We start from the raw sequence: 546,267 nt of genomic DNA on the forward strand, positions 1-546,267 counted from the left end.
TCTGATTCCGAGGGGGAGGTCAAACAGATGACAGGGAGTGGGAGTGTGGTTCCAGTGGCTAGGGAGGAAACGGGAAGGGCACAGACTGGATGGGCATTCATAGGAAGACCCAGGCCCACCCTCTCTTCATCCTAGGGGATGCAAGGAGGAACGCATAAGGGAGCAACATGCATTACGGGGGAGAAAAAGGCCCTGATTCCTTTCATTAGCTGCAGCTGGGAAACCAGGATAAAGAGGATGTTTGTGCACAGCACCTTGCTGGAAGCAAAGTGTGCATTATCTTTGTTTGACAAGTCCTATCTGGGTTCTGGCGTCCTCCCAACTGTGTGTGTTTTGTTATCTTTTGAGTTCTGCATTTCCTTATCCTGCCCTGTCTCGTTAATTGCTGCAGTGTGGTTTGTGTTGGTTTTTATTTATAATTTAGATGTATTTTGGGTTTGGACTGAATTTCTTCCCTTTAAAAACTGTTCTTGGGAGAATTTTTTCTCCAGCTGATGATAACTGGACATTGGAGACCAGGTTGAAGGAATTAAAGGGACTTTACCTACTTTTGTGACTTTGTTACTTTTGTGCCATGCCCTGGGTCATCACCTCTCCATTTGTGACCTTCCCAGCTGTCTTCCGATAAACAAGATCAGTGGGGGAAGATTCACTTAACAACTGCAGCAATATAGTTAACAACCGCAGCAAAAATGATAAAATTGAGCACAGCTTACTTAACAACAACATTGTTTAGCAAGGAAAATTGGGGTCATAAGTTGAGGACTACCTGTATAGCTTAGCTGAAACTAGCATAGAGTGGAGACAGAGAGATTCAAACTGTGGACCTGTTGTCTGTCACTATTTTCAGAGGGAGAGAAAGAGAAACCCAGATTGCTCACCCATCCAAGGAGGAAAAAATTTAAATTAGACACATTCCAAGTTGTATTAGAGTCAGGTTATCATTTTTTAAATAACCCTATTAAGATTACCAGTTTGCCAACGGGGAAAATATTTCAGTGATTTAAGCTGCTTAATGCTTGCACCAACTGCTTTCATCCAGCAAATCCATTCTTGTCTTAAAGAGCGAGAGAAGGAGAATAGTAATAGCATTACAATTATTAGGGTATTCTAAGTATCAATAATCTCCAAATCCCAAAGTATGATTTAGGCTTTGGCAGGGATAAGAGCCGGTACAATTAATTCTCGACTTATGAACACAATCGAGCCCGAAATCTCCAGTGCCAAGTAAGATGGTTGTTAAGTTAATTTTGCCCCCCTTTTTAACCTCTTTCTTGCCACAGTTGTTAAGTGAATCATCGCAATCTTGGTTGTTAAATGAATCTGGCTTCCCCGTTCACTTTGCAGGTCAAAGACCACAAAAGATGAGAATGTGACCCCAGGATAGAGCACCCGTCATAAATATGAGTCAGTTGCAGGGGTGGAATTCTGTTCTGTGGGCATGGCTAGGTGGGCATGGCCATGTGACTGGGTGAGCGTAGCTTCTTCTTCATTTTTTGCAGCAAACACCACCTCACCACCTCGTTGCTGTTGTTTTTTGCCTTCTGGGCCTCAGAGAAGCCTCCGGGGGTGTGTGTGTTTTTGCTCCCAGGAAGGCAAAAATGGAGCCGGGGGGGGGGGCGCAGTGCCACCTCATGGTCAATTTTTGGGCCTCCCGGGTCTCAGGGAAGCCTCCTGGGCAAAACAGTAAGATAACACAGGGGGGATCCCAGCACAGCTGATCATTGGAACAGCTGATTGTCGGGAGTGGGGGAAAGAAATACCTTAAGGAGTGACTGGGCGGGGGAGAGTGCAGTCAGCAATGTAGGGCATGCATGTGATGTCGCGCATGCGCGATAAGGACTGACGGGGAGGGGAGGGGAGGGGAGGGGCAGGCAGAGACGGGCATGGCCAGCCAGGGAGACAATTTGCCAGTTCTCCAAACTGCGCAGAATCATAAGAACCGGTTCTATAGAACCGGTCCGAACTGGAAGAATTCCATCCCTGGCCAGTTGCCAGCAGCTGAATTTTGATCACCTGACTGTGGGGATGATGCAACGGTTGTAAGTGTGAAAATGGCTGTAAGTCACTTTTTTCAGTGCTATTGTAACTTTGAACAACAATGAACCGTCGTAATGTCAGATCTGGTAGATGTTGTACAAGTTTGCCGAGAGGCAAATTGATTCAAAACCAAGGAGCTGGTCCATAAGGAAAGAGAGATATGGGGTAGGTTGGAGGCAGAGTAAAGAAAAGTAGAGGGCAGGGGAGGGAAAGGAAGGAAAGACACGAGAAGAGAAAGACAAGCCTTAATATTAATAATATGCTTTATTAACCAGCCGAGATATTCAACTATGATTTATTCAGTGAGCTTACAGGTCTGGTTTGCAAGATAGCATTGGAAGAAAAATCCAGGTCCACTTCCAAGCTGGGAGAAAAGCGCTGGAAATAAAATGGAGGCTGATTAGAAAGAAGGATTCTGTTTATGGGTGAGCAGAACCAACACAAACACACAGCATGCAGTTCTGGGGCAGCTGACAAACTAGCTTGATGAGCGCAAGGGTTTTTATACAGTTTCTGAAATGCTACTGGGAGTTGTGCAATGTCTGAAATGCCCTTAGGAGATTGTGCAATGTAGGGAGCTCTGTGTCTTTTGCTAAATGTTATTGGGTTAATCCTGTTATTATTAACTTTAGAGCCATGGTGGCGCAGTAGTCAGAGTGCAGTACTGCAGGCTACTTCTGCTGACTGCCTATTGCTGGCAGTTCAGCAGTTCAAATCTCACTGGCTCAAGGTTGACTCAGCCTTCCATCCTTCTGAGGTCAGTAAAATGAGGACCCAGATTGTTGGAGGACAGTAGGCTGACTCTGTAAATCTTAGACAGAGCTGTAAAAGCATTCTGAAGCAGTATATAAGTCTAGGTTCTGTTGCTATTATGTCCTAAAGGGTCATGTCCTCTTCTTAGAATTTGGGTGGAGGAGAAAGTAAATTTTAATCCTATCTCAGGAGGTGAAGGTCTTTTGTTTTGTGAATAAATTGGCCTGGATTTCTTAATGGGCATGAAATATCTGCTGGAGGCTATTAAGAAAAACTGAGTCTGTTTTCTTTCTTTAAGAGCATGTTTCTCCATTTCTCCTTTGGGAAAATATAATATTCTGCCTCTTTTAATATTCTCCAAAATATTTCATTCTTCGGGGAGGGGCTTATCACAATAGATTGTTGTCAAAGTTGTCTGATTTACAAAATGCATATTTGGCTTTTTAACAAAAATTGATCTGAATTTGGTAAGACCTATCCTGATTGAGGTATTTCTCTGTGGGAAGAAATATCCATCTGGTTCAGTTCCAAGCCAGTAGAAAAGCACTGGAGACAAAATGGAGGCTGGAGGCTGATTGGAAAGAGGGTCCATTTATTGATGAAGCAGAACCACCAAGCACGTGCGATCCTGGGCAGCTGACCATGTGGAGTTGAGAGTGAGGGGTTTTTATACCTTTTCTTAGGCTTTGCACTTGAGCTTCCTGTTCCTGTGCAAGAACATATCTTTTATTGGCTGTTGTAGGGGTTGTGTAGGGGTCATAGCTGGCTCTATAGGTAAAAGAGGAAATGCAAATCCTAGGGGTTTGTCTGAGCTAAGATTGGTTAAAGTTTGCTGGGGGTGCAACTGAAAGGATGTTGGGCAATTCCTATGGTGGCTGAGGGCTAATTCTACCTTTGTTCAGACCTTGGTGAAGGGAATTTCAAAATATTCTCTCTTGATATGGATTTCTGCCTGCAGTATTTGCTTTGCCTATGAATAGAGCTACCTAGATACTTGTCTTCTTTCAATAAGGTTTTTATCTTTTAAGTGCTGGCATCTGCTGTGGGCTATTAAGAAAGACTGGAAGCTGCTTTCTGCTTCTAAAAACATGTTTCTCCATTCCTCCTTTAGGGAAATATAATATTCTGCCTTTTTAATATTTCCTAAAATATTTCATTCTTCTAGGAGAGTGCTAACTTTCTACATTTCCATGTTTCACCTGTCCCGCTTTTTTATTATTTTTGATACCATAACTATGCAGTTAATCATTCAGGTTTTTTCCCGCTTTGCTGTCCCAGAAGCACAAAGGCTGAAAGAAAGGCAGGGCACAAATGTCTCAGTGGCTTTGAATAAACCCTATTAACCAGCCACCTTTTTGCTGTCATGAAGCAGTTACTTATTTCATGATGAATATCAAGGGACCGATAAAACAGGCACTTGGTGCCGAAAAGCCATTGCGCGGGCAGACAGGAAAACACTCATTCAAATTAGACCCCTGCTAAGCTCATTACATCATGTCTGTGAGTAATTTCAGAGAGGCGTATTAATCACGAACATTAAAATATTGGAATAGGATTTCTGTCGCCTAAGCAAGACAATCATCATAGATGAGGATTTTATAAACAGAACCCGGGCAGAGAGGAATATTTGGGCAAGTGTGTGAAAGAAAACATATTCTTAAAATCGACTCCGTACAAGAAATGGTCAGGCGCTCGATTTTAAAACAAAACTAGAAAAAAGCTTTTCTCGCCCCCCCCTCCCCCTAGTTTTGTACACATCTAAAAAGAACAGATACAAGACAACCTATAATTTAAGCACTGAATTAAAAATCTTCTACAGGTAATCCTCGACTTATGACCAATTGAATCGTAAAGTGATGATTCAGCCTAAAATTTGTGATGCTAAACAGGGCAGTTGCTAAGTAAGTTTTGTCCCATTTTACGACCACTGCGGGTAAGTGAATCACTGCAGATGTTTAAGTTAGTAATACGGTTGTTAAGTGAATCTGGCTTCCCCATTGACTTGGCTTGTCAGAAGGTCGCAAAAGGGGATCACATGGTCCCGGGACAAAGCCACCAGTTGAACCAGTTGCTAAGTATCTGAATTTTGATCCCATGATCATAAGGAGGCCTTAAGAATTGTAAGTGGTTTGTAAGCAGTGACGGGTTTCCACACTTTTTCCTACTAGTTCTATGAGTGGTTCTTTGTGTGCACGCGCATAACTCAAAGACCAACCTCTGTCCAAACGCTGGTGAGCTGAGCTGTTTTTTAGCTCAGCTGAGGTGCGGCAATCCGCTCTGCCACACAAATCAGCTGAGCTAAACAACAAGGAAATATAGGAGAGGTAAGAGCAGGGGCGGGTAGGCAGGGACAGTCAAATGTGGATTTGCTGGTTCTCCGAACTAGTCAAAATTTCCGCTATTGGAATGCCAGAACTGGTCTAAACCGGCTGAATACCACCTCTGGTTGCAAGTCACTTTTTTCAGGCCCACTGTAACTTGGAATGGCCACTAAACAAATACCTGTAAGTCAAAGACTATTTGTGAAGAAACCCTCCCATACTACCACCTCTTACAATACTAGACAACACAGTATCAACAGTAGAGATCTTCACATTTCTAGGTTCTACTATATCACATGACCTAAAATGGACACCTAACATCAAAAATGTCATAAAAAAAGCATAACAAAGAATGTTCTTCCTGAACCAACTTAGAAAGCTCAAACTGCCCAAGGAGCTGCTGATCCAGTTCTACACAGGAATGATTGAGTCTGTCATCTGCACCTCTATAACTGTCTGGTTTGGTTCTGCAACCCAATAAAACAGACAAGACTTCAGAGGATAATTAGGGAGGCAGAAAAAACAATTACTACCAACCTGCCTTCAATCAAGGACCTGTATATTGCATGAGTCAAAAAGAGGGCTGTGAAAATACTTACAGATCCCTCACATCCAGGACATAAACTGTTTCAACTCCTTCCTTCAAAATGACGCTATAGAGCACTGCACACCAGAACAACTAGACACAAGAATGCCCGAACGCCATTACTCTACCTGACTCTGTGGTTTTTTCCCCAAACCCCCAAAACTTTAACCTTAGACTGTCTACTATTGACCTCACCCCTTTCCTAAGAGGTCTGTAGGGGGTGTGCATAAGCGCACCAATGTGCCTGCCGTCTCTGTCCTATTATTTCTTTTTATTTTTCATATATATATCCATTTCATGTATTCATCACTATGTTTTTACTTATACCTATTATCTTGTAAGCAATTGACAAACCAAATAAAATAAATAAAATAAAATAACACTGTCCAACTATTTACAAAGTCTGCATTACTATTAATCTTCTCTTCACTCCTTACCCATCCCCTCCCACTTGTGACTGTATCACTGTAACTTTGTCGCTTGCATCATGATTTATATTGACTGTTTCCTAGTCTGATTTGTTTGTTGTACCCTATGACTATTATTAAGTGTTGCACCTTATGATTCTTGACGAATGTATCTTTTCTTTTATGTACACTGAGAGCATTTGCACCAAGACAAATTCCTTGTGTGTCCAATCACACTTGGCCAATAAAGAATTTTATTCTATTCTATTCTATTCTATTCTATTCTATTCTATTCTATTCTATTCTACTAACAAGGGATGGAGCAAGAAATACTTCCTCAGATCAGATCTGATCATCTGATATGGAGTGACCTTTTAAGGCATCTGCAAGGAAAAAAAAACTGGGACTCTGGAAAAGCAAGAACCTTTTTTAGCAACTGGTGAAAATGTAACTAAATTAAGAGTTACTGTGAGCATGCTTTGCACTGTACAGGGTATATAAAAATAGCACCGCATAAAATTAAATTTCACCTTGCTAATCATTCTTTGGGGCAGAAAGAAAATGAATACCAAAATATGGTTGACATATAGAAATAAATAACAAACCATCAAGAATAACATAATAGATGAGGATGAATAACATAAGAAGTGTTAAGAATAAATGTATATAAGTATATTAATGAATGGAAAAAAAATTAACTTTGGTGCTTTAAAAATAATGTTTATATACTTTTGGAACCAATGGAAATAGAGGGTGGGGGAATGTAGCTCAAGATATATCAATTAGGAAGCAATGGAGTGAGGTAACTATGACATTTCGTAATGAATTTTTTTCTTTCTTATTAACTTGTCTTGGTTTTTAGCAAAAGGCTCTCAGGATACTCTATGCCAAATTAATAAAATAGTCCCTGTCCAGCATATATACTGGAAATGCATTTATTTACTTATTGAATATATTTTAATCCTGTCTTTATTATTTTTATATAAATAATATATTTTATATAAATATCTAATACACCTTCCTTCTCCTATTTTTCCCACAACAACTCTGTGAGGTGGGTTGGATTGGGATGGGCTGGCCCAAAGTCATTCAGCTGGCTTTCATGCCTAAGGCAGGACTTGAACTCACCATCTCCTGATTTCTGGCCTGCTGCCTCAACTACTACACCCAGCTGGTTATATGATATAAAGTGGAGAAGAAGAAAAAGATGAGAAAAAAAGAGGATACTTACCTCTCCTCAAGTTACTAGTCCTGTGCAATTTTGTCTGTGTGTGTTTTCAGAGAGGGAGAGAGAGAGACAGAAAGTCCCCAGCAGCTGTTCTTTTCAAGCTGGTGTCTATAGAGCCCTGCGTCTCAACTCTGGCATGTGTGGACTTCAACTCCCATAATTCCCCAGCCAGCAAGGAATTCTGGGAATTGAAGTCCACACATCTTCAAGCTGCCAAGGCTCTAGATTTCCTTCATAAAACGAACTGTATTTCAGTGGCAGTCCCAAGGGTGCTTTTTTTTTTTCAAGAGGCAATTGGACATTCTGGTTTTTCTTTGAAGATGTTTCGCTTCTCATCCAAGAAGCCACGTCAGGTGAGAAGTGAAACATCTTTAGAGAAAAACCAGAAAGTCTAGTTGCCTCTTGAAAAAGCACCTTTGGGACAACTATGATCTGGATGTCTGAGAATCTCTAGACATTTCAGTGGCAGCTCTATGCCTATTTTTATGTCCTTTAATCTTTAAATTGGATGGGATTTTTTTTTTCTTCCCATCTCTCTGGCAAATCAAGTGCAAAAGCTACTTGGCAATTAACAGTTCTTTGATGCTATTTCGGGTCTTCCCAAGCTCAAAGCTTTAACTCCAAGAAAAGGGTGTGAATTTCAAGAACGGTTAATTTGATCTTCTGGGGTTGAATTAAGCTTAAACCATGAACAATTTTAGCACCGTGTACCTGCTTGGTACTCAGCAAGAAATCCTTTTAAATTGCAATGATCTGTCTTTATGAAGCAGTGACCGGTTTGATATTTGCTTGCCCTGCCCAAGATGTGGGGTGAGGAATTTAATTCATTTAAATACCCTGATTGCAAAGATACCAGACTAAATTCATCCATGAATTGCAATGTTCCAAATGTGGATCAGGAGATTAACCTTGCTGTAAATAGACACAGCGAGGCACATGTCTACTTTGTTTAATTAGCAAAATGAAAATCTTGTTGACTTGTATAAAGTCAATTGATGCATCTAGCTTAGTACGTTTCAAATATTTTAGAAATGAGTAACTGGAGATCTCAAAGAATAACCCCAAACATCAAAACTCTTCGTATCCCAAGTGTGTTCTATTTCTCCCATGAGCTGTTCTGAGCATCCGGAAGTGGGAGGTGCTTCAGTCTCTTCTGGAAAGGCTGGGCTTAAAACTCCGGGACGCTCCTCCTCCTCCACAGGACACCTCCCCAGCGTCCCCCAGTTTTAGCTCAGCCTTCGTGGTAAGAGGTTGTGCACTCCCTGACTGGAACGGTTTTCTGATTCAGGTTTGCTCTTGGGTTATTTCGGCTTGTAAAAATCTTCCCCGTTTAATTTGGCTTTTTTCAGGCTTGTGCCTCTATTAGGTTGCCTCAATCAGTTTAAAAAGTTTCTTTGTAACTAGCGGAGCCTGCCACTCCACGGGCAGCCTGAGGGCCCCTCTCCCCCCCCCCCCCCCCCCCCCCCCCCCCCCCCCCCCCCCCCCCCCCCCCCCCCCCCCCCCCCCCCCCCCCCCCCCCCCCCCCCCCCCCCCCCCCCCCCCCCCCCCCCCCCCCCCCCCCCCCCCCCCCCCCCCCCCCCCCCCCCCTCTTTTTTTAAATAACAAATTCAATATTTACATACTGTATTTATAATATTTACATACAAACCATGCCCAACCAGTCACATGACCGCCAAGCCACACCCACAAATTGGGCCTTGCCCACAGAACCGGTTAAGAAATTTGAATCCCACCCCTGCCTCTGTGTGTGTGTGTGTGTGTGTGAGAGAGAGAGGGAGGGAGAGGTTAGATCAGATCTCTCTGTCTCTCTTCCCACCAATGCCAGCAAGCCACCATCAGTCAAAATTCATATTAGTGGTCCCCAGGAATTAAAATTATGAGTTTGGTGGTCCCTGAGGTACAAAAGGTTGGCGACCCCTGTTCTAAACCACTGTTTGTTTTAACCATTGTACTGTAGAAAGTTAACTTAGCACCCACCCCTCTCCTAAAAGAATGAAATATTTTAGGAAATATTAAAAAGACAGAATAATATATTTCGCTAAAGGGAGAAATGGAGAAACATGCTCTTGGAAAGCATCCCCCACCTTTCTTTTTTCTTTTCTTTTTTAACTTTTTTTTTAATAGGAACATTCCATCTTCCATTAAACAGTGTGTCATTTTGATAGAAATATCTCTGTGCAACAACAATCAAAATTTACCACAGTGTACACTGTATTGGTATTAATTTTTTAATCTTACGATAATATTGTATATAGTAAATCTATTCATTCCTCCCTCTTAACATGTCTTCTAATAAGAATATAATAATAATAATATTAAGCATAGTAAACCTAATAATGATGGAACAACCACAACTTCTGGAGGCAAATTTTTTTCATTGATCAATTGTTTTCACTGTCAGGAAATTTCTTCTTAATTCCAGGTTGGGTCTTGCTCTAATGGGCTGTCATCCTTTACTTCTTGTCTTCAGCTGCTTTGGAGAATAGGTTGAGCCCCTCAGTGGAAGAACGATGTTCGTTTAGATACAAGAAGCAGACTTTCGTGTATCTATGATGGCCCTTATTTCTGGAGAGAACCTCTGCAGAAGCATAAACCGTCAAATTTTGGAATTGTTGTCCTGGAGAAGGTAAGAATTTTCCAGAAAGGCTACATGTACATGCAACTTGGGGTCAAAGCTTTATCAGGAATGCAGAAACAAATCAGAATAAAGCCTAGAAACCACAAACATGTTGATTTTTCAGATTTTTATCCCACTGTGATGACCCGAGGTGTGGCACACAGGCAACACAGTCAAATAAGCAATGAGTCCCTTTATTATCTCCAACTTGCCTCGTGGTGTAATCTGGAACTGAACACACTCAAAACAGTAGAAATTGGTAGTAGACTTTAGAAGAAACCCTCCTATACTACCACCTCTTACAATACTAGACAACACTGTATCAACATGACCTAAAATGGACACCTAACATCAAAAACATCATCAAAAAAGCACAACAAAGAATGTTCTTTCTGCGCCAACTCGGAAAGCTCCAACTGCTCAAGGAGCTGCTGATCCAGTTCTACAGAGGAATGATTGAGTCTGTCATCTGCACCTCTATAACTGTCTGGTTTGATTCTGCAACCCAATAAGACAGACACAGACTTCAGAGGATAATTAGGACTGCAGAAAAAACAATTACTACCCACCTGCCTTCAATTGAGGACCTGTATATTGCAGGAGTCAAAAAGAGGGCTGTGAAAATATCTACAGACCCCTCACATCCCGGACATAAACTGTTTCAACTCCTTCCCTCAAAACAACGCTATAGAGCACTGCATACCAGAACAACTAGACACAAGGACAGTTTTTCCCCAAAAGCCATCACTCTTCTAAACAAATAATTCCCTCAACACTGTTCAACTATTTACAAAGTGTACTTACTGTTAATCTTCTCACCACTTCTTATCACCCATCCCTTCCCAGTTGACTGTTTCCTAGTATGATTTGATTGTTGATTGTACCCTATGACTATCATTAAGTGTTGTATATTATGATCCTTGATTCTTAACGAATGTACCTTTTCCTTATATATACTGAGAGTATTTACACCAAGACAAATTCCTTGTGTGTCCAATCACACTTGGCCAATAAAGTATTCTATCTATCTATCTAACTTTGCCCCCAATGTCCAGGAACAGCCTTTAACTGTAGAAAAGTCAGTCCAAAACAAGTTACACACAAACTGTAACTTAAAATCCAAACAAACCACACTGAAGTAATTAGCTTGACAGGGCAGGAGAAGGCATTTCAGACTTGAAAGCACTTCAAAACTCACAGTTGGGAAGATGCCAGGAACACAGATAAGCCACGACAATACACGATAAATACACATTTACTCCCAACAGCTTGCTGCGCTGTTGTTCCCAGCTGCAGTTAATGAAGGGAATCAGGCCCCTTTCCTCCCCTGTAAGCCATGCAACCCACGTTGTTCTCTTCTCTGTTCCTCACTGCGTGCCCTAGGATGAAGAGGAGGGTAGACCTGGGTCTTCTTTCAAATTCCCTCTCCCTTGCTCTACCTCTCCTGTGCTCTGCCCAGCTGGACTGTGGCCTTCCCCAGTTTCTTCCACAGTCAATGGAGCCACACTCCCGCTCTCTGTCAGCTGGTTCGGCTTCCTCCTCCAAGTCAGATTCTGCTAGGGGCATGACACCCACCTTTATTACTGTATAAGTACCTCAAGGTGGTGAACATCCCTAGTCTTCCTTCCTTCTCCTATTTTCCCCACAATAACAACTCTGCAAGGTGAATTAGAGTGACAGACCCAAAGTTCTGCATTTGTGCTAAGCCAGGATAGAACCATGTAGGTTTGTTGGTTGTAGCAAACTTGGTAGCACATTGAGAATAGCACTCATGAAGGGGGGCTAATTCATCTTTAAACCTCCCCCCCAATGCAAAAAGTGGGGCAAGGGAAAGAGGAAGAACTATTAAGTCACTTAGTATCCCCGTTTTTTCTGTTTAAATAAATATATTTATATAAAAATACTGCTAAAAACAGATAACCAGTGAGATTGATAACTCCCATTAAACTGTCTGCATTTTTTAAAGCTTTTAAGTAAGAATTAGAGCAAAAAATGAACAGTCCGAACCAGCTAAATCCTGATCAAAGAAGGCAGTCTGTCCCAAACAGAAAAACAAAAAGCTAAAAAGCTATATTCTTGCCCTGCCAAAGGTTTGCAGAACAAACTTTAAGTAGAGTTATACTAAGAAGGATAAGCTGGAATTTAAATAGCTAGCAGTAACCTATAATCTTAAATATGTCTTTGAAAAGCAAAACTAAATGAACTTGGCCTTTTAATAACTTGACAGAGGGCACAATTCAGGGGCCATTAAGCATGTTTAAATTCCACTGAAATTAATAGCAAAAGCTGAGTGCTAAGCTCTCCATTTAAATGAGATTTAGAATATCGCCTTATGATTGCCATGTAAGAAAAAGGCAGAGCAAGAGAGATTTGGGCTCTAGTACTGCCACTACTGACTCTACTATTTGAAATGTGTTTTTTTTTTAAAGAAACTGACCACACTATACAAATCTGCTATCACCCAATGAAGATCATAGACTGATTTACAATTTACATCCTCTTCTTGTTACAATTCCTACCAACTGCAGAAACAATACTGAGGGATGCTGGAAATTGTAGTTCAGCAAGATCTAGGTTGCCGAGAGTACCTGACAATTGATTACGTGTCATCAAGTTATTTTCAGCTCCTAGTGACTACATGAGTAGCTTTTCTCTATGATGATTGTCAGAATTTGGGGTTCCAACTCAAGCCAAGGTCGCATTACAATAAATAAAAATGAAATCCAGACAGCTGTGAGGAAAGAATTATTTATTCCCCAAAGCAGAAAGATTTCTTGCAGAGAAATGGGGTACAGATATATTGTCTTATAGGGGAGTGTGGGAACCTCCCCCACCCCAGAAGAATGAAATATTTGGGGAAATATTGAAAAAGGCAGAATATTATATTTTTCTAAAGGAGAAATGAAGAACATGTTTTTAGAGGCAGAAAGCAGACCCGTCTTTCTTAATAGCCCACAGCAGATGCCAGCACTTAAGGAAATAAAGAGCTTGTTGAAAGGGCAGGGAGTTGGACTAGATGACCTACAAGGTCCTTCCAACTCTGATTATCTGTTATCTGCCTATTTCTTGAATGCTTGTTCCTTTACTTACTGGCCCTAAAAGGCAGAAATTGTTTACTATTTTGACATTCTGTCAATTCTAACACTCTACTTGTAGTCATTAATTTGGACGTCTTTATATTTAATTTTAGTCCTATTTTTCATGGTGCTCTTTGACTTTCAGATCTTTTGCATTTTCAGCTATCAGCTTAGTGCAAGTTATTGTTTCCTCCTCCACTTTTAAAATCATGCTCATCTTCCATGCCTACTTAGTACTGCAAGACTTAAATACACCCTGCATGGATTGCCCCTGTGACTATATTGGACAGAAGGGAAGAAGCTAACTATCAGGTTGCAAGAACACAAGCGAGGTCAGATGAGAAGACTTGAACTCATTGGTAGCCTCGCTTTGTAATGAACAAGGACATACATTCAATTCCACAGCTACTAAAATTGTTGGCTGAGCAGGTACAAAAATAGCCAAGGAAATAATTGAAGCCCGGGAAACAGGAGTCAGTCAACAAGAGTGCGGATTTAACACCAGCTTATCAGGCACTTAGGAGCAGAAGAATTGGCAGCACAAGGAAACAAAGCCAATGACTTAATAACCGGCCATCAACACCCCAATCAACAACTAAACCAAACAATTAGTGACCACAAAAATACTATGCATAGAATAGCCTAAAGCATTCATTCGGATGAAAGAAAAGTTTCTTTTGGATGGGCTTCAGCATGAATCTGAAAGCAGACTAAACCTCTGGTCTTGGTGATCAACCTAGATTGGATCGTGCAGGACCTATCCATAACTGCTGTATAGTACCAGATACTGTATAGACCTCAGAGCCTTGGTGGCACACTGGCTAGAGTGCAGTACTGCAAATTGGAGCCAGCTGCCTCCAATTTGGCAGATCGAATCCTACCAGGCTCAAGGTTGACTCAGCCTTCCATCCTTCCGAGGTGGGTAAAATGAGGACTCAGTGTCAGGGTTCCAGCAGTTACTCCAATTAATGAGCCTCGAGCCACACTCCCAAAACTAGAGGATTTGAAGGTAACATTCTACGTCCGGCACTAACCTGGGCGTAGCCAACTCTGAGATAAGTAATTCACTATCACCCTTGATCTTCCTTTTCCCCCCCACCCCTCTGGGTGTATCATCCAACAAAAAACGTCCATAGCCAAGAGTCATCAATCATGCTCTCCAATTAGATTTTTTTTTGCGGCAGAAGCTTCAGCCATTTCATCAGTCTTTGAAGAAAATATGAATGGAATGTACTTTTGATTTCACCCTGTTGCGTGCTCTTTGAAATTCCCCCTCGTCTTTCCGTTGTCAACTATAAAACGTGTATACAAAATGTTTTGAGTTGACACCCAGATTGTTGGGGGCAATATGCTGACTCCGTAAAGCACTCAGAGAGGGCTGTAAAGCACTATAAAGCGGTATATAAGTTTAAGTATTATTACTAAGTGCTATCCCATGTCTGTCCAGCGCCTAGTTAGCTGCCCAGTGTTTGGTAGTCAGGTGGCATACAGGAAGGAGGGAAGGGTTGCTGCAGTCAATCTATCATCACGGTATCCATAGTTTCTTGAAAAAAAAAAAGACAAACGAGAGTCACACATGAGATTCATAAGGACTACATATTTTATTCTTTATAACTTTGCTTTACAAAGGAAGATTAAGCTTAGACCGTAAACAGGGTGTCATTGTATCCCGTTCCCTCAGAGTAATTTCACCATGTCCATTCTGCTGCCAATATAATTGAATCCATGAAGTCAACCAGGAGTCAAGCTTGTCTCGAAGATTTTACTTAATCCATGCAGGTAGAAACTGTTGCCTGCGATGGATATTTGGGCGGATGATGAGCCAAAAAAATCCTGCTCTTGGTTTTATGGCAGGACAAAGGGCATAAGCTAATCTTGTGTGTTGTGCTGGTAATACAGATAGCTGGAAAAAAAGGTAGACTTACCTGGGGCATTTTTAAAGAACTGATTCTTACCATATATTGGGATCTGGTGTGTGGGGGGGTATGATTTCCATTGATCCTACAGCGTGTAGCAGTCAACATGTATTTCAATTATTCCGGGTTTTCAGCATTACAATAGAAACAGAAATAGAATGGGATAGGAATAGAATATCAAAAGAATGGAATGGAATAAGAATAGAATAGAATAGAATTCAGTTCTGGGTTTTCAGCATAATTAGAATAGAAATATCAACAGAAACATAAATAGAATGGAATAGGAATAGAATATCGAAGGAATGGAATAAGCATAGAATTCAATTCCGTGTTTTCAGCATAATTAGAATAGAAACAGAATGGGATGGAATAGGAATAGAATAGAATATCGAAAGAATAGGAATAAGAATGGAACAGAACATGCTTTATTTGGCCCAGTGTGATTAGACACACAAGGAATTTGTCTCTGGTGTAGAAGCTCTCAGTGTACATGCAAAGCAACAAAGTAATGATGATTATGATACGATAAAAGAAGGTAGTAGAATAAGATGGAAAGGATAATAGCAATTCAGCCCTACTACATGGGTAAATATCCACAGACATAAGAAAGTAGTGTGGAAATTAGATATTGTAGCAGAGTGATGGCATGAGGGAACAACCTGTCTATGTGTCTAGTTGTTTTGGCATGCAATGCCCTTTAGTTGCATCCTGAGAGTTTTGAAAACCTTACAAGCTCTTACATCCCTCCAAAGGAAACCTTTACACTGAAAAACTATTTTGGGAACAAATCTTCACCAATGCTTTTTTCATGAACAGACACCGTGATTCCCAAAAATCTCATATTCACACTCAAATACGAGCCAGCAGAGTTCTTTTGCACATTTATTCCTTCTTTGATTTATTAGCAACACACAACTTCTTCCATAGTTCTAGTTCCAAAGATGTCGAGCAAATCACATTTCAAGCACTTCATCCATTACGCTTCTCCTGTTGCCAAATGAAAATGTCTTAAACTCGTCAAGTAGAAAATTAAAGGGGAATGAGGAGATGGCAGGAAAAGCTGGGATATTGGTTCCGCTGCCTTCATCACGGCAAAAAGCTAAAAATCTTTGTCCCACAACAAACCATCTTTTCTAATAATAATGGCAGGAAGGAAAGAAAACAAAGCAGCAGCATTGTCGGGGGGGAGGAGGGGGGGAATCCAATTTAAAAAAATTAGCAGATCGCATAGCGGACAAGTCGCGATCCTCGGATTTCCCGCACTCGGTGGCAATGTCGCAAGATCGTCAGGATATTGTGAAAACGTTTGTCGGCCTTCAGCTGGGTGAACTCTTCGATATCAGCTTCCACAATAAAATATTCACCTGAGGAGACACAAGGTTTCATTTGGGAGGGTCAAACGCAGTCTGAAAGCATCTGGAGCTCCTGTACTGGCCACAAGTATCTACCACAGGGGTGTCAAACTGGATTTCTTTGAGGGCCGGACCAGCATTGCAGTTTTCCTCAGCTGGCTGGCAGGGGTGATGGGGAGACAGGATGGACGCTTCCTGCAGCACCCTGCTGGTCAAAACAGCCCTTCTTCCAACCCCCCTCTGCCCTGTTTTCTCCTACCAGCCTCCTCTGCCCCGTTTTAGGCCTGAATGGCCTCCTGCAGCACTTTACCTGCCAAAACGGGGCACGGAGGAGGGCGCACCTCGTTTTTGGCCTTCCCGGCCTCCAGCAGCACTCTGCCGCTTTTGGGCAGCAGACTGTTGCAGGAGGCTGTGCAGGCCAAAAATGGGGGGCTTGGGGACCACCGCGGCCCATTTTGGCTGGCAGAGGCACCGCTGGCCAGTCCTTTGATATTTCCAGACCGGCCCCATGAGCCAGATTTAAGTATCCCGCCAGCTGGATCCAGCCTGAGGGCCTTGAGTTTGACATCTTTGATCTACCACAATTGCATTAGGAGCCATGGTGGCCCAGTGGTTAGAATGCAGTATTGCAGGCTAACTCTGCCCATAGCCAGGAGTTCAATCCTGATCGGCTCAAGGTTGACTCAGCCTTCCATCCTTCTGAGGCCAGTAAAATGAGGGCCCAAATTGTAGAGGGCAAGATGATGACATTTGTAAACTTCTCAGAGAGTGCTATAAACCATTACAAAATGGTAAAAATGCTAGTGCTACGCTCTCTTTGGCCATTTAAAGAATCTTGGATCTTAGCTTGTTAAGGGGGTAAAAATTGTTGGCGATTTCAGGCTCTTCTGCACCACGTTGTGATATGAAGAAAGCACTTAGTTAGCTGTAGAAAATAGTACCACATATAGCTTTTCCTTCAGTTGTAACATAGAAACACAATAATTTTCATCTTCTTGTAGGAATGGTGGCACAGCCACTAAGCAATTGTTCTTTGGTCACACGGTGAAGTTTCCCAAGTTTAAAAGAATTCTTTCCCAGCAGATGCAGGATTGACAAAAATAATAATAATAATTGGTGCCTTCTTCCTAGGGCTGTGATGGTGAACCATAGGTTCCTATGCTTCCTATAGAACCTATGGCATGCTTGCCAGAAGTGGCACGCAGAGCGGGCACGCAAGCCATCACCCTAGCTCAGTTCCACCGTGCATGCATGCACACCTCCCGCCAGCCAGCTGATTATCGGGTCTCTGCCACGCATGCGTGGGGGGTGGGGCACATGCGGGAGATGTGTGCTCATGCGCAGAGAAGCGGGAGGATGTCCCGTGTGCCTGAGCATGGGGTGGGGGAGCATAGGGGGGTTGTCAGTCGTGCATTGCATTACGTGGGCAGGTACGCGTGCGCTCTCTCACGCGCACACGTGGACTTTCGGCACGCAATGACAAAAAGGTTAGCCATCACTGTCCAAGCTAAGGAGTGAATTATTGTCCTTAGCTACCTCTTTCTCCTTTCCAGCCAGCTAATTTCCCATTAGCAAAAACACAGTGGAGTATCAAATCAAGCTAAGTGTGCATCTTGACCTTCTAAGACAGTGGTAGTCAACCTGGTCCCTACCGCCCACTAGTGGGCGTTCCAGCTTTCATGGTGGGCGGTAGGGGTTTTGTCCCCTACTTTATAAATCACCATTAATTACTGTGGAACCGGTGGGCGGTTAGAGAAAACTTTATTACTAACAGAGATACAAAAGTGGGTGGTAGGTATAAAAAGGTTGACTTCCCCTGTTCTAAGACAAGAGGAGAGTGAAGGAAAGGCCTCGACTGAAGGTGAAAAAGCATGCTAGAATATACCACGCTGCCAGATATCAAGCTAGACCAGGGGTCCCCAACCACTGGGCCGCGGACCGGTACCAGTCCGTGGAACATTTCCTACCAGGCTGCCAGTTTGCTGGGCACCGCCATCTTGTTTGATGAAAAAGTGCTTCCAGGCGAGCTTTTCCAGTTGGAAAGCGGCGTTTGGGTGCTGAAAGAATCCTCACGCCTTAGTTTCATCGAAGGGGGGGGGCTTTGAACGAAACTAAGGTGCGAGGATTCTTTCAGCACCCAAGGCAAGGCGAGCTGAGCGACCATCCCGAAGCTGTCCCGAAGTGAAGCCCATCGACAAAGGTACAAAGGAGGAGTTGAAGGTGGTGGGGAGAAGCGGGGGACAGCTGGCTGACTGGTCGCTCAGCTCGCCTTGCCTTGTCTTGCGTGCTGATGCCAGTACCGGGCCGCGGATCATTTTGTGATGCCGGTACCGGGCTGTGGCACAAAAAAGGTTGGGGGCCACTGAGGCTAGACCATTGGTCAAATTAGCCACTGTGATCTACCTGGAAGATCTCCTGGCTTTTAGAGAATATGGTACCTTCCTCCTCATTTTCTTTTGATAACGACTTTTTCACAATGGGAGATGTTAGAAATGTGGCCCTCCCAAGCTGTTTTCGCTAGCAGAGGCACCGTGGAGAGGTCCTTCGCCATTTCCAAGGTGACCCCGCAGGCCAGGTCTAAGCATGGCACGGGCCTTGAGTGTGACACCCCTGACATACAGCTTTCCAGGTCGTAAGGGATGGGTACAGGAAGTCCTCAAGTTACAACCGTTCATTTAGCATTTGTTCAAAGTTACGAAGGTGGCATTGAAAAAAAAGTTACTTATGACTGGTGCTTGTACTTTCAACAGCTGCAGCTCTCCCACAGTCACACAATCAAAATTCCAGTGATTGGCAACTGGCAAGTAGTTAGTCCTCGACTTACAACAGTTCATTTAATGACCGTTCAAAGTTACAACGGGCACTGGTAAAAGTGACTTATGACCATTTTTCATAGTTACGACCTTTGCAACATCCCTATCATCATGTGATCAAAATTCAGACACTCGGCAAATTCGTTCATACTTATGACTGTTGCTGTGTCCTGAGTTCACGGGATCCCCTTTTGCAACAAGCAGGGTCACTGGGGAAGCCAGATTCACTTAACAACCCGAGTTGAGTAATTTTTATCAACTGCAGGGATTCACTTAACGATCATGGCAAGAAAGGTCCTAAAATGAGGGGGGGAAACCCTCCCTTAACACATATCTCACTTAACAATAGAAATGTTGAACTTAGTTATGGTCGCAAGTCAAGGACTACCTGTATTTACAACGATTACAGAATCTCAGGGTGACGTGATCTCCATTTGCGACCTTCCCAGCTGGCTTCTAATATAGGCAAAGTCAGTATGACGGCCCTATTCACTGCGTGAATCATTTTAGTGATTCATTTAATAATTCTGGCAAAAAAGGTCATAAAATCAGGTGCAGCTCCCTTACCGTGTTTCTCATATAATAAGGCCGGGTCTTATTTTTTTTTGAGCCCTGAAAAAATGGCTAGGCCATCTTTTCGGGGGCAACTTAATTCCCCTCCCCTTGCATCTTCGGGCGGGCGGGCAGCAACGGCTTGGATGTTGACCTCGGCGTTGGTGGGGCACTTCGTATCGGGGTCAGCATAGGCAGCACCATATCCAGGTGTGCAACAAAAGTACTTCCTAACGGCAAGCCCCCCCCCCCCACACCATTCCCCCCCATTTCGCATGTTTTAATATAGGCCTTAATTTGGGGGGAGGGGCTTAATTTCATTTCATGCCTATAAAACATGCTGGGGCTTCCTCTTGGGGGAGGCCGTGTTGTTGGAGAAACAGGGTACTAACCACTTTGCTTCGCGATGGAAATTCTGGTACCAACCGTGGTCATAACTCAAGGAGTCCCTGTAAGTAGCTTACGGAAGGCTGTTAGGTACCCTCTTCCCATGGCATTCAGAGCAGCAGTCCCCAATCTTTGGGGTACCAGGGACCAGCTCCACCGAGAGAGGTTTTTCTGTGGGCCGGAGGGCACATGGTTTCTCGTGCTGCCTGCATCCCATTACAGGAGAAGATGTTCAACAGTTGTGAAGGCGGGAGAGGCCTTTATGCCCCAACGGCAGATAAAACGGTCGAAGCATCTTCTAGGAGAAGGGAAACTCTGATTTCAAACCTCCATTGCCTTGTGCCTCCAATCTATTATTGGAAAAGGCTTCAGGAGTCAACCTAGAGACAAAATCCAGAGCTGGAGTCCCGGAACTGTGTATAATCATGTTCTGGTAACTCCTGCGACGCAGCTGCAACTAATCATATTGGCTCAGACTGTTCCAGTAATGTGGAGAGGTGGGAATCTACTGCTTGGGTAACAGTTTATCCTCCATATTAAATTATACCCAGGCCTCGTGCTTTGCACACAGCATTGGAACAACACGGGAAGTGGCAGTAACCAGTTTCATGGTCTCATAGCACGATACCATCGTCTCTTGAGACTGAAGGATGGCATCCCACGGATGGAGCTTCATTTGTTGGTGTGGCGACCGGTTGCTGTGGCATGCCACGGACCGAAGGTTGAGGACCCCTGATTTAGAGAGGTGCACTTGACTTAACAACTTACCTTTTGTGTCTTTGGTTTCTTCTTCCTGGAACCGGAAGTAGAGGTTCCGGGTTGTGTTCACCATGCTTTTAAGAGGCTGGCGCATGATGCTGTATTTGCTAGCCACAGCTTTGTTGATCTCTGCGACGACCGCGTTCACTTGGCTGCAGGTCAGGCGGCCTTTCATGTACCTTCAGGGGAGAAGAAAGAAACTTAACACAAGTAAGACTGAAAGCTTGTTTTTCAAAGCACGGATGTCATATGAGAATGACGCACACTGTCTCTGGAGATTCTCAGCTATCCAGGTCATGGTTGTCCCAAAGGGGCTTTTTCAAGGGGCAACTGGACTTTCTGGTTTTCCTTTGAAGACGTTTCGCTTTTCATCCAAGAAAATTCTTCAGCTCTGGCTGGATGGCGGGGAATGGAAGGATTTATACTCCTCGAATGCTCTTAGTCATTTGCATTCTTCTAGAGAGTTGAGGCCACTTGGAGGGTTATCTGTGTCCTTAGGGACAAAGTGGGGGAGTATGAACGAATGGGGGCGGGAGTATGCATGCATTTCCAGAAAAATTGCAGACTACAGGAACCATTTGTATCTCAACCAGTTTGAGGTACAGACACTACTCAGGTGACTCTGAGGACACAATAAACCTGCAAGTGGCCTTAACGACTCTGTAAAAGAATGCAAATGACCAGCTGTCTGCAAGGAATAGTCCATCCAGTCAGAGCTGAAGAATCTTCTTGGGTATGAGGCGAAATGTCTTCAAAGAAAAACCAGAAAGTCCAATTGCCTCTTGGAAAAGCACCTTAGGGACATACATAGTATTTGTAAAGAATAAGAGTAGAAAGCCTGAGATGTTACCGCAATTCATGTCCAGAATTGACTGCTGCACCATCCCCATAGTCATGCAATTTGGACGCTTGGCAACTGGCCTGTATTTATGACAGTTGCAGTGTCCTGGGGTCACGTGATCACCTTTTGCGACCTTCTGGCAAGCAAACTCAACAGGAAAGCCAGATTCATTTAACAACTGTGTTACTGACTTAACATCGGCACTGATTCACTTAACAACCGTGGCAAGAAAGGTCATAAAATTACTATGCGTAAATGTTAACATTCTGGCTAGAGGGTGCTCAAAATGTCCACCTCCCAACAGGAAGTTGGATCAACCAATCAGCATGCAGGACACATTTGGGAGGCTGTGCATCAGCCAATCTGCAACCATTTGCAACCTACATTTACCCCTCAACTCTTTTGCAGCATAGGTATGCGTCAGTATCTACGTCAGGGTTTCAAACTCAATTTCATTGAGGGACGCATCAGGGTTGTGCTTGACCTCGGGATGGGCGTGGCCAGCACAATGTCAACTCATAAAATATTTCTCTGGTCTTTTAGAGTTGCCCATAGAAAGGGAGGGGCAAGCAATGTAGCAGCTTGCAAAACTGAAATTGCATTCCATAAATGTTTTTAGAGATAGTTTCTAGGCGACCAAAGTTTCTGCTGTGCAAAATTCTAACTGGCGAGCATGATTGATGACTCTTGGCTATGGATGTGTCCTATTGGAGAATATGAATTATGATACACTCAGGGGATGGGGGAAAACCAGGGTCAAGGGTGACAATGAATGATGTGTCTCAGAGTCGGCTACATCCAGGTAGCACTGGCATGTTTACTCCTAATAAATCTTCTTTAAGCTCTGGAAATCCGGCTAAAGGCTCATGATTTAAATGGCGGTAATGATCGGAGCCCTGACTCACCACATCACTCATGTCAGGGGCGCCTGTGGTGGCCCAAGCACTCTGTTTTTGGCTCTGATGGCCTCTTGCAACCCTCTGCCAGCGAAAATGGAGCTTATGTCCCTCCCTAGCTCCATTTTCACTGGCAGAGGCACCATGGGATGGTCTGCTGTTTCCAGGTCGGCCCCATGGGCCAGATCTAAGCACCCCACTGGCTGGATCTGGCCTGCGGGGCCTTGCAGTTGACACTCCTGGTCTACGTGAAGTGGTGGACAAACCTAAATCAAGCTTAAAACTCTCTCTGGCCATCTCAGTGAGCCCAGAAGAGGGCCTTGTGAGATGCCAATCAAGCCATTAAGGATCACTCATTGAATCTGGCTTTTGAGTCATGGCTGAGTCACTATATTATCTTTTGGCTCACATGACATTTTGAGGCACATTTGAGAAGAGTGTTAATGATCTGGCTGCCTTTCTGAGCTTATTGTCATTCCCCCACCAAAATTGATTAAGGATCCGGTTACTTGACCGAATCATTGAGCAACAATACACAACCTAATCACACGCAGCTAAATATATCAGCTACTCTGTGGGTGTTTATAATTTAAAAGAAGCAATAATTACTTGGGTTCGAGATCATCAGTTGGACTAGGAAAAGGAAATAAGAATGGTACCGTTGTTTTCATCATGTTCAACTGCATGTTAACTATACACTTTTTTCCTCATTTTTATGTTTATGGATATACAGGAATAGAAAATCAGAAAGAAAAGTGCATTATCCAATCCCAAAGCCACCTCATTTCATTGGGAAGCCCACAGGTTGGACCTCAACACCCATAACCCCCTAACCACTATTCATGTATCAGTTTCCCCGCACCTTTATTACAGGTAGTCACCAACTTACAAGTGCATTTGTTTAGTGACTGTTCATAATTATAACGGCGTTGAAGAAAGTAACTTATAACCGCTACAGCATCCCCATGGTCACGTGATCCAACTTCAGACCCTTGGCAACTGGCCTGTACTTATGACAGTTGCAGTGTCCCAGGGTCACGTGATCACCTTTTGCGACCTTCTGGCAAGCAAACTCAACAGGAAAGCCAGATTCTCTTAACAACTATGTTACTAACTTAACTGTAGTGATTCCCTCTTAGCCACTGTGGCAAGAAAGATTGTAAGATGGTCAAAACTCGCTTAACGACTCTCCTGCCTAGCAGTGGAAGTGTTGGACTCAATTGTGATCGTAAGTCAAGGGCTATCTGGAGTTTAAATAACTTAAGGCGGTGAACATATCTAATACTCCTTCCTCTTCCTCTTTTTTCCACAACAACATTGTGAGGTGGCTTGGGCTGGAGCGAGATTGACTGGCCCAAAATTACCCTGATGGCTTTCATGCCGATGGCGGGACTAGAACTCATAATCTCCTGGTGACTGGCCTAAAGTCACCCAGATGACTTCCATGCCTAAGGCAAGACTAGAACTCACAATCTCCTGGTGATTGGCCCTAAATTTCCTAGCCAGCTTTCATGTCTAAGGCGGGACTAGAACTCACAGTCTCTTACTGATTGGCCCGAAATTACCTAGCCAGCTTTCATGTCTAAGGCAGGACTAGAACTCAGTCTCTTACTGATTGGCCCGAAATTACCTAGCCAGCTTTCATGTCTAAGGCGGGACTAGAACTCATAGTCTCTTACTGATTGGCCCAAAGTCGACCAGGTGACTTCCATGCCTAAGGCAGGATTAGAACTCACAGCCTCCTGATGATTGGCCCAAAGTCATCGAGATGGCTTTCAGGCCTATCATCCTGGCTGGGCATTAGGAGGGAAAGAGTTATAAAAATGCAGGTTTGCAGGTTACTCACGAGGGAATGCTCTCAAACTCCTCATCCGTTATGAAGGGTGCTTCTCTGATGCACTTGGAGATTTTGGCTGACTTTTTTGCAGGCTTATTCTCCTCAGCTTTGCATGGTTCCTTCTCCTTTAGAGTTCCACCGATCGAACTGCGATGCATAACAAAGAGAGTCCACCAAAAGCTGACCACGCCAGCGGTATATAAGCCTAAGTGCTATTGCTAACACTCCATATAATTGTTCAGCCTCATTGTAAAACATGCAAAACACTGGCTATTTCTTCATAGTACATCTACCTCTTTTGCACTTTGAGAACCAAAGTGATGGATAGGAAACAGACCTGACTTGCGCAGCTTGGGGAAGGTAGATTGGCACGTTTTCTTCAAGATGCTGGGCTTCCAGATAGTCCCTCTCCACCGACTCTTGCAGATCCTATAATTAGAAATATCAATGCACAAGACTTGGATTAGTAGCTACTGACGGCCGTTTGGAACATGGAGAAAATCAAGAAGGCTAGCCAGTTTCTCATTTGGGAGATGCCATCTCAGAAATGGTTAAGCTAAATCTACTTAGATTTAGTAAGTACATATAGAAAGAAATATAGAACACTCTAGGAATAATGAAAGTAAAATGATAGCTTAGGGAAAAAAATCCAGGGGCCTCCTGAAATTTTTGTTTTCAAAATATGATAAAAAACGACTATTTTCACATCAAAATGCCATGAGAGAATTCTTTTGTTGCCTAATGAAAATACAGTATTTCAAATATATTAGTGATACAAATTCCAACCTATCCTGCATTAATCGACGTATTTAGATTCTTCTGTTGATTTCTAGTAATGCAAATCTTATTTTAGTCTGAGTTAAAATAAATAGAAAATAAAGAGGAGGCTTAGAATAAAGTTGCACTCTTTTTACAATCAGAATTGAGCCCAAAATTTATGTTGTTAAGCGAAACATTTGTTAGGTAAATTTGTCCCATTTTACGACTTTTCTTGCCACACTTGTGAATCACTGCAGTTGTTAAATTAGTCACATGGTTGTTAAGTGAATCTAGGCTCTACATCGACTTTCCTTGTCAGAAGGTTGCAAAATGACTCTGAACACTGCAACCATCACAAATAGGAATCAGTTGCCAAGAATTTTGATCATGTGACCATGGGGATGCTGCAATGGTCATAAGTGTGAAAAATGGTCATAAGCCACTATGTTCAGTGCCTTGTAACGTTGAACGGTCAATAAATGAACTGTTGTAAGTCGAGGACTACCTGTAGTGAGAACTAATTTGTAACTCTTGGTCTGCTGAAGAAGACACCATGATAACCGTGATAGCAAACCTATGGCACACGTGCCACAGGTGGCACACAGAGCCATTTGTGCCAGCACATGAGCTGCAGGCAAATTTACCTCACTGCACATGCGTGTGCCTCATAGCTGATTTTCAGCCGGTTTGAGGCCTTTTTCAGCCTCCTAGAGGCTGGAGAAAGGCTTCTACAGGCTTCTACTAGGCCTGTTTCACCATTTCCTGTTTTTCTGAAAATAACAAAAGTGATGAAGCAGGCCTAGTTTTTGGCCTGCAAAGCCTGCAGAAGCCTTCCTCAAGCCTCTGGGGGGCGAAAAAGGCCTCAAACCAGTTGAAAATCAGCTGTGAGGTGCAGTGAAGGGGGCGTCAGTGGGGATGGGTGAGGATTGCACGTGCATGCGTAGGGAGGCGTGCATTGCCTTCTGGGTGCTGGAACGTGACTGCGAGTGGGTGCGTGCAAGCGCATGCACAATTTTTGGCACAGAAGCCCAAAAAGGTTTGCCACCACTGCACTATAACAACTTTCCGCAATAATGTAATACAGTGGTTCTCAACTTGTAGTTCACGGACCTTTCGGGGGCTTGCGATGTTGACACAGGGAGTCCCCAAAACTTTGAAGAATTTAAACTGATTTAAAAATTCTTGGGAGTCTGTGGCCATGGTTCGTGGCCACAAAAGGTGTTTAAAGAGGTCTGTGTGTATGAAGAAAAGGTTGAAAACCACTGATGCAAGTAGGCAAGAGGAACATTTGCTTCAGATGCTTAACATCTGTAGAGACCACATTCTTCTCAGAAAACACCTTTTGAGATTCTGAGGCACCAAACGTCATTAGTACCTTGAGTTTTTTCTGCAGTCTCTTCTGATGACAATATTCCTCTTCCAATTTATTGAGGAGGCTGTTTAAGAGAAACATTTCGTGGACTACCTTACTTAGCACTGTCTTCAAAGATGGATCTTTGTCTATAAATAAAGAAGACAAATCAAAACATGGAAAAAGTGGAAAAGAAATTAGATTAGATGAATAGAATAGCTGGAAGGGACTTTGGAGGTCATGTAGTGCAGGGATCGCCAACCTTTTGGACCTCAGGGACCACCAAACTCATATTTTCAAATCCCGAAGACCACTAGTACGATTTTTTTTAAAAAAGATAATATATTTAATATATCAAAAATTAATTTTATATTAAATATAAATTTAATATTTTAAAAATCAACTATATATATAGTTCAGAAAATACCCGAAAAAACCAAAATACCATATATACATATAGATATGTAATGGGCCACAACAATAGAACTCAGAAGGTCATCACACAGCCCATGACCGAGGTCGTTACAACACAGGAGGCTGATAGACAGACAGCCAATACCTCAGCCACACATATTTGTACAAAAAAGCCAGCCAATCTGCAAACATCAACTCTATCAACCAATCAAGAAATGACAACACAGCCAACCTCCCCACCAGTATATATAGGGAGACGGCAGCTCCGATCATGCTTTGCTCAAGCACAAAGCCGAAAGCACCAACCTGAAGATGGCGAGTGGGACCTCGTCGAAACGTTGCCAAGATGCTCTCAGTCTTACATGGGAAAAGACCTGAACACACCAAGACTTGCATATATATATATATACCGTGTTTCTCACAAAATAAGACCGGACCTTTTTTTTTTTTTTTTGACCCCTGAAAAAATGGCTAGGCCGTCTTTTTGGGGGTGACTTAATTTCTTCCACCTAGAGCAGCCCATACGCAGGTACCTCGCCGGGAGGCCGCTTCTATCACCCGACGAAAGCTCCCTTGAAGGCAAAGTCCCTAGCCGCTTCAGGGCGAGGCGTGGCTACCCGTGTCCCCTCGCCTTTAGGCAGTCTCTTTTGGGTGATGGAAGCTCCCCAAGTGCAGTCACCAGCCACTTTGATCGGCCGGTAGAAGCGGCCTCAGGGCAAGTGCACACACACACTCCCCTCGCCGCGAGGCCGCTTCTATCGGCAGACGAAAGCTCCCTTGAAGGCAGAGTCCCCAGCTGCTTCAGGGCGAGGCGTGGCTGCCTGTGTCCCCTCGCTTTTAGGCAGTCTCTTTCGGGCGATGGAAGTTCCCCAAATGCAGTCACCAGCCACTTCGGCCGGTAGAAAATACCTGAACAAAGCTGAATACTGTACATGTAAGTACCCACGAAAACTTAACACACACACACACACACATATTATTTAATTATAACAAATTTGTAAATGCTTAATCATAGGATTTCTCTCATCCTTACTGCTGGGATTCAAAAGAAGCCTGGAGGCTGGGAAGGTCTGGACCGGTTCCCCCTCAAATGGAAGAAAAGCAGAGCCTGTACCAATCTGGTTCCCTGTCATTTCGTATCTCCCCCTCTCGCATTACCAGGGTTTCAGCCACTCTATGGCCAGCCATGCAGATGAGGCAATAATCACAGAATCCAAAGCAATTACAGTGGTTTATTCCATCACAGCTGTAGCAGTAGCAAGAAGCAGCGAGCATATGTAAATAAAGTTAGCGCTGAATGATCATCGATCACAGCGTTCTATTTATCCCACTCGGTAATCGCCACCCCACATCTGGCAGCCCCAACCCACAAGTAGCCAGCATCCCGCTCCTAATTGATGACAGCTAACTCCGCTGTCCCATACCACAATGTGCTCATCACTAGGCTGAGCTACAATAAGTGGACCTCTGACACCCTCCACCAAGTTAACATGCTGCCTGCCATCTGTATCAGCTCAGCGATCTTCAGCCAGCTCGGATCTGTCGCTTCAATCAGCTGAGCGTTGCATCATGGCTAGCTGACGCCCTGCTGATGTATATTGTTAGCGCCCACTGCTGCTGTGGGGCAAGAAGTGGATCTGAAAGTTCGTAATGAGCTGAAATCATAGCTGGCCTGGAGAGTTTGTAGCAGGCTTCACTCGTGGCTAGCCTTCACCAGCCGCTGTCCCCATTAATTCTCCCGCCTCTCTCTTCTCTCTCTTTCCTTCCACCCACCGCCGTGCCCACCTGGAGGCAGGTGGGTGGATATGTTGGATATGTTTGCTGCCCCAAGTTATTTGTAAAAATAATAAAGGTGGGATACAAAAAAATAAATAAAATGTGGCATCAAACAGTGACTAAACAGATGCATTGAGGAAAGCAGTAATGCTTTTGTTGTTTAAGATATTCTTCCTATGATTCAGGAATTATTGTAGCATTAATTCTCCATATAATTGTTCAGTCTGATTGTAAAACTATCTCAATTGGCAGATACCACAACTATGCAACTAAATTGCATAGTTTATGCCTTGTACAAAGGGAATGAAATAATCTGCAGGTACAATATTTATATAAGACTGGCATTTTCCATTCATACATTCCCAACAGATTCCCAGATCAATTTGCAAACACCAAATCTGTCCTAAAGAAAATGAAATGCTCTTACCTATTTTTCTCAACTGAAGTGTCCTTTTGATATTTGAGATCTTGGAGTTGAGATGAATGCATAAGTCATTTAAGTTTGAAGAGATTGTATCCCATTTTCTTGCTTTAAGGGGGAAGGAAAAATAGACTAAGGCTTAGTTTTAAAGGTTACAATAACTAATGTTTTACACGTTTTCACTTTGTAAGAAAAACAAGTATTTTTACCCATCTGCAATAGATACAAAAATATTTAATAACATAGATAGAGGGAACACAAAGGCAGAAATAGTTTAAGAAGTATTATAAAAATATATAAAATTAGAATTAAAAATATTATACACTGCACTTTTTACACATTTTCATGCTTTTCTAAGGATACAAATATTTTTACAAATTTGCCTAAAGATAGCAGAAATATTTAATATAATACCAATTCAAAAATAAAAATGAAAGCATTCTTTCGTTGAAAATGAAGAACAGTTGATATCTTTACTAACAACACATAGAGTAGTTGTATTTTATTACATCTATGATTAAATAGTTTCCCCAAAAAATTGTGGCCAGTTCCAAAAATGCTAAAAGGGAAGTAGGGTTTGTGTGTGTGTGTGTGTGTGTGTGCATGCACACACATATGAATAGTAGTTAATTCCATATTATAAAAATAGTATGCTATAATAGCAATATAACATGTTATAATAATGCAAAATATAACAATTTTACATAATATTAAATATTTATTTATTTATTTAAGTTAATGAAATATTAAAATATTATAATTTTGGAATTTTAAGTGTCTCAGAGTCACTGATTGAGATGGGCAGTTAGAGTAATAGAATAAATAAATATTAATATTAGTTTAGACTGTATATTTCAAATACCAAACAACTGAATTATTTCTAAAATATATTTTCTTATTTTAGTTGTGAATATAAATAAAATATTTTATGTTTATATATAAAAAAAACAGAAAGAAAGTCATAAAGGGCATCCTGAACTCACCGTCAGCATCATCGGGAGACTCAAATGCCACTTTCTCTTCTTCCATATCCACCAAGATCACACAAAACCAAAAAGTTCCTTCCAGCGGCGACTCGCTCGCATTCAAACGACCCGCCCAAGCGGTTGAGCATCTCAAATCGCGCGAGAACTCGGTCATGTCGCCGCGGAGGCTTGCCTATTCATTCCCAATCTCGGAGGGAGTGATGAGTTTAGCCATAGACGAGAAATATAGAGCGGCACAACAAGTTTAGCCACCCATTTTACGAATGGTGAGTAGTTTAGCCACAGAGGAGAAATATAGAGCGGCACATAAGTGTTGGGAGATACAAATGTTAAAGTCGCGCAGCGTCGTCAAACTTGGGGGGTGGGGGGAGAGATGAATTGTACCGTTGGAGGAAAAAGGATTAAGAATGAAGTCCTTAGTTTGAACTAAAGGGGTTTGCGTCTGATTTGGCAGGCTGTTCTGTATTCTGTACACAGGCATAGAGGGATTTTATCAATAGGATAGACTTTAAAATTTGGCTCGGATTGAGTTTTTCCTCCTGCATTTTCAGACAATAAGAGACTGCCGAGCTGCAAAGATTTAAGATGAATCGACTTCAACTCCCAGAATTCCTCAGTCAGCAGAATTCTGGAATTCGAAGTCCATGCATCTTAAATAATAGTTGGAAGTCCATATATCTTTAAACGGGTATTCAAACGTGGCAGCTTTAAGACTTGTGGACTTCAAATGCCAGAATTCCTCCTCCAGTCATGTTAGCTGAGGAATTCTGGGAGTTTTGAAGTCCACAAGTCTTAAACTTGCCAAGTTTGAAGACCCTTGTCTTAAAGAATAGCAGTTGGAAGTCCATACATCTTAAAGCAGAGGTCTCCAAATTTGGCAATTTTAAGACTTGTGTACTTCAAGTCCCAGAATTCTCCAGTCAGCATAGCTGGCTGGAGAATTCCGGGAATTGAAGTACACAAGTCTTAAAGTTGCCAAGTTGGGGACCCCTGTCTTAAAGAATAACAGAGTAAGAGTTGGAAGGGACCCTGGAGGTCTTCTGTCTAGTCTAACCCCCAAATGCTGATTTTGAGAAATACTGATTTGCACAATAGCAAAGAAACAGGCAATTCCTGTCCTCACATGTAGCTCACCCCAAAGCCAAAAGTCCATTAAAAAGTATGCCTAAATAAAATGTTTATCAACCTTGGCAGCTTTAAGATGGGTGGACTTCAACTCCCAGAATTCCTCAGAGCCATACTGGCTAGGGGATTCTGGGAATTAAAGTCCAGCCATCTTAAAAGCTGCCAAGGTTGAGACACACTGCTATAGTGAACTTACGAATTCTCTACACAAGGTGCTGGCCCTTGATGCTAATTGCTGTATGGTCAAGATCTTGAGTTCCTTAAAGTAGAATCCGAGTACAGGTAGTCATTGACTTACAATCTTTTAGTGACTCTTTGAAGTTACAACACTTTTTAGTGACTTATGATCAGTTTTTGCATTTATGACCATTGCAGCATCCCCATGGTCTTGTGATCAAAATTTGGGTACTTATCAACTGGCATGTATATTATGACAGTTGCACTGACCCAGAGTCAGTTTTAATCTTCTCAGATGGCTTCCCACGAGCGAAGTCAGTGGGGGAAGTCGGATTTGTTTAAGGACTGCATGATTCACTTAATTGATTCACTTGACAAAGATGGCATAAAAGACATAAAATGAGGCACAACTCAACAACTGCCTCCCTTGGCAATAATTATTGTAAGTCAAGGACCACCTGTACTTCATGGCAGGAATTCTGACCATAGATAAACAGAATGACAGAGTAACAGAGTTCGAAGGGACTTTGGGTGTCATTTAGTCCAACCCCATGCTCAAGTAGGAGACCCTATACCATTTCAGACAAAGGGATATCCAATCTCTTCTTAAAAGCTTCCAACTTCTAAAAGCAAGTCATTCCACTAGTTAATTGTCCTCACGGTTAGGAAGTTTCTCCAGATTGCTTCTTTCCTTGATTAGTTTCCATTCATTGCTTCTTGTCTTGCCTTCTGGTGCTTTGGAAAATAGGCTGACCCCTCTTCTTTGAGGCAGCCCCTCAAATATTGGAATGCTGCTATCATGTCACCCCCTCCCCTTCTTTACACTAGACTTAGCCATACCTAATTCCTGCAAGTGTTGCTTATAATGGCAGCAACAGCCAACAAGAAGTCTGAGCAGTAAGATCTGTGTCCCTAGGCAGCATTACAAGGCAGTTGTAGCTGAATGGAAGCCTGAAGTGTGGGATGAAACTGGGAATGCAATGGTTCTAGTATTCAAGCAAAGAGAGGGCTGAAGTCCAATGATCATTTGCTCATAACCAGTTTCCACGTTATTTGGAAAGCTTAGCAAAACCATTCAGAGCAGTTCTTAGATGTAAACTGGACTCCAACACACATAAGGTTAAACAAAAAAATCTAGTCTTGCATTCACTCAATATACTTAGTTCATTTTAACGGGTCTTTTGTGTCATTTATGCTTTTGCAATTCATTGGATAGCTTGTGGTTTGACGTTTTACGCGTAGGTCCTTATACATAAGGACTGTTTCAATCATGGGTTGTATGAATGCAACCTTAGCAAAGCAAGTGGAAAGATCCAGGAATTTGCTGTAATAGGATAGTCAGGCTTCTCTTTCCTGATCCTCATAGTTCTGTTCCTGGCAGATCTTGGCTGGATTCTGAAACTCATGATGGCCCTGATTGGCACTTGGATGGGAGACCACCAAGTGATTCCAGAACTCAAGATTAGGCTGGGATATTTTTTAAAAAAATTCAAGAAGGGAGTAATTACTGGTACACAGCACCAATACTGCCAGCTCCATGGAAGTGTAAGTGGAATCAGAAGGGCCTAAATTCATCTTAAGAGACTTTATTGTATGTGGTAGTTGAATTCCACAACAAGTTGTAGAAAAGTCATTTAATATTTCTGCCATTCTATGTACAATAGAAACCCAGAAAATGCATTAAAAATGGAGGGGAGAGGAAATAATTCCAAAACAGGACACTAGCAAAGTCCTTCCATATTTTCAACATTGCCTGTGAAGTAATCAGAAATCAAGTTCAAACAAAACATCTTAAGTGTCCTTGTGTTACTATTTTACACTCTGGCTATTTCAGTTCTCCTGTTATTTTCAAATGAAATAAAATGCTGTACTTTTTTTTTGAAGTATTTTATTTAGGTTTCAGGAGGCTCTTTATGTAAAGTATCCATACAATACTCAACAATTAAAGAGAAATGGTTTGAAAAACCAAAAATGTTGCTTTCCCCCCCAGCAACACATATGCTATGTAAGTTGTTTCTCTGCTTACAAAAACAAGAGGACAAAAAATGAAGAATATATCTGTTTGTGCCCCAGCAAGTCAACATCCTTCATCTGGAGAAATTGTTTTAATGCCATCCAAGAATGCAGAATAATATTGGAATGAAAGTAGCATCACAGTTTTAATATATTTCCAGGCACATCCTGAAATTTTACTCAACTGCAGTGCATCCTGGATTATTGGGCCAAAAATAGATTGGATTCAAACTGGAGCATCCAGTGAATACAGACTAAAAAAAAAAAAATCAAATCACATACACCTAGATCAGCCTTCTCTAACCTGGTGTTTCTGGAATACATAACTACTCCATGCAGATATGGCTGGGAATACGTAATTAAACCATGACTTCTGAAGGATTCCAGCAACTCTAATTTTGTTCTGTAGCTCAACAAATTTATAGATGGGAATTGTACTTCGTTTTGACAGACCAGAACTAAGGATGCAGTGGTAACAAGGAATAAATATATTTTTTCAGAGATAAGGCAATGATTGATATTTAGAGCAGAGTAAAACGGGCATGTCCAACCTTCACAAGACTTGTGGACTTCAACTCTCAGAATTCTCCAGCAATCGTAGGTGGTTGGGGAATTCTGGAAGTTGAAGTCCACAAATTTTTAAAGCTACCAAGGTTGGACACTCCCCGCTTAAAGTCTGAAGCCTATTTTAGGGATTATGTTACAAATTCATTGTGCTTCCCTTGTATGAATTGTCAGTTTGGGGGATCTTTACCACCAGAATTCAACATTGAACATCATGAGCTAAAAAAAAAAAGGAGATTAGGAACCTTTATGCATTTCTGACCTAACTCAACTTCTGAGCAAAAGAATTTACATGATCAGATATGTAATGGATATTCTGTTAGGAAAGCTGATCACTCCAAGATGAAATCTGCCTAAAGTGTAAATCTCCCAAATTACTCCAGAAAATGTCAGTCTAGAGAAAATGCAATTCTCAGCATTCATACCTGCACTTTTTCTTGGGAGAAGAGTCCAGCTTCAATCCAAGGCATGCTACGTTCTCAACATTTACCTCAGAGTGGATTTCAACATGTCTAACATTTAGCCATTTCCACTGGATTTTAGAAAGTTGCTATAAACACCTAGCTCTTTACCATATGCCAATGGCCCAGCCAATCTGGGAAAAAGTGTTTCTTGGGCAGAAAAATTTTTTTAAAGTCTATTCAAAGATAGATTCACGAATTATATCAGACACTGAAATCACAGGCGTTGGTCTGCCTTTTCTGGTGAATGTCTCCATCTGCTGTTTAAAAAAGGGCACCTTAATTTCAACTACATCAGACAAATCTCAGGCTTAATCAGGATGTTAATGCCAACTATTTCACCTTTAATATGACTTCCGAAAACCAGTGTAATCTCATTTGGGATTTCATAAAAAGTAGGTTAATTCTTTCTACTCAAGACATCATTCCATTTTTGTTCATGGAGATCCCAAAAGGAAAGGTCCTCTATTTCTTGGTCAGGCAAACACTCCGGTGCTCAAGGACTGATACCCTTGGTTTTCCTTCTTGCAGGCCAACATGCAGATTCCCAGCATTCCAAAAAACTGAAATGAAAAAAAACCCCACAGTAATTAATCTTTCAGTCTGCGTACATAGCTCGAAGAGAATATTTGTTAGGTCAGGGGTTAAACTGTAGGGTACTTGATGCTTTCTGAGCTTGGCAGCTTTTCTTGCAGACATTTCACTACCAAACTAGATAACATCATCAGGGCTACTGGTTTTAAATGTTCCTTCTAGAATTCTAGTGGATTAGCATTAGTGTACTGAAGTGGAGGCCTCTTTGTAAAATATTGTGTTTTGCAATAGATAGTGGATGGCTGGACATGTTGACCGCCCATTCAGACTCTGGGGCCTCTTTGATTCTGAGATTTAGTTTTAGACAGCACTGGTGATGTTACCTAGTTTGGTAATGAAACGCTTATAAGAAAGCCATCAAGCTCAGAGACCACGAAGGACCCCATACGTGGCAACTTTTACAAAATCTACAGTTTGAAAATAGATTGGTCTTCTCTGAAATCTGCCCCTTAACATTCTCTCCACATCTATTAATTCTCATTTCTCTATCAAATTCAGTGTTGTCCTTCTGAGTGTCCTCTAGATATTCTGGATTATAGGTGGTCCTCAACTTATGACCAGTTGCTTAGCAACCGTTGGAAGTTCCGATGCACCTCCTTTAGGGGAGGTACCCACAACCTAGATTTGAAGTTCCAAAGCTCCCCTGCGGTCATGTGACCACATGCTGGTTACTCGGCAACCATTTACTTCCAGTTTGGTGCTAAACTGGCCTAAAGCAAACCAATGGCTTACTAAACAACCATGGTGTTCATAAAAGATTGTAAAATCAGTCTGGTCACGTGACTGACCTGTTATATGATCATCACAACTTACGAACACGATGAGCAAGCTCCACTACGGTCATAAGGCAAGGACTATCTGTATGTGCTCTATCCATTCCAGTTAGCACAATCCTTGGTGTGCAACACATCGAGTGGGGAACTGAGTGGAGAATACCCAGGTAGTTTTAATTCAGGGCTAAACAACCTGATGTTCTCCAGATGTTTCTGGTTTCATAATAAAACAACAGAAGTGCCATGGAGGTGCTCAATGGGATCCATAGACCAAAATGTCTGGAGGGATACAGGTTGTCTTCCCACTTCTTCAGAAACAATCAAAAGGCACTAAGTTGGAGTCCAAAATATTATGCAGTCGGGTTTTTTTTTTAACTTGCCTGCAGGTCCAGGTTAACACCAGAGCAATGATGCAAACAATTTAATAGTGGGGTTGATTCCATAACTTGCTTAGTTTTGGCTTACTGCATAATATAGTTTCTAACCAAGGTTTGTAGCCTGATGTACTGTTTGGATTCAGTCCATTACAGTTTATTCAACAACCAGGACTTAGCAAGGAATGTAGTATGGTGCTAGATGGCATGGTTTGTAAATCATGGCTAATAAAATAAATACTGCATGAACTCTACGTTAAGAAACCACTGGCTATTTGTGGATTAGGGCTAGGTGTGATTATTCATAATGGAAGAACCAAGCAAATAATTAATCACTTTCGTAACTCTCCCTGGAAAGACACCTATTAGGTTAGAAAAGGCAGAGATAGAAATATAATTGAATGAGTGTTTATTGCTTAAACACTTGAAGGGAAGGGAAGAGCCCTTGGAATGTTCCACTTAATCTGGAAGGTGGAGTTTTCAATTGAGCAAATAAAAAGACAAAAACCTTTAGAATCAAAACAACATTAGAAGGGACTGGTAGGATCAGGCCATGTTTCTTTAGCAACCATCTATGAAACCCTTGAGATTGCAGGAAGCCTCCAAGATCACTATCATCTGGACAGAAACAGCCAATTTGGGGTGTTATTGTTTTTCTTTTGTTTGTTTTTTTGTTTTTTGTTTTGTTTATTCCAAATCAGGATGGGAACGAGAAGAGGAGGCCATTCAGATTGAAAGTGGATTGGGACCATTTCATGTCCGTCATGCAGTTATTTCTTTCCAGTCCCCGGATGTCCTTTGAACAATAAACCCAACTCAGAAGCATGCTCAAACTTGGCAATCACACATACCTTCACAATGGCAAAAGCCAAGACAATGAGCATCGCGTAGTTGAGCAGGTCACCAAGATTTACTATCTTTTCACAGCCCTGTAGTGAGGGGAGATAATGGGGAAGAACTGATCACATAAGTACAAAGAGCTTTGTTGAGAAGTTCAAAGAGTTTTGTTCAAGAACTTGGTAAAAAGATAGCAATAGCCCTTAAGACTTATACACTGTACCACTTCATAGGGCTCTACAGCCCTCTCTAAGCAGTTTACAGAATCAGCATGTTGCCCCCAACAATCTGGGTCCTCATTATACTGACCTCGGAAGGATGGATGAGTCAACCTTGAGCCGCTCAGAATTGAACTGCTGGAGTGAGCAGTGAGTTAGCCTGAAGTACTGCATTCTAACCACCTGCGTCACCACGGCTCTATAAGGATAAGGGCACAAGGCCTCTGGACCTGCCCAGAAGTTCATCTAGTATACAATGTTTTCATCTTTGGCAACTTTAAGATGGATGGACTTTAATTCCCAGAATTTTGCAGCCAGCCATGAGTTGAAGCCTACTCATCTTAAGAGCTGCCAAGGCTGAGAAACACAGATCTAGTCCATTCCTATATTTTTCACAGTAGCCAATCAGAGACTTGATGACAGACTGCAATGAGGAAGTGGATCCTAAGGAGGGAGAGGGTGCATTCCAGAGGAATAAGAGGCAACTCAGCCCAGATATTATGTGTGATAGAAAGAGGATGAACACTAATAATTCCCCCTTTTATAATTCCCAGAGTATATTGTAGATGCAGATAATAGAGTCTACATCTTTCAAGATTTTGTCTATAGGTGTGAGAACAATAAAGGACTCAGCTTGGAAAATCACCATTTGTCGTTCTTGAGTTTAGAATAGGGGTGTCAAACTCAAGGCCCAGGGGCCGGATCTGATCTGCGTGGTGCTTAAATCTGGCCTGTGGGCCATCCTGGAAACAGCAAAGGACCAGCTCGCAGTGCCTCTACCAGCAAAAATGAAGCTTGTGAAGGCGACAGGCGGCCCTCCCAAGCTCAGTTTTCGCTGGCAGAGGGTTGCAGGAAGCCGTCGCAGCCAAAAATGGAGCTCGGGATCCTGTTTCCACTGGAAGAGTGCTCAGGCCACCACAGGTGCCCCCGACAAGAGTGACATCAAGCTGGCCACGCCCTCCCTGGCCCCTGAGGTCAAACACAACTGTAATGCGGCCCTCAATGAAACTGAATTTGACACCCATGGTTTAGATTATTCTATTCCTCTCAAAGTAGATGAAACTCTATCTTGGGGCAGTAAATTCCACCAGTTAATGATAGCATACCATTGGTTTTCATCAGCTCAATCCATAAATATGAAATCACTGCTAGACAAAGAGTTTTCTTCAAAGTAAATGTAGGGAGAGGACTCTCATAGGTGCTTTTTCAAAAGGCAACTGGATTGTGTTTTTGACCCTTGAGTAAGAAGCAGACGTTTTGCTTCTCATCCAGGAAGCTTCATCAATTCTGGCTGGATGGTGGTGGGGGGAATGGAAGAATTAGTTCTGATAGGAGGTATTATATTCCTTACAATTATATATACATATATATGACTGCAAAGAAATACAATCCTTCCACAAACACCCCAAATCCTGTCAGAACTAATCCTTCCATTTCCCCACCACCACTGTCTAGCCAGAACTGCTGAAGCTTCTTGGATTAGAAGCCTCTCCTTCCTCAAGGGAAAAAAACAGCAATAACACTTAGACTTATATACTGCTTCACAGTGTTTTAAATGGTTTACAGAGTCAGCATATTGCTCCCAACAATCTGGGTCCTCATTTTATCAACCTCAAAAGAATGGAAGGCTGAATCAACCCGGTCAGGATCGAATGCCTGGCAGTGGGCAGAGTCAGCCTGCAATAGCGCATGCTAACCATTGCACCACCACGGCTCTTAAAAACATAGTCCCGTTGTCTTTTGAAAAAAAAAAAAAAACACCTTTGAGACAACCATGGCCTGGATGACTGAGAATCTCCACATACACATAGGCAGAGAAATTTTGCACATGAAGCAGGAAATATATATTCCAGAATAAGATAAGTAAACACAGACAGCCAAGCAAAAAATAAATAAATAACCACTGCAGGAAGCTGGTTCATACAATTTAAATTCTTGTTTCCAACAAGCTTCGGTCAAACTCAAGCAAAGTCTGAATGCTCTTACTTGGGTGTTGAGAAGATCCTTCTCACTTAGTTGTCCTGTGCAATTCTTGGAAGTTGGACCTTGCTTGCAGCAACTCAGAGGAAAAGTGTGGTTTCCTTTAGTGTTGAACCACTCGGTCCCAGTCCAGTCAGTGTAGTTCTGGACACCGCAACACTGAAGCTGAAAGAGCAACAACTGGGGTTGGAAGAGGCACATCCAAAGTTCAGTTCATTTGCCTCCGAGACTTGGAGGGCTTATCCCTCAAGGTCACCTTCTCCAGAATGTGATACCTGCCCGATGTGCTAGGATAACAAGTCGCAAAATCCCCCAGAATTCCATGCGTCTGGTAAAGAATTGCTCAGTAAGAGCCATAATAGCAATAAGACTTATATACTGCTTTACAGCTCTCTCTAAGTATTTGCAGAATCAGCATATCACCCCCAACAATCTGGGTCCTCATTTTACCCACCTCAGAAGGATGGAAGGCTGGGTCAACCTTGAGCCTGGTGAGCTGTGAACTGCCAAATTGCAGGCAGCCAGCAGTCAGCAGAAGTAGCCTGCAGTTCTGCACTCTAACCACTGCGCCACCGTAGCTCATAATATAATATATCGATTATCTTCCTCCTTAGAAAAACACTGCAATCAAGTTCTGAAATTGGTAATTCTGTGTTGTGTAGAGTCCTGCCCAGAAACAGTATACTGGAGAACTTTCCAGAAACTTCGAACTATTGTTGCTGATGCTTCACAATGAAAAGAAAAAAAATTGCTTCAACTTTATTTCCCTTGTGATGTTTATGTGGGCACGACCAATTTTTATTTGGCAATAAAGTAGTTTTTCATTGCCTTGTCTAGCTTTAAAAAATAACTTATTTTTCAGAGCCTCCTATCTAAGGGCCAAACAGACCTTCAACTTTTCTGTTTTATTAAAAGATTCTCACCAGATTCTTCGTTATGTTCTGCGAAAGATTAATCCCTCTGGTGAAAACCCAATTCATATACAGTGACCGTACGTTCTTTATTGTAAGGACAGAGCTTTATTTCAGAAAGTTGTCTTTTAGATGGACTTGTTTTCTACAAAATCACTTTTGTCCTTTCTTTTTAGTCACTTATTGTTTCCTGTACAAATGGTTCTATAGTATACAGTTTTTCACATTCCTGTGAAAAATATGGACACTGAATTGCCTTTTTCATAATTTATATATAGGGCTCAATTTTATATACCTTTATTACAATATGCATTTTTACAAGTTTTTTTTCCCTTGGTTTTGCTCTTGAATTTTCTTTTGTAAAGCAAAGTTATAAACACAAAGAATTAAAATGTTTTACCTTTATGAATCTCTTTCATATTTGCCTCTTTTTCTGGTTTGTCCTTTTTTCAAGAAAATATGGTCACCGCAACGATAAATTGACTGTATAACCCTTCCTTCCTTCCTCCCTCCCTCCTTTTTTAGGCTAATTGAAAAAGTGAGATTAAGAAGAGAACTGGTCTCTAAAATAATCTCTCTAAATATAGTATCAGCACTGTACAACTAATTTACGGAACAAGAATGTATTGAGAATATTGTGTTTTTTCACATGATCAGGAAATACTTGTTTAAATGCAACCATTGCTTTGGAAGCAAAACTATCTGCTTTGCAACACTAGCATAAGTTCTTTCATACTGAGCCATTCATCACAACACTAATATTGTCCACATTTCTGCTGAAAAAGAAAATATCCTAACATGGAATATATAGATTTAAAAAATTACAATCAAAGCTAAAACTTATTGAATATTTTATAACATTAACTTCAGGTAAATGTTGCAAAAATAAAGTGAAAGAATTAGATGAATTTATGCACAAGAATGGCCTGATCTTTGTGAACTGGGCAAAATGGTTTTGGTTCAGCATACAATGTGAGTCAATCCTTCTAAGTTATAAACCAAGTCTAAGGTTTGGTGAGTTTGGAAATCTATGGTCACTATTTAGTCAATAAACGTTGGCTTAACCATGTCTTAGCAAACCAGTGTCCTTCCAATGTGATGCCCTCCAACTTGGCTAGGAATTACAGATCCAAACCTTGGAAAGCAAACAGGTTAATAAACCTAGTGTAGCCATTGTTTTAAATTAATCTCTAGCTCAGGGGTGTCAAACTCTACCATATCCATCCATCCATCATCTACCTACCTGATTTGGAAACCTCATGGCAGCTGTTAATAGCAATAGCTATAGCACTTAGACTTATATACCGCTTTATAGTGTTTTACAGCCCTCTCTAAGCGGTTCAGAGAGTCATCCTACTGCCCCCAACAATCTGGGTCCTCATTTTACCCACCTCGGAAGGATGGAAGGCTGAGTCAACCTTGAGCCTGGTGAGATTCGATCTGCCAAATTGCAGAGGCAGCTGGCTGCAGCAGAAGTAGCTTGCAGTACTGCACTCTAACCGCTGCGCCACCGAGGTTCAGTTAAGTTAGTAATATGGTTAAGTGAATCTGGCTTCCTCATTGACTTTGCTTGTCAGAAGGTCTCAAAGGCTGATCACATGACCCTGGGACTCTGCAACCATCATAAAAATGAGTCAGTTGCCAAGCATCTGAATTTTGATTGCAGCATCCACATAGTCATGTAATGTCCATATGTATGAAAAATGGATGTCATTTTTTGCAGTGCCACTGTAACTTGGTCACTAAACGAACTGCTGTTAAGGACTGCCTGTAAAGACTTCCTGTCTCTATTCACTTTACAGAGGATTTGTTATTTTTCTTTTATCTCGGGATCACAAACTGTTCTGACCCACACCCTTTTCCAATAAATCAAACACAATCCAAAGGGAACAGAAACCTTGTAATGCTTCTGCAAAATAATTAGCTGTGGTAAGTATAAGCCTTGCCAAACTGTGAGACTTGCCCAAAGATAACAGACAAGAAATAATTTGCAATACAAGAATCTTCAAACACAAACTCAGGATACTGGAATGTCCACGAGGCTGGAGTTTCAAAACGTCTTTGCCTTCTGCAAAGAAGGTTCGTTTCACAGCTGGCTTTTATCTTCTTGAAGGAGGGGCCATTACCTTGCAGCCTTACTCTCGAGTCGCCCATGCTGCTGCTCTTTCCTAGGAGCAATCCTGCGCACATGTGCACTTGGCACAAGCTCCTCGGGAACCTCTTCACTGCTGCCAGCCCCCACAATCTCTGAAGGCAGCAGTCTACTCCCTAATGGTCTTGACTCCTCATCTGAGTCCTCGCTCTCCTCAGCCGTCCGCACCTGCTACTGGCTAACCACAACACAGACCTATGTTTGTCTGCTATTTATGTTGATAGGCCACAGTTCCATAATTTTTTTAAAATGTATATTTCTAATCCAACTCAAATTTCTGTGCTTAAAAACAAAACCGCCACCGACTAGAGAAACTGCAACCAGAATGACCATACAGCAGAATAAAAATACATTCATGTTTCCAAAACCAATAGCGTCGTATCAGGAATTGAGACAAAATGCTAGCCCCAAAACCAGTTTTCCTACCTCCTGCTGCAGGTAATCTACACTATGAGAGTTTTCTGATTTTCCGTCGTAGGCTGCAAATGCTTTCGACATAGAGTCATGGAACTCAGCTATTATCTGTGACAAGAAAAGAAAGGCAGAGATTGTCATTACATCGCATCTTTTCATCCATCTGAAATGCAATGGAAAGCTTTAAGCCTTAAAAAGGCAAGATTTGTATCTCAAATAAGAGCACCTCTAAACAATGAGGTTTTGCTGTCCTTGTCTGCAGGTGCTAATAAAAAGGGTTTAAGCACTGGTGATTCAATTTAAAAAGGCAACACTTGATCATTTGAAAAGTTGTGCTGTTGTACTTAGCGACTGTTTGAACAATCATTAAACGAATGGTTGTTAAGTTGAGGACGGCTGGTGTTGTTTTATTACCTGGATGGTATTTAGATATTTTCACTCACCTTTCCTTTGTAAACAAATCCAAGCACAAAGGTTGCCATTTCTGCAGTGAAGATCAGCAGGATAATGACCAAGAACTGAAGAAAGAAAAGAAGAAGACTTAAGAAGCAGTGAAACACGTGATCTTCTCCAGATGTTGCCAACAAATCAACTTCTGGAATGTTTTGTTCTGTGGAAAGATCCACCCTCTTTCAAGATGTGTGGAATTCTAGGAGTTAAAGTCTACATGTTTGCAAGTTGCCAAGGTTGGTAAATGCTACTGTAGGCAAAAGGGTTTTTTAGAAATCTATTGGCATGATGGAATCAACCCTCAAGCTAGTTGAAAAGCTTCAGAGATTTCTGGATTATTTGAATCTCATCATTTACTAAAAAATATCCCTTCCTACTAGGCAACCGTTAAGAGTCCAGAAATGGAGGGACTGGGAATGGGATAATCTCATTGTCCACTTCCAGCACCACCTCCATTTTTTTTTATTTTTAGTCTTTTAGTGACCCTGTAATCCAGGGGTCTTCAAACTTGACAGCTTTAAGACTTGTGGACTTCAACTCCCAGAATTCCCCCCTCCAGTCATGTTACCTCAGGAATTCTGGGAGTTGAAGTCCACAAGTCTTAAACTTGCCAAGTTTGAAGACCCTTGCCATAATCTCTTGCACTGGAGTGGAGTCAGGAGTCAACTGAATGGAGCTGAGTGTTTACTGGCCGGGTGCCCCTCCTGTCGCCAGTGCAGAGTTCACAGCAGATATTTACTCATTGTGCCCAGAGAGAAGAATATCTGCCGCTATCTAGGATTGAACTCACAGTCTCCTGATTGTGAGGTGAGAGCTCCACCTCTAGGCCACTGCACCGCTCTCAAGCATCATCTCTGTGCGACAGTATTGTTATAAATGGGACCACCAGCTGCCAGGTCCTATTCTTACCACTCCAAGGCCAATCTTGGATTCACGAAGGGTGGCACAGCAGCCAACTATGCCAATGACCAGCATGACCACAGCAACGGCAATGATGATGATAGGGGGCAAGAGAGCATCTCGGTTCTGAAGAAAAGGGTCATATTCCTTGTAAGCGTTGAGGACGTGCGCGCCAACATAGAGGAGTCCAGCTGCTGCACCCTTTAAAAGATAAGGAGATGGTTTCAAAGTGTAATCCAAACAATCAGCTTAAGTTAGGAGATCTTCTATCACCCCACCTCCTCTATAAACCCAGTGGACTCCTTCCAACAGTGTCTAATAGAAGATTCACCCCAGATTCCATGTCACTGTCAGCCACCCATTTTCAAGCAAAATCTAATTTATACTTATACTTTTATACTTTCATATTGTATTACTGTGTGGTTTGGAGGTATTGCTGTTTCGGATAGGAAGGTTGTGCAGAGAGTGGTAAGGACAGCAGAAAAAGATTATTGGTTGTTCACTTCCTTCTATCCAGGACACAGCATATAAACAATGCTTGAACAGGCTCCTCAATATTGTCTGGGACAGTACGCATCCTCTCCATGACTGGTTTTCTTTGTTACCTTCTAGGAGGAGATGAAGAAGAACTACTACATTCTGTAACAGCTTTACACCACTCAATACGGTATTGAGTCAACCTTGTTAACTCTCAAGATTCTTTTCTCTGCTAAGTATTCTAAACGGTATGTGATGTGAGTGTGTGTGTGTGTGTGTTTGTGTGTTTGTAGGAATGATTGAGTCTGTCATCAGCACCTCTATATCTGTCTGGTTTGGTTCTGCAACCCAACAAGACAGACACAGACTTCGGAGAGTAATTAGGACTGCAGAAAAAACAATTACTACCAATCTCCCTTCAATTGAGGACCTGTGTACTGCATGAGTCAAAAAGTGGGCTGTGAAAATACTTACAGATCCCTCACATCCAGGACATAAACTGTTTCAATTCCTTCCCTCAAAACGACGCTATAGAGCACTGCACACCAGAACAACTAGACACAAGGACTGTTTTTTCCCAAACACCATCACTCTGCGAAACAAATAATTCCCTCAACACTGTCCAACTATTTACAAAATCTGCACTACTATTACTATTAATCTTCTCCTCACTCCTTATCACCCATCCCCTCCCACTTGTGACTGTATGACTGTAACGTTGTTGCTTGCATCCTTACGATTTATATTGACTGTTTCCTAGTATAATTTGATTGCTTATTGTACCCTATGACTATCATTAAGTGTCATACCTTATGATTCTTGACTCTTGACAAATGTATCTTTTCTTTTATGTACACTGAGAGCATTTGCACCAAGAAAATTCCTTGTGTGTCCAATCACACTTGGCCAATAAAGAATTCTATTCTATTCTATTCTATTCTATTCTATTCTATTCTATTCTATTCTATTCTATTATTCTATTCTACTCTACTCTACTCTACTCTACTCTACTCTACTCTACTCTGTGTTTGTGTGTGTGCATCATAATTCATTTTTGTTTACCTTCTTATAAAGAAGATTCTCAGTCATCTGGGTAGAGTTATCTGGAAGCTGAGTCATGGCAAGTGACTTCTTGAAGTCCAGTTGCCACAATTCAACTTCCACACCTTGATACGAACTGAGCATGAGGTGTGGGGTTCTGAAACATTAGCCACAGATGTCCCCACTTCTCTTGCCAAGAAAGCCAATACTGCCAATGAGCCACACAGAGCCACACCTGTATGGCAAAGTGGTCAGATGCCTGAAGAATGATGAGACAGGAGAAAAAGGCTTATTCAATAGGCATTTGAGCCAGGAGGTTGAGCGACTGAGCGATCTGCCCTTACCTGCTTCTTCCTAGGCTAAGGTAAAGTTACTGGAGCATGGTTACCCAGCTGGTTTTGTGCTCGAAATGGGACTAGACTTCCCAGTCACCCAGTTTCTCTAACCCTAACAAACTGGCACTCATAACTTGAAATTCTGCACTTACACTGAATTTAAATCTATAATCCCTTTGTACCAGAGGTGGTATTCAGCAGGTTCTGACCAGTTCTGGGGAACCGGTAGCAGAAATTGTGAGTAGTTTGGAGAACCGGCAAATACCTCCTCTGACTGGCCCCACCAACCCCATCTCTTCTCTGCCTCCCGAGTCCCAGCTGATCGGCTGGGTCTTCTTTGGTTGCCTTGCACAGGAGAATGGAACTAGAAAGCAGGTTAGTGGGAATGGGATTTTGCAGTAACCTTTCCCTGCAGTGTGGAGGGAACGGGAATTTTGCAGTATCCTTCTCCTGCCATGCCCACCAAGCCACGGCCACAGAACCAGTAGTAAAAAATTTTGAATACCACCACTGCTTTGTAGTCACTCACGAGCAGTTCTAGGTACCAAGGGATGGGCAACTTATCGCCTCTTTACGACTTAAGGAATTCAACACCCAGAATTCCTGAGCCAGCATAGAATTCTGGGAATTGATGTCCACAGATCCTAAAGAGGTCAAAGATGCCCAGCCCTGATCTACCACATACATTCTGGTAACCAGTTCTGAAAACTGGCAAAGCACAGTGGAATATAAATAAAAATATAAAAAGAAAGCCGGTAAGATGTCCAAATTGAAGTACTGGAAAAAGGATGGGGGAAGAGCTTGTTTTTCAAGTCTACTCACAGCTATGGAAACTTACTAGTTGACTACAAGTTGGTTGTTGAGGAGAAAAACTGGTGACGAGAACTGGTTATGCTTGTGCCGGAATGTTTTTAAGGAAAGGCATGTTTTCATCTAATGAGTGAAGGAATGCATGGATGAACAACAGATAAAACACTTGACTCTTAATCACATACAAAATCAAAACTGAAAAGACCATTATGCCACATGAGACAAACTCATGTGATGTAAATCATAATTTGTCATCCCCTTAAAAACTGAACATTTTCCTCCTCTGCCTAGTTATCTTCAAAACTCTACGGGCGGGGGCGGGGGGGTGTTGGACTAGAAGACCTGTAAGTTCCCCTCCAACTCTGTTATCCTGTTATGTACATTAGCTTTATTGAACTCAAGGAGAACTCAATTGAACTCAATGTCTATTTGGCATAGGTAAAGGTAAAGGTTCCCCTCGCACAGATGTGCTAGTAGTTTCCGGCTCTAGGAGGCGGTGCAAATCTCTGTTACAAAGCTGAAGAGCCAGTGCTGTCCAAAGACGTCTCCGTGGTCATGTGGCCGGCATGACTAAATGCCAAAGGCGCACGGAAGGCTGTTACCTCCCCACCGAAGTGGTCCCTATTTTTCTACTTGCATTTTTACGTGCTTTCGAACTGCTAGGTTGGCAGAAGCTGGGACAAGTAACGGGAGCTCACTCAGTTAAGCGGTGCTAGGGATTCGAACCGCCAAACTCCCGACCTATCTGATCGATAAGCTCAGCCACTTCGCCACTGCATCCCTTCTATTTGGCATACTAAAGGTCAAATTATACCATTGGTTCTTCTATTTTAGCTACTTATGGCCATAATTGGGATCAGAATTTATGTTGCGAAGGAAGGCGATTGTTCGGTGACTGGTGCCCAATTTTACAACCTGGTTTATCATTATTAGGAGAGTCCCTACAGTTGTTAAGTGAGTCATGCGATGGTCATTAAGTGAATCCAGCTCCCCCTCTAATTGACTGATTGTTGGAAGCTGGCTGGGAAAGTCACAGCGGCAATCACATGACCCCAAATGATCATAAACACATGATAAGCACATGCCTGTTGCCAAGTCCCACTGGGTAGTGCCTCCCAACCTACACAAGGATGGGAGTAGGGGTGTGTGTGTGTGTGTGTGTAAAAGAGAGAGAAAGAGAGAAAGAAAGAGAGAGAGAGAGAGAACTACGACCAGTAAAGTTTGTTACTTTAAATTCTCTGAGTCTCCATGAACTCCAAAGGAACCCTGTTTGTGCCTGTGTGTTCGGTTGAAAGTGATTTGAGTGTGGCTGTTAACCAGAGCTATGAGTGACCACAAGCCAAATCAGGGAAGAGTGTACTGTAAATAGCTCAAAGATGTCACCTAATGACTGAGCTGACTTACAGGTAGTCCTCGACTTACAACAATTCATTCAGTCACCATTTAAGGTTACAACGGGTACTTAGACAAAAGTGACACAGCCATTTTTCACACTTATAACGGTTGCAAGGATCCCGGTGGTCACGTGATCGAAATTCAGACGCTTGGCAACTGGCTCTTATTTATGACCACTGAAGTGCCCACTGAAGTGCCCTGCGGTCATGCAATCCCCTTTTGCGACCATCTGACAAGCAAAGTTAGTGGGGAAGCCAGATTCACTTTACAACTGTGTGATTAACTTAACAATCGTGGCAAGATCGATCATAAAATGGGGCAAAATTCAATTAACAGCTGTCTCGCTTAGCATTGAAAAATCTGCGGCGGAATGGCGTTGGTAAGTGGAGGCGTACCTGTATTTCGTCCCCATAGCTTATCTATCTATCTATCTATCTATCTATCTATCTATCTATCTATCTATCAAAGCCAAATACCAATCACTCATCACAAAATCTTCAGAATCGTAAAGCCTACAAATTTGAAATTTGGCACGTATGTTCCTCTTGGCTTCTAGGTGCTCACTAAGAAAGGAATTTTCGAAATGACCAACAGAGCACTAATATTTCGTTATATTATTATTAACACGCTCTGATGCTAAGGAGTTCTACTCCCGCTTCCCATCTGAAAAAAATTCTGTTCCAACTTCCAGTTGCCTCACATTCCGTTACCTCAGTTAAAAATTGGCAGGCATTCCACTCCTTCACTCAGGAGCAGTTTGGGGCTTCTTACAGTACTAAATGTTGGTACCTCACCAAAATGTGTACGCCTTCTACCTACGGAACTGCTTCTGGACTCAAGGCGGCGGGAGCGATATTCCCTTATGTGTATCAATCGCCAACCACTACTGAGCCAACAGATTGTGAACTGAATTTCTCCTGCATAGCCCGATCACAAAGTTTCATCGCAAAGCAGGGTATCCAGCTAGTTTTTCATAAAATCTTGCCTGATGAAGAATCTTACAGAATTTGAAAGCTTGCACATTCTCTCTCACTTTATAGTTCATTCAAATTAAGATGTAGATTCTGAATCATCTTTCTCTTATAATTATTACTGATTATTGGTGAATTTTGCTGATGGGTATGTTTCCAAAGAAAATTAAGTGTTAATGCAACTGGAGCACTACCATTCTTGACTGAAACGGAAAATTACTCATCACGTTTTCGGTTGCAAGATAGAAAACAAAACTAACATCTCTATACAGGTAGTCCTCAACTTATGACCACAACTGAGCCCAAAATTTATGTTGTTCAGTGAGAAATCTGTTGAGTTTGCTCCATTTTACGATTTTTCTCGCCACATTTGTTAAGTGAATCACTGCCGTTCTTAAATTAGTAAAATGGTTTGTTAAGTGTATCTGGCTTCCCCATGGACTTTGTTTGTCAGGTCACAAAAGGGGATCACATGAACCCCGGGATGCTTCCACTGTCATAAATGTGAGTCTGTTGTCAAGCATCTGAATGTAAATCACAGGACCATGGGGATGTTGAACGGTCATATGTGTGAAAAATGGCCGTAAATCACTTTTTTCGGTGCCGTTGTAACTTTGAATGGTCACTAAATGAACTTTGGTAAGTAGAGGATTTCTGGTATATGTTGTAGAAACTCAAGAACACGTTTGAGTTCCATCTACCTACATTTTCCTAGTGAAGCTTTTCCCAGCGTGTTGCAATCCTGGAGACCTTCCCAGCGTCCTCGTGGCTGGTGTAACTTGATGTCCAAACATCTGGACATCAAACAAACAAGAATTTGTTTATTCATTTCTCAGTCTCCCCGGTACTCAAGGAGTTTCCTTGTGGTTCTTCATACAAGTACACTCAAAATGGGATCTTCATATCAAGAGGTTCAATGAGCACAAAGGGTTAGCAGGGCAGGCAAATTGGATCACCCGAAGTTTAGAAAACCTCAGTCCTGTTTGACCTCAGAGATGAAGCAAGAAAAATAAGTACTCTTAGCCTACCCTTTAGCAGCCAATCCTAACAAAACTTTTATCCATTGTTCTGGCTAAAATCCAGAAGATAGCCTTACGCAAGAGAGCTACACTAATAGTTGTACGGAGATTGAGTATATGTTGGCGTAAGAATGACTTCAACCAATGGTTGAAATACCATATATATTTAATATTTATATCTTGCCTTTATTATATTTACAAACGCAGGCAAGTCTTCAGCTTACAATAGTTCGTTTAGTGACTGTTCAAAGTTACGCCACTGAAAAAAGTGATTTATGACCATTTTTCAAACTTATGAATGTTATCGTATCCCCGGGGTCATGTGATTTACATTCGGAGGCTTGGCAACTCCATTTCCCTAGAGTCTTGCAAAAGAATAAAGTGGAGCAACGACTGATGACCTCCTTTTACCGGTCCACAATAGAAAGTGTCCTCACATATTGCATGACAGTGTGCTATGCTGCTTGACAGCCCCGGATAGAAAGACATTAGCACAGCACAAAACATTGTGGGCTGTTCCTTGGTACCACTTGATGACCTCACATGGGCTCACTGCCTTAGAAGAGTGAGGAAATCCTCAGGGATGACTCTGTTCTGACCCAAACCCTTTTCTAATAAAACAAATAACCAAAGGGAACAGAAACCTTTTAATGAGTCTTACGAATCCCCGGTTAAAAGGCTGCTGCAAACTACCCTGTTTCTCCAACAACACGGCCTCCCTCAATAGGAAGTCCCAGCATGTTTTATAGGCATGAAATGAAATTAAGCCCCTCCCCCCAAATTAAGGCCTATATTAAAACATGCGAAATGGGGTGGAATGGTGGGGGGGGGGGGGCTTGCCGTTAGGAAGTACTTTTGTTGCATACCTGGATATGGTGCTGCCTGCGTTGACCCCGATACGAAGTGCCCCACCAATGCTGAGGTCAACATCCAAACCGTCGCTGCCTGCCCGCCCGAAGATGCAAGGGGGGGGAGAAATTAAGTCACCCCCCAAAAGACGGCCTAGCCATTTTTTCGAGGCTCAAAAAAAAAGACCCAGCCTTATTATATGAGAAATACGGTAATTAACTTTGATAAGCACAAACCTTGCCAAAATTATGCTAGACTGCCAAGAATCACAGATAAGAAATATTTCACAATACAAGAGTCTTCAAATACCAACTTAAGATCCAAGAGGCTGAGTTTCAAAATGTCTTTGCTTCCTTCAAAGAACGTTAGCTTCACACCTGGCTTTTATCTTCTTGAAGGAGGGGCCATTACTTTGCAGCCTTACTCCCGAGTCACCCATGCTGTTGCAGCTGCTCTTTCCTGCAAGCAATCCTGCACGCATACAGACTTGGCACAGGCCCCTTGGGAACCTTCTCATTGCTGCTGCCAGCCCCCACAATCTCTGAAGGCAACAGTCCACTCCCTAATGGTCCTGGCCCCTCATCTGAGTCCTTGCTCTCCTCAGCCATCCACACCTGCTGCCGGCTAATCACAACAGACTTACATCCCGGTCAGCACTTCTTCACTCTCCTACCATCGGGTAGGAGATAGAGAAGCATAGCCAGCCGCACCAACAGGCTGAAGAACAGATTCTACCTGTGGGCTGTCAGACTCCTGAATGGAAAATAACTTCCTGTCAACATAGTATGATAGACTTGCAGGTATGGCACGTTGTGCAACAAGGTCACCTAGTGTAATAAGATTGGGTCTGGGTTAGGGACTGTCCTCACTTGTGTTGGGGGGTGTGCACGAAGGGAGGCTCAGCCAATCTCATTGTACACATGTTGTAATCTGACAATAAAGGTAATAATAAAACTGACTCACATTTATGACGGTTGCAGTGTGCTGGGATCATTTTGCAACTTTCTGACAAGCAAAGCAATTAAGCGAACCCAGATTCACTTAATAACCATGTTATGATCTTAACAACGGCAGCGGTTCACTTAGCAAATTAGGCAAGAAATGCCGTAAAATGGAGCAAAACTCATTTAAACAAATGTCTCACTTAGCAACATCAATTTTAGGCTCAAATGGTGGTCGTAAGGCAAGGACCGTCTGTTGTTAATGCTTTAGCAGCCCTATAAAAGAATCTAGAAATGAGGTTCTCCTATCTTTGCCTCTTGCAATGACGTAAGTGGCTGGGGAAAAAAACATTTGAAGATGCTTACTCACAGTTTCCAATTTCTATCACAAGACAATGTGCTTACTTTACTTGTACAGTTCTCTTTAGGCCACCCGCCAGGTTAAAAACAAGACACTTTTTATAAATCAAGAATTTTTCAGCAGGGGTAGTTTCCCGCAGTTTACGTTTAATGTAGATTCCTCAAATAGTCTTCTATCTGTTCTTATAATTACGGAAACTTTATGAGGAAATCGTGCTGTGTAGTAATCATTTGGCTGCAAAAGCTCATTATGTAAATGTATTCCGTATTCCTTGCTGTGAAATGGGAACATTCCTATTAATAGGATTAGAAGATGTAATTTAACTAAACTCTGCTACAACTTAATAAGCTGGTTATACAAATTAGAAGAACGAAGTAGAATTCCAACGCTTTAACCAAGGTATTTTTTTTACCAGATGTTGTGGCAAGTTGCTTTATCTCCCCAATTGAGATATTTAAAATATATATATATATGGAAAGGCACTCCCACACACTGCTTTCCAAATACAGAATAACTAATACCAATTCACATTACAGGTAATTCTCAACTTATGACCATAACTGAGCCCAAGTTTGGTCGCAAGTCATAACAGTCGTAAAAATAAGTCACCATGTGACTGTGCCTAATTTTAGGACCTTTATTTGCAATGATTGTTAAGTGAACACAGCAGTTATAAAGCCAGCAAAACAGGCCTTAAGTGAATGTTATGGGTGTTAAACAAACCCATCCTTCAGCAAATACCATGATTGTTAAGAGAAGTTATTTTTCACTATAAGGTGGCTTTTGCAGGAAATTGGAAATAATGCCCGGTTTGGGGCAAAAATATTGTAAATTGTAGTCACACTGCAAATGGTTGTAAATGCAGGTCAATTGCCAAGTGCGCAAAATGTGATCATGCGATATTGGGACTCTGAATAGTGTTTTAGGGGTCCGTCATAACTTTGAATAGTTGTTAAACAATCCGTCGTAAGTTGAGGATTACTTTTGGTGTTTTATATCCGGTCCTGGGCAACAGGCTTCCCAAATGCACAGTAGAAGCAATATTCCTACTATTAATTTTGATCTCAAGATTGCATTTTCCTACAGTTTTCTTATCTGATATTTTTCCTGTGGTTGCCATTTGGAATGTGACAATTGCCTGCAACCGACTGCCCCCCCTCCTCACCCTGCCCCCGCATCCTAGCCAACCTACTGCGTATGTTCCTCCCCATCTGCCCTTCCCCCATCACTGCTCCCCCATCTCCCCCTCCCGTGTGGCCCCAGGCGATTGGCCAAAAAAGACAAATCATCAGAAACACTCGCGGTAGTTGGCTGGGGCAGGGTGACCAGGGTGATGTGGGCGGGGCCAAGGGGCCACCATCAATTGTCATAGACCCCGGGCCATTCTCATGATACTGCAGTTCCAAGCTAAATGTCAGGATTCCGGTACTTAACCACATTTAAATCATGAGTCTCGAGCCAAACTTCCAAAACTTAAAAAGGATTTATTGGGAGTTAAAAGGTCCAGCGTTGCCTGGGTGTAGCAACTCTGAGACACATCATTCATTGTCATCCTTGACCCTGGTTTCCCCCAACCCCGAGTATATTGTAATTCATATTCTCCAATGGGACACATCCATAGCCAAGAGTCATCAATCATGCTCTCGAGTTAGAATTTTGCAGGGCAGAAACTTTGGCCACCTAGTTACTATCTTTGAAAACATTTATGGAATGCAGTTCCGGTTTTGCAAGCTGCCGCACTGCTCCCCCCTCCCTTTCTGTTGGCAACTCTAAAAAGACCATAGAATTATTTTAAGAGTTGACATTAAACTTTTTTGATTTCAGACAGAAGGAAGATGCAGGTTGGAAGGAAATAGGGGGTTCTTTCATTTGAGTGCTGTGTATGATGGCACATCTAACAACAATGTTTAGTCTCAATTCTGCATCCCTGCATTGCTATGTATATAGCTCAGCATAAACCCATTTTTTAATCTGCAATGAGTATGGAATTAATTCAATTTAAGCACAACCAACAGAGCTTTCAAACCTAATTTTAACACTATCCACCGGTAGCATCAGGGCTTCAGGAAAGGAGGAGAAATTCCTAAATGAAAACAATATTTTGTCCTCTGTAGTAAGAAAAAAAAATAAGAGAGATATCTTGGCCTCCAAGGGGAAGTGAGCAGAGGCATTCCTCGAGTCACGACCATAATTGAACCAGGCCATCATAAAGTGGGTCACCACAATAAGTGACCACTAATAAGTAAAGGACTACCTGTATTGGAAATTCATGGCATGGTCCAGGACCGTGATGGTGAACCTATGGCAGCGTGCCACAGGTGGCACTCAGATACATTTGTGCCAACATGCGAGCCACAGGAAAACTTACCTCACTACGCATGTGTGCGCCTCACAGCTGATTTTCCACCTGTTTGAGGCCTTTTCCGCCTGTTTGAGGTATTTTTGGAAAAATAGGAAGTGACGAAACAGGGCTAGTTTTCGGCCTGCAAAGCCTGCAGAAGCCTTCCTTCAAGCCTTTGGAAGGCTAAAAAAGGCCTTAAAGCGGGCCAAAATCAGCTGTGAGCTGTGTGCATGCCCAGTGAGGTATCCAATCCAAGCTAAGATGGATTTTTCCTTGTTAAATTTGCATAAATGCCAAGTAAAAAACTAACATAATGGATGTGATTCTTTCTTCTGGAAATTTCCATCTTATAGCTGTGATTTAAATTTAACTTGAAAAAGAGAAATAGACATGGAAATTGCAGAACTGCTTTGTTTAGTTCCTTTAATTGAGGCATCTTTGCACCCTGTTGAATTGGCACAGGAGAGGGCAAGCTGTGCCATTACACACCCAGATCGAGTTTGAAGATAAAACAGGGCTGCAATTGTGAAGATCTTCCTTGCACCAGAATGTCAAATGCAGAAGCTTCAAAGGCCTTGTTCCTTCCACAAGCTTTGCTTCAGAAGGTCATAAATCACAGTGTAGATCAGAAGAGGGAATTTTTGACAGCTGCAGCCCTGCTCAACCTTCCTCTTAAGCCTGAACAATTCAAACAGGGTGGGGAAATATTCCATGTTCAGATCTGGCACACTGTTCCTTCAGAACTGATCTGGACCTTCCTCCTTTTAAGCAACCCTTTTCCAATCCTGCCCTGCAGTGGCATCTAGAGAACAAGATCTTCTTTGTTATGGTTGGGGAACTTTCAGCAATGAAAGAAGAATGAGAAGATGACGAAGAGGCAGTTGAATAGAAGCAAAGTGTCCCTAATTATGGAAATACGGCAGTGGTTCTACTCCATTCTGCATTTATCAGCCTGACCTTGATCCATGTCTTGTTTGGAGCTACATAATTTAAGATCTTAGATAAACTGGAACAGAAGAGAGGAATGAGAGAAACAAGGGCAGGCTGGAAATTGAAAGCTGAGAATATTTAGCTTTGAAAAAAGAGGGAACGTGATAGTGCTTTTAAATACCCTGAAGGGGTGTCCAGTTACAGAAAAAGGTAATTCCCATCAATGACAGAGAAAAATTCAATTCCTTAAGGAGGTAGCAGCCTCCCTGAATTTGGATCCCTACACTGAACAAGAAACAAACTAGTGAGAGTAGAACTCCATCCTAATTTTGGGGTGGTAGAACATTTATATACCCCCCCAACCACATGTTGTAAGAGAGATCCTCCATAGCTAATGAACACAAACTTTCACTGACACCATAGACTTGTGTTTCTCAGCCTTAACTATTTTAAAATGAGTGGACTTCAACTCCCAGAATTCCCCAGTCAGTATGAATTCTGGGAGCTGATCCATGTATCCAGTCAGAGCTGAAGAAGCTTCTTGGATGAGAAACAAAACATCCTCAAACAAGAAAAAACAAACAAGTCCAGTTGCCTCTTGAAAAACATCTTGGGACTACCATGACCTACAGACTTTTAAGATCCATGTATCTTAAAGCTGCCAAGGTTGAGAAACATTGATATAGACAAACAACAATGACAAGGTTCCTTTCAGTGTCATATTAAAAAATACTCCATGTGTGCGTGTCTTAGTAACCTAGTGCAGGGTAAAATCAAGATGCCCTTGAGTTGAATTCGCAAAGCATGTCTGGGGAATTCTGGGAGTTGAAGTCCAGATATCTTATAGTCACGAAGGCTGGGAATCACTGTGTCAAGGCTCCGACTAATGAACCCAAGCAGATCAGAACTCCAAAGACTGGGCTCCTTCTCCAAGGTCTTCTTTACTGCGTATATCATATCGCACAGCTTCAATGGAAAACCAATTATTTTCAGTATAATTAAACTAGGAAATAGCCCCATCCCCAAGTGCCACAAGGTCATGTTGGCCAATTGAGTTAATTGTCAGGCTTTCCAGGCACTCCTTCCCCAGCCTTATCAGTTACCAGTAGAAGTGACCTTGGTTCTCAGGAGAAAGTTCTCTGTCATGTCTAGAAGGCACTCCCACCTCCTTCCCCGCCTGTGTGGAAACTGAGGAACAGAAAAATAGTTGCTGCCAGGTTCAAAGTTGACACACAGCTGTAAGGAATACATAAACATCCCGTATGTGAATGTTTGTACAAAAGTTCAGTTTTGAAGCACCTAGCACACTTTTAATGGTTATAAGGTCCAGCAAATATTCCCCTTCCCCCACTGTGGAGAACTCTACATTTTGTTTTCTCTGCCAAAACCAAAAACAAACCCCAACCCTTGGCTGGGCGTTTGGGGTTACTTCAGGAATCCAGATTTTGAGAAACAGCCCCAACACCTCCAATCCTAATACAGAAGATGTGGCTTTCACCACTGTTGTCCGAGATGATGCAGGTGGTTTGGGAAGCCAGTGTGAAGATCGGCGGTTAGTAAGATCAACAACATATGTATCCTGTTTCTCCTTTAAATGTCAAGTCATCTTCGAGTCATGCTTGATTTCTGCTGACCACACTGACACAATTTTCTTGGTAAGGTGAGGAAGTGCTTTGCCATTGCCTTCTGAGATTTCTTTTTTTCAACTTTCCAATCTATAGCTCTGGGATTTCCAACTCCAATCTCAAGAGTTACTGGGTCCAATCTAGTTTTGCTTTTTTGGACCCAGCCAAGGTCAACAGCTTGGCAGAATCAGCAATCCAACAAGCATACCCAAACTGCGATTTCCTCTTCGAATGGTATTTTGAGTTCTTCACTCCCATAACTTTCTTTCATTGTACAGTTTTCCTGCCTCAATTGTGGAAGTCAGGAATATCAACAGAGGCATAAGTTCCTTCTGCAAGCCTCCAATAAGACGGCTTGCAGAAGGAACCTATCCTAGGTTGATTGATTGATTACGTTTCCCTTAGCCTTCTTGTCTTTAAGCCAGTGTTTCTCAACCTTAGCAACTTTAAGAAGGAAGGACTTCAACTCCCAGAATTTCCCAGCCAGCATGGTGGCTAGAAAATTCTGGAAGTTGAAGTCCACCCATCTTGTTGCCAAGGTTGAGAAACACCACTTTAAATCCAACATATCCATCCTTCCCCCTTTAATTCATGGTATTCAGCATCCACACCCCTAATTGAATTGCAATACACTTAATTCAAGAGTTGAACTTGAAACAGAATGTACGAATTCAGCAACTTATAAGATGTGAGGACTTCAACTCCCAGAATTCCCCAGCTACTACCATACTAGCTGCCCAGACTGAGAACCAGTACTAATAGATTGATGATTTTCAATAAATCTGCAACCATTACTAATTTCACTTGTTTCACTATAGCATCCACTTAAGATGCATTCCTAAGACACATAATAGAAAGCTTTGGGGGAGAAAACAGGGTAGATGGATGTGGGAAAGGACTCAATTCTCCAGATTATTTTTGAAACCCAGTTTCTGAGTAACCATTGACTCAAAGTCATTTTTCTTCCTTATTCCTAAAGTCATTTCTTCCACAATTGTGCTGTACAACCTTATATGGTTTACTCCTTATGACAGGCACTGATTGATTTATCATCACAACTTCTCCCAGAATTCCAGAAAATATACAACACAGGAAGTATTCACTGTATTTTATCCCTACAACATCCCTGTGAAGTATATTTTTGGTCCAGAGATCCTTGCATCAAAAATCAAAAATCACCCAATGTGATGTACAGTATGGACAAGAATTAGGATTTAATTTGAGATTATTATGTTCAATTCCTGAACAATAACATTGCAGTACAGTGTTTTTCAATATTCTCAAGTCCACAGCAAAGCTGGCTGGGGAATTCTGGGAATTGAAGTTCACCTATCTTAACATTGGCTAGGAACTGGAAATTAAAAGCTATCTATCTTAAATTTGGCCAGGAAATTTAGGAGGTGAACTCCACCAATCTTCAAATTGGCTGGGGAATTCTGGAAGTTAAAATTCCAGCTATCTTAGAGTTGACTGGGAACTTGGGGAATTCAAATTTTCCTTTCTTAAAATTGCCACTAAACACTGCTTTAGTGGCTCTTACTCTGGAACAAGAACTTGGGTTTCTAACAACAAAGTATTTCTCTTCTTCACTCCAAAAACTTTACGTGCTTCTTTTGGAAGAACCTTAAACAAAACGGGTCTTAACTTCTTAAGAGATCTCTAAAGAAAGGCATCACAACATCTCACCCCTAAATGATGGAAAAATCCAGTTGCAACAGAAAAAAAAGCCAAAAATTACTTTATACCCCAGAGATGTCGGACTGCATCTAAAGACTACGTTTAAACAATTGCACAAGGATTATAATTTAACCGCGGAACTGAGTTTACACGAAACTATGGTTTACAAGCTCTAATGGCCGCGTTCGAACAATATACTTAGCCAGAATCACATTAGAAATTACGAACCGTATGAACTAGAACCAGGCCAGTGCATAGGCCATCTTTTTGGGCTAACCCTCCGAGTTAAAACTCGGCAGAAAAACTGTCTACTTCTGAGCAAAACTTGGGAGTAAATCTTCATTTCTTTCAAGCCGCCATCCTATTTCAGTTTTCTAGCAAAATACAAGCTTGGTGGTTGCGTTAGAAGCCTCAAACTATCCTCCGCGCGGTTGTATAAGCTGCGCGTTCATTTCAGAGGAAGGTTTGAGTAGAAGGATGGAAGCTTTCTCAGAGACTTACCCAAAAGATGAAACTGATAAATAGCAGCACGCTCTTGGAAACAATCACCCCAAAATCCATCTCGCCCTTCGAACTCTTTTCCCAAAAAGGAAGAGAAAAGGGAGGAAATTAGGCAGGCAGCAGCTCGTTCCGGACTGAGAAAGTAAACGACAGGCAGTTCTGGCTCGTGTGAAGAACTTTTTCTGAGACGCTGAACTTATTAAGCGCTGCCACTTTATCACATGATGTGCTCGTAACTTGCTATTTCCTGGACAATGAAAACCAACACCTTACTGTAATTTCACCTCCCTCCCACCGCCATTCTTTTGATTAACAAGGCTACCGCAAACTTGCTAAAATAGCTGCAGAACAAAAAAAAAGAAAGAAAGAAAAAAGCGAGGTACCGGAGAGTTCCTAGTAGCAGGCTCTCCAGGAAAATTATTATTATTATTATTTTCCTAAACAAGATCTTCTTGTCTAACTAAGCCTGGTGCAAACGGCTCTATGTAGTATTGAGAGACTCGCAGGGCGGCGTAACGTGCAACATTGTTCACGTTGGTGCAATATAATAGAATGTATTGTTATGCACATATATATGTAGGGTATGAGATTTTCTTTCTTTCACTGTGAGCTATTGAGATGTGTTGGAGTAGGGTGCACTAAAGGAGGCTCAGCCAATCTCACTGTACACATGTTGTGCATTGACAATAAAGGTTTGGGGTTGGTTTGGGTTTTTTTGGACAGGGCTGGTTGGGTTCACAAGACACGGTAGCCTAAAATCCAAGTTCATTGCTGTTTATTAACTAACTCAGGTTCCAGCAATGACAATGCAAATTGATTTATAAGGGGGTCCTTAGAGCTCCCTGAACTTGGTTGGTTTCTTTTCTTTTTTTTGGCAAGAAGTTTCATTACCCAAACTAGATAACACCAACAATGCTGGGCCTAGCACTGATAATGTTACCTACTTTGGGTAATGAAACGTTTGTAAGAAAACAACCAAGCTCAAGAGAGCACCAAGAACTCCCTCAGTTCAACCCTCAACAATAAATATTCTCCTTTATTGAAACTGAATTATAAGCTAGTGTGTTAGCTGGGGCTGTATATTTTTCTTTTTGTCTTCAAGTCAGGTTGGCAAATAGAGGGATAAGTCCCTGCAGTTTTCTTGGCAACATTTTCAGAAATGGTTTAGCCTCATTTTCTTCTTCCTGAGGCTGGCCATATAATTTCCTAAATAAAGAAAAGCCTGGCTAAAAATGAAGATGCTGCAGGTAGTCCTTGACATACGACCACAGCTGAGCCCAAAATTTCTGTTGCTAAGCAAGACATTTCTTTAAGTAAGTTTTGGCCCATTTTACGACCTTGCTTGCCACAGTTGTTAAGTGAATCATTGCAGTTGTTAAGTTAGTAACATGGTTGTTAAGAGAATCTGGCTTCCCCGTTGATTTTGCTTGGCAAAAGTGTGCAAAAGGTGATCACGTGACCTTGGGACACAGCAACAGTCGTAAGTGTGAACCAGTTGCCAATTGTCTGAATTTTGATCACATGATCGTGGGAATGCTTCAAAGGTCGTAAATGTGAAAAGGGGTCATAAGTCACTTTTTTTCAGTGCTGTTGTAACTTTGAATGGTCACTAAATGAACTGTAAGTCAAGGACTACCTGTATATAATATAGGTGGTTCTTGACTTATAATAGCTTGTTTAGTGACTATTCACTTAGGCAACTGGTTCATACTTATGATGGTTGTGGTGTCCTGGGGTCACCTTGGGCGAACTTCTAACAAGCAAAGTCAATGGGGAAAGCTAGATTCTCTTAACAACTATGTTACTAACTTAACAACTGTGGGGATTCACTTAACAACTCTGGGAAGTAAGGTCATAAAAAGGGGCAAAGTCATTTAATAACTGTCTTGCTTAGCAACCGAAATTTTGGGCACAGCTGTCACTTCCGGTTTGCAGGGCTTCGGCGGCAGGCAGAAATCTGCAATCGTGCATGATTTCTGCCTCGGCTCGCCGCTGGAGCGCCCCGAGCCAGTTTGGCTTCGGGGCTAAGCCATGCTGTAGAGGTGGCGAAGATGGGGAGACTCCAGAAGGGTCAAGGAAAGCCGCATCTTTCCTCCTCATCTGGCTAAACTCCCTTTCCCGAAGGCGGTAAGAGCGGTGGTCAAAAATGGCCGCCTCAAAGAAGCACTCATCCGGAAAAGAAAGTGCAGGAGGAAGTTAAGATGTGAAAGTTTTGGCTGAGCGGGATAAGAAGCAACACCTGAGGTATCCTGGAATTTAAATTTTATAAAAGATACATCGCTCCCAAAGAAGATTCGGAAGCAGCAAATGAAAGTGAAAAGGGAAAGTTTTTTTTTTCTCACTCTCCTTCCTTACGTTGACAGCAGATGAATGAGAAATCGGAAAAATCCGCTTTGGGATTTTAACAGGTAATTAAACTGGAAAATTAAATGCCAAGGGGACAATAAAGATTTCTGAACACTTAAAAACCTTTTTTTTTTTTTGCTGTAAGTGGGAAGGGAGAGGAAAAGAATAAGAGCAAGATTTGGCTGGAGGAGGCTGCTTGGAATTTAAAAGAATCTAAAGTTAAATCGTAATAAGACTTCTAAAAGATACATTTTAACTGGAACTTTGTAACTAAATAGTAACCCCAGGAAGAGAAAGTGAAAGAAGAAGAAAGTGTTAAATGAAACAGCTTGTGTGTATTTGGATTGTTTGGTAACTTTGGGACTTCTGGAAATTATATTTGAATGATTAAAAACAATTGGGTGGTTGTTTAACAAATTTCTTACAATGGCATCACTTGTGGATGAACTGAAAATGGAATTTAAAAAATATAAAGAAGAGGAACAAGAAGGGAAGGGCTCTTTTGGCTCCGTTTTTCATTTCTTAGAAATGGCAATCTGTACCTATGAGAAACTACAAGAAAAGACTGCTCAACAAGAAGACTGGGACAAAGAAGAAGCCATCTTTAATGAACAAGTAACTTTATCTGGGGAAGAAAGGGGAAAGAAGGGAAAGAGAATGGAGAATTGAAGACCTAAAAAAACAACCAAAAAAGGGAAAAATAAGGTGAAAAGTGGATATAATGTCAGAAAGCAACAGAAAAGAGGAACACAGAAGAGGGAAATGGAGGTGGAGAAACAAGGGGGTAAAAAAGGTAGAGTGAAGAAGCAAGGGAGGAAGGAAGGGAAGAGAAGCTACAAAGGTTTGGAGCAAGATGTAAAGAAGCAGGACTTATTCAGAGATAATGGGTAAAAATATAACTGAAAATGAGATTCTGCAAAGGTACATAAGATTGTATTGTTATATTTGTATTAGAAATAATGTTAGAAAATTGGAACAATATATGATTAAAATATGGGATAAAATAGTGTAATTCAGTGAAACTTTTTTGAACAAAATAAATGAAATTAAATGAATGAGAGAATTGAATTAGGAAGGAATGGGAACATTTTAATTACACAACGTTTTAAAATATAAGTGAAATGGGGGGAAGTAACTACGTAAAATTTATAAGTGTTCCCATAGAAGCATGATACCTATTTGAAAAGTAATGTGTAAAATGTTTAAGATTTAAATGAATATTAATTTTAATGATAGAGTTGAATTGGTATGGATTGTTGTTTTAATTATATTATATACTTATAATTTCTTCTTTTCTTAAAATATAGTGTGTAGCTTTAGAATGTACTAAGCAGAATCCGAATGAAAGTTACCTATTATTATACTAAGTGTTATAAATTTAGGGGAAAGATATAAAGGCGTCATACTCCAATCAGTGATTACAGGAGAAATTTTGTTTTAGTGAGAAAAGATAATAGACAGCTGAAACAGGACAGACAAAGGATATAAATATAATGTTTTAAATTGAGATGAAATAAATAAAATAGAATTAAGAGAGCTAAAAGAGGGGAGAAGCTATATAGAAAATGTAGAATGGTAATAAGATATGGAATGGTATATAAAAATGAGCATGAACTTGAATTTGTGTCTGTACAAAGAGATGCAACCCGGGATCAAGCTGCTTTCAAAAAAGATGTTTTATGTTTTCATGTTTTGTGTTTTGTTTGTTTGTTTGTTTTTTAAAAATCAATAAAATTTTTGGAAAAAAAAAGAAATTTTGGGCTCAGCTGTGGTCGTATGTCAAGGACTACCTGTAACATCACTTTTACCCAGGCTTTTCTTTATTTAGGAAATTATATGGCCACCCTATATACTATTTAATTATTTGATTTTTATCCTGCCTTTATTACTTTATCAGTAACAAACATACATTATACTCCTTCCTCCTCCTATTTTCTCCACAACAACCCTGTGAGGAGGATTGGACTGAGAGAGAGGGATGGGCCTAAAGTCACCCAGCCAGCTTTTATGCCTAACATGGGACTACAGAAGTGATTCACTATAATTGCGGGAGACTAGTGATATATATGAAGTCATTTAAAAAATCCATATCCAACAAACAGCACTTGGAGACCTGAAGTAACATCCACAGTAACAACAGCAGTCCCTGTACTAAGTTGGAGAGAACATCTGGAGGGCTTATTCACCTCCTAGTAGTAAAACAAGATTTTGTGAATGGCTACTTTTGGCCCTTTTATAAGCACATCTCCCTAGTCCAGCATTCCAAAATGGGCCCACAGCTTTCCTTCAATTTTCAGCTTAGAAATTTATAGAATATAACAACTCTTGTGAATTTACAGGATCCTGTGGGCTCCCACCTTGCATTAAGCTATGGTTTATTTTAATCATGGTTTGTTAAATAAGCCATCTTGTCTGTATTTATAAACAATGGAAAATTATAAAACACGACTGGATTCACACAAACATTCCCATTCACATTCAGGTTTAAAGACAGGACTGTCCCTAATTTGAGTCTCAGTGCAAATTTATTTTCTGTAAGCACTACTAATTTTAAAATTACCAAAGCTGAACACAATTCTATTGCTTTATTTTCCTTGAACCACTCTTATTTTACTTGCCAGCTTCTCTTAGAAGTAAAATAAAGAAACTTGATTGCTTTTCATTTAAGTTCACTTTTGAGCTACTTCAGCAACAATTATTGCATTTAATGAAACTAAACAGGCACTAGAGGGCAGAATTGTCCTTTTTAAAAAGAAAGATAGAATGGATGAAGTAAAATCATCTTTTCTTTAATAATTAGAAATGTCATGTTTTATTTTATTGCTGCCCATCCTACCACTATATCGTTGAAAGGCTACAAGGGGAAACACCATTAAAAAATATCCTTAAAATGCTTTCTTCTTTCTCTTTTATAACATTACCAAAAGATCCTGGAAACAAATAACTGAAGTCTGAAAGGTGCTTTTTCAAAAGGCAACTGGACTTTGTTTTCCCCTGAAGATGTTTTGCTTCTCATCCAAGAAGCTTCTCCGGTTCAGAACTGAAGAAGCTGTTAGGAGGGGAAGCAAAATGTCTTCAAGGTTAAACCAAGTTCAGTTGCCTTTTGAAAAAGCACTTTAGGGACAACCATGACCTGGAAGACTGAGAATCTCCATACAGACAAACAACTTATGTCCATCTGTTTCTTCTCACCTTGTGAGGCAAACTAACTTCAGTGTCAAACTTCCTTAAAGAGAATTTGGTGAGCTGAATAACTTCTTCTGAAGGCAGTACAACCCAGGGAAGCGCAAAGAGGGGAAGGCAGACTGGGTCTGTCAAATGACCATGTCCTAAGTCATACAGGGCTTCATAGGTCATAACAACCTCTTTGCATTTTACCTGGAAACAGAGCAGTAGCCAGGGCAGTTGTCTGAACGGTCAAACTCCCCTGTTCCGTATAACCAGTGTGTGTCCTGATGTAGGTTTATGTGGCATTTGTAGAGCAGCTGAAACTCCGCACATGATGTGTGTTCCAATACTACAAAGGGGGTTTATGAAACCATAAAGATGATTAGGGGACTGGGGGCTAAAACATACAATGAATGGTTACAGCAAGGGTCTTCAAACTTGGCAAGTTTAAGACTTGTGGACTTCAACTCCCAGAATTCCTGAACTAACATGACTAGAGGAGGAATTCTGGGAGTTGAAGTCCACGAGTCTTAAAGCTGTCAAGTTTGAAGGCCCCTGGGTTATAGGAACTGGGCATGGCTAGTCTAGTGAAGAGAAGGACCAGGAGAGACATGATAGCAGTCTTCCAATATTTGGAGTAAGACCACACCTCGAGTACTGCATCCAGTTTTGGTCACCACACTGTAAAAGAGATGTTGAGACTCTAGAAAGAGTGTAGAGAAGAGCAACCAAGATGATTAGGGAACTGGAGGCAAAAACATAGGATGAACGGTTGCAGGAATCCTGGGCAGGGCTAGTCTAGTGAAGAGAAAGACCAGGGGAGACAGGATAGCAGTCTTCCAATATTTGAGGGGCTATCACAGAGAGGAGATTGGGTCAAGCTATTTTCCAAAGCACCAGAAGGCCAGACAAGGAATAATGGATGGAAACTGAGGAGGAGGAGAGATTCAACATGGAAATAAGGAGAAACTTTCTGACAAGGGAGAGCAATCAACCCATGGAACAGAAGTTGCCTTTAGAAGTTGTGGGAGCTTCATCCCTGGAAGTTTTCAAGAAGAGACTGAACTGCCACCTGTCAGAAATGGTGTAGGGTCTCCTTCTTGGGCCGTGGGGGGGTTGGACTAGATGACCTACAAGGTCCCTTCCAACTCTGTTCATCCGCTACGTGTCACCATGGCTGCGTTTGATGTTGGATATCAATATATTCAGAGGCATGCCCAATGCATACACTGTAGTTCACTGTGCCCTGCCAATCCAGATATTGTCTCTGCAGATTGTGAAAACCAGCCTCCAAAGTAGCTTGTAGGGTCGTTGGTGTTCTCTGAATTTGGTTGCTTATAGATAATCCTCAACTTATGACTAGTTGCTTTGTGACCAACCTTACCATGGACCCAGAAAAAGGGACTTATGATCTGGCTTCAAAGTTCTGACATCTTCCCCCCATCCCCCATGGTCACATGATCACATTTCAGATGCCACATTTATAGCCATATTTAGCCAGTCCATATTTATAGCTATTTGCAGCAAACCTGCAGTCCTATGACTGCAACTAACAATGGAGTTTACTTCTGGTTTTGGGCAAAAACTGTCCCATGGCGAACAATGAGTTCGCTTAACAAATGTCCTGTTCACTTTAAAACCGCCGTTTTGCTTACCTGCCACCAATGTTGTAAAAATCACATCTGGTCATATGGTGATCTGCTTTGTGACTATCACAATTTACATTTTACAACTGAGGGCCTCATTTATGGTTGTTACTCGAGGATTAACTGTGTTTGCAAATGTTTCCTTACCTGACTAGATAACCTGGTAACAAGTGTGAAATTTGTTCTCTGGTTGCTTGTCCTTCTAGTGTGGGTGGGGATGTTGTTTTCTCCTTGATAGTTCCTTGATAAGGGTATTATTTTCTGTTTGCTTGTCTGTCTGGTGTTAATCCCTGATTATCTGGGTGTTGTTGACTGCTACAGAGGATGTGTTCTAATCTTTTCATTTCCTTCTTAGCTTTTTTATAATCTTTTGAAAGGTGTGTAAAAATAGTGTTGGAAGAAATATCCTTCTGGGTTCAGTTCCAAGTGGGAAGAAAGACACTGGAAACATGATGACTGCTTGGATGGTGGACAGGATCACATGCCTTGGGTGAAGAAAAAGGGCAGAGATGCTGAGAGCCCCTTGATTTTATGCCCTCTGTTGGGATTTGAATTTGAGCTTGTGTTCTGATTGGTTGTCAGACTCCCATGGGGCCATGCAGGGGCAACTCTATAGGCTGTCCTGAGTACCAGGCTTGGTTGAGCCTTGCTGGATGATGATGTAATGAAAAGGCTTTGGGCAATTCCTACTATAACTCTACCTGGAGTAGATCTTTGTTATGTAAAATAGACTGGCCCAGGCCAGAGTAATGGTCCATTAGCAAAGGTTTCTGCCTCTGAGTTTCTACTTTTCTTTTTAGGAGAAATATTCTGTCTTTTTAGTATATCGTAAAATATTTCATTTTCCTAGGAGAGGGGTGAGTTTTAACTTAACCAACAATAGTTTAAGTCTGTGTATTTAATATTCTCTATGCATGTCCATTCTCTAATCTGCATGTCTCTAATAATATTCTACTATGATTTCTTTGGGCATAATAGGCTGTGTAAACTCTGGATGTTTCACTAATCTGTGCTGTGTGAACCTGCATAATACTTTGCACAATTCTGCATAATCCTCATCCTTTTCCTTTTCAACCGGCCCATGACTGACACCCGAGATAGTTCTAAAACTTAAACAGATGATGATGGCGATGATATTTTTCCTTACGTACAAAACTTCCCTTGAGGATCTTCCACAAGAGGAAAATGAGATGGTCACCTACCTGTTGTTCTGGCCCAGTAATGTCATAAAAAACAGATGCACCCTCTCGCCAATTCTCTCCCTCTCTGATCTATTTCAATATTCTCTCTATATAAAAGCGAAATACCACTCATGCATCATCACAAAATCTCCAGAACCATAAAGCCTACAAACTTGAAATTTGGCCCGTATGTTCCTCTTGGCTTCTAGATGCTCACTAAGAAAGGATTTTTCGAAATGACCATCAGAGCATTAGTATTTCCTATATTATTATTATTAACATGCTCTGATGATTAAGGAGTTCTGCTCCCCCTCCCCACCTGAAAAGAAATCTGTTCCAAATACAAAACACGAGCAGAGGACTTTCAGTTTCACAGCACCAAGCACCTTTAGTACAGAACAGTTGGGCTAAGCCACGCCCAGGCTCCTTGCTGTCTCCTTCTTGCTCGCACAGCAAATACTGTTTCAGTTTCCAAACAGCCCTCAACTCTCTCAGACACTGAGAGGACACTAGCCAGATGAATGCCGATGGATGCTGGTAGGCAGAGGCAGAATTCCCCCCCCCGTTATTTTCCTCCCCAAAAACTAAGCCCGACCACATGGTTTCCTAGCGAAGCACGGGTATCGATCTAGTTCAGAATAGAGCTGGAAGGGACCTCTGGCTCAAGCAGGAGATCCTACCACTCCAGACGTGGCTATCCCATTTGTATTTAAAAGCCTCCACCGACGGGGCCCCTACAACTTCTGGAGGCGAGCCGTTCCACTGGTTCACTATCCTCCCTGCCACGAAGTTTCTCCTTAGTTCCAGCCTGCTTCTCTCCCATGATTAGTTTCCATCCATTCTTTCTTGTTTTGACTTCTGGGGCTTTTTAAAATTAGTTGACTCCCTCTCCTTTGTGAAAGCCCCTCAAATACTTCAAAAATCGTGGGCGCTTCATCACTGGAGGTTTTTAAGAAGAGACTGGACAGCCACTTGTCCAAAATGGTATCTAGGGTCTCCTGCCAGAGAAGAAAGCTGGACTAGAAGACCTGCAAGGTCCCTCCCACCTCTATTCTATTCTGTTCTGTTCTGTTCTGTTATTCTATTCTATTCTATTCTATTCTATTCTTATTCCATTCCACTCCATTCCATAAATTCTATTCTATTCTATTCTATTCTATTCTATTCTATTCTATTCTATTCTATTCTATTCCATTCCATTCCATTCCATTCTATTCCATTCCACTCCATTCCATAATTTCTATTCTATTCTATTCTATTCTATTCTATTCTATTCTATTCTATTCTATTCTATTCTATTCTATTCTATTCTATTCTATTCCACTCCATTCCATAATTTCTCTTCTATTCTCTTCTGTTCTGTTCTGTTCTATTCTATTCTATTCATTCCACTCCATTCCACTCCATTCCATAATTTTTATTCTATTCTATTCTATTCTATTCTATTCTATTCTATTCTATTCCACTCCATTCCATAATTTCTATTCTATTCTGTTCTGTTCTATTCTATTCATTCCACTCCATTCCGTAATTTCTATTCTATTCTATTCTATTCTATTCCACTCCATTCCATAATTTCTATTCTATTCTATTCCACCCCATTCCATAATTTCTATTCTATTCTATTCCATAATTTCTATTCTGTTCTGTTCTGTTCTAAATTCAATTCTCTTCATTCTGTTCTGTTCTATTCTATTCTATATTCTATTCTAATTCTATTTTATTCTATTCTACTCTAATTCCATTCTCTTCATTCTATTCTATATTCTTTTCTTTCTATATTCTATTCTATTCTATTCTATTCTATTCTATTCTATTCTATTCTATTCTATTCTATTCTATTCCACTCTAATCTACTCTACTCTAATTCCATTGTCTTCATTCTATTCTACATTCTATTCTTTTCTTTTTATATTCTATTCTAATTTTATTTTCTTCATTCTATTCTATTTTCTATATTCTACATTCTACATTCTATCCTGTTCTGTTCTACTGTTCTAATGATTAGATAGTTGTAGCATGTTAATGAAAGAAGGAGGGAGGTTAGATTCTAGATTAGATTAGATCCTCCTTCGTTTATGAATTTGCCACAACTATTTTTTTGGGGGGGGCATTGCAGTTTTTAACAAGAAAACTCACTTCCGGTAAGTGAAAAAAGAAAGTTCAGCTTCAATCATAACAACACAAGAGCACACAATAGATATAAACTCAAGGTTAACCGCACCAAACTTGACTGCAGGAAATACGACTTCAGCAACAGAGTGGTCAATGTCTGGAATACTCTACCTGACTCTGTGGTTTCTTCCCCAAATCCCAAAAACTTTAACCTTAGACTGTCTACTGTTGACCTCACCCCTTTCCTAAGAGGTCTGTAGGGGGCCTGCTACCGTCCGTCCTATTGTTTATTTTTATTTTTTCTTATATGTACCCATTTCATGTATTCATAACTATGAATACTTATACATGCATCTTGTAAGCGATTGACAAATCAAATAAAAACTAAATACTAAAAAAAGAAAAGAGGTGGCTGCAAACGCCTTTCGCCCTCCCCCCTCTCAGGCAGGGGGGATCCCCACGCAAGGCGCCGGCGGGAATCGCCCAGGCGTGATGACGTCACCGTCCCTCGCCCCCCCCACCCCCTCAGCGTTGGTTGCCGCGGCAACCGCAGCGCGTCGGAGTCAGCGGCGAGGCCGAGAGGCAGCCGGCAAGATGATGGACGATCGGGGCCGCGTGCATCGGGAGGTGAAAGGCCACAAGCCGTACGTCGTGGCCTTTGTGAGTCGCCGTTGGGGAAGGGGATTGCTTTGGTGAAGGGCGGGGGACGCTCACGGGACGTTCCCCTCTCCTTTTTTTTTTTTTAACCCAGCCAAGCAGCTAGTCCTCAAGGATGTTCCAAGACTTAGTCCCCCTTTGCTCCTCGCGTCTACTAAAGCTAGCCCTGTTCCTCCCCGCCAGAGGTTGGAGCTGCAGCCCTGGACACGCATTTTCCACTAAGAAGCCCCAACAGCAGCGGGTCCCTCCCTGCCGGATGTGTGGCTGGCACAGATAGACAATCATTGTGTTGTTGTTGTTGTTTTCCCGGGTTTTGTAACTCACCAGAGGTACAACTAGGCTACAACTACTTTAATAAATTGAGCATCTGAGACATATAGTTCACCGCTCCCCCATTCACTCTTGTAATTCCCACAACACTGTCTTACGCCCAAAGATATTTACCTGTGTAATAGTCTGTATTGCTACCATCCTTCTCATCTTTGCTACTATCTTCTCCTATTTTATGATTTATCACTTGTTTGTATCTTATGATTAATTGTATGATTTATAATCTATGACCTTCCACTTTGTTGTTTGTATATACACTGAGAGTTTATGCACCCCAGGCAAATTCCTTGTATGTCCAGTCACACTTGGCCAATAAAAAATTCTATTCTGTTCTGTTACCCTAACCCTTACTTTACTCTACTTCATATTCTACTCTACTCTATATTCTACTCTATATTCTAAAGGTAAAAGTAAAGATTCCCCTTACACATACGTGCTAGTTGTTTGTGGCTCTAGATAATCTAACACTACTTTGTTCTACTCTAGTCTACTCTACATTCTACTGTACTCTATATTCTTAAGATAGTAAAAAAGTTCCCCTCGCAAATACATGCAAGTCGTTTCTATCTCTAGATACCCTAACCCAGTGGTCTCCAACCTTGGCAACTTTAAGACTTTTGGACTTCAACTCCCAGAATTCCTCAGCCAGCAAAGCTGACTGAGGAATTCTGGGAGTTGAAGTCCAAAAGTCTTAAAGTTGCTAAGGTTGGAGACCCCTGCCCTAACCCTCTACTCTGCTGTGCTCCACTGTGCTCTGCTCTACTCTATATTCTACTCTACGAAGTTGCTTGCTGCTATTAATACTGTATAGTCAGTCTGGGATTAAGGGATAGAGTGCTTCTGAACATGGAGGATCAGCATAAGCAGTCCAGGGTTTGGTGTGGAGCTACCTCCTTAAAAAAATAAAAGATGAAGGGACTATTGAGCATTTAGATCAGTGTTTCTCAAACTTGGACTGTTTTAAGATGGGTGGACTTCAACTCCCAGAATTCTAGGAGTTGAAGTCCACCCATCTTAAAGCAGCCAAGGTTGGGAAACATGGATTTTTCAAACTCATCTGTCTGGAGAAGTCCATGCTTCTTAGAGGTGTCAAATTTGCAAAACATTGTTGTAGAAAAACTGGATGTATTTGGATCCTAAAGCATTTCTGGATCCTAGGCATTTCTGCCACCCCTTGGTGATTACAGAATAACAGAGTTAGAAGGGACCTTGGAGGTCTTCTAGTCCAACCCCCTGCTCAGGCAGGAAACCCCATAACATTTCAGACAAATGGTTGTCCAATTTCTTCTTAAAAACATCCAGTGTTGGAGAGCATTCACAACTTCTGGAAACAAGTCATCCACTGATTAATTTTTCTAACGATCAGGAAACTATCAGGCTTCTCTCCTTGATTAGTTTCCATCCATTGCTTCTTGTCTTGCCTTCAAGTGCTAGTTTGGAGAATAGATTGAACAAAAGTCTCTTCTTTGTGGCATTCCCTTAGATCAAACTTGGCAGTTTTAAGACTTGTGGACTTCAACTCCCAGAATTCCTCCTCCAGACATGTTAGCTCAGGAATTCTGGGAGTTGAACTCCACAAGTCTTAAACTTGCCAAGTTTGAAGACCCTTGCCTTAGATATTGGAACACTGCTATCATGTCACCCCTAGTCCTTCTTTTCATTAAACTAGACATACTCAAATCCTGTAACCGTTCTTCATATGTTTTAGCCTCCAATCCCCTAATCATCTTTGTTGCTCTTTTCTTCCCTTTTTTTTTAGAGTCTCAGCATCTTTTTTACATTGTGGTGACCAAAGTTGGATACAGTATTCCAGGGCTGTCAAACCCATGGCCCAAGAGACGGATACATCACACGCTGGCCACACCCACGCCCGGTTTAGCAAAGGGGAAAAAGTTGTGACAGACACGTCACGTGACGATGCAAGTTTGACACCCCTGAAGTATTCCAAGTGTGGTCTTACAAAGGCATTATAAACAGGGCCGTCTTTACAGCATTATGGGCCCTGGGTGTCATGCCCCTGGTGGAGACTGACTCTGAGTGAGACGAGGAACAGCCAACAGGGAGTGGAGATGTGGCTCAGGAGGTTGTGGAGGAGGCTGGGGAAGGGCAGAGGCTGGCTGGGCAGTCAGAGGAGGACCCAGGCCCATCCCCTATCCATCCTAGGGCACGCAGGGAGCAGAGGATAAGGGAGAGAGGTGGTCTATTCGGGAGGAGAGGGCCTTGATCCTCTTCATAGGCTGCAGCTGTGACAACCGAATAAGAGTACGGACATGCGTACAGGCGAGCGCTGGAAACAAAGCATGGAAATATCTCTAGTTTATGGTTAGTCTCTGCGTTTGGCATCCTTCCCAGTGTGTGTTCTGTTATCTGTGGACGTCCTCCAGCCCTTCTCTTGCCTGGTTTGTGTTGCTTTTTTCCTTCTTCTTGTAACTGTTGTGGGAGTTTTTTGACTTCTGTCAAGGATATTCGGAGCTTGGAAACAAAGTGAAGAAATAAAAGGGGCTTCACCTGTTTTCTGTGACTGTGTTTGTTTTGTATCCTACCCTGGGTCATCACACCGGGCAAAGCAGTTAACTGGGGCCAGTGGTGATATTCAGCAGGTTCTGACCAGTTCTGGAGAACCGGTAGCGGAAATTTTGAGTAGTTCAGAGAACTGGCAAATCCCACCTCTGACTAGCCCCGCCCCCATCTCTTCTCTGCCTCCTGAGTTCCAGCTGATCAGCTGGGTTTTCTTTGTTTGCCCTGCCCAGGAGAACGGAGCTGGAAAGCAGGTTAGTTGGGTGGGGAGGGAATGGGGATTTTGCAGTATATCCTTTCCCTAATACGCCCACCAAGCCACACCATGTCCAAGCCATGCCCACAGAACCGGTAGTAAAATATGTTTGAATCCCACCACTGACTGGGGCTCCTTTTATAACTACTCACATAAACATTTGAACAATACACGAGGCTTGAAAAACACAATAATACTCAGTAAGCCATACAGTTGCTGTGTTTATATGACGCAAGGTGCATTGAAGGATTAACATACACAGATTAGTATGGGACCCCTATTTTCATGGGGTCCACGGGCAAGTGCCCATCAGGACCATGCGTTAAGACAGCCCTGATTATAAATTGATATTAATGTGGTGAATTAATATGGCGAACTGGGCAACTGTTCAAAAAAGCTTGTTCGGTGCCAAGGGGGTAGCCCCTTTCCTTCTCTTCTGCAGAGGTGGCCCGATGCTACAATTAAATCCCATTTCTTCCCGCAGAGAGCCAAGGCGCCCAGTACAGCGGAGGATAGCCAGAAACAGCTCTTTTATTGGAGGGCTCAGGAAGCAAAGCGCCATGAATTTGCCCGCTATGCCAAATCCCACCACATTGGGATCATTAAGGGTAAAATGGAGGAGATCAGCGAACGGAAACGACATCACCTGGAGGTTCAGAAGAGAATCGGTGTGGAAATGCAGGCTTATCTGGCTGGTGAGGAAGAAAGGAAAGAGAGGTAAAGAAAAAAGAATTACTCCCTTTTTAAAGAAGATTTTAACGAGGGGTTTTTGCGGGTTTTGATTTTGGTCGTCTGAGCCTGAGGAGAGAAAAACTGACAGGAAACCTCCTATTGTCTGAGCAATACAGGTAGTCCTCGACTTACAACAGTTTGTTTAATGACCGTTCGAAGTTACCCCAGCATTGAAAAAAGTGACTTGACACCATTTTTCACACTTAACGACCATTGTAGCGTCCTCAGGGTCGCGTGATTTGCATTCGGGTGCTTGACAACTGACTCACATTTATGACGGTTTTGCAGTGTCCCATGGTCGTGGGATTCCCCTTTTGTGACCTTCCCACAAGCAAAGCCAATGGGGAAACTTAACAAACACATCGCTAACTTAACAACTGCGGTGATTCATTTAACAGCCACGGCGAGAAAAGTCGTAAAATGGGGTAAAACTTACTTAACAACTGTCTCGCTTAGCGGCAGAAAGTTTGGGCTTCGTTGTGGTCGTAAGTAGAGGACTATATGGGAAAGAATTTTGAACGCCTCTGACAGTTTAATTTCTCTACCATCTCCACACTACATAAAATCAAGCCAGGTTTATTTCAGTTTCCTTTCTCATTCTTTATTCTTGCTCAGCATTGAGTTATCTTTTCTGAGAGTTCCTCCTTAATGGTTTGCGCGTCCTTCCTCCAGTTCCAAAGCCTACATTCTTTCACCTCGAGAAAGGAGAAAGTATACTTTAGAGCAGGGGGCCGCCAACCTTTTAGACCTCAGGGACCATCAAACTCCTAATTTTAAATCCCGTGGACCACTAATATGAATTTTGATTGATGGTGGCTTGCTGACATTGGTGGGAAAGTCAGTCCCATATTCTAGAGCTGCAGCAGTCACAGAACTGGCCCTTTGGTCATCCCAGAGCAGCTGTTTCTCCAAGTGGGTGCACCGGCCTGACATGGACTGGAGGAGCTGCTCCGGGATGACCAAAGAGCCAGTCCTGTGACTACTGCAGCTCTGGAATATGGGACCGATTTTCCCACCAATGTCAGCAAGCCACCCTGGGTGGATTTCCCTCCCCTACCGTTGGTCTTACCTTCTAGTTCCAGCTCGCGTGGCTCTACTCAAGGTAAGGTTTGTGCTTGGCCGAAGGGTGGGGGCCAGTGGGTGGGTGGGCCATGTGGGCCGCTCAGTCTTGTGTTCCCATGTGGCCTGGATTAATTGTTTTTTGGGGGGGACATTTCTCTGTGGACCACCAACATTTTCTCGCAAACCATCAGTGGTTTTTCCGGCCCACGGTTGGCGAGCACTGCTTTAGAGTACATGGAGTCCTTCACTTACAACCATTCATTTAGTGACTATTCAAAGTTACAACAGCACTGAAAGAAGTTACCAATATGAACATTTTTCACACGACCATTGCAACATCCCTATGGCCACATGATCAAAATTCGGACCTTCTGCAACTGGTTCACATTTGTGGCAGTTGCAGTGTCCCAGAATTGTGTGATCGCCTTTCACAAGCTGACAAGCAAAGTCAATTGGAGGGGGGCTAGGGGTGGGATTCTGTCGGTTCGCACCTGTTCGCTAGAACTGGTTGTTAACATTCTAAGCAGTTTGGAAGAACCGGTTGTTAGAAGAAATTACTGGCCTAATCCTGTAAGGAAGGCAGGAAGGAAACATTCTGGTGTTGCTTACAGAAACTGCCTCTCAGTTAACCCTTATTACATTCTTGGCAAGACTAAACTTCCTGTCTCAGGAACTTCTCTGGAGTTTTTTCCCCCTCATTTGCTGGTACTTTGCTTGGGTGGAGTGACCATTCAAAGTTACAATGGCACTGAAAAAAGTGACTTAGGGCCATTTTTCACACTTACGACTGTTGCAGCATCCCCACAGTCAAGAGAGGCCAGGCAAGGAGATGCGTGCCTCGATGTGAGTGATGTTGAGTTGGCCACGCCCAGCCACTTACATTACCACCAAGCCATGCCCACTAACTAAGCCACGCCCATAGAACCCATTGTTAAAAAAATGAAGCCCATCCCTGGGCAGGGGGCAGATTCACTTAACAACCGTGTTACTAACTGAACGATTGTAGTGATTCACCTAAAAACTGTCAAGATAGGTCATAAAATAGGACAAATCTCACTTAACAACTATCTTGCTTAGCAACAGAAATTTTGGGCTCAATTGTGATTGTAAGTCAGGAACCACCTCTAACTTAACAAGAGGTAGATGTACCCTAAGGCCGGGGCTCCAATGTTGGCAACTTTAAGCCTGGGGGACTTCAACTCCCAGAATTCCCCAGCCAGCAAGCTGGAGAGCAAGCTAGCTGGGGAATTCTGGGAGTTGAAGTCCTCCAGGCTTAAAGTTGCCAACGTTGGAGACCCCTGCCCTAAGGCACTTATAGTCATATAATGAGGACCATTCTTGTACCTTAGCAGACTGCACACATTTAATCTCCAGTTCAAATGATCCTGAAAAGCCTTAAGCCACGTTCACCTAAAATGTAGAGGCACAAATTATAATTCATAAACCACAGGGGAAGAAACAAGCATTGAAGCATTATGTGGTTTCCTTTGGCTTAATAACAGCAGGGTGTTGAGATGTATCAGCAGGTCCTTTATCTGAAAATTGGGAAAACTGGGGACTTCTGGAAGTTGAAGTCCAGCCATCTTACAGCTAAACATTTGTAAAATCTTGGTAGCTTGATTTCAAGATAAAACCCAATTGCATCAGTTTTCTTTTCAGACTTCGGGATCTCCTGGAAACTGAAGAGAAGGGCTTCATTGCCGAAATGGAATCGCAGGAAGAAACCACCGAGAGTCGTCGGAATAGCATGAGGATGAGAGCGAAGGAGCTGAGAGAAAAGAGGGAAGAAGCTCGGCGGAAATTAGTTGCGGAAAAACGGGAACTGCAGTTCCGGTAAGTGAGCCAAGTCTAGGAATGTCCTTCTAGGAATGTCTGTGGAAATTTTCAGTCTTCCAGGTAATCATTGTTGCCTCAAATATGACTAGGTATTTGACATGTCTTGGATAGTTCTCTAGCCAAGAAGATTCCACAGCCAATTGCACCCTGATTCAGGTAACCCCGAGGGCACAGATAAAGGACAAGTGACCTCAAGAGCTCTCAGGGAGTGTGTGGATTCCCATAATGGATGAATGGCTACAAATGTTTATGGAGTTAGCAGAGATAACATATAACAGATAATCAGAGTTGAAAGGCACCTTGTAGGTCATCTAGTCCAACCCCCTGCCCAAGCGGGAGACCCTACACAATTTCTGACAAATGGCAGTCCAATCTCTTCTTGAAAGTCTCCAGTGATGAAGCTCCCACAACTTCCGAAGGCAACTTCTCTTCCATGGGTTGATTGTTCTCTCTGTCAGAAAGTTTCTCCTTATTTCCAGGTTGAATCTCTCCTTGTTCAGTTTCCATTCATTATTCCTTGTTTGGCCTTCAGGTGCTTTAGAAAATAGCTTGAGCCCTTCCTCTCTGTGGCAGCCCCTCAAATATTGTATTATATTGTAATTTTATAATTATATTTGATATAATTATATTATTATATTTAATATAATTATATTATAATTATATTTAATACATTATACCGTAAAGCCTACAAACTTGAAAATTGGCACATATGTTCATCTTGGCTTCTGGGTGCTCACTAAGAACTGCTTTTTCAAACAACCATCAGAGCATTAGTATTTCCTATATTCTTATTAACACGCTCTGATGCTAAGGAGTTCTACTCCCCCTCCCCAACTGAAAAGAAATCTGTTCCAAATGCAAAACATGAGCAGAGGAGAATTTCAGTTTTAGTTTCACAGCACCAAGCACCTATAGTACAGAATAGTTGAGCTAAGCCAGGCCCAGGCTCCTTGCTGTCTCCTTTTTGCTCACACAGCAAATGCTGTTTCAGTTTCCAAACAGCCCTGAACTCTCTCACACACTGACAGGACGCTAGCCAGATGAATACCGATGGATGCTGTCTAGGCAGAGGCAGAATTTTTTTTCCCTTATTTTCCTCCCCCAAAACTAAGCCTGATCACATGCTTTTGTAGCGAAGCACGGGTATTCAGCTAGTACTTTATAACTCAATAAAAATGTTAAAGGGAAAAAAAATCCAGGTGAGCAGCAGAAGTCGTAGTGACTGGCAAGGAACCTTTCTGAACTTTGTGGCTAGAAGGGCAGGTATGTTATGCCATTCTATCCTCCCTTCTCACCCTCCTTCATCTCCTATGCACATTGTCTCTCCTGATGGGCAAAAGGGCCCTTTTGCCAGCTGAGTTAATCTCTTACAGAGATACCAGCCCGCATCCCAAGAGCCAAGCAATTTCTGACAGTATTATTTCCCATGGTGGTTTGTTCTTAGACTGTCAGTAATTTATGTTGTTGTGGTGGTTGTTCGGGTTTCTCATTTGAAGAGCGGCAGAGCCAACATGCTGAAATATATATTCACAGATGTCCTTTGACGGTACCACAAATCAGTCACAAAGACAGTCATAGTATGGTTAAGAATCTTGTTGGACGGATAAAATCAGACCGGGAGCACCATGTCAAGGCGGAGGAACCGAACCACAAATGCCAATAACAGAGGGGGAGTGGTGGGATTCAAATTTTTTTACTACTGGTTCTGTGGGCGCTGCTTGGTGGGCGTGGCAGGGAAAGGTTACTGCAAAATCTCCATTCACATCCCACTCCTTCAGGAAGGTTCCTGCAAAACCCCCATTCTCTCCCCGCCCCACTAACCTGCTTTCCAGCTCTGTTCTCCTCTGCAGGGTAACAAAAGAAGACCCAGCCAATCAGCTGGGACTCAATGGGAGGCGGATAATAGATGGGGGCGGGGCCAGTCAGAGGCGGTATTTGCTGGTTCTCCTAACTACTCAAAATTTCCACCACTGGTTCTCCAGAACTGGGCAGATCCTGCTGAATACCACCTCTGCAGAGGGGGCTATATTTATTTATTTTCTTTAAATTTTGTACTCTTTCAGGGCCACTTCAGAAGCTTTCCAGATATGACAAGAGAGAAATGAAAACATTGATTTTCCTCTCTCCATACTTTGAGTCCCATTTGAAGAAAAACTGGGATGTGTTCCTAGAGATCACCTGGAAGGGTTTCACCCTCATTCTTGTAGGGCTTCTTCTGTTGACCTTCTGGCACCTAGCATTGCCCAGATGGGTGCCAACAAGAAACAGTTGCTATTCAGATACGTGTAGTCCTTGACTTAAAACCATTCATTTAGACTTGTAACCTGTTCAAAAGTTACAACGGCACTAAAAAAAAGGTGACTTGTGGTGCTTTTTCACACTTACGACCATTGCAGCATCCCCATGGCCACGTGATCAAAATTAGGACACTTAGCAACTGGTTCCTATTTATGACAGTTGTAGCGTTCCCCTTTTGCGACCTACTGACAAGCAAAATCAATGGGGAAGGCAGGTTCACTTAACAATCATGTTACTAACTGAACAACTTCACTGATTCATTTAATGAACGGCAAGAAAGATCGTAAAATGGGGCCAAACTCACTTAGCAACTTTCTCTCTTATAATGGAAATTTTGGGCTCAATCGTGGTTATAAGTGGTTATAAGTCGAGGAATATATATATATGCTTAAAATTTAAATGTTTTTTTCCACTGAATCAATTATACCCTGCCTTCTCCTGCACAGACCTACCAGAAAACTCCTGTTATTGTCAAATGTCTATGGGGATTCTCAGTCATCCAGATCAGGGTTTTCCAACCTTGGCCACTTTAAGACTTGTGGACTTCAACCTTTGGAACCTATTATTGGCAGTTTACAGCCCAATGAATCAATACATTTGGGCCTAATGTGTATCCATACTTATATATCCTACTGTAACATCTTTATTTGCCCATTTGCATATAAAACCTTCTCTCTTCATATGCACTAAAAATTAATCGCTGGCCATCAACACATCAACCAACCAACAGGAAAGCATCATGTAAATACGAAGTATAGTGTCCTGACCTAGGCTTCCCAAGATCATGAAGCAGACTCCCCATCCTGATAAAAATCCCTTTTATTTCGGTTAAAGTGAATTCCTCTCCAGCAACGTCCCGGCAAACAGTCTCTGATGAGATTACACAACTGCAGACCTTGATCAGGCTCAGAGAGTTGCCAGGCTGATAATCTTCCAAATGCCACGCTGTAGCAGAAACCACTTAGCAAGAAGTCAGGAACAGATCTTGACCCTAATGTATTGAACTAATTGTCTCTGGCAAACACCACTCCCCTTTCGCTTCTCTTTATTCCCTGTGGGAGGGGCAATTCACTGTCCACCTGTGCCTTTACTCCTGAGTCGACCCTTGTTCCTTACCTGTTCCCTCTTCTGGCAGCTCTGCGCATGCGCAAATCGGGAACAGGCTCCAGCTGTTCTTCTGCCCCACTGATCTACAACTCCGAAGGCAGCTAATAAGTGTCAGACAGCCCTGGCACCGTCTGCCTCCGATGCACAGCACTCGTCAGAGGCTTTCCCAGACTCCAAGACAGGCCCGTGTCCTTCCCCAACCTCCACACTGTCTGAGTCTTCTGCCAGCTCCGTTGGCTGCTGGCAGGCCACAACACATAGAATAGCCCAAAGCGCATATTCCGGTAGAGAGAGGTTCCCTGAGGATGGGCCCCAGGACTAATCTGAAAGCTCGGAAGACCAAACTCCTGGTTCCGGTGACCGATCCAGAGGGGCTCTTGCAACCCCAAATTAAAATGTCTCCTCTTCTTAATTGCGTTTTAGAGAAACTTGTGAGGAGGTGCGGTTATTATTAAACCAGCAGCACATGAAGGAGGTGTGTGAAGACCGAATGAGCCAGCTGGCCCTCAAACAGGAGCTAAACAAGCAGAAGGAGATGGAGGAGGCCATGTACAACGCTCTCTGGGAAGAGGACCGCTTAGCCAAGGAGAAACGAGCTTCCGAGGAGGCCAACAAACGATCCGGTTGGAGGGAGGAAATGATTAGCATGCTCAACGGTCAGAGAGCCATCGCGGAAGCTCAAAGGCAAGAGACGAGGCGACTGAAGGAAGAAGAGGCAAAACTGATGGTAAGGCAGCTTCTCACTTCCTGGTTGCAGGGAGTCCCCGAGTTGTGACTGCAGTTGAGTTCTGGAATTATGGTCACGCATCATGCTGATTATTAAGTGGGTCACCATGTGACCGCGCCCCATTTTATAACATTTTTGCAGTGGTCATTGTGAATCCAGGGTGCGCAATGGGCCTTTTTTTTTTTTTTTTGCCCAAAACTGGAAGTAAATGTCATTTTTAAGCAAAGATCTTCCTAAATCATGGTCACCTGATTGCAGGACGCTACAAACGTCTTGTAGGTGCCTCGAGTTATGACTGTAACAACTTACGGCCGTAATTTCAGGGACAGTTATGGTCACAAGTCAGAGACTATTGGTATCATACAAACATCAGCAAGAAGATTTAATGCCCAAATTGGAGGAAGGGTTAGGAACATGTTAGGAACATGCAATCCTTCTTTATTGTGTGACCATGAGCCACAGGAGCACAGTGGTTAGAGTGTGATACTTCAGGCTACTTCTGCTGACTGCCGGCTGACTGCAATTTGGCAGTTTGAATCTCCCCAAGCTCAAGGTTGACTCAGCCTTCCATCCTTCTGAGATAGGTAAAATGAGGACCCAGATTGTTGGGGGCAATAGGCTGACTCTATAAACTGCTTAGAGAGGGCTGTAAAAAAGCACTGTGAAGCGGTATATAAGTCTCAGTGCTATTGCTATTGCTGTTAATGAGCTCATTAATGTCCACAAGCTGGTTTCCAAAAGGCTTGAGGGTGTTGGTTATCAACTTTAAACCCTCCATGGTACGTATGGTGACCCGGGGGGTGCACAAAGGCAACACAGTCAGATAAGTAATAAAGAGTCCCTTTATTATCTCCAACTTTGCCCACAATGTCCAGATTACCTTTTGGCTGGAGAAAAACTCTCCCAGGAACAGCCTTTGGCTGCAGAGAATTAAGTCCAAAACATGGTCAACGCAAACTGTCACTTTAAGTCCAATCAAGCCAAACTGAAGTTTGGCAGGGAAAGAGCAAGAATTTCAGACTTGAAGGCACGGCAAAACTTATGCTTGGGAAGATGCCAGGAACACAGATAAGCAACAAGAACACAAGATAAAGTCAAGTTTGCTCCCAGCAGCCTGACAACGCAGCCGGCCTTTCTTATAAACTCTGTTCCCAGCTGTGGCTAATGAAGGGAATCAGGGCCTTTTCCTTCTCCATAAGCCACACAACTCATGTTGCTCCCTTCTCCGTTCCTCCCTGCATGTCCAAGGATGAAGAGGGGGTGGGCCTGGAATTCCCTCTCCCTTGCTCTACCTCTCTTCTGCTCTGCCCAGCCAGACTTGCCCTTCCCCAGTTTCCTCCATAGCCAACAGAGCCACACTCCCATTCCCTGTCAGCTGTTTGGCCTCCCCCTCCAAATCAGTCTCCGACAGGAGCATGACAGTGCAGGTAAACTGTGACTTAAGTCCACAGCAGAGGCCAAAGTTTCATTAAGTGAGATCCTGCAACGGTTGTGTGAAAAATGGCCATAAGTCGCTTTTTCCAGTGCTGTTATAACTTCGAATGGTCATTAAACAAATTGTTTTCAGTCAAGGACTAGGTGAGCAGGTCCTCAAGAATGTCTTGTCTTGCTTCGGTCAAGACTTGACCGAATGTCAAGTCTAGCTCCCCGAAGACTTGGTATCATGTCCAGTAAGCCTGGTTTTGATGGGCAGAGATTCTCCAGAGTTCGCGTTAAGAGAGCATGACCAATCCTTGATGACCTTGATGCTTTTCCTCCTGGTGGAAATGCCACGCTTAGCTACGGATCTCCCTTAGGATCATCACCGAAGGCTTGTTTCCCATAGCAATCTTACTCCGCGTTGCTTGGCAGAGATGAGTAGCTTATTCCCAGGTCTATTCTGTAGTGCCAGCGTTTTCCCAGAGGTTTCTGACATGTGTTTTCTCCTTTTCCAATCAAGCATGGCTCTGTTGGATTTTTTTAGCATCCTCTTCGCATCTTCTTTTTTTTTTTTATAAATTTTATTTCAGCTTTTACAAAGAGAAAAAAAAATACAAATAAAACATCTTTTTTGAACGTAGCGTAATCCCGGGTTACATTTCTTCGTACAGACACAAATTCAGGTTCATGCTCATTTTTATATTCTATTCCATATCTTATTACTATTTTACATTTTCTGCATAGCTTCTCCCCTCTTTTAATTTTCTCAATTTTATTTTAATTATCTCGTCTCAATTCAGATCATTGTATTTATATTTTTTGTCTCTCCTGTTTCAATTATCTATTATCTTTTCTCATTAAACAAAATTTCTCCTGTAGTTACTGATTGGAGTATGACGCCTTTATATCTTTTCCCTAAAGTTGTAACATTCAATATAATACATAACTTCTATTCGGATTCTGCTTGGTACATTCTCAAAATACACACTGTATTCTTAAAAAAAGAAAAAAATATAAATGTATATAATTAAAACAACATTCCATTCCAATTCAATTCTATCAATATTCAAGTCTTAACATCTTTAACATTACTTTTCAATTAAATATCATACTTCTATGGGAACAATTATAAGCTTTCCATAGTTAATTCCCCCCACCTTCACTTATATTTTATAAAACATTAACTAATTAAAATGTTCCCATTCCTTCCTAATTCCATTTTCTCATTTATTTTATTTCACTTATTTTATTCACAAACATTTTACTAAATTACACTAACTATTTTATCCCTCATTTTAATCATACGTTGTTTCCAATTTTCTAAAGTTATTTCTATTACTAGTATAACAATACAATCTTATGTACCTTTACAGAATCCCTTTTTCAGTTAGATTTTCACCCATTATCTCTAAATAGGTCCTGTTTCTCTATATCTTGCTCTGGTCCTTTGTAACTTGTTTTCCTTTCCTTCTTCTCTCTCCCCTTTTTACCCCCTTGTCTCTCTACCTCTATTTCTCTCTTCTGTATTCCCCTTTTCTGTTGCTTTCCAGTATTATACTTATTTTTTGAATTATTTTTCTCTTCTTTGGTTGTTTTATTAAGTCTTAAATTCTCCATTCTCTTCCCCCCCTTTCCTTTTTCTTCCCCACATAAAATTGCTTGTTCATTAAAGATGGCTTCTTCTTTGTCCCAGTCTTCTTGTTTTGCAGTCGTTTTTGTTGTTTCTCATAGTCCCAAATCTCCATTTCTAAGAATTGAAAAACGAAGCCAAAAGAACCTTTCCCTTCTTGTGCATCTTCTTTGTACTTTTAAAGTTACATTTTCAATTCATCCAGAAGTGGTGCCATCGTATAAATTTTTAAACAACCACCTGATTGATTTTAATCATTCAAATATAATAATCAAGAATCCAAAGATCACCAAATAATCCAAATACACGCAAACTGTTTCTTTTTTGCTCTTTTTTTCACTTTCTCTTCCTGGGGTTAACTATTTAGTTGCAAAGTTTAAAATGTATCTTTTAGAAGTCTTGTTGAAGTTTTACTGTAGATTCTTTTTAATTCCAGGCAGTCTCCTCCCTCTTCCAGATCCTGCCCTTATTCTTTTTCTCTCCCTTCCTGCTTATGAAAAAGAAAAATTTTAATGTCCAGAAATCTTTATTATCCCTTTGGCATTTTGTTTTATTTTCAGCTTAATTGCCTATTGATGTCAAAGCGGATTTTTCTAATTTCTTATTTAAGTCTCTTAGTTGTCAGTATAAGGAAGGAGAGAGAAGAAAAAAAAAGGCAAACCTTTCCCTTTTCACTTTCCTTCGCTGCTTCCGACTCTTCTTTGGGAGCGATATTATTTTTTGTAAGTTTAAATTCCAGGGTACCTTAGTTGTTGCTTTTACAATTTAACCCGGTCAGCCAAAACTTTCACTTCTTATCTTCCTCCTGCACATTCTTTTCTGGTTGAGTTCTCCTTTGTGGTGGCCATTTCTGACCACCGCTGCAACCGCCTTCGGGAAAGGCAGTAATGGCCAGCTGAGGAGGAGAGATGTGGCTCTCCTCAACCCTGCTGGCGGTCTCCCCCCTCTTCAACACCTCTACGGGGCGGCTTAGCATCGAAACCAGCCTGTGCATTTAATTTTTCTTGCTGAAATCTAGAACCTTACTTTTTTCATCACTGAATTTCATTTTGTTAGATAGCGCCCAATGTTCAAGTCTGTCAAGATCTTTCTGTATCTTAAGCCTATCTTCTGGAGTGTTGGATATTCCTGCCAGCTTGGCGTCGTCTGCAAATTTGATGAATTCCCCATCTATCCAGGGGTGGGATCCAACCAGTGTAATAACTGGTTCGGTGTGAGTATGTGCTTTGTGTGTGCAGCAAGAGGTGGTTGAGGTTGAAAAAGCAGGAAATAAAGGACAGCCTAGAGCCCGGGCTGGTGGGTGGGCCAAACAGAAGAGCACAAGAATGTTGGAACAAACCGGTTCGGTCTCAGCTGAAGTTCGGAGCTACCGGTTTGGTTGAACCAGGCCACACCGGTAGGATCCCACCTCTGCATCTATCCCCTTGTCCAAATCCAACATCTTGTCCAAGATGAAGATGTTGAAGAGTACTGGGCCTAAAACAGAGCTTTGGGGTACCCCACTGCATACTGCATATAGATGCAGTTCCATTGAAGACTACCCATTGAGTGCAGTTGGTGAGCCAGTCACGAATCCATCTGGTTGTTCTAACCCTCGCCCTTTTCTGACAAATCAAACACAATCCAAAAGGGACAAAAACCTTGTAATGCTTTTACAAAATAATTAGCTGTGATAAGCACAAGCCTTGCCAAACTGTGTGAGGCTTGCCAAAAGATAACAGACAAGAAATAATTTGCAATACAAAAATGTTCAGATACAAACTCAGGATACTGGAATGTCCACGAGGCTGGAGTTTCAAAACGTCTTTGCCTTCTGCAAAGTACGTTCGTTTCACAGCTGGCTTTTATCTTCTTGAAGGAGGGGCCATTACTTTGCAGCCTTACTCCTGAGTGTCCGTGCTGTTGTAACTGTTCTTTCCTCCGAGCAATCCTACGTGCACGTGCACTTGGCACAGGCTCCTCGGGAACCTCCTCATTGCTGCTGCCAGCCCCCACAATCTCTGAAGGAAGCAGTCCACTTCCTAATGGTCTTAACTCCACATCTGAGTCCTCGCTCTCCTCAGCTGTCCGCACCTGCTGCCAGCTAACCACAACACTGGTGGTGATGCTGTCTAACCCACATTTTTCTACTTCTTATTGATGTCTGTATGATACAAGTAGTTCTTGACTTACAACTATGATGGAGCCCTGAATTATGGCTGTAAGTCGTTAGAGTTGTAACTAGAGGCACCTACAAGACAGGAAGTATTTTTTTTTTTTGCAGGAGTTGCTAAGGGAGCCCTTTTTGAAGGGTGTTTTTTTTGCTGGAAACTGGCCAAAAAAAATATAAAAAATTGTGGTCATGGGACCACAGACCACCATGGCCAGTCCTAAAGTTGACCCAACAACATGGGATCACATGACCATGGTGGGCGGCATGTACATTTACGACAGTTGCTTTATGGGCTGTATAAAACACTTGTCTTGGGGACATAAAACAACCAACTGCTGAATGATCATAATACAGTCAGTTGTTAAATGAAGATGATCTGTACTTGCTTTCTTGATTGTGCCCTGCAATATGATGCTTCACATCATCCTTATCCTTATCCTTATCCTTATCCATCCATCCATCTATCTATCTATCTATCTATCTATCTATCTATCTATCTATCTATCTATCTAATTATATCTATCTACCTAAAAGTGAAATACCACTCATGCATCATCAGAAAATCTCCAGAACCGTAAAGCCTACAAACTTGAAATTTGGCATGTATGTTCCTCTTGGCTTCTAGGTGCTCACTAAGAAAGGATTTTTTGAAATGACCATCAGAGCATTGATATTTTGTATATTATTATTAACATGGTCTGATGCCTCTTCCCCACCTAAAAAGAAATCTGTTCCAACTGCAGTTCAGCTAATCCACGCCCAGGCTCCTTGCTGTCTCCTTCTTGCTCACACAGCAAATACTGTTTCAGTTTCCAAACAGCCCTCAACTCTCTCACTCCCCACCTGAAAAGAAATCTGTTCCAACTGCAGTTCAGCTAATCCACGCCCAGGCTCCTTGCTGTCTCCTTCTTGCTCACACCACAAATACTGCTCCAGTTTCCAAACAGCCCTCAACTCTCTCACATGCTGACAAGACGCTAGCCAGATGAATACCAAAAGGAGTTCGTAGGTAGAGGCAGCATTTTTCCCCCTTATTTTCCTCCCCAAAAACTTGCCCGATCGCATATTTTCGTAGCAAAGCACAGGTACCCTGCTAGTATGGAAGAGAAAGGAGAAATTAGCCAATTCTCGCTTCTCTGGCTTATTGATTATGCTTCTGTCCCGTACCCTGAAAATCTTCTTATCAAGCACTGCTTAGCACAAAGTCTGTGGTTTATGTCCAAGGTCCATCCCACCGTTCTTTCTTCAAAAGAAAAACTGGTAGCCCATCAATTTGACAGCGGTCTATAATTAAACCTGAGTTATTGTGGCTTGCTATAATTTGCTGTACATAATTATCTCCCTTTGCAGTCCTCGCACTCAGGTTTAGATTGGATGATAATTTATGGTGGTTGGGTATATCCCTGGTTGTATGTCTTTCACCTATAGAAGTGGGCAGCCTCTTATGCACAGGGGTAGCCCAATAATTTGGGAAATACATGGGCTGTAGACACAGAGGTAATAACACAAAGGGAAGGGAAGGACATGGGAAGAGAAGGGAAGGGAAGGGAAGGGAAGGAACGGAAAGGGGAGGGAAGGGAAAGGAAGGGAAGGGAAAAAGGAAGGAATGGAAATGACATGGGAAGAGAAGGAAAAGGGAAGGGAAGGAAAGGAAGGGAAAAGAAAGGGAAGGGAAGGAACGGAAAGGGAAGGGAAGGGAAGGATTAAAATAGAAAGAAAAGAACATGGGAAGAGAAGAGGAAAGAAAGGAAGGGAAGGGAAAAAGGAAGGAATGGAAAGGACATGGGAAGAGAAGGAAAAGGGAAGGGAAAAGAAAGGGAAGGGAAGGAATGGAATGGAAAGAAAAGGACATGGGAAGAGAAGGGAAGGGAAGAGAAAGGAAAGGAAAGGAAAATGTCATGTGTGGTTGGAGCCAAGATTTTTCATTCTTCCTTAGATTTTAGAGGGGAGTTTGGGGGTGCCCAGAAGACTTTAAACTATATTAAACCTCTGTAGAATTAACATTACAGTTTCTTTGTTGTCCATCTCAGAACAATGAAAATTGTGTGCTCATTCTCAGGTGCCTCGGATGAAGTCAGCCTTCCACGTTCCCACCTACTTCATATATTACACTTACTTAACTCTTTTTAGCATGGGGTGGGCCATTCCGTCCAACTTCTGCTCCCTTCAGAACTTGTCAGGCGGAAGGCGATGAGTAACCCACCCACTGCTGCTACTCTTGTGCAGGAAGAAGAACGGCAGCTGATCAAACTGGAGAAGGAACAGGCCGAGATAGAAAGGCAGCGGAAGCTGAGAGAATGCAGAGACATGTTGCTGGATTCCATGAAGAAGAAAGCAAAGCGTCTCAGTGAAGAGAGGCAAGATGAGCTTGCTTTAGAAATGAAGATCTTGGATCACGTCCTGCAAGAATCCCTGGAGGACACCGAGAGCCAAAAACAAAGGAAGGTAAAGGCAGCAGTGAACCTGGTTGTAAGCTTAATGATATACCAGATAACTATCATTCATCTCTCTCTCTCTCTCTCTCTCTCTCTCATCTCTATTTCTATCGTCTATCTCACTGTCTACTGCAAGGCTCTTCAAACTTGGCAAGTTTAAGACTTGTGGGTGTCAACTCCCAGAATTCCTGAGCTAACATGTCTCGAGGAGGAATTCTGGGAGTTGAAGTCCACAAGTCTTAAAGCTGTCAAGTTTGAAGACTCGTGATCTACCGTCCACTGGGATTCAACCGGTGTAACAACTGTGCAGCGTTTGAAAACTCAGCAGTTCAGCTCTTATACTTGATTATTTTATTTATTTGATTTGTCAACCCCTTACAAGATAATAGGTATAAGTATAAAATGAGTAAGAATACAGGAAATAGGTACAATAAATGGGGATAATAGGACAGGGATGGTAGGCACGATGGTGCACTTATGCATGCCCCTTACAGACCCCTTAGGAATGGGGTGAGGTCAATAGTGGATAGTTTGAGGTTAAAGGAGTGGAGGTTAGAGGATGTAACAACAGAGTCAGGTAGTGCATTCCAAACATTGACCACTCTGTTGCTGAAGTCGTGCTTTCTGCAATCAAGTTTGGAGCAGTTTACATTGAGTTTGTATCTGTTGTGAGCTCTTGTGTTGTTACGGTTGAAACTGAAGTAGTCATTGACTGGTAGGACATTGTATTTACCTTCTACCACAGCCGCGGTGAGTAAAACAGCTGAGGCACAGCAAACTGCTCTGCCATGCGAATCAGCTGAGCTGCAAAACATGGAAATAAAGGACAGACTAGGGCACAGGCAGGTGGGCGGGACCAAATGATCACCAGAACTACCGGTTTGCCAGAATCGGCCCGAACCGGTAGAATCCCACCCCTGTCTATATCTATTTATCTATATTTACTTATCTATCTCCGATTATCTACCACCTAGCCATCTCTATCTACTTATTATCCATCATTTATCATCTACCGGCCTGCCTGCCTCCCTCTTTCTATCATCTGTTTGTCTATCTATCTATATCTATCTGTCATCTTCCTACTTACTATCCATCCATCCTATTCCCACATGACTATGTAGCCACAATTGGAAGAATGATTTGTGCTATTGGAGCCACTAAGTTGGAGATAGGTTCGTACTTGAAGCTTTGAATGTTGTCGTATTACAGAAACCTATCTGGAAAAAAAATGGTGGGACATAAGTTATATCCATACAAATGTTCCTTTTTAACTATGTAATTATTTCATCTTTCCTTTCCCTGGGCCTTGTTTTGAATAAGGATGGCCATGCTGTTGGGAAAGCATGGTTTGAGTATGATGAAAACAGGCAGTTGCATAAAAATAGGCCTCATGTGGAAATGTGTGCTCAGCCATCATGGGATAGGTCATTTCAGGGGCATTCAGATGCCTTTGACCTAAAGCAGCCTTTCATGTCAATCATCAAATTTCCTCTGCAGGTTGGTTGAATTTCCTCTGCAGGTTGGTTGAATTTCCTCTGCAGGTTGGTTGAATGTGTGGCCGGAATGATACTCCTTAGTGCCTGAAGTTATGTAGCTATAGAAAAACATATTTCAGTTTGCCAGTTGTGAGATATGGAAGACTAAGAGGATAAAGGTCAAGAAGGGGATGGAAAAATAGTCAGAATTCCAGAACTTGCAGGTTTTAAGCAGGGATGCTATCAAGGAATTCATAGAAATGGGGGTTCTGTCCTCCTCCTCTTCGTCTGCTTCTTTTCTGCTTTTCTCCTCCTCTTCTTCTTCTTCTTCTTCCTTGTTTTCTTCCTCTTTCTCCTCCTCTTCTTTTTCTTCTTCCTCTTTCTTCTTTTTTCCTCTTCCTCCTCCTCCCTCCCCCCCCTTCTCTTCTTCTCCCTTTCAAAATCTCTCCCATTTTGGCATTTTTCAGAGGGAACTCTTTCAAGAGCAGCAGGCGTATCGAGCCTACTTGGCTCAACAGAGGGAAGAGGAGAAACGACAGGAAGAAGAATTGGACAGGATGCGGGCTGAGGATGCTGCAAAGATGTGGGCCAAGAGAGCGGAGAAGGAAAGGGCCCTGAAACTAGCCAGGGATCGGTTACTCAAAGAGGTCATGGACACAAGGAAGCTTCAGATTGAGGAAAAATGTAAGCATTGCTGAGGACAGCTGATTATGTGCAAGTCCAATTTCTCTCCAGCTTGCCGTCATGTGGAGTAGCTGGGCAATAATACTGGAGCTGGATCTCTCTCTCTCTCTCTGTTTTTTGGAAACAAGCTGGATATTCTGTTCGAAAGAAAGATGTTTCTGTGAGAAGCCATGTAACTGGGGGCGGTCTTCAAAAAGTTTAGCAACCAGTTCCTTGCCTGGTTGCTGGTTGGGCGTGGCCTAGTCGGCCTCCTGCACCATGGCGGGGGAGGCATTTTCACCCTCCCCGGGCTCTGGAGGCTTACCTCAAGCCTTCTGGAGAGCGAAAACGGCCTCCCCGGGCTCTGGGGTCCTCTTGAGGGCTGGAGATGGGCCCGTTTTCAACCTTCCAGAACTTCCGGGAGGCCCATTTTTCATCCTCCCCGGGCTCCTGAGGCTTCCCTCCAGCCTCCTGGAGAACGAAAATGGCCTCCTGGGCTCTGGAGGCCCACTGGAGGCTGGAAACAGGCCCGTTTCTGGCCCTCTAGAAATTCCAGGAGGCCGTTTTCATCCTCCCGGGCTCTGGAGGCTTTCCTCAAGTCCCCAGCAGGCCTGTTTCCCTCCCTCCCAGGCTCCAGAGGCTTTCCTCAGGCCTTTGGGAGGCCCACTTTTGCCCCCTGAACTCTGGAGGTTTTACTTGAGCCTCCGAGAGACCCGTTTTTCACCCTCCCTGAGCGTCTGCGTGGGCTCTGCATGGCTGCATAAAGACTCCTGGGAGGGGAGGGGAGGGGAGGAATGGGCAGGGCCAGCCAGTCATTGCAACTATCAGTTTGGCGAACCAGATGTAAAATTAAGCAGCCCACCCCTGCATATAACTTGCTTGCAGATCTGCAAATTAGCTGTGTATATATATATATATATATATATTGTACATGATGGATTCTGTTTTAGTCAACCATTGGGCAGGGTCAAGGGATGATGTAAACCCCCTGCAAACTCACCCAAGGTTAGGAAAGAGTTTCCTTCTATATCAATGAAAATTCTCCATCATCCTGAGTTGTCTGGAAGTTACTGAAGAACCAACTTGGATAAGCCGAAAAAACTTTTCAAACCTTTCAAAAACATTTTCTGAACTTTTCATTGCTCATCTAAGGAGCTTCTTCAGTAACTCTGGAGGTTTTACTTGAGCCTCCGAGAGACCCGTTTTTCACCCTCCCTGAGCGTCTGCGTGGGCTCTGCACTTACCTGGGATCCAAAATGGCTGCATAGAGACTCCTGGGAGGAGGGGTGGGAGGGCAGCCAGTTGTTGCAACTACCGGTTTGGGGAACCAGATATAAAATTAACCTCCGGTTCGCCCAAACTGGTAGCAGCCCATCCCTGTAGCTGTGCAACGATCCCCGTGCTCCGTTTCGACATTAGCCAATGACTTGTGCCGTTTCTCACTTCTCAGTGCAGAGAAACGCCAAGGAGCAGGAAGACCTTCTGCGGGACAAGGAATTATTAAAGGCAGCCATTCAGGAATACCAACAGCTAGAACAAGAGACCTGCACAAGGTAATTGATGATGGCCCTGTACCTCTTCTCAATCAAGGGGCACTTCCTACAACAGGTAGTCCTCGGCTTACAACAGTTCATTTAGTGACCATTCGAAGTTACAACAGCACTGAAAAAAAAAAGATTTATGCCTCTTTCTCACACTTACGACCCTGGCGGCATCCCCATGGCTCACGTGATCAACATTCACATGTTTGCAACTTGGCAGTGTCCCTGGATCATGGGATCATCTTTGTTAGCTTTCTGAGAAGCAAAGTCACTGGGGAAGCCAGATTCACTGAACAGCCATATTAGTGCAGCGATTCACTTTTGCACTATGGTAAGAAAGGTAATAAAATAGGCGATGGTGTGATCCAACGATGTAACAACCAGTTCGGTGATTGTGTGGTTCAAATGTGCACGCGGGCCCAACTCCACTTTGCATGCGTGCACACCATTTTAAAAAGCCCATTTTCAGCTATAATACTTAACCTTCTACTGAAGCCCCGGTGAGTAAACCAGCTGAGACGCGGCAAAAATGCCCTGCCGCGTGAATCAGCTGCGCTCCAAAACAAGGAAATAACTCACAGGAAACAGCAGAGGTGGGAGGGTGGGGCCAAATGATCACCGGAAATACCAGTTCGCCTGAACCAGTCCGAACCAGTTGAATTCCACCCCTGAAAATAGGGCAGAACTCACTTAACAAATGTCTCACTTAACAGAAATTTTGACCTCCGCTGTGGTTGTAAGTCGAGGACTACCTGTACTTTCCCAGGGGCCCCCTTCCAGGAGGGGGAAGTGATGTCATGGGCATTGTCACGCACATGATGTCATGAGAGGATGTGATGTCACTGTGGTGTCTGCTGCATGCCCATGTACACAGGTAGTCCTCGACTTAACAACTATTTGCTTAGCGGCTGGCTTGAAGTTACAACAGCATTGAAAAAAGTACCTTAAAACCAGTCCTTGCACTAACAACCGTTGTGGCAGCCCTATGGTCCCATGATCAAAGTTTGGGTAATTGGCAACCAGCATGTATTAAGCCCAGCTGCAATGCCCCGGGGGTCATATAATTATCTTTTTGTGACCTTCCCAACCGGCTTCCAACAAGCAAAGTCAATGGGGAAGCTGGATTTATAGAACAACCAGGCAATTCCCCTTTTATCACTGCGCTGAATTGCTTAACAGCCATGGCAAAACTCTTCATTAAAATCAGCGCAGTGATTTGACTTAGCAATGGGAATTCTGCTCTCCTTGTGGTCAGAAATGGAGGACAACTTGTACTGGAAACCAGTATAGTATTTGGCTATGCTCCTGGAGGTCCAAACTCTTTGGAGGGTACCAGATTGGGGAAATAGCAATACCGCTTAGATTTATATAGCGCTTCACAGTGCTTTACAGCCCTCTCTAAGCGGTTTGCAGAGTCAGCCCTCAACAATCTGGGTCCTCATTTTACCAACTTTGGAAGGATGGAAGGCTGTGAGTCTACCCTGAGCCATTCAGGATTGAACTCATGACAGTGAGCAGTGGGTTAGCCTGCAATACTATATTCTAACCACTCCACCTCCAAAGAGGAAAGGAGGGAGCGGGGAATAGCAATAGCACTTAGACTTATATACCGCTTCACGGTGCTTTACAGCCCCCTCTAAGTGGTTTTACAGAGTCATCCTACCGCCCCCAACAATCTGGGTCCTCATTTTATCCACCTTTGAAGGATGGAAGGCTGAGTCAACCTTGAGCCTGGTGAGATTCGAACTGCCGAACTACAGTCAGCTGGCAGTCAGCAGAAGTACCTGCAGTGCTGCACTCTTAACCACTGCACTACCACGGCTTCTGAAGATGAAAGGCAATTGTGAAACCATCCCATGGCCTTCTGGATCTCCATGCCAAGGGCTAAACTCCTTTCTCCTGTACATGTTCCCTGTAGGCGTTTGCAGCAATCGAAACAATACCGGGAAGAACTCCGTGGTCAGATAGATCACCGCAAGGAAGTTCGTGAAATGGAAAAGGAGGAGGAGCGCCGTGAATATGCTCTGGCAGAGGAAGCCGAAAAGCTTTACCATCAAAAGTTGGCAGATATCCTTTCCAGACCATACATGAAGTTGAAATTTGTTCATCCTTTAAGAAGGCAACTAGTCGTTAGCTCTAAGAGTTAATCTGGGTTCCTTACCTGGATGTGTAGATGCTACCTGAGCCCAGGGATGGAAAGGAAAGGGGGGAGTTTGAAAGAATATCTTCATTATTCTTTTCAGTATTATTTATTATTATTTTGCCCAGGCAAAAGCTTCTCTCTCCACTATTTTTTCTCTTTAAATGTTGAAATAATTATATCTTAAATAAAGTCTTCCAGCACTTAGATCTTTTACAAATAAAAACTAACCTAAAAGAAGAGCTGCTGTAAATCATTTTTAAATCTTTGTTCAGTTTGGCTTTTTAAAGTCTAAATTTGGCGTTTTTAAGTTATCCCTCCTGATCTATTGCTAATAAGTGGTTAGTTCAGGAGTAGTTTTTTTACACAACTCACTCAGTCATACTGTGCGTTTTGGAAAATCTGGCTTTGCGTGCTGTGAGAATCCAACCATTTGCAAAATAAGATTTAAAGCAAATTGTGTCACATGAACAACTCCATTGTGATTCGGAAACTGTTGTGAACTGTTGCTCAGTAACAGAGATCTACAGAAATCATGCTAATTACATCTGAAGGAATATAAAACTTTGCCCTACAGATTTCTATCTATGAAGTAACAAGGAAGTCACAGCAAATAATAAAAATAATCTGGAAAAGACATGAACTATGGTATCATCTCAATATTCCATCAGATTCTAGAATAAGTAGGTAGAACTAAAGCAGTAAGACAAAGTGAGTCTGCTAAAGGCAAATGTTCATTTATTCTGAATTTATGTAATATCTATAAATTGATTTTGTCAAACGGGCAATTTAGAAAATCTGACTGAATACATATTTGTCTGAATGCTGGGAAGGGAAATCCATAAAGTATGGGTGCAGTCAATGCAGAGAGAAATTTTTTACCCAAAATGCGAAAGCAGAATTCAAAGCCCTGTCGTCCCGATAAAATGCAGAAAAAAGAAAAGAAAATCAGCCTAAAACTAGAAAACATTAAAACAGAAGAATTAAAGTAGGAGGTTTTATACTTTGTGCCACAGTTTTCATGATTCTTTACCGCAAGGCTCCGAATGAACATCCCAAAGATCTAATGGACACTAGCAAACTGTTTCCTCTTCTATTAAGATTAAATTAATTTCATTTTGCGAGGATTTTTCTAAAAACAAAGAAATGTTTTTAAAAGTCTTAAGATGTTGCTAAGAGAAAAATGTCTGCCAGCTAACTTCCCTGGGAAGGGCTGGCAGGTACCACCAAATGTGTCTTGCATTTAGCGGCTCATGTTTAGACTTCAGATTGTAAGGATCCTAAACCTAAAGAATATGTCTCCAAAATTATTTTAGGCACTGATAGGCATCAAAGTTTATTTCTTTTATTGCATTTTAACACCTGATAAATGGGTGTAGCATTGCAGCATGAAACGTCCTACAAGAAAATGTGTCTGTTAGTGCATCTATTCTACTCTGTTGCTGTATTAAGTGATTGGTTTGCCTTAGAATTTAATTTACAGCTAAACTTCTCAAATGTTTTACTGTGAAGTTTTATCAGCATTCTTCCCTATCTGGTTTTTCTCAGTTCCCATACTGCAACTGAATTACTCCTTGCTTCCTCCATTTTATATAACTTTCCCCAATCTAGATCTCTCTAAATAGATTAGACGGTAATACCAACATTTTGGTGTTCGTAACCATCGCTTTTGGTGGCTAAGGAAGGTGGGAACAGTAATCAAACACATCTTTAGGGCACCAGACTTCTAGGGAAGATATCCTGTGCCTCTAGATCAGAGTCTGGAAAAACAGGTTCAGCCTACTTAAAAATCCACTTTACAACAAAATCACAGTATTAATGAAAAATGCTGAAAACTTTGGCCTTTCGTCCTTTAAACGATTCTAAAATATGTCTTACATTTTTTACCTTCTAGACATTTTGTGCTTCATTCTCATAGTGCCAACACTAAAAAGTTCAGTTGCATCCCTTTTATACTGTCCTTTCTTTCCTCTCCAAGTGCTCATTTACTGCTTCTGCAAAATAGGGGAATTAAATTGATTCAAAATTATAAATCTAGGCTGGAGCATTCCATAGTAATTGAAGTAACAAACTTTACACATGTAATATTTGGAAAATTCTATGTGTGTGTGTGTGTGTGTGTTTGTGTGTGTGTGTAAAACATTAGAAAGACAGTTGATAGTTTTTAGTCTAAAATGGTATTTATGTGAAAACCAGCAATTATTTTTGTATCCCACGTGAACAGGCCATCATATTAAACTTTTATTTGTTTCGATATGGCATATTACATGGAGATAGCAACTGTATTTTCTAAATCTGCATTAACATATTGTGTGGATCCAAGTAGTAAAGATCCAAAATTATTTGGGGGGAATAACCAAAGATTTAAAATAGCTGAATGAATGAATGAATGAATGAATGAATGAATGAATGAATGAAAGAATGGACATCCTTTTTTCTCATCTTTGTTTCCCTGCTGCGGTTACACACCACAAACAAAACTAGCCTCAAACAACAAAGCAGTATGCTCTGAATTAGCATTTCCAATAATTGCAATTATTTCTCACTTTTTGTGGATAAAAATTGTAATTACTGCTGCAGGAGATCTGGCTGGAAAGATGGCGCTTGTTCTTCAGCATCTAGGACAAAAGTCTTCCATAACTACGTGTCAGACATGAACAATCAGAGGCACACATGAAGTCTTCAATTAGCTATTTTATTGCTCAAACCTATAACACAGAAATCTTCTCAGACTACTATGCATGGGACTAGATAAGGTTCAATGATATTCTTTTATTAGTATTATTTTTTTTATTAGCTTATGATATAAAATACAAAAATATAAAAGCAAATAGGAAAAAATAGGGGAGGTAAAGGGGAAGGGAGAAGTGTAGAAAAGAAGGGAAAAAAAGGCATTGATTTCCAACTTCCTCTGGTGCGTAGTAGAATAAGACAGTAACATCAAACCTCAACTTTTTATGTTGACATAATAGTATAAACTAGATATTTCTATAACAACAAATCTATCTTATCAGTAAAGCCCAAAATCAATTTTTAATTTTTTTTTCCACCTCAAGCACAAAGTCCAGAAGCAGTTTTCCAAGTAGAAACAAACGTACTTGCGTTTTTTTCTTTGAGCAAAGCAGTCGATTTGGCCATCTCAGCTAACTCTTGAGGATAACAACGAGGAAGTAACTTGAGGCTTACTAATTATGAATATTTATGCTTACATCATCTAATATCTAGGCATATATATACACACACATATATATATATGATTATCATTTTCTCCTCCTTTCCTGAAATGCAAAACTATGAGTGTGTCTCTAGGAAACCCTCCTATTATTTTCTGGAGAGAATTGTTCCTGTATAAATAATTACCATAATGAGCCTTGATTATTTCTTTTTGCATTTGATTCCACACAACAACTCACAGTATCCAAAGCTGCCGAGAGTTTTGGAAGAACCACGCAGCTCCAGAAGTTGTGGGTGTGCTCCAACACTGGACGCTTTGAAGAAGAGATAGGACATGGTGTAGACCAGGGTGTCAAACTCGATTTCATTGAGGGCCACATCAAGGTTGTGTTTGACCTTGGGGGTGGGGGAGGGGGGTGTAGCCAGCATGATGTCATTCATGTGGGGGGGGGCACCTGTGGTGGCCCAAGCACTCTGCAGCAAAAACGGGCTCCCGAGCTCCATTTTCGGCTGAGATGGCCTCCTGCAACCCTCTGGCAGTAGAAACGGAGCTTGGGAGGGCCATGTGGAGCCCTTCTGAGCTCCGTTTTCACTGGCAGAAGCACTGTGGGCCAGTCCTTCACTATTTCCAGGGCGGTCCTGTGGGCCAGATAGAAGCACCCCGCGGGCTTAGATCCGGCCCCTGGGCCGTGAGTTTGACAGCCCTGGCAAAGAGAGGCTTTCCTGCTTGAGCGCATGGTTGGATTAGACCAGTGGTCCCCAACCACTGGGCCCCGGACCGGTATCGGTCCATGGATCATTTTCTACTGGGCCGCTGGTTTGCTGGGTGCCGCCATCTTGTTTCGACGAGAAACTGCTTCTGGGGGAGCTTTTCTGGTTGGAAAGAAGCGTTTGGGTCCTGAAGGAATCCTCGCGCCTTAGTTTCATCGAAGGGGCGGGCGGTTTCGAACGAAGAGCCGTCCTGATGGCGGAGATTAAGAAAGCACAAAAAAGGTACAAAGGAGGAGTTGAAGGTGGCGGGGAGAAGCGGGGGACGGCTGACTGGCCGGTCGCTCGGTTCGCCCTGCCTTGGTCATGTGTGCTGATGCCGGTACCAGGCTGTGGATCATTTTGTGATGCTGGTACCGGGCCATTGCTCAAAAATGGTTGGGGGGCCACGACTAGATGACCGCCAAGGCCCCCTTCCAACTCTGTTATTCTGTCATTCAGAATGATAGGAGCACCTCCTTACCAGAGGTGGTATTCAGCAGGTTGTGACCAATTTTGGAGAACCAGTAGCAGAAATTTTGAGGAGTTCAGAGAAATGGCAACTACTACCCTTGACTGGCCCTGCCCCCATCTCTTCCCTGCCTCTCGAGTCCCAGCTGATCAGCTGGGTCTTCTTTGGTTGCCCTGCACAGGAGAACGGAGCTGGAAAGCAGGTTAGTGGGGTGGGGAAGGAATGGGGATTTTGTAGTAACCTTCTCCCAGGAGTGGGGAGGGAATGGAGATTTTACATGCCCACCAAGCCACACCCACAGAACTGGTAGTAAAAGTTTTTGAATCCCACCACTGCTCCTCACCAGACGAGGAGGTTATTAGGAAAATTTTAGAATGTGCTGAGGTGGACAGGTTAAAAATAAAAGAAAAAGACGACTCAGAATACTACTTGATACGGAGTAAATTCTATGGCTGGTTAAAGACAAAGGGGTAGAAATTAGAGAAAGAAAACAATGGATGTTTTTTTATTAAAAACAGAGATGGTGTATAGCTACAATATTATGATATTATAAGTATTCTCATTAGAAAATGGGACAATATTTTTTATAATACTAGCTATGGTTCTTATTCTTTGTAAGTAACAGACTTGGACAAAATGGTGTATCTAAAAATGTTTATGTATAAAAATTTAAAATTAAAAACAGAATGTCAGGAACAGACAGGAGCACATCCTCTTTGCTTGCACAACTACACACTAGGTGACATAATGTCACTGATGCTCCATCTACTCCTAGCAATTCCATCATCTCCACCATCTATTCTGTGAACTTTCTTGCTGTGTTCATCATAAACCACGGTCCCTCCATGCCTCTGCTGACAGTCCTTGGTATCAGCAAATGGGTCGCAAGCTTGCTGCCACATCCAATATTCCTGTATGGCTCTGGGCAGATGGGCAGACCTTTTAACCCCCAAATCAAAGCAATTTCTAAATGGTTCCCTTTGTTCCCAGAAGTCAACCTCAGAGGGTTTCATCTCACTCCAGTGCTTTAGAATAGAGAACTAATTTAAAAAGCATCTGTAAGGAACACTGATGTAGAATGAAAAGAATATCTGACTCGGCATATCGTTAAAACTACTGAGCAGCGTTTTTAGTCGTTAAATGCCCGGTCATTTTTAACCACTGAACTACAAAATCCAGCCTGACGTCTCATGAAATGCAGACTTTGGGCTGTAATGATTTTTGAGGATCTCTACAGAAATCACTGTGGAGTAATATAAGAGGTGCATTGCTTTCAAAAGGCAGGACAAGAAACAATGGATGGAAACTAACTACGGAGAGAAACAACCTAGAACTAAGGAGAAATTTCCTTAACGGTGAGAAAAATTAACCAGTGAAATAACTTACCTTCAAAAAAAAAGATTTGGAAGGGACCTTGGACGTCTTCTAGTCGACCCCCCTGCTCAGGCAGGAAACCCTACACCATTTCAAATAAATGGTTGTCCAATCTCTTCTTAAGAGCCTTCAGTGATGGAGCATACACAACTTCTGGAGGCAACTTGTTCCACTGATTGTTCTAATTGTCAGAAAATTTCTCCTCAGTTCTAGGTTGCACCTCTCTTTGATTACTTTCCTTTCATTGCTTCTTCTCCTGCCTTCAGATGCTTTGGAGAATAGCTTGACCCCTTCCTCTCTGTGGCAGCCCCTCAAATATTGGAAGACTGCTATCCTGTCTCCCCCGGTCCTTCTCTTCCCTAGACTAGCCAGGCCCAGTTCCTGCAACCATTCTTTGTATGTTTTAGCCTCTAGTCCCAACGTGCCTACCGTCCCTGTCCTATTGTTCCTTTTTTTTTTCTTATATGTATCCATGTATTCATAACTATGTTTTTACTTATACCTATTATCTTGTAAGCAATTGAAAAATAAATGAATAAATAATCTTGGTTGCTCTTCTCTGCACTTTTCCTAGAGTCTCAACATCTTTTTTTACCTTTTGGTGACCAAAGCTGGATGCAGTATTCCAAGTGTGGCCTTACCAAGGCATTATAAAGTGGTATATTAACACTTCAGTCGTGGGTGCTCCATCCCTGGAGGTTTTCAAAAAGAGACTGGACAACCATTTGTCTGATATGGTATAGGGCAGGGGTCGCCAACCTTTTGGACCTCAGGGACCACCAAGCTCATAATTTTAAATCCTGCGGACCAGAGACCCTGGGAAAATCCCCCCAAAAGTCTGCAGGAAAATTCCCCACCCCATTTTCCTACCAATCGATCATTCTTTATTTGGGATTGCAGGATACTGTCTTCAGCTCCGTTCTCTGGGAAAGAGAGAGAGAGAAACTGTTGGCTTCATGCAAGGAAAGCAGCAGAAGCAGCAGAAGTCTTTCTTTCTCTTCGTGTTCTTGTGCAGCCTGGATTAATTGCTTTGGGAAGTGCTTTGGGGGTGACATTTCTCTGCGGACTACCAACATTTTCTCACAGACCACCAGTGGTCCCCGGCACACTGGTTGGCGACCACTGGTATAGGGTCTCCTGTTTGAGCAGGAGGGTGGACTGGAAGACCTCTGAGGTCCCTTCCAACTCTATTCTATATTCTAAAGCAATGAATGAGATTTCCAGGCAAACAAAAGAACAAAAATCCCGACAAACTTTGCCACAGTTTTGAAAAGTGTGTGTACAGGTGTTTCACGAATACCAGGAACCGTGGATTTTGCCTTATTAAACCAATTACTTCTCTCAAAATCAATGGGCCATATTTTAGCCCAGCGTGCTGCGTGATTCCAATGCAATCCAGAAGCAGCAATTTGAAGTAAAGGGAATATCACATCAAGGATTCCAGCCTTCAAGACGGATATGAACCCCCGTTTGTGCAGGTCCTTGTGATTTATAACCTCACTACACAGATTGGAATCACACAGCACACTGGGCTAAAATATGGCTCATTGATTTGTGATTCACTGTGTCACGTGAATGCAGCCAAAAGAGAGATTAGCCCTCAGTAACAGGTAAAGTGGACTGAGAATCTCTGACTTCTAAACTCTTTGAGCCATTTGTCATATGACTGAGCCAGTCCATATTTATTGCCAGTGCCAGTGTGTGGTTATGTGCATATTCACACTCCAAAAATGCTAAAAAGTGCAGCAAATAGGGGTTTCGATACGAACATATGCTGTAGCATCTAAGCACGTCAGGCAAAATGTGGGATCCTCTTGTTCATTGATTTTCCCACGCTTAATTCAATTACTCACAGCATGTGATGCAACGAAGAAGCAACTGATTTAATAAAGGCACAGTTTCTGACATTCATGAAACACCTCCTGTACATACAACTGAGGCCAAACTATGTTTTTTCTTCTTTCGTTTGCCTAGAAATCTTTCAAAACTTGTGGGAATGTCTCATTTATGTACAGAAGTACTATCTGTCCTATTGTCATCCAAAGAAGAGGGAGAGGCTCCTTCCTTCCTTCCTTCCTTCCTTCCTTCCTTCCTTCCACCTTTCTCTCTTTCCTTTCTCTCTCCTTCTTTCCCCACCTTTCTTCCTTTCCTTTCCCTTCCCACTCTTCTTCCTTTCTTCCTTTCTCTCCCGTTTCTCCCTCCCCTCTTCTTCCCTTCTTTTTTTTCATCCATTTATTTCTTTTCCTCCCCTTCCCCACCCATTTACTTTCCTTTTCTCCCCCCCCCTCTCTTTCCATTAGATCAGATGGTAAAATTGTCTGACAGACCCTTCCAGGGGAGTTTTTAAAAGAATCATGAAAAGAGAAAGCAGCTTTCTCAACCTGGCACCCTCCAACGGGTGGGCTTGGCATCTCCCTTGCCAAGAAGAATTGTGGGAATTGGGACCACCTGGAGACCCCTCTGACCTTGCCAGAGCTCCTAATGTTCCCCCAGAAGGACAAAGGGGGGGTTTCTCCAGGGACTTCAGGATGCCTTCTTAGGGTAATAGGTAGAAACTCAGGGCTTGCCATCTTTGGGATCCTGGCTAGGAAAAGAGGAATGAGGGGAAAAAAAAGATGGGACCAGGGGTCAGGATGCGTCTCTCCACTCCGGAGCGCCCCGCTTTCCCCAGCATTTCGCATGCTTTATTGATAAAAAAGATTGCCAACTCTGTTATTCTGTTCTGTTTTGTTCTGTTTTATATAAGAAATTTGCCGCGCTTCCTCCGGACCTTCTGGAGAAGCGAAGATGGCTGGTGATGAAGCCGCCGTTTTGCCCGGGAAGTTAAAGGAAAAGGGAGCATCGCAGCGCTCGAGGCGTGAAGAGCCGAAGGGTTCCCCCCGCCGCTCCTCCCCGAGGGCATAAAGCCGGCCCCCCTCAGCTCGGCCAGGCGCCACCGTCGTGAGGGGGCGGCCGGCCGGACGGCGCGGCGCGCACTTGCTTCCCGGGCTCGGCCGGCAGAGGGCGAGCCGTGCCCGCGGGCTTGCCCGGCTCTCCCACCTGCGCCAACCAGGCGAGCGCGCAGGGAAGCGGAACCGGGCGGCCGCCTCCCCTCCCCGCCGAGCCCCAGCGCCGCCTCCCCTACCTGGCGACGAGGGAGCGGCGCCCGACTCCGCCCGCCCGCCCGCCCGCCTCGCCGGGCAGCGGCTGCTCCTCTCTCTCTCTCTCTCCTCACCTTCCGCCTGCCGCTCGCTCTTCGCCGGCCGTTGGGTAAATAAGTCGGGGCCGAGGCCGGGCAAAGGTCGCGCGCGGGGGCCCTTTTCCGAGGAGCGCGCCGGCCGTCGGACCTGCATCGCCCGCCGGGGCCCGTCTGGATTCCCACTACTATCCCCGCCGCCGCCGCCGCCAACACGCAACGCCTGGACGGCCGCTTTTCAGGCTCGCCTTGCATGCTTCGGAGTTGCCTCCGGACTTTTCCTCGGGGCGCCACAGCGCCGCGCTCGGCTTTGCGCCCTTTCGGCTTTGCGCCTCGCCGGCCAGGACATGTCGGTGACGGAGCTCTACAGCAAGGTAAAAGGGAAGGGAAGGGAAGGGAAGGGCGGGAGGCTCGGGCCGGGGCTCCCTGGATCTCCTCGTCCTCCGTCTCCTTTCCCTTTCCCCGGAGCCGCCCGCGGTTTCCCTTTCGCGGCCGGTTGAGTTTGTTCCTGAAGAGGGCAAGTCCGCCTCGCCCGCCCGCTCAGCCGCTTCAGGGCAGCCCCGGCTGGAAAGGCTCAGGGGAAAAAAATATCGCTCTTGTTCCCATTTTCCTGAGGGGGAAAACTGAGGCGTGGGTGAGGGGAGGGGGTCGTGAGGGGAGGGGGAGAGATCCAGCAGGCAGGGGGGTCCTGCTGAACTTGGACCCTCCTTTGTGGCGCTTCCAAAAGCTGCTCTGCGTCCTTTCGGGCTCCAGGGTGGTTGTGAGAATGGAGCCGCCTGAGCCGCGAGTTTCCGAAATCCGGGGTTGGGGGGGGGGGGGGGGGTGCAGGTGCGGCTCCTACCAAGGCTGATCTCCAGCCTCGGAGGGCTATCCCGGCTCTTCCCACCCCAAAGCGCCTCCTTCTTTCCAGGGCTTCCCCCCCCCCCCCTTGCTTGCTTCGCCTTCCAACTTCTTGGCTAGGAAGTGGCGGATTCCGGCGGTGGAGCCCGAGTGGAGGGATGAGAGTCCCGAGTCGCCCTCCTGCCGCCGGGAATCCCGCCTCCCCTCGCCCCTTCTGGCTCTCGGGGACACTTTCCGGCTGCCAGCACTTGGCGGTTTTGCAGGGCATCCACTTCGTGCGGATGAGCCTGTGACCTCCCAGCCTAAGTTCCCACGTTACACCTGGATCCTTCCAGGTTCAGCCCCAGGACGCAACCCCCCCCAATCCCCCAACCGTCAGGAAATGGAATTCTGGGAATTGCAGTCCCAACTCATCCTGAGGGTGGCAGGTGAGACTCTCCTAAAGTGATTTTAGCATTTAGAATAGAATGAGCTTGGAACTTGGAAGGGGACCTTGGAGGTCTTCTAGACCAGCCCAGGGCCACCTGAACAGCATTATGGGCCCTGGGCAAAACAGTGTACTGGGGCCCCTACGACAACTACTCACAGGAATTAAAAATGTAAATGGTCAATAAAATTAAACACATATTTGCATGTTAGTATCAATTTAAAAATGCAGTAAAATGTAGTAAATATGTTGCTGTATTTATATGACACAAGGTGCATTGAAGGGTTAACATACACAGATTAGTAAGGGGCCCCTATGCTCGTGGGGCCCACAGGCAAATGCCCATCAGGCCCATGTGTTAAAACAGCCCTGATCCAGCTCCATGCTCAAGCAGGAAAATGTGCACTATTTTTAGATAAGTGACTGTCTAGATTCTTCTTCAAAACCTCCAGTGATGGAGCACCCACGATTTCTGAAGGCGAGATGTTTCACTAGTTAATTGTCCTCGCGGTTAGAAAGTTTCCTCTTAATTCCAGGTTGCTTCTCTCCTTGATTAGTTTCCACCCCTTGTTTCTTGTCTTGCCTTCTGGTGCTTTGGAGAATAACTCGACCCCCTTTTCTTTGTGGCAGCCCCACAAATACTGGAATACTGCTATCGTGTCGCCCCCAATTCTTCTTTTCTTTAGACCATCCAAACCCAAATCCTGCAGCCGTTCTTCCAATGTTTTAGCCTCCAGGCCTTAGTTGCCCTTCTCTGAACTTTTTCCAAAGTTTAGAGAAGATTGATGATGATCAAAGGTTCCTTTTGAAAGAGAGATTGCTCCTTTGAAATCGGAGGTTTGCTGTGGGCCCGGGACCTCCAGAAGCGAGCTTTCAGTTTTCTCCATAGCGGCTGGGCCAGAAGAACTTTGGAGGTGCAATGTACGTTTATAACTTTCTCCTCCCATCCTCTCCGAATTAGTGGTTCACCTATATTTGAGTTCCTTTCCTCTGCTTTTGCTTAGAATTGCTGAAAAACAGCAGCTCAAGTGATCGTTGTTATTATTTAGATGTAAAGATAGCCACCCACTCCAGTTGACTGCGGGTGGCTTACAAAATAAAACAGCAATTAAAACAATTACACTCATAAACAAAATTGTTCCTTTGAAAAGCATCCCTAAAACTGGAAGTTAAGCAGTTCCTAAAGATAAATGCAATGATAAAGTGTCTTTTTTTCCCCTCTCGCTCTATCAGTTCTGCTTGTAACAAGTAATTACCTAGCCAGTTAAACTGTGGCTTGTCCGTGCTACTTTCCATAGAATTGGGTGCAGAGAAGGAAGTGGATTTTGATTGCTTTATTGCCTTTTAAGTTCTTGTTGCTTAAGTTGGGAGGGTTTTCCTTTGACAGTTGAAATATGTGGTCCTAATTAACTCCCTTTGTCTAGCCAAGGTGCAAAGTACTTTTTTTTTTTTTTTTGCAGGTAGAAACCAAACAAAAGAGCCAATTTTGTCACTTGGTTAAGTTAACCAGGCTAGAAAGCAAGAGATCATGAGTTCAAGTCCCACCTCCGTCTTGAAAGCCGGCTGGGTGACTTTGAGCCAGTCATTCTCTCTCAGACCAACTCACCACACAGGGTTGTTGTGGGGAAAATAGGAAGAGAAAAAAATAGTCCCCGCTGCCTTAAGAAAGTTCAAAACATTCTCAAAGATCCATCTCATCCTGGGAACCCTTTTTTTTTGAACTATTACAATCTAGCAGATGGTACAGGATAATAAAAACAAGGACAAATAGGCTGAAAAACAGCTTCTATCCCAGGGCAGTAGCTCTTTTGAATTCTGCTGTATAGTGCAGTATTGGTGCGGTGACAGAGGTTTTCAGTTCAATGTGTGGAGTGTGAAGGATGTGTGTTTTTGTTTATTTTCATGGTCATGAGGTGCACTGAAGATGGTGTTTGATTTAGGTGCAATGACAATAAAGTAAACTCACTTGACAATAAAGTAAACTAACTAACTAAGAGGAGGGGATGTTCACTTCCCTGAGTTATTTGTAAAAAATAATAAATAAAAGTTCAAGCTGGCAAATGCAATTTCTGAATAAGGTGTTCCTTCTTATTAAAGCCAGTAGAAAAATCCAGCTCTCCTTCTGCCTTTGATGGCTGATTGTTCTGCAGTGTTGCTGCTACTGCTTCTCCAGGACTTTTAAAAGAACAGGACACCACCCAGTTCCCTGTTCTTGTTCAGGAACCTGGGAAATTGTAGGATACAGGGTAGTCCTCGACTTACAACAGTTCCCTTAGTGACCATTCGAAGTTACAACTGAAAACAGTGACCTTTACGACCATTTTTCACACTTATGACCGTTGCAGCATCCCCATGGTCTCGTGATTTACATGTGGATGCTTGACAACTCACTCACATTTATGACGGTTGCAGGGTCACTTTTTTGTGACCTTCTGACAACAAAAGTCAACGGGGAAGCCAGATTCACCTAACAACGCTGTTACTAATTTAACAACTGCAGTGATTCACTTAACAGATGTGACAAGAAAAGGTCATAAAATGGGGCAAAACTCACTTCACAAATTTCTCACTTAGCAACATAAATTTGGGGCTCAGTTGTGGTGGTAAGTTGAGGACTACCTGTACTCATCCAAGCACCAGTAACAGCGTAGTATACTTTATTTATTTATTTGTTTAATTTATTTTATTTGTCAAGCATGCATGAGAAAACAAGTATACGTATGAACGTAACATATAAACATATAAGTATAAACAGGTATCAGTATATGCATCATAAATGAGTATGACTGAATGGCAACAGTAGGACAGGGACGGTGGGCACGCTGGTGCGCTTATGCACGCCCCCTTACAGACCTCTCAGGAATGGAGTGAGGCCCACGGTAAACAGTTTGAGATTGAAGTTTTGGGGGTTTGAGGATGTAACAACAGAGTCAGGTAGTGAGTTCCAGGCATTGACCTCTCTGTTGCTGAGGTCGTATTTCGAGTTTGGAGCGGTTTACTTTGAGTTTATATCTGTTGTTTGCCCGTGTGTTACTGCAGTTGAAGCTGAAGTAGTCGTTGACAGGTAGGATGTTGTAGCAGACAATTTTGTGTATTAAGCTTAGATCAGACCATAGGCGGCGTAGTTCTAGGTTGTCCAGGTCCAAAATTTCAAGCCCGGTAGCATAAGGTGTTCTATTGCTAGCAGAGGAGTGGAGTACTCTTCTCGTGAAAGACCTCTGGACTCGCTCAATTGTATTAATGTCCGTTATACAGTGTGGATTCCAGGCAGGTGAACCTTGTTGGTGGCTGTGGCAGCGGGGCTGCCTGTTTGCAGATATAAAATTCTACCACCAGGATTAATGTGAACTGGGGTCGTTACACCATCTGCTTTGTCTTTATGAAGGGAAGATCTAGGTTCAAATGCAGTTTGTTCATAGAGAGAAAATTCTTTATGGACACATAGAATAATATACATAGAAATCGTAAAGAGATTCTTGCTCATAAAGAATCCAGCTTGTTCATAAAGCTTTCAAAAAGAAACTGGGCCATCCTTTATTGGAAATGGTATGAGGTCTCCTGCTCGAGCAGGGGGTTGGACTAGAAGACCTCCGAGGTCCCTTCCAATTCTACTGTTCATACTGTTCATAAAATGCATGGAGCGTTTAGTGCAATTTTACTTTTGCTTTGGCTACCAAAGAGGGACTACAGAGAGTTCTTGACTGGTGACCAAGATTTGAGACCTGAATTTCTTTTGATAAGCAAGGTGGCTATTAAGCGAGTTGCACCTGGATCTTTTTTTGCCACTGTTATTAAGTGAATCACTGCAGCTGTTAAGTGAATCATGCAGTCAGTAAGCAAATCCTGCTTCCCCCATTGGCTTCGTTTGTTGGAAACCAGCTGAGAACATCTCAGTGCCAGGACGCTACAACCATTGTAAATAGATGCCAGTTACCAATCACCCGAATTCTGATCCTGTCACTGTGGGGATGCTATGACAGTCATAAGTGCGAGGATCAGTTGCAAGTGACTTAATTTTCAGTGCCATTGTAACTTCAAAATGGTCACTAAATGAATGTATGTTGAGGAGTATTGTAGTCTTCATATAATGTTCCCAATGTCCTTGGAGGACAAAAAGACTATAAATTGAAAATAGGAGAGAAAACTCCAGCAGCATTTCTTGCCCTTTCATGAAAAATGACATTCATATTAAAAAGATATCGCAATAATATGAAAAAAGCATATTACACATAATGTATATTAAAATTGTAATAAATATGATTTAATATATTACAGACGTACTGTATTCATACTAGAGAGAGAATATTTCCTAATACATTTTAAACTTGGCTGGAGCTCATTCTGAAAAATTGGGCTGCCCAGATCTGGAATTCCTCATGTCATGAGTGGTTGTACATTATGATTAACCACGGTTAATGCACCCCTGCTTTCTGAATTAAACTGATTGCCTGGATTTGTCTAACATACCGAACCACAAATTAAAAGGCAAAACTTCATTTGGGATAAGTTTTAACCCTTGGTGACTTGATGAGGATTGACGTTAATTATTATGGTTAAATTTACATCCCAGTTTTATTTTGGCATAATTTTCTTTGCTTTATTTTGGCATAATTTTCTCCTATTTTCTGCCCAATTACAACCCTGTGAGGTTGTTGTTGGGTCTGTGAGGTCCACCTAGCCAAAGAGGACTAGAACTCACAATCTCTCAATTTCTATTCCGCCAAAGTTACCATTACACAAAATAACGTTTCATGCATTTACAGTACTTTATGGAAATTTCCCGTAATTTATTAAAACAGTTCTTTCCAATCTGGCTCTCTCCAGGGATATTTGGACTACAACTTCCATTTATGGCTTACCTCAACAATTTAAAAAAATGACTATTAATACCTGAAAAGAAAGAATAAGGAAAACTTAGGACTGTGGGCTAAAGTACAAAGTAATTAAAAAAAAAACTTGGCGGGCAGGACAAAGCATTTTTAACCATTAAAACAGCACAAAGTTCTCACCTGACATATTTTCACATCCATGTAAAATGACACAGACATTTTGAAAATCTATAGTAGTATTCTGTCTTGCAGTGTCTATAATAAAGTATAATTAAAGCAGCATTAGTATTTTCGGTGCCTGTTCACAAAAATGATTGTTGTGTTTACTTTGTAAGTTTCAAGATCTGTACAGAAACATCAGAAAGTCCTCTATGCATTTTATTGCTTTTAGGTTTTTAGCTAGGATAATTTTTAAACCCTGTTGTGCCAATATATTCTGTAGTCATCTACAAAAATAATATTTCATGCATTTCAAAATGTGGTCTCTGTCTGATAAACACCTTTACTTTAAAAAAACACACACCTTAATTTCTTACAAATGTCAGCAAGCTCTTTCAGTATAATTCCAGGCATGGTTACTATGATGTAAACATTTACAGATTTATTCTCACGTCAGTCTCTTGAAGACTGCAGACTCAGTTAATTCTGTTGTGCCATGCTAACGTTGCATTTCCTTGGAATTCCCTGAAGAAGTAGCCTACATACACCAACTTGGAGGAATTTAAAGATTAATATACAATTGAAACTGGATGTTTTTCTGCTGAGATCGTTAGACAAACAGCTGGAAAAAAGACACGGAACTTTGGTTTTACCTATGATAATTTCAGCAAGATTGTTATTTGTGCAAAGGTTGATTTGGCATCAACCACAATAGAGAAATAGTCGGTAAAGATGATGAAACCTACAGAGGTGGCTAAATTGACTTCCTTGATTAGAGAAAACACAATATCCATGTTTATTGCTGACTAGAAACCTTTATAGACTTTTTTCATAAAATGGAAAAAAATGAACTTAGGGTGTATATGGTTTGGATGATTAAAACAAAGACGTGACAGAAAAAGAGAGGTTTTTTTTTTTAATAACCATAGAGCAAGAGGTAATTTATACATTTCTATTTATACCATAATAGCTATAAATTGCTCTCTGTCTGTCTGTCTGCTATCTGTCTGTTTGTCTGTAGACACATAGAATAGAAAGCAGAGTTATACATATGTATAAATTTATGTATGAACGTAAGTAAATGGAATTCCTTGAAGTCTCCAGTACTTCAAAATAATGTGGCTGTGGTCCAAAATGAATGGACTTTTTCCCTCTAGAATTCTGGTACCACATGATCATTGCTAAGAATTCTGGGAATTGAAGTCCAGCCATATGAAGGGTGCCCAGGTTGGAGGATGTGTTCTTTGTTCATGTTTCCTAGGGTGTGAGTGAGACTCGTGAAACTGAGGACAAATTTTCCCTTTTGGAAAATGTGAATGAAAGAATTTTAGCTAAACTCTAGCTCACTGTTTCTCAAGGTGTATGGGCTAGGGGATTTTGGGAATTGAAGTCCACTCATATTAAAGTTGCTTTGATGGCAGGCATTTGTTTTCCCAAATAGTACAGAATTGTACCAACACACTTGTCAACTTTTAATTACTCAGAGAGTAATTAGGACTGCAGAAAAAACAATTACTACCAACCTGCCTTCAATTGAGAACCTGTATACTGCACGAGTCAAAAAGAGGGCTGTGAAAATATTTACCTCTCATATCCTGGACATAAATTGTTTCAACTCCTTCCCTCAAAACGACACTACAGAGCACTGCACACCAGAACAACTAGACACGAGGACAGTTTTTCCCTGAACGTCATCAGTCTGCTAAACAAATAATTCCCTCAACGCTGTCCAACTATTTACAAAGTCTGCATTACTGTTACTATTAATCCTCCCATTCTTGCTTTCACCCATCTCCTCCCACTTATGACTGTAACCTTGTCACTTGTATCCTAACGATTTTTATTGACCATTTCCTTGTATGACTTGATTGCTGATTGTACCCTATGACTACTATGAAGTGTTACACCTTATGATTCTTGACGAATGTATCTTTTCTTTTATGTACACTGAGAGCAGGAGTGTAGCAGCAGAAAAGAGTCTCTGTGGCGCAGTGGTTAGAGTGCAGTACTGCAAGCTACTTCTGCAGCCAGCTGCCTACAGTTTGGCAGTTCAGATCCCATGAGGCTCAAGGTTGACTCAGCTTTCCAACCTTCTGAGGTGGGTAAAATGAGGACCCAAATTGTTGGGGGCAATATGCTGACTCTGTAAACCGCTTAGAGAGGGCTGTAAAGCACTCTAAAGCGGTAGATAAGTCTAAGTGCTGTTGCTATACGCACCAAGACAAATTCCTTCTGTGTCCAATCCCACTTGGCCAATAAAGAATTTTGTTCTATTCTTTTAATCTCCTCCTCCGCCTTGTCAGAATTCCTGTGCATTTAAATGCTTTTCCTTTCTCATGTCACCGGAATGGCACAGGGCAACGCTAAGAGTTCCTTTTGCGGTAGGAAAGGCAGAGAAGAGATCCTGCACACCTGTACAGAAGTTAGTGCACTGCTGTTCAGGAGGGAAGGGCTGAACATGGGTGGATCAGGCCCTCATAAAATTATGCTTTATGAATAACAGAGGTGACCCAGCAACTGGAACATTTGCAAACCTAAAATAAAGAGACCTTGTCTTTTACAATGGAAAAAAAATGGGCTTTTGGTGTGAATAGAGAAAACATTTCTGCTGCATGTAGCAGCAAGAATAAACAGGGCCACGTGGAAGAGTTGAGAGGCCCCTCTCAAATTTGTGCTCATAATTGTTCTCAAGAAAATCAGAAGCTGCTTCTTTCTGTTTATTTTCATTTTTTTTATTTATTTTTTTGCATTTTTGGCTTTGTCTCGTTCTGTTTCAATGTCTAAAATGAGTGCGATCGAAGTAGATACAGTCAAGAGATCCCCAAAATTATTGGCCATTCGCAGTGAAGATGATCGTGTTGGACCCCTATTTGGTTCAGTTTCAAGTGGGGAGAAAGACAGTGGAAATATGGGGGTTGATTTGGAAAGATGGTTTAATGATGAAGCAGAACCACATGGATGGTTCTGGGTAGCTGACCACATGGAGTTGAGGGTGGGAGGTATTTATACCTTCTCTTGGGCTTTGCCCTTGAGCTTCCTGTTCCTGTGCAAGAACATGTATTCTATTGGCTGTTGTAGGGGTTATGTAGGGGTCATAGCTGACTCTGTAGGTTGTCTGAGCTAAGTTTGGTTGAAGCCCGGAGGGTGATGTAATGTCCCCAGGAGATTGTGCAATGTGGTGAGCTCTGCTGCTAGATGGTTAATCCCATGATGTCCTGAGGGGTCATGTCTTAATCCCATCATCCTGGAGCTGGAGGTCTTTTGTTTTGTTAGATAGGATGGCCCAATCTTTCTCAATGGGCACAAAAATTTGCTGGGGGCTACTAAGAAAGACTTGGGGACTGCTTTCTGTCTCCAAGAGCATGTTTCTGTATTTCTCCTTTAGGGAAATATAATAGTCTGCCTGTCAACTCAAAATATTTCTATGGTCTTTTTAGAATTGCCAACAGAAAGGGAGAAGGGAAAGGGGTTTTGAAAGACCACTGCGGTAGCTTGGAAATCAAAAGTGCATTCCATAAATAGTTTTTCAAAGATAGTAACTAGGTGACTGAAGTTTCTGCCGTGCAAAATTCTAACTGGAGAGCAAGATTGATGACTCTTAGCTATGGATGTGTCCCATTGGAGAATAGGAATTACAATACACCCAGGGGGTGGGGGGAAAACCAGGGTCAAGGGTGACAATGAATGATGTGTCTCAGAGTCGGCTACACCCAGGCAGTACCAGACATGTTAACTCCCAATAAATCCTTTTGAAGTTTTGGAAGTTTGGCTCGAAACTCATGATTTAATTGGGGTAACTGCCGGAATCCTGACGCTGCCTTTTTCATATTCTTCCAGGAGAGGGCGGGTGTCAGAGTATATTCATGAACTGGAATAGAGCTTGGTAACAAGGTCAGACAAGAATAGGCATAGCAACTAAATCAGCCAATGAGGACTGATTGGAAACTGAAACTAGAAGTAGCCTAGATGTGACTCTTTATTGAGCTCTGCAGCTTGGTAGCTATGTTAAGCTCAGAGTCTGTCAATTGAAAATGAAACTGCTTCTTTGCTGTGAATAATGCTTGCCTGCTGAACTAAAGTGAAACTGATGTCTGTTTCTGAGCTCCTGAGTTGCTACTGAAGTTACTTGCAACATGTTTCTGTCTGAGTTTGCTCCATGTTGGAGAAATCTACAACTGGTTTGTAAAATCTACTTATTATGTTTATAAAGATGTTAAATAAAGCGTCCGCCATCTGTATTTATTTTTCTGGCACTGAATTAACGCTGCAAAACTCTGAATAGGGGGTCTTCCCACAATTGGAAATCTGGCTTCCAACTGTGGGCCATTGTCTTCCTGAATGTTGGGCCTTTGAATGATTTGAATTCTCCTTTTTGTGTTTACCACTTCCCCTGGGAAGGCTTTGCTTTCTGATCACAACCAGTTCTGAATGTGAGACATCACAGCTTGTATTTATTTTCAGATGAGGGATTTTCCATGTCCTCGACGTACGACCTATAATTGAGCCCAGCATTTCTGTTGCTAAGCAAGGCAGCTCTTAACTGAATTTTGCCCCATTTTATGACCTTTCCTGCCACAGTTGTTAACTGAACCGCTGCAGTTGCTAAGTTAGTAACACAGCTGTTAAGTGAATCTGGCTTCCCTGTTGACTTCGCTTGTCAGAAGGTCACAAAAGGGGATCCCATGGCCCCAGGATCCTACAACCGTCATAAATATGAGTCAGTGGCCAAATGTCTGCATTTTGATCACGTGACCACTAGGGAGCCGCAATTGTGTGAAAAATGGTCGCGGGTCACTTTTTTCAGTGAGTTGTTAACTCTGAATGTTCACTAAGCGAATAGTTGCAAGTCGAGGATTACCTGTATCAGTGTTATGCCTGAAGAAAATTCTGTGTATCTTGAAAACGTGTTTCTTCCTGCATTAACCTCTTGTGTAACTTTTGATGATTTGATCTAGAATGAACAGAATTATGAATATACTTATCAATATAGGGAGCCTCTGTGGGGCAGTGGTAAGAGTGCAGTACTGCAAGCTACTTCAATTTGGCAGTTCAAATCCCACCAGGCTCAAGCAAGGTTGACTCAGCCTTCCATCCTTCCGAGGTGGGTAAAATGAGGACCCAGATTGTTTGGGACAAGAGGCTGATTCTGTAAATCGCTTAGAGAGGGCTGTAAAGAAGTACAAAGTAGTATATAAGTCTAAGTGCTATTGCTATACTGATCTAGCTTGATACCTGTGCTTCGCTACGAAACGATGTGGTTTGGCTTGGTATTTGGAGAGGAAAATAAGGGGGAATTCTGCTTCTGCCTATCAGCATCCATCGGTATTTATTTATCCATCGGTATTTATCCTGTCAGTGTGTGAGAGAGTTGAGGGCAGTTTGGAAACTGAAACAGTATTTGCTGTGTGAGCAAGAAGGAGACACCAAGGAGCCTGGGCGTGGCTTAGCTCACCTGTTTTGTTCTAAAGCTGCTTGCTGCTGTGAAACTGAAACTCCTCTCCTCTGCTTGTGTTTTGAATTTGGAAGAGATTTCTTTTCAGGTGGGGTGGGGGAGTAGAACTTAGCACCAGAGCGTGTTAATAATAATAATATAGGAAATACTAATGCTCTGATGGTCATTTCGAAAAATCCTTTCTTAGTGAGCATCTAGAAGCCAAGAGGAACATACATGGCAAATTGCAAGTCTGTAGGCTTGATGGTTCTGGAGATTTTGTGATGATGCGTGAGTGGTATTGTTGTCCCCAATTAGGGTCTGAGCCTGGTGCCAAAGCCAATGAGAGACTCCAGACACGAGGTGGAGGTTTTCTGACTGCTTTTTATTGGAGTACTCCAAGGAAAAGGGCTCCTGGTCAAAATGCCAAGAACAAAGGATTGAGTGAGTTTTATACATTTTCACTAAAGGAGAAGGTGGGACAAAGTGAAATAATAAGAAATTATCATCTAATAAACATTTTAGTAATAATTCTACAATTTGTTCTATTGGTTTCTAGCTGTCCCTATTTCCAAATCTTGGCTAATGAATGCCCTAGGAATTATCTAATACACATTTGATTTGCTGCAGGCCTAACTTTTAGCTGAGGTCTGCAAGTTGGCTAAGTCATGTTGCTTTTATCAGCTTTCCAATTAGCCAGGATTGTTACAAGATTTACACATGTTTATCTCCTGTGGATAAACATTCTTTGTTCTTGCCAGACAGACTCCACAATTACAGGCTTCCTGATTTATATGCCATGATCTGGCTTTATTTTAGCAGATGGCCCATCAGCATTTCACTTATATATATATATAGATTGCTAAAAATGTGCATCTGTTGAGCTGCAGAAATACAGGACTGCTAAACTTTGACTTATGACCACGATTGGGACCAGAATTTCTATTGTTAAGCAAGGTGGTGGTTAAGTGAGTTGTTCCTAATTTTATTACCTGTTTTGCCAGGATTGATAAGTGAATCACAGCAGTTGTTTAACGAATCCCACAGTTATTAAGCAAATCCGGTTTCCCCCATTGATTTATCAGAAGCCAGCTGGAAAGTTTCCAAATGGCGATCACATGACCTTGGGATCATGTGACCCTGGGACACTGCAGCCATTATAAATATGTGCCGGTTCCTGAATTTTGATCACACGACAGTAAGGCTGCTGCGATGGTTGTAAGTGCGAGGATCTGTTCTAAGTTCCTTTTTTCAATGTCATTGTAATTTCAACTGGTTGCTGAATGAATGGTTATATACAATGAATGCTTTTAATGTGTGTGTTGGTTGGTGTCTGCAGCTTTATGATTTCTCCTGCAGCTCTTGGCATTTTTGGAAAGGATTTTGGAAGTAGAGAGAGATTTGTCAATCCTGAATTTTCTAGTTCTCAGTGAATGAATCTTTTTTTAAAAAAATATTCTCTTTTACTGATAGTTCAAATACTGTATATTGATAACACTAGTCTCTATAGGTAACTTGTTCATGCTAAAAAATCTGGTCTTTCAAGGCACTTATGGAATATCAGTGACTAGATGAAAACCAGGACAAATTAGGACTGACGGTTGAAACAGTATATACAGTGATATAAAAATAACCTTTGGCTGACAATTTACAAAATGTATTACAATCTTCATCTCTGCTATTCTGTAATTCTGAATGTGCACCAACATTTTCTTTTAAAAAAAAAACTATTTTTTAAAACATTAGGGCAAATAATTTACAAAGTATACAACTTTAGTTCATGCAGAGATTTCTTACACCTTCTATTAAGACTTTATGATTGCAGCTTTATCAAATTATATACCTGGCTTGCCCTATACATACATAAAATAAAATATACATGGTAAGCAAACATTTGCAAAAAAAAGTTCATGAACTCAATTTGTCAAAAATTTGACCATATTAACATGTCTATAAACAGTGTTTTAATAGGTTTAAAAGACATTAAGGCAATAGTATTTGAAGTAACAAACCATAAGTAGTACTTTTTTTAAATGTAATAAGACAGATTGATGGCCCCAGCAAAAAGTTAAGTTTTAAGTATAAAATTCACCATTTTGAATCTTTAATCTTTAATTTGTGTAGATGTATACAAAAGTGTACCACTGTATAGCTACATCTACACAGATCGTTCCAAAAAAAATCTAGGTTCTAAGTAGCCATAAGGTAGGTCCGTCGTAACTTTGAACAGTGGCTAAGTCTCTGTGATCATAAGTCAAGGATTACCTGTACCATCGGATCAAAGGCAAAATAAATTGTTTCCAGATTTGGGTGTGTGTCTGTACTGCTATATTTACATAAAGAAAAAAAAAAGGATTAGTGTGCCTAAAACTAGTGATATGTAATTCAAGTATTTTAAAATAACAGCTCTAATTTTCACATTGGCGGAAGAGTGGTTTTAAAAGTGTTTTTAAGTGTCTTCAACTAAAGTCTGCACCTTTTCTTCACCCACAAATATTCCAGCTAATGATATATTAAGGTACTTGCAAAGAAATTGTAAGCACCTGGAATGTTTTTTCCACCAACCTTAAATGCATTATGCTGTAGAGCATAAATTCAATTCAACTTTTTATCCTGACCTGGACTGTAAGTGTTTCCACTTGGTTTCTCTCCACTAACTTTTAAGGCAAGTAAGATACCAAAATTATTATTTTAATAACTTCTATCAAGGATAATGTGTTTGATAGGAAAGAGTTCCTTCTGGGTGACTGTAATTTTGAATACAGGGTAGTTATTAGTACTGCCTTCAATGATCATGTGATGTATTCAAATCTTGAGTCTATCCAATATTACCGTAATAGGTGTCCTTTTTCCTGCCTGCTGTTTAGTTACAAATCAGGGTTTTATTGCTTGGTTATGGGTGCAAGAATGCAAAGTGTGAAAAAAAAATGACAGGTGTGTTAAGTATATCATCTAAGTGTACCATATATTTACTTAGAAATTTTGTAATCAAGAGGATTTTGCATTTTGTGAATAGTAATGTCTACAAACTGTAATTAAATTATGAACACTAGTTGTTATTTCAATTAAATATTAATATCAGTGGGGTTTAATGTGACTGCAAAAAAAGAGGCAAGGGACAATTAAATGCAGTTTTAGATTGCATCAATCTCAGCATAATTTCTGAGTCATGGGAAATAATAGGTAAAGGTAAAGGTTCTAATCGTTTCTAGGGGGCGCTGCTCATCTCCGTTACAAACCCGAAGAGCCAGCGCTGTCTGAAGACGTCTCCGTGGTCATGTGGCTGGCATGACTAAACACCGAAGGCGCACGGATCGCTGTTACCTTCCCTCCAAAGGGGTCCCTATTTTTCTACTTGCATTTTTACATGCTTTCGAACTGCTAGGTTGGCAGAAGCTAGGACAAGTAATGGGAGCTCACTCCATTACGCGGCGCTAGGGGTTTGAACCGCCAAATTGCCGACCTTTCTGATCGACAAGCTCAGCATCTTAGCCACTGAGCCACCACATCTGGGAAATAATAGTTCCCCTTTATTCTGTACTAATCAGAATTCTAATCCCCCTTTATTCTGTACTAATTCTCATCTTAATTTTAGTTCTGGACACCATACTTTAAGAAGGATTCTGTAGGAGAAGGAGTGGCAGAACCTGGGGGCGGAGCTAAAAGAGAGATCAGCCTAGAATCCCTACATAGCCACAAATGGACTAAGTCCAATCTTCCTTGTATTCCTTGACCCTTATTTAACTCCAAGCAACTCACAACAGTAAAAACAAATAAATGAAAAGTGCAAAGATAACAGTGGCAAGATAGGGAAAAAAAATAAACAATGAAGTAGACAGTTAAAACACAGTAATATGAGATAAAAAAAGATGGGGAAGGAAGAGGGAATGCAGGGGAATGAAAATCAGTTTAAATCAGTTTAATTGGACTGTCAGGTGTAGACTTGGTCTACTGTGCCTGAAAGATTAAAAAAGAAAATCTGAAACAGATTCAGGAAAGGATAAACAAGGATGTTGAAGCTATAGGAAATTTATCAGTGGTCTTCAGTGAACAACCACTTTTTAAAATGGCTGTTCAGATTTAATGATGGCACTGAATGAGTCATGTTGTGACCATTGCAATATTCTTGCAGTCACAGATTGCAATCCAGATACTCAGTAACCAGCTTGTAATTATGGTTATCCTGTTGTATTGTCTCATAGTCTTGTAATATCATTTGGGATCTTTGCTAGCTTCCTACAGGCAAAGTCATTGGGGAAGCCAGCAGAAAGTCACAAATGCGACGATTTGATGTCACCCGTAAAGATGGCATGGGATTCGCTTAAAAAAACAGTACTGGAATTTTCATCATTGAGCAGTATGGTCATGTGATGTCATGCTTTACGACTGCATCACTTAGTGATGGAAATCCTGTTCACAATTACATTGTTAAATGAGAGCTACCTGTACATCAAAAGATGGAAGAAGTAGAAATGTATAACTATGAGGAAAAAAAGAGTGAGAATAAGAGCATTGTTCAGATAGCTGAAAGCATGGATCATAGAAGAAAGACAATATTTTTTTCTATAGTTCATGGCATCCTTAAAAGTAGCCCTTCCTTCTTTGGATGTGTTGAAAAGACGTCAAGGTAGCGATTTGTTGAGAAAGGTTTAATCTGGATTCTTGCACCAAGCAAGCATTTAGACTTGATTGTGAATCTTTGAACCTGGTTGCCTATGTGGATCAAAAAAGGAATATATTAAATGAAGAAAATGCTAGGTGTTCAGGAGTTGATTTTGTTATGTCCTCTGCTTAAAATAATACTGCTAAGCTTGGATTTATTTATATGAAAATAAAATAGTCCTCAACTTTAAGATGTCTTCTGCTTCCCACAAAACATTAGCACGAAGCACAACTGTCTGATCAAATAAAGTATCTGTGTTTTTATAGCTATCAGAGAAAAATGTAGGTTTTTTTTCTCATTGAGCTTTAACTCCTTCTGACTTTATAACCACAGCCATTGAGTTCTTTTGTCAAAGATCCAGAAGTTTGACATTTCCTTCTTTAGGATTTTCCCCAATTTTCAAATGTACAGTCTGTTCCTAGTGGTCTCCTATCCGGGCATCTACGAGGTCTGACCCAGTTTAAGTTTTTTGAAACCAAAGTCAGCTAAGTGTTGCCACCTGCTGGGTATGTCTTGAAACCAAAAACAACCAGAACAACCAGAAGTAGAATTAATTGCTTCTAATTCAAATTCATCGCCTATGTAGCAAGATAACTTATCTGCATATGCCAACCACTCTCACATACAGGGAGGCTTCCAAGAAAGAAAATCAGGATGGAGATGGGATGAGAGGAAGGTGTAAATATCTTGGGAAGATAAGGAAAGGAAGAGAAAGGAGGAGCTAATCTGGAGTAGTTGAGAAGGAGGGAGGAGACAACTGGATAAGGAAGGGAAGGAGTCACAGGGCGAGAGATTAAGACTGCGTAGGCATTACTAAAGGGTTAAAAATCACCAGGCAAACTGCTCCTCCCAGGAGCAGCCACTTCAAAGTAATCTTCAAAAGTATCCACCCTTTGTAGCAAAGAGGCTTGTTAAGTCATTGGTACCTCTTCCTTGCTCCTTTGTTTTCAACAGCTTCTCCTTATTCTCATCTGGGAATGCAAGATGACTGCCCCTCCCAAGCCACAGGTAATAATTTTGGGGGAGAAAAACTCACTTTCCTCCATCGTAATTATTTTTCTGGCATCTTTTTGAACCTTTCCCCTCGGTTCTAATTGTTAGCTTGAGTTTTGAGAGGTTCTTGAGAACATCGCTCAGATGTTTTGATAGCGAAGAATGACAGCAGCTTTCAGGGACATCCCACGTGTTGTTGTTTGTTTGTTTTATTGCCTGTCTTGTTACACTCTGTGTCTGGATTGTGATGCATTTGCTAAAGTTACAGATCTACCTGCTGTTGTGTGTTTAGGGAAAAGCTAGGAGAGGCTTCTGGAAGAAACTTCAGTGGGACGCACGAGACAGCATTCCAACTAATAAGATGCTGGAGAACTACTTACTGAGGCTTCATAATCACACTGATAAATAAAAAAAGTCTTTCTAAGAAGAATGGGTTGGAGCAATTCTCATGGTTGTGGCAGGGAACAGATATTTTCCCGGGCTGTGAAGTAATCAAGAGATAGCTCTTTTCTTTCAAACGTCACATTGCACATCCATCTGTCTGCAATTCCTTCATTTATCTCACCCTCTTATTCTGTTTGATGTGGCTCTTGATGTATTGTTTGAAAAACCAATCTATGCAGGATAACTCGATCGATTTCATGGGATTCGGTCCGTGAAGCGTGTAGTACAGCTAGTCATTGACTTATGACCAAGCATTGGGACTGGAATTTCCATTGGTAAGCGAGACAGTTATTAAAGGAGTTCTGTCTGATTTTATGACCCTTTTTTTTGCTCTGAACATTTTTTTGCTATGAATGAATCGAATCATTGCAGTTTTGTTAAGTAAATCAAGCTTCCATCCTGGACTGTGCTTGTTGGATGCTATCAAAGAAAATGCCTCAATTGGTGTCTGTTGTACAACATCAAATGGGGGCTGATCAGTCACCCCACTCTGAAACCCACACCTTGCATATTTACAGAATCATCGTGGATGACCAGAGAATTAGCTGAAGAGAAACAATAAAGTCTTCTTCCAATTTGATATCTAAAAACAATATATAAGTACTCTTTGACTTACAACCATTCTTTTAGTGATTGTTTGAAGTTATGACAGCATGGGAAAGAGTGATTTATGATCAGTCCTTGTACTTACAACCATGGGCACCACCCCCATGGTGACGTGATCAAAATTTGGGTGCTTAACCACCTGCATGTATTTACGAGTTGCCGGTATCGCAGAGATATGTGATCATGATTTGCAATTCTCCTCTGGAAAATGAAGAATATTCTTATGTCTTTGTAGTAGATGAACAGGCTGAGCAAGAAGGAAGGATTAAATGTGTCACCAGTTTTGAATCTGCGCAGCCACAACAGACCCATTATACAAACCTATCAACTGCAGTGATTCACTTAACAGCTATGGCAAGAAAGGCCATAAAATGAGCAAAACACACTTAACAAATATTTCACTTAACAACACAAATTTTGGGCTCAATTGTGGTTGTAAGTCTAGGATTACCTGTACACATCATACAGAAAGATTTTTTTTTTAAAGATCTATGGAGAATGTATTGATATTCACAGAGAGTATATGGGTTGTTTGGAGTTTATGGTGTCATTTTTAAGCCATTAAAAAAAATTAAGATTTCTTAAAGTTGATTCCTGATGGTTTCCTGAGATCATTTTTGATAACAATTTCCAAGTGTTTTGTCTGTGCCTTTCCCTGGGATTTCCCTCCCCCGCCCCATCAATTTCCTAATCTATTCGACCCCTGGAGGATTTTCTGGTGGTCTTCCATCCACGAACTAACTTGATCTGATGTACTTAGTGTCTGATGTACTTTGTGAACAGGCAACTTCACAACCTGCTGTGATATTTTCAGTGATTAAATATTGTAACCCTTACGTTGACTGACAAAAGTTGCATTACAAGTAGACGTCTAGTTGAACTTAATTTTTCTAAGAATTGGTGGATTGTTAGATACTGATACAATTTGAATGCTTTTAAGCGCTGTACTTTGATTTCACTTTGCTGTACACGTATTTATTTACATTAAATTAATATTTTTTCAAGCGAAATTGGACAGATGTTGCATTTGGTGTCTGTGAACACTACTTTGCTGGATAGTATCCATGGCACAAATATGTATTTGTCATTTCCAGTGGTTGGGACATTTTATGGATTGCATTTTTACTCCAGTGTCATAAGCCTGTGATGAAGATTGCTACAAATTGCAGGGAAGCACATACCTCTATAACTACAACTGACAGTATTGTGGCACTTTCAAGTCGAGCTTCTTTATAAATGATTGCAGTACGTTTGCCAGTCTTTAATATGGCGAAGCACCAGACTAACTAACACGCCTGTCCCTCTGTATATTTAGAAAGTGTGCCGGCTTTTTTAATGTCATGTGCAAAATCCCCACTTCTTTTGTTTGAAGTTACAAGGGCCCTGAAAAATGTGACTTAGGACCGTTTTTCACAGTTACGACCTTTGCGGATGCTTGGCCTCTGGTTCATATTTATGGCCGTTGCTGTGTCTCGGGGTTCATGGAATCCCCTTTTGGGGACCTTCTGACAAGCAAAGCCAATGGGGAAGCCAGATTCATTTAACAACCGGGTTTCTAACTTAACCATTGTGGGTGATTCGCTTAACCCCTATGGAAGAAAAGTCGTAACATAGGGCAAAAACTCACTTAACGAACGTCTCACCTAACAACAGAAATTTTGGGCTCGATTGCGGTCGTAAGTCGAGGACAACCTTCAGGAATGATTTCGGAAGTTGAGTTTTTAAAAACGTCAAATATTCGAGGTTTTGAGTGTCATTCATGGAAAATCCCTTGTTGCTGCAGCTTGGCTTTGCTGTTCAGCAGCTGGGGATTGATTCAAGAGAAGTGAAACGAAGGCCAGCTTAACAGGACACGTAAGGCAATTTCCAAGTAATGAATCAATGAGAAAAATGCTTCTCATAACTCACTGTGAAGTTACTTTAAAAATGTTCTGGCGAGCAGAGCCCTTAGTTTATTCACAACTGCTTCCATCCTGAAAGATGCTCGCAATCACAAAAACATTTCTGCTTTTAACAGTTCAGCTTTAGTCATCCTGGGGACTGTTCAGGTTTGTTTGAACACCTGGAACAGGTGAGGATAGAGACGCAATTAAGCCGGGGCCGAAAAATCTGCCTGCAAGTTTCTCCCAATTTGTCCTCCCCTGTGAGAGGGCGCTTGAACATGGCTTCCTCTTGGGGTGACCCAACCCCCAAGAAGTTTCTTTCAAGATGGTTCAAGACTGACCTTCTTGTTGAAGATGGTAGCAGCTGGTAGTGCTGGGGTTTGTTCTATACCCGAGATGGCAAACCTACGGCACGTGTGCCACAGGTGGCATGCAGAGCCATTTGTGCAGGCACGCTAGCCCCAACCAAGCTTACCTGCACTGCGCACGCGCGCATGTCCCAGCTGATTTTCGGCCCGTTTGAGGCTGTTTTCACCCTCCCGGAAGCTCGAGGGAAGCCTCTGTGGCCTGAGGAGGCTGAAAAACAGGCCTTCCGGAAATACCGGAAGTGCCAAAATGGGCCCGTTTTGAGGCTTGGTGGGCGTGGCAGGGGAAAGATACTGTCAAATCTCCATTCCTACCCCACTCCAGGGGGAAGGTTATTGCAAAATCCTATTCCTTTCCCATCTACTAACCTGCTTTCCAGCTCCATTCTCCTTTGCAGTGCAGGTAAGGGGGTAGGGCAGAAGTGTGGCGTGTGCATGCGCAGGGGGAGCAGGGCGCATTGCATCGTGGGTGCCGGCACGTGTGCACTTTCGGCACACCACAACCAAACGGTTCACCCATCTCTGTTCTATACTTTGTGTTACATTTTGCAAGAGCCCTGACGGTGCAGTGGTTAGAATGGGGGTACTTAATGGCTGCATGGTTCACTTAACAACCTCAGCAATTCACGTAATGGCCTTGACACAAAAGGAAAAAAATTGAGCATGATTCACTTCACAATTGCCTTGCTTAGCAATAGAAATTCTGGGTTTCTACTTTGGTCGTAACTCGAAAACTACCTCTATAGAGATTTTCCATCACTTGGGATCCCTTCCAGGTTGCACACATTACCTGGTCTGGAAACTAAATCCATGAAATTAAGATTTAATTGCAAAGCGTGACTGACTGCAGCCCATTCAAGAGAGAGTGACACATTCCTGTACACTGAATGGCAGTCTCAGCCTTTTTTTCCTGAAATATTTTTTCCCCCTAAGCTCAATTTTGGAAGTTGAATGAGTACTTGAAGGGTGGGACTATACAGGTAGTCTTCGACTTACGACTACAACTGAGCCCAAAATTGATGTTGCTAAGTGAAACATTGGTTAAGTGAGTTTTGCCCCATTTTATGACTTTTCTCGCCACAATTGTTAAGTGAACCACTGCTGTTGTTAATTTGGTAACCTGGTTCTTAAGTGAATCTGGCTTCCCCGTTGGCTTTGCTTATCGGAAGGTTGCAAAAAGTGCAAACTTCTGACCCGGGAAACTGCAACCACCATAAATGTGAGTCAGTTGCCAGGCATCTGAATTTTGATCACGTGACTACAGGAACGCTGCAATGGTAGTAAGTGTGGAAATCGGTCATAAGTCCCTTTTTCCAGCACCGTTGTAACTTTCAACGGTCACTAAACAAATTGTTGTAAGTTGAGGACTACCTGTATCTTTGCACCTCTCTAAGCAGGTGTATGATAGAGACACGAGTCGAGCAGGCAAACATTTGATTCAGATGCTTTAAAAATTGGTAGCCTTGGGAAGAATCAGTCGGCTGTCACTGTAAAAAAAAAGAGGAAATTGCCTGGGTTTTCTTTATAAATGCTACCTGTATTGTTTTTTATAAACTGATATATTCTGATCTAAATAATGGAGCATTTACAGACTGCCAGTCTAATTTTGTGACAATTTCCCAAGAACTGGTGATTTTTAGCATTTCTTATTCCATGTACATGAAGCCTGAACTGTACTATTGCATGGTGATGCCATTAGTTAAATGCAATTAATGTACTTTACATGTTTTCTCTATGTTTTCTCCCTGGGGGAATACTGCAGAATCAAAGCAACAAATGACAGGTCATTGAAATTAATGAAACAATCACCGTAATAACATAGGTGGTGCTAGGAAAAGCGAATCTTGTTTGTTTTGGTTTTTTGCGTCGTTTCTCATTTTTCCTGGTGGATGTTCATTTTGAGGTACTCCCATATCAACCTGCAAAAGATGCCAGTTAAAAAAAGTCAGCACGAAAATCCGCCCACCATTTTCTGTGCATTTCTCCAGTTTTTTTGCACTTTTTCCTAGCCTTAGGAATAGGCAAGTCGCAGGTAAACTCTTCACCATAAAAGCAAGGGTGGGCTTCAAAAATTTTAGCAACCGGTTCTCTGCCCAATTGCTAGATGGATGTGGCCATGGTGGGCGTGGTCTAGTCAGCTCCCTGCACCACGGTGGGGGGCCAATTTTCGCCCTCCCTGGGCTCTGGGGGCTTTCTTGGAGTCTATGGGAGGGCGAAAACGGCCTCCCCGGCCTCCGGAGGCCCTTTCTGGCCTCCGGGAGGCGCATTTTTCACCCTCCCTGAGCCTCTATGCAGGCCCTATGCTTACCTGAGATCCAAAATGGGCCGTGTGGGGACTCCTGGAGTGGCGAGATGGGGTGAGCGGGGTCAGATGGGGTGGGATTTGCTGGTTCACTGAACTGGCCATAAAATTAGCTACCAGTTCGGTACTGGTTCGCTTAAACCAGGGTGAACCAGAAGCAGCCCCCCCTGCATAAAAGTAGAAATGCTTAAAACAGGTAGGCAAACTAAAGGCAGGCTGGTCCTGCAGTGATTATTTATTTGGTTTATATTCCACCTTTATTTTGCACAATCCGAAGCGGCTTATATTGCCACCTAGTTTTTCCACCACAACAGCCCTGCAAGGAGAGTTGGATGGAAAGAGCTTGAAAAACACCAGTCTTAACTGGTCATAAAACACCCATTTAAGCAGGAGGCTGGTTCTCCATCACTAACTCTTGGGATGCTCCCTATTTAGTTAAATTCCCTGCCACTTGAATGGACATTTGTTTCAACAAAGCTCTGTGATGCAACTACCCACAGTTTTTAATTTCTCACAAGGCTACCGGGGTCCAGAAGCCTATTTGGAAATGTGACAATGTTCGGCTTGAAAATTCACTTCATTTGTTGTAATTAAAAGGGCTTTTTATTAATCCCTTAAAAAAATGGATGGGCAGTGTCCACTGGCACCAGATAATTTTGATATAAGAATTTAAGTCTCCTTTTCACTCCGTTCAGTTGTGGATGCTCTGATGAGTGACCTGTCAGGGTAGATCAGTGTTCCCAACCTGGTGCAGATAGGACCAGGAGAGACTCTCTCTAGTTTCTCAGGCAGTAAAGAGATGGGGAAAGGGGTGGAGAGAATTGTACTTTTTGACTTGTCTATGGAAATTGTCTCTGGATAAGGGACGCGGTGGCTTGGTGGCTTGTTGATCACAAAGGTCGGCAGTTCGACAGTTTGAATCCCTGGCGCCGCATAATGGAGTGAGCTCCCATTACTTGTCCTAGCTTCTGGCAACCTAGCAGTTCGAAAGCATGTAAAAAATGCAAGTAGAAAAATAGGGACCACTTTGGTGGGAAGGTAACAGCATTCCGTGCGCCTTCAGCATTTAGTCATGCCGGCCACATGACCATGGAGACGTCTTCAGACAGCGCTGGCTCTTCGACTTTGTAACGGAGATGAGCAGCGCCCCCTAGATGCATAAATGACTAGTACGTATGTGCGAGGGGAACCTTTGCCTTTACCTATGGAGATTCACAGTCATCCAGGTCATGGTTGTTCCACAGATGCCTTTTAAAAAGATAACTGGACTTGCTTGGATTTTTCCCCCTTGAAAATGTTTCACTTCTGTTGGGAGAAATATCCACCCGGTTCAGTTCCAAGTGGGCAGAAACATGGAGGCTGATTGGACAGATGGTTTAATGGTGAAGCAGAACCACCAAGCACGTGTGATTCTGGGTAGCTGACCACATGTAGTGGAGATTAAGGTTTATTTATACCTTCTCGGGGCTTCGAACTTGAGCTTCCTGTTCCTGGGGCAAGAGCATGTATTCTATTGGTTGCTGTAGGGGTCAGAGCTAACTTTTTAGGTGGCTGTACTCTCTGAGATGATGAAATAAAGATGATGTCCTGAAAGAGTGTTGGGCCATTCCTATTGTATCTTAATGGCTTTCCTGGTCTGGATCTTGAGTGGGGTCTGATCCTACCGTTCTACCTAATTCTGCCTTTGTTCAAAACATTCTGTCTTGAATGGATTACCAAATCTGCATTTCTAAAAGATGGCCTCAGCTTAGTATCTGCTTGAGGGCAGGAAACTGACTCTTTCTTTTCTCCCTTAAGAATTCGATTTCTCTTTTAGGGCAAATTTAATATTCTGCCTTTTTAATCTTTCCTAAAATACTTCATTCTTCTAGGAGGGGTAGGGGATAACTTTCTACACTCCTCATCCAAAAACTGAAGAAGCTTCTTGGATGAGAAGCGGAATATTTTCAAGGAAAAAAACAACAAGAAAGTCCAATTGTCTTTTGAACAGCACCTTTAGGATGATTTCTTGACTCGCAAGATTCAATCAATGTAGTATTGCAACAAAATAGAATTAGTTTATCTGGTCATGATTCCTATTCTGTTCCTCCCTCCTTACCCATGAGGCCAACTTCAAACTTGCAAGTCTGAAAGTACAGCTCACCCCCTCCATCTCTTTTACTAGGGAAGGTCTTTTCTGGGCTTCTTGTTTTGCCCACTATCCATCTATGGATAGTGGCTATGCTGTCTCTTATCTGATTGCTCCCTTGGCAGCATCTCTTTGCTTTGTCTCCCAAGGCCTTCCCCACATTCCATAACACCTTTCCACAGACTTATGTCTCTAATTGCTCTCTTGTTGACGTCCTGAGGCAAGGAAGCATCCATTTGGAGACACCTTCTAAAAACCCCTAAGGAGAAACTTAATTCTAAGCGAACTGTGTTCCAGGAAACCTGGTCAAAATATTATGCTCCCTCCCTATCTGTAACATGGAGAAATACTAAGTGGAGGATAATAAGCTTAGAAGAATATCAACATTTAGGAAGAGGTGGTCACTGGATTAGATTTTTTTTAAAAATTCCACTGCCTCCATTGCTGATCATTGTCTCTCTTTATGCCCAATAAATGCTTTGATAGTAAATCAGGAATAGTTTATGGGAGGCAGTGGCTGGAATGCCCAGTTGAACTGGAATGTGCCTTAGAACAGTGTCTGTCAACTTTGGCGACTTTGAGATGTGTGGACTTCAATCCCGAGAATTCCTCAGCCACCCACTGGTTAAGGACCTGAGGTTGAGTTCTGGTGATAAAGTCTTCCTTGAGAGGAGGGTTTGTTCCTCTACTCTCAGAGGTGTCAATTTGCCCTTCCTCAAAGAGTTATTGCTAGATTTCATTGAACCGGACAATGTTTGTCCAGTATCCAACGTTTCCATTCTAGGGAGGGTGTTGAGAAGGTGATCATGCCACAACTTCAGAGGATCCTTGATGAAATGGATTATCTGGACGCCTTTTATTAGGTTTCATCCCTCCATGTGGGATGGAGATGGCATTGGTTGCATTTTTGGATAACCTCTGGTAGGAAAGGGATGGGGTAATGTATCCATCTTTGCTCTTCATGACCTCTCAGTGGTCTTTGATACCACCAACCATGCAATCCTTCTGGGACTCTTGATATGGGCTGAGAGTCCTGCCCCTGGACCCCTCTAAAGTGAGATGTTGGCTTTGATCCTCTCTCCACTCCTGTTTAACATCTACATGAAGCCGCTGAGTGAGGTCATTTATCACCGGGGATGAAGTACCATCCCTAAACTTGATGATAGCCAACTGTACATCTCCATCTCTGGCGAAATAAACAATATTGTTGATGTTCTCTCTCAATACCTGGGAGCTATAGCGGTTTGGAAGAGGAACAATAGATTACCCAACTCAACTCTGGCAAGATTGAGTGCCTTTGGAACTTGGGACCTTTTGGGTCTAGGAATTTACCATCTTTGATATTGGGTGTCCTTCTGGACTCATGACTCCTGCCAAAAGGAAGTGGCAGCCAAGTTTAGGAGAGCCTTTGTGTAACATTGTGTTATGCACCAGTTGTATCCATCCTTGGCTTGGGAGACTGAGTCACTCATTCCCTCATCACCTCCCCAATGGATTACTGTAATGCAAGGACAGCAGCTATATGGGGCTGCCTTGGAAGGATTTCTTCTTCTTCTTCTTCTTCTTCTTCTTCTTCTTCTTCTTCTTCTTCTTCTTCTTCTTCTTCTTCTTCTTCTTCTTCTTCTTCTTCTTCTTCTTCTTCTTCTTCTTCTTCTTCTTCTTCTTCTTCTTCTTCTTCTTCTTCTTCTTCTTCTTCTTCTTCTTCTTCTTCTTCTTCTTCTTCCCCTTTCCTTCTCCTTCTCCTTCTCCTTCTCCTTCTCCTTCTCCTTCTCCTTCTCTCCTTCTTCTTCCATATCCGCCATTGGACATTGGTGATCATCTTGGTGAGCTTCAGCTGACACAAAATGCAGTAGTTATATATGCTTCCAACACGCCACACTTGTGTTCTGTGCACTGCATTGATTGCCAGTTGACTTCTGGATCTAGTTCAAGGATTATGAACTTTAAGGTGCTACATGACATCGGCCGGGTTATTTGAGGCACCACCTCTCCTTGGTGGCATCTACCTGTTGGATTAGGTCTGGCAAGAGGGGCATGTTGCAGGTGCTGTTGGACCAGGAACTTTGTTTGGTGGGACCTAGGAGGAGAACCTCTATGCTGTGACACATCATTTTCCCCCAGGGGTGATTGTCCCAACCTTATTGGCTTTCCAGAAGACTCTTAAAACAATGGTTCTTTCATCAGGCCTGAAGATGTCATGGAAGTATAAAACAGCTAAAGTGGATGTATGTATTGCAGGCAAAGCACTCCATTTGTGTGTTTTTGTGTATGTGTTGTTATACCCTTGACTTTTTAATTGTAGGTTTAACTATCCTTGTTTTTAATTATTTTTGTCTGGTTTATTTCTTCTTTTCAATTGTGTGCGACACCCAGAATTGCAAGTGTGAGATTGTGAGGGTATCTATGTCAATTAAATAAATACACCCAGAAGGTAGATTTCATAGAATTATAGGGTTGCAAGGGCTCTTGAAGGGCCCAGGCCAAGAGGACAATCCCAGATACAGGTAGTCCTCAACTTAGGACCACAATTGAGCCTAAAATTTATGTTGCTAAGCAAGACATTTGTTGAGCGAGTTTTCCCCCATTTTACAACCTTTCTTGCCACAGTTGTTAAGTGAATCATTGCAGTTGTTAAGCTGGCAATATGGTTGTTAAGTGAATCTGGTTTCCCCGTTGATTTTGCTTGTCAGAAGATATGAACCAGTTGTCAAACATTTGAATCTTGATCACATGACCACGGGGATGCTACAATGGTTGTAATGGTGAAAAACGGTTATAAGTCACTTTTTTGAATGGTCTTTAAAGGAACTGCTGTAAATCAAGGACTTCCTCTAAAAGATGCAGCCCCCAGACTCCATAAAACAAGCTCTTCCGCTGCTGAACAGCTCCCCTGGGTTTGAGTCTGAAACTCTCTTTCAAATAACTAAATACTTTGACCTGAGATTGTTTAATTTATTTGGCGTTTTTTTTATTTTGCTATGGATAGATTTAATAGTGCTCTTAAAATGCTTTTAGAACTGTTGTATTTATCCTGTAGTGTAATCTTGAACGTTTCCCTTTTTTGGGGAGTGTTTTTAAAAGTCCTGAGAGTGCCAAGCATAACAAATAGCACCATATCATTTCTTTAAAAAGCAAACAAAACATCCATTTGCATTTCCTATGTGGTGAGGCTTGTTGGACTTGCCCCACAAGTGAAGCTTGCAGCTGATGTCAGAATTTGAATAACAAATATGCAGTATTACCAGCTGTATGTCTGATTTCTTAATTATTCATTTTTATCTCGCCTTTGTTATTTTTACAAGTAAGCCGAGGTGACAGACATACCCAGTCCTCCTTCCTCCTCCTGCTTTCCCTACAACAACCCTGTGAGGTGGGTTGGGGAGGGAGAGAGAAAGAGAGAGAGCTTATTCCATGATTGCTTAGTTCCCTGGCCAGTTGTGTCTGACTATAGGGCACAGCGCTCATCTCCCTTTCTTAACCAAGGGAGCCAGCGTCATTCAGAGACCCTTTCCGTGGTCATGTGGCCGTCACGATTATATGCCAAGGTGCAAGAAATGCTGTTACCTTCCCAGCAAAATGGTACCTATTTATCTGCTTGCATTTGCATGCTATTGAACTGCTAGGTGGGCAGGAGCTGGAGCAAGGAACAAGAGCTCACTCTGTCATATGGCGCTTGGGTCTTGAACCCGGGCTGTCAACTTTCCAGCTGATAAGCTCAGTGTGTGTAACCTGCCATCAAATCCCCTTGATTATTCCATTCGTGATTAGGAAATCACTATTAAAGGAGCAACTGGGTTCATTTTATGATTTCTGAGTTTTGGGTTCTCCTGATGTCCAATTCCCTGGCTTCCCCTTGGTGACAATTAACCGAGAGTAAATCTTCCTCCAAATTTACGTATTGCATAAACATATACAAAAATGCAAGCAAAGCCATTTGTCCAAGTACAGTATGCAGCTTGCTTTACATGCTCAGTCCTCGATTTGCAACCATTTGTTTAGGGACCCTGAGAAGTTACAATGGCATTGAAAGAACAACAACACACAGTTTGTCCTCACACTTAACAAATGTTTCAAGCACCACAATTCTGGTGCCTGGGCAATGGTTGCAGTGTCCTGTGGTCGCGTGATCGCTATTTGTGATCTTCCCAGCTGTCTTCTGACAATCAGTGGGGGAAGCCAGGCTCACTTAAAAACCTCATGACTCAACTTCAGTGATTCACTTAGTGACCGTAGCAAAAGAGCTCATAAAATTGGGCACGACTCATTTCACAACCTGCTTTCCTTTTAGTGACAGAAATTCTGGTCCCGAGCGTGGTTGTAGGTTGAGGACTACCTGTACGGTACCATGCTACGTGTCTTCTTCAGTGGATGGAATTGCATCCAAAAATCATTGTTGCAGATTTATTTATTTATTTTTATTTATTTGTTTAGATTAGTTTGTCAAGCGTGTATGAGAAAACAACATATAAGTATAAACAGGTATAGATGTATGAACATAACATATAAGTATAAACAGGTATAAGTATATGAGTATGAATAAATGGGAACAGTAGGACAGGGACGGTAGGCACACTGGTGTGCTTATGCATGAGCTCTTACAGACCTCTTAGGAATGGAGAGAGGTCCACGGTAGACAGTTTAAGCTTAAAGTTTTAGGGATTTGAGGATGTAACAACAGATTCTGGTAAGACGTTCCAGGCATTGATCACTCTGTTGCTGAGGTCGTATTTTCTGCAATCAAATTTGGATGGGGACACCGGAATTCACAAATTAAAATGAATGCAATTAATGATTTATTAATTGCATGTAAAAATGCAAGTAGAAAATTAGGGGCCACTTTGGTGGGAAGGTAACAGCATTCTGTGCGCCTTCGGTGTTTAGTCATGCTGGCCACATGACCACGGAGACGTCTTCAGACAGTGCTGGCTGTTCGGCTTTGTGACGGAGATGAGCACCGCCCCTAGAGCCAGAAACGACTAGTACGCATGTGCAAGGGGAACCTTTACCTTTACCTTAATTGCGCTTGTACAAGAGAACCATGGCAGTCAGGTGAAGCTGGGAAGATGTCAGCCCTTTGAGGTAGGCCTAGTCAGGAGACAGAAACATGGACTACTGGAAGTGTAATTTATTGTTTTAGGGCAGGGGTGTCAAACTCAAGGCTCACGGGCTGGATGCGTCACGTGCTGGCCATGCCCTGTTTAGCGAAGGGGGAAAAGTCACAATACGTCACGTGAGGATGCCATGTCGACACGACTTTGACACCCCTGTTTAGGGTATAATAACAGAAACTCAAAAGCCAGAGTTTCTCTTTCCACCACTTATACCCAAACGAATCGAGGCAGTGAAATCTAGAGTTACTTTCTCACCTCACCTCTTCTTCAGGGCTAAAGTCATATTCACAAAGATGCTCTTGTGTTCCTTTTTCAGTTGTTGGGTATATATGCCTGAGGCTCTTTGGACATATCCCGATTAAAAGGAAACATTTGGACACCCTGCCCCTAATTATTTTTGTCACCCGAGGGTTAGTCGTCATTTTGGTTGTGGGATAATGTTCAACCTGGCTGTGATGTAATGTTGCCAGCTGTGTTTACATATATTAGGAAGTAATAAGCCAGGACAAGTGAGTAATTTGCTCTCTGACATCAGAGAGCACAACACATAATATTCACAATGCATTCCAAATGAATACTAGGAAATTCAAGACTCTTTTTAAAAAATTTAATCCAGTTTTAGTGCAACATATGATGTATACATTAGAAGATGTCGGCCAGTGATGGTGAACCTTTTTGTTGTGGTGTGCCAAAAGCGCATGCATGCCAGCACCCACAATGCTCATGCCCTCGCAACACCCCCTGCCCCCTTGCCTGTACTGCACATGCACATGCCTCCCAGCTGATTTTCAGTCCATTTGAGGCCTTTTTCGGCTTCCCAGAGGCTTGGGGGAAGCCTCTGCAGCCTCATGAGGCCAAAAAATGGGCCTTCCAGAAATACCCCTTTTGGGCCCGTTTCGGCACTTTTGGCCTCCAAAGGCTGCAGAGGCTTCCCTTGAGCCCCCAGGAGGGCAAAAACAGCCTCCCCCGGGCTCCAGAGGCCCCCCAGAAGCTGAAAACGAGCACTTCCAGTATTTCCGGAAGGCCCGTTTTTTGGCCTCCCAAGGCTGCAGAGGCTTCCCTCGAGCCTCTGGGAGGCTGAAAAAGGCCTCAGACGGGCTGAAAATCAGTTGGGAGGCGTGTGCATGCACAGTGCAGGTAAGTTTGGCTGGGCCTCGTGTGCCCACACAAATGGCTGTGCATGCCACCCGTGGCACGCGTGCCATAGGTTCGCCATCATGGCTGTTGGCTGTGTTCACATTAAATGCTCCACTGAGAAGCTTAGTTAATATAGGTTGACATCCAACCACATTAGTACACAAAATTGTGTACTAAGCAAGGCAGTTGTTAAGTGAGTTTTGCCTCATTTTGTGCTCTTTTTTTGCTGGAGTTGTAAAGTCAGGGGTGTCAAACTCACATCGTCACATCGTTCACGTGACGTATTACGATTTCCCCCCCTTTGCTAATCCGGCAGTGGGCGTGGCTAGCACGTGACACATCTGGCCCACGGGCTGTGAATTTGACACCCCTGTGTTAAGTGGATCACTGCATTTGTTAAGTGAATCATGTGGTCATTAAGAAAATCTGGCTTCCTCCATTAACTTCGCTTGTTGGAAGCTTCGCTTGTTGGAAGTTGCCAATGGGGATCACATGATCCTTGGGACACTGCGACCATGATAAATACATGCCAGTTGCCAAGCTCTAAATTTTGATCACTTGACCATAGGGATGATGCGATGGTCATGAGTATCCTTCATCGCTTGTATCCTTATGTTTTATATTGACCGTTTCCTAGTATGATTTGATTGCTTATTGTATCCTGTGACTATTATTCAGTGTTGTCCCTTATGATTCTTGACTCTTGACAAATGTATCTTTTCTTTTATGTACACTGAGAGCATTTGCACCAAGACAAACTCCTTGGGTGTCCAATCACACTTGGCCAATAAAGAATTCTATTCTATTCTATGAGAGCGAAGAACGATTGTAAGACCTTTTTTTTCAGTGCCATTGTATGTTCAAATGATCGCTAAACAATTGGTTGTAAGTCAAGGACCACCTGGATATATTGCTGAGCAGGATACATGATTTAGAGTGGTTGTCACCTGGCCATTATAAAGATCTCTTTATAATTGCACATTGGATCTAAAACAGTTCTACCAGGAACTCATCCAACCAACCAACCAACCAACCAACCAACCAACCAACCACCCACCAACCAGAATAGAGCTGGAAGGGATTTTGGGGGTCTTCTAATTCCACCCCTTGCTCCAACAGGAGGCCCTCTACCATTCCAGACAAGCGACTGTCCAGTCGCTTCTTAAAAACCTCCAGTGATGAAGCCCCTACCTACAACTTCTGAAGGCAACTTCTGTTCCACTGGTTAATTGTCCTCACTGTTAGGAAGTTTCTCCTCAATTCTAGGTTGCTTCTCTCCTTGATGAGTTTCCATCCATTTTTTCTTGTCCTGCCTTCTGGTGCTTTGATGAATAAGTTGACCCCACCACCCTCTGTGGCAACCTCTTGCCAGAGAATAATAGCTTGCATAATTAATTGATGCAAGTCCTCACTGCCCTGGCATGTCGCATGTGTTCTGTTTTTCTTCTTCCCAGTGGAACAATGTCTTTTGAGTAGGCCTTAGAGCGCTGGTTCATCATTATTTGACTGGAAATTTTCCAGAATTATCCCCAGATTTGCAAGAATTGACCTGGAAAGCAAACGTCTTAAAAGAGGATTGGAACTTTCAACTTAGGAAAATCATAATTTCTCCCAAATCTACCTGTTTTTTTTCCCTTTTTCTTTTTAAAGAAGGTGGAAGCAGAATAACCTGAGAAACTTGGCTTGTTTGTAGCATTTAATGAGTAGCTCTCAGCACAGCTTCAAGGGTCAGAAGCAGCTCCAGCCGCTGTGTGGGAAGTGGTGGAACTACTCTTAATTTGTTTGCATCATGCATTGTTGAGCACATAATTTGATTGGACATGGCTGATGCCAGGGTATTGGAGACAGCCAATCCTGTTTTTCTAGTTGGGATCTCCTGCTGACTAAGATGTTCAGAAATATGATTCAGCACATGATTAGATTTACATTTTAGTGGTCTTGTGGAAAAGATGATAATGTCATCCCAAGGTAAGTGCGAACATCATGAGGGATAGAACATTTATGTGGGTTTCCCAGCGCTGTGTGCCTCTGCAATTCATAATTATTTATTTCCATAATTTTATTTCCATTATCCCCTTCGTGGATTGCTGCCTTGTCATGGCAAAGGGGCTCGCATGGCGAGTCCCTTGGGCTGCAAGGTGATCAAACTGGTCAGTCCTAGAGGAGATCAACCCTGACTGCTCTTTAGAAGGCCAGATCCTGAAGTTGAAACTCAGATTAACAGATAATCAGAATTGGAAGGGACCGTATAGGTCATCTAGTCCAACCCCCTGCCCAAGCGGGAGACGCTACACCATTCCTGACAAATGGCAGTCCAATCTCTTCTTGAAAGTCTCAGATTAAGGTATCAAAACTCAAATACTTTGGCCACCTAATGAGAAGGAAGGACTCACTGGAGAAGAGCCTAATGCTGGGAACGGTTGAGGACAAAGGAAGAAGGGGACGACAGGGAATGAGGTGGCTGGATGGAGTCCCTGAAGCAGTCAGTGTGAGCTTAAATGGACTCCAGAAGATGGTAGAGGATAGGAAGGCCTGGAGGAACGTTGTCCATGGGGTCACGATGGGTCGGACACGACTTGGCAACTAACAACAACATTTCCATTAAATTCATTATTATTTATTTCCATGTTAGCTACTTCCATGTTAGCTAGCCAGCAAGAGCAACTCCCACCATTTTGATACCTTAATTATTATGGGATTCTACATCTGTCGTGCTACGTTTGGATCGGTTTACCTTGCAACCCAAATTCCACCTTTCCTTCAAAAAAAGGACATTAGACAATTAACAATACTGTAGAGCAGGGGTCTCCAAAGTGGGCAACTTTAAGATTTGTGGCTCTCAAAAGGGCAGAAATGGGGAGAGATAGGAGAGGGGGAATTTAGGTGCCTGCTGTGGTTGCAGATTGCCATGTGCCTGAATTTTGATCAATTTTGACTGAGGGGCACTGCAATAGCTATAACTCTGAGGTATAGTCCTAACTACCTTTCCGTTCAACACTGGTTGACTTGGAATGCTCCCTTTGAATGTAACTTCAAATGGTCACTGAATGAATGAGTGGTTGTTAAGTGAGCTCCATCTCTATAAGCAAGTATGTATGAATAATAATAAATTTTGTCATCCTTGTCTAACCCCAGGAGAAGCTTAATTGAAGTTGGTATCCGATACTTCAGCTTCCCAAAAATGGTTCCTCCAGTTCCAGGCAGGCTCTGAAAAACATAGTGAAATTGGAGAAAAATGATATTCAGAAATTACAGAGTGATAATTATAGGATTAATAGTGAATGTTCACAAAACAACGCGTGCCATAGGTTCGCCATCATGGACATAGGAAAAGCAGAACATTTCTTAGAAGTGAGGAACTCAAAACTACGAGAAAGATCCAGGATTGTAAATAGCAATAGCATTTAGACTTATATACCGCTTCACAGTGCTTTATAGCCCTCTCTAAGTGGTTTATGAAGTCAGTCTATTGCTCCCAACAATCTGGGTCCTCATTTTACTGACTTCGAAAGGCTGAGATAACCTTGAACCGGTTGGAATTGAACTCCTGACAGTGAGCAGAGTCAGCCTGTAATACTGCATTCTAACCACTGCACCACCACTATATACTGTATCCTTGCATATAAGCTAAGAACTTTGACTCCAAAATACATGCAAAAAATTGGGTTTGGCTTATCCACATACTAGGTTTTATGGTTTTCTTTTTGAAAAAAAAATATCACAGGCTTTAAGTGTTGACGTAAAAGTTGGTAGCTTCCTGCACACTTTTCTGGTATGTTGATAATCACTATGTCTGAAAACTGTTAACAATTATCATACATTGCAGTTTTCAAGCTAAACATTATTAGCAGAGTGGGAGACAAACAATTTTAATTCTTCCAGAGAATTTGATGTACATGAAAAACAAGTTTGTAAATGCTGTTTTCCAGAGCAGATTCTGTTTTTCCTGGTATTTTGGTTGTAATTTTGTGGACTGGTTTATGCACCAATGTATAATCACACACATTTTTGCAGCTAATCACACATTTGACCGGGAGAATACAGGTAGTCCTTGTTTAACAACCACAACTTTGGCCTGGCAATTCTACTGCTAAATATGGAGTCATTAAATGAGAAATCTTGTGACCACAATGGACTTATATCCTCACTTCTGCCCAATTGTTAAATAAGATATTGTGTGATTGTGACCTCTGATTGTTCTGTTGTCTCCTCCGTTGACTTTGCTGATTGGAAACCGGCTGCGAAGTGTGCAAATGGTGGGGATGCTGTTGTAAAATCCACTGGTTGTGAAGCACTTGAACCTTGAGCACCTGACCATGGAGATTCTGTGAAAGTCATAAACCTGAGGACTGGTTGTAAAGCTACTTTTTCAGTGCCATCATAACTTTGAAAAGTTGCTAAACCAGCCAGTCATTAAGCAAGGACTATGTCAGCATTCCAACTAACTCCAAACCAATAAACTCCGAGGCAAACAATTCCTAAAAGTTCCATTTTATTAGAGTTGTCATATTGGCACATCTGGGAAAACCCGAATCTGAGAGTTCCGGGTTTTCCCTTCCCAAAAGAGAAATCTAAGTTCCATCCCCTGCACCCATCAGTTCATCACATGGCCCAACCAAATCTTCGTCCCAACTGGAGACATCCCCCCCCAAAGTCACTCCCCTCCAGGCGCAGGGCAACATGTCCTTGACTCTCTGGGAAAGAATGTTGTTATGTCTAATCTAACTCACTATGAAATCCCGCCTCCCAAATTCCCAGGCACTGAATGAGGCTGTTGTGGTCCGCCGGCGGCCGACGGAGCTGGTAGCAGAGTCGGACAGTGGGGAGGGACATGGGCCAGTCCTGGAATCTGGGGAAGGCTCAGAAGAGGGATCTGTGTTTGACATAGAGATAGGGCCAGGGCCATCTGGGTGTTATGTACTGACTGGAGCCTCCAGAATCTGACATCAGTAAGGCGGAGGAACAGGGGGAGCCTATTCCCAATGTGCACTTGTGTAGAGCTAAGTCACTAGGCAAGAACAGTTAAGACAGAAGGAGTGACTCAGGAGTAAGGCTTGGAGATGATTGGCCCCTCCCATAAGACATAAAGGAGGAGCAAAGGGACATGAGCCTTTGCAGGAAGCAACTTTGTTCATTCCGGTCGGTTTAAACTCTGAAGTTCTGTGTTGACTTTGTGCTCCGTTTGGCCTTGTACGGCTAATTGGCAATTTAGTCATTGGCAGTACTTCAAGGGAGATAAAGGTGGGTGCTTATCATACCCACCCACCCCCCCAAACCAAAAAGAAACAATTCTCTATCCCCCCCGCCATCTAGGCTACCTTGAACAATGACACTCGGTGGCAACGTCATGTATGGGCCTGAAGCAAAGGCCCTGGCATTCACTTCTGCTCTAGTGCCAGGCTGCCAATCAAAACCTCATGTTGTCTCCCACTGGGTATGAGTCTTGGAGAATAATGCAGTAGCCCAGCACTCCCCTGTAGCTTATGTTGTGCAGCTTATGTTCAGGCAATGCTCTTTTTCTGTCAACAAACCTTGTGTAGGAGACAAGCAGGCAGAGCAGAGATGGAGTCAAACAAGTTATTAGTCTAGAGGCGTTACAGTCCCACAAATGGTCCAAGTCCAATCCCTCTCAAATTCCATTGATGCTTATCTAGCACCAATTTAGTGCTGACCATTAGTTGATTAGATTCTTGTTAATAGGTATAATCAATAAATCATCTTATCTGGAACCTGCGGTCCTGATTCATTGTGCCTGATACACCCTATTCTCACGTGGCCTCCATTGTCTTTGAAGATACCACGAAAAGCAGGTGTGCTTTGAAAAAATAGTTGTTGAATGTCGGTGAATGCTGGCATGTCACCTTCGGCACATGTGTCATAGGTTTGCCGTCACTTCAAGGTGAACATTCAGATGAATGAAGTGCAGGCATTCCTCGACTTATGACCACAATTTAGTACAAGTGATAGGTACAATAGGGACGTGGTGGCTCAGTGGCTAACGAAACTGAGTTTGTCAATCAGAAAGGTCGGCAATTGGTGGTTTGAACCCCTAGCCCCGCATAACGGAATGAACTCCCATTACTTGTCCCGGCTTCTGCCAACCAAGCAGTTCAAAAGCACGTAAAAATGCAAGAAGAAAAATAGTGACCACTTTGGTAACAGGGTTCTGTGTGCCTTCGGCGTTTAGTGATGCCGGCCACATGACCACGGAGATGTCTTCGGACAGCACCGGCTCTTCGGCTTTGTAACGGAGGTGAGCACCGCCCCCTGGAGCCAGAAATGACTAACACCTATCTGCAAGGGGAACCTTTACCTTTGATGGGTACAATAAATTTAGCAATGCACCTTACCTTAAAAGAGACACACAGGGAGGGAAGCTACCGTTTGACTAACAGGATTGGCAAGTAGATAATTCAAAAGGGTGTTGTAACCAGAGAGTAGACAAAGGAAGAGGGGGGGAAAAACTTGTATCTATAGCTTTTCCCTCCATGCAGAGCCAGGTTTCAATAAACCCCCAGCGAGCAAAAAGTGGAAGTTCAGTCTCCACTGTTTCTTCCTGCAAACCAAGGCTTGCTTGCAAAACTAGTTTAGCAGCCTCCGGGCCTGTGAGCTGCCACCTGTCACTCTGCTGAGTCATCTTTTGAAATGCATAATTAGATCAATGGAGGCAGCCTGCTTTGTGCCCAGTATGGGAGCCGAGCCAAGCCCTCGTTGCTCCTGGTTTCCTCATTTTCCACCTTTATGATTTGGATACTGATAGTAGTCCTCGACTTAGCGACCATTAAAAGTTACAACAGCTCCCCCAAAACGTACTTATGATCCAGACTGACAGCTGCCCCAACTGCAGTCATGTGATTGGGCTTTTGGGAGCTCAGTAACCAGCCCACCCTTTATGTGGCGTATAGAATAGAATAAACAGAGTTGGAAGGAACCTTGGAGGTCTTCTAGTCCAACCCCTTGCTTAGGCAGGAAATCCAATACCATTTCAGACAAATGATTATATAGAATAGAATTCTTTATTGGCCAAGAGTGATTGGACACATAAGGAATTTGTCTTGGTGCAAATGCTCTCAGTGTACATAAAAGAAAAGATACATTTGTCAAGAAGCATAAGGTACAACACTTAATGATAGTCATCGGGCACAATAAGCAATCAAATCATACTAGGAAACAGTCAATATAAATCATAAGGATACAAGCGACAAAGTTACGGTCATACAGTCACAAGTGGGGGGGATGCGTGATAAGGAGTGATGGGAAGATTAATAGTAATAGTGCAGACTTTGTAAATAGTTGGACAGTGTTGGGGGAATTATTTGTTTAGCAGAGTGATGGCGTTCGGAAAAAAACTGTTCTTGTGTCTAGTTGTTCTGCTGTGCAGTGCTCTATAGTGTCGTTTTTGAGGGTAGGAGTTGAAACAGTTTATGTCCGGGATGTGAGGGGTCTGTAGATATTTTCACAACCCTCTTTTTGACTCGTGCAACATACTGGTCCTCGATGGAAGGGAGGTTGGTAGTAATGGTTTTTTCTTCAGTCCTAATTATCCTCTGAAGTCTGTGTCTGTCCTGTTGGGTTGCAGAACCAAACCAGACAGTTATAGAGGTGCAGATGACAGACTCAATCATTCCTCTGCCTCCTATGTGATAATAGCAGCAGTTATTTAATGGTACCAGTTCATGTCCTGTTAGGAATTGGGCCACACAGCTGGAGGTGAGTGACAAGCATGCGAACCCTACTGTAAACTCTGCATACGTGGGATCTATGTTGCATGCTGTTCTACACCCCCCCGCCCCCCAGGTATGTGGAAAAATTACCTTCCACCAAACCAGCCCCTTCTCCTCAAAAGGCTGGGGACCCCTGTTCCCCATGTAAAATGCTTTCTGTTGTTGACAGTTTCTTACAAACAAGAAATGATTGGAAAGAAGTTAGGGTCTCATTGCTGGTTGGAAGGACTCCCAATACACCAGAGGTGGAATTTAGCAGGTTCTGACCAGTTCTGGAGAACCGGTAGTGGAAATTTTGAGTAGTTCAGAGAACCAGCAAATCCCACCTCTGACTGGCCCCGCCCCCATTCTATTCTCTGTCTCCCGAGTCCCACCTGATCAGCTGGGTCTTCTTTGGTTGCCCTGCACAGGAGAACAGAGCTGGAAAGCAGGTTAGTGAGGTGGGGAGGGAATGGGATTTTGCAGTATCCTCCCCCTGCTGCGCCCATCAACACATGTCCACAGAATCAGTACTAAAAATTTTTGAATCCCACCACTGCGACACACGCAAATGGTCATACTTAGTTATTGGTGACGATGGTTTTTATGGCACAATAGCAGTGACTTGACTAGAAATTAAAGAGAAAGATAATAAAGGCCAAGATGATTGTATTATGGGACATCACATCTGCATCGTTTTCAGAGAAGCAGCTTTGCATTGCATAATTAGGAAGATGTGAACTAAGCCTGGCACTTGGAGTAAAAAGTGTGCAAATAAATTCCAAGTGCCTTCTGCGTTCCCTTACAGCGATGAGCAGCTGCAATCGCACACAGTGTCCTGTGAAGGGCCTCCAGGGTATATTTTGTTCTTTTGGTTGAGGAAATGATCCAGATCCTGCAAAACTTAACTTGCATTACACAATTTCAAGCCATTTCTCCTTGATTGAGAGCCGTACTGAGCTTCATGTTTTATTTATATCAAGATTTTGAGGCTTAGAAACTTTTTGGCAAGTTTTATCGCTGTTTCTTGGAAACTCCATCCAAACCAGAAAGCAGTTTTGCAGCCCTTTGTTTTAAACATACTCTCCCTCCGACATTACGCATAAGGCATATGCCAGAAAATATCCATCTCTGTTCCACTTGCCATCTTACTGCTTTGAAAATGGTGCAAAGGGGGAAAATACATTAAAAGCGGTTTCATGTCAGGAGGAGAAAAGCAACAGCGAGGGAAAAAACAAAGGAGAAACCAAATAGTAAAAGCGGTTTCGTATCTGGAAGCCAAAAATCCCCAGGAAAGATTAAATGCAAGTTTTCCTTAATTACAAAATTCTCTTTTAGATAGAAATTAAAGCTCGCTTGAATCTTTCACAGAAATGCTAAAGCAATCTTTTCATGAATAATTTTACTTGTTTAAATTTTTAGAAAATCAACAGCGTTTACTTGATGTTTGATGTGAGCTGGTTGAATCTTCGCCTGAAGTCAAATAGTTTATGTATGAAGCGTATGAACTGTTGCTGCTGTTTTAATTCCAGGAGACATGATGCATTGTGGCTTTCCATTGTTCAGGATCAAACGTGTCATTATTATTTTTTAAATACAGGAAAGCGCCAATTTGTTTATTTGTTTAAAGATATTTCTGTTGCTATGTAACTTGCAAAAATGCGTCTGTGAGCACCGGTACAATTAAAAACAAGAGTTGCAGCACAACAAAAATTCAACACAAAATTCTACTACCGAACAAGTGCAGGTCACCCTCGACTTACAGATGCAACTGAGCCCAGAATTATAGTAATAATTTATAGCGGTCGTTAAGTGAGGCATCTACATGATTACCTTGCTTAATGATCACAATCCCTGCTCTTCTTGTTGTAGTCGTTAAGCAGGGTGCCTCAGAGGGGAGGGGAAGGCTGGGAGGGCTGGTATAGACCCAGGCCCGCACTGCAACATATCCGTAGCTCACAAGTGACCTGCTGTGGCTCAGGACTTGTAGGGACAAATCTAATGGTGGGATTCAAAATTTTTCCTACTGATTCTGTGGGTGTGGCATGGCATTGCAGGCGTAGCTTGGCGGGCGTGGCAGGGGAAGGATACTGCAAAATCCCCATTCCCTCCCCACCCCACTAACCTGCTTTCCAGCTCCGTTCTCCTGTGCAGGGCAACCAAAGAAGATCCAGCCAATCAGCTGGGACTCCGGAGGCAGAGAACAGATGGGGGCGGGGCCAGTCAGAGGTGGGATTTGCCGGTTCTCCCAGTGGTGGGATTAAAAAATTTTTACTACCAGTTCTGTGGGCGTGGCTTGGTGGGTGTGGCAGGGGAAGGATACTGTAAAACTTTCAGTCCAAGGTAGTATTTGCTGGTTCTATGAACTACTCAAAATTTCTGCTCCTGGTTCTCCAGAACTGGTCAGAACCTGCTGAATACCACCTCTGGACACATCTGGGTGGTAAGGGAGGAAAAATCCAGTTCTGTTCCAATCCAGGAGAGAAACGCTGAAATAAAATGGAGGCTGGCTACAAGAGAAGCAGGTCTCTGTTTGGTTTCCAGAAGCTTCTGCGACAGCAGCATGTTTCTGGGGTAGCTGACAAAATGGCTGAGTGAGTGGATGGGTTTTTATAGGGTTCAGGGGTTTGAGAGGCTCCGGGACGTTCTGCAATGTAGTGAGCCCTTGTTGTCTTTTGCTATCCTAATGCTGGTGGGTAAATCCTATTGTGTTCAAAGGGCAAGTCCTGTCCTTAGAATTTGGGTGGGTGGAATGTAAATTCTTAATCCATCAGCTGCAGCCTTTGGTGGGAACTGTGGCTGAAGGCATTTTGTTTAGGAATAGATTGGCCCAGCTACAAAATATTCACCTCTAAAGACTTGAGGCTTCTGCTTGAGGCTATTTTCCTGTGGCAGGAACTCCATTTCTCCTTTGGGGAAATATAATATTCCGCCTCTTTTTGAATATCCCTCAAAATAATTCATTGTCTGAGGGGAGTGGGCTTCCCACAGTTGGATAGAAAGGGAAGATAGGCTGGTGGAGGGTGCCGTGGCATCCCTCAGTTTCCCCTACATCTTCTCTGGATGCCCTTATAGACCTTAATTCTCTGTTTGTAAATTTAAGTTCGTCCTCCTATGAAAATTGCTCTGATCTAGTTTATTTTTTTATTCCCCTTTTGCACTTTTTCCAATCGTTCGGTATCCTTGTTGAATAGTAGTCAATGAACCTGGACAAGTATTATAGGTGAAACATTTACGCACAGACACACAGGCAGGGTGGAATTTTGGAATTAGGATGGAATTCAGCTGCTGTCGCAGAAACTGGCCTTACTGCCCCAAAGGTGTTTTTTCGAGAGGCAGCTGGACTTTCTTGTTTTTCTTTGAAGACCTTTCGCTTCTTACTCAGGAAGCTTCTTCAGCTCTGGCTGGATGGCGGGGAACGGAAGGATTTATATTCCTTGCAGACAGCTGGTCATTTGCATTCTTTTAAAAGAGTCACTGAGGCCACTTGGAGATTTGTTTGTGTCCTCAGGGGCACCCGAGTAGTGCAAATGGTATGGAGCCTTCTTGGAACTGCTGAAAGGGACTGGGTTGTGGAGCTGTGCTTTCTGCAGGATGTTTTCTGCCCTGTGTGTCTGTCCCTTCACTGTTGAACCCAGGCGCAGGCTGTTGGGGAAGAGTCTGTGCTGCCTGCATCTCAAAACTGAAATGCAAGTGGTTCTTGTCGTCTGCAATTTTTTTCCTGGAAGTTGCACCATACAAAGGGTGTCCATCCCAAAGTGCATAGCTAAAGGTCTATGGAGTTTCTCCGTCATCCAGGCCATGGTTGTCCAAAGATGCTTTTCTCAAGAGGCAACTGAGCTTTCTGGTTTTCTTTGAAGACGTTTCGCTTCTCATCCGAGGAGTTTCTTCAGTTCTGACCAGATGGTGGGGAATGGTAAGAATTATATTCCATGAAGATGGTTGGTCATTTGCATTCTTTTTGAAAAAGCACTTTTGGGACAACCATGACCTGAGAATCTCCATAGACAGGGTCTACACCATTATTATTTTTTTTAAAAAAACCCTTGGTTATTGTTGCGAAATTTCAGTTCAGTCACTTTTAGCAGCTTGTAAGCCAATAGATATTGTTTACCAGGACTATTAGTAATGCTTTATTTAAGTCCTTATAATCATTGGTGTCCTCAGCAATGATATCTAACCACTTTATCTTCTGTCACACTCTTTTTCCATTGCCTTCTATTTTTCCAAACATCATTCTTTTCCAATGTCTCTCAGATACATTCAAATTATGTCAGATTTAACTTAATGATCAGGGCTTCCCATTGTTGGAAGAAAAATCCGGTCCGGGTCCAAGCCGGGAGAAAAGCACTGGAAATAAAATGGAGGCTGATTGGAAAGAAGGATTGTGTTGATTGGGATCAGAACTACAGCACGCAGCTCTGGGACAGCTGACAAATTGGTTGAATGAGGGGATGGATCTTTATAGGTTTCTGTGACTTTGAAGTTTGGTCAGTTCTTGGGGTTGTGCAATAAACGGGCTTTTGTGTCTCTTGCTTATTTCAGTGGTGGTGGCTTAATCCTATTATGTCCTAAAGGTCATATACCCTGTCTTTTTTAATCCCAACACCTGGAGTTGAAGGTGTTTTGTTTATGAATAGATCGGCCCGGATTTCTTAATGGGCGCAAAATCTCCATCTCTAAAGATTACAGGCATCTGCTGGAGGCTGTTTTATTATGCAGGAAATGGGGGCTGCTTTCTGCCTTTAAGAACATGCTTCTCCAATTCTCCTTTGGTGAAACATAATATTCTGCTTCTTAATATTCCCCAAAATATTCCATTCTCTAGGATGGGGAGGGGCTTCCTACACCAGGAAGTCAGACATTACGTTATCTACAAGAGTGGGCTTCAAAAATTTCAGCAACTGGTTCTCTGCCCAGTTGCTGGCTGGGTGTGGCCATGGAGTGCATCAGTGGCCCCCAACCTTTTTTGTGCCACGGCCCGCTACCGGCATCACAAAATGATCCACGGCCCAGTACCGGCATCAGCATGCATGACAAGGCAAGGCGAGCCGAGTGACCGGCCAGCCAGCCGTCCCCCGCTTCTCCCCACCACCTTCAACTCCTCATTTGTACCTTTGTGGATGGGCTTCGGGGAGGCTTTGGGACGGTCGCTCGGCTCGCCTTGCCTTGGGTGCTGAAACAATCCTCGTGCCTTAGTTTCATTCGAAGCCACCCCCCCCCCTTCGATGAAACTAAGGCGCGAGGATTCCTTCAGGACCCAAACGCAGAAAAGCTCACCTGGAAGCACTTTCTCATCAAAACAAGATGGCGGCGCCCAGCAAACTGGCGGCCCGGTAGAAAATGTTCCACGGACTGGTACCGGTCTGGGGCCTGGTGGTTGGGGACCCCTGGCCTAGTTGGAGGGGGCATTTTCGCCCTCCCTGGGCTCCAGAGGCTTTCCTTGAGCTTTTGGGGAGGCGAAAATGGCCACCCTGGGCTCCGTTTCAGGCCTTCTGGAGCCTCCAGGAGGCCCATTTTTCACCCTCCTTGAGCCTTCATGTGGGCCCTGTACTTACCTGGCATACAAAATGGGCCAAGTGGGGACTCCTGGGAGGGATTTACTGAACCGGTGGGAACCGGTAGCAGGCCACTCCTGGCTATCTTGTATTAAATAATTACAGTAGATCTTCTTGAGGTCACCTGAATTCTCAATACAAAAAATAAAAAATAAAAGTTTGATGTTTTTGGTTTGCTTCGGTAGGAATTCTTGAGAGTGTCTTACATTGTTTCAGCTCAAGTTTCACAGTGTTTGTTATGCAAATTGCCAAATAAAGAGGTGTTTGGCAAAAATAGTAAAGGAAGTTTAGCAGGCTGAGTATGTAACATGCGAGTGCAGCCAGACTTTGACAGGTAGCAATTTTAAAGCAGAGAAGCTTGGGAGTGCAACTATGCAGGTAGTCCTTGACTTACAATCATTTATTTAGCAACCATTCAAAGTTACAGCAGCACCGAAAAAAGTGACTTACAACCTGTCCTTACATTTTAACAACCGTTGTAGCATCCCCAAGTTCACATGATCAAAATCCAAGGACTTGGCAACTGGAATATATTTATGATGGTTGTAGCACTCCAGGGTCAGGTGATCATCATTTGTGATCTTCCTAGCGAGCCTTTGGATGAGCAGAGTTAATAGGCGAAGCTGGATTTGCTTAATGACAGAGTGAGTCACTTACGGCTGCCCTGATTTTGCTTAACAAGTGTGGCAGAAAAGGTTGCAAAGTGAGGTTGCAAAATTCACTTAACAATCAATTTGCTTACTTAGCAATGAAACTGTGGTCTCAATTGTGGTTGAACCCTGAAAATAAGACCCAACTGGAAAATAAGCCCTAATATGATTTTTCAGGATGCTCGTAATATAAGCCCTACCCTGAAAATAAGCCCCAGTTAAGATTGTCAGCCAGACGGATGCATTTGGAACAGTATTTTCCTGAAAATGAGATCTAATTGGAAAATAAGCCCTAATATGTCTTTTGGAGCAAAAATTAATATAAGACGTGGTCTTATTTTGGGGGGAAACATGGTAAGTCGAAGATTACCTGTAGCATATATTAAAAATCTGGCTTAATAATCATCCACTTCCTTTTAGAAATGTAACCGGAATCAGAATATGGAACTCTCAGCCTATTAAAGTGCAGCTTCTCTAATTCCAGTGCAAGAGTTTTTAAAAAATGCCAAGCTTGAAGCAGAGATATAAAGTAGCATGAAGTAAGGTTAGGAAGTGATAACAACAGAAGAGTGTGGCTTAAAGGCAGATGAATCATTATCCTGTGACAGATGTGACTGGTGCATTAATCCTATCCCAGGAGCCTTAATTATCCAGAGTCATGGTATCAAACATTACCCCCAAATGAAGTAAGCAGCACTTTACCGCTTGGTCACACTAAAAGATTTAGATGAGTGAGCCATACACTACTTAAGTAGGTCTTAATACTTTCCTTAAATGGATAAATTGGCTTTGTGGCTGGAATCGTCTGTTATCTTCATACTTCTTCACATCCTGAAAGCTAATCTGTCTTCATTTTAGGATATGTTCCCTCAATATTTGCTCTCAAATAGTCGGGTTTTTTGTGTTTTTTGTTTTGAAAGCAAGTGACCTTCCCATATTCTAAAAGAGAGCTCATTTTCTGGGCATCCATTTATTTTGGACAAACAGTCCAGCCAATAAGAGGTTTAGAAAAACTCCAAAGCCATAGGACAGGGGTCCCTAACCTCTGGTCCGTAGATCAGCACCGCTCCGTGACATGCCAGGAACTGGGCCACGGAAACAAGAGAAGCCCCATCCGTGGGATTCAGGCAGCCCACAAAACCATGCTCCCTACAGTCCATGGAAAAATCTCTCCCCATAGAACATGGAAGTTGTCCCATGTGCCCACAAGATTGGGGGCTGCTGCAATCTTGTTTATTTATTTTATTTGCCAATTGCTTACAAGATAATAGGAATAAGTATAAACATGAGTAAAAATGCAGGAAATAGGTACGAATAAATGGGGGACAATAGGACAGGGACGGTAGGCACGACGGTGTGCTTATGCGCGCCCGTTACAGACCTCTTAGGAATGGGATGAGGTCAATCGTGGATAGTTTAAGGGTAAAGGAGTGGGGTTTAGAGGATGTAACAACAGAGTCAGATAGTACATTTGGAGATATTTTGGGGAATTGAGTTTTCCAATGTAGGAATGCTAGTTATGTCAACAAACAGCTACCTTCTAGAACCAGATCAGAGGATTTAGAAAGAGCCAGCATGGTCATACTGCACTCAGTATCAAGGATGCAACCATAGAGGCATTCAACAGTATTAAGTATCTGGGGGTGCAGATAACTAACAGTCCAAACTAGTCTCTCCACATGTCATCCTTAGTTCAAGTGTGCAAAGCAGCGTCTGCATTTCCTGCCTTGAATAAGGAGAGCATATCTTTTTCCTTCTACCCTGGCCACTTTTTACAGAGGCACGGTTGAGATCGTTGTAACAAACTATATCACTGTTTGGTTTGGTGGCAGTAGCGCCTCAGAAAGTCCCTACAGAGAGTGGTAAGAACAGCCGAGAAGATTATAGGGAGCTCGCTTCCCATTATTCAGGATACTGCTTATAAGCACTATGTGCTTGGAGCTGAAAGCATTGTTAGAGACTCCACACACCTATTCCACGGTCTGTTTCTGTTGCTCTCCTCTGGAAAGAGGTCTTAAAGTATTTCTAGCAGGACTACCAGATTCTGTAAGGGCTTTGTTCCCTATGCCATCCATCTGGTAAACTCACAAGATTCGTTCTTCTCGTCATGTACATGTAAACATCCGGACTAGACTGTGTTGTTTCTCTGCATCATATATGTGGGTATATGCTTGCTTGCTTGCTTATTTGTTTATTTATTATTTATTTATATTTTTGTCATGTTTATGTAGTGTATATTGGAGGTGCTGACCCTCTGAGAGCTGTGTGCAACAAAATTTCATTTTAATGTCCTCAACCTACAACAGTTCATTTAGCGATTGTTCAAAGTTACAATGGCGCCTGAAAAAAGGGACTAAAGACTGTTTTTCACACTTACGACCATCGCAGCATCCCCAGGTTCACGTGATCAAAATTCAGCTGCTGGGCAGTTGACTCATATTGATGACGGTTGCAGTGTTCCGGGGTCATGTGATCCCCTTTTGCGACCTTCCGACAAGCGAAGTCAATGGGGGAAGCCAGATTCACTTAACAACTTCATTATTAATTTAATAACTGTGGTGATTCCCTTAACCACTGTTGCAAAAACAGTCGTAAAATGGGGCAAAACTCCCTTAGCAAATGTCTCGCATAACCACACAAATGTTGGGCTCAATTGTGGTCATAAGTCGAGGACCATTGTATTGTGCTTTCTGTTCAAAGGGAAAATGGTGCTTTTGGAGTATATTCCAAATATAATGTAATCATAATTGCATCATAATATAACATAATGTCATGTGAAGGAGAATAGAACATTGTACCAGTCTGTAATTCTTTAAAATAAACATACTTGCAGTTGCTTAATTGGTCTTTGTAGCTCCTCATCCCAGAAGAAGGGTTTGATTTACCTTAATAGTATTTCCCAAATGTTCATTACCACCTTATCAGGAGGTCTTCTTACCCAATACAGGTAGAACACTTGAAGTCAATTTAAATGTTCCTGCCATGATTGGGTAATGAGTTTGTGCACTGTTACCCAAAGAAGAAAAAAACCCCATTTTTATCCAATTTTGTGTGATTTACTCAGGCTTGGGAATCATTAGTTTTTAAGGAGTTACAAACAGATGCTCTGCCTGTGCCACAAAACACCTTTTGGGTGTTGAATTTGACATCTTGCACCATCTAGAAACCACATTTAGAATTTTAAACATCTGTCGTATTTGTACCTGATTTCTATCTATTACTAAAGAGGGGTCAAGTGATGAGCATTTATCCATGAGTGTTCTGACCAAGGCTTCCTGATTCTGTAATTAAGTACACGCTTAGTCCAAACAAGTCGTGTTTTATTTCAGCGCTGGGAATTATGTTCATTCCCAGCCCGTAATGAGTCCCAAACAGTCCCTTGAGATAAGCACCCACCTTTCTCTCCTTTGAATTGCTGCCAACAACTAAAGTGCCAAATGAACTGTAAAAAATCAACCCAAGTACCAAGTCCACACAGAGCTTCAAGGTTTAAATCCAAACAGAACAAACAACTTTGCTTTCTGCAAAGGTTTCTCTACCTTTGTACCTCCTTTATACATTAGGGAAAGGGCAATCACCTCCAAGCCTTACTCCCGAATAGCCCCTTTTGTCTTAGCTGCTGTTGCCTTGTAGCAGCTCTGCACATATGCAAACTGGGAACAGACTCCCTTTGTTCCTCTGCCTCGCTGCTGCCAGACTCCAAAGGCTCCAGAGTTAGCACCCCACTCCCAAATGGTCCTGGCCCCATCTCTGCATCAGAAGCAGGACCCTCGTTCGAGTCTTCCCCAGACTCCCAGACTGGTTCCCATTCTTCCCCACTGTCCGATTCCACTGTCGTCTGCACAGGCTGCTGGCGAACCACAACAATGAGGTCATCAGGAATCAAACCTGACTCAGTGGCACTTAATTATTGTATCAGCGTAGTAAGATGATGGCTCTCCTTTGCACTCGATGTTCAAATGAAGCACATGGTTGGCTGGATGTGGTATACAAGCTCAATTATTAACTAAATAGCTCTGATGAGGCCTTCCAAAATTTCTGTTCCATGGCTCTGCATTTATTTCCTCAGTGCAAGGAAATCACAGATGTAATCCACTGCGGAGAATTGTTCTCCATCTGTCATCCATGTGCCTTTAATTTAAAAGATTCTTGTATAATTGATGGTCCCAAGGCTCACTCCAGCTGGCCATGAACATGGAGTTGTGATAAGAAAAGAAAAACATGGTCTTCTTTTAGATCGGGGCGTCTAACCTTGGCAACTTTTCAGAACTGTGGACTTCAACTCCCATAATTCCCCAATCGGCCATGCCAGCTGAGGAATTCTGGGAGTTGAAATTAACAAGTCTTAAAATTGCCAAGGTTGGATGCCCTGCTTCAAATGTTTCTCTTCCAGTTTGAAGTTCAAACCTGGAAGATTTGCATCCTTATACTTGTTGTCTTTTTTTTAACTACAATCTGGGCCACTTACATCTTTTTAAAATGGAGGAAGAAAAGTAAATTCCTCCACTTCACTACAACTCCTTCCTTCCTTCCTTCCCCCTCCCTCCCTCCCTCCCTTCCTGCCAAGGTAGTGAGCCTGTGTCCATGAAGTTATCAGGAATTAAACCTGACTCAGTGGCCCTTCCTTCCTTCCTTCCTTCCTTCCTTCCTTCCTTCCTTCCTTCCTTCCTTCCTTCCTTCTTGTCAAGGTAGTGAGCCTGTGTCCATGAAGTCATCAGGAATTAAACCTGACTCAGTGGCCCTTCCTTCCTTCCTTCCTTCCTTCCTTCCTTCCTTCCTCCCTCCCTCCCTCCCTCCCTCTAATTGTTTTCTTAAGGCAGCCCCGATGCCACTCTGAAGGTAGAAACAGTGATTCCCCTTTCCTAAGTAAATGCCTATAGCAGCAAAAAGGAATGGGGTGGACAACACAAAACATTCCTGAACCAAAAAGTATTTTCCAAGAGGTTCAACTTAGCTACATTTAAAAACATTAACAACACATTTGGTGCATGCACCTTTTTTTCCAAAGATGTGAAGACCTTGTAAGGTGAATGGCTGCTTTGGGTTGGTTTCATTTGGAATCAAAGAAGAGCACAAGTACTGCTTCCCGCGATGCTTGAGCTAATTTACAATATGTCAGGTTGAATTCATGGCAGCTTAACTATTGTGACAACAAAGCCCTCTGGCCTATCTTAGATTTACACAAAAGGGCAGCCCTTCAAAGCTTGTTCTTGCACTTGATTTCATGCACCCATTCCAAAGAGATCTGTTTCTCCACTCAGATACCCTATTTGTAGAAGCTTTGAAACAGAATAGCAGTTGGAAGGGACCTTGGAGGTCTTCTAGTCTAAACCCTAACCCTAGAAGTTTAACTGCAGTTCATCAGATTTGCAGATGACACCAACTGTCAAGCCCCTGTTGGAATCTGACTCAGAGGGGGAAGCCGAACAGCTGACAGGGAGTGGAAGTGTGGCTCCATTGGCTGTGGAAGAAACTGGGGATGGGCAAAGTCCAGCTAAGTAGAGCAGGAGAGAGGTAGAGCAAGGGAGAGGGGGTTCAGAGGAAGACCCAGGCCCACCCATCCCCCCCCCCCCCCCCCCCCCTCCGGGGGGGGGGGGGGGGGGGGGGGGGGAGGGGGCCCCCCCCCGGGGGGGGGGGGGGGGGGGGGGGGGGGGGGGCGGGGGGCCCCCCCCCCCCCCCCCCGGGCGCCGGGGGCCCCCCCCCCCCCCCCCCCCCCCCCCCCCCCCCCCCCCCGGGCCCCCCGGCCCCCTCAATTTAAATTCAGTTAGGTGAGAAAAAGTAAGAAAAACCAAAGGCACGGGTATAGAATAAGGGGGTACCTGGCTCAACAGTCGTAATTGTGAGAGGGATCTTGGACTCCTTTTACTGGAGACCTAAAACAAGATGGATGGACAACATCAACAAGTATGGCAGGCCCAACTGGCAAAAGAAAGTTCAGGACCATATTGGTTGGAAACATGCGGAAGAGGCCTTCATCCTGCAGTGAATAGCTAAAATGATGATGATGATAATATCTAACGAAGGATGCCCTTTTCTGAAAGTTACTAAGAAATAGAATCCATGGTACTTGGGATAACTAACAATCAGTTTTGCATTGTATAGCCTACTGAATAATCTATAATAGGGGTGTCAAACTCAATTTCATTGACGTCCACATCAGGGATGTTGTTGACCCGGGAGACGGACAGACGGGTGTGGCCGACTGGGTGGGTGTGGCCACCTTGACACCACTCCCCAAACTGCTGGCATGTTTCCTCTTCGCACTGGGTAGACCAGGACGAAGCAACACAGTGCGGCCGTTTACATTTTCCAGGATGGTCCTGCAGGCTGGATCCAGCCCATGGGCTTTGTGTCTGACACCCCGATCTATAAAATGTCCTTTCTGGGCCATACTTAACAAAATGAAGTTCAATGTAGAGAAAAGTAAAGTCCGACACTTAGGCAAGAAAAACCAAAAGGACACATGCAGACTGGGTGAAACCAGGCTCAATAGCAGTAACTGTGAGAGGGATCTTGGGGTCTTAGTGGACAACCAGCTAAATATGAGCCAGCAGTGCGCAGCCGCCGCCAAAAAAGCTAATGCAATCCTAAGTTGTATTAACACAGGGATACAATTGAGATCAAATGAGGTACTAATACCATTCTATAAACCCTTAGTAAGACCACACCTAGAGTATTGCATCCAGTTTTGTTCACCACACTACAAAAAAGATGTCGAGACTCTAGAAAAAGTGCAGAGAAGAGCAACCAGGATGATTAGGGGACTGGAGGCTAAAACATATGTAAAACGGTTACAGGAACTAGGCTTGCCTAGTCTAGTAAAGAGAAGGACCAGGGGAGACATGATAGCAGTCTTCCAATATTTGAGGGGCTGCCACAGAGAGGAAGGGGTGTAGCTATTTCCTAAAGCGTCTGTAGGCCAGACAAGGAATAATGGATGGAAACTGAACAAGGAGAGATTCAACCTGGAAATAAGGAGAAACTTTCTGACAAGGGAGAGGAATCAACCCATGGAACAGAAGTTGCCTTCAGAAGTTGTGGGAGCTTCATCACTTGAGACTTTCAAGAAGAGATTGGACTGCCATTTGTCAGAAATGGTGTAGGGTCTCCTGCTTGGACGGGGGGTTGGACTAGATGACCTACGAGGTCCCTTCCAACCCTGATTATCTGTTATCTTTCTTGAGTAGTTTCAGCGATGTTGGTTGGATGAATGATCATTTGTTAGATCATTGACAATTATCCAACAAATACATTTCCCTATTGGAATTGTTGTGGTCACTGGTTGCAAATTAAGATTCTGTGCAGCATGGCAATCAGCTTTGTATACCTAATGCACACACTTTTTTTCTCACCAGAAAACAATGTGCTAAGCCCAAGAGAGCATTTTTAGTTAAAAGCAAAGTTCTGTATACAGTATTGTATACTTATTACTAAAATCCACTTTCTCTTGGGTATGTGTAGGATTGCTTTCATAAACACTCAGTACACTTTGATAAAATTTTTGAATTTCTTAATAAATTCTTTTGAGAACACCAAATTCAGCTAAGGGACTGGAAAACCTTTAAAATTTGAACTATCTTGAACTTTGTTTGCATGTGAGACCATTGTGCCACATTCAAAAGAGGCTGGAGGCAGAGCGCAACACTAAATTGAATCTAATGTTTCTGTATTAGATGTACTACAGCAGGGTGTCCAACCTTGGCAACTTTAAGACTTGTGGGCTTCAACTCATAGCTGGCTGAGGAATTCTGGGAGTTGAAGTCCACAAGTCTTAAAGTTGCCAAGGTTGGACACCCCTGTACTACAGTATATAAGGCCAAAAGTAGCAAAGGGACGACTGGTGTCTGGCCAGGTAGAACCATTGTGTAAACCAGGCTTGTCCAACCTTTCACCTTCCCTGGGCCACATTAGAAGATGAAAATTTGGTTTGGGCCGCACATAAAATAAAATAACAGTAACGATACCTGATCATCCAAAAAAAACATAGAAAACATAGTTAACATATTAAATTTATTTGGAAATGAAGTTAGTGAGATGTTTGACATTGTTTCTCAGCCACCAATGCATCCATATTTGCTTCGATGGAACTTGTTGCAATTCTCAGTGATTGCTCAAGGTGCTCATCAGATATTTTGGCTCTGACGGCGCCTGCCTTTTCTGTTGCTGCTTGGCGTGGCGCTCGCCTCGCCCCTGCCTCTCCTCCTCCTCCTCACTGGCTCGTCCTCTTGCACGAAGGTTGGGGTGGGCACTGGGCCGCATTACCAGCTGACCTGGGCCGCATGCGGCCCATGGGCCGCGGGTTGGACAAGCCTGGTGTAAACCAAGGGTCTTTAAACTTGGCAAGTTTAAGACGTGTGGACTTCAACTCCCAGAATTCCTGAGCTAACATGACTGGGGGAGGAATTCTGGGAGTTGAAGTCCATAAGTCTTAAAGCTGTCAAGTTTGAAGATCCCTGATGTAAACTTTGAGCAAATGTCCTCTAATCTCAGCGAATGGCCAAATCTCCAAATTTGGGGATTGATTCAAAAGATGAGTGAGTAGAGGAGATTTAGGATTTATATTCTGCAACAGAAGAAAGAGGTGGCTTTGTTTTTGCGTTTAATATTAGACAGATCTGCTGAAGTTGTGTGACTTCTGTGTTGGCAGCAATAAAGCAATTGTGTAAGCTGGGCAGCCTCCATGAGCTTTGGACATAAGCAACACCATGAGAATGGGGTTGAGCTTGGTGTACTGAGATTGATTTCTAAGGCTAGTGTGAAGCCTTGACAACTGTGATAATAAATGTGGTCTAACATTACATATGGCACTTCTAACACTCTGAGATCATCTCCAGTGAGATGGATTGAAAAACACATCAGCTTTGTTAGATATAATACTCAAAGGAAGAAGAAATAGGAGGTGGTGGCAATGGCAGCATTTGGAATCACCTCATTCTTTTATTTTATTGATTTATTTATTTGATTTGTCAGTCGCTTACAAGATGATAGGCATAAGTATAAACTTGAGTAAGAATAAAAGAAATACGTACAAACAAATGGGGACAATAGGACAGGGACGGTAGGCATGACAGTGCACTTATGCACACTCCTTAGTTTTTTTTATGGTTGCTCTCTTTGATTTTTTGACTATATAAACATTGGAACTTTTAATAAAATGAAAGTCATGCCAAGCTCTGTGGCCTTTGACTTCTGCATTTGTAAGATTGCTATAGCATGCAGTACTTGATCCTTAGGTGGGATCATCTTCAGCTTGTTTGATTTAATGGCAAATAGCAAGCTGGGCGATTCCATTTTAATGTACTCTGTGTGTATCATCCATGATCTGTATCTGGAACATAGAATCATAGGGCTGGAAGAGATGCCAGAGGTCTTCTAGTCCAGCCCCCTGCTCAACACAGGAGATCTTATGCCATCCCAGTCAAATGGCTGTCCAGCCTATTTTGCGATTCCATTGATTCATTGTTCTCACTGTCAGAAAATTTCTCCTTCTTTTTTGGATCACTCTTTAACAAGCTTCCACCAGAGGTGGGATTCTACCAGTTTGCACCTATTCGCTAGAACCGGTTGTTAACATTCTAACCAGTTTGGAGAATCGGTTGTTAGAAGAAATTACTGGCCTAATCCTGTAAGGAAGGCAGGAAGGAAACATTCTGGTGTTGCTTACAGAAACTGCCTCTCCGTTAACCCTTTTTACATTCTTGGCAGGACTAGACTTCCTGTCTCTGGAACATCTCTGGAGTTTTTTTCCCCTCCTTTGCTGGTACTTTGCTTGTGTGGAGTGACCATTGAAAGTTACAATGGCACTGAAGAAAGTGACTTATGACCATTTTTCACACTTACGACTGTTGCAGCATCCCCACAGTCATGAGAGGCCAGGCAAGGAGATGCATGCCTTGATATGAGTGATATCTAGTTGGCCACACCCAGCCAATAACATGACCACCAAGCCATGTCCACCCAGTCACATGACGACCAAGCCATGCCCACCACTTAAGTCACGCCCACAGAACCTGTTGTTAAAAAATTTGAATCCCACCACTGGCTTCCACCTACTACTACTTACTTCAAATCTCATCGAATCCTAGGGCAGAAGGGACCTTGGAGGTCTTCTAGTCCAACCCCCTGCTCAAGCAGGAGACCCAATACCATTTCAGAGAAGTGGCTGCCCAGTCTCCTCTTAAAAATATCAAGATATGGAGCAGCCAACTATGATTGCGTGGGGGAGGAATTTTGGATATGGGATTGATTTAGAGAAATGGCAGAAATTATGGTCGCAAAATTATAAAATGACAATGTCTACAGCCTATAAAGAAAACTTGTATAAGATGTTTTACAGGTGGCATTTTCCCCCGACAAGGATAGCAAGAATGTTCAAGAACAAATCCGAAAAATGCTGGAAATGTCATCAGAAACCTGGTTCATACTATCACATGTGGTGGACTTGTGAGGATGCTAGAAAATATTGGACTAAAATCCACATGTGGCTGGAAAAAATGACAAAGAAGCATATAGACTTGAAACCGGAGTTTTTTCTATTGGGAATATTACCAGATACTTATAGTAAAGAGTTGAAATATTTGATTGTAAATGTATTGACTGCTGCTAGGATTGTATTTGCAAAAATTGGAAAAATGAGAAAATTCCATTGCAAGAAGAAGTTGTAAAGAAAATTTTGGAATGTGCTGAGATGAGTAGATTGACTTTTGAAATTAGAGAGCAAGAATATAAACAATTTTATTTAGTTTGGGATCTTTTCTATCAATGGTTGAATGATGAAATATTAAAATATAAAAGTTAGATAATAAGGAATAATAATGACTTTATTTTCTCTTTCCTTTTATTGGTTTTTGATACTATATCTATATAATAGTTTTCTTTGTTTCTTTCTTTTTCATATTTGGGATAGAATTGGTATGATTATAAGATTTGTTTTAGAATAAAATATTTAAAATATAGTTATCTCATAAAGGCATGACCGAATAAAAGTTTAGTCAAATTTTTTTTTCTTTAATAGCGATACTAGGATTTATAAATTTGTATTGATAAGAGTATTATATAAAGTAACTGTAATTGTGACTATGAGGTGAATGCACAAAACCGATGGACCAACCGACTTACGGTGTGTACAAAAATATGGGGGAGCTGATACTTTTATGTTTTGTTGTTGTGTTTTTTATGTTAAAAAAATAATAAAAATTTATAAAAAAAAAAAAAAAGATATGGAGCAGCCACAACTTCTTTTTTAATTTTATTTTATTGAACAAACACAAAAAAGAAAGAAAAGGACATTAAAAACAATGGACTTGGTCCAATCATCCTACCACATAGTTGTCTTATGTTGCTAAGTCATATAAAAAATTTAGTACATATTTACATTCTATATACATAGTACGTAATATATACATAAAACCATTTCTTATTTTCTTGATCCTTCCTCTTTTCTAACCGGCAATAAAACTTATCCCATACTTCGTAATAATCCGGTTCATCCTTATTTTTTAGTTCTTTTGCCAATTTGTCCATTTCTGTGCACATCCAAATTTTCCTAATTCTTTTTATTTCACTTGGAGTTTCTTTACATTTCCACTGTTGTGCATAGGCCAATCTTGCAGCTGTGATTACATGAATTATTAGGTATATAATAAGAGCACCCACAACTTCTGAAGGGAAAGCATCCCACTGATATCAGGTTCCTTTCTGTCCACATTTTGTACCCTGTTGAACCTGTACTCAGGTTTATTTTATTTTTATTTATTTTGTTTGTCAAACATGTATAAGAAGTAGTACAACAAGTAGAAGTATGAACATAAACAAGAACAAAGGGAGTAAATACAGATAAACGGGGACAGTAAGACAGGGACGGTGTGCTTATGCACGCCCCCTTTAAGGACCTCTTAAGAATCGGGTGAGGTCCATGGTAGTTCTCCAGATCTTTCCAGGACCATCCCCATGGCACCTCATCCACCTGCCCCAAACTCAGCCGGCTGGCCAGCTCATTATACATTTCTTGTATACAATCAAAGTATACAAATCTATACTTTTCTTTCATGTGCATTTAAAAATCTGCAAAATAGAAAAGAATATCCTTAGCAGGATTGAACTGTAGAACTGAGCCAGGCTCCAAGAACAGCAGGCAGCTCCCAGTCTGTAATATGTTGCATGGAAAACTGTTAACATTGGCAGTCATGCCAGGTGGCAGAATTCCAGGTCCTGCAAAAAATAAAGAGAATTGGCAGCTGAAATATGTCGGGTTTGTAAATATTTTGGAAATGACTGCAAATCACTCTCCCTTTCATCCCTGCAGATGTGTTGTCATGACCTATTGATACGGCTTACATCTTTTATGTAAGTTTCTTTGATTTCTCCTGCAACCTGAAGTGACTTTTTTTATTTGCATCAATAGTGATGGATGAAGGTTGAACTTGTCTTGATCTGACCCTCCTTAACTGGCAATTTAACTCAAAGAGTCTGAATCTTAATTTATGGCTTCCCAGATGTTTGCTAAATGGTAACTCGCAGCAATTCTGATTTCTGAATTGAACGTGGCTTTCTTGGTTTCTTCCAAGCTTTGCTCTTTTGTTTTGTACAGGTTTGCATTTTTATTGTCTGTTAACCTCAAACCTCACCCAGGGCAGGAATCATGGAAGTGTCTTCGGACATTGGCAGTCATGCCAGGTGGCAGAATTCCAGGTCCTGCAGAATTCCAGAATTCCAGGTCCTTGGCTAAGAAACAGAGATGAACATCGCCCCCAGATCCAGACACAACTGGACAGGGGAAAACGTTTACGTTTTTATAGATTCAGAACAACTTTGCTTATTAGTGCCTGTCTTTGCTTTTGATATGTTACCCTCATACAGGGAGAGACAAATTTCAAATTCCATTCCAAAAGTCTGTCTCTTTCCATATGACTAATTATTGGATTATGTTTCCTTCGTGCATAATTTGTGAAGTGGCTAACTAGGCTTCCAAAGAGCCAATGAATTATCTTGTTTTAACTCCACTGCCAATATGTCTCTGTAAGGAAATGTGGTTGAGCATTTCTGTAGAGATGGAAAACGGAACCAATAAAATTATGGAAGGCTTGAATACTTGAATTTTGTCCCTTTATTTACACAGGGTACTGTGGCCTTTGATGGCTGGTATCAGACGGAGCTGAGATGCAAGGCATTAAATATTGAGAATTTTAAATCATGTTACATCTTAATTATTTTATTTTATTATTTTGTTGCACTTAAGTGACTCCCTCAAATAGCGTTTTCATGACAACAGAATAGAAGTAGGCTTGTCATGGGAACTTTACCTGGTGGTCTCCCATCCAGCCAGGGGTGGGTTTCTACCGGTTCTATCCATCTCTGTAGCTCTGAAGAGCAGCAGACATAGAACCGGTTCTATGTCTGCTGATGTTTTTGCTTGCCTGTCCACCCGGGCTCTTATCTGATCTTTATTTCCTGATTTTTCAACTTCAGCTGCCGAACGAGGCACAGCTGCAGTTAAAAAAACAAGAAAAGAGGGCTGTTTCAAAGGCTGCTTCTCAGCATGGTCAGGGTCAGGGAAGCTCATAAATCCTGAACCTGTAGTTAACCCTGTTGTATCCCATCCCTGCATCTAACTATTAACTAAGTCTGATTTAGCTGTGGGTTTTTGTGCCTTTTCTTTAGTCTTCAACTTATGACCACAACTGGGACTATTGTTAAGCAAGTCACTTGTTAAATGTGTCACACCCAATTTTACATTTTTTTTTTTTTTTTGCCAGGAACAGGAATTTTGGTTGTTAAGCGAATCGGTGCAGTTGTTAAGTGACTCTCTTGGTGTTAAGTAAATCCTGCTTCCCCCACTGACTTTGCTTGTTGGAAATCAGCCCTGGAAGGTTGCAAATAGCCACTGCATTGATCCTGGGATATTGCTACCGTTTTAACTACATGCCAGTTGCAAAGGGCCCAAAGTTTGATTATCTGATCATGGGGGTGCTGCTGCGGTTGTAAGCGCAAGGGCCAGTTCTAAGACTTTTTTCTCACTGTGTTTGTAACTTCAAACAGTCACTCAATTGTTGTAAGTCAAGAACTACCTATAACAGTGGTGGCTAATCTTTTTGGGCTCCTGTGCCAGAAATTGCTCTGGTGCTCGCATGCCAGCACCCAGAAGGCATGTGCGTGCAATCCGCACCCCCCCCCATGCCACCCCCTTATCTGCACTGTGCCTCACAGCTGATTTTCAGCCTCCCAGAGGCTTGAAGAAAGTCTCTGCAGGCTTTGCAGGCTGAAAAATAGACTCGTTTTGTCACTTCCGGTATTTACGGAAGTGACGAAATGGGCCTATTTTTCGGCCTGCAGAGGCCTTCCTCAAGCCTCTGGGAGGCCGAAAAAAGCCTCAAATGGTCCGAAAATCAGCTGTGAGGCATGCGCATACGCAGTGAGGTAAGTTTGCTTGCGGCTTGCATGCCAGCACAAATGGCTCTGTGTCATAGGTTCGCGTGCCATAGGTTCGCCATCACGGACCTATATCCTTAATTGTAGCAACACTATCTTAATTGGGCAGACATCTATCAAATGACACATCAACAACCATCCTTCTAAATACTCACAGCCATAACTGAGCCTGAATGTTCTGTTCCTGAGACATTTATTGAGTTTTGCCCCATTTTATGACTTTTCTTGCCACGGTTGTTAAGTGAATCATTGCAGCTGTTAAGTTAGTAACACAGTTGTTAAATAAATCTGGCTTTTTCCATTGACTTTACTTGTCAGCAGGTCACCAAAGGCGATCCTATTATCCTGGGACACTGCAATAGGTCATAAATATGAGTCAGTTGCCAAGTGTCCACATTTTGAACACATGACGGTGAGGATGCTGCAACAGTTCTAAGTGTGAAAAACAGTCATAAGTCACTTTTTCGATACCGTTGTAACTTCAAACGGTCACTAAACAAACTGTTTTAAGCCGAGGACTGCCTGTATTGCTGGGAGTATATTTCAGAAATATATAAAGCAAAAATGATTTGTGTCCATTGTGATCTGATCAAAAATGGTTAGAAAATAGTCCTAAAATGGAAGAGACAGAGGCGAAAAAGGCTTTGATCTAATTACACCTTCACATTACACTCATTCTGGTATTACCTGTTCAGGCTGTTTCTGGATCCTATGAGTCCTTGACAAGCAGGCTTAGTAGAATGCACAACTTCTTCAGAGTTGTTCTGACCCAGTCTTAGCAGAAGCAAGAAGCTGACTGCTTGTCACGAAAAACCCCTCTTTATTTACCTCTTGTGAATTAATTGCATTCACCCACCGAAAAGTCCGGGCAGTAGATAGGCAAAAGGCAAAGAGTAAACTGCAGTAACAGACTTTATCAGTTCTTTGCGATAATTGCAAGGTTGTGAGCTCCCAGCCGAAAGGCTGCAAAGTTCTGGCAAGTAGACTCTGTGGCATGAAATACAATGCGCAAAACGTCCAGAAAGACAAACTGTTGTCTCCTACGACAACCACTCCACTTTCCTTCTATTTATTCCCCAGCCAGGGAAGGGCCATTCAGCATCCACGTGTGCTTTGCTTCTCGAGTCCTTGTCCTCTGTTGTTCCCCTCTTCTAACAGCTCTGTGCATACGCGTGTCTGGAATAGGCTCCAGCTGTTCTTCCTCCCCACTCATACCAGCCTCCAAAGGCAGCTGCCTCTCCAGTGGCTAGGAAATGTCGGATGGCCCTGGCTCTATCTCTGCATTCAACACTGAGCATCCATCAGACCCTTCCCCAGACTCCAGCATTGGTCCAAGTTCCTCCCCAACCTCCTCATAGTCCAACTCTGCTGCCAGCTGTGTTGGCAGCTGTTAGGCCACAACAAGTGCTTCTTCTCAAGTTCTTATCCTAATACTGGTTTTAGTCCTTCCCCATTTTTTCATTGTCATCTTCTAGAACTGCAAACTTCTGGCGGAATGTGGAACAAACTTAAAGCTAGTTCATTTCTTGCACTGCTTATCAGCTTTCCTCTCTACTCTCAAGAGAAATGGTTTTGCTGATCTTGATGCCTTCTAAAATGGACCGTGGGCTCGATCATCTTAGCAAAACTCCTCTATTATATATTATAGCAGGAGTCGTTAACGTATGACCACAAGTAAGCCCAAAATTTATGTTGCTAAGTGAGAAATTTGTTAAGTGATTTTTGTCCCAGTTTATGGCTTTTCTTAACATCTGTTAAGTGATTCACTGTAGCTGTTTGTTAAGTGAATCCAGTTCCCCTTTGACTTTGCTGGACGGAAGGTCGCAAAAGGCAATCACAGGATTCCAGGACACTGCAATGGTCGCAAATGTGAGTCAGGTGACAAGCATCCAAATATAAATCACGTGACTACGTGGATGCTGCAATGGTCATACGTGTGAAAAATGGTCATGTCTTTTTTTTCAATGCTGTTGTAATTTTGAACGGTTACTAAGCCGATTGTTGTACGTTTAAGGACTATACCTGTATTTCTCTTGCAGTAGCAATAGCACTTAGACGTATATACCGCTTTCCAGTGCTTTTACAGGCCTCTCTAAGCGGTTTACAGAGTCAGCCTCTTGCCCCCAACAATCTGACTCCTCATTTTACACACCTTGGAAGGATGGAAGGCTGAGTCAGCCTTGAGTTGGTCACGATTGAACTCCTGACAGTGAGCAGTGAGTTAGCCTGCAATGCTGTATTCTAACCACTCAGCCACCCCAGAACCATCCTTCCTTCCTTCCTTCCTTCCTTTCCTTCCTTCCTTCCTTCCTTCCCAATAGCACTTAGATTTATATACCGCTTCATAGTGTTTACAGCCCTCTCTAAGTGGTTTACAGAGTCAGCTTATTGCCCCCAACGATCTGGGTCCTCATTTTACCCACCTCTGAAGGACGGAAGGCTGAGTCAACCTTGAGCCATTCAGGATCGAACTCCTGGCAGTGAGCAGTGAGTTAGCCTGCATTTCTACATTCTGACCACTGCGCCACCATGGCGATCAAGCCGGAAGCAATCACAATTGGGACAGGAATTTTGGTTGCGGTTATTAAGCGATTCATGATCGGATCTCATTTTACAACCATTTTTACCATGAATTCCCATGGTCGTTAAGTGAATCTCATGGTTGTTAAGCAAACCTGTCTTCCCTAACTGATTTTGCTTCTCGGAAGTCCGCTAAGAAGGTCACAGTTCATAATCGCATGACCACAAATGTTGCAAACATTGTAAATATAAGCTACTTGCCAAGTACCTGAATTGTGATTGTGGGACCATGGGGATGGTCCAATGGTCATAACTTTTTTTTTTTATAAGTCATTTTTTTTCTAGGCCATTGAATAGTCGTAAATTGAGGATTATGTCTAGTTACATTCGTCCTCCTGATGCCCTATCTTTCCTGATGGAAGTGCTTTGGAAACTCAGGGACATACAATTTTTCATAACCCTTCAGTATACAAATATATTGACTGGATTCTTACATCATGTTGATACAGCTCGTTCAACTTTACAAACCCTAGTACTGTACCTGGTTCTGTGTTTTGGATTTTCAACCACCAACAAACCAGCTTAGCGCAATGTGTGAGCTCAGTTATTTCTTAATTTACCTGGTAATTATCTTTAGACAGTGGACCTCAACATCCATCTCGTATCTTATTTCAAATCTTGTTCAAAACGTATTTGTGGAAGGGCAGGTGAAAATCTTCCCAGATTCTGTGAGGTAAAGGAGACAATTAATCAAGTCTTCTCCAGACCTTTCTCTAAGCTTCAAGCCATTTAATTAAGTTATTTGGAGAAATTGGATGCTTTTCTGCACTCCTTGGAAAGAAAGAAGCAGCTCTACTCATGCAAGAAATGGTTATCCAGTTTCTAGATATTGTGTTCTTTTCTCCATCACAATTTGTGCACGCGCTCTCCCTTCCTTTCAAAGGACTTGCTTTGATTTGACGAAGGGTTCTTTCTTCTACTACATTGTAAAATATTTTAAAGCAGGGATCCCCAGGCCCCTTGGCCTACTCCTAGGCTGTGGCCTGTTTGGAACTGGGTCCCATGAGGGGCAGGCTGGCATGCATGCGCATGCAGCTTGATTTGCACAAGCGGCATTTGCGCATGCATACGCAGCTCGCATGGCCCGGTTTCTCTCCCCCCCCCTCACCAGGCCGCCAAGTCACAAGAATTGGGCATTAGATTTTGCAGCAGAAATTCAAACCCAGAAAGCACACACAGATGACTGATTCAGCCGGATTCATTAACTTCTTTATATACATATAACATATAAGTAAATGTACAATACCAATATAGGTTCTTCCAACATGGTAGAGAGTTACAGGCAAAAACACAAGCAGAGGAAAGAACGGTTTCAGTTTTGATTCAGAGTTGCAGACAAGAGTCGAGATTAACACAGCTTCAGAGCTGCAGAGCTTAATATAGAGCCACGCCTAGGCTTTTTTCAGTTTCAGTTTCCAAACAGCCTTCATTGGCTGACTTAGTTGCTATGCCTATTCATTGGCTGACTTTGTTACCAAGCTTTGTTCCAGTTCATGAATATACTCTGACATTGCAGACCACTGTTTTAAAGCAGTCCCCTTACAAATAAATGTTATTGGCCAATCCTAGCTATAAATTGTGATTTCCTAGCCAAACTTGAGCGTTCTTGAAAAAAAACAAAACTAATCAGGGTCAGCCCTGTTAGAACTTGGATGGAAAACTCTACAAGTATTTTTAAGTAGTCACCAAGGGTCAAATTCAAGCTAAGGTTTCAAGAACCAATACTCAAAAATATGCTAGAAAAGAAACTATACCAAGTTGTCTAAAAATGATCTCCGCTAAAAATAAAACCAGCAAAAAGCTCTATTCTTTGACTTCAATCTCTCGTCTTGCCTTATACTGTAGAAGAGAGACTGTTGTCATCACTAAACAAGTTGGTAAGTTGACTCCTGAGCAATAAATTGCAACTTTTTAAAATCTGTAGTGGTAAGCTATGATAGGATCACACAATCTTCCTCTTCTCTTTGGTTCTTTGCTGCCCTGTAAGCAATTCGGTGAACCGAGTAATACACTGCTCCAAAAAATAAAGGGAGCACAAAAATGAGACATCCTAGATCTGAATGAATGAAATATTCTTATTAAATACTTTGTTCGTTACATAGTTGAATGTGCTGATAACAAAATTGCACAAAAATTATCAATGGAAATCAAATGTAGCAACCCATGGAGGTCTGGATTTGGAGTTACACCCAAAATTAAAGTGGAAAAAAACACTACAGGCTGATCCAACTTTGATGCAATGTCCTTAAAACAAGTCAAAGTGAGGCTCAGTAGTGTGTGTGGCCTCCACATGCCTGTATGACCTCCCTACAATGCCTGGGCATGCTCCTGATGAGGTGGCAGATGGTCTTCTGAGGGATCTCCTCCCACACCTGGACTAAAGCATCCCCCAACTCCTGGACAGTCTGTGGTGCAACATGGTGTTGGTAGATGGAGCGAGACATGATGTCCCAGATGTGCTCAATTGGATTCAGGTCTGGGGAACAGGCGGGCCAGTCCATAGCATCAATGCCTTCATCCTGCAGGAACTGCTGACACACTCCAGCCAATGAGGTCTAGCATTGTCGTGCATTAGGAGGAACCCAGGGCCAACCGCACCAGCATATGGTCTCACAAGGGGTCTGAGGATCTCCTCTCGGTACTAATGGCAGTCAGGCTACCTCTGGCAAGCACATGGAGGGCTGTGCGGCCCCCTAAAGAAATGCCACCCCACACCATTACTGACCCACTGCCAAACCGGTCATGCTGGAGGATGTTGCAGGCAGCAGAACGTTCTCCACAGCGTCTCCAGACCCTGACACGTCTGTCACATGTGCTCAGTGTGAACCTGCTTTCATCTGTGAAGAGCACAGGGCGCCAGTGCCGAATTTGCCAAACTTGGTGTTCTTTGGCAAATACCAAGCATCCTGCACAGTGTTGGGCTGTAAGCACAACCCCCATTTGTGGACGTTGGGCCCTGATATCACCCTCATGGAGTCTATTTCTGACAGTTTGAGCAGCCACATGCACATTTGTGGAGGTCATTTTGCAGGGCTCTGGCAGTGCTCTTCCTGCCCCTCCTTGCACAAAGGCGGAGGTAGCGGTCCTGATGCTGGGTTGTTGCCCTCCTATGGCCTCCTCCACCTCTCCTGATGCACTGGCCTGTCTCCTGGTAGCGCCTCCATGCTCTGGACACTACGCTGACAGACACAGCAAACCTTGCCCCAGCTTGCATTGATGCCCATCCTGGATGAGCTGCACTACCTGAGCCACTTGTGTGGGTTGTAGACTCTGTCTCATGCTATCACTAGAGTGAAAGCACCACCAGCATTCAAAAGTGACCAAACCATCAGCCAAAAGGCATAGGAACTGAAAAGTGGACTGTGGTCACCACCTGCAGAACCACTCCTTTATTGGGGATGTCTTGCTAACTGCCTCTGCTTTCCACCTGTTGTCTATTCCATTTGCACAACATTTGCATGTGAAATTGATTGTCAATCAGTGTTGCTACCAAAGTGGACAGTTTGATTTCACAGAAGTGTGATTGACTTGGAGTTACATTGTGTTGTTTAAGTGTTCCCTTTACGTTTTTTAGCAGTGTAGTTTTCATTTACATTTGGACCAGAGGTGGTATTCAGCAGGTTCTGACCAGTTCTGGAGAACTGGTAGCAGAAATTTTGAGTAGTTCGGAGAACCGACTAATACCACCCCTGACTGGCCCAGCCCCCATCTCTTCTCTGCCTCTTGAGTCCCAGCTGATTGGCTGGGTCTTCTTTTGTTGCCCTGCAGAGGAGAATGGAGCTGGAAAGCAGGTTAGTGAGGTGGGGAGGGAATGGGATTTTGCAGTATCCTTCCCCTGGAGTGGGGTGGGAATGGAGGTTTTACAGTATCCTTCCTCTGTCATGCCCACTAAGCCACACCCACCAAGCCAGGCCACACCCACCAGGCCACGCCCACAGAACCGGTAGTAAAAATATTTGAATCCCACCACCAATCCTAATGTGAATGACACAGCACTGTAGTTTTAAATTTCAGGAAGAGTGAGTGTTAGAAAAACCATAGGACTGCGATGGGCAATAGTTGGACAGTAGAACCAATTCCTAAATGCGATAGGAAGGCTTTCTTTGGTTAGATGTCATCAAACAGAAGCTGAATATTTTGTCAAGGATTTGGATGCTTGGACTGTGAGATAGATCTGATGGCTTCTTCCAATTTACAATTCCATGATTACACTAAGAGAATAATGTATAATTATAGAATAGCGTTCCACTGCATTACCAATTCTGTAGGTTAAAGAATTACCGTTAAATTATATTGAAGCAATGTTGCGATAAAGCTGTACAGTTATCATCTGAAGAACAATTATACTTAACAGATCCTCTGGGTCTGTTGCTTTAAGTCTTAATTGATATTTGTGAAAATGGTTGGAAACGGATTAAGGGTAGATGAAGACTGCCAAGTACTTAAAATTTGCATTTATAAGTCTTTATCTTCAAACAGATACCTCTAATCTTGTACGCGCTACAAATATGTTCCAATGGTTTTCAGTCTGCTCTGAGTATAATAAGCCTGAACAAATACAATATTTATTTTTAAATAAAACAACTTTTAAGTACATTGGGTAAGGCAGAAAGCTTAATAGGGCACCCAAGGAAGCATCTGGAATGACATTATTAGCTTTAAACATCACATTGAAGATTCAAAGAAAATTATTAAAATGCAATTTGTTAATCCTTGAAAGGGTAACAGAAAGTTATAAGAACAGACAGAGGGAGCCCAAATCTTGAAACTAGTAAGACCTCAAAGCAAAAATTCAGGAAAGATAACGTGTGTAAGACAATCATGCTTAGGGTACAGATCTGCCCCTTGGATTTGGATGAAGTCTTTTCCTCCCTCCATAAAGATCTTATTTCCAGAGGAATCTATACATTATCTATCAGAGATAATAATATACTATTGTAGAATGTAAAACTTAGTTAATACAAAGAACCGTCAACTAGCCTTCTACAACCAGGTAGTCTACAATTCCCATTGTCACCTTATGATACAGGGTAGAAATAGGACTCGAAAATGGCAGCAACAGATTTGCTGCCTGGTTGCTAGGTGGGCGTGGCCATGGTGGGCGTGGCCTAGTCGGCCTCCTGCACCATGTTGAGGGGGCATTTTTGCCCTCCCCGGCTCCGGAGGCTTTTCTTGAGTGAAAACAATCTTCCCGGACTCCGAAGACACTCTGGAGGCCAGAAATGGGTCTGTTTTCGGACTCCCAGGTGGCCCGTTTTTTGCCCTTCCCTGGCTCTGGTGGCTCTCCTCAAGCCTCTGGGAGGGTGAAAACAGCCTCCCCAGGCCCCGGAGGCCTTCTGGAGGCCGGAAACTGGCCTGTTTCCAGACTTCCAGAACTTCTGGGAGGCCCGTTTTGCCCTTCCCTAAGCCTCCGGGCACGCCCTGCAGTTACCTCGCATCCAAAACAGGCTGCTTGGAGACTTCTTGGGCGGGACGGGGCCAGCCAGGGGTGGGATTTGGCGGTTCGCTGAACCAGCCATAATGTTAGGGGATTCGGGTGACCCCGCAGCAACCCACCCCTGATAAAGGGGCATATCTAGAGGGTTATTCGGTTTTGGAGAATTCACACGGACCCTCTAAAACTAGAAGTTCAAAATGCATCCATCGGTGCTATCCCCATGGGGACTGTTTTCTGCCTGTATGCTTTGAAGGATTTCTAACATATCGAAAATTAGTAGAATACGGGAGATTTTAGAAGGTTTGGATGTCGACAGCTTTGCTTGTAGGCCTTGCCCAACTAAGGAGTTCACTGGTTGATTTTAGGCCAGTCTGTTCCAACCTGATATATTGGACTGTATAATTCCCTAAAGGGGATGCTGGTTATAGGCTGATGTGATTTGTGGTCCAACTCTCCTGGCTAAGGGCAGTTTGGAGAAAACTGACATGCCACAAAGGTTTAGCTTCTTACAGCTTCTTTCTTTGCATAGATACTTCTGGATCTCATAAGCTAATAAATTATAGGCCAAAAGGACATAAACTGGGATAGCAAAAAATGATCCCGTGTTTCTTCATTTGGTCTTCCTATACATGGATACCTTTTGTTATCAACCATGATCACCACCAGAAAGTTCATCTACCATATCCTTTCAAGTGGATCTGTCGGCCAAAATGATGTCTCTCCCGGTTTTTTTTTCTTATTTGCAAAAGGTCAGCCTTTAAACTTCAGAAGTAGATAGATCCGCTTTCTCTTCTCTCTGTTCCCCTGAACAATTGTAATGCATTCATTGGTGGAATATATCCAGGAAAGATGGGAAGCGAAACTACCAGGTGAAAAAGAAGATAGTTTGCTGTAAATAGTGTTCATCCCAATTTATTTTTAGATATCCATACTGTGGAAATGCCGGGCTATCTTTAATTTATACTGTATTTTCCTGGTTTTTCAGGAGAAATTGCCAGTTCTCTCTGAACCAGTGGTGGGGTTCAAATTTTTTTTACTACCAGTTCTGTGGACGTGGCTTGGTGGACGTGGCAGGGGAAGGAGACTAAAATCTACAGTCAGAGGTAGTATTTGCCGGTTCTCCAAGCTACTCAAAATTTTTCCGCTACCGGTTCTCCAGAACTGGTCAGAACCCGCTGAATACCATCTCTGGCACCATGGGAGTCTGACAACAGCCAATAGAATACATGTTCTTGCACAGGAACAGGAAGTTCAAATGCAAAGCTCAAGAGAAGGTATAAATACCCGCCATTCTCAATTCCATGTGATCAGTTGCACCAGGACCATGTGCTTGATGGTTCTGCTTCATCGTGAAACCATCGTTCCAATCGGCCTCCTCAACCAGATGGATATTTCTCCCAACAGTGCCCTGTGTGCCTTGATGGCAGGAAGCGGAGAAGTAACCTTACAGGTTGAAAAAAAAAAGCGTAGTGCCACTGTTAAGGACTCTTGTTGATCTTGTTAAGTGAAGCAAGCTAAGTGAAGAAACCTTATTTGGCTCAGCAAGGAGTATTTCCCTGCCAAAGGTCAGAGTTGGTTTCATTGACCAGATTTATAGAACATCTTACTGTGCCTCAGATAATTAGCACATTTTGATTTAAAGCGCTTCTGACCTGCCCCTGAAATATTACTATTGGTAATTACTTGGCCAGCCTCGGTTGTGGAAATATACCGGGAGACAAACTTAATGAAATCATTTTGGAACCTCTCATTGAAGCAGATCTGTCAATTCTTGCATTTTGCTGAGGAATTAATTTTGCTGGAGACTTGAAGGCTCCACAGAAGCTCCCACAAGACCTCTGAGATTTGCTGGTCATATGTGACAGTCTATATTTTAAACATGCAACTTTTAAATCTACTAGAGCCCCTTACGATATTTGTTTTGTTACTATTAGAGCAACACAATTGGTCTTCTTTTTCTGCCCACTGGGGCATCTGTATACCTCTCAAATGATAGTAATAGTTAGAATTTAATTTTTTAAGGGTCAAGACTTTCCATTTCCCAAAAACAAAGTGAAGATTGAAGTCATTCCATAGTTGGAAAAATGCTGCTGCAAAACCGCATGTTGATAAATCATATTTGTTTTATTTGTTTATTTGTTACGTAGTATGATTTGATTGCTTATTTAGTAACCTATGACTATTACTAAGTCTTATATCCTATGATTTTTGATGAATGTAATTTTTTTCTTTTGACGTACACTGAGAGCATATGCACCAAAGACAAATTCCTTGTATCTCCAATCACACTTGGCCAATAAAGAATTCTATTCTATTCTGTTTGGTGTAAAGCTTGGTTGTGAATCTTCACTCTGACATTACTTTAATTCTTGTTCTTTTACTGTCACTCAGAATCTGTTTTATAATCTTATTTATTTCCTTATTTCCTTCCTTCCTTCCTTCCTTCCCTCCCTCCCTCCTTCCCTCCTTCCTTCCTTCCTTCCTTCCTTCCTTCCTTCCTTCCTTCCTTCCTTCCTTCAACCATCATGAATATGAGCCACTTGCCAAGTGTCCAAATTTTAATCCCATGACCATCAGTTTGCTGCAATGGTCGTAAGTGTGAAAAATTAGTCATTAGTCACTTTTTTCGGTGCTGTTGTAACGTCAGATGATAAATGAGTGAACGAGTTGAGAACTACTTGTAATGATTTAGGTAGTTTCTTATGGTTTATAACCTGAGCCCAACTCTGTTAAACCCATTGGAAAATATCTAGAGGAAATGCTCCATTTATCTAAATTAGGAAGGGGGTCACGGCCCAAACATGTGGAAAATGGTGGAAAGATGTGAAAAATAAAATGATAAAAGCAGTAGCACCGCGTTTCTACCCTTTCCAATAATTAAATAAACTCAAAACTTTACTAGGATAAATTTGGAATAAATTCTCAGGTCTTCTGAGGATGAGGTTGGAACACAAAAGCAACTTTTTTTTTTTTTACTGCAGGAGAAGAAGCTGTCTAAAAATTGCAAGGCAGGTGATATTTCTGATTTATCCAACTTCTACATTTTTGTGAGGTCTGTGATATGTGCCAGGGCTGGGATTTATGCACCTGCTAATGCGGTGGTACAATGACTGATCATAATTGATAATTATTAAGCAGCTGGTCATGTATTTTGGACCTTTCCCAAAGTCCAGAAAGTGTCTTCCATAACTACATTAAACAACTCTATAAGAGCATAAAATATTGAAACATTATCCTCCCCCACCAAAGAAATGCAAAATCAGAATAGTACTACAGTGGTAATTTAAGATGATCTTTTTTTAAAGGAAGACTAAGTGGTTACGGGAATAACATTCTCTGCCATTCAGCAAATGGTTATCCAGAAGAAAGTAATAAAACGGTGGTTATTACTGAAACTTATAAGCATCCTGAGATTTATAGAATCATAAGATGTGTGGATGTAAACTGAAAAGATTGGCCTGATTTAACTGCTTTAAATTATAGATCTTGTAAACTACTTGTTATAAAGGCCTAATGGGGATGTTGCTTTGATAAATACAGAAACCTAAAAGCTGCTAAAATGTACACAGAATCGTTAAAGGAAGAATAGGATTGGATTGGATAGGATAGGATTGGATAGGATAGGATAGAATTCTTTATTGGCCAAATGTGATTGGACACACTAGGAATTTGTCTTTGGTGCATAAGTTTTCAGTGTACATAAAAATACATTCATCAAGAATCATAAGATACAACACTTAGTGATAGTCACAGGATACTCAATAAGCAATCAAATCATACTATGAAACTAAATAAAACAATATAAATCATAAAGATGCAAGCAACAAGATTATAGTTATAAGTAGGAGGGGATAGGTAATAGGAAGGATAAGAAGAATAATAGTAATACAGTATTAGTAAACAGTTTGACAGTGTTGTGGGAATTAGTTGTTTAGCAGAGTGACGGCATGTGGGGACAAAAATTGTCCTTGTGTTTAGTTGTTCTGATGTGCAATGCTCTATAACGTCCTTTTGAAGGAAGAAATTGAAACAATTTATGTCCAGGATGTGAGGGGTCTGTAGATATTTTTACCGCCCTAATGTAGGCAGCGCTCCTTTTTAAAATATGCATCTTTTCCCTTATGGCTCTGCATTCCAAACAAGATACTCAACAATATAATTCAGGAGTGTCAAACTAAATTTCATTGAGGGCCGAATCAGGTTTGTGTTTTACCTTGGGGGTTGGGGGGGGCGTGGGCAGTTCAACGTCACTTGTGCCCCGAGTACTCTGCTAGCAAGAACGGGCTCCCGAGCTCCGTTTTCAGCTGCAACAGCCTCCTGAAGCCCTGTTGCCAGTGAAAATGAAGCTTGAGAGGGCCGCTCGCTCCCCATTTTTGCTGGCAGAGGCACAGCAGGCTGGTTCTTTGCTGTTTCCAGGGTGGATCTAAGCACCCTGAGGGCCAGATCCAGCCCCTGGGCCTTGAGTTTGACACTCCTGATATAATTGAAAGAGCTATTTAAAATCACAACAGTAGGAGAAATGAAATACTATATTACATTCTCCCTGTTGACTTAAAGCTTTTTATGAACTGGAATCCAACCTGAGCTTAAAATACATCAGGGCAGGGAGTGTGTAAGGCACACAGTGTCTAAAGCCACATACTATTGTAAGTCAGGTTTTCTCAATCTGGGAACTTGCATAGGCGTTGAGGCTCAGGCTTAAAATTTCCCAGCTGTCATAGCAACTGTGCTGAACTAAGGCTTCTGGGAAATGTAGGCCCAACTCATTTGGAGGAGTCCATCGGAGATAAACTTCATTGGGCTAGAACAGGGGTCTTCAAACTTGTCAGCTTTATGACTTGTGGGCTTCAACTCCCAGAATTCCTCCTCCAGTCATGTTAGCTCAGGAATCCTGGGAGCTGAAGTCAACAAGTCTTAAACTTGCCAAGTGTGAGGAACCTTGAGCTAGAATATCATTTGGTTTGGCTTAGGTGCTCTACAGACTTGCTTCTGTGGGATTGGAAACTGTGGTTTGTGACTTGTTTTGACCTGGGCAAATTTTGGTAACTCATAACTTACTTAATGCAGGGGTGGGATTCAAATTTAACAACCGGTTGTGTGGGCATGGCTTAGTTGGTGTGCGTGGCTTGGTGGTCATGTTATTTGCTTGGCATGGCCAACTCAATATCACTTACATTGAGGCCCGCATCTCCTCGCCTGACCTCTCATGACTGTGGGGATGCTGCAACAGTTGTAAGTGTGAAAAATGGTCATAAATCACTTTTTTCAGTGCCATTGTAACTTTGAATGGTCACTCCACGCAAGCAAAGTACCAGCAAAGGAGGGGGAAAAAACTCCAGAGAAGTTCCTGAGACAGGAAGTCTAGTCCCGTCAACAATATAATAAAGGTTAACAGAGAGGCAGTTTCTGTAAGCAACACCAGAACATTTCCTTCCTGTCTTCCTTACAGGATTAGGCCAGTAATTTATTCTAACAACCAGTTCTCCGAACTGCTTAGAATGTTAACAACCAGTTCTAGCGAATAGATGCGAACTGGTAGAATCCCACCCCTGATTTAATGTATGAACAGAATGAATAAGAATATCCAGATCCAGGATATGTAGAGATAGTCCTCAACTTACAGCCCCAATTGATACTGGAACTTCTGTTACTAAGCAATATGGTTATGAAATGATTTGCATCTGATTTTATGACCTTTTTGCTATGGTTGTTAAGGTGAATTAAAGTCATTAAATGAAGCATGTTGTCACTAAGCAAATCCAGCTTGCCCGATTGACTTTGCTTGTTGGAAGCTGGCTGGGAAGGTTGCAGATGGTGAGCAGGTAACCCTGGGATGCTGCAACCATCATAAATCCATGCTGATGGATAAATCCAAGGGCCTGAATTTTGATCATGTGACTGCAGAACCATGACTGTCATAAGTGTGAGGACCAGTCATAAGTCACTTTTTCCAACACTGTCATAACTTTGAATAGTTGATTATAAGTTAAGGACTACCTGCCTGGTGTATCTAGTGTATGTATGACTATAAGCCATCTATCTGGTGTCAACTCTTAGCAATCACATCGATAGATGTCATAATTATATAACTGATATGTATAGATACATCTAGGTATGTATCTACACATATATAAAATGTATAGATGCATGCCTACTAGATATATGTACGGTATACCTATTTAAATCACCCATGGATTTAAATATTTCCTCAAGTGCCTGGTTTGGAGAACAAGAACGGAGATAGATAAATAATATAAATACCATAAATAATAATCCCAAAGGGAATGTCTAATGTCTATACCAGGTGGGTCCAACCTTAGCAACATTAAGACTTGTAGACTACAACTGCTAAAATTCCCCAGCCAGCCATGGTTGGCTAGGGAATTCTGGGAGTTGAAGTCCACAAGTCTTAATGTTGCCAAGGTTGGACACCCCTGGTCTAAACTATGAAGCAGTCATACTATTTACCTTCACTAGTTAGGGCACAAAGCAGAGGGGTGTCTTCAAGGTAGATGGGCCTTGTGATCATCACAGTTGTACATCCAGGTAAATCCTGGTAGATATGAAACCATTCCCATCCAAACATTTACAGGTATCATTAGATTACAGTAGCAAAAGTGATCCTCCCCTCCCTTCATTTAATTTAAAGAAACAAATGTAAAAAGAATGCAGGTCAATTCTCGCAATAGCTGCAGGGCTCCTTAAACTCCCACAACTGGATGACTCTGACTGGATGACTCTGACAGTCTCTGACTGGATGACTCTTGACAGTCTCGTTTCTGCATGATCACCTCCATTAGCTTCCCAAGTGTTGCCTTATCCAGTTGGCTGGCTGGCTGGCATCCTTGCTACTCAAAAGTTTTATTTCTGTTAGTATGTTAGCAGGTATCCATGGCTGGGTAGTTAAGGCAGAGCCCAGCCATTTCCTCAAGTCATCTTGAGGATGATAAAATTGTGGTTGACTTAACCGTGAAGATGATAAAATTGACCTCTTGTAAGGTCAGGTTTGATTGGCAGATTGTTTCTTTGATGCAAGAAGCTCACTGGCCATTTTACAAACTGTTGAGTTTCATTTTCCAAATTATATTAATTTGTGAGGGTGAGTATTATTGCTCAACACATAAAATGCTTTAGTTTTTGTATGATCTGTTTGCTCCTTCCTCTGATGGCCCATAATAAAATGTTCTGGCACAAAAAGAGGTATTTGTAAAAGGGTGTTAAGAATGTTGAATAAAAATATTACTGATGGGATAACTTTCGTTTACATTCTACCTTTCAAGTTTTGATCTTCCGAGGGACCAATAGTATTGCCACTGAAATGAGAGTGATCATGATAAATATGAGGATTATGACAAACTCATTGGAAAAAATAATCAAATATTTTTTTTAAAAATGGTTTTCAGTGAGAATCTAAAAATGGTAAGAAAATGTTCCTATTCCCTGAGTGGATCACATGTGCAAGGAGGTACAATACATTGCATTAAAAAATGTTGGAAGGAGAAAGGAAATTAATAATATGAAAGAAAATACAATGAATTCAGGCTGCACTCCTGATATTTAAATCTACTTCAGGTTCTGAAATATCCAAGGCAGGTCGTGGAGTTTCAGTTGGAACCGAGTTATGCTTGAGGTCCATATAAATGGTATTATAGTATTTGTTTGTTTGCTCCTCCTGAGTGAGTCCGCAAGATGAGGAATAATGAAAAGGCACAAACAACGCAAAACACGAAGCCTTGTTAAGCTGGCTGTGATTGCCTTCATATATTGAATTACAACTCCTCACAGCCCCAGCTAGCCTGTTCAGTGGTGAGGGATGTTGGAAGTTTAAGCGTATTAGAACTTGTTTTTCTATTTCAAATTACAAAATTGTCACTCTGCGTGATATCTTACTGTAGTTTGACAAGAAATTGTTACTGAGTTTTCTTTGATCATGGTTTTTAAGCCAGGTACAGATCTAATAGGCCACCCATTTCATGCTGAGCAGAATGTCATGGAATTGTTTAGCAAATACTTCATTCAAATCAAGATATTCACAACATTCCCATAATCTATTAAGCAAGCTAACCAATCCCAAATGAAAGGAATTATTATTGACAAATCCATGCTGACTTCTAATAGCCATTGCATCGTTTCAAGGTGTTTTCAGACAAACTGTTAAATGCTCTAGAGAGCAGAGGTCTTCAAACTTGGCAAGTTTAAGACTTGTGGACTTCAACTCCCATAATTCCTTCACCAGTCATGTTAGCTCAGGAATTCTGGGAGTTGAAGTCCACAAGTCTTAAACTTCCCAAGTATGATGACCCTTGCTCTAGAGTTATGCCATTAATTTGGAAAACAAACATTATCCTATCTCAGGTGTGTGAATTGCTACTCTAATACACCTGGAGGAATTAAAAGGGCTGGAGAGCAGTAACTATGGCCTTTTAGAGTAAGAGAGACTGGGACATGCTGATATACTACAACGTAGTATGTTTGCAATATTTAGTACAGAGAAAGATCTGACAAACTCTTCTAAAAAGGGGGAATTCTATGGCATCTTTTAAATCTGAAATTCAGACCCAATCACAAAACAGCCCATCTTTGAAGAGGCTAATGGAAAGAACTAGAGTCAGGAGACTGAATCAAACAGAGGCACAGTGGAATGCCTCCTTGGAGGTGAGTACTTTTGACTCCACAGATTCCTATAATGAATTGCTTAATTTATTTCTGCTAGCAGTTGCTCTACTACAGAATTGTTTGAGAATTAACACTCATCAGTGTGAGAACTGAAATACCAAGCTATGTAGGAAGAAGCCGAAATATTTTCAGTCCACCAGAACGCTCCCTGATCTTTAATGTTAGCTCTTGAAGAGGAATTTAAATCTACTTTAAAGATGGATTTGGTGTTGGAAACATGTGGCTAGACATCACCGTCTCTTCCTCATTGCTCTTGAGAGTCGCGCTAAGAAAGTGGGAAACATCAACTGCCTTTTTTTAAAACAGTTATTACAGAAGTACAGCTTAAAGGCTCAAACTGTTGTTTTTTGGTGTCTGTCAGACTTCACAAAGTATTACCTAGGAGTTAGTGCAAGCTTTTATTAATGTGGGTGTACTTCAACAAATCTACTAATTCATCTTTGAGAAAGGCTGATTGTTAAAGTACTCCAATATACTTTGCAGGCACTTATACTCATTTTGTAAGTAGAGTACAAATAATTGGATCCACGGAGAGTAGAAGTCTCTTCTTTTTTTTTTTTTTAAGGAGATGAACAGCAGAGGATTTTAACACTTCTGGCACTTGAACAAAACCCTTTTAATGGGATTAGCTTGTCAGGAATGAATCTGCTCAACTGGTCACCAAGAGAAAACCTTTTCAGAGACATGCAATGTAAGAAAGTGTATAGAAAAACAGATTTTCTCTGTAATAGGCCTAGTTTTATGGAATTCTACCCCTGCAGGAATGGACTGGCCTGAATCTTCCTTCCTTTTTTTTTGTAAGCTAATTAAAACATGGTTAATTCCATTATGTCTTCAGCCCAGCCTAAAGCGGGATTCATTTAGAAGATAGAACTCAAAGGTAGGGAACTCTGGTCCTTTTATAACCTGTGGACTTCAATTCCCAGAATTCCTGAGCTTGTTGAAATCCACAGATCAGAAAAGGGCTAGAGTTCCCCATCCCTGATAGAAGTGAACAATGATAAGATTAATTTATTTTTGTATGCTTCTTGTGTGCCTTATGTTACATGCTATTCAACATCAGTATTGGGGAAGGCTGTATATTTTGTTAAGTAAATTAGTGTTGTATTTATAACTCTGAATTTCAGACATCCCTCTCTGCCAAAAAGAAAAAAAAGTATAAATAATACTGCAATCCTGTGCAATGCTTCTTCCTCACTGTATCATTTGGGATTGCTAACTCGAGTTAAAATTCGTTCTGAGGCTTTCTTCCCTCCTAATATTTAGATATATATGATAAACTTGTACCTGTACAGTAGATTGTCTGTCTGTCTGTCTGTCTGTCTGTCTATCTATCTATCTATCTATCTATCTATCTATCCATCTATCTATCTATCTATCTATCTATCTATCTGTCAATCATCTACCTACTTACCTAACTACCTAACTACCAAACTACCTACCTACCTCTGTGTGAAAAAGTCCTGCATGCTTTACTGTTTTGACATGGTGATAAGCAATAAGGGCTGGCCAATTTCATATTAGTAACCATGTTTGGTTACCTAAATTGTCCTTTTCAGAGCCACAAACAATAATGTTACCAAAATACTAGCATTGACCTTAATAATTGCAGCATGTATGCCACTAATCTGTTTTCATAGTCATTGTAAGCATGCATTGTAAGTATGCAAGAAAATTCACAATCCCCATCCAAACAGCACCAAATTGCAAAAATCTTATGCTTTTCACTTAAAAACCACCAGTATTTATTTAAATATAACAATATTTGCATAGCAGTTAGCATAAACTATCATAAAATCAACGGCCTATGCAAAAAAATATAAAGCTTAAACTGTACAGGCCTTTTTCACACAGCTGTACCTACCTACCTATTCATTCTCAGAAGAGCAAAGTCAAGACAAGAAAGTTCAATATCAAATCATACATTTGTGAAATTGACTCCTTCCACATGTAAGAGATTTCTCTTCCCAAGATACACAAATCATGTTCATACAAAGCAACTTGAAATACGTGCAGGTAGTCCTTGACTTACAATAGTTTGTTTAGTGACCGTTCAAAGCTATAATATCAATGAAAAGTGACATGGGACTGTTTTTCACACTTATGACCATTGCAGCATCCCCATGGTCACATGATCAAAATTTGGGTGCTTGCAACTGACTCATTTTTAGGGTGGTTGCGGTGTCCAGGGATCATGTCATCACATTTTGCAAACTTCTGATAAGCAAAGTCATTGGGGAAGCCAGATTCACTTAACTGTGTTAGTAACGTAACTTCTACATAACCAGTTCCTCTGTTGATTGAGGGTGAGCAACATTTTGAGATTAAATAAATTCTAGATTCTAGGAAACAGAGAGGACGACTCCGATATTTAGTGATTTGGAAGCATTTCCTTCCATCTCAGTCGGAATTGGTGAATGAAAGGGATGCCAGAGCCTCTCGGTTTATACAGGAGGCTGACAGTCGGCTTTAGCTCTAGAAAAGAAAAAAAGAATAAAACAATGGGAAAATAAACACTCCAAAGACTATATACAACATTTAAAAGAAGTTAAGGTTCGTTAGGATATTTTAAACGATTCACTTAATAATTGGGGTAAAACTCATTAACATCAATTTTTGGCTCAAATGTGATCGTAAGTTGAGGATGTCCTTATGGGTAAACACACGCAGCCTTTCCTTTGTCAAATAGCAAAAAAAAAAACAACCAAACAAACCAGAAAGGAAATAAAGGAAAGGGGTAGATACATTATAAATGGAAAGAAGAAGAAAGTGAATCCTATTTTATTTCATTTATTTCTTATTTCATTCATCAACATAGTAACTAAATTAGTAGACCAGCAAAATACTGTGGACATAATATATTTAGATTTCAGCAAGGCATTCGACAAAGTAGACCATAGCCTACCTCTTAGTAAGCTAGAAAAAAGTGGAATAGATAGCACCATCGCTAGATGGACTTGCAACTGGCTGACAGACCATACTCAACGAGTAGTCCTTAATGGGTTTAAGTCTACATGGAGGGAAGTAAGCAGTGGGGTGCCACAAGGTTCCGTCTTAGGCCCAGTACTCTTCAATATCTTCATTAATGACTTAGATGAGGGAAGAGAAGGGGAACTTACCAAATTTGCAGATGATACTAAGCTGGCAAGAATAGATAACACCCAAGAAGATAGGCTCAAGATCCAGACTAGAACACTGGGCCTTATCTAACAAAATGAAATTCAATGTAGACAAAAGTAAAGTCCTACACTTAGGCAAGAAAAACCAAAAGTACACATACAGACTGGGTGAAACCAGGCTCAATAGCAGTAACTGTGAGAGGGATCTTGGGGTCTTAGTGGACAACCAGCTAAATATGAGCCAGTAGTGTGCAGCAGCAGCCAAAACATTAACAGAGGGATACAATCAAAATCAAGGGAGTTACTAATACCACTCTATAAAACCTTAGTAAGACCACACCTACAGTACTGCATCCAGTTTTGTTCACCACATTACAAAAAAGATGTTGAGACTTTAGAAAAAGTACAGAGAAGAACAACCTGGATGATTAGGGGACTGGAGACTAAAACATACATTTTGTGAAGCAATATTCCCTATCGATGTGATTTTTGCTAATCTCATTTTTGTGCACATTTTTTGAATGGTGGAACTGGGAAGCAAAGTTCAGGGGTATGTAAAACCCAAAGGATATCTTTCTCCCTGCTCACATAATAATTTGGGAAGTAAGAATTAGGCAGTTCAGTAGTAAAACAGCGTGAATTAAGTACAGCTCATCTCTCTCAGACAGAGAGTAGAGAGTAGACAGAGTAGAGTTGTGCAGTAATATTTCCCTTTGGTAGAATTAGAAATACTTAAAATATTTAATGGGAATGTTTGGCAGATTTGTGTACCGGGGAAGTTTTGTACACATAAATTAAAATGCGAACTACTGTACTATACTTCTCAGTTAGCTTTAGTGATGCTGTTGTTAATGGCTGTTTCCACATAGGTAGTCCTTGATTTATAGCCATAATTGAACCTGTCCATTATGGTTATAAATTGTAAAGTAGGTCATCACATGACTGGAGCAGTTTTTACAAATGTTTTGTGGCAGGTGTTAAATAAACAGGACAATAGATCGAATGAGACCATGTAAGTGTACCCATTGTTTTGTGACAATGGGCCATTTTTGCTAAAACCAGAAGTAAATAAAGGATGTGTGTGTGTGTGTGTGTGTGTGTGTGTGTGTGTGTGTGTAAAACGCTGGAATGCCTTGAGCAATTTTAACCAAACTTGATACACAGATTACTTATTCTTTGGAAACAAATACAGTGGGGGTAAGACATCCCTAACACCCCTCGGGGTGTGTGTTCTTAAGATATAGCCTGTTGTGCTTTCAAATGGCTTCTCCTGTACTGCCTTAAAATGGATTCTACTGTACAGCGCTATGGAGTTGCCATGGTAACGGCTTCACAGTACTCCACAATGGGGATCTCTCTGGTAATGGGGAAAATCCAACATTAGAAATTATGTTTATTCCTGGTCACCGAAATCAGGGCTTTTCCTATCTAATACATGATTAGGATAACTATATACCCAGGCAATGCTGGGTTATCCCGCTAGTATGTCATAAAAATGTAGCCAGGTGAGCTTGGCAGTAAATGTGGGCAGCCATATTTCTGTGAGGGGGATGTGACTGTCGGAACTTTGGAACTAACTACCTTTAGGGGAGATGCCAGATACAGGTACAGGTTGTCCTTGACTTACGACCACAATCGTGCCCAAAATTTCCGTTTTAAACTAGATAGTTGTTAAGTGAGTTTTGCCCTAGGTCAGGGGTTGGCAACTAGTGGCTCTGGAGCTGCATGTGGCTCTTTCATCCCTCTGCTACGGCCCCCTGTCGCCGGTCAGCTCCACAATTGATAGGGTTTTTGGTTAGGACAGGTAGAGTCAAAAGGATGCCATGCTAGGAGGAGACTCTATGGTGGGGGAACTGGACTTCTGACCAGCAGAGGAAAAAGGACGCTGTGCTAGGAGGAGACTCTATAGTGGGAGGGGAAATGGATTTCCAGTTGGCTCCAGAATTGAATGGGGGCTTCCAGTTAAGACCTTTGTGGCTCTTTGAGTATTTAAGGTTGTCAACTCCTGCCCTAGGTTATGACTCTATTGCCCCAGTCAAGTGAATCTCTGCAGTTCTTAAGTAAAGCATGAGGCTGTTAAATGAATCTGGCTTCCCCCATTGACTTTGCTCCTCAGAAGCTGACTGGGATGGTTAGAAATGGCGATCACATGACCCCAGGACAGTGCAACTGTCATAAATACATGCCAGTTGCCAAGCCCCTGAATTTTGATCCTGTGACCATGGGGGGTGCTTGCAACGGTTGTGTGAAAATCAGTTATAAGTCACATTTTTCAGTGCCGCAGTAACTTCCAGCATCCACTAAATGAATTGGTTCTAAGTTGAGGACTCTTTTCACAATCGCTAAGGGACCGGTTGAAAATCAGTGATTACCTGTAGATTAAGGTCTATGAGCAGTCTGAAAATCAGCTGTCAAGAAAGTACTGTATGTACACTCTCTATTTTTCCATTTAATGATGGGAAAAGCGGATGGCAAAATTTGCTTTTGTAGGAAAGTTGGCAGATTTGCCTAATGAGACTTTAAAAATAAAAATGTCCTACTGTTTGAAAGCAATTTCCAGACTGTCCCTCCATGATGAAGCACATGGGGGAACTTGGAGCTTGCTAATTCTTCAATTCTGCTTCCCAGAGGAGAAGGTTGTAAGCTATAAATTATAAAGCGGTTTGAGGCTGAGGCTGTCGTGATTTTAAACCGTTGTTAAACAAAGTCAACCACTAGCTGCATTTTCAAGATCTCACTACCTACAGGTAGTCCTCGAGTTGCAACAGTTCATTTAGTGACTGTTCAAAGTTTCAGCGCCATCACAACTTTGAGCAGTCATTAAACGAATGGTCATAAGCTGAAGTCTAACCTGTACTGAGTTGGCATGAGCTCTTCACTAACATAGGAGATAAATACTGTAAATATAGATGAACCTGGAAATTCTGGGTGTTCAGAGTTCTAAGTCCTTTAAAGGTACAAGCCAATAGGGGCAGTCCTCAACTTACAACAGTTCATTTAGTGACGGTTCAAAGTTATCACAGCATTGAAAAAAGTAACTTATGACCCTTTTTCACACTTTTGACTAATGCAGCATCCCCACAGTCCTGTGATTTACATCCAGATGCTTGATAACCGACTCCTATTTATAACGGCTGCAGTGTCCCAAGGTCATGCAATCCCCTTATCTTAATTGGGAATGTTAATTGGGAAGCCAAATTCACCCAACAACCTGTTACTAGTTTAATAACTGTGGTGATTCACTTAACAACTGTGGCAAGAAAAGTCATAAAGTCGGGGCAAAACTCACTTAACAAATTTCTCACTTAGCAACATAAATTTTGGGCTCAATTGTGGTTGTAATTTGGGGACTACCTGTACAGTCTGTTAGACTTTCCCTGGGTTCACCCAAAGCCACAGTAATCATGATTTGGTGAATCAATCTGATTTGCACATATAGATAGTCCTTGATTTATGACCAGTTGCTTAGAGACTTTGAAGTTATGACCGATCTGAAAAGTGGGACGTATGACTCGGATTCAAAGTTCCAACAGTTGGCCCCCCTGCACAGTCATGTAACTTGCACTTCTGATTTTTGCTTAATGACCATGGCGTTCACCTAATGACTGCCATAGAAAAACAAAAAATTCACTTGATCCAGTGGTAGGATTCAATTTTTTTTTACTACCAGTTCTGTGGGCATGGCTTGGTGGGTGAAATCCCCATTCTCTCCTCACCCCACTAACCTGCTTTCCAGCTCCGTTCTCCTGTACAAGGCAACCAAAGAAGACCCAGCCAATCAGATGGGACTCGGGAGGCAGGGAATAAATGGGGGCGGGGCCACTCAGAGGGGGCATTTACTGGTTCTCCGAACTACTCAGAATTTCCACTACTGGTTCTCCAGAACTGGTCAGAACCTACTGAATTCCACCTCTGAGTTGCTCACATAACCAACCAGTTTTATGACTGTAATGACATATGACTATAATAGGCAGGCTCCATTATGGTCGTATGTCAAGGACTAATCCACAGTGATCAATTTCCAAGTTACATTAAGCCAATTGTTCACATTCCAGAAAAAAAAATGAACTGCCTACTTATTGTCAAATTTACATTTTCGGTCTCTCATGGTAAAAATTACCAACTTTATTGCTGATTTATTTTAAAAGTTCCCTGTTCCTAGTCTTTCGGAATGTAATGGCCATCCGGATTGCATTCTGGGTCAGGAGCCGCAGAAGGTAAACGGCTATGTGTGGGAATTAAATGAGCCCAGTGTGAGCTATAAATGCCAAGATCCTTTCATGGCATTTTTTTCTTGCATAATTAGAAGTAAGAGCATTAACAGCATCCCAAGAGCTTGGGAGTATTGATTCAGGTTGTCATAGCAGCTTAGTTTCTCTTCCCCAATTCCTTCCTTCTTTTCTCTCACTTTTTCAGAAACATTTAATTATTTTCCTTATTCCTCAAATTTACCTGGCTTCCCCTCTCACACTAGGCAGTGTGCAGCAATCAGTAACAGCAATAAATAATAAGCACACAAAATACTAAAAAATATAAAAACCATCCGAAGAGAAGAAACGATTAACCACAATGAAGCCATTACTGCTTTATAATGCTTTGGCAAGACCCCACTTGGAATACTGCATCCAGTTTTGATCACCACAATATAAAAAAAAGATGTAGAGACTCTGGAAAGAGTGCAGAGAAGAGCAAGAAAGATGATTAGGGGACTGGAGGCTAAAACATATGAAGAACGGTTGTAGGAACTGAGCGTGGCTAGTCTACTAAAGAGAAGGACGTGCTAGCAGTATTCCAATATCTCAGGGGCTGCCCCAAAGAAGAGGGAGTCAAGCTATTCTCCAAAGCACCTGAAGGCACCACAAGAAGCAATGGATCCACACTAACCAAGGAGAGAAAGAGAGAAGAAAAACTTTCTTGACACCAAGAACAATCAACCAGTGGATCAGCTTGCCTTTAGAAATTGTGGTTGCTCCACCATTGGAGGCTTTTAAGAAGAGACTGGAGAGCCACTTGTCTGAAATGGTATGGGGTCTCCTGCTTGAGCAGGGGGCTGGACTAGAAGACCTCCAAGGTCCCTCCCAATTCTGTTTTTCTGTTATTCATCGAAGAACATCTTCGGTTCTCTGAGACCTTCAGGCCTCATGGCACAATCAGATTTTGAAGGACTTCCAGAATGGTTAGAAGGATAGATTCAGTCTGACTTCGTGGAAGGGAGAATGTTCTATATGATGGACAAGGTTATTATTGTTGTTGATTATACAATCAGCTCTATGTTTAGATTGGATTTGGCATTTTTGTCCCTCTATCAAGGACCTGGGATAGGCAGATACGTTTGTTTGGTGGTGTTAGAGATATTGTCTCAAGGATGTAAGCTGTTCCAAGTACAGCTGCCTTTTGCAATTGATAGGTGAATTTGTCAATGCCGATCATGTTCAAGTGGTGGCTCTTTTGCCACAGTTGTTCTATTTCTGTTTGTAGGTCTTGTTACCTTCTCCATTTCTCTCTCTTCTATTTTGCTGTCTGCAGACACACCAATGTCTACAATCCACACACTTTTGTCATTATTATTATATTATCTAACAACGGCTTTATTAAAATAACTTCCTTGCAATAAATCTTGATAGTTTGATTAATAGTACAGAATTCCCGCTGCTCCAATTATCTCCTACCATATTGAAGGGGGATGTTTATTAACCTAGCATTGAATTAGCTTACCAGTAGCCTGGAAATCCTAAAAGTGTGTATATTGAGAGCAATGTGTACTTTGAATGGCAATAATACATGATTTTATATGGGGGCCCTTTCCCCCCATAGGCACTTGGCTGGGGTACCATTAAAGTCAGGAATCAACAGTTACAAGTAGTCTTCAATTTACAACAATTCATTTAGTGACCATTTGAAGTTACATCAGCACTGGAAAAAGAGACTTATTGTCAGAGTATATTCATGAATTGGAATAGAGCATGGTAACAAAGTCAGCCAATGAATAGGCATAGCAATTAAGTCAGCCAATTAGGACTGTTTTGGAAACTGAAACTAAAAGTAGTCTAGGCCTGGCTCTATGTTAAGCTCTGTCTATGGAAATGAAAATGTTTCTCTCCACTGCTTGCTTGCTGAACTAAAGTGAAACTGACGTCTGTTTTTGAGCTACGGGAAGTTACTTGCAACATGTTTCTGTCTGAGTTTGCTCAATGTTGGAGAAATGTACAACTGGTTTGTAAAATCTAATTATGTTTATAAAGATGTTAAAGGAAGCGTCCGCCATCTGTGTTTATTTTTCTGGCGCTGAATTAACGCTGTGTTGTGGTTAGGTGCCAACAGGTGCGGACGGTGGAGGAGAGCGAGGACGCGGATGAGGGGCCGGGTCCCTCAGGGAGTGGACTGCTGCCTTCAGGGATTGTGGGGGCTTGGCAGCAGTGATGAGGTTCCCGAGGAGCCTGTGCCAAGTGCGTGTGAGCTCAGGATGATTCATAGAAGAGAACAGCTGGAGCAGCACAGGCGACTCGGGAGTAAGGATGCGACGTAATGGCCTCTCCCTCCAGGGAATATAAGCCTGGTTTCAAAAGGGTTTTGCCTCTGCAGAAGGCAAAAACGCTCTTAAGACTTCAACATTGTGTATAGAGACTCTGGCTAATCTGAAGAATTCTGTCAAGGCTTTTCTGGTTGGACTAATTGGCTGCAAGCCATCTTCTATCTACAAAGAAGTTTATTTGTAGATTAAAGCTGTGAAGGTTTGAGTTGCTGCGTTTGAGATTTTCTTGCTGGTAACAGGGTTGGGTCAGAACACGCTGCAAAACTCTGACCACCTATGACTATTTTTCACACTTATGACCATTGTGGCATCCCAATGGTCACGTGATCAAAATTCAGATGCTTCACAACTATCTTATATTTATGACGGTTGCAGTGCTCTGGTGTCATGTGATTCCCCTTTGTGACCTTCTTGACAAGCAAAGTCAATGGGGTGGAACCAGGTTTGCTTAACAACCATGTTACTAAGTGAATAACTGCAGTGATTCACTTAACAAAACATGTCAAGAAAAGTCATAAACTGGGGCAAAATCCAACTTACTTGTGGTTGTAAGTCAAGGACTAACTGTATTTCCTTTGTTGGCCTGTGTTCATTTCCTGGTGCTCAACTTATTATTTTACTTTTTCTCTTATTGTTTTTCTCCCATTGCAGTATACAAGAGTTTGGATTCCTGACCCAGAAGAAGTCTGGAAATCAGCTGAAATCATCAGAGATTACAAAGAAGGGGATAAAACTCTCCGCCTGAAACTTGAAGATGAAACGGTAGGCATTTTTTGGCTTGTTTTTTTTTTAATTTTCCTCCAAATTTGATGGTTAACCAGCACTTAAATTTTAATATTGTAATTCTTCCCTTTGGCTGAGATTCCTAGAAGAGGTGTAAGCACGTTTTAAAAATGAATAATGTTGAACCTATATATAGGGAAGTGGAGAGTTAAAGCAGGTATATTATTTATTGCCCATTTCCACGGTGCAGTTGTTTTTTTTTGCAGGGTTTTTTTCCCTTACAATTCATTTTCTTCGCATGTAAAATTCGGCTAGTATAAATATATAATACTAATAATAAATGTAGGGAATTTATTTATTTATTCTATCCCACCTTTATTATTTTTTTATAAATAATTCAAGGTGACAGACGTATATAATATGCCTCCTATTTTCCTCACAACAATCCTGTGAGGTGGATTGGGCTGAGAAAGAGTGACTGGCCCAAAATCATCCAGCCAGTTTTCATGCCTAAAGTTGTGATTGGCCCAAAGGCAACCAATCAGCTTTCAATGCCTAAGGCAGGATTAGAACTCTCAGCCTCCTGGTGATTGGCACAAACTCACCAAGCTTGCTTTCATTCCTAAGGCAGGACTAGAAATCACCTTCTCCTGGTTTCTAGCCTGGTATCTTAAGCACTAGACCAAACTTTCTCGCTAATTCTAAAGCATGTGTTTGTATGTAAATAATACACATATAATATTCCTGATTAATTTTATTAATTTACTCCTAATTTTGGATGTATAAAAGCAGTGTTTCCTTTTTTTTAAAACATACACCCCCCTGAGTCATGAAAACTGGTTATACATGATATCTGAATTCTGACTAAAATGCTGATATCTTTATTTTGTGAATCATCCATGAAATTCATAAATTTGGATTCCTGGTCTGAGCAGAGAGTTGGATTTGGCCTTACTCCAGCTCTCTAGAATAGGACCATCCTTGGAGCAATCTGTGTAAAGGGGGAAAAAAATCAAGCTAAAATTACAGTCTTAATCTAGAAACCTTAATGACAAATATTCCCTACACAATGTTTTTTGTGTTTGTGGTAAAGAAAGGGTGCAGAGAAGAGCAACAAAAAGATGATTAGAGGACTGGAGTCTAAAACATATGAAGAAGATGGTGTATAATTTCGTTGTAAGAGGTGCAATGACAATAAAGTAAACTAAAGAATGGTTGCAGGAACTTCTTATTGACTGTGTCTAGTCTAATGAAAAGAAGGACTAGTGGAGACATGATAGCAGTCTTCCAATATCTCAGGGGCTGCCATAAAGAAAATGGAGTCAAGCTATTCTCCAAAGTACCTGAGGGCAGGACAAGAAGCAATGGAGGGAAACTGATCAAGGAGAGAAGCAACCTAGAACTAAGGAGAAATTTCGTGACAGTCAGAACAATTAATCAGTGGAACAACTTGTCTTCAGAAGTTATGAATGCTCCAACACTGGAAGTTTTTAAGAAGATGTTGGATAACCATTTGTCTGAAGTGGGGTAGGGTTTCCTGCCTAGGCAGGGGTTGGACTAGAAGACCTCCAAGGTCCCTTCCAACTCTGTTATTCTATTCTATTCTATTCTTGGTAGTACAGATGGTTTTTGCCTTGAGACCATTCATTTAATAGCATTTCAAAAATGACACCTATGGGAAAAGCGTTTTACTTTCCTCACAATTACATCCATTGCATTAACCCCCAAGGTCACATGATCACAACTCAGGTACTTGGCAACTGTTCGCATTTATGATCAATTGCAGCATCCTGGGGTTACGTGATCATGTTTGTGACCTTCCCAGTCAGTTTCCTGCAAATAATGTCAATTGGAGAAGCAGCATTCACTTAATGACCATGTGAGTCACCTTACAACTATGGTAAAATTGATCACAGAATCAGGTCTGGTCACGGAATGTCTTGAGTTACAACTGCGATGATTTTATGACAGAATTCCAGTCCCAGTTGTGGTTGTAAGTTGAGGACTACCAGTAATTGTGACAGATTGTGGGGGAGAGATGAAAAAAATGATGTCCATAAACAACAAGAGACAGCAGATGAGTCAGTTGTCAGCTTATCTTATAAACAACAATTTAGCTCAAGTGAAGAGAAATTTGGAAAGAAGCATCTCAAAGCTTTAACAAAAAAACCAATTCCACCTTAATTAACTCACTGTACCGGAGACTGGGAAACTTTTACTATGATTTCCAAGATTCTTCATTTACTCCACCAGGTATTAAAAACACCTTTGCTTAAATACCTTGGGATTTTTCCCAACTGTGTGACACTTGTCAGTAAGAAGTTGAACAATTACAAGGATTTTTAGGTGAAAAAAAATAGAAACAATCCAGAAAGATATAAAGAATTTAGACCAGGGGTGTCAAACTCAATTTCATTGAGGGCCGCATCAGGGTGGTGTTTGACTCAAATTCAAATCTTTATTGACAATGTACAATATGTGTACCATGAGATTGACTGAGCCTCCCTTGGGGATGATTTGGGGAGCTGGGGTGGGTGTGGCCAGGGTGGGCGTGGCCAGCACAAAGTCACTTGTGTTGGGGGCGCCTGTGGTGGCCCGATCACTCTGCCAGCAAAAACGGGCTCCTGAGCTCCATTTTTGGCTGCGACGGCCTCTGTTCTGACCAAGGCTTTCTGAGACTGTAATTAAGCACACGCTTAGTTAAAACAACTCTTGTTTTATTTCAGTGCTGGGAATTATGTTCATTCCCAGCCTGTAATGAGTCCCAAGCAGTCCCTCAAGATAAGCACCCACCTTTCTCTCCTTTGAATTGCTACCAACAATTAAAGTGCCAAATGAACTATAAAAAACCAACCGAAGTACAAAGTCCACACAGAGCTTCAAGGTTTAATCCGAACAGAGCGAATGACTTTGCTTCCTACAAAGGTTTCTTCACCTTTGCATGTCCTTTATACCTTAAGGGAGGGGCAATCACCTCCAAGCCTTATTCCTGAGTCACCCTTTTTGTCTTAGCTGCTCTAGCAGCTCTGCACATACGCGCACTGGGAACAGGCTCCCCTTGTTCCTCTGCCTCGCTGCTGCTAGGCTCCGGAATCAGCACACAACTGCCAGATGGTTCTGGCTCCATCTCTGCATCGGATGCAGGACCCTCATCTGAGTCCTCCCCAGACTCCTGGACTGGTCCCTATTCTTCCTCACTGTCCGATTCCACTGCCATCTGCACCGGCTGCCGGCGAACCACAACAGCCTCCTGCAACCCTCTGCCAGTGAAAATGGAGCTCGGGAGGGCTGCCTTCTGAGCTCCATTTTTGCTGGCAGTGGCACTATGGACTGGTCCTTCACTGTTTTCAGGACGGCCCGCAGGCCAGATCTAAGCACCGCACAAGCCAGATCCGGCCCCCGGGGCCTTGAGTTTGACACCCCTGATTTAGATTCATGCAGACCTGCTCTTCTAATCTATGATCTTGACCAATTTATCATCACAAAGAGATGCTATAAGCAGAATTATAATGAAAAAGTTGGGAATTGTCATGCATCTTAATAAATCTCATCTAGTTCTTTGGTTGTAAATTTTATTTCCTCGAAAAATTCCTCAGGAATTTTGTTTATTTTCATTTCTTCTGCTTCTGTCAGGAAATCAACGTTTGTTTCTTGATCCACACCCTTTGAGCTGGGTGAATAAAATTTTTATCTCTTAGTGTTTTTTAATTATTTATGTTTTATTTTAGATTATTCATTGCCCTGAGTTTCCAACGGGTAGAAAAGTGTCATATAAACTGCAGCAATAAATAACTCATGTATGACTGAAATACACAGAGGAACTGTGGTGAAGATCAGACCCCAGTTCATAGCTGAAGGAACATTAAACTGGCGCTGCGGACAAGCAAGCACCACTGAGATTTGAGAATAAAATGCATTTGTTATAATAAGCAAAATATTTTAGATGGCTGTAAAAAGGAAATCCAGTAATATAAATTAGGATATCACAATGAGTTAGATCTTACATTTCATTTAAAACTACCTTCACATCACCCTGCCTTATCTCACTTTGCGTGTGTGCAAATAGTTGTGTCTACACATCTATAAGCACACACCATCTTTTTTTTAAAAAGGAAGCCTTTTTAACACGCACAAAGCAAAAACAGCGGGGGGAATGATGCACTGTGCCCCTGGCATTTCCAACAGCTGGATGGCCAGATGGTAACACTTCTTTTGAGCTCTGTTTCAGTTGAGCAGCTGTGACTTTAAATTGAGAAAACTTCACGATATGTTTTCTTTTTATCCTTAAACACCTTTACTGGTTTCCCAGGGTGCTGCTGCTATTCTGTAAGGAACTGAAAAGAGAAAGGGCATCATAATTTAAATCAGGAGTGTCCAACCTTGGCAACTTTAAGACATGTGGACTCCCAGAATTCCTGGAATTGAAGTCCACAGGTTTTTAAAGTTGCCAAGGTTGCACCCACCCTGATGTAAAGCAACAGCTTCTGTGTTGGAATGAATTTTGTTCCATTTATTCTGACCCATAGCTCTCTCAAACAAAAACGGGCAAAGAGACTTAAAATAGCAAGACTATTCTCAGGATGCGTTCTTTGTCATATATAGAGGATTTGGTCAGGTAAAGGACCATAATACCAGACTGTAGCCTTGAACATTATGAGATCTGTTTTTTTCCATCTCTATCCCTACCATATTACTAATTTGTTTCTTAAAACCAGTATATAGATCAGTAAAAATCAATGGCTGAATAACAAGGACCGAAAGTTAGTGGCTGGGTTCGTCCATTGTTAGCTAAGCCTCAAAGTTGGTTGGTTTAATTTTGGGTTAGAGTGTGAACTCTGTTACTCTGGTTTATTCCATAAACTGTGATGAGAAAAAAAAATTAGGGCTTTGGTGTGACTTGAGAGCCACCCATAGACCTAAGCCCTACATTTAGCTTGGCTTATTGTTGTATGCCAATGCAGACTTTGGGCCAGAGTATAATTAAAGGAAATTGTGTTAACATCAGTTTGTAACCATGGTGAGATGTAGGTTGGTAGAATTTAGACATTTCCTGAATTAAGTGGTCCATTGGTCCTCTAGGAAAATGAAGTGAGAATAGCAGCTCAGCACCTTTCCCCTTCCCTGCCTTCCCTGCTTTTATTTCTCATTTCCTTTCCTTTCCTTTCCTTTCCTTTCCTTTCCTTTCCTTTCCTTTCCTTTCCTTTCTCTTTTCCTTTCCTTTCCTTTCCTTTCCTTTCCTTTCTCTTTTCCTTTTCCTTTCCTTTCCTTTCCTTTCCTTTTCCTTCCTTCCTTCCTTCCTTTCCTTTCCTTTCCTTTCCTTTCCTTTCCTTTCCTTTCCTTCCTTCCCTTCCCTTCCCTTCCCTTCCCCTTTCCTTTCCTCCATCTTTTATTTTCTTTTCCTTCCTTTCCTTTCCTTCTCCTCACCTCCTTTTATCTCCTCTTCCCCTTCCTTCCCTTCCTTCCCTTCCTTTTCCTTTCCTTTCCTTTCCTTTCCTTTCCTTTCCTTTCCTTTCCTTTCCTTCCTTCCTTCCCTTCCCTTCCTTCCCTTCCTTCCTTTTCCTTTTCCCTCTCCATCTTTTATTTTCTTTTCCTTCCCCTTTTCCTTTCCTTCTCTCACCTCCTTTTTTCTCCTCTTCCCCTTCCCTTCCTTCCTTTTATCTTTTCTTTTCCTTTCTTTCCCTTTCCTTTTCCCCTTTCTCTTTCCCCTTTCTCTTTTCCCTTTTTTCTCTTTTCCTTCCCCTTTCTCTTCCTCTTTCTCTTCCTCTTCCCCTTCCTCTTCCCCCCCATAAAGGAACTCAAAGTCTAATCCTCCACTTTCTCCCTCGTTGTGAGTCCACTGCTAATAGAGCTACCTCAGCCCTTTGTTTGTGTCCTGCGTCATACCAATTATAACAGCATCAACAATTAGAAATCGCTGGTTAGTGCAAGGATTGCTGGGGTAGCTGGTCTCTTAATTGTCAGGGCCAGCAGAGGTTGCTGTCAGGGTTATGATTTGACACCCTGCAGAATGGTGGGCGGCTTGTCTCCCCGACCAAGGTGAATGGCAAGGTAATTTTCCATGTTGTATGAATGCCGTCCCCATTTCTGGGCTGGAATTCAACCGCCCCAAACAAGGTACAAGCCTTTTAGAGTGTACTTATTTTCTCACCCTAGTTCTGTCAGATACATTCCCTTCATTTTGCTTTCAGCTTAGTTGACAAGTCACTCCCATTTATTAGATTGGGCATGATGGATGTAAGACAGCAAGAGCGAGCGGGCACACATGAGCACAGAGTTAGTCAGGGCCGAGAACAGAAAACAACATGCCAAAGAACATCGAAGCATGCCAATGCCAACAGCCTCGCCCAACCTGGCACCCACCCAGGTTGCAATTCCTCAGATTCCCCATTAGCATGGCGGAAGGCTGTCGTTGCTAGCAGGGCGAGCCAGATGCTCTTTGGCAACGGTATGATAAAAAGTAAGGTCAAATTTGAAACCTGGAAATTGATATGCGGATAGATGTCGCCTTGTAATTTTCTTGGCAGCAGCATAAACGTGGTTGGCCAGCACAGGTTTCAAGGTGGTTACATCCAAGCTGTAACCAGGGTAGTGTTCTGACCCAGACTTCGTAAACCGTAATGATGCACAAGCTTATTTTTAAAACAAAAAAACTATTTTTTTTTTCATTCCCAGCCAGAATTAATTTCAAACAGTCCCCCAAGATAAGCACACTCCTTTCAGTTCTTTGAAATGCTGCCAAAAACAGAAGGATCCAATTTAACTAGAAAAGAAACCAACCAAAGTATTAAAAAAAAAACACCAACTGAAGTACAAGGAGCTTCAAGGATGACGTGGAACCCATTGTGAACTACTTTGCTTCCTGCAAAGGTTTCGTCATCTTGGCCTGACTTTTATCCCTGATGGGAGGGGCAGTCACCTCCCAGGCTTACTCCCGAGTCACCCCTTTTGTTTCAGCTGCTCTTGCCTTCCAGCAGCTCTGTGCACGCGCGCATTGGGAACAGGCTCCCCTGGGTCCTCTGCCTCGCTGCTGCCAGACTCTGAAGGCAGCACCCCACTCCCAGATGGCCCTGGCCCCATCTCCGCATCGGATTCAGGACCCTCGTCCGAGTCCTCTCTGGACTTCCAGACTGGTTCCCGTTCTTCCCCACTGTCCGATTCTGCTGCCGTCTGCACCGGCTGTCGGCGAACCACAACAGGTAGACTCAAGCTGAGGTCAGCCAGGGACAATGAAGAGGGGATCAACTTATTTTCCAAAGCACCAGTAGAGAAGACAAGAAACAATGGATGGAAACTAATCAAGGAGAGAAACAACTTGAAGTTAAGGAGAAACTTCCTAACAGTGAGGACAATCAACCAGTGGAACAACTTGCCTCCAGAAGTTGTTAGGGCTTCATCACTGGAGATTTTTAAGAAGATACTGGACAGGCACCTATCTGAAAGGGTATAAGGTGACTGACTCAAATTAATGACGGTTGCAGTGTCCTGGGATCACATGATCACCTTTTGCAACCTTCAGACCAGCAAAGTCAACGGGGAAGCCAGATTCCCTTAACAACCATGTTACTCACTTAACAACTACAATGTTTTAACAACAGTGGCAAGAAAGGTCATAAAATGGGGCAAAACTCACTTAACAAATGTCTCGCTCAATAACAGAAATTTGGGGCTCAGTTGTGGTCGTAAGTCAAGGACTGCCTGTATTACAAATCTGGTGACCAGCTAAAAGCAATTCTCTATTAAATTAGAGAGCTCTAATCTAATTTTTATGCAAATTACAATTAAACACAGGCAATACACTGGGGACTAGGCACTTTGTTGTAATAATGCTTTCCTTTCCTTTGCAAGTAAATGAACTAATCATAGGAGGAAAGCCTTTTAATTTAAAGAGCACATTGTCGTGCTATTTTATGCAACTTTTCCCCCCTCAAGGTTCTGTTTTGTGAATGTGGACATACCTCGTTTGATTTTCTCACTTCTTTTGTATCCTAAAAATATTACTTTGGTCAGGTTATGGAAATGTGAAAATGTCCCAGGTAGACCTTTGGATAAATGATTTTTTTTTTCCCCTTTTACCATTTCAGATCCTGGAATATCCCATTGATCCTAAAGAGAATAAGTTTCCTTTTTTGCGTAATCCAGATATTTTGGTTGGAGAAAATGACTTGACAGCTTTGAGTTACCTCCACGAACCAGCCGTCTTGCATAACTTAAAAGTCCGCTTTTTGGAATCAAATCACATCTATACCTATTGTGGTGAGTATTGTCATAGGCATGGCTTTTGGAAAGAAGACAGGCAGCCCTCAACAACAGGTTTTTTTAAAAATTTTATTGAACAAACACAAAAAAGAAAGAAAAGAAGATTAAAAACAATGGACATGGTGCAATCCTTCTAACCCACATAGTTGTCTTACGTTGCTAAGTCATATAAAAAATAGTACATATATACATTATATATATATATATATATATAGTATATAATATAAATCTTATCCCATACTTTGAAATAATCCTGTTCATCCTTATTTTTTAGTTCTTTTGTCAATTTGTTCATTTCTGTGCACATCTAAATTTTCTTAATTGTTTCTATTTCACTTGGAGTTTCTTTACATTTCCACAATTGTGCATAAGCCAATCCTGCAGTTGTGATTACATGATCAACAACAGTTTGTTTAGTGACCGTTCAAAATGAACAACGGCACTGTAAAAAGTGACTTACGACCGTTTTTCACACTTACGACCACTGTAGCCTTCCCTGGTCACATCATCCAAATTCAGATGCTAATCTGACTCATATTTATGATGGTTGCGGTGGCCCGGGGTCATGTTATCCGCTGTTGTGGCTTTTTGACAAGCAAAGTCAACAGGGAAGCCAGATTCACTTAACAACCATGTGACTAACTTAAAAGCTGCAGTGATTCACTTAACAGCTGTGGCAAGAGAGGTTGCAAAATGGAGCAGAGGGAATGATTGACCCAAAGTCATTTAGCTGTCTTTAATACCTAAGCCTGGACTAGAACTCAATTTTCTGAGTTGCTTAATGGCCATTGTAAAAATGGTCATAAAATTGAATCCAGGCACAAGATGACCTGACTGATGGCCACAATGACTTATGAGGAAAATTGCAGGCTCAGTTGTTGTCATAAGCTGAGGACTACCAGTGTCTGTCTATCCACCCATCCATCCACCCACCGATCCATCCATCCATACATCCATTCTCCATCCATACATCCATACATCCAGTACAAGCTGAACCTTCTGGATATTTTTCAAGGTTAGGCTTGTGTAGAATGTATTGCAATAGTCCAAACATGAGATGATCACATGAGATGAGTGACTGGGTTTTTTTTTGTTACAGGTAGACCTCAACAACCATTGGTTTACCATGTTCAAATGTTTTTCAATTTTAATTTTCAATAAAATTTATAAAAAAGAAAAAAAAGAAAAACTTCAAAAACAGCCCACAAAGTATAAAATCTCTTTTCAATTGTTACTAGTAACTCACAACTTTGAGTGATTCCCTCGTTCTTTGATCTGGATATATATATATGCATAGCTGCATCAGCATCTGATTAAGGAATTCAGAACAGTGTTTTAGCTTCACAACAGCTTTGAGAAGTAAGAGAAAATACGATGTGCTGAATAACTTCAATTTTAATAAATGAGATGGGGGAAGAAAAACAACCATTGGTTTAGTGACTACTTGAAGTTACAGTGGCACTGAAAATGTTGACTTATAATAGTTTTTCACACTTAGGATCCCTGTAGCATTTCTGTGGTCATGTGATCAAAATTCGGGCGCTTGGCAACTGGCATGTACTTCTGAAAGTTGCACTGTCCTGGGATAATGTAATCACCATTTGTAACTTCCCAGCCAGCTTCCGATAAGCAGAGTCAATGGGAAACCACATTCACATAACAATTGCATGATTCACTTAACAACTGCGGTGATTCGCTTAACAACTGTGGTAAACAGGTTGTAAAATGGACACAACTCACTTAGCAACTGCCTTGGCTTAGCAACAGAAATTTGGGGCTCAGTTATGGTCCTAAGTCAAGGACTTCCTGTAGTTTCTACATAGATTAGCCTCTCTGTTATTTCAAGTTCCACGGTAGAAAATTTAGAGAATTTTCTGGTTAAGACCTAACTTTGCCAGCTTAGGAAACTTGTAGCAGTTGAATTTTAATCTGGGAGACCTTCAAACCTGTTGAACCTATTTAAAAAAAGCAGGGATGAGGGCTTCTGCTTGCTTGCTTATTTATTTAAATAGCAGGCTGCAATGAGGTTGTAAATTAATGCACAATAAAAAAATCACGTTTACATTATGAAGTGACCAGTGAGTCATATTTGAATTACTCTGCTTGTGGATGTTTGTGCCTCTCTTGTTTTTGTATCATTTTAAGCATTTGCATTTCTCATTATTTTTCAGGTATCGTGCTTGTTGCCATAAATCCTTACGAACAATTGCCAATTTATGGACAAGATGTCATCTATGCCTACAGCGGCCAAAACATGGGTGATATGGATCCTCATATTTTTGCAGTTGCAGAAGAAGCATATAAGCAAATGGCCAGGTGAATGCAAAGCTTTCTTCCTTTCTACCGATACATATTTTCAAATGGAGGCTGAGATTACCCTATGCTCTTTTGTTCTAAATAGAGTTTCCTCTCACAGAAAAATAGTTGGGCAGTAAAGCACATGGTGACTGTACTCTTTGTTTGCTCTGTGTGATGCTTTAATATAAACAGAATTTCTAACGGGCCCCTTCTCCTTTTTCCACTGATCGTTCTTAGCATGACTGACTTTTCGAGTGAGTCAGCTCTCATGACATGTCTAAAGAATGACGTCCTCTGTTTGGCTATCTTGGCTTCAAGTGATATTTTTGGTGTTTTTTTGTTTTTTTTGTGGTGTTCGGTTTAGGATGACTTTCTGATTTTAGCAGTCCTTAGGATGCGTAATAGTCGCCTCTGGCACCACATCTCAAAGGCGTTCACCCTCCTCCTATCTGCCTTTTTCAGAGTCCACGTTTCGCAGCCATAAGTAGCAACCGGGGAAAATTATTGTGTTAACTGATCTGCATTAAGTTGGGAGGGTGATGTCTTTACTCTTCCAGATGATATTCGTGCCAGGCATGGCAATTTTTTCCAAGTGTTGTATGTCTTCTGACCTCAGGGCTGCAGTCACCATGTTGGTTGATTTTAGAGTTCAGGAAGATGAATTCCTTTGCTGTTTCGATGATCTCATTGTCGCTTCGCACTCTGCATTGTGTTCTCTGCAGTTGTCATTATTTTTGATTTCTTGATGTTAAGGTGCAGTCCAAATTTTTCCCTTTCATCTTTGACCCTCAAGATGAATGTCACCTTAACAATAAAGTAGAATTAGTTCTTCTGGCTCTGCTTGTCTACCGTGCAAGGCTGAGAGAACGTGGATCAGACTCTACCAAGGTTTGCAGTGATGGCTTATTTATCTTGTCATTCGCCCTCTTTACTGCTTCCTTCTTTTATTAGTTTTTTTTTTAGGACTTTTTTTTTCTGTATAACTTTTATCATCAATAACACTCGAGTCGGATTCAGAATTGTGATGAGCAGGAGCAGCTCTTTAGACTTAATGAGGGTTTTATCCACCTACTCCTGTACTGAAATTGACCTAATGTCAACGTTGCAGAAAAACTCAACTCCAGTTAAAAACTCCGAGATAGGCATCTTCTCAAAGTTTCCTTTTATTAGAGTCATGCTGGCACATCTGGGAAAGCCCGAATCTGAGAGTTCCGGGTTTTCCCTTAGTAATTCAAAAATCCAACACCCAAGCCCCTGCGCCCATAAGTCCATCACATGGTCCAATCACCATCCACCTCACTTAGAGAAATCCCTTCGACCGCTCCTCCTCCAGGTGCAGGAATAACATGACCTTGTTCTGACCCAAACCTTGTTCCAAGGAAACCGACACAAAACAGAGGTAACAGCAAAACTTTTTAATGATTCTTTATGAATTCCGTTCCTTCCCGGTTAAAAGGCTGTTTCAAACTAATTATCTCTGATAAGAACGAGCCTTGCCAAGGTTGTGCAAGGCTGCCAAGAACACTAGATAAAGTTACTAAGAAATGTTTCAAACACAAAGAGTCTTCAAACACCAACCAAGATATTCCGAACCTCCACAAGGCTTGAGTGCAAAAACTTCTTTGCTTCCTGCAAAGAACTCCGGTTTCTCAGCTGGCTTTTATCTCTTAAGGGAGGGGCCCTTACCTTGCAGCCTTACTCCCGAGTCACCCGTGCTGCTGCAGCTGCTCTTTCGTTCGAGCAGCCCTGCATGCATGCACACTGGGCACAGGCTCCTCGGGGGCCTCTTCATCACTGCTGCCAGCCTCCACAATCTAGGAAGGCAGCATTCCACTCCCTGATGGTCCTGGCCCCATCCCTACATCACACGCAGGCCCCTCATCTGAGTCCTCGCTTTCCAAGACCTCAGCTGTCCTCACTTGCTGCGGGCAAACCACAACAGACCTTGAGCGAAGAGAAGAATGCTATTATGTCTAGCTACCAACACTCTACAATTCCCCACCCTCCTACTTTCCCAAGCACAGGAATGTGGTAGCATGGAAGCTTTTGGTACTAATATGGCTTCCAAAGTTGACACTTGCATTGCAGTCTAAAGTGATCCGTGGGTTGTCCTGTGTGGACCGTAGGGATTTCTGGTGCAGTTTTTGTCTTTCAAGTGAATTTAAGAATAGGGTAGATTCTGCATAATTAGAAATATTTGCACTACCTGGTAGAACTGTTGATGTTGAATAAGCATATTGAATGTTTAAAAAAATTGCAAAGAGCAGTACAGGATCTACCTGAACACAATACAGGAAATCCTTGATGTAGAATAATTCGTTTAGTGACCATTCACTAAACAAAACTGAAAGAAAGTTACCAATGCCTGCTTTTCACACTTGGAATTTATCCCGTGATCAAAATGCAAATGTTTGGCCACTGGCTCTTATTTATGACGGTTGCAGTGTCCTGGAGTCAAATGATCACCTTTTGTGACCTTCTGATGAGGAAAGTCAATGGGGAAGCCAGATTCACTTAACAAGCATGTTACTTACTTAACAACTGCAGTGATTTACTTAACAACTGTGGCAAGAAAGGTCATAAAATGGGGCAAAACTCACTTAACAACTGTCTCATTTAGCAATAGGAATTTTGGGCTCAATTATGGTCGTACGTCAAGGACTACCTGTATGCCAGGCTGGCTGGGAATTCCCAGTAAGTAAATCACTGCAATTGTTAAGTAACTTGGTTGTTAAGTGGCAACTGGACTTCCTTGTTTTTCTTCAAAGAGGTTTCACTTCTTATCCAAGAATGGTGGGGAATGGAAGGATTTGTATTCCTTGGAGACAGCTGGTCATTTGCATTCTTTTAGAGAGTTGTTGAGGCCACTTGGAGGTTTGTCTGTGTCCTCGGGGTCTCCTAAGTCATGTAAATAGGTGTGGAGCCTTGTTTCCAATCGATTGAATTGAATTGACTCAATTTTTGGCCAAGTGTGATCCCCATTGTGATCCCCATTGTGGTTGTAAGTCAAGGACTACCCATACAGCTACAGAGCAGGATTAGGAAAACAACTTGAATATTCTCTAGTTTCTCCTCAGTCTGAATTTCTTAGTTCTTCATGATTTGAGTTCCTTTTGTTTGATCGCTCTGTAGATTGTAAGGGGGAAAAAGGCAAAGAATACCTTTTCTTGGTGTAGTTGAAAGTGCAGTTTGTTACTTCTTGTAGATAAGACTCCTTCTTGGATAAAATGGTGTCCAGAAGTTGTCTGTAGGAACAAAACTAAGAATGTCTTCCCTATCTCCTTGGTTTTTCTGCATTTAGAATTATCTTCCAATTTCTTTTCTGTTGCATTTCTAAAATAACCAAAATAGGCACAGAGGCTTTCTCATCCTTCCATAATATGCTGTTTGTTCCTTATGCGTATTTTGAACATTGTCGCTTAGGAGAGCGGTGTAAAGTTTCATTCATCTTGTCTCACCCTGCGGTATTGAAATAACTTCCTGGTGATGTTTATTAAACGCTCCCAATTTCCTTGAGCCTCAGGAGAGCTAAGAGCAAACCCTACAGTCTGTGAACAGATTGCAAATAAGAAAGAACAAAAGGATGGTGAAACAAAACTTGCAGTATGATATAATAACAACTGATTGGTTTCTAGGAGGAACAGGGATGGGCGACTGGGGTGGCTGGATGGGTAATTTGACTTTTCCCTCTTGGGGTACAAGACTACAAAAGGTCTACCAGCGACCTGACCTGAGGATACCACTGGTAGGTTCGTCTGGATTGTTCAGATTTTTATCTTAACCATGGGATGACGTTTTCCATTTTATCTTCCTGTTATCCTGACGTGCTCTTCTCTTAAATGCAGTGACTGCAAAAATAGGAAGTTTTAGCTAATAATTGTGAGACTTTGAGACTAATTGTAGAGCTTCTGGTTATTTTTAAATGCACTTTATAATCCAAGGGTACATGTGACCTGCCAACTGCCTGTGTTATCTCTGTGCCGTGCTCCGGGTCATTATACTGGCTTACCTCAGTGCTCCTGCAGCCAGGCCATCCATGCCTCGACAGCTGCCTCACCTTGCAGCCGTGGCACCAGCACACCGCTCAGCCTCCTGCTCCATTGCGGCCACGAGCAAGCAGAAGAAATTGGCTGGTAGCCACGTGGGTTCCTGCTTCACATGGCTGTTGGTGCTGTTGCTGCGAAGGCAGGTGTCGGGGCATGGATGGCCTGGCTGCAGGGGCCTTGAGGTAAGCCGGTGCAGAGCGCATGGGGCAGCTTCACCCACCTGCCTCACCTTGTGACTGCGACATAGCGAGCAAGAAACGGAATGGTTTGGCTTCACAGGCTCTTAAGTAGGGCTTATTTTGGGGGGGTAGGGCTTATATTAGGCACACACAGAAAGCATGCTAGGGCTTATTTTTGGATAGGTCTTATTTTCAGAGAAACGGGGTAGATGTTGCTCAGTTCTGAGTTTAAACCAAAATGTTCAACATTCACTGTTCCATTATGTTTTATGCTTAAAAATATTGTACATAGCAATAGCATTTGGGCTCATATACCGCCCCATAGCGCCACTTTCTGCATAGTTTACAATATAGAAGCATTATTATTTGCATGTTGCCCCCAACAGTCTGGGTCTTCCTTTTATCAACCTCGGAAGGATGGAAGACTGAGTCAACCTGGAGTCCCATCAGGATCATACTCCAGGTTGCGGGCAGAGTTTGCCTTCAATACTGCATTTTAACCACTGCGCTACCAAAACTGTTGTATATCTGAGAAAGATGCATGTAAAGAAAATTGGAGATATTTCCTGGTCCTTTAAGCTTCACTGTTGGAGCCCGGTCTTTCAATATGAACAATTGATGGTTGGAGTTTTGGTCCTTTGTTAGTCATACACAAACTCCACCTCTGTTAAAGCTGGCAGCTGTTTATTGAGTTTAAGTTTATTTAAATCAAGTAACCAATTGGTATTATGAGGCCTTGTTCCAAAGTGACATTGATCCCAGACTATTTTATTCACAGTTTGTTAAATAAATCAGAGGAGCTCATACAGAAAATTAAGCCATAAAGTAGAATGCGATAGCTTTCTTAGGCTGACCTTGGAATGATCTTTAAGTAATAATGAGCCTGAAGCTCCACTCTTCCTAGAATAGAGAAACCTAGATCAAAAATGAACTCTGGTTAATTTTAAATATAAATTGAATGTCATTCACATTCTTGCTTTGCCTGCATTGAATAATTGCTTAATCTGTCATATCCCACATTCTCGCTTGAAGGCAGTTTTGGGAAAAGTTCAAGAGCCCATACCTGTAGGGAGAAGAGCAGGCAGAACTGGAGGAGGAGTTAAATGTGTCAGCAGCTTAGAATTCTTACGTTGACAAAACAATCCAAGTCAAGGAATGGATTTAGATTTCTACTTTAGTTGATTTGATTCTTGTATATTGGCTTGATTCTTGTGTATAACCTTAAGTTGGAAAGGGCAATTTAACGTATGGTCCTGATCTTCTTTGCCTAACAATACTCAAAGATTTGAAGGTTTTATATGGCCTGGAGCTATTGGTCATCCAGCTTTGTCATTAAAAGTAACATCTGATACAGACACAGAAAGCAGCCAACAATGTAATGATTTAGCACCATGGATGATGAAGGCCTTTGAGAGTTGCAGTTTGTTTAATAAACACTAGTACTTCTTCTATAGGGGCCCCAGGTTCAAAAGAAAACATCAATTACAGTACATTCCAAAGCTTTCTGTAATAAAACATATATAACTTTTAAAATTATATGATTGAGCTATTTTGAATCCTGCTTTCTCCAGCCTCTATAATTAGTACTAATAATCCTACTAAACCAAGAGAAAACCATATATATGAAAAGGAAAAGGTCGTACCAGGACAATTCCTCTCAACCATATAATATTAGGTAGTTTGTAGAACATTAAGAATGAAATTAAAAGAGGAATTTTTAAAATTAGTGTTAGGGTGTAAACTTTGGGCATAGGTAAGGTTCTTACCTGTCTGTCATTATCGGTCTTCTTCTGAGAAGTATGTGATGTTGGAAAAGATGGAAAGTAAAATAGGACTACCAACGGCAAAGTGGAATGAACCCAGATACAGAGGCAACGGGTGGCTTTTTGGTGTCAGGAGCAAGCAGCCAGACTCACACACATGGTAGTTCAAGCTAACTACTTTATTATTTTCTGCCTAGTTCAAATTCAGATCCTTATTGTCAATGCCCAGCATGTGTACAATGAGATTGATTAAACCTCCCTTGGTTCCTATTAGACAGGAATCTTCTCCGATTGCTCACCTTCTCTTAGGAACAGATAGGTAAGCCTCTATGGAGCTTAAGGGATCAGTTCAGTGGTGGTTATGCTGCTGGTTCGCACCGGTTCTAGCGATCCGGTAGTGCGGGTAAGCAGTTGGCCCTGCCCACCCGCCCCCCATCCTTTCCTGTCCTATATTTCCTTTGTTTGTAGCTCAGCTGATTTGCGCGGCAGAGCGGATTGCCATGCCTCAGCTGTTTTCCTCACCAGCGCTGACGGTAAGGTAAGTTTTCAAGCTTAAAAACGCATGTTTTAGAAGCACCGAATGCAAAGTGTGCCCCCCACAGAACCAGTAGTAAAAAAATTTGCATCCCACCACTGGGTCAGTTCTGGATCTTTTGTGGCAACACAAGGATTCGAGGCTAATTCCCTGCTTAAGACCTCCTCCCTGCCTGGCTGGGCTTTCCCAACACCAGATTGGGCACTCCGTGGTATCTTAAGAATCTTATCTCTGTGGTAGCTAAGAGTTGACACAACCAAATGGCACTATAATTGAATCTGTGGCACAAACACTGGTGGGGAAAAAAATTCTCACTTGAGTGGGAATTCCCTGCATCATCAATTTGGAGTAGATCATATGGTTGGCGAAATCTAGAAGCATTTGTGGTTATGGACCAAGACCAAGCTCTCTTCCGTAGATTCTCACTTTCATCTCTTTTGGTCCATAGGAATAAAGTTTTTTTCCCCCCCTGGAATGAATTTCTTGTGGACAATCATGGGGGAAAGTGATGAATTGTGATTTTGTAACAATGATTGGTAGACATGACCTGTACTTTTTAAAGCCTAACATTCATTGCCTTGCCATTCAAGGTACAAATTCCAGCATTGTGCACTGTAAACAGATATGCCCTGTGTCTCCATCCTTTCATTGTACATGTTACTGTTGTTTTCACAGAGTAAATCATACATCGTGTTGTTATTACCCTTCCACAATATTAATGTTTGCTTAATAGTACTCTGACTAGTAGTGATAATGTTACCTAGTTTGGATAATGAAACATCTGCAAAAAAACAACCAAGTTCAGAGAGCACCAAGTTTCATTTTGATGGGATCCAACCCATACAGAACTTTCTAATGAATTCAAAACAAAACAAATTTCTTGATTTGTGCTCACTCCTGTAGGATAGATTTCTATAGAAGCAAAAGACTTCTCAAGCACACAAGCACACACTCAGAAAGGATCTCCTGCGGAGGGTGGACTAGAAGACCTCCAAGGTTCCTTCCAACTTTATTATTCTGCATATCTCTGTGACGCTGTTAGATTAGCAAAAGGTATTTTTCTTTTTCATTTTTCATGAAAGGGACCAGAGGGCATTATCTAGTCAACATACTGAAGGTTGGCATTTTCTGTTTCAGTGAAAGGGGTGGTGATATCTCATGATAGATTTTAGAATGAAATGATTTTGGTTCTTCCTATGCAGGACGAGCTAAAAATCATAGACTAGCTGCCAATACAACTGCTGTTTGTAATAGCATATGGTGCGTGACTCTATAACAAAAATGGAATTAATGAAATTACAGTGAGGAGAAAGTCTATTTGAACACTGCCTGTTTTTGGTTTTTGTTTTAAAAAAGCTCACAAATGTCTCATTGAGCCTGTTGGTTTTAAAATAAATAAAATTACCTCACGGAATGCAAACACATCCTTCCAATGTAAATTGAACCATAGAATGTAGGCAAGTAGTAGCCCTAAGATGAAAGAACAGGGTTATGTAAATAGTTCAAATTGGAAAAAAAAGAAAGAGCTTTAATGCCTCTTTCCATTTTGCTACTCAACGCAAAGTAGTACAAATAGTCAAGTAGTACAAATACAAAACTATTTAGATATTAAGCTTTCGGTTCTTTTCTTTTAAGTGTGGGTGGGCATCTATGGCCCCTTTAAGACCTGTGGACTTCAACTCCCAGAATTCTTGAGCTTGGCTGGCATGACTGACTCAGGAATTCTGGGAGTTGAAGTCCACAGGCCGTTAATTGCCTATCCCTGTTTGTAGGCCATAGTACCTTGGATTCCCACACAGGCATTGGTTGCAGTGAAATCTAAATTTCAAAAGGAAAAATGCACAGGCCACCCTTCTTCTCTCCAATCATTTATGTCTCAGATACAGATACAGATAATCAGAGTTGGAAGGGACCTTGTAGGTTGTCTAGTCCAACCCCCCGCCCAAGCGGGAGACCCTACACCATTTCTGACAAATGGCAGTCCAATCTCTTCTTGAAGGTCTCAACTGATGGTCCTCCCACAACTTCCGAATCTCCATTCCCTCATTCCTATACTTAGGTTTAGCCTATACCTTCTTACTCATGCATTTGCTCCCATTTGCAAACTTACCTTCCTGATTCACAGATGTATTTATTGTTGTTTTTCTTCCATGCTGTGTGGTCTGTTTTTCAGATAAAATCTAGTCAGTCTTTATTCGATCGTAGGCTAGCAAATTAAACTCAAGAGTCGCCATTAGTTAAGATAAAAGGAAAAAATAATATAATTACAAGTCAGTGGCCACAACTGAGCCCAAAATGTCTGTTGCTAAAGCAAGACAGTTGTTAAGTGAGTTCTGCCCCATTTTATGACCTTGCATGCCTCAGTTGTTAAGTGAATTACTGCAGTTGTTAGTAATACAGTTGTGAAGTGACTGTGAATTGACTTTGCTTCTTAGAAGGTGTGGCAAAAAGTGATCACATCAGGACATTGCAACCCTTATAAATATATGCCAGTTTGCCAAGTGTCCGAGTTTTGATCATGTGACCATGGAGTGCTGCAATGGTCATAAGTGTGAAAATTGTCACAAGTCACTTGTTTCAATGCTATTGTGACTTCGAACAGTCACTAAACCTTACAAATTGTTGTAAGTCTAGAACAACCTGTAATTCCTGAGTTACTGCCTTCTTTGTGCTTTCATTTTTTTTTATCCTGCCTTTATTATTTTTAAGATGGCAAATGTAATTCTTACTCTTCCCTCCTCCTATTTTTCCCCACAACTATCCCTGTGAGGTGAGATGCACTGAGAGACAGTGACTGGCCCAAGGGCACCTAGTTGGCTTTCATGCTTAAGGTGGGACTAGAACTCACCATCTCCTGGTTTCTAGCCTGGTGCCTTAAAGCACTAGAACAAGGGCCTTCAAAGTTGGCAAGTTTAAGACTTGTGGACTTCAACTCCCAGAATTCCTGAGCTAACATGACTGGAGGAGGAATTCTGGGAGTTGAAGTCCACAAGTCTTAAAGCTGTCAAATTTGGAGACCCTCGTTCTACATCAAACTGGCTCTTGATTTATTTGATTTGAATTATATAGCTACCCATCTGTGCATGGCTTACAATGAAACGGAGTAGAAATAAAATAAACCCTGTGAAATAAATTGTATTGTATTGTATTGAATATACCTTTAATTTGTATATCGCTCAGAGTTGATATGAATATGTCTGAGTATGAGAATAATGATCAGAGGAATTATACACCTAGGCATACTAGAAGTTTATAGATGTTGAAAGCTGAACGTGTCATGGTGTAGAATAGATAATATAATCAACTTATTGCATTAACTTGCTTCACCTTCAGTGAATCAGAAACAGTTTCTGCTCTATGGCTAGAGGGACTTAATGGATATGTATATGTTTAATATGCTCTTGTTGAAAATAACTGGATGTGGGGAAATTTCTATGGGTGAAGTAAGGACAAAGTGAGTAGGCGACTCAAGCAATGAAATCTCATTGATGCTCTGCAGGATAAATCCACACCTTTTCCCCTGTGCCAGTCACAGAAAAATGTGAATTCTCTCTAGTTCCAGAGAGCAGAGCAAGAAATAGTGATGGAAGCTTTACAGAAGAACTCAAAATAATAAGGAATTTCCTGATTGCGAGGGCTATTAAGCAGTGTAACAACTTGTCACCTTAAGTTGTGTATGCTCCATCAGCAGAGGGTTTCAAGTACAGGTTGGTCAGCCATTTGTTCCTTCCAACTCTATGTTCAAAGGCAATCTTGTTCCTGTGATGACCCGGGGCGTGGCACAAAGGCAACACAATCAAATAAGCAGTAAGAGTCCCTTTATTATCTCCAACTTTGCCCCCAATCCAGATTACCTTCAGCTGGAGAAAAAGTCTCCCAGGAACAGCCTTTAAGTGGAGGAAATTCAGTCCAAAACAAGGTAACAAACTGTAACTAAAAATCCACACAAACTACGCTACAGTAATTAACTTGACAGGACAGGAGAAGGAATTGCAGACTTGAAAACAAACATAGCTGGGAAGATGCCAGGAACACAGATAAGCCTCAATGATACCAGATAAATCACGATTTGCTCCCAACAACTTGCTGTGTGCAGCTTCCCTTTTGAAACACTGTGTTCTCAGCTGCAGCCAATGAAGGGAATCAGGGCCCTTTCCTCCCCAGTAAGCTATGCAAGTCACATTGCTCCCTTCTCCCTTCTGCCCTGCATGCCCTAAGATGAAGAGGGGGTGGGCCTGGGTCTTCCTCTGAATTCTCTCTGCCTTGCTCTCCCTTTCCCCTGCTCTGCCCAGCCGGACTTTGCCCTTCCTCAGTTTCTTCCACACCCAAAGGAGCTACACTCCCACTGACAGTTCCTTCCAGGCTTTCTTTAAACCAGAACTTCGGAATTCACAGCAGCAAAATGGACTTGTTGGACCACTAGACAAAGATTGATGAATGGCTTTATTAAAACTTCTGATTAGAATGATCCTTAGGCTTAATGAAGGGAGTCCCTCTGAGGTCTTAAAGTCTTGGTTTCATGATAATATTTTGCTTCATGTTTAAAAGCATGGCCTGCCCTAGACTCTTAATTACCAAAGTTATTTTTAAATACCACCTACTGTGGAAGAACCATAAATGCCGGAGAGACAGAGCTAAGATCAAGTAATAGAAGGATTTATTTTGCTGACTAAGGGATGATAAAGAAAGTCTACATGGATGGTGATATTTACACAACGAAAAATGTTTGATAAAACAAGGAGTAAATGTGTGTTTCTGCTGTTGCAAATCTATCTCAAGCCAATCTGGAATTTAATTCTTTTTTTTTTTTTTTTTTGGAATCTGAATATTTTGAAATCCTTGGTGAATTGTTGATAGTGTTACGATGCTAAGGAACTTTTGTTGATGGAAGTTGAGCCCCAAAGAAGACAAGTAGAAGGTAGGATAGCTAAAGCAAAAGATCAGAGGTTTTGTCATGCCCTTGTCAGAATCTAACCCAGAGAGGGAAGCCGAACAGCTGACAGGGAGTGGGAGTGTGGCTCTGTTGGCTGTGGAAGAAACTGGGGAAGGGCAAAGTCCAGCTGGGCAGAGCAGGGGAGAGGTAGAGCAAGGGAGAGGTAGAGCAAGGAGAGAGAATTCAGAGGAAGACCCAGGCCCACCCCCTCTTCATCCTAGGGCATGCAGGGAGGAATGGAGAAGGGAGCAACGTGAGTTGTGTGGCTTATGGGGGAGGAAAGGGCCCTGATTACCTCTATTAGCTGCAGCTGGGAACACCATGCATAAAAGAGGAAGCTGCGTACAGCAAGTTGTTGGGAGCAAATGTGAATTTATTTGGTATTGTTCTGGCTTATCTGTGTTCCTGGCATCTTCCCAACTGTGTGAGTTTTGCCGTGCTTTCAAGTCTGAAATTCCTTCTCCTGCCCTGTGAAGCTAATTACTTCAGTGTGGTTTGTTTGGATTTTAAGTTACAGTTTCTGTGTACCTTGTTTTGGACTGACTTTTCTACAGTTAAAGGCCGTTCCTGGGAGAGTTTTTCTCCAGCCTGAAGGTAACCTAGACATTGAGGGCAAAGTTGGAGATAATAAAGGGACTCTTATTGTTTATTTGACTGTGTTGCCTTTGTGCATTTAGTGACCGTTCAAAGTTACGATGGCACTGAAAAAGGTGACTGATATTCACACTTAATGACTATTTTGATATCCCCCTCATCATGTGATCAAAATTCAGATGCCAGGCAACTGATTCACATTTATGATGCTTGCAATATCCCGGGTTATGTGATGCCCTTTTGCAACCTTGTCACATGCAAAGTTAATGGGCAAGTCAGATTCATTTAACAACCATGTTACTAATTTAGCAATGGCAGTGATTCCCTTAACAATCGAGGCAAGAAAAGTCATAAAATGGGGCAAAATTCACTTACCGTAACAACTGCCTTCCTTAAAAGGATTAGCCATGCAACATTCTGGAAGAATGAGAATACGCCCACCAGACGAGGAGGTAATTAGGAAAATTTTTAGAATGTGCTGAGAGGGACAGATTAACCTTAAAAAGAAAAGAAATAGAAGACTCAGAATACTACTTGATATGGAATAAATTCTACGACTGGTTAAAGACAAGGAGTAGAACAGTGATGGCGAACGTTTTTCTTGTGGCGTGCCGAAAGCACGTGCCCTAGAGATAGTGCTGGCACCCATAATGCAATGCTCCCCGCGCACCATGTGCATGTGCGCACAACATCCCCTATCCCATCCCCTTACCTGCACTGTGCGTGCGTGCATCTCCCAGATGATTTTTCGCCCTGTTTGAGGCCATTTTTGCCCTCCCAGAGGCTCAAGGGAAGCCTCTGCAGCCTCTGGAGGCTGAAAACAGGCCTGTTTTGGCACTTCTGGTATTTCTGGAAGGCCTGTTTTTCGGCCTCCCGAGGCTGCAGAGGCTTTCCTGAAGCCTCTGGGAGGGCAAAAATGGCCTCAAACAGGCTGAAAATCAGTTGGGAGGCTCACGCATGCGCAGTGCAGATAAGTTTGGCTGGGGCACGCGTGCCCACACAAATGGCTCTGCGTGCCACCTGTGGCACGTGTGCCATAGGTTCACCATCACAGGGGTAGAAGTTAAAGAAAGAAAACAGTGAATGTTTTTATTAAAAACAGAGATGGTGTGTAACTACAATATTATATGATATTATAAGTATTCTTATTAGAAAATGGGACAATATTTTTATAGTACTACCTATGGTTCTTATTCTTCTTAAATAACAGACTCGGACAAAGTGTTGTATTCAAAAATGTTTATGTATAATTTTTTTAAAAAACTGACTTGCTTAGCAACATAATTTTGGTTGTAGGTCGAGGACTACCAGTAACATCCAGGAAGGGGAGAATATAAAGTATAGAATGAACTGGCAATCACCTGCTGCCTTTCCCTAAATGCTTCAGAGATCTTGACGCGGTTAAGACTTTGATTTACAGAAGGCTTGGCACTAATTGTAGCAGAATGAATGTTAATCCTTCCAGTTCATACCCCATAGCTATTTTCTTTGGCTGACTACCGCATCAAATCTCAAAGGAATCTCTTCCTAGCGTGGTTTCCTTCTTCTGCAAGGGGGAATGGTGTTCCCATTTTTTAAAATATTGGTTTATCTTCTTCCCATCCTTCCCTGGGGCTTTTAGAAGGAGGAAAATGGGAAACTGCTGGATTTGGTATTTTCCAGGCCTACATGGTTTGGCGTTTATCTCAGTAATATTGAATATTGCAGGGGCATAACAAGTCCAGGTACTTTGGCCCTGCCTCAGAAGAACAGAACTATTTGACCTGATTTTCTAGGGGAGGAGGGTCCAACCCATAATACAATGCCCCCACCCCCACCCCGTGCATGCTCCCTAGATGATTTTTGGCCTGTTTGAGGCCGTTTTTGCCCTCCCAGAAGCCTCTGGAGGCTGAGAATGGGCCTGTTTTGGCACTTCTGGTTTTTCCAGAAGGCCCATTTTTCAGCCTCCCGAAGCTGCAGAGGCTTTTTTTGAGCCCCCGGGAGGGCGAAAATGGCCTCCCTCCAGGCTCCAGAGGCCCTCTGGAGGCTGAAAACGAGCACTTCCAGTATTTCTAGAAGGCCCGTTTTTCGGCCTCCCAAGGCTGCAGAGACTTCCCTCAAGCCTCCAGGAGGGCGAAAACGGCCTCAAACAGGCCAAAAATCAGCTGGGAGGCGCATGCATGCGCAGTGCAGGTAAATTTGGCTGGGGCTAGTGTGCCCGCACAAATGGCTTTCCGTACCACCTGTGGCATATGTGCCCTAGGTTCGCCATCACAGTTCTAGGGTGATAATTATGTCCCAGTGACTGGCCCAGATTGGATCCTGCCATAGTAATCTCCTCTTTCCCGATGCCCACTGATCAGCCATCCAAAAGTTCAGAGATCTAACTAGAATCGCATGCAGGAGGTATGACTGAGCCTTTTGTATGATGGTGACTTTTCAGATTGTTGACCAGATGATTTCCATGGTGTTTTGTGTTTTTTTTTTAAGGCAAGTGGGTTTTTATTATAATTCTCAAAACTAGCTAAGTCTGAAATTTTTCAAGCTGTAATGTAGGGGATTATCTGGCTATTTTCCCCCATTAACAGGCTTGCTATACCTTTCATTTCTGACATGCTTGAATAACAAAGGAAAAGAAATACAGGCAGTCGCTAATTCTCTTGTAAAAGAGAAGAAATAAAGAGAGGCAAGTGGTTTTGTATCAGCCTTTTGGAGTGTTTTATCATCTCTCCTGTAAAAATGCTAAGTTTAGTGCGGCTGAATAAAGCCTGTCCTTTTAAGCTACAAAGCAAAACGATGTCACCACATTGATTTCCTTCTCATTTAATAGTTCTAGGAAGGAACAACCATAAAACCACCTTGGTATAACATTTTTGGGAAGCCTTCCTTTTTACTGGAGATAAGCTTTTATTGCCAAGGATTCAGAGGGTGACATATCTTATTCAGGAGACGCCTAAAGAAGAGTTAAGCTGAGGATTTTGCCGTGAAGGGTTTTGCATAAGGCAGGTATCCGTGGGAACTTTTTTTAAAAAAAGCTTTCATGCCAATAGTCAGTTTGTGAGTTTCACTGAGGAGGAGGAGGAGGAATAGGAAGAAGAAGAAAGAGAAGGGAGAGGGGAGGAGGAGGGAGGAGGAGGATGGAGGAGGAAGAAAGGAGAGGAGAGTAAGAAAGAGGAGGAGGAGAGGAGGCGGAAGAAGGGGAGAGGGGATGAGAAGAGGAGGAAGGAGGAGGAGGAAGGGGAGGAGGAGGAGAGGAAGGAGAAGGAGACAAGGAGGAGGAAGAAGAGTAGGATAAGGAAGTGGGAGGAGGGGAAGGAGGAAGGGGAAGAAGGGGAGAGGGGATGAGAAGAGGAAGAAGGAGGAGGAAGGGGAGGTGGGAGGAGGAGAAGGAAGGAGGAGAGGAAGGAGAAGGAGACAGGAGGAAGAAGAGTAGGATAAGGAAGGGGGAGGAGGGGAAGGAGGAAGGGGAAGAAGGGGAGGGGTATGAGAAGAGGAGGAAGGAGGAGGAGGAAGGGGGACTAGGAGGAGAAGAAGGAAGGAAAAGAAGACGAAGGAGACGAGGAGGAGGAAAAAGTGGGATAAGGAAGGGGAGGAGGAAGAGGGAGGAGAGGAGGAGGAAGGGGGACGAGGAGGAGAAGGAAGGAGAAGGAGAGGAAGAAGAAGGAGATGAGGAAGAAGGGGGGGAGGAAGGAGAGGGGGAGGAGGAGGAAGAGAAAGATGATGATTGGGTATACCATATTCTGTGGCTACTTTTCACAAGTTTCGTTTTCATGTCAGGTAGTGCTTAGTCTGTAGTTGCTGTTAATGTCTATGTATCTATTGATGGCTGATTTGTCAGAGTGCCAGGCTTCTAGAACTTCCCTGGCATTTTTGGACTTGGCCTGGTTTAGGATTGTCACATTTTCCCAATTGAAAGTATGGTTAAATCTCACTATACGTTGTGAAATTAAAGAATTTTTGCCATTATTTTACATTTGTCATTACAATTCATAGATGTGCGGAATAGATAGAACAGGACATTTTGTGAAGACTTGTGTATGTTCACCTGATAAGCCACGCGGGTTTTCCCCGAAACATAATTGTCAAAGAAGTTTAGAAGAGAAGAGTTTATTTAATCCACTGTTGTTGTTCTAGCTAACACAAGCAGCTCTACGGTTTCTCAATTTCAAGCAGACCGTAGAGTTGGATGGGATCTCGGGAGTCATCAAGTCCAAACCGTCCTGCTCAGTGGAGGAAATGCAAAGCTAAAGTCCATCTAAAAAGTGATTGTCTGTCTTCTGGGTCACATTTGAAATGCCCCTGGGGCTCATAATAAATAATGGCTAACTACCCAAAGCCCTTTTGCTTAATTTCTTTGAACCTGACTCAGTAGTGACTAAGAATGGAAATCATCCTATAAATAAATGCCAATCTAGAACTGCTGTTTCCCCATAATCATGTACAGTTGGTCCTCAATTTACAACCACAATTAAGGCCAGAACGAACATTGCTAAGTGTTGGAAGAAAGGCATTGGAGACAAAATGCAGGCTGGAGGATGTTTGGAAAGGTAGTTTAATGATGAATAGCCATAGTATTCTGGGCAGCTGACCACATAGAGTTGACAGTGAGGGGTTTTTATACCTTCTCTTGGGCTTTGCACTTGAGCTTCCTGTTCCTGTGCAAGAACATGTATTCTATTGGCTGTTGTAGGGGTTATGTAGGGGTCATAGCTGACTCTGTAGGTTGTCTGAGCTAAGTTTGGTTGAAGTTTGGTCTGCTCTGAGACGATGCAATGAAGGAGCTTGTGTTCTGAAAGGGTGTTGGGCAATTCCTATTATGGCTTAATGACTTTGTCCTGGTTTGGATCTTGAGCTATTTGCTTATGAATAAAGCCACCTAGATACCTGGCTACTTTCAATAAACTCTAACTCTTAAGCAGGGGTGGACTTCAAAAATTTTAGGAACGGGTGTTAGGGAATCTAGAAGAATCTGCACGGCAGTCAGGCAGGCAGTCAAAATATGTGAGATAAACATTTTTGTAGCTTACACTCAGTAAAACAGATACACTGTGCTAGTTAAATAGTTTATTCCAGTAAGAGTTTTAGCATAGTCAAACAGTCCATATATCATTCACTAATTCAGTCTGTCCGGGGATTATTCAGTTGCAAAGTCCAGTGTCGAAAAAGAGGTCAGTAAACTTACAAATATCAGTCCAGTAATATATCTCCTCGAAGCAGAGATATGAAGAAGTCAAACCTCCTTTCTTTCTTCAGCAACAGCAACTCAGCAGTAGGGAACACGCAGTTAGCAGACCATCAATCCATCAAACTATCAATCATCAGCAATCGTCAGGTTCTCTTGCTCCCTCTTATGGTGGTTTCGCACCGCACCCAAAATTACATGCTTTGCAGTTTAAATTGACATACACCCCTCTGACTGGCCCCCATCTCTTCTCTGCTTCCCGAGTTCCAGCTGATCAGCTGGGTCTTCTTTGGTTGCCCTGCACAGGAGAACGGAGCTGGAAAGCAGGTTAGTGGGATCGGGGGAGGGAATGGGGATTTTGGAGTAACGTTCCCCTTGGAGTGGGAATGGGGATTTTACAGTATCCTGCCACGCCAACCAAGTGATGCCCACTAAGCCACACCACGCCCACCAAGCCACGCCTACAGAACCAGTAGTAAAAAAATGTGAATCCCACCACTGGATTAAACCCAATTTTGCATGTTCCTTTGCCACATTTTTTAATGAATCACCATTAGTTGTTAAATGAACCCAGATTCCCCCATTGCCTACCTATCCGAAGCCAGCTGGGAAGGTCACAAATGGGGATCAGATGACCCCAGGATGTTGCAACCATGATAAATACATGCTGTTAGATCTGGGAGGATGGGTCCAAGAACGGAGACAAGACTCAGATAGCAACAACAGCTCTTTATTAGTGACTTCAGATCTGAGCGAAACATCCCAGCCGCAGCAGCCCCTTATATAGGGCTGGCTGCGGCTAGGCAGCCAATGACGGCGATTTGAGTTTACCGCGCTTGGCTGGGCCAATCGCGGCAGCCCGCTTGCTAGCCAATCGGATCAGTCTGAGGTGACCAATCACAATCCGCTTTTAGCGGGCCAATCAGAGTTGCAGGCTTTCGAGCCTGCTAGTCCGGAACACATGCCAATTGTCAAACATCCAAATTTTGATCATTGTGGGGAAACTACACTGGGTTTTTCTAACTTTGAACCATTTTAAACCAATGGTTGTGAATCCAGGCCTACCTATAAAAAAAATATTTCTCCCTTGCCTCATTGACACTGTCCTATATTTGAACCCATTCCAAATTCTCTATGACTTAAAAAAAAAAAAAACGACCAACTGCAGGGCACTATGGTGGACATGTTTTCATTCCTGTAGGATAAAAAAGAAAAGATACCTTGGAAATTGAAAATATAATTCAGTTAAGCTAGTAATAGATTATTGCTCTCCCTCTTATTAATGCATAATTCAGAGTTAGAAGCATCGAGTGACGTATCCTGATTAAACATAAAATGGATGAATGAATAAAAATATTAACTTAATTTTTTTGCAACGATATCAGATTCTAACTGATTCTTTTTATATACCTTGTGATGATGCAAGGCATTTCCTTTCATACATACTCCTATTGTTCCAAAATAGGTTTTTTTTAAAAAAAGAAGTTTGTAGCTGTCAGTTCTTACCTAGTATTCTTTCCATCAGTATCATTCCAAGTACTATATAAATATACTTTGTTTTTTTGAGATGTAAACTATCTCCAGATCTGACATTATGGTGGTTGCCTCGAACCTACTACTTTGTATCAGTAACTTATTTGACAATATATTGCTTCTCCTGAATGGTTCCAGTTTGTTAGGAAAAATATTGCAATTATTAGTCCTTTTATTGTGTTGATTTTTTTTTTTACAAAGGGACAGCTTAATAAACAGCCAGTCTAAATTAATTTTTAAAGGAAAGTTTCACACATGATTTGCTGGAATCTTCTTCTTTGAGAACATGGATAAAAATTCAGGAGTTTCATGTGAATCCTTCAACCTTGTCATTTGGTCTCTGAAATAGGGTTACACACAAATGGCATTGTTTTTAATTGCTTTGGCCTGTCCAGTGGTGGTATTAGTTTTTTTTTTATTACTGGTTCTGTGGGCATGGCTTGGTGGGCGTGCCATGCCTTGGTGGGTGTGGTGTGGCTTGGTGGGCGTGGCAGGAGAAGGATACTGTAAAATCCCCATATCCACCCCACTCCCGGGGAAGGATATTGTAAAATCTCTATTTCCACCCCACTTCAGGAGAAGGTTACTGCAAAATCCCCATTCTCTCCCCACCCCACCCCTTTTCAGCTCCGTTCTCCTGTGCAGGGCAAATGTTCTGACCCACGCCCTTTTCCAACAAATCAAACACAATCCAAAAGAAACAGAAACCTTGTAATGCTTTTCCAAAATAATTAGCTGTGATAAGCACAAGCCTTGCCAAACTCTGCAACACTTACCAAAAGATAACAGACAAGAAATAATTTGCAATACAAGAATCTTCAAATACAAACTCAGGATACTGGAATGCCCACGAGGCTGGAGTTTCAAAATGACTTTGCCTTCTGCAAAGTACGTTCCTTTCACAGCTGGTTTTTACCTTCTTGAAGGAGGGGCCATTACCTTGCAGCCGTACTCCTGAATCACCCATGCTGTTGTAGCTGCTCTTTCCTCCGAGCAATCCTGCACGCATGCGCACTTGGCACAGGCTCCTCGGGAACCTCTTCATCGCTGATTCCAGCCGCCACAATCTCTGAAGGCAGCAGTCCACTCCCTAATGGTCCTGGCCCCTCATCAGAGTCATCACTCTCCTCAGCCATCCACACCTGTTGCCGGCTAACCACAACAGCAACAAAAGAAGACCCAGCCGATCAGCTGGGACTCGGGAGGGAGAGAATAGATAGGGGCAAGATCAGTCAGAGGTGGCATTTGCCGGTTCTCCAAACTACTGCCATGACACTGCCGTGACGACGTCAGTTTGACAACCCTGTAATAACCAATATCATGCTTCTCTAGAGTAACCAGGCCCAGCTTTCTGTCACTGGAGTGTGGGAGTTGGGAATTGGAGCTACTCAGCTATTGGACCTAAGCAATCAAAGAAAGATGAGTAAGTGAGTACAGCAGGCTAAAATCTCTCATAGATCAGTACTGATTACTAACATGGAGTGGTCGAAATTAGTGAGGTGCAGATGGCGTGTCCCCACGCGCATCCTACTACTTTTGGATGAATAATAACATTGCATGCCTCTTTCAAAAGGAGGGCTGCATTACAACACTGCGTTACAATTATCTGCCATCTGCCTGATTATGACTCCCCGTAAATACCATCCATTGTACGCTTGTTGATGCAGAGCTACGAAACTAATATGGAAATCTATCCAAAGTTCAGGTCATCCTCGACGTACAACAGTTCATTTAGTGAACATTCAAAGTTACAATGGCACTGAAAAAAAGTGACTTATGACCATTTTTCACAGTTACGACATTTCCACCATCCCCACGATTACATGATCAAAACTCAGATGCTTGGCAACTGTTTCATATTTATGTCCCAATGTCATGTAGATCACCTTTTGAACTTTCTGACAAGCAAAAGTCAATGGGGAAGCCAGATTCACTTAACAACCAGGTTACTAACTTATCAACTGCAGTATAATTCACTTAACCCCTGAGTCAAGAAAGGTAAAAAAATGGGGCAAAATTCACTTAACCAATGTCTCACTTAAGAACAGAAATGTTGGGCTCAATTGTGGTCATAAGTTGAGGAGTACCTGTAATTCAGATGTTGAAAAAGATGAATACAATAGTCCTTTGCAGATACAGATACAGAAACGTTATAGATTTATCTTTTAGTATTGACTGTTTCCTAGTATGATTTGATTGCTTATTGTACCCTATGACTGTTATTAAGTGTTGTACCTGATGATTCTCGACTCTTGACGAATGTCTCTTTTCTTTTATGTACACTGAGAGCATTTGCACCAAGACAAATTCCTTGTGTGTCCAATCACACTTGGCCAATAAAGAATTCTGTTCTGTTCGTATTTCTTTTCTATTCCATTCTATTCTATTCTATTCTATTCTATTCTATTCTATTCTATTCAGAATAAGAATTCTATTCTATTCTATACAGAATAAGAATTCTATTCTATTCTGAATAAGAATTCTGTTCTAGTCTAGTCTAGTCTAGTCTAGTCTAGTTTAGTACTGTATGTCTGTAACCCTTGACTTAAAATCATTTGTTTAGTGACTGTTCAAAGTTACAACAAAGTGACTTAGGGCCATTTTTCAGACCTGGGACCGTTGTAGCATTCCCCACGATCATGTGATCAACCTTTGGATGCTTCGCAACCGGCATGTGTTTATGACGGTTGCGGTGTCCCGGGGTTCATGTGATAATCTTTTGCGACCTTCTGACAGGCAAAAGTCAGCGTGGGAGCCAGATTCATTTAATAATCTTAGCAACTGCAGCGGTCCCCTTAACAACTGTGGAAAGAAAGGTCATAAAATGGGGCAAAACTCACTTAACAACCATCTTATTTAGCAACAGGAAATGTTGGGGCTCAAGTATGATCGTAAGTCAAGGACAACGACTTGCATTTTAGAGTGGTATGAACTCATGAGAATTGGCTGGTGGAGATGCTACAGAACCCTCTTTTATCTTCAAAGATTTAATACATAAAATGTATATTGCTCGTGCTTCCAAGTTGGTCTTTTGTCACCACGAGGGCAATACCACGCAAGGAAATGGATGAAAGCTGAAAGAAACGGGATGCTTTATTTTTCAGCCATTATCAGATTCCATGGTCATATGAATAACAGATGGCGTAGATAGCCATCAGAGAAGGAGAGCTTGGTTTTAAAGCATTTATTACAAATGGTGAGTTTCAGGGCACTTTAAAAAGTAGCCATTTTTAAAATTCATTTACCAAGCGTAGAGGAATTTATGGGCTTTCAGATTTGGCTGCAGTTCACTTCCCAGTATTTATGACCAATGGAAAATTGGGGAATGTAAAGGTTGAAGTCAACTTGGAGATCATTCTAGTTCATGCAGAAATCCACTAAAGGAGCAAATGCGAAGGACCTTGGCAATTGTTGAATCGGAAGCCTAGTACCTATTCATTCCTAGCAAACAGTTTGCAGACTGCAAGGCTGTATATCTCTTTAGGATGCGCACGGTGGTTCATGCTTCTGATCATGCTGCAGTCGTCCGCTGAAAGGATCATGTTCCTTTTAGAAGCTTCAGACAAGAAGTGCTTTCATCCTTGTGTTTAGGACCTTTCATTCCCGCAAGATGTTTGTCCTGAGTTTGAACATGCTTAAGCCCTTTAATTGGTTCTGGGAAGCCAGATATAGAGATTGTACAGTAGAAAACATCTTGGAATATTGTTGGCCTTTGTTACACTTCAGTGCATTTCTTGTGAATGAGGGCTATTTAAGGTAGCATTTTCTGTTCATAGATAGGTCTTACATATAGGAGATAGCACCAGGAAGCATGTTTTAGATGGAGAACAATTCCTTATTGTCCTTTTTGCAACGTGTTAGTGTTAGTTAGACTGGTAGTTCGTACAAGATTCCCCTTTGTGTGTGTGTGTGTGAGAGAGAGAGAGGGAGGGAGGGAGGGAGGGAGGGGAAGAGAGACAGGGGAGGGAGGGAAAATGAGTGAATGAATTTGAGATTTGGATATGTTTGAGTGTTTGGGGGCAGAGTGTAATTTTGTAGAATCAGTCTTGTTAAGGGATGGTGAAATTATTTTTTGTAATAATTAAGTAGAAAAGAGCTATTTGTATTTGGTGATTTGAAGTTAGTTTCCACTGGATGGAAACTAATCAAAGAAAGATCCAGCCTAGAACTAAGGAAAAAGATCTTGTCAATGAGAACAATTAATCAGTAGGATGGCTTTTCTTCAGAAGTTGTGGTTACTCTAACACTGGAAGTTTTTAAGAAGAGATTGGACAGCCATTTTGTCTGAAATGGTACAGGGTCTCCAGCTTGAGCAGTGGGGGTGGACTAGAAGACCTCCAAGGTCCTTCCAACTCTCTGTTATTCTCTCTTTTGTAAGTATGGAAGCTACTTGGTGTTCTGCATGCTGGCTTAAAAATAAATGGCATTATTAAGATTAGCCTACAGCATAATATTTTGCCAGAAGCCCCAGACAAAGTGATTTTGATGGGTGTGTGAACTTTATTTTGTACCAGTTGTGAGTAAATATAACTTCAGCTCCAAATTCTCCTACCTATTCATGATTTACAAATAATTCCCATGCTGCCCTTCAAAATTAAGACCTCTGATGGATGAATAATGGACCCTTTTATTCTCCATTTTGATAATAGTGAGATACCTTCTATTTTTGCTAAGGATTCAGTATCAACTCATAAAACATTTTGTGTACACGTTTTATAGTTGACAACAGAAAGAAGGGGGGGGCGAGTTTCAAAGAACAGACAGCAGTGTGGAATCGAAAGTACATTCATATTTTCTTCAGAGAGTGATTAGATGACTGAAGCCTCTGCCATGCAAAAATCTAATTGGAGAGCATGATTGATGACTCTTGGCTATGAACGTGTTTCATTGGATGATACACCCAGAGGGGTGGGGGCAGGGGTGGATTCAAAAATTTTAACAACCGGTCCTGTGGGCATGGCTTAGGTGGTGGGTGTGGCTTGGTGATCATGTGACTGGGTGCACATGGCTTGGTGGTCATGTTATTGGTTGGGCGTGGCCACCTCAATATCACTCACATTGAGGCAAGCATCTTCTCGCCTGGCCTCTCTTGACTGTGGGGATGCTGCAACAGTCATAAGTGTGAAAAATGGTCATAAGTCACTTTTTTCAGTGCCATTGTAACTTTGAATGGTCATTCCACACAAGCAAAGTACCAGCAAAGAAGGGGGAAAAAACTCCAGAGAAGTTCCTGAGACAGGAAGTCTAGTCCTTCCAAGAATGTAATAAGGGTTAAGGGAGAGGCAGTTTCTGTAAGCAACACCAGAATGTTTCCTTCCTGTCTTCCTTACAGGATTAGGCCAGTAATTTCTTCTAACAACCGGTTCTCCAAACTGCTTAGAATGTTAACAACTGGTTCTAGCAAATAGGTGCAAGCTGGTAGAATCCCACCCCTGGGTTGGGGGGAAAAGCAGGATCAAGGGTGACAGTGAATTATGTATCTCAGAGTTGGCTATGCCCGGGTTAATGCCGGGCGTAGAATGTTAACTTCAAATAAATCCTTTTTAGTTTTGGGAGTGTAACTCGAGGCTCATGATTTAATTGGAATAACTGCCAGAATCCTGACATTCAGCTAATTTCAAAAGGGAATCCCATCCATATCTGAGTGTCTTAAAAAAAATGTTAAGTACAGAATGTGTCATGGCGTCTTCAGATGACATGAATTCACTTTTCCAAACATTTGCTGAACAACTGAGATATTTTTTTAAAAAATGCTGTGTGGCAGCTTAATTATTTTCATTAACAGTGAGTCATTCTGAGAATGAGATAGATGGCCCTTAAATTTTGATAAATCAATACAAGTAGAAAAAACTATGTTGGAAGAGTAACATGAGGGAACAAGTATTAAGCAGTTATAGGTTTGTCTCATTATTGTCCTGCTTTTCTTTACTGTCCATAAATTCATTCATTAAGCATATATTGTATACGGGTAATGAAACATCTGCAAGAAAACAACCAAGCTCAATGACCCCTCACTTTAACCATGAATTACAGATATTTCTCTTTGATTGAGACAAATACGTCTTAAAATGTGAGTGTCTTCTTAAGGATAACTTCCAAGTTACATACAAAATTAGAACTGTAGAAGTGTACTGTAAATAAAAGAATAGATGGATAGGTTTATCGAATCAGAGGGTGGGGCAGCCAAAATTATTTATTTTAGTGTTAGAAATGGAACATGGTCCCAGATTTGCAATCTTGAATCATCAGTGCATGTTCGGTTTCTCTTTATGAACTGTCTACTGATGCAATGAAAAGACTGATCAATATTACTCTGTATGATTAAAGTTTAATGATGTTTAAAATTAGCCTGAACGATTCTCTATACGTATGTATTTGGGTTGCTTCCTTCTATCGTTTTCTCTTGTTTTGCGTTTGTGTAAATGCATTTTTAATTTATCTCCATTTTTCTTCTGCTTTTTTTTTAAACATTAAAGCAATATAAAATTTCTAAGATCATTTCAAAAAGGAGAGTACATTTAAAATAAATCATGTGCCATCCTAATATTCTTTCTATCTTCCTTAGGTTTTTTTTTTTTACTATTAAAACTTTATTTGATTGAATTGTTTATCCTCTTCACATTGCTAGCACTTGTTATGGCCAGTTCCTCTAGAAGGCAAAGTCATAGTTGGGGAACTTGAATTTTGAATGTCAGAATGATGTTTTCAATGTTCTTACAGGAAGTCTTTTGAAGAGATGGCCTGATTTTTTTCAGTGTACTGTAGTCTAAAATACTGAGCATTGATACACAGACAAGCAAAGAACAGCCAATTCCTTGTGGAGCAAAATAATTACTGTAAGCACAATCCATTTAGAATCAGCAGAAATATCCCGTAACCTCATTCATTAAATCTTTCTTTTCCCTAATATGTTAGCTCTCTAATTGGAGAGCAAGAAAAATGAGGCCTTAGACACAAGAACGATTGCAGAAATCTTCAGTAAGACTTGGCATCTTTTCCTTAATGGGTATGTCTTGTATTGGAATATAAATATTATACAACCCAAAGCTAATATATTAGTGATCCCATAATAATTAAGATATACAATTAAGAATTAAGAAATGTGGAAAAATACAAAAGAGACAGTGTAAAGTATGTAAAGGTTAATAAGGGAAGAGGTTGGGATCTGAACTCCTTTGAAAATTCAATGTATGAAACAGAAAAAAATTCAGAAAAAACATGTTAATAAATTAGAAAATTCAAAAATATGTAATAGAATTTTTTGTTTACATTTTATTTGGGTTTTCACAAAAACATAATTCAAATAAAACATCTTTTTTTGAGAATAGCATGATCCTGGGTTATCACTTCTTCATATAGACACAAACTCAATTTCATATTCATCTTTGTGTTCTATTCCATATCTTATTACTGTTACAACATTTTCTCTATAATTTTCCCCTCCCTTGGTTTTCTCAACTTTATTTTTAATTATCTCATATCTAAATTCAATTATGTAACTTTTTCTAAATTTCAATATCTTTCCAATCATTATATTTATTCTTTTGTCTGTCCTGTTTCAATTTGATATTGTCTTTTCTCATTAAACAAATTTTCCCCTGTAGTTACTAATTGGAGTATGACACCTTTATATCTTTTAATTTTATCCATTCAACTCTTATTTAAATTTCAATTTATGCCTTTAAAATTATAACATTCAATATAGTACATAACTTCCAATCAAATTCTGCTTGGTACATTCTTAAAATACATACTATGTTCTTAAATATATATATATGACAATAGTAAATAAAACACTCATTCCATTCCAATTCAATTCTATCATTAATATTAGTTAGAATCCTAACATCTTTAACATTTCTTTACAATGGAATATTATACTTCCTTTTGAACACTTGTAGACATTCCATAATTATTCCTTTTTTTTGCATATTTCTCTTCACTTATATTTTTATGTCATTAATAATAATTAAAATATTCCCATCCTTTCCTAATTTCATTCTCTCATTCACTTTATTTCATTTATTTATTAACAAACATTCCACTGCATTACAATAAATATTTTATCCATCATTTTAATCAATGCTCTTTCATATTTTCTAAAATTATTTCTATTTCTAATATAACAATACTATCTTATGTACCTTTGCAGAATCCCTTTTTCAATTAAATTTTCACCCATTATCTCTAAATAGACTTATACTTTCAATCCTTATACCGTTTCCCTGTTTCTCTATATCTTGTTTCTGTCTTTTGTAACTTCTTTTCCTTTCCTTCGTCCCCCTCTTCTTCTCCCTCCCCTTTTTGCCCCCTTGTCTCTTTATTTCTAATTCTCTCTTCTGTGATCCCCTCTTCTGTTGCTTCCTAATATTGTAATTATTTTTCAAACTATTCTTTTTTTTGGTTGTTTTTTCAAATCTTAAACTTTTCACTCTCTTTCCTCCCTTTCCTCCCCCCCCCCACATAATATTACTTGGTCATTAAAGATGGCTTCTTCTTTGTCCCAACCTTCTTGTTCTACAAGAGTTTCTTCTTGTTTCTCATAATTCCAGATCTCCATTTCTAAAAATTGAAATACAAAGCCAAAAGAACCTCTTCCTTCTTCTGCATCCTCTTTCAGTTTTTTGAGTTCCATTTTCAGTTCTTCCAAAAATTAATGCCATTTTAAACACTTTTAAACAACCACCCGACTGATTTTAGTCATTTAACTCCAAAAATCACCAAGTAATCCAAATAATCCAAAGCTGTTTCTTCTTGTTTCTTTTTTCCACTTTCTCTTCCTGGGGTTCTATTATTTTGTTACCAAGTTTCCATTAAAATGTATCTTTGAGGAATCTTGTTAAAATTTCACTGTAAGTTCCTTTTAATTACAGTTCCATTCCTTAATTCCAGGCAGTCTCCTCCATTTTTCCAGATCCTGCCCTTTTATTCTTTTTTTTCTCCTTTCCTGCTTTTAAAGGTTTTTGAGTGTCCAAAAGTCTTTATTATCCCTTTGACATTTTATTTTCAGCTTAAATGCCTATTGATGTCAAAGTGGATTTTTCTCAATTTATTACTTAAATCTCTTAGCTGTCAGTATAAGGAAGGGAAGAAAAAAAAACCCAGATCCTTTCCCTTCCCTCTGTTCTTCGCTGCTTCAAAGTCTTCTTTGGGAACAATGTTATTTTTTATAGTTCAAATTCCAGGGTACCTTACATTGTTGCTATTTCAGTTTAACCCGGTCAACCAAAACTTTCTCTTCTTAACTTCCTCCTGCACATTCTTTTCGGGTCGAGTTCTTTTTTGAGGTGGCCATTTCTGACCGCCGCTGCAGCTGCCTTTGGGAAAGGGAGTAATGGCCAGCTGTGGAGGAGAGATGCAACTCTCCTTGACCCTGCTGGCGGTCTCCCCCCTCTTCACCACCTCTACGGGATAGCTTAGCCCCGAATCCAGCTTGCTCGGTGCACTCCGGCAGCAAGCACGGATCAAAACCGCGCACGATTGCGGATTTTGGTCCGTCTCCGAAGAAGCTCAAACCGGAAGTCCGTAATAGAAAATTTTAAAGAAGTAACCAGCAAGGAGTTTGTTTCAGCCACTTGAGCTTTTGTCTACTCATTCTCAGATCTAATCTTTGCCATAATCCACCCAATGGTTTTTGGAAGAAAATAGGCTAAACTAAGGTAAAGAGGAAGCTGGAAACATACCTTGATTTTCAGTGAAAATTAGGGGATCTTATATTTGATGGATAATGTCATTTTTGCAAATATTTTTTTTTTTTGCATGAGAATAAATGAAAGGCTAGAGCAAGGGAACAGAGCCTCTGGTTTTGTGAGAAGTAACATAAACACAGAATAGGAAAGGAATACAAAGAAGCATCATTAACCTTTGTAATTAACCTATTGGTGGCCTATGACACTAATTAAACTGTAGCCATCTGAGATGATACGTGAGTGGTATTTTACTTTTATAGAGAGAGAGAGATTCAACTTTCCTCACTGGTTTGGTTTGTCTTCTGAAAGCAAAGTCAATCAAAAAACTAATTCCCACAACATTATCAGACTACCTAATTTGTAGGCTGTATTACTATTTATCCTTCTCATCTTTCCTATTACCTATTTCCTTATCTTCTTATGACTATAACTTTGTTGCTTATCTGTTATGATTTATAGTAATTGTTTTATTTAGTATCCTAGTATGATTTATATTGATTGCTTATTTAGTATCCTATGACTATCACTAAGTGTTGTATCTTATGATTTATGATGAATATATTTGATGGTGATTATGATAATAATTTATCACTTGTTTTGTATGTACACTGAGAGTTTATGCACCAGAGACAAATTCTTATGTTATATACTCTGTTCCCTGCTGCAGCTAATGAAGGGAATCAGGGCCCTTTCCTCCCCCGTAAGCCATGCAACTCACATTGCTCCCTTCTCCATTCCTTCCTGCATGCTCTAGGATGAAGAGGGGGTGGGCCTGGGTCTTCCTCTGAATTCTCTCTGCCTTGCTCTATCCCTCCTCTGCTCTGCCCAAGCAGACTTTTCCCTTCCCCAGTTTCTTCCGCAGCCAACGGAGCCACATTCCCATTCCCTGTCAGCTGTTCGGCTTCCCCCTCCAATTCAGATTCCGATAGAGGCATGACATAAGCTGTTTTGAAAGACAACAGTATGTCTTCCTTAGGAGAGAAATGTATTTGATACTTTACATTACATAATTTACATCCTATTAACACAGGAGTTTCTGGGGTTTACAAGAGCTGAGTTTCATAGAACCAGTAACAAAGTGAAGAAAAACACAGAATAGCAATCTAGTTGAATAGACAAAAGGCACATCTCATTCTTGTATATTCAGAAGGTATGAACTTCATTAGCGTGCAGAGATGCTATCACATAGTAGTCAGATCAAACTAATAGTATAATGTAAATCAGCCTTCCCACCATGATCCCTGACTGAGGAGAAATGTGTTGTGTGGTTTTACATTTTTTTAAAAGCAGGTGACCTCAAAAGATACGAATAAACGAATATAGGAGTTATATAACATTTTCAGCTCCTGCATTTTCATCTTGGTTATATCTCTATGATAAATTCCTATGTATTAAAAAAAAACTTGTATTCTTTATGGAAGACTGAATAGCTAAAACCTACCATTCATTTGTTTCTTTGAGAGATACAAAATGGTCATTATTATCTTTAAAGCCTCATATGGCTGGCATCCTTGCATCCTTATTACATGAGATATATCTTCTTGTATGTTAGTGTTTCTTAAACTTGTTTCTCCCAAGGCCCCTCCTCAGTTTTAAAAATGATGAAGGACTCAAAAAGATTTGTTTGTTTGTTTGGATGGGTTATACTTATTGATCATTGTCATATTTAAAATTAAAGCAGGCACTGCTGCCACTACCACTTCTCACGATTGTTTGATGGGATCTTAATATTGTGTTATTTTTCAACATAGGCTGGCAAATAATTTCAATTTTGCACACTTCTGAGAGGATCTTGGGGATTCCCAGGGATCCCAGGGTCACACTTTAAGAAACAACTTTCCATGCAATCTCCTCCATTTTTTGAGACCATATGAGAAGATTAGTTTATACAGGAAGCCCTCAACTTACAAATACTCATTTAGTGACTGTTCGAAGTTACAGCAGCACTGAAAAAACTGACGTAGGGCCATTTTTCACACTAACAACCTGTGGAAAGGGAACTTCACCAGGACAGTGGTGACACCCAAGCAGGAAAAGCCCGAGGGGAACATCAGGCTAGCCATAAAAACAAACTTGTATAGGAAAAGAAATTTAATAAAAAGTATTGAAAGGAGCCCCCTAGACAAAAGCCAAGTAATTAAGAAAGCTAGGAAAAGAAAACAGGCCCAATCAGCAAAACAAACAAACAAAAGACACAGAATAAATTACATAGGAAACGGACAGGAGATTGCCAGGAAACAAATAGAAAAAAAACCAGTATAAAGGTAAGAGATTAAGAAAGAACCGATACGGCAATCAAGCCGCCCCGCAGAGTTATTTTCCACACCTCGCTAAGTATGGTTTGTAAAATTTACTTATTATGTTTATAAAGATGTTAAATGAAGCATCAGCCATCTGGGTTTATTTTTCCTGGCGTTGAATTATCGCTGCAAAACTCTGAACAATGGGGAAACCAGATTCATTTAACAACTGGGTTACTAACTTAACAATTGCTATGATTTGTTTAACAACTGCGGGAAGAAAGTTCGTAAAACGGAGCAAAACGGACAACAACTGTCTTGCTTAACAACAGAAAATTGGGGCTCAATTGTGCTCATAAGATGAGGACTACCTGCAGTTAGTCTGGGCTTGCTGGGTACATGCATTTAGCTGACCTTAACTAAACACGATTGACCATATTTAAAATTGGATTGGGAGATGAGGAAAGCCAGGATCGGAGGACTAGATTGGGAAGTCAATGTAAACATCCTAGAACAGGGGTGTCAAACTCAAGGCCTGGGGGCTGGATCCGGCCCATATAGGGTGCTTAGAGCCGGCCTGCGGGGCCACCCTGTGTGACACCCCTGTCCTAGAATAATGCGGTTAACTTTTCTGTATTATTGCCAAGAAAACAACATGGGTGTATTCCTATAATCCTTAGGAATCACGTTCAACATAAAGACATTTCACTTGAGTTAATTTATGGGACCCCTATCACAGCCCTCAAAAGTATTCCCCACTGAATTGCCTCTTTGTTCATTTTTAAAAAGTTCTTTAAAACAAGTGTTTCAGGGGGAGGGGGTTTATTTTATTTTAACATCTTTCATGTTTTAATGTTTTTGTTGTTAACAAGCAAAAGGTTTTGGTAATAGGTGGTTTTCTTCCCTGGCTATCATTATTGTAAACTTGGTCCTCCTCTGTAAATCTGTTCGTTAGTTGAAATGTTCTCTTAATTTCAGAAAGGATTTTCATGTTCCCTGTTTCCAGTGGTGGGATTCAGTTTTTTTTAACTACCGGTTCTGTGGGTGTGGCTTGGTGGGCGTGGCAGGGGAAGGACGTCAGGGTTCCAGAAATTGTTTGGTTTAATCCAGTGGTTCCCAAACATTTTCAGTCCATTGCCCCCTTGGTGCTACAAACTCATCCTCGGTGCCACCTACCCAGCGGTGGGATTCAAATTTCTGTGGGCATGGCCTAATTTGAGGGTGTGGCTTGCCGGTCACATGACTGGGTGGGTGTGGCTTGTGGGTCATGTGACTGGGTGGGCGTAGCTTGCTGATCACGTGACTGGCTGGTGTGGCTTGCTGGTCACGTGACCGGGTAGGTGTGATCTGGTGGTTATGTGACTGGGTGGGCGTGGCCAGGTGACTGGCAAACCAAATACACATGGTCCTCACTTAATGGCCGGTTGCTTAGCAAGTGTTCTAATTTATGACTGGCCTCCCCAGAGATACTTGACCTCTTTTTGGAGTTTTGACAGCCATGCACATACATACACACACACACTCCCTTCTAACCCTGCTGGAGCAGGTCATTGCACTAGAATTGGCAAAGCTTCTCTGATCAGATTCTAGCAGTGAATAAAATCTAACCAGAGATGCTTTGCCGATTCTTGTTGATTTGTTTTATTTGTATCTCTTTATTTTATGTTGCTGAATTGCATTGACATGTGTGTCCCTTCTTGTGCGCAAGCCAGAAGCTTTTGTGATTCTTTGCAGCAAAAATTACCGACCTCTGGCTTTGCTCTACTTTTCAAACATGGCGACACTGCCGCGTTCTAGGTGCCGGCCCCGCAGGTCCACCCCATTGAGCCCACTGCACTGGAGGAACCTGCCCAAGCAAGTCAAGTCAATGGGGTGAGCCTGAGAGAGGGGAAGAGAGAGAAAGAAGAGAGAGAGAAGGAGAGGAAGAAAAGAAAGAGAAAAGGGAAAGAAAGAAAAAGGGACAAAGAAAGAGGGGGGATACAAGGAAGGGACAGAAAGAAAAAGAAATAAAGAAGGAGGGAGGAAGGGAGGAGAAAGATAATGAGATATCTATTCTAGTCCAATCACCTGCTCCAGCAGGGTTAGAAGGAATGTGTGTGTGTGTGTGTGTGTGTGTGTGTGTTCTCCTTGTAATTTACCAGTCCATTTTGGTCTTGCCTTCTTCAGAATTGGCACTGTAATTCATTGGGGAAAAGTAATATTTAGGGTGGAGATCTGGTCCAATGGATCCTGTTTAAAGCCTCAACAAAATGTGAGAGCTTCCTGATAGTCTTGACCATGTTTTGTCCACAAAGCCTTTAATAGAAGCCAAAGATGTTTCAATGTGCTGGCAAAGATGTTTCAATGTGGAAAAGGGCCTCAGTCTAAACTAGGCCTCATTTCAATCTGATGCATCAGGTCTCTCCCCCGCCCTCCCTCCCTCCCAGACTGGCTTTGTTCTACTTTCCCAATGTGTCTGCGGGGCTGGCGCTTCAAACATGGATAGATGGCTAGAGAGACAGACAGACAGACAGACAGACAGAGACAGGTAAGTAGGTAGGCAGATAGGTAGGTAGATAGGCAGGCAGACCTTTTGGATGAATGTATGGATAGATAGGTAGGTAAGTAGATTGGTAGATAAGTAGGTCGGTAGGTCGGTAGATCTATATTGGTAGGTAGGTAGGTAGACAGAAAGGCAGACAGGCAGGCAGACAGGCAGACCTTTTGGATGTATGTATGTATAGTATGGTATGGATGGACGGACGGACGGACAGACAGAAAGAAAGAATGCGTCAGCAGTGGCACTTTCAGAAAGTTAGTAGAGCAAAGCCAGAGTGGGAGTTGAAGTCCACACAAGTTGCCAAGGTTGAGAAACATGAGCTGAATATATCAACCCAGCTATTCTGGTTTAGAGTTTGGCATTCCGGCTTAGTCAGGGAATAAACCATGTCTAAGATCTTCCTGCTCCTTAATGCAGCTGCCCCTCTGCCCCTTCTCCAGCCCCCTTTGGCATCCAATTTTGCAATGCCGACCTCCCTGGGGCAGCGATGCAGCCGACCTCACTCTCTTTGCTTCAACCCAAGGCCCACTTCCATCGGGCCAAGCAAGGGGAGGTACTCTGCACATGCTCAGAGACTCCCAACTTCAGTGAAACGTTCTGTCCATCTTTATGCTCTGCCCGGGAGGAGGAAGGCGTGCGGAAGCAGCCCAGATGAGGGGAGGCGGAGGGAACGATCACTTGGAAACTAAGCAAGCAAGCAAGCAAGCGCAGGGCTCTGTCCGAAGAACCGGGCTGCAGAGGGAGGCTAGGTTCTAGATCCAGGATGGTGACGTAGAGCCGAACTGAACTGAGCGACGCGCTTTGGAGAGCTGCAGCTGCACCCACCTGCTTCCTGCGTGCAAGCCTGGCTGGCTGGAGAGGTGGGTGCTGTGCGCTCCCTTGTTCTCCTCCAGGCAAGGGGGCCCTAACGCCGGACCACCCACCCCTTCCACTGCGCACCTTGGGAGGGTTTTGCTTTCAGGCCTTCTGGCATGCCTCCTCCACTTCCACCGGAGAGGGCAGCCTGCAAGCTAAGGTGCCCTCTTTCCACCACCTCTCCCCACCAGGCTTGGCAAGGCTCACCGCGCGTGGGTTCTGCATTCGAGGCACCGGTTACGGAGCGATGAAACAGTCAATGGGCTGCGTGGCCGGCAGTCAGTGAGCCTGCGGGACCGGCACCTCGAATGCCCCCCCTTAGAGCCCCCTGCTGGCCCCCTTGCCTCTTACCACCCCCCTGAGGCATCCCACTGCCCCCCAGGGGACAGTACCGCCCACTTAGGGAACCACTGATTTAACCAGTAGCTCCGAGACAGGCATATTCTCAAAGTGCTTTATTAAAACAAAAAACTTGTCTGTGAGATTTCAGAAACTAAAGTTTCCTCCCAGACCTCCCACAATACTCAATCAACACCCACCCATTTTGTCCCACATCATCAATCACGTGAACCGATCACCCTTCAACTACAATTCTTGCTGCGCCATAAAGAATGACCTTGACTGTCTTACGTATTTATGTCGACTACAAATTACTCAAATACCAACAACCCCCCTTTCCATCCTCCGTATCAATGTGGCAGCTTTTAATAGGGATTCCAAAACTGACAAAGGATACTGTAAAATCCCCATTCCCTCCCCACTCCTGGGGGAGGGATATTGCAAAATCCCATTCCCTCTCCACCCACTAACCTGCTTTCCAGCTCCGTTCTCTTGTGCGGGGCAACAAAAGAAGATCCAGCCGATCAGCTGGGACTCGGGAGGCAGAAAACAGATGGGGGCGGGGCCAGTCAGAAGAGGTATCTACTGGTTCTCTGAACTACTCAACATTTCTGCTACTGATTCTCCAGAACTGGTCAGAACCTGCTGAATACCACCTCTGCTTGTTTCCAGAGGGAAAGCTGGGGTGGAGGAAAATCTGTTTAGGCAGCACCCATGCTGAAGAAGAGTTTATGTCTGCAACAGAAAGGAAGTGGAAGCTTGGGATTGCTGCTTGCAAAATTGTTTGCCGTATCAGAGCATTAAGAATAATTGGCTTTCTATCCCTCCTGTGTAGAAGTAAGGGATAGCCTATAATAAAGAGCTTGAATGCTGTGAGCGACAGATATGGCATACTTGTTTATAAAGGTATGACTATTGGGTATTTGGCTAGAAGGGTCTTGTGGAAGCCCATACCTTGGAGTCTTAGGATAAGTCATAATCACTACAAGGAAAGAATGATATGTTAATTTAAGGTTGCTCTGCAGAACACTGTAAAGCAAGCATGACCAACACGTGGACTGCAGGCCACATGCGGTCTGGACAGCCAATAATGTGGCCCCACAAGATCATAAACTTTTGTTATGTGATTTCTATACGTTAACGATATTATATATTTTATATGTGGCCTAAGACAATTCCTCTTCACTCAGTGAGATCAGGCAAGCCAGAATAGAATAGAATAGAATAAGAATAAGAATTGGAGTGGAAAGTAGGATAGGATAGTAGGATAGGAGAATAGAATAGAATAGAATAGAATAGAATAGAATAGAATAGAATAGAATAGAATAGAATAGAATAGAATAGAATAGAATAGAATTCTTTATTGGCCAAGTGTGATTGGACACATAAGGAATTTGTCTTGGTGTAAATGCTCTCAGTGCACATAAAAGGAAAGATACATTCATCAAGAGTCAAGAATCATGAGGTAGAACACTTAATAATAGTTATAGAGTACAATAAGCAATCAAATCATACAAGGAAACAGTCCATATAAATTGTAAGGATATAAGCAACAAAGTTACAGTCAAACAGTCACAAGTAGGAGGGGATGTGATAAGGAGTGATGATAAGATTAATAATAATAGTAGTGCAGGCTTTGTAAATAGTTGGACAGTGTTGAGGGACAATAGTTGGGCAGTGTTGAGATTAGCAGAGTGATAGCGTTCAGGAGAAAAAATGGCCTTGTGTCTAGTTGTTCTGGTGTGCAGTGCTTTATAACGTCGTTTTGAGGGTAGGAGTTGAAACAGTTTATGTCTGGGATGTGAGGGGTCTGTAAGGTTTGACATCCATGTTCTAAAGTAGGGATCGGCAACCCACAGCTCTGGAGCCTCATGTGGCTCTTTCATCCCTCTGCTGCCAGCTCCCTGTCACTCAAAATATGTGTTACAATCATCAATGTGCAACACTGGCTGGCACGCGATTTATAGGAGCTTTTCGACCCCCAGTAGGCCAACCATGGACAAAACCAAGAAAATAAAAGTTTCAGAAGAAAACAGGATGTTTAATTCAACTACATACGCTAGTTTTGTGGCCGCTCAGGAAATAGTCAGGCACAGGAAGGGTTTTGTGGCTCCTGGTATTTTCTCTTCTGTGAGGAAACTGGTCCAAATGGCTCTTTGAGTGTTGAAGGTTGCTGACCCCTGTTCTAAAGCAACAATTTATTTATTTACTTATATGTATCTGCCTTTATTATATTACAAATAATTCAAGGCATCAAACATACCCAGCGCACCTTCTTCTTCCAATTTTCTGTACAACAGCCCTGTGAGGTGAATTGAACCAAGAAAGAGTGATTGGCTCAAAGTCACTCAATTGGTTTTCATGGCTAAGGCAGGACTAGAATTCAAAATCTCACTGTGATCAGCCCAAAGACACCCAGGCAGCTTTTATGCCTCAGGCAGGACTAGAACTCATGGTCTCCTGCTTTCTAATTAGGTGCCTTAACCACTAGACCAAACTACCTTTCCAGTCGATGATTTTTAAACAAGCAAGAAGTTCTTAGAAGGGGAGGAATCGAACCTGCACCAAGTCAAATTGTGCTATTCCATTCCCAAAAAGAAGACTAAGCCATATGAAGGAGTAATGGCAGAGTTGGCAAGAATAGAGAGAAATTGTCATCTTTGAAAGCCATATTAAAACCAGATGCTTCCACGCTGCCACATTCTTGAGTCTGGGAAAATGGGAGGGGGGAAGTTCTTGGAGTGTTTGTGATTAGACACAGTAGCATTCTTCTTCTAAGTCAAGGTCATGTTATTTCTGCACCTGGGTGAAGAGAAGTCTCAAGTTGGGATAAATGGTGATTGGGGCATGTGATGCGATGATGGGTGCAGGGGGTGGATTTGTAGTTTTTACTTACTGCAAAGAAACCCGGAACTTTCAGATTTGGGTTTCCCCAGATGTGCCAGTTTACTATCTCAATAAAACTTTTGAGAGGTTGTCGTCTCGGAGTTTGTCATGCCCCTGTTAGAATCTGACTCTTGAGGGAGAGGAGGAACAGCTGACAGGGAATGGGAGTGTGCTCCGGCGGTTGTGGAGGAAACTGGGGAAGGGCACAGACAGGCTGGGCATTCAGAGGAAGACCCAGGCCCATCCCCTCTTCATCCTAGGGCACGCAGGGAAGAGTGGATAAGGGAGAAACATGAATGGCATGGTCGACATGGGAGGAAAGGGCCTTGATCCCCTTCATGGGCTGCAGCTGTGAGGACTGTTTAAAAGGACAAACTGTGCATGGGCCAGTGCTGGAAGCAAAGCATTAAAATCTTTCTAGTCTTTCAGTTGTCATCTGAGTTCTGGCGTCCTTCCCAGTGTGTGTATTTCGATATCTGTGGATGTCTTCAAGCCCTTATCCTGCCTTGTCTCATTAATTGTTTCAGTGTGGTTTGTCTTTTTTTTTTTTTATAATTTATATGTATTGTGAGTTTGAACAGAAGTTCTTCCTTTTCGCAACTGTTTGTGGGGGAGTTTTTTCTCCAGTCAATGATAATTGGACCTTTGAAGCCAAGTTGAAGGAATTAAAGGGACTTCACCAGTTGTTGTGACTTTGTTGCTTTTGTATCCCACCCTGGATCATCACAGAGTTATTTGTTGGAGTGGAAGTTTTCTGGAACGCTGACAGAAATATTGATTCGCTTTCCCCTCCTCTTTCTCCTTCTTTGTTTAGGGATGAGAAGAACCAGTCCATTATCGTTAGTGGGGAATCCGGAGCGGGCAAAACAGTCTCAGCCAAATACGCCATGCGGTTCTTTGCATCAGTGGGAGGCTCCTCCAGCGAATCCAATATTGAAGAGAAGGTCCTGGCTTCCAGTCCTATCATGGAGGTAAGATCTTTGATGGTGCTGGTGTGGGGAGATTGCGTTGTTTTTGTATAATGCAAAGGAGAACATTTGCGTCACCCTGGAAATATTGAGTCATGTTGTTTAGTCACTAAGTGATGTCTGTTTCTTTGTGACCCCATGGGCTATAGCATGTCATCTATTATCTCCTGGAATTTGCCCTAATCCTTGTTCATTGTGTTAATGATACTATCTAGCCATCTCCTCTTCTGTCGTTCCCTTCTTCTTTTGCCTGTGCTGAACAGGTTCACCATCACTGTCCTATCGTGTATCTCCAACAATACGCTCCCCCCATAGGAAGACCCAGCATGTTTTCTAGGCATAAAATGAAATTAAGCCCCTCCCCCCAAATTTAGGCCTAGTTTAAAACATGCGAAATTGGGGGGGGGGAAGGCCAGGGGGGGAACTTGCCATTAGGAGTGCCCCGCGGGCAGCTACGCCTCACCATCAGCCGCTCCTAACACCATGGTGGAGCATGGAGGGCTCCCTTACCCCTCCCTTAGCCGGGTCAGCAGGTGGGCAGCGTTGGCGTGGATGTCCGGCAGCATTTCAGCTGCTTCTCAAGCCTCCGTAGCTTCCATGGTTCCCACTGGTGCTGGCGCCTCTCTCGCCAGTGCTGTCTCCAACAACAGCGTATTAGTCGCTACTGCTTTTCCCCCATCCCCGTAACAATAGGAAAAAAAAATTTTTTTTGAGGTACCTGGGAGCATCGCACGCTGCGTTTTGGTTTAATCCCGAGCGGCTGGGTGGGCGTGAGAAGAGCCGAGTGAGCGTCTCTGCTGCTGCTACCCTTGGTGCTCCAGCCTCGGGCTCTGCAAGTTTGCAAAAGTCCCGGTGCACAGCCCGTTCCTGCATTCCAAGCGCCCAGGCCGAGCTGCAGCTGTCCCTCTCTTGCCAGCGCCATCTCCAATAACAGCGGAAGCAGCGGCGGGAACTGTGAAAGTTACGGAGGCGGCTCCCCCACCCAAGAAGTGGCTGAAATGCTTCCACGGTTCCCACCGCTGCTGCCGCTGTTATTGGAGACAGCACTGGCGAGAGAGGGACAGCTGCAGCTCGGCCTGGGCGCTTGGAATGCAGGAACGGGCTGCACAGAGCTCAAGGCTGGAGCACCAAGGGTAGCAGCAGCAGAGACGCTCACTCGGCTCTTCTCACGCCCACCCAGCCGCTCGGGATTAAACCAAAACGCAGCACGTGGAGCTCCCAGGTACCTCAAAATGTTTTTTTTTTTCCTATTGTTACAGGGATGGGGGGAAAGCGGGAGCGACTAATACGCTATCATTGGAGAGGGCGCTGGTGCATGGGGGGGGGAATTAATTCACCCCCGAAAAGACATCCTAGCCGTTTTTGGGGGGCTCAAAAAAAAAATAAGGCCCGGCCTTATTTTGTGAAAAACACGGTAGTAGGTTTTTGAGAGTTTTCGTCCCTCTTTGCCAATGTTTTCTGTCTCGGGGCCAGTTTTTATGTTGCTTGCTCTTCCTGTTATTTGGCTGTGCTGACTCATGCAATTTCTAAAACACATGCCACAGATGTGCAAAGGCACCTCACCATATGCATCAGTGCAGCCAATCAATTAAAATTAAACGGTGATGTGAGCCAACAAGGCCAACACGACACTAATGCTCAATGATGAGTATCATCATCATTTCATTTTATTTCTTTACCAGAGCTTGATTTTGAGGCAGGAATTAAAACCTTTGGGCGATCATAATGAACTCTGCAGGCCAGTCCTTAATTGTAGCTGCGTAAGCTGCAGCCGCAGCACCAAGAGGCACATCAGAAAGCTTTCTCAGAAAGAAAACATATTTTTTTCTCTCTTTGGAAAAGCTGCCAAAACACTCCCCGTCCTGCTATTCAAAGGGGATGAGCGTGAAAGTCTTAGAAAATTTGGAAGGTCAGCATTTGAGTAGTGTCTGTCCTTTTATATACATTTGGGCCCTTTCAATTCCAAGGCAAAAAAGAGATAATGAGGTAATGGTAATCCTCGGCTTACAACGGTTCATTTATTGATGGTTCAAAGTTGCAACACCGCTGTAAAAAGTGACTTATGACCATTTTTCACACCACTGATACAGCATCCCCATGGTCTCAGGATCAAAATTTGTGTGATGACCTGTGGCGTGGCACAAAGCAACACAGTCAAACAAGCAATAAGAGTCCCTTTATTATCTCCAGCTTTGCCCCCAATGTCTAAGTTACCTTCCATTGGAGAAAAACTCTCCCAGGAACAGCTTTTAACTGTAGAAAATTCAGTCCAAAACCAGGTACATACAAACTGTAACTAAAAATCCAAAACAAACCATGCTGAAGTTATTAGCTTGACAAGGCGGGAGAAGGAAGTTCAGACTTGAAAGCATGGCAAAACTCACACAGTTGGGAAGACGCCAAGAACACAAATAAGCTTCGACGATACAAGATAATTCACGTTTCTCCCAACAGCTTGCTGTGCGCGGCTTCCTCTTTTATACACTGCTCCCAGCTGCAGCTAATGAAGGGAATCAGAGCCCTTTCCTCCTCCGTAAGCCACGCAACTCACATTGCTCCCTTCTCTGTTCCTCCCATCTCCTAGGATGAAGAGGAGGTGGCCTGGGTCTTCCCCTGAATTCTCTCTCCTTTGTTCTACCGCTTTCCTGCTCTGCCCAGCCGGACTTTGCCATTCCCCAGTTTCTTCCACAGGCAACAGAGCCACACTCCCACTCCCTGTCAGCTGTTCGGCTTCTTCTTCCGAGTCAGATTCCAACAGGGGCATGACAATTTGGATGCTTGGCAACTGGCTCATATTTATGACAATTGCAGTGTCCCAGGGTCACGTGATCACTTTTTGCAACCTTCTGACAAGCAAAGTTCAATGGGAAAGTCAGATTCACTTAATAACTGTGTTACTAACTTTTTTTTACTATTTTAATTTCTTTATATACATAAACATTTTTGAATACAGCGTTTTGTCCGAGTCTGTTATTTTACAGTGAATAAGAACCATAGCCAGTACTATTAAAAATATTGTCCCTTTTTCTAATAAGGATACTTATAATATCATATAATATTGTAGTTATACACCATCTCTGTTTTTAATAAAAGCATTCATTGTTTTCTTTCTCTAACTTCTACCCTTTTGTCTTTAACCAGTCGTAGAATTTATTCCACATCAAGTAGTCTGAGTCTTGCCCCCCCCCGCAAAAAAAACCAACCTCTGTTACTAACTTAACAACTTCAGTGATTCACTTAATAACTGTGGCAAGAAAGGACATAAAATGGGGAAAACTCACTTAACAGCTGTCTCACTTAGCAACAGAAACGTTGGGCTCAATTGTAGTCATAAGTTGAGGACTACCTATATATAGCACTCCTTAAACGTAATACTTTTTTCCTAAAAGGTGAGCTTTGGCTTGTTGGATAGTTGTGTCATTCTCAGAAGAGATGCAGCTGCTTTAAGGAAATTACACAGAGTGGGGTGCAGGAGTTCCCAAAATACTGCAGGTGAAACCGAAAAATTAGAATATCATGCAAAAGTTCATTTATTTCAGAGATGCAACTTAAAAGGTGAACCTAACATATGAGATAGACTCATTACATGCAAAGCAAGATAATTCAAGCCGTGATGTGTCATAATTGAGATGATTATGTCTTACAGCTCATGAAAACCCCAAATCCACAATCTCAGAAAATTAGAATATTGTGAAAAGGTTCAATATTCTAGGCTCAAAGTGTCCCACTCTAATCAGCGAATTAAGCCATAACACCTGCAAAAAGGGTTCCTGAGCCTTTAAATGGTCTCTCAGTCTGGTTCAGCCGGAATCACAGTCATGGGAAAGACTGCTGACCTGACAGTTGTGCAGAAAACCACCACTGACACCCTCCATAAGGAGGGAAAGCCTCAAAAGGTAATTGCAAAAGAAGTTGGATGTTCCCAAAGTGCTGTATCAAAGCACATTACTAGAAAGTTATGTGGAAGGGAACAGTGTGGAAGAAAATGGTGCACAAGCAGCAGGGATGACCGCAGCCTGGAGAGGATTGTCAGGAAAAGGCCATTCAAAAGTGTTGGGGACTTTCACAAGGAGTGGACTGAGGTTAGAGTCACTGCATCCACCACACACAGACGGATCCTGGACATGGGCTTCAAATGTCGAATTCCTCTTGTCAAGCCGCTCCTGAACAACAAACAACGTCAGAGGCGTCTTACCTGGGCTAAAGAAAAACAGAACTCGTCTGTTGCTCAGTGGTCCAAAGTCCTCTTTTTTGATGAGAACAACTTTTGCATCTCATTTGGAAACCAAGGACCCAGAGTCTGGAGGAAGAATGGAGGGGCACACACTGCAAGATGCTTGAAGTCCAGTGTGAAGTTTCCACAGTCTGTTGATTTGGGGAGCCATGTCATCTGCTGGTGTTGGTCCACTGTGCTTCATTAAGTCCAGGGTCACCGCAGCTGTCTACCAGGGGATTTTGGATGACTTCATGCTTCCTTCTGCAAACAAGCTTTATGGGGATTCTGACTTTATTTTCCAGCAGGACTTGGCACCTGCCCACACTGTCAAAAGCACCAAACCCTGGTTCCATGATTACTGTGCTTGATTGGCCAGTAAACTCGCCTGACCTGAACCCCATAGAGAATCTATGGGGCATTGCCAAGAGAAAGATGAGAGACATGAGACCGAACAATGCAGAAGAGCTGAAGGCCGCTATTGAAGCATCCTGGTCTTCCATAACACCTCAGCAGTGCCACAGGCTGATAGCTTCCATGCCACGCCGCATTGAGGCAGTAATTGCTGCAAAAGGGGCCCAAACCAAGTACTGAATACATATGCATGCTTATACTTTTCAGAGGTTCGATATTGTTCTATGTACAATCCTTGTTTTATTGATTGCATATAATATTCTAATTTTCTGAGATTGTGGATTTGGGGTTTTCATGAGCTGTAAGCCATCATCATCACAATTATGACAAATCACGGCTTGAACTATCTTGCTTTGCATGTAATGAGTCTATCTCATATATTAGTTTCACCTTTTAAGTTGCTTTACTGAAATAAACGAATTTTTGCACAATATTCTAATTTTTCGAGTTTCACCTGTATTTTGCTTTCAGATCTGAAGTCCTGCATAAGATTCTGCCCTGAGTCTCAATTTCCCCTAGAAAATAGTATTCAAAATAGCTGGTTGTCCTTGAATTGGTGGATTATTAACTCAGTCTGGAGTATAACCACCATGATACTTAGCTGCACACTAACTAGCAGTCAGGAGACATGATGAAAATGCCTTAGTTTTAAAACACATGGACAGATTTAACCACGGTTTCAATTGGGAAACTGTGAGCATCCTAGACCAAGCAAGGACCAAAAAAGAGTAGAGAATTTCTGGAAGCTGGCATTCAGACAAACCAGCCATCAACAGACACATAGAGATAAACAACATCTACGTGCCATTCAAAAGAGATAATCAAAAAGCCAAAAAGGAAGCAACCTCCCCCCAGCCCAAAGACCTCACCAGCAATGAACACCCAGATAATACCAGGGATTAACACCATTTTAATACTAGGCTAGCAATCAAGCAGTAAACAATACCCTAATCAAGGAATTTCCAACTCAGACAAACAAACTACCAGTAAAAACACCCTAATCAAGGAACCACCAAGGACAATCTCCAACACTGACAAGGCAAGCCAGCCGTATATGAACAGAGAGCAAACCCCACTTCCTTATACCACTGATGATGTTATCTAGTCAATAATGAAATGTCAGCAAGAAAACCATTAAGTTCAGAAGGCAGCAAAGACCCCACAATTGAACGCTCAGCTACAAATATTCTCTCCTATTGATATAAGTGACAATTGGAGGACGGGGGTTACCTCAAATTCTTTCCTTGAATTTTAATATTTGAAGGTTTTATTCACAAGGAAAAAGATAGTGGCTGGATCCTAAGCTTTGCACCCAAATAAGACATTTTCAGACAAATGCCAAAACAAATTATGGCTCAGTTTTCCATGTGAAAGCAACCAACATTTGACAACAATTGACCCACCTACACTATGAGAGGTGTGTTTTGAATGAAAACTTAATAAGAGGGGCTGATTAAAAGTGTGTTGTGCTTAATTTAAGTGCAGCAATCACTGGGGACTTTTCCTATGAAGGAACTGCACTTAAAAAAAGAAAAACCTATCTAGCATATTTATATTTTGAGAATTTAATAGCTTTGCTCCCGCTTTTCTAATATTCTTTCAAAGGAATTTTATTACCACCAGTGCCTGTGGACACTACATTAAAAAATCTGTTCCTATTTCAAAAACTCCAATAAGATAGAAATATGAGCAGAAGATTATTGGCACGAATGTATTATTATTATTTTTGCTTTTAATCAACTTTTAAAACCAGAATCCATGCCTTCATTAAAGCTTAACTTAAGATCCAGAGTTGTAAATTCTTGATAAGACACTATTTTTTATGCCAGTTTGTTGTTGTTATTAATTTTAGTTCTGGCTAGTATAATAGGTTCTGTTCTTATGTAAGCTGTTTGCCACTTAACAGGCATGGTTGCTAAGCACAGTTTCGCTAATACCTTTGGAAGCACAGTTCATTTCAATTGCTTTACTGTAATCAGTTTAGCTCAAATTCTCAGCTATTAAGACACAAATATGTGGCTTTGTCCCAACTTTGCATGTAGTAAAAAGATATTTTATAATTAATCAGTAAAGCTATATCCAGAACTAAAACAATCAGTGCAAGCTTCCATTGATTTCTCATAGAAAGTAAATACTATAGACTAATTATGGTTAATCAGGATTGTTTGAATAAAACACAGTTGCTTGGATCCATATACGATAATACACCGCAAACCATGATCTCTGCCAACAACAGTGGCTGGATTCACACCACGGCCTAACCCTAACCCTAACCCATTTTAAAAGGCCAAGTTTGGGAAATACTGATCTAGAGAATCTAGACTGTTAATTAAATATGATAACAAAATCTTATCATAATTACTTTGCTGCCGTCTTCATCGTTTACCCTCTAAAACAAGTTTGTAAAGTCAATCATTGCTGGTTTCACAGGTAGAGGAGATAAATCTAATAGATATTTTATGATCTAGTTAAAGAGTGTAGCACTTAATCTTCAAGCAATGGTGCTCTCTCCATCTTTCAATCTCTCGGTCTTTCTCTTAATGTTTTTTTTTTTTAGTTATATGCAATTAATCAATGAAGTGCACCTGTGAGATGAATGAATATTGATGGAAAAAATATATTATATTTTAAACCTTTTATTAATTTCATAAAGGCAATTGGTAATGCAAAAACAACCCGGAATGACAACAGCAGCCGTTTTGGGAAATACATTCAGATTGGCTTTGATAAAAGATACCGTATCATTGGTGCCAACATGAGGACGTACCTGCTTGAGAAATCAAGAGTTGTATTCCAGGTTAGCTTATTTATCATTTATTTATTTATCAATTTATTATTTATATATGATATTTTATTTTGTACATATATGTGTGTGTGCATATATCTATATATATCTAACTATATCATCTATCCATCCATCATCTGTCCATCCATCCATCTATCCATCCATCCATCTATCATACTTCCCACCCCCCCTCTCTCTATCTAACTCTATCTATCTAACTATCTATCTATCTAAATTTTGTTCTTTTTGATCTGACGATCGAACAAGAACTGTATGATAGCTTCGGTCCAGAATGGTGCTCATCCCAATTATTACAAATCCTGTAAAATATAATGCTGTGTTACAATATTAATTACAATAGATGGGACTACTCTGTGTCTAATCTGTTGTAGAGTTTTGTGAATCGAATGCCCCTCCCGTCATGCCCTATGATGAAGTATGGTGAAAATGGAGGTGTTTCATTTTTAAGGAATTCTAAGAATTAGCGTCATTTGCTTTTATACTTAGAAAACAAAGTATTTGCCTTAGTTAATTCATCTCCACTAGTATCCAACTGCCATTACATTTGAAAAAGAAACCGGGCACATTTGATTGACTTATCTGACAGAAGTAGCTAAATGAAGAATTGTAGGAGTATTTGTAGGAATATGTAGAAACGGCAGACCCGTTATTTGGTTGCAGGTGCTTCTGTAATGGTATACAACTAATAACGTGATATATTCTTCCCGTGATTAAAAAAACAGTGCCAACCATGCAATAGCCTGGAGGAGGAAGAACCCACACCCCTGGGGACATGTGATCACCCCTCCTGGGATCATGTGATCACCCCTCCCCCGATAAATGCTCAGGAAGAATTGAATATGTGCACTGTGGTTCTATAAACCTGGATAGGGAAGAGGGTTAGATTAGAGCAGGGGTGTCAAACTCGATTTCATTGAGGGCCGCATCAGAGCTATGTTTGACCATGGGAGACCAGGGTGAGCATGGCCAGTGACGGCGTGGCCAAGGAGGGCACAGCCAGTGAGGGCGCGGCCAGTGAGGGTGTGGCCAGCTTGACATCACTCGTGTCGGGGCGCCTGTGGTGGCCAAGTACTACGCCAGGACTTCCCTCAGACCAGTGGCAGGATTCAAATATTTTACTACCGGTTCTGCGGGCGTGGCTTGGTGGCCGTGGCAGGGGAAGGATACTATAAAATCTCCAGTCAGAGATAGTATTTGTCAGTTCTCTGAACTACTCAAAATTTCTGCTATTGGTTCTCCAGAACTGGTCAGAACCTGCTGAATACCACCTCTGCCTCAGACCCTCCTTCACTCTCACTATAATTTCCTTCCTTCCTTCCTTCCTTCCTTCCTTCCTTCCTTCCTTCCTTCCTTCCTTCCTTCCTTCCTTCTTTTTCCTTCCCTCTTCATTCTCCTTCCCTCTTCCTTCCCCTCTTTCCTTCCTTTTCTTTGTCTTTCCTCTTTCCCTTTCTCCTTTCCTGTCCCTTCTTGCATGCTCGAATGCAAAAGGGGAAACATTTCTCCTTTTGTTTTGCTTTGCTTTTAGTTTGTTTTGTGAGCCCTCTGAAGTATAAGTGACCTGAAATATGAATAAGGCATCTCAACAATCCTTAGCTATCTGAGATAGGATATGCAGGAGCCATTCTTTAAAGATATTTCATATGAATAACTCTCCAAGGAGTGGTTTCACATGGAAAAAGTCAGCAAGATGCTGAGAAGGCGTCTAGTTTTATTTGAATCTTCTCTACTTTGAATGATGTGGCAGATGTACTCGTTCCAATTGAAAGGAAACTTACTAGCCTATGATTCAATGGCTACATCGACATTCAGGAGTAGTGCGATGGTCTAGAGGTGGAGCTTTTGCCTCACAATCAGAAGGCTGTGAGTTCGATCCTAGGTAGAGGCACATATTTCTCTGCGCGCACTGAGAGCATATCTGTTGAAAAAAACTCCGCATTGGTGACAGGAAGGGAATACGGCCAGTAAACACTCAGCTCCATTCAGTTGGCCAGACTCCACCGTGCAAGGGATTATGGTGTCATTAAAAGATGATGATGGACATTGAGAACCGTGATTTAGAATCTACAAGATCCACCTTAGGAATGAAAATCTTGGCAGGATTTGGGTAGCCTCACAATCAGCTATAACTAAAACTTAAATCTGAGTCGGCTGAGTATACATAGTCCTTGACTTAACAACCATTAATTTCATGATCGTTTGAAGTTACACAACAGCACTGAAAACAATGATCTTTTTTTGCACTTAACAAGTGTTGCAGCATCTCCATGGTCACCTGAACAAAATTTGGACAACAAATTTGCACACCAACAACTGGTTCAGTGAGCACATGCTCGCCAAAACAGTTGTTATACCAGTAGGGTCCCATCCGTGCAGCTGGACTTTGTTTTCTTCCTTGAAAACATTTCGCTTCTCATCCAAGAAGCTTCTTTGGTTCTGAAGAATGCCAGTTCTTCAGTCAGAACTGAAGAAGCTTCTTGGATGAGAAGTGAAATATTTTAAGAAAAAAAAAAAAACGCAAGAAAGTCCAGTTTTTGAAAAGCACCGTTGCGGCAAGAAAGGTAGGAAAATGGCCCAAAACTCACTTAACAACTGTCTTGCTTAGCAAGGAAAATTTTGGGCTCAATTGTGGTCGTAAGTCAAGGACTACATGTAATTTGTAACGATGGACCAATGTTTGAGCATTGTGTTGTATTTTCATTCCTCTATAATCTCTCCTTTGTCCGTTTGAGATTAAGGTTACATACATAACACCTCCATTTAGATCCTAATTAGAAGAGACACATTGAGTCAGAAACTTAAGCAGGATCAGTTCTAGCTAGCTGATGGATAGGAAACCTCTAGAAAATCCCAGGACTGTAGGCTATATTTGGTATACAATCTGTAAAAGCTTCATTTGAAAGAGGCTCCTTTCCACCCTCAATTCCTTTAATATAAAATAAAGATAATCCCTCATGCATTTTAAGGATGGTGGTTTTGGACTTTCTCATTCTTTCATAACAGTAATCAGAAAAATTCCAGTTCGTTTGTCCTCCATTTAATATTAGTCTCCTAGTGTAACTAAATTAAAACTACCGTATTTATCGGCGTATAACACGCACTTTTTCCCCCTGAAAATAGGGGGCAAATGATGTATGCGTGTTATACGCCGATGTCCCGTTCCCAATAGTGCCTAGCGGCGGCGCAGCGTCGTGACGCTGCGCCCGCCGCATATTAAAGGGAATGCATGTTATACGCCTGTGCGTGTTATACGCCGATAAATACGGTAATTGCAGATAATTTTTTTTTAAAAAAAATCCATTTTTACCTTGAAGAAATGTGTGTGAAATTTGAGTTTGAATAAATCTAGGGCACAGTTCCCTAACTTTTGGGGGGTTGGTGGCCTAGGGGGAATGGGAGAAAGAGGGGATGGTTTTGTGGGAAGGGCAGGTGCATGTACGCGACTACTCACACAAGTGGGTCGAGAGCACCTGTGTCAGTGGGGCCCCGAGTGCCTCTGATACTTGTGTAAGTGGGTCCGTGAGCCCCTGTGATGTTCACGCAAGTAGAGCTGTGCATGTGCATGCAAGTGAACCAGCCAGCCAGGGGTGGGCTTCAAAAATTTCAGCAACCGGTTCTCTGCCCGGTTGCTGGGTGGGCATGGCCATGGTAAGGGTGGCCTAGTCAGCATCCTGCATCACGGGGGGCGGGGGGGGTATTTTCACCCACTCTGGGCTCCAGAGGCTTTCCTTGAACCTCCAGAAGGGCAAAAACGGCCTCCCTGACCTCCGGAGGCCGGAAACGGGCCTGTTTCCAGCCTTCCGGAACTTTTGGAAGGCCCATTTTTCACGCTCCAAAGGCTCCGGAGGCTTTCCTTGAACTTCTGGGAGGGTAAAAACGGCCTCCCCTGGTCTCTGGAGGCCCCCTGGAGGCCAGAAATGGGCCCGTTTCCGGCCTTTCAGAGCCTCCCGGAGGCCCGTTTTTCACCCTCCCCAAGCCTCCGCGTGGGCCCTGCACTTACCTGGCACCCAAAATGGACTGCGTGGAGACTCCTGGGAAGGGCAGGGTTGGGTTAGAGGGGCAGGGCCAGGTGGGAGGGGCCAGCCAGCGGTGGGATTTGCGATTTCACCGAACTGCGCAGAATCTTAGCTAGAGAATCGTCCAAACCCGCAGGAGCCCACCCCTGCATCCAGCCACTCACATTGCCCAGTTGCAAATAGGCCGCAGCCCACAGATTGGGGACCCCTGATTTAGAGAACAGCAAAAGGACATGCTGAATGATTATTTCATTAATTTGTAGCTCATTTCTCCGCAAATAAATTAATGTTCTTTCTCAGGCCGCTGATGAACGAAACTATCACATTTTCTATCAGCTGTGTGCCTCTGCTAGTCTTCCAGAACTGAAGGACCTCTCACTATGTAAGTATGCTATTTTGCACATAGCATTCAGCCTCCCCAATGAACCTTCCAAATAATGTCTGAAACTCCAAATAATAAATTTGTGGAGCCTAGCATTTCCAAGAAAAAGAACTGTGTCTGCAGAAACAGGGAAGTTGTACAACCATTGGCAGAATTGGTTTTGTGAAACAAAATAAGCAGCTTGCGGTCTGACATACCATTTTGGGATCACACCAGGGGTGGTGTTGAAGTTCCAAAGGCTTTTGGTGTCTTCAGTTTCCAGGCTCTAAGAGAGATGTTTGGTCAGTTTATGGTCTTCTTGGCATTCATATGTCCTTGGCTTGTAATTGTAGCCCTAACACAGATAGTTGGTCAAAAATTAGCTCTAGTCTTCACTTTGGAGCAGGTGATGTGATCTGAAGATGCAGAATATTAACATCAGCCATCATCAGGGCACCTCCTGGTGAAATTGCAGATGAATGCCCTAGACCTCTGCATGGGCAGTGGGCCCTTTAAAATGTACTATGGATCCAGAAGGAATTAACCAGTTTGTCCTATGGATCCAGAAGGAATTAACAGGTGCTTGGCAGTTCCGTCTCATATATCTAGTTGCTCTCGGAAATTCAGAAATATCTAAAGTTTTGGATGAGATCACTGCTAAGGTACCAATCAGAGAGAACCCTTGGTTTTTGTCGTTGTTCAGTTGCTAAGTTCTGTCTGACTCTTTGGGACCTCATGGGCCACAGTATGCTGGGTGTCAACTCATAAATCATTCCTATGCTTGTTCCCGAGTTGCCATAAGAAGGGGGGGGGGAAAGGCCTGAGGGAGCAGTGTGGCAGATGAAGGCCAGGAAGCATATTCCATGCTTATCTTGTGGAGATTGTAGCCTAGGCTACTGGATCTTCTGCCCTCAAAAATCTTTCATTGGAGAGCGTGATTGATGACACCCAGCCCTTGAATGTGTTTTGTTGGAGAACCTGATATATGACACACCCGGGGGGGGGGGGTAAACAGGGTCATAGGTGATAGTAAATTATGTGTCACAGAGTTGGCTTCATACAGGTTAACTCTGGACATGTTACTCCTAATAAATCTTTTGGTTTCCTTTGAAACTTGGTTCAAGACTCATGATTTAATTAGGGCAATCCTCGGAATCCTGACACTGGGCCTCATCATCTCCCAGAGTTTGCCCAAATGCACATTCATTGCGTTGATGACACTATATAACCATCTCATCCTTGGCTGTCTCCTTCTCCTTTTGCCTTCCATCTTTCCTAATATTAGGGTCTTTTCCCAATAAGTCCTCTCATTGGCCAAAATATTTGAGCTTCAACTTCAGTATCTATCCTTCCAAAGAACAGTCTTGAAATCATTTCCTTTAGCCTCTTGGTTTATTGAAGAGCCAATGGAAGTATAAAAAGCTGCTTCAAATGAGGGGATGGAAGACCAGAAATGGACCAACTAAAGCCTTGGGAGGAGCTGATGTTTGAACTTGTGTCGTGCCTAATTTTCTGTGCTTATTGTGTGCACAGATTGTTTCCTTGTGGGTTCAGGGTTCAGGCAAGTCCTTTCATGAAATATGAACTAAGTGAAAGCAGTTCTCCCCCTGAACTTAATTTTGCTGTTGTTTCTATTCTAGTGGATGCCAAAGATTTTTTCTACACATCTTTGGGAGGAGACACCTCCCTTGAAGGAGTTGATGATGCAGAAGATTTTGAGAAAACAAGGCAAGCTTTCACCCTGCTTGGTAAGGGCTTCATCCCAAATTTGGCTGCTTCCTAGGAGAACGTGTGGCTGATTCAGCTACCCTGTATAAGGGTCTTCAAACTTGGCAAGTTTAAGACTTGTGGACTTCAACTCCCAGAATTCCCGAGCTAACATGACTGGAGGTGGAATTCTGGGAATTGAAGTCCACAAGTCTTCAAGCTGTCAAGTTTGAAGACCCCTGCTGTACAAAGATATAGAGTAGCCCTTCAGGAATTTTTCACAATATTGCAAAGTTTCAATAGAAGAGAATATTTGTAGCTCAGGGTTGAACTGTGGGATCCTTGGTGTTGTTTGAGCTTGGTAGTTTTCTTGCAGACATCTCATTAGCGTACTGGGTAACACCATCAGTTAACCAAGCTCAGAGACCATCAAGGAAAAGAGCATCAGTGTAAAGCAGAGGTCTTCAAACTTGACAGTTTTCAGACTTGTAGACTTCAATTCCCAGAATTCCTCCTCCAGTCATGTTAGCTCAGGAATTATGGGAGTTGAAGTCCACAAGACTTAAACTTGCCAAGTTTGAAGACCCTTGGTGTCAAGTGTTTCAAATTTAGCTACCGTGTGGACTTCAACTCCCAGAATTCCCCAGCCAGCATGCATCTTAAAGTTGGCAACTTGGTAAAGCCTTGGTGTAAACTTTGGAGACATTTGTGTATATTGTCCAGTGGTTTTTGCAATACTTTTATAGGTTACCATTTTAATGAAATAATTGGTTTATTTGGTAAATTGCACATATTTAATGTTATTTTCAATATAAATGTCGGAAGAATCGCTAAGGAGCAGGCATGAGGTTAGAAAGTAATTTTAAGTAATGCTGCCTAAGTAAAATAGATTTACTTAGTACTGTTTGTGTGGTGCTTAAAAAAGTATGTGAGTGAGTGGGGGTATGCACATGCCTGTGGTTGTATGCTTTGTGAAGATATTTTCTTGGCCCTTTACTAGTATAATTTCTATTTGTTGCTTAGTCACATTGCAGTTTCTTATGCTGCCAATCACCATACAGGAGCTAAAACAGGAATAGAAGAACTTCAAGCAGTAATGATGAATTTTTTTTTGAGCTCGGCATATCAAATATCAAAATGCCTATCTTGACTCTTCAGGTGTGTATCTCACACACATACCCCAAGCAAAAGAGAAACATTTTTTTTTTTTGCATTTTCATTTATCTTTTTAAAAAAAAAAAACCCACAGCCCCCAATCATGTGTGGTGCTATCATTACCATATCTATAATTACCAAAAATGAAACACAAGTAAAAATTCATTTTTGGAGGCTGTGGAAGCTGCACAAGTGCCCAGCCCTCTTGTGTGACTTCCAGAGCCTATGGAAGAGCACACCCAATTCTTGCACAACCTCCGCAGCCTCCAAAAAACCGTGCAAGGAAAGGGCACACTTTCGGGAATATAGTCAGTCTTCAACTTCCAACCACCATTGAGCCCAACATTTCTGTGGCTAAACAAGACAGTTGTTAAGTGAGTTGGACCTAGGATCTCTTTTGTTTTTTGCCGTAGTTAAGCAAATTAAGTGTTAAGTTAATCAGATGGGCGTTAAACCAATCTGGCTTCCCCCATTGACTTGGCTTTTTGGAAGTCAGCTGGGAAGATTGCAAATGGTGATCACATGACCCGAGGCACCGCAACTGTCCTAAATACATCCCAGTTGCCAAGCGCCCATATTTTGATCATGTGACCATGAGGATGCTACAAGAGTTGTAAGTGTGAAAACCAGTCATCAGTCCCTTTTTCAGTGCAGTTGGAACAGTTACTAAATGCATGGTTGTAAGTCAAGGACTATCTGTAGTTGTGGGTGAATGCTGGTATGTCACCCAAAATGTATGGATAAACCATCGCCGATTTAACAGATTAACAGATAATCAGAGTTGGAAGGGACCTTATAGGTCATCTAGTCCAACCCCCCGTCCAGGGAGACCTACACCATTTCTGACAAATGACATTCCAATCCCTTCTTTAAGGTCTCAAGTGATGGCGCTCCCACAACTTCCGAGGGCAACTTTTGTTCCATTGGTTGATTGTTCTCACTGTCAGAAAGTTTCTCCTTATTTCTAGATTGAATCTCTCCTTGATCAGTTTCCATCCATTATTCCTTGCCTGGCCTTCAGGTGGTTTAGAAAATAGCTTGACCCCTTCCTCTCTGTGGCAGCCCCTCAAATATTGGAAAACTGCTATCCTGTCTCCCCTGGTCCTTCTCTTCACTAGACTAGCCAAGCCCAGTTCTTGTAACCGTTCTTCATATGTTTTAGTCTCCAGTCCCCTAATCATCCTGATTGCTCTTCTCTGCACTTTTTCTAGAGTCTCAACATCTTTTATAATGGGGTGACCAAAACTGGATGCAGTACTCTAGGTGTGGCCTTACTAAGGCTTTATAGAGTGGTATTAGTACCTCACTTGATCTCGATTATATCCCTCTGTTAATGCAATTTAGGATTGCATTAGCTTTTTTGGCTGCTGCTACACACTGCTGGTTCATATTTAGCTGGTTGTCCACTAAGATTTAAAGAGAAGACAGTTTCTCTCTCACATACACATACACACACACCCAAATTGTGGTGTTTGTGGTCCAGGAATGGGCAATTGATGATGGTCCAGGTTTTTCTGAAAATCCATCTTCCAGCATCCTTGTCTTATGCCATACTTGCTGGGACTGCCGGCAAATTGCTGTGCAGGCACTTGAAAATTGTATATCAATCATATTTTTCAGGAGTAAAGGAGTCCTATCAGATGACCATTTTTAAAATACTCGCTGCAGTCCTGCACCTTGGGAATGTGGATTTTCGTTCTGAACGCGATGGAGAATCCTGCAGTATAACGGTACGTTATTTTTTTAGCGGGCACGCCAGGTGCCCTGTACTTCAAAGAAGAACCATCTTTAGATCTGCTGTTTTTTTTTCTTCATTAATCTTTTGATGAATGCACATCAAAAAAGAAGCAGGGCTTTGATCGTGTAAGACAACCAGAGACTCCTAAATTGCGAGGGCTTCTTTCAAGAGGGCAGTGCAATTTTTGTGACACTGCACATCTAATGTTATGCAAAGTCTTGACATAATTATATCCCATGTCGAGGGAGTTCCCTTGAGACCTTTAGGGTTTGGGATACGTCTTTGCTTCTCATTATGCAGGCAGAGCATGGAAGGAAGGAATCAATGGCCAGAGTTTTATAAGCCTTAATAAATCCTGCAGAGCAAAATGCTCATCCTTCCACTCAACCCACCGCTATTCTAAGCAGATAAAATGTGATACAATTGCTGATTAATCTATTACGGTTAGTCCTCAACTTACCCCCAAATTTCCATTGCTGAGCAAGACAGTCGTTAAATGGGTCTTGCCCTATTTTAGGACCTCTTGTCAGCGTTCCAGCAGCCCTTCAGTCTGCCCAATAACTCCAAGACAGACATCTTCTCAAAAGTTCCTTTTATTTTGGATAGCAATTGGCACAACTGTGGAATCCCGAATCTGAAAGTTCTGGGCTTCCTTACAATAAGTAAAAACTACAAAACCCATCTTCTGCACCCATCATCACATTACATGGCCCAATCACCATCCGTCCCAAGACTTCCTCTCATTTATGCGCAACACAACCTGACCTTGAATCAGAAAAAGAATGTTATTATGTCTAACTAGATATACTCCAATAAATTCCTCCCAGGCTCAGATGTGGCAGCATGGAACCATCTGATCTCAATATGGCTTCCAAAGCTGACACCTTTCTTGCCACAGTCGTTAAGTAAACCACTGGCAGTTGTTAAGTTAGCGACCCAGTTGTTCAGTGAATTTGGCTTTCCCGTTGACTTTGCTTGTCAGAAGGTCGTAAAAGGGGATCACTTGACCCCAGGACACTGCAACCATCATAACTATGAGTCAATGGCCAAACATCTAAGTTGTATGAAGATGCTGCAATGGTCATAAATGTGAAAAACGGTCAAAGTCACTTTTTCAGTGTCATTGTAACTTTGAAAAAGTTCACTAACCAAATGGTTGTAAGTTGAGCACTGCCCATATCTGTTTCCCTGACTGTCAGCTGAAGTCTTTTGTTTTTTTCTAATTCAAATATGAAAACATTGTTTGCACGGTTGCTGCAATTCCTTAAGAAATAATGCGGTGCCCTATTTTTAATTCTTAGGCTTTGAATACACTGGGTCCATAAGCAAATCTTCTTTTCAAGCATTGCTGTCCTTAAGGATATTGTTGCTGTTTAATTGAAATGCATCCATAATTCTGAACAGTTGCTCTGCCTGCTAACTTATTTAATCAGCAAAACGCAGCAAAATATGAGGTGCAGAGAAAAGGTTTTCTACAGTCTATGTTCAGTGGTGTGTTTCAAATATTTTTACCACTGGTTCGGTGGGCGTGGCTTGGGGGTCGTGCTTTACCTGCGCCTAACGTGCACTTTGCACAGGTGCAGTGGCATTTGGACTCACCCCCTGCAATCCTGCACTCTTCCCGTTGCTTCAGCAGCTGCCACGCGGCAATTGCTGTGCTGCTCAAAGCAGCTGCGCTTCAAAAGCAGGATATAAAGGTTAATATGGGAGCCCAGACGGGTGGGTGGGACCAACAAAGCATCAGAGAGAATTGGTTTTTTTCTCCGCTGCTCATCACTACTACCGGCTCTGCAGAACCGGGCTGAACCAGTAGAATACCACCACTGTCTACGTTCCTTACATAATACAGTCTCCTGGGGGCTCCTTTCCTTTGGTTTGAGAATTGCCAGCATAACAATTACGTGCTAGTGAAGACTTCTTACAGTAATAATTCCGACACAATTTGAGGGCAATAAATGAGGATTGTCAGGACTTCAAATTAGAAAACGGGATTCTCCAGCTGTGCAGTTTTTAACCCTTGTCGCTCCAAACTAACAAAGCTGGAAACGAGACGTCCTTGGTGTTCTCTGAGCTCGGTTGTTTTCTTGGAGACGTTTCATACCCAGACTAGGTAATGTCATCAGTGCCATTGAGTAGTTGGGTAATGAAACCTCTGCAAGAAAACAACCAAGCTCAGAGAGCACCAAGATTTCCCTCATTTCAACTTTCTGCTACAAACATTCTTCTTTATTGGAATAGCAACAACATTTAGACTTATATGCCACTTTCACAATGCTTTATAGCCCTCTGTAAGCGTTTACAGAGTCAGTCTCTCGCCCCCAACAATCTGGGTTTTCATTTTACCTACCTCGGAAGGATGGAAGCTTGAGTCAACCTTCAGCCTGGGGAGAATCGAACTGCAGTCAGTCAGCAGAATTAGCCTGCAATACTACATTCTAACCACTGCGCCACCAGGGCTGTTTCTTGGAAGCTGGAAACAGCAGCCCAAGAAGGCAGCCTCAAGTAGATCACCAAGGGTTTTCACCAAAGGTTTGGGGCAGATCGTGATGGTGTGCTGTCCCGTTGGTTTGGTGATCTCGGGTCTGGTTGCCCTCTGTCTCTGATTCCCGGTGGCTTCCTCATGTCACTAGCGTGTAATGCCCCGTCGACCTTTTTGGCTACTCGGAACCACTCAGTCGGTTCCGGATGTCCCGATAGGCAGTTACTTTGCTAATTTGATGGTCCAGGCTGGTCCTGAAAAAATGAACCAGCATCCATTCAGGCAAAAGGGGTAGCTTCCCACTGATTCCCCTGAATTCACAGATGTGCTCCTTGATGGGTCGCCCTCCCTGCTGAGCTCATCTTCTGCATATGGGTTATCCTCCTCAAATCTAGCCATTGGTGAATTAGAAGGTTGCATGGATATATTTTTTATTTATTTATTTTTTGCCCTCCGGCGACATGAACCTCTGCTGCGTGCTTTCCTGAATCAGATGTTTTTCTTTGTATCCTAGAACCAAGATGAACACCTGCATCATTTTTGCAGATTACTGGGAGTGGAACATAGCCAGTTGGAACACTGGCTTTGCCATCGGAAGCTGGTCACCACTTCGGAAACCTACACCAAGAATATGTCCCTCCAACAAGCCGTCAACGCCAGGAATGCGCTGGCCAAGCACATCTACGCTCAGCTGTTCAACTGGATTGTGCAGCATATCAACAAGGCCTTGTACACGACAGTCAAGCAGCATTCCTTCATCGGTGTGCTGGACATTTATGGGTGAGCAACAAGCTTTTGGGGATCCTGTTCCTTCCGCCTCATTTGGCTGCATTGGCTACGATCAATGCTGACCTTCCCAGGGTATTTCCTGCATCTTCTCTAGGCAGTAGAGTTAAGTTTTGTGGTGTGGCTCTTTCCTCTTATTTGCCGGAGGCACAAGAGCAACACTAGTAAATTGTAGAGCAAGTTGTAAGGGAGGATTGTCTCGCATGCGGGCATCAAAATCAGTTTGTGGGTGTGTTGCTTCTTTTTTTTTTTTTCCACATTCTGTAAAGCACAGCTGGAGCAGACAGACTTCTGAGATATTTTAAGTGTCTCTCTGTGTGTAATAAGTTGTGCTGTGATCATAGGGATTGCTCTGCCCCTCTCTTGTGTGCAGGGAAAAGGGTCATGTCCTGTCTCCAGTGACAGAAGTAGGTGAGTGCACTAATTCTTGCCGTCCGTGACAAATCAATGCGGTTGGAGCAGATGTGACTATTGCAAAAAGATGGATGAAAATCGCCCCATGTTAGAAAAAGACGATGGATAGTCTCTTACATAAATTGGAAACAAGAATGAGGCACAAAAGCGTTTGTCTGTTGTTTTAAATATAACTTTTGATCTTGGAGACAGCACATGTTACTATAATAATTGGAGATTCCTTCTTACAAAAACTATGGCTTTAATAATAGCAATAGCAATAGTACTTAGACTTATATAGTGCTTCACAGTGTTTTACAGATCTCTCTAAGATGTTTACAGAGTCAGCCTATTGCCCCCAATAATCTGGGTCCTCATTTTACCCACCTCGGAAGGATGGAAGCCTGGTGTGACTCAAACTGCCAAATTGCAGGCAGCCGGCAGCCAGCAGAAGTAGCCTGCAGTACTGCACCATAACCACTGCACCACCGCGGCGCATAAATAAAGATTATTTATCAGGAGTTCTTACGGTTGTTATGAGCTTGCCTAAATGGTTTTCATTTCTTGCTTGATAGATGAAGCAGGAAGGTTCTTGAGGAGGACTATGATAAAAGTCTACGGACATTCTTATTTATCCAGGTCATGGTTGTCCCAAAGTTGTTTTTTCAAGAGGCAACTGGACTTTCTTTGTTTTTCCTTCAAGATGTTTCACTTCTCATCCAAGAAGCTTCTTCAGCTCTTCTCGGAACTGAATCCATTCTCACAGCTGAAGAAGCTTCTTGAATAAGAAGTGAAACGCAGGGGTGGGATTCTACCAGTTCACACCTATTCTCTAGAACCGGTCGTTAACATTCTAAGCAGTTTGGAGAACCGGTTGTTAGAAGAAATTACTGGGCTAATCCTGTAAGGAAGGCAGGAAGGAAACATTCTGGTGTTGCTTACAGAAACTGCCTCTCCATTAACCCTTATTACATTTTTGGCAAGACTAGTCTTCCTGTCTCAGGAACATCTCTGGAGTTTTTTCCCCCTCCTTTACTGGTACTTTGCTTGTGTGGAGTGACCATTTAAAGTTACAATGGCACTGATAAAAGTGACTTATGACCATTTTTCACACTTAAGACTGTTGAAGCATCCCAACAGTCATGAGAGGCCAGGCAAGGAGATGCGTGCCTCGATGTGAGTGATCGTGAGTTGGCCACACCCAGCCAATAACATGACCACCAAGCCATGTCCACCCAGTCACATGATCACCAAGCCACACCCACCACCTAAGCCACACTCACAGAACTGGTTGTTAAAAATTTTGAATCCCACCCCTGGTGAAATGTTTTCAGAGAAAAACCAGAAAGTCCCATTGCCTCTTGAAAAAGCACTTTTGGGACAACTATGATAAAAGCAATCGATGCATCAAGGCCCTTACTGCCATCCATAGACAAGAAAGTTAAGTGCCTCCAGGTTGATCTTAATGCGATTTATTGAAAGGAGAAGTTAGGCTATATAATTTTGGAAATAACTATCTTATTCATAGTAAGGATGTTAAAGCGAAGTATTTTTGATGCATTCTCATCCCCTAAAGCAGTGGTGGCTAACCTTTTTGGGCTCCTGTGCCAAAAATTGCCCAGAAAGCAATGCGCAGCCCCCCACGCCCCCTGTGCATGTGCGCGTAATCCCCCCATGCTGCCTGCATTGCACCTCCCAGCGGATTTTCGGCCCATTTGAGGCCTTTTTCGGCCTCCCAGAGGCTTGAGGAAGGCATTTGGCAGGCTTTGCAGGCCGAAAAATAGGCCCGTTTTGTCACTTCCGAAGTGACGAAACGGGCCTATTTTTCGGCCTACAAAGGTTGCCAAATGCCTTCCTCAAGCCTCTGGGAGGCCTAAAAAGACCTCACACAGACTGAAAATCAGCTGGGAGGCGCACGCATGCATAGTGAGGTAACTTTGCCTGTAGCTTGCATGTCTGCGTGCCACAGGTTCGCTATCACAGCCCTAAAGTCAGACACAATTGGATTCCTGTTCCTGGGCACAGAGAATGCTACTCCAGGATGCATCCTTGTAGAGAATTCCCCTGTCCCTTCTCTAACAGCCTGACATGCAAACATTTGTTGGTGCCATTCGATAGGAAGATGGTTTGTGTTTTGTTTGCTGAGGTCTGGCTTTAGGGGCACAGTGTGATTCAGATGAGTGACTTTGGGAAGTGTTAATCAGGATCTCTGGATGTTTTGGTATTAGATTTCATACAGTAGCGGGAAGCAATTGAATGCCTACTTTATTTGACGGTAGATAGGAATCAGATCCATTAAAGCAAAGCCCAAATCAAAGCCATAGTTGAAAAGAATGCAAGGCGGGGGTATTAAACTCTATCTCGAGAAAGACATTGTGCTAATCGATTCCAAAGCAGGAGATTGGATTTCCTTTATAGTAACATGCTTAAAAACCATAAAATGTAATGTTATTATCTTAAAACTTTCATTTTCCTTGATTGGTTTCCATTAAGCTGTTACACTTGACAACGGAGGAGTACTTATTCTGATAAAATTGAAAAAGATGGAGGAAGTTTTAAGCGAATGTGTGTATATTAAATAAGAATTTGGAGTTACATGTGAACCTTCTTAAGATGACAGTGCAAAGCTATTTTAAACCTTTTATCTATAGGGCCTAATGAAAGCAGTCTGGTACTTTCATCGTCTGGTAATTTTTCTTAGCTGAATAGAAAGAATCTCATTTCCCCCCCTTTTCATTCTTCAACGTTTGTTTTGTATCCAGAGGTATTATTTCTCGGTAGATTTTACTCAGGATTTTGTCAGACCAAAAATAATAAACTATTCAAACTTGTCTCATAAGATATTTTAATGCTGTTGTACAGATGCCTTCAAATGTTTTGTCTCTCTGTCTCTCTCCCTCTCCTTCTCCCTCCCTCTGTCTCTCCATTTCCCTCTCTCTCTGTCTCTCCGTCCCTCACTCCCTCCCTCTCCTTCTCTCTGTTTCTCCCTCTCTGTCTCACCCTCCCTCTCTGTCTCTCCTTCCCCTTCTCCCTCTCTCCCTCTCTCCCTCCCTCTCTCTGCCTCTCCCTCTCCCTCTCTGTCTCTCCATTTCTCTCCCTCCCTCTCTGTCTCTCCCTCTCCCTCCTTCCCTCTCTGTCTCTCCCTTTCTCTCTCTCCCCCGCCTTCTCCCTCCCCCCTGTCTCTCCCCCCTCCCCCCCACAAGGATCTGTTGCAAATATTTCATTATAGGATTGGACTTCATATGGTAAAAATGTTAGAAGGTTGAGAAGCACTTAACAATTTTCCCTAATCCCTTGTTGATGTTCTTGTGTCATGGTGAGGAATGTAAAAATATGGTTCCTACGGCCCAGGGACGAGGTCGGTGTTCTAGCTATTGAAATTTGGCAATAGGATAGGTCTCTAGCACAGTGGTCCCCACTTTTCTGGCTTGGTGGACCAGTGCCGGCGGGATGGGGGGCAAGGAGAAAGAGAGATGGTCCCACATGAGTGATGGGTGAGCATGTGCGCAGTTTCATTTGCATGAGCGGCAGGTATGCACGACGCTCAAACAAATGGAGCTGCATGCACGCACACACTCACCTACTGCTTCCTGGCCCAGTTTTGAATGGGCCACAGCCTTGTACTGGGCTGCACCATGGGGAATGGGGGGGTGGGGGGTTTGGGGACCCCTGCTCTAGGAGATAGTGAGTGATGGAACTGATGGAGCTGTTAGCCTAAAAACATTTCTTCCCCAATATAATGTTCTCCAAGTATATTGGAATTTACAGTTCCATATTTTCATCCTGTGATAGCTATCCATGCATCAGTAGGATTCGGCATTGGGAAAACTAAGTTAAGCTCTCGCTGATATTTCTAAACTGGAAATAATTTTTATTTATTGACCTCATTTTAATAACTCAAATCAGATTCCCAAGGTGGTTTATAAAAATAGTACAACAATTAATCCATAAATATTAATGATTCCTCCCCACCCCAGAAACTATAACCTTTCTTTAAGAATATTCTTTTGTTTTGCAGGTTTGAAACCTTTGAATATAATAGCTTTGAACAATTCTGCATCAATTACGCCAACGAAAAATTACAGCAGCAGTTCAATTTGGTAATTGGGATTGTCAAACTTATTTCAGTATCTTTGGGGGTGGGACAAAGAATACAAAGATATCCAAAATATTCTGTGTCTTGACTAAAATGTTTTAAGAATGTAGAAAATGAACAAGATATAGGAATAACTAACATATTCATGAAGTTTGTCTTCTAAAAGGGATTAACCCACTCTGTTTACATTACATAGAACTGCTATAAAAAGCAAATAAATTTTTGATGAGCTCTGTTTACCCAATGGAAATTATATGACTTCCTACTGTGAGAATGGGTTGATTTGCAACAGGACCCAAATTGTCTCAACTGAAATCCTTTTAAATAGTAGTTCAAATTAGGAACCCCACTATATTTGTGTTATATAACAATGTTATAATTTTATGATCAATCTAGATATTTTCTTTCAACATAACCTTTGAGAGTTCCTCAGCTTTTATAATAAATAAATGAACAAGTAGTATTGGAAGATCTAGAAAAAGGAAATTAAATTTCCTTCAATTTAAGAACAGCAGATTTTTAAAAGTTACACTCTTAATACCTAGTCCCTTTTTTAAAAACACTCACAATCCTTAGCACTATATTTTAAGTTGTTTCCATTTTCCAAAAGTTCTATAACTTTTACTTCCCTTGTGGCTTTTTCGATAATTTACACTTGTTATTTTTTTTATAAAACTCTAATGATTTTCTGCTTTATTTTGCACGTTTTGCTTTTTATTGACTTTGCCCATAATAATTAATAAGTCCCTAAAAGCGATTTTTCATAGCAACAAATATTGTAACGGATTGACAGAGAGAGTGAAATATTTATTTTAAGATATTCATCAATCCCTTGCGAAAATTCTGTTTGCTGCTGCTTGTTTTCTTAATAGCCTAATTATGTCCTCAGATCCTTACAAGTGATTCATCTTACAGCAATTCATCTATTACTTGGTGCATGATTTCAAGTTGTTAATAGTCTTTTATGCATGGGTTTGATTTTTGCATTTACTGTCAAAGGTCGCAAAAGGGGATCACGTGACCCCAGGACACTGCAACCATCATAAATGCAGGTCGGTTGCCATGTATTTGAGTTTTGATCACCTAACCAAAGTGAAGTGCAAAAAAATGGTCGCGAGTCACTTTTCTCAGTGTTGTCGTAACTTTGAACGGTCACTAAGCAAATGGTTGTAAATCAAGGACTTCCTGTATTTGGGGTTTATTGAAGCAGCCTTTCCAGATAACAGCTTAATGTTTGCTCTCTTTCTCTGCCACAGCATGTCTTTAAATTGGAGCAAGATGAATACATGAAAGAGGAAATTCCCTGGACCCTCATTGATTTTTATGACAATCAGCCATGCATAGACCTAATAGAAGCTAAACTGGGTATCCTGGACTTGCTGGATGAAGAATGTAAGGTAAAAAATTTTCCCCAATCTCATTAATGCTCAGTGCTTATAATAAGGTGATTTCAAGAACGATTGCACTGTCAGGGTTCCGAGGATTGCCCTAATTAAATCATGAGCCTCGAGCCAAACTTCAGAAGAATCCAAAACATTAGGAGCAACATGTCCGGCACTAACTCTTATGAAGCCAACTCTGAGACATGTAATTTACTATCACATATGACCAGTGGTGGGATTCAAATTTTTTACTACCGGTTCTGTGGGCGTGGCGTGGCTTGGTGGGCGTGGCAGGGGAAGGACACTGTAGAATCTCCATTCCCTCCCCACCCCACTAACCTGCTTTCCAGCTCCGTACTCCTGTGCAGAACAACAAAAGAAGACCCAATCAGCTGGGACTAGGGAGGCAGAGAATAAATGGGGCGGGGCCAGTCAGAGGTGATATTTGCCGGTTCTCCAAACTACTCAAAATTTCCACTACCGGTTCTCCAGAACTTGTCAGAACCTACTGATTACCACCTCTGCCTATGACCCTGTTTCCCCCCCCACCCCCGGGTGTGTCACAAATCAGATTCTCCAACAAACATATTCACGGGCTGGGTGTCATCAGTCACATTCTTCAATGAAGGATTTTCGAGTTCAGAAGATCCAGTAGCCTAGGCTACAATCTCCACAAGATAAGCGTGGAATGTGCTTCTGACCTTCATCTGCTGCACTGTTCCCTCAGGCCTCCCCCTCCACCCCTTTCTTATGGCAACTCGGAAACAGGCATGGGAACGATTTACGAGTTAACATGCGCTAACATCTGGTGAGCTTTTTGATGAAAGCAAGTCAGCCATTAGTGGAACAGGTAGACTATTTCCAAAAAAACTTGGGTCAGTTCAAAGTCAGTTGATGGGATCCAGGTTTTGCTAAATTCAAGTAAACCCACTGATATCAGCAGAACTTAATTGTTGCAGGAGTCAGGTTACTTCTGAACAAGATAGTACATGTTTTGATAAGAGATGCATAGAACATGAAACACAGAATAATAGAATTGGAAGTGACTTGGAGCTTTTCTAATCCAACCCTACTCAAACAGGGCACCATATACCATTTCAGGCAAATGGCTGTCAGTCTCTTTTTTTTAAAAAAAAGTTTTTTTTATTTTACTAACAAAGACAACAAATAAAGCCATCTTTCAATTTTACAGTGTGTCAATTGGATACATATATCTTGTGCACATCATAATATTATTGTACATTTCTTACTTAATTATATTTATAAACCGTTGTAAGCAACATTTTATATTATTCAATTATTATATTTACATTATAATTGTTATCTTTTAAAAACATAACTAATCCTTGCTAAGTTATATTCATTCTCTTACTCGTTCAAGATTAATCAATTATAGTATATTATTACTATCACCACATATTTCAGTTTCTTATTCTTCTATCTAACCATTCATAAAATAAATCCCGAATCTTATAACACTCTTTTTCCTCCTGTTCTCTGATTGCCATTGTTAGTCTACTCATTCCTGCACATTCCATTATTTTTTTTAATTGTTTCCTCCTCTGTTGGAGTTTTCTCATTTTTCCAATTTTGTGCAAATACAGTCCAGTCTCTTTTTGAAAGCCTCTAATGAGGGAGTGCCCACAACTACCGGAGCCAAGCTGTTCTGTTGGTTTCTTGCTTTCACCATTAGGAAATTTCACCTTAGTTCTAGGTTGCTTCTGTTCATGGTTAGTTTCCATCCATTTTTTCTTGTCTTGCCTTCTGATGCTTTGGAAAATAGTTAGACTCCCTCACTCATATCTTTGTAGGAGCCCATCAAATACTGGAACACTGCTATCATGCTTCCTACCTGTTCTTATCCAGATGCCAGAGTGTTTTTATTGAATGTTAATTCCACAGTATCTCCTTCATGGACATTTATGAAGGCCCGCATACTGTTTGTTCTCTCAGTTTTTCCCCACCACCTGGAGAAAAACCTGTGAAGGAAGGAGAAAAAAAAAAAGAATGGTTGAACAAAGTCTTTTGATCACAAGTATCCTGCAGCCTCCACTGGAAACATCTCTCATTTCAGTGGAGCCAGAATAACATAAGTTGGCAGGCAGTGTAAGAAATTCTGCAAAAAAGGTTTTACTGAAGTACTATTCCAATTTATTGAGAGGTTTTTGGAAGCAGGAGTCTCGGATCCTCATGATACAGTAAAATTATCTAAAATATCATTTTAATTTGTTTGATGCAGAATATTAAATCTCTCTCTCTATAAAAACGAAACCACTCACACATCATCATAAAATCTCCAGAACTATAAAGCCTACAAACTTGAAATTTGGCTCGTATGTTCCTCTTGGCTTCTAGGTGCTCACTAAAAAAGGATTTTTTTGAAATGACCATTAGTATTTCCTATATTATTATTATTAACACGCTCTGATGCTAAAGAGTTCTACTTCCCCTTCCCACCTGAAAAGAAATCTGTTCCAAATGTAAAACAAGCAGGGGAAAGGAGTTTCAGTTTTAGTTTCACAGCAGCAAGCAGCTGTCGTACAGAACAGTTGAGCTAAGCCACGCCCAGGCTCCTTGCTGTCTCCTTCTTGCTCACACAACAAATACTGTATCACTTTCCAAACAGCCCTCAACTCTCTCACATGCTGACAGGACACTAGCCAGATGAACACCAATGGATAATGGTAGGCAGAGGCAGAATTTTCTCCCCCAAAACTAAGTCCAATCAAATAGTTTCGTAGCGAAGCATGGGTATCGAGCTAGTCAATAATAAGAGATACCTTTGATTGTAATGTTCAAGATAGTGAGCTTAAAAGCTAAGGTATCTTAAAAGCTAAGATATAACATCAAGCTGACTGTGAAATATGTTTTTGCTACATCTCTTTATTTCAGTTTTGGGTTGTTTACACCTGTAGCCCTGGAAAAGTTATGATGAAAGCTGGCCCTGCTTAGTTGGGTGGAAGAAACAATTCAGCCTGAATAAATCAATTAATTTCTCCATAAATGTTCATTTACTGTTTTTTTATGTAAAAACAATCTGGAAGTGTCAAGGAAAAGAACTGTTATAAAGAGTAAATAAGTACGTAAGAATTAAGAATATTTTGTTTATTTTTAAGCCGTTAATAATCTGAACAATAAAAATCTGGACCCCATTATATAGTAAGATAGAGTGGTGCAGTGGCCCTAGTGTTGAAGCTGTCGCCTCACAATCAAGAGGCTGTGAGTTCGATCCAAGGTAGAGGCAGCTTTTTCTCTCTCTATTGTTGAGATTATATCTGCTGAATATAACCCCTCATTGGCGATAGGAAGGGCATCCGGTCAGTAAACACACCGCTCCATTCAGTTGCGCAGACTCCACCCCACAAAGGATTATGGGATCATTAAAAGACAATGTTGATGATCATGTAGTAACAGAAGTTCCGGGCCCAGTTGTGATTGTAGGCTAAGGACTACTGTATCCATGTAATTTTGCTCTTCAGTAAATGTCACATCAGCTAATATGTTCCCCATAAGTAAAGAAACATTGAGGCGCTCCAGATGGAAGAAGCCGCTTTAGGTAGTTGCATTGTTGTGTAGTGAAACGCTAGCCCTCATTTAGAAAAATACATTCAGAACGAGGCTTTTACTGTATTTCTGAATAATTGTCATGCATTTCTGAATAATCGTCTTTTAAAACAGGTCCCTAAAGGAACAGACGAGAACTGGGCTCAGAAACTCTATGATCGCCACGGGAACAGTCAACATTTCCAGAAGCCTCGCATGTCAAACATGGCATTCATTATTGTGCACTTTGCAGATAAGGTAATGGGAACAGAGAGACTTGAGCGGGTTTGGTGCAGGACTAGCCTTTCTCCTTAACTGAGTTAACATCTCCCTTTGGTCTGGGGAGCTCTTTGTATTGGTTGCCTGTACTGGCTAGCAATAGCAATAGCAGTTAAACTTATGTACTGCCCCATAGTGCTTTATAGCTCTATGGGTGATTTACACAGTAGGAACATTTTACTAAAAATATCTACAGACCCCTCACATCCCGGACATAAACTGTTTCAACTCCTACCCTCAAAACGACATTATAGAGCACTGCACACCAGAACAAGTAGACGCAAGAACAGTTTTTCCCCGAACGCCATCACTCTGCTAAACAAATAATTCCCTCAACACTGTTCAACTATTATAAAGTCTCCACTACTATTACTGTTAATCTTCTCATCACTCCTTATCCCTTCTCACTTGTGACCATATGACTGTAACTTTGTCGCTTGTATCCTTACGATTTGTATTGACTGTTTCCTAGTACAATTTGATTGCTTATTGTACCCTAGGATTATCATTAAGTGTTGTACCTGATGATTCTTGACAAATGTATCTTTTCTTTTATGTACACTGAGAGTATTTGCACCAAAGACAATTTTCTTGTGTGTCCAATCACTCTTGGTCAATAAAGAATTTTATTCTATTCTATTATTTACATATTGGCCCCAACAATCTGGGTCTTCATTTTACTGACCTTGGAAGGCTAGAATGCTGAGTCCACCTTGAGCTGTTCAAGACCGAACTCCAAGCTGTGGGCAGAGTTTGTCTGCAATACTGCATTCTAACCCTTGTGCTACCAGGGCTCCTGGCAGCTGCTATTTATTGACTTTCCTGGAATTTAGAGTGAGATTGAAAAAGAATTTTAGATTCCCTCCCTTTTTTGCATTTAATTGCATATTAGTGAGAGCCATGGTGATACAGTGTTGGATTTGAAAGATGAAACTGGTACATATGCACTTTTCATTATTCTAGCACATTTATGTTGCTAATAGCAGCTGCCAAACATATGATTCAGCTCCATTTCTCAGAAGTATGGTATAATTCACACCAGTCAGGAGGAAAAAGTTGATATCCAGCTAAGAAGGCTTGGTCTGAATTCTCCACTCAGATCTGAAGCTGCTTTAGTACTTTTAAGCAGCCACAGTTTCTCACCTCTCTTGACTCTGTTGTGAGTCTTGAAAGATTGTTTCTAAGAATTTATAGTGAGGTTAGAAGGCAGGAACTGTACGTAGTCTCTCTTACAATGGGTTACAATCCTCATTCACAACAGCAACCATTTGGTGGAGAAGGCCAGAGATTTTACCCCAGTGAAAAAATGGTTCTACCCCTCCTTTTAACAATGTTCAGGTTAAAAAGCCACTTTTATTAATAAGCACTTAGTTTTGATAATTGCTGAACACAACAAATAAGCTAAACTAGTCTTTTGTGCATCTGAGCACACACACAATTCAGTTTGAATTGAATGTAGAAATCGAGATCCAGATATTTTAGCATTCTGTAAGATATTCTGGTTTTAGGCTGCCCCATTTTTAAAAAAGAGTGTTTTGAAAAAAAAATATAGGGACATACAGTCCTTATTATTTGAGAATATCTTAATTTGTTTGATAAGATTTGTACTCACAATTTTAATTTTAATTTTTCCTCTTCCTACCCAACCTCTGGTTCTATCATCTTTTCTAGGTGGAATATTATTGTGAAGGCTTTTTGGAAAAAAATAGAGATACAGTCCACGAAGAACAGATCAATATTCTGAAGGCCAGCAAGGTAAAGTTACCTGTGGGGGAAATAGATTGGATTGCCGTATTCTGGCATTATATGCTATTTATGGCTGAAGTTCCTTCGCCTTTCATTTTTGATGTCTCAGTTCAGGTTAATTTGTGCAGAAGAACATCTTGGTTGATAGTGTGAGGTCCCAGCTAGTGGTCAATATGAAGATCTAGTTTGCAGCAAGTTTACTCATTGCTAGAAGTGGGATCACAGGGCAAAAAAGGATGTGTGTTCCACTGGAGGTTACTTAACCTTCTGGATCTCCTTATAATCTTGAGGGGACACATTTGCACGTGGTTAGTTTCTTCCTTCTTGAGACCTGGTCAATTTTCTATACAGGATGTTTTCTGTCTAAATCAATGTATGAGACCAATTCACCGGTCTAACTCTCTCATGATACATACAAGTATTATGATATATACAAGTCTATACAAAACATATACAAGTAGTCCTCAGGAGAGTGGCGGTGGCCTAGAGGTACTAGATTTATTTATTTATTTGATTTGTCAATCGCTTACAAGATAATAGATACAAGTATAAACATGAATAAGAATACAGAAAATAGGTACGATTAAATGGGGACAATAGGACAGGGACGGGAGGCACGATGGTGCACTTATGCACGCCCCTTACAGACCTCTTAGGAATGGGGTGAGGTCAATAGTGGATAGTTTGAGGGTAAAGGAGTGAGGGTTAGAGGATGTAACAACAGTGTCAGGTAGTGCATTCCAGGCATTGACCACTCTGTGGCTGAAGTCGTACTTTCTGCAATCGAATTTGAAGCGGCTTACATTGAGATTACCTATAAGGTCCCTTCCAACTCTGATTATCTGTTGTCTGTATTAACAAGAAAGTCCAGTTGCCTCTTGAAAAAGCACCTTTGGGATTCCAAACTGGGGAAGCAACTAACATTTTCTTCATAAGCCCTACCTTTTCCACCCTGCCTACCTGTAGTTGTTCTTTCAGTTCCACTTGGAGTGCTTGAAGCGGGTCATAACCAACAAAATAAAAATAGCAGCTTGTTAGATTGTCGACTGAAACTTCTTTTACATCACTTGATGTAAAAGGATGAACTGACAAAATTGGAAAAGGCTCTGTTGAAAACGGCACGGCTTGTTGCACGCTCAAAGCAAGCAACCAGGATGCCCTCCATTATTTCTGTTACGTAGTTCCGAATGAATGGTTTCTTTGGAAGAACAGAGAAATCTTACTTTTTCTCCAGCTTCAGAAACCTGACAACACACAACCCACATTTTGTAAGAAGCGGTGTATTTTTTGTTTTTGTTTTTAATTAGACATTGGGTTTACATAACAGGGCCCAACTATGACCCAATGCAAAAGACTCAATAAAACAGAGGTAGTTCTCGACTTACCACCACAATTGAGCTCAACGTTTTTGTTGCTCAGCAAGGCAATTTTTCAGTGAGTTTTGTTCCATTTTACAGCCTTCATTTTTTGCTCCAGTTGTTAAGCGAATCACTGCAGTTATTAAGTGACTGATGAAATAATTAAGTGAATCTGGTTTCCCTCCCACTTACTTTGCTTTTTGGAAGCAGGCTGGGAAGGTTACAAATGCGGACCCCATGACCCTAAGACCGTGTAACTGTCATAAGTATGTGCCAGTTGCCAAGCACCCGAATCTGGATCACGTGAACAGGGAGGGATGCTGCAAACAGTTGGTGAATACGGGCCATGTCACTTTTTTCAGTGCTGTTGTAACTGTTCTGACCTGGCTCCCAAACGCGACAAGCCCTTTGTAGTTAACGAAATGTTCCCTTTATTAGGAGTGCCAGCAGCCGCGCTCTCACAGCAGGCTACGAAGTCTCTAAGCCCTGTGAAAAGTGATGCTTGCTCCTTTTCCCCCTGAACTGGCCCAGACATACCAGGAGTCAGTCAGTCTCTGTCTCTCCCTCCCTCTCTCCCTCTCTCTCTCCCCTCCCTCCCTCCCTTTCTCTCCCTTCCAGTCTCCCACACTCCCTCCCTCTCTGTCTGTCTCCCTCTCTCTTCTCTCTCTCTCTCTCCCCACACTTGTAAAGGAAGTCCTGGAAAGTGCGCTCGTTTTCTTCCAGCAACAAACAAACGAACACACACACACACACACACACACACACACTCAGAAGGCGCTGCAGATTCCAAGAAGAATTCTGATAATTTCCAGACAGGTTTCAGAAGTGCAGGCTATCAGTGGCTGATCGGTAGGGAGATGACTAGTTGTGTGCCACACCTATTCATCTCCGCCCTCTGCCTTTTATCCCCAGAGCTAGGGTGGGGCTTCGCTAGTAGTAGTGGCTTTTCCATCCCAAGGACCAGCCCACAGATGTCCACTGCTCTCCTCTCCTCTGCATCCATGCATCAGGCACTGGACCCAGCTGTTCCTCCCTTTCCACATCAGCCACCTCCAGGCCTAGGGTATGTTGACTCTCCATCTGAGGGTTGATGGACAGCCCAGGATCCACCTCTGTCTCTCTCTCTCTCTCTCTCTCTGACAGCTCCATGCCCTCTTCCCCCTTGGAGCTGTCAGATTTCCTTGATGACTGAGTCACACATCTCCGCCTCATCCGCGATGAAGGGGCTGCTGGCTGACAAGCCACAACTGTAACTTTGAATGGTCACTAAACAAATGATTGTAAATCAGAGACTACCTACATGCCTTTGTGGTGTGCATTCATACATGCTACACCCAGAACTGCAGAACCTAGCAATTCCTTTTGCATTAAGACTGAATGCCAGAATGAGCCACAGGCTACTTGCCCTGCTGAAAATAGATTTTCTTAAAAGGGTAGTCCAATTTATTTTTATTGGATGTTCTCTAGAGGAGTGTGTGAGCTTCTCTCCCTTTTAACAGGACTTTCTTTTCTTTTTTTTTAATGTCCTGGAGGTTTTCTTTTACCAGGAGACATCTGATAAAAAAAATTCCGGTAAGAAGGATGGGAAAATTAGCTTCTGATGGGGAGGAGGTAGCTGCGTTCATAAGCGGCTTTCAAAGAGTTTAGCGGACAGACCAGACTGCCTGGAGGAGATAACACCATTTCAATGGCAGGGTAATTTGAGGCCATTGTTAAAGAGTCAAGTGCACCAGGAAAAGGAGAGCAAAGAGAAAGAACAGGCTATAAAAAGAGGCAAACAAAGAACGCAAACGGGCTTTGGTAGTTTGAACAAGGTGGCCTTTGGGTTACGCAAAAGTATTTTGTGTATTTTGGGTTACACAAAAGTATTTTGGGTTACACAAAAGTATTTTGCAGATTGGCTGAGTGTGGGGGAGGCTTCTCTCCTGGCTGGATTTTTTTTTTAAATTATGGACAATAAGAACTAGCTGAATCCTAAAGGCCATCAAAGGAAGTGGTAGCTTGAGTATAAGAAAGCGAAATGGGTTGGAAACGGTTCATACTTGGATGGGATTATAAAATGAAAGTCAGAATATTTATGCAAGCTGCAGGCCATCTTGTGATGCAAGAAATACAGATGAAACCACCGGAGGAATTCTCTTCTCCTTGGAAATAAATTTTTCAGAGCCACTTGCCATTCTGCCCGAAAACTGGTGCTAAAAATGTGAAACGATTTCTCTTCCTAGTGCCACTTAAGATTATGAATGCTGATTAGTCAAAAGAGATATATTCTAGCCGTGGGCTGGATTGTAAAATCGGGGTTTGAGTGTTGTCTGCGGTAACTTATTTGTGCGTTTCTTAAAAAGCGTTTGACTTAGAGTTCCTGGGATGTTCGGTTAGATGGAAACTTGTGGGGATAGCAATCGCAATCGCACTTAGACTTATATACTGCTTGGCAGTGCTTTCCAGCTCTCTCTAAGCAGTCTACAAAATCAGCCTGTTGCCCCCAACAATCTGGGTCCTCATTTTACCCACCTCGGAAGATGGAAGGCTGAGTCAACCTTGAGCCTGGTGAGATTTGAATTGCCAACTTGCAGGCAGCCGGCAGTCAGCAGAAGTAGCCTGCAGTACTGCACTCTAACCACTACACCACCGATGGCAAGACTTCCACTGTTTTTGTAGAGGTTCTCAGTCCTCCAGGTCATGGTTGTCCCAAAGGTGCTTTTTCAGGAGGCAACTGGACTTTCTTGTATTTTTTTTCTTTTGAAGAAGTTTTGCTTCTCATCCAGGAAGCTTTTTCAACTCTGACAGGATTCCATCCTTCCATTCCCCAATATCCTGTCAGAGCTGCGGAAGCTTCGTGGATGAGAAGCGAAAGATCTTCAAAAGAAGAAAACGAAGTCCAGTTGCCTCCTGAAAAAGCACCTTTGAGACTTCCACTGTTTGCTATAGGCATCATTCCAGTAATACAGGTAGTGGTTTAGTGATTGAAGTTACAGTAGTGTTGAAAAAAAAAAGACTTACAATCAGTCCTTGATTGAGGTAGTGTCCCAGGGTCATATTATTCCCAAATAGTATCTTCAGAGGAGATGTCCGACAAGCAAAGTTGACAGGGGAAGCCATATTCATTTAATGACTATGGTGATTCACTTAAAGACCATAGTGATTCACTTAAGGATCACAGCAAAAAGATCCTAAAATTGGGCGCAACTGGTTTAATGACCGCATTGCTTAACGATGGAATTTCTGCTCCCAATTGTGGTCATAAGATTATCTATAGATCAGTTACTGTTAACCTCTCCTGTGTACCCCTATATCTGAAAAGGACGATTGTGGGGAAAAAAATACATGGAATCTTTATCTTCATAATCTACGAATTATAGGCATAGTGGACAGAGGATTTCTCTCAGGAATGAAGGGACAATTTCCCTGAAGGTGTTAAAATAACAAAAGCTTGCTGGAGGCGGAAGATGGACAAAGGGGCTTTCTTGGCAGCCAATATTAAAATAAAACTTGCAAGCACAAAGCAGATAGACAGTTGTGTGTCAAGTCAGAAAACCACTCTGTGCAAACAGATTGTTTCCTCAAGAGGCTTTTGGCAAACATGCCAACAGAATTGAGACGATCAATCTCAGGAAGCACCAGACGATAAATTGCGGTCTTGTCTTAATGAAAACAGTTGTGGAAATGTGCTGGTTTTCGTTATTCTAGCAAATGTTTTGGACTGAAATTCTTAAATGGGACAGACCTGTTAGAGGTTTAAGCCTCCTTTGGTTGCATTTGAACATTCTTGAAAGCAGAAATATGACCTTAACGAAAATTAGTGAAGCAAGTTAGGTAGGTTTTTTTAAAAGGGGAACTGTTATAGGAATAGGCAAGGCCTAGTATCAAAGCTACTATATCCTGCCAAGAGGAAAATCCAACAACATGTGCTCTGTGCATAGGTGTGAGGAAGAAAATCGAAGGAAGCAACCTCAGATTAGGGGAAAGAGCAGAAAGATTCAGGAGGAACACAGTAAATTCTCAACACTCTTGACAACTTTTAAGACCTGTGGACTTCAACTCCCAGAATTTCCTAGCCAGACATGCTAGCTGTGGAATTCTGGGAGTTGAAGTCCACAGGTCTTAAAGTTGCCAAACTTGGAAGGCTGCATACAGTTCTGGTCGCCACAATACAAAAAAAGATGTTAAGTGTGCAGAGAAGACCAAAAAGACGATAAGCGGCTTGAAGGCTAAATTGTATGATGAACAATTGAGGGAGCTAGGTATGTCTAGCCTATCAAAAAGAAGGATTGAGGGCGGAGGGACATGATAGCTCTCTTCCAGTACCTCAGAGAAGAGGGGTCTGACTTAGTCTCTAAAGCACCAGAAAGCAGGACAAGAAGCAATGGGTGGGAAGCTTATTGAAGAGAGATCCACCCTAGAAGTAAGGAGAAATTTTCCGACTGAGAACGATTAATCAGTGAAATAGCTTGCCTCCTGGAGTCGTGGATGCTTCATCACTGGAGGTTTTCAAAAAGAGACAACCATTTGACCAGGATGATATAAGGTCTCCTATCTTGAGCAGCAGGTTAGACTAGAACACGGGTGTCAAACTCAAGGCCTGCGGACTGGATCTGGCCCGCAGTGTGCTTAGATCTGACCTGCACGGGCTGCCCGTGGCTGCGATGGACTCCTTCAACCCTCTGCCAGGGAAAATGGGGCTGGGAAGGGCCGCAAACTCCATTTTCCCTGGCACAGTGCTCAGGCCACCACAGGCGCCCCCAACATGAGTGATGTTGAGCTGGCCACATCCACCCTGGCCATACCCCGCCACACCCCTGAGGTGAAACACAACCCTGATGCGGCCCTATGATTCTATGTTGTATGACTATCTACTGAGTGTCAACTAAAAAAAATACTTCTTTGGTCTTTTTAGTTGCCAGCAGAAAGGGAGGGGAGGAAAGTACAGCATTCCTTAAATGCTTCAGATAATTGCTAGTCAGCCAAAGCTGTTGGCGTGCAAGATTATTATTGGAGAGCATGATTGATGACTCTTGGCTATGGATGTGTCCCATTGGAGAATATATATCCACGGGGTGTGGGGGAAAGACCAGGGTTGAGGGAGAAATGAATGATGTGTCTTAGAGTCAGCTGCACTCAGGTAACGCTGATATGGTCACTCCTAATAAATCTTTTTTTTTTTTTAACATAAGAAATGTGGCTAGAGACTTACGAGTTGAATGGTGGTGGTTTGTCGGAGCCCTGACATCGAGTACATGGGAGCAACATTGGAAAGAGGGTTCTATTTTGGGGCTTCCTAGATATAGAGACCACCATGTCAGTTAGAATGGTGGTTAGATGGGCTTAGTCGGGCTCCAGCAGACTGATTCTCATGTTTTAATATTCCCCCGGGCCTGCTGTCAAGAGATTAAAAATGATAAAACAAACAATAGCAAGCAATACAACGAGGCTTTGTTACTTTGTGGAATATACCAGGACCTCCCAAGTTTGGAGACCTCTGGAATATACAAAGGTGGTTGGTTTTCATTGATATCGATGCTGCTGACATTTGGTGTGGATTTCACCATGTTTCTTTGCTAAGAATGAAAATGCTTCGTTGCTTGACCCCTGAAGCAAGATAACAACTTTTTATTTCTTCTTTCTAGTACCCAGTGATTGTGGAGTTGTTCCATGATGAAAAAGACTCTGCTCCAGCTGCTCCGTCTGGAAAGAAAACTTCCTCCAAAATCAATATCCGCTCGGCCCGTCCAACTGTAAAAGCAGCCAATAAGGAACACAAGAAAACAGTAGGGCACCAGGTACAATGCAGTCTTTTTTTCAAGGCAGTTTCTGTGTTTTTTTTTCTGGTAGGCTGCTTACTTCTGGCCCCCATCCAAATTATAATGTTATCAATAAAAATTGCCAGGGAGTAAATGCAAAACTGGATCATATGGGGGGGAAAACTGTGCTAAAATGGATATATTATATCTTTCTTCCAATCTTACCATTTTGGGGGAGAGTTCAAAGGATGCAAATTCCATTAGCATGCAAAACCTTACAAGGGCTCATTCGAAGTTGAAGATATTTTCAGTTGTTTTCCCTAGGACCTTGGGATAGAAGTACATTGCTTCTTTCCTGCAATCAGTCAGAATAGAGCTGGAAGGTACCTTGGAGGTCTTCTAGTCCAACCCCCTGGTCAAGCAGGAGACCCTATGCCATTTCAGATAGGTAGCTGTCCGGTCTTTTCTGAAAAACCTCCAGTAATGAAGCACCCACAACTTCTGGAGGCAAGCTGTTCTATTGGTTAATTGTTCTAACAGTCTGGAAATTTCTCCTTAGTTCTAGGTTGCTTCTCTCCTTGATTAGTTTTCATCCATTGCTTTTTGTCCTGCCTTCAGGTGCTTTGGAGAATAGCTTGACTCCCTCTTCTTTGGGGCAGCCCCTCAAATCAAATACTGGAATACTAACATGTCACCCTTAGTCCTTCTTTTCTCTAGACTGTCCATACACAATTCCTGTAACCGTTCTTTATATGTTTTTGTCTGTATTGCAATTCCCCCTCTCCCTCCCCAGCCTCAAAATCAGAATGAGAAAAATGTTTCTATTGAATGTTGGGTACGGCTACTTTAGTAGGGGTTTAGTGAACCAAAGTTCTTTAGCAGGAGCCAATTGGATAGGTAGTCACAGTACCTTCCAAACACAGCCTGGTTCCTGGCTTGATTCAGGAGATGAACAGGAAGAGAGGAGAAGAAATGGTTCATCCATCCATCCATCCATCCACCCATCCATCCATTGGTTTGACAGTAGTCTCTGCCTAGCTCACTGTTTCTCAACCTTAGCAGATTTATGATGCGTGGACTTCAATTCCCAGAATTCCTCAGTCTGCTCCAATCACTGGAAATTTTTAAGAAGAGACTGGACAACCATTTGTCTGGAATGGTATGGGGTCTCCTGCTTGAGCAGGGGTTGGGCTAGAAGACCTCCAGGGCCCTTCCCAACTCGGTCATTCTGCATTTGTCCTAGGAATTCTTAAATGTATTTACGTATTACTAAATTTATAAGCTGCCAGTCTCATTATTCAAAGCAACTCATAAAATGCAATAATGTGAATTGCTTGGCCATTTCATCCGTGCTTACCAGTAAAACGAGCCTTGTCACATTCCTCCACTTCCTGCAAAGTTACCTTTTCCCCCCCGCCTCTCTTTCAGTTTCGTAATTCATTGCACCTGTTAATGGAGACCCTGAATGCTACCACTCCTCATTATGTTCGGTGTATCAAGCCCAACGATGAGAAGCTGCCTTTCACGTAAGCATCGCTTTCTGATGAGACCGGAGGTTCTATAGCTTGCTTAGAGACAAGGGGCAAAGAGATTGTAAAAGATTTTGTCACAGAAATAGTTAGTCCTTGACTTACAATAGTTCGTTTAGTGATCGTTCAAAGTTACAACAGCACTACGAAAACTGACTGATATCTGTTTTTCACACGTATGACCATTGTAGCATCCCCGTGGTCCAAATTCAGATGCTTGGCAATTGATTCCTATTTAGGTCCAGGGGTGGGCTGCTACCAATTCGCCCCTGCTTGGGTGAACCTGTACCAAAATGGTAGCTAATTTTATGGCCGGTTCAGTGAACCGGCATATCCCACCCCTGGTGTCAGCGTTCCAGCAAACCTCCATTCCAATAGGTAACTCCAAGACCAACATATCTCAAAAGTACCTTTATTAGAATAGCACCTGGCACATCTGTGGAATCCCGAATCAAAAAGTTTTTTGGGGCTTCCCACAATTTCCCAAACTACAAATCCACCCACCCCACGCCCCACTTGGCCATCATCACATCACATGGCCTATCACGATCCGTCCAAAAGTAAGATCCTTATTTCATCCTGTGCCGTACTCAGTGACCTTTAACTAAAGAGAATTTTATTTTGTCCACTTAGAGGTACTCAATTGAAATCACCCCCCCTTCCACTTTCTCAGGCTATGTGGCAGCGTGGAATCCCCCCCCCCCCCCCCCCCCCCCCCCCCCCCCCCCCCCCCCCCCCCCCCCCCCCCCCCCCCCCCCCCCCCCCCCCCCCCCCCCCCCCCCCCCCCCCCCCCCCCCCCCCCCCCCCCCCCCCCCCCCCCCCCCCCCCCCCCCCCCCCCCCCCCCCCCCCCCCCCCCCCCCCCCCCCCCCCCCCCCCCCCCCCCCCCCCCCCCCCCCCCCCCCCCCCCCCCCCCCCCCCCCCCCCCCCCCCCCCCCCCCCCCCCCCCCCCCCCCCCCCCCCCCCCCCCCCCCCCCCCCCCCCCCCCCCCCCCCCCCCCCCCCCCCCCCCCCCCCCCCCCCCCCCCCCCCCCCCCCCCCCCCCCCCCCCCCCCCCCCCCCCCCCCCCCCCCCCCCCCCCCCCCCCCCCCCCCCCCCCCCCCCCCCCCCCCCCCCCCCCCCCCCCCCCCCCCCCCCCCCCCCCCCCCCCCCCCCCCCCCCCCCCCCCCCCCCCCCCCCCCCCCCCCCCCCCCCCCCCCCCCCCCCCCCCCCCCCCCCCCCCCCCCCCCCCCCCCCCCCCCCCCCCCCCCCCCCCCCCCCCCCCCCCCCCCCCCCCCCCCCCCCCCCCCCCCCCCCCCCCCCCCCCCCCCCCCCCCCCCCCCCCCCCCCCCCCCCCCCCCCCCCCCCCCCCCCCCCCCCCCCCCCCCCCCCCCCCCCCCCCCCCCCCCCCCCCCCCCCCCCCCCCCCCCCCCCCCCCCCCCCCCCCCCCCCCCCCCCCCCCCCCCCCCCCCCCCCCCCTTTTCTTGCTAGTATGTTATGTCAACCATGGTATAATCATAAGCCCCCCAAAAGTGCTTTTCAGCAAGTTTTAAGATGTGTGGACGTCAACTCCCAGAATTCCCCAGGCGGCTGTTGTGTTTGGTTTCGCCTTAGTTACATAATGATTCCATTCGTTGTGCTGTCCCACAGCGTTGTAGTTTATTCAGCAGACTGCAGTACCTAACCATCCTTGGGTGGATTTGATAGCTAGTCACGTTCAGTTCTTGCTAAATTTGGGTCTGAGACCACCTGAGCTGTGGGTTCAACTTGGAAATTGAAAAAAGTCCCTGGAAAATGCAGTGGCAAACTGTCTTTAGCTTTTAACGCCAAACATGGTAAAACAATGTGCAAACGCAGCTATTATTTTTCTAAGGATACACAGCCAAGTGCTGTGTAACAGCGCTCTGTGATGTCATGCCGGCCACATGACCACGGAAATGTCTTCGAACAGCGCTGACTCTCTGACCTTGAAATGAGATGAGTACCGCTCCCTAAAGTTGGTAATGACTAGTAGAGTAAAATCCACTCCTTTGCAGCCAAGTTCATGGACCACTTGTATTCCAGTGTCAACTTCCACAGATACAACAAATATAAAGCAATTGTCCATGAAGGCATATTGTGCTGTGCTTTGTTACGTATCGTATCTATTTTGTTGCATTGTATTCATGGTGGTACATGACCAAGCCCTCAACCTGGAAAAAGTTGTGTTGAACTACAAGTTCCAGCAGGCCAGCCAGTGATGAGAGTGAAGGAAGCAAGGGAGTTAGACTGACTACTGTTCCCACACCCCCTCCTTCATGCGTTGGGAAGAATACTTGAATTGTTTTAAGTGATATTGGAAGAGGCAATTGGACTTCCTTGTTTTTCTTTGGAGACATTTCTCTTCTCATCCAAGAAGCTTCTTCACCTCTGACTGGATGGTGAAGAATGGAAAGATTTGTACTCCTTGCAGACAGCTGGTTATTTGCATTCTTTTAGAAAGTCGTTGAGGCCACCTTGAGGTGTATCTCTGTCGGCAGCATCAACCTCCAGGTGCTCTTAAAGACTCTAAAAAGAATCTCATTCCCTGAGATTTAAACTATAATTTGAGTGAAAACATGTCAGGTTTACTTCACAACAGAGAAGAAACAATAGGAAGCTAATGAAAAAAATGTTTGTGCTCCTAAATCTTCCTTGATTAAAGAAATTTAAGTACATATTCAGACCTGGATGATGTACTACTTCCTACTTTTCATTCTAAGAACACAAGGAAAAGGATGTAATCTGGGAAGTTTAGTCTTCTGAGCGTTCGAATTCATGCTGGAGCCCATCCTCAGGGAACTACTCTCTAGCAGAGTGCGTGCTTTTTCTGAGCTATTCTGCCTGTGGTTATTTATGTGGTGCTTGTTGTGTGTGGCTTTTTAGAAGTTGATTGGGGATGGCTGGCTATTAAGTTGTTGGCTAGCACTCTTTTGGCCTCTCGGCTAAAGACGGGGTCCAGCATGAGTCCAAAAACTCAGAAGACTAAACCTCTGGTAACTGACCCAGATCCACAATAAAAAGGATATGAAATCATGGCATTGAAAAGAACCACAGAGGCCACCTAAAACAGTTTAATTAATCCCTTGTTTTGTGCTGGACATCGAGAGCATCCCCAACACAGGTTGAGTTTCAACATTGGTTGAAGGTCTCTAGCAAAAAAGAAAAAAAGGAGACAATTCAAGACAATTGATTTTATTGTCAGAATGCTTGATTATCAACCTCCTTCAGTCTACTTGATCTCATTTGATCTGATCCTGTTTTTTAGGGCAATAAGCAATTAATCTTTGTTGTCTTCCATGGGTTAGCCTTTCACAGATTTTGAAAGGAGCATTTCAATTTTCGTGTCTCGTGTAGTGACATTTTCCAGTCCCTGTTTACGATGGTTCCAAAAAAAAAACTGATATCCTTTGCTCCCAGTAAAACATGTTCCCGAACAATTGCTCTTGTGTTTCTTTTAATAAAGTTATATACAAAAATAATTGCTGTGTTCCAAGTGCAAGGCGGCTGTCCTTTTAAAACGACAGCAGCTTCTCAAAAGAGGCCTCTGATTCAATTGCTTTGGGAAGCTACCTAGTGACAGGTGTTCACTGAAAGGAAAATTGCTGAATTGTTATTTATGCAATTGAACCAATGACACAGATGAATACGCCTGCATAGATCTGGAATTATGCATTACACATTTGCTCTTGTGTATTTACAATTTTGATATACTCCTAAAAATTTGGCGCATCCTATGGGTGGCAATTTTCATTTACCTTATTTTCTTTTTTATAGACTCCCATTTTAAAGGACACATGCTAGATAGGCAGTGTCTCTTAAGTTTTAGAAGGAACTGATCCTCACAAATCAGATCTGATTGTTTATTTATTCGTGTCAGAAGCATCACACTTAAAATAAGGCAAACGTCAGTGTTCCAACTAACAAACTCCAACCCAATAAACTCCGAGGCACACATTTCCTCAAAGTTCCATTTTTTTAGAATTGTCATATTGGCACATCTGGGAAAACCTGAATATAAGAGTTCCAGCTTTTCCCTTCCCAAAAGAAAATCAAAGATTCATCCCCTGCACCCATCAGTCCATCACATGGCCCAATCAAATCTTCATCCCAACTGGAGACATCCTTCCAGTCACTCTCCTCCAAGTGCAGGGCAACATGTCCTTGACTCTCTGAGAAAGAATGTTGTTATGTCTAATCTTCTACCTCACCATGACATCCCCTCTCCCAAATACCCAGGCACTGAATGTGGCAGCCTTGAAGCTTCCAAGTAAAAGATGGCTTCTAAGGCTGACTGCACACTGTACGACTGCGATCCTTAACCTTTCTGGCTCTGCAGACCAGCAGTGGGAGAGAGATGGTTTCGCACACACAACCGACATCCCATGCATGTGTCAAGTGAAGCTTTGTGCACTCGCCTGCCACTTGCACAACCCAGTTCCCAACAGGCCGCAAACTGGTACGAGTCTGCAAACCGGGGGTTGGAGACCCCTGCTATACGGCATAAAATTTAAAATACAACATTAAAATATGTATAGATCTTGCCCAGAAACTAGCAGCATTAATTGCGTTGGACACACTGCCACGTCATGGCTCAGGTGTGCACTGATCAAGAAACAAAGGACAGGTATACTGATGTGTTATTGTCTGCAATCGCAAATCTGATGAAGAAACTATTCAGGAATGTCTGAAAGAACAGCCAAAAAGGAATGAGGAATTTCCCCTTCGGATTAGCCTTTTCTGGGAAGGTGAAGTAGAAATTGGAAATTCCATCAAGAAGCCATTAATTAAGCACTAGTATAAACTGAACAGCATTCTCCTCCAACCTGCTACCTCCAAGGCATATTGATTATTCAATAATTTTATGAAGTGTATCGAGATACTAAATACAAAAGAATCTGGAAGAGAAACAAATCTGGAACTTTGCTGTAACATATCGTTGATAGCGGCAAGCATGCTTTATTCACAAAAATGGGGGAAAACTTTAATTCCAGCAATAGATGAGTGGGTGGAAAAACTGATGGAACCAGCAGAGATGGCTAAATTGCTTGCTTTAGTCAAAGAAAAGAACACATCCATGTTTGCTTGTACTTGGAAATCGCTTCTTGATTTTGTGCTTGAGATGGGGAAAAATGGAACCTTGAATTTTGCTGATTAGATAAGTTTATTACAGAAATGGCTAGAATATATTAGTATGTAAAAATAAAATGTTGAGGGTCTTACTATCTTAGTCTGCTGTTCTAAAAAGTGTCAGAAGTCAGTGTTTTTCTCCCTTTTTGCTCCTTTGCCCTACACTCCTCTTTCCTTTTCCATCCCTCATTTTCCCTCTATTTTCATCTTTTATATTTTATTTCTTGATAAATTATTGATAAATAAAGGCATGTTGAGACTTCAGTGCAAAGCTTACTGAAGTCTTTAAAGTTTAGGAAGATTATTCTTAAGATTAGAACTGAGTTTATAGACCAGGGATGGTGAACCTTTTTCTTGTGGTGTGCTGAAAAAGCACGTGCGTGCTGGCACCCACAATGCAATGTGTCCCGCCCCCCCTGCGCATGCACGTGCAAAACTCCCCCAACCCCCTTACCTGCACTGCGCATGCGCGTGCCTCCCAGCTGATTTTCAGCCTGTTTGAGGCCTTTTTCGGCCTCCCAGAGGCTCAAAGGAAGCCTCTGCAGCCTCGGGAGGCCGAAAAACGGGCCTTCCGGAAATACCAGAAGTGCCGAAACGGGCCTGTTTTTCAGCCTCCAAAAGCTGCAGAAGCTTCCCTTGAGCCTCTGGGAGGGTGAAAATGGCCTCCACTGGGCTCCAGAGGCCCCCTGGAGGCTGAAAATCGGGACTTCCAGTATTTCCAGAAGGGCTGTTTTTCGGCCTCCCAAGACTACAGAGGCCTCCCTCAAGCCTCAGCTGGAAGGCGTGTGCATGCACACCGCAGGTAAGTTTGGCTGGGGGCTCGCGTGCCTGCACAAATGGCTCTGTGTGCCGCCTGTGGCACGCATGCCATAGGTTCGCCATCACAGTCATAGACGATATAAATAAACAGGGATCTGAATGTGTTGTACAGCCATGTTCATGAGGGCCATCAATTATGTCTTGACAGCTTTGATCCGAAGAGAGCAGTGCAACAACTAAGAGCTTGTGGAGTGTTGGAGACCATCCGTATCAGTGCAGCGGGCTACCCATCCAGGTGAGTTTCACTTCCAAACAAATCTGTATTTCTGTTTTTCTCTAATAACAATCATGTTTTAAAACAACGCTGAAGACAAAGACTAAGAAAGTCAACTTTAGGGCAGGGGGCTCCAACTTTGGCCACTTTACAACTTGTAAGACTTCAACTCCCAGAATTCCTCAGCCAGCATGGCTGCCTGAGGAATTCTGGGAGTAGAAGTCCACAAGTCACAAAGCTACCAAGATTGGAGACCCCTATTGTTAAGGGTCACCAGGGAAATATTAAAGAGTGAACACTCAAAAACAAAATCACCAAAACTTTTCTCTGTGAAATCTGAATTCTTTGGTAGGATCTTGGAACTCCTTTAAAGAGTTGCTTCTCCATGTGAAGTTCAATCCTGGTGGACAATTTTCCCCCCCCCAAATCATGCTTTCCTCTGCATGAAAAGCTATAGGATTTGAGCGTGCATTCAAAATGGTTTGCACGCAACCCTAAATCATAACGTGGTTGGTTTATTTTGGGGGGCTTAGAAGGATTGAAGGGCATTTTTCCCCTCTTGAAATGTGGTTGCCGGTTGAATGGAGAACACAACACACAATATTATGGGGAACTTGGCAAACCTTCAGGAATGAGGCCAGAGTTTCTGCAATCTGAAACAATTGCTTTGCAACCATTAAGTTAGCGTTTCGGTGTGCTGGTCAGGGTAATTTTAAAAATATTGTTTTTCATAGCACTGATTCTTTCCAAAAATAAACACCATCCTTCTTCGATGGCATATAAAAATCACATTTGAAGCAGAAGGGGCTATCTCGGGGATAAATCTTGATCTCTGTATCGTGATATAGACCGTAGGACAAGCACCAGAGAGAATCTGAAGCATCAATTGACCAGTCAGCACGTTTAGCTTCCTCTATATAACACGTTTCTACATCAATGTTTCAATCTATTTTAAATTATCTGAATATTTTGCTGTGCTTCCTTTTGGGAAAAGCAACAACGGAGAGATTGTGTGTCTGTGTGTGTTTGCATTCTCATTGTTTTCATCTCCAGTGGACACAAAAAAATTGAGGGCTTGTCCAACGTCACACATTCCCAGTGTATATCTGAGATGAAGACGAAAAAGGTACAGGTATTCCTGAACTTAAAACCTTGCTTGGAACCAGGATTTTAATCGTAATTCTAGGCATCCACATAGCCATACCCAATGGTTTAATGTTTGTTTGTTTTTACATCAGTTGTTAAGGGAATTACAGAGTCATAAGTCTGAATCCACTCTCCCAGACGATGTGGTTTTTTGCTGGAAAGCAGCAGAAAACATCACCAATTTCAGTCATGTGACCATGGAACATGGCACCCTGTGTTGTGGCCCGCCAGCGGCCAGCAGAGCTGGCGGTAGAATCGGACAGTGAGGAGGTTGGGGAGGAACATGGGCGAGCCCTGGAGTCTGGGGAAGGATCTGACGAGGGCTCTGTGTCAGAGGCAGAAATGGGGCCAGGGACACCTGACAGTTATCAGCTGCGTTTGAAGTCGGAGATCAGTGGGGCAGAAGAACAGCTGGAGCCTGTTCCCAGTGTGTGCATGTGCAGAGCTGCCAGGAGAAGAAAACAGTTAAGGAACAAGGGTCGACTCGGGAGTAAAGCCACAGGTGGGTGGTGAATGGCCCCTCCCATAGGGAATAAAGAGGAGCGAAAGGGGAGGGGTGTTTGCAGGAGACAATTAGTTCAATTCGTTAGAGTGAAGATCTGTTCCTGACTTCTTGCCAATTAATTGCTGCTAAAGCCTGGCATTTGGAAGATATCGGCCTGGCAACTCTCCAAGCCTGATAAAGGACTGTAGTTGTGTAATCTCCTGAAAGACTGTTTGCTGGGACTTTTCTGGAGAGGAATTCCCTTTAGCCTAAATAAGAGGGGTTTTATCGGGACGAGGAGTCGGCTTCGTGATCTTGGGAAGCCTAGGTCAGAATGCAAAGTGTTTGACAAGGGCCTGGAATGTGGTTGCATTGACTGCTGTTCAGTGCAAGCTAGGGCTTCTAAAAGCAAGCTATGTATCAAAATAATATTCAAATCCTTCTGTGCTTCTCCTTTGTTCATGCCTTATGTCAGGGGTGGGCAACTATAGCCCCTGTACGACCTGTGGACTTCAACTCCCAGGAATTGAAGTCCACGGCTCTTAAAGGGGCTATAGTTGTCCATCCCTGCCTTATGTGATGGTTGTTTGTCTCGCTCCTTTTCAAAGGAGGCTGGTTTCCATCTGTCCCTAGCTTTTATATCATCATCTGATTTGCTAACCAGGAGGCACGCACCAAATAGTGATGTACACTCAGAACATGCAAATTAAATCCAACTTACAATTTGTTCTTGTTCCAGTTTTTGGAATGTAGTCCTCAGCATACCCCTCAGTTAAAATACGTCTCTTGGCTCAGAAATTGTGAAAACTCAAAGGCCGATTCATAGGCATTAAAAGTCCGCCAGGCATGGTCCATCAGACATCTCCAGAAGGTTTTTTTTCTTTGATACCCGCAACAGAGAATGCTAGATAGCATGGTTCCAAGCAGTATATAGATCCGTGATGGGGAACCTATGGCACACGTGGTGGGAGTGGCACGCAGAGCCATTTCTGGCAGCATGCGAGCTAGTCGCCTGGAACTGATCCACTGCCAATGCACATGCGCTCCCACATGCGTGGCAGAGATGCACGTGCATTGGCAGGAGGGGGGGTTGTGTATGGGGAAGTCACACGTGCATATGCAGAAGCCTGCAGCACGGGGGGAGTCACACGCGCATGCGCAGGGGGCGAGGGGTCATGCGCATATTGCATTATGGGTGCAGGAGCATAAACACGCACTTTCGGCAAGCAACGATGAAAAGATTAGCCATCACTGTTGTAGATAATTCAGGTAATTATTACAGGTAGGCCTTGACTTACAATAGTTCATTTAGTGACCGTTCAAAGTTGCAGAGGCCCTGAAAAAGGTGACTTTTGACCATTTTTCACACTTATGACCGTTGGAGCATCCCCATACTCATGTGATCAGAATTCTCACACTTGGCCCCTGGCATGTACTTACGCCAGTTGCAATGTCCCAGCGTCGTGTAATCCGCTTTTGCGACCTTCTGACAAACAAAATCAACGGGGCAGCCCAATTCACTTAACAACCGTGTTCCTAACTTAACAAGTGCAGATTCAGCTGCAAGATTCGCTTAACAACTGTGACAAGAAAGGTCAAAAATGGGGCAAAACTCACTTAACTGTCTCTCTCAGCAACAGAAATTTTGGGCTCCGTTGTGGTTGTAAATCAAGGACTATCTGTAGGCATTTCATGAGGAATTCCTCCTGCACCAGAGGTGATATTCAGCAGGTTCTGACCAGTTCTGGAGAACCGGTAGCAGAAATTTTGAGTAGTTCAGAGAACCGGAAAAAACCACCTCTGACTGGCCCCGCCCCCATCTCTTCTCTGCCTCCCATGGAGTCCCAGCTGATTGGCTGGGTCTTCTTTGGTTGCCCTGCATAGGAGAACGGAGCTGGAAAGCAGGTTAGTGGAGTAGGGAGGGAATGGGATTTTAAAATAGAATAGAATAGAATAGAATAGAATAGAATAGAATAGAATAGAATAGAATAGAATAGAATAGAATAGAATAGAATAGAATAGAATAGAATAGAATTCTTTATTGGCCAAATATGATTGGACACACAAGGAATTCGTCTTTGGTGCATATGCTCAGTGTACCTAAAAGAAAAGAAACATTCGTCAAGAGTCAAGAATCATAAGGTACAACAGTTAATAATAGTCATAGGATACAATAAGCAATCAAATCATACTAGGAAACAGTCAATATAAATCATAAGGATACAAGCGACAAAGTTACAGTCATACAGTCACAAGTGGGAGGAGATGGGTGATAAGGAGTGATGAGAAGATTAACAGTAATAGTAGTAATAGTTGAACAGTGTTGAGGGAATTGTTTGTTTAGCAGAGTGATGGCTTTTTTGCAATAACCTTCCCCTGGAGTGGGGTAGGAATGGAGATTATACAGTATTCTTCCCCTGCCCTGCCCACCAAGCCATGCCCACAGAACTGGTTGTAAAAAAAATTTGAATCCCACCACGGTCCTGCACCACTAACTAGCCCTAGCAGAATAGAAAGCTATTAATCATTTTTTCTTCCACAGTAAACTTTTTAGGATAAAGTTCAGCAGATCTTACTAGGAAATTCCCTCCTTCCTCTGTTAATTTGGGGAGTTGTTTAACAGATCTCACCCTCCATGCTCAAAGTAATGGAAGGCCTTTATATAATATTTATGGTAACCTGTCAAGATAATAAGAGAGAATTTACTAGTTTAAACTTGACAGCTTGTAAGAATGATACCTTCAGCGTAATCATCAGGGCAGTCGTTTTAGGCTGTAAGATCTGAGCCAATTTGCTTCCGAGGGAGGCTGCCCTGTGGTCCTCCATCACTTCTGACTGTCAGCAGAATTCCTTAATGAAGCCCTACCTAGAGCGTGCCATTTTTTTTTTCTGCAGAGATTTGACGGCTTGTGCGCTCAGACATGAAAAGATACTCTTGGCGTGCCAGGGTGCTTGTGATTTGACATGGCTGCCATTGCGCTATCCGAATCACAAATGTAATTTGTCCTGTACTGCCTCCTTTTTTCTTCTGATAATTTTTTTTTTAAAAAAATTGGGCAACTAATGCGTTCTTCCGTTCCTGAAATTCTTATTTTAAACCCCCCACCAAAATACCATTGAGCGGATCCATCCACATTGTCCACTCACCTTTTAATTTGAATCTTACACACAGCAAATATTGGAGGCAGTACAGGTAGTCCTTGACTTACAGCAGTTCGCTTAGTGACCGTTGGAGGTTACTACGGCACTGAAAAAGTGACTTAACACCATTTTTCACACTTATGACTGTTCCAGTGTCCCCATGGTTCCTATCAGAGGTGGTATTCTGCAGGTTCTGACCAGTTCTCGAGAACCAGTAGCGGAAATTTTTCTCCCCCCCCCATCTATTCTCCGCCTCCCCAGGCCTCCCCCCCCCCCCCGATCTCCTTTTAATCCCCCCCCCAAAAAAAAAACAAAAAAAAAAAAAAAGAAAGGGGAAAGGCTCCTTCCCCTCCCCCGGGGGGAAGAGGATAGATCACCCCCCCCCCCCCCCCCCCCCCCCCCCCCCCCCCCCCCCCCCCCCCCCCCCCCCCCCAAACAAACAAAAAAACAATAAACCCCCCCCCCCCCCCCCCCCCCCCCCCCAATCCCTCCCCCCCCAACCAAAAACCCCCCCCCATATCAAACCCCCCCCCCCCCCCCCCCCCCCCCCCCCCCCCCCCCCCCCAAACCCCCCCCCCCCCTCCCCCCCCCCCCCCCACCCACCCCCCCCCCCCCCTCCCCCCCCCCCCCCCCCCCCCCCCCCCCCCCCCCCCCCCCCCCCCCCCCCCCCCCCCCCCCCCCCCCCCCCCCCCCCCCCCCCCCCCCCCCTTTAGAGTACAACGTTTTGGACTGGAATATTTGCAGCCAAAGGCTGTTGCAGGTTTGTGGGAGAGTTTTTCTCCAGAACGGAAGGTAACCGCATCATTGGAGGCAAAGTTGGAGGTAATAAACGGACCTCTACTTATTCCCTGGCTGTGTTGCCTTTGTGCCAAGCCCCAGATCATCACACAAAGTGAATAGGGAAATCAGATTCATTTAACAACTGTATTACTAATTTAACAACTGCAGCGACTCACTTAACAAATGTGTCAAGAAAAATTGTAAAATGGGGAAAAATTCACTTAAAAAATTCCTCACTTAGCAACATAAATTTTGAGCTTGATTGTGGTCCTAAGTTGAAGACTTCCTGTCTGTGACCAGTTTCATTTTTATTGAGATTCATCAGATGTACATAGCCATTTCTTTTCTATAGTGTTCAAACTCTCTGCCAAGAATTGAACTCACAGACCATTGCAATTTAGATAATTATATACGGGGCATTATTTTTAGGAGCTATCAAGGTTTGCTCTCAACGGTGTTGCAGGAAGCTCTTGAGTTACAGCCACTTGTTCTGTGACTTCAAAATTACAACAGTGCTGAAAGAAAGGGACTTAGAATCGGTCCTCAAAGTTAGAGCTATCACAGAGTCCTTGTGGTCGCATGGTCATCTTTCGTGTGTTTGGCAAACGACTCGCAATCACAATGGTTGCAGCATCCATTGATCATGTGATTTCCATGCTGACTTCTCATAAGCAGTGGGGAAACTGGCAGGAGACCTCAGGTTGTTCCCACTTCTGCTTTTTTGAACATTTATTCCCCTGTGCTCCATAACATGCTTATGCAGTTCTTGCTATTGCTATTGCATCTCTCGCTCTCTTCTTCTATGTACAGGTAGTCCTCGACTTACGACCACAACTGAACCCCAAATTTCTGTTGCTAAGTGAAATAATTGTTAAGTGAATTTTGCCCCATTTTACGACTTTTCTTGCCGCAGTTGTAAAGTGAACCATTGCAGTTGTTAAGATCGTCACACGGTCGTTAAGTGAATCTGGCTTCCCCATTGATTTGCATTGTCAGAAGGTCACCAAAGGAGGTCACATGACCTTGGTACACGGCAACAGTCGTAAGTATGAACCCGTTGCAAAGCTTCTGAATTTTGATCATGTGATCATGGGGAGGCTGTAAAGGTTGTAACCGTGGAAAACAGTTTTTTAAACTTTTTAGTGCCGTTGTAACTTTGAATGGTCACTCAATGGACTGTTGTAAGTTGAGGACTAACTGTAAGTAACATTCAGTATTGATTTACAAATGAAGAGATAATAAATATATGGATCCAAAACATAGTAAAACCATCAGAAAATAGAAAAAAAATGAAAGCCAAACGATTATTAGTACCAAATGATGGACCTCTTGTTTAGCCTTCATAAGAACAGACCAGAATAGCACCTTGATCTGAACTGGTAGCATTTCGAAGCTTTGCCATCCTTCACCGAAGCTGAAATGTTAGAGAACGCCCTTCTGTTTTCCTTCATGGGGACACAAAGTACAGCAAACACTCATTGGGGATGTTGTCCTTTCATTGTAGCCCTTTGATGTGTATGCGATGTGGCCTTAAAAAAGAAAAGATCTGCAGTGCATTTTCAGTGTTAAGCTTTCCAGTAATAACTGTGGTGGAATGTAGCCTGGATTCCCATGAGGGAGGGGAGATTTCAAAGGAGTAAGAGACAACTCAGGCCAGAGGGTTCTCATGAGAGAATGAGGGTGAAGACAGTTCCTCCCTAAATAGTATTTGATTTATGGGGTGGTAGCAGTGGTGGGATTCAATTTTTTTTTACTACCAGTTCTGTGGGCGTGGCTTGGTGGGCGTGGCAGAGGAAGGATACTGCAAAATCTTCCATTCCCTCCCCACTCCAGGGAAAAGATACTGCAAAATCTTCCATTCCCTCCCCATCCCACTAACCTGCTTTCCAGCTCCATTCTCCTGTGTAGGGCAACAAAAGAAGTCTCAGCCAATCAGCTGGGACTCGGGAGGCAGAGAATAGAATGGGGGCGGGGCCAGTCAGAGGTGGGATTTGCCGGTTCTCCGATCCACTCAAAATTTCCACTACCGGTTTCCCAGAACTGGTCCGAACCTGCTGAATGCCACCTCCGGGTTGGTAGAATGCTTTAGTTTGGCAAGATTCTGTGTATGGGTGAGGAACATTAAATAAATCATCTGGGAAGAATCACAACGGGGCTTAATGGTTTTTGGAGCCTGATATAATGGAGGAATTTAAAATGTTTCACGCTAGTTTTGTAGGAATCTTTACCCCAGGTTTTCTTGCCTCTTGAGATAATTACATCACTGCATCTTATTTGGTTTAAACTGAAAAGGCCAGTTTCAGTCTGCACCGTTGCACAAGAGTAGAAGATATCTTAAAATGAAAGAGAGAGAAAAAAAATAATCATCCCTGAAAAACAGCAAAAAAATCCACTTTAGGTTTAAAGAAGCTGCTCTCAAATTAATGAATGTTGGAACAGGAACCTGATTCCAAACCTGTGTTGGGTTTGGGGAACTTTTAAACATCAGGTGTACAACTGTGGGGGCAAAGGTTTTACGCAAGTTTTTTCTTAGCTAAAACAGAGTCCAAAAGTAATTTATATACATTTCTTGAACAAAGATGCAATTGTGTCATAATGATTAAAAAAAAAAAAGGAGTGGATTGTGATGACATTTGTGCTCTGGGAAAGATTAAGCCAATTAACTGACAGGGTGTAAACCTCCAAAGAATCGGATGAAGGAAATGCAGGGGTACAAAGTATAACATCCTGGTAAGAAACGGACACCGGAGAACAGAACATCCTGGGTTCTTGGGACAAACTTGATGCGTATCAGCACCAACTAAAGACACACAACTTGTGATTTCATATTGTTGTGTATGGAACCACCTGCCTGAAATAATCTGCCTGACTCCCAGCAACTTTATGGTCTACAAATTTTTAAAAACAAGAAAATGGCACAGAACAAAGAAATAAAAGTGGCAAGAGAAAAGGAAGGGAAAGGGGAAGGGAAGGAGAGGGAGGGAGGGGAGAGAAAGAGGAAGGGAGAAGAGAGGAAGAAAGGAAAGGAAAAGGAAAGGAAAAGAAAGGAAAGGTCAATACCTTACTAAGTAGACCAGTCAGGAAACACAGCCAGATAAGCTAATTCTACTTTATTATAAAGCTACACTAACAGAATCTTCCAAGTCTGAAAGTACAATTCTCCCGTCATCAGTTTCACTGTCTAAGAACTTAGAGAAAAATCCTCATAAGCTTCTTGCTCCATCCATTGTGCAGCTACAGACTTTGCCGCCTCTTATCCACCTGTCCCCTAGGCAGTGTCTCTGGCCCCAGTCTTCTAGCATATCATGTCACCAGTTACGATGTGACTGAGGAATTCTGGGAGTTGAAGTCCACAAATCTTAAAGTTGCCAAACTGTACCCCTAATCTAGGGTGAAACCGGCTTCTCCATTCAGCCTTTCTTTTCATAGCATATTGCAATCACATCTCGGCAAGGAACAAGGAGTAAGAGCTGTGTGAGAGATCAAAGTCTACTTCTGCTTTCTCCAGTTAGTGTACGTTTATCTCTGCCTCTTTGTTAAATAAAGGAGGCCTAAGCCTTATTGGTGGCAAATGGCTTAAAGTCGATTAAATTTGCACTGTGGAATTTGGGAAAGCCTAACACAAGCATGACTGGTTTAAATTTGGGACAGCTGAAAAATCCAGATAAATATAGGGTGGAGTGTCCCTTTAAATTTTAATCAAAACTGAACATATTGTGTATTGTTTTCAGAATTGATCTGAACATTTTAAAAATTTGGACTGGACATTGTGCGGGACCTCAATACAAAACATTTCTCCAAATTATTTCAGTTTGCCCTTTTTTATTGCTACTTAGTCTGTTCATTTGTAGCTCTTCTTTCATGTTTATCTACATAAAATTCTACGTCCAACAAATGAGGCATTACTAATGAGATACTCTAAGGAAATGCAATTTGGAATATAATCATCTACTGAAACCTCAGCAATTGCATGTTGTAGTTACATCCCATTTTTGAAGGCACAGTTCCACCGGAACGTGGGGAAGAAGAGAATATAGAATAAAATAGAGTAGAGTAGAGTAGAGTAGAGTAGAGTAGAGTAGAGTAGAGTAGAGTAGAATAGAATAGAATAGAATAGAATAGAATAGAATAGAATAGAATAGAATAGAATAGAAAATAGGGAATGGAATGGAATGGAATGGAATGGAATAGAACAGAACAGAATAGAAAATATGGAATGGAGTGAAGCGGAGCAGAACAGAACAGAACAGAATGAGACCTTGGATGTCTACTCCAGACCCCTGCGCAAGCAGGAAAACCTATACTATTTCAGATAAGTGGCTGTCTAGTTTCTTCTTCAAAACCGCTAGCGATGGAGCCCCCATGATTTCTGGAGGCAAGCTATTCCATTGATTAATTGTCCACTAAGTATTGGGTACAAAATGTTCCTTTCTTGAGTGTGTCAGAAAAGTTACTTTTATTCTTAAAAGTAGCCAACCTGTTCAAAGCTACAACAGCACTGAAAAAGGTGACTTTTGACTGGTCCTCGCACTTACAACGGCTGCAACGTCCCTGCAATCAAATGATCAAAATTTGAGTGCTTGGCAAATTCCAGCAAGGATTTATGAAGGTTGCCATATCCTGGGATTGCATGATCACTATTTATGACCTTCCCAACTGATTTCCAAGAAGCAAAGTCAATGGGGGAAGTGGATTCTTTAATGACAATGGTGATTCACTGAACAGCCATAGCATCATACGTCATAAAATTGGGCATGACTCACTTAATGACTGCCTTGCTGAGCAGCAGACCTTCTGATCCACATCAGACCAGATGTAGTCATAAGTCGACCACCTTAAAATGTGTTCTTTTCCTGAGCAAAGACTTGACCATAGTAGCCAGATTCAGCTGTAAAAATGAATCCATCCCATCTTCCACTGGTTATGTATTTATGTATTTTTTTTGGGGGGAGAATCTTCTTGGCATTTAAAGGAAAGAGATTTCCCATCTAAGCAGCACGTCTGCTAAAGAAGATAAAAGATTATTATTCTTTTTGGCTTTGGTCAAAATATGGATCTTAAAAGTTTGCATAAGACTATAAAGCAGCGATGTCCAATATTGGCAACTTTAAGACTTGCAGATAGGATCACCAACATGATTGCCAATGTCCAATGATGGATATGGCAGAAGGAGGAGGAAGAGGAAGAGGAGGGAGGAGGAGGAAGAAGAAGAAGAAGAAGAAGAAGAAGAAGAAGAAGAAGAAGAAGAAGAAGAAGAAGAAGAAGAAGAAGAAGAAGAAGAAGAAGAAGAAGAAGAAGAAGAATAATAATAATAATAATAATAATAATAATAATAATAATAATAATAATAATAATAATAATAATAATAATTACACCCTAGTAAAAGGGCCAAGAAAACATTGTCACAGAGCATTCAACTGCAGGCCTGTGCATACCATGCCTATCCTTGTAATGCACCACACGAACAGTATTAAGAAAACCTTTCCTACAAGCAGCATTACCTAAGATTTACCTCATGCTGCTCCTTAAAGATTCTACCAACATTTGTACTGAAAATAAGATCAAACATGGGCAGCTTGCCAAGTAAACCAATTATTTAATTAAACTGGTAACCTATCAAAGTCTTAGCAAAGACCCCTGGACCGTATATGCAAATGTCTCCCAGACTGACACCAATGTTCTTCCAACTCGGCAACTTTATGATGCATGCCGGCTGGGGAATTCTGGGAGTTGAAGTCCACAAGCCTTAAAAGTTTCTCAAATTGGATACCACTGCTATAAAGCATACACATTGCCTCATCCAATTTTTAGCAGTCCTCCAGCCTTTCAAGTTTTCTCTTCTGTTTCTTCTCTCTATCTCCCTTCTGCATGCACTTAATTACAGCATCAGTTGGCAGTCCCAGATTCCCTTTGCTTTGAGGGAGTCCATAACTCAGAGGCTTTAATTTGCAGTGGGCTTAATAAAACTCTTGGCAGATGAAGAGCCAATTTCACAATCCAGTCCGCAAGTTCTAAATCTGAATGCCATGGCAGGAGATGCTCCCTCCAAGAATTAAAATATTGTTCCAGCCATCTCTTTGGGGTGAGAGCTTTGACACAGGCGCCGCCTCCTGTTTTCTTTTATCCAAAGATTTAATTTAAATTGTTTAATCGGGAACTGAAAGTTTGCCAAGACCACAGAACTGGTCACATTTGGGTAGCAGATGCAACGATAGGAAACTTTTCCTTCCGCATTTATGACCACAATTCAGCCCAAAATGTATGTTGCTATTGAGAAAGTTCTTAAGTGAATTTTCCCCCATTTTACAACCTGTCTTAGCACAGTTCTTCAGTGAATCAATGCAGTTGTTAAGTTAGTAACATGGTTGTTAAGGGAATCTGGTTTTCCCATTGACTTTGCTTGTCAAAAAGTCAGAAAAAGTGATCGCATAAACCTGGGACACTGCAAACATCATCAATATGAATCAGTTGTCAAGCTTCTGAATTTTGATCACGTGACCAGGGGGATGCTGCAACGGTTGTAAGTGTGAAAAGCGGTCATAAGTCACTTTTTCCAGTGCCATTGTAACTTCAAATGGTCACAAAACGAACTGTTGTAAGTTGAGAACTATCTGTCCAGGAATTCTATAATTCAGTTATTGAATTTGCACTTCTCATTTACTGGCTGAATAAACTGCAATCCCATTGCCTCCTTTCTGTTTATAGCTAGTCCTCGACTTATGACTGTAACGGAACCTGAAATTATGGTTTGTAAGTCACATCAGTCATTAAATGGGTCATCATGTGACCAACCTGATTTTATGATCTTATTTTTACTTTATGACATTTTTTTTTGTGGTGGTCGTTAAGGGAATGCTACACTCATTAAGCAGACCCATTGCTCTTTTGCCAGAAACTGGAAGTAAATGCTAGTTTCCATTAAAAGAAACACACCCCATAAATTATGGTCATGTCACTGCGGGATGCTGTGAACAGCCATAAGTACAAGCACGTGAGATTGGCAGGGAGGGGAGAGAGCCAGAGGTGGTATTCAGCAGGTTCTGACCGGTTCTGGAGAACCGATAGCGGACATTTTGAGTAGTTCAGAGAACTGGCAAATCCCACCTCTGACTGGCCCCGCCCCCATCTCTTCTCTGCCTCCTGAGTCCAGCTGATTGGCTGGGTCTTTTTTGGTTGCCCTGCACAGGAGAACGGAGCTGGAAAGCAGGTTAGTGGGGTGAGGAGGGAATGGGATTTTGCAGTCTCCTTCTCCTGCCAAGCCCACCAAAGAACCGGTAGTAAAAATTTTTGAATCCCACCACTGGAGAAAGCCCATTGTCAGTTCTTTGTAACTTTGAACATTCCCCAAGTAATCTTCCCTGATAAACGAGACTTGCAACATCCCTTTGAGAAGGACTGATTGGCAGATAGAAAACAGTGAGGGTAATTGCTCTCAGAAATAGTCTATACACACACACACACACACACACACACACACAAACAAACAAACACACACACACGAAATTCAGTGGACTACCATCATCTTAGCCCTCCAGAAGGCTGCAAAGCCTTGCCTTTTCCCAATTTGTCACTGTTGTATCTTATGAAAGTCTTGTGTGGTGTCAATTTGTATCTTACGAAAGTCTTGTGTGGTGCCTGAGATCTTGCTTTTCCCCCCCTAGTCTGTATTATTTCACTGGGTTATGATTTTTATATTGTCGTTGTAAGTATTGTGAGCCACTCAGAGGTATGCACTTAAGATTAGCAGCTATAATATTTTTGAGAGGCCCTTGATGGTCTCTGAGCTTGGTTGTTTTGTTGCAGGCGTTTCATTACCCAACTAGGTAACATCATCAGTGCTAATGGTGCACTTTGGGGTAATGACATGCCTGCAACCAAGCTCAGAGAGTACCAAGGATCCCTCATGTCAACCCGGAGTTACAAATATTCTTCTCCTTTATCAGTATAACAATTTTCCAAATTATTAAATATATCCTAGAATGTATTATAACAGTTTTGGTGCCAGTTTTTAGCACTCACCATTGAAGAAGGCTGCACCGCTCACTTATTTGATCTAAATGTCTTCCCACTGATTTCTGGTTTATGTGTTATTTTCTTTAGGTGGACCTATCATGACTTCTTGAATCGGTATCGAGTGCTTATGAAAGACAAAAGTATTTCGAAAAAGAAAGACAAGACACTGATTTGTAAAATATTATTGGAAAGCCTAATTAAGGTATGATGCCAGAGCTACTGTATATTATTAGATCAATCAACCAACCAATCAGGTTGGTACATGATCCAGCATCCCTATAGTCCTAAATCCATAATTCTACCTCTCCGTTTAACTATAGCCCAAAGCACCTGAAAAATCATTGCAACTCATTCAAAATCATTGCAACTTTTTTGTCAGAAGATGTGAAAAAGAATGATGGGATCAGTGGAATTACCGACTTGTCTCAAAGAATCATTTCAATATAGCTGAATTCTTATTGAAAAAAAATATTTGCCTGTTGTCATGTTCCTATTTTAACCATATTTTGTTAAGGACCAACTTGGATACATCTTATTTGTTCTACCATATTTAATTTGTATTTTGTTTCAGCCAAGCAAAACACTCAGATTAGGTCACATACTGCATTAAATAATGGTATGCTCAAATTTGGTGGAGGGAAGGAAGGAAGGAAAATCTAGGGATGGAGAAGGGAAGGAGGGGAAACTAGGAAGATGGGAAGAAGGAAGGGAGGGAAGGAAGGAAAATCTAGGGAAGGGCGGGGAAACGGAAGAAGGGGAAGGAAGGAAAATCTAGGGAGGGGGGAGGGAGGGAGGGAGGGAAGGGAAACTGGGAAGAAAGAAGGGAAAGGAGAGAGGGAGGAAGAAAGGATTTTTAAAACTCTTGGTTTTCCTTTTATACTTTTCCAAGGATCCTGACCAGTTTCAGTTTGGACGTACAAAGATTTTTTTCCGTGCTGGCCAGGTGGCCTACTTGGAAAAATTGCGGGCAGATAAGTTCCGGAGTGCCACCATCATGATACAGAAGACCGTGCGTGGCTGGATGCAGAGGAGAAAGTACAGGAAAACCAGGGAGGCAGCTTTAATTATCCAGAGGTTCACCCGAGGATATCTGGCACGCAGGTAAGCATAAAGTGAACATTTTCCCCAAGAGAATTTGCTTGCTGGAAATGTGGGAATTTCTTCACCTAGCATATATGTGGCGGCATAGCGGCTTACTGGCTAAGATGCTGGGCTTGGCAGCTAGAAAGCCAGCAACCCAGGTTTGAGACCTGAGACCTGAGTGCAAGCACGATGGGTGAACTCCCATCCTCACCCCAGCTCCTGCCAGCCTAGCAGTTGGAAAGCATGAAAATGCGAGTAGATAAATAGGTGGTGTGGTTTGCCGGCAGCTGGTGCAGATGGCAGTGGAGTCAGACAGTGAGGAAGAAAGGGGACCAGGCAGGGAGTCTGGAGAAGGCTTGGACGAGGGTCCTGCGTTCGATGCAGGGATAGGGCCAGGACCATCTGAGAATGGAGTGCTGCCTCCGGAGCCTCTGGAGTCTGGCAGCAGTGAGGCAGAGGACCCAGGGGAGCCTGTTCCCAGTGCGTGTGTGTGCAGAGCTGCTAGAAGGCGAGAGCAGCTGAATCAGAAGGGGCAACTCGGGAGTAAGGCTGGGAGGTGATTGCCTCTCCCATAAGGGATAAAAGTCAGACCTCAATGACGAACTCTTTGCAGGAAGCAAAGTAGATTCTGAGTTGTCCTTGAAGCTCTGTGTACTCTGGTCGGTTTTTTTCTGGTACTTTGGTTGGTTTCTGTTATAATTAATTTGGATACTTCTGTTTTTGGCAGCATTCCACAGCACCGAAAGGCAGGTGCTTATCTTGGGGAACTGTTTAAGATTAGTTCTGGCTTGGAATGAAAGTAATTCCCAGCATTGCATTAAATTAGGTTTTACTTTTAAAACAAGGTTGTGTTTCATTACGTTTGAGGAAACCTGGGTCAGAACAATTGGTACCATTTTAGTGGGAAGGTAATAGCGCTCCTTGACATCATGCAGGCAACATGACCATGGAAATGTCTTAGGACAACATTGGCTCAAAGGCCTTGAAACAGAGATGAGCACCGCCTGCCTAGAGTCAACAATGACTAGCAGAGTAAAATCCCCAGGGATTCCTTTGTATATGGAAAGCTATTAAGTTGGAGAGCTTCAGTTTTAGAATAAGAAGTTTTTATGCGAGCAAGGTTGAAAATTAGATATATGGGTTATGTGAATTTTATTAGAGAGCTTAAAGACCGTTTAGCCCCTGAGTCCAATGCTCTGTTCCATACAGAAATATATATTTAAGCTATTCAAACCGATAGCTATTCAGCTTTCTTGGAGCACATCTGGTAAAGCTGCATCTATCATGTCACTAGCAGTTATTAAACTGTTCTTCTAGGATTTTTCTCTCTCTCTTAATAGTAAGCTATTTTATTCATAAATTGGGAAACTGCCTGGGATACAGGCAATTTCTATGACATTTCTTTTTAAGGTTTCCACCTAACCCAAAAACCCCAGTTACTACAATTAACCCAGTCACAAAACATACAGAAAGAATAAAAAGAAAGAACCTCAACAAAAAGGACATTTTTTTAGAATTACTGTATAAAAATTATTTTTAACCACAAATGAAACCTTGACTTGCCACACTTTTTTGCCTATAGTAGATAATTAAAAAACAAAAGCGCAAAGAATATTATTCAGTGTCCTGCTCTCTGAACTGCCACCGGTACTAGAGTAATAAAATTCTCTTTATGCTCACGCTACCACAAAGGAAATAGAATAAATTTCTAATGCCCCCAGTCATAGTTTTCAGCTCATATCCTTGTCTGGTACGTTGGGGGAAAACAATGTGACAGTGGCTGTGATGAAAAGTACACAAAGAAAGGTCATTTGTAAAAAAATATAAGTAGAAATGTTTAAATTTTTCAAGATCTTCTGAGCTCCTTGCTACCATTCCTCTGCTCCAGGGGTCCCCAACCTGGGCCATGGCCTATTTGCAAGCAGACTGTGTGAAGGCCCGGGTAGCGGGCGCATATGCGTGGGCACACAACCCCACTCGCACAAGTGGTTGCAGCCCTGCGTGCACGAGCATCATGGGGCCTCACGGCCCTACTTGCGCGAGCATCGTGGGCACTCTCAGCTCCGCTCGCAAGCACTCAGGGCCTTGTACAATTGTCGTGGGCTCTCTCGGCCCCACTTATGTGACCAAATGGGTGCTTGTGCATGTGCACGCCTGCACGCACATATTCACCCCTCCCACAAAACCATCCCCATTTCCCCCCTTCCTCCCTCTGGACCACCAACCCAGAAAAGTTGGGGAACTCTCCTCTGCTTCATTTAGCATCCCTGTGTGATGACTTGGGATGTGGCACAAAGGCAAAGTAATCAAAAAGAGTCCCTTTGTTATCTTCAACTTTGCCCCCAATATCCTGGTTACCTTCTGGCTAGAGAAAAACTTTCCCAGGAACAGCTTTGACTGCAGAAAATTAAGTCCAAAACATGAGCAACACAAACTGTAACTTAAAGTCCAAACAAGCCAAACTAAAGTAATTAGCTTGGCAGGGCACGAGCAAGAATTTCAGACTTGAAGGCACAGCACAACTCACACAGTTGGGAAGATGCCAGGAACACAGATAAGCCACGACAACACAGAATAAGCTCACATTTGCTCCCAGCAGCCTGCCGCACGCAGCCTGCCTTTCTTATCAACTGTCTTCCCAGCTGTGGCTAATGAAGGTAATCAGGGCCCTTTCCTCCCCCGTAAGCCACGCAACCCACATTGCTCTCTTCTCCGTTCTTTCCTGCATGCCCTAGGATGAAGAGGGGGGGGGCTCTGGTTCTTCATCTGAACTCCCTCTCCCTTGTTCTATTTCTTCCCTGCTCTGCCCAGCTGCAGTTTGCCCTTCCCCAGCCTCCTTCCCCGATGGGGCCACACTCCCATTCCCTGTCAGCTCTCTGGCTTCCTTCTCAGATTCAGACTCTGACAGGGGCATGACATCTTGTCCGATTGAGTTAAGTCCAGTTGCCTAGCAACCCTTCAAAGTTAGAACAGACCTTTCCTCCAAACCTCCTTATGTTCTGATTTCAAAGTTATGACTGCTGCCCCTCCCCCAATGGGGTCACATGATCACCTTTTGTGTTCTTGGCAAATGGCTCACTTTTATGGCCATTTGCAGCCACATGACTGCAGGTTTTTTTATGCCCTTTTTTTTTGCCGGTTTCTAATATTTGCTTCCAGTTTCTGACAAAAATTGCTAGTTGAATAAAATGGATTTGTTTAATGACTGCAGCGTCCGCTTAATGTCTGCAGCATTTGTTTAATGATTGCTGCAAAAAAAAAAAAGTTATAACATTGAATACAGTCACACGATAACCTGTAATGGCTTATTAACTGTAATTCTGGGCTCAATTGTGATCATAACGTTGTGGACTACCTATAACCAGACATTTTCCACAAAAGTTGAGACCAAGATTGAATGTTACTATCGTGGCTAAATTGGCGTGGGAGAGATACATTCAGACAAAAATGCAATAAAACTTTATTGGATGTAGTGATGAAGAATAATGGCTGCTCTGAGTCTAGAAAATAGAGTTGAAATAGTAAAACTTTCCACTGACAGAAAAATGAATTCTCTACAAACTTTGTAGAGCTACAGCAATTCAAAGGAAAACATCTTCAGTGGGACTGCCGCTTTTATTAATTCAATGTTTGGTTTAGTGATTAGGCTAGAAAGCGGGAGATACTGAGTTCAAGCAATGACCATTTTTTCACAGTCAGCATCTCCATGGACATACGATCAAAATTTAGACGCTTGGCAACTGGTTCATATTTATGAGCGTTGCCATATCCTGAGGATATGTGAACAGCTTTTGCGCCCTTATGACAATCAAAGTCAATGGGGAAGCCAGATTCACTTAACAACCACCTTACTAGCCTAAAACCTGCAACGTTTCACTTCACAGCTGTGGCAAGAAAGGCTGTAAAATGGGGCACAATTCACTTAACAAATGTCTCATTTAGCAAAGGAGGTTTTGGGCTCCATTCTAATCGTAAGTCAAGGACTACCTGTGTTAGTGAGGACGTCAACTAAAAAAATACTTCTTCTTTGGTCTTTTTAGTTGCCAGCAGAAAGGGGGAAAGCAGTGCATTCCTTAAATGCTTCAGATAATTGCTTTGGCAGCTGAAGCTGTTGACACTCAAGATTATTACTGGAGAGCATGATTGATGACTCCTGGCTATGAATGTGTCTCGTTGGAGAATATACATCCAGGGGGTGGGAGGAAGGCCAGAGTCAAGGGTGAAAGGAATGATGTGTCAGAGTCGGCTGCAACCAGGAAACACCGACATGTTGACTCCTAATAAATCAATCTTTTTTACTCTGAGAGATGTGGCTAGAGACTTATGATTTGAATGGGGGTGCATGTTGGAGCCTTGACAGAGGAGCTATCTTTACCCTTTTTCTCTCACATACAACACACACAAACACAACTCTGGGCTGAGTTGCTCCTTACTCCTCTGGACTGCAGCTCCTCCTTCCTAGGATTCCACCTCCTTCCTATATTCCATCACATATCATGAGCCTAAGACGAAGCACCACATATTAGTACTCGTTGTGAAGTATATTGCTTTGAGCTTCCGGAGAAGAAGTAGGAAGTGAAACAAATAAATAAATGAAGTGGAAATTGGTGGGGGGGTTTATAACTCTTATGGCTGTTTTGCAGTTGGGGCCACTATTGACTTATTTTCAAAACCAAGGAACATGAAGAAGGCAACAGCACACTTAAAGGTATTGTGGTCAATAACTCACTTCTGCAAATGATGTCCATTCAGGACAAGGCACAATCCATCGCCAACAATTGTTGAGACTCTGTTGGAAACGGGATGGAGTTAAAAAAAAAAACTTGGAGGAAAGAACATCAGACTGACAGGAAATCAGTACAGGAGCACTTCTGTTAGGAGCAATTGGTTTGCATTGTCCTTCTTATTTATCGTTACTAAACCTTTATCCCCCTCGCCCTTCTGCAGATTGGCGGATCATCTAAGGAAAACAAGAGCTGCCATTATTTTCCAGAAACAATATCGAATGTTAAGGATACGCCGGGCCTACCAAGCCATCCGCCAAGCAGCTATCACGATCCAGTCCTTCACCCGAGGAATGTTCGTTAGAAAGAACTATCAAAAGGTTCGTTTCTTTGACTTTGTCTTCAGGGACACACAGAAAGGTTTACATTTCAGTAGCCCTGGTTTGTTTGTTTTTTTCTTCCGTTCCATGCTTCCTGGGAGTCAGATACAAGTCACCTTCAACTTATGACCAATAATTTATGGACCATTTTGAATGATGGCTTCCAAAAGGTCTCATAAAGAGACTTCTGGCCATCATAAAATGTTGTGCAAATGAAGAAGAATATTTGCAACTGAGGGCTGCAATGAGGGGTCCTTGGTGCTCTCTGAGCGTGGTTGTTTTCTTGCAGATGTTTCATTACCCAACTAGGTAACATCATCAATGCACTGGTGATGTGCATTGAAACATCTGCAAGAAAACAGTCAAGCTCAGAAAGCACCAAGGATGCCTCAATGTTGTGCAGCCCTATTCAGTCTCCTTGGTGATCACATGATTGCATTTCGGGCACTTGGTGATCAGCTCACTTTAACAACTGGTTGAAGTGTCCTGCGGTCATATAACCATGGTTTGATTTTTTTTTAACGACAAAAACCACTCATCAAGACTTAAGAGCACGTGAATAGCTCAACAACCATTGTAAAACAGTCGTAAAACCAGGTCCAGTCACGTCAGTTCCTCAATCTTCACGACATATGACTGAAATCCCAGTCCCAATTGTGGTCCTTAAATCAAGGACTACCTGTATAATCTTTAGTTTGTACCAGGTTCTTGGGTCCATGCCAACAAATACAATGCTGGATATATTAGTTAATTTTCTTTTGAAGGAAATTAAGGGAGTTTGTCCTTGGTTCTACGAATCAGTGGATGTACATATCTGTTTTTGCATACCTTTGTTGTCTTAGTTTGGTTTAGTATTTCACAGTCAATCACAAATATAGTAAAACAGATTAAAAACAAATACTTAAAAAAAACTGCTGAAAAGGAGCAGATAGGTGTTAATATAGTTATTGACCAATAAATAAATATCTGCCACTTTTTTCCCTTTAATTCAAGTTGGACTCGATTGTAAAACTGTAAAAAATTCATTATGTTAAAGATAGATAAAGATTTTGAGGTCCTCAACAATGCTATCAGACCATCAACATCACTTTTAAAAAATATTCAATCTGTCTTTAATACCATCTTCGGTCCTGTGTAAAAAATTTCTGAATTCCTGTTGCCTCCAGTGTAATTTAAGCTGCTTACTCTTCATCTGGATTACAAGTCTTGACTTTACTCAGAGCAAGCCGAATCACTTCACACTTGGTTGTAAATTTCAAATTTCAAAACACGGGTTTGCTATCTTGCATCTCTTAACCTTCGTTCTCTAACTGAATAAGATTGGTAACAGAAAGGACATCTCAAAATGAGCTACACTGGGAATCAAGGAGTAGGTGCATCTGGTCCAGCGTTCTCAATCCTTATTAGCAGCTCCTGTTAAAGTCTTAGATAGATATCTTGCCCATCAGTGTCCATGGTTTGAGGTATCTCTTCCTGTTTCATTGATAATTAATCTGGAAAGACAGCCATCCATCCTATATATAAAACCTGAGCCCAACATTGATATTAATCCTATAACTTAGAGCAGAGGTCTCCAAACTTGGCAAGTTTAAGACTTGGGGACTTCAACTCCCAGATTTCCTGAGCTAACATGACTAGAGGAAGAATTCTAGGAGTTGAAGTCCACAAGTCTTAAAGCTGTCAACTTTGAAGATGCCTCACTTAGAGGTTCACTTTGAAATCCTCAAATGAATGTCATCCTGTCTAAAGAGTACGAAGGTTTTATTTTCTTCTGAAGTAACCTTCAAACTGCTCTTGAAGGATTAACTAGTGACATACTCAACAGGCTATATCCAGTGTTTCTTAGAATACAAATGGGTAGCCTATTGCTATAGGGATTGAAGTTGTTTGACGGGTGAGGGCAAGAGGTTCTAAGAATAATAACTCACACCCTTGTTACCTCTAGATTAGATTACGGCAGTGTGATATACCTGGGACTGACCTTGAAGATTTCCCAAAAATTACAGTTGGGGTAAAAAGCAGCAGGCTACTGGATCAGAGCTGATTAACTTTACAGCATCTAAGCTGTAGGAACTTGACTTTCAGTAGGTATCTAAGCAAAAGAGGCTGGTAATAGCCCATAAAACAACTTGAACCTGAGGCCAGATATCTTTAGGACTTCTCCAAAGAGGTTAATTATATCTGGGAGTAGATGCTCCAGGTTTTCTCAGTCCAGGAGGGTAGAAGCAGAGCGTTGTAATAGTTGTCTAGCTTCTTCCATAAGTCTCTCCATTGAATTCCAAATGGTTCCCTCCATGGGTCATCTTTAGCTGTCAAGAGTTCGGCTTCTTAGGCAGTTCTTAGAGATCGAACAGCTTGTTCATTGTATTCTCACTTTATTCCTGTTTTAGTTTAATATCATTAGCAATATTAATTTTATTTTTAACTCATTGATTGGGGTATTTGAATTAGGTTCTAATTTATTATGGATTGAGATGCTGCGCATTCTCTTTGCATCTATTAGCTGCTTTGACCACTCAGGCCAAACTGTAAGAGAAGAACAGACAGAGCCTGGTGGTGGAGTTAAACAAGTAATCAGCCTAGAATCAAAGAGTCTAAATCCAACCTCTCGTGAATTCTATTGAGTTTTATCTAGCATCAATTTAGTCCTGAAAGTTAGCTGACTACATTTCTGTGCATAGGCATGAACAACAGACCATTTTAATTGGAATAGCAGACTTATATACCGCTTCACAGTGTTTTACAGCCCTCTTCAAGCGGTTTACAGAGTCAGCATATTGCCCCCAGGAATCCTATGTGTGGTCCTGTTTCTTCACACTTGCCACAATCTAAGGGAAGAAGAGAGTATCTACTTGTCATCTGGATTATGCTTAGTTAAATGAATCACGGTGTTTTAAATAAAGGAAACTTGCTTTCTGTCTTTCTCCTAACCAAGCAGTTAAATGAAAGATGCTTTTCGTGATATCCATGTATTTCTGAGTGAATGCACGAAGCTCGGGAAAGCATTCACTGATAGCAGGACCATCTGTTCTCTGCATCCAAAACTAACTGTATTATAACCATTTACTTCTTTCTAATGAGGCATTCTGCTACTTAACTTCTCGGAATAATTTAAAGCACTAATGAGGGACCCCTGCTGAATTCAGATGATCTCCAACATTGAATCCTTAAGAGTTTTTGTAATTTAGTAGTCTATAAGTGTTTGGAAATAAGGAAGAAGTTGAGAAAACATTATTTGGAAGTATTTGCTGTAATTAATCCCCAGTGGGTTACCTCTATATGTACCATATGGGGAAATAATATATATAAGAAAGCTCAAATGTTAACTTAGTGATATTGTTCCATAGCTTTTAGCCTTGTCTTCCCTTTACTTTTTGCATTATTTAATAATTTATTACCTAACAGGAAGAAATTCCTGGACTGCATAATAATATTTCATTTTCACGTATTTAAAGGCATAACTTGTGAGTGTACATCACTTAAGTTTCATTGATACCTTCTATTTCTTTAGTAACTCTTTCCATGTAGGGTTAATCTTGCCAGCATTTTTTGATTGTTGGGGGTTCCCCCCGACTCAGAACTTAGATCACTTTCAGAGTCCAGAAGCATAAACTGTAGATATTTCAATGTTTAAGCTACACAGACAGAAGCCATTTTTCTCCAGTTCTTCCAAGGCTTAATGAAGCCACATGGAAAAGAACCTCAGGGCAAAATGAAAAGATTATCAAACATCAAGCTAGAGAGAAAAATCTTCACACTTTCTGAGCCTAAGAGACACTACTCAGGAGCATATACTGAGCTGCCATTTTCTTTCGTCTTAAACCCGGTGTCCAACCTTGGCAACTTTAAGAATGGTGCGCTTCAACTCTCAGAATTTCCTAACCAGTCCACAAGCCTTAAATGTTTTTATGGAGATTCTCAGTCATCCAGGCCATGGTTGTCCGAAAGGTGCTTTTTCAAAAGGCAACTGGATTTTCTTTGTTTTTCTTTGAAGACTTTTCATTTCTTATCCAAGAAGCTTCTTTAATTCTGGGCTTCAATTCTTCACTACAGAGTGCATACATGTTATTGGCTATTCACTGTTCACAATTGCAGCAAATAGTGTGAATTTGCATTCCTCATATGAGGAATGAATCAAGTGAGAAACTGCTGTGTGAATAATACCACACTCTTGATTTTAATACAATTACTATGTTGGAATGGATCCAGTTGAATGTAATGCGAAGATGGTGAAAAAAAATAGATCAAGGTTCTACTGAAACAAATCACTGCACTATTCTTAATAGATTAAATTGCTTACTGGCTCCTTATTTTAATAGTAGCACAACTGAAACACTGATCCATATTTCTATATAATATCCATACCTGCAGCCAGTGTAAAGATGTTCTATGGATTTAACCTAATGTTTGGAATGGTTTGATACTTTCAGCCACAAACGAACTGTACAAAATACATTTTCAAAACATGTTTAGCTAAAATGGAGTGGGTTAATTTGTATAGCTAGGATATTAAAACTTCTGACTTATGGCAAACCAAATACAGAATTGTTTTTATATGGCATACAAGTTATGGGCCATTTCTTGCGTGATACCCCATTTTATTGATTTTGGGGTTCTAGTAAAACAAAGATAACCTTGCAAGCTTTATACCTGATACATATTCATATGTGACCTAATTCACCAATTTGTACTTAGCTGCAGGAACACCCTGTGCAGAGAAACTCAGTAATGTGCCTGTTTCCACTTTTGCACATTTTATAACGTCTTAGGCTTAAGTTGATGATGTAATGTTGACCCTGCCGTCTCTGTAGGGACCATAATGGATGTTACAAATATTTGGAGATTTGGTGACTTCTTAGACGGTTGAATGGACTCCTAAGGTCAAAAATAATATTTCCTTAGTGCCATTTCTTCTTCCTCATACAAGTGCAGAAAATCAAAATGTGGCCAAACAATAAAGCATCAGTTGGTGATGAACATTTTATGGCAAAACTGTGACCATTAACCTTCTCTAGGTAGATGCATGAATTGTTCCCACGGACCGCTTGTGAAATTTTGTGGTGGGGAATTTTCTTCCCACAGTGTTGCTGTCATGATGTATTGAATTTCAACTCTCATAACCACCCACAATGCAAGCGGGGGATTATGGAAGTCAGAAGATATCAAGAGACCACTAGATTAAGAACGGCTCTTGTGTATCAACTTTCTGATGCCTTTGCTCCTCAAAAACTGAGACATTCAAAGCTGTATATCCTCTAGAAGTATGATCTTAATCTTATCAGGATGGCCCTCACTGAAAACATTGGGAGCACTTTTTGATTATGCTCTGTTGAAAAAAAACAACAACCCAAATTCGTATTTATCGTTAGAGAATGATCAATGACAACTAACATCTCCTATATGGTGTTTGGTACGTTGATGCATGCTACCATATTTTTTCCCTCTCTTCTGTATGTTGCTATGTGTTCATGTGCTTTTAAGATACTTATGGAGTACAAGGCCATCATCCTCCAGAAACACACTCGAGCTTGGCTGGCTAGGAAGAATTTATCCAAGTTCAGATGTGCGGCTGTGATTATCCAGTGCTATTTCAGGCGCATGAAAGCCAAACAAGAGCTGAAAGCTCTGAAGATCGAGGCCCGGTCAGCCGAGCACTTGAAGAGGCTCAACATTGGCATGGAGAACAAAGTTGTGCAACTACAGAGAAAGATAGATGAACAGGTAAAATCCCACCAAGTCTTACTCTGTTGTGTGTAGTAGCTACATCACCCTCATGCTCTTCATGGACCTATTTGCTAAAAGTTGCCTCCATTTTGTTTGCCTCTGTATCCACAGAATATTGTCTAGCTCTACAACTTGGTAGAATAGGTTGAAACTATGTATGAAAAACGCCAAGGTATTGCGTTTTCAGTTGGTGCTTTAGTGAAAATTTCTTCATTTTCTTTTTTATAGCTAGGTAGTTCTTGACCTAGGACCATAATTGAGCCCAAAATTTCTGTTGCTGAATGAATTTAAGTGATTTTTCCTCCATTTTATAAACAGTTGAAACAGTTGTTAAATGAATCACTGCAGTTGTTAAGTTAGTGACATGGTTGTTAAGTGAATCTGGCTGTGATGTCCCAGGGTGTGACACAAAGGCAACACAGTCAAATAAACAATAAGAGTCCCTTTATTATCTCCAACTTTGCCCCCAACGTCCAGGTTACCTTCAGGCTGGAGAAAAACTCTCCCAGGAACAGCCTTTAACTGTAGAAAATTCAGTCCAAAACAAGGTACACAAAAACTGTAACTTAAAATCCAAACAAACCAAACTGAAGTAATTAGTTTGACAAGGAAGGAGCAGAAATTTCAGACTTGAAAGTATGGCAAAGCTCACACAGTTGGGAAGATGCCAGGAACACAGATAAGCCACTATGATACAGGATAAAGTCACGTTTGCTCCCAACAGCTTGCTGCATGCAATTTGCCTTTTTTTATACACTGTGTTCCCAGCTGCAGCTAATGAAGGGAATCAGGGCCCTTTCCTCCCCCGTAAGCCACGCAACCCATGTTGCTCTCTTCTCCGTTCCTCCCTGTGTGCCCTTGGGGGTGGGCCTGGGTCTTCCTCTGAATTCCCTCTCCTTTGTTTCACCTCTCCCCTGCTCTGCCCAGCCAGACTTTGCCCTTCCCCAGTTTCTTCTACAACCAATGGAGCCACACTCCCACTCCCTGTCAGCTGTTCGTCTTCCTCCTCCGAATCAGATTCTGACAGGGATATGACACTGGCTTCCCTTTTGACTTTGCTTGTCAGATGGTCGCAAAAGGTGGTCTCATGTCCCAGGAACTGATAAATATGAGTCAGTTGGCAAGAGTCCAGATTTTCATCACTTCCAGGGGGATGCTGCAACAGTCATAATTGTGAAAAACAGTCATAAGCCACTTTTTTCAGCGTCCTAACTTTGGTCACTAAATGAACTGTTGTAACTCAAGGGCTACTTGTGTCTGGATCTCCCTAGTGTTCTGAACTGAACTATTTGCTAATGGTTGAGGTTTTTATTTTGCCTCCCTGACCACAAAATATTGTCCAGCTCTACAACTTGGTAGAACAGGTTGTAGGTATAAAATTGTCAAGGCTTGACAATTTCCCTTTAGTGCTTTCGTGAACATTTCTTTGTTTTCTTTTTCTCAAGCCTCTTTCTGTTTGATGACAAAGACTTTGCTTTGCTAATTTCTCCTGGGTAGGCAATGTGCAGACTTTCCACAGCGCAGTCATATATCTCCTCTTTGGCTGTCTGAGCTTCTGCTAAAACCTAAGAGAAGCTCTAATGCTGGGAATTTTCCAGGAGGCTTCCAAGGATGCCACTTGGCCTCAAGATGTTGTTTTTTTTTACGGCAAGGAGCCGTGAAATTTAAACTCATAAGTTGAGACAAGGAGTGAAAGCTGTTAAGTAAAGAAATTAAATATCCAGGATGAATGATGACGGGACTCAGGAAAGTTACGTGAGGACTCCATAAGGCTGTGTGGAGTTTGGGAAATAATTCACAAAATTATTTGTGGCAAGTTTCTTTCTTAAGGAAATGAGGGTACGTTCTGAATAGTCTCAGGCTGGGATGAGTAGATTTCGTTTTTGGAACTATAGGCTAGATAATTTTGGGTGAGAGGGCAAATGTATGCCAAATTCTGGACTACTGTTTCTCAACCTTATCAGTTTTAAGAGGTTTGAACTTCAACTCCCAGAATTCAAGTTGAAGGGCATAGGAACACCAACCTCTCTGAATCTCTTTAAAGCAACTACCAGTATATAACTGCAGCTGCTTCACAGTCCCAGCTGCTTTAAAGAGTTGTAGGTACAATGTCAAGGATCCTACATGTCAAAACACCTTTCTATATTTCTATTTACAATATTGCAATTCTCTAACATCTGTTCCAGGGGGCTTCAAATTTGGCAACTTTAAGATTGGTGGACTTCAACTCCCAAACTCCCCAGCCAGCATTCTGGGAATTGAAGTCTACATGTCTTAAAGTTGTGAAGTTCAGAGACCCCTGATTTAGTTATTTAAAAGTATGGGTGAGTTGTATTTTTACAGATCTTTCAACTGAGTAAAATTATCACACAATAATCTCAGGCTTTTCTCACATAGCTTATGTCTTAACATCACTGTTGAAAAAAGAAAATTCCACACACAAAAAACCCCTCTTGAAATAACTAGAAATAAATCTAAAGGTCAAAGCTGGCCAAACAAATTGACAGATAGATGTTTTCAATATCCAGCAGCATAAAGCCAAAAGCCAAGCCGTGTAACCTGGCTTGATCCTAGCTCAGGCTGCATTAAATAAGAAAACGGAAAAATTGTAAAGAGAAATCAGCTCTGTCTTCCATTTTATCAGGAAGGTAAATGAAAGCAAAGCCAGGCTTTGCTATTAAGCCTCTTTTGTGCCACTCCTCCAGCACTTATGGTCACTGAATGCTGGAAAAGCTAAACTAACAGTGTGTATGACAACAATCTCAGTTTCCTTATCAAGGACTACAAACAGAACCACTGGTTTCTTTTTTTTAGAAGAAGGTACATATTTTTTTCTGGCTCTCTCCTTCCATACAAAATAGATTTGCATTCGTTGCTCTCTCTTGGAGAGTTTCATAGCTGGAAACTCCTGATGAGTCTTGGTCTAAGTTGGCTGGAAAGCAACCTTCTTTCCAGGTTCGAGATCCGAGCACCACATGATAGGGTGAGCTCCCATTCTCGCCCCCATTTCTGCCAATCTAGCAGCTTGAAAGCATGCAAATGCGAGTAGATCAATAGTTACCATTTCGGTGGGAAGGTAATAGCATTTCGTGACATCATGCTGGCCACATGATTGTGGAAATATCTTTGGACATCAATGGTTCAATGGCCTTGAAACAGAGTTAAGCACCACCCTCTATGATCAGCAATGATTAGCAGAGTAAAATCTTCTTTACCTTAACTTGGTCTAAATCAGGGGTCAGCAAGCTTTGGGTTTGAAGTGGATGATGATCCCTGTGAGTGGATCATGGGCCTCCTTCTCCAGTGAACCCTGACAATTTGGAGGTCTCTCTCGGCAAAGCATAGGGACAGGTCTTTTTCTTAAGAAAATGAAGTTGTTTCATGTTTGGGATGAAAGGCTGGAAAATTTTGGATGGCCCAAAGTGGCTTGCAGGCCATAGGTTGCCAACCTCTGGACCAGTTTCTCAATGTCATCAACTTTAGGAAGGGCGGACTTCAATATCCAGAGGATACTGTTAGATTCTCCCCAGTGATTGTTGCTATTGGAAGATTTGGACGTAGCTTTTGTTTTAGACTTGTATTTCTTAACCTTGGCAAATTTAAGATGTGTGACCAACTCCCAGAATTATCCAGCCAGCCCAGTTCGTTTTCTCTGATCTTCTTTTGTTAAGATGCTGCTTTTATTAAGCATCACTTTTCTTTTGATTATTATTATTAGTATTTTTTTCTTATCATTTGTTCCATTGACTGTAAATCAGTGAACTAAGGGCATTTTGCTATATCTGCCAAATGTTAGGCATATGAATTAGGTGGTGCTGTTTGAAACTAAGTGTGAAGATGACGGAACATAAATCATAATTTCTCCCACAGTCATCTTTCTCATTTCTCTAAAAGAATAGAACAGAACAGAATAGTTGGAAGAGACCTTGGAGGTCTTCTAGTCTAGTCCCCCGCCTAGGCAAGAAACCCTGCACTACTTCAGACAATGGATGTCCAATCTCTTTTTAAAAACTTCCAGTGTTGGAGCATTCACAACTTCTGGAGGCAAGTTGTTCCACGGATTAATTGTTCTCAATTAATTTCTCCTTAATTCCAGGTTGCTTCTCTCCTTGATTCGTTTCCATCCATTGCTTCTTGTCCTGCCTTCAGGTGCTTTGGAGAATAGCTTGACTCCCTCTTCTTTGGGGCAGCCCCTGAGATATCAGAACTCTGCTATCATGTCTCCCCTAATCCTTCTTTTCATCAGACTAGACATACCCAGTTCCAGCAACCGTTCTTTGTATATTTTATGATATGCTCTTACACAAAACAGATTGGAGAAAATTATAGAAGGTTAAGGTAAAATCTGGAGGAAATGTTCCATTTGTGTTATCCACTAGATGATTAAAATTAGGCTCCGTTCCCTGTTCTACATAGTCATACCAAATTTTAAGAAGAAAATGTAATTATTGGAAGTACTTGGAGCTTTCTTTTGTAGCTATTGTAAATATATAAAAAGAAGAAGGAAGGACATATCCTATACTAGAAAAATAATAATCTGACTATAATACAATTTCTTGTAAAGGCTGATTTTGAACTTAAGCCATGTTATGTAAAATTCAGCTGAATTTTAACTGAAAAACAGTGCGTTCAATCTGAACAAGCAAAAAAGGGGCATTATTGAATATTTGGGACAGAAACACAGTAAATGTGACATGGAGTTGGCATAACTGTGCAATTCTTTGTCTTGTGAAACTATTCAGCAATAGCAAGCTGAGGATGAAATAATACACTGAAAATATTAGAAAATAAGGGCATTATATAGCCTTCTTATATAACCATGACCTAAAATAGTTTCTTTGAGCTTGAAACATTCAAGAATTATTGGACAACTTCCATTACCTCATACCAACATGGGTATTGAATGATGGCCAATGTAGCTCAATGCATTTCAGAAAAAGGACCTACAATATTAAAAAAAAGTTCATTCCCAGGACTTGATGCAGGTCAACCCAAATAGGAAGTTTGAGAAAGGAATTGGCGAAGTAATTCGGAATCTTCTTGGATGTATAATTGAGAGTTTCTGAGCCAATCACACTATGCCTTGTAGATAACACTTTAATCTTCTAGATAGTCTTAGATCAAGTATATTCAACAGAATAACAAAATAACAAAAGTGAAAGGGACCTTGGAGCTCAAGCAGGAAACTGGATACATTTCAAACAGATGGTTGTCAAATCTCTTCTTAAGTGATGGAGGCAAGCCATTCCACTGATTAATTGTTCTAATTATCAGAAAGTTTCTCCTTAGTTCTAGGTTGGTTCATACCCTATAAGTTTCCACCCATTGCTTCTTGTCCTGCTTTGGGGTATTTTGGAGAATAGGTTTCTTCTTTGTGGCAGCCCCTTAGATATTGGAAGACTGTTATCATGTCACCCCTAGTCCTTCTTTTCATTAAACTAATAAAATACCCAATCCCTGTAACCATTCTTCATATGTTTTAGCTTCCAGTCACCTAATCATCTTTGTTGCTGGCTGGGGAATTTTGGGAGTTAAAGTCCCAGAAGTGTTAAAGTTGCCAAGGTTGGACACTGCTCTCTTAGACTAAATAATATATTTCTGAGAAATCCTTCGTCCTTCGTACTTCTGAATTTACCTACTTGCCTGATACCTCTTCGTGTGTTCCATATCATTCTCAAGTTTTGGACCTGAACACCTGATGCTGGTTTGCTTATGGTTTTCATCCCAAAACACAGTCATTTGGGGGAAACTTTCTATTGCTTATTCCATTGATATTTGCAGTACCTCGAAGACCATTTTAATAAAGGGTTTGTGTCAAAGGTGAAAATGAGCTACAGAAAATTGCTTGTGAGCGCATTTTCGCATAGAACAGGAGTTCAAAGAGTTTGAATTGCTTAAGATGTGAGACTGGAAGATTTTTCATGTATAGAATCAAAATTTCCAGATTTTCACTCTTCTGTTCCAGATTCACAGAATGCCTGGAGTTTTCCTTTTTGAGAAACTTGAAAGGCCTCTTTACCATTTGTTTAATTCATACAACAGTTTCAAATTACACGCAGAGGTAATTTGTGCAAGATATTGTTTTATTTGTGTAAAGAATGAATAAACGTTCTCATAGTTCCAAAATTACCGTATTTTTCACAATATAAGACACACTTCCCCCACGCACACCAAAAAATGGGTAGAAATGACTGTGCATCTTATACAGCAAATACGGGCCCGTTTTTGGCCTCCCAAACACTCCGCGCATCCTGTTTTTGCCCTTCCCGGCATTCAGAAGCACTCTGCAGGCCAAAAATGGGCCCTTTTTTGGCCTCTGGAGGCCTCTGGGGGTCCCGTTTTTGCCCTCCTTGGCTAGTGGTGAGATTCATTTTTTTTTTACTACCGGTTTTGTGGGCGTGATTTGGTGGGCGATCGCGGCTTGGTGGGCGTTGCAGGGGAAGAATATTATAAAATCTCCATTCCCACCCCACTCCTGGGGGAAGGATATTGCAAAATCCCAATTCTCTCCCCACCCCTCTGACCTGCTTTCCAGCTCCGTTCTCCTGTGCAGGGCAACCAAAGAAGACCCAGCTGATCAGCTGGGACTTGGGAGGCAGAGAATAGATGAGGGTGAGACCAGTCAGAGGTGGGATTTGCCGGTTCTCCAAACTACTCAAAATTTCCGCTACCGGTTCTTCAGAACTGGTCAGAACCTGCTGAATACCCCCTCTGTCCTTGGCGTCCAGAAGCACTCTGCAGGCCAAAAATGGGATCCATGGAGGCCTCCGGAGGCCAAAAACCAGTGCATTTTTGGCCTGCAGAGTGCTTCTGGATGCCGGGGAGGACAAAAACAGGAAGCACAGAGGCAAAAAAACTACTTTTTTCTTGTTTTCCTCCTCTAAACCAATGTGCGTCTTATAGTCCGAAAAATGCAGTAGTCTACTTTTTGGGGGTTGTTAACTTCCAAATTCTTGACATAAATTGGTATGAAATTCTTTGGTTGGCTTCCAAAATGTTATATAAAATAAGTGAAAATATATATATATATTTTACCATACAAGTCATAAATGGGATGGCATGGAATAGTTTATTTTTGCACCTGTATACATGTGTAGACATAGCTACACATCTAATGTATTTGGGAATATTTTTATTATTTGTTATGTCATCTATCAAATAAATTCTGCGGACTATTAACCAACTTATAAATTAGTAAACTGATAAGATAAAATGAAAACAATATAGCTTTGAATGGAAGGGAATGTACGTAGTGCCGTTTTGAACTGCATAGTTCTTGGTGCTGTTTGAGTTTTGCTGGCTGCTGATGTTACCTAGTTAGGTAATGAAACATCTGTAAGCAAATAACCAAATTCAGAACTCCACAATATAACTTTAAAAATGATTTGAGAAGAGAAAAAGGCTTCTGTGGAGGTAGAGAGATTTGTATCATAGGCATTGCCAGGGAACATTTTTCTCCCAGGTTTCCATTTCCTTCATTTCATTGCTTTGAAAAGAGCCTCTTACAAAGATTGTTTTAAACTCTGCAGTTATACACTGACAGTTCCATTGAGGACAACGTTTTGATTTTAATTTAGAAATGCATGTCTGTTAATCTTTCTAAACCCTTATATGTCTTTCAGAAGCAGGAATTGATATTCTAATTCCTCACAGACTCTTTAGTGCAGACCTGGGCATTTTACAGCCCCCGGGCCATATTCACACTTTGGCTGTCCGTGTCTGGCTTGCTGGAGGTCAATTGGAAGTTATAAATCAAATGTACATTAAGTGTACACCAAGCACACAATACAATGCATTGCTTTTATTTTGAAGGCAATGGGTTTCCCCCCACCTTACATATATGTGGGGGGGCAGTGGGGGGATTCAAACATTTTTACTACCGGTTATGTGGGCGTGGCTTGGTACGTTTGGCACAGGAAGGATACTGTAAAATCTCCATTCCCTCCCCACCCCACTAACCTGCTTTCCAGCTCCGTTCTCCTGTGCAGGGCAACCAAAGAAGACCCAGCCAAAGCTGGGATTTGAGAGGCAGAGAATAGATGGGGCGGGGCCAGTCAGAGATAGCATTTGCTGATTCTCTGAACTACTCAAAATTTCAACTACTGACTCTCTAGAACTGGTCAGAACCTGTTGAATACCATCTCTAGTGTGGGCCTATGCATCTTCACAGGCCTATTGGTTTGGTCCTCTACAACAGTCCCAATACCTCATGTGGCCTCTTAGTTGCCCACCCCGGTTTAGTGGACAAGTCTTAGAAGGAAGAGAAAGTAACAATATCAACCACAGTCATCAACAGTTCGAGGCCATGGTGGAGGACCAGTCAGGATTTAGATCTTGTGCTTCTGTTGCCATTTCCAGATTGCCATTGTATTACTTCTGGCAGTCATACAACCTGGGGTACACAAGCATCTGCAAAGTTTTTGGTATGCAAACTAGTACAAAAATATCTCTTCCTACTTATGCCTCGTCCTGTTCTCCTTCAATGAGGAGTTAAAATTAAGCTTTCTTGTTAGTGTCTGGTGTTCGATAGGTTTTTTCTCTCTCTCTCTTTAGTTTGTATTTTAACTTTGGAAATGAACAAAAGAATTTGTAAACAAAAAGCTTTCTTACTATAAGAACTTTCCAAACTATAATTGATTGGTTAATGCAATAGACAAACGTTTTAAATTGCAATTTCAGTGTGTGGGGTTCTTTTTAGTATCTTCGTGATAAATACTTCTATCATGACAAAATCATTCAAGAACTAGAGTTTGTATATTTTCAAACTCTCTATATTTTTCAAACTCTTGTAGTTTTTTATTTTACCTCATCCATTAAAATGTGCATCATGTTGGCTGTATATGGTAAATTTAATGTACATTTTTCCTCAAGATTCTTAATTAATGTAATTGGAATAGAATAACATGAATATTTCTGGAAATTACAACTGCATTAGAATTTCACTGTATTTGTGAGAGTTGGAAGGTGATGCTTAACTTTGGAATGCGGCAAGAGTAATCTATCTATATACTACTAAACTCTCATTGTCATGACCCATAACTGGGAGAAATGGTGCATCATAGGTCAACAGTTTTTGAATCAAGATACCTAAAGTGGGTTTACAGAATATGTTCAAAATCCAGGACCCATGATTCCAAGGGAACAACGTTGGGGAAGTTGTGGGTGATTCAGTGCTATTAGCTGGGGGGCCACTGCTGTGATCATGTGATTTTTATTTTCAACATTCCATGACAGTTTCCAAGCCAGTCATGCAATCCCTCGTTCCTTCTCCAATCCAGCATATTTACCTGCCTGCTGGAAAGGGGAGAGAAAGAGATTTCTGATGCTCCCTGCCAGATTCCCACAAGAAACTCACTGGGGAAGCCAGCGGGAAACCGGAAGTCACTCCTGCTCCCCCTATTTTTTTTTATCACTCATGTTCATTCTGTTTCTCTGTTTAGATACAGAAATACCTCTGAAAGGTATCAATAGGGGGCAGACGGTCTGGTTATGTTTAAAACTGCAGTCTTTACAATTTAATTTTACAATTTAATTTCATTCTCCGAAGTGGCGAGCAGTGAGTTCACTGTTTTCCTGCTACCTCTTCCTCTGCAGAACAAAGAATACAAATCTCTCAGCGAGCAGCTCTCCACAGCAGCCTCTGCTCATTGCACAGAGATTGAAAAGCTGAAGAAGGAACTGGAACGCCATCAGCAGAAGAAGGGAGACAGGAATCAGCTCGTGAGCTTGCAGGAAGAAATTGATTCTCTCCGGCTGGCCCTGGAGAAGGCTCACGGGGAGCGGAAGATTGTCGAAGATACATATGCCAAGGAGAAACAGGTGCTCCAAAAGGTAACTACTCTGCAAGGAGTTGCAAGCCTATTGTATCACAATGACTGTGGGCATGACAGGACCAAATCATGGTTTATTTAACCATAATTTATGGGGGTGTGTGTGTGTGGTGGAATCAACATTCACTTGGATGCCAAACAAGCTAAGTCATAAACTGGGGTTTAAACACCAACAACTAAATTAAACCCACCTCACAATGGCTTTGCTTCATGTGTGCACCTAGTGTGCAAAATCACCTTGAAGCAAGATGGGCAGCAAATACATTTAATAAATAGCTATAGCACTTAGACTTATATACTGCTTCACAGTGCTTTACAGCCCTCTCTAAGCGGTTTACAGAGTCAGACTATTGACCCCCAACAATCTGGGTCCTCATTTTACCCACCACAGAAGGATGGAAGGCTGAGTCAACCTTGAGCCTGGTGGGATTCAAACTGCCAAAATTGCAGGCAGCCGGCAGGCAGCAGAAGTAGCCTGCAGTACTGCACTCTGACCACTGCGCCACCACAGCAACTAAATAAATAATGTCAGCATTCAGATGTTTTCAAGTCCTTTTGCATGGAAGGTCCTTCTCAAAAGGCACCTATTACTTTCTGATTATTGTGCTTGGTTTGTATCATTAGTAAGGCCTTTCCTAAGGATAGTAAGATTGGTGTGTGAGTTGATCCATTCAGTTGAATTCTCCCATAGACCGGCTTTCATAACTATCAAAAATGGGTACATGAACTCACCTGTTCAAGGTTCACAAAGGTTCATTATATCTTGATTTTTTTTTGTAATAATTTTTATTGTTCTTTTCCACCTTTTACTTTAATAGTACTGTGTCATCATTATACAAATTATTAAACACACCAATATCATGTAAATATCTACATTTATACATCTTTATATACATTCATATACTTTTATCTGTGATTTTCTTATTTCCTTTATCTTTAGTTCTATTGTTCAACCACTTATACCAATTATCCCAAATCTTGTAATACTTCGATTCTTCTTTCTCTTTTAGTTTTAATGTCAATTTATCCATTACAGCACAATCTAGAATTTTTTTTTTGGAAGGAAAGAAGGGCAGTTACTCTGATCCAGATTTTATTTTACAACTTTCCATTATGCAGACTTTTGTTCTCTACCAGCAATAGAATATATACTATCTTGCATGAACTATTTACCCCAAAAGACTAATAATAGTAGACAGCAACTGACAGTGCCATTTGTATGGCAAGGCATTTAATGTTGATGGATCCTCAACATTTCACTGTAGAAGTCAGCTGTAGTAGAGTCTTTTATATCCTTATGTTAATTATTTAATTTATTGCATATACATTCAGCCCCTAAGATTCTGTTAGTTTATACCAATTGGTATATTCACTTGAATATAAAGGTAGTCCTTGACTTATGACCATAATGGAGCCCAAAATCTCTGTTGTTAAGTGAGATATTTGTTAAGTGAATTTTGCCCCATTTTACAACCTTTCTAGCCACAGTTGTTAAGCAAATTAATGCAGTTGATAAGTTAGAACCTGGTTGTTAAGTGAATCTGGTTTCCCCATTGACTTTGCTTGTCAATAGATCGCAAAAGGGGATCATGTGACCCTGGGACGCTGCAATGGTCATAAATATGAACCAGTTGCCAAGCATCTGAATTATGATCACATGATTATAGGGATAACTGTGAAAAATGGTCATAAGTCACATTTTCCACTGCCATTGTAACTTTGAACGTTCACTAAAAAAAACTGTTGTAAGTTGAGGAATATTCATACAGCCATAACACAGTAGACTATTCAAAATGTATTAAAAATAATATCTGTCAGTCAACTCAAAAAAAAAAATATCAAGTGGCAATTCGATCATCATAACATCATGCAACAGTTTTCAGAATCAAGCTCCAAACACCCATTGAAACATGTTAGAATTTGCAGCAATCCAACCAGCCCACAAGTAAATAATTCAGCAGGATTCATTTATAGAAGAAACTTGTTTATATACAATAATATACAATATGATGCATGTATACAATACCCATGCAGCAGAAGTCAGAACCAGAAGAATCCAGAAGTCATAATCACAGAAGCAATATCCAATGACAAAATCAATACAGTCACATAAGTAAGAAGAATCTCTTTAATACCTCCAACTTTGTTCCCAATGTCCAGTTACCTTTGGCTGGAGAAAGAACTCTCCCAAGAACAGTCTTTAAGTGAAGGAAATTCAGTCCGAAAACAAAGTACATATGAACTGTAAATAAAAATCCACACAAACCACGCTGCAGCAATTAACTAGACAGGGCAGGATAAGGAATTGCAGATTTCAAAGGCCAACAAAACACACACAGTTGGGAAGATGCTAGGAACCCAGATAAGCCTCGACAAAACAAGACAATCAATACACAATTTGTTTCCAACAAGTTGCTGTACGCAAACTCCCTTTTCAAACACTGTTCCCAGCTGCAGCTAATGAAGGGAATCAGGGCCCTTTCCTCCCCTGTAAGCCATGCAACTCATGTTGCTCCCTTCTCCATTCCTCCCTGCATGCCCTAGGATGAAGAGGGGGTGGGCCTGGATCTTCCTCTGAATTCCCTCTCCCTTGCTCTACCTCTCCCCTGCTCTGCTCAGCCAGACTGTGCCCTTCCCCAGTTTCTTCCACAGCCAATGGAGCCACACTCCCACTCCCTGTCAGCTGTTTGGCCTCACCCTCAGAATCAGATTCCAACAGGGGCATGACACAATATAAACACAGAAGGCAATATGTTAGAGAGGCAGTCAGATAGATAGATAGATAGATAGATAGATAGATAGATAGATAGATAGATAGATAGATAGATAGATAGATAGATAGATCAGTGAACCTAAGCCACACCCAGGCTTCGAGCTGCCTGCGTCACCAAACATTACTCATTGGCTGACCTGTTACCATGTCTGTTCCAATTTATGAACCGTATACATCGACAAAACAGCATACAGGTAGTGCTTGACTTATGGCCACAACTGGGATCAAAATATCCATGGCTAAGCAACGCAGTTGTTAAGTGAGTTGCAGCCGATTTTATGGCTTTTAGACATTTGCTGCAATTGTTAAGTGAGTCATGCGGTCATTAAACAAATCTGGCTTTCACAGTTGACTTTGCTTGTCAGAAAACTGCTGGGAAGATCACAAATGGTGATCACAGGACAGTGCAACCGTTATAAATGCATGCCTGTTGCCAAGCACCCGAATTTTGATCATGTGGGGATGCTGCAATGGTCATAAGTGCAAGGATCGATTGTAAGTCACCTTTCCCAATGCCGGTGTGACTTCGAACAGTCACTAAACAAATGGTTGTAAGCCGAGGACCGCTTGTATTTATGCTACGGTGGTCCAAGTCATCTTGAATATTACATGCAACTTTCAATTTGCAGCAATGCCAACGACAAATGTCATAGCACACCAAGGGTAAAATTAATAGACGGAGATGTTGAAGATTAAGGACGTTATTTTATTTTTAAACAGTTTTTAAGGACCAATAAAGGAGAATGTTTGTAGCTCAGGGTTGAAATGAGAGGTCCTTGATGCTCTCTGAGCGTGGTTGTTTTCTTGAAGACGTTTCATTATCTTAACTAGGTAACATCATCAGGACTAGCACTGATAATACTACCTAGTTAGGGTAATGAAATGTCTGCCAGAAAACAACCACGCTCAGAGAGCACCAAGGACCCCTCAATTTTTAAGGAGTTCATTAAGTTGAGCTCAGCTTCTGCTTGTTTGACATACTTGTAATTATTTTCTGCAAATTTAAAGTCGGTTTACCATTATCATCTTCTGGGATTTTTTTTTAAACAATTCCTCAATTTAGGCTTGAATGGAATTTCTTGGTGGTCTCCCATCCTGGCATCTAACAATTTTGATGTTGTTTCAAGTGTTTACCAGATCCCATCTTGTTTTTGAGATCAGCCAAGGTCATCAAGGTGGTGCTATCTAGCTGGGCACCGGCATTAAAAAGCTACTCTAATTTTGTTGCTTTCTGGGGAATTTTCTTTCGCCTTTCCCTTCTGTTTTTTTTTTTTTTAGCATATTGAGTAATTCATTACAAAGCAGCATGAACCTGTTTGGTTCTGAAAGTTTCTTCCCACTGCTTCCTCCTTTCCATTTCTGCTGGCTTTTAACGTCATGTGCAATTACTGATCAAATGCCTCTGCAGAGTTTTCCTGCTGAGAAAAGTGAGGGAAAAATGTATGAACATACATTAAAAATTAGACAACTGTTCAGATGTGCCATAGATTGCTACTTCTACAAGAACAACAAAACCTTCATGGTACAGAAGCACAAAAGCCTTCTTTGGATCATTGCTCAAAACCCTCATACAATCTGAGTAGCCGTTTCCCCAAATTAAACGTTCTCTTCGGCGAGCTGCAGTTTTGTTATGCACAATAAAATTTGGACTGTCCGGCTGTGGTCCTGTGCATCCCCATAATATGGCTTGCACTAAAATGATTTGTCCAAAGCCGTGTAAGCCAGTCAAATTGTAGTGGGCAGAAACCACTTAGGGGTCCTTGGTGTTCTCTGAGCTTGCTTCTTTGCCAGCAGACGTTTCGTTACCCTAACTAGGCAGCATTATCAGTGCTAGTCCTGATGATGTTACTTAGTTAGGGTAATGAAACGTCTGCCAGAAAACAAGCAAGCTCAAGAGAGCACCAAGGACCTCTCATTTCAGCCCTGAGCTATAAATATTCTCCTTTGTTAGAAACCCCTTAGCTTTTTGGGGTATGCTAATTTGTTATTTGGAGAGAAGGTTCGGTGCAGTGGTTAAGGAAGCAGGTTAGAAACCAGGAAACCATAAATTCTAGTCCTTCCTTGGAACATGAAGTCAGCTGGGTGACTTTGGGCCAGCCTCACCCTCTCACCCACAGGAAGAAGGTGAATGCCAAACCAGTTCTGAAAAGCTTGCCAAAAAAATTGCAAAGACTTATCCAGGCAGTTGCTACGAGTCCACATTGACGCAAAGGCACACAAACACAAGATTATTCCTTTAATTGGTTTGATGAATGCAGGTAGTCCTCAACTTAACAAACAAAATTCGGTCCAAAATTTCCATTGCTAAGCAAGACAGTTAGAAAGCTTTCCTCCATTTTATACCCTTTCTTGCTGCTGTTTTTAGGCGAATCACTGCAATTGTCAACCCAGTTGTTAAACGAATGTGGCTTTCCCATTCTTGTTCAATTGTCAGAAGGCTGCCAAAGGAGAGCGTATGATCCCAGGTCACTGCAGCTGTCATAAATACAAGTCAGTTGCCAAATTGTCCAAGAAGCATCTTCAGCTCTTGATTCTCTCAATGACTCTCTAAAAGAATGCAAATGACCAGCTCTCTTCAAGAATATTTTTTTTTTCCTTTCCCCACTATCCAGTCAGAGCTAAAAACACTTCTTGGATGAGAAGCAAAACCTCTTCAAAAAAAAAAAGTCCAGTTGCCTCTTGAGAAAGTATCTTTGGAATAAAATCTGTGTCGATTTTGCTTCCTGGGTAACCTGATTTGTGTGGCTTGAAAAGAATCTTTAAAAACTTGCTTGAGATTGATGGGTGATTTATTTATTGCATTGTATTATGGGCCACCCACTTTTCCAAAAACAAGCCAACATTCTCTAAAACCAGAAGCAATCAATAAGTGGGTAGTATTGGGCAACCAACATCATCTTTCTCATAGCCTGATCACAAGTACAAGTGTTTAATACTTGTGTGCCAGTATCATAACATTTCACCTGACTAGCAGATATCCTATTTTAGCAGGGGTCTAAAATACCCATGAGAAGGCAATCAGTCATTAACCCTTCTGAGCCCATCTCCAGACCAGTTTACAGGTAGGTTATTATGATACTCCAATCAAGGTTGTTGTTAGTTGCGAAGCCATGTCTGACCCATCGCGACCCCATGGACAACAGTCCTCTAGGCTTTCCTCCCCTTTACCATCTTCTGGAGTCCATTTAAGCTCACACCAACTGCTTCAGTGACTCCATCCATCCACCTCATTCTCTGTCATCCCCTTCTTCTCCTTTTGCCCTCAATCTTTCCCAGCATTAGGCTCTTCTCCAGGGAGTCCTTCCTTCTCATGAGGTGGCCAAAGTCTTTGAGTTTCCTCTTCAGAATCTGGCTTTCTAAAGAGCAGTCTCCTCTGGGACTGACCGGTTGGATCGCCTTGCAGTCCAAGGGGCTCTCAGGAGTCTTTTCCAGCCCCATATGCCCAACTAACAGAATAATAGAGTTAGATAGAATAGATAGAGATAGAATTCTTTATTGGCCAAATATGATTGGACACACGAGGAATTTGTCTTGGTGTAAGTGCTCTCAGTGTACATAAAAGAAAAGATACATTTGTCAAGAGTCAAGAATCATAAGGTGCAACAGTTAATAATAGTCATAGGGCACAATAAGCAATCAAATCATACTTGGAAACAGTCAATATAAATCATAAGGATACAAGTGACACAGAATCATATAGTCACAAGTGGGAGGGGATGGATGATAAGGAGTGATGAGAAGATTAACAGTAATAGCAGTGCAGACTTTGTAAATAGTTGGACACTGTTGAGGGAATTATTTGTTTAGCAGAGTGATGGCGTTCAGGAACAAACTGCCCTTGTGTCCAGTTGTTCTGGTATGCAGTGCTCTATAGCGTCATTTTGAGGAAAGGAGTTGAAACAGTTTTTGTCCGGGATGTGAGGGGTAAATATTTTCACAGCCCTCTTTTGGACTCATGCAGCATACAGGTCCTCAATTGAAGGCAGATTGGTAGTAATTGTTTTTTCTGCAGTCCTAATTATCCTCTGAAGTCTTTGTCTGTCCTATTGGGTTGCAGAACCAAACCAGACAGTTATAGAGGTGCAGAGGACAGATTCAACCATTCTTCTGTAGAACTGTATCAGCAGCTCCTTGGACAGTTTGAGCTTTCTGAGTTGGCGCAGAAAGAACATTCTTTGTTGTGCTATTTTGATGGCATTTTTGAGGTTAGGTGTCCATGTTAGAAGGGATCTTGGAGACATCTAGTCCAACCTCCTGCTGAAGTATGAAACCCTATACTATTTCAGACAAGTCTCTTCTTTAAAACTTCCAGTGTTGGAGCAACCCCATAAATATTGGAACATTGCCATCATGTCACCCTTAGTCCAGCATCTCACAACGAGCCTTGTTTGGTCTCCCGAATGGCTTAACATACGAACTTTTTCTGGTTGGCGGAGAGACTTGAAATAATTGTGAGGGAAAGATAATCCTCAAAGATGATAAATTTTTCATGCTCTACGAGACTTGTTTTGCATCATGGATGGTTGGCTTCATAGAGAAGAAGGTAGGGCTGATTCTCAAAAAGTTTGTAATCCTAAGCAGCAATTATCCCCGAGAAGGAAGAAGAATAGGGAGGGCATTTGAAGAGAGAAGATTTGAAGGTAGGTAGGCTTTTGAGTTGCACAGAAATCTTCATTAAGTGTGCCTGGTGTTTATGATGGCTTTTGGTTTGAATGTATGCTTCATTAGGCTTTTCACGGCCTTTTAAAAATTAATTGCATTTCTCTTACTAGCTTTCATTTTTTCCCCCTTCTTGACTGCCCATTTTGAGTGAAAATGCGAGATGAATAGCTCATCTGATAAAATATAATGGATTCATTCTTGTAGGTGATGGGGTGTGTTAATAGACTGTTTATCAATGTAACAATTTTAAATCTTCCTGACATAAGTAAATTTTTCCCCTCATTGACTCATTTGGCAAGGAAAACTTGAAATTTATGGTTACAGTTATGTTGTATGAACAGAGCAAAAGTGTGTTATATTGTATACAAGAAAAACAAAAGATTTTTAAACAGAAACTTTAAACCTTATCACGACACAGAATGCTGCTCTAAAGTTGCCATCATGTTGTTTTAGAATGTACAGGTTAGCTGATCTTTACGAAAATCGATCCACAACTGTTGACCTTTTCATTAATAGTTGTGGATAGATTTTCCCAAAGACCAGCTAATCTCTCCCCTGTAACTCTAGGACAATAAACTATTTATCTAGCTAATGTACTTCCTGTCCTAATTCTAGGACAATGAAGGCCATGATCCCTTGGAATATAACTAGAAAATCTCACTATCTCAAGCATAGGTATAAATACAGAACAGAACAGAATAGAATAAAGCTGGAAGCGACCTTGGAGGTCTTCTAGTCCAACCCCCTGTTCAGGCAGGAAACCCTATACTATTGCAGACAAATCATTGTCTAATCTCTTCTTAAAAACTTCCAGTGTTGGTGCATTAACAACTTCTGGAGGCAGGTTGCTCCACTGATTAAATGTTCTGTCAGGAAATTTCTCCTTAGTTCTAGGTTGCTTCTCTCCTTGATTAGTTTCCACCTGTTGTTTCTTGTCCTGCCCTCTGGTGCTTTGGAGACTAGCTTGACTCCCTCTTCTTTGTGGCAGCCCCTGAGATATTGGAAGACTGCTATCCTGTCTCCCCTAGTCCTTCTTTTCAGTAAACTAAATACTCAATTCCAGCAACTGTTCTTTATATGTTTTAGTCTCCAGTCCCCTAGTCATTTTTAATCCTGGACTTATGTCCACAACTGAGCCCAAAATTTCTGTTGCTAAGCGAAACATTTGTTAAGTGAATTTTGCCCCCATTTTATGACCTTTCTTGCCACAGTTATTAAGTGAATCCCTGCAGTTGCTAAGTTAGTAAAGTAATTGTTAAGTGAATCTGGCTTCCCCATTGACTTTGCTTGTCCAAAGGTGGACGGTCATAAGTGTGAAAACATTCATAAGTCACTTTTTTTCAGTGCCGTCGTAACTTTGAACAGTCTCTCAAAGAACGCTTATAATTCTTGTTCATATCGTAGTAACACCTTCACTATCAATATTTGCTAATTTTATGTTGCGTACCTCTTTAACGTGCCACTGAAAACAATCGACTGGCATTTGCTTAGAGCAGCGCTATCATTGTTTTAATAAAGGAAGGAGGAACAAACCGGTTTTGCTATAAAAGTCAGCCAAGCTTCTGAACATACAAAATCGGCCTGCGGCATTCAGTGATCTCCAATTGGACAAAAGTGTGGACGTTAACCTGGTTTCCTTGTATTTTCCTCAGAGGATATCCGACTTGGAAGAAGAGAATGTCCTTCTGAAGGAAGAAAAAGAGGCACTGAACAACAAGATATTGGGTCAGTCAGAAGGTAGGCGGAAGTAGCAGGTGGCTTTATTCATATTGATAGCTAAATGAAAGGGTTTGTATTTTTTTTTTCCAATATGTGTTTATGAGTCTTTTCTCATCGGCTCCACTGTAAATAATAATCATTGTGGTAAATTTCAAACAGGTTGCCTTTTTCTCCGTCTGAGACATATTGCTTAAAATTTCTCCGGTGAAGGTGGATGGTTGTAACTATAAACTGATTTAATCACTGGAGTCCTGCGGAGGGGAGGGAATTGCATGGAATGAAACATCCTATGCTAAACACATCCTTTGTCCTGAAACTGCCTTGAAAAGTCAGCAGACGATTTAAAATCAGCCGTGTTCAAACCAAAATCCATTCGGTGTATTCAGGAAATGCGGGAGCAGCGCGACAGAAAATCTGTTTAACATAAAAGCGAGTTAAACGTTAACAAAGTCAAAGAGAGGAAAAATAAAAAAAAAACGAAAACAAGATGGAAATGTAAGCATTTGGTGTTTCTTTATTGAAGCGTTGTAGTCTGAAAATTGGCTAAAAGAAATGCATTTTCAGTGGCCTCATTTAGACATCAATTGACTCAACTGACCAAATCAATATTAGTTGAACTTTAGAGTTAATTTGTATGTTGTAGGCAGAGCGAGGATATGGAAGTGTTCCTTTCTACTTTAGAGGAAATTCATGCAATGCGAAAGTCAATAATACTCGAAGAAAGAATTACTTCCTTTTTTAAATGAAGTAATTGAAAAACAACCCCATTTTAAAAAAGTGTACCTGATTAACTGGCCTTCTAAAAGTCTTTGTGGGACTGTAAAAAAAAATTGTTCTGATTATAGGTTCCTGCTCTGTTCGTGAAGAGGCTCTGAACCATATACATTTATCAAATTTATAGGACACCCATTTCACCAATAAAGTAACTCTCAGTGGCCTATAAATGTTCTAAACCAGCAGTCCCCAACCTTCTTAGCTTGGCGGCCTGGCCCGGCACAAGAATGTCTGTGAGTGGCAGGAGCATATGCGCATGCACATCTTCATTTGTGTGAGCGGCAGGCACGCACGCCCTCCGCTTGCATGAATGGAGCTTTGCGCTTGAGCAGAAGGTGCGTGCGCCCATGTGCAAAGCTCCACTCGCACAAGCGGAGGGCGCTCATGCTTGTGTGAGAAGCTCCGTTTGTGCAAATGGAGTTTTGCGTGGGAGTGCAAGCATCCTCCGCTTGTGCGTGCAGAGCTTGGTACACGAGTGCAAGCACCCTCCACTCCCCAAGGTGGAGCTTCATGCGTGCAGACTCTTGATCCGCCATTTGAGCAAGTGGAGGTTCACGCGCATGCGCTTGCCCATCTCTCCCTCCTCCTGGTTTTGAACACGCCTTGGCCCGGCGATTGGGGACCCCGGTTACAAGTCATTTATGATGCTAGCAAAGTAGACCTAAGAATGTAAGCTGACAGGCGGTTCGTTTTGAGAGCACTAACCAGTTTGTTTCCATTCTGGACTGTGGTTATTTTATTTAGTGTATGGCATAGAACACCATGGAAAGGGGCAATACAGTTATATAGAAGGAGCACGTAATAATATGATACATATATGATGGGAAGGCGTAATCAATTTTGTAAGGTTTGAGCAGGGGTGTCAAACTCAAGGCCCCGGGTGCCGGATCCAGCCTGCAGGGTGCTTAGGTCTGGCCCGCGGGACTACTCTGAAAACAGTGGAGGACTGAGGCGCAGTGCTTCTGCCAGCGAAAACAGAGCATGCACCCCACCCCACCCCAGCTCCATTTTCGCTGGCAGAGAGTTCCAGGAGGCCGTCACAGCGGAAAATGGAGCTTAGGAGCCCATTTTCGCTGGCAGAGCTCTCGGGCCACCACAGGCACCTCCAACACGAGTGATGTCGAGCTGGCCACACCCACACTGCCCCCGAGGTCAAACACAACCCCGATGCAGCCCTCAATGAAATCGAGTTTCACCTCCCTGGGTTTGAGGAATTCATTGGACTGCAGTGAACATTACCAATAGACACGCTGTCAGGGTTCCAGAATGTGTCCGGTTTAATCAGTAACTCCGAGACAAACGCATGCTGTCCGGTTAAAAGCTAGATCCACAGGTTACTCTCCAGGTCAGAGAGGGTGATCCACTGTTTTTGGTGCCTTTCAAGATTCTTTCTTTTTTTTTTTTTATAAGATGAATTTGCCAAAAATGCAGTTGAAGAAAACCTGATGAAGAAGGAGCTTGATGAGGAGAGGGTCCGTTACCAGAATCTTGTCCAGGAATATTCACGGCTGGAGCAGAGATTTGAGAATCTGAGTGATGAGATGACTCTCATCAAGGTAATGGGAAAGTATTTTTACCTTAATGTCATAATGAGATGCCTATAGATAGTATGCTGACATTTTGGGTAAGCTCACTGTCAATTAGCAATAATATTTAGGCGTATATACTATCTTATAGGACACGGTAGCTCGGTGGCTAAGATGCTGAGCTTGTTGATCAGAAGGTCGGCAGTTCAGTGGTTCGAATCCCTAGTGCCATGTAATGGAGTGAGCTCCCGTTACTTGTCCCAGCTTCTGCCAACCTAGCAGTTTGAAAGCATGTAAAAATGCAAGTAGAAAAATAGGGACCACTTTGATGGGAAGGGAACAGCGTTCTGTGGGCCTTGGCCGTTCACAGTCATGCCGGCCGCTTGACCATAGAAATATCTTCAGGCAGCGCTGTCTCTTCAGCTTAGAAATGGAGATGAGCACCACCCCCTAGAGCCGGAAACAACTAGCATGCATGTGTGGAAGAATCTTTACCTTTGCTACCTTACAGTAGTTTATAGCACTCTGGGAGATTTGCAATTTAAGCATTATTTACATGTTGTCCCCAACCAGAGGTGGTATTCAACAGGTTCTGACCAGTTCTGGAGAACCAGTAATGGAAATTTTGTGTAGTTCTGAATTCCACCTCTGATTGGCCCCATCTCCATGTATTCTCTGCCTCCCGAGTCCCAGCTGATCGGCTGGGTCTTCTTTTGTTGCCCTGCACAGGAGAACAGAACTGGAAAGCAGGTTAGTAAGGTGGGGAGAGAATGGTGATTTTACAGTATCCTTCCCCTGCCACGCCACCAAGCCAAGCCATGCCCACAGAACTGGTAGTAAAAAAATTTTGAATCCCACTTCTCAACAAACTGGGTCCTCATTTTACCAACCAAGGATGGAGGCCTGAATCAACCTTGAGCTCCATCATAATCCAGGCTGTGGACAGAGTTTGTCTAAAATACTGTACTTTAATCTCTGCGTCATCAAGGCTCTGCTGATGTTGTAGATGTGGCCTGTTTGCAATTTTTAGGGCTAATGCTGATATTAGCTATAGTGATAGCCAGGTGTGCAGGAAAGATGTTCTGTTGCACTTTGGTTCAGTTGGATGGAACCTGATTCTGGTTGTATAAATGATTTTATAAGGACAACTTAAGCCAGTGGCAATTTAGGCTTTATATCAAGGGTCCTCAAACTTGGCAAGTTTAAGACTTGTGGACGTCAACTCCCAGAATTCCTGAGCTAACATGACTGGAGGGGGAATTCTGGGAGTTGAAGTCTACCAGTCTTAAAGCTGTCAAGTTTGAAGACCCCTGTTTTATATTGAGCTGTCTAACCTTGGAAACTTTAAAACTTGTGGACTTCAAAGCCCCCCAGAATTCTGGGAGTTGAAGTCCACAATCTTGACAAAGTTAGACACTCCTGCTTTTTACAATCTAACCCTAAAAGGTATGGACTGGCCAGTCAAAATGCTGCCTTCATCTTGCTTTGATTGGTTTGGCTAATCAAATGTTGCATTCATCTGCTGCACAAGACTTCTGGCCAACATCTAGGACAGTTCCATCTGCCCTTGTGACAGCACAGTTGAATTCCAAGACCATACTTGGGCACCTTCTCATGGTGAGACATCACCATGGCACGCATGGCCCCTACCGTGATTTATATTTCTTCTTCACCTTTCCCTTTGGAGACCACCAAGTGCCTTAGCCAACATCTGGTGATCGATCACCTGTATGGATTCAGTAGCCAGATCAGCAGCTCCTTCTTCTCATCCATGTACTGTCTCCATACAAAAGTGTCAAGAAAATCCTTTGCCTCCAGTCTTATATTGGGTGCCAGTTTGACTTGACTTTTTTTTTTCCTGCTTGGTGGTAGTGAGGTAGCTTCATCCCTTTTAAACAATTCTTAGAGAGCTTTTTTCTGGGTAGATGCGTAGAAATTATCTGCCCAAGGTCTCTGCTTCCAAAGTTGGTGAAGAATTTTAAAAAGTCATTTGGTCTGAGCTTTAATTTAGATTTTAATTACACCCATGAGGAATGTGAGAAATGTGCAAACAAGAGGCTCCATGTCTTTATCCTCTGCTGTCTATAAATACATTTGAACCTTTTCCTGGATATAGTAAATTAAGCATCTTAATGCCTGACAGTCTGTTTATCACTTGGGACTTCCTTGGTCACAGTTACATCTGCTGTGATGCTTGGATGGTGATAGGAGGCCCGTGTGGAATAGAGGTGTCAACGTCTCCTCTAATGTGGGTTTTGTGCATCAGCCAAGTGACCTCACATCAGCCTAGTGTAATGTCAACACTGTTGTCTCCTAAAAAGAAATATAGAGACTCCTGTTGTTGTGTCTAAGTAAAAACAGTCACGATCTCAAGAAAGATCAACTTGACAGCATTCTAAGCCGTTCGGAGAACCGGTTGTTAGAAGAAATTACTGTCCTAATCCTGTAGGGAAGGCAGGAAGGAAACATTCTGGTGTTGCTTGCAGAAACTGCCTCTCTGTTAACCCTTATTACATTCTTAGCAGGACTAGACTTCCTGTCTCAGGAACTTCTCTGGAGTTTTTTTCCCCTCCTTTGCTGGTACTTTGCTTGTGTGGAGTCACCATTCAAAGTTACAATGGCACTGAAAAAAGTGACTTATGACCCTTTTCCCCACTTACGACAGTTGCAGCATCCCCACAGTCATGTGAGGCCAGGCGAGGAGATGCGTGCCTCGATGTGAATGATGTTGAGTTGGCCACATCCACCCAGTCACATGACCACCAAGCCACGCCCACCAACTAAGCCACACCCACAGAACTGGTTGTTAAAAAATTTGAATCCCACCCCTGATAATTGCCCAGTTGTAGCTTACGGTTTAGCCCTCGACTTAACGATCAAAATTGAGCCCAAAATTTCTGTTGCTGAATGAGATATGTGTTAAGTGAGTTTTGCCCCATTTTAGAACCTTTCTTGCCCCAGTTGTTAAGTGAATCGCTGCACTTGATAAGTTAGTAACCCGGTTGTATAGTGAATCTGGAATCCCCATTGACTTTGCTTGTCAGAAGGGTGCAGAAAGTGATCATGTGACCCTGAGACACTGCAACGGTCATAAGTATGAACCAGTTGCCAAGCACCTGAATTTTAATCCTGTGGCCATGGGGATGCCACAAAGCTCATAGCTGAAGAATGGTCGTGCCCCTTTTTTCAGTGCCATTGTAACTTTGAACGGTCAGTAAATGAACTATTTGGCAGCTGAATTTCAAAGCTTGGCACACAAATTTATGCATTCATCAAAGGCTTGTTTTCTTGTGTATCGTTTATTTTTTTTAAATCAATCTTCGTTATAGTACTAATTGGCCTGTCTTAGTTCTAAGTCCATCTAACACAGTTTTGCCCTTTGGATAGCAAAGCCCAGGACACAGAAGAAACCCATCAAACCAGAGCAGCTTGGAATCGGATTCCAACTACCCATCCATTTCTACATCTGAGATAGGCGATACGGAGGATGCAATACAGCAGATAGAGGTACGGAAATAGAAATAAAACAGAAATTCTCCTGCAGAGGCAAAAGTAGATGTGGTTGCCATCCAAGTAATCTCTGGTGACCTCTTTATCTGTGCTGAACGACCCCCAGTTCTCACCCAACCTGGTGAAGATGGCGAGGTAAAGAACTCTAATTTAAACCCACTATGGCGATTTGAACGTGCCGTTCTTAAGCTATATGATTGAACAGAAGATAAAATCCTGGAGCAGCAAGCATTACAACCTCAGCTTTGCACTGAGAGAAACGGTCCTGGTTTTGTTTCTTTTTAATTAGCCAATTATGGAGGATTACTGTTTTAAATGAATGCTTTTCCTAGAGATTCAAAGCTGTGCATAGAGCACAATAAGCAATAATGTTTTTAGAAGAAAGGCCAGCATTTCCTAGGGATATATTTATATAGCTTTGCTTTCCAAAGAGTTATAAGTTCTTTTCTTGCAATGTTTGCACACAAGGCATTCAAGTGTCAAGTTCCAATATATCCTAGACCTTTTAAAAAGCTTCTACGGTTGAAGTTGCACACAGGAAGCTAGTGTGTGAATTAAAATTACTTAAGAGTTCCTCCATGTTTCGGTTCCCTTGTCAAACCTGGCCTTGAAACTGTGAAATTCTGCCTTGCGTTGGTTAGAATCCCATTGCGACCCACTTAATTAATATGGCCACTCATCTCACATACAACACTGTTTTAAAATAGAATGAAAAGACAGCCAATAATTAAAAACATAAATAACACAAGACGGTGTAAGATAGCACCCAAGAATAATCACTTCAAAATCAATATAAACAGAAAGCAGGTTCAGCTGTACTATCAAGGCCCCAGGATTGATGGCAAAGCTAAGTTTTTAACGCCTTATGAAAGCTCAGCTGAACTGGGGCAAGTTGCTTGGGAAACGATGTGCGGAAAGCTGGAATGCCACAGCAGAAAAGATGTTCCTCCTGGGACCCACTAAATCTGGAGATTCCAAACTTTTAATACTTGTGGGCTTTAACTCCCAGAATTCCTCAGCCAGCCAAGTTTGGACCCCTGCATTAGATCTTTGGTTTTTCAACCTTGGCAACTGTGGTATAGATGTATGGACTTCAACTCCCAGAGTTCCCCAGCCTGCATGGCTGGCTGGGGAGATCTGGGAGTTGAAGTCCACGCATCTTAAAAGTGGAGTATTGCACCAGATGGGACTCTCTTGCAGAAAGGACCTCCTGCCATATCTAAAGGAATGGGTTAACACCATGGAGGAGAGATGATCCTGAAAGTGACCTGGTCCCAAGCCACACATGACACATGAAACCTTTTCTTGCATACATACACAGAACTTTTCTTAAGGTCCTTTCACAACTTCGTTGTGTATGAGCCTCATTTAAATTTCCTTCTACACATAGGAGACCACAGTAATACCACAAGCAATAGCATTTAGACTTACATACCGCTTTCACAGTGCTTTACAACCCTCTCTAAGCAGTTTTACAGAGTCAGCCTACTGCCCACAATAATCTGGGTCCTCATTTTACCCACCTCGGAATGCTGGAAGGCTGAATCAACCTTGCATCCGGTGAGATTCAAACTGCTAAATTGCAGTCAGCCGGCAGTCAGCAGAAGTAGCCTGCAGTACTGCATTCTAACCACTGCGCCACCATGACTCACAGGAATTATAGAGGATACAAACAGGTCTGGGAAGCCTTCCCCCATATTGGAAATGTCCTAGTCACCTATTACATTTGTTTGGAGCATGGTGCAATTTTGGACTCCCTGTTTAGCCAAAAAGAGTTGAAATATCTAGAGACACATAAACTGCCTCTTCAAAGATACCCAACCATTTTTTACTTCCAAGTCCCGTTTTGCAAAAGAAAACTGAACTGCATATTCTTTTTCAAATAAGTTCTGCTTATTTGTGGGTCGTTCTCAATGATTCTCAGTGGAGCAACACCTTCTCCAAGCTTCCAGAGAGCCGGTGTCTTCTCCGTTGCTTCACCTTTCTTTCCTATTGTTAGCTATTCCTATTCCTCCGTAGGAAGTTGGCTTGGAGAAGGCAGCCATGGACATGAGCCTCTTCCTAAAACTTCAGAAGAGAGTGCGGGAACTTGAACAGGAGAGAAGAAAGTTGAAGACTCAGCTGGAAAAGAAAGAGAATGAAAGCAAGAAACCCCAGGTAGAGCCAGAATTGATTTTGACTTACCATAGGCATGTCTGGAAAAAGAAATATTAAAATGTGTATTGTGGGCTTACAGATTGAACCACATGTTGTAGTGAAAGAAACCCTCGTCTTATATTTAACAATGCCTCTAAAAATTAAGGGAAATGAAACTTTGCTATGTTTTTACATTTCAACGTGTTCCCTCTAGTCCTGAACTCCATTCCAAGGTTGCCTGCTGTATGACTGGAAGGAGGGAGAGTTCATAATATCACCTGTAGTTATGATAGAAGGATAGCAGTTGGGGATAAGTACCCACAACAGCCGACATTTTAATTATTTATTTCCCTTAGCGAGGTTGTAAATATTAATAAAGATAGACCTTGACTTACAACCATTTGTTTAGCAATCATTGTTTAGCAATCATTAGCAAACTGTAATCACCAGTTACAGCCGTGGTAAAAAAATTGACTTACAGTTAGTTCTCACACTGATGGTCACGTGAGAAAAATTCTGGTGCTTGGTATTTATGACAGTTGCAGCATCCTGAGGTCATGTGATCACCATTTGTGACCTTCCCATGTGGCTTCTGAAAAGCAAAGTCAACGGGGGGAGCCAGATTTGTTTAACAATCGTGTGATTCACTTAGCAACTAAAGCAGTTCACTTAATAACCATGCCCCCCCAAAATGTAAAATTTGGTTGAACTCACTTAAGAACCACCTTTAGCAAATTCTGGTCATAAGTCAAAGACTACCTATAAAGGACCCCTAGAAAGTGTCAATATGCTTTTGGAGGAGCAATGAGTTTTGCACCCCGATCCAAAAATGTCTTGAAAATCAAATTCCCAAATGATGAGAGACAATTGTTTAAGGATCCAATGTCAAGAGCTGGGGACATCAGGAGATTCAGATAGTTCATTCAACTGAGTATAAAGATTTGTTGCAAGCTCTCTACAAGAATCTGGCCAACTAACAGTTGAGATCTCAGTGGGAAATAAGAGAGGTATTCATGGTGGAGTGGACTTAGATCTTGTGGGCACGCAGGAACTCATGATTTATGATGTATTTGACACCTCCCTCTGGCTGAGCCTGCTACATCAACAATTGCATTTCACTGGGTTTTTTTTTCAGATTCCCTTCTTACTTTATAACCTATCTTGCCTCTATGCTTCATTCCAAAGTAGCAATTGCTTTTCATGTCACTCCTATATTTGGATGATGTCAGGGAGATGGGCAGCTTCAGATTTTGATAAATAAAATTTGCCTTCGTTTGTGAGAAATAAATAAAACGATGAATTTGCAATCCCCATTGAGCCCAGAATAGAAAATGGATGCAGTGTAGATTACTGTTGAGCATAGAACAGAAATGGATATTAACGTTTGAGAAATCTTATAATTGAAAGTGTCCTAACCTGCTGTTTATTATTATTATTTTCTACAAAACGTTGGAGAACTGGCACTTTTAGAAAGAGTTTTGCCATCCCCTCAGATGGTTTCAGTAGACTGGTGCAATACTGCCTTTTGTAGCAACCAAGATTAAAAGTGCAGGGTACAAAATGAACTGAATCTAATGGTGCCATTCCGGTATACTTGGAACCGCCCCATTTAAGACTGTAAATGTAAGCTCCATACTGAAATATGTTAGCAACCTCAGCATCTCTCTCCCCTGAAGAGCTTTCTTTTCACCAAGCTTCTCTTCCAGAATATTATTGCAGGAGTTGAGAGGATGCTTGTTCTTTTTATAATATGGAGAGATCTTTTCTTCCCTGTTGCCCCATCCATAATATCTGCATCCTGAGATGCCTACACTTTAGATTTGTGAGTGTTGGTTAGAAATACATCCAGAATTATGACCGTGAGTTCTATTGCTGCGTCTTCTGGGCAGGAATGCACAGTCTCTATTGAAATGATTTATCTCGCTGTAGGGTTAATGAGCTTGGCCATGATTCCCTGGCTGTCATGAAATCCAAGTTATACCAATTGTATTTCCTGGCCATTGGGAAATTTAGATCTGACTCTTGCGTTGGCTCTTGATAGATTGAGGCCAGGTGATGAAAAAGGCAGCATCAAATTGAACGCCAGTACTTGCTCTGCTTCTTACAGTTAAATTTTGCAGTAGCTGGAGTTTTCAGATGCAGAATTTTATTAAGGGAAATATTCAGCTGTTCTTGCAAGAGCTATGTAAATAGGGGGTTATGGTCTTGTTCATTTCCAGCATGTTGGAGTTCTCTTAAAAAAGATTCCATGTCAAAGTTGGGTTGCATTTCTTGGCATCTTAATTTTTTGTCATTCATGTCAGAAGCACCAAGGCACTTGCAGGTTGAAAGGATTAGCTGGTGACATCACCATTGCCTGGGAGACACCTGGTTGGGAGCACCTTTCATGCCTCTCTTAATGTGCCCAACTAGGTGGTATGTCAGGGAATTGCATAGCAGCTGTCCGGATGATGTTGGAGACACTAACACAAACTTGTAGTCTTTTATATAAATATATTTAACATTTAAAGTTACAGCAGTCTTTGTCATCATCCAGAAAAGGAAGATAGTCAGGGACACAGGAAATCATGAGGTAAATTAATCAATCTACAGAACACCCAGAAGAAGAAGGGAAAAAAGGAAAACTCCCCCTTTATACTTACAGCAACCAATCACAGCGTAGATTGCCTCATTCATGAGTCAGCACTCTCTAACAGTGAGACCTGACTTATTGTACACTTTACTTTTCCAGCTAGTAAATTCAATATCCTAACATGGTACCCATCTCTCTACTTGCAGTTGCACAGTTTTGAACTGCTAGGTTGGCAGGAGCTGCAGCGAATGACAGGAACTCACCCCGTCATGCAGCAGCACTCGAACGCGGGCTTGTTGATCAGTAACCTAACTGTGAAAGATATTTGTATTATGTGAGCCCTGAGGCATATTTGTATTAGGACTTTTTCAAATGATACTACGCCAGTTTGATGTAGTGGTTAAGGCCTCAGGCTAGAAACTGGAAGACTTGTGAGTTCTAGTCCTGCCAAAGGCAGGAAGACGGCTGAGTGATTTGCTCATGTCCTCTTACAGTGTCCTTTTTATGATACCCCCAAATGTGATCTGATCTCCCCAACCAACTCCAAATAGGAAATGATCAGGGAGTCACTTTCTCTCAGCTCCAAGAAAGAGGCTGTGGCAAGCTACTTCTGAAAAACCTTACTTAGGGGCTTATTTCCCTGTGAATTGAGTGATAATGTAGAAGGTTGAGAGTAAGAAAATGCAAAAAGTGAGCTCACCAGGACTTTCCACCAGTCTACGAGGGCAGAAGAGAGAAGAATGGAGGAAACCTTGGGCTAGTCTACTTCAACAGAAGGAATAAGCAATGGAATTCAATAACAGCACATATTGTCTACCTTGCCACAGCTTTGATGACAACTCTGACAGCAGGAGGAAGTGGCTACAACTCCGTGGAAAAAGCCATCATTTTAAAGCAGAAGACTGCAGATTTAAGCTTCAGCCCTTAACAGAGTTAAGCTGTAGTTTCTCTCTAGAGAAAAGATGGAAAGAAGCTGTTGTGGTTCGCCGTCTGCCTGTGCAGACGGCAGCAGAATCGGACAGTGAGGAAGAATGGGGACCAGTCTGGGAGTCTGGGGAGGACTCAGATGAGGGTCCTGCATCGGATGCAGAGATGGGGCCAGGACCATCTGGGAATTGTGTGCTGACACCGAAGCCTCCAGAGTCTGGCAGCAGCGAGGCTGAGGAACAAGGGGATCCTGTTCCCAGTGCGCGTGTGCGCAGAGCTGCTTGAAGGCGAGAGCAGCTGAAACAAAAGGGGCGACTCAGGAGTAAGGCTGGGAGGCGATTGGCCCTCCCATAAGATATAAAGGAAGGGCAAAGGTAGAGAAACCTTTGCAGGAAGCAAAGTCGTTCGCTCTGTTTGGATTAAACCTTGAAGTGCTGTGTGGACTTTGTACTTCGGTTGGCTTTTTACAGTTAATTTGGCACTCTAATTGTTGGCAGCAATTGAAAGGAGATAAAAGTGGGTGCCCATCTCGAGAGATTGTTCGGGACTCATTAAGGGCTGGGAATGGACATAATTCCCAGCGATGAAATAAAACAAGAGTTGTTTGGACTAAGTGCGTGCCTAATGATGCTCTCAGGAACTCTTGGTCAGAACAGAAGCAGCCACCCCTTAGATTTTGTTAGGGTGATCGTCTATTGGCAGCAATAGCAAAGACCATGCAACTTTTCTAGTCCAAATGTATCAGGATTTCCAGTTCCAGGATTTGCAGGCAACACCACGGTTTGCAATCCCAAAGTGCAAGAAAGAGACAAGATAGGGGCAACTTAGAGAGTATTGGGCATAGCAGTTTCATAAGATGAAGTCCACTGGGCTCACCCCCTGTAGCATCACCTTTTCCTGCAATGGCCAGATAGTAAATTGGGGTTGACGGTTCTTGACAACCTGCATTTGCTTCTCCAGAATTGATATAACGTCTCTTGGGAATCAAGTAAACCAGAGCTTTGCCTCCCCTCAGAATGTCTGCTGACTCTTAATCGGTGCTGACAGGCTGAAAAAGAAAAAGTCCTTGTGTGCTTCCTTCCAGATTTCTTATCTCTCCGTGAAAGGCAAATGTCCTTTTTTGCTATGTGTTATGGATGGTGACAGTTCTGCTATACTACCTCCAGCCTCCACTAGTCAAGTTTCTCCTTCAGTGGCTGACCCTTTCTTTTGGGAGGCCTTCTTTTTAGAAATTCTGCTTGTCCTACAGCATCAGTCACTTCTGCTTTGTTTTGGGCTTTTCTGGCGCAAAAAAGAATCATTTATTTAACAGAACGCTCATCACAATCGGAGTCCTTGGGGAGCAGCCTTCCCGCTTCTTTTTGCGATGCATTTTTTATTAATGTTGACAAACAGAAGCAACAACAGCCGAAACTGGAAAGGAAAACGCCCCACAACTTTTGAATTCTCTGTTGCAGAAAATCAAATGTATTGGAAGTGTGAAGTTGTAGAACTCAAGATATCATCATAGGCCCTACTCTGGCAAGTGGCTGTGTTGGCTAGAGTAGTTGCAGTTGGAGGCTTGAAGGTTTCCTATTACTGAACGTAGCTCTGCAGTAACTCGTAACTCTAACTCTAAAATCCCAGAAGGATTATCACATTCCTGAGTCAGTTGCAGTAGAGTTTTATATAATACTAGCTCAATACCCGTGCTTTGCTATGAAACTATGTGGTCGGGCTTAGTTTTGGGGGAGGAAAATAAAGGGGGGGAAATTTCTGCCTCTGCCTACCAGCATCCATCGGTATTCATCTGGCTAGCATCCTGTCAGTGTGAGAGAAAGTTGAGGGCTGTTTGGAAACTGAAACAGTATTTGCTGTGTGAACAAGAAGGAGACAGCAAGGAGCCTGGGTGTGGCTTAGCTCAACTGTTCTGTACTAAAGCTGCTTGGTGCTCTGAAACTGAAACTCCTCTCCTCTGCTTGTGTTTTGATTTGGAACAGATTTCTTTTCAGGTGGGGAGGGGGAGTAGAACTCCTTAGCATCAGAGCGTGTTGATAATAATAATATAGGAAGTACTAATGGTCATTTTGAAAAATCCTTTCTTAGTGAGCCCCTAGAAGCCAAGAAGAACATGCGTGCCAAATTTCAAGTTTGTAAGCTTTACGGTTCTGTAGATTTTGTGACGATGCGTGAGTGGTATTTTGCTTTTATACAGAGAGACTAAAGACTAACCAAGTACAGTAGTGTAAGAGTTTGTGGAATCAATCTAATTCATGATGTTAATGGTCTTCCAGCAGCAGTTCTTGAGGGTCAATTTAAGAATATTCCACCCAGTAAAAGATTGCAATACAATAGAAATACTGGCACATATTTTTATGAAATATCAGTTCTGTATCAATGTACGTAACATTGTGGTAGTTTCCAACACAAAACTAACCAGATTTTCTGGACAACTTCTATATAGCAATAATAATAGCACAGATTTATATGCCATCCCATAGTGCTTTGCAGCCCTCTCCATAAGTAGTTTATAGAGTCAGCCTATTGGCCCCCAACAATCTGGGTCCTCATTTTTACCCAACTCGGAAGGATGGAAGGCTGAGTCAACCTTGAGCCAGTGAGAATTGAACTGCACTCAGCAGAAGTACTTTGCAATATGGCATTCTAACCACTGAGCCAGCAATGTTAATACAGATAGCACTTGACTTACAAACATTTGTTTAGTGACCATTCAGTGTTACAACAGAACTGAAAAAAGTGAGCTATGACCATTTTTCACACTTACAAGTAATGCAGCATCCCCAAGGTCACAGAATCAAAATCCAGACACTTGGCCACTGACTCATATTTATGACGAGTGCAGTGTCCTGGGGTCATAGAATTCTTTATTGGCCAAGTATGATTGGACACACAAGGAATTTGTCTTGGTGCAAATGCCCTCAGTGTACATAAAAGAAAAGATACATTTGTCAAGAGTCAAGAATCATAAGGTACAACACTTAATGATAGTCATAGGGTACAATAAGCAATCAAATCATACTAGGAAACAGTCAATAAAAATTGTAAGGCTACAAGCAACAAAGTTACGGTTATACAGTCACAAGTGGGAGGGGATGTGTGGTAAGGAGTGATGAGAAGATTAACAGTAATAGTAGTGCAGACTTTGTAAATAGTTGGACAGTGTTGAGGGAATTATTTGTTTAGCAGAGTGATGGCATTCGGGAAAAAACTGTCCTTGTGTTCAGTTGTTCTGGTGTGCAGTGGTCTATAGCGTCCTTTTGAGGGAAGGAGTTGAAACAGTTTATGTCCGGGATGTGAGGGGTAAATATTTTCACAGCCGTCTTTTTGACTCCTGCAGTATACAGGTCCTCAATTGAAGGCAGGTGGGTAGTAATTGTTTTTTCTGCAGTCCTAATTATCCTCTGAAGTCTGTGTCTGTCCTGTTGGGTTGCAGAACCAAACCAGACAGTTATAGAGGTGCAGATGACAGACTCAATCATTCCTCTGTAGAACTGGATCAGCAGCTCCTTGGGCAGTTTGAGCTTTCTGAGTTGGCACAGAAAGAACATTCTTTGTTGTGCTTTTTTGATGATGTTTTTGATGTTAGGTGTCCATTTTAGGTCATGTGATATAATAGAACCTAGAAATTTGAAGGTCTCTACTGTTGATACTGGGTTGTCTAGTATTGTAAGAGGTGGTAGTATGGGAGGGTGTCTTCTAAAGTCTACCACCATTTCTATGGTTTTGAGTATGTTCAGTTCCAGTCATGTATTTCCCTTCTGACAAGCAAAGTCCATGTTCACTTAACCATCGTGTATTTCAATTAACAACTGCAGTGATTCACTTAACAACTGTGGCACAAAAGGTTGTAGAATTGGGGAGGGGGAAAATCATTTAACAACAAGCTTAGCAGCAGAAATTCTCGGCTCAATTGTGGTTGTAAGTCAAGGACTACCTGTACTTAAAACGAGGAATCAGGAAATCCCTTCGTTTGTATTTCTATTATCTCGCACCATTGTTTTTCTTGTCCTCTGATTGGTCTGTTTCCTAAACGCCCTTTACTTTCAGTATCCTTTTCATGATCAGAGTGCTGTCTAAGGCAGACAGTGTAAGGCCTGCAAGCAGAAATCTACCGTTACCTGTTGTCAAACCAGATGTCTCTCTTCTTGTCTTCCTAACCCATCTAGGTAATTGAAATGAAGAATGAAATGGATTTGGACCGAGATACAGATCTTGCATACAACAGTCTGAAGGTAAAAGAAATCTCCAAACCAGCTTTTCCCCCAAAGGCCAGGTATCTGGTGATGATACTAATAACCTGCAACAGCTTTACTGTTATCAGTCTTTATAAATCTCTCTTGCAAGAGCATTCTCTAATATCTGGTCATACTTTACTAACTTATAGTTTTCCTTTTTGTTGAATTGGAGGAGCGGAGTGTTGTTTAGATTTCAACTACCCTAAATTGAAGCTTATTTCAGGTTTCCTTTGCTTTATAAACCCACGAAGGTCATAATTGTTAGGATTGGTCAGAAAGTTACTTTTTCATCACTGTGAACCGTCACTAAAGAAAGCATTTGCTAAATGAGGACCACCTGTAATTCAACAGGGTGTACCCTTCTGTTGGTTGGTATAATTGGCTAGGGAGTGGAATTAGAATGCGTGCATGTAGAAGGATGTTTTCCTTGGATAATATTACTAGGCGGGGAAATAAAAAAGCTTGCAAAATTAGAGACCAAGCTGTAATAACAGAATAACAGAGTTGGAAGGGACCTTAGAGGTCTTCTAGTCCAGCCCCTTGCTCAAGCAGGAGACCCTGTACCATTTCAGACAAATGGCTGTCCAGTCTCTTATTTAAAACTTCAAGTGTCAGAGCACCCACAATGTCTGGAAGCAAGTTTTTCAACTGATTAATTATTTTCACTGTCAGGAAATTTCTTTTTATTTCTGGGTTGGACCTCTCCTTCGTAAGATATTCAGAATGGGTAAAAAAAAAATCAATAAAAAGTTCTTCTTGCCATTTTTAAACACCAAATGCAACATAACACCTGAATATATAGAAAGGTGTTGTTTGGAGTTCGAAAGGGATTTTTTTTCCTCTATTTTTTGTTCTGTTGGATAATGGAAGAAAATTTTCGGTGGATAGGTCCAAAATCTCTATTCCAGAATTTTTGGGCCACAACTGTGGCCTAGGATTCCAAGTTATTCTATCTCAGAATTTGACTAAATGTTAGGAAGGATACCAAGTTGGTTTGGTAAAAATATATAGTTCAGTTTGATCTTAGAGCTGCTTCTTCTTGTTATAGAGACCTTGAAAGAAAGTGTAAAAAAAGGAAAGTCACATAGCAACTCTTATCGGTTGTATTCAGCCAGAAGAACATGTTCTCCTTGACTGTCAATTTCCTACTGTTCTTCTTAAGAAATGTTACTGCTGAATATTAACCAGGCTCATAGAAAGGACAGTTGCAGTATCACATAGAAAGACCTAAAGGAATTAATTGGGACTAATTAATTAATAAATTAGGCATGCAACTCTACTCTGAGAGAAAAGTTGAATCCAGCCATTGCCAAAGTTACTTTGAATAAAGAAATCTGTGCATCTAATTCTAGGATTTATTTCTAATTTACAACCTACCAATCTGGAGCACAATAGGGCTCTCCAATACGGAATGGGAATTAAAAGTCTACAATAAATTTAAAACACAACCCTACAGTCTTCCTACAGAATCGGGAATTCTGTATAAAACATTAACACTACTCTATTAAAGACTCGGTCTTTTGACTCAGGAGGCTGTCACCACAGTTCAACCTCCCCTATTATCAAAAATGGGATTTTTTAAAAAAATCTTAATAACTAATGTTCTTCTGGGTTATAGTTTGTAAACTCGAGCAGGGGTCTCCAACCTTGGCAACTTTAAGCCTGGTGGACTTCAAGTCCCAATCTCATCTTAAGTGTGAAACCTGACAGGGTGATTTTGAGTCAATCACCGGGAGATGGTGAGTTCTAATCCTGCCTTAAGCATGAAAGCTGGCAGGATGACATTGAGCCAATCACCAGGAGACTGTGAGTTCTAGACCCATTTTAGGCATTAAAACCAGCTGGATGACTTTGAGCCAATCACTCCCTCTCAGCTTTGCTGGCTGGGGAATTCTGGGAGTTGAAGTCCTCCGGGCTTCAAGTTGTCAAGGTTAGGGACTCCTGAGCTAGAGGGTTGAATACCTGTGGAAATGAATAACTTTGGAGATGAAATCTCAAAACGATGCTGTAGAGAGATCAAGGAGTCTGATCCCAAGTTTTGGGTAAGGGATAATTTGTACCCCGGTTTGGAGATGCTGATGATTTATTTACTTGTATCCAGCTTTTATTACTTTTACAAATAAGTCAGCAAACATATCCCGTACACCTTCCTCTTCCAGTTTTCCCCACAACAACAACCCTGTGAGGTGAGTTGGCTGAGAGGGAATGACTGGCTCAAAGTTATCCAGCTGGCTTTAATGCCTAAGATGGGACTAGAACTCACAGGCTCCTGGTGACTGGCCCAATGTCATCCTGCCAGCTTTCATGCTTAAGGCAGGATTAGAACTCACCATCTCCTGGTGATTGACCCAAAGTCAGCTTCAGGTGAGATACTTCAGGTGAGATTAGAACTCAGACACTTGTTCAAGCTTGATGCTTTAACCACTAGACATCAAGGCAAGACAGGTAGTAGCCTAGTCTTTCCCAAACGTGTTGGAACCATTCTCAACTCTTCGAATTCTCATTGCAATGCATCTGGAAGACCCAGACTGCAGAAAATTGTCAGTATAGCCCATTTCCTAAGTTATCACCTACGGATTTTTTTTTTAAATTTTGTGTGCAAAATTCCCTAAGGACTAAGGCATAAATAGAATTTGCCGTTTCTTCTTATTTATTTTTCACTGACATAAACAGTTTTCAGAGAAATGATTGCATTTTGAACTTTTTCATACAGACACACACACATACACACACACACACACACACACACACACAAAATGCTCATGATTAATGCAGAAGTGCTTGGAATTTGAAAGTATTTGTTTTTTCCTTTGAGGAAGCGTCAAGATAGTGGGTAGAGGTCATTGGTAAATTGTTTTCTTCAGAAACAATAAAAGTTTAGGAGGGAGTAAATCAATAGCCTCCTTTTTCTTCACTGGCGTTCCCCCTGCTTTTCCACACAAATAAGAATAGGAAGTTTCTATCTTGCAAGTGAGAGCCAATTTGGTGCAGTGATTAAAGCAGGGGTCTTCAACCTTGGCAACTTTAAGCCTTGGTGGACTTCAACTCCCAGAACTCCCAATCTCATCTTCAGCGTGAAAGCTGGTGGGGTGACTTTGGGTCAATCATCAGGAGATGGTGAGTTCTAGTCCTGCCTTAAGCATGAGAGCTGGCAGGATGTCATTGAGCCAATCACCAGGAGACTGTGAGTTCTAGTCCCATCTTAGGCATTAAAACCAGCTGGATGACTTTGAGCCAATCACTCCCTCCCAACTTTGCTGGCTGGGGAATTCTGGGAGTTGAAGTCCTCCAGGCTTCAAATTGCCAAGGTTGGAGACCCCTGGATTAAAGCAACAGATTAGAAACCAGGAGACTGTGAGTTCTAGTCGTCCCCACCACCCTTGGACAGAAAACTACAGGGGTGGCCTTGGTTGAGGACCTCTCTTTCAGTCCTAGGAAGGAGACAGTAGCAAACCACTGCTGATATCTTGCCAAGAAAACTGCAAGGACTTGCCCAGGCAGTCACCAGGCCTCAAAAGCTCTAAAACTGAAAAATGTTGTAAACAGTCGGTGCTACTTCTAGAATTAATGGGGAAAGAATTAAACAGGAGATCAGAAATCAACCAAAAGAAAAAGATTGGTACCCGTAAACATACATGAAGAGAAGTGGAGTGAAGCTAATTGTCCAGTCTCTTCTTAAAACCTCCATTAATGAAGCATCCACAACTTCTGGAGGCCAGCTGTTCCACTGGTTAATTGTCATCACTGTTAGGAAGTTTCTCCTTAATTCCAGATTTTTCTCTCCTTGGTTAGTTTCCATCCTTTTGTTTCTTGTCCTGCCCTCTGGTGCTTTGGAAAATAGAGCATCTTGCAATCATGTAATCAGTTTCTAGCAAAAAGACACCCATTGGGGATTCTGGTTTTGCTTAACAAAGGCATAATTCACTTAACCACCCCCATAAAAATGGTTGTAAAATTGGGTCTGACTTGATTTATGACTGCAACAATTTACAATAGAAATTCCAGTCCTAGTTGCAACTTCAGGACTACTTATACTCAAATTATTTTACAGAAATCAGAGAGAGAAATCCATTTCAAATATTGGTAAATGAAAAGTGAGGCTCTTGGGAAATCACATTTTGTGAAAGAAGCTAAGTTTTGCTCAGAATTTCGGTGATCATAGAAGATGAAAACTTAATTGGCAAAACTCACTTAGGCAGTAATGCATTTTTAAAGGACTAGAGGTAGGTAATACGTCTGCAGCAAAAACAACAAAGATTCATGATCATCAGAGTTTTCATGGGTCTTGCAAAATCCTCCAAAGCATATGTAGATCAATGAAGTGTTATTTACTGAAAGCATTTTAACCGATTAACTGCATCCAGTTTTGGTCACCATGTTACAAAAAAGATGTTGAGACTTTGGAAAAAGTGCAGAGAAGAGACTCCGAGATGATTAAAGGACTGGAGACTAAAACATATGAAGAACAGTTGGAGGAATGAGGTATGGCCAGTCTACAGAAAAGAAGGACTAGGGGTGACCTGATAGCAGTATTTTAGTATTTCAGCTTATTTTCTGAAGCACCAGAAGGCCAGACAAGAAGCAATAGATGGAAACTAACCAAGGAGAGAAGCAACTTGGAATTAAGAAGGAACTTCCTAACAGTCAGGACAATTAACCAGTGGAACAGCCCGCCTTCAGAAGTTGTGGGTGCTTCATCACTGGAGGTTTTTAAGAAAAGACTGGACAATCACTTGTCTGAAATGGTATAGGTCTCCTGCTTGAGCAGGGGGTTGGACTAGAAGATCTCCAAGGTCCCTTCCAGCTTTATTCTGAATTGTTCAACCTAGAGGGCTTCTAGAAATCAGTTTTTACTACATGTCTTACGCCTTTACAATGTTGTACTAAAGAAATAAGGAGAAAAACAAGCCAGGGGATCAGTTTTTAATTTAGATCATTTTCATAATAACAGCTGAGATGGAAGTAATTCAAAGAAAAGAACAAAACGAGCTGAATTTTCAGTCTATGGAATCATCCTGGTTCCTTTTCTGTCTCTTCTTTGCACCTTCTCCTATCATGTCTCTAACAAGCTGCGATATAAAATCAATCAGCCATGAAATATTATGGGTTTTCCTTTTTGATTTCTGGCACATTCTGATCTCACTTGCCCCTAAATAAGGCAGAGTAAATTTTCCTCAATACTGGAGTGAATTTTCTTCAATACTGGAGAAAATTAATCCATTGAGGGCCAAACAAAGCGATGCCCTTGTCTCCTTCAACAATTGAGAGCAATTTCTCAAGAGTGTCTGTATCAAGAGAAGGAAAAACTTAAGACTCAGACCAAAGTTTTCCTTCTGGCTCTTTCCAAGTGCAAACAAACAATGGTGACTTTGAAGAGCTCAAATATTTGTCGTCCTTTTTTGTACTTGCTGACGGTGATCACCAGTGGATTCTTCTGAATGTCATGTTGTTGTCACTACTGTCCAGGGGTGAGATTCAAATTTTTTAACAACCGGTTCTGTGGGCATGGCTAGGTGGGCATGGCCATGTGACTTGGTCAGCGTGGGTTGTTTTTTTTGCAGCATTCCCACCCATCTTTGAGGGGCCTCCTGGGCCTCAGGGAAACCTTCTAGGGGGGCATTTTTGCTCCCAGAAGGCTTCCCTGGGACCCAGGAAGGCCAAAAACGGAGCATAGGAGGGCACAGCTCCCCCCCCTACACTCCATTTCTGGGCCTCAGGGAAGCCTCCTGGGCGAAGCAGTATGACAGCGAGGGGGATCCCGGCACAGCTGATCATTAGAACAGCTGATCGTTGGGAAAGGGGGGAAATATCTTTTAGGAGTGACTGGGCAGGGGGAACGCAGTCAGCAATATCGCACATGCGCAATAAGGACTGACTGTGTGGGGAGAGGTGGGGTCAGCCAGGGGCACGATATGCCGGTTCTCCACAGAATCATAACAACCAGTTCTATAGAACCGGTCCGAACCGATAGAATTCCATCCCTACTACTGTCCACTCAAAAGAGCAGCAGACCAGCCCACTTGGGAGAGAAATCTGCCTCTTGCATTTGATGTGGTTTGTATATTCTCTGCTTTGTTTTACCAGCTGGCCTCTCCAAGAGATGGAGAGGAACTGAATCATTAATTTAAATGTGCTCCTCCATCTGTCTTGACTTTTATCATCCGGCTCTCTGCATCTAGCTGACTGTTTTTCATGTGTTGTTTCGAACACTTAAACACACCCACCATCCATTAGTTATACAAATGTATGGAACGGGAATCACTTTTCCAATATCCTTTTTAATAGAGGCAAGAGTTAGAATCTGAGAACAAGAAACTGAAAAATGACCTAAACGAACTCAGGAAGGCTGTTGTGGATGGCGTGGTCCGAAACAATTCTTCCAATGACGTTCATGACACCTACAACCTACTCCTGAATCAGCTCAAGTCAGCTAGTGAAGAGCTGGAAGTACGGAAGGATGAGGTGCTCATTCTCCGGACCCAGATTATAAGAGCAGCCCAGCAAAAAGACGCGGGCAGAAATATGGTAACAAAAGAGAAAAGCATGTGCAACGTACCTCACTGTGCGTGTGTTCTTTTCACCGTGTTATCGGCTGTCGTGCACGTTGTTTTACTAAAATTGCAAAGTCAACGTTGTTTAGCACCTGATTGTTCATCCACTTTTTTTTTTTTTAAGCATTAACTGAGAGAGAGAGAGAGAGTGAAAGAGGGACACTTCTGATTTTAAACCCATAAACTGGAAAACAATGTAGCTTTTGACAGGCAGAGGAAATGTCTATGGAGATTTTCAATCATCCAGGTCACGATTGTCCCAAAGGTGCTTTTTCCAAAAGGCAACTGGATTTTTCTTGGATTTTTTTCTTCTTTCCAAACATTTTGCTTCTCATTCAAGAAGCATCTTAGTTGACTGGATCTTTCTATTCCCCACTAGTCAGATAGAACAGGAATTGAACTGAAGAAGCTTCTTGGTTGAGAAGCAAAATGTTTTCAAGGGGGAAAATAACCCCAAGAAACTCCAGCTGCCTTTTGGAAAAAGAGCCTTTGCAGAGGAAATATGGCAGATAAAGCAGTGATAAAATCATCGGGCCTTCAAAATCAGTCAAATGTGGCCTTGAAAATCCTACACCTTGAATCCAGCTTTGGCAGATAAAGGAATGATATGCTACTTGCTTTTCTTTTGTGTCTTGACAACAATGCAGTAATGGAAATGGATGGTGAGTCACAGTGGTGCAGTGGTTAGAGTGCAGTACTGCAGGCTACTTCTGCTGACTGCCGGCTGACTGCAATTTGGCAGTTCAGATCTCACCAGGCTCAAGGTTGACTCAGCCTTCCATCCTTCTGAGGTGGGTAAAATGAGGACCCAGATTGTTGGGGGTGATATGCTGATCCCCGTAAACCGCTTGTAAAGCACTGTGAAGCGGCATATAAGTCTATTGCTATTGACCATCTTGAGCTGCAATCCGTAGAGCAAATGGTCAGTTCTCAGCTCCAAGTGATGCTCTAGGGTGGGAATAAGAGCTGCTCTGAGGTTTGTGGAAGAGCTTCAGAAGGTTTCCCATTCCTAGTCTTCCATTGGACTTGGTGGGGCCTTCAGTGGGTTTTCAGCAAACAAAGCCATGGATGTAGCATTGAATCAGCATATGTGACAAACCACGAGTTAGTAGAGGACAAGTTTAGCTGGGATACTTAATTTTGGTTCTTGCATTAAGCAGCAGAATGGCCCTTGGGATTTAAATATGCCATTCTGACTCCATGATAAGGAAACTGAAAGATTTGGAGATCTATGATGACCAGAGGATTCTTAGGCCAGTCTGGACCAAGATTTACATCTGCTTTAAAATAGTAGATGCCCAGGTTGGTTAGGAAAAAAAGAAATTAGCTGCTTCGGAGGTAGAGCTATGCTAGTGTGTTTTTCTATTCCTGCTTCATGATGGAAGTTTCTGCTGTCAAAAGGCTGCAGTCAAGTCCCAGGTGCTTTCCTTAGGAAGTTGCCCAAGTACAAGAAAAGCCTGGTTTATATCAGGGGTCTCCAACCTTGGCAAATCAAGGTTGTGGATTTCAAACCAAGGCTTGTGGATTAGAACTCTCAGAATTCTAGTCATGCTGGCTGCAGAATTATGGAGTGGAAGTCGACAAATCTTAAGGTTTCCAAGGTTGGAAAGCCCTGGTTTACAGGTGAAACTTGAAAAATTAGAATATTGTGCAAAAGTTCATTTATTTCAGTAATGCAACTTAAAAGGTGAAACTAATATATGAGATAGACTCATTACATGCAAAGCAAGATAGTTCAAGCCGTGATTTGTCATAATTGTGATGATGATGGCTTACAGCTCATGAAAACCCCAAATCCACAATCTCAGAAAATTAGAATATTACATGCAATCAATAAAACAAGGATTGTACATAGAACAATATCGGACCTCTGAAAAGTATAAGCATGCATATATACACAGTACTTGGTTTGGGCCCCTTTTGCAGCAATTACTGCCTCAATGCGGCGTGGCATGGAAGCTATCAGCCTGTGGCACTGCTGAGGTGTTATGGAAGACCAGGATGCTTCAATAGCAGCCTTCAGCTCTTCTGCATTGTTCGGTCTCATGTCTCTCATCTTTCTCTTGGCAATGCCCCATAGATTCTCTGTGGGGTAAGGGTCAGCCAAGTTTACTGGCCAGTCAAGCACAGTAATCCCACAGTCATTGAACCAGGTTTTGGTGCTTTTGGCAGTGTGGGCAGGTGCCAAGTCCTGCTGGAAAATGAAGTCAGCATCCCCATAAAGCTTGTTTGCAGAAGGAAGCATGAAGTGTTTCAAAATGTCCTGGTAGATGGCTGCGATGACCCTGGATTTAATGAAGCATAGTGGACCAACACCAGCAGGTGACATGGGTCCCAAATCAACATAGACTGTGGAAACTTCACCCTGGACTTCAAGCATCTTGCAGTATGTGCCTCTCCATTCTTCCTCCAGACTCTGGGTCCTTGGTTTCCAAATGAGATGCAAAAGTTGCTCTCATCAGAAAAGAGAACTTTGGACCACTGAGCAACAGACCACTTCTATGTTTCTTTAGCCCAGGTAAGATGCTTCTGACGTTGTTTGTTGTTCAGGAGTGACTTGACAAGAGGAATTCGACATTTGAAGCCCATGTCCAGGATCCCTCTGTGTGTGGTGGCTCTTGATGCAGTGACTCCAGCCTCAGTCCACTGCTTCTGAAAGTCCCCAACACTTTTGAATGGCCTTTTCCTGACAATCCTCTCCAGGCTGCAGTCATCCCTGCTGCTTGTGCACCATTCTCTTCCACACTGTTCTCTTCCACATAACTTTCTATTAATGTGCTTTGATACAGCACTTTGGGAACATCCAACTTCTTTTGCAATTACCTTTTGAGGCTTTCCCTCCTTACGGAGGGTGTCAATGGTGGTTTTCTGCACAACTGTCAGGCCAGCAGTCTTTCCCATGACTGTGATTCCGACTGAACCAGACTGAGAGACCATTTAAAGGCTCAGGAACCCTTTTTGCAGGTGTTATGGCTTAATTAGCTGACTAGAGTGGGACACTTTGAGCCTAGACTATTGAACCTTTTCACAATATTCTAATTTTCTGAGATTGTGGATTTGGGGTTTTCATGAGCTGTAAGCCATATTCATCTCAATTATGACACATCACGGCTTGAACTATCTTGCTTTGCATGTAATGAGTCTATCTCATATATTAGTTTCACCTTTTAAGTTGCATTACTGAAATAAATGAACTTTTGCACGATATTCTAATTTTTCGAGTTTCACCTGTATATGCTCCTCTATTGTATTCACTTGGGAGAAGTTCCTTATATTCCAAAGGCCTTTCTCCAGCTGATCTAATGATGGGCACATTGACAGGATGGTTTTAAAAAAATGATGGCACTGCAAAACATAAATAAACTGAACTGGAAGGTAAAGAAATTTCCACAGGCAAGAACCTGGTGTTTGATTAACCAACCAGTTTCAGTTACATTAACACTAATTTCAAAAGAGGTGCAAGCATCAGTAAAAGTAATTCGTATTTCAAAGCACTTGCGTTGGGAAAACATTGACTCAAAAGTCTTAATCAGGGAAAGGCATGGGCCAGAGAATAAAAACAAATTAATTTGTATTTTTGAAAAGGCATTTATGCAGGTACATTTAAATAATAATAATAACAACAATAATAATAACAACAACTCCTGTACAAACATGAGAAAAAGATGTGTTCAAAGACAATGTATGCAAAGTCATTTTGGATGGAAAGATAAGCAGATATATATACATACAGACATACAGACATACAGACATACATACACACACATAAATGTTAGCAAACATTTTGTTAATTGAGAAAAATGCTAATGCGTTTAAGAAAATGAATTGGGTGTTAATTGATTTGCTTATCAGGCTTCTCCTAAGGCAATATCAAAGTTAATCCTTATAAGAAACACACCCGTGCACGGTTTTTGCATTGACAATTTTCCTTTTCTAAAGCTTTTTGCAAGCTTTGTGAGATTGTCAGCATTATGATGGATGTGCAGAATTAATATTAGGATTATTTTACAAAACCACAGAATTTCTACTTTAGGGTTGCATCTCAGGGATTTTTTTTTTTTAAATAGGAGAATAGAGGAGGAAGGAATATTAGTTAAAATTCTGCTAAGCATCATTTTTCTCTCTGCAACAGCTGAACTAATACAAAGACTAATTTCTGTGAATGACTTTGACTATACTTGGTATAATTCCGCTAGTACTGTAATGAATTTTATAATTTTCCCCATTTCACTTTCAATTTTAAGCCCTCCTAGAAGGCACAGTGGTTAAAAATGCCAAACTTATCAGCTGGAAAGCTGACAGCCTGGGTTTGAGACCCAAACACCATGTGACGGGATGAGCTCCCATTCCTTCCCCAGCTCCTATCTACCTAGCAGTTTGAAAGCATGCACTTGCAAGTAGATAAATAGGTACCACTTTTATGGGAACAATGTTCATGCATCTTTTGTGTACAGCCATGCTGGCCACATGATCATGTAAAAATGTCTTCAGACAATGCTGGCTCCCTTGGCCAAGAAACAGATTTGAAACACAACTGGACAGGGAAAACTTTTTGATCCCAGTGTTATTCTATCACTGATTTCTTCTCCTTGTAAGCTGGCAAACACATTGATTTTATGTTGGTATCATATATTCCTGCTCCTAAATTTGGGAGCAGTGATTTTGTGAAATGAATTATTTAGTATATTTCAACAGAGAATCCTCATTGCTTTTTAAAAAGTAGGATTTTTAGAGGAGAGGGAAGAAAATTAAACCAGATTTTTTAATCAATCCTCAGTCTCTCTCTCTCTCTCTCTTTCTCTTTAACTTCCTTTAGGTTGTATTAGTTGGGCTTTTTCTATTAGCTTTCAGTTCATTTATTTTGTGGCTGTGGTAAATGTGCTTGAAACCCAAATTAGTGCATGCACAGCACAATCAACATATTATGAAAAATAGCAATAATTTTATGAGGCAAAATATTGATCTTTTGACTTTTTTTTTAAGGAATCAAACCTCAAGACGCAAACCAGCTGGCCCAATAGCGACAAACATGTGGATCCAGAAGATGCAATTGAGGCCTATCATGGAATGTGTCAAACTAATCGGTAAGCTGTTTTGATCTATCCATCCATCCAGAAAAATTAGAATTGGGTCCTCCTTAAACTCACTTAAACACTTTGAATTAATTGGAAGGAATGTCATCAGAGCAGATAATCAACAGTGAGAGTACTATTAAAAGAAATACTTCCTCTTACAAAAACATCACCTATACTCTGGGCTATGTGTGGTGTGCCTATTTGTGGACTTATAATATTTCTTGAAGACGTATCATAATCTTTGTGTGTTGTTGGGAACTTCTGAAGAACTTTTTTGCAGTATCTGGCAACCATCCTAAATAGTAAGAGGAACCGAATTCTTTTTAAATCTCACTGTGGAGAACAATTTACAAACTTAAGTGTACCAAAAGTGCTTTTCAAAAGACAACTGGCCTTTCTTGGTTTTTTTTTCCTTGAAGACATTTCACTTTTCATCCCAAGAAGCTTCTTTAGTTTAACTAGCCTAGTGCCTTAACCACTAGACTTCTTTCTCTCTCTCTCTCTCTTTCTCCCTCTCTCTCATTAATATTAGTCACATTAAAAGTTAGCTGTTTCTGAAGCAAGGATCTTACCTAGAACCTTGAAAAGGACGAAACCTGGAACCTTTTCCTGAAAAACATCCACATTTAGTACTTTAAGTGGAGAAGTTTCAGTTAGCATTCTTTTGATTGTCGTTTGGGGTATCAATCTTGTAAAATACTGAAAGAAAGCAAATCTATAGCTACAGTTGTCCCCAGCCATTTCTTCTCTGTGAATGTTAGTCATTCTCTTGTATATATTGATTTTTCTCTTGTTGGCCTATAATTCTCCCTCCTTCTAGCTCACATATTTTTATCCCTTTGCTACTGTTATCTTCGTCAACTCTGCAAACATTTCTCTGGCCAAGTTTTCCCTCACATTGACTTGAAACCCATTCGCAGCCCTGTTAACTGCTGGATTTATAAGTGCTGAATCTAATCATAATATGACAGTTATGTCAAAACCACTGGTCTTTTCACACTGATCTTGTTCCCTCCCTCCCATATATTCAGAACCATGATATTTCTTAAATGGTGGCATATACAGAAACTAAGATTGACTGAATCCCATTCATCAATTCCTGTTGCCAATCCGCTTCCTGGGACTCCCTCCTCTTCCCAATTTGTGGTCACCTGAGGTCCTCACTGAACAACCTACACAGTCCTCAGGTTACAACAGCAACAGGGAATGCCAGGATTGCCATCACTAAGCGATGAGGTGATGTAACCTTGTGCATTATGTCCACAGTACTTAGCGATAGGAATTCTGGTCCCAATTGCTACCATAATCCAAGGACTACCTCTAAAGAATGATAGGGCTGGAAAGAACCTCAGAGGTCTTCTAGTCCAACCCCCTGCTCAAGGCAGGTACCCTATACCATCCTAGTCTATTTTTGAAAACCACCAATGATGGAGCACCACCAACCCTGGGAGTCAAGCTATTCCATTGATTAATTGTTCTCGCTGTCAGAAAATTTCTCCTTACTCCTAGGTTGGCTCTCTTTTTAGCCAGTTTCCATCCAATAGACATTAAATCCTGAAGCTGACTGGTCAGTGCTGGTGGAAAGGGAAAGAAACTTAAGTCTGGAGAATTCACCAGTTCTTTTTCTCTCAGTTGTTTTTGCATACAGGAAATAAAGAAGCGATCGATTATTGGGTGGCATTGCCTCGAATAGGATCACTAGTGGGGCCAGTAGTTGGCCACTTGTGCCAGTATAGTTATTGGATATAGACTCATTTGGGAGTTTCTGGACTTGTCTATCTTAAAAGTGCCATGGTGGCACAGTGGTTAGAATGCAGTACTGCAGGCTACTTCTGCTGACTGACAGCTGACAGCAATTCAGTAGTTCGATCCCCACTAGCTCAAGGTTGACTCGGCCTTCCATCCTTCCAAGGTGGGTAAAATGAGGACCCAGATAGTTTGGGAGCAATAGGTTGACTTTGTAAACCGCTTAGAGAGGGCTGTAAAGCACTGTGAAGCAGTATATAAGTCTAAATGCTACTGCCATTAAACTTTTCATTTGGAATGGAACCTGAACAGCTTGATGTTTAAGGCAGGATAGATTGCAGTTCTTTAAAACAATTTAGTTATTATTGCATGTGGGCCTCTGCCGGCCTCTCATCTCCTGCAGTCTAATAAGATATAAATGAACTACTGTGACAGGTCATCTCATAAAAAGCAAGGCAATATCCATCTAAAAGAAAAGATTTAAGGGTCATGCCTCCAACAAGAAGTTCTTCATTGATCAATGGAATTATGAACCAGTTTTCCATTTATTTAATAGGGGCCAAGCTGTTACAGTTGTTCCCTGTTTGTAATTTGAGCTATTGTTGAAATCAATACTAATGGTACCCTTCTCAAGTCACTTTCTTTACAGAATAGGAATTTTAGGAGATATTTTGCAAACAATGAGAGAGTCAAATCTGCAATTCTGATTTCTTGCAGCCTGTTGAGGAACCCTGCTAGGCCTTATTCTTGATAGGCCAAATTGATCTTCAGTACCTTGTTCAGCAGTTGCGTACTTATGCTTAACAATCACTGCTTTGTAATATTTAAAAGACTGTTTCCTAGTTCCACCCCATTAGAGGGGAGATTCAAGTTATTTCTCCCAAGTTGTTAACGGGAACCTCTCTGTTCCAGGCCAGGGTTCACGTGGCATTCGTTCTATGGTTTATTTCCATCACTTTAAGCTTTTTTTTTTTTCCATCACAGCTTCTTTCTATGAATCCCTAATCCTCAAAACAGGATGGAGGCTTTAGCTTTTTGTGCTATTCACCACAACTCTATTTTTTTTTTGGCACCTATAATTTACATGAGGAGGAGAAAGCTCATTCTCTGACACAGATTGCTTGTGGATGCGGTTGCTAGGCCAGAGTGAAGCCAACACAAGATTTTTTATTTATTTCTATCCCATCTTTACTATTTTTGCAAAGAACATATCCAGCATATCTTTCTCCTCCGATTTCCCTCACAACAACCACCCTACAAAGTGGGTTGGGAAAATGACTAGCCCAAAGTCACCCAGACTGCTTTCGTGGCTGAGGCAGGACTTGAACGCACAATCTCTGGCTTTCTCGCCTGGTGCTTTAACCACTAGACCAAACTGGCAAAGCCTTTAGGTCCCCATGCAGAGGGCTTGCTTTGAAACGATCCCTTGGTTCGACCATCTGCAGCTGTGAAAGTTTGCACTCCAAGTGAATTGTGTGTGTTTAATGTCTTCTGTAGTCAAGCCTTCAGGTTATGAAGGGATACATTTATTGATCAATCTGACACTTTTTCTATGACTATATTTCAGGACAGCGGGGAATTTCTCCCCCACTTAGAATGAATTAAAGTGTCCTAAGTGAGGTCTGTAACCTGAGGTCCTATTTTTCAGTTCTAGGATAGGACAGGACAGGACAGAACAACAGAACAGGACTGGAGGGATCTTGGAGGTCCTCTAGTCCCCTATACCAGTGATGGCTAACCTTTTCATCATTGCGTGCTGAAAGTGTGCATGTGCATCCATAATGCAATGCACATGTGCATCCTCCACGCGTGTGTGTGTGTGTGACACCCCCGCACTCCCCCCACTTACAGCACACATGCCATAGGTTCGCCATCATGGCCCTATCCCCTTTCACACAGGTGGCTGTCCAGTTTCTTCTTAAAAACCTCCAGTGATGAAGCACCCACAACTTCCTAAAGGCCAGCTGTTCCACCGGTTAATTGTCCTCTCTGTTAGGAAGTTTCTCCTTAATTCTAGGTTGCTTCTCTCCTGGATTAGTTTCCACCCATTGTTCCTTGCCTTGCCTTCTGGTGCTTTGGAGAATAATTTGATCCCCTCTTTGTTGGCAGCCCCTCAAATATTTGAATTCTGCTATCATCTCCCCGCTAGTTCATCTTTTCTCTAGACTAGCCAAATCCTTGCAACCAACCGTTCTTCATATGTTTTAGTCTCCAGACCTTTGATCGTCTTCGTTGTTCTTCTCTGAACTTTTTCCAAAGTCTCAGCATCTGTTTTGTAGCTGGTAACCAAAATGGGTTGCAGTATTCCAGGTGTGGCCTCACTAGGGCTTTTGTAAAGCTGTACTAATACAATACTTCACGTGATTTTGATTTCTATGCCTCTTGTTTATACAACCCAAGATTGTATTTGCTTTTTTGGGCTGCTGCTGGCTCCTTTTCAAGTGATCATCCACTAGGATCAGGTGATATCACAGACGTCCCACATTACAGTTGCTCAATCTGGGTTATGTTTATCATGCAAACCATGGCTGGCTGGCTTGGACCACTTTGGCCGTTTTGATGTACCTGTGCACGTTGGACCATTATGAAAGGCTTTGAAAACACCCAGAAACACTCTTTCAGTTTTGCAAGATAGGGCTTTCCCTCCTTCGCCCTGTCATCAAAAGTTGCCTGGTACACAGCATCGCACGTTTAGTAAGTACAGTACACAGGTAATCCTTGATTTATGACCGTAATTGAGACTGGAATTACAGTCCTAAGTCATGATGGTCATTAAGCAGATCACCATGATGGTCATTAAGCATGAGACTGCCCCTGCTTTGGGGACATTTTTTGCAGGGATTGTTAAGCAAATGCTGCAATTGTTAAACCAACACCACAGTCGTTGAGTGAACTCCATAGTTAAGCAAACCATTTTCCCCCCAAGGTGTACAGGTAGTCCTTGACTTACAACAATTCATTTAGTGACCATTCAAAGTTACAACAGCACTGAAAAAAAGCGACTTATGGCCGTTTTTCACTCTTAAGACCATTGTAGCATCCCCATTGTCAGGTGATCAAAATTCAAATGCTTGGCAAGTGACTCGTATTTATGACGGTTGCAGTGTCCTGGAGTCCCTTTTGTGGCCCTCCAGCAAGCAAAGTCAAGGGGGAAGCCAGATTCACTTAACAACAATTTGACTAATTTAACAACTGCAACAATTCACTTAACAACAGTGGCAGGAAGTGTTGTAAAATGGGGCAAAACTCACGTGTCAAATGCCTCACTTAATAATGGAAATTTTGGGGACTTAATTGTGGTCGTAAGTGGAGGACCACCTGAATTTTTTAGCAGATTCTAGAAGTAAAAACCAGAAACCAGTTTAAAAAAAAAAAGAAGCCAAGAATTGGAGTTACCATGGCTGCAGGATGCTGCAAATGGATAAATACAAGCCAGTTTCCAAGATACTCCAAAATGTAATTCCGGTGACTGCAGTAGGAGTGCGGCCATCAGAACTTCGAATATGGGTTGTAAGTAGCTCTGGGGAGATTCCATCTTAACTTTGAATGGAGCTAATCAACCAGTCATCAAGTGAGGACTACCAGCATAGCACTATGTGGAAAGGTATTATGGCTTTTGATAGAATTAGGGTAGATGCATAATTTAACACCTAGAGCAGTGACCGATCTAGACAGTCAATAAGAGAGTAAGCAGAAGGCAAATAAGCACCAAACTTTTGATGCCACACACAAACACTTGATTGAATAATTGTGTAAAAATAAACAGATTATCATAGCACTCGCTTTTTGAAAAGTTATCAAAGCTTATCAAATTGAATCGCTTATCGAAGCAGGACAAAATGACACTGGGCGATTACATTTCCCTCTTATCTTTCTATTATCTAGCCGCTTCGATGTTATTATCAAGGTGTATAATATCAGGAGGAGAGGCCATTCTCTGCTCTTTCTCTCGCGTTCTGCTGGCAGGGAGCCCAGTAACTCACTTCAAGTATTTTCCAATAAAGTTTACTGGGTTGATTCCACCTCCAAAAATGCTTCAATTGTGCTTTTTAATGAGCATTTCCCTTACAACGGTCTTCTCTTTGCTCCGCTATGACCTTCCTTCGGTATAATAAGTTCATGTGGTAAGGATCCAAAACGGGTGAGGAAACGATGGCCCTTTTTTATGATTTGTGGACTTCAACTCCCAGAATTTCTGAGCCAGGAACTGAGGCAGGAACTCTGGGAATTGAAGTCCACAAGTCATTAAAAAGGACCATAGCACACTCACCCATCCATATGTGCAGAATGGGACAACTTGCCACGGTCAACTCACTGCAGACAACTCTGAGACAACTCGCGAGACCTTTCAACAAATACAAAAATTAAATTTCGATGGAACAATAATGATAAAATTGTTTTGTCCAAGGCTTCCTAGACCATAATTATGCACACGCTTATTTTAAAACAAGTCTTATTTTATTGCAACGCTGGGAATTGTTTTCATTCCCAGCCGATAATTAATCTCAGTCCCTCGAGATAAACACCCACCTTTCTTTTCTCTGAAGTACTACCAATAACAACAATATCAAATGAACTAGAAAAAAAAACCCAACCAAAGTACAAAGAGTTTCAAGAATGAATCTGAACCGAATGAATGATTTTGCTTCCTGCAAAGGTTTTGTCATCTTGGCCTGACCTTTATACCTGATGGGAGGGGCAATCACCTCCCAGCCTTACTCCCGAGTCACCCCTTTTGTTTCAGCTGCTATCACCTTCTAGCAGTTCTGTGCTTGCGCACACTGGGAACAGGCTCCCTTTGCTCCTCTGCCTCACTGCTGCCAGACTCTGAAGGCTCCGGAGGCAGCACCCCACTCACAGATGGTCCTGGTCCCCTTTCTTCCCCACTGTCCGATTCTGCTACCATCTGTACCGGCTGCCGGCGAACCACAACAAAAATAAAGTCAACCCCAAAATACAGGAAGTGCAATAATTTCGACGAAAACGGGGCCACCAATAATAACAGTAACTGAATGAAACTATTAATACAACTTTGAATTGTCCCGCGGTGAGTTGGCCGCAACGAGTTGTCCTAGATCCCCATTATGTGAGCCGTGGGAATAAAACTTCCCGTTGCAGCATCGTTTGTGGTTTCTGCTGACGGGATTGTGAATCGGTCAGCTTGCTTGCGATTGAGGTCTCCTTCCTCCCTCTGATCTGCATCTGATTATTACTTTTTGTCTTCGCTTTCTGTCTTCCTTTTCCTTCCCTTTCCTCTGTCCTTTCTTTCTAGCAAGACTGAGGACTGGGGGTACCTGAATGAAGATGGAGAACTCGGCTTGGCCTATCAGGGTCTAAAGCAAGTAGCCAGGTCAAATACATACTTTTTTTCCTTCTTTTTCCTGCTCTTTGTGGGCTGTTATTTTCTCCCCTCCCTTTTTCCCTGATGCTAGAAATGGGTACAGTTCACCGAAGGGTAAACACCGGGTAGTATTATGATTTTACACTCATCCTTATCACTTGGGTCATGGTCAGTGACTAGGTCTAATATGTGAGTTTGCTTTAAGATGTATCACATGGTGGCAGATTGGTAGATAAAGGTAGTTCTCGACTTACAACTACAATTGAGCTCAACATTTCAATTGCCAAGCAAGACAGTTAAGTGAATTTTGCCCCATTTTATGACTTTTCTTGCCATAGTTGTTAAATGAATCACTTCAGTCATTAAGTGAGTAACATGGTTGTTAAGCGAATCTTGCTTCCGCATTGCTGGTCAGAAGGTCACAAAAGGGGATCAAATAAGCCCAGGGCACTGCAACCGTCATAAGTACGGGCCAGTTGCCAAGCATCTGAATTTTGATCATGGGGATGCTACAACAGTCCTAAGTGTGATAAATCACTCTTTTCAGTGCCATCATAACTTTAAACAGTCACTAAATCAGTGGTGGTAAGTTGAGGATTACATGCAGGGGTGGTATTCAATTGTTTTAATAACCAGTTCTGTGGGCGTGTCTTAGTTGGTGGGCATGGCTTGGTGGGCATGTTATTGGCTGGGTGTGGCCAACTCAATATCATTCATATCGAGGCTCGCATCTGCTCACCTGCAACTGTCATAAGTGGGGAAAAGGGTCATAAGTCACTTTTTTCAGTGCCATTGTAACTTTGAATGGTCACTCCACACAAGCAAAGTACCAGCAAAGGAGGGGAAAAAAACTCCAGAGAAGTTCCAGAGACAGGAAGTCTAGTCCTGCCAAGAATGTAAAAAGGGTTAATGGAGAGGCAGTTTCTGGAAGCAACATCAGAATGTTTCCTTCCTGCCTTCCTTACAGGATTAGGCCAGTAATTTCTTCTAACAACCGGTTCTCCAAACTGCTTAGGATGTTAACAACCGGTTCTAGCGAATAGGTGCGAACCTGTAGAATCCCACCCCTGATTACGTGTTACATTGGTTGGATGACTCGGCAGACAAGTTAATGTGGGGTTTTTTTGATGTGAGGTGTTCACCTATTGAGTTGACTACAGAAGCACAGAGTCCTCTTAAATTTCCAAACAATGAATTGTATGGGCCTTTTTTTAAATTGTGCACCCATTAAATTATTGTGCACCCACAAGATGCATCAGCTATCACTTGATGTGTTGCTTGTCAGTTCAGCCATCCATATATAAGTCCTCATTGATCAGCCACAATTAACAACTTAATTGTTAAGCGAAGCAGTCACTAAGTGAAACTGACTGTGCTTATGATTTGACTTCAGTTTTCTTTTGTCTTACACACCCGGTCCTAAATGCAAGAATTGGTTGTAAAGTTACTTTTTCATCATCCTCGTAACTGTGAACAGTCACTAAATGAGGCAGCCACTAAAAAGAGGACTAACTGTGCTTTTATTACCTGCGGTATTCTTAAGGAATCATAGAATAAATATTTAATTAAAACAGCTCAATCGGCATAAAGACCCCAGGCTATATGACTTCTCTGCCTCTAAGGATAGCTTTTTCCATTATGCACTCATCAAGTTTTCCATAAAGCATACAGATCCAGAACTGGAATCAATTCTAGTTTGTGGCCAGAGCATCTGTCTGCATATCACTTTGAATTAGTTAACATTTCTCAACCAAGTCTTCCTATTTTCACATGTGCATTTGAAGTAACCATCAGCATTCACATGTGAAATCCCCTCCCTCCTGCACTTATTTTCAACAGAAAGTATCATTTATCTGAGGTCTAAAGAGCTGTGCAGCCAGGAGAGATTTACGCTCAATAAATAAATCCAACGACATCCATCCATCCCATAAATGCAAGCCAGTAGATTTTAGGATAAATAACCTGCATTGAGGATATGTTACGTTGTTGCTTAGTTAATAGACTTTTCAAACAAAAATAAATAAATTAAAATGGCTTTTCTTGACATCCATTTTTAAATATCTGCCTGCATCAGTCTTTCGGCTGCAATTTATTATTTTACATAGCTATAAAAATGGGTATGTTTAACTCAGCGCTCTGCCATCTTCAATTTGATATGGTAGTAAAATAAAAGAACAATTTCAACTATTTATCTTCCAACAAAATCTCTGTCATCACTGAAGTTTACTATTAGAAGTTTCTCGGACACAAACATTATTTTACATGCTGTGGAGATGTTAAGTGTGAAGCCTCAGATCAATGTTTAAGTAATTGTATTTAGAGCTGGCATTATTTTCATTCTTTGAGTTAAGGGAAAGAAAGGGGTATTTCTTTTTGTAAGTTTGCTAGAAAAAGTATATGAGTTATTTATCACTTCTTTTTAAGGAACGTGTAAGCTGTTTTGTAATTCGTTCCAAAGCAACAACAAAGCAGCTAAACAAAGGCAACACAAGAGGATAAGAGCTGAAAGAGAATGTTCTAGAAAGAAAATATTTCAAAGTTAGTCTCACCAAAGAGAGGAGAGTCCTATCCTAGAGAAACCTTTGCAGAAATTCTTTTTCCTCAGAAGAAAATTGAGGAAGAAGAGAAAGGATTTTCCTGCCAATGTTTTTGGTGGAAAATTTTGAAAGGCCCGTTGTGTCTATATTTCAATTTAGGAAGCGTTAAGCAGGAGCGGTGTGGAGAGTCATCCAAGCTTAGATGGTGTTTGTAAGAGGCAGAGCTTATACAAGTAGTCCTTGACTTACAACCAAAATTTCCATTGCTGAGCAAGGCAGTTGTTCAGTGAGTCTTGCCCCATTTTGTGACCTTTCTTGCCATGGTTGTTAAGTGAATCATTACAGTTGTTAAGTAAGTAACAAGATTGTTAACTGACTCTGGGTTTTGGATTGACTTTGCAACCATCATAAATGCATGCCAGTTGCTACCCATCCAAATGTTGATTCTGTGACTTGTGGGGAGGCTGAAGTGGTCATAATTGTGAAAAAAGGTCATAAGCTTCTTTTTTTCAGGGCTTTGAACTTTGAATTGTTACTGAAATAATGGTTGTAAGTCAAGGACTACTTGTAGTTAGTTGGGAAGGTGTTGGAATGGAATGGAATGGAATAGAAAATTAGAGTAGGAATAGAATAGAAATAGAGTAGAATAGAATATGAACAGAATAGAAATTCCGTGTTTCTCCAACAATACGGCCTCCCCCAATAGGAAGTCCCAGCATGTTTTATAGGCATAAAATCAAATTAAGTCCCTCCCCCCAAATTAAGGCCTATATCAAACATGCGAAATGGGGGGCGGGGCTTGCCGATAGGAAGTACTTTTGTTGCATACCCAGATATGGTGCTGCCTGCGTTGACTTCGGCATTGGTGGGGCACTTCGTATCGGGAGACCTTCCGCCACTGTTGCTTTCCCTTCTCCCTGTGCTGCTAGAGTTTGGTGCAGCCACACGTAGCCAGCCAGGGCTCCTCCCTACAACTGGAGCCTGGCGGAGACACTCGGCTTCGGGCTCTCCTGTCGCCGCCTTCCCTTCGCCTTCGAAGGCAAAACCAATTGTTTTAAAAACAACACCCTACTACCGGTACGACAAAGCCTCCCCTGCCCGAGAGGGCAGCCCAACCCCACATGGGGAGGCAAATCTCCCGGGGCCACAGCGCAGGATAGGCCCATCCCGGGAGAAGCGCCCAACCGCCATCCCTGCCTTGCGCCGGGCACAGCGCGAAGAGCTTCGCCTGGGGCGCCCAGCACAGCTGACAAGCGGGCCCTCCTGCCCAGCGGTGGAGCTCTCTCCAAGGCAGCGAGTGCTTTCCGCTGGACCCTCCGCTCATCCTGCAAGGGCCGTGCCATAGCCGTGCAGGATGGGCAGAGCCGGGAAAGCGAGCTGCGGGTGTGCACCTGCCTGCCAAGTGAAAGAGCCGGGCCGACCCGAGCTTGGCTTTCTTCCCAAGTCCCTCCAGCCTGAACCCTAAGGGGCCACTGGGAGAGGCTGCCCGAGGCAATGATAGCGCCCACCCATCTGTGGACAGGGAGGCGAGGCGATGGCACTGCTGCTTCCCTGGCCGGCAGCTCCGGAGGAGAGAGCCCAAAGCCGCCTGTCCTTTCCACCCCTTGCCCAGCCTGTCCCCGTCCCCACGCATCTCCAAATGCGCCAGCAGCTCCAAATGCTGCAGCGGCACGGACATCGGGCAGAGGCGCTCACTCGGTGGGGCTCAGCTCGGAGGAGGAGCTCAGGCCGTCGCCTCACCTCCCTGTCTGCGGATGGGTGGGCGCTATCACTGCCTCAGGCGGCCTCTCCTGGTGGCCCTTTTGGGTTCGGGCTGGAGGGACTTGGAAAGGAAGCCAAGCTCGGGTCGGCCTGACTCTTTCGCTTGGCAGGCAGGCATGCACCCGCGGCTCACTTTCCCGAATAGAATAGAATAGAATATTAGAATACTAATAGAATAGAATTAGAATATTAGAATACGAATAGAATAGAGTAGAGTAGGAGCAGAGTAGAGTAGAATAGAATATTAGAATATTATTAGAATATTAGAATAGGAATAAATAGAATAGGAATAGGATAGGAATAAAAATAGAATAGAACAGAAATAAAATAAAAATAGAATATTAGAACAGGCATAAGAATATTAGAATAACATAGTATAGCATAACAGCATAAAATAATAACTTTATTGTCACTTTGAATGTACACTAATCAGCATACATTAAAATGAAATTTCGTTGCATTCAGCTCTCAAAGGGTCACCACCTCCAATATACACTACACTACCCCCCTTGTACCTCTTTGCTGGAGAACTGCACCACCAGTGTGCTTGAAAGCTTTTGGTATCATTTGCTAATGGGATCAGGGATCCTCCTGCGATTGGAGGTGGGTAGAATTGGCCAGCAGACAATCTTAAACTGTAACAACCACAGGAGAGGCCTATAGGACAACAAGGCAAAACCAACTGGTGCTGTTGAGCACACTTACAACTAGAATCTGTCTTTGCTGCAGTCCAAACATACTCATAATTTGTGGTATGGTTTACAGGTAACTCTTGACTTTACAACCATTTGTTTAGTGACCATTTGAAGTTGCAACGGGGCTGAAAAAAGTGACTTTTGACCGTTTTTCACACTCACAACCACTGCAACATCCCCTTGGTCACGTGATCAGAATTCAGCCTCTTGGCAACCTGCATCTATTTATGACCGTTGCAGTGTCCCGCGGTTGTGTGATCCTCTTTTGCGACCTTCTGACAATAGGGAAGCCAGATCCACTCAACAACTGCAGTGATTCACAACCGTGGCAAGAGAGGTCATAAAATTGAGCAAACGTCACTTAACAATGGTCTTCCTTAGCAATGAACATTTGGGGGTCAATTGTGGCTGTAATCGAGGACCACCTGTATAACTTGAGACTGAAGGTGCATTTATGTGATGACCTGGGGCGTGGCACAAAAGCAACAAAGTCACAAAAGTAGGTAAAGCCCCTTTAATACTTCCAACTTGGCCCCCAATGTCCAGTTATCATCGGCTGGAGAAAAAACTCTCCCAAGAACAGTTTTTAAAGGGAAGAAATTCAGTCCGAATACAAAGTACATAGAAATTATAAATAAAAACCAGCACAAACCACACTGCAGCAATTAACAAGACAGGGCAGGATGAGGAATTGCAGACTTTAAAAGATAACAAAACACACACAGCTGGGAGGATGCTGGAATCCTGATAAGACTTGACAAACCAAGATAATCCATGCTTTGCTTCCAGCAAGGTGCTGTGTGGAAACGCCCTTTTAAAATCCTGTTTTCCCAGCTGCAGCTAATGAAGGGAATCAGGGCCTTTCTCCCTCCCGTAAGCCACGTTGCTCCCTTCTCTGTTCCTCCTTGCGTGCCCAAGGATGAAGAGTGGGTGGCCCTGGGTTTTCCTCTGAAGGCCCAGCTGGACTGTGCCCTTCCCCAGTTTCTTCCACAGCCACCGGAGCCACATTCCCACTCCCTGTCAGCTGTTCAACCTCCTCCTCAGAATCAGATTCCAACAGGGGCATGACAGTTTATGCGCATTACAATTTCGCCATGAATGGAAAACTCAAAGCGTAGTGTTTTTCTGGTCTGTCGAGAAAAATCAGGGAAAACTGGGGAGGGTTTTTGGGGGGGGGGATTTCAAAATGGCTTTCTTCATTTTTCCAGAGGGTGGTGTGGCCCGCCCACTCTATCACCCAGAGGCCAGACACGGGCTGGGCCTAAAATATGAGAACCGGCTCTTCTTAGCAACTGAGTTTTTTAAGAGGTTCTTGAAAAACCTTTGAAGAAAAGGATTTCTGGGAGTGTGGGGAGAGATTTCTCTTCAGGCAAACTGTAATTGGTACCTTTTAAAAATCAATTTAGTTTACCAAATGTTAAGCTTTTCTTCAGGCACATAGAAGGAGGGCTGTAACCTTTTCGGTGATGAATCATACTCCCTATTGGAGTAGGTGGAGACGGAGCCAGAAATGCAAAGAACTTACTCCCTGCTACTTTCCTTGTGAAAAAATGCAATTTGTTCCTTCCTTAATTCATCCTTTTGCCAAACGCACACTGTGCATGTGTTTACAGGTGGATAAAAAAATCCCCTCCATTTTGTCACAGAAAGAAACACGGTTTTAATTTCCTTGGTTCATTCTTTCTGGTTTTTCTCATTCCATTCCTTTCTTCCCCTTTTAGTATCGGTTCTGCTGGATGCCTCATTTTAAAACCAAATCTTTCTTTCTTTCTTTTTTTTTTTTTTTTTTGCTATATAAAAAGACCAGTTTTAGAATTCATAAAGTTGTTCTTAGCTGGAAATGTCTTAAAGAGACCCCAGAAATGATTGTTGTTGGGGGCGGCGAGTAAAAGGAACCATTTAAGATAGTCGTCCACTGATTCTGTTGTGTAAAGTAACTAGGTTGATAACTTTGGGGGAAGCTGGGTGAAATGATGAATTCAGAAAGCTTTTTTCGTTTTCGTAAGTTTTGTTTCTGGAATGAGAATCTTTTTTAAACGAGGGAGAGGGGACCACAGGACCCCCGGTGTGGAGTGTTTCAAAAGTCTGCAATCTGGATCATGTCCTCCCTAATCTTTGAGGCTGTAGGTTGGGGGACAGTCGCCAAATGTTCTTGAGATGTTACTCCATTGGCCTCTTCAGATTCTCCAGCTAAGTAGAAGGGTAGGACGTAATAAACCAAATAAATAACCTGAAAATCCATAACCAAGGCCCTTAATTCTTATGGACTGGTTGCCTAGGTAGCCAAAACTGACATGAAGGAAATGATGTGTGGTAGCTACCCAGCAAGCAGAGAGTGCAATTTCTCCTTCACAATCAATAGTTCCGAATGTAAGTGTCCGTCAATAATATGCATATGAGTACTGAGTGTGGGCAACCTTTAGTTCCTAATATAAGTATTGCCTACCTACTATGTATATATATGATTAATGACTGCGAACAATGATTCTTTTTGAAAAGAAAAGGTTCTGAGATATGTTGAATTCCCTATTGAGGAGTTGGGTTGAGTTGGGTTGGGTTTTTTGGTACCTATCTTGACTCCTGGGGACTTCCTGGAGAAGGCCCTGAGTTTCCGTGGCAAGATTTTTGGAAGGAGTTTGCCCTTACCACCTCCTTCCTGGGTGTGAGGGAAAAGGACTAGCCCAAGGTCACCCAGAACGCTGTGTCTAAAGCAAGACTAGAACTCAAGTCTCCCAGTTTTGGATCTAGGATATTTAACAACTCAACCAATCTGTTTTCCCTATGTCTATATGTAATAAATATATATAGGGAGTCCTTGACTTACGACAACAATTGAGCCCAAAATGTCTGTTGCTAAGCGAAACGGTGGAGTGTTGCCCCATGTTAGGACCTTTCCTGCCCCAGTTGTTAAGTGAATCACTGCAGTTGTTAAGTTACTAACACAGTTGTTAAGTGAATTTGGCTTCCCCATTGACCTTGCTTGTCAGAAAGTTGCAAAAGATCATCACATGACCACATTGCAACCATCATAAATACATGCCAGTGGCCAAGGGTCTGTATTTTAATCATGGGGAGGCTGTAACGGTCATATGTGTGAGAAATGGTCATAAGTCATTTTTCAAGTTCTATAACTTTGAACAATGTTATAACTTTGAACAATCACTAAATGAGCTGTTGTATACAACATTAGAATAGAATAGAATAGAATAGAATAGAATAGAATAGAATAGAATAGAATAGAATAGAATAGAATAGAATACTTTATTAGCCAAGTGTGATTGGACACACAAGGAATTTGTCTTGGTGTAAATACTCTCAGTATACATAAAGAAAAGGTACATTCGTTAAGAATCAATCATAAGGTGCAACACTTAATAATAGTCATAGGGTACAATAAGCAATCAAATCATACTAGGAAACAGTCAATATAAACTGTAAGGATACAAGCGGACAGTTACAGTCCTACAATCACAAGTGGGAGAGGATGGGTAATAAGGAGTGATGAGAAGATTAAAAGTAATAGTAGTGCACACTACTATAAAATCAGCGAGGCTACACTTTTCCTGTTTACATGACCCTAAAGAACCTTGGAAGATGTCTTTTGTTATCTAAGTCTGCCTACAGTTCCTTAAAAGCATTTGGTCTGTGAATCCAAGCCCTGGTCCATCACATCATTAGAGGCATCATGGGAGTTTCTGGGTATCTTAGGTACCTAATATTCTTTGAGTGACAAATGTCCTCACCTGTCCCATTTCTCGCCCCCTTCAGGCTCCTTGAGGCTCAGCTCCAGGAACAGAGAAGGGAATACGAAGAAGAAATAGAAGTCCTAAAGGACCAGATGGAGACATTGAAGGAAGCCATGGAGAAACAACACGAAGTCTTCCTCCAGACGCTTCAGCTGTCCCCAGAAGCCCAAGTGGAGTTTGGTATCCAGCAGGAAATCTCGCGGCTGTCCAGCGAAAACCTGGTATGGAGAAAAAGCAAAACCGCAGGGTTGTGTCTGCCAAGGGTGATGAGTGCCTTGTTTGAAAGATTGGTGCCCAACTCTTCAGTCAAAAAAATACTCCAGGGTGGCCTTTACTGATTAGCCCGACCTGCTCATAGATGTAGAGCTTGTAGCTGTATGAGAAGTTGCTCTTGGAGAAGAGCGACTAAGATGACTAAGGGCCTGGAGACTAAATGGCTCAATGGTTAAAACGGTGGCTCAGTGGCTAAGACACTGAGCTTGTCAATCAGAAAGGTTGGCAGTTGGGTGGTTCGTATCCCTAGCACCGCGTAACAGGGTGAGCTCCCGTTACTTGTCCCAGCTTCTGCCAACCTAGCAGTTCGAAAGCATGTAAAAAATGCAAGTAGAAAACTAGGGATCACTTTGGTGGGAAGGTACCAGCGTTGCGTGCGCCTTCGGCATTTAGTCATGCCGGCCACATGGCCACAGAGACATCTTTGGATAGCGCTGGCTCTTCAGCTTTGTAACGGAGGTGAGCACTGCCCCCTAGAGCCGGAAATGACTAGCACATATGTACGAGAGGAACCTTTACCTTAACCTAATCTAGAGAAAAGAAGGACTCTAGAGGTGACACAATAGCAGTATTCCAGTATTTGAGTCAACCCATTTTCCAAAGTACCAGAAGGTAAGACAAGAAACAGTGGGTGGAAACCAACCAAGGAGAGAAGCAACCTAGAACCGAAGAGAAACTTCCAAACAGTGTGGACAATTAACCAGTGGAACGATTTGCCTCCAGAAGTTGTGGTGCTCCATCACTGGAGACTTTTAAGAAGAGATTGGACAGCCACTTGTCTGAAATGGCATAGGGTCTCCTGCTTGAGCAAGGGGTTAGACTAGAAGGCCTCCAAGGTCCCTTCCGGCTGTATTCTTCCGCATTCTGTGTGTGCGGTCTAAAAGATGCAATGTGCAAAATGACAGTTGGGTGGGAGGAATAAATATAAATGCAAAATCAGTTCACATAGAAAAGGAAAGAAAGCTGATCATCTCGTGGCAGAACTTCTGGCTTTCTGGAACTGGTGGAATCTCTGCCAGTAAGAAATCTCCTCTGCTTCTCAGAACTTCTTGCTATGTTTTGTTCCGGGGACCCCTTCTTGGTTTCAATTCATTTTGGGGTCAGTCTTTTCAATACTAAAACACCTTTTCATTCCTTCCAAGTGCGTAAATTAAGTGCATTGTTTATTATTTTATCACCTCCCGATGTCCTAACTGTAGGGTTAGTTTTGAATCCATTTTTATTGCTTTACAGTCCGTACATTTTGTTTTGTTTTGTTTTCGTCCTTCGAATCAATGTTGACTCCTGGCAACTGCCTGGACAAGTCCCTGCAGTTCTCTTGGCGAGATTTCAGAAGTAGTTTGCCCGTGCCTAGCTCCCAGGGCTGAGAGAGAAAGAGAAGGGATTGGCCCAAGGTCACTCAGCTGGCTTGGTGCCCCAGGCAGGACTAGAAATCACAGCCTCCTGGTTTCTAGTCTGGTACCTTTTAACCATTGCACCAAACTTTCCTTTGTTATGATTATACAGATTTATGGTGCATTATCCTCACACAAAACAGAACAAATAGACGATATATAGAAGGTAGAGGAGGTAGTTGACCCAACCAATATTCTTTATTATCCCATCTAGCTTTCCTTAGAACATTTTTCCAGAGGTTTGGGCAGAAGACTTTCCTACCACCTACAGCAGGGGTATCAAATTCAAGGGCAGTGGGCCAGATCTGGCCTGCGAGGGTCCTTAAATCTGGCCTGCCGGGCCAGCCTGGAAATAGCAAAGGACTGGCCCGCGGTGCCTCTGCTAGCGAAAACGGGCAGGGCCCTGCAGGCCATCCAAGCCACATGCAGCCCCCTGTGCTCTGTTTTGGCCGTGGTAGCAGAGGTGGTATTCAGCAGGTTCTGACCAGTTCTGGAGAACCGGAAGTGGAAATTTTGAGTCATTCGGAGAACCGGCAAATATCACCTCTGACTGGCCCCCACTCCCATCTATTCTCTGCCTCCCATTGAGTCCCAGCTGATTGGCAGAGTCTTCTTTTGTTGCCCTGCACAGGAGAATAGAGCTGGAAATCAGGTTAGTGGGGTGGGGAGGGAATGGGGATTTTGCAGTATCCTTCCCCTGCCACGCTCACCAAGCCACACCATGCCCACCAAGCCATGCCAGGCCCAACAAACTGGTAGTAATTTTTTTTTAAATCCCATCACTGCGGCAAATGCTGTCGGAGACCTGTCCAGGCCGAAAACGGGGGACTGCACGTGCCCTCCCCCCTTCCCCATTTTGGTCAGCAGAGTGCTTCAGGAGGCATCCATCCCATCTTCCCACCCCCCACCCAGGCCGGCCCTCAGAGAACTACAATGCTGATCCGGCCCTCGGAAGAAATCCAGTTTGACACCCCTAACCTACAGCTTTTAACTGACAGTACCCAGTAGCCAATTGTAAAGCTTAGGCTGTACCACTAAGCTATGCCTTCCCTTCAGCGGTGCTCCTGGAAAAATGTTGCCTAGTACAGTGAGATTCTAACCTGAAATTGCCTTTAGGAGGAATGGAACTGTTCGCTCTGTTTTCAGATCGAGTCAGTTTACCATTGTTCATTTGCAAACTGTGATGACCCAAGGTGGGATACAAAATAAACAAAGTCACAAAAACAGGTGAAGCCCCTTTTATTCCCTCAACTTGGCTTCAAAGCTCCAAATATCCTTGACTGGAGACAAAAAACTCCCCCACAAACAGTTAGAAAAGGAGGAAATGCCATTTAAACTAAAAATGCCTATAAATTATAACTAGGAAAAACAACACAAACCGCACTGGAGCAATTAAGGGAACCAGGCAAGATAAGGGCTTGAAGACGTCCACAGACTGGGAAGGACACCAAACTCAGATAGGAACAGACAGACTAGAGATATTTTCATGCTTTGTTTCTAGCACTGGCCCATATGCATGTCCATCCTTTTAAACAGTCCTCACAGCTGCAGCCCATGAAGAGGATCAAGGCCCTTTCCTCCCCCCGTAGACCACACCATTCAGGTTTCTCCCTTATCCTCTTCTCCCTGTATGCCCTAGGATGGAGAAGGGATCGGCCTGGGTCTTCCTCAGACTGCCCAGCCGGCCTCTGCCCTTCCCCAGCTTCCCTCAGAGTCAGACTCCAACAGGGGCATGACACAAACCCTTGTTGATCCATTTCTCTAAAAGCAACAGCAATCACAAATATCAAACTTAAAGCATGTATGTTAATACGAATATTTTATGGGGATTTCTTTTTTAAGCCAAGACTCGGATTACAAAATTCAGAGAAGTTCATGCACTAAATAATGTTTTTTATTTGGATCCAGGTAATATTAGCCTGAGAAGTTTGCTCAGGTCAGTCTATTTTTAGATAATAAAATGGACAAAAATAAAGTTTTCCCAAGGGAATATGCTTAATCTTCCTTCTGGGTAGAAAGGCATAGTACAGCAGCAGCAGCAGTACTGTCATGGTTGAGTAATAACCTGGTAAAGCAGGGGTCCCCAACCACTGGTCCCCGGACCGGTACCAGTCCGTGGATCATTTTTTACCGGGCTGCAAAGCTTGGGCGCCGCCATCTTGTTTCGACGGCGCTTCCGGGCTTTCAATTGCTTCCGGGTTTTCAGTTGGAAAGTGGCATTTGGGTGCTCACGCCTTAGTTTCGTCGAAGGTGGGGGGCGGCTTCGAACAAAGAGCCGTCCTGATGGCGATGGAGTCTTGCGTTACTCAGGTACCGGTCCGTGGAAGAATAAATAATTGTGAAACCGGTCCCTGGGGGCCACTGTGGTAAGGAACAACTTTGGATGGATTTTCAGGAGCTTCGTCTGCATTCAAGGTGTATTCCCTACCGAATACTGTTCAGCAGCAGTACAAGTAAGTGCTCAACTTACAGTCACAACTGGGAGCAGAATTTCTGTTCCTAAGCAAGGCAGTTGCTGTGAGTTGCCCCCAGTTTCACAGTCTTTTTTTTTTGCTGAACTATCCCCATTTCCTTCGCCGAACCAAAGTTTTCAGTAAAATTATAGGTACGTTAAATGGGAGCCCGAAGAAGGCGTTTCGAAAAGCAGTGTGACAATTTGCTCTTTAGAATATTTCAGGCTCGCCATAGCAACCTGACAAAATTACTTTCCTCATAATGTATAATTGATTGGCTTTGGTAGAGATTGAAATAAACCCCGAAAAAGAGAGAGAGAAAAATGCCAAGTTGATCAAAGGCTCTCAGTTCGGCTGAGTCTGATGAGAAGATAACAATCACCATAATCACAAAATACGAGGGCCTGCAAATAAAAGTAAGCACAACTGTGGTGAGGAACAAAAAGGGGACAAAGATAATACCAACAGCGATAGGTGCCTTGAGTGCAATCCCAAAGCATCTGGAGCACCACTAGAACAACACCAGCATTGACAAAGTCCCCATCAATCAATTGCAAAAAGTCAGCTTTATTTGTAACAGCTTACAGACTTTAATATTACTAAGCCACAAATGAGATGTATATTCTCACAACAGTTCCGCTAGGTTGGGTAAGCTGAATGCTGGTGATTAATCTCCTGTCATGAATGGACCGTGCCTGAGTAAAATAATCTCTTGATTCACAGCATCTTTCTCCTCAGTTTCCTGCAGCTTTTTTTGATTATGGATGCAAATCCATAACTAACTACATATGGCCAGAAGGCTCGGGCCTAGGGGTGAGATTCTACCAGTTCGCACCTATTCGCTAGAACCGGTTGTTAACATTCTAAGCAGTTCGGAGAACCGGTTGTTAAGAAGAAATTACTGGCCTAATCCTGTAAGGAGGGCAGGAAGGAAACATTCTGGCAGTTAAACAAATATATGAACGCATCTGCCAACTGAGTCTGTTTTTCCTTTCGCTTCTTGCTGGTCTTGGCAAAATGCTCCCGTTTGAGCTGTGGCCGAACTTGATCTGGGATGCCTTCCTGTTTTTCAGGACCTGAAAGAGATGTTGGAGAAGCTGGAAAAGAATGAGAAGAAGCTGAAGAAGCAGCTCAGGATTTATATGAAGAAAGTGCAAGAATACGAAGGTAACTTTCGTTTCCCCTTCTTCTGCCGCTGAAATTAATACTCTGTTCCCTACTGAAATAGTTTGGATGGATAAAAAGCTGACTTGCTTTTAAACCAAGAGAAGCAAAGGATTCAGATCAAGCTTGGCAGCATTTAATGCATTTTTTTATTTTTTGTTTCTATAAATGGTGTGAACAGTGTTGGTCCCAGGGTGCTTTACGTTTTAAAATAAACGCGACAGTATTTTCACATTGACATTATTAACTTTCTTATGTAATTTGAAATTAATACATATTATCAGCCTTAATCATTCCATATTCTCATGTACTATTTTGTATCAATCTCTACATCCTTAACATCTCTTCTTTTATCATGGATTCTATATTAATAGTGTCAGGATTCCAGCATTCGCTCTAATTAAATCATGATTCTCGAGCCAAACTTCAAAAAACTTCAAAGGATTCATTAGAGGCGACATACTGGCACTACCCTGTATGAAGCCAACTCTGGCATACGTAATTTACAATAACCTGTGAGCCTGTTTCCCCCTCCCCCCCCGCCAGTGTGTCATAAATCAGATTCTCCAATTGAGCACATTCACGGGCTGGGTGTCATCATTTACGTCCTCCAATTAAATATATTCACGGGCAAAAGCGCTGGTATTTTAGTTACAAACTTTTAAAGATAAGAGTTGGAATGTACTTTCGCTTTCAGACTGCTGCATCGCTCTTCCAGATTTTCTTCCTCCCCCCACTTTTTATTGCAACTACTAAAACAGGCATAGGAATGTTTTATGAGTCGATCAATAGTCATATTTGCAATGTTCATCAAATTATATATACACATCATTTCATGAATTGCATGGTTCCAGATTATTTTACATTTTAGAATAAACATGACAATAATTTCATCTTGATACTGTTAGCTTTCTTACATGATTTGATATTCTCGCTCTGAGATCTGAATAAGGCTTGAGGGAAGACTTAAGTGCAGCTACTTTTCTTTTCTTTTTTTTGTAAATTTTATTTGAGTTTTAACAAAAAGAAAAAAAATACAAATAAAACATCTTTTTTGAAAGTAGCGTAATCCCAGGACACAAATTCAGGTTCATGCTCATTTTTATATTCTATTCCATATCTTATTACTATTTTACATTTTCTGCATAGCTTCTCCCCTCTTTTAATTTTCTCAATTTTATTTTAATTATCTCGTCTCAATTCAAACCATTGTATTTATATTTTTTGTCTGTCCTGTTTCAATTATCTATTATCTTTTCTCATTAAACAAAATTTCTCCTCTAGTTACTGATTGGAGTATGACGCCTTTATATCTTTTCCCTAAAGTTGTGACATTCAATATAATACATAACTTCCATTCGGATTCTGCTTGGTACATTCTTAAAATACACACTGTATTCCTAAAAAAAGAAAAAATTATAAATGTGTATAATTAAAACAACATTCCATTCCAATTCAATTCTATCATTAAAGTCTTAACATCTTTAACATTTTACTTTTAACATTTTACTTTTCAATTAAATAACATACTTCTATGGGAACAATTATAAGCTTTCCATAGTTAATTCCCCCCCCCCTTCACTTATATTTTATAAAACATTAACTAATTAAAATGTTCCCGTTCCTTCCTAATTCCATTTTCTCATTTATTTTATTTCACTTATTTTATTCATAAACATTTCACTAAATTACACTATTTTATCCCTCATTTTAATCATACATTGTTTCCAATTTTCTAAAGTTATTTCTATTACTAACAATACAATCTTATGCACCTTTACAGAATCCCCTTTTCAGTTAGATTTTCACCCATTATCTCTAAATAGGCCCTGTTTCTCTCTATCTTGCTTTGTAACTTCTTTTCCTTTCCTTCTTCCCTCTCTTCTTCTTCTCTCCCCTTTTTACCCCCTTGTCTCTCTACCTCTATTTCTCTCTTCTGTATTCCCCTTTTCTGTTGCTTTCCAGTATTATACTTATTTTTCAAATTATTTTTCTTTTCTTTGGTTGTTTTTTAAGTCTTAAATTCTCCATTCTCTTTCCCCCCTTTCCTTTTTCTTCCCCACATAAAATTGCTTGTTCATTAAAGATGGCTTCTTCTTTGTCCCAGTCTTCTTGTTTTGCAGTCGTTTCTTGTTGTTTCTCATAGTTCCAAATCTCCATTTCTAAGAATTGAAAAACGAAGCCAAAAGAACCCTTCCCTTCTTGTGCATCTTCTTTGTACTTTTTAAGTTCCATTTTCAATTCATCCAGAAGTGGTGCCATTGTATAAATTTTTAAACAACCACCCGATTGATTTTAGTCATTCAAATATAATAACCAAGAATCCAAAGATCATCAAATAATCCAAATACACGCAAGCTGTTTCTTTTTTGCTCTTTTTTTTCACTTTCTTTTCCTGGGGTTACTATTTAGTTGCAAAGTTTCAGTTAAAATGTATCTTTTAGAAGTCTTGTTGAAGTTTTACTGTAGATTCTTTTTAATTCCAGGCAGTCTCCTCCCTCTTCCAGATCCTGCCCTTATTCTTTTTCTCTCCCTTCCTGCTTATGAAAAAGAAATTTTTAATGTCCAGAAATCTTTATTATCCCTTTGGCATTTTGTTTTATTTTCAGCTTAATTGCCTATTGATGTCAAAGCGGATTTTTCCAATTTCTTATTTAAGTCTCTTAGTTGTCAGTATAGGGAAGGAAAGAGAAGAAAAAAAAAGGCAAACCTTTCCCTTTTCACTTCCCTTCTCTGCTTCCGACTCTTCTTTGGGAACAATGTTATTTTTTCTAAGTTTAAATTCCAGGGTACCTTAGTTGTTGCTTTTACAATTTAACCCGGTCAGCCAAAACTTTCACTTCTTATCTTCCTCCTGCGCATTCTTTTCCAGTCGAGTTCTCCTTTGTGGTGGCCATTTCTGACCACCGCTGCAACGGCCTTCGGGAAAGGGAGTAATGGCCAGCTGAGGAGGAGAGATGCAGCTCTCCACAACCCTGCTGGCAGTCTCCCCACTCTTCACCACCTCTACGGGGTGGCTTAGCCCCGAAACCAACCGGCTCGGGGCGCTCCAGCGGTAAGCCCAGACCGAAACCGCGCATGATCACAGATTTCTGTCTGTCGCCGAAGCCCTTCAAACCAGAAGTCAAGTGCAGCTACTTTTCAAAGGAAGGGTGAACAGTACAGGTGATCCTCGACTTACAACCACAGACTTATGATCCCCAAATTTGTTGCCAAGCGAGACAATTGTTAAGTGAATCACTGTTGTTATGTTAGTAGCCATAGCATTTAAACTTATTTACCGCTTCACACAGAGAGCACCAAGAAAACGGCACAAATAAGAGTAAAAAATTCTTCTTGACTTGAGATAAAGAGAAATGGTTTTTGGAAGACCCCACTGGCCATCACCAATTTTAGTAGCAGTAGCAATTGCACTTAGACTTATATACCACTTTATAGTGATTTATAGCCCTCTCTAAGTGGTTTTACAGTGTCAGCCTCTTGCCCCCAACCATCTGGGTCCTCATTTTACCGACCTCAGAAGGATGGAAGGCTGAGTCAACTTTGAGCCTGGTGGGATTTGAACTGCTAAATTGCAGGCAGCCAGCTGTCAGCAGAAGTAGCCTGCAGTACTGCACTCTAACCACTGCGCCACCACGGCTCATGGCTGATAGTAACATGGTTGTGAAGTGAATCTGGCTTCCCCATTGACTTCGTTTGTCAGAAGGTCGCCAAAAGTGATCACATTACCTCAGGACACCACAACTGTCATAAATGAGTCAGTTGCCAAACCTGTGAATTTTGATCATGTGACCATGGGGAGGCTACCACAGTTGTAAGTGTAAAAGCAGTCATAAATCACTTCAGTACCATTGTAATTTTGAATGGTCGCTAAATAATCAAGGACTACCTGTATTAGGAGCCATCACTATTCCTGGTTGTCCCAAAGGTGCTTTTTAAAAAGGCAACTGGACATTCTGGTTTTTCTTTGAAGACATTTCGCTTCTCATCCAAGAAGCTTCTTTAGCTCTGAGCACTGAGATGAAGAAGCTTCTTGGATGTGAAGTGAAACGTCTTCAAAGAAAAAAACAGAAAGTCCAGTTGCCTCTTGAAAAAGCACCTTTGGGACAACAGTGACCTAGAGGACTGAGAATCTCCATAGACAATACCTGGTTGTTTCTCTCATATCCTTTGCAGAGCTGTGAGATGCAACTTAGTACCTGTTTTGCAACTTCTTTCCTGGGGTCTAGCAGTTTCCTTCTTTAGCTCCTATATAATCCTAGGAAGGTTCAGCTGCTTTTTAAGGAGAGGGAGGCAAGTGTTAAATTGACAGCCCTGTCTGTCTTGAAACATATTTTTGCATTTCAAAGAGCTACATCAGGGGTCTTCAAACTTGGCAGCTTTAAGACTTGTGGACTTCAACTCCCAGAAGTCCTCCTCCACTCAGTGTTAGCTCAGGAATTCTGGGAGTTGAAGTCCACAAGTCTTAAAGCTGTCAAGTTTGAAGACCCTTGAGCTACATTGTCCTTACACGTAGTCGTCTTCATTGATTGGATATTTGCTCTTCTGTTTATTGAAAGGGGCAAGACTAGAAAACTTTAAAAAGTCTTTTTTCCCCCACCCAGCTATGGTCAAATCTTCCTTTGGTCTTGCTATTTGCAGTATCAGAGGAGAAATGTCTCCACCTGCTGGTTCTCACTGCCTTAAAGGCTGATTTTTAGAGATTGCTATGTATTTGCATCGATGGAAAGGAGAAGCAGCATATTAGAAATATATTCTTTTGATGGCTTGATGGAGTGATTAGCTACTGCAGCTTGGATCCCCAAACCTAGTTCTTAGAAAGCTGATCGTTAAATGAAATTCAACCAAAGGAATTGAAAGACTGTACACGTCATGGCAACTGGCACAGATGGTTCTTGTCATTATAATTTATAGGCATGAAACTGACTGGCACAAAGTTTTTTGGGTTGTGTCTTCATATCCATTTCTTTAATGCATTTTGCAACTGCAGCATTTGTTCCCTGGTGAAGAAGGCAAGGCAGCAGAAAGTACCCATTATCCTTAGCAAGGTTTATAAACCTTCAATTTGATTACCATCTTCATCTTCTTATTAAGAGTTGGAGGTTTATTTGTCAGATAGGTCCTATCCTTACAATGATATTATGTTTTCTCTAAAACAGGCATCTCCAAATACAGCAACTTCAAGACTTGTGGATTTCATGCTGGCTGAAATTCTTGGAGTTGAACTCCACCAGTCTTAAGAGTTGCCATGTTAGGAGACCCCTGTTCTAAGTCCAGAGAGTTTTACTGAGTCCCGAAAGTGAGGATAGATATAGCAAATGATGCAATGGCTCTAGCATACTTACACCCCTGAAATATGGCGAGAATCACAGAAATGGTAAAACGGAGATAAGATTTATTTGTTACATTTCCAGTTCAATCTTTTTATATATATATAATTTTCATTGAATCTTTGAGCTAATACAATAATACAATTATCAACAAAAACTAAAGTAAATGAATAAATTGTATTGTATTAAAATAAATAATACAATTATCAACAAAAATAATTATCAACTAAAATAAAACATTTCATTTGAACTATTATTAAATGAATTATGCACCAAAAGATAATAATACAAAAGACCCATAGGTCAATTACAATGTTTTAATAACATTTTAAAGAGAAAAATTACTGTATGCAAAAATGCTCAAAACGCCTATGTCAAATGATTAAAGAAGTGTTAAAAAAAATGACAAACAAAGTGAGCATTTAATGTGATTGATGTAATGGATTATTTATGGGTCTTGACTTTGGGTGCATCTTGTATACATATGTATGTGTCTGTGTGTACATACATGCATATATATTTTTAGAACAGTAAAATCTTTTTTCTATTGAACAACTGATAGAAAAGATCCATTATTTGCACTGCCATTCCCCGCCACCCCAAACACATGTGTTAGCTTCCTTCTCAGCACATACATTTTTTAAAATCTGTGGAGTGGGTTCTTTTTGCGGTTGTTGGAAAATATTCAGGAAAAGGTGGAATATGTCCAAGATAGCAGGTGTAATCTGCAGACCAGTGCAACAAGCTCTTTAAAGCAGGAGATAAAGGAGAAAGACTTGGACGTAAGATTCACAGGTATCGGCTGGCAGCCTTTGTGATCAAATGCTAGACTATACAAGACCAGGAAATGGACCGTATGTTTTGGCTTTCTAATATACGTGGTTGCTAGGAGTAAAATATAACGATGTTTTATAATTAGTTTTCATGATATGAGACCTCAGTATTAATAATGGACATTAGAGTACAGGTAGGTGGTGTGTGCTTCTATCAATGCTGGTTTTTATCATAGCATTTACTCTGAAGAATATGAGAAGGAACCACACAGTTGCATAACCATCTTCCGGCTTTTTAACCAGAATCAGAACTTTTATTTGATTTCTTGTGTTATTTCAGTTATCATTTTTGTAGCTCCAATGAGCCTGGGACAGACCACTGAGTCAACCAGAGCGCAGAGGGGCCTCTGAAGAGTGCGGCTGCTTCAGGCCATCTGGGAAAGGGGTTGGTTGACTTTGTTCTTGATTTGCCTTTCACAGCTGATCAAGCCATTACACACTCTGAAAAGCGGAAACACGAAATCAGCCGGCAAGTCGCCGTGCAAAGGAAGGAAAAAGACTTCCAGGGAATGTTAGAATATTGCGAAGAGGATGAATCTTCACTCATGAAAAATCTCATTACAGGTAAAATGATTTTGTTTAGGGTTTCCATCTAGCTCTTAATATTGTAGTTATAAAGGGGCTTTGTAATAGTTTGCTGCCAAAGTAAGAACGAATCTATTCATCAGAACAGAGGTCTCCAAACTTGGGAACCTTAAGACTTGTGGGCTTCAACTCATAGCTGGCTGAGGAATTCTGGGAGTTGAAGTCCACAAGTCTTAAGGTTGCCAAGTTTGGGGACCCCTGCATCAGAGTCATAGGATTGTAGAGTTTGAAGAGGGGATTTACCTATTATAAGTAGTCAAGTAATCTCCTTCCTGTTCATTGGGAAGTCCAAATTTTAAAAGGGCTGTCTATTTTCTCTTAAATGTGTCTGGTGAAAGAGAACACAGCACTTCCCCTACCATTGTTATTCCTTGTAAAAGGGGAAAGTCTTTATAACATTGAGAAGAATCATAAATGTCACTTTAAAAGGCTGAAGAACTTGATTTACACATTGAACAATTTATCATCAAGCATTATTCATTTTCATTTTCTTTCTTGGCTTGGCACGGTTCAACTCCAAAATATATAATGGGAATAAAGGGATTGTTAAAAATAGGACAGAGGTTTAAATATATTTTATGCTGGAGAAATGAGATCAGTTAATAAAAATAATTCGGTGACTAATTTTGATTTAGGTAAGTGCCCAGGGTCCATCAGTATAGAATTTATACTTTAAATTGCTACGGACTCCTGCTGTTCAAAGGCTTTCTTTCCTGCCCACAGATCTGAAGCCCCAAACAGTATCTGCCACTGTGCCCTGCTTGCCTGCCTACATCCTATTTATGTGCATCAGACATGCTGATTACATTAATGATGATCAAAAAGTGCATTCGTTGCTTACCTCCACTATTAACAGTGTTAAAAAAGTATTAAAGGTAAAACTAAGTTTCATTTTTCACTGGTAGACTTTGGAATGTTTATTGCATGATATATTCCCTTGAGTATATATAGTGGCTCAGTGGCTAAGACGCTGAGCTTGTCGATCAGAAAGGTCAGCGGTTCAAATCCCTAGGACCACGTAACGGAGTGAGCTCTTGTTACTTGTCTCAGCTTTTGCCAACCTAGCAGTTCGAAAGCATGTAAAAAATGCAAGTAGAAAAATAGGGACCCCTTTGGTGGGAAGGTAACAGCGTTCCGTGCACCTTTGGCATTTAGTCATGCTGGCCACATGACCACGGAGACGTCTTTGGACAGTACTGGCTCTTCGGCTTTATAACGGAGATGAGCACCGACCCTTGGAGCTGGAAACAACTAGCATGTATGTGCAAGGGGAACCTTTGACCTTTACCTTTACACCTTTGAGATGACTCAAAGGTGTCAAGAGTTTGCACAGTGTGACTATGTGAGCAACAACATCAAACAGAGGCTTGTAATAATAAAAAGTGGTTTAACTCTACAAAAGAATATACATACCCTTACTAGGCAAAGACAGTTAGAACAGTTAACCAGTGGAACGGCTGGCCTGCAGAAGTTGTGGGTGCTCAGTCATTGGAGGGTTTTAGGAAGACATTGGACACCCATTTGTCTCTAATGGCTCTAGAACAGGACGTGGTGTTTCTAGTTGCTGATCCTTTTTATGGCATAACTGACCAAAGGCAAAGATTCACCACTGAGCCGGGGTGGCGCAGTGGTTAGAATGCAGTACTGCAGGCTACTTCTGCTGACTGCCAGCTGACTGCCAGCTGACTGCAAGTTGGCAGACCAAATCTCACCAGGCTCAAGGTTGACTCAGCCTCCAATCCTTCAAGGTCAAAATGAGGACCCAGATTGTTGGGCGCAATAGGCTAACTCTGTAAGCCACTTAGAGTGGGTTGGAAAAGCGCCGTGAAGCGGTATATAAGTCTAAGTGCTATTGCTATTCATGGTATTTTTGGGGGCTTCTCCATAGAAACATAACGAGGATTTTGAGATGACGTCATTCTGGCTGGCCAACACGTGTCGCCTTCTACATTGTCTGAAGCAATACAGCGGAGATACGGTGAGAGAATGATTGTATCAGGGATGAGAGCCTTGTTGCTAAAAAAAAAAAAAAACTCTCTTTGATTCTCCCTGATGGATGGTCATACAGTACAGATAGTCCATGACTTATGACCATTCAATTTGACCATCTTTTGAAGTCATAACAATACTGAAAAAAGGGATTTATTTATTTATCACACTGATGTTCTGACTAGGCTTCCCAAAAGCATGAAGCAGACTCTTTGTTCCGATAAAACCCCTTTTATTTAGTCCTGGCAAACAGTCTTTCATGAGGTTACACAACTACAGACCTTTATCAGACTCAGAGAGTTGCCAGGCTGATATCCTCCAAACACCACACTGTAGCAGACATTACTTGGCAAGAAGTCAGGAACTGATCTTCACCCTAATGAATTGAATTAATTGTCTCCGCCAAACACCACTCCCTTTTCACTCTTCTTTATTCCCTATGGGAGGGGCCATTCACCGTCCACCTGAGTCTTTACTTCCAAGTCGACCCTTGTTCCTTAACTGTTCCCTTCTCCTAGCAGCTCTGCGCATGTGCACACAGGGAACAGGCTCCAGCTGTTCTTCTTTCCCAGTGATCTCCGACTTCAAAGATAGCTGATAACTGTCAGACGGCCCTGGCCCCATCTCTGCCTCTGACGCAGAGCATTCGTCAGAGCCTTCCCCAGACTCCAGGACTGGCTCATGTTCCTCCTCAACCTCCTCATTGTCCAAGTCTGACGCCAGCTCTGCTGGCCGTTGGCCAGCCACAACAATTGATGCGCTGTGCATCTCATTTGAAAGCAACTCTGGGCAGCTTACAGTATTAAATTACGACCAGTCCTCGCGCTGACAACTGTTGCAGTGGCCCTGTGGTCATGCGATCGCAATTTGGACACTTGGTAATTCGCATATTTTACAATGGTTGCCGCTTCCCAGGGCCAGGGGATTGCCATTGTCAACCTTCCCAGCTGGCCTCGAACAAGCAAAGTCAGTGGGGGAAGCTGGATTAACTGAACAGTTGTGCGATTCACTGAGTGACGTAGTAAAATTAGTGTCACAGACCTATCCACCACGTTGCTTAGGGACAGGAGCTCCAGTCCTAATCGTTGTCATAAGTCAAGGACTACCTGTATGTCTTGAGATTTCCAGACTACAGTGAATATATTCACGTTGAGGTCAGTGGGAGATTTGCTAAGGACTTTTCTGCAATTTAGGTGTCTCATGTAAAGAATGTTGGCAAAGTACGGTGTAGTCCTCGACTTACAATCACAATTGAGCCCCAAATTTCTGTTATTAAATGAGACATTTGTTAAGTGAGATTTGCCCCGTTTTATGACCTCTCTTGCCCCGGTTGGTAAGTGAATCACTGCAGTTGATAAGTCAGTAGCCCGCTTGTTAAGTCAATCTGGCTGTCAGGATTCTGGCAGTTACCCCAATCAAATCATGAGCCTCGAGCCAAACTTCCAAAGCTTCAAAAGGATTTATTGGGAGTTCACATGTCCAGCAATGCCTGGGTGTAGAAATAAAACATTTCTATGGTCTTTTTGCTTCCCCATTGACTTTACTTATGAGAAGGTCATAAAAGGTGATCACATGATCCCAGGGTACCGCAAACGTCATAAATATGAACCAGTTGCCAAGCATCTGAATTTTGATCACGTGACTATGGGGGTTCTAACTGTGAAAAGTGCAAGTCGTAACTGTGAAAAATAGTCATAAGTCATTTTTTTTCACTGCCATTGTAACTGCCATTAATGAACTGTTGTAAGTGTACAATACCATTTCATGCCAGGCCTTTGAGCCCTGATAGCGCAGTGGTAAGGAGACAATATTGCAGGTTAATTCTGCCCACATCCTGGAGTTCGATCCTGACAGGGTTTAAGGTTGACTCAGCCTCCCATCCTTCCGAGGTCGGTAAAATGGAGGCCCAGATTGTTGGGGGCAATAGGCTGATTCTGTAAAATTGCTTAGAGGGGGCTGTAAGGACTCTGTGGCTATCTAAGTCTCCGTCCTATTGGTGTCTCTTCAAGATGGAAGAGTAGACCAAGAGGAAATTAATTTGCTATTAGTATGTCTTTTTGCCTCTTATAAATTTTGGCTTGACATTATAGCTACTATTCCAATTTGAGTATCTGCTGATGTTAATGAATTATAGATCGGACGATTGGGCTGATCATGTAACTAATTAAAAGAACAAGCAATACTTTTGTTCTATGAACTTTGCAGTTTTCTGGACACAAGCCTTATTGAATTCACTTCTGAGTTAGCATTCACGCTCCTGCACCGTTGGTAGCAGACAAAAGGCCTGATTCCACATTTTAACCTGATTTCATGAACTAACATCAAAATGAAAATTAGTCTAAAGCAAGAACAGGCGATGAATCTTAAGTTTTCCTTTCCTGCCTCCTGATCTCTTTTCCACACTTTGTGGGAGGAAACATTGATACAGCTGCAAACTTCAGTTCTTAACTTGGCAAATGTTCACTCTTTGTCACTTGGAGAGAAGTTCTTGGTAGCAGACCTATCCTATGGCAATCTGCCTATACAAGTAACTGGAATACGTGGAAGCCTGAAACAGCTCTTTAGGCCAGGGGTGTCAATCTCAAGGCCCGCGGGCCAGATCCGGCCCACCGGGTACTTAGATCTGGCCCGCAGGGCCGTCCTGGTAACAGTGAAGGACCAGCTTGTGGTGCCTCTGCCAGTGAAAATGCATCCTGGAGGGCTGAAGGAGGCTGTTGCAGCTGAAAACGGAGCTCAGGATGGGGGTACATGCAGTCCACCAGAGCTCCATTTTTGCTGGCAGAGGGCTGCAGGAGTTCGTCCTAGCTGAAAACTGACGTCAAGCTGGCCATGCCCCACCCACCCCGGCCACACACACACACACGAGGTCAAACACAACTCTGATGCGGTCCTCAGTGAAATCAAGTTTGATCCCCCTGCTATGGGCATCATAAGAATTATATTGCACCCTGTAGCCATCTTAAATGTTCACTTCCAAGATGGCTACAGGGTCTTTTCCTAAAATCTAGGCCAAAAGTTCCAGTTCTCCTCAGAATTTGCTCCGCAAACTTTTGCTTTACCTACCAACCTTCCAATACTTGGAGCTTTTCTCTTCATAATTATAATCCAACCTGCCGTTACATTGCTATTTTCTGTTGTTCTTCCTTTGCAGGGGTTTATGACCCAAAATACCCCCAAGCAGAATGAGCATTGCCTGAAGAACTTTGACCTCACCGAGTACCGTCAGGTCCTGAGTGATCTCTCCATCCAGATCTACCAGCAACTCATCAAAATTGCCGAAGGCGTCTTGCAGCCCATGATAGGTGAAAGGCATAATTAACTCAACTGAGTAGTACCATTGAGGATTATCTACATCGGGGATGTCCAGCCTTGGCCACCTGTGGATTTCAAATTTCAGAATTGCTCAGCCAGGGTGGGAAATTGGAGAGGAGAATCCAAGAGCCACCGTGTCAGGGCTCCAGCATCCACCCCCATTCAAATCATGAGTGAAGGAAAATCAGGAAAACAAGATTTATTAGGAGTGAACATGCCGGTGCTACCTGGGTGCAGCCGTCTCTGAGACACATCATTCATTTCACCCTGGTCTTCCCCATGCCCCCCTGGATGTATATTCTCCAATGGGACACATACATAGCCAAGAATCATTAATCATGCTCTCCAGTAATAATCTTGTGTGCCGGAAGCTTCGTCCGCCTAGCGATTATCTACGAAGCATTTAAGGAATGCGCTACTTCACCCATTCCCTTTTTGCTGGCAATTCTAAAAGACCAGATAAATCCTTTTGAGTTGACACACCGATTGTAAACAATTATGGGAAAATGAGAGTTTGCGCAGCTTATGTTGTTCCCTGTTTGAGTATTTCTTTTCTTTCTTTCCCTTCTCAGTGACTGCGGTATTGGAAAATGAAAGCATCCAAGGCCTGTCAGGTGTCAAGCCAATGGGCTATCGCAAACGAAGCTCCAGCAGAGGGGACAGCGAAAACACCTACAGTTTGGAAGCAATCATCCGCCAACTGAACACGTTTTTGAGCATCATGTATGACCAGGGCCTTGACCCAGAGATCATCCAACAGGCCATTAAGCAGCTCTTCTATATGATCAATGCTGTGGCCTTGAACAACCTCCTGCTGAGGAAGGATGTATGTTCTTGGAGCACCGGCATGCAGATTAGGTAAGATTCAGGCTGAAAGGTAGATGGGTGACGCATTCAAGGCTGAGTGTTTTGTTGGGAGGAGGAGGAAGTCCTACTTCCTGTAGATCTGTGTCTCAACCTTGGCAACTTTAAGACTTGTGGACTTCACTTCATGCTGGCTGGGGAATTCTGGGAGTTGAAGTCCATATGTCTTAAAAGTTGCAAAAGTTGAGACATACTGCTATAGATGGATGAAAGTAACCCTGGACACGCATGGAATAATGATACTCTTTCTTCATGCTTCAGAACCTTTGGCTATTCAGCCATTGCAAGCTAAAGGACTGTGCCCCAAAACAAAGGAAGGGAAATGATAGATCCTGGTGTAAATCTGGTCCTCCTTCATTACAGTTGCTCTACCTGGGAGTGTCATTGGCTTAGCAATAGTACTTAGGCTTATATATCACTTCCCAGTGCTTTTACAGCCTTCTCTAAGCAGTTTACATAGTCAGCCTACTGCCCCCAATAATCTGGGTCCTCATTTTACCCATCTTGGAAGAATGGAAGGCTGAGTCAACCTTGAGCCTGATCAGATTCGAACTGCCAAATTGCAGACAGTCGGCAGTCAGCAGAAGTAGCCTGCAGTACTGCGCTCTAACCACTGCGCCACAACATTTGAAGTGAAAGCAGGCTGCAATGTGACATATTTTGGGGAAATGGCCTCTAAGGTTTGCTTGCAACACCTTCCTGGGTACTGGCATTCATAGGTTGATGGTAACGCAAAGTGCTGCTTTGTGTCAGAGTATTTTTTCCGTCAGACAACAGCCAGTTTGGTTTAGGGGTTAAGGCATCAGGTTAGAAACTAGCGAGTGAGTTCCAGTCCTGCTTTAGGCACAAAAGCAGGATGGGTGACTTTGGACCAATGACCAGGAGACGGTAAGTTTTAGTCCTGCCTTAGGCATGCAAGCTGGCTGGGTAATTTTGGGCCAATCATCAAGAGACAGTAAGTTCTAGTCCCACCTTAGGCACAAAAGCTGGCTGGGTAACTTTGGGCCAATCACCAAATAAGCTTTAATTCTGCCCTAGGCCTAAAAGGCAGCTGGGTGACTATGGGCCAGTCACGCTCTTTCAGACAGCAAGCTCAGGTGACAAGCCAGTCAGTCGATTCCTGTTGGAACCAATGGATCTACGCTCAGTTGACCCAAACAAAAGGAAACCGTAAACATGCAAGGGAAAAATTCCATCCATCTTGTTAATTCCACTCAGTGGCTGCTCTCAAGGAGCTTGGAGATACATCCTTTACTAACCGATCCAGGCACAGGCTGGTTGAGATCACTCCCAACCTTTCAGCAGGATTCAGAAGCGTCTTGCCAATTCTTCTCATAACTTGTGTCTTCATTGTGTTGGGTTCCAGGTTTAACATCAGCCAACTGGAGGAATGGCTGAGAGGGAAGAACCTGCATTCGAGTGGGGCTGCCAAAACCCTGGAACCACTGATCCAGGCAGCACAACTCCTGCAGCTGAAAAAGAAAACACCTGAAGATGCTGAGGCCATCTGTTCCTTATGCACATCCCTCACTACCCAGCAGGTACACATTATTCACGAATTCAGAACAACTGATTAAAAAGGTTGAACATGAGAATTTACCCATTTCTTCTTCCAATTCTGTTCATTCAGTGTAGAAAGGTTGCAAGGGAGCTTCAAGTCAGAGTAAGGATTTGAGCTTAGGCATCCTTGCTTTGGGTCAAATTATAATGGTGTAGTGCTGATAATTTGCAAATAATTCCCCCAAACCTTTTTGCTTTGGCCAAATCCAGCATCTGGCTGATGAAGATTATTTTAAGTAACTAAGGGAACTTGAAAATGTTAATGGATTATTGTTTAGCACAGAGGTTCCCAAACTTGGCAACTTTAAGACTTGTGGACTTCAACTCTCAGAATTCTAGGAGTTGAAGTCCACAAGTCTTAAAGTTGCCAAGTTTGGAGACCTCTGGTTTAGAGTATTAGGAGAACAGGACAGAAGTAAATATATACACGCAATCTGCAAAATTATATACAAAACTTCTACAGGTGTACGGCAGCAGCTTCATAAGTGGATGTCCAATTCAGAGGTGATCACCTCTGGATGTTGCTTCGTGCAGGCCTTCTAGGGAACCAGAGAGCACACGTTGTGGTCAATCTTGCACAATATGTACAATTGTGGATAAAGGGAGCACACATTCAGGCGCACCAGTTCTCTTGAAGTTCTCGTTGCAGATGGGACAAGCCTGTCTTGCTTCCTGAGCTTTCTAAGCTGAAATTCCACCCATTTCCTACGCTTTGTTCTGTTGAGGACCTGTGATGTCGTAGAGTGTGTTGCATCTCCTCTATAACCCTCATTTGATCTTTGCTCCTTAGATCGTAAAAATACTAAATCTTTACACTCCTGTGAACGAGTTTGAAGAGCGAGTGACAGTAAACTTCATAAGAAACATACAGGTAAGTTATATTCTAAATATAGGGAATTTTACATCTGTCACACAATTAAAAGGTTGTGTCTAGTTTTTATAATACATCTTTGGAGGTCTGGCTATTGAAATTTCAGAACTGGGTCATTACTCCTAGGGAGGTCTACCATAACTTTGAACATCTAAGTGACCGGTCATAAGTTGAAGACTATCTGTAAGCAATCAAGCAAACCTAATTCCCCTATGCAGGGATATTGTCTAGCCTGTTGATGAAATGTCTGTAGGAAAACGACCAGGCTTAGTGATCATCAGGAACCCAACAGTTAAATCTTAAAACCATACATTTTAGCATCTTTCTCAGATCGAGATTGTATCTGCTCTTGTGGCCACCATGCTATATCCATCCCTTGACTGCTCAATTCTTGCTTAGTTTTTAATTCCCCCTTTTCATTCAAAATATCACTGTATCTTATAATTTGTTCCATATTGATAACATTAGGATGTGTCAGTGCTTTCATTGTGGAAAGCCAGACTGGTATTTTCAAATAGTGTTGTTCTTTAATTTTTACCCATATGATAGCAGTGCATTTCTAATATAATGTCTTTGAAAATAGTTAGTATCTTAGCTAATAGTTAATAGCTAATAGTTAACATTGAAAATGTTAATGGATTATTATTTAGTGCAGTCCCCAAACTTGGCAACTTTAAGACTTGTGGACTTCAACTCCCAGAATTCTGGGAGTTGAAGTCCACAAGTCTTAAAGTTGCCAAGTTTGGAGACCTCTGGTTTAGTGTATTAGGAGAACAGGACAGAAGTAAATATATACTAGCTAATAGTATCTTATTTTTCCCATACCATAAGAAAGCATGCCAACCTAACTGAAGGTCATATCCCTCTACTGTTAATAGTCTTTTATGCCTCAAATTAATCCATTCTTTCACCATGTAAAAGTACCGAGGCCTGATAATACAATTCCCAATCTGGCAACCCAAAGCTTTTATTTTTTGGGAATCCTGCAACATTTTCAGGCTTCTTCTTGCTTTTTTCCCTAACTAAATATATCATAGTATTATTTTATCTAGTTCTTCAAAATATCCCCCCAGCTTTATTGGAATTGTTTGAAATAAGTATAATAGTCTTGGTAAAATATTCATTTTTATAGTAGCTATTCTTCCCGTCAATGACAGGAACCCAACAATTAAATCTTGAGCTGGCTGTAGCCTCTACCATTGAAAAGCAAACAAGTATTCTCCCATTAGCCTCTCATCTATGTGTCTTCTCATAAGTAGGAATACGGGTAGTCCTCGACATACAACAGTTTGCTTAATGACCATTCGAAGTTACAACAGCACTGAAAAAAGTGACGTATGACCATTTTTCACACTTATGACCATTGTAGCATCCCCATAGTCACATGATCAAAATTAAGACACTTGGCAACTGACTCTCATTTATGATCATTGCAGTGTCCCAGGGTCATGTGGGATCTGACTTGAGGTGCTCACATTGCAGCCCTGGTCAAAAGGGCCCAGCAGAGATTATATGACAAATTGCACAGTGGCAGATAGGACAGCACTCCAGAGGGTTAATGTCATTGCATAAAACATCATTGGTTGCCCTCTCCCCTCTTTGGAAGAGCTTTGTAGCTCACGCTGCCTTAAGAAAGTTCAAAACATTCTCCAAGATCCATCTCATCCTGGGAACCCTTTTTTTGAACTATTACCATCTGACAGATGGTACAGGACAATAAAAACCAGGACAAATAGGCTGAAAAACAGGTTCTATCCCAGGGCAGTAGCTCTTTTGAATTCTGCTGTATAGTGCAGTGTTGATGTAGTGTTGGTGGTTTTCGGTTCAATGTGTGGAGGGTGAAGGATGTGTGTTGTGTTTATTTTCATGGTCATGATTTACACTGAGGATGGTGTTGTACGAGGTGCAATGACAATAAAGTAAACTAAACTAAATGTGATCCCCTTTCTGTGACGTTCTGACAAGTAAAGTCAATGGGGAAACCAGGTTCACTTAACAACCGTGTTACCAATTTAACCACTGCAGTGATCTACTTAACAAATGGGGCAAGAAAAGTTGTAAAAGGGGGCAAAACTCACTTAACAAATTTCTCACTTAGCAACATAAAGGTTGGGCACAATTGTGGTCGTAAGGTGAGGACCACCTGTACATAAACTACCTTTAAGTCAATTAGTTGACCCAGGGAGTCTTAGTATTTTCTATTTCAAATGGCAGCAATAGCCTGTTTGGAGATGACTTTTTCTTCTGATTTGATATCGGAGACCCATTTTGGAGGTGCTAAGAAATGGACTTGCAGTTTTGTTCACATGAGGGCCTGCACCTGAGCTACAGGTTAATTTGTTCACATGAGGGCCTGCACCTGAGCTACAGGTTAATTTGTTCCTGTTCTATCAAATCCTATGCCAGTGATGGCAAACCTTTCCATCCTTGCATGCCAAAACTGCCCGCGCACACATGCGCGCATGCCAGCACCCATAAGGCAATGTACGCGGGGAGCCCCATGCCTCCTACACATGCATGCACAACCCCCCTGCCTGAGCGCCATTTGTCTCTGTGCATGTGCACGTCTCCTGGAACGCCCCGCCCTTCATACATGAGCGACAGCTAGCCGACGATCGGCTGGCGGACGTGTGGCGCACATGCCTGCGCAGTGGAACTGCTCTGGGGTAACGGTTCACAGGCCGGCGGAGATGGCTCTGTTTGCCACTTCCGGCATGTGTGCCATAGTTTTGCCATCACAGTCCTATGCCAAGCACATTGGGCTACAAGCATACTCCACCATCCTTGGTCGCATTTAATCTCCGATCTTTCCATCTGAAGTTGATGTTTTTCAGATCGTCCTGAAATGTTTGGTGACAGGTTTTCTGTGCCCTTCCTCTTTTTCCCCAACCATCCTGGGGTATCCAGTTGATTGCAGTCTTTGCTGGACATTGCAAACTCATGTGGAGCATGTGTCCTGCAAAGCATGTTCTTTGTTTTGTCACTATCTAAGACTCTTCAGGAATTACTTCTTCGTAGAACTTTCTCATTTGTGACATTCTGTTAAGGCTAATAAAATGTAGTGAGAGAACACTCAATACTGCAGGGAGAACTCCAAATTGACAAAAGATAAATGCACAAAGAATAAGTAAAGATTGCCAGATTGGTAGGGCATAGGATTAAATTCTGTTTGGTGTGCATTGTTCAGTCACTGAGAATTGAGCAGCTTCAAGTTTAAATTATTATGGTCAGTCTTACAATCACTTAGATGTCTATGCTGAATTTGGCATTTTTGCTCACCTATTATGTCCTATCCAAGGACCTGGGATGGCCGTTATTTCAGAGTTATTATTATTATTGTTGTTGTTGTTATTAAATCTTTAGTGAGATTCAAAGCCTTTTGGGCTGGTTGGTAGCTCAACCAAGAACCCAGGAACTGTTAAGGTTGCGTCGGAGGATATAAGCTGTTCCAAGTAGGGTAGGTTTTTTTTTCTCGAATCAAGGTATTCAAGTCTGATAAATTCAATAATAATAATAATAATAACAACAATAACAATAACAATAATAACATTTACACACTGATGTGAAATCACAGCTACCAGTTCTGTCCCACTTCTGTCACTTACTGTAATCTTACCCTGATACTGCAGGATAAAACATTGAGAAGCGGCAGCTGAATTGTTCACCTTCACCATATACAAGGTTAAACTAAAAACAGAAACAAAGCCTGACAGCTGTTGCTATTTAAAAAATACTGAACAAATTGCCAGATTATATCCTCTGATTTACACAGTACACCAGGTGGTGCCATGGCCAGTTCTAGCTATGGTCTTCTATTGCTTTTCTTTTGGTAAGATACCATGGCTGACTAGGGAATTCTGGGAGTTGAAGTCCACACATCTTAAAATTTACCAAGCTTGTACACCTCTGAGCTAGATAGTGCCAGGAGTGACTGCTAGTTTCCAAACAAACAATCCTATAATACAGTGCTGTCAAGTTAGTTGGCTAAAAAAGAAGAAGAATCAGTTGATGTCTTACCTTCCTAAAACTCAAACAGATGAGTCCTACTCTTGAGAAACTCAAGACTCGGCTGTGAGGGCAAAGTTGTGGCTTAAAACAACCACCTGTCTGATTTTCTTTGCTAATAATTTTCTTCTGATTCCTTCTAGGCACAATTGCAAGAGCGAAATGATCCTCCACAGCTTCTGTTAGACTTCAAATTCATGTTCCCGGTTTTGTTTCCATTCACTCCTTCGTCTCTGACCATGGACTCTATCCACATCCCAGCTTCCCTCAACCTGGAATTCCTTAATCGAGTTTGAAGACATATATTTTTTTTTTTTTACCCCAATTTCCCCAAAGCTGGGGGCGGGGGCGGGAAGAAATGAAAATGTAAAGCTCTTCTAATATGGACCAAATAATGGTGAAAGAGCCAGTACATGCCAATTAATCAGTGCTAAATTGTTCAGGATAAAAAAATAATACTTGGGTTAGATGATTTTTGGTTTGTATGAGGGGTTTTTTTTTGTGGGTGGCTGGGTAGATCTTGAAGTTGATACTTGAAACACACGAAGGGGTTGAACTGTTTGATGCCATGCTAAAGTATTTTCTCCCACTTGCCATTAAGGCAAACGCACTGGTTAAGCAGGATGTAAGCTTTACTTTTGTGAATTATGTTTCTCAAGGACTTTTGTGTTGAAATGATGAAAAGAAGCCCAGTTCCCCACCCATTTTCTGATGGTCCAGGGTGATAGAGCAGGGGTCTCCAACCTTGGCAACGTTAAAACTCGTGGATGTCAACTCCCAGAACTTGTCAGCCAGCATGGCTGGCTGGGGAATTCTGGGAATTGAAGTCCACGAGTCTTAAAAGTTGTGTTCCAAGGTGGAGCTTGCTTTAATCTTATTTCTTGTTTTTTTTTTAAAAAAAGTTGCTTTAGGTTAAAATAAAAAAAAAGTGACACAGCTTGAACAGATGTTACTGGAGGTGGGAAGAGCATAATTTGCAATTTGTACTGAGGCTGGGGAATGCTACTTTGCATATGAAGCAAGTTAGTCACTGAAAGCTTCAGGAAGACGTGTAAAATATGGTTAAAAAAAGACAATATGGCGGTACATACCTAAGAAAGCAGGCCAAACTTCAATCACACCATTGTGGCTGCCATTTTGACTTTTGTTTACCATGCTTTGTGGATACCCCTGTCCGTCTTTAACCCATCAGGTGCCTATTGATAATTTTTCTGTTTCTATCACTAAGAATGTGAAGTTGTAGAACCATAAACCTCTATGTTTGCTTCATGCCAAATTATAATTTCACTGTAGGCTGCTACGGATTCATTTAGGCCAGTGACAGACAGGGGCCTACTTTGATTTAATGGGGAAGAAAACGGTGTACTGGCTACGTTGACTCCGAGACAGATTCCTTGTCAAGATAGTTGAAGCCTCCTTTATGATCACACTTGGAACTGTGCCAGGACACAGCAGGGATGCGTTGGCTGTTGTGTGTCATTGTGCAGTCAATGTTTCCCCAGCATTGACAGAACATTTGCAGGAAATGGAGTGTCAGGCTGTGTTTCCAAGCTAGTTACAAGGACAATGTTAGGCACTTTATATAGTATTTGTTAATATCTGAACTCCAAGAGAAGCCTTTCAAGAGAATTATCATAGAAACTAATGCAGAAGACTCTGTCAGCATGTTTATGCACATAACAATAGGTAAGAAATGATCTTTCATGCAAAAACTAATCAGCACTTCTTAAATACTAGAGAGCCCCTTAGTCTCCCTTCCACATAAAATCCAATAAAATCTTGTGTTTTAAATATGATTTTTTTAAATTATGTCCAAAATCATACTACCAAACGTTTTTCTCCAAATTTTATTTTTTTAAGCGTTGCTCAACTATTATTCAGTAGCTATCATAGCCATTAAAGTGGCATTCAGATAAAAAGGAGACCATGGGAAGGGACAATTATATGGATTAATAGACAGCCATATACAGCATTCGTTATTCTGCAATCTCCTATAATTGCACTTCACTAGATCTACCCAGTAGGGTTACAAGCAAAAAAGAAATGTGATTGAATGACCTTTTTGAACTGTGCCCAGATGATCTTGGCATTCTTCACTCTTGCAAGTTTGGCAGTTAAATATTGGACCAGGAAGCTTTTAGCCAGATGAACCGCATCCTTTTCAAAATAATTTGGTTATTATAAATCAAATGCCCAACTTACAAAAGACACTCTTCCACTAATGGATCAAGTCTAAGACTTTCTGGTCTCGTGGAAAATAAGTGAGGAACGTGCCCATTTTTAAGGTCAACAAAACATCTGCTGTCTAAAAGGGAAGCATTTTGTGCATTTGACCATGGCTTGCGGTATTGAATATCTAAATATCTTGATGCACAGATGGGTGCAAAGAGGAGCATCTGCCATCTAACTTCTCTTAAATGCTTACACTGCTGCTCCAAAGCTATCCGTCATTAAATTTAGTATCCAGGGAACCGTTTCTTCATAATGCTAAATTCCTAAAACGACTGCAACCATGTGGTAAAATGACAACTGCGGGCACACTGCTTCCACATCATTCTGCAAATTTTATCGTTTTTTTTTTTCCCCTCCTCGGTCCCTGCGGAAAAATTCACGCTACCTTTTCCGGTAGTTCTAGTTCTAGTTTTATCCAATGACACTTTATTCAATAGAAGTTTCTCTATTATTCAAACTTTAATGCAAAAAAAAGTTCTCTGGCCGCATTTGCTTATTTCTCTTATGATTTTCTGCATTAGTGCAAACATTGATTCATGGATTTCCCTCCTCAAATTAAATTAATAAATTTGTACTTTAGCAGACCCTCCTCTGGGGGTCCTGAACATGGAACAAAAAAGCACAGTTTGTTGCCTCTAATAGAACAGATCCCTGTTTCCTGACCTTTTTCTTTAAGTATCACTTTCCAGAGTAATATATGAAGTAGACATTGAATTTTCTTAAATAACTGGATATTATAAGGAATGTGTATTCCTTATGAATTCGCTAGGTTTACTCATCGTCAGTAAAATAATGTAAACATGAGGCACTTGTCTGAAAAGTAACACTCAAGCTAAAGTAGTGAAACTGCTACGTAATTTTTTACCCATCGTGGCCAGTTTATTCCTGCACAATGGACCTTTTCTCTCCCACAAAATAGGTGTGAAAAGAGGGCGCTTTGCCAACTGTGATCCTATCTACCACCTTTTAAAAGTATACATGAAAGGTAAACAATTATTTCCAAATGTTCCAGTATCACGTGCAACTAAACTGGGCAATTGGAAGTGTTATGTTGCCATTTGGCAAGAAGCCTCAATTTCTGTATAAATTGTATATGTTAAAAAAAAAAAATCCTCAAATGTTGCAAAGCTTTTAAATACGTTGGTGTATTTAATTCTTACTGGGCAGACTAAAGATGCAGAATAAGATGCAAAACCTTCTACAGAATCTTGGAAAATGTATTTATAAAGTGTGGCTAAAGCTCTACCTAATGGTAATATTTCTCTGCAAGGACTGCAAGAAAATTTAATTTATATTATGTATATAATATCTGTACATTTTTAAAATATGTTATAACAGATAGAAATTGAATATTTGTAATTATCTGCCAACTTGGATTTACTGAAGGAACTTGTGTTTAAATAACTGATGTCTGTAACTTTTGTGATTTGTTTTTAAGATAACCTGAGTTTTCTTTTTAAAAAGCCAATTCACTGGCAGTGCCATGCACAGATATGCTTTCTCTGTCTCTAATTGACCATTTCTTTGATTTAAAAATACTTTAGCACAGATCAAAAAAGCAGATTGTGTCACTTATTTCATCTTTTTATTGTTTTTGACTGAATTCTTTCCTTCAGCATGACTTTACATTAGCATTTCCTAAACTAAGTATTACAAATTTGGAGAAAAATTTAAATGTCACCCCAAGTTACCTTTGAATTTGTATGTAAACTGATGAAGTTGCATATGAATTTTAGACATCTGTAAAAGTCCATTAGAAGGGTCCAAATGCAGATTTGAATTTATTTTCTCCACAAAGTTTTAGATTCTAAAACTCATTTTTGAAGATTCCAAAATTAGGAATCTTAGATATATTTTTAAAGACCTACAAAGGCACTAAAATAAGTATAAATAAAATACTTGATCAGTTATTTATGGCTATCAAATTAATATTAGCAAATGTGCAACCTTATATATAACTTCTATTTGTTTAGGACAGTCAGCATGGAAAGATTTCAGTATTGTTGTATTAGATTAATTTGAACTTTTTATAAAAAGAAATATATGGCCAATTGTCTTCCTCAATTAAAAACTGCAAGAAATGCAGATTTATTCATATTGATTCATTGATATTAACTATTAACTTTTTTAATACTACATATCTCAAGTGTGCAAGAATTAGCAAGACTTGTCTGTACAAAGGGACAAGCAATGAGATTGCCAGGTTTCAAGTTATACTACACACACTGAAGTAACTTCTCCCTTATTGCAGCAAATTAATTCTGGGTTTGCTTATTTTCCAGACTAAGCTATAAAATGCAGTAGTCAAAATATTCTAGCATTATAGATGTAGCTGACTGTCCATCATGCCAATCAATTTATACTGCATGAGCAAGTTACATCTCTGCCTTCAAAACTTCATTTTTTTTACACGTATTGAAAGATAACTCCCATAAAAGCTAGAGAATTATTCAAAGAATGCAAATGCTGGAACATAAAATGAGGTGTACCTACCCCAATTTATAATTGCCCCAGTTTAATTAAAATTGCAAGCTACAGTTTAATTAAAATATTGCTACTGATAAAAATATTTTTCCAGTTTGAACAATTGGGTAAACTACACCTGTTTAGAGGAAAGTGACTGTAAAAGCCACCATCATTCCACTGTGCATAATACTTTGGAATAAAAAGCTTGCTTTTCTTGTTTTTCTGCATGCTTTTATTTCCAGCATTGCTAAGTGTCCACTTTCAAAGCTCATTCTAAAACAGAAATAGATTTGTTTTATAAACTCTTTGTAATACATTTACAGAATGTATATATTATTTCCTTCTGGAGTTCCAAGCGTTACATGTAAATGCTGCAATGGTACAGCTTTCAAGATTGCTTCTTAGATTATTGTGAAGTATTTTTGGAAGCAAATATAGTTGGGTTGATGAATGCACCAAACCCAAGTGGTCTGTTGGAGGAAAGCTTCTGAAATATATTTCAATTCTATTACCATATTTCCCCAAAAATAAGACCCGGGGCATGACAGCTGAAGAAACTTCTTGGGTGAGAAGCGAAACGTCTTCAAAAGAAAAACCAACAAGTCTAGTTGCCTCCTGAAAAAGCACCTTTGGGACAACCATGACCTGGATGACTGAATGTCTACTGGCTGTCACCTAAGGTGCTGTCTCGTAGCAGTTGTTTCTTCACTACCATGAGAGTTTCGGTTGTTGGAATGCAGGTGAAGAGGGAAGTCACGTCATAGGAAACCATGGTCTCATCCGGGTCCAGTTTTAGATTCCAAACCTTGCTGGCAAAGTCCTGTGAATTGTTGATGGGTTGTATAGCGTTGCCAACTAGAGGAGCTAATAAGGTGGCTGGATGTTTTGCAGTGCTGTAGGTGACTGAGTTGATGCTGCTGACAATTGGTGTGAGTGGAGTTCCCTCTGTGGATTTGGGGGAATCCATATATGCATGGCGTGGCTTCCCCAGGGTATAAAGACGGTAGTATTGTGGCTGATCAACGGCTTTGTCCTTCAGGAGTTGTTGCAAGAAATCAACCTTTTTCTTGTAAATGCTGGTGGGATCTCTCTTCAGTCTCACACATGGCAGTGTGCCATTTACTTTGGCCTTGTAGTCATCTGTGTTCAGGATGACTGCATCTTCCTTTATCTGCTGGCAGGATGGTGATGTTTGAGTCTCTTCCTAGAGATGTCACTGCTCTCCTTTCTTGAATTATGAGGTTGGAAGGGGGTGTTTTGGCATTAGCAAAAACTGCAGGTATTTTCACCCTTAATTGTTCTGCCTCTGGTTCTGCCAGTTTATTGTTTCTGATGGCTGACTCTAGTGCTCTGAGATCTACAACTGGTAGCTGTTCTGGTATGACTGCAAAATTCAGCCCTGTGGCTAAACATTTTCTGTTTGGGTAAGCTGTCAGATTTCTCACCCATTGGTCAGTTTTCTGAGACATGTCACTGTCCATCTGTGTTGATTCTTCTGCTCTGCGTATTTTTTCTTGTCTAAGCTGTAGGGTACAAGTGATTTCAGCTCTTGAAGTTTGTGTTCCACGCTCCCTTTCAAAATATCAATTGTAAAATTAATCTTAAACTGAAGCGCAAATGGTTCCTGTGGTCTGTAATTTTTTCTGGAAATTCATTGATATTCCACCATTCGAACGATGTTCAAGTGCATAGCTAAATGTTTCAATTACGTTTTTGTTTGATGTTATACACCACTCAGAGTCCTTTGGCATTGGAGCAGGTTACAAGCACTATATATAAGTAGATGAATTATTTAGATACATTTGAGATGGGTAACAAAATAATAGACTAGGTCAGAGTCACCTCCCAAGTTACATAGTTGATTGTAACACTGATTTTCACAATCTCAGCCAACCCCACTATGTACCATACAACCCCATCATAAAGGCTTTTGCTTCACTTACCTTAAGATTTTTCTCCAGTGCCTCGGGCTCTATGCATCAGCAACCAGGTAAGAACTATGGGGCTGCCAAAGCATTGGTCTCAGATGCCTTTGTTAGCACAAAATTCGTCATTCAGTTCCACACAGAACTCAGATTGCGCAGTGGGCTATTCATCACAGACCAGCAATGGCAAGAAGGGGGAATGCTCTCCAAATTAGGTGTTTGAGACAGGAGTTCCCTTGGAAGTACAAAATGCAACAGTCTCCCAATGGGCAGTGCTGATGAACCCTAAGATATTCTCTGCTTTCTATGTCCAATCACTATTTCAGGGTCGCCAGTTGGCATCTGGATGCCATTCAAGAATCTCTTTGGCAGCACCTTGGAACTATTTTCTCTCCCCCATATTCATCTGCCTGTCCAGTCAGACCAATCTATACAACAATGTTTACATGGCAGGATTTTAGAAACAGGCATTTTAGATCCTTGTCCCTATACTTTGGAGATTCAGTTTGCTCCTTTCCTCCTGGATTTCAGGAGAGCTGTTAAACCCCGATGGTTCCCTCAAGCTCTGGAGGAGAGTTTGTAACGACTGAAAAGTAAAATGTAAGGAATGCACAACACTGTATTTTATGGGATTACTTATTCTTTTTAAGGGGATTGATTTATGAGGATCTTGATTATTAACCATCCAGAGCCTTTTGAGCATACAAATTAATTTGAACCAGATGGATCAGAAACTATCACAAAGCAAAATGCTCTTGCAAATATTTGTATAGAATTGTGCAAGCAGTCAAGAATAGTCCATCATTTCTGCTCTGTGTCCACAAGTGACAAAATGATTTTCATGATTGAGCCCACTATATGGGACCCCCATTCCAAGTCCATTAGCAAAATTGGTTAGATAAATACAAATTACCATTATGACCATTCATTATTGAGCAAGCAATGCTTGCTATTTTTAGAGAACACTATGATAACATCTTTATGCTGTTCAGTCATTAAGATACTTTCAATTCTTCATGACCTGATGGACATCCTTTTGCCAGGATTGTCTCTGAGTTCTTGTGACAGTATCTAGCACCTTCTCTCTCAGTGGCCCTTTTTTCAATTGTCAATTTTTCCAGGCATCAAGATCTTCTAACCAGTAACAACACCTTTCATATTAAGTATCCATTTTATTGACTGGTACTATAAATAGATGAGCCTGTTTCTTGCTACTCTAGAACAATAGGTGTATTTCTGTAATTCCTGCTGAAAATAACAAATGTTTGCAGCAATTAAATTCAAGTGACAAAGAGTTTTGAGAAATATTTCTTAGCCTTTTTATTTGAAAAGTCTCTAATGATTTTTGATTAATAAATACACTAAATTCACACTTGGCAAATGATAGCATTAAGTTCTTTTCAATTAATTCTTCCCTTACATTTAGCAATGCATAATCCTTAGCCAGCTTTCAAAAAATAACAATTCAAATAAGATGAACATTCCACAACTAAGGCACATTTCAGATGTAGTACTATACAGTTTTTAATTTACTGAAAATAGTTTGGACATATTTTACAAACTGAGAGTTATTACCTTTAGCAATCAATGGCTGAGTCATGTTTTTCCATTCTTAAGATTGCATTCAACAGCTAATCAATTGTTTTCCAGGCAATAGAACAAATTAAAAAAAAATTACAGGCCATTGCACAAAGAAACATTCCTCATCTCTCCAAATGTTAGCATCTACCCCATAATACTGACATTCAGAGTCATTTTACGATGAATTGCAAATTCTCTTGTATGGCTAACAGCTAATTTTTAATATTGGCAAATTTTGATTCTGAGAGCATATAAGCCATTGTTCCTTCTTATATTTTGCTATTACAGAAATCTTGTTTCCAAAGAACAATTCGAACAGAAATAACTCACAACTGGGGAACTAAATCCCAAATTTTCCCCAACAGAAATGTCTGAGTTATTGCTTTGAAAAATGAAAAATAATTGAACAGAGTAACTACTTAGGTGCTCGACCTGTAGCTAATCCTGAAATATCCATTAGGTTAGGAGCGCCTAAAAGTTGTAATGAATGCATGCAGAGGAGGAAATATATAGAAAACCTTAAAAGTAAAATTACAAAAAAAAAAAAAAAAAAAGGCAAAACCCCATTTCTGGAGTTGCAAAACAGGCGCGACGTTCACGTCTCACATCTTCCATAGCATCCAAATCTAGGTCGTTTAATCCAGCCTTCCCCAACCTGCAGCTCCGGCAAGCTAAACTGGCCGGGAACGAGGGATTGCAAGCCAACACACCCCGGCTCCCTTGGCCACCGGCAGCTGAGAAAGAAAGCAAGCAAGAAAGCTCCGGTAGATCGGGTCTAGGGGGCCTGGCGAGCCCGCTCGGATTCACAGGCCTTCAGCCCACGGAAGACCGCGTTGCCGGGGAGACGGGACAGTTACAGGAAGCACCTCGGCGGAAGTCCCGCCCTTCCCCGCGCGTGGCTCCACCCCCTTGCGTAGCCGTGGGGCGAATTGCTCCCCAAGCGAGCCAGAAAAGGAAGCGAAGAGAGGCTTCCCCTAAGGGCGCCATTAGTCCCCTCGTCGGCGCGCTCCTCCGGCTCTCCCCACCGTCGGACTCCAGGTTCCATAATCCACAGCCAGGATTAGGCTGGAGGAGGAGCGTCGCCACCTGTCTTCCTTCTCCGTCCTCCGATCGGCTCCCCTTAAACGCAGCCCTGGGCTGCAGACCAGCCGGACTCCCTCTCCCATCATCCCCAGCCGGCACCATCCAGACACCCCCAGCGGGGGGTCCAGAGGGGCGGCGTCAAAAATCAGTTCCGCGGTCCACATCCAAACATGCCTCCCCGGCTGGGGATTATGGGACCCGGGAGAGAATGCCCTCCCTATCTGCATCCGTCCGTCCACCTCTATGCCTTTGCCTTATAGTCTCCGTTGGAAGTGACTCCCCGGGCGAGGAGGAGGCGGTGCGGAGGAGGAGGAGGAGGACGAAGGGCGGAGCGGTGGAAAGGGGCGCGGCGGGGTTGTGCCTCGCGAACCGAGGACCCCAGCGGGGAAGTCGGTTGGCGAGGAAGCAACTACCACCGCTGCAGCCATGGCTTTGCTCAGAGGTAAGGCAGCCCCCCCACCCGCTCCAAAAAATAATGGGGACTCCCCTAATGCTCCCCCTCTTCCTCTTTGGCCTTGATTTTAGCGCAGGATCTTGCAAAGATTCCCCCACGTCCCACTCCAGCAGCTTGGGAATGCACTGTAATTCCCTTAAAGGACACCCAGCCCCAAGCACGGAAGAGGCGTTTTGTGCCTTGCAATTGCCCGGCCCCGTGACCCTTCCTCTCGCTTTATTTCTCCCCACGCATAACACCAATTTTATCCCACGAGACGGGAAGGTGGGAAAAAACAAATTGCAAAACTTGGGTAGTGACGTGTTGATCCCCAGGCAGGTCTTAGTTAGGCAGGAGAGCTGGTTACTACTACCTCCCATATATAGTTTTTGTCTTTCCAAAAGGTGACTTACTCCACCAAAGGGCGCGTGGAAATAAAACCATTGTTTCCCTCGTGTTTTCTTTCAGTTCTTCGGGCTAACTTTGTTGACCCCGGGGGAATGCAAAGTTAATTTGGGATTATATTCATCGAGGTGGAGGAGGTAGTGATTTGCAATGCAGAGTTTAGGGGAATACACTGAAGTACTGTAAAAGTAAAGCCAGCTGTAAGGAGAGGCTGGTCTCTTAAAAACACTTGGGAAGGGTTGCAGTTTTGTTGAATGAAGGAATGAAATAGTTTTTCTAATCTGGAAACAAAAATCTTTTGTACTTGGTGATATTTTTTTTTATTAAAAAAAAATCACAAAAAATATTAACAGAATTGGAAGGGACCTTGTAGATCATCTAGTCCAACCCCCTGCCCAAGCAGGAGACCCCATAATACCATATCTGACAGATGGCAGTCCAGTCTCTACTTGAAATCTTCCAGTGATGAAGCTCCCACAACGTCTGAAGGCAAGCTGTTACATTGATTGATTTGTTCTCACTGTCAGAAATTTCTCATTTCTAGGTTGAATCTCTCCTTGATCAGTTTCCATCCATTTAATACCACATATTAAATGGATATTAATATTATACCAAAGCTAAAAATATCAGGCATTTTAGTGTCTATGTTTAGTCACTTTAGTCACAGAGTATAATTATTAGTTCAAAAATCAAAAACTTGATTGAGGCTCTAATTTTTAAGCAGATTGATTACTTAAGAAACTCTATGAACATTTTTTTTGTTAGAATTTCAAATGGAAACATTTTTTTTTCAAGCTCATGCATCCACTTCACAATATATGAAGCTGTGGAATAGTCCTTCATGTTTGGTGGTTAGAATGGGAAAAGCTAAATTGGCAGTTGATGGCATACATGGGACTCCCAGGTCTGTATCTGAGGATATTTGGGAGAGTGAGGAGCGAGATGTTACATTTTCAAGTAGAGAAATTGTAAAGAATTATTTAAAAGCAGAGAAATTAGAGATTGTTTCAGAACTGCTGATGAAATACTTGAAAGCAAGTCAAAGTCCTCCAGATGTTGCTTAACTTCCCATGGGCTATATAATGAATGGTGACAGATTCTCCTAGCTGGAGGACTTTGTCCCAACATCCCATTGCAACACTTAATGAGTATTGTGCAGTAATTTCATAATACAGCTCTAGAGTACTTTGGAAAATATTCTGGCAGCATTGGATGTGTAGGGAGATCTTTGAATTCTCAAAACTATAGATGTGTACATATGAAGGGCATTTTCTCATGTGTTATTTATTTGACAGCAAGGTAATTCGGTTACTTATTTAACCACAAAGAAGTTGCTAAGAATGGTACCAAGGCTTATTTTTTAAAGTACAGGTAGTCCTTGACTTACAGCCATTTGAAGTTACAATGGCACTGGGGGAAAAAAAACGATGTGTGGTCCTCGTACTTACTACCTTCATGGCACCCCCAAGATCACATGTTCCAAATGCAGGTGCTTGGCAACTGGTATGTATTTAGGACAGTTGCAATATTCTGGGTGGGATGTGTCCTGTGATTGCTACCCGTGTTTCCCCAAAACTAAGACCGCATCTTACGTATATATTTTGCCACCAAAAAAGGCACCAGGTCTTATTTTCAGGGGATGTCATCCACTGACGAACCTCACTTGTGTGCATCGGCCCCAGCCTCCTTTTCACTGTCAGAGGCCTTCAGGAACTACTACTATGGCTGACAAAGCTTTCCTGAAGGTCTCTGTAGCTGATAACAGCTCCAGAACAATCTGGAGCTTTATTAACAGCTACCAAGGCCTTCAGGAAAGCCTTGCCAGGTGCAGAAGAAATGGGCCAGCAAGGCAAGTATCGGGGTGTGTGAGGCCTGGCTACAACTGTCCAAAGGTCTGTAGTAAGGCAGCTCCACCCACCCCCCATCCCCACCCTACCTTAATTTTTACCCGTGCACTGTGGAGTGGGTGGGATCTTAATTAGGGCTTATTTTTGGGATAGGGATTATATTGGGTGCACGTGTACAAATCAAGTTAGGACTTACTTTCAGTGTAGGTTGTATTTTCAGGGTAATGGGGTGTTTATGACCTTCCCAGCAAGGTCTCAATAAGCCTTGTCTTTCTGTGTGCCTCCTTGTAATGAATTTGATTGAGCAACTGAAGGCCAAATAGACCTAATAGATAGAAAGTAGATAGACCTAATGCTTAACTAGCTGTGAATGAGTTTTGGGATCTTGTCTGGCATGTCTCAGCAAGTAGCAGTATCTACCCAATCTTACCCAGTCTTAGAAGTGAAGGGTTGGGCCTGGTTAATTAATACTGGGGCACCAGAGTTTGAAAATCACCCTGGAAGAGGCAGAAGAGCCAAAAAACCTCCATAGTTCTGTCCATGGAATCACTAGAAACTTAGCTCAACCTGGAGACACCTTGAACTTTAACCTTAGCATAGTCACATGGCAGACTTATTAAAAGATAAGTTTGCAATTCATCCAAAAAACTCAGGATTCAGTGCATAATTAACCAAGTGCAGATGTTAGCAAACCTTGGAGATTAGAACATCGCCAGCCTGACTATAGTTAGCTTTCTCTGTCCTTGAGAGAGGGATATACAGGTAGTCCTGTGACTAGTTGCTTAATAACAGTTCAGAGTTATAAAGGACTTGAAAAAAGAGACTTTCAACCTGGATTTGAAGTTCTGACATCTACACTGCCATGCATGATCATGTGACCATATTCTGGGTGCTCAGCAGTGGTGGGATTCAATTTTTTTTCCTACCGGTTCTGTGGGCATGGCTTGGTGGACGTGGTGTGGCTTGGGCACGGCAGGGGAAGGTTACTGCAAAATCCCATTCTCTTCCCTCATCCACTAACCTGCTTTCCAGCTCTGTTCTGCTGTGCAGGGCAACAAAAGAAGACCCAGCCAATCAGCTGGGACTCCGGAGGCGGGGAATAGATGCGGGCAGGGCCACTCAGAGGTGGTATTTGCCAGTTCTCTTGAACTATTCAAAATTTCTTCTACCGGTTCTCCAGAACTGGTCAGAACCTGCTCAGTACACTGGCGTTCGGCCACTGCCTCCCGCATTTACATTTTGGACTATGGGATATTTGCAGCATCCCACAGTCACATGACTGCGATTTCCTTTTTTTTTTCCCTGGAAATTGGTGTTAAACAGAATGTGCCAGAATTTTTGGCTTCATCCGGTCAGCTTTTCTTACTATCAAATGCTACTTTAAGAAGGAAGAAATTCCTTCTTAAGTTCTACCATGGTGAATGAAAGCTTTTCCACAGCTTATCAGAAAGCTGGGCTCCTCAGACTTTAGATATTTATGACTCTCAGACTTTAAACTTATGAACAAATATTAGCTGCATCACGTAACCTTTGGAAGCAAACTAGGTTTTGAAAGTGAGATGAACACATATCAACTGGGTTAAGTATGTTAGGAGCAAGAAAGAATCTAATGGCATATTTTGGCACATTCACAATTTTGCTTGGTCACTTCCAGCTCTGTTATTCTATTTACAAATGTATGTAGATTTAAACTGAAGTACTTTATTTTTCTGCCAATCAGAAAAACAGCTCTTGCTTATTTTTTTTCCTGTCCTCTCTTTGGCATTTTCCCCAATTAAGGATTGGGAATGATTTTTGTAATGTAAGCTAGTCGATATCTTACCTCCTTAAATATTTGTATTTGTGAATGGAATGAATAATGATTTTTTTTTCTCCTAATCTCCTGTGCATATTTTCTTAACCACACTCCCAAATTAAATTTGATAATATATACTGTTTTTTACAATGTTGAGAACTCACAATTGTAGAGACAGTTGGTCCTCACAATAGCCACATGTTTTGTGGGCTTTTGAGGGAAAATAACGTCAGAAAAGTGGGTCAAAATGCTTTGTGAGCTACATTATTTAGGAAAGGATAGTTCCAGTAGCTTGAAATTGTGAAGAGTGTAGTAGCCTTAATAAGAATTAGGTAATTTGGACTGGCAGGGATATAATTAAGTATCATGACCCAGTCTGAGACTTCTGCTTTAATTATACTTCTGAGGTTGGAGGAATGGAACTGTGAAATTTCTAGTATCAGATTATGCAGCAAACATCATACAATACAACTTTAAGATAGTGGACTTCAACTCCCAGAATTCCCCAGTCAGTGATGGTTAGATTTATATACCGCTTTCCAGTGCTTTTACAACCATCTCTAAGCCGTTTAGAGTTGGCCTATTGCCCCCAACAATCTAGGTCCTCATTTTACCCCCGTCGGAAGGATAGAAGGCTGAGTCAACCTTGAGCCTGGTGAGATTCGAACTGCCAAATTGGAGGCAGCCGGCAGTCAGCAGAAGTAGCCTGCAGCACTGCACTCTAACCAGGGTGCGTTTCTACCGGTTCTGTCTACCTCTGTAGAACCGGGAGCTCTGAAGAGCAGCAGACATAGAACTGGTTCTATGTTTGCTGCTGTTTTGGCCCGCCCGAGCTCTTACCTGACCTTTATTTCCTGCGTTTTCAACCTCAGCTGCTTTGCGCTGCGCAGCTGCAGTTGAAAAAGCAGGAAAAAAAGTGCTTTTTCAAACGCTGCACACCCACACACAGCGCTGCTCAGCTGTCCAGGCAGCAAGCTGACGATGTTATACATATGCGCGCAGCGTAAAATCATCAAACCAGTAGTTATACTGGTTGCATCCCACCCCCTGACTCTAACCACTGTGCCACCACGGCTCTTATTAAGTTGTGCTGCTTGTTAAGCAGGTCACTATGTAACTGTTCCCAATTTCACGAGCATTTTTGCGGTAATCATAAAACAAATGTCATGATTATAAAACTAAAGCCACAGTCATTATGTGGATCCGTTATACACCATGGGTATTTTTTTTTTCCTGGAAACTGAAATTGCAAACCGTCGTAAATTGTGTGTGTGTGTGTGTGTGTGTGTGTGTGAGGGGGTATCAGAACTTCAAATCTGGGTAGTAGTAGCCCTGGGGAAGTTCATATCTTCAAATGGTCATTAAGCAACCAGTTGTAAGCAAGCATTACCTGTATAGTAAGATAAGAGATGTTTATTTTATTTGTTTGTCAAACATCTACAAGATAACAAGTATAGGTAGGAACATAAACATGAACAAAGGGAGTAAATAAAGGTAAATGGGGACAGTAAGTCAGGGACAGGAGGCATGCTGGTGCACTTATGCACACCCCCTTTAAGGACCTCTTAGGAATGGGGTGAGGTCCAGTTTGAGGCTGAAGCTGTGAGGGGTTGAGGCTGTAACAGCGGAGTCAGGTAGGCCGTTCCAGTCGTTGACCACTCTTGCTGAAGTCATATTTTCTGCAATTGAGTTTGGAGCGGTTTACCTTGAGTATAATTCAATGTTGGACTGCTCACAGCTTGACCCTCTAAATCAGGGGTGTCAAACTCAATTTCATTGAAGGCCACTTCAGGGATGTGTTTGACCTGGGAGAGGTGGCGGGGGGGAGAAACCCATTTTCCTATCTCTTCTACCAGATACTACTGACAAACTTTTTGTTCTGACCAAGGCTTTCCAAGACCGTAATTAAGCACATGCTTCGTTAAAACAACTCTTGTTTTATTTCAACGCTGGGAATTATGTCCATTCCCAGCCGATGATGAGTCCCAAACAGTCCCTCAAGATAAGCACCCACCTTTTTCTCCTTTGAACTGCTGCCAACAACAAAAGTGCCAAATGAACTATAAAAAACCAAGAGAAGTACAAAGTCCACAGAGCTTCAAGGATTAATCTGAACAGAACAAACGACTTTGCTTCCTGCAAAGATTTTGGCACCTTTGCCTGACCATTATACCTTTTGGGAGGGGCAATCACCTCCCAGCCTTACTCCCGAGTCGCCCCTTTTGTCTCAGCTGCTCTCACCTAGCAGCTCTGCGCACACACGCACTGGGAACAGGCTCCCCTTGTTCCTCTGCCTTGCTGCTGCCAGGCTCCAGAGGCAGCACCCCACTCCCAGATGGTCCTGGCCCCATCTCTGCATTGGATGCAGGACCCTGATCCAAGTCCTCCCCAGATTCCTGGACTGGTCTCCATTCTTCCCCACTGTCCGATTCCACTGCCGTCTGCACAGGCGGCCAGCAAACCACAACACATTTATTACTTCATATTCCACTAAACTTTTTATTTCTAAATTTATACACACATCTTCAAGTTGTTAAAGTGGAGAAACACTGATCTAAATAATCAGTGGCAAGATTTGATATAAGGCACTTTCTTATTTCCCTGTGGTGTGTGTTTTGTCTCCTAGGAATATTCATTGTTTCTGCCAAGAGGACTCCATTCGGGGCTTATGGCGGCCTGCTTAAGGACTTCACTGCCACGGATCTTGCAGAGATTGCGGCTCGGTCAGCCTTGTCTGCTGGCAAAATATCTCCAGAAATCATTGACAGCGTGATTGTGGGCAACGTCATGCAGGTTGGTACAACTTGGCAGTTGCCAGTCTCCCTGACCAATATGTTTCCATTCTTGCTTAGTTGCTCCATTACAGAAATCAGAAATTTATTGGAGCCTCCCCTGTTCCGGCGTTCCAGAAAACCTCCAATCCAACAAATAACTCCAAGACAGACATCCTCTCCAGAGTTCTTTTTATTAGAGTAATAAACTGGCACATTTGGGAAATCTCGAATCTGAAAGTTCCAGGTTTCCTTGCAATGAGTAAAAACTACAAAACCCGTCCCCTGCACCCCTCATTGCATCAACATGCTCCAATCACCATCCGTCCCAATTTGAGATGTCCTCTCATCCAGGTGCAGAAATAACATGACCTTGACTTAGAAGAAGAATGCTATCATGTCTAACCACATACACTCCAAGAAATTCTCCCCTCCCATTTTCCCAGGCTCAAGAATGAGACAGTGTGGAAGTGTCTGCTACTAATATGGCTTTCAAAGCTGACATCCTGTTCCATCAGGTTCACTTACAAACAATTCCTTTTTGGAACATTTGGCTAACTGAATTTGGTAGCTTTGTAGAGTATATTGTCAGTGGGATCATTGTATCACCAAGCACCACAAGCAGTGTTTTTCTTCTTCTTCTTCACAATTGAGTTTCTGCTTGACTTTTTCATTAACAAGGCAACGATCAATGTATTTAAGTGGAAAAAAAACCCACCTGCTGACTCATTCATCTTTTTTATAAAGGGTAAATTAACAGTCTTGCATAAACAATAGCAATGAAAGAAGGGGGAAAAAAGGTACAGGCAGTCCTCAACTTACAACGGTTGACTTAGTGACTGAAATTACAACAGCACGGAAAAAAGGACCATTTTTCATATGGCCATCGTAGCATCCCCCATGGTCATGTGATTGGAATTCAGATGCTTGAATGGACAGACTAGCGCTAAAAATAAAAGATAAAGCAGACGCAGAATACTATTTAACATGGAATAGGTGTTATCAGTGGTTAGAAACACAAGGTAGAAGTTGGGAGATGAAAGAATCAGGTGAGGAGGACTTGGAAAGAGACATTGTATTATTGACAGAGGAATGTAGGTATTAGAATGATAAGTGAGTTGACATATTGGAATAGGAGGGTCAGAAACTATTGTACAACACTAGCAATGTTTAAAATAGCATATATGTTACTCTGTTTTAAATTAATTAAAAGATACCGACCTCTGAAGTGTTGAGCCGCTGCATATACATGCGCCGCCATCTTGAAAACCGTTGGGGGGAGAGAAAAAAGAACGCTCAGGAAGATAAATCTATCTCAGCTTCTACTTCTGTCCTACTACCGCAGCACCACTGAGAGTGTCCTGACATATGGCATTCTTGCACGGTATGGGAGCAGCTCTGTAGCTGAAAAATCATTAAAGAGAATCATTAAAACTGCCCAGAATATCATTGGGCTCCAGCTACCAGCCCTGGACGACATATTCGCATCTCGCTGTTTGCGGAAGTTGCACAACATTCTCATAGACTCTTCCCATCCTGCTCACAATCTTTCTGAACTGTTGCCTTCTGGCAGAAGATACAGGACATTTAAAACTCGGACCCCACGTATTCTGAACAGTTTTTATCCCAGAGCTATAATTGCACTTAACAATGAACTTAAGGACCACATCAGTGAGCTGTTGGACAGCATTACTTGGTCTGTTGTGTGGAGGCTTGTGTGTTTTTAGGAGGCAGGGAATTTTGGTGGATGGGTGGATGTTTGGGGATTGTCGTGTGTGTGCGTGTTGGGTCTGGTCTCTGGGTGTTATGTGAATTTCGTTGTGTATATACCTACAATGACACTAAATTCAATAAAGAATTCAGTTCAATATGTTATTCTGTTTTATGGCAATTGGAGTGCCATGGCCAATTACACTTTATTCAGTATATTTATATAAAAAAATATTTTTAAAAAGAGAATTCAGAATCTTGGGAACTGACTCACATTTATGACCGTTGTAGTGGCCTGGGATCATGTGATCCTCTTTTACGACCTTTTTACAACCAAAGTCAATAAGAAAACCAGATTCACTTAACAACCATGTTAACTAATTTAACAACTGCAGCGATTCATTTAACAACTCTGGCAAGGAAGTTCGTAAAGTGGGGCAAAATTCACTTAACAAATGTTTCATAAAAAATGTGGGCTCAGTTGTGGTAACTCGAGGGCTACCTGTATACAAGATTCCTCGTTTAAGCGACTATGTTCAGCAACTGTTTGAAATGACTGTGCTGAATGAGGAGTTTAATGATCAGTCCTTGAGGTTGCAGTGTTCATATGAGCATGATTGGCATGTATTCACTTCTACAAATAGATAGGAAAGTCATCTTCAGTCACGCAACTTAGTTTTTAAGCCGAATTTGCCAGATGAATTTTCTTATATATATATATATTTTTCTTGCAGAGTTCTAGAGATGCTGCTTACCTCGCGCGACATGTTGGCTTACGTGTTGGAGTGCCAATCTCAACCCCTGCCTTGACCATCAATAGATTGTGTGGATCAGGCTTCCAGTCTATTGTTAATGGATGCCAGGTACTAATTCCAGTTATTTATTTTGACCACATTCTTGGTCAACCGATTTTCTGTTGCAGGTCACGTCTATCATGTCATGCAGAGATTTGTAATGGTTCACCTGCTTTTCATTTACATATTTTTTTTAAAAAAATGTTTTAAACGCTTCAGTGATGGCGAACCTTTTTGTTGTGGTCTGCCGAAAGCACACGAGTGTGCCGGTACCAACAACGCAATGCGCCCTGCCCCCCTGTGCATGCACGCGCAACACCCCTTCCCTGCCCTTTACATGCACCGTGTGCGCCTCCCAGCTGATTTTCAGCCCGTTTGGGGCTGTTTTTGCTCACCTCGAGGAAAGCCAAGAAATGGGCTTTCCAGAAATAGTGGAAGTGTCGAAATGGGCCCGTTTTCAGGCCTCCCAAGGCTGCAGAGACTTCTTTTGAGCCTCCAGGAGGGCAAAAATGGCTTTCTTTGGGTTCCAGAGGCCCGCCAAAGGCTGAAAATGGGCACTTCCTATATTTCCAAAGGCCTGTTTTTCAGCCTCCCGAAGCTGCAGAGGCTTGTCTCGAGCCTCCAGGTGGGCGAAAATGGCCTCAAACAGGCCAAAAATCAGCTGGGAGGTGCGCGCATGCACAGGGCAGGCAAGTTTGGCTAGGGCTCGCGTGCCTGACAAATGGCTCTGTGTGCTCTCTGTGGCAAGCGGGCCATAGGTTCACCCTCGCAGCTCTATTCTTTCAAAAGTAAAAAAGAAAAGTGAAGCGATCTGATGGCTTAGAATAGTTGTGAGTTTCGTATCTATATTGCACATCTAATAGGCTTTTCTTTCCTCACCACACAAATCAGGAAATTAGCCTTAATGATTCTGAAGTGGTACTCTGTGGTGGAACAGAAAGCATGAGCCAGACGCCTTTTGCTGTTCGAAATATCCGTTTTGGAACAAAACTAGGAGTTGATCTCCAGGTTAGTGCTTTGCACCAATCATGTTGTGTTTGCTTTTTTTTTTGGTCTGAAAGCGGGACATTTCTCCTGAAGGAACCCTGAGTCATGCCCTGGATCACATAAAAATACACCAAAGAAAATTAGTCTGTCCCATTAGATCAGGGGTGTCAAACTCAATTTCATTGAGGGCCGCATCAAGGTTGTGTTTCACCTCGGGGGGCCGGGGGGGTGGGCATGGCTGGGGGGGCATGGTCAACTCGACATCCGTTTTCGGCTGCGACAGCCTCTTGCAGGCCTCTGCCAGCGAAAACGGAGTTCGGGGGCGTACGCAGCCCTCCCAAATTCCATTTTTGCTGGCAGAGGCACCATGGGCCAGTCCTTCCCTGAGGGCAAGATCGAAACACCCAAGGACCAGATTCAGCCCATGGTCCTTGAGTTTGACACCCCTTTGTTAGATGATACTGTATTTACAGCATAAGGAATTGTATGAACTCATGTACATCATTTGTATCCAGACTATTTTGGTTTACTTTCATGGCCTTGTAGCAGTATTTGGCTGGGCTCAGAAGCTAAGCAAGGTCATCCCAGGTTTGTATTTGGATGGGAGCCCTCCAGGAGGTCTGGACCTGTAGGTTAAACTTGAGAAGTAAAAACAAACAAACCGATAAACCCTGAAGACGGCAAACCCAATTCCACAAAAAGATCGTGTCTTATCAGCTGCTGTCGTTACTTTTTTTCAAAGTGATGTGTATAATTCCTAAAGCAAAATGTTTATATGTTGTGTCATACAGTAGACATCTATGGCTGTGGAATTCTGGGAGTTGAAGTTAACCCATCTTAAAGTGGCCCAGGTTGAGAAGCTGACCTATAACATGGTTCTGTTCCTTCTTTCCCGCCAGCTGGAAGACGTATTGTGGTCAGGTCTAACCGATTCGCATATCCAGACTCCTATGGGTGTCACAGCTGAAAATCTCGCTGCAAAATACAACATTACCAGGGAAGAGTGTGACCGCTACGCCTTCAGGACACAACAGAGGTGGAAAGCTGGTTAGTAAACAACATTTTAATAATATATAAGAACACCGATCTTCTTCCAGTGGAGACTCAATTCACACAGCAGCAGATGAGTTGATATCTGGGTTGTGTTTCTTAAAACTCAAGTTGAGCATTATGTTGATGGGGTTAGAACAGAATTCTTTTATTGGCCAAGTGTGATTGGATACACAAGGAATTTGTCTTGGTGCAAATACTCTCAGTGTACATAAAAGAAAAGATACATTCAGCGATAGTCAAGAATCATGAGGTACAACACTTAATAATAGTCATAGTGAGCAATCAAATAAGCAATAATAAGCATAATAAGCAATCACATCAGACTAGGGAGCAGAAATGTTTTTCCTTGGCTTCTGTATGTTGAGGGAATACCTTTTAACCAACAGCAATGTATTATTAGTTTTAGATTTGATACAGACAGGACATGGGAAACCTAAAACATTTTGTCTCATACTCATTGATTGGACTGAATTGGATTTCTAGCTGCTAAAGTTTCCTGAAGAGAAATCCTGTGGAGAAGAAGACATTTGAATGGACATTTGAATTCTTACTCGATGTACCAATGATGAGGCTCAAATTTTCCTACATTGGATGCATTATCTGAAGACCTACCTCTCTGGAGAAGACTCTAATGTTGGGAAGGTAGAAGGAAAGAGAAGAAGAGGATGACCACCAGCAAAGTGATAGAATGGGACAACTTGGTGCAGCCAACTCACCCCGGGACAACTTCTTGTCAGGCAGTCCAACAATTCAATTTAAATATTTAAAATAAGTTTAAAAATCACTTTTAGTTTTGGTCATTCGCATTTCAGTTTATCCCTCCTTTTACGTCCTTTCTTTCATGGTTCCTGTTAGGGATATACCCTAGCAAGATCTGCAGGGCAGGCAGGCAAAATATGTGAGATAAGTGTTTTTGTAGCTTACACTCAGTAAAACAGATACACTGTGCTAGTTAAATAGTTTTATTCCAGCAAGAGTTAAAGCATAGTCAAAACAGTCCATATATCATTTACTTAGTTCAGTCCGTCCAGGGATTATTCAGTTGCAAATTCCAGTGTCGAAAAAGAGAGGTCAGTACACTTACAAATATCAGTCCGGTGATATATCTCCTCCCAATAGAGAGATATGAATAACTCGAAAACTCCTCTCTTCTTATCAGCAACTCTTCAGTAGGGGAAAGACGCAGCTAACAAACCATGCAATGTAGTAAATTGTCAGTAATTGCCAGGGAATCGTCAGCAAACAATCAAGTTTTCTTGCTCCCTCTTATGGTGGTTTCACACCACACCCAAAATTACATGCTTTACAGTGTTAAAGTGACACACACTTAAACTAACAATCATAGCTTATATATATTATTTTACCCAAACTACGTTAGATGACCTATGTTATACCTAACAGTTCCAATCCACCATTTCTTCTATATTAGTGTCACTCTTTGTCCTGTGGTGAGTTGTCCCTCAGCAAGTTGGCCTGAGCTGACCATAGAGGACCTTCTTTGGTATTGACTTTTTCTTTTTATTTCTTTTTTTTTTTTTACACATTTGTAGCTCACGAAGCCGGACATTTTAAGGCTGAGATGGCCCCCGTCGAAGTGAAAGTGAAGAAAAGCAAGCAGAGCATGGAACGCGATGAACACCCGCGGCCAGAAACCACGTTGGAGCAACTGGGAAAACTCCCTACCGTCTTCAAGAAGGATGGCACCGTCACAGCGGGGAACGCCTCAGTGAGCCTCCTTCCTTCTTTGGGAATTGCAAGAAAGCATTCAGCAGTGTTCCATTCATCCCTTGATTTATCATTGTAGAAGTTCAGATGGAAGTTTCCCTGGAGCTGCAGTCCAGTGGCTAAGCTCTTTGTAATAGCATTTAGCAATAACACTTGGGCTTACATGCTGCCCCATAGCGCTTTATAGCAGTCTCTGGGTGGTTTACAATGTGGAGCATTGGTTGCACGATACCCCCAACAATCTGGGTCCTAATTTTACTCGAAGGATGAGTCAACCTTGAGTGAGCCAGATTCCAACTCCAGGCTGTGGGCAGAGTTTGCCTTCAATACTGCACTTAAACACTGCACCATCAGGGCTCCTAATGCATCTCTCTCTTCAAATAGGGAGTCATCTTTGCCTTAATTAACTAGCCAGGGAACAAATATCAATTGGATGCAGAGGTGAAGTAGGGGAGGAGTATGAGGCAGCTTAAAAGAGCTTTTCATTGTGATGGTACTAAGGTATAGTTTTTGCAGATAGAGTAATATTTCTCAAGGATATTTAAAGTCATCCCTTTGGAAATTATGGCTCGCTGTCTCCAAATTAGAACTTTTCAGCTGGGTTGAGGCTACTGTTCCTATAAGCCTCAGGTCATTGATATTTAGCAGGTGCTAGAATCCACTCTCGCATCGGTAATCCTCACGTTACGATCATAATGGAGCCTGCTCATTTTAGTCATACGTCAGGATGGTCGTAAAATGGACTGGCCCAATTTTATCACCTTTTCTGCCATGGTCATTAAGCGAACTCACGGTTCACTAGGAGCCAGGTTGGCCCAAACTGGAAGTACTGTATTTTTCGGAATATAAGACACTCCGAAGCATAAGATACATCTGGCTTTTGGAGAGGAAAACAAGAAAAGAAAAAAAATCTGCCTCTGTCTTCCAGCTACTTGCCTCCTTGCAGCAAACAGCCTGGTTCAATTCCAGCACAGCCTGATTAGCACCAGCAGCTGATTTTCTGTTGGATCACCTCCGATAATCAGCTGTTTCGGACTGCAGGGATTGCCATAGCCTATTGCCACTTCCACACATCCCATTTTCGGCCTCTGTGTGCCCCATTTTCAGAATGGGTGGAAAACTGGGCACACAGAGGCCAAAAATGGGCCACGCGGAGGTGGCAATAGATCATGGCAATCCCTGCCACCTGAAACAGGTGATGGTTGGGAAGCGGATCAACCGACAATCAGCTGATGGTGCTAATCAGGCTGCGCTGAAACCGAAACAGGCTGTTTGCTGCAAGGAGGCCAATTGCTGGGAAGCAGAGGCCAAATTGGTCGGGGGTGGCGGGTGTACATTTGGTGTATAAGTCGCACCTACATTTTCACCCTCTTTTAGGGAGGAAAAAAGTGTGTCTTCTACTCCGAAAAATACAGTAATTCTGGTTTTCAGCAAAATGGCTGCAAAACGTGGTCAAATGACCATGAGACACTGCAACACAGCCAGATTGACAAGCCCTCAAAGTGCAGTCATATGAACGCAGGAGGATCTCCAATTGTCAGAACTTTGAAGCCATGACTGAAGTACCCCCCAGGTAGATCCGTTGTGATTTTGAACAGTCACTAAGCGATCAGTCATAAGTAAAGGACTGCCGGTAATGCCATTCGTGAGACCCTGCATTAAGAATAGCAGAGAGGAACAGAAGGTGAAGAGAAGGACTGCAGCCCTAAATTTCTACAGGAGAAAAAATTAAAATACTAGGAGGAAGTGTACTAGTGTTTTTAATCCATTGTTGGCGCATTGAAGCAGAACCGCACTGAGTGCCTGTATTTTGTTGGTAGTCCAATATCGACACCTTGTCCACATTCAAAAAATATCCAAATTCTACCCCCAAAATCTTCTTTGTCTAGATCAGGGGTGTCAAACTGAAGGTCTGTGGGCTGGATCTGGCCTACATGGGGCTTAAATCCGGCCCGCGGGGCCAGCCTGGAAATATCAAGGACCAGCCAACAGTGCCTCTAGCCCGTTTTTGGCCGGCAGAGTGCTGCAGGAGGCCATGGAAGGCGAAAATGAGGCACCGGGGGGGGGGGGCTGCACCCGGACACCCCCCCTGCACCCCATTTTGACTGGCAAGGTGCTGCAGGAGGCTTCTGTCCCATCCCCACTGCCTCCCCCCCCCCATTCCCACCGCCAGCCCACAGAGGAGAGCTACAATGCTGATCCAGCCCTCAAAGAAATCCAGTTTGACACCCTTGGTCTAGACCTTTCCAATGCCATGCATCAAAAGCAGTAATCAGGTCGGCCCATTCTTTAAATTTTGGATCAGTCATGTTTTCCTATTGAAGAAGAATTCTTTTTTCTATATACAGAAAGTGGCTTGGTGTGCATCAGATACCGGAACCTTCTTGGCTGAAGAACTGTCTAGAAATGCCTAAATAAAATAAACCTTCATTTTAGGATGTGGTTTCTTAGTTGGATAATGAAATGTCTGCAGGAAAACAACCCAACTCAGAGAGCACCGACAGCTCAACCCTCAGCTACAAATAGCCTCTTACTGAAACTTTCACGTTTGACTTATATCAGGATTTTAATCAATACACTGCAGCCCAAGACTTGATGGATTTATTTTATTTTTAATTTTATGATATAGTGCTGTAACCTCATCCACTTTTCCCCAACCTCTGCCCTTCCTAAGGCATCGGGAACTGGAGTTTCCAAAATTCCCGGTCACTACAGCAACATCCAGGCACACTAAAAAAGTGCCACACTGGAAAATGTTTAACTGTCTGACAACATCATCTTACCATTTCAGCCTCAATGTGACTCCACTGGTATGTTCTTCAGTTTTTATTTTCCCCAGCCTTGATGCCTGGTGTTCTTCTGTTGTAGGGTGTGAGCGATGGGGCAGGAGCTGTGATCCTAGCAAGTGAAGATGCCCTAAAAAAGCACAACCTCACTCCCTTGGCTAGAATTGTCAGTTATCATGTAACTGGATGTGACCCTAACATCATGGGCATTGGTAAGTGACAACAGAGATAATCTTCTTCTGATCAGTCGAAGTTTTTCCCGTCCCATGCATAAAAGATCTTGTAATTCCCCAGTTGCAGACCGCAGCATGAAAACTGGTCTAGCTTTGTGGAGTCCTTGGGGCTGTCTGAACATGGTTGTTTGCTTACAGATGTTTGCAAGCAAACAACAAAGCTCAGCCAGCACTAAGGCCTCCTCAGTTCAACTCTGAGCGAGAGATATTTTCTTCTGTTGGTCTGGGTTATGTGGAAGTGGATATAGCCAGATGCCCTTTGATATTATTATTTTTTACCTTTGTTTACAATTTCATTCAAATAAGTAAACAAAATATTAAGTCAGAAAAAAAGTTTAATAAAATAGTAGGTTGTTATAGATTTAAAACCAGAAATATGTTTGCTGGGCATTTTACCGGATAAATATAACAAGGGGAATACATATTTGATCTTACATGTATTAACTGCAGCTAGAATTGTATTTGCGCAACAATGGAAGAGTGAAGAGATCCCTACAGATGAAAATGTGGCTAACAAAATATTAGAATGTGCAGAAATGGATAGACAACACTTACAATTAAGGAAAAGGAAGAACCTGAATACTTTTTGACTTGGAACTTATTTATCAATGGCAAACTAATAAAAACAGAAGTTAGAAACATGTGGATATAAGAAAAGGACACAAGGGAGATTTGTTAAAATGGACAAGCTATTATTATTATTATATTATTATTATCATTATTATAGAACTTATACCAATGTAATGAATATTGTTGTAAATACTTATTATTTCCTTAAAATGTTTAAACCCAGACAACATACTGTTTAACTAAAAATGGAAATTTATATGTTAAAAAATAAAACAAAAATGTATATATGTAAGACGTCCAGATAATTTGGACATCTCCTTTGTTACCAGTTGATCAGCAAATAACCAGTGTGGAAAAGGTCTTAGGAAGTATATCAGCTGGGCAAAATGCAAAATTCTGCGCTCTCAGGGTTTTTTTCCTTCTTATGGCGAAAGAGCTCAGGTAGTATCTGCCCCTGAATGGTTTAGCAACCAGACAGGGACGTCTTAAGTCAGAAGTAGAATTCCTGAAGGAAATAAAAAATATTCCAACTGGGTTTTTATCTTTTTGTTTTGCACAAAAGAAAATTAACTCCTGCTAACTATCAGATTCTTCAAATAATCCTCTGCTTTCAGTTATATTGCTTTTCTTTGTGTTGCTAACTTAATTCTGTAAGCTCCTCCCATTTGATATTTAATGAAATTAGGCATATAAATCTAATACTACTCTCCTAGGGTCACACGGAAAGCTATGCTTTCTTGGCAGCTTTTCGAGGTCCAGCCTGGAGGCTAGAGAATGGTCTCCTGCCTGAGCAGGGGGTTGGACTAGAAGACCTCCAAGGTCCCTTCCAATTCTGTTACTCTGTTAAGGAATGAGCCACCCTCCATTTTTCGCTTACACATGTATGTTTCTGACATAGGTCCTGTGCCTGCTATTACTGAAGCCCTCAAGAAAGCTGGCCTTTCTTTGAAAGACATGGATTTGGTTGAGGTAATGTCCATCAGCGAAATGCAGTCTTGAAAATATCTGGGTTATTAACTGGGGAGAAATTGGTGAGTGGGTGCTGTGGTTGATCATAAGGACAAAGGACTGCAAGGATGTTATAGTCGCCATAACTTTCAAAATTGGGTTGTAAGTAACTTTTGGGCATGAGTCAGTCATAACTTCAAGTGGCCATTAAGTGATCACTTGTAAATTAAGGACTAGCCATAATTATCCAATGTGGAAAGAATTCTGAATGGCCTCTCTCAATACGTGTCAAGAATACCTCCCATTAGTTCATGTGGGCTGTCATTTGGAAAACAGCTTTTAAATTTCAGGGCTAAGTTTTTCCACATAAACGTTGGAGTCGGAGTTTCTCCAGGGTGGCCGACATGTCCTACAGCAGGGGTCCCAACCTTCCCAGTTTTGCGGATCAGCCAAGGGGGGGGAGAGGGGTTGGTTCCATGCAAGTGGCAGGCAAGCACGCATGCACAGCTCCATTTGTGCGAGCGGGGGACATCCCTCCGCTCGTGCAAATGGAGCACGCCCACATGAGCTCACCCACTACTTGTGCAAGTGGGGATTTGCACACACATGCACACACTTGCCTGCTGTTTCCGCAGCCCAGTTTTGAACAGCTCCCAGCCCAGTAGTGGACCGCGGCTCCACGGGTTGTAGACCCCTGTCCTGCAAGGTATGAAATTTGTCTTCCTTGCGTGGATCCTTGAGATGATCAGCGATTAATAGTTAGCTTTCCTGGCTGGTACAACTGCATTTCTCTGTCTCAGAGGTGTTTGCTTGTTTTTTTTTAAAGACAACTGGACTGTCTGGAAAAGCACCTTTTGAGACAACTAAGACCTGGCCGACCAAGTATCTCCATAGACATTCTGCATTTCTTTGCCTTCTCTGTAGTACTGAGACAGAGTCTGAGGGTTATGCGTAAAAATTGCATAGAAATAATAATGTCTACAGTTCAGAAAAAATAAGGTGTGCAGTCCAGTTTCTGTAGTGTCATGCAAAGTTAAACGGAGGTCTTCTTTACCCCACGTGATCTTACCAGGAAATTAAAAATTTTAAATATAATATTGAAGTTATAAGTCCTCTTTGACTTACAACCACAATTAAATGACCAGAATTTCCACTGCTAACCGAGGTGGTTGTTAAGTGAGTTGCCTCTGATTTTGGGACGTTTATTGCCATGGTCATTAAGCAAATCACTGCAGTTCTTATGTGAATCACACAGTGGTTAAGCGAATCAAGGTTTCCCCATTGACTTTGCCTGTTGGAAGCCAGCATAGAAGGCTGCAGAAGGTGATCACATGACCCCCCCAACATGCGACAACTATCATAAACCCATGCTGGTTTCCAAACATTCAAATTTTGACCATATGACAACAGGGGTGCTATGACAGCCATTAAGTGCAAGGACTGATTGTTGAGTCCATTTTTCAATGGTACTGTTCCAGTGGTGGTTTTCAAAAATTTTTACTACTGGTTCTGTGGGCATGGTATGGCTTGGTGGGCGTGGTGTGGCTTGGTGGGTGTGGCAGGGGAAGGATACTGTAAAATCCCCCTCCCCTCCCCATCCCACTAACCTGCTTTCCAGCTCCGTTCTCCTGTGCAGGGCAACCAAAGAAGACCCAGCCAATCAGCTGGGACTCAGGAGGCAGAGATTAGATAGGGGCGGGGCCAGTCAGAGGTGGTATTTGCCGGGTCTCTGAACTACTCAAAATTTCCGCTACCGGTTCTCCAGAACTGGTCAGAACCTGCTGAATACCACCTCTGCATTGTACCTTTAAACATAGACAGGACAGCTATAGACAGGACAGCTATTTGACCATTCTTGGAAACAATTACTGGGTAAATGTTCCAGTGAGTTCTACCCAGTATATGATCCTGGTGGATTGGGGTTTTTTTTAACATGATTTTGATCTCTGCTCTCTCCTGTCCCCAAATAAAGCTGCATTCCACATTGTTTTGTTCAAATACGAGAACCAGTGTTGAGGATAATTCTAATCAGCAAATCATAGCAGCCCAATTTGAGATATTTCCAACGTGCCTGTCTGATGTGTTTCCAGGTAAATGAAGCATTTGCACCACAGTACTTGTCTGTGGAGAAAGTTTTGGGTCTGGACCCCGAGAAGACCAACGTCAATGGAGGAGCCATCGCTTTGGGTCACCCTCTGGGAGCTTCGGGTTCCAGGATCACGAGTCATCTGGTTCACGAATTAAGGTGGATAAATACACAAAGAAAACTATTTTTTCTTTTGTTTCTTCTTAATATTCTGGAAAATAATATTCAGAGAGCGCGTAACTGAGTCACTGTGGATTTGCTGTAGAAAACAGATTATGTCCATTATTTTTTTTTGCAAAAGATATCAAGTGGACTCCCTGGCAGCTTAGCGAAAAGTAAGAGGAAGGGAAAATATAGATAAAAAGGGCTGCGGCTGAGATCCTGGAGGCCTGTAAGCTAGTCAGGATTGGACCCTCTGATGGCTGATCCCTTTGTATTCCTCCTGCAGAAGTTTGAAGCATGTCGATAGAATCGAGATCATGTGAAATGTTAGTAGGACCTTTGTACTACCTTGGTAAAACCACACTTGGAATACTGCATCCAGTTTTGGTTGCCACGATTTAAAAAAAAATGTTGGGATTCTAGAAAAAGTGCAGAGAAGAGCAAAAAAGATGATTACTGGAAGCTAAAACATACAAAGAACGGTTGCAGGAATTGGGTATGTCTGCTGTAGTGAGAAGAAGGACTAAGGTGATATATAATAGCAGTCTTCCAGTATCTAAGGGGCTGCCACAAAGAAGAGAAAGTCAATATATTCTCCAGAGCACCTTAAAGCAGGACAAAAGGCCATGGATGGAAACTAATCAAGGAGAGAAGCAACCTAGAACTAAGGAATTTCCAGATATTAAAATAATCAATGAGTGGAATGGCTTGCCTTCAGAAGTTATACGTGCTCCATCACTGAAGGTTTTTAAGAAGAGATTGAACGACCGTTAGTATGAAATGTCATAAGGTCTCCTGCTCGAGCAAGGGGCTGGACTAGAAGACCTTTGCGGTCCCTTCGAACTCTGTTCTTCTATTACGTCCTATCTACAAGTACCATCACTTGACTATGGTGATGGCAGGTTGAATATACAAATTGTTCAATGACTGAAACCCTTCATCTGATTATTCCCCCAAAATAAAGAATTTGTAGGCAATTTTGTTTTGAAAATTGAGTTTTAGGGTGCTTGCTTCCAAAATGTATGTGCCTATATTTTGCAGTCTCTTATAATTCTAACCAAGGAAGACATTTGCCGCATGGTTTTTTTATGCATTGTCTGTCAAACAATAGGGGGAAAAAAACCACTGATTTTTTTTCCTTAATCATCACAAAACCCCTTGCAGGAATTCTGTCTGCAAATGTAACCTTGCTCTAAAAACAGTTAGGCTCTTTAGCATCTAGTATCTCTTTAACTTTCTGAAAATGGGTAAATATTCTCCATTTTGCCTGAAAATTCCACCCCAGTCTATTAAAAAGTGTTTTAAAAGGCCACAGCCCCTTGTGATGCTCCCATGTCTGTCATTAGAAACAAGCAACCTTTAATTCGGTTTGAGGCAAAGCCAGCTATTCTCTAAACCTGACTCAACAGATTCATACCACTTTTAGGTCTTTGAAGCAGTTTTCCCAGCCCTGTTGAAGTATTGCCATCCTATAACGTGCGTTTTCTTCATCACTTTGGAGTCCTCTAGATTCCAAAGTGGTGGGTAAATTTTTTTAAAAAAATGTTCCAGCTGATTTGGAATGTAGAATCAATTATGGGGTAAACCTAGTGTGGGATTTGAAGATTACAGATTAACAGAGTTGGAAGGGATCTAGTAGGTCATCTATCCCAACCCCCCCTTCCAAGCGGGAGACTCTATACCCGTGATGGTAAACCTATGGCACGTGTGCCACAGGTGGCACACAGCCATTTGTGCTGGCAGGCGAGCTGCAGGCAAACTCAATCTCACTGCGCATATGCTTACCTCACAGCTGATTTTTGGCTGGTTTGAGGCTTTTTCGGCCTCCCAAAGGCTTGAGGAATGCTTCTGCAGGCTTCTACAAGCTTTGCAGGTTGAAAACTAGCCCCATTTTGTCACTTCCAGTGTTTTCAGAAAAACAGGAAGTGACAAAACGGGGCCAGTTTTCGGCCTGCAAAGCTTGCAGAAGCCTTCCTCAAGCTTTTGGGAGGCCAAAAAAGACCTTAAACCGGCCAAAAATCAGCTGTGAGGCACAGTGCTGGTAAGGGGGCGGCAGGAGGTGGGTGGATTGTACGCGCATGCGTAGGGGGCAGGGGGTGTGTGCATTGCCTTCTGGGTGCTGGCACGCAAGCGCACGCATAATTTTTGGCACAGGAGCCTAAAAAAGGTTAGATACCACTGCCCGACAACATTTCTGACAGATGGCAGTCCAGTCTCTTTTTGAATCTTGTTTGTAACTGCTATTCTCTTGGTTTGTTGTAGGCGCCGTAAAGGTAAATACGCCGTGGGTTCTGCTTGCATCGGAGGTGGCCAAGGCATAGCTGTCATCATTCAGAATATTGCCTGAGGGAGAAGCTGGAGGCTGCCAGGATTTAACCCTGAATTCTCTGCTAACTGTTACACAACCAACTGAAGAAACGAGGGAGAAGGGGAGAGTTACAATTGTCCTTTTGTGCCCAGACTGCTAGTAATCTAGTCGAAAATGAAGCACTCTGCTAAAATCTGTTTTTTAGAGAAAGTTACAGGCTAACCTTCAACCGATGGTATGGATTTGTCCCTAATTTTTATCGATCCATTACCTCCCGCTGAATTCCGTTTGCATTTTTCTAATAAAAACATCATCGGAGAAATGTTTACCAGCCAACAATTGGAGCCAAAATGAACCTAGAGTTTGATGTTTTATCAGTGTGGCTTCCCAGCCTATTAAGGCTTCCTGAATTTTTTTTTTTTTTTTGCGTTCAATTAATGCAATTCGACGGAGTTTAGCACCGGCATAAAGGAGACATTTGGATCTGATTTTTCTTGAACCACTAAGCCATAGCAATGCAGTCTGACAGAAATAAATGTGCCTTCTAAAAAAGAAAAAAGTAAAGTAATATTGAATTTGGAGGATTTTAGTCTGGATTTCTGTAAAGTTTTCTCCATTAAGAGTGTCACTCTGATGTGTCAGGGCCTTGGCAGTTACCCCCATTTAAATCATGAGTCTCTAGCCAAACTTCCAAAACTGAAAGAAGATTTATTAGGAATAAACATGCCGGTGTAGCCGACTCTGAGGCACATCACTCAATGTCACCCTTGACCCTGGTTTCCCCCACCCCCTGGGTGTATTGTAATTCATATTCTCCAATGGGACACATCCATAGCCAAGAGTCATCAATCATGCTCTCCAGTTAGAATTTTTCACGGCAGAAACTTCAGTCACCTAGTTTCTGTCTTTGAAAACATTTGTGGAATGCGGTTTCAGTTTGCAAGCAGCTGCACTGCTCCCCCCTCCCTTTCCATTGGAAACTGTAAAAAGACCATAGAAATATTTTATGAGTTGTCATGATGATTCTGAAGTGTATGAAGGAGTCTTCAACTTACAACCACAGCTGAGCCCCAAATTGTGAGTTTGGGGGCTCAAGTGAGTTTTGCCCCACCTTACAACCTTTCTTGCCACAGTTGTTAAGAGAATCGCTGCAGTTCGTTAACTGAGTCACACGATTGTTAAGTGAATCTGGCTTCCCCATTGATTCCGCTTGTCGGATGGTCGCAAAAGGAGATCACATGACCTTGGGACATTGCGACCATCATAAATACGAAGCAATTGCCAAGCATCTGAATTCTGATCATGTGACCGTATGGATGTTGCGAGATGTTGTGAGAGTGAAAACAGTTATAGGTTACTTTTTTCAGTGCCACTTTGATTTCAAACAGTCACTAAGCAAACGGTTGTAAGTCAAGGATTGCCTCTAATCAGAAGCTTTTGGAATTTGGTGAGCCTTCTCTTTTGCAGAAAAGTGGGTGATCAGGGACCAGGGACCCCACCTTGATCAAAACTGGAAAGACCCAATTATTGGGCCATTACATTGCTTCCGCAATGAAAGAAAGAACGAGAGAGAGAGAATCAGCCTCTTGCCCCCAACAATCTGGGTCCTCATTTTACCTACCCCGAAGGATGGAAGGCTGAGTCAACCTTGAACCTGGTGAAATCTGAACTGCCAAATTGCAGGCAGACGGCAGAAGCAGCCTGCAGTACTGCATTCTAACCATTGCGCCACCGAGGCGCTATATCAGGGTCTCCAACCTTGGCAACTTTAAGACTTGTGGATTTCAACCCCCAGAGTTCCTCAGCCAGCTGGCCAAAGAATTCTGGGAATTGAAGTCCACAAGTCTTAAAGTTCCCAAGGTTGGAGACCCCTGCTCTATGTAATTGTTTTACCCCTTTTTTTGGAATCAGCGTGGAAGGCATGGAGTGGGGAGATCAGCAGATAAAAGAAAGAATAATTTGGAGCAGGAACAAGCTACTTTTCTTTACTGATGCAAACTCCCAAGAGGCTTTAAGAGCAACAGGATTTCCAGCAAGTTTATTTCCAGGTGTGGTTTGTATGCAAGTCTTTGTATAAAAGTTGTTATGAAAGTATATTACTTTATCCAAAGAATGTGCAATGAGATAAAGTCTTCAGAGGTGGGGGCAGTAGCAGCAGTACTCTTATGCACATAATAAACATTTCATTTAGGCACATAACACAGAGTTATGACCACAACTGAGCCCAAAATGTATGTCACTGACACATTATCTTAAGTGAGTTTTGCCCTATTCTATGACTTGCTTTCCGCTGTGAATCATTGCCATTGTTAAGTAAATATTGACTTAGCTTGTCAGAAGGTGGCGAAAGCTGTTCACGTATCCTCAGGACATGGCAACCTTCATAAATATGAACCAGTTGCCAAGCATCTGATCACGTGTCCATGGAGATGCTGCAACGGTCACGAGTGTGAAAAATGGTCATCATTTTTTTAAAGTGCTGTTCAGAGGTATTCAGCCAGTTCTGACCAGTTCTGGAAAACCGGTAGCGGAAATTTTGAATACCGTACTTATCGGCGTATAACACGCACTTTTCCCCCCTGAAAATAGGGGGCAAATGATGTATGCGTGTTATACGCCGATGTCCCGTTCCCAATAGTGCCTAGCGGCGGCGCAGCATCATGACGCTGCGCCCGCCGCATATTAAAGGGAATGCGTGTTATACGCCTGTGCGTGTTATACGCCGATAAATACGGTAGTTTAGAGAACCGGCAAATCCCGCCTCTGACTGGCCCCGCCCCCATCTCTTCTCTGCCTCCCAAGTCCCAGCTGATTGGTTGGGTCTTCTTTGGTTGCCCTGCACAGGAGAAGGGAGCTGGAAAGCAGGTTAGTGGGGTGGGAAGAGAATGGGAATTTTACACTAACCTTCCCCTGCCATCCCCACCAACCAAGCCACACCCACCAAGCCACGCCCACAGAACCAGTAGTAAACAATTTGAATCCCACCACTGGTGCTATTGTAATTTGAATGGTCACTATATGAATTGTGATCTGAGCTCCTAAAGCACAGTGAGTATGACGATTAACTGACCCTACCTGTTCTTTTATTGTGTCCCCATCACTACCACAACTGAGTCCATCCACTTCACCACTGGTGGTTCTTCTCTTCCGTCTTTCCCAGCATTACAACCTTTAAAGAAGAATATTTGTAGCTCAGAGTTGAAATGAGGGGCCCTTGGTGTGCTCTGATGTTAGGTTGGTTTGTTTTTACTTTCTTGCAGATGTTTCATTACCCAAACTAGGTAACATCAGTGCTGGAAGGGAGTGGGGAATTGCTCTCATTTCTACTGACAGGACATGTCGCTAGAATACACATTGAGAGCAATCCCCACTTTTTCCTAGCACTGATGATGTTACTTAGTTTGGTAATGAAATGTCTGCAACAACAAAAAAACAAGATGGAAGAGCACCAAGGACTCCTCATTACAACCTTTTCTGGAGAGCTAAAACTTTGCGTAAAGTGTCCAGAGTAGGTCCCAAAGGTTCTTTTTTCAGAAGGCAACTGGATTTTCTTGTGTTTTTTTTCTTTTGAAGATGTTTCGCTTCCCATTCAAGAAGCTTCTTCAGCTCTGACTGGATGGTGGGGAACGGAAGGATTTATACTCCTTGCAGACAGCTGGTCATTTGCATCCTTTAAGAGGGTTGTTGAGGCCACTTGGAGGTTTATCTGTGTCCTCGGGGTCACCTGAGTGGTGCTCCTGGTTCCTGTAGTCTGCCATTTTCCCCCTGAAAATCCATTCCTACTCCCATGCCTTCAAACGGTGTTCATCCCAAAAATTTCAGGCTACAGGAACCAGGAGGACTACTCAGGACACAGATAAACCTCCAAGTGCTCTAAAACAGGGGTGTCAAACTCATGGCCTGCAGGCCAGATGTGTCATGCGCTGGCCACCTCCCCCCCGCCATTGATGAAAATGCGACGCCGCAAGTTTGACACCCTTGCTCTAAAAGGATGCAAATGACCAGGAATATAATTCCTTCCATTCCCCACTGTCCTGTCAGAACTGAAGAAGCTTCTTGGATGAGAAGCAAAATGTCTTCAAAAGAAAAAAACCAGAAGGTCCAGTTGCCTCCTGAAAAAGCACTTTTGGGACAACCATGACCTGGGTGACTGAGAATCTCTACAGACATTTGTCCGAAGTAGGATAATTTGAACCTGGTCGTTTTTACCTCAGGTGAGAACTCTGGACTGATTTGTTAAGTAATCCATTTCCTTGTTTGCTTGGCCATCCATGATATTCTCAGGAGTCTTCCCCAACACCAAATTTCAAATGTGTCGATACTCTTCATATCCTGCTCCTTCAAAAGTCCAACTTTCGTTTCCATAAAGTCTCACCACAAATAATATGGCTTCCGCAATTCTGATCTTTATAGGAAGAGACACATTACGGCATTTGAATATCGGTAGCTTATATGTTAGGAAAAAATTTAAAACATTTACAGTTTAAAAGCATAAAATAATCTTCAATAAGATGACAAGGTGCTCTCTCTCTCTCTGGAACAGCTTTGTCCTTAAAATCTTCCTGACTGCACACAGGGAGGCTGGGCCAATTCAAGTGGAACAGCTGGTTCTGCAGCTAAATACTTGCTAAGCCAACATTAATGAAATAAATGAAACCAATACTTAAGTTATCTTCACTTCCAAATCTGCTTGCTTGCTTTGTTTGTTTGGTTCATCTTTCTTCCAAGAAAAATTCTTAACAGTGATGAAAAATTACGGAATAAAGAGATACACAAACAGGACCCATCAAAATTAATATAATATATATTCGCCTTTTCAGCAAGTTTCACAGAACAATCTAATTTAAAATAGATTAGAGCATTGGCCACAAGATGGCGCATGGTGACTGAATTTCAGAGTCCCTGGTGCTCCATTCCTGACTGATGTGGACACTGTATTCTTTCGAAAAACGGAGGATTTTCTCTCCAAATCTTGTCGGTTTTAATCAGAAGATTGTAAAGGATCTAAGTAAAATAATTGAACTTTTTGTAGCTCGCTCTCATTCTCTGTCTTATTTAGGGTTAGTTTTACAAGAGATCTTTCCTTCACTATTTACCTAAATTATACATTTTCGGGGGGCTGCGGCATACAAGGTGGCAAACAGAAATTAAAAGGGAATATTGAATTAAACTGGTGAACATACAGAGAATAAGATCCAAATACGAAGCTGAATTGGAGTGCAACCCTACACTAGTCTATGACCGTAAAAAAGATTTTATGGAGTGCAGCCAAAACAATGGGAGTACCCATAAGTGTGACATACAATATTTTAATTTTAATTTCTATTTTATTTTTCATTCATTCAATTTTAATGCCACACAACTCCACCTGACTATGGCCATACCTTATTTAAGTACCCTTAAAACAGTTCTGCTTTTTATTTTACCTTCCCTGCCATGAAAAATTGTCTGTAGGCTAGTGTCAAAAAAAGTCAAGATGGCGTCTGCACCTCTACGGTTGAAGCTCCGCCTATTTATGTGCACCGCCTGTTACGTTTCCGAGATTCGGTTACTAGATCCTACAACAATAAAGTAGCATTTCTGTGAACCTCGGGGCTGCCACCAGTATATCCATATCAAAAGATGTTGTCTAAGATTTAAAACACATTTAGGGCATTTAGGGGAGTCAGTATGCAAATACAAATAATCCTTGATTTATGGTCAATCACTTAGTGCAGTGACCTCCAACCTTTTTGGCACCAAGGACCGGTTCTGTGGAGAGAGGTTTTACATGGACCAGAGGCGGCGTGGTTTCGTGCGCTGCCTGCATCCCACGGATTGCGCTTTACTTGTTTGTGCGGCCCAGTGTCTGGCATGTCATTGCCCACTGCTGGGCCATGGACCAGAGGTTCAGCATGCTCCGGTCTGGGAGTGGGGGTTGGGAACCTCCTGGCTTAGTAGGCATTCCAAGTGATAATCCACTTGCACAAAGAAAATTGTGACCTTGTTCCAAAGTTTTGGTGTTTGCAAACACGCACACAATCACATATGTATTTGGCAACACGGTTGCATTTATGGCTGTTTGCCATGTCATGCATCTACAAGGCTGCATTTTAGTATGGTTTTAGTTTGGTCTAGTTTATTGTCATTGCACCTTGTACAATGAAATCAAACACCATCTTCAGTGCACATCATGACCATGAAAATAAACAAACACACAACCTTCACACTCCACACATTGAATTGAAAACCACCAACACTGCACTATACAGCAGAATTCAAAAGAGCTACTGCCCTGGGATAGAAACTGTTTTTCAGCCTATTTATCCTTGTTTTTATTGTCCTGTACCGTCTGCTAGATGGTAACAGTTCAAAAAAATGGTGCCCAGGATGAGATGGATCTTTGAGAATGTTTTGAACTTTCTTAACGCAGAGGGAGCTATAAAGCTCTTCCAAAGAGGGGAGAGGGCAACCCATGATCCTCTGGGCAATGACATTAACCCTCTGGAGCGCTGTCCTATCTGTCACTGTGCAATTGGCAAACCATACAGAGGTGCAGTGTGTTAAAATGCTCTCTATGGTGCAGCGGTAGAAGGTCACCAGCAGTTTTTCATTCAGTTGTTGTTTTCTGAGAAGCCTCAGGTTGTATAATCCCAAATTCCAGGTTTTTTGCCGAAAACTGGAAGTTACTAGTGCTTTTAGCAAAACTGTGCACATAACTACCAATGGGTTTGCTCAATGACCGCAATGTTCATTTAACAACGGCAGAGTTAAGTTTAATAACCGCTGCAAAAATGGTTGTAAAATTGTTTCGGTCCAAAGACTGTCTTGATTTACGACCATCATGACATATGCCCGTAATGGGCAAGCTCCATTACTGTTGTATGTTGAGGATATCCTGTACAAGTTCTTTGTTGGACATAGTTGCTCTCAAGATGTGAAAACCACAAAGCCTCTTACAATGAAATGTAGAGACGGGATTTTTACTCTCATTCCCCTGCCCTGTGTTTACATACAGTTATCATGACCGAGGAAGGCTTTTTAATGTTTGTAACACAGGAGTCCTTTGAAATTTGGCATTTGTTCAACAGGTGTAGCCTTATCTTCAGCCTCCTCACACCTCTTGTAGCGGCACATGAATAACGCAAAACTCTGGAAACTGATAAAACAGTGGAATCAAATAATCGGCAAGGAATGTAAAGCATTCCAACCTCAAAGAAGGGGGATTTCTTTAGAATCATGTAGCCTTAACATTTGATTATTTTTCTTAAGGGACAAGTAGATATGAGAAGGTTGTAAATGGAATCTGATATTCTATAAAACTCTGAGAAATGCCGTGTTTAAGGTGGAGAAGGGTTAGGAAAATAAAGGTTTTCTGTCATCTTACAGGCCCAAATTGAGTGCCATCTCTCTCTACAACCCTGCCAACATCCTCCTAACCCATCACAATAATTTGCTCAGAGAGCCATGGATCTCCAACTAGTTTTGGTCGCCACAATATAAAAAAGGCATTGAGATTCTCGAAAGGGTGCGGAGAAGAGCAATAACATGATTATGGGGGCTAGAGGCTAAAGCATATGAACAATGGTTGCAGGAATTGGTTATGTCTAGTCAAGTGAACAGCCTAGTTGAAAATTACAGACCAATGTCTTCATGCTCTGTCACCTGTAAAGTCATGGAATCAATTATTAACCAATCCATTATCCTCCACTTAGAGACAAACAACCTACTCTCTAATAAATAATTTGATCCCAGGAAAAAAATCTATCATGTAATCTGCAACTCTTACACTGCAAAAATATATGGACTATACAACTCGATCAGGGCAAAGCAATAGACGCAATCTACATAGACTTCTGTAAAGTCTTTGATTCAGTGGTACACGACAAACTACTCCTAAAACTAAAATCTTATGGTATCTCTGGACACCTGCATAAATAGAAGCATTCCTGTCAAACAAACAACAAATGGTCAATATTGGGAGCATCCTATCAAATTTTGTACCTGTCAACAGTGATGTCCCCCAAGGCAGTGTTCTAGGACCAACTCTCTTCATACTCTACATAAATGACCTCTGTGATCACATTAAGAGCAACTGCGTTCTCTTCGCTGATGATGTAAAGCTACTCAACACCACAGACAATACTGCTACCCTTCAAAAAGGCCTCAACTATTTATCAGAATGGTTAAACAAATGGCAACTTCAAATCTCAACAAATAAATGCTCTGTCTTACATATTGACAAAAAAAAAATCAGAAAATAAAATACAGGCTGAATAGTCAAGACCTTGTTGATGATCCAAACTCTGTCAAGGACCTTGGAGTACTCATCTCTAATGATCTAAGTGCTAGAGCCCACTGTAACTACATAACCAAAAAGGCATTAAGAGTTGTTAACCTAATCCTACATAGTTTTTTCTCTGGTAATATCCCACTACTAACTAGAACATACAAAATATTTGCTAGACCAATACTCGAATACAGCTCATCAGTCTGGAACCCACATTACATATCTGATATTAGCACAGTTGAGAAAGTCCAGAAATATTTCACAAGAAGAGTTCTCCACTCCTCTACTCATTTGCAGAATACCTTATGCCTCCAGACTTGAAATTCTAGACCTAGAAAACCTTGAATTACGCCGTCTTCGGTCTGATCTAAGTATGGTATATAAGAGGCTGAAGGTGCACGGAACACTGTTACCTTCCCACCGAAGTGGTCCCTATTTTTCTACTTGCATTTTTTACATGCTTTCGAACCAGGGGTGGGATTCAACTGGTGTTACTACTGGTTCAATGACTACGTTTTGTGTAAAAACCTTAAACTGTGCCACTCGGACAGCTGAAAAGCGCTGCGGGCGGGTGTGCAGCATTTGAACAGCCACTTTTTTCCTGTTTTTTTCAACCTCAGCTGTGCCGTGCAAAGCAGCTGAGGTTGAAAAAGCAGGAAATAAAGGACAGGTAAAAGCCCGGGCGGGCAGGTGGACCAAACATCAGCAAACACAGAACTGGTTTGGTGTCTGCTGCTCTTCAGAGCTACTGGTTCTGTAGAGCCAGGCAAAACCGGTAGCATCCCACCCCTGTTTCGAACTGCTAGGTTGGCAGAAGCTGGGACAAGTAACGGGAGCTCACTCCGTTACGCAGCGCTAGGGATTCGAACCATCGAACGGCCGACCTTTCTGATCGACAAATGTCTTAGCCACTGAGCCACCACGTCCCTTTTGCCTTTTACAACAGGGTGGACTTTCCATCAAAACTCATCTGCTCACTTTCCAATGTATCCATTGAAAAACTCCTACCGCCTCGATTTCTCCCATAAAGTTTTGTCACAATGACCTTTTTTTGACCCAGATCTCTGGAACAACTTTACTCAGCTACTTTGAATGTAGTAATTTGGATGCTTACTCTCTCTTTTTTTTGCATACTGTAAGAGAAGTCTTAATCTTTTTTCACCTCTCCCCGCCTTGCAATCTTTGGAAAGTGTAGTTGCAACAGCAGCATTGCTTTTGCTGGGGAAAGCAGCTTAGCCAGCTCATTTCACATACTTGAAAGAGGTAGAGAAACCTAATCAAAAAATGGAAATGAAAGATTTCAAAAAAGAAATCAGCTGAACTTGAGAAACCAGATCTGGGACATTATGTCTACTTGCTGTGTGCAAAGAGAGTTTTTGCCACAATGTTTTAAGTGTTGTTCTACTAGTCCACTTAAAAGTTTCTTACTACGTAACGTACTGCCCACAAGATTTACAATTACTCCTTGCTTAATGATTACCTCGTTTAGTGACCATTCAAAGTTACAGTGATGTTGAAAAAGTAACTTTACAACTGATCTTTGCGCATGCAACCCTTACAGCATCCGCATGGTGACATAATTGCCGGTTGCACATTTCACAGTCAACTTTCAACAATCGAACCCTCATTGCTTAATGATGGAGTTGCCAGTCCCAATTGTGGATTTAAGTAAGGGCTACCTATAATTTTTAAAAAGTGGTTGGTGACTATGATAGTGTATAGGTAGTCCCCGACTTACCATCACAATTGAGCCCAAAATGTCTGTTGCTAAGCAAGACAGTTCTTAAGTGAATATTGCCCCATTTTATGACCTTTCTTGCCACAGTTGTTAAGTGAATCACTGAATTTCTTAAATTACTTACATGCATAAGCTAATCTGGTTTCTCCATTGCTTTTACTTGCCAGAAGGTTACAAAGTTGATCACATGACCCCTGGACACTGCAACCGTCATAAATATGACCCAGCCGTCAAGCATCCAAATTTTGATCATGTGACCATGGGAAAGCTACAGCAGTCATAAGTGTGAAAAACAATTCCAAGTCACTTTTTTTTCAGTGCTGTTGTAACTTTGAACAGTCACAAACAAATGGTTGCCACAGTGGTAGGATTCAAAAAAATATACTATCGGTTCTGTGGACGTAGCTTGGTGGTCGTGGCTTGGCTTGGTGGGTGTGGCAGGGGAAGGATACTGCAAAATCTCTATTCCCTCCCCACCCCATTAACCTGCTTTCCAGCTCTGTTCTCCTGAGTATTTTGCCTCAACTTCAGAATTAATGCCCTTTGAGCTTTCGCCGATACCCTTCTCCCTGAATGGAGCTGTTAAACCAAGGTGACATTAATACCTCAAACAGGAATGTTACCGTTTCTGCTTTTTGCCACAAAAGCCTTGCCATGCTGTCCAAGAAAGTGGCACCCTGTCCTCCCTGCTATCTTATATATCAGTGGTGGCTAACCTTTTGGGGCTCCCCTGCCGATAATTGTGCGCACGCTTGCCTGCTCATGCTTGTGTGCCATCACTCAGAAGGCAATGCACGTTCTCTCATGCCTCCAGTGCATGTGCATGCAACCCACATGACGCATGCTGCGTGCTTCTGCACATGCACACACGCCCCTGCATGCAACCCGTGCTTCACACTTCTGCACATGCATGTGTGACCCCCTGCACGTAACCCACGCTTCTGTGCATGCAGGAGAGTCTCCTGCATGCTTCCGCGCCCCTGCGCATGTGCACCAGATATCCAACAATCAGCTGTCGGGCATCCAGCGCGTGCACATGCACCTTTTCTGGGTAAGTGCTCACTTCCAGCATGCGTGCCATAGGTATGCCGCCACGGTTCTAGGTTGTCCAAGCCCAAAATTTCAAGCCTGGTGGTGTAGGGTATTCTGTTGTGAGCAGAGGAGTAACAGATAATCAGAGTTGGAAGGGATCTTGTAGGTCATCTAATCCAAACCCTCCCCCCCCGTCCAAGCGGGAGACCCTACACCATTTCTGAGAGATGGCAGTCCAATCTCTTCTTGAAGGTCTCAAGTGATGACGCTCCCACAACTTCCGAGGGCAACTTCTGTTCCGTGGGTTGATTGTTCTCCCTGTCAGACAGTTTCTCCTGATTTCCAGGTTGAATCTCTCCTTGTTCAGTTTCCATCCATTCTTCCTTCTCTGGCCTTTGTGTGCCTTGGAAAATAGCTTGACCGCTTCCTCTCTGTGGCAGCCCCTCAAATATTGGAAGACTGCTCTCCTGCCTCCGCTGGTCCTTCTTTTCCCTAGACTAGCCATGCCCAGTTCCTGCAAATGTTCTAGCCTCCAGTACCCTAATCATCCTGGTTGCTCCTCTCTGTACTTTTTCTAGAGTCTCAACATCTTTTTTATAATGTGGTGAACAAAACTGCATGCAGTACTCTAGGTGTGGTCTTACTAAGGCTTTATAGAGTGGTATTAGTACTTCCCTTGATCTTGATTGTATCCCTCTTTAATACAACTTAGGATTGCATTAGCTTTTTTGGCTGCTGCTGCACACTGCTGGCTCATGTTTAGCTGGTTGTCCACTAAAGACTCCTCTCGTGAAATACTTCTGGACTCGCTCAATTGTATTAATGTCCGATATATGGTGCAGATTCCAGACAGATGACCTGTATTCGAGTATTGGTCTAGCAAAGGTTTTATATGCCTTGGTCAATGGGATCTGCTTCTGCTGGAGCAAGTGGTGTAGGCTGATCCCAGCAGTGTGAGATGACTCACCAGGTACCTAAAACCTGTGAAATTCCTCACATTCCCTCAGCACTTCTGCCTCTACTGACTCAAACCACTGCAATACATAATGTCTTGTTATTTCTTGGATGATGAGAGCTCCTCTGCTTTCTGCTAACTAAGTTCCTTCGTGCTGAAAAAGCCAGCCAAGCTGAAAGAAGAATCCGTCTCCATCTGCCTGCTATCTATGTCCTCCTCCACTTAGCTCCTTCTACTCGGTCACCTTTGGTTGCTAATTCCCAAATAATTATTTATCCATGCAATATATAGCACCATACCATTCCTGCAGCTTTGAAGACAGAGGTGCAAAGTTAAAGCTTTTCCATGAGAAAATAACAAAAGATCAAGATAGTGGCCAAAACTGTGCAATTGAAACCCTACCCCTTTTTATGTGTTTGCTTGATGCAGACGGTTGCTACCACTGTCTTGGCACCCTTCCCACAGAGACCTGGCATCTGCTCTATAGAAGCAGCTCTCCTTTGGGCACTGCCTTTGCTCAGTCTTTCATCCCATCTGCTTGTTGCATAAACTTTGTAATTTAAGAATGTAGGACTCTACTCCTCTACTCGTTGCAGAATACCTTGTGCCACCAGACTTGAAATTCTAGAGCTAGACAATCTAGAACCAGGCCACCTTTGGTCCGATCTAAGCATAGTACATAAAATCATACATTGCAATGACTTACCTATCAATTAATACTTCAGTTTCAACCATAACAACACAAGAGCACACAATGGATACAAACTCAAGGTTAACTGCACCAAACTTGATTGCAGGAAATACGACTTCAGCAACAGAGTGGTCAATGTCTGGAATACGCTACCTGACTCTGTTGTTTCTTCCCCAAACCCCAAAAACTTTAACCTTAGACTTTCTACTATTGACCTCACCCCTTTCCTAAGAGGTCTGTAGGGGGCATGCATAAGCGCACCAATGTGCCTACCATCCCTGTCCTATTGTTTCTTTTTATTTTTCCTTTATGTATCCATTTCATGTATTCATAACTATGTTTATACTTGTACCTATTATCTTGTAAGCGATTGACAAATCAAATAAATAAAAATAAAGAAAGAAATCTTGTTTTCCTTCCCTGTCCCCATTTTGTTGTGTGATGTTTCCTAGTTTTATATATATATATATATTCTTAAATTTTCGCGGGTACTTACATGTATGGTATTCAGCTTTGTTCGGGTATTTTCCTACGTCATTATAGTTGTGCTTTTAAAGTTGTAGCAACGTTTCGGCAGAATCTCATCTGCCATCATCAGGCTTCTGTATTGTAACATTGCTACAACTTTAAAAGCACAACTATAATGACGTGGGAAAATACCCGAACAAAGCTGAATACCATACCTGCGAAAACTTAAGAAATATATATATATATATGGACTCACCCTATGAAAGCATAGCCAGGCCTGTCCAAATACAGAGGAGCTCAGCAGGGCTGCCTCAAGTTATAGCAGACAGGAATAAAGAAGAATGAGCTGGGCCAACTACAAGGTCATGAGCAAAACAACAAATTACAATAGCTGGCAAGTTAACATCACCTCCTAGAGATAAACATTCCAGGCTGGGTCGGGCACAGGAGAAAACAATAACAAGAGATAAGCCTCCTTTGACCAACATGACAGAGGTAAAAGCAGCAGAATTAATTATGGGTGGGAGGCAATTGAGAGGGCCTATCACGGCGTGGTAGGGCTAAATTGGTTAATGTTATATAAAGGCAAACATCTGTGTAATGGTAGCTTAAAACTCTGACGATGTCAGCAGAGGCTGACGAAAGTTCAATAAAATTAAATGTAATTAAATGTGATTTTAAGTTCCGGAGATCGCAGGATGTCTGTTTTTTCTTTTGCACACACACACACACACACATACTTGCCACGGTTGTTAAGTGAGTCACTGCAATTGTTAAGTGAGTCATGCAGTTGTTAAGCGACTCCAGTTCCCCCACTGACTTTGACCCTGGAATGCTGCAACCATTGTAAATTGTTAGAAAATTCTGTTTTATTATGTAGAAATGGTCATCATCATTTTTGTTTCACAACCCCATAAACCCTCGTGGGCTGGAGTCTGGGCAACTGAATGAAGCTGAATGTTTACTGGCCGGATGCCCTTCCTGACACCAATACAGAGATTTGTTCAGCAGATATATTCTCATTGTGCTCAGAGAAAGAAATATATCTGCCTCCTAGGATCAAACTCACAGCCTCCTGATTGTGAGGTGAGAGCTACCCCTCTAGGCCACCACATCACTCCACTCCATGATCTAGAAATGGTAGCAGGGATTATTATATAGCCATACAGTTGGTAGCAGAAGATGGTTACAAATGGAAACTCTTTTCAGAACTAAAGGGAACCATAGATTATAACCATAGATGCAAACTAAACACTGCCATCTACTGGCTGAATAATTCTGTAGTTGTTGCAATACAAAATACATTCTAACATGTATTCCTTCATGATGAACCTGGAGATGCTGGAACCTTTGTAAATACATGGCAGCTTCTGATCATGTTGCTGTGGGGATTCTGTGATGGTCATAAGATAATAATGAAATACTTGTATCACAAAGTTTGGGAGTAAAGTGATGGGTGGCATCAGAATTTTTCACACAGTTGAGATATGGGGAAAAGACTGGAAATAAATTATTTGCATCGATATGTCCTGATGACAATTTTAAAGAAAACAAAAAACGTGTTTGCATAAATAGAAGAATTATTTCCCTATGTTGTGATTTAGAGGTTATGTTGAGAGAGGGGGGTGATGATAACTTCCTCAATGGCTCAAGGGGGTGATTCTTTCAAAAAGGTTAAGAACCACTGGTCTAGGTGATAAATCAGGAGCCAATTTGGTTAAGATAAGGGGGTGGGATTCAAATTTTTTAACAACTGGTTATGTGGGCATGGCTTAGGTGGTAGGCATGGCTTAGGTGGTCATGTGACTGGGTGGACATGGCTTGGTGGTCATGTTATTGGCTGGGTGTGGCCAATAACACATCACTCACATTGAGGCACGCTGGCCTCTCGTGACTTTGGGGATGCTGCAACAGTCGTAAGTGTGAAAAATGGTCATAAGTCACTTTTTTCAGTGCCATTGTAACTTTGAATGGTCACTCCACACAAGCAAAATACCAGCAAAGGAGGGGAAAGAAACTCCAGAGAAGTTCCAGAGACAGGAAGTCTAGTCCTGCCAAGAATGTAATAAGGGTTAACGGAGAGGCAGTTTCTGTAAGCAACACCAGAATGTTTTCTTCCTGCCTTCCTTACAGGATTAGGCCAGTAATTTCTTCTAACAACCGGTTCTCCAAACTGCTTAGAATGTTAACAACCGGTTCTAGCGAATAGGTGGGAACTGGTAGAATCCCACCCCTGGTTAAGGTGCTAGCATACAATCCAGGGGACTATGAGTTCTAATCCTGCCTTCAACATCAAAGCCAACTGAGTGACTTGGGTAAGTTCCCGCCCTCTCTCTTTCAGCCTAACCAAGCTCACAGGATTGTTGTTGCAGGGAAAATAAGAGGAGAAAGCAATATAATGTATGTTCACCACCTTGACTTACTTATCTATATATATAAAAAAGTGAAATACCACTCACGCGTCATCACAAAATCTCCAGAATCGTAAAGCCTACAAACTTGAAATTTGGCTCATATATTCCTCTTGGCTTCTAGGTGCTCACTAAGAAAGGATTTTTTGAAATGACCATCAGAGCATTAGTATTTTGTACGTATATTATCATTAACATGCTCTGATGCTAAGGAGTTCTACTCCACCTCCCCACCTGAAAAGAAATCTGTTCCAAATGCAAAACACAAGAGCAGAGGAGAGGAGTTTCAGTTTCAGAGCAGCAACCCCCTTTAAGTACAGAACAGTTGAGCTAAGCCATGCCCAGGCTCCTTGCTGTCTCCTTCTTGCTCATACTCAAAATACTGTTTCAGTTTCCAAACAGCCCTCAACTCTCTCACACACTGACAGGACGCTAGCCAGATGAATACCGATGGATGCTGGTAGGCAGAGCCACAATTTTTCCCCCTTATTTTCCTCCCCAAAAACTAAGCCCGATCACATAGATTCGTAGCAAAGCACGAATATAGAGCTAGTAAAGTAATAAATGAAGGATTTTTAAAAATACAATCAACTTTTTAAAAAAATCACCCAAACAGGGAGCAGCAGAAGACCAGAGAAGCCACATCTCCCCGGAGGCCCCAGCCATTCAAGCCTGGCTTCTCCAGGGCAGTTTGCCAAGCCTTCGCACAAGCTTTTCACAGAAAAGACGCTACCTGTCAAAGCTGCTGTTTGGAGGAGTCACCCTTTGGCCGCCAGCCCAGCCAACATGTGCTGGAAAAAGGAGACTATGTGGAAAAAGACATTGTTTTGGCTGCTCTTGGTAGAGGGGGGGTGATTTGCTTTGTTCCTCGTGGCAGCCCCCAGCCCACCATCAACCTGCCTCTCGTCTCCCTCTGAAGTCATCTGGAAGTTACTTCTGGCATGAAATCTGAGGAAAAAGCAGAGTTATCTGATTCCCATTGAGATATCAAGCTGGTGCCCCTCCCCAGATTTGAGGGCATAGGAGTAGAACCCCAGGATTCCAAGTTCCATTGTGCTCTTCAGTTTTGGAGGAGAATTCAGCTTCCGCTGGAGGACACCGGCTTGAGGAAGGCTGCCAGCATCCCTGCAATTCATTTGCTCCAGGGAAAAATCCTGGGGACGGAGGTTTCTTCCCAGACCATCTTCATAGAAATAAAAGTTCAGTCGAAGAGGAATTATGGTTAAAAGAGATCACTTTTTGCTCAACTGGCCTGCTGTATTTTATCAACTGAGGCTTATTGTAAGCGGGGAAATGGCGTTCCATTAGATAATAATAATTGTTTTCATAGAACAGGAGTCCCCAAACTTGGCAACTTTAAGACTTGTGGACTTCAACTCCCAGAATAGCTGGCTGGAGAATTCTGGGAGTTGAAGTCCGCAAGTCTTAAAGTTGTCATCTAGTCCAGGGGTCTCCAACCTTGGCCACTTTAAGCCTGGTGGACTTCAACTCCCAGAAATCTAACATGTATTCCTTCATGATGATCACATGAACCTGGGGATGCTGGAACCTTTGTAAATGCATGGCAGCTTCTGATTATGTCACTGTGGGGATTCTGTGACAGTCATAAGTGTGCGATCCAGTTGTAAGTCACTTTTCAATGCCACTGTAACTTCAAACAGTTGCTGAACAAATGGTTATATGCCGAGAAGTATCTATAAGCACTAAAATAGTGCTAACTCTGATTCCTCCTCTTCCTTTTAGTTTCTACTTTTTTTCCTTATAGATTGTTACTTTAGAACGGGAATGCATAAGTTCTGAAGTGCACATTTAAATAAACAAGAAAGGCATGGGACCATTGGATTGTACCTCTCCCAATTGCAGTTTATTCCACACACCATGGCTTGAATATTATTGAAGTAGAAACCTGGGATCTGCTATTTAAAGTGAATCAAACAAGCCATGATTTAAAGGAGCGCCTAACATTAATCAGTGCAATAAGTTTCAATGAAGAAAGGAGAAACCCAGATTAAAAAATTCCATGAGTCCTTGGAGGTCTAGGTCAGTGGTTCTTAACCTGGAACAAAGCTGGCTGGGGATTTCTGAAAGTTGAAGTCCACCAGGCTTAAAGTGGCCAAGGTTGGAGACCCCTGATCTAGTCCATCCCCCTGGTGAAGCAGAAGACCCTACACCATTTCTGACAGTTGGCAATCCAGTCTCTTCTTGAAAGCTTCCTGCGATGAAGCTCCCACAACTTCCGAAGGCAACTTCTGTTCCATTGTTAATTGTTCTCCGACAGAAAATTCCTCCTTATTTCCAGGTTGAATCTCTCCTTTGTTCCATACAACCTTGTGAACTCTCAAGTTTCTTCTTTCCGATATGTATTTAAGATGGACAGTGATTAATATATGTATGTATATTCCGTATGTATAGATGTGTTATATGCACACTTTTGAGAGCAGGCAACAGAATTTCATTTTTAATGCGTGCCACAGTAAAAAAAAATGACAATAAAGGTTAGCTAAGATTTATAAAAGATTTGTATAACTGTAAAAAAATTAACCCTTGTTATGTCTCAGTTTGATATTCTAGAACCAGAATGTTTAATTCAATGCCATGAATAAAAATGTTACACTGAAGTGCTATTCAAATCGTTTTTATTTTCCAGTTCTTATTTTAAATGTCAAGCCAACACCAAATGGTTTGAAATGGTACATAGTCTCCTGCTTGGGCCAGGGATTGGACTAGAAAATCTCCAAAACGTTTCCAGCTTATTGATTGATGTGAGGGGAGTGTGTGGAATGGAGAGAGGGATAGGATAGGACACAGAGAGAGAAAGGGCAGAGAAGACGTCAGTGGCGGAAAGAATCAGCGAGGGAAACTGCGGCAGATTGCAGGAATTTGCATGTTCTCTCTGCACACCATGCTTCGCCAGACATTTGTGAGATTCTGACATGCAACCTATCCTGCCCTTGGCTTCCTCCCACTCCACCACATGATCCTTGTGAAATCTGCAAGTTTCAATTGGCTCCCCACGAGTCAGCCCACCTTTGGATGGTGGGGAAAGGAAAGCCATATCAGGAGGAGCAAATGTCAGGGGCCGCGTTTCCCTGGGGAATGACAACAGAACCGGACCCTTCATCTCATTTAAACTCTGTCCTTCCAGACAGGGGTGCAAACAGCCCTTTGCACCACTTATGCCTCCTGCCTTGGCACCATCAATCTCCCTGTTGTTGTTATTGTTATTATTATTATTATTTCTAAAATAATAAACTCCCTTAAATTAAATTTGACTCTCTAGTGGCTTTATGAAAATATCCTTGTATTTAAATTTTCCTGGTCTAATATATTCAATTCATGTTTAAGTAATATCAAGTCATTTTTAATTTGTTCGTCCCCTGGGGTTTCCATTAATCTATCTTCTAAACCTTTTAGTCTTTTTATTATTAACAGGTTTTGTTTCTTCCACTTTATTTCTGTTGGCTGTCTAGGCTATCGATATACTCCTTAGGTACGCCTTCATTGTGTCCCAAAGAATTTGCAACGAGGTATCTTGTTTTTTATTAAATTTAAAAAATACCTCTAAGTCTTCCTTAATTTTTTGAGTGTATCCTTTTTCTTTCAATAGTTGTGGGTTAAGTGTCCACCTAACTTTCTTGTAAGTTTGTGTCGTATCGGCCGATACGCACAAAAGACGCGAGGCAGTGACTTGTGTTCAGCTCATTTATTTAAGATTTTAGAATGTGTCTGGCTGGGTATGCGGTGGCTTATATGGATCTGGCGCCGGGCGCCGCGGCCAATGACAGCCATTTGAATCGCCCGCGATCGGCTCGGCCAATCGCGGTCGATTCCGAATGGCCAATCAGTGCCGCGCGCTCGACCAATCCGGTGGCTGCGCGCTCGTCCAATCAGGGTTGCAGGATTTCAAGAATGTAAATGTCCATACAGAACAGTTTGGATTTTCCAAGTTATTTACAATGTGTTATGATCTGCCCAAGTGTTGGTTAATATTTCAATATTTTTTTATATCCTTGAGTAGATCATTATTCATCCATGCCATATCTAACTTGACCAGGATTTATGTGGATTGGAGTAGAAGGTAAACTGGGTCACTTCTGGATTCAATTTCCTCCATGTATCCGCTAGCATAATCCTGTTTATTGTTAGAAATTGCATTAATGTCGCCAATTATGCAGATCATAGGGTTGCCTAATTCTATTAATTTTGCATATGGAGTTTTATAGAACTCATTGCGATTTGTATTGGGGGCATATATCCCTACTAGTAAAATCTTTTTGTTTTGTAAAACCAACCACTTCTACAATTAATATTCTTCCAATCTTATCATTATAAATCAGTTTCGTCTCTAATTCTTCTTTGATATATAATGCTACTCCTCTCTTTTTTTTCCCCTGCTAGCGATGTGTATAGTATAGAACTTTTTGTTTTATAAATATTTCTGTTCTTGTGGTTTGATATGAATCTCTTGAAGACATATTATATTCAATTTCAGCTTTTCAAGTTTCAAAAGTACTTTTTTCCTTTTTGATATGCCCAGAATTGAGTTGCTCATACAAGGGTGGTCCTCAACGTATGACCAAAATTTCCGTTGCTAAGTGAGATGGTGGTTAAGTGAGTTTTTCCCCATTTTACAACCCTTCTTGCCCCAGTTGTTCAGTGAATCTGGCTTCCCCATTGATTTTGCTTGTCAGAAAGTTGCAAAAGGTGATCTCACAATCCGGGGACACTGCAACCGTCATAAATGTGAGCCATTTGCCTATCTGAATAAGGATCACGTGACCTTGAGGATGCTGCGAAGTCATAATTATGAAAAACGGTCATAAGTCACTTTTTTCAGGGCCGTTGTAACTTTGAACATCTCTAAATGATTGTAAGTCGAGGACTACCTGACTGGTCTATGGATTAGTCGTTGCAAGGGATTTCTAAAGAATTCTATTTCTTTTGAAAGTGAGGGTACAAACAGACCCCAATTTTAATTTGTTTTGGACACTGTTTGGTGCTACATAGTTCTACCTGTGTCTAAATAGATATTGTATTGTTTAAAAGAAGCAAGAAGAAAAAGTAAGTGCAGTAATCAAAGAGCAGGTTGGAGCACCTGCCTGGAAAGGCTGAAACAAGAACTTTGCACACATGGAAGAGTGAATTTTGGCCCCCATTTAAAGGACTAAAGTCACTAAACTCACCATGAGATATTCCCTTAAAATAACAGATCAGTCCCACTGCATCCAAAGCATTCCAGAGGAGGCATCTGTTTTAATGTTATATTCATTTCCCAACATCTTCGGTCATTTACATGATTTAATGACAAAAAGCAATGGATGGAAACTAATCAAGGAGAGAAGCAACTTAGAACTAAGGAGAAATTTCCTGACAGAACAATTAGTCAGTGGAACAACTTGCCTCCAGAAGTTGTGAATGCTCCAACGCTGGAAGTTTTTAAGAAGAGGTTGGATAACCATTTGCCTGAAATGGTGTAAAGTTTCCTGCCTACGCAGGGGGTTGGTCTAGAAGACCTCCAAGGTCCCTTCCAGCTCTGTTATTCTATTCTAATACAAATGTCATAAATTGCCACGGTGACATCCTATAATGCACAGCCCTTCCTCCCAAGTACTCTGTTAAAACCAGGTTTTGTTATTCTCAAAGCCTATAGCATTAGGATTGGACTGGAAAAAAACAGAAACCACTCTAGACCTCTTCAGGAAATGAATCAAAACTAGACTCCAGTGAGATATAAGGAGGACCTTCTCCACAAAAAAACATACTGACAAGGATGTGAGGCAGTGGTGGGATTCATATTTTTTTATTACTGGTTCTGTGGGTGTGGTTTGATGGGCGTGGTGTGGCTTGGTGGACGTGGCATGGGAAGGTTACTGCGAAATCTCCATTCCCTCCCCACCCCACTAACCTACTTTCCAGCTCTGTTCTCCTGTGCAGGGCAACCAAAGAAGACCCAGCCAATCAGCTGGGACTCAGTGGGAGGCAGAGAAGAGATGGGGGCGGGACCAGTCAGAGGTGGTATTTGCCGGTTCTCCAAACCACTCAAAATTTCTGCTACCGGTTCTCCAGAACTGGTCAGAACCTGCTGAATACCACCTCTGATGTGTGACCACATAGATTCAAATGTCCTTTGGGAGTGCAATTGGAGCCCATGTACAACTTCTGAATTTAAACATGGCTACACAAGGATCGGGAAAAGAGCTGCATCGTCCTGGGAAATGATGCAGCTGCTTTAAAAAGCTGCAGAGGATGCCATAGTCGTCATACTGGGCATACCAAAGTATCTTTTGGCCTTCGGGGCAAAAGTACTTCAATGTCCCAGTAATTAATGTTTGCAATAATTTCCTGGAGACATTTGGTGTTAAGTAAATTCGTTCTGTATTTCATTGCATAAACATCAAAGCAGAACCTATCCACATCCAGTTGCGTAATGCTCTTACCCCGAGGGTATTTCCTGCGGACTTCTGCATATTTCTGGACTCAGAAAGTGAGCTGAAATTGCCCATTGATATATGGATACTGTAGTTTGGATAGCAGAAGGATTGCTACAGAGTTATTATTGACTTGTTTATCTGTTTATTATTGGCATATTGGAATATATATGCTGAATATAACTCCACACTGGAGACAGGAAGGGCCAGTAAACACTCATCTCCATTCAGTTGCCCAGACTCCCCCACCCACCCAAAGAATTTTGGGGTCATTAAAAGGAGATGGTGATGATGATGATCGGCATGTTGTTTACCGTATTTCCCCATGTATAAGCACCCCCTTTGTATAAGCCACCCCCCCAATTTTTGGACTGTGAAGTTTTGAAAAAAATATTTTATTAGAGAAACAAGTTATGAAGAAAGAAAATTTACAAAGAAACAAAATTCAAGATTCATAATAATCACTCATACACTCATCATCACTATCTGCTCCATCACATTCCACGTCTTCTTCAATATTATTGGCATCTAATTTAGCTAACATTTCTTCTTCCTCTGTGTCATCTTCATCGTCATCTTCATATATCAAATGATCTTCTGAACCATCAAGAGAATTAGATATTCCACATTTTTTAAAGGCTTTGACAATGATCTCGATCTTCACACTGTCCCAAGCCTTCTTTACCCACTTCGAAACTTCTCCAATTGATGGTTTCTTCAGTTGACCAGTTTTGGTAAGATTGTCTCCTGCTGTCGTCGTCATGTAGTGGTTCCATTCTTCTCGTAGTGCCACCTTAAAAGCTTTATTAATGGAAACATCAAGGGGCTGAAGCTGACAAGTCAGGCCACCTGGAATAACCGCAAGTTGGGTTTTCATAGTCTCGGCAATCTTCTTAACATCCTCAGTCAAGTGTCCCCTGAAGGAATCGAAGACAAGCAAAGCCGGTTTCTTAAGCAGAGCTCCTGGTCGGCATCCAAATATCTTCTTGAACCAAATTTGCATACCATCAGTATCTATCCAGCCTTTCTCATGCATGTGAAGAAGTATTCTGTTGTGAATTTCTTCTTTAGGGAAAGTCTTCCTCTTAAAAATCAACATTGGATTTAGCTTGGTTCCATCAGCAGCACAACCCAAGACGACAGTGTATCTATTCTTCTCATTTCCAGTTGTCTTTATGGAAACTGTCTTGGCACCTTTCAGATCGACTGTTCTGTTGCTTGGACAGTCAAATGTGACTGGAGTTTCATCCATATTATAAATTTGAGAAACATCGTAATTCCAGTGCTTTCTAAGGTTGATGATGAACTTATGAAACTCCACTATTTTTGCTTCATAATCTTCAGGCATTCTTTGAGCAAGTCTGGTGCGAGTCCTCATTGACAGCTTCTCTCTCTTCATGAAGCGATAACACCAATTTGCTGAACCAGTAAAGTTTTTAACTTCTTTTTCTCTTGCTATTCTTTTGGCTTCTTGCAAAATCATCTTGGTTGTAATAACTACACCATGTTGACGTTGCTCAACTATCCATGTCTTCAATTCCTTCTCCAAATGTGGCCACTTGGCAGACTTTCCACGACATGCCTTTTGCATCCTTGGCATTTTTCGAAGTTTCTCTTCCTGCTTTCTCCATCTGATGATTGCCCTCCGATCTGGTGGAGGTCCAAATTCCCGCTCAGCTGCATGATTACCAAATTCTTTGGCAAACTTAATGACTTTTAACTTAAAGCTTGCAGTGTAGGCTTGTCTCTTCATTTTTCAGCCATTTTAGAATTTCAAAATAACACAGTAATGAATACTGTGTACAATCTTGCAAGTCGCACGAAAAAAAACAACGGTGCTGCAACACCGTCTGCCCCATGATCGCCGGCAGGTCGACTGGACGGTCGCCGCCAAGCCCGGTCGGCGTCCATACGGGCGGCGACAGACGAAAAAGCTTCAGACGAAAGTTGTCCGCGACGTCTAGATCTACAACTTCGGTCATGACGTCGAAAGCGGTGCGGGCGACACTTGCAATCTACGCATCGGAACGAGAGTACGGTAGGAACGAAGCATTCAGGCCGATGCCTAGCATATGCATTTCTATCACATACTCGAACTCGTAATCGTATCATCACTTACAATTTTTACAAAAAAGTATAGCATACTGCTGGAAAACCAGTTTATTCCTACTTTATTATTTTATGCATTTTTCACGTATAAAAAGTGTACCTGCTTTGTATATGCCACCCCCCTGCTTTTTGGGCTTGAAAATTTTGGAAAAAATGGGTGGCTTATACATGGGGAAATACGGTATATATTGGTATGTCTCATCTAATAAAGAGAAGGAATAGGAATGATATAATAGAAGTCGTCCAATATTTGAGGGGCTGCCACAAGTAAGAGGGAGTCAATCTATTCTCCAAAGCACCTGAAGGCAGGACAAGAAGCAATGGATGGAAACTCATCAAGAAGAGAACCAACCCTGAGACTCATTCACCTGGAATGTTTTAATGGTTCCCTATTTTTTCCCCCATTAAGCAACCCATGAGTGTGCAGGTGGGCGAGAAGATCCGAGTGGCCTTCTGGCATTGCAGTAACTCGAAGAAAGTGTGGTACAAGTGGGCTGTGGTCTCCTTGATGTGTTCGGTCATCCACAACCCCACCGGACGTTCCTACACCATTGGACTGTGAGCAAGAGTTCAGTATGTCCCCCCGTCGCTCCGGCACTGAGACACATAAGGAAGTTTCTTCCATTTTGCACTCGGACGAGAGAAGCATTTGATTTTTCTACACAGAGTCACAAGAGTCATCAACATTTGCTGGGTGCAGGCTGTGGCAGAGCCTTTGGCTTGGTTGCTTCCACCTGCCTCAATCATGTTTTTTGGTTGGTGAAATTTCAATAAAATTGCTGAAATGTGAAGAAAAAGAAAAATAGAACCAACCCAAAATTAAGAAGAAATTTCCTGTCAGTAAGAACAATAGTGCAACGGTTTGTTTCCAGAAGTTGTTGTTGCTCCATCATTGGAGTTTTTAAAGAAGAGATCATTTGTCCGGACAGGTATACGATCTCTTGGTTGAGTAGAACGTTCGGCTAGAAGCGGAGGTGGGTTCTGGCCAGTTCTGGAGAACTGGTAGCAGAAATTTTGACCTCCCCTCAGGAATGGGAATGGAGATTTTGCAGTATCCTTTCCCTGCCACGCCCATCAAGCCACGCCCACAGAAATGGTAGTAAAAAAAAATTGAATCCGGCCTCCAAGGTCCCTTCCAATCTCTTATTCTATAAGGCACATATAATAATAGAGGTTATTCCAGCAGCTCCATGAGAAGGAATGATGCGCACTGAAAAATCAATGCAGGCCACAAGGGTCAAATCCAAGAAGAATCATGGCTTGGAACCAATATTTTAATGGACACATGCAGAAGAAGACAAAATGGAGGCAGGTTGTTAGATGCCATAAAATGTAGCCTGCAGAATCCATTTGCTAGTGGGATGTCTTTTACTGACCCCATTGGCTGGAGTGGGGATACATTTCTAAATCATTCTTTTTCATTTTGAAGGAATTATGGGGCAAACCATGTGCTTCGAATCCATTTGCACCCATTTAAAAAATCAGAAATTTAAAGTTTTATATTTAAATTTAACATACTACCCACAAGTCAATGTTCCTCTTATATCAGTCAAAATTATGCCCCTGTCCAACATACAGATGGCATATTTGCTCATTATAATGGGGATCTCTGTCAGGGCATTGCCCATAAGTAAAAAAAAGTCAAGATGGCAGCCACGATTATGCCATTGGAATGCCAGCTTCACATAAAAGGGGTGGAGCTTAATCATAATGTTGTGGCCACCATCTTGGCTTTTTCAACCTTCAGTGGATAGCCTCAAGCGTATCCCAAAGAGCACAAAGTGGGCTGCTATCTTTTGAGCCTATTTAGCATAATCACCTATCAAAGCTGAGCATCTTTGTTTTAAAGCGGCATTTTCAAAGCTGGCAAGTTTAAGAGGTATGGTACTCAACTCCCACAATTCCCCCAGCCGGAGCTATCTGGGGAATTCTGGGAGTTGACGTCCACACCTCTTAAACTTGCCGGCTTTTGAAAAACGCTGCTTTAAAATAGCTGGGAACATAATTCGAAATGCCACGGTCCATTTCCTGACATTTGCAGTTAATTTGCCTTTTTCAATTGCAGAGACCACAGGGTCTTGGCACTCCAGTTCATCAGCCCGTGCTTTCCAGATGTGTAACGGCCCACTCACGCTTCATGCCCCATTGGTAACAACTTTATAAACTGTCAAAGTCAAGGTTCCTTGAATTCTTTAGCAACAGACAAAGATAAGAAATGTTTAGTTCTGAGAAAAAGCATCACACTGAAATATGAAACTTGTTCGTACTATTGTACCAAACTGTCTTTTTTTGATCTTTTGACTTTTAGGAAACATTTCCATATGGATGTTTGGGAGATGATCTCTTGCCCAAGAGATCCTGATTTGAAATGCTGTATTGTTGCATGGTGTGCCATCAGATTAGGATTTTAGGACATATTTGGGGTACCTCTCTCCAAATCTCCAAACACACCGGCAGGGTCACATGTTGAGACTCTAGAAAAAGTACAGAGAAGAGCAACCAGGATGATGAGGGGAATGGAGGCTAAAATATACAAGGAACAGTTGCAGGAACTGGGCATGTCTAGTCTAGGGAAGAGAAGGACCAGGGGAGACAGGATAGCAGTCTTCCAATATTTGAGGGGCTGCTACAGAGAGAAAGGGGTCAACCTATTTTCCAAAGCACCTGAAGGCCAGACGAGGAAGAATGGATGGAAACTGAACAACGAGAGATTCAACCTGGAGATAAGGAGAAATTTTCTGACAGGGAGAACAATCAACCAATGCCTTCTGAAGTTGTGGGAGTTTCATCACTGGAAGCTTTCAAGAAGAGACTTGACTGCCATCTGTCAAAAATGGTGTAGGGTCTGCTTGAGTGGGGGATTGGACTAGATGACCTACAAGGTCCCTTCCAACTCTGTTAATCTGTATCTACCTGGGGAAAGGGGTTAATTTCCAAGTCATTCTTTTACATTGAGCAGGAAGTTGGATTAGAAGACGTCTAATGTCCCTTCCGACTCAGTTATTCTATTCTGTGATAATTCCTTAACAACAGGAGTTTCCCCCTTTATATCCCTCCCAACCCATACTGTCAAAGTCTTTTCCATAGCCCACAGGTGAGACAGGCACTTCATTCTGGCACTATTATTTCCTTCCTTCTCTTGATGTCATCTAATGGCTATCACTGGAAGTCATGCTGACTGAGGCTGAGAGCTGTACTTTCACAACATCTGGAGGCCTCCTGTCATGCCCCTGTTGGAGTCTTATTCCAAGGGGGAGGTCGAACAGCTAAGAGAGAGTGGGAGTGTAGCTCTGGTGGCTATGGAGGAAACTGGGGAAGGGCAAAGTCTGGCTGGGCAGAGCAGGGGAGAGGTAGAGCAAGGCAGAGGGAATTCAGAGGAAGATCCATGCCCACCTCCTCTTCATCCTAGGACACACGAGGAACGGAGAAGGGAGCAACATGAGTTGCATGGCTTACAGGGGAGGAAAGGGCTCTGATTCCCTTCATTTGCTACAGCTGGGAAAACAGCGTTTAAAAAGGCAAGCTACGCACAGCGAAGTTGCTGGAAGCAAATCGTGAGTTATCTTTGTTTGTCGAGGCTTATCTGGGTTCTGGCATCTTCCCAACTGTATGTGTTTTGGTGACCTTTGCAATTCCTTATCCTGCTCTGTCCAGTTAATTGCTGCAGTGTGGTTTGTGTGGATTTTTATTTACAGTTTATATTTTCTTTGTTTTCAGACTGAATTTCCTCCACTTAAAGACTGTTCTTGGGAGAGTTTTTTTTCCAGCCGAAGGTAACTGGACATTGGGGGCAAAGTTGGAGGTATTAAAAGGACTTTTCCTACTTATGTGACTGTGTTGCCTTTGTGCCACGCCCGGGTCATCACACCTGCGGATTCCCCATCCCTGAACAAGGGAACAACCAGGATAAACCACCTTTGTTCTCTCCACCCTTAGATAGTGTCCTGAAGAACACAAATGGTCCATCAAGTTCTACTACAGCCTCCTTGAGAAGAAGCTTTGAAACAGCCCAAGAAAACCGACGATAGATGGAGCTTCTGTAATTGTAAGAAAGCTATGGTTGTATTGCTTGGCCAATGATGTTGAAGTTCAGGGCTCTAAAATGTTTTGAAAACAGTATTGCAGAAGAACAAGATCAGACAGATTGGGAGAAGACAGTGTGGCAACTGGTTTAGTCTGGTGTGATTTCCTAATCAGGAAGTAGACAAGAAGGGAAGCAAGTGACCCAGTCAAGGGCTTATAAATGAAACACAATCATGCCATCCCATTACTTTGCCAAGATGTAGAGATGATGCAATGAGCTCTTTGAGCTCATTTTCTCTTAGCAGTTGTGTTGAAGGTAAGTAACTTTGTACCATTTGATCCCAGAGTTGCACCTGTCATCATGATTTTTCTGATCACTCACCTTCTGTGATGCCCCAGATGAGATTTTTTCCACCTTACTATTAAGAATTTACGTCATTAAAATCCAGCAACACAGTAAATTCCCATATCCTACTGTGCTTTCCCAAAAATAAGACCCTGTCTTATGTATTTTTTGCCACCAAAAAAAGCACCAGGTCTTATTTTCGGGGGATGTCACCCACTGACTAACCTCACATGTGTGTGACACCCCCAGCCTCCTTTTCACTGTGAGAGGCCTTAAGGAATTTCTTCTTCTGTGGCCAGCAAGTTTTTCCTGAAGGACTCTGCAGCCGATAACAGAGCTATGGATCGATCCAGAGCTTTGTTATCAGCTACAGAGGCCTTCAGGAAAGCCTTGCTAACCTTGCTGGCTGCAGAAGAAATTGGCCAGCAAGGCAGGTGTCAGGGTGTGCGAGACCTGACTACAAGTGTCCAAAGGTAAGTAGTAGGACAGCTCCACCCCACATCCCCATCCTAGCTTAATTTTATCTGTGCACTCTGGAGTGGGCAGTGTCTTAATTGGGGCTTATTTTGGGGGTAGGGCTTATATTGGGTGCACATGTAAAAAAAATCAAGCTAGGACTTACTTTCAGGGTAGGTCGTATTTTGGGGGGAAACAGGGTAGATGTAATTCCCTATACTGCAATGGCTTGGAAGTTTTTTCATTTAATTGTTGACAAAGTAGCTTCATTCCCACAACAGGTCAACTTGATTACTGAATTTATCCTTTTTCACACAATATAAAGATGACAAAAAAATTAGCCAAAGTTAAAACTAACTTATTGTTGAGCAATGACTCTTTCTCCCCTTATTACAAACTGTAATATGATTCCATAGAGTCATGGCATGAAAGGGCTAGAAGGGAGTTTATTTATTCAAGGGCACTGGGTGCAGGGGTCCGCCATTACAGTATTCCTTGGAAATGGCTATCTGGCCACTCTAAAGAAGACTCTATCATCTCCCAAGGCATCTAAGCAGTTTTCCTGGTACCAAAATAAAATCTGCATGGTTGTAAATTAAACCCATCATGTCCTGGACTTAAAGAGAACTAATTGGGGCTAGCATACTGTATGAAACTATGCACTGTGATTTGCAAACCATGGTTTAAGGCTCAAGAGGAAGAGTGAATCCAACCAGCAGATATTACTGTTCATGGAGAATGAATTGGTGCTTTGTTCCCAAGTAGCCTCAGCTCTGTTGGGCTTATAGCAAAGGAGAACAAATTGCATTGCATCCTTTCAGCTGCAAAATCATGTAATTGAAGTAGGTAGGTAGTCTTTACAAGTCTACCAGGGGAGATATGATAGCAGTGTTCCAATATTTGAGGGGCTGCCACAGAGAAGAAGGGGTCAAGCTATTTTCCAAAGCACCCAAAGGCCAGGCAAGGAATAATGGATGGAAACTGAACAAGGAGAGATTCAACCTGGAAATAAGGAGAAACTTTCTAACAGTGAGAACAATCAACCAGTGGAACAGAAATTGCTCTCAGAAGTTGAGAGAGCGTCATCACTTGAGACTTTCAAGAAGAGATTGGACTGCCATTTGTCAGAAATGATGTAGGGTCTCCCGCTTGGGCGGGGGGTTGGACTAGATGACCTACAAGGTCTCTTCCAAATCTGATTATCTGTTATCCTGTCATCCTCAACTTACAACCAGAATTTGGGACCAGGATTTCTGTTGCTAAGCAAGTTGGTTGCTAAGTGATTCATGTCCAATTTTATGACCTTTTTGCCACAGTTGTTAAGCGAATCATTGCTGTTGTTAAGTGAATCATACAGTCCTTGAGTGAATCCAGCTTGCCCCATTGACTTTGCTTGTCAGAAGCCAACCGGGAAGGTCACAATTGAAGATCATGTGACCCCAGGATACTGCAGCTATTATAAATACATACCCGTTGCCAACCCCCCCAATTGTGGTCACATGACTGTGAGGGCTGAGATGGTCGTAAGTGTGAGGACTGGTCATAGGTCAGTTGTTTCCAATTCTGTTGTAACTTTGAAGTGTCACTAAACCAATGGATGTAAGTTGAGGACTACCTGTGTTAGTGGGGAAGTCCCTTTGAATCTGCCTTGAATTCTGGTGACTACACAGACAAGTTCTTGCCGTTTTTTGGCAGGATTGTCCAAAGTGGTTTGCCCTTGCCCTCTTCTTCTTAGGGCTGAGAGAGAAGGACTGGCCCAGAGTCACTTGGTTGACCTTGGACTGGAACTCACAGTCTCCCAGATTCTAATGGGAACTTTAAATGTTTTCTCTTGGTGATAGAATTAAGCATTTTGCATCAAGAGTTTAATACAGGCTTTTCTGCCAAAGTATTTACTAGTGCAAATATTCTAAATTCCATTGGGATTTCTCCCTACTAAATGTGTTTCAAATTGGAACTGCAGAGTGTAAATGTATATTTCTGTTCTAAGTAGCCCACATTTAATCAGAATAGCCTGCAAAATATGATTCCAGGCACCTTTATTTATTTTGCTTGACCTTGGCTGAATTTCTCACCATCTGTTAATTATTTCTCACGGTACAATGTCCAGGAAGGGAATAATTATTTAAATAAGTTTATCAAAACTTTGGCTCCTGATATCACTCGATTTTATTTACTACAAAAACCATTACCTTTCCTGTTACGAATGCATGAATGTGGGAATGACTCACCAGGTGCTTCTGAGTAACAAAACCACACGATAAACCCTCCAATTTCCTTAAAACTGGGGTTGCTTCAAGTCATTAAATTTCCCTTTTAATAGCAGTCACACCTCAAATTTTCCCTTCCAGCAGGAAACTGACAAAAGTTGACTGAATGGCATCAGGAGAGAGAAGCATAGCCAATGAAAGACTGCTTTCTTGGACTCACGCGATGTCGTTTTAAGTATGTGGTTTGGCCAGAGAAACTGGGTTGCAAAGAATGCGTTATACTAAATGAAAGAGCAATATTAAACAATGTCTGCCTTTTCACTCCCACTCTCTCTTTTTTCCATGAATATGCAAAACTAAAAAATTCGCAGGAGGTGAGGAAGAGAGAAAGAAGGGAGGGAAAAGTAGATGATATGATTTATTGGTTTACACTTCAAAGGTGCAAATCCAATACAAGCTGGAAGTGAATAGGAATTGTTAAAAAAAAATAAAGAATGAAACCTGCCCTTCAGGCCCTAAAGTGCTACAAGATTTCTTTTTGGCTGCAATAAAAAAAAAAGAATTTTTATTCTTTCTTTTTTTAATTCGATCATGACAATGGTGTACAGCCTGCTTTTTTCCAAGTTGATCCTCACATGCTGTACAGAAAAAGTCACCACAAGAACAGCTAAAGCTGGAATGGTTGCAGGAATTGGGTTTGTGTAGACTAGTGGAAAGAAGGACTAGGGGCGACATGATAGCAGCGTTCCAATATTTGAGGGGCTACTACAAAAACGAGTCAAGCTATTTTCCAAAGTTCGAGAAAGTAAGAAACTCGGGGGGAAACTAACCAAGGAGAAAAGCAACTTAGTACTAAGGAGAAATTTCCAGACAGTTAGACCAATTAATCAGCGGAAGGATTTGCCTTGAGAAGTTGTAGGTGCTCCATCACTAGAGGATTTTAAGAAGAAACTGGGCATCCCTTTGTCTGAAATGGCATGGAATTCTTTATTGGCCAAGTGTGATTGGACACACAAGGAATTTGTCTTGGTGTAAATACTCTCAGTGTACATAAAAGAAAAGATACATTCGTCGAGAATCAAGAATCATAAGGTATGACACTTAGTGATAGTCATAGGGTACAATAAACAATCAATCATACTAGTCAATATAAATCGTAAGGATACAAGCGACAAAGTTACAGTCATACAATCACAGGTGGGAGGGAATGGGCAATAAGGAGTGATAGTAATAGTAATGCAGACTTTGTAAATAGTTGGATAGTGTTGAGGGAATAATTTGTTTAGATGGCGTTCGGGGGGAAACTGTCCTTGTGTCTAGTTGTTCTGGTATGCAGTGCTCTATAGCGTCGTTTTGAGGGAAGGAGTTGAAACAGTTTATGTCCGGGATGTGAGGGGTAAATATTTTCACAGCCCTCTTTTTGACTCCTGCAGTATACAGGTCCTCAATTGAAGGCAGGTTGGTAGTAATTGTTTTTTCTGCAGTCCTAATTACTCTTTGAAGTCTGTGTCTGTCCTGTTGGGTTGCAGAACCAAACCAGACTGTTATAGAGGTGCAGATTACAGACTCAAGCATTCCTCTGTAGAACTGGATCAGCAGCTCCTTGGGCAGTTTGAGCTTTCTGAGTTGGCGCAGAAAGAACATTCTTTGTTGTGCTTTTTTGATGATGTTTTTGATGTTAGGTGTCCATTTTAGGTCATGTGATATAGTAGAACCTAGAAATTTGAAGGTCTCTACTGTTAATACAGTGTTGTCTAGTATTGTAAGAGGTGGTAGCATGGGAGGGTTTCTTCTAAAGTCTACCACCATTTCTATGGTTTTGAGTGTGTTCAGTTCCAGATTACACCACGAGGCAAGGGTTCTTGCTTGACCAGGGGATTGGATTAGAAGACCTCCAAAGTTCCTTCCAACCCTATTCAACATGGAGAATATATTAAATCCCTAAAACTTGGTTTTGATGGGAGACATTAACAAAAGACAACTAAGAGTAAGTGACGCTGAGGTTTAAAATAAATAAGACGTATCAGGCAGCCATAGAACTAATCTGCCATCTGAAAAAGTAGGAGAATGCCATTAAAAATGGGAAACCCATCAGCAGTTCAGCTTTTCTCCTAGTACATTATTAACTTATTCTAAATAGCAATAGCTAATACAACAGAGTGGAAAAAACTGGAAACCATTAACACACTAATTTGCACTATTCAGGTGATCCTGGGGGCACAGGTAAACCTCTAAGTGGCCTCAACAACTCTCAGAGAGAGCGCTAGCGACTGCAGAGGAATATAAATCCTTCCATCCTTCACTATTCAGTCAGAACTGAAGAAGCTTCTTGGATGAGAAAGGAAATGTCTTCAAGGAAAAAAACAAAACCCAGTTACCTATTGAAAAGGCACCTTTGGGAAATCATTAACAAATATATGAAATCAGTGTTCAGTTTAAAGGCATGAGGAAATACTATAATCTGACATATCCAGGGAAAGTGGAAATTTGATCTACCGCTATCGTTTTAAGTGGCAAGTCTTTATTTTTTAAAATAATATTTAATGTTTGTCCAGGCAAACAAGAGTATTGGCGGCATTAAAACATACACACACACACACACACACACACACATATATATTTAATCCATGAACCACAGGAAGAACCGTAATTCCTTGTGCATCATCGTCTATTTTTACCCTTATAAATATACTTTTTCCTGATGATCTTGTGCTGTAAGTCTGCATGGAGCAGTTTCACAATATGAACCAGACTGTCTTTAAATTCTGGGACAAAAGATTGCTTGCAGGGAGGGAGGGAGAGAGGGAGGGAGGGTGGGAGGAAGCCTTTCTGGAACTCTTAACCAAGTGATGTATTGCCCTTGATTAATTGCACTGAAATAGTAACCCAATTACTTCTTTTTTTTTTGTTTCAGTGAAACTCTGTGGGAAAAGCATGTTTTTCATTAAGCTGGATAAAAGAAAAACAAGTTGTTGGGGTCTTTTCCCCTCAGCAGCCTTTTCTTTGGTGGGTGTTTCTGCTGGGCCTGAGAAATGCATCAAAATCACAGCTGCTCTAGCCGTGTGTCCCAACATACAAGATAAAAACCAAAAAAGACGAAAGATACTTTCCAACGAAATTTCAAGCTTGTTCTTCAGCTGGCGAGAAGGCTCCAGCCTTCATCAGATACCATTTTTAGGCTGAATAAGGAAATTATGCTTATGCGCTTTCCCTTTTCATTTGGGGGGGGGAAATGGGAAATTGAACAGATTTCTTCGCTAAAACTAATTACAGATAGTCTTCAACTTATGACCACGTTGGGAGTAGCACTTAGACTTATATACCATCCCATAGTGTTTCACAGCACTCTGGGTGGTTTACAATGCCTCCAACAATCTGGATCCTCATTTTACCGACCTCGGAAGGATGGAAGGCCGAGTCAATCTCAAGCCAGTCAGGATCGAACTCCTGGCAGTGGGTAGAGTTTGCCTGCAATACCACACTTTAACCACTACACCATCGGGGCTCCTCAATTGAGCCCAACGTTTCTGCCGCTAAGCAAAACAGTTGCTGAATGAGCTGTGCCCCGCTTTATGACCTTTTTTTGCCACACTTGTTACATAAAATAAATGCAGTTGTTAAGTGAATCATGCGGTCATTAAGCAAATCTGGCTTCCATCATTACATTTGCTTGTTGGAAGCCTACTGGGAAAGCTACGAATGGGACACTGCAACCATCATAAATACATGCCAGTTACCAGCGCTTGAATTTTGATCATGGGACCTTGGGGATGGGTGATCATTGGTCATAAGTCACTATTTCCAGTTCTGTTGTGACTTTGAGTGGCCACTAAATGAATGGTTGTAAGTGGTGGAGTTCCTGTAGACCCAGTTCTAGGGTCGGGGAGCTTTTGCTGCGAGAGGTCCATCTCTAACTTTCATCCCTCCATCATGGAAGAGAAGGAGCACAACAGAAACACAAGTGACTTTTCCATCTTGCAACTCCTTTTATGTAAATAAGAAAGCAAGTGAACAAGTAGAATGGAATAACACAGTTGGAAGGGACCTTGGAGGTCTTCTAGTCCAACTCTCCACTCACGCACGAAACCCTATGCCTGTGATGGCGGACCTATGGCACGCCTGCCACAGGTGGCACGCAGAGCGATTTGTGCTGGCACGCAAGCTGCAGGCAAACTTACCTCACTGCGCATGTGTGTGCCTCATAGCTGATTTTCGGCTGGTGTGAGGCCTTTTTCGGCCTCCCAAAGGCTTGAGGAAGGCTTCTGCAGGCTTCTGCAAGCTTTGCAGGCTGAAAACTAGCCCTGTTTTGTCACTTCCGGTATTTTCGGAAAAAACAGGAAGTGATGAAACAGGGCTAGTTTTTGGCCTGCAAAGTTTGCAGAAGCCTGCAGAAGCCTTCTTCAAGCCTTTGGGAGGCCTAAAAAGGCCTCAAACTGGCCAAAAATCAGCTGTGAGGCGCAATGCAGGTTAAGGGGGCGATAAGGGTGGGTGGGTGGGTGGATTGTGTGTGCATGTGTAGGGGGTGTGGGGGGAGTGCACATTGTCTTCTGGGTGCTGGCATGTGCGAGCGTGCGTACAACTTTTGGCACAGGAGCCCAAAAAGCTTAGCCACCAGGGCCCTATACCATTTTAGACAAATGGCTATCCAATCTCTTCTTAAAAACTTCCAGTGTTGGAGCATTCACAACTTATGTTCCATTGATTAATTGTTCTAACTGTCAGGAAATTTCTCCTTAGTTCTAAGTTGCTTCTCTCCTTGATTAGTTTCCCTCCATTGCTTCTTGTCCTGCCCTCAGGTGCTTTGGGACTCCCTCTTCTTTGTGGCAGCCCCTGAGATATCGGAAAATTGCTATCATGTCACCCCTAGTCCTTCTTTTCATCTCCAACTAGACATCTCCAATTCCAGCAACCATTCTTTATGTGTTTTAGCTTCCGGTCTCCTAATCCTCTTGCTTGCTCTTCTCTGCACTCTTTCTAGAGTCTCAACATCTTTTTAACGTGGTGTTAAGTAGGCCTGCTTTAATATGTTTTAACTGCATTACACTACCTAAGATGCTTAGGCTATAAAAATATTCCCTGGACCTGCAGCTCACTCTTTAATGATGACAAAATTAAATGATATATTTAAAAAATTAAATTGCAATGCCTATACGCACAATAAGTACTAGTATCATCGTAAATGTATTTTATTTTAGAATATTTGTACTGCTACTTTCAAACTCAATATGATCAATACGCAGATTAATTTTGATTTAAAATAATTTTGTAGGCGCCCAAAGTTTTGTAATCACTAGACGACGTATCTCATATGCCTAATGCACTGTTTCACAACCTCAATAGCTAAGATTCTGGACCAACTTCCAGAATTCCCCAAATATTTACACTGTATATGCTGTCTCAGGATATATAGTATCTTGATTTGAAGGTGTTGCAACTAATTTGAATCAGGAAGGGTTATTGTTCTTAATTTGTAAGGAAACAATTGCATAATTCCCCTCCATCTTATTTTATTTTCTATCCCATTGCATATTGTCCCTGAGGTGTCTTGATTTTCCAGAAGAACTACGTAACTGTGCTTAATATTTCATTTAAGCCTTAAATTTTATGTCTTCTTCCAATTCAGCCTTCCTCAATACATATGAACATGTAAGTCGAATAAATAAGGCAAAACATAAGACAAGTGAGTGCAAACCCTGCTTGATTCTGTTTTTTCATGTTCTGACTTGTATATATTTCTGCATGAAGATAATGAAAGATTATGAAATTCTAGTTTTCCAAAAACCTTCCACATGCTGAAGTAGTTGCCACAATTTGAAGGAGCTGATATATAGTTAAGGAAATATTATTGAGGGCTTTTTTTTTTTAGATTCCTTGACTTTCTCAATTATCTAACATACGTTATTGCTGATGTCTCTGGTTCCTTGAAAACCAGCAAGAACATCTAGTATTTCCCTTTCCATGTAGAGCTCTTAATCAGCATTGATGATCCTAAGCGTTATTTTGAAAGCATGTACAAATAAGGATATTATGCAGTAGTTTGCATTCTGTCTTGTTGAGCTTCCACGAAGTCTCTTTTCTTTGGCATTGACTGTCTTCTGAGAAGTTAATCCAAACTGAACAACTTCTTTCAAACTTTTAGTGACTGTATCGTTCTCCAGATATTCCTGGAAATTGATTAAAAACTATTCCTATTCTTTTTCTGTTGCTTGCCATAATTCTGTAGATGTTCCAGTAATTTCTGCAGTTTTCAGACTGATAATAACCGGAATGCTGATTTCACCTCATTTTCTATTACTATATCTTCTCATAATGTCTTCTAAAACACATTGGATGTTAATATTCTTTTGGTGTAGAATTTCAGTCTTCTTCTTCTTCTTCTTCTTCTTCTTCTTCTTCTTCTTCTTCTTCTTCTTCTTCTTCTTCTTCTTCTTCTTCTTCTTCTTCTTCTTCTCCTCCTCCTCCTCCTCCTCCTCCTCCTCCTCCTCCTCCTCCTCCTCCTCCTCCTCCTCTTCACCAGCTCAGCCTTCTATCCTTCTGAGGTCAGTAAAATGAGGAGCAGGGGGAAATGTTGAGGGAAATATAATGACTGTAAAGGGATGTAAAATATGTGTAGCGGTATATAACTTTAAGTGCTATCACTATTCTCTTCCTCTTTCTTCTTCTCTCTTCCTTTTCCTTTTCTTCTTCTCACCCTCTAACATATCAGTTCAAGATTAGAATGTCCTTCTCAATTTGACGATCTTTTGGAAGACTTTTCTTATTTGTCTATGTCAGTTTCCAACTTCATTACTTTTATAGATATTTCTTCTCTTCTAACAACTCTCTGGATTTGTTTTTTTGCTAAATTCCTTCTGGAGATCTTTATCTAGATTTGGCTTCTTATTTTCTATTGTCTGTTCTGACATTGGTTTCTTCTGTTTCTTAGTCTTTGGCAGCCCCTATTCACATTTAATCTTAACGTCTTTGATTTCATTCCACAGTTCCTCCAGATCTCTATCAATGACGTTCAAAGATTCAAAGTGATTCCTGATGTTCTCTTTGAACATGGTGTGTACATGTTCAAGATCATAGAGGAGAAAATTATTAGTTTTGCTCTTCCATTTTAGGCACATGAGCGATTTCTAATTTATTTAATAGTTGGCCCCAACATCTTTGCTGTTATAATGACTTCTGCCTTCTTATCCAAAAAAAATGAAATTCAGTGGTGAAAAAAGTAAGGTTCTACATTTAGGCAAGAAAATTTAATTTAATTTAATTTAATTTAGGCTGCATAAACAGAGGGATAGAATCAAGATCGTGTGAAGTATTAATACCACTTTATAATGCCTTGGTAAGGCCATACTTGGAATACTGAATCCAGTTTTGGTCGCCACAATGTAAAAAAAAATTGTTGAGGCTCTAGAAAGAGTGCAGAGAAGAGCAACAAAGATGATTAGGGGACTGGAGGCTAAAACATATGAAGAATGGTTACAGAAATTGAGTGTATCTAGTCTAATGAAAAGAAGAAATAGGGGAGGCATAATAGCAATGTTCCAATATCTCAGGGGCTGCCCCAAAGAAGAGGGAGTCAAGCTATTCTCCAAAGTACCTGAAGGCAGGACAAGAAGCAATGGGTGGAAACTAATCAAGGAAAGAAGCAACCTAGAATTAAGGATACATTTCCTGACAATTAGAACAATTAATCAATGAAACAGCTTGCCTCCAGAAGTTGTGGGTGCTCCAACACTGGAAGGTCTTACGATGAGATTGGACAACCAATTGTCTGAAGTGGTGTAGGGTATCCTGCCTAAGCAGGGGGTTGGACTAGAAGACCTCCAAGGTCCCTTCCAACTCTGTTATTCTATTCCATTCTATTCTATTCTATTTTTATGCTAACAATGCTGTCAGATTTATTTATGTGTGCAGTGACTGGTAATATCCACATATAGGGGCATCGTTTTGATGGTTTGAAGAATGTGTTAGCAATGTATAACTCAATAGATTGATTACGTCAACATAAACCCTAGGCTGATATCAGAATTCCTTTCTCTTATGGCCATGGAGGATTCATCTCACAACCTTCATGGTGACCACTGCTCAAAGTAAAACCTCGTCTAACACATGATGGTTAGATCTACCGTGGTTAGCTCACTTCCTACTTTGGTTAAGATAGATTGCCATCATTATGAGTGTCCACTCACAAGTCTGACAGATCTTGGGTGGATTAAAGGAGGAGTCCTCAACCCCCAGTTAGTGGAGTGGCCCCGGTCCGTGGTATGCCAACAACTGGGCCACATAAACAAGTGAAGCCCCATCTGCGGGATGCAGGCAACACGTGTAACAACACCCTCTCTGGTCTGTGGAAAAAATATCGGTCTCTGGTACCCAAAAGGTTGGGGGCAGAGGTGGCATTCAGCAGGTTCTGACCAGTCCTGGAGAACTGGTAGTGGAAATTTTGAGTAGTTCGGAGAACCAGCAAATCCCACCTCTGACTGGCCCTGCCCACCTCTATTCTCCGCCTCCCGAGTCCCAGCTGATCGGCTGGGTCTTCTTTGGTTGCCCTGCACAGGAGAACAGAGCTGGAAAGCAGGTTAGTGGGGTGGGAATGGAGATTTTACAGTATCCTTCCTCTGCCATGCCCACCAAGCCACATTCACCAAGCCACACCATGCCCACCAAGCCACACCCACAGAACCGGTGGTAAAAAAGTTTGAATCCCACCACTGGATCAAAGAATGCTTGCGGAGTTTTTCAGTATTCTGCTCTTGGTAACATGGTTAGCGTCTCAAGCAGGGGTACAGTTCCATATTCAGGCCTATATATTCTATATTTACAGACCCTTCACATGCCGGACACAAACTATTTCAACTCCTATCCTCAAAACAGCGCTATAGAGCACTACACACCAGAACAACTAGACACAAGGGCAGTTTTTTCCCAAACGCCATCACTCTGCTAAACAAATAATTCCCTCAACACTGCTCAACAATTACAAAGTCTGCATTAATAGTACTATTAATCTTCTCATCACTCCTTATCACCCATCCCCTCCCACTTGTGACTGTATAACTGTAACTTTGTTGCTTGTATCCTTATGATTTATATTGACTGTTTCCTAGTATGATTTGATTGCTTATGACTATTATTAAGTGTTGAACCTTATGATTCTTGACTCTTGATGAATGTATCTTTCCTTTTATGTACGCTGAGAGCATTTGCACCAAGACAAATTCCTTGTGTGTCCAATCACACGTGGCCAATAAAAAATTCAATTCAATTCGATTCAATTCAACTCTACTCTACTCTACTCTACTCTACTCTACTCTACTCTACTCTACTCTACTCTACATGGTGGTAATAAGGAAAGAGAAGCAAGATAACAAATTACCTTTGAGGAAGAATTGAACAAGTAGATCTCCTGCAGAAGATTATTTTTTTAGAGCATTTTTCTCTGTGGTTCAATTTTATATGGTCCTTTCAAGGCCCAGCCAGGGATGCTATTAAGACTTATCACAGTGCTTGCAGGCCGTTAATATATGTAGTCCTGGACTTACGACCGCAATTCAGTCCAAAATTTCTGTTGTTTGTTAAGGGAGTTTTGCCCCCTTTTACGAGCTTTCTTGCCTCAGGGGTTAAGTGAATCACACTGCAGTTGATAAGCTTAGTAACATGGTTGTTAAGTGAATGTGGCATACCCATTGACTTTGCTTGTCAGAAAGTCACAAAATGGGATCACATGACCTTTGGACATGGCAACAGTCGTAAATATGAGCCACTTGCCAAGCATCTGAGTTCTGATCACATGATCATTGGAACGCTGCAAAGGTCGTAAGTGTGAAAAACGGTCATAAGTCCCTTTTTTCAGTGCCGTTGTAACTAAAAGGTCACTAAATGAACTGTTGTAAGTCAAGGACCACCTGTAGAATACAACAGGCTAGATCTGAGCCTAAGCAAGATGGAATTGCTGTTTCTCTATCACAATTCCCAGCCAGACAGGTGGATGAATCAAAACCGAACTTTTGGGTTCTAGTTATTCTATCACCAGAAGTTCTTGCTTTTATAACTCTGCATTTTTAATTATTGAGGCTGTCATGGGGCCCTAACCACACTGTTATAACCCAGGTACAGCATCTCAGGTTGCTTCCTGCTTTGTTAATGAGAACAAGGCATAGGTCACATATGTTCTGTTCTCTATTGACTGTGGGATCTGGGTGTTTTCAAAAGAAAGGAAATGTATATTTTCAGAAATGAAGGATAAAAAAAATAAGTTCTTTGAGTCTCCTCTGGGTGAGCTTTGAGAAGCTACTGCTGCAGACTAACAGATAAGTTAGCATCGAATCTAGTATTAAATAAGACTCAATGCTATGGTTCCACATATGGGCTGAGAATGTCTATAGGGCAGTGGTGGTTTGAAGCCTTTTTCGGCCTCCCAAAGGCTTGGGAAAAGCCTCTGCAAGGCTTTTCAGGACGAATAATATGCCCGTTTCATCACTTCCGGTATTACAGGAAGTGACAAAATGGGCCTATTTGTCCTGAAAAGCCTTGCAGAGGCTTTTTCCAAGCCTCTGAAAAAGGCCTGAAAGCAGCAGAAAAATGAGCTGCAAAGCATGCGCATGCACAGCGAGGTAAGTCTGCCTGAGGCTCGCGTGCTGGCACAAATGGCTCTGTGTGCCACTTGTGGCGTGTGTGCCATAGGTTCACCATCACGGCTATAGGGGATTGGACTAGAAGACCTCCAAGGTCCCTTCCAGCTTCTATTCTATTCTATTCTATTCTATTCCATTCCATTCCATTCCATTCCATTCCATTCCGGAATTAGCTTCAATATCTCAGATTCTGTCAATTTTTGTAAAACCTACCATTCTGCAGTTTCATTCTCCACTCACAATAGAATTCCCTATGCCTCCAGTCTCAAAATTTTGGGCCTGGATAATCTAGAACTGCACCACCTGTGGTCCGATCTAAGCATAGTACACAAAATTGTCTGTTACAATACCTTACCTGTCAACGACTTCTTCAGTCTCAATCACAATACATGGGCAAACAACCAATACAAACTCAATGTAAACCGCTCAAAACTTGATCATGGAAAATACGACTTCAGCAACAGAATGGTCAACGCCTGGAATGCCCTACCCAACTCCATTGTTACAGCCTCAACCCCTCACAGTTTCAACCTCAAACTGTCTACCATGGACCTCACCCCATTCCTAAGAGGTCCTTAAAGGGGGCATGCATAAGCGCACCACTGTGCCTACTGTCCCTGTCTTATTGTCCCCATTTATCTGTATTTACTCCCCTTGTTCTTGTTTATATATACCTATACTTGTTATCTTGTACATGATTGACAAACAAATAAAATAATAATAATAAAAAAAAACCCCAAAGGTTTAGTCCTAGCCATGTTGAGTCAGGTATTTTGAAAGGTTCAGCCAGGTTCGCGTCAGTCTTGTTGACCTTCACAAAGATGATTGATGATTGGTGTGGACATAGATGTCTGGGTAGAAGTCACAATGATTAAAAAAAATGATGAAATGTGCATTGCATCATGATGCAATTCTGACACTTTCATTTCTCACAATATCAGACACAACAAAGTCATGTTGTTTGCATTGTGAAGTCAAAATGCATGTTTGAGCCTCCTTCTGCAGACCTCTGCGGGTGTTGAAGTGGGGTGCCCAAAGGAGCATAAGAAGACCCCTTTTAGATGAGACCAATGGACTATGTGGTTCAGCATTTCCAGGTCACAAATGACCAACCAGATGCATTCCATATGCTGAGAAGAGATTATATTCTTCCTTCACTGAAGTCTTCACATGCTTGGGATTCAAGCCATGCTGCACACGTTTGTGGAAGTCAGTACCAATCGCCTGATAACCTTTTCAAATCATCTAACTTGGTAGGTATTCCCACATCTGAAGGCAGATAATTTAAGTCCTTTTTTCCCCTTGGTTATCAGCCTCATTCCGGTGGATGATCCTAAATTCAAACATTAAGAGGATGAAAAAAAATGACCTCAACCCACATTTCCATATCAATTCTATTGTTATGTCTCCTCTTATCTGCCTTCACTCCAAGCCAGAAAGTCATCCAGAGGCTTTTGGGATCCAGGAGGACTGAAATGACTAGATAGGTGGTCTTTGCTTAACAACCATTCATTCAGCAACTGTTTGAAGTTACAATGGTGCTGAGCCAAGGGGTTGTTGTGACCGGTCCTTGTACTTATGACCTGCGCAGTATCATAGGATTGTTGTTTTGGGTGCTCGAGGATCTGCATTTTTACTCACTGTAGTGTTCCAAGGTCACATGATCATAATTTGTGACCTTCAGAACTGGTTTCTAACAAACCAGCCAATGGAGAAACCAGCAGAAGATCAGAAGTTGAAGTCTATAGTAACAGAATAGTAGAGTTGCTAGGAATCTTAGAGGTCTTCTAATCCAATCCCTTGCTTAAGCAGGAGACTATATTCCATTTCAGACAAGTGGTTGTCCAATCTCTTCTTAAAAAGTGCACTCATAACTTCTCGAGGCAAGCTGTTCCACTGATGAATTGTTCTGTCAGGAAATTTCTCCTTAGTTCTAAGTTGCTTCTCTCCTTGATTAGTTTCCACCCATTGCTTCTTGTCCTCCACTCAGGTGCTGGAGAATATTTGGAGAATATTTGGAGAACAGACAACGATCTCTCATCCCTTGATTGGCACTCTATTCACTGGATGCAATACTGTTGAAGACCATTACAACATATTTTTACTTGAACTCAAAAGAGTCATCAAACTATATGTACCAACAACAACTCCCAAAACAAAACAAAAAAACAGATTACCCAAAACAATAAGAAAACTTCAATCCAAAAAGAGATCACTCTGGCGTAAAAACAAATCTGGTCACGTTGCCAATTTCAAAAGCCGATACAAAAATTTATGCCACCAGATAAAGACTGAATGCACCAATTATCACATTAAACAAGAGGAAAACCTTCTATGCACCAATTCCACCCGTGCTTTTTACAATTTTGTAAACAACAAACTAAAAGACTCAAGGTCCACCCCACCCCTGATAGGACCTAATGGTAAAGACCGCAACAACGACACCATCAAAGCCAACATCTTTAACACATTCTTCGGCTCAGTATTTGCAAACAGCAATGGATCATGCCCAGTATTTCCTAGCCGAACCACAGACAACTACAATGATCTAAAACATATCGATTTTACAGAAGACAATGTTGAAAAAGCACTACGCAATCTAAAACCATCTCTATCTATTGGACCGGATGGAATATGTGCCTACTTCTTAACAGCTTGACTCCCTCTTCTTTGGGGCAGCCCCTGAGATATCAGAACACTGCTACCGTGTCACCCCTAGTCTTTCTTTTCTTCTGTCCTGTAATGCTCAACAACCATGATGCTTAAGTCCCAATTAGTGTGAAGTGAGGATTACCTGTAGAAGTAAATAAGTAAAATTCAAAGAGCTAGATAGTGTATTATTTTCCTCAAAAGAGAGCTAACCAACTCCCATTTTGGTTGCCCTTTCTAAAGTCCTGTTTAAAACATCAGGATCAATATCCCTCTCTTTTGGGGGCAATAAATCAACGAAATAGTTCTGAGAAACCCAAAGGTACTTTTTAAAGCAGAAGCTTCTTGGAAGAGAAGTGAAATGTCTTCAAAAAAAAACCCCAAACCAGTTTCCTCTTGAAAAAGCATATTTGAGACAATCATGACCTGGATGACTGAGAATCTCCATAGATGGTTCTGAGAAGCCACAAGACTGACGATTACTATTAAACAAATTCCCATTAAATATTATGATTTGGGGGATTTTTTCATAAAAAACACTGTATCCTTTTATAGTTAACATGCCATTGCTTTTACCTCAATTGTTAGGCTCAATTTATAAACAATTCCGAACAATTCTAGAATTGTTCTCTGAAAGTAAACAGTAAGAGTTGTAAAAACAATAGACTAGGAGTAAATTAGCATTAACGTTTCTCAGAATAATCTGGAAAGTTTAATGGGTCCTCGCCTTAAGAAATTCTAAATTGCTTTTGGAACTTTTTTTTTTAGGACCCTCACTTTGATAATATCGGACAAAAGGATATGACTAAATTCTGACAAATTTCAAGTTAAAATAAATTTTGTTACGGAGAGGGAACAGTCATAACCAGGGATGATCATATTCGGCTATTGAACTGCTGCTGGCAAAGAAGGACCATTACCCAAGAATGGAAATATTAGAAGATGACTAAGGAAAGAGATGATATACAGCAAGTTTTTAATGACATCACCCTCATACCTACAAGTTATGGCTGGCTGGTTTGTACAAGCATCCTACCTAGATGCTGTAAGCTGCCCTGGAAAAAAAAATAAGAATTTTTTTTTAAACTTCCATTGGCTGCATCTGTACTATGTTTACACATACACTTTTTTTGGTGGTCTCATAGTTCCCGAGTTACGCATTGCTTTTCTGCCACACATGGTCTCTAATTCACCCCATCAGGAATCGGGGGCTTCCCAGACTCTCCCTGCTGTATTCAATTAAGAACCATGTGGCTGTTGCCAATTTTTTTGTTTGCATGAAGATGAAGAGATAATAATGATGATGGAAATGGAGACACAGATGGATAGAACTGGAGGTGGAGACAGCAATAGCATTTAGGCTTCTATAACAACTCGTAGTGTTTTGCAGCTCTCTCTGGGCAGTATACGGAATCAGCACATTTCCCCCAACAATCTGGATCCTCATTTTACTGACCTTAGGAGGATGGAAGGCCAAGGGGTGGGATTCTACCAGTTCGGACCCGTTCCATAGAACCGGTTATTATGATTCTGTGCAGTTCAGAGAACCGGCAAATCGTGCCCCTGACTGGCCCCGCCCCCTCTCCACCTGCCCCTCCCCTCCCCTCCCAGTCAGTCTTTATCGCGCATGAGCAACATCGCGCACATGCCCGACATCGCCACCTGCATTATTCTCTGCCCATTCACTCATTAAGATATTTCTAGTTTTCCCTTCCTGACAATCAGCTGTTCCTATGATCAGCTGTGCTGGGATTCCCCTTGCTGTCTTACCGCTTCACCCAGGAAGCTTCCCTGAGGCCCAGGAAGGCAAAAAATGGAGGGTGGGGTGCAGCCATACCTGCCACCCCATGCTCCATTTCTTGCCTTCCTGGGCCCCAGGAAAGCCTTCTGGGAGCAAAAATGCCCCCCAGGAGACCTCCCTGGGGCCCAAAATGTCTAAAAATGGTTGGAGGGTTTGCTGCAGAAGAAAAATGTAACAGACTTCAAAAATGGCAGAAAATTCAGTTACTTCTTAGCCATTTATGGTGTCCACCTGGTTTGAATGCACAATTACATCTAAATAATACAGAAAATTAAGACACCCGACGCTCACGGCAGATGCTGAAACAATAAATCACACAGAGATGCAGTAGACACCGTGGGCTCAACACTCAACTTAATATTAATTAATTTCTCACAGCTCTCTATAATAATCAAGGCCTATCATTTCATAAAACACAATCCATGAATCCCACTCCTGTGGAAATCTCAGATAACCTTGAACCATGACAATAGACAAACTATTTTCCAGTACACCAAAAGGCAAGAGTTAAAACAATGGATGGAAACTAACCAAGGAGAGAAGCAAACCAGAACTTAGAAGAAAATTCCTAATGGTGAGAGAAATCAACCAATGGAATAGCTTGCCTTCAGAAGTTCTGGGTGCCCCATTATTGGAGCCTTTCAAAAACAGATTGGACAGCCATTTGTCTGAAATGGTGTAGGGTCTCCTGTTGGAGCAGGAAGTTGGACTAGAAAATTTCCAAGGTCCCTTCCAACTCTGTTATTCTATGTCAAAGCTCTTCAAACTTGACAAGTTTAAGATTAGTGGACTTCAACTCCCAGAATTTCTGAGCTAACATGACTGGAGGAGGAATTCTGGGACTTGAAGTTCCCAAGTCTGAAAGCTGTCAAGTTTGAAGACCCCGTTCTATGTTCTAGGATCGAACTCCAGGCTGTGGGCAGAGTTCGCCTGCAATACTGCATTTTAACCACTGTGTCACTGTGCCAGGTTCGTATCTGCCTTGTGGACCTTCACGAAGATGCTGTAATGTAAGTGACCGGTGTGGACATAGGTGTCTGAGGATTGAGGAATGTTGCAATCAGATATAAAGATGAGCTGATTAATAAGTGTCCAAAACATGATCAGGTGGTCACAGAGGCATGTGCAGAAATTGGTACTCTGGAACCAGGTCATAAGTAGCATTTGGGATAGTGGTTTCTGTTGCCACTAAGCAAGAGTCATTAAGGGCAAGCTACCTGTATTTGTCTGGAAAGTCATTGTAGTTGATTCTTGCACTTCTGGTGTTGGACTAGATGTGTATTTCTCAAGCTCGGCATCTTTTAGTTGTGTGGACTTCAATTCCCATAATTCCCATGCTGGCTATGCCCTTCCATCTTTTTATCTTTATGATGAGCCATGGTGGCGCAATGGTCAGAATGCAATAGTGCAGGCTATTTCTGCTGACTGCCGGCTGACTGCAGTTTGGCAGTTTGAATCTCACCAGGCTCAAGGTTGACTCAGCCTTCCATCCTTCCGAGGTGGGTAAAATGAGGAGCCAGACTGTTGAGGGCAACAGGCTGACTCTGTAAACCACTTAGAGAGGGCTGTAAAGCACTGTGAAGTAGTGTATAAATCTAAATCCAATTGCTATCTGCCCTCCCTTTGCTCCCTCTGGTTAAGAATGTCCAGCAGATGTACCACATGGAGTGCAATGATGTTTGCCTCTGATCCTTCACTCACCTACCAGCAGGTCCTGCCCTCTGGAACAGTATCCATCACACACTCTCACACACACACATCTGGAGATCAAGAGGGCTCCCATCCTGCTGTTGTTCTCGAAGACCTTGAAAATTTGGCTCCGCTCCCAAGGCTGGAGGCTGTTCAGCCTCATTGGTTTTCTTTTTCCGCTGTGTTAAGTTTGCATTCTCCGAATGCATATGTTTTTTCCTTCCTTGTCATTTTATTATTTCCACCTTTTAAAATGTAAAGTGCTTAAAGTCATCCAGGAGTTGGACAGCCTCCAAAACTAATGAATAAATAAAAAATAAATAAATGCATTCATACCCATGGCGCCTTGCTGTCCTTCATCTCAGGTAGCAGCAAATCATGGGCAGCTCTGCAAACTTATAGGGAGATGAGAGAAAGTTATGAGGGGTCCTTGGTGCTCTCTGCCATCTTCAGTATAAGGTAAAGGTTCCCCTCGCACATATGTGGTAGTCGTTTCTGGCTCCAGGGACGGTGCTCATCTCCGTTATAAAGCTGAAGAGCTAGCATTGCCCGAAGACATCTCTGTGCTCATGTGGCCGGTATGACTAAATGCCGAAGGTGCATGGAATTCTGTTCCCTTCCCACCAAAGGAGTCCCTATTCTTCTACTTGCATTTTTACATGCTTTCGAACTGCTAGGTTGGCAGAAGCTGGGACAAGTAACAGGAGCTCACACCATTACGCGGCGCTTAGGGATTCGAACCACCAAACCGCTGACGTTTCTGATCAACAAGCTCAGCGTCTTAGCCACTGAGTCACTCATCTTCAGTGTACATTATACATAAAAAATAAAACAAAAACACACATCCTTCACATTCTATACAGTTGAATTAAAAAACCCTGATGTTGCATTAATATGGCGCTATACAGTAGAATTCAATATAGTTACTGCCCTGGGATAGAAGCTGTTTTTCAGTCTAGTTGTCCTTGTTTTTATTATCCTGTACCATCTATCATGTACCATCTGTAGGGACGTGATGGCTCAGTGGTTAAGATTCACAGAGGGTCAGATTAGGTAATCATACCTCTTCAGCCCTTATTCTTAACACTGGTAAACCACAGGGTTGCGTATTGAGTCCCTTACTCATGACTGCATTCCCATTCACGCTAGTAATACTAATGCTAAATTTGCAGATGATACAACAGTGGTGGGACTTATTTCTGGGAGGGATGAGTCTGCCTACTGAGATGAGGTGGACCGGTTGCTTTCGTGGTGTGGAGACAATAACTTGGTCCTCAACACCAATAAGACCAAGGGGCTTATAGTGGACTATAGAAGGAACAGATCAGACATCTAGCCCTTGTTTATCAATGGAGACCGAGTGGAGAAAGTGGCCAGTTTTAAGTTTCTGGGTGTTACCCTAAAAGAGGACCTGACCTGGGGTGACACCAATGTGGTGTCGGGGGCTTTCGGTTCAATGTGTGAAGAGTGAAGGACGTGTGTTTGTGTTTATTTTCATGGTCCTGGTCCTGGTCATGATGTGCACTGAAGATGGTGTTTGATTTCATTGTACAAGGTGCAATGACAATAAAGTAAACTAAACTAAACTAAGACGCTGAGCTTGTCGATTCGAAAGGTCAGCGGTTCAGCAGTTCGAATCCCTAGCACTGCATAATGGAGTGAGCTCTTGTTACTTGTCCCAGCTGTCCCAGCTTCTGCCAACCTAGCCGTTCGAAAGCACGTAAAAATGCAAGTAGAAAAATAGGGGCCACTTTGGTGGGAAGGTAACAGCGTTCCATGCGCCTTCAGCATTTAGTCATGCCGGCCACTTGACCATGGAGACGTCTTCGGACAGTGCTGGCTCTTGGGCTTTGTAACGGAGATGGTCACTGCCCCCTAGAGCTGGAAATGACTAGCACGTATGTATGGGCCAAGAGGAGACCCAATAAAATGGGTCATCATTCCAAAGGCTGAGCTGATTTTTTTCCAAACAGGCAGTTCTACCTATGGCTTACAAATCGTATTAGATATGATATAGTTGTCCCAACCATTCTCTTTTCCAAAAGGCAACTGGACTTTCTTGGTATTTTCTTTGAAAATGTTTCACATCCAAGAAGCTTCAGAATAGAGAGTTGGAAGGGACCTTAGAGGTCTTCTAGTCCAACTCTGTGCTCAAGCAGGAGACCCTATGTTGTTCCAGGTAAATGGTTGTCCAGCCTCTTCTAAAAAGCTTCTCGTGATGCAACACAAGCCCTTTTATTGGTTAATTGTTCTCAATGTCAGGAAATTTCTCCTGAGTTTTTGGTCGCTTCTCTCCTTGATTAGTTTCCATCCACTTCTTCTTCTCCTGCCCTCAGGTGCTTTGAAGAATAGGTTAACCCTCTTTTCTCTGTGAACGCCCCTCAAATGTTGGAACGCTGCTATCATTTCATCCTTAGTCCTAGTCTAGACATAACAATTCCAACTCTTCTAACATCTTCAATCTGACTGAAGGTGTTAAGAGAGTTAGAACCGAAGAAACTTCTTGGATGAAGAGTGAAACGTTTTCAAACAAAAAATTATACCTCAACTTACAACCACAACGATTTACAACCTACATTCTAGTTGTTAGTGAAGGACTATCTATACCAGAGGTGGGATTCATTTTTTTTTTACTACCGGTTCTGTGGGCATGGCTTGGTGGGCGTGGCAGGGGAAGTGTTAAGTCCAGGAGATTGGTCCCGGGTAGATCGGGTCGCATAGAGATACGAGACTCAAAGTGCACATTCAGCTCTTTATTGAATATACAGTTCGGTCCAGGACCTGTGAACCACTTGGCTTTATTCAGCCGGCCGGCGGCTCGGCGGCCAATGGCAGTGCTTTGAATTTCCCATGATCGGCTCGGCCAATCGCGGTAGATTCTTAGCGCACCAATCACAGTTGTTTAGTTAACCAATCGGATTGTGGTCCACGTGGGCCAATCAGAACTCAAGATTTGGAGAATGTTAATATAGAACTGGAAGGATAGTGTAAGATCTCCAGTCAGAGTTGGGATTTGCTGGTTCTCCGAACTACTCAAAATTTCCGCTACCGGTTCTCCAGAACTGGTCAAAATCTGCTGAATACCCACCTCTGATCTGTACTGAATGGGAATTTTCTCTCTAGGGTGAATACTAAGCCTGGAAAACTTAATTTTCATAAGAATTTAGATAGAGAAGGAATTTAATTCTTAGCATCAGAGGAAATGTCTATTATATAGAAATTATGTTGTTGAACATGTAGTTGCTGTTGACATGGTTTCTCATGATAAATGCAATTTGTCCTAAGGAGATCAGATCCAAAGTGCATCCTGTATTTCTGGTATATATCCTAGATGTCTTCTTTTTAGAAATCGCAGCTGGTACAAGCATTTATTTAGCCATTCAGGGTTTGGGGAGGGGGGTTTTCCAACCCATGGATTTGTGTTGCTATAGACACAGCACAAGGCTTTCAAATGCAGCTTTTACTTTACATTTAACACGGTAAATTAATTGCCATGATTGTTATGCACATTACCAGCTCCAGTCAGTTTTAAAAAAAAGGAAAGGAAAGGAAAACAAGGACTTTTAAAACTAATTCTGATTTGTATGGTAACAAACATCTAAATTCTTAATTCCTTCTTTTCTTTACACTGCAGAGATTTGTCTTCTTTGCTAAAAAAAATTTTTTTTGGGGGGTGCTGCTTTTGTCTTCATCCCCGGCCAACTGTTCCCCGGCCAACTGTTCCTCGGACAAAGGTAACTTTCTGACCAGCTGCAACCTTTCAAAAACACTTTCAAAGGTCATGGGAATGTAACATTCAAGTTACACTAAAGTCTTCTTGTCAGAGAGTATCGGGGACTCCCCGCTCCAAAAAAAGATCCAGTGAATCTCACTTTTTTTACAGAATAGACACACTCGCTGGATTTCTGCATATGCCTGACCTGATCGTTTCTAAAAAAAGAAATTAAGAACTTGACCTCATATGTTTTGAGTGGGTGGGATAATGGGAAGAAACGTCAATTTGGAGCTGGGGTCAATTTCATCACGGGAAATTGTTGTATCGTAAGGAATTTTAGAACTGCCATAGGGTGAACAACCAGGGATGCCTTGACACAGGGGTGGGCTTCAAAAAATTTAGCGACTGGTTCTCTGCCCGGTTGCTGGATGGGTGTAGCCATGGTGGGCGTGGCCAAGTTGGCCTCCTGCACTACAGAGGGAGGGTGTTTTCACCTCCAGGACTGTGTAAACAGCTCCCTGGATTCCGGAGGCTCTGGAGGCTGAAAATGGCCCATTTCTGGCCTTCCGGAGCCTCCAGAAGGCCTGTTTTCTCCCTCCCCAGGCTCTGAAGGCTTTCCTTGAACCTCCAGGAGGCCCGTTTTTCCCCTCCCCAGACTCTGGAGGCTTCCCTCGAGCTCCAGGAAGCCCGTTTTTACCCCTCCCCAGACTCTGGAGGCTCTCTAGAGGCCTGTTTTTCACCCACCCCAAGCCTCACACGGGTCCTGCACTTACCTGGGATCCAAAATGAGCTATGAGGAGACCCCTCGGAGGGGTGGGACAGGCAGGACCAACCAGTCATTGCAACTACCGGTTTGGTGAACCAGATGTAAAATTAACATCCAGTTCGCCTGAACCAGTGCAAACCGGTAGCAGCCCACCCCTGCCTTAACAATGGAAAATGGTGAGCTGTTAAATGATACAGTGTGGGAGACTTAACTGGAAAAATAATTGGGACAGACAGATTCTGTATGGCAGAAGACTACAAAAATGTGGTTGATTTAAGAGTCACATTGGACCCTTTTAAAGCAGCTGCTTCTTTAAAAAAAAAAACTTTAGAGGGTTCGTTTGCTTCCATGAATTGAAGGGAAGTTTCAGTTTGTTGGAAGGGAAGCTCAATCTCTTCTTAAAAACCTTCAGCATTAGAGCACCCACAACTTCTGAAGGCAAGCTGTTCCACTGGTTAATTGTTCTGACTGTCAACAAATTTCTCCTTAGTTTTAGGTTGCTTTTCTCCTTGATTAATTTCCATCAATTGCTCCTTGTCTTGCCTTCTGATGCTTTAGAAAATAGGTTGACCCCAGAGGTGGTATTCAGCAGGTTCTGACCAGTTCTGGAGAACCGGTAGCGGAAATTTTGAACAGTTCAGAGAACCGGCAAATACCCTCTGACTGGCCCCGCCCCCCCATCTCTTCTCTGCCTTCCGAGTCCCAGCTGATTAGCTGGGTCTTCTTTAGTTTCCCTGCACAGGAGAACGGAGCTGGAAAGCAGGTTAGTGGGGTGGAGAGGGAATGGGGATTTTACAGTATCCTTCCCCTGCCACGCCCACCAAGCCACACCCACAGAACCAGTAGTAAAAAAAAAATTGAATCCCACCACTGGTTGACCCCCTCTTCTTTGTGGCAGCTGCTTAGATTTTGGAAGACTATTATATCACCCCTATTCCTTCTTTTATTCTTCTAAGCCACTTTGAAACCAAATTAAAAAGTGCCAGGGGGGCCTACAAATAAGATTGCAATTGAACTAAAAAATAAATTGCCCTCTCTTAATGTGGAACATTTCTTTCTGCTGCAGTCCAGGTACTCTGCATTAAAATTGTGCCTCTGTTGCTATCTAATATCTCTATTTGGATTCTGAGTTTTAATTCTACAAGGGAAACTTTCAACATGTTTATAGTCTCTTGTTGATTTGTTGAGATTTCCTCTTGAGATACTTACAATTGTGGGAGGTTTTAAAATTGAAAATGCGGTTACAGTTCTGGCAGGATGTAGTAATATATCTTCTATTTAATTCAGAAACACATGCACTTATGATTTGGCCAGTCATTTTCTAATTAATTAGAGTTACTTGATCTTTCCATATATTATCCTAGCCACATAGAATATTTGCCAGAGACTTTTACTTTTGCTTTTCACATTAAGGCCATAGATAGATGATTGTCTACAACTGTTGTCCATAATTTTTGCTTTTATTGGTCTTTATTTTATTAGGGACCAGGAAAACTACTTAAGATGGTTATTTTAGCTGTCCCCAAGCATCTGGTAATTTATCTCTAGGTCTAAATTCAACTGGCTGAATGATGATTTATTTATGATCATTTTACAATGATCCTTTATAGTGATTGTCCTTGGAAAGATATCGAAACTATCATAAATATTTTCCTGTATTGTTCAGCAGCTTGAAGAAGTTTATTTTTCCCCTGATTCTATTTACTTTTGACAGCGATGAACAAAACAGATTATTCCTTACCAGCCCTTTCAAAATAACCATAAAAAACTGCAAGGACTACCTGACCAATGGACCTAAGCAACAAACACAAAAAATAAAGTAACCACGACAATTGATCAGGGTCTCTTCAATCCTCTGCAAAAGGATTCATAAAAGCTAGATTTTATTTCTTTATTAAATGTTTAAAAGCTGCCCGATAACTGAAACTCTCTGGGCAGTTTCCAATACAATCCATTCCAAAAATCTGATCAGAATAAAAACATTTACCCTAAAACAAAATAACATTTAAAATGAAAACACCACATGAGCAAGGAAGAACAAGGCAGATGCTCAAAATCAAACACAGTGTCAGTCAATTTAAAAAAAACAAAACTGGGAAAATATAGAGAGGTTTTCACCGGAGGCCAAAGTGAAGCCAGCATGAGCTCTGAAGAACAAACCCTCTCTGTTTAACAATAGTCCGTTCCTTAGCTGAATTTAAAATATTAATTAGTGCCTGTTTTAAGGGTAGGGCTGTGTGAATATAGCACTTCATATTCAATTCATCTTAATATATTTAACATAAGTAATTTTCTTTCTGAATCAGCTGCTTGACAGCATTAGAAAAGATGTGACTTGGGGACTGGGCTGCTAATCACAAGAGTCAGGAAATTTAACTAATTAGCTTCTAGAAGCAGCACAAGGGTCCTGTTGAACAGGCTCATTAGTTCCTCATTAGCATTCCCACTCATTATGATGAATAAAGCACACCAGAGGCCTTAAATAGAATGATAAAACTATCTGAAGCCATCTGGCAAAAAGAATAACCAACTCAGATTTCAATTATGCCTGGATAATTCCCCAACCAGCATTTAACAGACAATGTTAATGAACTGGGAATGTGGAGAAAGCAACGTTGGTTCGGGAATTGCGAGAACCAGCATTTATTTTTCTCCATCCTTGGAAGTAGATTCAAAAGCTGAATTTCTGTTCTGCCACATTAAGGTATGATAATTTCCCAATGTTTTATTTATGTGTATCCCAGCTTTATTGTTTTGTACAAATAACTCAAAATGGAAAACATACAGACAGTCCTCCACTTACGATAATTCATTTAGTGAATGTTTGAAGTTACAATACAGTTCTACAGAGGAATTATTGAGTCTGTCATCTGCACCTCAAAAATCATCTGGTTTGGTTCTACAACCCAACAAGACAGACACAGATTTCAGAGGATAATTAGAACTGCAGAAAAAACAATTACTACCAACCTGCCTTCCATTGAGGACCTGTATACTGCACGAGTCAAAAAGAGGGCTGTGAAAATATCTACAGACTCTTCACATCCCAGACATAAACGGTTTCAACTCCTACCCTCAAAACGATGCTATAGAGCACTGTACACCAGAACAAATAACGCCATCATTCTGCTAAACAAATAACTCCCTCAACACTGTCCAACTATTTACAAAGTCTGCATTACTATTGCTATTAATCTTCTCATCACTCCTTATCGCCCATCCCGTCCTACTTGTGACTGTATGACTATAACTTTGTCGCTTGTATCCTTACAATTTATCTTGACTGTTTCCTAGTATGATTTGATTGCTTATTGTACCCTATGACTATTATTAAGTGTTGCACCTTTTGATTCTTGTCAAATGTATCTTTTCTTTTATGTACACTGAGAGCATTTGCACCAAGACAAATTCCTTGTGTGTCCAATCACACTTGGCCAATAAAGAATTCTATTCTATTCTATTCTATTCTATTCTATTCTATTCTATTCTATTCTATTCTATTCTATTCTATTCTATTCTGCATTCTAGTCTATTCTGCATTCTATTCTATTCTAAAAGTGACATGTCCATTTTTCATGCTTATAACTGTTGCAGCATCCTCTCGGTCCCATAATCAAACTTCAGACACTAGGCAACTGGCTCATATATTTATGAGAGTTGTATTGTCCCAGGGTCATGGGGCATTTGCAAAGTCAATGGAGAAGTCAGATTCACGGAACAACATGCTGCTAACAATTTCATTGATGATCCACTTAATAACTCTGGCAATAAAGGTTGTGTGAAATGGGGCAAAATTTACTTAACTGTCTCAGCAGCAGAAATGTTGGGCTCAATTGGGGTCGTACGTTGGGGACTACTTGTATCCACTACACTGTCCTCCTCCTATTTTCCCCACAACAACAACCCTGTGAGGTGGGTTGGGCTGAGAAACGGCAAATGACCTAAGGTCATCCAATTGGCTTAGTGCAGTTAAGGCAGAACTAGAACTCGTGGTATCCTGCTTTCTAGCCTGGCACTGTTGGAAGTTAGAACCCATCCCTCTCCTAGAAAAATGAAATGTTTTAGGATATGTTAACAAGGTAGAATATTTCCTCTAAAAGAGATGTAGAAACTCAGAGAGGCTGAAACTCAGCCCTCCCACTTTTGTTAATGGGCCAGCCTATTCTACATAACAAAGATCTACCTCCTTTGGGCAGAGCCATTGAATTGCCGTTCATTGCACCACCCACCAAGTTTCAACCAAACTTAGCACACAGACAGCGTAAAAAGCTAGCGATGACCTCTGACAGCAACCAATCAGGATACTCTTCCTGTGCCCCAGGAAGTTCAAAGCCAGAGAGGGTATAAAACCCAGGGACTCTCAGCATCCTTCCCCTTTGTCATCACCCAAGAGCTCCAAGCCATGTGATGCTGTCCACCATTAAACCATCTTTCCAAACAGCCTCCATGTTTCCAGTGTCTTTCTTTCCCACTTGGAACTGAACCCTCCCCACCCCACTAACCTGCTTTCCAGCTCCGTTCTCCTATGCAGGGCAACCAAAGAAGACCCAGCCGATCAGCTGGGACTCCAGAGGCAGAGAATAGATGGGGGTAGGGCCAGTCTGAGGTGGTATTTGCCGGTTCTCCAAAGTACTCAAAATTTCTGCTACCGGTTCTCCAGAAGGTTAAAGTGTCCTGAGGTTAAAGTGTTTGGGAAGAAACCACAGAGTCAGGCAGAGTATTCCAGGCACTGACCACTCTGTTGCTGAAGTTGTATTTCCTGCAATCGAGTTTTATGCAATTTACCCTGAGTTTGTATCTATTATGTGTTCATGTATTGTTGAGGTTGAAGCTGAAGTAGTCATTGACGGATAGGACATTGTAATGGATAATTTTGTGTACTAAGCTTAGGTCAGACCGCAGGCGGTGTAGTTCTAAGTTACCTAAGCCTAAAATTTCATATGATTGCGTATCTTCTGACCCATCCACTGTGATTATCAAGTTTGCAGATGATATCACTGTACTGGGCCTATTACAAGTGGAGACGAATCAGCATACAGCGGGGAGCTTCAGAAATTATACACGGTGCTCAGAAAACAACCTGCACCTGAACATCAGCGAGACAAAAGAGATGGTGCTAGATTTCTGGAAGAAGAGAGAGGAACCTGCCCCATTTTACATCGGGGGGGAGGGGGGGGCTGTATGGAAAGAGTTTCCTCCTTCAAATTCCAGGGAGTCCATCTTAGCGAAGATCTCACCTGGAAAAATAACATGATCCAGGTGGCCAGGAAGGCCCAATAGGGACTCCATTTCCTCAGGGTCTTGAGGAACAACAAGCTTTTACCGGTCCACAATAGAAAGGGTCCACACTTATTGCATTACGGTGTGGTATGCTGGTTTGACAGCTGCGGATAGAAAAACATTGCAGAAGGCGATGAGCACAGCACAAAACATCGTGGACTGTTCCCTGATACCACTAGACGGCATCGCCAGGACTCGCTGCCTTAGAAGAGTGAGGAAAATCCTCAGGGATGACTCACCCTCTCGTCATTACGGTATGGTATGGTGGTATGGTATGACCAGTGGTGGGATTCATTTATTGTTTTTACTACCAGTTCTGTGGGTGTGGCTTGGTGGGCATGGCATGACTTGGTGGGTGATTTCAACGTAACATCATAACTAGTATGTAGCATGATAGATTTGCAGGGCCAGCACAATATGCAACATGTTCACATTGGTGCAGTATAATATAATGTAATGTTATCAGGGGTGGCCTGCTGGGGGTTCACAGGGGTCCAGGAGAGCCCCCAGCTAAGATTCTGTGTAGTTTGGAGAACCCCCAAATCCCACTCCTGGCTGGCCTCGTTCTCCCTGCCCTTCCCATTAGTCCCCACGCGGCCCATTGTGGGTGCAGGTAAGTGCAAGGCAGGCATGAAAGCTTGGAGAGGGGAAAAAACGGGCCTCCTGAAAGTTTGGGAAGGCTGGAAATGGGCTTGTTTCTGGCTTCCAGAGAGCCTCCGGAGCTCGGGGATGCTGTTTTCGCCCTCCCGGAGGCTCAAGAAAAGCCGGGCAGTCCGGGGAGGGCAAAAACGCCCCCCTCCTGCTATGGTGCAGGAGGCTGACTAGGCCACGCCCACCATGGCCACGCCCACTCAGCAACCGGGCAAAGAACCTTTGCTAAGATTTTTGAAGCCCACCCCTGAATGTTATGCACATATCTGTAAAGAGGATTGTGTGTTTGTTAGTATGATTTATTGGGTTAGGTCAGGGGTGGGCAAACTACGGCCCGCAGGCCACATCTGTCCCACCTCTGAAAAAAAAAATCCCCTCTGAAAAAAAAAATTGGGGCCGGCCAAAGAGACCCCGTGCCGCGCGCCATAAAATCACACACACAACACGGAGCTGGGCAGCTGCTTCCTGGTGGCGGGCCGAGGTCGCCGCCCAGAGAACGCCACTGCTTTCCCTCCACCGGGCTCCGCTCAGGTGTCCAGCTGGGGCTGTCAGGAGTTGCTACCGCGGGCACAGCTCTGCTGCTCCAGTCCCGCATTGCCTTGGGAAGGGAAAGGCAAAACCAGGAGCTGCTGAGCCTGAGCCTCCGGTGCCGCTGCTGCCGTTGCAAAGCGCCACCGCGGCTCTTCCTTTTGCCTTCCTTCCCGAGGCAACGCGGGACTGGAGCCGCGCGAGCTGCGCCGGCGATAGCAACTCCTGACTCAGGGGCCTCCGAGGGAGGGGAAGGAGGAGAAGAAGGGGGAGAAGGGTGGGGGCAATTCCCAAAAAATCTTGTGCTGACCTGGCCCGTCTGTCAAATTTTAAAAGTCAATGTGGCCCTGAGCCAAAAAGTTTGTGGGTTAGGTGTTGTGTCTTTAACTGTTCTGTCTTTAACTTTCTTGGCTGAATATAAAGACAGTTAGATAAACTCTACAAAGTCTTCCATACAAAGTTTCTTTATTGGATTGTAATAGGCATCCTCAAAGTATAACTCACAGTTATGTTGAGATTCATCTAATGTCCAATCTTTGCATAGTCACCTTCATAGTGTGAAAATATAGTTATCTTCATCCCATAACGATGGAGCAAAGGTAAAGACACCAGCACGATGCTGGGGTCCAAGCAAGAATAAAGGAAACTCCCCCAACCCAACCAAGGGTCAATTCAGTGACCAATCAGGATTACAGATGTCACCACATGACATGAAACTACATTTCCCATGAGGCATTAACTACATTCCCCATGAGACATTCCCTTAAGGGGACAGCTCCCAATTCCCAATCAACTACATACTGTCTGAACAGCACACTCCCCGCCTGGAATTATAAATTCCACTACCAACTAACTATCAATTAACTATATAGTGTCTGACCAGCACATTAAGGATTTTTTCTCTTTCACTGTGAGTTATTGAGATGTATTTGTGTTGGGGGGGGGAGCGTGCACTAAGAGAGGTTCAGCCAATCTCATTGTACACATGTTATGCATTGACAATAAAGGTTTGAAACTTGAAACAATCAAAGCCTAGCTCTTTTCTTATAATGATGCAAGTTAGGTTAAGATGAGAGAATTACTTGATAGAGAGAAGGACGAAAGGCAGAATTTCTTTCTTTCTGTTTCTCTCTCTCTCTTCTGTTTCCCTTTATTTTTTCTTTATTTTTATTTTTATTTATTTTTCATTCACTTTCTTTCAGCCTCTTCTTTTCTTTCTCTTTCTCTCTCCATCTCTCTCTTTTTTCTTTTTTCTTTCTTTTTCTTTTTTCTTTATCTTTCATTCATATTCTTTTTTCCACTCCTTCTTTTCTTTCTCTTTCTTTGTTTCTTTCTTTCTTCTCTTTCTCTTTCATTTGCTTTCTCTTTCTCTTTCTTTCTATTTAGTTTTACTGTCTGGAAAAATTATTTAAAAAGAAAAATAGGCATTTTGAGCCAGAAAATCCTACCCCACCACTCCCAAGTCCCAGTCCACAGTTTACACAGAGGGAACAACAGAAATGAAAAGTATCTGGGATTTGTTCTCACCAGGGCAAAACGATGGGCTGATAAAAATGCCATCCAGCTGAGCAACGTCTCAGTCTTCTGGCAGCCAGAAGCCACAGGTTGGGGGCAGGTTCAAAAACTCTTCCTTCTTGGTTCTCCTTTGAGTGGAGGTTGTCTTACAATGGAGACCTTCTTCTGCTGTATTGAGGGAACTCAAATCCACTCTAGATCTCATTGTCTGATGCCACGGGTGGAGCCCTTTAGAACAGGGGTCGCCAACCTTTTGGATCTCAGGGACTAAATTCATAATTTTAAATCCTGCAGACCACACTAATATGAATTTTGACAAACAGTGGTTTGCTGATGTTGGTGGGAAAGTCAGTCCCATATTCCAGAACTGCAGTAGTCACAGGACTGGCTCTTTGGTCATCCTGGAGCAGCTCCTCCAGTCCATGGCAGGACGGTACACCAGGGTGGAGGAGCAGCTGCTCTGGGATGACCAAAGGGCCAGTCCTGTGATTACTGCAGTTCTGGAATATGGGACTGACTTTCCCACCAATGTCAGAAAGCCACCCTGGGGCGGATTTCCCTCCCCCGTCATTGGTCTTACCTTCCAGTTCCAGCTCGGATGACTCTACTCAAGGTAAGGTTTGCACTCGGCTGAAGGATGGGGGCCAGCGGGTGCGTGGGCCATGTAGGTGGCGCAGCCTTGTGTTCCCCTGCAGCCTGGATTAATTGCTTTGGGGGAGAGTGATTTTGGGGGGGGGACATTTCTTTGCGGACCACCAAAATTTTCTCACGGACAACCAGTGGTCCCCGGCCCACCTGTTGGTAACCACTGCCTTAGAAGCCACCAAGGAATGAGACAGACCAAAAGGCCTCTTTTCCCAGAGATCCTTCTAGTCTTGAGTCAACCTTGCTTAAGGCTAGCTGAAGAACAGGACTGAGTGGGAAACCCTCACTTGAAAAGAAAGCCAGAAAAGAAAACAACTCAATGCTTGAGACCAAATCATTGTCTCGCTGTCAGATTGTCTCACAGTGTTCCTTTTGAGCACATCATGAGCCTCTTAGTCTCACCCAAAATGTCTCTAGAACAATAACAATGATAGTGCTCTGTCTCTTGAACATAAAGATATCAAGACACACGGAGATATGGTATTCCAATGCCCTGAATTATGATGGGTGATAACAACCCTTCTTCCTTTACTGGGCAAGGCGTCCTTCACCTTGAATCATTCAATTCCACTCAGCACATTGCAAAACCCTCTTTTGTGGAGGCTTTTGACCTGGAGCACCAAAAATGGGTCAATCAAGCTCTCCCGGTGGTTGAGATGGAGATGACTGAGAACAAATTTAGGTGGCAACTTTAGCCTGGAAGTTTTTAAGAAGAGATTGGATAAGCCATTTGTCTGAAATGGAGTAGCTTCTCCTGCCTGAGCTCCAAGTCCCTTCTCACTCTGCTATTCTGTTCTATTCTATTCTCTCTCCCTCCCTATCTATCTATCTATCTATCTATCTATCTATCTATCTATCTATCTATCTATCTATCTATCTATCTATCTATCTATCTATCTATCTATCTATCTATCTATCTATCTATCTATCTATCTATCTATCATGATCTATCTATCTAGCTAGCTAGCTATCTAGCTATCTAGCTAGCTATCTATTATTTATACAAACATTCCATCTTTCATTTGAACAGTGTGTCATCTGGGTATATAACCATTATAGTTTATTCATATTCATTGCTTGGCTTTAATACTCTGTTCTTACTTAATACTAATCTGCATCATATATCTAATTCTTATAACATTCTCCATCTTAACATTTTTAATTCTTACCACATGTTTACTATTTTGCGCTAGTCTTCTTTAACTTCTAACTTCCACATTTGTTTTCCAACCATTGATAAAATAAATCCCATGTCATATAATATTCAATTTGTTCCTTCTCTTGAATTGTTAACCTATTCAGTTATGCACACTCTAATATTTTTATAATCACACTCTCTTCAGTTGGAATATCTTTATTTTTACAATTTTGTGCAAATACAATTCTAGCTGCAGTTAGTACATGAATAATTAGACATACATTCTCTTTACTAGAATTTTCAGGTATAATCCCCAATAGAAATATTTCAGGTTTTAAATCAATATGTTGCTGAATCATCTTTTCCAATCACGTATGTATTTTTGTCCAATATATTTTAGCTTCTACACATGTCCACCACATATGATAATATGTTCCAGGTGTCTGGTGACATTTCCAGAATTTAGCTGATTTATCTTTAAACATCCTTGCCAGTCTTGCCCGTGCAAAATGCCATATATAAAACATCTTATACAGATTTTCTTTGTAAGCAGTTGGCATTGTTAGTTTACAGTTTCGATCCCACAATTTCTGCCATTTATCTAATTCTATAGTATAACCAAAAAAAATTGCTCATGCTATCATTGTTCTGTTCTATTCTGTCCTATCCTATCCTACCCTATCCTATCCTATCCTATGTGTCAATTTCCACTGCATCCATTTCCTGGGTCCTGTTTTGTTACCCTAAATTGGTGAGAACATAGTTGTAGAGCAGTGCTTTTCAACCTCAACAACTTTTAAGATAAGTGGACTTCAATTCCCAGAACTGGCTGGGTGGGGAATTCTGGGAACTGAAGTCCACAAAGGCTAAGAAATGCAACTGTGGAGAAAATATGTGATTTGCAAAGTCAAGTAGAAGTGACTCAGAGGTGGTAGTCAGCAGGTTCTGACCAGTTCTGGAGAACCAGTGGAGGATATTTTGAGTAGTTTGGAGAATGGGCAAATACCACCTCTGACTGGCCCTGCACCCATCTCTTGCCTGCCCCCTGCCTGTGACATTAATAAAACAAACATCTCATGAGTTCAAACTCAATAGTTTGGCCTATTCCTCCCAAGATCACCCAGGGATTTTTAAAAAGAATACAATCATGAAAGCAGCTTAGTAAATTAACACCTGCAGTAGAAAGCAAACCGTGCTAAATTAAGAGATACATTTCATTTTGAGTTCAAATTTCACTCTCCCCATTTGAGGTTTCTCTGCTGGAAAATAGCAACATTCAGATCTGTAACAACATGAAAAGAAGAAAAGAAGAAGAAAACTTTGATTTTTTTTTCCTCTTTGAGGTTTTGAAAGCTGTCGTTTCAAGAGAGCTTTCCATCCATTACTGAACCTTGGTCAGAAGCAGAAAGGCACAGAAAAGCTAACCCAGGGTTCTAAAGAATTCAGGTAGAAGTTAAAATATGCTCTGGTTATTTGTTTAGCTCCCTTGCTAGGCACGGAGCCATGTCACATGGCTGGGCCATATGGAACTTGGCATGGGATGCCCGGTTGTTAAGACGCGGCCGCCATTAACATCTGAAGTGGCTTTGCAGATTGTCAGGATGCCTTGCTTATTTTTAGATGACCGTGGCAATTTTATGCTCTCACCAAGTTGCACCCAAGTATAATCATCCCCTTTCTTCGGATGCCTTCCTTCTAATTCTCTGCTTCGCTTCTTTGCTGAGTTTTTAAAAAGCAGATCAAAAGGCAAAGAGGAGTCCAAGAAACTGTAGGGCTGTTTGCAATCCACCCTTCATTGCCTAACTCCTTTGAGATTCTTGAAAAAAGCCATTTTTCCGCCAGGAATTAATTCTGAAAAACATCCGTGGATTTGCTTAGCGGGAGTATTTCATTTTGGGGTGGGGGGAAGAGTGCATGGCCTTTTATTAACATCAGACAAAATGCAGGTAATTTTTGACTTAGGAAGGATTGTTTAGTGACTATTCAAAAATATACTAAAAATGAGAAGATTCCGATAGAGGAGGAAATGATTAAGAAAAGAATGGAATGTACAGAAATGAGTAGATTAACATTAGCAATTAGGGAGCAAGGAGTCTTATAAGATCTGGGATTTATTTTATGAATGGCTAGATAGAAGAGTAAGAAATTGAAGTATATTATAAAAGTTATGATATATTATAATTGATTATTTTTGAATAAATTACAATATGAATATAATTTAGTAAGAGTTGAGATTTGCTTTTAAAGATAGCCTGGGATTGAAATTAGAACTTTAATGATAGTATAACAGTGATACAATATGATATAGAATGTTGATTAGAATATAATATGAGTGTAAATTTAAGAGGAAAGGATTATAAATATTGTGCACATGACATATGTACCAAACCAACACACTGTATAATTGAAAGAAGGTTTTATTTGTTGTTTGGTTTGTCATAAAAATAAAAATTCCCCCCAAAAGAAGACTTGTGGACTTCAACTCCCAAAGCTGGCTGAGGAATTCTGGGAGTTGAAGTCCACAAGTCTTAAAAGTTGCCAGGGTTGGAGACCCCTGCCTTATATTATTTCAGACAAATGGCTACCCAGCCTCTTCTTAAAAGCCTCTGGTCCCTTTTGGCTGCCTTTTAGCTATGAAGCCGTCCTGAAATGAACCGAACTGTCTCTGGATCACGAGAACCTCATCTGCTAAATGGTGGAGAAAGCTACGGATTTTGTGGAGCTCTTGAGCAAGACATCCCTTCTCTGAGTCCACATTTCTACCTCTACAGCATTAGCCAACTGACATGCCTTTTTTTTTTTTTTCTGGACTCTGTCCATGAATCATCCGGAGGGAGGAGAGAATAATATGATGCAAGTGTTCCAATTTTCCATTTCTGGTGCCATGTGAATACCAGCCAAAACAAAAGTGAAGATCAAATTCTGGAGAACTTTTGGGAGAAATGCCTAGATTGAATAAGAAAGATACAGATGAAGATACAGATACAGATGAGGAGAGCGGGAGGCAGGGGTGGGATTCTACCAGTTCGCACCTATTCGCTAGAACCGTTGATAACATTCTAAGCAGTTCAGAGAACCGGTTGTTAGAAGAAATTACTGGCCTAATCCTGTAAGGAAGGCAGGAAGGAAACATTCTGGTGTTGCTTACAGAAACTGCCTCTCCGTTAACCCTTATTACATTCTTGGCAGGACTAGACTTCCTGTCTCTGGAACTTCTCTGGAGTGTTTTTTCCTCCTTTGCTGGTACTTTGCTTGTGTGGAGTGACCATTCAAAGTTACAATGACATTGAAAAAAGTGACTTATGACCATTTTTCACACTTACGACTGTTGCAGCATCCCCACAGTCATTAGAGGCCAGGCAAGGAGATGCGTGCCTCGATGTGAGTGATGTTGAGTTGGTCACGCTCAGCCAGTCACATGACCACCAAGCCATGCCCACCATCTAAGCCACACCCACAGAACCAGTTGTTAAAAAATTTGAATCCCACCCCTGGTGGGAGGCAAGTTAGAAAATGGATAAGAATTGAAACACTAAGGAGACAAAGAGGTGACGGATAGCAAGAATTGCCATTTAAATATTTAAGTAGCCTGATTGCAAGCTAAAGGAGGCAGAAATAAAATTAGATAGGGGAAATATTAGAATATAAATTTTTATAGAAAGAATAAAAATAATAGATAGAAAAACTAGAAGTTTACAGATGTTAGGCAATTTTTTTACGTATTTTCAAATAATAAATGAGAATTACTTAAATTTGATAAATGTGATAGAGATTACCAACATTGTGAGCATGAATTGGATCACTATGAATGATACTTAGAATTAATTTTGTTTATATTTAACAGAGAAATATTTAGACTGAACAAGAAAGACAAGATGAAGATAGAGATAAAGATGAGGAGTTATGCATTTTTTGTTTATCTATGTTTAAATAATATGAGGATTACTTAAATTTGATCAATGTAATAGAGATTAATAATATTGTTATGATGAATTGGATCAATATGAATGATACTCAAAACCAAAACAACATGGATGGATGTATATATAAGAAATATATATATTTAAAAAAAGATCTGGAGAACTTCTGGGTGAACATAACCCTCTCTGCAACATACCTCAGCATACCTCATTATGACAACTTTTGCTAATTATTATCAGAAGGGTTGAGGTCATTATCAGAAGAGCTTCAGGAGAAACCAGTGGAGAAGCCAATTCAGGCAGTCTTGGACTTACAACTACAATCAAGCCCAAAATTTCTGTTGTTGAGTGAGTTTTGCCCCATTTTATGACCTTTCTTGTAATTAATCATATGAACCAGAGGTCGTATTCAGCAAGTTTTGACCAGTTCTGGAGAACCGGTACTGGAAATTTTGAGTAGTTCGGAAAACCAGCAAATCCCACCTCTGACTGGCCCCACCCCCATCTCTTCTCTGCCTCCTGAGTCCCAGGAGTCCTTCCCACCCTGTCCCTCCCCCTTCCTTCCTCCTCCTTCCCTCCCTCCCTCTGCCCTTTCCTTTCTTCTTTCCTTTTTCTCTTTTCCTTTTCCATCACTCTTTCTTTCCCTCTTCCTCTTCCCAGCTCTCAATTTCCTCCCTCCCTTCCCTTTTTAACTCATTTAACTTTGAATTGACATTTAAAATTTAATGGATTTAATGTATATGTATGTGAATACATACATATATATCAACAAAAAGTTAAATGAATATATATTCCTTTAACTTCTTTGAATTGACATTTCAAATTTATATTTAATTCATGTTATGTATATGCTACGCATGTATATTGTTATACATGACATTAGATCATAATAAAGGTTTACCGCTCTATACTTCTCCCCTCAGGGAGGTTCTTCCCTCTTTGAAGGCGGGTATTTTCTCAGCCCAGATCATTTCTTTCAGGCAGCCCTCTTCCTCACTCTCCACAAAACACATTCTTTGTACGTTTTAAAATCAGAATTACTAACCTCTGCTCCATTTTTCAGTGTGGGATGCTTGGACCAAAAATCACTTGCTTTTGACACAGTTTCCAAAAGCACAGATAAGCTACCCTGTATTTTAAAGATAGCATCATTTTCTCCTCTGATCATGACTTTAAAGGATGACTGGCCTTCTCTATTACAAAATGCCAAATTTATCATCCTACTGTAGGAGCTCCAGTTGCTGTACTAAAGGAATTCTTCGCAGCCTCCTATATGTTTTTAATTCAAGATGTATAGAGATGCAACCCGATAAAAATCTCAACTTGCGCATTGTCAGTTTTCCTGTAAGATTAAAAAAATCCAGTGACTCAGAACAGAAAAACAGAACACTGCTTTTGCTTTTCCTTTCCAGGAACTAGATTTGTATAAAAACTCTAGCCTAAAATGCCATTTGCTAGTTAATGATTTGATGCCTTATGAAAACCTAATTAGTCAGCTAGTTTATAGTTGTGTGTCTTGTGAGTTCAAGTAATTGGATTAGGTTTTGGCTTTGTGACGCTGAGTTATCATTTTGAACACATTTTTTTGTGCCAGAATAAAAGAACAGAATAACAGAGTTGGAAGGGACCTTGGAGGTCTTCTAGTCCAACCTCCTGCTTAGGCAGGAAACCCATACCATTTCAGACAAATGGCTATCCAATCTCTTCTTAAAAACTTCCAGTGTTGGAGCATTCACAACTTCTGGAGACGAGTTGTTCCACTGATTAATTGTTCTAACTGTCAGGAAATTTCTCTCCTTGATTAATTTCCATCCATTACTTTTTATCTTGCCTTCTGGGGCTTTGGAAAATAAATTGAACTCCTCTTCTTTGTGGCAGACCCTTAAATATTGGAATACTGCTCCATGTCTCTCTAAGCCTTTTTTTTCATTAAACTAGACATACCCAATTCCTGCAAATATGTTTTAGCCTCTAGTGCCCTAATTATCTTGGTTGCTCTTCTTTGCAGCTTTTCTTCCCAATGTTTCCCCATCCCTTTATCAAGCCTTTAACACAGTGTTTCCCAACGTTGTCATCTTCAAAATGTATGGACTTCAACTCCCAGAAATCCCCAGGCAGCATTCTGCATTCAGCTTAGCAGAATACGCTTGATTTGGGTTGAGTGTAATTTTGATAAGGCATGGGTTTTTATATATTAGCAATTTAACATGCTGGTTTGTTCAGTAAATTGTGGTTTGAGCCAGTGTTTCCTAAACTTGGCAACTTTAAGATGTGTTGACTTCAGATCCAGAATTTCCCAGTTTGGGGCACTGTGTGTTAAGAGTAATATGCAGTTCATGATTACAAACTCTAAAAAGTTAGCATTGTAATTATTGTCCTTTCTTCTTATTTCGGTTGTTTCAAATCACTTTGGAGGCTTTCATTAGAACCATTGATCAGTGAAACGACTTGTCTCCAGAAGTTGTAAATACTCCAACACTGGAAGCTTTGAAGAAGAGATTGGATAATCATTTGTCTGAAATGTTGTAGGGTTTCCTGCCTAAGCAGGGGGTTGGACTAGAAGACCTCCAAGGTCCCTTCCAACTCTGTTATTAAGATTTAAGGAAAGAGTTATAGAAATGTTTTAAATTGATAAGAGGAACATTCAGAACAATGCAACTATATCAAACTGATGCTACGAAACACAGGAAGCAAAATTTCAAGGCTGCTTCCTTGCTGTTAATAAAATGTCCCCAGACATCCCAACAGTTAAGAGACTTCAAGGTGTAAAGTCAGTGAAGGCTGCGTGGAAGCCTTGAGAAAGAGAGGGTTACATAAATTCTGAGGAATGGCAAGATATAAATGATAATTTATTTTGTACATTTCTGCATTAGGTTTAAAATTGATTCATGTTGTTTACTGATCCTCAGAGCTTTGAAATTGTTTGGCATGTCAGTGTATCTCTGTGTGCACACATATCAAAACACTAAAACGTGCACACTTTTAAACATGTTTCTGTGATATGCACTTAAAAAGAAACACCTATCAATTACCAAATGTCTATGGGAACTCTCAATCATCCAAGTCATGGTTGTCCCAGATGTGCTTTTCCAAAAAAACAACTGGACTTTCTTGGGGTTTTTTTGCCCTGAAAATGCTATGTTTCTCATCCGAGAGGCTTGTTCAGTTCTTCAGAAATTTCTTCAGGACTGAAGAAACAAAAAGTTTTCAAGAGAAAAAAAAAGCACTTTTTGGAAAAGCACTTTTGAGTCAGCTGGTGTTACATGAAATGCTAAGTTCATCATGTGATCTGTCTGCTTTTGGACAAGCATCCTTGTGCAAACTCAGCCACCAGGCAATGCCGGTGTCCATGTATGACATAGGCTATTGTACAAAGTCAGCCAGTTGTGACGTGCAATCAACCATGATTAAGGAAACCACAGTGTTGCATGATTAGTGAACCATCCCTGGCTCCTATAGCTTTGGGTTTTGTGGCTGAATTTTCTCTGGAAATTCTCCTTCTTCTTGATTTGTAATTTTCTGTCTCTTTTCATCTCCTAAACATGCACAAGATAATACAAGCAGCTTTAAAGGATGCTTCAGGCATGTTAGCCTTCAAAGCAGAGCAGAAAAACCAAAGTTGTTTATTATTATTATTATTACCTTTATTGTCAGAGTACAACATGTATACAGTGAGATTGGCTGAGCCTCCCTTCGTGCACCCCTCCCCCAAAACACAACTCACAATGAGGACAGAAGTCCCTAACCCAGGCCCAACCTTATTACACTATGTGACCTTGTTGCACAACACACTGGCCCCGCAAGTTTATCATTCTATGTTGACAGGAAGTTATTTTCCATTCAGGAGTCTGACAGCCCACGGGGAGAAACTGTTCTTCAGCCTGTTGGTGCGTCTGGCTACGCTTCTCTATCTCCTACCCGATGGTAGGAGAGTGAAGAAGTGTTGACCGGGATGTGATTCGTCCCTGAGGATTTTCCTCACTCTTCTAAGGCAGCGAGCCCTAGAGAAGTCATCTAGGTCAGGGGTCGCCAACCTTTTGGACCTCAGGGACCACCAAATTAATAATTTTGAATCCCGCAGACCACTAATATGAATTTTAATTGATGGTGGCTTGCTGATATTGGTGGGAAAGTCAGTCCCATATTACAGAGCTGCAGTAGTCACAGGATTGGCCCTTTGGTCATCCCGGAGGAGTTGCTCCTTCACCCAGGTGCACCGGCTTGCCATGGGCTGGAGGAGCTGCTCTGGGATGACCAAAGGCTCTGACCATTAACTCTGTTAATTCTGTTACTCTCTTCTGTTAACCAGAGATTTGAAGCGACATCGTGAAAATATTCTGTCACCGGTTACGTCTTAATTGCTTTGCCAGTGACGCTGGCCCGCTGAGAGTTTAAGTCCCCTCTGAACTTAACAGGATTTAAGCGGAGCAGACGAGTAAAGAATTTCGTTGTCAGGCCCTGCCCTTGTCTAAAAAGGCCTCCTTTGGTGTGAACCGCGGGGCAGAGGGACAAAGGTGCAGCCAAGTTTAAAACTGCTGTGATTTCAGCTGCAGCTTAATCTCTTCAAGACAATGCACAGCTTGAGAATGACAGATACATGGCTGGCGTATAAATGGGCAACGGATATATGAAGCTGGGAGGGTCATTGTTATCTTCACCTTGACTTCTGCACATTTTTATTAAAAGGCGTAAGGAAGAGCAAAAGGTTTTCCCCGGGTTAGTTGGCAAGAGTTTTCAGGGCGATGGGATTAAGATCAGGGGTGGGATTCAATTTTTTTAACAACTGGTTCTGTGGGTGTGGCTTAGGTGGTGGGTGTGGCTTGGTGTTCATGTGACTGGGTGGATGTGGCTTGGTGGTCATGTTATTGGCTGGGCGTGGCCAACTCAACATCACTCACATCGAGGCATGTGTCTCCTCACCTGGCCTCTCATGACTGTGGGGATGCTGCAACAGTCGTGTGAAAAATGGTCATAAATCACTTTTTTCAGTGCCATTGTAATTTTGAATGGTCACTCCACACAAGCAAAGTACCAGCAAAGGAGGGGGAAAAAAACTCCAGAGAAGTTCCTGAGACAGGAAGTCTAGTCCCGTCAAGAATATAATAAAGGTTAACGGAGAGGCAGTTTCTGTAAGCAACACCAGAATGTTTCCTTCCTGCCTTCTTTACAGTAATTTCTTCTAACAACCAGTTATCCGAACTGCTTAGAATGTTAACTGCTTAAAATTTTAACAACCAGTTCTAGCAAATAGGTGCAAACTGATAGAATCCCACCCGATTAAGATACTTATTAACATATCACAGATAATCCGAGTTGGAAGGGACCTTCTAGGTCATCTAATCCAACCCCTCCGCCCAAGCAGGAGACCCGACACCATTTCTGACAAATGGCAGTCCAATCTGTTCTTGAAAGTCTCAAGTGATGACGCTCCCACAACTTCTGAGGGCAATTTCTGTTCCATTGGTTGATTGTTCTCACCGTCAAAAAGTTTCTCCTTATTTCCAGGTTGAATCTCTCCTCCTCCTCAATTTCCATCCATTATTCCTTGTCGAGCCTTCTGGTGCTTTGGAAAATAATTTAACCCCTTCCTCCTCTCTGTGGCAGCCCCTCAAATATTGGAAGACCGCTATCATGTCTCCCCTGATCCTTCTCTAGACTAGCCAAGCCCAGTTCCTGCAACCGTTTGTTGTATGTTTTAGCCTCCAGTCCCCTAATCATCCTGGCTGCTCTTCTCTGTACTTTTTCTAGAGTCTCAACGTCTTTTTTATAGTACGGTGACCAAAACTGGATGCAGGACTCTAGGTGTGGACTTATTCACTGGGACGTTATCAAGTAGAGTCCCACAGCAATCAATAATGTAGGAAAGTCCTCAACTTCTGACCACAAAGGAGCCCAAAATTAAGGGAGTGTTGTTAAGGGAGTGTTGCCCCATTTTATGACCCGTGTTGGGCTCAAAAGGTGTCGTAAAAAAGGACTACCTGTATTATTCTATTATTATTTAACCACGTGAGCCACCACACTCCTTTACAGCTGCTAAGACACAGAATCAAATCTGCGCTTCTCAGAATAATGAAGTGGAAGAATTATTCTTTGGATTTGCACCCTTGTCCAAATTTGCAATCTAGGCTGCAAGGATTTGAAGGGGACCAACTGATGGTAACTTGATGGGGGAATTCCAACTTTACATGTCGGTTTAGCTGAACAGGTTTACCGAGTTCCTCCAGCATGGATTTCTCTCAACAGACACTCCAATGTTAGGATTGTTTTAAACGAAAGAATTAAAATGTCCACATCTGATTTTAAAGAAGTCACTGAGTTTATTTTTCTGCTCCTGGCTTGTAAAAAACAATTAGATTTTTTTTTTTTTAAAAAGAGACTCTTTATATAAATATACAAATGCATATTTCCGGGACAAAAATAAATAGAGAAGGAGCAATTATTGCAAAAAGCCATTATATACACATTTAACTTCACAGACAGAGCTTCGGGATCACTTCATAAATTGGCACAGGTCACAGTTAAATTACCTCAAATTCTGTTTCTGAAGAACAAAGACAAAATGTCATCTATATAGGAAAAAAAAAACCCAAAGGCTTTGGTTGAGATTGGCTAGCCCATTCGTAAAAAGTTAGCGGTAGAAAAGTGCCTAGAGAAATCTGCTTTAAAAATACCCATTCTGTTTTTCTGAGGGAGTAGATCATTTTAATTTGCTCAATGCAACACTTTAAACTCTCAAGGGTCTTCTGTGGGAATTTTGCAAACTTTGAAGAGACAAACAACTTTACTCATTAATTACAAGAGGAGACAGACTTCATTTTCGACATATCAAGAACTCTTAATGTATATTAAAGTGTTTCCACTACAGGTAGTCCTTGAGTTACAACCACAGTTGAGCTCAAAGTTTCTGTTGCTAAAGAAGACAGTTGTTAAATGAGTTTTGGCCATTTTATGACCTTCCTTGCCACAATTGTTAAGTGAATCCCTGCAGTTGTTAAGCTAGTAACACAACTGCTAAGTGAATCTGGCTTCCCCATTGACTTTAACAGATAGCAGATAATCAGAGCTGGAAGAGACCTTGTAGGTCATCTAGTCCAACCTCCTGCCCAAGCAGGAGACCTTACACCATTTGCTCGTCAGAAGGTCGCAAAAGGTGATCACATGACCCCGGGGCATTGCAACCGTCACAAATATGAATCAGGTTTTGACAGGTTTTTGGATTTTGATCACGTTACCATAGAGATGCTGCAACAGTCATGTGAAAAGCAGTCATAAATCTCTATTTTTCAGTGCTGTCGTAACTTTGTAAACCAAGGACTGCCTGTACAGTAAAGTGTATTTCATTTCATCCCTGTTTGCAAAAAAAAGCCAACCTACAGTAGCTCCTTCCTCCAAAAATGTAACAGACTTCAAAAATGGCAGAAAATTCAGTTACTTCTTAGCCATTTATGGTGTCCACCTGGTTTGAATGCACAACTACATCTAAATAATACAGAAAATTAAGACACCCGACGCTCACGGCAGATGCTGAAACAATAAATCACACAGAGATGCAGTAGACACCGTGGGCTCAACCCTCAACTTAATATTAATTAATTTCTCACAGCTCTCTATAATAATCAAGGCCTATCATTTCATAAAACACAATCCTCTATTCTAAGAGGAAATTGTTCCCTCTTTTAAAAAAAGAGGATGTTTCAACAAGGGAACACTCAAGGACCATCCAAAGGAAAATATTTATGTTTTTCTCTTGGGGAAAATTCAAAAGAAAAATATGAACTGGTTTTGGGGCAAAGAGGAAGAGGAAGAGGAAAAAGAAGGAGAAGAAGAAGAAGAAGAAGAAGAAGAAGAAGAAGAAGAAGAAGAAGAAGAAGAAGAAGAAGAAGAAGAAGAAGAAGAAGAAGAAGAAGAAGAAGAAGAAGAAGAAGAAGAAGAAGAAGAAGAAGAAGAAGAAGAAGAAGAAGAAGAAGAAGAAGAAGACAACAACTGAACTTGTCGAAAATCATGGATGTTAATTGACTAGAGGATCAGGATGAGTGGGAGACTACAACTAATAATCTTAAAAGAAGTCATGGGTCCCTGAACAGAATAAATCTAAATAAATAAATTTTCTTCTGTCTCCTGTTCAACTCTTATTAAACCAGACTTCATTTCACTCAAAAGTATGCTTTGCTGTCATTTTTTTTTAAAAAAATATTTGTTGGAGGGGGGCAGATGAAATTTTCCTGCAGTTATTCCTTCCTTGAGAATAGAGTGATTCTCCTAAATGTTTTAGAAGAGAAAAAGAACCAGAAAGAGGGAGGTATTGGCCTGATAAACAACAGATAATTTTGAGCACAATGCTTTGGTCAGGTGAGTGGAGAATCTAAGAGCTGCAATGTTGAAGGAGAAAAATACCCCCCCACCCTTTCCTCCCCTATTACGTGAAGAGCTTAGGGTTGTGCGCACTTAGAAAGTTATTTGGTGGGTGTAGTTTGGTGGGTGTGCTTTGCCTAATGCTGGCGTGCGGCTTTCCCCACACCAGCTGAGACCTGCAGCGCCAATCAGCTGAGAGCGCAGGGGTTGGTGGGAGGGCCGATCCTGCGCTTTTCTCTTCATTTTCCAGAGGATTTTTTTCCTCCTTCTCTCAACGGATTGGTGGCTTTTTTTTTTTCTTTACTACTGGTTCTGTTGAACCGGTCCAAACCGGTAGCATACCACCACTGAACAGCACCCTGCTTTGAAAGTTGCATTAACTGTAATAATCAGATTTCTTAAAACGTTAGCTTTTCAATCAAGGAACGACCAATGCAGACAAACAAGCTGACCGCAAACAACAGCCTAATCAAAGAATCACCAAAAACATCCCACCAACACTGACACGGAAAGCCACCAATATATAAAAAATAAGAGCAAACCTCGTTCCCTTCTTGCATTCCCTTTTAGTGCTAGCTGGGTAATGAAACACCTGCAAGAAAATCCCCAAGCTCCAAATTGGTTGAATGGTAAGTAGGGGAATAGACCCTCTTCCCTGATCATTTTTGAACACTCCATTTCTCAAACTCGGCAACATTAAGATGGCGAATCGTGGGAGTTGAAGTCCAGACATCTTAATCTTGGTGAAGTTGAGAAACAGCGCTCCATCAATAGACAAGGGGATTTGTGGCTCAGGGTTGAACTGTGGCTTGCTCTGTCATTGTTGAGAGACCACAACGCCTCCTCACCAACAATCAATGGCCAGATTACTAGAGATTAACACGAAGATTAATCCTAGACCAAGAACCAGCAAGCAAGCAAGACCCCAATCAAGGAAAAAGCCAAAGTAAACAGCCACCAAGAACATTGCCACCAACATTGAAAGAGCAAGCGGCTAGTACATAAGCAGAAGGAAAACCCCATTCCTTTCTAGCACTGATGATGTTATCAAGTTGGGTAATGAAATGTCTGTTTAAAAAAAAAACAACCCACCAGGTTCAGAGAGAACCAAAGACCCCACAGTGTTTTATATCATATGATTGGCTCTGTCTGCATTCACATTAATTATGGTGTTGCAATAATGTGCAATTTGTTTTGACTGGGCCTGTAAAAGAGGCATAGACCCCAAACATCGACCAAGGCAAGATGGCATAGGCACAACCAGAAAGGCTCTCCAAAAAGAGGCCAGTTTTGTAACAGGTGGGTTTATTCCCTCCCAATAGATAGTTCTTAGCAACCCCCACGGATCCATCTTTAAACTACAAGCTTTTGCAAGTCCTGACATGTGAGGAAGCCAGAGGAAAAAGTCTGCAGAAACACGTTTTGGTCTTTTTTGTCTTTAGTCGCAGCAAACGTTTTTTCCAGCTGGGTTGGCCCCTGATGGATCTAAGCGGCTTCTCCAGGAGAGCATTTCAATTCCTGTCTTATCCTGGTCTAAGAAAGGAAGAGAAAAACAAAGAACATGATTTAAGAGGCTCAAATTACAGCTCTGATGAGCTTTGACAATAATTTAAGATGAACTGGCCTCAAAGAGAAACGAGACAGGGGGAAAGGGGAAAAAAACTCCCTCTAAAGATTTGTGGGAGGAGGCCAAGTTCCTCTTTCAGGGAGTTTGTGGGATGTTTCAGATTTGACTAATGGCCACTGAACCACAAATGGTCCTGTCGTGCTTGAGGAGAACCACTGATGGAGACTTCCAGGTACCATAAAGTTAAATTGACTTTGTAGTGGGAAATGCTGAGTAAAACGCCCGATTTATCTAGGGATGGCCGAGAGTTCTCTTAGAGCAGGGTTTCTCCCACTCTTGGCAACTTTGAGATACGTGGACCCATGTGATCAAAACCTTGTTCTTTTATTTTTATATACAGAAAGTTTCTATCACGTTGAGTTTTTTTGACCACTTTTACAGATATCCCTGCACCCCAGTTTGCAATTTGTAGTCCTCAGATGCTCACAGAAGGCCCCAGAATGGGCATTAGTAGCTTGGACTTGAGATTAGATTTGATTTCCTCCTCCTCCTCCTCCACCTCCTCCTCCTCCTCCTCTACCACTACCACCAATTTCTTCTTCTCCTCCTTTTCCTTCTTCACCATTACTATCTCTCCTCCTCCTCCTGTACTATTTCTCCTTCTCCTCGTGTGCCATCATCACTTCTTTCGTTGGTCCTTCCTTTGTTCTTTCCCTTTTAGAGGTATTAGGGAGCTTAAGGGGCACACTGTTAGTCTACATTTTGGGGATGTTTTGGATATCCATTGCTTCTTTCCAAACCTTCCCAAATTAGGTAGTTTCCTATTTTTATAGTTTTAAGGGATAATCCTGCCCAATAGATTTGGGGAAGAATTGTCTTCTCTGCAACATAGTCCGCTAACTCCTCAGGCTAATTCTGTTGCAAGCAATTAAATTCTAAACTGGCACCAGGACTTACATTGTTCTATTCCATTTTTGCCACCCTTCACGGCATTTTACAAACCAGAGTTCTTGACCAGGAGATATGTCGGTCTTCCCAAGGTCTTCTGCACAAAACACAAGCCTGAAAGAAAACAAAAAATAATAATCAAAAGCGTTTTTAAGTCACATACAACACAAGGACCTTTAAATGGAAAGGGATACCAAGCTTCAAATTTTGTATCTATTCCTTGACAAAACCGTTAATTCCAAGATCATTGTTTTTCACTCTTGGCAAATGACGGAGACTCATGTGGGCTTCCTCTCCCATAATTCTCCAGCTAGCATACTGGCTGAGGAATTCTGGGAGCTGAAGTCCACAAGTCACAAAAGAGCCATGGTTCCCAGTCCCAGTTCTAGAGAAATGGCTTTTTTCCATCCTCCTTCTTTCGTTATCATTCCCATGCAAAGTGAAGTTTTCTTTTGAAAACTTTGGCATCTATTATCATGAAAACCAAAAGATTCATTTTATAGATTGGTGGTGGTTTAAATTATATTTATGGGAAGATAGCAGATGAGCAGACTGTTTGCCTTAAATTAATTCTCCGGCTTATAAAAGATTCTTCTACTAATATCCTTGAGTTAATTTGTAAAGATGGGTGGGTTAGGTTAAAATACTATTCAGGCCTTTTTCTTGCTAATTATAAAGTCCTGCTTCTGAAAGCAATTTTAATTCATAACCTGAACATGAAACCTGATTATGAGGATTCACAACTAAAATAGCTTCGACAACAATGGTGGCTAACCTTTTTGGGCTCCTGTGCCAAAAATTGTGCGTGCACCAGTGCACACGCACTCGTGTGCCAGCACCCAAAATGTAATGTGTACTTCCCCTTGCCATGCCCCTTGTGCACGCGCATGCAAACCCCCTTCACCCCCTTACCTGCACTGCACCTCACAGCTGATTTTTTCAGCTAGTTTGAGGCCTTTTTCAGACTCTTGAGAGGCTTGGAAAAAGCCTCTGCAAGGCTTTTCAGGACAAATTATAGGAAGTGATGAACCAGGCCTATAATTTGGCCTGAAAAGCCTTGCAGAGGCTTTTTCCAAGCTCTGGGAGGCTGAAAAAGGCCTCAATCCAACCGGAAAAAAAAATCAACCGTGGAGCGCATGCATAGGCAATGAGGTAAATTTGCCTGTGGCTCCCGTGCCAGCACAAATGGCTGTGTGCCACTTTGGCACGCGTGCCATAGGTTTGCCATCACTGTTCTAAGAATGTATTCACTGCTTTTTTAACATCATTTTCTTATTTTTTTAATATCATTTTGAACATCATATCATCCCCCTTTCAAATCCCTTTCTTTGCACTTTATTTCACTGGATTTTGATTTCTTGGAGAGTGGGGGAAGTTGTTTTAATTTTTCAAAAAGAAATACTTAAGAGCAAAATACAGCTAGTCCTTGACTTGTGACAATTGGAAGTAGCATTTACATCGCTAAGCAAGGAGGTCATTGAATTGCCCCTGCCTTTACCATCTTTTTTTGTCACAGTTCAGAGAATCATTGCAGATGTTATTTGATTCACATGCAAATCCAGCTTCTCCCACTGCCTTTGCTTATGGGGGAAGCAGGCTGAGGACAGGCACATACAGATAGTCCTCGACTTAACGACCACAATTGAGCCCAACATTTCTGTTGCTAAGTGAGGTATTTGTTAAGTGGGCGTTGCCCCATTTTATGACCTTTCTTGGCCAGAGTTGTTAAGTGAATCGCTGCAGTGGCTAAGTTAGTAACATGATTGTTAAGTGAACCTTGGCTTCACCCCTGACTTGGTCAGAAAGTGATCAGAACTTTGCGACTTGTCAGAAAGTCACAAAAGGCGTTCACGTGACCCCAAGATATTGCAACTTTCACAAATGTGAGTCAGTCCCCAAGCACCTGAATTTTGATCACATGACAATGGGGAGGCTGCAATGGTGGTAAGTGTGAAAAACGGTCATAAGCAGAGGTGGTATTCAGCAGGTTCTGACCAGTTCTGGAGAACTGGTAGTGGCCATTTTGAGTAGTTCAGAGAACCAGCAAATACCACCTCTGACTGGCCCTGTCCCCATCTCTTCTCTGCCTCCCATCGAGTCCCAGCTGACCAGCTGGGTCTTCTTTGGTTGCCCTGCGCAGGAGAATGGAGCCGGAAAGCAAGTTAGTGGAGTGGGGAGGGAATGGAGGTTTTACAGTATCTGTCAACTCATAAAATATTTATCTGGTTTTTTTAGAGTTGCCAGCAGAAAGAGATGGGGAAGCAGTGCAGCAGCTTGCAAAACCGAAACCACATTCCATACATGTTTTCAAAGATAGTTTCAAGGTGACCGAAATTTCTGCCTCACAAAATTCTAACTGGAGAGCATGATTGACGATTCTTGGCTATGGATGTGTCCCATTGGAGAATAGGAATTACAATACACCCAGGGGGTGGGGGAAAACCAGGGTCAAGGGTGACAATGAACGATGTGTCTCAGAGTCAGCTACACCCAGGTAGCATTGGCATGTTTACTCCTAATAAATCTTCTTTAAGGTTTGAAAAGCCAGCTAGAGACTCATGATTTAAATGGGGGTAGCTATCGGAGCCCTGACAGATAGCTTCCCCTGGAGTGGAGTGGGAATGGAGATTTTGCTATATCCTTCCCCTGCCAAGCCACGCCCACCAAGCCACACCATGGCCACCAAGCCACGCCCACAGAACCAGTAGTAAAAAAAAAAAAAAATTAATCCCACCACTGGCATAAGTCCCTTTTTTCAGTACCGCTGCAACTTTGAACAGTCGCTAAATGAACTGTTGTAAATCAAGGACTACCTCTACATAAACATAGAGGCACATTGAATTGTTTTTTAGTTCAAACTGAGCATTCCCTCCCAGCCAGCCTGTCCAACGGAAAAAAGATTGTGGGATGTTTCATCACCACCATTTGGACGGCCGCTTGCTCCTGAACTGGTGACTTTCCTTCAGCAAGATCCTTACTTCTTCTGAGTTTCACCCGACTTCACACGGATCCGTCTGATTTGCAGTTCTTTGGATGAGAGATCAGGCTTGGACCAGTAATTTTTCATTTGGCTCCAAAAGTTGTACCAGGACTGAGTGGTGATTTCCCAGGTGAGTTTGATCCTTAGAATATCACCCACATCTTCTCCTGTGTAGACCAGGAAGGTGTTTGTATAGTTCAGGCCAATCTGATCTGATCTGAAAAGGAAACCAAAGTGGAACAAATGTCATTCCTCCACCAGCTCAGCCTTGCTTCAAAGGGAAGGCAGCAAGGCCCCACAGGGTTCAAGAGTCGAGATGATGAGACGGGATTGGACCCTCAAGGGACAAGTTCCCGACCCTCGTTTCAAAGTATGGAGGCACTAAGACATGCGGTGTAGGAACACAAAGACCATGAGAACTTCTCTGACTATCAGAATCAGAATAGAGCTGGAAGAGACCTTGGAGGTCTTCTAGTCCAGCCCCCTGCCCCTGCAACAGACCCCATACCATTTCAGACAAATGACTGTTCCAGTCTCTTCTTAAAAGCCTCCAGTGAGGAAGCACCCACAGCATCTGAAGGCAACTTCCGTTTCACTGGTTAATTGTCCTCCCTGTTGAGAAGTTTAGTTCCAGGTTGCTTCTCTCCTTGATTAGTTTCCATCCATTGTTTCTTCTTGTCTTGCCTTTTGGTGCTTTGGAAAGTAAGTTGACCCCCCTCTTCTTTGTGGCAACCTCTCAAATACTAGACTACCGCTATCATGTCTCCCCTAGTCCTTCTTTTCTCTAGCCTAGCCAAACCCAAATCCTCCAACCAGTTTTCATACGTTTTAGTCTCGTCTTAGTTGCTCTTCTCTGTACTTTTTCCAAAGTCTCAACATCTTTTTTTGTAATGTGGTGACCAAAACTGGATGCAGCATTCCAGGTGTGGTCTCACCAAGGCTCTGGACCGTTCCCCTCTTTGGAACAAGGAATCTAACAACTCTTCCTAGGACAGAGTTGGGGAAACAAAGCATGGAGGTGGCCTTTCTAGAAAATGTTGTGGCCCGCCAGCAGCCAGAAGAGCTGGCGGTAGAATCGGACAGTGAGGAGGTTGGGGAGGAACATGGGCCAGTCCTGGAATCTGGGGGAGGCTCTGACGAGGGCTCTGTGTCAGAGGCAGAAATGGGGCCAGGGACACCTGACAGTTATCAGCTGCCTTTGGAGTCGGAGATCAGTGGGGCAGAAGAACAGCTGGAGCCTGTTCCCGATGTGCGCATGTGCAGAGCTGCCAGGAGAAGGGAACAGTTAAGGAACAAGGGTCGACTCGGGAGTAAAGGCACAGGTGGACGGTGAATGGCCCCTCCCATATGGTGAAACGGGAGTGTTTGCAGGAGACAATTAGTTCACTTAATTAGTGTGAAGATTTATCCATGACTCTCAGAGACTCCTTGCCAAGTATTTTCTGGTACAGCGTTGCACTTGGAAGCTATTGGCCTGGCAACTCTCCAAGCCTGATAAGGTCTATGGTTATAATTCACCCTTGAAAGACTGTTTGCCGGCACTTTGCTGGATGTGAATGATAGAAATTTACATTAGCCTAATAAAAGGGGTTTTTGTCAGGACAAGAAGTCTGTTTCAGGATTTTGTGAAGCCTAGAGCAGAAAAAAACAATGTCAACTTTAACGAGATGGACTGATATTTGAAATTTTCCACTTACACTTCCAGAGGTAGAGGTTCAGAATTTCCACTGGTCCCATAGAAGGTCACGGAAAATGCTGGTTCAGTTTTTCCCAGACTTTTGTAGCTGAAGACATGGATTTTCAGCTGATAGTGGAAAACTGAGGAAAGACAAGAGCCCAACATTAGAGTGGCAAACTTGTGGCAACATAGACAGACATGGCTCACAAGGGACAGAGGATCTGAGGGCCATAGGTGTTCTTGGGACCCCAAACTGGAAGACTAGAGAGAACCAGAAAAGCAGTAGGGTGTGGATGATGATTCCTTACTCCACAGAGTAGAAAGAAGATGGGCTGTCTTTGGTCCATTGCAAAGCTCTTGTAAATTTAATTGTAGGCAGTCCTTGAATTACGAGCACAACCGAGTCCAACATTTCTGTTGCAAAACAGTTGCTAAACAAGTTTTGCATCATTTTACGACCTTCCTTGCTATGGTTGTTAAGTGAATCACTGCAGTTGTTAAGTTAGTAACACGGTTGTAAAGTGAATCAGGCTTCCCCATGGACTCGGGGAATGGCACTGAAAAAAAATGACTTATGGCTATTTTTCACACAGCATTCCCACAGTCGTGTGATCAAAAATCAGACACTTGGCAACTGTCTCATATTTATGACAGTTGCAGTGTCCCGGGGTCATGGGATCCCCTGTTGTCCTGACCAAGGCTTCTGATACCGTAATTACGCACACACTTATTTTAAAAACAAGTCTTGTTTTATTGCAACACTGGGAATTATTTTCATTCCCAGCCAGTAATGAATCTCAAACAATCTCTCGAGATAAGCACCCACCTTTCTTTCTTGTGAAGTGCTGCCAATAACAGAAGTGTCAAATGAACTAGAAAAAAAAAACCAACTGAAGTACAAAGAGCTTCAAAAATGAATCCAAACAGAGCGAACGACTTTGCTTCCTGCAAAGGCTTCATCATCTTTGCCTGCCCTTTATACCTTGTGGGAGGGGCAATCACCTCCCAGCCTTACTCCCGAGTCGCCCCTTTTGTTTCTGCTGCTCTCGCCCTCTAGCAGCTCTGTGCGTACGCACACTGGGAACAAGCTCCCCTTGTTCCTCAGCCTCGCTGCTGCCAAACTCCGGAGGTTCCAGAGGCTCCGACGGCAGCACCCCACTCCCAGATGGTCCTGGCCCCATCTCTACCTCAGACACAGGCCCCTCGTCTGAGTCCTTTCCAGGCTCCTGGACTGATCCCCTTTCTTCCCCACTGTCCGATTCCGCTGCCTTCTGCACAGGCTGCCGGCGAACCACGACACCTTTTGTGACCTTCTGACAAGCAAAGTCAACGGGGGAGCCAGTTTCACTTTACCACGGTGTTTCTAACATAACAACTGCAGTGATTCACTTAAGAACTGTGGCAAGAAAGGTCATAAAATGGGGCAAAACTCACTCAGCAACTGTCTCGCTTAGGAACGGACATTTTGGGCTCAATTGTGTTCATAAGCCAAGGACTACCTGTAGTAAGATTTCACCTTACCTTTGAAAGGCATGCCAGCCCTTGTCTTGAGGTACATCTTGCTGTTGCGTTTGTTCCTCATCTTCTTGGTGTTGTATCCGATGCTGTTGCAGCGATTCTTCCGACAGCTCAAGCAAATGCCCTTCTTGAAGCGTCCGGAATCCGTGCATTGGAAGGCAAAACTCGGCTTGTCCTTGTTCACAAGCGAGTCCACAAAGAGGTGCACTGACCGCTCGTGTTCACATATCACAAGGCCCCCAATGTCTAGAGGGGGGAGATGGATCACAGTCGATCATTAGGACCTTGGAGTCCCAGCGGATGATCACTTAAACATAGATTCATAGAATCATAGAGTTGGAAGGGACCTTTGAGGTCTTCTAGTCCAACCCCCTGCTTAAGGAGAAGACTGTACACCAGTGGTTCCCAACCTTTTTTGGGCCATGTCCCATCTCTAAAACCCTGATGTCCCGTCCCCCCCGACATATAATTCTTACTATTCAAAAAGTGAACCCTTAACTCATGTGGAGGAAGCTTAAAAGGCCATTAACTTGGTTTAAACAAGGCTCCCAAGAACATGGCACCCATAAAAGAGAAAAATAAAAGAATGAAAGACAGTAGAAGTACTGAGGAACTTAAAAAAAGAATAATAGTATGAAGGGATATCAAAAGAAACTACTCGCCCACTTGGTTTGAACCTGCAGCTTAGTGGGGAATTGCTTTGGTAGTTCAGGTGGTGCATCACACAGGCCTGGCAAGGCCTACGCATGCATGGCTCAGCCCCAGATTGCTCCGAGAGGAAAAGTCTTGTAAAACATGGTGTGGGAAAACACAGACCAAAAATAACTGTAAATGGAACCATTTCTTACTTAAACTTGGGTCCTGGTTCTGTATCCCCACTGCTGGGCTTCCCCAGCAGCCATCCACTCTGTCTCCCCACAGAGCAGCTCTCCCTGCAACCACCCAGCAGCAAAGCCCACGAGAGAGAGAGACAGACAGAAAGAGACTCTGCCAGTCTCATAATCCTTACTGGGAACACATCTGATGGACTGGGAGTTGCTCCCTCCTCCCCAGAGCTGGGATATCTTTTCCAGACCAGGCCCTAGGACCATGTTGGTGAATCTATGGCATGCGTGCTGGAAGTAGCACGCTGAGCCACTTCTGCCGGCACGCGAGAGCTCGCCTAGAAGAGCCCCACTCTGCATTCACACACGCTGCCACCGCCCAACAGCTGATCACTGGGTATCTGGTGTGCACGCGTGGGAGACACGCGTGTATGTGCAGATGAAAAACACTGCATTGCAATTTCGCATTTTCCTGCTCAGCCCAAAGGGAGGAGCATTTCCCCAGGGACAGCACAAAATTTATGGTGGTTTTTGGAGCGCAGGGCAAGCACGAGCTCAGCTTGGCCCAGAACCAGACAAGCCACTAGCCAAGAATGTTGCAGTGCAGCCCAAAGGACACACATATCATTTAAATAATAAGGACGGGGCAGAACCAGTTGGAAACATTTCATACACTGAAATGGCTTTGCGCAGTGCCTTAAATGGGAAGGCATGAGTTTTCCAAGCGACTGCCAATTATCACAAAGCCTCAGGTTCATTAGCCAAGCAGCCCACACGGGCATGTTTTTCTTTCCTATCGCCAGGAGTGAGAGTCCCAAGAAAGATGTCTGAAGTTTAAATGATGGCTTTGCATTTATAAAACGTGTGTTGTAGTTTAAAGTCCTTCCAGAGGGTGTTCTAACTGAAAACCTTAAACACAGCCTTTCCTAGTCTAGGCTCCTTCCAGAATTTGGGGACTACCCTATCCCATAATGCCTCCCAGGAATGGGGCTTTTGATCATACTGCTCGATGGTCAGGGGAACCAAAATTGGCAGCAAGAGCCATGTGGGAAGGTCAAAACCAGCAAGATGGCATCTCTTCCTCCTCCTCCTCCTCCTCCTCTATTTTAATGAAAATAAGGCCTAGAAGCGACATGAGAGCACTGTTCCAATATCTAAGGGGCTGCCACAGAGAAGAAGGGATAATCCAGTTGAAGGCAGGACAAGAAGCAACGGAAGGAAACTAATCAAGGAGAGAAGCAACTCGCAACTAAGGTGAAATTTTCTGACAATGAGGACAATCAATCAGTGGGACAACTGACCTCCAGAAGTTGTGGGTATTCCATCAGTAGAAGTTTTAAAAAGAGATTAGACAGCCATTTGTCTAAAAAAAAAAATCCCCCCACCATCACATATTCATTGATTGCAGGCCAAAATATTTAAGAGGTAGCTGCTTTAAAGCAACCTTGAAATATAAGTCAATTTTGCCATTGTAACTTCCTTGATACCCAAATTGGAGGCCTAAAGAAGTCTAGTATTTATATGGTAAAGAAAAAATACCAAAGATGATTTTATTAATATTTCACTGGGCATTATCCTGCTCTAATGCTCACAAGGATCCTATATGGAAAGAAAGGCCAAAGAGGTAGAAGCTGCATTGGATTTTGTCTTGGAGACTGTTTGAAATACTTTCTCAGTAGTTATGCTCACACAACATGGTTCATCAAATCAGGGAAAAGACAGTAACAATACAGGAAGTCCTTGTCTTACAACCATTTGAGCCATGGTGGCTCAGTGGTTAGAGTGCAGTACTTCAGGCTACTTGTGCTGCCTACCGGCGGACTGCAATTTGGCAGTTCAAATCTCACCAGCTCAAGGTTGACTCAGCCTTCCATCTTCCGAGGTGGGTAAAATGAGGACCCAGATTGTTGGGGGCAATAGGATGACTCTGTAAACCGCTTAGAGAGGGCTGTAAAGCACTATGAAGCGGTATATAAGTCTAAGTGCTATTGCTATTGGTTTAGTGATCAAAGTTACAATGGCACTGAAAAAAGTGATTTATGACTATTTTTCACATTTACAAACATTGCAGCATCCCCATGATCACATGATCAAAATTCAGACTCTTGACAAATGACTGATATTATGATGGTTGGAGTGTCCCAGGATCATGGGGTCACCTTTTGCGACCTTCTGACAAGCAAAGTCAATGGGGAAGCCAGATTCACTTAACAACTGGGTTACTAATTTAACCACTGCTGTCACTTAATATCTGTGGCAAGAAGGGTTGTAAAATGGGGCAAGACTCACTTAACAACTTGTCTCACTTAGCCATGGAAATTTGGGGGTCAATTGTGGTAATCAAGGTATACCTGTAATGCATCATATCCCAAGTTTATTTAAGGTGCTTCCATCTGTGTTTTTGCATGTTGTACAAATCTCAGCAAACTGAGTCAGTTTTTAATATATTGTCTTCTGCAAGTAGTTGTGGCTAAATTAGGCAATTATGCACAACTGGTTCTGATAAAAATGCATCAAAATGAGAAGTGCCATGTCATTGCTTGGAAATTTTCTAAAGTTCTAAACCAGGGGTTTTCAAACTTGGCAAGTTTAAGACTTGTGGACTTCGATTCCCAGAATTCCTCCTCCAGTCATGTTAGCTCAGGAATTCTGGGAGTTGAAGTCCACAAGTCTTAAATTTGCCAAGTTTGAAGACCCTTGTTCTAAACCCTAGACTCGTCACAACAACAGAGACAGGATTTTCAAATTTTGAGAAGCCACTACATTTCAAATAGGACAGACTTTGCTCATCACAAATTCGAGAATCTGTTCTGAATAATGCAATTTAACCAGAGTTAAATTGAGAAGTGCAGTGGTTTGGGATTGGAAGAATGAGAGAGAGAGAAAAAATCTTCCACATTAAAAAAAATTCCCTTTGACTTGGAAACCCTTTCTTGAAAATAAAAGGTTAGAAAATGTGGTCTTTGTTGCTATTCTTGGAGAACTGAAGACGTTTGGAGAAATAGCTTGATATTCCTCTGGAATGTGGATACTGAAAGTATAAGTGCTTAGAGAATTTTTTGCCTTAACAGTTCCTCAATTTTGCCCTTTTATTTTGATTCTTTACTAATTTACTTGATTATTTACTAGAATTTTTAATTGTATATTTAGTGAGCGTTTTTATTTATTCTGGTCTCTGGTCAAAAACTGTAGTAAACAAAATAATAAAATACTAATCAAGGAGAAAACCAACCTAGAACTAAGGAGAAATTTCCTAACAGAACGATTAATCACCCGGCTGGCTTTCATGGAATGACACACAACGCTTCCTGGAGCTTTTTAAGAAAAGATTGGACAACCATTTGTCTGAAATGGTATAGGGTTTCCTGCCTGAGAAGGGGGTTAGACTAGAAGACCTCCAAGGTCCCTTCCAACTCTGTTATACTGTAATCTTGTGTAGGTACTGCCACACTTCATATGGATCTACAGCAGCGTATAATCTTTACATTAGTATAAAACATATTTTATCAAAAGCAATATTTCTATAACTTTTAGTACTGCTCATATGGTACCGAAGCTTTACTATTTAAACATTTCACAGGCAGACCTCTAGTTACAACTGTCCATTATGGTTGCAAGTAATGGCAGTCAGGAAGCAGCTCATCATGTGACCAAGCCTGATTTTACAACCTTTTTTGTAGTGGTTATTAAGTGAGCCCATTGTTCAACTATGGTCGATGTGGGAGTAAGGCCACAGGTGAATAGCCCCTTCCATAGGGATTAAAAGAGGAGCAAAAGCGGAGGGGGCTTTTGCAGGAAACAATTTATTGCAGCACTGTGAAGATCTGTCTGTGCATCTCAGAGACTCTGTGCTGAGTCCTTCCTTGTCAGCACTGCGTTTGGGAATATTTATTTGGCAGCTCTCCAGGCTAGATAAGGTCTGTGCTCCTAATTACGCCCTTGAAAGACTGGTTGCCAGGCCTTTGGCTGAATGTGAATGCAAGAAATTCACCTTTGTTTAATAAAAGAGGCTTTGCCGGAACAAAGTGTCTGCTACTCTGCTTAGTGCTTTTTGGGGAAACCTAGGTCAGAACAGTGGCATTCCTGTCTCTGGGAAGCTCCTACACTCTGAAGCAACTTCATAGATCAAGCAGAAGAGTCAACTCACCCCCTAAAGCGAGCGTTCCCAAGATGTCAGTAAGGCCGCATCCTGGCTGGATGTCTCCTCCATTGGGGTAAATGTCGATATGACCCACAGGCATCTGGATCCCAATGCTGATGCCCAGCGTTTCTCTTGTGTACGTGTGCAAGACATCCACAAAATCAGCGTCGTCGGGAGAGAGACGTTTGCTTGGATCAACTCCCTCAAACATCGGTCCAGCTGGATCCAAGCCTGGAATATCCAAGGCATGTGGTTAGCCCTTCACCATAATTGAAGGCCGTTGTTCTTCTAGAACAGTGTAGGGAACGATGGCTCTTTGACGACTTGTGGACTTCAACTCCCAGAATTCCTGAGGCAGCTGGCTGATGGCTGGCTGAGGAATTCTGGGAGTTGAAGTCCACAAGCCATCAAGGGGCCATCGTTCCCCACACTCTGTTCTAGAAGAACCTGTTTTGTACCTCATCAGAGGAATGGTTAGTCTACATCAGCAGCGGGGACAAACTTAATGCTACTTTAACCATTATGTTATGGTGGATCTCATGGTTAACTTCCAAATTTGGAAGTGGGTTGGTACTAGTGGTGGGATTCAAATTTGTTTACTACGGGTTCTGTGGGCTTGGCTTGGTGGGCGTGGCAGGGGGAGGATACTGTAAAATCTCCAGTCAGAGGTGGAATCTGCTGTTTCTCCAAACTATTCAAAATTTCCGCTACCGGTTCTCCAGAACTGGTCAGAACCAGCAGAATACCACCTCTGGTTGTACGTAGAATACGAAACTAGCTTTCTGGGACTGTACAGAATCCATGGCCCACCTACATTGATAAACTTAGGTTTTTTGGTGAAGAAAAGAGCTACATTTCTTGCAAGTCCTTTTTTGCTATCTCATAGAACTTGCATCCAACATGTAGGAAATCTCAGGAAGGCAAAAAAGAAAATGAAAGAAGGTTTTCATTCACAAAAGAACTATGAAACTTTTATGCCTCCCATAAGGGACTTTTGAGGCAAAATTGTCATACATTTTTGCCTCAAAAGAACAGCATATTTTCAGCCCATTCTGAGAAAGGCAGGCAGGGTTGGGAATCCCTCATAGCCTTGGGGTGACAGGTTGTTTGGTTTGAAAGGAGAATTATAAAGTAGATCCTCTACTGGAAGCAAAGTTTGGGGAAAATATTCTTGGCACAATAAGGTGCTGGGTGTGCACACACAGACAAAAGGACACATACCTACTTAAACTCACATACCGTACACACAGAATTAGGAATAAAAGTTTCACATGGCAATTAAAGTTAAAGGTGGATTGAGGAGTGCAAATCTGCCACAAATGCCAATAAAAGATCCTTTTTTCTTGACTTTTCTCATGTGTAATGAAGGACTGAGGGCACTAGAAATCAAAAAGCTGATGACATGGCAGAAGACAGAACAGAAGGCGAGACCGAAATGAGATGGCCTCCCGCCTTCTCACTTTGGCCCCGTCCACCACTAACCACAACCCAGCCTTGACCAAAACACAGCTCTGCAATTACCCCCAAGGGCGTGCATCGAAAGCAGCCTAGAGATGAGATCGGTTTACCCAAAGCTATTTTGAGTGGCTATTTTGATGGCTTTGATTAATTACTTGAAGTCTAGCACCCACAACTTAGTCAGGGTCAACTAAGTCAGAGGGTCTCCCAACTTGGCAACTTCTTGAAGACTAGTGGACTTCAACTCCCAGAATTCTTCAGCCAGCCATGTTGAAGTCCCCGAGTCTTAAAGTTGCCAAATTTGGAGACCTCTGGACTACTTCTCTAAGGCAGGGTCACCAAACTTGGCAACTTTAAGACTTGTGGAGTCCACAAGTCTTAAAGTTACCAAGTTTGGAGACCGCTGCTTTAGGGCTACGAAACCACTTCTTGCATTAAATGCAAGAAGTTCTGGAGAACCAGTAGAGAAATTTTGAGTAGTTCAGAGAACCAGCAAATACCACTTCTAAGTGGCCCCGCCCCCATCTCTTCTCCACCTCCCGTGTCCCAGCTGATCGGCTGGATCTTCTTTTGTTGCCCTGCACAGGAGAACAGAGCTGGAAAGCAGGTTAGTGGGGTAAGGAGGGAATGGGGATTTTACAGTAACCTTCCCTTGCCACGCCCACCAAGCCATGTCACACCCACCAAGCCACGCCCACAAAAAAGTTTTTAAAAAAGTAAAAAAAGAAGTAAAAAAATCCCACCACTGACTAAATGGGACATCTGACAGTTGCAGAAACAGGAGGCAAATCTCTGCAATGAGATTTTTGGAAAGCAAGAGAAAGCCACCAGGTGGTCCCCTTACCTGTAATTCTCCCGATAGTGCCCCGGGCATAATTTCCAGTATAGCCAGCAATATGGGCCCCGAGACTGTAGCCAATCAGATGGACATTCTCGAGTTGGAAGTCCTTCTTGTTCTGCAACAATTAAGAGGAGAAATGAGTGTTTTCTTACATAACAAATGGACAAAAATCTCATGCTAGAACTTTCCTCCCAGAAGAAAAACCCACATCTTTAAAAATCAAGGGTACCTAAGTGTGGCTTTTCACTGCCTGCCTCCTGGCGACGACAGGGTCTGAACTCAGAGCCCTGGGCCTTCTCATGGTAAATAAATAAACACACGGCACCAGTGTTTACTCGGGATGAAAAGGCACTTTAATAATGGTGGGTACTCCTTTTATAGGCTACATGCATACGTCATAGCAGAGACAAAGAAGCTTTCTACATAATTATGCTAATGCAAACCTATGCCATAGCTGGTATCTTATGCTCCTACTTCTTAGCCCCGCCCAGTTACTCTTATCTCCATAACTTTCGTTTCTCCCATATTACTCTCGTTTCTCCATATAACTTTCATTTCTCCAGCCAGTATTTTTCCACACAGTCAGCACCTTATCACATGGCTACATTCTTGTCCATCCATCACTTTTACAAGGTTGAGCATTGCCACATTTAGCGTAACAGTACATTGCAACATCTCCTCTGTTTTTATTTTATTTGGAAAGTGATATTAACACTACCTAATGGTGATTCTTGCTTGCCCCCTCCTCTTCTGAGTCTGAGGCTTGCAAATGCATTAGGATGCATGTTTTATCCTTACCAACACTTTTGATGATTTCATCTTTGTCTGAGTCCAGGAGACTTTTGATGATTTCATCTTTGTCTGAGTCCGAGGAGAATGATAACAAAGGTTGCTTTTCTTGTGTATGGGATATGAGAGTATTTACCTGTTTCTGAGTTCGTGACAGGTTGGAATCCAACTGGCTTAATCTGCGTTTTAAGAAGGCCAAAACCTTGCCCAAAATACAAGGGCCAATGGTACAGAGCACAAGTAGGAGAATAAGAGGACCAGCAATGGCAGATACTAAGGTGGTTAACCATGGGGAGAAGTTGAACAGACCCTGATACCATGTGTGTTGAGCCTCTCGTTCTCTTTGCCTTTCTTTTAGTCTCGTATCTAACTCTTTCATAGAATCTAAAACCACTCCTGAACTATCTGCATAAAAACAACATTCTTCTTTCAGTGCTGCACATAACCCACCCTGCTTGAGGAACAACAAATCTAAACCTCTTCTATTCTGTAAGACAACTTCAGATAGGGAAGTGAGGGAGTTCTGCAAAGCAACTATAGATTGTTCAATGCGGCGTAAGTCTGCATCTATGGTGGCGCTTAAATAGCGAAAATGCTGATCAGAAGTAACAAGGCCAGCTATACCTGTGGCCGTCCCAGAAGCCCCCAACCCCAGCAGTACAGCTAGCGTCAAAGCAGTTACTACTTCTCTTTTTGCCCTAAGGTTATATTGTCTAGGTTCTAGTAAAGAAACAAAATCTTCTGAGTTATATACATCAATTTTGGGAAGCAATTGTACCTGAATACAAAATGATTTTTTTGTCAACAATACATAATCATTTCAGCAAAGTCAAAATGTAATTTGGGGAAATAGGAAGAAATCATGGTGTAATTAGTTGTAGAGTTGAGTATTTGTCCATAAGCGTCCTTGATCGTCCATGTGATGTTGTAGGGCCTATGGGCGTTAAAGCTGGTGGATGTTCCATCAGTCCAGCGAAGCGAACAGCCAAGCAGGAAGAAGAGAAGTGTTGTCATCTTCTTCGGATGATGGCTCTGCTGGTTTTAAACGGTGATATGGGCAGACACACCTTGCAGGAACCCAGAGAGTTCTGTCAGGAAGCTGGACTGCTGCGTAGCCTCGACCCCAGGTGATCAATTCGACAGGTCCTTTCCACGCAGGATCAGGTAACTGTGATGCGCTTGCTGATCCTCCAGTGCATAAGATGGGAGTCAGGGCAACACACTTCTTCCTGAAAGTCGTGTTGTGAGCTTTTCCACGTTGTGAGGATGCAGCCAGATGCAGCTTTGCTATGGGAGGATATCTTCTTTGCTGAAGATTCCTGGGGAGGGACCCGTAACACGAACGGCGTCCCTGATTAAGGGAGGATATCTTCTCTGCCGAAGATTCCTGGGGAGGGACCCGTAACACGAATGGCGTCCCTGATTAAGGGAGGATATCTTCTCTGCTGAAGATTCCTGGGGAGGGACCCGTAACACCAAATGGCATCCCTGGGCTGCAGCTGGCTCGTCCTGCTGGATCACGTCGGGGTCACCAGTTGTGGCTTTTCACTGCCTGCCTCCTGGCGACGACAGGGTCTGAACTCAGAGCCCTGGGCCTTCTCATGGTAAATAAATAAACACACGGCACCAGTGTTTACTCGGGATGAAAAGGCACTTTAATAATGGTGGGTACTCCTTTTATAGGCTACATGCATACGTCATAGCAGAGACAAAGAAGCTTTCTACATAATTATGCTAATGCAAACCTATGCCATAGCTGGTGTCTTATGTTCCTACTTCTTAGCCCCGCCCAGTTACTCTTATCTCCATAACTTTCGTTTCTCCCATATTACTCTCATTTCTCCATATTACTTTCGTTTCTCCAGCCAGTATTTTTCCACACAGTCAGCACCTTATCACATGGCTACATTCCATTGTCCATCCATCACTTTTACAAGGTTGAGCATTGCCACATTTAGCGTAACAGTACATTGCAACATCTCCTCTGTTTTTATTTTATTTGGAAAGTGATATTAACACTACCTAATGGTGATTCTTGCTCACCCCCTCCTCTTCTGAGTCTGAGGCTTGCAAATGCATTAGGATGCATGTTTTATCCTTACCAACACTTTTGATGATTTCATCTTTGTCTGAGTCCAGGAGACTTTTGATGATTTCATCTTTGTCTGAGTCCGAGGAGAATGATAACAAAGGTTGCTTTTCTTGTGTATGGGATATGAGAGTATTTACCTGTTTCTGAGTTCGTGACAGGTTGGAATCCAACTGGCTTAATCTGCGTTTTAAGAAGGCCAAAACCTTGCCCAAAATACAAGGGCCAATGGTACAGAGCACAAGTAGGAGAATAAGAGGACCAGCAATGGCAGATACTAAGGTGGTTAACCATGGGGAGAAGTTGAACAGACCCTGATACCATGTGTGTTGAGCCTCTCGTTCTCTTTGCCTTTCTTTTAGTCTCGTATCTAACTCTTTCATAGAATCTAAAACCACTCCTGAACTATCTGCATAAAAACAACATTCTTCTTTCAGTGCTGCACATAACCCACCCTGCTTGAGGAACAACAAATCTAAACCTCTTCTATTCTGTAAGACAACTTCAGATAGGGAAGTGAGGGAGTTCTGCAAAGCAACTATAGATTGTTCAATGCGGCGTAAGTCTGCATCTATGGTGGCGCTTAAATAGCGAAAATGCTGATCAGAAGTAACAAGGCCAGCTATACCTGTGGCCGTCCCAGAAGCCCCCCAACCCCAGCAGTACAGCTAGCGTCAAAGCAGTTACTACTTCTCTTTTTGCCCTAAGGTTATATTGTCTAGGTTCTAGTAAAGAAACAAAATCTTCTGAGTTATATACATCAATTTTGGGAAGCAATTGTACCTGAATACAAAATGATTTTTTTGTCAACAATACATAATCATTTCAGCAAAGTCAAAATGTAATTTGGGGAAATAGGAAGAAATCATGGTGTAATTAGTTGTAGAGTTGAGTATTTGTCCATAAGCGTCCTTGATCGTCCATGTGATGTTGTAGGGCCTATGGGCGTTAAAGCTGGTGGATGTTCCATCAGTCCAGCGAAGCGAACAGCCAAGCAGGAAGAAGAGAAGTGTTGTCATCTTCTTCGGATGATGGCTCTGCTGGTTTTAAACGGTGATATGGGCAGACACACCTTGCAGGAACCCAGAGAGTTCTGTCAGGAAGCTGGACTGCTGCGTAGCCTCGACCCCAGGTGATCAATTCGACAGGTCCTTTCCACGCAGGATCAGGTAACTGTGATGCGCTTGCTGATCCTCCAGTGCATAAGATGGGAGTCAGGGCAACACACTTCTTCCTGAAAGTCGTGTTGTGAGCTTTTCCACGTTGTGAGGATGCAGCCAGATGCAGCTTTGCTATGGGAGGATATCTTCTTTGCTGAAGATTCCTGGGAGGGACCCGTAACACAACGGCGTCCCTGATTAAGGGAGGATATCTTCTCTGCCGAAGATTCCTGGGGAGGGACCCGAATATAATGGCGTCCCTGATTAAGGGAGGATATCTTCTCTGCCGAAGATTCCTGGGGAGGGACCCGTAACACCAAACGGCATCCCTGGGCTGCAGCTGGCTCGTCCTGCTGGATCACGTCGGGGTCACCAGTTGTGGCTTTTCACTGCCTGCCTCCTGGCGACGACAGGGTCTGAACTCAGAGCCCTGGGCCTTCTCATGGTAAATAAATAAACACACGGCACCAGTGTTTACTCCGGATGAAAAGGCACTTTAATAATGGTGGGTACTCCTTTTATAGGCTACATGCATACGTCATAGCAGAGACAAAGAAGCTTTCTACATAATTATGCTAATGCAAACCTATGCCATAGCTGGTATCTTATGCTCCTACTTCTTAGCCCCGCCCAGTTACTCTTATCTCCATAACTTTCATTTCTCCCATATTACTCTCGTTTCTCCATATAACTTTCGTTTCTCCAGCCAGTATTTTTCCACACAGTCAGCACCTTATCACATGGCTACATTCCATTGTCCATCCATCACTTTTACAAGGTTGAGCATTGCCACGTTTAGCGTAACAGTACATTGCAACACCTAAGAAAAGTGCATTTTATAGGTAGTCCTTGGCTTATGACAACAACCGGGACAGCTGCTAAGTGCGTTTCGTCCCATTTTACGACCTTTCTTGCCACAGTTGTTAAGTGAATCTCTGCAGTTGTTAAGTTAGTAACATGGTTACTAATTAAATCTGTTGACTTTGCTTGTCAGAAGGTCACAAAAGGGGATCACATGCCCCAGGGACACTGTAACTGTCATAAATATGAGTCAGTTGCCAACTGTTCAGAGTATTGCAGTGTAAATTCAGCCCCAGAAAAGTAAACACAGATGGCTGAAGCTTCATTTAACTTCTTTATAAACATATAAAGTAAATTTTACAATACCAGTTGTAGATTTCTCCAACATAGAGCAAACTCAAACAGAAACAGACATGTTACAGGTTCAGAGCTTAACAGCAACTCAACTTCAGCAGATAAACAAGCAAGTTTTTTCTTTCACGAGACAGACTCAGAGCTCAACATAGCTTCAGAGCAGCAGAGCTTAATATAGAGCCATGCCTAGGCTATTTCTAGTTTCAGTTTCCAAACAGTCCTCATTGGCTGACTTAGATGCTATGCCTATTCATTGGCTGACTTTGTTACCATGCTCTATTCCAGTTCATAAATATACTTGGACACCAACCATCTGAATTTTGACCATGTAACCATGGGGAGGCTGCAAAGTTAAGTGTGACAAACGGTCATGTCACTTTTTTCAGTGCCATTGTCACTTCGAATGATCACCAAATGAACTGTGGTAGAATAGATTGAGAACTACCTGCAGTTATATGTCCAGTTAGACACCCACCACTCAAATGTGCATTCTTCCCCTGCAAATTATAAACCAATCCAGCTGTAAAGGGCCATAGCAAGGAACAGCTAAGAAATTAAATCCTAAATGTATAGTTCCGTTACAGGCCTCAATCTAAACATCCAAGCACATAAAACAGCTTGGAAGATCAGGCTTATCCAGTGGGAGGCAGATTAATTAAAGACAGAAGTTGACTAATCAACTGTGACAGAGAGAGAGAGAGAAAAGCCAATTTGGATTAAGGAACAGCTGTCGGCTACAAGGAATGAGGCCTGCCTACTGAGATCAGCTAAATAAATATGCGCATAAAATAGAGGCAAGGTTATTATGGCTTTTCAGTATTTGACTAAGATCCAGTGAGGAGGCTAGTATTTAAGATCTGTGAAAAGATGTTATTTCCTAGTCTCCTGTTTCCCCGAAGCTTCACATTTCCAAATGACAGCAGGGACCTAACTAGATTAAAGAAAAGATAATTTAAGGAATGATTAAGCAATTAGGGATTTAACCAAGCAGATCTGAGCAAGAGACCTGTCAGATTGGCAAACGTCAAAGGATGAAGGTGCATTTTGTACAGAGATTGTGTGTCCCTGAGATATCCGGTATTTAATCAGCCCCAATTGTTTCCTCTCCTCACCTTTTTGGCACCCAGCCAGCATTGTCACGCTGCTTCCAAGTAGTAAGTCTTGCGTGAACAGATGTGGCGCTTTCCAAGCATCAGTTTGATGCGAGGTTGGGCCGTCACTTTCGTGGGAGGTTTTCGCAGAGTGAAATGTTTGCTCGCTTGCAAAAATTTACCTCTAACCAGTCCAGCAGCTCTGCAAGTTGTTTTCCAACCACCCTTGTGTTGTTGACAGCAATGGTGTAGAGTTGTTGGGCGAGAGACAGCCAGTTCACCACCACCACGTTGGCTTCCTTCTCACGTTCCTGCAGAGCTGAGACCAGGGTGTTCATCCATCTTTCATACATGCCGCCCATCTGTGGGGAGAGGAAAAAAAATAAAATCAGGATACGGCTCCATTCCAGTCCTAGGGAGATTGTCACCTGGTCTTGAAGTCTCAGGAAAGACTTCAGAAAATGACCAGCTGTTTTCAAGGAATGTAAATCCTTCCATTCCCCACTATCCTATCAGAGCTGAAGAAGCTTCTTGGATGAGAAGCGAAATATCTTCAAAAGGAAAAAACAAAGAAAGTCCAGTTGCCTCCTGAAAAAGCACCTTTGGCACAACCATGACTTGGAGGGCTGAGAATCTCTACAGAGTTTTAGCTATACAATTTGGGATGGACACCCTTCGAATAGGAATGGATTTCCAGGGGGAAAAAATATGGCAGACTATAGGAACAATTAGCACCACTCAGGTGATCCTGAGGACACAGATAAACCTCCAAGTGCTTCAACGACCCTCCAAAAGGATGCAAATGACCAGCTGTCTGCAAGGAGTATAAATCCTTCCATTCCCCACCATCCAGTCAGAGCTGAAGAAGCTTCTTGGATGAGAAGCAAAATGTCTTCAAAAGAAAAAAACAAAGAAAGTCCAGTTGCCTCCTGAAAAAAAGCACTTTTGGGACAACACTCCCAAAGTTGGTTCAGGCTCTCAGAAAAGACATGTTTTTAATAGAAGGATGCAGCTATTAATACATTTGGGGAGTGTAATCTTGGGAGAAGATCTGGCTCTTAATCCACACCCGAAGATTTGGATGACCAAGAGGTACATCCCACTATCCTCAGTCCAAATTCGAAAGACCTTCACAAGTGACCAGTTTGGTTTTCTACCAAGGATAGTTTCTTCCCAAACAAAAGGCTGGAGAAGCAGAAGGGTGAGAGAAGTGGCTTACAACACTCTGAAAATCACATTATTTAAAAAAAACAAAACCTTTTCAAGCTATTAAAATCAGAGGTGGTATTCAGCAGGTTCTGACCAGTTCTGGAGAACCAGTAGTGGAAATTTTGAGTAGTTCAGAAAAATCTCCTCTGACTGGCCCCCCTGCCCCCATCTCTTCTCTGCCTCCTGAGTCCCAGCTGTTTGGCTGGGTCTTCTTTTGTTGCCCTGCATAGGAGAACAGAGCTGGAAAGCAGGTTAGTGGGGTGGGGAGGGAATGGGGATTTTGCAGTATCCTTCCCCTGCCACGCCCACCAAGCCACACCACGCCTACCAAGCCACACCACACCCACCAAACCACGCCCACAGAACCACTAGTAAAAATATTTGAATCCCACCACTGATTAAAATATATAGTTTTGCAAACTCTGGATCGTGATTCAAACGTTCTGATTCTAGAGTTGGCCTTTCTTAACTTAAACGAGCGTGATCACAGGAGTCCCAAAGATGCTTTTTTCAAAAGGCAACTGGGCTTTCTTTTTCCTTGAAGTCGTTTCGCTTCTCACCCAAGAAAGCTTCATCAGTTCTGATTGAAGGGTCCTCCACTGTTCAGTCAGAACTGAAAAAGCTTCTTAGGGGAGAAGCGAAACGTCTTCAAGGAAAAACAAAGTCCAGTTGGCCTTTGTAAAAGCACCTTTGGGACAATCATGATCTCTCCATAGACATAAGCACAGGAGGATCTAGTCTTAACCAAGACCACCACACGTTGATGGAGGATACCTAACCATCCTCTCCACACACACTAACACAAATGGTTGTTTTTAACTGTGTGTGGAGAGGACGGTTAGGTATCCTCCATCAACGTGTGGTGGTCTTGGTTAAGACTCAGATCCTCCTGTGCTTATGTCTATGGAGAGATCATGATTGTCCCAGAGGTGCTTTTCAAAGGTCAACTGGACTTTGTTTTTCTTGAAGACGTTTTCGCTCCCCTAAGAAGTTTTTTCAGTTCTGACTGAACGGGTGGGAAGACCCTTCAATCAGAACTGATGAAGCTTCTTGGGTGATATATATATATATTTGGTCATTTGGAGGTGGGAGAATTTTGAAAACCCAGAAAGTTCTACCATGCTTGCACTGGTCATTTAAATGCAGGCAAAACCATGCTGGATATTTGATGTATTATGCAGCTCAGCCCTTGAAAATCACTAACTGCCCATGTTTGATTGAACTGGCAGTTTGGCTGGGTCTGTAAACTGAGGTTTTCCTCTGTTTTGGGTAGGGTGGAAGGAATGATTATGACAACTTTTTCTTTCCAAATGTTAGGAAAATATCTGGGAATGATCTTATTACTCCCAGACCTCAAGCTGCATCTTACCAGGAAAAGTGGACAGGCACTGACTCAGCCACTGGTGGGATCCCAATCTCTCTCTATAAAAGCGAAATGCCATTCACGCATCATCACAAAATCTCCAGAACCGTAAAGCCTACAAACTTGAAATTTGGCACTTATGTTCCTCTTGGCTTTTAGGTGCTCGCTAAGATTGGATTTTTCGAAATGACCATCAGAGCATTAGTATTTCCTGTATTATTATTATTAACACGCTCTTATGCTAAGGAGTTCTACTCCCCCTCCCCATCTGAAAAGAAATCTGTTCCAAATGCAAAATACAAGCAGAGGAGCGGAGTTTCAGTTTCAGAGCACCAAGCAGCTTTAGTGCAGAACAGTTGAGCTAAGGTACACCCAGGCTCCTTGCTGTCTCCTTCTTGCTCACACAGCAAATACTCTTTCAGTTTCCAAACAGCCCTCAACTCTCACACACTGACAGGACACTAGCCAGATGAATACCGATGGATGCTGGTATGCAGAGGCAGAATTCCTCCCACCTCTTATTTTCCTCCCCAAAAGCTAACCCCGACCACATAGTTTCGTAGCAAAACACGGGTATCCAGCTAGTTATCAATAAAGGAGAAAAATTGTAGCTCAGGGTTAAAATGAAGGGTCCTTGGTGCTCTCTGAACTTGGTTGTTTTCTTACTTTATTGTAACTAGGCAGTGTACTGATGATGTTACCTAGTTTGGGTAATGAAATGTCTGCAAGAAAAACAACCTAGCTCAGTTGGATCCCCAATTATCTTCATAGGAACAAACAACTGAACATTTCCAGATGAATTGTGGGGCATCATATTAGTATTTTACAATCAGTCTTCCTCCTAGCAAGTTCCAAGTTTTTTGTGGCTCTGGTGCACCCATTACCAATTTGTTGTCTGATCCCTTCTTTCTACCTAGCCATGCCAGTGATTGAATTAGACTGAAATTCATCCGGGGGTAATCTTGCAAACAATAGACATATATTTCAGTGAGGTCTCACTCAGAGGTGGTATTTAGCAGGTTCTGACCAGTTCTGGAGAACCAGTAGTGGAAATTTTGAGTAGTTCGGAGAAACGGCAAATACCACCTCTGACTGGTCCCATCTATTCTCTGCCTCCTGAGTCCCAACTGATCGGCTGGCTCTTCTTTAGTTGCCCTGCACAGGAGAACGGAGCTGGAAAGCAGGTTAGCGGGGTGGGGAGGGAATGGGGATTTTGCAGTATCCTTCCCCTGCCACGCCCACCAAGCCACAACCACCAAGCCATGCCCACAGACCTGGTAGCAAAAAAAGTTTGAATCCCACCACTGGTCTCACTGTCTAAATACTAGAACTGACCAATGCAGAAGGCATGATCCATCAAGAAAGATGAGAGGTTCAAAGCCAGTGGTGAGATTCAAATTTTTTTTACTACCAGTTCTGTGGGTGTAGCAGGGCAAGGAGAGTGCAAAATCTCCAATCAGTGGTGGGATTTGCCAGTATCTCCGAACTACACAAAATTTCCACTACTGGTTCTCCGGAACTAGTGAGAACCTGCTGAATACCAATACAATAACTTAGTTCTATATATATGATCATGCTGCCAAAAAATAGTCACTATAACTAATCATAGGTTTAATTGGGGAGCTTGTCGTGTGTCATGGAGCTCAGAAAAGTCCTACTTACCGACCATCCATGAATAACAAAGAAGGTCTTTGCAGAGACGTTGAAGTTGCAATCATCTAGGAGATGGTCTTGGCCAACAGTGAGGTAGCAGTCAGGATGATCAGGGTCTGGGGTGGTACGAACAATGAACTTCACTTGTAGATCCTCAACTTTGGATGGTTCTTCTCTCAGCTTTAACACTTGAGCAATGCTAGCATCTGGAATAAAATATGTAGAATTGAAGATCATTCTTCCATAAGTGGTGTTGAACATATAAGCTGAACAAATACGGGTAGCCTTTGTTTGCAATAAATGAATTTCAGCCAGTTGCCGAGCATCTGAATTTCCATCACGGGGTTGCTGCAACGGTCATAAGTGTAAAAAACAGTCATATGTCACTTTTTTCAGTGTCATTGTAACTTTGAACAGACAAACTTTAAACAAACTATTGTAAGTCAAGGATTACCTGTACAAATCTGCCGTCTTAATGCAGCCATCTTACTTGGTACCCTTAAAATATGTTGGACTTCAGCCTTCAGAAGTGGAAGCTGAAATCCAACATCTCAGGACATCATCACCTTGAGAAAAGGTGGCTTCAATCTTCAATAGTTGTAAGTTGCTGTTATCACTTGACACCATATCCCTTGTGCTGTCAAGATTCCAGCAGATATTCTAATTAAATCATGAGCCTCGAGCCACGCTCTCAAAACTAAAAAAATATTTATTTGACGGTAACATTCTACGTCCGGCATTTACCTGGGCGTAGCCAACTCTGAGATACTGTCACCCTTGATTCCTGCTTTTTCCCCCAGCCCTCTGGGTGTATCATCCAACGAAAAACGTCCATAGCCCAGAGTCATCAATCATGCTCTCCAATTAGATTTTTTCGGGCAGAAGCTTCAGTCATCTAATCAGTGTTTGAAGAAAATATGAATGGAATGTACTTTCGAGTCCACACTGCCGCCTGCTCTTTGAAACTCCCCCCTTCTTTCTGTTGTCAACTATAAAACAGGTATACAAAATGTTTCTGAGTTGACATGTGGATTTGTTGAGAAAGCAGAAAAGTTTTCACATCTTTATCTTTCCACCTGCCGTCTACTTAGGTCTGATGACTGCATGAAGAATTTCTACAAGAACTTCCCCTTCTCCACAAGTTGATTCAATACGTATCTGGCAGTTTTTCAAACAATGAAATGCTCTTGTGTAAACTTACGTATGAGTCAACTGCAAAACCCATAGCTAGAATACAACTACCGAGGAATTGGTTTTGGCTAAATAAAAAATTCTGAGACAATGGAGACCTGCCTCAAAGACAAACAATATTGTATATCTCTTTATCGTGCTAAGCTATTTCATACCTCTAAAGCTTCTGGGTGTTAGCTTTCCACTGAAAACCAATCTATATAGCCTGGGGCCAGGTTATTTGAACTGCTAGAAAGATTTTCCACATCTTCTTGGCTGCGGCTGAACTCTCAATCAATCAATCGGAATAGAGCTGGAAGGGACCTTGGAGATCTTCTAGTCCAACCCACACCTCAAGCAGAAGACCTTATACTATTTCAGATAGGTGGCTGTCCAATCTCTTCTTAAAATCCCTCCAGCACCCACAACTTCTGGAGGCAAGCTGTTCCACTGACTAATTCCAGGTTGCTTCTCTCCTTGATTAGTTTCCATCCATTGTTTGTTGTCCTGCCTTCTGGTGTTTTGGAAAATAAATTGACTCCCTCTTCTTTGTGACAGCGACTCAAATACTGGAACAATGCCATCATGTCATCCCTAGTCCTTCTTTTCTCTAGATTGGCCATACCGAATTCCTGCAACTATTCTTCATATGCTTTTGTATCCGGGCCTTTAACCATCTTAGTTGCTCTTTGCGCTTTTTCTAAAGTCTCAACGTCTTTTTGCGTTGACCAAAACTGGATGCAGTTATTCTGCATTTAGGTGTGGTCCTACTGAAGCTTTATAAAGCAGGATTAATACTTCACGTGATTTTGATTCTACGTCTCGAGCTCCGTTTTCCTTGGCAGAGGGTTGCAGGAGGCTGTCCCAGCCGAAAACGGAGATTGGGAGCCCATTTTTGCTGGCAGAGCATCCATGATGATTCCCCCCACCCCAAGGTCAAACACGACCCTGATGCAGCCCTCAATGACATCGAGTTTGATACCCCTGACCTAGGCAGACTGGCTTCAGACCAATGCCAGTTCTCCTCGTTTCAAGCAAAAGGGGTCAACCTATTTTCCAAAGCGCCTGAAGGCCAGACAAGGAACAACGGATGGAAACTGAACAAGGAGAGATTCAACCTGGAAATATTTCCTGACAGTGAGAACAATCAACCAATGGAACAGAAGTTGCCCTTGGAGGTTGTGGGAGCTTCATCAGTGGAGACTTTCAAAGAGAGACTGGACTGCCATCTGTCAGAAATGGTGTAGGCCAGTGGCTCCCAACCTTTTTTGAACCAGGGACCGGTTTCACGATTATTTATTCTTCCACAGACTGGTACCTGAGTAACACGAGACTCCACCGCCATCAGGACGGCTCTTCGTTCAAAGCCGCCCCCCCCCCCTTCGATGAAACTAAGGCGCGAGCACTCAAACGCCGCTTTCCAACTGAAAACCTGGAAACACTTTCCAAACGAAAACCCGGAAGCACCATCAAAACAAGATGGCGACGCCCAAGTTTTGCAGCCCAGTAAAAAATAATCCACGGACTAGTATCGGTCTGGGGACCAGTGGTTGGGGACCCCTGGTGTAGGGTCTCCTGCTTAGGCCAGGGGGGGTTGGACTAGATGACCTACAAGATCCCTTCCAACTTGGATTATCTGTTAAAAGTGAAACATTGTCTTTTGGGGACTTTCAGCTTGAGAAGCATCACTGTTGCCCCGGAAGAGGAGCAGAGGTGAAACAGGCCTCCACTTGCAGCTGTGTGTGGTAGTCACCTTACAAAAACTTCAGCTTAATTTGCAAAATAACCGAAGCTGAAATAGCAGTAGGCAACTGCAATTAAGAGTTGATATTATTATTATTATTACACTATCTATAGTGGCAGCTGGGTTTTCTGTTGCTCTCCTATCCCTTGTAGTCATAAAACCTGTTGAGCAGCCTAGACTCAACCCACGTCAGAAGAAACAAGTTTTCCTGAAGGTAATTCCTTCAAACGTTCCCTCAAACATCCCAAGTGTACAGGTAATCCTTGACCAGAATGGAGTCCAACATTTCTGTTGTGAAGTGAGACATTGGTTAAGCGAGTTTTCCCCCATTTTACAACCTTTCTTGCCACAGTTGTTAAGTGAATCACAGCAGCTGATAAACGAATAGCCCAATTATCAAAGGTTATAGAATTGTTGGTTGGCCAAGTGTGATTGACACAGAAGGCGTTTTGTCTTTGGTGTATATGCTCTCAATGTACATAAAGAAAATATATTTGTCAAGAATCACAAGATACCACACTTAGTGATAGTCATAGGATACTAATAAGCAATCAAATCATACTAGGAAACAATAAAAACAACATAAGTCATAAAGATACAAGCAACATGGATATAGCCATAAGTGGGAAGAGATAGGTACTAGTAAGGATGAGAAGAATAGTAATACAGTCTTAGTAGTTAATTTGACTGTGTTGTGGGAATTAGTTATTTAGCAGAGTGATCTACCTCAGCATCTACTTCTGTCCTGCTACTGCAGCACCATTGAGAATGTCCTGACATATGGCATGCTTGCATGGTATGGGAGCAGTTATGGAATGGACAAAAAAACTCTATAGAGAATTATTAAAACTGCCCAGAATATCACCGGGCTCCAGCTACAAGCCCTGGATGACATCTTCATATCTCGCTGTTTGAGGAAGTTGCACACCAGGTGATCATCCTTTTCACTTTGGAACTCCGAGTTTGGAGACCACTGGAGTGAAGGAAAAGAGGGGTGTAAAAATATTTACAGACCCCTCACATCCTGGACATAAACGGTTTCAACTCCTACCCTCAAAACGACACTACAGAGCACTGCACACCAGAAAAACTAGACACAAGAACATTTTTTCCCCCGAATGCCATCACTCTGTTAAACAAATAATTCCCTCAACACTGTTCAACTATTTACACAGTGTACACTACTATTACTGTTAATCTTCTCATCACTCCTTATCACCCATCCCCTCCCACTTGTGATTGTAGGACTTTAACTTTGTCACTTGTATCCTTACGATTTATATTGACTGCTTCCTAGTATGGTTTGATTGCTTAGGACAGTATCATTAAGTGTTGCACCTTATGATTCTTGACTCTTGACGAATGTATCTTTCCTTTTATGTACACTGAGAGCATTCGCACCAAGACAAATTCTTTATGTGTCCAATCACACTTGGCCAATAAAGAACTCCTATTCTATTCTATTCTATTCTATTCTATGAATGAATTGGGGGGTGGAGATAAACACCAGGAGAACTTATTGATCAGACCATTTGAATTCAAGATGAGTTTGTACCACATGACAAATTTTTAAAAAAATGAAGCATCACCCACATTTTCTGCTATTGTTGACAGTGCAATTTAATGCCTCTTCCAAAGCAGCATAAAGTACAATTTTGCCACATCTCGAGCCTTTCTAGCTTTCTAGCTAGTTGGGTTGATAACGCCTTCAACTATTTGAAATCAACTATCTGAAATCAACTATCTGAAATCGCGAATCTATTACTATAAATCAAGAGCGGACTCAGCAAACGTCACCAAAACACCTGACTAAAACGAGACCACCGATAGAGTTACCCTATATTTAGAAGCGATCCTATCATTCTGCTTCACGTCACATCGTACGATTTGCTTGCTGGTGTCTTAGTGCAATTACTGAAGTCTCCACTCTATAGTGGTTGCTGCTTCCATAAAGCGTGGTTAGACCGGGACTTAGTGACACGTGTACAGCCAGTGCATTCAACGACTCTTTTAACTCCCAACATGGGATGCAGAATCGCAGCCTTTGCAGTCCCGTTTCGGGCCAAAGGAAAAAAACAAACAAAACAAAAAAAAAAAAACGCTACAAAACCCACGAGGCTTTTTGCAGAGGAGCCCGGTACAGTGTATAAATTGCACCTCGAGGGCAGGTGGTTGCAAACTCTTAAAACCCAAATCTTGCACAAAAAAAGCTTTCCTCGCCAAAGTTGCAGCTAAGTTCCACTTCCACTTTTTCCCAAAGAGAAGAGAAGAGATTCATCCGGGAGTGGATCCGAGCAAAGAAAATCTCTCGAGCGTTTTATGCAAAAGACTCCAACCCCGCCGTTCTCCGGGGCGATTCGTTCGCCCGATTATCAAACCCGGGTTGGCTCTCGGGTTCTCACGTGCATCGCGCGCCCCTCTTCTCCCCACCCCGCGCTCCGATTAACAGTCACCGATCTCTCGACACACACAACCGTCCCCTCCTTAATCCCTCTCCATCTTTCCCCTCACCCGATCCCCAAAAGATCCCTTGTCGGGAGGGGGAGGAAATAGTAGCTCCAAGTTGTGATCAAGCCTGGCTGGAGACTGGAGACCCCCCTCAATTCCCTCCCTCGACCCCCTAAAGGATCCCTTGTCGTGGGGGGAATAGTAGCTCCGAGTTGTGATCAAGCCTGGCTGGAGACTGGCGACCCCTCCCCAATTCCCTCCCTCGAGTCCCTAAAGGATCCCTTGTCAGGGGGTGGGAGGAAATAGTAGCTCCAAGTTGTGATCAAGCCTGGCTGGAGACTGGCGACCCCCTCAATTCCCTCCCTCGATCCCCTAAAGGATCCCTTGTCGTGGGGGGATAGTAGCTCCGAGTTGTGATCAAGCCTGGCTGGAGACTGGCGACCCCTCCCCAATTCCCTCCCTCGAGTCCCTAAAGGATCCCTTGTCAGGGGGGTGGGAGGAAATAGCTCCAAGTTGTGATCAAGCCTGGCTGGAGACTGGCGACGCCCCCCCAATTCCCTCCCTCGACCCCTAAAGGATCCCTTGTCGGGGGGGGGGATAGTAGCTCCGAATTGTGATCAAGCCTGGCTGGAGACTGGCGACCCCCCCAATTCCCTCCCTCGACCCCCTAAAGGATCCCTTGTCGTGGGGGGATAGTAGCTCCGAATTGTGATCAAGCCTGGCTGGAGACTGGCGACCCCTCCCACAATTCCCTCCCTCGACCCCCTAAAGGATCCCTTGTCGTGGGGGTGGGAGGAAATAGTAGCTCCAAGTTGTGATCAAGCCTGGCTGGAGACTGGCGACGCCCCCCCCCCAATTCCCTCCCTCGACCCCCTAAAGGATCCCTTGTCGTGGTGGTGGGGGGGGAGAAGCTTCAAGTCACGATCAAGGGGAGATTCATCCCCAGAAGCCTCGATCCGCCGTGCCTTCCTCCCGCTTCCGCGCCCACCGGGTGCCTGGCTGGAGACCCGCGAAGGGAGAGACACCCCTCAACAGGCTGGGGGTCCGACCTAACCCTAACCGGGAAGCCTTCCCAATTAACCGTGGTTGACCGTGTCCTCCTCCCTCCTCCCCCCCTGCCACTCCACCTCCAGCCTGGCCGGACGGGGGCATCGGAGGACACACGCGGATCTTCCCCTCGCTGCGTGCGCTCCCTATCCCCGGGCAAGGGCTTCCAAGGCGCCTGATGATCTCCCGCTGCAGGTCATAGATCATTGAATAACAGAGTTTGGAAAAGACCTTGGAGGTCATCTAGTCCAACCCCCTAGGAGATAGGAGAGCCTATTCCGAATATCTGCCTCTACCTGGGGATCGACCTCACAGCCTCCTGATTGGGAGGCGAGAGCTAGATCTCTAGGGTACCTTCGCTGCGCTCCGAGGAGGCGGCTCCCAGGCGGTGTCCGAGAGCAGCACCGGTCCCGAGGCTCAGCAGGAGCGGCAGGAGGGATAGGCAAGCGCGCATCGCTCTTTCTCCGCGCTCCGGCACCGCGAGGGCTTGGTTCGGCTGGCGGGGCTGGGCTGGGCTGGGCTGGGCTGGGCTAGGCTGGACGGCGGGAGTCCCGGAGCAACGTGGGCAGCGCGAGGCAAAGAGCGGAGCAAAGAGCCGCAGAAGCAGCAGCAGCAGCAGCAGCAGCAGCAGCCCGGGCGGACGCTCCTCTTTGGTGGGGCTGCAAAAGGAGGAGGAGGAGCGGGGGGGTCCTTTCTAAATAGGCGAGTGGGCGCGTCACCTGACCCATGGCCAGAGGGGGACGGGACTCCGGAGGCTTCGGCTCCCGGGCGCTGATTGGTCACGCCTCCCTGACGTCGAGCGAAAGCCGGGCAAAAGCCTCAATGAAGCGGCGACACACCCACCTGCGAATGGGGGGGGTGGGGTAAACCGGGCTGGGCGCCAAGAGACGGTGGGTGCGGGGGGAGATCAGCCCCTTCCACCGGGCGAAGCAACGCGGGTCTGTCGAGGAACCGGTGGCTCTGGGACTCTCCGTCTCTCTCTCTCTTTCTCACACACACACACACTCACCCTCTCTCACACACACACTCACTTTCTCTCTCTCTCACACACACACTCACTCTCACACAAACACACACTAACTCTCACAAACACACACACACACTCACTCTCACACAAACACACTCTCTCTCTCACACACACACTCACACTCTCTCACACACGCACACTCACTTTCTCTCTCTCACACACACACACTCTCACACAAACACACTCTCTCTCACACACACACACATTCACACTCTCACACACACACTCACTTTCTCTCTCTCACACACACACTCACTCTCACACAAACACACACTAACTCTCACAAACACACACACACTCACTCTCACACACACACTCTTACTCTCACACACACACACTCTCTCACACACACACACTCTCACACACACACGCTCTCTCACACACACACACACACACTCACACACGCGCTCTCTCTCTCATGCACACACACACTCACTCTCTCTCTCTCAGAAGAAGAAGCAGTGTTTCTGTGTTGGATGCTTGCAGAGATGCCCCCCTCCCCGCGACTGGTTGGGGATCTAGTGGGAAATGAGAAAAGGTGGACTTTCACCTGAAGCTTAGAGATCTTCAGGTGAAGGTCCACCTTATCCACCTAGAAATCTTGGTGGAAGTGAGGGGGGGGGTCTCATCCCTGGGCAGAAGGAGGCAGTAAAGTCAGGCTCCATATTTTCAGAGTGGGATTGTCATTTGGTACAACATCCTTGTGCTGTAGACCAAGACCTCTGGCCTTCAACTTCTCAAAAGCCAAGGAGGGAACTTCACCCTTGTCCAGGTCCAGGCACAGACAACCTGTGGGTTCTCAATCATCCGGGTCATGGTTGTCCCAAAGATCCTTTTTTGTTTTTTGTTTTTTTTCAAGAGGCAACTGGACTGCAGAGTTGATGAAGCTTCTTGGATGAGAAGCGAAACCTCTTCAAAGAAAAAAACCAGAAAGCCCAGTTGCCTCTTGGGAAAAAAAAGCACCTTTGGGACAACCTGTAGATCTGGTCAGGACGAAAAGCCCAAGGGGGTCTTTCCCCCTTCCCCTTTCTCTTCTCCTTCTCTGCTCCTGCATGTAGGGGTTCCACACCCAACTTGGCTGAACGAAATGGAGCCGAGGTTGCGCCCTGGACTCCCGATCCGGAGAAGAGAGATGCCAGGCTGGGATTTGAGTTTGGTTTTGCAGATGGCCCAAACTCTTTTAGAACAGTTGACCTCTTCTAAAATGATCCTGGAGGGGCAGGGCGTTTGCTGTTGCCAGATGTGGCTCAGGGGCTAAGATGCTGAGCTTGTCGATCAGAAAGGTTGGCAGTTCAGCAGTTCGAATCCCTAGTGACGCGTAATGGAGTGAGCTCCCGTTATTGGTCCCAGCTTCTGCCAACCTAGCAGTTCGAAAGCATGTAAAAAAATGCAAGTAGAAAAATAGGGACCCCTTTGGGGTGAAGGGAACAGCGTTCCGTGCGCCTTTGGCCTTTAGTCATGCGGGCCACATGACCACAGAGACATCTTTGGACAGCGCTGGCTCTTCAGCTTTGTAACGGAGATAGCAGCGCCCCCTAGAGCTGGAAATGACTAGCACGTATGTGCGATAGGAACCTTTCAAGTTACAATCCTTTGTTTCGTGCCCATTCAGAGTTACAATGGCAGTGAAATAAGTGACTTACGACCATTTATTTCACATTTATGACAGTTGCGGCGGTCCCCCGTGGTCACGTGATCAAGATTCGGCAACTTGGCAACTGACTCATATTTATGACGGTTGCAGTGACTCCTGTGATCATCTTTTTGTGACCGGACAAGCAAAGAGCAATGGGGGAGCCGGATTCATTTAACAACCGTGTCACTAAGTTAACGACGGCAGTGATTCCCTGAACAACGGTGGCAAAAAAAAAGTGATAAAATGGGGCCAAAACTCAATTAACAAATGTCTCGCTTAGCAACAGAAATTTTGGGCTCAATTGTGGTCGTAAGTCAAGGAATAACTGTACTACTTTTTTTACTGATAGTATGGGGGCAGCTCTTGCCTTCTTCTGGGGCGTTTCTTTGAACTTTCCATCTTAGCCCGAGATGCCTTGGTTATCTCTGTCCAAGTACAAGCTGCCCCGCTTAGCCAAGGTCATTCAGCCGCAACTGAAGCTAAAAGAGACTGGGTTATCACCCTCCAGCCCTGAAGATAATGTCGGTGCCGTCCAACTAGATTAGCCTTGAGCAAGGTCCTCCTAGTTTTTCTTAAAAGTTGAAGGAAAGAGAGAAATAAAAGATTGGGGCAGAGGGGAGAGAGAAAGAAAAAAGGGGCGGGAGAAGGAGAGGCTAGAAGGAAAAAGCAAGGGAGCAGAGGAGAGAGAAGGAAGGAAAGAAAAAGAAGGGAGGGAGGAGAGAGGGAGAGAGAAAGAAAGAGAAAAAGAAAGACAATCAGACACACGGACAGACAAAAGGCAGGGAAAGAGAGGGAATGAGGGAGGGAAAGAAGAAGGAGATGGCACACATGGGAAGGAAGGAAGGAAGGAAGGAAAGAGAGAAAGAAAGGAAAGAAAGAAAGGAAAGAAAGAAAGAAAGAAAGAAAGAAAGAAAGAAAGAAAGAAAGAAAGAAAGAAAGAAAGTGAAAGAAAAAAAGAAGAAAATTAGAGAGACAAAAGGCAGGGAAAGAGAGGGAATGAGTGAGGGAAAGAAGAAGACAGCACAAATGGGTGAGAAGGAGAAGAGAGAGAGAGAGAAACAGAAAGAAAGAAAAAGAAAAGAAAGAAAGAAAAAAGAAAATTAGACAGACAGACAGGAGGCAGGGAAGGAGAGGGAAAGAGGGAGGGAAAGAAGAAGGAGAGGGCACAAAAGGGAAGGAAGGAGAAAGAGAAAGAGAAAGAGACAGAAAGCAGGGAAAGAGGGAGGGAAAGAAGAAGGAGAGGGCACAAAAGGGAAGAAAGGAGAAAGAGAAAGAGAAAGAGACAGAAAGCAGGGAAAGAGGGAGGGAAAGAAGAAGGAGAGGGCACAAAAGGGAAGGAAGGAGAAAGAGAAAGAGAAAGAGAAAGAGACAGAAAGCAGGGAAAGAGGGAGGGAAAGAAGAAGGAGAGGGCACAAAAGGGAAGGAAGGAGAAAGAGAAAGAGAAAGAGACAGAAAGCAGGGAAAGTGGGAGGGAAAGAAGAAGGAGAGGGCACAAAAGGGAAGAAAGGAGAAAGAGAAAGAGAGAAAGAAAGAGACAGAAAGCAGGAAAGAGGGAGGAAGAAGAAGAAGAGGGAGAGGGCACAAAAGGGAAGGAAGGAGAAAGAGAAAGAGAAAGAGACAGAAAGCAGGGAAAGAGGGAGGGAAAGAAGAAGGAGAGGGCACAAAAGGGAAGAAAGGAGAAAGAGAAAGAGACAGAAAGCAGGGAAAGAGGGAGGGAAAGAAGAAGATGGCAGAAATAGGGAGTGAGGGAGGGAGAAAGGAAGGAAAAAAGAGGGAAGGGAAATCCAAACAACATTTTGCTCAAGATCACCTCAACTCGAATAGTGCTCCCAACAGTGGCTTTTCATCCATCCATCACAATACTGGAGACCTGGTTTCTGACACAGGTGGTTTCCATTGATGTGCATTTTTTTTCCAGCAAGGGGACAACATGCTTTCAACAGGGCCTTTCAATGCTATTTGTGTGACATGGTTACTTCCAGTCTTCTTCATTTGCAAGCCAATTAAATTCTACTTAGTAAGTGTGGGAAGAAGAACCTTGTCTTACCATTTGCTGAAGTCCTATCAGGTTTCTGACACTGAGCTGTAGGGCTGCAAAAATGCTTTTTTTTAAAAAAAAATTGAGCAACCTCAATTTCTTCCAGGTAAAACATATGAAGAATCTTTTCACAAAAAAAATACTGTACTTCAGTGAACACTGAAGATGGAGATCAGAAGGAGGTGCTTAGAGGAAAAGTTGATTAAATTTGGGGGACAGTGGCCTGAAAGGGAAATTGGAAGAGGAACCCTTATGATGCATTTTTGCTGATGTCTTTCTTAGGCAAGAAAAGCCAAAAGGACACATGCAGACTGGGTGAAACCAGGCTCAATAGCAGTAACTGTGAAAGGGATCTTGGGGTCTTCAGTGGACAACCAGCTAAACATGAGCCAGCAGTGTGTAGCAGCAGCCAAAAAAGCTAAGGCAATCCTAAGTTGTATTAACAGAGGGATATAATCAAGATCAAGGGAGGTACTAAATACCCCTCTATAAAGCCTTAGTAAGGCCACACCTAGAGTACTGCATCCAGTTTTGGTCACCACACTATAAGAAAGAGGTTGAGACTCTAGAAAGAGTGCAGAGAAGAGCAACCAGGATGATTAGGGGACTGGAGGTTAAAACATATTAACAATTGCTGGAACTGGGCCTGGCTAGTCTAGTGAAGAGAAGGACCAGGGGAGACAGGATAGCATCTTCCAATATTTGAGGGGCTGCTACAGAGAGGAGGAGGGGGTCAAGCTACTTTCTAAAGTGCCTGTAGGCCAGACAAGGAATAATGGATGGAAACCGAACAAGGAGAGATTTAACCTGGAAATAAGGAGAAACTTTCTGACAGGGAGAACAATCAACCAATGGAACAGAAGTTGCCTTCGGAAGTTGTGGGAGCGTCATCAGTTGAGCCCTTCAAGAAGAGATTGGACCGCCATTTGTCAGAAATGGTGTAGGGTCTCCTGCTTGGGCGGGCAGTTGGACTAGATGACCTACAAGGTCCCTTCCAACTCTGATTATCTATTATCTGAATGCTGCTTCTAAGAGTGATTACTTTCAGATATCACTTTTATGGGCTATTGCCTGTGAAAATGCGTCTCTGAATACAGATAGTCCTCAACATATGACCACAATTGAGCCCAACATTTCCATTGCTAAGCAAGACATTTTAAAGTGAGTTTTTGCAACCTTTGGCTCACAGTTGTTAAGCAAATCACGGCAGTCGTTAAGTGAAGCATACGGTTGTTAAGCAAATCCATTATCCCCCCCATTGACGTTTTTTTGTCAGAAGGCAGCTGGGAAGGTCATTACCAGGGGCATTTGTGAAGATGGCTCAGTCACTAAATGACATAGTCGTTGACTGAGACATCATGTCATCATGTTCGACTTCCTCTAAAAATCATTAAATCGCCCACAATCTTTAAACCCCTCATGTGACCATGACTGGCGACTTCCTGACGGCTTCTCCATTGATCTGCTCATCCGAAGCCGGCGGTGAAGATTGCAAATGGTGATCCCATGACTGATGAATGTTGCGACCCTGATAAACGCGTGCCCAGCACCAAAATCACACTCATGTGAGTGTGTGGGGACACAGCAACAGTCACGGGTTCTAGGAGTGATTGCAAAACTGACAGAATAACAGAGTTGGAAGGGACTAGTCCAGTGGTCGCCAACCAGTGGCCCAGGGACCACTGGTGGCCCGCAAGAAAATGTCGGTGCTCCCCAGAGAAATGTCACCCCCAAAGCATCCTTCCCAGCAATTAATGTGGAGTATGAAGGGTGTGTGTTGATGTTTATTTTCATGGTCATGATATGCACTGGAGATGGTGTTTGATTTCGTTGTACGAGGTGCAACGACAATAAAGTAAACTAACTAATCCAGGCTGCGCGGAAACACAAGGGCTACGCCGCCCACATGGCCCGCGGGAACACAAGTCTTGCGTTGCTTGCACTGCGAACGAGGTAGTGAGGGGAGGAGGGAAAGGGCGGAGGGGGGAACTTGCCCCAAGCACCCCACGCGCCTGGCCTGGCCACTGGCTGCTTCTTTCCACTTCTTTCTTCTTCTGCTTTTGGCTGCACGCAAGGAAAGCAGCAAAAGTCTTTCTTTCTCTCCCCCAAACTCTGCCAGAAATGAGTCTTTCGGAACTTGCAAGGCATCCTGCTCGTGACAAGTCTCACAAAGACTCATTTCTGGCGGAGTTTGAGGGAGAGAAAGATTTCTGCTGCTTCTGCTGCTTTCCTTGCATGAAGCCAAAAGTCTCTCTCTCTCTCCCCCTGAGAACGGAGCAGAAGATGGTATCCTGCAATCCTAAGTAAAGAATGATCGATCGGTAGGAAAACAGGGCGGGGAATTTTCCTGCAGATTTTGGGGGGATTTTCCCAGGGTCTCTGGTCCGCGGGATTTAAAATTATGAATTTGGTGGTCCCTGAAGACAAAAAGGTTAGTGACCCCTGTTCTAGTCGAACCCCCTCCTCAAGCAGGAGACCCTATACCAGGCATGGGATTCAAACTTTTTAACAACCGGTTCTGTAGGCGTGGCTTAGGTGGTGGGCATGGCTTGGTGGTCATGTTATTGGATGGGTGTGGCCAACTCAATATCACTCACATCGAGGCACGCATCTCCTCACCTAGCTTCTCGTGACTGTGGGGATGTGCAACAGTTGTAAGTGTGAAAAATGGTCATAAGTCACTGTTTTCAGTGCCATTGTAACTTTGAATGGTCACTCCACACAAGCAAAGTACTAGCAAAGGAGGGGGAAAAAACTCCAGAGATGTTCCTGAGACAGGAAGTCTAGTCCTGCCAAGATAAGGGTTAACGGAGAGGCAGTTTCTGTAAGCAACACCAGAATGTTTCCTTCCTGACAGGATTAGGGCAGTCATTTCTTCTAACAACCGGTTCTCTAAACTGCTTAGAATGCTAACAACCGGTTCTAGCGAATAGGTGCAAACTGGTAGAATCACACCCCTGTCCTATACCATTCCGGACAAGTGGCTGTTCAGTGTCTTCTTAAAAACATCCAGCGATGGAACACCCATGATTTCTGGAGGCCAGCTGTTCCCCTGGTTAATTGTTCTCACTGTTGGGAAGATTCTCCTTAATTCAAGGTTGCTTTTCTCTTTGGTTAGTTTCCATCCATTGCTTCTTGTTCTGCCTTCAGGTGCTTTGGAGAATAATTTGATCCGTTCTTCCTTGTGGCAACCAAGACTATTTTGTCCACTGCCATATAAGTTTGAATGGCCACTAAAAGAGGGAAGCCATTAAGCAAAGGCCACTTGTATTGCACTAAATATTACATGAAACCATTGCCTTTTCAGCTTTTTGTAATTCCAACCCGCTGGCCTTTATTGACCAAGATTTACAGTTTGGAGTTGTGTTGTACCAATAAACCATGTTTGAAGAACCCTGTTTTGTCTCAAAAGGTAAACCTCAGTCAACTTTTTAATCCATATACAGGTCGTACTCAACTTATGACCTGCTCACTTAGTGACTGCTCTAAGTTACGACCAACCTGAAAAAGGGGACTTATGACCAATTAGCTCTATATCTGTGTTTCACTACAAAACTATGTGATTGGGCTTAGTTTTGGGGGTGGAAAATAAGGAGGGGGGAATTGTGCCTTGCCTACCAGCATCCATCGATATTCATCTGGCTAATTGTGTTAATTACTTCAGCGTCGTTTGTGTTGGTTTTTTTATTTCCAATTTGTCTTTACTTGGGGTTTGGACTGCATTTCTGGAAGGGGTGGGTTTCTACTGCTTCTGTCCATCTCTGTAGTACCGGTAGCTCTGAAGAGCAGCAGACATAGAACTGGTTCTATGTCTGCTGATGTTTTTGCCCGCCTGTCCACCCAGGCTCTTACCTGATCTTTATTTCCTGATTTTTCAACTTCAGCTGCCGAACGAGGCACAGCTGCAGTTGAAAAAGCAGGAAAACAGGGCTGTTTCAAAGGCTGCGTCTCTGCACACAGCATGCTGATGACGATTTACAGGTGCATGGCTCACAGTGTGCAGGGAAGTTCATAAATCCCGAACTGGTAGTTAACCCTGTCGTATCCCACTCCTGATTTCTACCCTTTGTAGACTGTTTTTGGAAGAGTTTGATCTCCAGCCGAAGATAACTGGACATTGGGAGCCAAGTTGGAGATATTAAAGGGAATTTATCTACTTTTGTGACTTTGTTATTTTTGTGCCATGCCCGGGGTCATCACACCCTGAACCTATCATCGCATCACACCCTCTCACCCAGGTGCAGAAATAACATGACCTTGACTTAGAAGAAGAATGCTATTATGTCTAACCACATACACTCCAAGAAAACCCCCCTCCCATTTTCCCAGGCTCAAGAATGCAGCAATGTGGAAGCATCTGGTCTCAATATGGCTTCCAAAGCTGACACCCAGGACACCACAACCGTGATAAATATGAGTCTATTGCCAAGCGTCTGAATTTTGATCACATAACTTTAGGATGCTGCAATGGTTGTAAATGTGAAAAATGGTCATAAGTCACTTTTATTTGGTGTTGTTCGCCCTTTGAACGGTCACTAAACGAACTGTTATCAGTCAAGGAATGCCTAGATATTTAGAAATTCAGCAAATCACCCAAACCCAAGCTTTTTCAATATTGCACAGGGCGAGGCCTAGGAGACCTCAGGAAGGTAAAAATAAATCAAAATGGCAGCCTTATTGTATTCTCAAAGCCCAAGCTTTTTTAATAAAACCTGTTCCATATATAGACAACATCAAGATTCAGAAAGATTTCCCAAAAACAGTGCTATGGGCAGAAACCCTGAATTTCAGCAAGAGGAATACAAAATCCTTCATTTGGTTAGGAAAAATCACCATGGTTTACATTCCCCCCCACCCCCAAAAACCAGTGGTTGGTTCCAGTTTCTGGCAAAACCCGGCTCATAAAGAACAATGGGTTAATTTAATCACTGTGATTGCTCATGTAACAATTGCAACTGTCACAGTTCCAATGAAACTCCTCATTTCCATGCAGCATTCAGAAACAAAGTCCCTCCAAATAAGAATTTATTAGAGAAGTCATATTGG

At 42.3% G+C, this 546,267-nt stretch overlaps 6 protein-coding genes and 1 non-coding gene across 10 annotated transcripts; 3 read left to right on the forward strand and 4 right to left on the reverse strand.

The window, feature by feature from the left end:
- Positions 1–14,606: 14,606 nt before the first annotated feature.
- SKA1 (spindle and kinetochore associated complex subunit 1) lies at positions 14,607–30,309 on the reverse strand. The gene is made up of 7 exons (XM_026713641.2): positions 30,087–30,309; positions 29,110–29,211; positions 26,517–26,641; positions 24,720–24,811; positions 24,392–24,529; positions 20,818–20,987; positions 14,607–16,309 (listed from the first exon to the last, which is right to left on the reverse strand). Exons 1-7 carry the CDS (start codon positions 30,241–30,243, stop codon positions 16,161–16,163), a joined length of 933 nt encoding a protein of 310 aa, XP_026569426.1. The 5' UTR covers positions 30,244–30,309; the 3' UTR covers positions 14,607–16,160.
- A 4,443-nt stretch (positions 30,310–34,752) lies between these two features.
- Positions 34,753–59,778, reverse strand: LOC113445673 (tetraspanin-36-like). Its single transcript, XM_026714972.2, has 7 exons — positions 59,306–59,778; positions 44,042–44,233; positions 43,126–43,200; positions 42,695–42,790; positions 39,212–39,370; positions 37,022–37,099; positions 34,753–34,992 (listed from the first exon to the last, which is right to left on the reverse strand). The coding sequence occupies exons 1-7, from the start codon at positions 59,363–59,365 to the stop codon at positions 34,906–34,908; spliced, it is 747 nt and encodes a 248-aa protein (XP_026570757.1). The 5' UTR covers positions 59,366–59,778; the 3' UTR covers positions 34,753–34,905.
- Positions 59,779–70,288: 10,510 nt separating this feature from the next.
- CFAP53 (cilia and flagella associated protein 53) lies at positions 70,289–94,978 on the forward strand. Its single transcript, XM_026713633.2, has 8 exons — positions 70,289–70,421; positions 74,006–74,238; positions 76,975–77,148; positions 80,980–81,283; positions 88,711–88,929; positions 90,862–91,078; positions 92,508–92,610; positions 94,517–94,978. The coding sequence occupies exons 1-8, from the start codon at positions 70,356–70,358 to the stop codon at positions 94,743–94,745; spliced, it is 1,545 nt and encodes a 514-aa protein (XP_026569418.1). The 5' UTR covers positions 70,289–70,355; the 3' UTR covers positions 94,746–94,978.
- Positions 94,979–103,639: 8,661 nt separating this feature from the next.
- Positions 103,640–401,059, forward strand: MYO5B (myosin VB). 4 transcript variants are annotated; one of them, XM_087927512.1, is made up of 40 exons: positions 103,640–104,054; positions 190,332–190,442; positions 198,485–198,656; positions 200,831–200,975; positions 239,064–239,220; positions 246,498–246,641; positions 250,964–251,045; positions 252,665–252,772; positions 255,507–255,616; positions 258,618–258,883; positions 263,301–263,382; positions 264,635–264,775; positions 268,439–268,561; positions 270,254–270,337; positions 277,314–277,466; positions 278,856–278,953; positions 285,048–285,134; positions 298,765–298,879; positions 299,567–299,778; positions 304,708–304,864; positions 310,346–310,585; positions 320,183–320,419; positions 329,506–329,590; positions 331,757–331,902; positions 335,260–335,379; positions 337,402–337,539; positions 345,184–345,249; positions 351,538–351,777; positions 356,787–356,887; positions 363,897–363,974; positions 372,727–372,925; positions 377,898–377,991; positions 384,572–384,715; positions 385,460–385,611; positions 386,625–386,714; positions 389,877–390,027; positions 390,610–390,895; positions 392,268–392,442; positions 393,252–393,332; positions 397,481–401,059. In XM_087927512.1, the coding sequence occupies exons 1-40, from the start codon at positions 104,028–104,030 to the stop codon at positions 397,631–397,633; spliced, it is 5,550 nt and encodes a 1,849-aa protein (XP_087783638.1). In that variant the 5' UTR covers positions 103,640–104,027; the 3' UTR covers positions 397,634–401,059. The 4 variants fall into 4 exon arrangements, with proteins under 4 accessions (XP_087783638.1, XP_026570719.2, XP_087783639.1 ...); XM_026714934.2 differs by lacking the exon at positions 363,897–363,974 and having other exon boundaries at positions 103,641–104,054; XM_087927513.1 differs by lacking the exon at positions 351,538–351,777 and having other exon boundaries at positions 103,641–104,054.
- Positions 401,060–404,052: 2,993 nt separating this feature from the next.
- LOC113449513 (small Cajal body-specific RNA 18) lies at positions 404,053–404,140 on the reverse strand. Its single transcript, XR_003375832.1, has one exon.
- Positions 404,141–406,995: 2,855 nt separating this feature from the next.
- ACAA2 (acetyl-CoA acyltransferase 2) lies at positions 406,996–429,814 on the forward strand. The gene is made up of 10 exons (XM_026714953.2): positions 406,996–407,066; positions 413,731–413,897; positions 416,320–416,448; positions 417,271–417,387; positions 418,266–418,413; positions 419,970–420,145; positions 423,013–423,142; positions 424,632–424,702; positions 426,772–426,926; positions 429,192–429,814. The coding sequence occupies exons 1-10, from the start codon at positions 407,051–407,053 to the stop codon at positions 429,274–429,276; spliced, it is 1,194 nt and encodes a 397-aa protein (XP_026570738.1). The 5' UTR covers positions 406,996–407,050; the 3' UTR covers positions 429,277–429,814.
- Positions 429,815–504,935: 75,121 nt separating this feature from the next.
- Positions 504,936–537,262, reverse strand: LIPG (lipase G, endothelial type). Its single transcript, XM_026714922.2, has 10 exons — positions 536,875–537,262; positions 530,121–530,317; positions 526,069–526,248; positions 519,606–519,717; positions 517,310–517,534; positions 512,342–512,584; positions 510,840–510,960; positions 509,141–509,359; positions 506,172–506,276; positions 504,936–505,180 (listed from the first exon to the last, which is right to left on the reverse strand). Exons 1-10 carry the CDS (start codon positions 536,972–536,974, stop codon positions 505,171–505,173), a joined length of 1,512 nt encoding a protein of 503 aa, XP_026570707.1. The 5' UTR covers positions 536,975–537,262; the 3' UTR covers positions 504,936–505,170.
- Positions 537,263–546,267: the final 9,005 nt, after the last annotated feature.

The sequence above is a fragment of the Pseudonaja textilis genome, chromosome 2, assembly GCF_049901715.1.
Source record: "Pseudonaja textilis isolate UNSWEBS1 chromosome 2, rPseTex1.2, whole genome shotgun sequence".
NCBI classification, from domain to species: domain Eukaryota; kingdom Metazoa; phylum Chordata; class Lepidosauria; order Squamata; family Elapidae; genus Pseudonaja; species Pseudonaja textilis.

What these genes read in the sequence shown, in the direction of transcription:
- SKA1 (XM_026713641.2), bottom strand. Translation starts at nt 30,243, where the DNA reads ATGACCGAGTTCTCGCGCGATTTGAGATGCTCAACCGCTTGGGCGGGT. An exon ending in ACTTCAGTTGAGAAAAATAG is followed by an intron (nt 26,642 to 29,109) that starts GTAAGAGCATTT and finishes CTTTATTTATAG; the next exon opens with ACAAAGATCCATCTTTGAAG. An exon ending in GAGTTTGAGAGCATTCCCTC is followed by an intron (nt 20,988 to 24,391) that starts GTGAGTAACCTG and finishes TCTCCCCTGAAG; the next exon opens with GTACATGAAAGGCCGCCTGA.
- LOC113445673 (XM_026714972.2), bottom strand. Translation starts at nt 59,365, where the DNA reads ATGGATTTTGGGGTGATTGTTTCCAAGAGCGTGCTGCTATTTATCAGT. An exon ending in GATTTGTTTACAAAGGAAAG is followed by an intron (nt 42,791 to 43,125) that starts GTGAGTGAAAAT and finishes TTCTTGTCACAG; the next exon opens with ATAATAGCTGAGTTCCATGA. An exon ending in TGGCTTTTGCCATTGTGAAG is followed by an intron (nt 34,993 to 37,021) that starts GTATGTGTGATT and finishes TTTTCATTTCAG; the next exon opens with TTTTTTGGAATGCTGGGAAT.
- CFAP53 (XM_026713633.2), top strand. Translation starts at nt 70,356, where the DNA reads ATGATGGACGATCGGGGCCGCGTGCATCGGGAGGTGAAAGGCCACAAG. An exon ending in AAACGGGAACTGCAGTTCCG is followed by an intron (nt 77,149 to 80,979) that starts GTAAGTGAGCCA and finishes ATTGCGTTTTAG; the next exon opens with AGAAACTTGTGAGGAGGTGC. An exon ending in GAACAAGAGACCTGCACAAG is followed by an intron (nt 92,611 to 94,516) that starts GTAATTGATGAT and finishes TGTTCCCTGTAG; the next exon opens with GCGTTTGCAGCAATCGAAAC.
- MYO5B (XM_087927512.1), top strand. Translation starts at nt 104,028, where the DNA reads ATGTCGGTGACGGAGCTCTACAGCAAG. An exon ending in GCAGCGGGCTACCCATCCAG is followed by an intron (nt 285,135 to 298,764) that starts GTGAGTTTCACT and finishes TATTTTCTTTAG; the next exon opens with GTGGACCTATCATGACTTCT. An exon ending in ACTTCATAAGAAACATACAG is followed by an intron (nt 393,333 to 397,480) that starts GTAAGTTATATT and finishes GATTCCTTCTAG; the next exon opens with GCACAATTGCAAGAGCGAAA.
- ACAA2 (XM_026714953.2), top strand. An exon ending in CTATTGTTAATGGATGCCAG is followed by an intron (nt 416,449 to 417,270) that starts GTACTAATTCCA and finishes CACACAAATCAG; the next exon opens with GAAATTAGCCTTAATGATTC. An exon ending in TCACAGCGGGGAACGCCTCA is followed by an intron (nt 420,146 to 423,012) that starts GTGAGCCTCCTT and finishes CTTCTGTTGTAG; the next exon opens with GGTGTGAGCGATGGGGCAGG.
- LIPG (XM_026714922.2), bottom strand. Translation starts at nt 536,974, where the DNA reads ATGCGCGCTTGCCTATCCCTCCTGCCGCTCCTGCTGAGCCTCGGGACC. An exon ending in CACTATCGGGAGAATTACAG is followed by an intron (nt 517,535 to 519,605) that starts GTAAGGGGACCA and finishes TGGATATTCCAG; the next exon opens with GCTTGGATCCAGCTGGACCG. An exon ending in GGGAACGCTCGCTTTAGGGG is followed by an intron (nt 512,585 to 517,309) that starts GTGAGTTGACTC and finishes TCCCCCCTCTAG; the next exon opens with ACATTGGGGGCCTTGTGATA.